Here is a 575,404-nt window from a genome sequence, read left to right as displayed (position 1 = left end):
TTGAGGAATTAGCCTAAATTCACATAGCTACTAAGGGACAGAGCTGAGATTTGAAACTCATATAGGTGCCCAATAGCCCATGTTACTATTATTATTATTTTTGCCTGCACAGTTTGCTCACCCACCTGCTGTCACTTCCCAGACCGGTATTTGAACCTGGGCCACATCAGTGAAGGCTCAGAATCCTAACCACTAGGCCACCAGGGAACTCCCAGTCCATGTTAAGACTGCCACCAAACTGAATAGTGTTTCTCTTGTACTTGACCCTTTAAAACAATTGCTCATCAAAAGCATAGGGCTTGAGAAGTTCCTAAATGTCTGTAGAGTAAAGTCAAATGTAAGATGTGTCTTTTGGGACTTGTACAGTTGTCTTCCCCTTGGGCCAGTTCTGGGATTGCAAGATTGGATTATGACTATAAATAAACTCATGGAAAGTGTTGGCATTCGTACAGTGCCAGGAAGCATTGAAACAGTAATAATCTAGTGAGGAGGTTGTAGAGTTCAGTGACAGACAGAGCTTGATTTAAGTCCTGCCTGGGTACATAATAGCTGTTTAAGAATCCACTTCAGCTAGCTCTTCAGTTCTTTAGCTATGTGGACCTTTGAGAAACTGTAAGATGGCACAAAATCAACTGAGGGTAAAACTGCTGGTGCCTCCCTGATCCAGGGAGTGTCACCAAGCCTATGCTGGTTGTCCTTGTATTCTTCACCGGCATCATGCATTTACAGTAAAATAAAGTGCCAGTATCATTTAAGAATGTCCTTGATGAACTAGTAATATTAATTAACAGTAACTCTTAACCATTGAGTAGATACATTTTTTGAACAGCCCCTGTGATGAAATAGGAAGTATGCATAAAGCACATCTGCTGCATGTCAAAGAAAAATGGTTTTCTCAAAAGAAGATTACTTTTGCAGTTTTGTATCTCCATCTGAAATAGCCTCTTTTTTTTTCTTTTTAATGGAATGCTATTTTTACTTGAGAGAATGAATGACAAATTATGAGTATTTGGCAACTATTTTGCAAAAGTGAATGAAGTGAGCCAGTCACTTTAAGAGGAACAATTGATAGTATTTGTTGCTGATGCCAGAATTTGAGTTTTCTAGAAAATAATTGGAATTTTAGAAAATTTGAATTCACCACCATGAAGCTCCTAGCTTCTGATACCTAAAAGACTTTTATGATGAGATGAGTGATAATATTAACAAGTATTTTTTTTAATGATTATAAGGAAATACTATTTTTCATTTTCCAAATAACCAGAGTGTATTACTCACTCAAAATGTTAGACCAGCCTATCTAACACAGTTTGAGAAGAGACCAGTTGTCCAGTTTTGATTTATAAGAAAAATATGCACCATTATCTCTAAAGGTTATTAAAATTCTTCTCCCTTTTGTAACACATACCTGTATGAAGCTGGATTTCCTTTGTATACTTTAAACAGCATATCCCAACAGATTGGCTGTTCAGTTCAGTTCAGTTGCTCAGTCGTGTCTGACTCTTTGCAACCCCATGAACTGCAGCACACCAGGCCTCCTTGTCCATCACCAACTGCTGGAGTTTACTCAAACTCATGTCCATTGAGTTGGTGATGCCATCCAACCATCTCATCCTCTGTCGTCCCCTTCTCCTCCCGCCTTCAGTTTTTCCCAGCATCAGGGTCTTTTCAAATGAGTCAGTTCTTCGCATCAGGTAGCCAAAGTATTGGAATTTCAGCTTCAGCATCAGTCCTTCCAGTGAATATTCAGAACTGAATATTCAGATTGGCTGTAGAGGCAGGCTATGAGAACCCAAGCTGTGGTCTTTTTTTGCCAGGCATTAAAGAGATTTGCAAAAATGTAAAACAGTGCCATTCTTTTCATAAATTTGTTTTGTTTTGCTTTGGAAAACAGTTTATTTTTCATTAAAAATTTGTGTATGTTACTACTTAGTGAGTTATTGATTTTTTTTTTTAATTTAATTTTCTTATTTTGGGGTATTGTTGATTTACAGTGTTATGTTAGTTTCAGATGTACAGCGAATTGATTCAGTTATACATATACATATATGCATTCTTTTTCCATATAGGTTATTACAGAATATTGAGTAGCGTTCTCTGTGCTATACAGTAGGTCCTCACTGTTTATTTTATTTAAAGTAGTATGTATATGTTAATCCAAAACTCCTAATTCATCCCTCCCTGATTTTTAAAATGAATTTCAGTTCAGTTCAGTTCAGTCTCTCAGTCGTGTCTGACTCTTTGTGACCCCATGAACCACAGCACACCAGGCCTCCCTGTCCATCACCAACTCCCGGAGTTCACTCAGACCCATGTCCATTGAGTCAGTGATGCCATCCAACCATCTCATCCTCTGTCATCCCCTTCTCCTCCCGCCTTCAATCTTTCCCAGCATCAGGGTCTTTTCAAATGAGTCAGCTCTTTGCATCAGATGGCCAAAGTATTGGAGTTTCAGCTTCAGCATCAGTCCTTCCAATGAACACTCAGGACTGATCTCTTTTAGGATGGACTGCTTGGATCTCCTTGCAGTCCAAAGGACTCTCAGAAGTCTTCTCCAACACCACAATTCAAACACATCAATTCTTTGGTGCTCAGCTTTCTTTATAGTCCACCTCTCATATCCATACATGACTACTGGAAAAACCATAGCTTTTGACTAGATGGACCTTTGTTGGCAATGTAATGTCTCTGCTTTTCAATATGCTGTCTAGGTTGGTCATAACTTTTCTTCCGAGGAGTAAGCGTCTTTTAATTTCATGGCTGCAGTCACCATCTGCAGTGATTTTGGAGCCCCCAAAAATAAAGTCTCTCACTGTTTCCACTGTTTCCCCATCTATTTGCCATGAAGTGATGGGACCGGATGTTATGATTTTAGTTTTCTGAATGTTGAGTTTTAAGCCAACTTTTTCACTCTCCTCTTTCACTTGCATCAAAAGGCTCTTTAGTTCTTCGCTTTCTGCCATAAGGGTGGTGTCATCTGCGTATCTGAGGTTTAAACATTAACAAATGATCACTTTAAAATTCTAATATGGTTAATACTGATTCATATAGTGTAAAAACAAAAGCCTTTGAGGACCTGTAATTTTTAAGACTATGCTTGGGTCCTGAAACCAAAAAAATTAAAAACTACTGAGTTGACCAACTATTTCCTTGCCTCTAATAATGGGGTAAAATCCACATCTCAGGATTCGTTTTGTTTTAAAATAAGAACACTTACAGAGTGTGTGTGATATGAAAAACATACACTAGATGGTAGAAATTATTTGTGAAATAATGAGATGTGCTCCCAGTAATGTATGACAGTTATTTGTCTCCATATGTTTTTAGTAACTCTTTATTATATATATATTTTTAATTTTTTTTATTGAAGGATAATTGGTTTACAGAATTTTGTTGTTTTCTGTCAAACCTCAACCTGATTCAGCCATAGGTATACATATATCCTGTCCCTTTTGAACTCCCCCCCCATCTCCCTCCCCATCCCACCGCTCTAGGTTGATACAGAGCCCTTGTTAGAGTTTCTTAGCCATACAGCAAATTCCCATGGGTATCTATTTTACATAGGGTACTGTAAGTTTCCACGTTACTCTCTCCATCCATCTCCCCCTTGCCTCCCTCCCCTCGCCCCCCCCCACCTCCTCTCCTCCCCTCGCCCCCCCTCTCTTCCCCTCGCCTGCCTCCCCTTGCTGCCTCCCCTCGGCCCCCCTCTCCTCCCCTCGCCCTCCCTTCCTCCCCTTGCCCCCCTCTCCTCCCCTCGCCCCACCCATCCCCCACTTACTCCCCCTCTCACCCCCCTCACCTCCCTCCCCTTGCTCCCTCGCCTCCACTCAACCCCCCTCCTCCCCTCGCCCCCCTATCCTCCCCTTGCCCCCCCTCGCCTCCCCTCACCCCCCCTCTCCCCAAGTCCACAGGTCTGTTCTCTAGGTCTGTTCCTCCACTGCTGCCCTGTTTAAATTCTTCAGTACCAGTTTTCTAGATTCCATATATATGCATTAGAATACAATATTTATATTTCTTTCTGACTCACTGTAGTAACTCTTTATTATATTAAAGAATTTTGGAAAACACTTTAAGTGTGGAGTAGGAACTATGGGTCCCTGAAGCAGAATTTTTGGTCATCCATTAAATATATATAAATTAAATGGAAACTTACAAAGCTTTTGTTCAAGAACATGTTGCTGCAGACATCCAGAGTAACAACGTCTGAGGACACTCACTCTTCTACAATACTTTTAAAGATGCAGCTATTGGTGTGGAGAAAAGGGAACCCTCTTACACTGTTGGTGGGAATGTAAACTAGTACAGCCACTATGGAGAACAGTGTGGCGATTCCTTAAAAAACTGGAAATAGAACTGCCATATGACCTAGCAATCCCACTGCTGGGCATACACACCGAGGAAACCAGAATGGAAAGAGACACGTGTACCCCAATGTTCATCGCAGCACTGTTTATAATAGCCGGGACATGGAAGCAACCTAGATGTCCATCAGCAGACGAATGAATAAGAGAGCTATGGTACATATACACAATGGAGTATTACTCAGCCATTAAAAAGAATACATTTGAATCAGTTCTGATGAGGTGGATGAAACTGGAGTCTATTATACAGAGTGAAGTAAGCCAGAAAGAAAAACACCAATACAGTATACTAACACATATATATGGAATTTAGAAAGATGGTAACGATAACCCTGTATGCGAGACAGCAAAAGAGACACAGATGTATAAAACAGTCTTTTGGACTCTGTGGGAGAGGGCGAGGGTGGGATGATTCGGGAGAATGGCATTGAAACATGTATAATATCATATGTAAAATGAATCACCAGTCCAGGTTCGATGCAGGATACAGGATGCCCGGGGCTGGTGCACTGGGATGACCCAGAGGGATGGTATGGGGAGGGAGGTAGGAGGGGGGTTCAGGATGGGGAACACGTGTATACCCGTGGTGGATTCATGTTGATGTATGGCAAAACCAATACAATACGGTAAAGTAATTAGCCTCCAATTAAAATAAATAAATTTATATTGAATAAAAAAAAGCAGCTATTTCATAAAACTTTTAAATGTTTCCTTTCAGACTTGTGTGTACATACTCAATATTTTACAGAGTAAAATTGTATAGTTATAGGTGTAATTTTGTGTTCTGTTGCACTTTGCTACATAGTTTCCATTATAATCATTATGACTGTGTGAGGTCTGGGTCTTACTAATATTCCTCTATGTTGGTCATGAAGGTTGTTTCTTCTCTTATTAGAAATGGTGCTATGATGCATTTTCTTTATGTTACACGCCTTTTTTTTTTTTTTCCCTTTGAGGATATAGTCACAAAAGTGGAATTACTAGGCCAAAGTAAGACACACACACACACGTGTGTGTGTGTGTATTACATATATACATATATACACTAAGTGTGTGTATAAATATATATACTTATGTTTTACTGCTTATATTGTGTGTGATTGTTTATGCATATGTGATATACACATGTATACATATATATGAGGTGGGAAGTGAGAAATAATATTACTACGTAAATTTTACTTTCAAATGTAAACAGTAGATGTGAAGGAAATTATTAATAGTAGTTGGTATAGTCAATACCTTTAATCCAAAGTTCTTTTTCAGAAAAACTGTGATGTTTTCTTTAGAAAATAAGATTAGGATAATCTAGTTGACTGAAGTTATCAAGCACACATTTTTGTCAGTTAAATTTTCAGGCAAATAGAGTATGATGAAATATACTTTTTTTTTTTTTTTAAATATACTGATTATTGAGAAGACTCTCCACAGCTGTAGAGCGTAAGGGTACACATCTCTGAAAGCAGAGTATAAGAAGGTAGGTTGATCTGCTCTGTAGGACACGATGAAGTGTCATGTAAACTCATTCTTTGAAAGAAATTCTTATGCACTTGTTTCCTTAACGTTTGTCTCTTTAAAATAGATGCAGAATGTGGGATAAGATCATTGGGTTAGCTTCTCGACAGTTAGGTAACTGATACATGATTTCAAATTCTCTAGTGGTAGACGGGGAGATGCATGAAAGAAATTGGAGGGGTTTGCCATGACACTGATGAGCTAGGAATGACTTGAGTGATAACCGAGAGCTTCATTTTTTTTAAGGCTCGGAAGCTGTGTGCTTGGTAGTTTAGTTTGCACTTTCTTTCTTTTTATGAATGTACATATTTGAAGTCTTAATTCACCGCTTCTTTACACAGTTTGGCCTCAGTTTCATATTTTACTCCTTCACAGGAATTTGTAATCAGCATATATTGCCTTTCTTTTATAGTTTTATGACCTTTGTGAACTGTTCAGAACTGGAGGTCAGGTTCCTGACACAAACTACATATTTATGGTATGTAAACACCAGTGATAACAACTACTTATTTTATTTTACATTTTTTCACCTACTTATTTTAAATGGAGATCTGTCTTACTACATGTAGATTATATAATACTTTCATTGCCATGTGACAGTCACTATTTAAATATGTGAAAAAGTGATTCAATACTTCGCTACATTTTGCTGTGTCCTTTAGTTGAGAATAATAATTTTTGTAAACTGCTGTGCAGTTAGGACTGGATTGTAGCCTTCAGTAGTGGTTAGGCAAAAACAAAAAAAAAATAGCTTGGAACCTCAGGTTTAAAGCATGAATTTTCAATTTACTGTTATTTTGTCATTTTTTTGAGTATTCATTTTCATCTGTTATTAATCTGGATTGAAGAATATACATATTTACTATTAATGTAGATACTTGCTTTCTTTTCGGAATAAAATGTTACTGTTTAATTTTTTTTTGAGTCCTGTTAATTTCCTTCCTTCTGAAAATTTCTGGGTTACTTTCTTATTCTTTTAGCTGTTTCCTATGGTCTAATATTGGCCCAAGTAAACATAAATGGGAAGTGTAGATAGTATGTCATTATATGCAGTTGTTAAATACAAAGCTGAGTGTAGAACACTGTTAGGATATTTGCTCTAAAAAAAAAAAGAACTATTTTCAAATTGACAGCTCTTTTGATACAGTTAAAAAGATTTTTGAAATTTATTTAAAGTTTTTTGATTCACACTTTTCTTTTTTTTTACAAATGTTTATTAATGTAGGTAGTAGAGAATTGAAAAAATGGTGGTTTTATAGGGACAGTCCTTGAGAGAACTGCACAACAGGTTGCTGTAAGCCTCCGGTAGCATAAAACTAGCACAAACATTTAGTAGGAATAGCTTATGTACTTCCATTTCAATTTTTTGTCAAAACCCAGTTTCCAGATAATTCAGTGTGTGACTCTTCATTTTTGCTATTTTGTACTGTCTCTGAGTTTGTGCACTTTGGTATAATTTTTAAAAAATGTTGTTGCTATTATATTGTTTGTAACTGTAAATTTTTACTTTACAGGGTGATTTTGTAGACCGAGGTTACTATAGTTTGGAGACCTTCACTTACCTTCTTGCACTAAAGGCTAAATGGCCTGATCGTATTACACTTTTGCGAGGAAATCATGAGAGTAGACAGATAACACAGGTGTATGGATTTTATGGTAAGATTTTCTGTTCTCTGACTGAATATTGTCTTACCTTCCTCTTTGGGGAAAAAAGGCCACATATGTCATGCATGTGCTTTTAATAGTAAAATTAGAAAATACAGATAATCTTTTTCCACTCTCATTTTTAACTCCATTTTTTCCCTCAATCAGTTGAAAATCTGACTATGTAGAGAGAACCATTCTATTTTTTCCTTTTTTTACTAAAGTATGTAGTTGATTTACAATATTAGTTTCAACTGTGCAACACAGTGATTCAATATTTTTCTAGATTATACTCCTTTTAAAGTTATTATAAAATACTAGCTATATTGCCTGTGTTGTCCAGTGTATCCTTGTAGCTTACTATTTTATACCTAGCAGTCTGAGAGAACCCTTTTTAACTTTTTGGTGTATGTCTTTCTAGATCAGTACCTCAGAATGCAGTCTTCAGTTTACCTCGCTGGGATTATCGGGGCGCTTGTTAAAACTGCAGACTGCTGGGTGCTGCTGTAGGTCGTTTGGGGCGGGGCCTTGGAATCTGCTGAAAAGGAATGTTTTGCACACTCAGTATAAGAGCCTATTCTGTGTACAGTGTGTGTTTGTATACATATCTGTGTATGTGTACATCACATCAAGCTAAAATGTGATCATACTTGGTTTTTTAATATTGTGGCCAGCTTTTTCACTTCATTAATGTTGTTTTCTTAGCTGCACTGTAATACACCATATGGATGCACTGTAAATCTGTGTACTTCCTCCAGAGAATACTGGAATTCAAGTCATTAAAAGCCAAATAGTTACTTCTATACAATTGTGTATGATTGAAAGCTTTTAAAAATGAGATTTGGAGCTCTTTGAAGGAGGTAGATAGAACTGTTGAGATATTAATATGAATTTCTTTGAGCACAATTAAGGCAAATATTGAGAGATTTAAAAATATTAATCTCATAACCATTTAGTTTTAGACTATATTTTGAATTATCTTCTGTCATTGTAAAGATAAATTGAACTCTCTTACTGCTCATTTTGTCAGCCATTGTCAGTTATTAAACTGAGAAATTTTGACAATTTATTGTTATTTATTTATTTATGGTCACCCTTTGTTTCTTGGGGGACCTTAGTTCTCCAATCAGGGATTGAATCAAGGCCAGGCAGGGAAAGCCTGGAATCCTAACTACTAGGCCACCAAGGAACTCTCTGAGAATTTGTTACTTATATAACTTTCTTAATAGAAATTGAAAAGTTAGATGGCTAATATTTATCTCCTTTCTACAAGTTACTTTTTATTTACATTCTCAAAATGCCAAATACCGTTTGGAATAAAACTGATTGATGCTTTTACAAAGTAATCACTATTTTGGATAACATATAATATGATGTTAGCTCAGTGAAAGCAGCTGACTGCAGCTGTCCAAGATTACTATTATGCATATACTTACACCCCAGAAATTGACCAGCATTATCACTGTAGGGCAAAAGGAGTTAACAGGGGGAGAGGAAGGAGGACATTTTAATCACGATGCCTTGACTGCAGAAAATGACAGCAGCACAGCATCTAGTACTGGCTGTTTTTGATCCAGGCTGTGCTCTAGTGCTCGTAGATGGTTTTGTTTAGTAAGAGGAAGCCCATCTGCTCCTCAGGAGGAAGATAGATTTAGTCATCATGGAACTTAATACTGATTTTAAAGTAAAAATGTCCACATATAGCTATTATCTTGGACCTTCAGTTCATCCTGATAAACATGGTTGTAGTTAGCAGTTATTATGAACCAAGTGCTTTGCTTATGTGTCAGGGTGAAAAATTGACAAGTCGATTCCTACTGGTAAACTGTGCTCAGTGTTAAAGATGTCTCCTGAGACGTTACATAAGGATCCTGCCCCACGTAAAAGTACAGTTTAGAAAATTATGAGGGTTGACAGTACCCCACAGTATCACTTTCAAGTGTACTTAGGACAGTAGTGATATTTTTTTTTTCCCCAAAATTAAGGAAGAAACCAAAGAGCATAGCTTCCTTGGTATTAACTGAGAGAAGAGATTAATAAACTCTATTAACTGTTGTAGATAGCAGAGAGAATGTTCAGCTGAAAATATATAAGACCTAGTGATAACTACCAGGGTACTTACTAGCACTCAAGTGTGTAGTTGCACAATCTGCAGAAAAGCTCAAGAGGCAACGTAGGCCTGAGAAATGTTGAAAAGGGGATTACCCATGTTCTTATGATTAAGGGTCCTCTAATGTGTTTGGTTATCCTGCTAGCATAAAGTAGTCACATTAAATATGTCACTGTGTTTGATGGAATTGCCCAGAATTTTTTAAAAGTTTATTTATTTGACCACACCATGTGGCCTGTAGGACCCAGTTCTCTGACCAGAGATCAAAACTGCATCCTTAGCAGTGAAAACAAGCAGTCCTGACCACCAGGGAACTACTCCCAGTATTAATGATAAGACAAAAACATTTGCTCTGGGTTATATGAAATTAATATTTAGCTCTTCTTGATTATAGCATTTGACCAATAATTTCAGCTGCTCCTTAGGGCCACTTTTGGAATGAAAAGTAGGACCACTTTCCTAGACCAGTTAGCTACTAGTCTCCTGACTCGATGGAGGATCTACCAGGGCTAAATATGTGTCATAACTTGCCATCCTAGTTGAAGCACAAGTTCTGTTGTCCTAGTGTTAGATATGTCCTTTATTTATTTTATTTCATTTATTTACTTTTTGGCCGCGCCTCACATCTTGCAGGATCCCCAACCAGGGATTGAACCCAGGCCACAGCAGTGAAAACACTGAGTCCTAAACACTGGATCTCCAGGGAACTCCCTTGTATTCTTTATTTTTATCAGCGTATTCAGAACTTCATTAATGAGAACTCTGTTTCTCTCATAGATGAGTGCCAAACCAAATACGGAAATGCTAATGCCTGGAGATACTGTACCAAAGTTTTTGACATGCTCACAGTAGCAGCTGTAAGTTTATGTAAATCTTTTAAAAAGCTTAAGTATTTTTCTGCCAGTAACACTTTGCATATGTTTATCTAATTGCCATCTCAATTATATTGATATCATTAGCACTCATTGATGAATTTAGGTATGACTGAGTTTATTGTTATATATTCAACTCTTTGTTATCTTTTTTGCTAGTTAATAGATGAGCAGATTTTGTGTGTTCATGGTGGTTTATCTCCTGATATCAAAACACTGGATCAAATTCGAACCATTGAACGGAATCAGGAAATTCCCCATAAAGGAGCATTTTGTGATCTGGTTTGGTCAGATCCTGAAGATGTGGATACTTGGGCAATCAGTCCCCGAGGAGCAGGTTGGCTTTTTGGCGCAAAGGTCACAAATGAGGTAAAGCCAACATTTTTGTAAAAGTGGTTTGTTGGTTGCTAATGGCATATGTAAAGAACTATGGTTGATACAGATACCAAACTTCTAGTCTAGTTTACTGAAACTGTGGTGCCTGTGGTTGTCTGGTTTATCATATGTCTTTCCTTAAGGTTAAATGAGATCATGTAATAAAAGCACCTCCTTTAGCATCCACTGGTACTATGTGTAAAATAAATTTTCCTTTTCTTTCAAACAGTGCAAGCAATGAGATAACAAGGGCAAGATAGGCAACTTTTTAATATGTATTTCTAGGTATATATATATATTTTTAATTGAGATATAATTGACATATAACATTGTATTGGTTATGTATACAAAATAATGATTTGATATGTGTGTTTATTGTGAATAGGCAGATTGTTTGAGGTTCAACTATTTTTATTTAAAAATACACACACATACACAGGGTGAACTAATCCAGCATAGTGGATGGAGTCAGAGAGCTAGATTTATCCTGTCTGAGCCTCTGTTTCTTTCATTTGCAAGAGAAGGATAATAAATCTCTTTCCAAATTTTTTAAGAGCCATACTGAAGCCTCAGTAAATGATTGATATTGATAGTAATATGTGTGTGTGCTCAGTCATGTCCTACCCTTTGCAACCCCATGGACTATAGCTTGTCAGGCTCCTCTGTCCATGGGATTTCCTAGACAAGAATACTGGAGTGGGTTGCCATTTTCCTCCTCCAGGGCATCTTCCTGATCCCATGTCTCTTGTGTCTCCTGCATTGGCAGGCAGATTCTTTGCCACTAGCGCCACCTGGGATGCAGCCTGATAGTAATATATTTATTATTAAACCATAAAAAACTTTGCTTCATATCTGATTGTACTTACAGAATGCTTTTCTTTCAGAAATTTGTGTCTAATTATGTGATTATTTCTATAACTCAGGCCAAAGTGGCTAACTTATGGAAGTTAGTGGGGAATAACAGTAAAATGGGTTCTATAATCATGAGAGCTTTAGTAGATACAGGATTTATACTTTATTTAAATGCTTATTTTCTTATATATGTAGGTTGATTTATTTAAAAATGTGCTGGCTACTTAACAGAACCTTTCTAAATTGCAGTTTGTTCATATCAACAACCTAAAACTCATCTGCAGAGCACATCAATTAGTGCATGAAGGCTATAAATTTATGTTTGATGAGAAGCTGGTAACAGTATGGTCTGCTCCTAATTACTGCTATCGTTGTGGAAATATTGCTTCAATCATGGTCTTCAAAGATGTAAATACAAGAGAACCAAAGTTATTCCGGGCAGTTCCAGATTCAGAACGTGTTATTCCTCCCAGAACGACGACGCCGTATTTCCTTTGAGGCCTTCGCCCCATCCTGCTGACCCATTTTTCTGTCCTCTTCTTACCCCAACTTTTGTGTATTACCCTCTACAATATACTTTTTATTGAGCACTTTGCTGCTGAAATGCTGCCTCTTGCCTTTTTTTTTTTTAATTTTAAATTATCTAAATTTATTGTTTGTTATGGTGTCTATAGCAATGTTTTTCTATCAGTTTTCTCCCCCATCCCATCCCCACCTTGGACTCATTTGAGAAGACTTGAGAAATGTCTTAATACTCACACTGCTGCATGTAGCTCTTGCTTATTTACCGGTCTGAGGGAAACAGAATGTGTTTCCTTTTTTAAAAAGCCAATTGACAGAACAGACTACTCTGAAATACTCTTCCTTTTGTATTATTCAGTCTTTTGTTTTAGTTTGGTAAGTTTTAAGAAATTTCAGCAGCAAAGTTGTTATCCAGTGGGCACGATGGACTGCAAATGACTCGAGTTATGTATACCGTCCCAGCTGTAAACTTCATTGTCCTTTGTTGGATGATATTTTAAATGGATATAAAATAAATTGGTCTAAAGGGCTGCCCTTTGTTGTGTTTTTAAATTTTAGTTTTAAAACTGCTATAGCTTATGACTTTGTACATTAAGATAATTGTATTGATCTTTTTCCAGATTCCTTGTATTTTTTAATAAAGTAATCCTAAATAAAACTCAGATAGGTTAAAGTGTTAGAAATTTTAAACAGCATACGTTGTTAGCTTAAAGTTATTCTTTCTTTTTTCCTAATCAGAGTTCTTGACCCTTTGGCTATTAAGTTTAAAACTTCAACTGAAATTCAGTACTATTTATTTTTAAAAAATCACTAAACTGTGCCTAAATAAATAACTGCCATATTAATGTTTTGGTTTATATCCTCTCTAGTAATAGAAAAACATTTAATACTTGTAATGCTGATATGTTCATTTGATACCAGTTGAGTAGAATGTGATCAATCCAGTTTACAGTCTACCATGAGTATCATTAAGTAAAATATATGTATTTTTCAATGGGAATCATTCTTTTCTTGCTGTAACACTTGACCTTAACTTTTAGAAAGTGTTCATTTTTTAACTGCAACTGGAAAGGTTGAAAAGTCAGGACTCTTGTATTTGTGGACTGTAATCTGAAGCAGATTTTTTAAAGTGTAGAAAAAAAACCCAAATTGTCCTTTTTGTAAAGGTCTGTGATACCATGTTTTGGCTTTGTGCGAGTAATTTGAATATCCAAAGGGTTGTGATGATCAGTTCTTGATATGCAACTGTCCGCCTAATAAGGACAAGTGTTCCAGTGTCTCTTATGACTTTGGTCATAAATGATGCTAGAATTAACCATTTTGTGAAATAGTTGGTATCCATTTACTACTATAATTAATTTTTTGTCATTCCAGGAAATCTTTGTGAAGCCAGCCAATTAATAAAGCACTTTAGCATCTGTTCAGGTAGTTTTGAAAACCAACTTTTTCCCATTCAGGATAAGAACTTCCAGGTTACCTAAAAATGCAATAAAAATCTTTATAGTCTAAGCTTCTTGGCACATAATTTTTCATCAGGGCTTTTCCTTTATTAAATGAGCACAATACTGTTTTAATTTTGACCCCCTTAACCACACAGCTCCTTGTATAGTTTTTAACTGTACAGCTGCAAGAAAGAAGTGACTAACACATTTGCTGCAAACACTTGAACTGTTGGGTCAGTAGCTTTGTGTTACTGCCCTGACCCCAGTGTAATTCAGGGGGAAAGGTATTTTTTATCTTACAGGGATATGTAGCTATGTATTTTACTAATTGTGAAACACTGGAAATTAATGATGCAGACAACTTGGTGTGGTCTTGGAATAGCTCTCTGCAGTATTTTTTTTTTTTTTCTGTTACCATAAATTGTATTTAAGTGCTTGCTCTCATCTGCTTTTAAGTTGTACCAATAAAATCAGTAGCCCTCAGCCCTTCACATTTGACACTGCTTAGCTTAGATTGATGTAGTTGTTTTAGTTATCCGTGTAATGTGACTTTTATTTTTAAGTCATGGTGTACTGCATTTGTTTGTCACTAGTTGGGCATGTGCCAATATTTCTGTCCATTCCTTAACTGCCATCTCTGTTTTGCCTGATTTTTTTCTCTTCAACTGAATAATGGCTTTTTGCATGAAAAAAAGTTTTTAATATTAGACATGTAAAGGGAAGAGAGAGTGAATGTATTGGACTTTGTAAGCCTAAAAGGAATATTTGGATCCCTCTAATAAAAAGGGCTATGTACTATTTAGAGTAATCATGTGGTGGAAAATACTTGCAAGTCACAGATTTGTAGGCAGGAGGCTCTGTTACTCCCTGTGTCTAGGCTGAATGTAAAATCCCTTATGTTGTATTAATGGGGGTAATTACTATTTTTATTTGCCGATGATATACTTGGTTTCTAATAAAATGTCCTAGGCTCTAGTGAGAACTGTCTACTTTTAATTGCCAATTACTCCCCTTTCCTCATTTTTCTGATATGCTCTTGGCTAGCTTTTTCTCGGTTAATGCTTTTTCCTGAAAAATCTCACCATTTTAAATGTGTTTATTCGAGTGTGATCTAAAAAGCCTGGATCAAGAGCACATCTCTAATATGCAGCCTGCATCAGCTCCTACTCCATCTGGATGTCTAAAACTGTTGGACGATTTTGATGTCTTAAACCCTGGGTTTTGCTTTTGAAATAAGGTTTGAAATACTGTTCTTCGCATTAAGATTTGTGTGTTTTTGCTTTGTAAGCCCAGCATCAGGTTTTGGAAAATGCCTGTACTGTGAAAGCAAATCCGAACTCTCTCTGAGCCTCTTTTATTGTCACAAATAGAATTGCTTTCCATCAGCCTCCAAATAACTGTATATCTGGAGTGGAAGAGATTTAACAGCAAAAATCCAGATTTTTAAATGTACTTGTTTTCTAAATGCCAATGTTTGTAAAGCACCTTCAGTTCTTTGGATGAAAGGTGCTATATTCTCTCAGTGTAAATTAATAAAAAGATTATAGGAAGTTTGTCAAAAAATTTTATCTAATGCAGTCTGTAGTATGTCCCAACAAGAAGTTAGCATTTTATATAACACAGTTTTAAAAAATGCTTATTCCTTTACTTGGTTGCTTGACTAGTAAACAGAAGTGAAACTTTTCTTGTTCTGCATTTGACTCCAAGTGTCCCAGTTCTTTAAAAGCAACATTCATTGTTCTGTCCTGGATCCACTGCCCAGAACCCTGCTTCATGAGATCGTCACAACTCTTTCACTTGCGTAGTTAAACCGTGTGAAGTCATGCTGATGAAATATACAGTAGTGAAACACCCAACAGGAGCATTTGGAAAGTCCCCTAGCATGAAACCAAACACAGTGGATGCTTGGGGAAGGAACCTGTTCCCCTCTTACTAGTTTTCCTGTTAATCACTTAGTCAATATGTGCCTTTTTCACCCTTGTGATAGTAAGTTTATGCTGGTTTGGATCATTCAGATGTTTTCTTAATTCAAAAGTGCATGAAGTTTATGAATTTTTTTTTGCATGTGTGTCAACAGAAATACTACGTAAGTGTATTCCACTCAGTCCTTGGGGAGCCACTGTTCTCGGCACTTTGCTCTTTTTTATATAAATGGAAATGCGTTATCAAAGACTGAATGCAGGCATTATGGAATAGTGGAAAGAATACAGGTTTTGAGATCAGTCTAGGTTAAGAACCCCAGGTCTGCCAGGCAGTAAGAATAGCTAACCTGTATTGAGCACACTTAACTGAATACTGTACATGCCCTATTTTGTGTCATCCTTAAAATGGCTCGATGACTATATTACCTCTTTGTTCATTTTTTCTTCAGATGCGGAAACGGATCATAGGTAACCTGCCCAAGTTTGCGCAGGAGAGCTGGAACTTGAACCCCTTTAGGGCATCCTAGAGTAGTACATCTTACACAATGTTAGTTATTGTAGCTGTGTGACCCTCTGGCAAGTTGGATTTCTAATCTTAAAAATTCTGTGTCTAAGAATATCGTACAGTGTTGGTCTCAGGATTAAAAACAGCACTCAAAATACCCAGTCCCTGACCCAAAGTTGCAGTTTATTGAGAGCACACTTAATGCCATTTGCCCAAATTCATTGTAGTTAGGAAGTAAGAGTAATCCAAGGTAATATATAATTGCTGACATAGTGTAGTTTATATAAGTACAATAAATTTGGAGAAGGAAATGTGTGATTAGGATGGAGTAGTTGGGGAAGGCTTAAAAGAGGAAGTGTGAATTAAAAGAGGAACGTGTACCAGAATGATGGGCCATGCATTTCATATAGTAGAAGCACAGAAACAGGGATTACTAGAACTTGGACACGATTTAAGAGATAGAATTGAGGGTACGTACTTCTTGGGAAAGCTTAAGAAATGAATAGCTGCAGCTCTGTTGACAATACTGTGTGTTACAGAAGCATTGGCTAATTGTGAAAAACCTTGAAAACCAGGCAGGATAGTTTTAATTCATGTTTTGAGAAACAGTGAATGACATTCAGAATTAGTCTTCCTAGTAAGTTGATCCTACCAGGACTCCTACCCCATCTTCCCCAGTCTTTGACAAATTATTCTGGGGTTCTTTCCTTTTTCTGGCTTGGTAATAGGGTGGATACTACTGGTTGGGAATTAGGTGACTATGGTTCTGTAATTTGAGGATCATGTAAAATACTAATTTGGGAAGCCAACATGTCAATTTTTCCTTGACAATGCCATTTTAAAGATTCCATTACAATTTGCCATTATTTCACTGAAGGAAGTATGTAAAAAGAGCTGTCTCAGAATAAAGGACAGTCCTTTACACCAAATAAATTTGACTTTATGAAAAATTAGTATTCTTATTTTTGCCATTTGTGGAGATAAGAGATTTGTCCCAAGCCTTTTGGGACAAAAGGCTTAAGCTGTTATATTATTGATGCACAAAAGCATGTTCCACTAAAACAGAAGTAGCTTAAGAGTTTTATACCTCCTCTCAGCTCCAAATAGATTCTGAGGATCTACCAAACAAAAATTACAGAGGAATGCAGCAAGGGGAAGGGGATTCCACCAAAAAGGAAGAATTTTGTTAATATGTTAATGAGTTAGGTCTTATTTTGAAGGATGGTCTTGTTAAAGCAGAAAAGATGTGCTGGTAGTCTTGCATGCTTAGGTCTAGCAACAACACTAAAAATACAAAGAAATTTATTTTTAAATCGATTACCTGGAGCAGAGGTCACAATTACCTTCAGTATCACAAGATGGTTAGCAACACATTCAGGGGTCAGTTCTGTATAGGCATTTGAAAACGGAGCCCATTGCTTTTTATTATGGCATCAATTCTGTTTGCAGGGTTGATTTTCCTTTCTTGGTAATTTACTTTATAAACCTCTTGCTTTCTTGGAAGCCTGCACCCAAGCCTGTGATCTTTTCTGCAGAGTACTGAGCACATAAACCACGCTTTATTTTGATAAGATTCTTACAGTTTTCTTGCTGGATTCTCTGAAGCGCCTCTGAGTTCTGACCATTACAGCATGATGTAGTCAGGGACCGGATATGAGGTGGTTCAAAATGAAGCTCAGTTTGGAGACTTCGCTCACTGTCGCACCTGCCAGAGGAGTTTGGGAAACTGCAGCGCTTGGCTGTTGGGTCTGGCGTAGCGAGCGCAGTGTCGGGGGGGGGGCGCCAGCAGGTGTGTGGGATGCAGAAACCTGAGCCAAAAGAACCTGCCCGCAGGTGTCTGGCGCCGGAGACGCAGTTTCTACTTTCGACCGCACGGTGGCGCTTAGATATCCCCGGCCTTGCTAGCAGTCTCTAAGGCACCTCCGCCGCCACCTGCAGTCTCAACCAAACTCTAGGTGGCGGGATGTGACGGCCCGAGAGCCCAATCGACCGCCAGGTTTTCGGCTACACTACAACTCTAGCCAATGGGAGCCGAGGAGAGGCGCGGAGGAGGTGGGTCTCGCGGCAAGCCTGGCAGAGGCGCGAGGCCCTCCGCCCGCCTCTCCGCCTACTCCAAGCCTCCGCCGCCTCAGCTTCCCGAGCGAGCCCTGCGGCCGCCGGAGCAGCTCCCGCGGCGGAGCAGGAGCCGGATGGTCAGAGGAGCCCGGCAGCCCCAGCAGCCGCGGAGTCGCCTGGCCCCCAGGTGGGGCGGGGGCTGGATGGAGGTCGGGCTTGGGGATGGGGCGGGGGCGCGGGAGCGGGCCCAGGGCAGCAGCTTGGGGCCGTGAGGGATTCGGGGGCGCCGAGACTGGTGGGGAGGGGGGTTCAGGTTCGGGGAACTCGGGGGTCGCCTAGGGGGCGGCGGAGCGGGCTGGCCGGCGGTCGCACCCTCCCGGCCGGATGAGAGGGGTGTGTGAGGGAAGGGGCGCCGATGGGTGAGACTCGGTGCGCTGGGCCGGGAGGGGCAGGAACGCGCGCGCCGGGTGGAGGGGGCCGTGGAATGCGGGGGGCGCCGGGCCTGGAGGGGCGGGGCTCGGAGGGCACTGCACGGGCGGGAGGGGGTGGGCACGGGGAAGGGGAAGCGGAGGGGTTTGCGGGGTTGATGAGGCAGACAATGAGTAGGAGGTGGTGGGTGGTTTTGGGGAGATGGGCTGTGACGAATAAGGATGAGGATGAGTGAGAGACCAGGAGACAGAGCAAGGTTTGGGCAAAGCAGATATTAGGGGAACGGTGAGTCCCGGGGTCGCTGGGTTTCGGGTTAATAGGGAAACACAGCATAAGGCATTTTGTAAGGTCAGGTATGGGCTTAGCGAGTCTAGGGTTCTCGAGGGCGGTCCGTTGAGTTGTTGACTGGCATAGTATGGCCCGCAGATGTGTTCTGGTATGTTACTTTTAGTTACCATCTTATCTGTTTGGTCTGTAGACTGACTGGCACAGTGGAGAAACCACCCCGAAAACGGAAAAGCAGGTAAGGCAAAATGCCTTCCTAATTTTTCTTCGTATTTTTCCATTTGCTTGGCTGCACCTGTGCTATACTGCATAATTATACACTGTCAGATGAAGTTTTTTATTTAGCTCCTTTCTTAATGAATGTAGCTGTCTGCAGGATCTCTCTTCTGAGGACCTCAAAGTATTACCTGTACAAAGTATTACCTGTACCTTTTTTTTGTATCTAAGATTATATGGCAAACAGATGTGGATAATTGAGAAGTCCTAGTTTTTTTTTTTTACATTAGCCGTAATTTCAACTTCTTCACCAGCTCTGTTTAAAAGCTAAGGTTTATTGAACACCTACTATGTGCCAGGTACGATGTGCAGGTGATTATTTGTATTATCTTCTGTAATCCTTGAAGCTCCCCAAGGAAGTGTGTACACTGTTTTACACAGGAGAGAACTGAGACACAAGAGAAACTGGGCATTTCCCCAAGATCATACATCTAATCAATGATAGAACCAGGATTTGAATCCTCTTAGTCTGACTCCAGAGCTGAAGCTTTTAACATTATAATGCCTCTAATAAATAAATAATTGAAAATAGGTAACTTTTAAAAAACTCATTGTACATAGAGTGTAATAAACAGCTGAACCACAGGAAAATAGATACAAAATAGTCCGCAGCAAGTGCATTATTCCGTGCGGGCGTCGGTTCCATCTTCTGAGCACATTCCACGTGTCAGGTACTTGATAGCAATTCTGTGTAGTCTTTGAAGATTCCTTTTTCACAGTTGTTGGCACTGGCCTAGAGAAAGAAAGCTACAGTAGTGAGGATGTGACCAGTAGGACCGCTGTAATAGTACTTGCTAAGTTATCCATGTTAATACCTGGAAAACCTTAACAGTAAGTAGATATGAAATGCTGATGGTGGAAGGCGTCAGTAGCCAAAGTTCCCTTGTCACTCTTTAGGCCTGTACTGGGCAATATGGTAGCCATGTGTGGCGCTGAACACTCAAAATGTGGCTCGCATGACTGAGAACCTGAATTTTTAATATTATTAGTTGTAATTAATTTAAATTTAAAAATGGATACTTAATTATTGGAAAATGTTTATATCTGGAACAACTTGGATATGTGAATCTGCTTTTTCATCTGTAAATTATGAAATCTAAATACAGATCAAATTTATCCAATGAAAAACTTAATGTCCAAGGTGAGGCATATATTTTAAGTATTAAAAAACACCAAATTTCAGATTAGTACAAAAAGAGCATGGCAAATTTCTCATTAGTAATTTTTGTGTTGATTACTTCATGAAATAATATTTTAGATATATTGGATTAAATAAACTATTACTCAAATTAATTTCAGTTTTTTCTTTTTACTTTTTCTAGCATTACTGGGAATTTAAAGATCACAAATATGGCTTACATTTACTTTCTTTTCAGTAACCCTTGTTTAACTCTTATTACCCCATTGCCAGACTCTTAGAGTAGCCTCCTGACTGGGTTCCTTACCTTGAATCTGTAATTGATTCACATACTGTGCAAGTTGATCTTGTAATTCTCAAGCTTAAGGTCCTTATGTGGTTCCCCTTGTTTACTGAACATAATTCAGACTTTTTAGTATCATCATGAAAAGAGACTGCCCTGTATTATGATAAACCATAAAGGAAAAGAATATTTAAAAAATGAGTGTGTGTATGTACATATGTGTGTGTATATATATAATTTTAACTAAATCACTTTGCTATACAGCAGAAATTAACACAGCATTGTAAATCAACTATACTTCAGTTAAAAAAAAAAGAGAAGAGACTGCCTTTATTTCACTCCTCCCTATCTTCCCAGCCACAGTTGAGTTTTGTGGCCTTGGAAATTCTCCGTAATGGAACTACTATACGTCTCGTATTAAATAACTTTCTGGTGAACCCTTCACAATGAATTAATTGCTGAATATAACTCTGTGTTCTGTTCGCCATTCCCAGAACTTAGGTTTAGGTTTTTGCACGATTCCTCTTTCTCTCTGGAATACTTTCTGTTTGCTCCTTGGCAAGCTCCCCCCTTTTAAGACTTCCCTCAAACATCGCGTCTTCCACGCAGACTTTCTACCCTGTCCTTCACTTTCTTCTCTGCTTAGTTCATTCCTATGATAGCCTGTAGATACACCCATGTATAATGGTTTGGGCTGAATTTGAATCCTAGCTCTATCAAATACAAGTTTTGAGATGATATACAAGTTAATAAGCCTCTCTGAACCCCAGCTTCTTCATTTGTATAATGGAAATAATAACAGTTCAACCCTGATACGGAGAAGGCAATGGCAGCCCACTCCGGTACTCTTGCCTGGAAAATCCCATGGACGGAGGAGCCTAGTAGGCTGCAGTCCATGGGGTCGCTAAGAGTCAGGCATGACTAAGCGACTTCACTTTCACTTTTTACTTTCATGCATTGGAGAAGGAAATGGCAACCCACTCCGGTATTCTTGCCTGGAGAATCCCAGGGACAGAGGAGCCTAGTGGGCTGCCGTCTATGGGGTTGCACAGAGTCAGACACGACTGAAGCGACTTAGCAGCAGTAGCAGCAGCAGCAACCCTAATAGGGTCATTAAGTGTTCAATATAGTGCCTGGCACATAGAAAGTATCCAATAAATTTTAGGTTAAAAAGCACATTAAATGCCTTTCATTTCCCACCTCTTTTCTAAACATATATAGTAAAAGGATTGAAAATAAAGATATTAAGGCAAAGAAGACACGAGAGAAGAATAATAAAATTAAATCAGTGGTGAAGTTAGTATATAGACTAGAAAGTATTTCACAGTTCCCAAAGGTTGGTTCCGTATTTAGCTCTCAGTTTCCTAGAACAAAGCTAAGAAGAAAATAAGGCTCAACTTCCAGATTCATGCAATCTGTAAAATCAAAAACATGTTCAAGGGAGGCACACTTTTTTTGACTCTTAGAGAAAAATTTCTCTCATTGATTTTTATAATGGGGACACTGGTTTTGTGGGGGAAAACCCCCAGTGATAAATATACTAGAGAGTTTTTTTTAAAGATTGCTTCTTATAACGCTGCTCAGTCCAGGTTTAGATGATACCAGTGAACATTCTCGGAGAAGGCAATGGCACTCCACTCCAGTACTCTTGCCTGGAAAATCCCTTGGGCGGAGGAGCCTGGAAGGCTGCAGTCCATGGAGTCGGTGAGGGTCAGGCACGACTGAGTGACTTCACTTTTACTCTTCACTTTCCTGCATTGGAGAAGGAAATGGCAGCCTACTCCAGTGTTCTTGCCTGGAATCCCAGGGACAGGGGAGCCTGGTGGGCTGCCGTCTATGGGGTCGCACAGAGTCGGACACGACTGAAGCGACGCAGCAGCAGCAGCAGCAGCAGTGAACATCCTGCAGAGAGCCAAAGCCCCTGGGTTTAGTGTACTGCCTGCTGATGGTGTGGCTTGGTTCAGAGACAAGGAGGGATGCGTGAACTACCAGGACTCTGCTTCTCCTCAGCACCCAGAGTGGTTCCTGGCACCTAGACAATGTTTGATTGAATTATGGAATGAATGAATCTGTAAATAATTGGTTTCATGACTATTCTTTCTTGTAACCAGGTTTTGGTAAGCATCAGGCAGCACAGAGTTTTAAATTCTTATTCTCAGTCAGGAATCCTGAGGGTGCACATTCTGCATATCTAAGGTCAGATCCTGATCGAGTCAGCATTTTGACCTGAATAGACTGCCAGTATATATCTCTAAAGACATCCTGTGGGCAGGACCAAGATTTTTCTCAGAAAACAATTATGGGATTGCTCTAAAGGTAGAAAAAATAATGGCCAGACAAGCTCTAAAGATAGATTATAGAGAGAGGATATAATGGTTGTAGCCAGAAATTATTTATAGCTGTTTTTATGAGTTGTATACTGTGGCCATAAAATCCTCAATATCAAATGATGGAACTTCCTGGTGAACATTTCATTATGAGTTAATTGCTGAATGTAGCTGTAAGTATTCCTTTGAGTTGGCCTGCTGTGTTGAGTTGTGGACTATTACACTGTATATCCTATCCCATTTTAGGAAACAGTTGCCAAGTGTGATTTTTATTTTAGGATAGTTGCTGTGAAGTCATTCTTTTTGATAGACATTAGTTAGTGGCTGAGTTATCTTTTGAGAACATTCCTAGTAGACTAAACTATAAGACAGTTGGAGAAAAACTTCAGATGACTTGAGATAAGCACCTCATAACCCACTGTTGCCATTTCTTTGTTCATTCTGCCTGCCCACCACCCCCAACTAAAACTCTTGTTTCCTTGTTTTAGTTCATCTTTGTACCCCTAGTACTGAGGGGTGCTCAATAAAAACTTAGGGAAGTAACAGATGAGTCGGTGGTAAGAGGGAGTTAGTGCAGGATGGGGCTTTGGTGGTCAAAAAAATGTGATACTGTTTAATGCCCCTGAAAAACTGTACTAGGCTGAAAGGAGTTTTAAGATTAGGAAACTTAATCTCTATCTGGTTTTGAAAAGTTCCAAAGGCTTCAGTATATCTGTTAATAAGTTTTGGATTATGAATTAGAGAATCCTTTCAGATCCTATTAGGAACAGGACCCATTTGTTTGGATAAGATTCATGTTGATTTAAGCTTTATTGTGTGATTCGGATTTTGTGTGTGTGATGTATTTAAAGCAAAAGGATCCATACATTTTGGAGGTGTATGTAATTTGTTTAAATTACATTTGAATTAAAAAACACAAGAAAACAAAACCTTTAAATGCTTTCTAGTTCTGGGTACTAGGGATATAGACATGAATCTGGCCCCTGCTGAGGAAAAGCTCATATCTTAGTGGGGGAGACAGATGCACAAAAATGAGATGATGTAATTGACTTTGTATATATCCAAAGAGTTTATAGTAATTTTTCGTATTGGTAATGAGGGCAGTTTCTACAGACATTTCATCTAAGCTGTGAAGGTTTAGAGGATAAATTTTGGCAGTAGTGTGACTGTTGAAAATGACAAGCTAGAGCTAGGATGTAGGCTGAGTATAACGCAGTCTTCAGTGTTGTTTAGACACTCAGTCATGTGACCCCACAGATCACAGCCCGCCAGGCTCCTCGGTCCATGGGATTTCCCAGGCAAGAATACTGGAGTGGGTTGCCATTGTCTTCTCCAGGGGGTCTTCCCTGACCCAAGGATTGAACCTGCATCTCCTGCCAGTGCAGGAGATACAGGCAGATTCTTTACCACTGATCACCTGGGAAGCCCTAGTGATGAAGTCTTAAGAGAGATGAATTCAGAACAAGTGTCAGGTGTGGGAAAAAAGAAGTTTTTAAATGCTTGGACTGTGATGTCAATTTAGAAATTATGCAGTAGTTCTCCTTGAGGGGTGATTTTCTCTCCGAGGGACCTTTGGCAATGCACGACAGAGGATGAGGTAGGGATGGCATCACTGGCTCAATGGACATGACTTTGAGCAAGCTCTGGGAGTTGGTGATGGACAGGGAAGTCTGGTGTGCTGCAGTCCATGGGGTCACAAAGAATCAGACATGACTGAGCAACTGAACTGAACTGAGAGACATTTTTAGTTGTATAAATCAGGGCATTTAGTGTTGAAGAACACTGCTAAATACACCAGCATAAAGGATAGCTTCCCAACCAAGGAATTGTCCTGCTCACATTGGCTGATGCTGAGAAATCCTGAATTAGAGTTTGAATCCTGGCTCTTCCTAATACTAGCTTTGGGCTCTTGGATAAAGTATTGAACCTCTGAACCTGTTTACTGTTTTGCCCAATCCAGGTAATGATAGTACCCACTTTGTGGAGTTATTACCCTCCTCTAATAACATATAAACTTGTCTGTTTTCCTTACTATTCTGTTCCCAGCACTTAGAACAGTGCCTCATGTGTAATAGATACTCAGTCGCTCTTTGTTGGATAATTCAGTGAATGACTTATTGAGGGGATTCATTGAAGTAAGGAGTGTAAAATACGTGATACCATTCCTGACATCCATTAAGAAATCAGTATGATTGCTGTGTCTATCCTTAGCTTAAGTATCTTTATTTTGCCTTCACTTCCAGTGTTTTTAAAAATCAGCTTTATTGAGGTATTATTTACATATGATAAAATACACCAATTTTAAGTATACAGTTTGAGGAGTTTTGACAAATGTATGCAGTTGCATAACCACCCATTGCAATTATGATACAGAACATTGGTATCCTGTGCTTCTTGTACGACTCACATTTGTTCATGTTTCCTTGCAGTCATGGTTCTGGCAACCACTGGTCTTTTTTTCCCTGTCCCTGTAGTTTTGTCTTTTCTAGAATTTTATGTAAGTGAATCATTCTGTATACGGTCTTCTGTGTCTAGCTTCTTCCACTTTGTATAATGCTTTTGAGATTCATCCGTGTTACTGTTTGTAATTGTAGTCAATTTCTTCTTATTGCTGAGGAGCATTTCATTGATTTTACTACACTTACTATTCACCAGTTGATGGACATTTGGCTTCGTTTCTAGTTGGCTAGTATGAATACAACTGTTATGAACATTTGAGTTAAAGTCTTTGTGCACACATATGTTTTCACTTCTCTTGAGTAAATGCTTAGGAGTGGACTTGCTGGGTCTCATGGTAAGTGTAGTTTAACTTTTTAAGAAATTTCCAAAGTGGCTGTACTATTTTTCATTCCCACTAACAGAATGTATGGGATTTTATTTGCTCCACATCCTTGTCAGGACTTAGGTATTCTTTTTCTAGTTATATTGAGGTATGTAATTGGCATACAGTAAGCTGCATATACGGAGAAGGCAATGGCACCCCACTCCAGTGCTTTTGCCTGGAAAATCCCATGGACGGAGTTGCCTGGTAGGCTGCAGTCCATGGGGTCTCGAGAGTCGGACACAACTGAGCGACTTCACTCTCACTTTTCACTTTCATGCATTGGAGAAGGAAATGGCAACCCACTCCAGTGTTCTTGCCTGGAGAATCCCAGGGATGAGGGAGCCTGGTGGATTGCCGTCTGTGGGGTCACACAGAGTCGGACACAACTGAAGCGACTTAGCAGCAGCAGCAGCAGCAAGCTGCATATAAGGCTTCCCAGGTGGCTCAGATGGTAAAGCATCTGTCTGCAGTGCGGAGACCTGGGTTCGATCCCTGGGTCGGGAAGATGCCCTGGAGAAGGAAATGGCAACCCACTCCAGTCCTCTTGCCTGGAAAATCCCACGGATGGAGAAGCCTGGTAGGCTACAGTCCATGGGGTTGCAAAGAATTGGACTCAACTGAGCGACTTCTCTTTCTTTCTTTAAGCTGTGTGCATTTAAAGGTGTACAGTGATAAATTTTGGCATTTATGTGTCCCCTTTGCCATTCTGGGGATGTGTAGTGACATCATTATGTTTTTGTTTGGCATTTTCCTTTAAGTCCTTTTGTAATTTTCCTGTTCAGATCTTTTGCCCATTTTTTTGGTCAGTTATTTGTCTTCTTATATAGTTATAGGAGTTCTTTATATTGTACTGAAAATTCTTCATCAGGTATATGTTCTGCAGATTTTTTCCCCCAGTCTGTGGCTTGCCATTTCCTTTTCTTCACTGTATCTTGAGGAGCTTTTAGCTTGAATAGTAGGTTGGATGGGAACACATTTAATTGAGACAGCAGATGCAGGATTACATTCGGGTAAGAGCATGAGTTTATCCTGGCTACGTGGAGCATTAAGTGCTGCAGTGTGCCATCTTTAACAGGCTAATGAAAACAGGGGTCTGGAGCTGAGAGGAGAGATTAGGGCTTGAGATGCGGATTCAGAAGTCAGCAGCAGATATTTAGTGATCCGAGTCATGGGAAGGAATGAGATAACCCAGAGAGACCGTGTGGAACGGGGCGTGCAGATGGCAGTAGACAGTTGCAGTGAGTGCACGGTGAGGAAACAGACCGGACGGCTTTGTCTCTTAGATGTTGTCTCTCTGCCGTATTATCTGTCCACTGCAGTCTTCTGTAGGTGGTCATCAAACGAGGAGTGTCTATTTTTGGGAGACAGATCTCTGTACAAAGGGTACACTCTTTGGTGAGAAACACATTCTGGAGGTAGTTATGTGGAAAACTGGGGGGATGTCTTCCAATCTACATTGAAATGCAGGAATATTAGGGAGTTTCTTTGTGCTGATGTTGGCCTAGGCAGTATCCCCAGGAAAGGCAGTGGCCGTGGTAAGGCTGTTTCTTGTGGGCAAGTGTCTGTGAGAACCTAAGGTGAAGTGCCAGAATTAAATTCTGTGAAAGCACACTCGGGGTCGGGGGGTGCCTAAGAGTGGATGGTCAAAGTAGTCAGTATTTCCATGGTAATATTTATTCAAGAATTATACCTAGACTAGCTTAAGCAGTGGTTTTCAAGGGTTTTTGTAAAGAGCCCAGAGGTTCCTTGGCGGTGATTCAAGGGCTCCTGGGGGTAAGAGTGCCAGGAGGAGGCAGAAGAAGATTAAGCAGGCCAGCTTGCCTATAAGACTCTACATCTACTTTTCTGTATGTTATGTGTATATATTTTTAAAATTTTTATGTGTTTATTTATTTGGCTGTGCTGTATCTTTACTGCTTCACCCAGGCTTTTTCTAGTTGTGGCAGGCGGGGCTACTGTCTCGTTGCATCGTGCGGGCTTCTCATTGCGGCGGCTCCTCTTGTTGCAGAGCACGGGCTCTTGAGCACAGGGGTTTCAGTAGTCATGGTGCATGGCCTTAGTTGCCCCGTGGCATGTGGAATCTTCCTGGTCCAGGGACTTAACCTGTGTCCCTCATGTTGGAAGGCAGTTTCGTAACCACTGAACCACCAGGGAAGTCCTCTTATATATTTTTAATATGGAAAATTTCAAATAACAATAGATAATCTTTAGAATAATAATCTTAGAATACTACAGTGAACCTGAATTGTTCGTCACCCAGCTTGAACAAGTATCAGCTCAATCCTATTTCATGTGTATACTTAACTATTCCACCTGAAGCGTTTTCTATACATATTCATCTGTAAATGATTTAGTATGTATTGTTGAAAGATAAAGACTCTTCAAGCACATAACTGCAATTCTATTAACAATAACTTAAAAGTTAGCAGTATTTCCTTAGTATCATTAAATATCTCATCAGTGTTCAGATATCCATGGTTGACATCATTTTTAAAAAATCTATTCAAATCAAGATCTAAATAAATCAGGACTTGCAATTTGTTGATTAGATCTTAAGGTTTTTTTTTTTTTTTAATCTATAGTTTGGCCACTCCATCTCTTTTCTCCTGTGCTATTTATTTGTTAAAGAAAACATGCTTGTTATTAAGAGTTTACCACAATCAGAATTTTCAATTTTCTAAAAGGTTGGGGTATGATTTATAATGATGAAACTCACCTATTTTAGTGTTCAGCTTTGTAAATTTTGACAAATGCACACACTTGTGTAACCACCACTACAGTCATTATATAGAACATTTTCATCACTCCCCCAAATTCCTTTCTGTCCCCATTGACCAATTGGCAACCACCAACCAGTTTTTTCACAGTCTGAAGTTTTGCTGATTTGGTCCCCGTGGTATCGTTTAGCATGTTTCTCTGTTCCCTGTGTGTCTTATAAATTGGTGGTTGGAACTAGTTCTAGAGACTTGATGATATAGATTCAGGTTTTGCTGGTTCTTTTTTTTTTTTTTAAAGAATGCTTAATAGGGGTGGTATGTAGTTCTTTCAGGGCCTCTTTTTTTTTTTTGCTGTTAGGAACTCATAGTAATCAGTGTCTGTAATTTCATTTGAGGTTACAGATGGTGACATTCTAAATCTTTCATTCCTTCTTCATTGCTAGCTGGAATGCTTTTATAAAAAGAAGTTCTCTTAAATTTTTTTTTTTAATTTTATTTTTGAAATTAACATACAGTCAAATGAAAAGTTCTATGACATTTTAACACATGTACAGAGTCCTGTAACCACTGCAAGAAGAGTATGAAACATTCCCATTACCCGCAGAACTTGCTTCTGCTGTATTATCGGAGCCACGTCCTCCTTGCACCCCCAGCTCCCTGGCAGCTGATCCGTTCTTCATTGACTGTTTAATTTTCCTTAGGTACATTTTGTAAAAGGAAAAGCAGAATAAAGGCTTGTCCCCTTACCCCTTCCTTTTTATAATTTACACCAGATTTCAATATGAATTGCTTTCCTGGCATGCTTCACAGGTGACTGACTTTCTTCTTATCAACTCATGGATTTAGACATTTCAGTGAATTTCAACCCATTGTGCTTATTTTTCTTGATGATCATATTGACCAGTGGAAGCCTCTTCTAAATTGGCTCTTGGGTTCTTTTGAGAAGAATCCAGTAGACTTTGGTAGCTTCCTTCCAGACCCATCGTATGTTTTCTGCTCAGGCCTATAATCAACCATTCCACAGAGAGGCCTATTTTTTCTAGCATCTCTCAACTTCTGACTCCTTGTTTTATATCCTCAGAGTCTATCTGAAAGAAAGGATTGTAGAAACTACAAGTAGTTTTGAAAACAGCAAATCCAAAAGAATGGATTATATACTATATTCTTTCATAATCTACCAGAAATGTATTTTTTCGTTTAGATTTTTTTGATAAAAGTTGACTAGCACACAATTGGGACATATTTTAGGTTAAGATCCTGAAATATAGGTAATCTTCAATGCTGTTTATGGTTGGATCTGTTGAGAGATTAAGTAAATGACTTGTGAATCATGCAGTAGACTTGATTTTTCTTTACTGTGGAAATTGTGGGTCCCTAATCTAAATGGGTGGCTTTCCCACAAGACCAGGATTTTTGTAGGGAGGATAATGAATTCAGGCAGATATACATGGTTATGTAACTAATTGCTTAATATTCTATACATTAGGAGAGTGTAACCTGGAAAATTTTGGGAGTAATGTATTGGTGATAGAAAAATCTTAGTATTTTGATGGAGCAACTTGTCTGGAGTTTTTCTGAAACCACCAAGATTAGTGAATTGTAAAAGATATCTATAAGGTAGTAAATTAATTGACCATATAGTCAGGAGAAGGCAATGGCAAGCCACTCCAGTACTCTTGCCTAGAAAATCCCATGGACGGAGGAGCCTGGTAGGCTGCAGTCCATGGGGTTGCGAAGAGTCAGACACGACTGAGCGACTTCACTTTCGCGCATTGGAGAAGGAAATGGCAACCCACTCCAGTGTTCTTGCCTGGAGAATCCCAGGGACGGGGGAGCCTGGTGGGCTGCCGTCTATGGGGTCACACAAAGTCGGACACGACTGAAACGACTGAGCAGCAGCAGCATAGTCAGTATGAATCTTATCTCACAAAATCAGGTAACCATGAATCGTTATTGTATATATATTATTTATTTTTGACTGTGCTGGGTCTTCGTTGCTTTGCATGGGCTTTCTCTAGTTGCAGCAAGCAGGGGCCACTCTTTGTTGTGATGCTCAGGCTTCTCGTTGCGGTGGCTTCTGTTGTGGAGCTCAGTCTGTAGGTGAGTGGGCCTCAGTGGTTATGGCACATAGGCTCAAGAGTTGTGGCTAGCAGGCTTAATTGCTCCATGGCATGTGAAATCTTCCTGGACCAGGGATCAAACCTGTGTTCCCTGCATTGGCAGGTGGATTCTTATCCACTGCACCACCAGGAAAGTTCTGTATTATTTATTTTAAATGAAATTAAATCCAACCTTGAGACATCCCCTCTGCCCCAACTCTCAAACTCATGAGAAATTCAGTCTCAGGGATTAAGAATGGCATCCAGCCCTCCTCAGGGCTGTACAGCATCTGAGAAGCTTGGGAGGAACCAGGAGAAGAGCGGAAGGTTAGTTTTCAGTCCACTGTGGCTGTGAGTGGTGGTCATCTAGGTGGGTGTGGGTCCTTCAAGTTTGGTGGCTCTAATGGTTATGACTGACTTGAAGAATCTTTGCTGGGTATGGGGGATCTGGTGTAAAGGCTTCAGCTTTCCCAGGTACAGTGCACACCCGATTCCCTGTAAAGACTTGTCAACTCCTAGAACATTGCTAGGAAGTGGAGTTGCAAGTCTCTTTTTGTGAGTCCCAAAGCTCTTCCCCTTCCCAATTAAATTACCCTCTTTTTTTCTTCTTATTTCTACCTTTGTGCCCTCAAAGGCACTTTCTTTCTTTCCACCCTTCCCTCAGTGTAATCTCCTCAAGGAGTTCACATTTTCAGAAAACAAACACAAACCTCCCTTGAGGCAGGGACTGTTTCTTAGGGATTGAGGAATACAGTGAGAGTAAAACATCCATTGGTGTCTTAATAACTTATCCAGCTACTTAATTTCTTTCTTTTTTCCTCTCAATAATTCTTTTACTCCCTGTGGTGGTTTTAAAGAACTGTATATAAATTCTTTAATTCTCCTTTCTTTAAAAGATGGAGCTTGGAAACTTCCCTGGTGGTCCAGTGGTCAAGACTCCACACTCCCAATACAGGGGCTGTGGGTTCAGTCCCTAGTCATTGAACTAAGATCCTGCATGCCACACGGCATGGCCAAGAAAGAAAAAAAGATGGAGCTTAATTCTCCCCTGGAGTGTGGGGTGAACTTGGTGACTCACTTCTAGGGAATAGAATACAGAAATGATGAGGTGTCCTTTCCCAGATCAGGTTATAAGGAGTCTTTATCTTCATTCTTGGGTGTTCTCTCCTTTTTCCTTCCTTCCTTCCTCCTCCTCTTGCTCTTGGCTCACTCCCTCTGGTGGACGCTGGCTGCCATATTGAGAGGGAGCTACTTGCCATGTTGTGGAGACACTCGGGCAGCCTATGGGGAAGGCCACATGTTAAGGAAGCAAGGCCTGCCAGCAACCACATGAGTGAGCTTGGAAGGGGATCCTATATTAGTTGAGCCTTGAGATGACTACAGCCCTCGCCAACAGCTTGACTTATTATCCTGGTGTCACAAGGGCTGAATTACATGAGTCCATGATTTTTTTTTTTTTTTAAAGAGTCTCTTCCAGCACTGGCTCTATCGTACCCCAAAGGGCCTTAGTCTCTCTCTCAAGCTTTTTCTTCTTCTGGATAGGTCTCTGATGTGGAGTGGGGTGGGGCATGTGTGTGTTTTGGAAGCAGCTGTCTTTTGATTAAAGGCATTGAAGGATAGTTTACTTTCAGGCAGTCCAGCCAATTGTGCATTGTCGTCTTCAGAGCCTTTGCTCTCTCCCTGAACTTTGGTCCCACAGATTGAGAGGTAGTCCCCTGCTCACATTCACTGTTATTAAGGGAAGAGCAAAAGGTAGTTGTCCAGTGAAAGTGTATGTGTTAGTCACTCAGTCGTGTCTGACTCCTTGCGACCTCATGGGCTGCAGCCTGCCAAGCTCCTCTGTCCATGGAATTCTCCAGGCAAGAATGCTGGAGTGGGTTGCCATTTCCTTCTCCAAGTTGCCCAGTGAAGGGGTCAGTTTTCCTCTGCCTGGTACCTGTCACTGGATTTTGAACTCTATTTCAGCTCTTTCTTAGTTGTCTGGGAAGAGCAGGCAAATCAATGTCAAGTAAGCTGTGATGGTGGCTGATTTTATGTGTCAACTTGACTTGCCTACAGGGTGCCCAGATAGTTGGTCAAGCATTATTCCTAGAGTGTTGGGTTGTCTTTGGGTGAGATTAACTTTTGAACCATAGTCTTAAGTGGTACAGACTGCCCTCCTCAGTATGGGTGGGGCCTTATCCAGTCGACTGAAGACCTGAAACCAAAAGGCTGAGTAAGAAGGAACTCCTGTCTGACTGCTTGAGTTGGGCCCTCAATCTTTTCCTGCCTTTGGATGCGAGCTGGAACCTTGCTCTTCTTGGATCTCGAGCCCGCTGGCTCCCAGACTGGAATTTAAACCATCAGCCCTCCCGTTTCTCAGGCCTTCAGAGTGGAATCATGCCATCAGCTTTCCCAGATCTCCAGCTTATTGACTGAGGATCTTGGAACTTAGTCTCCCTAATTGTGTGAGCCAATTCCTTATTATCTGCACACACTCACACCCCTTCTTGTTTCTCTTTCTCAGGAGAACCCGGGCTAATACACAAACCTAGTCTTTTTTATGTCCTTCTTACCCGGTTTTCCGTAATGCGCCTTAAGCTGTCATAGCTTCTGCGTTACTAGCTGTAGCTGTGGGTTCTCTTCATGGATGCAGTCTGCCATGAAATGGTCATCTTCACCACGACTATGCTTGTGTTTTCATGAACATGGCTGCTGCTTTGGAAGCATTTCACTCTCAGGCTAGGCACCATTCTTTATATTCTCGTTTTACAGTTGGGTTTCTTTCGGTCAAGTTCCCTCCATGTATTCCATGGGCCTTGAAAGCATATGTGCCTGTTGGCAGTATCCTGAGAGTTCTTCCTGGATGGGTGGCCCATGTTGAAAGTGCTCACACATGGTTTCCCAAAAGCTTGCAAAGTGGCTGTCAGAACTCTTAAACTATTGTGATCATTTCCAAACTGTAGAGTTATTACATATAGATTTTTAGAGAACAGCTGTCAAAACTAAAGATTTTAGATTTAGCATTGTTGCCATTAGCCTGTCTTGTTAATTGATATCAAGCCATTTACCTATTAGAGTAACTTCTGGCTGGTGATAATAAAAGTGTCATCCACAAGTAAGAGGATTCTTGCTTTTTTGTAAAATAGGAACATGCATCTGTATTGTCCTAAGCCAGTTTTGTTTTTAGTTTTTTTTTTGCCTGCGCTGGGTCTTCATTGTGGCTCGTGGGGGCTTCTTTCGCTGTGCTGCTGGCTTAGTTGCCCTGCTGCATGTGGGATCTGCATGTTCCCAGCCACAGATAAAACCCACTTCCCCTGCATTGGAAGGCGGATGCCTAACCACTGGGCTACAAAGGAAGTCCTTCCCAAACCACTTTTAAATCTTCAAGATATAAGTTAAAAAGAAGGGAAATGCTTTTAATAATTTATAAAAGAATCCTAGAATTTGTATTGTAAGAGATTAGTTATTGAGTCCAACCATAAGCACAGCAGGAGAAATCCTACCATAACATACCTGAAAAGAAAGTCCTGAAAAATGCCTCAGTCTCTTCAAATATGGTTTACTTGGTGTTTACCGACACCGGACATGTATTCAGTGTTTTCTGAGATTTTCACCCGAATCACCTGAATGTCTCATGTACGTGGTCTTGCATATTCATGCCCTTGTAACAAGACCAGTTCCGTTCAGTAGCGGTGTTAGTGAACTCGTGGTACTTCTGCCATTATTGATTTTTCTCAATAACCAGATAAAAAAATCACAACCATTTTCATATGGATGGCCACAGAAGCTTTACTTTTAAAAAAGAGTTCTTACACTTGAAAATGTTCGAAACCACTGAATTAAGTATCTCTGGAGCTATTTCTAGCTCTAGTTTGTGGAGAAAGGACTGTGGTTCTGGGATGGAGTCTTTGTATAAATGTGTTCAAAGAGTATATACTGTAGCATTCTGGTGAAATCCCCAGATCTTTGCCTGGTTTCTACCCACCCCTTTTCATTTTTTTTTCCTTGCCTACCTCAGGGATTTATCTCCTCCCCACCCCACCCCCAACTATTATGTAATGCATTGTTTTCTCTGCCCACAAACCCTCCTTGAAACAGGATGCAGGTACCTCAGCTTTTCCCTTACCCTGTTACTCGGAATGTATCTGATGCATTTTCATTTTTACAGATGTTTTACTCTCAGTGACAGTAGGGAGTGAATTGAATGCACAAAAACTTATGAATTTTTGAATTAGAGTTTTACTAAAATGACGAGATTCCCCTAATCTTCACTGTAAGGTACATGAGAAAAGCTCAGTTTTCTGGTAATTGCTAGAATTAAAGCAGTGGACTAAGTGATGTCAAAGTGTGTTCCAACTCATGTATGTTTAACTTTCAATTGCTCAGTTTCCTTATTTTATCTTTTTTTTTTTTTTTTTAATTCTTAGAAGTAGCTACGCATCTTTTCTTCTCTTTTTCTATATCATTTGGCCCTGAAGATAGTCACTCGCAGGCCACTGAATTCATTTCATCACAGAGGAGAAGCTCAAGGTTATTTTCAATTTCTTAGCCATTGCTTTTTGCAGGAAAAGTCTACTTAATAAAAACCAATAACCACCAACAAAAAGTCCAGTTGAGTATATTCTGAACATAACCATTCCGTTGGCGTGGTAGACAGTGTTTCCCAAAGATGTCTGCAGGCACGTCCTTCATCCCACATGCTCTTACGATGTGACCTTGACCTGCCTCCCACCCAGTGATGAGGTCCATGTCCCCGTCTCCTAACCAGCACAGGCCTTTGCAACTGTCTCCACCAACAGAGCGTGGCTCCAGCAACACTATGTGATTTCCGGAGCAAGGTTATAGAAATGCCATGTACCTCCACCTTCCTCTCTCGGGATAGGGGCTTAGAACCTGGCTTCCAGCCCCAGTGAGTGGCTGAAGCTCCTGGCCCTCAGCCCCAGCTGAGCTCCCAGCTGCCATCAGCATCGGTCCTAAAAGCGGGTTGTAATCCTCCAGATCCCCATCCCAGTGCCCCAGTGAGCGCCCACAGAGAGCAGAGAAGAGCTGTCTCTGCCAAGCCCGACCCAAGTTGCCAACTCACAACCACAATGAAGGATTGTTTTAAGGCACTAGATTGTATAACAGAAGATAACTGGCATTCTGTTTTGCCAGAGGTTGGAGTAGAGACCATACTATATATTAATATATATTATTAATTTATATATATTATAATTTATATATAAACATGTATTATATAGTATATATATTATTAATTTATATATATTTTATATAACTTTATATAAATTGTATATATTTTAAGAGTAAGAGTAATTTTAAGAGTAAGATACATTTCTACCTTCAGGAGCACTGTCAGTATCAGAAGAAAAACAGATTCTTTATCTTCTTTCTTTATAGACTTTTATCTCATTGACTTTCATTTTATATGTTTATTGTATTTTGGTTTTTAAAAAATTAGTAAGTAGTACAAAACAGCAAAACTGAATAATCTCCCTGCCCAGATAATTCCATTCTCGTGTCCTTGTAGTTCAGAAGGTTATGGCATGTTAATAATGTACAGTGACTTTGAAATGACTCTGGTCAGATGTGTTACCTTGGAAAGCAACATCCTCTTTGTGAGTCAGTTTCTTTATCTATAAAATGGTTTCTACTTCATAGGGTTGTCGAGAGACTTCAGTGATTTATACACATGCAGTGAGAGTGCCTGTCATAGAATACTGGCTGTTCATTACTATGCCCATCACTACTGCTGTTATTGGCCTTACTATTTTTAGACTAGGGAGGGGAAGGATAACCAGCAGAAAGATTTCAGTCTGAAATGATGAAGTGAATACTCCAGAGAAGTTAGGGACAGAGGGATGTTGGGAAGCCTGAAGGGACTTGGGAATTATTTAAAATGTTTTAGATTTTTCAAGGCTTAAAGGTTTACCTGAAAGGTGAAGAGCAGAATGACTTTTGGGAAAATTGATGAGAGACAGTGGTAGAGAAATTTCAAAAATGGTGAGGGACTGATGCTGGTTTTTGGGCTTCTTGATAATGACTGGCATTTAGTGATTAGGCAGTGATGTCTCAAATATATTACCTGTAGTCATTAGTTTATTTTTTATCAAGCCCTTTCAGTTCATTGATGGATACTTTGCATGCAATAAAATGTATAGATGGAAAGTGTTCAGTTCACTATGTGTTTTTATCAATTCTTAATTGTTTAGTGTTTCGGTTGATTACAGAGTAGAGTAAATGAACTAAATGGAGGAAGGAGACCTAGGGAGGATAGCTTAATCCCTAGGGTTCCGGTGCTTATTAGCAGATCAAGTTTATATTTTTTCTTCATTAGAAGACAGATGTTATCATTCCCATTTATAAATAGAGAAATTGAGGCTCATGAAAATAAAGTGATTTACCCAAAGTATCATAGCTAGAAAGTGGCACAGTTAAGGGAGAATAGTTTTTATCTGACTCTATAAATCTTTTTTGCTATTACAGACTGAAACAGTGACATTGGAATTTGTTTTTTTAAAACTTTGCTGGAGGTAATTTCCTATGAGGGTTTATTAAAGTCCCATAAGAAAGTGAAAACAGTTCTTGATGTGGATGTCTTTTGGATTCAGATGTTTCAGACTTCCTTAAAGCTTCTAAAACTGCTATTTTCTATTTTGCCAATTTTTATAATTGATATAGTGTAGTTTTAGCAAGTGTTCCTCTCCAGTGGTTCAGGTAATTAGATTAAAGTCGTTGTGGGCAACTTAGTGCATTTTTACTTTCAAGTATCAGAGAAAGTACAGACCATTAAGAACTAAAAGAATTCTGTTCCTGGACAGTTCATGCTATTGCAGGACTTGTAGATACAAGATTTAAAAGCAGAGGTTTTTAAGTGATGTTCATTCTACTGGATAACAGCCAAAAGCCTCATGCTTGAGACTGGATGATGGACAAGTAATTTGCCATGTTACCGGGTGAGGAACATCTTTAGGTACAAAAGTGTAGTCTCTTAAGTCAGTCAGCCTAAAGTTCCTGAATGGCCCAGCTTTTTCTTTCTTCCCTCATATTTTATTTAGATCTCTTTATTCTTTGTAGCATGTTCAGTTTTTTTGTTGTTCTATTTGAAATTGACATCAGATAAAGAAATATATACAGTACGTGAAAGAGTAAATGAGAATTCAGCCATTTTCTTAAAAACTTTGCTTCTTTATTTTATGAAAAATGCTAGCACAGAATATGAGACAGTTAAGACAGATTTCATGTGCAGAAAATCATTTGTTGAATAGATACTCTCAAAGTATTTAGATATGTCAGGCTTTTTTTCTTATTTTTTTTTTACATCTGAGAACTTTTAATGGGTAACTAACTTACTTGACATTCTCAAGAATCCTGAAAATGGAGAATGGTTTTAATATATCGTCGATGGTTTCATCTCTTAGTTTCTTACAAACTGGTGCAAATCTAAGAGTTTTTATTTGTGATAAAAATTTTAAACATCTGTGAGATAATAATAGAAAATATCTATTGGTCTCTGCCCTCAGTTCCTGACATGGAACCCCTGAAACCTTCATAATTTCCTGAATGATGAGTGTCTTTGTTCTGATGAAGTGACTGGTTGGGCTCCTGGATGAGGGCTGGTGACCAGAAAGAACAGGCCATGATTAGAAGCTTGGTGTTTTCAGCCCTGCCTCCCATTCCTTTGAGAGGGGAGTAGGGCTGAAAATGGAGTTAATGATCAGTCATGCCTGCATGATGAAGCCGTCATGAAATCCCGAGTATGGGGTTCAGAGAGTTTCTAGGCTGGTGAGCACAGGGAAGTGCAGGAGAGTGGCGTGGAAGCCACTGGACAGGGCCTGGAGCTCCATACCCCTTTCCATACCTGTGCATCTCTTGCATCTGGCCTGAGTTGTATCTTTTTACAGTAAACTTGATCCAGTAAGTAAAATGTTTCTCTGAGTCCTATGAGCCACGCTTAACAAATAAATCAAACCCAAGGAGAGGGGTCATTGGAACCCCTAGTCTGTAGCTGGTTGGTCAGAAGCATGGGGGGTGACTTGTGCAGTCTCTTGGGATTGAGCCCTTCACCTCTGCAATCTGATCCTTGCTCCAGGTAGACAGTGTCAGAATTGAGTGGAATTCCTGCAGGTGACAGGGAATTGCTTGGTGGTGTGGGGGCAAACTTCCACACAATTGGTGACCAGAAATGAAGTTTTTGTGTGAACAGTAAAGGGGATTCATAGGAAAGAAATAGTAGGGAAGAACTGGATTTTTCCCTACATAGAAAGGAAGAAGCTATTTTTTTTTCTTTTTAACATCCCAGGTGAAATCCAGTGAGTATTTCCTACTACCATTTACTCTTTCTATGTTCTTACAATTTAAAAAAGTGTGTACGTGTTGGCAGGGGATACACATTCATTCATTCCGCATTTTATGTTCTCTCTTCCTCCTTGGCTATCATATAATAGAATATTAGCTCTGTGAGGGCAAGAATAAAATAAAGAGCACTCAAAATATCCAGAACATAGTAGGTGTTCAAGAAATATTTTGTTTACTAAATAATGTTTAAGTATTTTAAAATGAAATCTAATATGCATACAAAAAGCATATATGACATATGTGTACTTTAAAAAAGAATAATAAATTAAAAACCTTTGTTTCCACTGACTGACTTTAAAAATAGTTCATTGTCAATATTCTTGAAAGTTCCTCCTATGCCTCTCTTTTGTGGCATTCACTTGCTTCCTTTCCCAATCACAGCTTTAAAATGGTTTTTATTCTCTTGAATTTTCTTCATGGTTTTACATATATGGATGTAAACTTGCCAACAAAGGTCCATATAGTCAAAGCTATGGTTTTTGCATTAGTCATGTATGGTTGTGAGAGTTGGGCCATAAAGAAGGCTGAGCACTGAAGAATTGATGCTTTCAAATTGTAGTGCTGGAGAATCCCTCTTGAGAATCCCTTGGACTGCACAGAGATCAAACCAGTCAATCCTAAAGGAAATCAACCCGGAATATTCATTGGAAGGACTGTTGCCAGAGCTCCAATACTTTGGCCACCTGATGCAAAGAGCTCACTCATTCCTGATCCTTGGAAAGATTGAAGGCAAAAGAAGTGGGCAGCAGAGGATGAGATGGTTAGATAGCATCACCGACTCAATGCACATGAATTTGAGTAAATTCTGGGAAATAGTGGAAGACGGGAGCCTGACATGCTGCAGTCCATGGGGTCACAAAAAGTTGGATACAACTTAACAGTGAACAGCAACAATGTACTTGTAAATATTCTGCTAAGTTTTAGATTTGTTAAACTTTATATATATATATATATATATATATATATATATATATGATGATAGTGTTCAGTCGCTCAGTTGTGTCCGACTCTTTGCCACCTCTATATATGTATACATATATACATATATACATGTATACATATATATATGTATATATGAATATATGAAATCATACTGCTTGTTTTTTTGTCAGTTTGCTTCATTCATTCAGAATTAGGAGCTTGAGATTCTTTCATATTGACACACATAGATGGATAACCTTATGTAGAGCTCAACTACATGTCTGTGCCACAATTATCCATTCTCTGATCTACGAGTAACTGAACTGCTTCTAAGTTAATGAACTTAGATGTACATATGAAAGCAATTCTTTAGGGTAAATATCTAAAGACTTCCTGAGTCACTGGGTTTTGTCAACTCAGCATTGACGTCGTTTTCCTGAGTGGTTATACCAGTTTATACTTCTGTGAGAGTTCCAGTTTCTCTACTTTGTTGCCAGCACTTGGTGTTTTAAAATTTTAACTGTTGTGGTAGGTGTATAATAATATTCCTCTGTGTGTGTGTGTTTTAAGAAAACATTTGTTGTTTCATTCTTAACCACAATTACTTCTTGGGCATCTCACTGCTTCTCCAACCTTGGGGTCATACTGGACACCATCACTTCATTTCCTCTACCACATGATTTTCATGTGGTATTTATTTTTTTGTAACAAGCAACCTCTGAAAAAACCAGCTTCAGCAACCTAGATGTCCATTGGCAGACAAATGGATAAGAAAGCTGTGGTACATATACACAATAGAATATTACTCAGTTATTAAAAAGAATGCATTTGAATCAGTTCTAATGAGGTGGATGAAACTGGAGCCTATTATGCAGAGTGAAGTAAGTCAGAAAGAAGAACACCAATACAATATATTAATGCATATATATGAAATTTAGAAAGATGGTAACGATGATCCTATATATGAGATAGCAAAAGAGACACAGATGTAAAGAACAGATTCTTGGACTCTGTGGGAGAAGGCGAGGGTGGGATGATTTAAGAGACTAGCATTGAAACATGTATACTATCATGTGAAACAAATAGCCAGTCCAGGTTTGATGCATGAGACAGGGTGCTCAGGGCTGGTGCACTGGGACGACCCTGAGGGATGGAATGGGGAGGGAGGTAGGAAGTGGGGGTTCAGGATGGGAGACACATGTACACCCATGGCTGATTCATGTCAATGTATGGCAGAAACCACTACAGTATTGTAATTAGCCTCCAATTAAATAAATTAATTTTTAAAAAACAAAACAGCTTCATAAAGAAAGGGCATTATGGAAAGGAACCTAAAGCGATACAGTGTTAACACTGAGTTGCTGAACCCTGAGCTTGTAGTTTGTGGAGTATCCGACAGATGTCACTGTGTTTCCCTTGAAAGTTTAAAATAGCCCATGGCATCCTTGTGTGTTTTCTGTGGTGCCCTGAGGTGTGTGAGTGCACAGTTTGAGAACCATGGCCTTGGAATATTAATCATGGTTATCTTTAGGGAGTAGGAGTTTTGCTTACTTTTTTTACTTTCTGGGTTTTCTGTACCTCTTTTATAATGAGCACATAACACTTAAGAGACATCAGGAAAGACATTATATGTGCACTGTTTGTAAAATAAATTATTAACCAAAGTCTATACTTTTTTTTCCTCTTAGTTTTTACCTAATGCCCTTTTTCTGTTCCACATAGGATACCACATTAGTCACCATGTTTCCTCAGGCATCTTGACAGGGACAGTTTTCAGGTCATTCCTATTTTTGATGACCTTGACAGTTTTGAAGCATATCAGTCAAGTACTTTTTTCAGCTGTCTTTCAATTGGGGAAAACCACAGGGGTAAAATGCCATTCTTATCATATCATATTGAGGGTTCATGCTATCCATGGTCCCGGCTATCCACATAACATCACTGTTAATGGTAATTTTGACATCTGGCTGAGAATCAGAGTTCTCCATTGTAAAATTATTCCTTTATTCCCCCCTTTAATACTGTATTCTCTGGTAGGAAGTCACTACCTGCAGTCCACACTCAAAGAATGGGTGTCATGCCTCACTTCCTTGAAGGCAAAGTACATAAATTATGTTAAATTCTTCTTTGTGGGAGATTTGTCTGTTCTCCCAGTTATCTATTTATTACTTATCTGTTTATGTATTCAACTATTTATATAATTGAACTCATGAATTTTTTTTTTTATACTTCGGGTTATAATCCATTACTGTTTTATTTTGTTGTTGTTGCTGAATAGTTCCAGCTTGGCAATTGAGAGCTCTTCAGTTGGCTGCTGTATCCTTTTGACATACTCTTGCCATTGTGGGTTTATTAATAAAATGAAATAAAATTTTTTAGATCACTTTCTTACTGTCTAGCAGTACAAGATGCTCCAGGCTCATCCTGTGTATTTCTTGGCTCAGTTGTAGAATCAGACATTTCTCCAAGGAGCCTTGTTTCCTTTTATTAGAAGATGGTATTTGCTACTGGGGTACATATAGTATTAATTAATTTGCATTCCTCTTATGATTGATGAGGTCAAGTACCTTTATATATGTTTATTGGTTGTTTGTGTATCCTATTTGTTATGTAACAAGCCTGTTCAAGACTTTTGTCCAACTGCAGAGTTGAGTTGTTGTAGCAGAGTGTATGACTCACATACCTAAAATATTTACTATCAAGCCCTTTATAGGACAAATTGCATACCTTTAGAGTTATGAAAACTATTTTGCTGTCAGTTCTGGGTTGGTTTTGATTGGTTGATTTTTCTCATCAGTGATGGTCGTATTTTCCTGCATCTTTGGGAATGCCTGATAATCTTTGACTGGTGCCATACATTGTGGAGGGTTTGAAATTCTGTTCTGTTGCTTTTTTCTTTTTTTCCTTAAAAATTTCTGAAGATTTTTCCCAGAGATGCAGTTAAATTATTTGGAATTATCTTGACCCATTTGGGTCTTGGTTTTAGGCTTTGTTGAGTGGGACCAAGACAGCATTTAGGGCTATTGTCACTATGGCTTATCATTCTCTACTTCTGTGGCAAGACCCTTATGAATACTCCACCTGGGAATTAGAAGGTTTTCCAAGTCTTGCTGGTGGGAACAGACGCCATTGTTGGCCCTGTGTAAGCTCCAGGCATTGTTTCTTCTAATGCTCTCTGATGATTCTTTCCTCTCTCTTTGGTGGTTTTCTTCCATTCTTGGGCTGATGTGTGTTCAGTGGAATACTGGAGAGGAACTCCCGGAAGATCTCCAGCACTTTCTCCCCTGTGTGATATGCTGCCCTGTAAACTCTAGCTCCTTTGGTCTCCCTGGACTCTCAGGTCTGTCTTTTCCCCTGATGTTATCCCTTGGGCTCTGCCTGGGTTCCCCTTCCCTGCACCACACCCTGGAAATGCTCTCAAGGCAGTGATTTGGGGGCAAGTATAGGACTCACTTTTTTTGTCCTCAGAAGTCACTGGTTTTTTTTTTTGTTATTGTTGTTGCTTAATGCACAGTGTCTTGAAAAACCGTTATTTATCTATTTTGTCTGCTTTCTTTTGACTGTTTAATGTAGGAGGGTAAATCTGGTCCCTGTTACTACATCTTGGCCAGTATTTGAAATCTTTTTTTAAATCCTCAGTGGGTGTTTAATTTTGTCAAATTCTTTTTCTGTGTCTGATTTTTTTCTCTCTTTTTTTCCCCTGTTAATGTGTGTTGAATTACATTGATTTTTTCCCCCCAATGTTAAATCAACTTCACATTTCTGGAATAAACTCCTCTTCCTCATGATATGTAATCCTTTTTAATATATTTCTGTGTTCAATTTACCAATATATTTTTAGGACTTCTGCATCTGTGTCTATGTTCATATACTACCCTTCCTTAAACATCAGGGCTATCCTGGTTTATGAAATGGGTAGGGAAACATTCCTTCTTTTTCTGTAGAAAACTTTGCTTACTATTGGTGCTTTTTCTTCCATATATGGTTAGACAAATTCTCTGGTGAAACAATGTGGTGATTTTATTTGGGAAACTGTTTAATTACAAATCTGTGTTTTTAATAGATATAGGACTGTTGAGATTTTATATCTTTTTAATTGAGATTTAAAATTTTTATTTCAGTTTTGGTCAGCTGTTTTTCTAGGAGAACAAATGAGCCTTTCAAGGTCATACATCTAAAAATGAATAAACCTTGCAATCATGTGCTTTTTCAAACTATGTCATATCATCTTAATATATACTTGTAAATTTGGATACTTTTTTTTATCCTCTCCAGTAGATAGTAAACTAGCAAGCTGATTCTATCTCTGGTAAAACTCAGTGTCATCTGAAGCTTTGGACCAAATAAATATTTGAATTAAATTAAAGTGTGTGTGTGTGTGTGTGTGTGTGTGTGCACTAAGTCTCTTTAGTCATGTCTGACTCTTTGAGATCCTATGGACTGTAGCCCTCCAGGCTCCTCTGTCCGTGGGACTCTCCAGGAAATAATACTGGAGTGGGTTGCCATGCCCTTTTTCAGGGGATCTTCCTGACCCAAGGACCAAATCCATGTCTCTTACATCTCCTGCCTTGGCAGGCAGGTTATTGCTAACGCCACCTGGGAAGCCCAAGTTAAAGCATACTTGGGGTTATTGGATTTTAAATGGAGAGAACTTTATTTAAGTGGTTGTTTCAGTACTTCATTTGTGCTCTGTCAGTCTGTGAAATACACATTTTACCTCTTTTTCTGTGGGTAATGTTGTTTATAGAGTATATATTGAATAAAAAGATAGGTATAATGAATTGAAAGTATAGTTTTTAAATTTTGGAAGTACTGTTTATATTATTTTAGTTATTTAACTCTAGTTCAGAATATGATTTACCAGAACCATTTTTTATTTCTGTTCAAGAGAGATTGTAACTTGAATTCTATTATCAGGAAGATTTAGTGACTATCTGACATTTCAATACCTTAAAATGTGTCCATCTTTTTATAGTACATCTAGTTTAAGATTCACCTGTTAGGGAAGAATATGAGTTTGAAGTGGAGAGGGTTCAGTTGAAGGTCTGTTTCTATGAAGAATGTAGTCTGTTGCCAAAAGAAATATTACCTAACAACAGTTTACGTGCGCCAAGAGAGGCCAGAAGAGTATTGTAGTAGAAATTGTGCAGGAGAGCTGTCAGACTAGATCCCTGAGGATGTCAGGCTGGAAATAAAGCTTATCATGCTAAAAAAGATTTCACTGGATGGCTAGGCCATTGGAAATGAATCTTCCAATTCTTGTATTTTTCGTTGTCTTCTACGTTGAATAGACAACCAGATTTACTTACACTTAAGTAATTTAAACTGTTTAAAAATTTTAAATCAAGGTTTTCTAAGATCATATTGAATAAATATTATCTTATTTATATCTTTTTCCAATGAGTTATTTAATTTTTGGAGATTAAGATTTGGAAATGCATTAAGAGAGGGGTTTTAAGTTCCTGGGGATAAAATAGAGTAAGTAGTTGAAGCAGCTTTCTTTTCTGTGCCAAAAATGGAAATACGGAAAACATAAATAGGCACTTATACCAAAGTATTTATCTGTGGTTCGACTTCTAAAATACAACATTTCCTATTTCCACTGTACACATTCAGATATACTACTATACAGAATGATTGAGCCTAAAAGACTTTGAAGGAACATCTGTTGGGATTGCTTTATTTTGTGGGAGGAGAAACAAGGCAGGTCTGTTGAGATCCACGTAGTTCACCCAGTGTCATGAAGGGAACAGAGCAGTTTTAGCACTTGGGGAAATAGAACTTTTCCTTAATTACTGATGTGTTAGTGAGTTATTTGAAATTTTATATGTGAGGTGATGGCTTGGTTTTCTCACCACCAGATGGCTTCTCAAAGTTGGTATGTTGCTTTTAGTCACTGCCAGCAAAAGTAAAACTGTCAAGCCACTTTGAAGGTCGTTATCATTTAGGAAATAGCAACAGTGTGGATACTTTAAATAAGAGTAGTTTTAAGTTCTTAGAATTGAGAGTAAGTTATTATGAAATTATTTAAGCTTTCTAGGCTGCTTCTCCCCCAGTGACACACTCTTCTCTCTTAAATTATGTGTGCGCCTTGAGGTTCACAGATAGATTTTAGCCTCAGGTTATATATGTATATACTAAAAGGAATATAGATGGTCCTGTAACTTCAGTTATATGCAGTCTTTGTGACTATTGTATGTTGAAATCTTCCTTACGGCAAGACTTAAAATCAGTCTGGTTCACTTCTGGGTCATAGAACATTGATATTAATAATTTAAGAAATATATTCAACTCATAACATCATTAAAGAAAATTTTGGAGAGACCCCCAAAAAAGTGTCACTTAATTTGAGAAAATTTTCTTTTTATAAAAAAGTTTTGTTTTAAACTCAGGTGGCAGGTGTATTATAGCCTGTACAGCAGAGCAGCTAGGATTCTAGTGATTGCATGAAATCAAATGGAAAAGAAGTAAAGTCCTATATATGAAACTGAGTATGCTGAACACATACCTCTGAAAATGTGTTATGTAAGTAGCTGAACATGCTGATTTCTTTTGAAATTTGCTGAGAGTAAGTTTGAAATCAGAAAAAAAGAAGTCTTCCTGTAATTGGAGTTTCTGCATACTCTTCATGTATTCCTTAAAAACCTAAGTGTTCAAAACTTACTACAAAGCTACAGTAATCAAAGCAGTGTGGTCCTGGCATAAAGATAGGCATATAAATCAATGGAATAGAATTGAAAGCCCAGAAATGAAACCTGTACATCTCTGATTTCAGTAGGAGTGTGAGGAGAAATTGGAGTTGAAATGGTGTTATATCTATCAAGAAGACGTAGAAGTAAATCTTTGTGACTTTGGATTAGGCGGTGGTTTCTTAGATCTAACACCAGAAGTGCAAATGGCAAAAGAAAAATAGATAAATTAGTACTGTGTGAAAATTAAAAAAAATTTTTTTTGCTTCAAAGACACCTTCAAGAAACTGAGAAGACAACTCACAGAATGGGGGAATTATTTTGCAAAGCATACATCTGATAAGGAACATATCCAGAATATTAAAAAATTCTTACAACTAAGCAATAAAAAGACAAATAATCCAATTCACAAATGAACAAAGGATTTGAGTCATTTCTCCAAAGAAGACACGTATATGGCCAACAAGCACATGCAAAGATATTCAGCATCATTAATCGCTAGGAAAATTTGAATCAGAATGGTGAGATACCACTTCATACTACTACGATGGCTATAATAAAAAAGAAAGACAATTACAAGGGTTGGTGAAGATAGGAAGAAACTGTACCCACACTACAGGCCTGGTGGGATTGTAAAGGGATGTAGGTGCTTTGGCACAATTTGGCAGTTCCTCAAAAAGTTAAGAACATAGAGTTATCATGTGACCCAGCAACTCCACTTCTAGGTAAATACTCAAGAAAAATGAAAACTTATGTTCACACAAAGACTTTTACACAGATTTTCAAAGCAGCATGTTCATAGTAGTCAAAAAGTGGAAACAACTCGAGTGTTCATCAACAGATGAATAGTGAAATAAGATATGGTATTTCTATACAACGGAATATTACCCAGTCATAGAAAAGATGAAGTATTGACACATACTACAGTATTGATGAATCTTCAGAACATTATGTTAAAGAAGCCAGTCATTAAAGTCTACATTGGTGATTCCATTTATATAAAATGCCCTGTAGAGGCACATCATTAGAGAAAAAGTAAATTATGGTTGCCAGGGTTAGGAGTAAGGGAGAGTGAAGAGTGATGAGTAACAGGTGTGAGATTTCTTTAGGAGGTGTTGAAAATATTCTGGAATTAAGTAGTGATGGCTGATGTAGAATTTTTGTGAAAATTAAAAACCAATGAGTTGGGTAGTTTAAAGAGTTACGCTATATGGCATAGTGGATTATATCTCATGTAAGCTGTTATTAAAAATACCCTGAGTGTTATAAATAGCTTACTGTAATTACTAATCAGAGATTGCTCATGATAGAATGTGAATTGGAATCATAAAGCTGTTAACCACTTACCACTTCCAGATCAGGTGATGACTGAGAAGCAGCTGAGAAAAAAATTGCATGAGCCTCCAGCAGACCCCAAATAAAACTTGGCATTATAGAGTAGCTGCTTTCTGGAAAAACATAAGGTAGCATTTTTGTTGTTTAGTTTAGACTTTTGAGGGATAGGCAATTTTTATCTAAATTGAAGACAGTTCGGAGTTTGAAATACATATTTTGTGCTTGTAAGAGGTTTTTGGGTGGGTTAAAACAATGATGCCAGTGTTTTATGCGACAAGTTGAAACCTTGTATTTTTAATTCTTTTTGTTGTCAAATCATTCACTAAAACAAATGAGAGAAAGAACTGTTTTGGTCACAAATGTCCTACCTCATTAATGCATAGGTAGAAATAGATCCTGTCTTCTGGGAAGCAACTTGAATTATTTTCAAAAAGATATCTGGTGATTTGCCTGATTGGATCAGGCCGCTATTTTTATCTTTGACATTTGCTATTTCTGATGAGTATTTGTTTTAAAATATGGTTGAGCAGTGACCTGAGTTTTTGGAATTATACCAACTCTGCTATTGTAATTTTATACAGACATTTCTTGAGCTTTATCAACTTTCATTTATTGCTAGTCTGTACTAGATTTTAATGATAGTGAAATTCAAAATTTATACTCTTGTGATTATCCACTTTGTTTCCTTTAATCATTAAAAAAAATGAACTTAGTTTTACAGTATGATTTGACCCATGGGGTTATGATATTTGAAGTAATGCCAAAACTCTCCTAACTTTGTGAAGATGCATGTCCAAATGGTTAATTTGGGAAAGTATTTGACTTCAGGGCCAATTAAACTTTTGTGTTGGCTCTAGTCAGTATCTTTGAGATAATTATCCTAAAGTGACTTTAACTTTCTTCTGTAATATGCAGAATTAGGAAATCTTTGGGGGGAATTATGAAATGTTTGGATCCTCAAGCCTGGAGCCTCAAGATGTGTTGGCAAGGGTAAAACTGGAAGCCTTAAAAAGTTACTCAGTTAAGGTGCATTCATGACTGTGCTTCATTAAGATTTGGACTTAACTGTAATTAGTTACAGTCAGGTAATGGGTATACTGCCTGCTGGAAACTCCTTTGTCATTTTTCTTGTTACTCTGCCAGACGGGTTTTAACATAATAGGAAGACTATGATGTCAGTTCTTTTGTACTTTGGACTAGAATGATTTTGGTCCCTTGTCAACTTGACATCTAGCCGAAGCCCTTTTTAGTGACTGGCCTTAGTTTTTGATTGTAGATTTTTGTGTGCCTTTCTACTTGTTCTAATATCCTGTTAGGATGCATATTGCCAATTGTATGTGAAGGTGTAGCTATATGGAGCATAAAATTAGATCCACTTCCTTCCTTTGGCTCACAACCTAAATTTGGTAGGCGAGAATCTCCTTTCCTAGATGTCATTAAAAATAGAAGATACCCATCTGTCTGGAATGGTCTAGATACAGTTCTGCCTACAGGCTTGGGGATGAACTATATAACGCAGACTTTCTTTCAGCCCTAGGATTCTTAGAAAAATAGTTATTTTCTTTGATCCAGAGGTCCAGGTGTATACAGTTTCCAGCGCTGATTTTAAATTATCCTGTAAGTTTGTAAAAATCAAGAGGAGCTAAGAGAATTGAATTTTGAGGAGAGATTTAAAAGATAATATGAAACAATATACTTGATTTAAAAAAACTGGCTTTGAAGTAAAATCTAGTTCCCATGCTATACTTAAATTTTACTAGCTATGTGAGAAAGTTACTTCTTTGAGATCGTAACCTCATTTATAATGTTGGAATAGTAAGCCGACTTCATAGGATTGTAGAGGAGTAAATTAAATGAGTTAATAGTATTTATAAAGCACTTTCTTCAGTGCCTGTGTGTAGAAGTCATTTCTTGGTGGCAGTAACTGTTTATGGTAATAACTACTTTTTGTTCCTTTTATTCAAAATTATAATTTTGAATATATAGCAGCCACCTTGCCATTAAAAAATCTTAGTTTAGAGCTCAGGATTTAATGTGGGCTCAGAGATGAACAGGGAATTCCTAGGGGTATTTGGAGTCATGGATATCATTTAGAAGAGTAGTAATGAAAACCATCCCCATAGGTACCTGTCTTTAGGGATGCAGAAGAAACAGAGAAAGCCGTCACTAAGGGGAAAGAGAGCCAGGAGAATAACATCGTGGTGAAATTGCTCCCCAGGTCAAAGATTTTCTCCAGAAGTTCATTCAAAAATATTTTAAACACCCTGTGATGTGAGTTAAGGGAAGGTGGAATCTTTGAGAAAATAGAAAAACAGCTGTAGACCCAGATTTTCTTGGGTAGAGAAGTAAACGTATAAAAGTAGTGGAAGTGGAGCCCATGAGTACAAGAGGGATCCTACGAAAATTTGGTTGCATAGAGGAGGGAGACAACTTGAGGGGGAGGAGAAAGGATTTGGGTTTGTTTCTTTTGTTTAGGAAAGATAAAAGTGAGCATGTTTGGAGTCTGAGGGAGAAATTAAACATACCGTCCAGAGGATACATGTGGGCAGGTGGTGGTGTGAGGCAGGTAGGAATGGAATCCAGTACACGGGTGGAGACTGAGAGGAACAGCTGTCCTTTGGCAGAAGAGGAAGACGGGACACGGGGAGGTGTGAGGCGGGAGGCAAAGAGGACATTCCTGTCTGATGACCTCTGTTTAAATGGGGAAACAGACGGTAAATTCACTGACATTATAACAGACCAGTGGCCCTCAACCCAGGATGGTTTTACATTTGGCCATGTCTGGGGGCATTTTTTAGTTTTGGTTGCACCAGGTCTTAATCGCTGTGCATGGTCTTTCTCTAGTTGTGGTGAGCGGGGGCTACTCTCTAGTTGCAGCGCGCGGGCTTCTCATTGCAGTGGCTTCTCTCGTTGCAGAGCATGGGCTTGAGGGTGCGTGGGCTTCCGTAGTTGTGGCCCACAGGCTTAGTTGCCCTGAGGCATGTGGAATCTCCCTGGACCAGGGATCTAACCTACATGTCCTACACTGGCAGGCGGATTCCTATCCACTGCACCACCAGGGAGGTCCAGGAGACGTTGCTGATCATCCTAAGGTGGGGATGTGCCCCTGGCATCTAGTGTGTGGAGGAGAGGGATGCAGCTGGCCTGCTGCAATGTCCAGGACAGCCTCCCCCATCAGAGTGCTTAGAGTGCTGCCATTGGAAACCTTGCCCTACGTCAGAACGTTTCTGCAGCATGATCTTCAACAAAAGGCAAAACACTTGAACATCAGCTCAATGTATCCCCTCTTAGAAAGTCACAGGATGTATTAAAGTCGGAAAAATCCTCAGGAGACAATCTAAACTGACCACCTTGACTCCCCCAAACCTCTAGTACAATGACTGTTAACCTTCTGAGACATTTAGGAAAAGATTGTACTTTAATTCTTGTCTGGCTAGTACTGTGTGTTCATCCTTATACTTAGAGCTCTTAGCTCACAATCTATCAGCAGGTGATAGCTGCTATTATTACTGTTTTCTCCCACCTTTCAAATGTGAAATCCTGGGCCACTTCTGACAAGTGTTACAAGTTGAAATTTTGAGGTAAATATAGGCAATGTGAGCAATCAACACAAAAAATAAGAGCTGCTTCTCATATGTCTGTAGAATACACTAATAATTGTGCTTTAAAATCTTACATTGTGTGGTGGTTCCCCAAAGATTTAGACATAGAATTACTACGTGATATAATAATTCCATTTCTGTGTATATAATAATTCCACTACGTGATATAATAATTCCACTTTCATCAAAGGATGAAGGCAGGGCCTTATAGACCCCAGTGTTCATAGCCACATTATTCACAATAGTCAAAAGGCAGTAACCACCCAAATGTCCATGTACGAGTGAATGGATAAACGGAATGTGTTGTACACATGTAGTGGAGTGTTATTCAGTGTCATAGGGGTTGAATTCTGATACATGCTACAACATAAATGAACCTTGAAGACATCATGCTAAGTGAAATAAACCAGACACAAAAGGATAAATACTGTATGACTCCACTGATAGGAGGTACTTAGATTAGTCAAATACATAGAGACAGAAAGTAGAATGGTGGTTGCCAGAGGCTGGGGAAGGAGAAATAGAAAGTTGCTCAGTGGGTACAGAGTTTTGGTTCCGAAAGTGGAGAAGTTTAGGACATGAATGGTGGTGGTGGTTTCACAACAGTGTGAATGACCTTCATGCCACGCCACTGGACCGTATAACTGAGGAATGGTTAAAATAGTTAAGTTTTATGTTCTGTATAGCCACAGTGAAACAAAAACAAAAAAAAAAACCCTCACATTAGAATATTTAACAGTTACCACAAAGCAGTCAAGGGCTTTACTGATGGTTTTATGCTGTGCTTAGTCACTCAGTCGTGTATGACTCTTTGTGACCCCATTAACCGTAGCCCACCAGTCTCCTCTCTCCATGGGAATTCTCCAGGCAAGAATACTGGAGTGGGTTGCCATGCTCTCCTCGAGGAGATCTTCCCAACCCAGGGATTGAACCCAGGTCTCCTGCATTGCAGTTGGATTCTTTACCATCTGAGCCACTAGGGAAGCCCGATGGTTTTTATAGAGCTTCACAAAGGTCATTAGAGACTGGTTTTAAACTACAGATACTGTTCCAATCAGACAGTTGCTCATAAACAAAAAATAATTGATTTTTTACCAGTGATTAATATAAATTTAACACCCCTTACTAACATGCATGTAATCTTCCCATGTTCATTTGCTCGATCTGCTTTTTAAAAATTGTCTAAAAATGTTTACATCAAAAGTAATATTGAATATTTATCCAGGGTAATGGTTTTTCTTAATCTGTGATTTTTCCAATAGAGAAGAAATGGGAAAAAGTAGTGAGAATTTTGACATCGTAAATGTGTTTACTGATTAAGGGCTAAGAGCACAAGTACACAAACCCAGGAATTATCTTACTTCAGCTAAAACAACAACAACAAAACCCTCAGAGCTCCAGTTCTAGCCTCTGTAATTGCTTTTGGCATAATAGCTATTACCTCAGATAGACTGAAAGTTTAATAACTAGATTGGAGGTTTCCTTTGCAGTAACAAATAGGAAAAACACCACCAAAAAAGTTCTCTCCCACATCTGACCTCCATTTCTTTCTTTTTTTTAAAATTTATTGAAGTATAGTTCATTGACAATGTTGTGTTAATTTCTCGTGTACCACAAAGTGATTCGGATACATACACACACACACACATATATATATACATGTGTGTGTGTGTGTGTATAATAGCTTGCATCTGCTAATCCCAAACTCCCAGTGTATCCCTCCCCCATCCTCTATTTCTTAATTTACCAGCATCTCACCACCATGCCTCTCTTTCAGTTATAGCATTTTGGGTTATTGGCCCACCAAATTTTTTTGGTTATAACATTGAACAGTGCCAAATGATTTTAAAACAATCTTGTCATTGAAAGAGTTTATCTTTGAAGGCTTATGTTTGATTTTGTGCACTAGTATAATTATTTCATAGTAAATAAATGTTACAGTGCTTTAGTAAGTCTCTTTTAATCCAGATTTAACATCCAATAAGAGATCATTTTTATTGTTATATTTTCAGTTATGTTCTAAATATGTTTATATGCGTAAATGTTGAAATTTCTATTGCTCGTTGACTGTTATTTAATACTTAAAGGCTTATGAAGCATCTGTAATCTCTTCTTCTTTGAAATGTAGGTATATTTTAAGCAACATATCCTTCTGAAATATCCAGCATATTTTTTGCCAATAAGAAAAGACTATTCCTTGGGGGACCAAACTTCAAATAGGAGTTAGAGTAGACTAACAATACACATACAATTCACACAATTCTTTCTCTTCTTCCTGCCTCCTTAAGTCACAAGACTCAAAGGAATAACATCCTGATTTTTAATATGAATTATATATATATATGGAGAAGGAAATGGCAACCCACTCCAGTATTCTTGCCTGGAGAATCCCAGGGACGAGGGAGCCTGGTGGGCTGCCATCTATGGGGTTGCACAGAGTTGCACATGACTGAAGCGACTTAGCAGCAGCAGCAGCATATATATATCTAGGTATATTAAATATTCATGTATTAAATGTAGAATAAAGAAAATAAAATTTACCTATTTTTAGCAAATTTTGCATTGCTTCTTTTTTCACTGTTCCTAAAAGTTAGCAGTTTTTCTTCTTATTGAGGAGCAGAATTACAGAGATAAACCAAAGAATTCTCCCCACTCCTTTACAAATTCCTTCTTTACTTCTATCCCCCCCAAATATTTTTTTTTTTTGGATACTGATTTATACTTTATAGGCAACCCATGCATCTTTAAAAATTTTGAAGTATATATAAATTTTACTGTCATGGAATATGATCCATGAAATATTTTAAATGAAAAAGGCAAGGTGAATAGTTTGTACCATATAATTACATTTTCATTTAAGAGAATCACCATATATTTGATCATGCAAAGAAGAAGATTTGAAATGGTGTACAGTTGTCATCCTAGAGAATTGAGATGGTACTCATTGATAATATTCAATGACTACTGCCTCAGATAGGATTCCCCAGAAGCAGAACTTTGGATGAGGTTTCATGGGACAGTGACTTCCCTAGAAATAGTTTCTGGGAAACCTGGTAGAGAGTGAGGAAAAGGAAGCTGAGGCTACTAAGCAAATGTAAAGCAAAGCCCCAAGGAGGACAACTTTGGCTTAGTCTTTCCGGGGAGTTCTGGAGCTTATACCTAAGTGCTGCCACTATCGGGGACAAAGAAAGAAAGCAGAGACTTTATACTTCTGTTCCTGTCCGTCATTGCTGAAGGACCCCTCCTGATGGGGAGAGGGGGATAAACGTGCTGGCAGCCTGAGAGTAGCCCTCCTACAAGACCTGCAGGTGCTGGCTGTTGGAAATGAGAGCACCGGGTTAGGGGGAGATGTAAATAGAGGAGTGAAAGCAGTTGAGCTGTCACCCAAGTTATAGAAGTTTAAACAAGCTAGAGAGTTCTTTCGGATATAATAATCCAGTTTAAACAGTCCAGGGCTAGTGTGGTGGCTCCACAGGGTTCCAGGCTCCTTTTGCTTTGTTGCTCTAGCATCACTGGGTTATTGCCTGCATCTGCACGGTCCAAGATGCTGAATATTTTGTCCATATTCCTGTTCACAAAAAGCAGAAAGATCAGATGTAGAGGGCACTTTACTTCTTCTAAGGACAAGTTCTGGAAGTTATACACATCACTTCAGCTCAAATCAGATTGGCCATAACTTGATTACTTGGCTACAACTGGATACCCAGAATAGTAGTTTTTACAGTTGACCTTATGCTCTGTTGAAAATAGAGCAGTCTGTTATTATGCAGCCTTTTCTGTAGGAGAGAATGCATATTATAGGCCTATTACAAGGATGTTCATTTTTACTTCATAGGGATGTGGTTTTTTGACTTTATTTTTTTTAGTTTCAGCAGCAAGCATCTGTTTTTTCTTTTAACTGTCACAGGTTGGGGTCTTCTGGAAGCAGAATTTGAGACAGAATATAATCTATGGGATGTTAAGGAGTGTCCAGATGTTTAGCACCTGTGGAAGAAATAGGAAAGAGTTAGGATTTGGCAAGTAGAGAAGTTGAACTGTGATGTAGTCGTAAACCACATCTTGACTGACTCCCCAGAGAGCTCTGGTGCTAAAGTGGCCTTTTGGAATTGTTCTGCATTGGCTGTCTCTTTGGTTGACTTATTTCACTTAGCATAATGCTTTCGATGTCCATTCATGTTGTCACCAATGGCAAAATTCTTTCTTTTTTTTGCAGTTGAATAGTGATCAGTTGTGTATATATACACACCACAGTTTCTTTATCCATCCATCCATTGATCGATGCTTAGGTTGCTTTCATATCTAGACTATTGTAAATAATGCTGCAGTGAACACAGGGGTGCATATATCTTTTTGAGTTGGTATTTTTATTTCTTTTGGATGAATACTCAGATATGGAATTGGTAGATAATATGGTAGTTCTATTTTTTAATTTTTTGGAACATCTGTACTGTTTTTTATAGTAGCTGCACCTATTTACATTCCCACAAACAGTACACAGGGGTCCTCATTTCTCCATATCTTCAGCAGTACTTGTTATTTCTTGTCTTTTTGATAGTCATTCTAACAGATGATAAGTGGTATCTCGTTGTGGTTTTGATTTGTATTTCCCTGATAAGGGCTGCTACTGCTGTTGCCAAGTCGCTTCAGTTGTGTCTGACTCTGTGCGACCCCACAGACGGCAGCCCACCAGGCTCCGCCATCCCTGGGATTCTCCAGGCAAGAATACTGGAGTGGATTGCCATTTCCTTCTCCCCCTGATGAGGACATCTTTTCATATTCTTATTAGCCATGGTCTTCCTTGGAAAAAAGTCTGTTCAGATTTTCTGCCCATTTTATAATCAACATTTTTTTTTTTTTTTTTTTTTGCTATTGAGTTGTATGAGTTCTCTCTATATTTTGGATATTAGCCCCTTAGCAGATACATGGTTTGCAAATATTTTCTCCCATTTGCCTTTTCATTTTAATGGTTTCCTTTGCCATGCAGAAGCTTTTCGGTTTGATATAGTCCCACTTGTTTAATTTTGTTTTGTTGCTTTTGTTTTTCATGTCAGATTCAAATAATCACCACCAAGACCTATGTCAAGGAGTTACCGCCTATGTTATCTTCTAGGAATTTTATGGTTTCAGGTCTTATGTTCAAGTCTAATCCATTTTGAGTTGATTTTTGTGTATGGTGTAAGGTGGTGGCCAAGGTTCATTCTTTTGCATATGGCTGTTCAATGTTCTCAACACCATATGTTAAAGAGACTGTTCTTTTCCCATTGTTCACTCTTGGCTGCTTTGTCATAAGGAGTGTGTGTGTGTGTGTGTGTGCGCGCGCGTGCCATATGTGTGTGGGTTTATTTCTGGGCTCTCTGTTCTTTTGACATATGTGTTTGTTTTTATGCCAAATTCCATACTGTTTTAATTACTATAGATTTTTAACATAGTTTGAAACTAGAAGTGCATGATGCTCCAAATTTGTTCTTCTCTCTTTAGATTGCTTTGGCTGAGAATTTTTAAGTTGGGAGATAATGATAACAGTTTTGCAGTATAGAAGAGATGATTGGTGATGCTGCAGAAAGAGAACAGTTGCTGGGCTGATGTCCTTAAATAATAATAGGGATGTGAGAGCTAACACATAAATAGAGATGAGTGCAGTTCAGTCAAGGTAATAGAAGACCGAGAAGTGTGTATGGTTACAGGTGCAGGTAGGTTGGTGCAGATGTGGTTGAAAGTCTGTGGAACCATACTTTCCTGATTGCCTCTTTTTTCAGTGAAATACAGAACAGCTGCCATCAGCTGCAAAGTGAGGATGGGGATGTGCTATTGGATGTTGAGGAGCAAGGAGGAGGTGTGGCATAATGCTGTAGAGAGATAAATGGTGAATGGACTCGGGAAATCTAGTGGAGTGCCTGGTTTGAGGTCATAAATTGAAAATGAGACCAGTCAGCTTGATTGTCTGTTTCTTCAGCCATAGTTAGCTGACCAGATGCAAGCTCAGAGGAGATGTTTAATCAAGAAATAAAATGGGAATTGTTCATTTTGAAAGCTGTTTTCAGGAGATTAGTGACCTGCATGGTATTTAGAATGTCAGCTTTTTAATTATACCCATTTTTGGAAGGCTAAACTTAGTGACAGGTCATTTTATAAAGGAAAAAGGCACGGCATTGTTCCAAAAAGTTTTCTTGGTTGAGAATTACAGGTTCTGATTCCAGCCAGCTTATGCAAAAAGATTGGCTTTTTGGACATATTGGAAGATTGTCAAGTACTTCATAGCACTTGATGAAAAGACTGGAGGATCTGGTTCAGAAAACAGGCAGGAACAAGAGACTTTGTCAAAAGGCCTGGAATTACTGCCAAAGTCATACCACCTGAAGAGAGCTGTATGCTTAGTGATACTGTAACAATCTGAGTGTGTTCCCCTAAAATACACGCATTCAAATCCTACCCCCCAGAGGTGGTATGAGTAGGTGGCACCTTTGGGAGGTGCCTCTGTCATGAGAGTGGAACCCCATGGGTTAGTGCCTTGTAAAAGGGGAAGGAGAGAGATCCCTTAGTGCCTTTCCATGTTTGAGGATACCACAAGAAGTGTGCACCCAGGAGAGTCCTCAACCAGCCGTGCTGGCACCCTTGTCTCAGACTTCCAGCCTCCAGCCCTGTGAGAAATAAATGTCTGCTGTTTATAAGCCATCCAGTCTGATATTTTGTTATAGGAGTCCAAATGGACTAAGACAGATGCTGCTGCCACCTTTCTGAACTCTGCCTGTGCATCTGTTGCAGGAATGACTTCTGAACTTAGTGATTTCTGGGTCTGGCTCTATCTCAAGGAACTTTAAAAAGATTACTCTGGCTCTTTGATCAAGAAGGCAGTAAGGAGTTCAGTAGTAGAAGTGGGGAGAACCAGTTGTGAGACTGCAGTATAAATGATATTGATTTAGATTAGGATAGTGACAACAGAGAGAAAAAGAAATGGACAGATTCATGAAGTAGCCCACTCGGCTGCTATTGAAATTCTTTTTTGGGGAAAAATTCTTCCTTTTTGTCCCTTTTCCTCCCTTTTTCTCCACCTCTTTTCCTACTTCTCTTCCTTCTTTTTCTTTTAAATTCCAGGCCTTTCTAGAGGCTTTGATGCAGTCTTATCTTGCACAGAGTAGTGTAACAAATCTAGTAGGTATTTCATAAAATCCTTAATTCATTAAGAAAAATTGTCTAAGCTCCACTACGCACACTGAGTTGCTAAAGGAGGTTGCTAGCTCTAGTCATTCTAGAAGTGAGTTCACGTCTGGACACTCAAGAAATGATTCCTTTCTTCCAGGCCACTACACAATTGCTGAAGAGCTCACCAACCTTTTTTCTAGGTGTGGTGAATTGACATCACTTAATCTCACTTTCGGAGAAGGCAATGGCAACCCACTCCAGTACTCTTGCCTGGAAAATCCCGTGGATGGAGGGGCCTGGTGGGCTGCAGTCCATGGGGTCACTAGGAGTCGGACATGACTGAGCGACTTCACTTTCACTTTTCACTTTCACGCATTGGAGAAGGAAATGGCAACCCACTCCAGTGTTCTTGCCTGGAGAATCCCAGGGACGGGGGACCCTGGTGGGCTGCCGTCTATGGGGTCGCACAGAGTCGGACACAACTGAAGCGACTTAGCAGCAGCAGCAGCAGAATCTCACTTTCATCTAAACTTTTTTCCCCAGGACTCATTAGTCCCTTTCTTTGTTCTTTTATTATCTAGCGGTTATTGAAATAGGCCAAATGCATACCCATTATTTAAAAATGTAATGAGAAAGAAAATGGTATCTTTTTTTAAAAAAAGCTCCTAAGACAGTGATTTTTAAATGGAACTAATCATCAGAAATGGCTCAAACAAAAAAAAAAAAAGAAAATCCCAGCTGTCTTTAATCATGATATCTGGAAGTAGGTCCCAGAAATCTTTATCTTTTAAAAAATAAATATTCCAGGATAATCAGCCAGGTTTAGGAACTATATAGCTTTATGTTATTCAGATGAGCTTTACTCTTTTCAAGGACAAAGTTCTTCTTTCTTAATGTAAGATTTCCATTATAGATTACTATTTGGATTTCTCAGCTTGATTTTAAAATAAGGCTTTGAGATTAGTTTCATGAGATTAGGCTTCCCAGGTGGCTCAGTATAAAGAATCCAGATAGGTTTTTTTTGAGGGGAGTGATGGAGGTGGATTCCATTCGTTTTTCTTTTACCCTGTGTTGCTGTTGTTCAGTTGCTAAGTTATATCCGACCCCATGGACTGCAGCCCACCAGGCTCTTCTCTCTTCCACTGTCTCCCAGAATTTGCTCAGATTCATGCCCATTGAGTCAGTGATGTTACCTAACCATCTCATTCTCTGATGCCCCCTTCTGCTTTTGCCTTATGCTGAAGCTCCAACACTTTGACCTCCTAATAGGAAGAACCAACTCATTGGAAAAGACCCTGCTGCTGGGAAGGATTTACCCTGTGACTGTTGTGTAATTATACAGTTCTTCTTTCATCTCCCTAAGTGTAGGAAACTTGTTCTCTGTATTATAAGAATATAGCCTTCTAAGCTTCAGCTTTGAGAAAGTTGGTATAAAGCTAGATCACTGCTTCTCAGACTTAATGTGGGTATACATCACTTGGGGAGCTTTTTAAAATGCAGATTCTGATTTAGTAGGTCTGAGAGGCAGCCTGGGATTCTACATTTCTGACGAGCTGTGCTGTGATGCTGATGTTTCTGGTCTGCAGATCTTATTTGAGTAGTAAGAAGCGAGATGATAGTTGTATTATTCTTTAAGCTTTCATCTTTGTGTGAGTTACTCTCCTTTGGGGCATGTTTGGGGACTGTTTAGTTTGACCAAAGGTTGGGAAGTCAATTTTAAGAAGATTGGATTATGTAACCTTTTAATGCTTTTCCCCCCCATATTCTTGAAGGTTTTAGTACTATATATAGCCTGAGGCTTTTAGTTTCAGGCTTTGGAGCTAAATAAAAGAAGTGTCAAAAGTAGTATAATGTTTACTGAATCACTAAATGTGCAGCAGCAAAACTGGTTTATCGACTTGAAGTAGTCTGAACTACAAGTAGAGTATTTAGAGTAAGAGAGCAAGTGATACAGTGTTGAAAATTATTTTTAGATATGCAGGCTATATCTAAGGATTGGGAAATTTGTGTTTTACAGAATCGAGAATGCTTCGGCTGTTATATGGTATGTTAGAGCAATGGTTCTTAAGGGTGGTTTTACCTTCCAGAGCACATTTGGTAATGCCCACAGGTGTTTGCAGCTCAGATGGTAAAGCGTCTGTCTACAATGCGGGAGACCTGGGTTCGATCCCTGGGTCGGGAAGATTCCCTGGAGAAGGAAATAGCAACCCACTCCAGTAGTCTTGCCTAGAAAATCCCGTGGATGGAGGAGCCTGGTGCCGTCCATGGGGTCGCAAAGAGTTGGACACGACTCAGCGACTTCACATCACTTCACTTCGCAGGTGTTTGCAGTTGTCACGACAGGAAGAGTGGTAGTGGTGCTACTGTGTCTGGCAGGTGCAGGCCAGGAACGCAGCTAAAACTCTAGAGTGCACAAGAAAGCCGCCTGCAACCAGGAATTATTTGGCCCCAGTTGTTAGTGCCAAGGTTGAGAAACCTACGTTAGAGAATCTTCACAAGTACTTGATTAATGTTTACATTAAAAATAATATAGAAAATACAAATAGAATATAATGATCCATACACCAAATTTAACCAGTGTTAACATATTTGTTGTCATATTGGACTTTAGGCTTTCAATTTAAGCACTATCACTCCATTATTTGGGGGCAGTTCAGTTCAGTTCAGTTGCTCAGTCGTGTCTGACTCTTCGCGACCCCATGAATCGCAGCACGCCAGGCCTCCCTGTCCATCACCAGCTCCCGGAGTTCACTCAGACTCACGTCCATCGAGTCAGTGATGCCATCCAGCCATCTCATCCTCTGTCGTCCCCTTCTCCTCCTGCCCCCAATCCCTCCCAGCATCAGAGTCTTTTCCAATGAGTCAACTCTTCGCATGAGGTAGCCAAAGTACTGGAGTTTCAGCTTCAGCATCATTCCCTCCAAAGAAATCCCAGGGCTGATCTTCTTCAGAATGGACTGGTTGGATGTCCTTGCAGTCCAAGGGACTCTCAGGAGTCTTCTGCAACACCACAGTTCAAAAGCATCAATTCTTCGGCACTCAGCCTTCTTCACAGTCCAACTCTCACATCCATACATGACCACAGGAAATACCATAGCCTTGACTAGACGGACCTTTGTTGGCAAAGTAATGTCTCTGCTTTTCAATATACTATCTAGGTTGGACGTAACTTTCCTTCCAAGGAGTAAGCGTCTTTTAATTTCATGGCTGCAGTCACCACCTGCAGTGATTTTGGAGCCCAAAAAAGTAAAGTCTGACACTGTTTCCACTGTTTCCCCATCTATTTCCCATGAAGTGATGGGACTAGATGCCATGATCTTCGTTTTCTGAATGTTGAGCTTTAAGCCAACTTTTTCACTCTCCACTTTCACTTTCATCAAGAGGGTTTTGAGTTCCTCTTCACTTTCTGCCATAAGGGTGGTGTCATCTGCATATCTGAGGTTATTGATATTTCTCCCGGCAATCTTGATTCCCGCTTGTGTTTCTTCCAGTCCAGCATTTCTCATGATGTACTCTGCATATAAGTTAAACAAGCAGGGTGATAATATACAGTCTTGACGTACTCCTTTTCCTATTTGGAACCAGTCTGTTGTTCCATGTCCAGTTCTAACTGTTGCTTCCTGACCTGCATACAAATTTCTCAAGAGGCAGATCAGGTGGTCTAGTATTCCCATCTCTTTCAGAATTGTCCACAGTTTCTTGTGATCCACACAGTCAAAGGCTTTGGCATAGTCAATAAAGCAGAAATAGATGTTTTTCTGGAACTCTCTTGCTTTTTCCATGACCCAGCGGATGTTGTCAATTTGATCTCTGGTTCCTCTGCCTTTTCTAAAACCAGCTTGAACATCAGAAGTTCAGGGTTCACATATTGCTGAAGCCTGGCTTGGAGAATTTTGAGCATTACTTTACTAGCGTGTGAGATGAGTGCAATTGTGTGGTAGTTTGAGCATTCTTTGGCATTGCCTTTCTTTGGGATTGGAATGAAAACTGCCCTTTTCCAGTCCTGTGGCCGCTGCTGAGTTTTCCAAATTTGCTGGCATATTGAGTGCAGCACTTTCACAGCATCATCTTTCAGGATTTGAAAGAGCTCAACTGGAATTCCATCACCTCCACTAGCTTTGTTCGTAGTGATGCTTTCTAAGGCCCACTTGACTTCACATTCCAGGATCTCTGGCTCTAGGTGAGTGATCATATCATCGTGATTATCTGGGTCGTGAAGATCTTTTTTGTACAGTTCTGTGTATTCTTGCCACCTCTTCTTAATGTCTTCTGCTTCTGTTAGGTCCATACCATTTCTGTCCTTTATCGAGCCCATCTTTGCATGAAATGTTCCCTTGGTATCTCTAATTTTCTTGAAGAGATCTCTAGTCTTTCCCATTCTGTTGTTTTCCTCTATTTCTTTGCACTGATCACTGAGGAAGGCTTTCTTATCTCTTCTCTTGCTATTCTTTGGAACTCTGCATTCAGATGCTTATATCTTTCCTTTTCTCCTTTGCTTTTCACTTTTCTTCTTTTCACAGCTATTTGTAAGGCCTCCCCAGACAGCCATTTTGCTTTTTTGTATTTCTTTTCCATGGGGATGGTCTTGATCCCTGTCTCCTGTACAATGTCACGAACCTCCGTCCATAGTTCATCAGGCACTCTATCTATCAGATCTAGACCCTTAAATCTATTTCTCACTTCCACTGTATAATCATAAGGGATTTGATTTAGGTCATACCTGAATGGTCTCATGGTTTTCCCTACTTTCTTCAATTTAAGTCTGAATTTGGTAATAAGGAGTTCATGATCTGAGCCACAGTCAGCTCCTGGTCTTGTTTTTGTTGACTTTATAGAGCTTCTCCATCTTTGGCTGCAAAGAATATAATCAATCTGATTTCGGTGTTGACCATCTGGTGATGTCCATGTGTAGAGTCTTCTCTTGTGTTATTGTAAGAGGGTGTTTGCTATGACCAGTGCATTTTCTTGGCAAAACTCTATTAGTCTTTGCCCTGCTTCATTCCGTACTCCAAGGCCAAATTTGCCTGTTACTCCAGGTGTTTCTTGACTTCCTACTTTTGCCTTCCAGTCCCCTATAATGAAAAGGACATCTTTTTTGGGTGTTAGTTCTAAAAGGTCTTGTAGGTCTTCATAGAACCGTTCAACTTCAGCTTCTTCAGCGTTACTGGTTGGGGCATAGACTTGGATTACTGTGATATTGAATGGTTTGCCTTGGAAACGAACAGAGATCATTCTGTCGTTTTTGAGATTACATCCAAGTACTGCATTTCGGACTCTTTTGTTGACCATGATGGCTACTCCATTTCTTCTGAGGGATTCCTGCCTGCAGTAATAGATATAATGGTCATCTGAGTTAAATTCACCCATTCCAGTCCATTTTAGTTCTCTGATTCCTAGAATGTCGACATTCACTCTTACCATCTCCTGTTTGACCACTTCCAATTTGCCTTGATTCATGGACCTGACATTCCAGGTTCCTATGCAATATTGCACTTGAAAGCATCAGACCTTGCTTCTATCACCAGTCACATCCACAGCTGGGTATTGCTTTTGCTTTGGCTCCATCCCTTCATTCTTTCTGGAGTTATTTCTCCACTGATCTCCAGTAGCATGTTGGGCCCCTATTGACCTGGGGAGTTCTTCTTTCAGTATCCTATCATTTTGCCTTTTCATACTGTTCATGGGGTTCTCAAGGCAAGAATACTGAAGTGGTTTGCCATTCCCTTCTCCAGTGGACCACATTCTGTCAGATCTCTCCACCATGACCCGCCCGTCTTGGGTTGCCCCACGGCCATGGATTAGTTTCATTGAGTTAAGACGAGGCTGTGGTCCTAGTGTGATTAGATTGACTAGTTTTCTGTGAGTATAGTTTCAGTGTGTCTGCCTTCTGATGCCCTCTTGCAACACCTACCATCTTACTTGGGTTTCTCTTACCTTGGGCGTGGGGTATCTCTTCACGGCTGCTCCAGCAAAGCGCAGCCGCTGGTGCTTACCTTGGACAAGGGGTATCTCCTCACCACCGCCCTTCCTGACCTTCAACGTGGGATAGCTCCTCTAGGCCCTCCTGCGCCCGCAGAGCCACTGCTCTTGAGGCGTGGGGTTGGTCCTCCAGGCCGCTTGCCCCTGGCCTCCAGCATAGGGTAGCTCCTCCCGGCCGGCCGCCGCCCCTGACCTCGTTCACGGGGTATCTCCTCTCGGCCGCCACCCCTGACCTCGGACGTGGGGTAGCCTCTCTCGGCCACAGTCCCTGACCCCGGACTTGGGTAGCTCCTCTCGGCCATTCCTGCGCCGTCACAGCCTGACACTCTCGGCCGCTGCCCCTGACCTCAGACGTGGGGTAACTCTTCCTGGCCACTGCCCTTTGGGCATGGGGTCCTCCCGGCTTCTGCCCCTGACCTTGGACGTGGGGTAGCTCCTCTCGGCCGCTCTTAGCACGCCGGTCAGTTACCTATGAAATTTGGGGGGAAGTAATCCAGAATTCGGAGAAGGCAATGGCACTCTACTCCAGTACTCTTGTCTGGAAAATCCCATGGATGGAGGAGCCTGGAAGGCTCCAGTCCATGGGGTCGCTGAGGGTCAGACACGACTGAGCGACTTCACTTTCACTTTTCACTTTCATGCATTGGAGAAGGAAAGGCACCCCACTCCAGTGTTCTTGCCTGGAGAATCCCAGGGACGGGGGAGCCTGGTGGGCTGCCGTCTATGGGGTCGCACAGAGTCGGACGCGACTGAAGCGACTTAGCAGCAGTAGCAGCAATGCATAATTACTACTTTGAGTTCAAACAATGTAGAAAATTCAAGGTTGAAAGTGTTGACACCTCATTGACACGAGGTGAACATTAGCCCAGATAGCTTTCCTTGCATATATACAGAAGAGACATGCTTTTATAAAATTAAGGCCATACTGTGTATGAACTAAATGTTTTTTCTTTTGAAAAATTTTAAATCTAGAGAAAATTAAATGGAATAGAAAATTAACTCCAGTATACTTATCACTTAGCTTCAATAATGATGAATTCATAGCCAATCTTACTTCATCTATATCCACATCCACTCCCCTGACCCTGCATATTTTGAAGCACATCCCAGACAGCACATCATTTCATCTGTAAATGTTTCAATACCTGTCTCTAAAACATGAGAACTCTTTTTTTTTTTTTGAGACATTAAACATCAGATAGTTAATTTCCCTGATTTATTTTCTCTCCTCCTCCTTTCTCTCTCTTGAATTATGTTTTCTTCCAAATTGGGTTTTTTTGTTTCTAATGAGATCACATGTAATGGAAGAGCAGTAATTGTGCAAAGAAAGAAGTGGGTGCTGCGTAGGCCAAAACATAAGCTATCTGCCACAAACAGGTTTTTGTGGGTTTTGTTTTTTCTTTGAAGAATGTCTTAAACTATTTGGCAATGCCATGTAAAATAATGAAATACTTTATTTCTCTTTTCTGCTGTGTTTCTTTTTCAAGTCGTCTTTTCATCTTTTTCAGTATTTCTCTGAGATTGCTTCCCGCCTTGATGTGTTTGCTATAGCGGTGGCCTCTGGGGACGAGTGGAGGAAGCTACCTGCAGGGATCATTTAACTGGTGGTTAGCTTCTTGAGGGCTAGGAGCAAGTCTTACCTTACAGCTTACCTAACCTAACAAGCAAGGTAACCTTTCTGCTTGTTGCCATTATCATGTCCTTGGTATTTGTTGGATGCTTGTTATTCATCTTGAGGGGTTGTGTCGATATTGGTATATTACCATTGAAACCATTTACAATGAAAAACTAAGTATGCTCATTTAGCTTCAACATATGTGCATGTTGACTATCAGTGACTCTAATTCAGTTGTTAACTTTTGGTATCTGCATCTGTGGCCGGCTTCCATGCAAAGAGGTGAAGCAGGGAGGTAGCTCAGTAGTAAAGAATCACCTGCCAATGCAGGAAATGCAGGTTTGATCCCTGAGTGGGAAGATCCCCAGGAGAAGGAAGTGGCAACCCACTCCAGTGTTCTTGCCTGGGACACCCCTTGGACAGAAGAGTCCAGGAGGTCTACAGCCAATGGGGTCACAAAAGAGTTGGACATGACTTAGCAGCTAAACAATAATGTGCATGTTGAGTGTAGGTAACTCTAATCCAGGTATCTTTGATATCTGCGTCTGTGGGCGACCTCCATGTAAAGAGGCGAAGCAAGGAGCTCTGCTTCCTCCAGCCACAGTCTCTGGTTTCTTTTAACACTTAACTCATGGCATGACCATATGTCCCAGTTCGCCTGATGCAGTCTAAGTTATTGCACAGTCTTGATGTCATCCCTTTTCATTCACCAGATTGTCCCAGTTTAGATGGTAAGTTAAATGGTCATCCTACGATAAAGGCATTTAATGTGTGCCTGGCTCTCTTTGGAACACTTTATTTACATGCATTCTCATTTAATCTTCATGAAATCCTGAAGAGGCGGATCCTTTTTCATCCACATTATACATATGGAGAAGTTGGGGCACAAAGAGGTTGAGTAACTCAGCTAGTGTCCTGAAGCTCTATTTACTTAGTGACAGAGCCAGGACTGGAGCACAGGCAGTTCAGCACCAATGTCCTTAACCGCTCCACTATGTCACCTCTGTGCTGGACCCAGATATATCTTTGTAGAACACATGCTGATGTATCAGAAGTTCATCTGCGTATCTTTAGATCAGAAGTCTGCTGAAGCATCAGGGAATTGGAGGGATCTCCTTGTCTTCACAATATACTTGTACCACTACCCCAATCTGATTATAAACTTTTTCTCAGAAGAGTGAACATTTACCTTCATTCTCTGGGTGCCAACTGTTTGGCATTCCTAGATGCTCACGTGATGAACAACTCCAGCTCTTGCAGATTCTTAAGTCTCTGCAACAGTCATCTTTTTCTTTCTTCTGGTCATCTTGGGTATCTTAAATTTACACACACACACACACACACACTACCGCCAGCACCCAGAACAGGGCCTGACATATGGCATACACCTACCTTTGATCAGTTCATTTTCTGGAGTTGGGTGGGAACAATATTCAAAGCCGTTGCACAAGGTGCTTTGAGGAAAGAGATTTCAGACAGCGACTGCTTTCAAGTCCCTTACAATTTAGTAAGTGTAGATGAATAACTGGTATATGGCAGCTGAGCTATAATATGAGAGTAATTTAGAGTTCAAAGAAAAAAATTTTCTGACAGTGTTGATCAGGAACATTTTGAGAAGATGGAGACACATAAGTCAGTCTAATGACTTCTAAATTGGCTAAAAAAAAAAAAAAAAAAATTGCTGCATCCAGACCTGAAATTTGGCAAGAGTAGAGGGCTGTAGAAGAATAAGATTTGATCAGCCCAAATGAGAGGACTCGGATCAGTTTGACACTTGATCCTCTCATGGAAACCCTCAGTCAGCAGTGTTGCCCTGTTTTTATGACATCACTATCATCATGGCACATGGACCCTCTAGGTGGGTTGGAAGCAGTGAGAACAGATGGAGCACCTCAGCAGCAAAGAATTTGATTTTTTTTAAAATATGGAAGCCTGGTGTTATTTGATTTTTTTAAAAAAACCTTTAGAGTTTACTGTCTATTGATATATACAAGATTTTTTTTTCTTTAATAAAACCAGTGTCTGTTTTTATTTTAATATAATTGTATTTGCTTTTTTTTTTTACTTGATGTCTTAATAAGAAAAAGTATTTCCATTTGAATAGAATTTCTCACAGTGGTGAGATAGGGCAATATTTGTTATCCTTACCTTACAAGTGAGTAATCTGAAGTTAGGTTAAACTGTCAGCTGAATGACTTGGGGAAAATGGCACAATTGAGACTTGGGTCTTCAGAGTCCAGATCCAGTATATATCACCCAGCCTCATTTTAACTTACTAGATTAAAATTTTTATCAAAATGAAGAAGAACAACAAAAGTTGCGATTATCTCACATTATAACTCTTTGTTAATAAATGTCATTATAGAATCTAGTTCAACATAATTAGTCTATTTCCGTTTTTCAGTTGACAGGCTTATTAACACCACTTTGATGATTGTAGATCCAATAAACTGTTCTGAAATGAAAGTCCTATAGGAGGAGCTTCAAGGGGCTTCCTTGGAACCTACGTGCAATTAGAAAAAGGCAGTCTTGGGAATCGCCTGGTCGTCCAGTGGTTAGGACTTGGGAGCTTTCACTGCTGGGGCCCAGGTTTGATGCCTGGTCAGGAAACTAAGATGCCACAAGCCATGTGGCATGGCCAAAAAGAAAGAAAAAACCCGTCTCTCTTTAATATGCTGTCTCGGTTTGTCATTAGTCTGGAAGAAGGGCCTGAGAAATTTGGTACCTGGGCATTTCCTTCTTTTTTTTTTTTAATTTTTTTTTTGGGGGCATTTCTCTTACAGTTGTCTTTCTGGGTAGATGGTCAATCAGAAAAATGCATGCCGCGCCTGCAGTTCAGTGCCCACCAGATCCTGGCCTTGGGAATTGAGTATCTGGATTTCAGTCTCTGCTCTGGTGCTTCTATGTAGTGCTTGAAAAGCAGCAGCCATGAATCCTATTTACATTTATTTATGAGGAGCTGGGGTTTCCCTGGTGGCTCAGATGGTAAAGAACCTGCCTGCAATGCAGGGGACCTGCGTTCAGTTCCTGGGTTGGGAAGATCCCCTGGTGGAGGGCGTGGCAAACCACTCCAGTATCTTTGCTTGGGGAATCCCATGGACACAAGAGCCTGGCGGGCTACAGTCCATGGGATTGCAAAGAGGCAGACACAACTGAGCAACTAACACAGACAAAGTGATTTGGTATGTGTGTGTGGGGTGTGTGTTGTGCTTACAGACAGGCCCTTTTGCTCTTCCTGTGTGTGTGTTGGGGGTGTTGCTGTGGAGGTGTGTGTGTGTGTGTGTGGTGCTTATACACAGGCTCTCTGGCTGTTCCTGAGTGTGTGTGTGTGTGTGTGTGGTGCTTATACACAGGCCCTCTGGCTGTTCCTGAGTGTGTGTGTGTGTGTTTGTGTGTGTGTGGGGGGGGTGTGTGTGTGTGTGTGGTGCTTATACACAGGCCCTCTGGCTGTTCCTGAGTCTACCAAGTACATTCCTGCCTCAGCACCTTGTGCTGCTCCGTCTCCCAGGACCCTGAACCTCCCTGATCCTCACTTGGTACATGGTGTCACTTTATCCGGGTCTCCCTTCCAGTGTTACCTTCTCAGAGGTCATCTCACTTACTCCAACTAAAATATTACCCCCCCATCACACTCTCCATTGTGTTTTCTTCATAGTTCTTCTTAGCCACTTGTTGCTAGTTGTTCTTTCTAGATGGCTGCCTGAGTGACTTCTATCAGTGATGTCTCCGCTTTTAATACACTGTCTAAGCTTGTCGTAGCTTTCCTTCCAAGGAGCTAGTGTCTTTTAATATCACGGCTGCAGTCACTGTCGACAGTGATTTTGGAGCCCAAGAAAATAAAATGTCACTGCTTCTACTTTTTCCCTTTTCAAAAGTCTAGGAATTACACTCATTCTTTGATGTGATGATCAGATAACTAAAGTCATAACTCAGTAAAGTCGTAACATATTTATTATACATATATCTCCAGTTATTGCTGAAAGAAACAATAACTTCCTCTTTTGTTGAAAAGTTTATTATTTTCTTTCTTCTGCTTCTAGCTTATTGCGGGTAAAAAATGCAATTTAGGAAAGCAAAGTTGTTACAGTATAAATCACCAGTATCTTTTGATGTTTTTAAAAAATTCTTCATGTTACAATACAGATCAGGTAGACATCACTAACGTTTGCTTGTCTTACAGACTTCTCTCAGAATATACTGATATGTTGGGTTTTGGGTAGCCTCAAATGATCTCCACAGTACCCATTTTCAGCTTCCTACCTCCATGACCTTTGACTCCTGCCAGCTTTGTGATTAAGAAGGAAAAGTCTGTGTGGCCTGCACTTCTTTACCTATTGAACAAGAGTAGTGCCCTGGTTAGGAGTAGTACATTGGTCAGTGATTGGGACTCTTGCCTGAACGTCTTGCTCCCTCTTGAGTTTTTGTGTTGTGGTTAAATGACCCTTTACATCAAGCTACGTTGTATCTGACTGCTGCCTCTTTCGGTTTTCCACCCAAGACAGTGTTTATGATTTATTAGCCTCAGGCTGCTTCACGTTGTGTTTCCTCACATCATTCTCCAGAGTATAAATATTTGTTTCTTTCATTTTGTATAGTTTTGTGTTTCTTGCCCCATTAGCTTCACAAATAATTTTTTGCATGTATCTTTTTGATCGTTGTTCTTTTTAGATGGCCTCCTGAGCTACTGACTTCCTTTCCTTTTTGTTAGGCTGTGTGCTGTGTCCCAATTAAACAAGTACTGGAATTTTCGTATGGGTACGTATTAGGTAAACACTTCTGTTTCTCTTCATTTGGTAGGCAAAATGATACCTTTGTAGCCTCCTGGACAATATCTTACAAATGGCCTCCTGGTTTTGTGTAAGTATATCACCACTGTTCCATGCCCGCACTCCTTTGGCTTTTTTTCTTAACCTCTCTTTGCCCTCAGTTCATCCAATTTCTATCTGTACTGAACCATGAGAAGCTTGGTACCTGGGCATTTCTCTTAAAGTTGTTATTATAGCTTAGAACATAACTGCTATCACATGTTGGAATAAGTCAGAAAAAATAGTTCTCAGAAAGTAATCTGTATATAATTTAGGATATTTTTCTGCTCTCTTTGATAGATGAAAGTGCTTTGCACCCTGGTTCCTATTATATAGAGAGATGCCGTCTGCACCAAGCTTCTTGTTCCTTTTTCATTGAATATTTCAAAACCATCATCATTGCCCCCACATAAACACATTCAACATTTATTTGTACTTGGTATTTTTCAATTTATACTCTGTTTTGAGTGCATTTGTAACAATTTTACAGTACATTATAATTCACAGGGCAATCTTATATCCATTAGTTCATTTTATTGTCCAACAGCTTTATGAGGAAGCATTATTAATATTCCATTTTTATAGCCGAGAAAACGTACGTGTGTTTGTTTTCTCAGACATCAGAAAAATACTGATGCTTAATTATATAGCCATTTCCTCTCTTTTACCTTCTTAAAAAATCTGAATGCATAAGAAAATGATCGCTTTCCTACCATGCGATTTCTATAAGTATCTTCTCTACTTTGTCAGAATGAATCTTTTCATTATATTTTGGTTTCACTTCCTGTATACTTCCATTCTCCTCTGGGCCTATGTCCCTTTTAAGTCTAATCACAAGGTCATTTCGTATCTTTTTGAAACATCACTAAGCTGCAGAATAATAATGATGGTGATGTTATACATTATATAGTGTTTTCAGACTTCTTTCACACCCGTCTTTCACAACAGCTATCTGAGGTAGGCAGAACAAATGTAAATTGCTTCTTTTTGTGGATTAAAAACCTGCAACTCTAAGTGTTAGCTAAAGTTACTTGTGTGTTTACAATCACAAAACTGGGAAGTGTTTGGAACAGGAATGCCTCTTTTGTCTGAGCCTGGGGCCCTTCCACTGCTGTTGCTTCCTGCCATTTTCTCTCCGCGTTTCCTTCATGCTTTTGTACTGCCTACCGTTTACTTAGAGTGAAATCCAGAGTAGCAGTTTCTCTTGTAGCTTTGTCAAGACTTCCTATAAAAAGAAATTTTAAACAAAGCAGGTCCATAATTTGCCAGATGCTCTGTGCTTAGGTCTTTGAGCACCTGGTGCTGTTTTGCTCCTGCGCCATGATGTCATATGTTAGGACTGTGCTGTGTAGGGATTGGTGTCCCAGGGCTGCTGTAACCAACCACCTCCAAACCTCGTGGCTTGAAGCAGGAGGCACTTGTGCTCTCACACGGCAGGAGGCCAGCAGTCCAAGATCAGGGTATTGGCAAAACAGGTCCCTTTGTAGAAGCTCAGAGGGAGAATCTGTACCATGCCTCCTGCCTCACTTCTGGTGAATCCTTGGCTTGTATTCAGTCAGTTCAGTCACTCAGTTGTGTCCAACTCTTTGCGACCCCACGGACTGCAGCATGCCAGGCTTCCCTGTCCATCACCAACTCACGGAACCTGCTCAAACTTAAGTACATTGAATTGGTGATGCCATCCAACCGTCTCATCCTCTGTCGTCCCCTTCTTCTCCCGCCTTCAGTCTTTCCCAGCATCAGGGTCTTTTCAGATCTTTTCAGTTCTTCGCATTAGGTGGCCAAAGTATTGGAGCTTCAGGTTCAGCATCAGTCCTTCCAATGAATATTCAGGACTAAGTTCTTTTAGAATGGACTGGTTGGATCTCCTTGCAGTCCAAGGGACTCTGAAGAGTCTTCTCCAACACCACAGTTCAAAAGCGTCAGTTCTTCAGCTTGTATTAACAGCTGTGTAATTCCAGTCTCTGTCTCTTTCATCATTTGGCTCTCTTCCCTCTGTCTGTGACTCTGCATGGCATTCTCCTCTCTGTGAGTGTCTGTCTCTGCATCTCTTTTCCTCAGCTTATAAAAACACCAGCCATATTGGATGAAGGGCTCGCTCTGTTCCAATAGGACCTCATGTTAACTTACATCTTAATTGTATCTCCAAACACACTGTTTTCAAATAAGTTCACATTGACAGGTACAAGGGGTAAAGACTTCAGCATATCTTTGGTGGCACAATTCAGCCCATAACAAAATATGTCCTTTTCTTGTCTCTGCTTTTATTGTTACCTATGTATGTTTATACATATGCTTCCATAAACATTTATAGAACTAGCCTTATTTACAGATTACCATGTGGATTTTCCCTCCCATAATTGATATAGATATGTATATATTTCATTCATAAGTCTGAATTTGCCGTCTACTTTGTAGTAAACCAGTGAAATTGTGTTCAGTACTTTATATTAAAATTTCAATTATCCATGGTCTATTAATATCACAAACATTGGAGACAATGACAACTGGTTATATCATATGGACTTTGTCTTATAATTTTGCTCTTTTGTATTGCTCTTCTGTAAACGCTTGGTGTCAAGATTGTGTTAGCTTTCTTAAAATGAATGCTGGAAGGGAAGTATATTCAGTGTTACATTTTTTAAGCATTTGCTAAAACTTACTTTTGAAACCAGTGGGCTTCCCTGGTGGCTCAGAGGGTAAAGCGTCTGCCTGCAATGCAGGAGACCTGGGTTCGATCCCTGGGTCAGGAAGATCCCCTGGAGAAGGAAATGGCACCCCACTCCAGTACTCTTGCCTGGAAAATCCCATGGACAGAGAAGCCTGGTAGGCTATAGTCCATGGGATCGCAAAGAGTCGGACACGACTGGGTGACTTCACTTTCGCTTTTGAAACCACCTGAGTCAGGTGTTTCTGCTCCTTCTTCCTTTTCTTGTGCATAATAAATGTATGGCTCAGTGAATTTTCACAGTGTTAACTCCAGGTCAAGAAATAAAATACCTTTAGCATCCCTCTTATTTCCTCCCTTCTTGCTAAAAGTAACTCTCTTGATCAGCGTGTCAGTACCTTAATTCTAGTTTTATCTGTTTTGTGCCTTGCGTATTGGAGTCATATGATAGGTGTTCTTTTGGGTCTGCTTCTTTTCACGCAGCATTATGCTGGATCCATCTATATTATTGCAGGTGGTTGTAGTGTGTTCATTTTCATTATTCTCTAATCTGTCTGTACAGCCAGTCTGTCGTGTATTAGAAGGGCCTTCCTCTCTCTCTGAAAGCACGCAAACCACACACAGGATGTGATTAAGCAAAGACCAGAGATCTGTCTCTCCTTTTAAAAATCCATTAGTTCACCCGTACCTCCAGCTTCAACCCCCAGTTTATTGTAACCTTTTCCCTTTCCATGTTTGTGTTTCCTTTGTCTTACAGAGAGAACTCTGGGTCCCCTTTTCCCTGATAGATTTCTTTTTTCTCTGTAAATTTTATTTATTTGGCTGTGTCGGATCTCAGTGGCAGCACGAGGGACCTTTGCTGCATCACGTGCGGTCTTTTGTTCCGGCCTCCCCGGGTTCTCTGGTTGCAGCACGCGGGCTTAGTTACTTCACAGCCTGTGGGACCTTAGTTCTCTCGTCAAGGATTGAACCATTGTCCTCTGCATTGCAAGGCAGATACTTAACCTCTGGACCACCAGGGAAGTCCCTAGATTTTCTTATTTGATGAATCCCCTGTGTACGACATATCTCTTTCCACCTTTGAACTCTTCCATGTGGAGATGCCCTCCTCACCCTGCTCAGGCTCTCATTCCTCCGGCCAGTCCCCCCTCGCGGTATCGCTCCTCGGTGCTCCCAGTCTCCACCATCCCATGCAGGCCGGCCCTTAGGATGGATGTGGATAGTCTCACAGTCTGTGCTCTGATACCCAGCAGGCCACCCTCTGTGTGGTCATCTGCTGTCCTCTGCCCTACCTCGGGCTGTAGGACTGGACCATCTGGGAATGGGTGAGGGCCTCTCTAGATTCTTAAGTTTCACTTTAATGTTTCTGGCTGTGGGGTTTTTTCTTTCTTTCTTTCTTTTTTCCTTTAACATTCTTCACATCCTTTTAGTTTGAGGTCTTATATTTTCTCTAATTCTGGAAAGTTTATAGAAGTTTATCTCTGCAAGTATTTCATCACCTTCATATACTTTTTTCTCTTCTATATATTCTGTGATATGGATGTTGATTCCTTCATTTCTCTATTCCTTATCTCTTCAATTTTCTTTTGTGTATGTTATCTCTTTCTGATGTCTTCTAGCAGAGTAGAAGACATGGTGGTATCTTAGCTTATTAATTTAAATGTTTTATTTTAGCTTATTAATTTGTTCAGCTGTATCCTTGCTGCTCTTCAATCTATTAAGTGCATTTCCTTGGTTATATTTTTCATACACAGTATTTTTATTTGCTTAATTGTGATATTTTCTTCTTGCTTTGTATCTAATATCCTTTCATATTGAATTTATTTTGAAGTTTTACTTTCTGATTTTCTCTTGTGAACTCCTGTGTCCTGGGGATATAGACACCTTAGCTCATGAACTCTGTGAGGAGGGGTGGAGAAAGTCTAATTTGCGCCTCATTTGTGCATCATTTTCTGGGTTTAAAGAGTGAAGCCAGGGTCGAGGAGTCGCTTGGGGGAGATGACTTACCAAGGGTCACTATAGTGTGGAATCCCTTCCCAGACTCTGCACTCTTCCGGGTCTATTTCCCTTTGTTAAGACCACCTAGGGCACGGAGTGTAGAAAGAGGTGGTGGGAAGAGGAAACTTGTGACCATGTAGGGACCACCCAGTGAGGTCCACAAGGTTCTAAAGTACTTTTCCACCAGCTGACTCCACAGCCACCCACATGTTACCCTGCAGCCCCTCGGCAGATCTAGGCTTGCTGACGGTTTTCCTGCCTTGCAGCCACAGTTGTCTGAGCCTGTTGGAGGGAAAAATATTTGCCAAAATAACTGTACCACACCCTAACTCCCATCTCTGGTGTTGGGTCCTTGTCTTCCCTGCCTATTTTTTCAGTCTGTACTGGGACCAAATTTCCCTTTGTTGTCCCAGGGATTTCTGTGTGTGAACACAAATGATTTTTTTTTTTTTTCCTTTAAAATAGGTTCATGCAATATATATGATCTAGCAACTTGCTGTTTTTAAAATGGCTTACATGATTGATTACACAGGAAAATAGCTTGGATTCAAGGGTAAATAGCTTTAAAATATATGTATGTATAAGTGTATGAGTATGTGTGTGTGTCTGGTTTTATATCCCTTTTATAATGAACTATATATAAATTATTGCCTTATCATCTTAAGTATAATTGTAAGTTAGTGATAGGGTATAGAGTGTAGTCATTCATGTTCTGTGACGCACTTAGCCATTTCCCTCTTTTTTTTTTTTTAAGTTTCTTAATAGCTTTTAAATATTATGATACTGAGATAAACCCATTATAGACAAAGGGTTTTCCATTTGTATTAATAGGATTTTTTTCCAGGATGGATTACAGAATGGATCAAATAGATAAATAGGTTAAAGGATTTTTTTATTCTTAACCATGTAGAGGAGTGCCTGAAACATGTTAGGCATTCAAATAATGTTTATTGGATGGAACAATATTATAAAAACTGCTTTTTAATATGGATGTACCAATTTTGATCCCCATACATAAGATGACATTTTCTGTTCTGCACCATCCTATAATTTTTGGATGATTTGATTGTAATCAGAAGATGTCTCTATCTTTTAAAAAAACTGCTATCAGATAATGTATGTAAGGTCTGTTTCTTTTTTATTTTTGCCTGCTCAATAAATGGACACATGTTTTCTTGCAGAACTGAATTTGCTCTTAAAGAAATCATGTCCTCTGGAGGTGCTGAAGATGACATCCCACAGGGAGAGAGGAAAACAGTGACAGATTTTTGTTACCTTCTGGATAAATCTAAGCAACTGTTCAATGGGTTAAGGTCAGTGGACTCTTGATGCCTTAAAACTTTTATCTAGTTCTGTATCTTTTTTTCCCCATGGCTGATGTGTGGTAAGTTTCTGAAAATTATGGATAAAATGTTATATAAATATCTGTTCTAGAAATGATGATGTTTTTGGTGGTGGTTGTTTCTCAAATGAAAAAACAATAGGAGAAGAGTATATCTTATATTGTTTTACTCAAATTGAGTGAGCTGTTTTTTAAGATGGTTTTGTGTGCATTACTCCACATCATACCTGTTTTACATCTGATTTTACACTTTGTGATATCTAAGGAGCCTGGGATGCATGTACAAGTGAACCTGGGGCCTCTCTTTTGTTACCTCTTTTTTGTGTACTTGGTTATTTGCTTACTTGTTTTATCCTTTCTTTTTCTTAGGATAAAGTATCTAAAGTAATGATGACTAAAGTAATGATGGAGTTTTTCAAGACAGTGTCTTTCTTTAGTTGTGCATACCCTGACTAGTAGCAGAAGCTATATGCATTTTTGTCAAAATGCGACTTTAATTGTGTATTCTTGAGGGTGGCAGGTAAATAATTTTGTACCATTTTGTATTATTTAAATTGTTTAGCCATATTTTCAGTTCATGAGATTCTTAAGATACTGATTTACTTCAGACTTAAAGCTTCATTCTATAGGTAAAATACTAAGGATAAATAGTTGTGGGGTTTTTTGGGAAACTTTATATGGGAGTGAATAATTTTAAAGATAGTGAGTTATTTTTAATTATTTTTTGTTGAAGTATAGTTGATTTACAGTGTTGTATTTAGTGAGGTATTTTTAATTTGCAGTTTATTTCTGAATAAAATTGCAGTCTTTTCACATAGTTTATCATTGTTTTCTGCTATTTGGAATTGTACTGGAGGAGTTTATTTTAAAGAATTTATCTTTAAAAAACATTTATGGTCAAAAAGATAATACAGGGTCATCTAATCAGTCCTCCATGACCACTCTGTCTAAAGCTCTGCTTTCAACTGCCCTCTCATCTCTGTATTCATTTAATCTTCTACATAAAAGTCACCACTACCTCAAGTTATCTTATTTATTGCTTATGAGTTTTTTTTACGCTAAAATGAAATGTCCCTAGGACACTGTGTGTCACTGTTCTCTACTACCTAAGCCAGGGTTTTGCCCATTACAGGTGTTTCACAAATATTTGTTAAATGAAGGATTCCAAAGACAGTGTTCTTAACTCCTACACTCTGCTGCTTCCTTTTTGTGCTGCAGAAGAGGTCCTTGGGATCAGCTTTTTCTTTTGCTTTATAGATTAATTATATCTTTTTAAATAATTATTTTCTTTCACTACTATAATTCAAAAAACAACCCCTGTAGGCCCAGGTTTTAAGTCTTTTTTTTTTCTTAGAATGTTGTAGAACTTTAAATTGCATAAAGTTTTTTTTCTTTGTTCCACTTCATTATCCAGGTATATCTTGTTTTTCCAACATTTACGTAGCCTCCAGTATGTACCATATTCTATATTAGGTATAGATAATTTGAAAATAAAACTGACAGTCCCTGCCCTCAAATAATCTGTGAGGAAATTATAAAAATACAAAATAGAAAAAAAAAACAAAAAACAACCAACCCTTCAAGCCCATGGCCACATTCTACTCAATGCTAGCCTCAGATTTAACCTATCTGTTAAGCAAATTTCCTGCATATCTCCATGTTCTTGTTTCTTAAGGCAGTAAGAAAACTTAAAGCATTGGTAGCTTTAAGGAATAAGAAAGCATTTAAAAATTTGCATGAAAATCCCTACCGTAACTTCTGACATGTGCCTCTCAAACTCCTTATTCTCAACTCTTAAAACATTATCATTTTTACAATAACTGTGACACCTTCGTTTATGTAGTAACATGTACCAGTACTGTGTTCCTTTTATTAGACATTAATATACCCTTGTACAGATTTGTTTATCCAGTCATGAGTTGTTGAACATTTATTTTGTACTTTGTGTCTGTTATGAGTAATACCACATGAACATTTGAGTACAAGGTTTTGTGTGGACATGTGTTTTCAGTTCTCTTGAATACATATACCTCAGAGTGAAAATGCTGGCTCATATGGTACACTAACCTTTAGAGAAACTTGTAGACTGTTTTTCAAGGAGGCTGTACCACCAGCAATGTATGGGGTTCCAATTTCTCCACATCCTCCAACACTTGTTTTTGTCTGTCTTTATGATGATAGCCATCCTAGTGTGTATGAAGTGGTATCTCCTTATGGGTTTGTTTTGCATGCTAAGGACTAACGATATGAGCATCTTGTCATGTGCTTATTAGGCATTTTTATGTCTTCTTTGGAGAAAATGTTTAGTCTAATCCTATGATCATTTTTCAAATAGATTTATCTTTTTATTTTTAAATTGTAGTCATTTTCTATATATTGTGCATACAGCTCCCTTGTGATGTGTAATGATTTGCAGATATATGTTTTCCCATTCTGTGGTTATCTCATCAATTTCTTAATGGTATCCTTTGAAGCCCAAATGCTTTCATTTTAATAAAGTCCAACTTGTCATTCTCTTTCATCACTTGTACTTTTGGTGTCACAGCTAAGAAATCATTGCCTAACCTGAGGTCACTGAAATGTTTTATTCTAATAGTTTTGTGGTTTTAGCTCTTACACTTTGATATGTGAACCATTCTGTGTTAGCTTTTGTATATGATATGAGATCGTAGGCATTTCTTTGTGAGAAAACATATTTTTATGGTTGATTGTATTTCTTTCATTTTTTTTTCTTTGTTCCTTGTTTCTCATTACCTGTTCATACTTGTAATGCTTAGATTGAATTTCCAATTTAAATCCTCTAGAACCTCTACCCTCTTTTGATTTTCATCTCTATTTGTTTTCTCAGCATTTTTAGAAAATGTCTTCAATTTTCCCGTAATACGCCCAGCACATTCAACTTGTCATTTCGTATCAGTGGTTTTTGTTAGACTGCTTTTAAAAAAACCAGATATTGTGTATTTGATCCAAAGTTTACTAACTTTTCTACCTATATATGCAAATAAGACAGACACTAAAAATTTTGATGTGTTTGTGAACGGAAATTGTTTTTTTAGTATATCTGAGAAGCATATTAAATTTAGCAGTGGCATTTCTCTTCTTAGAATTATTTTCCTAATCTGATTCTGAATCATAAATGAATCATAAAGTTCAAGTGTCTCCTGCTGGAGACTCTGCTGCACTCAGTCACCCTGTGGCTGCCGAAATAGTAATGACAGAACACATATCCATACAGCACTCTACAGTTTATAAATCTCTTTCAGCTGCATCTTTGTCCTTTGGCCACATACCAAAAATATGTTGCCTAGAAATGAATTGTTTTATTTCACCTTCTTTTTCAATGTTTTGCTTATGTAAATATATTTTACCAGCTCAAATCTGTTACCATTTTTATTTTTTGTTTGTTTGTTTGTTTTGACTGCACCTTACAGCTTTTAGGACCTTAGTTCCCTAGTCACGGCTTGAACCCCAGCCTGTGGCATTGATAGCACTGAGTCTTAACCCCTAGACTGTCAGGGAGTTCCCTCATTTTGATTTTTTTAAAGTGCCGTTTTAACTATAACACGGGTTTTATTTATTTTTAAACTAACTGCAGAGTGAACTTGTATCTGTGGAAATAGGAGGAAACCTTAATACATGGAAAAATTGTGTGAGATCTAATCTTTAGGGCTGTTTATTCACTGTCAGAGAAATTTATTATAATGCTTAGGATACCTTTTTCAATTTAGTTCTTGTGTTAGGGGGAGAACACACTGAAACTGCCCACCCTGGCTAGGCACCATAGTAACCATTTACATGAGTTACTTAATGACAGGAGGTCCCAGTAAGGAACATGATCTAATAACCCACCACCAACTGGAAGAGTTCAGGAAAGGTCAAAAGGGGGACACCACATGTCCTACCACCTCCCAGAATCCTTCTTGCTGACATCCATCTTGGCTGAGCAATCCAGGAGGGACTCTGAGTCAGAATGATTGGTCAAAGACAACCCAGAAATTAATCCTGTCACCATAAAACTGGAGACTGCAAGCCACGTGGCAGAGCAGTGCAGTCCTCCTGGGTTCCCTTACCCAATAAGAGTCTCTTGCTTTCTCAACACGTGTGTCTCCTCAGACAATTCATTTCCAGTGTTAGACAAGAGCCCCCTTTTGGGCCCTGGAAGGGGTCCCCCTTCCTGCAACACCTGAGCACTTAAAACAATATTGAATTCAGGGATTTATCTTTTCATACAACTCAATATCAAAAAAACCAACAATCCGATTAGAAAATGATCAGAGGATCTGACTTGTTCTTTTTCCAAAAAAACACATACAGATGGCCAACAGATACATGAAAAGGCTCTGAACATTGTTAATCATCAGGAAGATGCAAATCAAAACCACATGGGATACCACCTCACACCTGTAAGAATGGCTTACAAAAAGACAAAAAATAACACGTTAGTGAGAATGTGGAGAAAGGGAGCCCTTGTACACTGTTGCTGGGAGTATAAATTGATGCAGTCACCATAGAAAACAGTGTAGAGGTTCCTTGAAAAGTAAAACTACCACAGCATCCAACAATTCTCCTTCTAGACATTTATGCAAAGAGAATGAAAACACTAACTTGAAAAATTATATACACCCGCATGTTCATTCAAACATTATTTATAATAGCCAAGTTATGGAAATAATGTATCCATTAACAGATGAATGGGTAAATAAATTGTAGAATATATATGTGTGTGTGAATATTCTTCAAGCATTAAAAATTAAGGAAACATTGGAATTTATGATAACCTGGATAGACCTTGAGGGCATTATGCTTAAGTGAAGTAAGTCACACAAAGAAAGACAAATACCATACGATCTCACTTTAGAATCTAAAAACAACAACAGCAAAAACCAGGACAAAAAGCCAAAGAAACAACTGAGCTCATGGGTAGGAGGACAGACGGTGATTGCCAGAGACAGGAGATGGGGGCATGCATACAGTGGGGAAAGGAGGTCGAAAAGTACAAACTTTCAGCTATATTTATACATAAATATGTCATAGGGATGTAATGTACAGCATGGAGACTATAGTTAATGGTTTTGTTGTTTAGTTGCTAAGCTTTCTGACTCTTTGCAACCCCGTGGACTGTAGCACACCAGGCTTCCCTGCCCTTCACTATCTCCAGGAGTTTGCTCAAACTCGTGTCCATTAAGTCGGTGATGCTAGCCAAATACCTCCTCCTCTGTTTGCCCGCTTCTCCTCTTGCCCTCCAGTCTTTCCTAGCATCAAGGTCATTTCCAATGAGTTGGCTCTTAGTTGGTGATACTGTGTTGAATATTTGAAGGTTGTTAAAATGGTCGATCTTAAAGCTTCTCATCACAAGGAAAACAATTTTGTAGCTGTTAAGGTAATGGATGTTATTATTGTGACTTACTGTGATCATTTCATGGTATCATTTTGACTGAGAAAAGTGGGTAAGCAAATTCACCAGGGATTTATTTGCAGTGTTTTGTGTGAAGGGTTCCCTCCATTTTAAACAAGCCTTAATTATTTCTACAAAAACTATATCTTGGATGAGTAACATAGATATATTCTCTTTGTGCTCCTGGGGTTCTGTTGAGAGGGATGTGGCTAGTGGCAGTGCAGGCCTGCAGTTTACTGGAAGATTAATATTCTTTTCAATTTGAAAGAACTTTCATTTCACACACACAGAATAATATAGAACTATTTTTAATTTATTTTTTAATTTATTTGCTGCACATAGGATCCTTAGTTGCATTTGGGATCTAGTTCCCTGACCAGAGATCGAAGCTGGGCCCCCCTACATTGAGACTGTGGCATCTTAGCCACTGGACCACCAGGGAATTCCCTAGAACTATTAAAAAGATGTTGGTGGAGATAAAAAGGAAAAGTTGACCACACTATATGGTTAAATTTAAAAAAGCAAATTGTGAAAATAGTATGTTTTACATACTATCTTGTTTTATCAGAAATTCTCTGTCAATATTACATTCTGTAAGTCATACTAACTCTTAGTGGGGACTCTCTGCTCTCAGCTTTTGGTCTCTTTTCTAGGGTACTGATTTTCTCACGGTGTCTGGTGCGTGTGAGTGTGTGTGTTTCCTGTGCTTGCTTGTGTAAATGCAAGTGTTCTGTTTGGTGTTCGGCTTCAGTTGAAGCGACTGGGAGGTCTCTCCTGATCAGCTCTGTAGGTCTGTGCTGGCTGCCCGTGGTGGTGGCGTGGAGGACTGTGTGGCGTTCTTCCCCACACTAGTCTCCAGAGAAGCTCTTTGATTTATGGAAATTAAATGTTTCTGCTTTCAAGTGTTGATGTAGTTTTTGTGCATTTCTTTTGAAATAGAAGAGATTCTTTGGGAATAATTAAAAGAAAGTTTCTTTTTTTGCCCCTGCCCCCCATATTTGTGTTGGTCTGAATAGAAAACAGGATCACAGTGCTTACAGACAACAAGAAATGTATTGGTAGTGGTTCTGTACCAGCTTTGGAACTTGGGAAAAAGCAGTGAGGTGGAGGCTAGTCGAAATAGCATCAGCTTTACCATGGCACCTGTGATCGCCCCCCCACCCCATCACTGTTAGTGCCTGTCTTTTGGTTAACTTTCCTTTGTGTGTTTTCTTTTCTTTCTTGAGTTTGTTTATTGAAGTGTAATACACTTGCAGAAAAGTACATGTATTATAAGTATAATTTTTGCAAACTGAACATTTTCATGGGGCTTGTACTTGCATGATAGAACATATAGCACAGCAGCAACCCCTTTATATTCCTTCCTTTGGGCTTTTTAACTGTATATGAGCAGAGTGAAAAAGTGAATTTTAGTGCATGAAAGGCTAGAGTTTCTATATATTGTCTTATTGGGATACAATAAACTTTCTCTTTACTCTTGAAGGTGTATCTTTCTGCCATGTACATATTAAGCTATTCATCCAAGTTGTCAGAGCCTTTTCATTTTCCCAGCCATGAATATCTTAATGGAGTATTTTTCCTGACTGAAAGTACCTTCTTGTAATATGTACATAGTAAATAATCTCTTCTATCCACTCACTGTGTAAGAAAACACAGTCCAGAGAGTGAGAAATGGATAAAATGAATGGTGTTTTGCTTATAATAGCTTTTGCATGTAGTTACAGTAGTAATGAAGTGAGAATGATGTTAGAAATAGCTTTGAAGACTGTCAGAAAATGATCAAAAGCCTAAGCGCTTGCAGGGTTCTAGTTACCATGGTGACTAAGACTGTCGAAGCAGGATGGAATACTTGGTGGGATTATATAAGGCAGCGTCTTGAGACATGTATTTCAGATATGCAGCTGTGTCTACCAGTAGTGTCCTTGACTTTTGAAACAGCACAGGCCCGCAGTCACTAAGTATTTGTCCCCAGGAGAGCAAATGCCCAAAGCCAAAATAAATGTTGGAAGCTATAAACAAACAAACATACATGCATATGCAAAGAAGTGCACCAAAGTGAAGTGTATTGGTCTTAAATAAAAATTATGGCAGAAATTTGTATTAAACATGCTCCTTAATATTTCCGAATAAAGAAGAAATCATCACCAGTGCTTTCTTCAACAGCCTATTTTTAGGATGCCTTGGTTGCCGTGTAGGTAGGAAAGGATAAGTTCGTGCCCTTTCTCCCCTCTCATGCTCTTTCCTCTCTCTTCCCTCTCTTTTTCTTCCTCTTTCTCCTCCTTCTTCACAATATTAATGCTTTCCTAGAGGCAAATTTCCACGGACAGGCAATAGTAAAGTGCATGTTATTTCAGAAGTAATACCCTAAACTATCTGTACAAGCTTGTGATACCTGCTTTTATTTGGTATGGTTTGCTACCTGGGAACAGTTGCACTTGCAGTTGAGGTAGACGGCCACCAGGGTGCAGTAGATGTTGTCATCCTGTGATCTAGAAGACCATTGACTGACAAAAATTTAATGAGCCACAGATGTGGTTAAAAGTTTTTCTAGTAGCCAGATTTTAAAAATGTAAAACAAAGAAAAAAGCTCAAATTAATTTTAACAGTATATTTTATTTTATTCAGTATATCCAAAATATTTTCTTTCAACATGTAATCGATATAGAAAAAGTATTGAGATCTTTTACATACTCTTTTTTTTATACAGAGTTTTTGAAGTACACTGAATAGTTTATACTTTCACACATTTCAGTTCAAATTAGACATATTTCAAGTACTCAGTAGCCACACGTGGCTATTGGCCCAGGCAAAATTCCTCCCCCTTTTAGCTTCTGTCCTCAGAATGGTCCACTGTGCTTTCTGGTGAATACATGCTGGCTGTTTTGGGGATTTTCTTCTTCACGGTCCATCCTCTGTCCCCATGGTTTCTGGTCTGTCTTCCTGCACAGATGCTGATAGCCTTCAGGTCTTTTGGCTATTGGCAATTTGTTCCCACCCACTCGTATTTTGGGATTTGAAGGCTTCCTTATCACTTATTATATTAGTTTGCTAGGGCTATCATAACAAAATGCCACATACTAGGTAGCTTAAACAACGGAAATTTATTCTCTGACAGCTCTAGAGGCTGGAAATCCAAGATCAACATGTTGGTAGAGTTGGTTCATTCTGAGGCCTCTTCTCCTTGGTTTGCAAATGGCCATTTTCTTGCTCTGGCCTCAAGTGCATCCCGGGTGACTCTCTGTGAGCCCTAATCTCCTGCTTATTAGGACACAACTTGTTGTCAAAACAAGTCAAAATGTTGCTGTCAATGGCATCCCAAGAGTGAGCTCCCAGAGAAGGACTTCACTAATGTAGAATCAAAATCTGGGTTGTTTTTCTCTATGGCAGAAAGGAGAGAGTATTAGATTACAGACTCAAAGGGGTTATGAATTTCAGTCATAGCTCAACAGTTAACTGGCCATGAGTTCCTGGGCAACCCATTTAAGCTCTCTGCTTCTCATTGTAGTATGTATGTGTATTTACATATATTTGCACATATCTGCCTGCAGTGCAGGAGATGGCAGGGACGGGGGAGCCTGGTGGGCTGCCGTCTGTGGGGTCGCACAGAGTCTGACTCGACCGAAGTGACTTAGCAGCAGCAGCAGCAGCCCAGGTTCTGTCCCTGGGTTGGAAAGATCCCCTAGAAAAGGAGATGGCAACCCACTCCAGTACTCTTGCCTGGAGAATTCCATGGACAGAACAGCTTGGAGGGCTACAGTCCATGGGGTCACAAAGAATTGAACATGACTGAAGCGACTAACATTTTGCTGAAGAAGCCATGCATTTTAGGACCAGACTAAAGAAAGAGGAGCTAATGAAAGAGACCGTTAGAACAGAAAGAAGAAAGAATTACAAGATGCTGAAGAAGTGGTGAGCCAATAGGGAACCTCTAGGAAGGTGACCCTCTAAGGAGGACTGATCTGAGGACTAGAAAGTGGCTGTTGGATTAGGTGTCAGTAGGCATCATTGTGGATGAATTCCATGGACAGAGGAGTCTAGTGGGCTACAGTTCATGGGGTTGCGAAGAGTCGGACGTAACTGAAGTGACTTAGCACGCACACATGCTACAGGTATCAGTGATCCTAGCAAATTCACTTTAGTAAAGATGGTTGATTTGTAGAAACTTGTAAGAAAGTTCCTATGATTTGACATCTCAACTTTACATTTGAATCATCTCTCAGAAGTAGGTTTAATCATCCCCACTACATTTCTTCTCATGTTCTCCCAACTTTTTGTTGATAGAATTGAGGATTTTAAAAGAGAGTGAGATTAGTGTCATACTTTCAGTTTCCTCTCAAGACTTGTGAAAAGAATATGACCAGCCAATTTATAACATAGGTGCTTTTGCAAAATGTGAAATATAAGGTCATTTAGCTTATGGGCTAATTCACACAGCCCCATTTAATTTAATTCCATGGACCATTAATTTCCCATCTCTACTGACAGTAATAATGACCAAATGATATATTCAGAGTTTAAAACTAGAATCAAGCTCTGAATAGTAGAGGAATTTATCTAAAACTCTTTATAAGGTATATTAGTTAATTTTGTTTAGACTCATCGTATGAGAGTTGTTTGAATATTAGCTTCTATGGTATGTTTCACTAGAAAAAGGGTGACCATAGGACTTGTCCTTTAGGAGGTTTTTTTAAAAAACTTAAACCATATTTTGAAAAAGAAATTGCTGTCTTTATAGCTGATACTTCATATTGGAGTGGTAGATGCTGTAAATTCTTTCAATGAAAATAGTATAGAATCTAGTAAACATTGTTCACAGCTATAAATCAGAAAATACTTGTACATTACAACTTATGTTTGGAACCTTGTTCTAATCTTTTAGACCACTTTTTTGTGCTTTTAGCCTTCATGGAGAAGTCCCTTCCCCTAAAACCATTTCCACTAAACACCTGAAATTATGTAGTCGTGAAATAAAATACTGAGCTCTAATTCTGTTTTCTCCCTTAATATGATGTATTACTTAGGTTTATTAAATCTGTCAGTTTTGAAAATGCAAAAGAACTTGTAGGCAAATGCCTAGTTGAAAGTTTGCCTGGAGACTTTACATGGTATCTCACAAACACTCAAGGGTTGTCAGTTTCCCTGAAGTTAATGTTGTCTAAAGCTTTTATATAAAATACAGTCTTCCTAGCAGTAACTACTTGATAAGAGTCTTAAAGATTCTAGCAGCAATTTCAATTTAAAAATAACTTATTAGCTCTTCCTAATGCAACGTCTCACTAGAGATCCATGGAGATGTAAAAAAGATAAAAACTTGGGATGAATTTAGAAATTATCAGTAGTATCTATAGTTAACCTGTTCTGTAATCTGAAATGAGTTTCTCCTTATCCTAATAGGGTAATGGGAATAAATTTAAAACTGAAGTTACTAGCTCACTCTTGTAGTATCTGAAAAGTTTGGGTAGAAAAACCTTTTGCTTTTTTCCTCATTGTCTTAACATCTGGTGTGTATGTATGTATGTATGTGAAGTCACTCAGTCGTGTCCGACTCTTTGCGATCCCATGGACTGTAGCCTACAACGCTCCTCTGTCCATGGGATTTTCCAGGCAAGAGTACTGGAGTGGGTTGCCATATGCTTCTCCAGGGGATCTTCCCGACCCAGGGATTGAACCCGGGTCTCCCGCATTGTAGGCAGATGTTTTACCATCTGAGCCACCAGGGAACATCTGGTACAGAAATGCAAATCTTCTTTTACTCATTCCACTTACAGAAATTTGCCTATTATTCATATCATATAACTCTTCAAGTTTATTAGTAGGATAATGTTTATTGCAGCATTTTTATGACAGGGAAAAGCTGGAAGCAGTGTAAATGTCCATCAGGAAGAGATTGGTTGAGTAAATTGATTCATTATATACTATATTATACACAGTAAATATTGATATAACTCTATCTGCATTAAAGAAACATGTGATATATTAAATTAAAAAGGCATGTTACAGAATATTATATTTAGTGTGATCCCACTTATGTAAAACAATAGAAAGACTGACATATTTAAATGTATATAGAAAATGCATTTTTAATTGTGGTTATTTCTGGGGACTAGAAGGAAAAAGCAATAAGCTTATTTTTTTATTTCTTGTTTTATACACTGTATAGTATTTTTGTTTTCTAAGAGACTTATTTTCAAAATTGAAATAAAAGAAAAAGATAAAGTCTCTCACAGATTGTTTATAAAAGTCATTCCCTTCCCCTTGTCTATGCCCATGAGTTATCTCCGTCTCACACTGACACTGGGCTGGGCCATGAATTTGCTTTGGCTGATGGGACAGTACAAATATGATGCAGAGACTTGAAAAGAAAATTGCACAACAGAGCCACCCTCTGTTTTGCTACTCTTGGGATCCTTGCAACCACCCTCGTGTAAACAGAGGTAGCCTGTTTTATGATGAGAAACACGTGGCCCGGCACCCTAGCCACCAGCCAGGCTGGACATTCAAGGGAGACCATCCACTACTGGCTGTCCACAGTTGCATGAGTGAGATAAGTGTACCATGCTCTAATCAGTGAGTGATTATTATTCCTTTTTGACATGAAATGCTCTCAAGATTTCGTTGGCTCTATCTGTTTGGTTTAGGTTAGCCTCCATATACCAATAGCTAAACCTACAATATTTTGAGACACTTCCCTCTTTCTCTTGTAGACTCTGTTACAAATACCTTGAGTTTATCAGGCTTCTACAAGACAGCCAAATCCTTTGATTCTTTCTCCACATCTATTTTGTCCCTTTGAAAGAATGTACTTGGGGCCACTTTCATAAATGTTTTCACAAGCTTTCATGAAGAGGTTTTCCCCTAGGGATGAGACTGTCTTAGGTGGCATTTATAGCTATCATTTCTCAGTTGGGTCTTTTACATCTAACACATTAAAAATTGTGCTTTTCAGTATTGAAAGTTCTGGAGTTTGTGGATTTCCTCTTTTCCTTTTCAGCCCTACTTGCAGCTAGTTCTTTAGTGAGTTTATCTTTCTGGTATTTTGTGAAGTGTGTCTAATAGCATACTGTTCCCTGGTGTATTTGTATAAATCCACAAGTTCATTAGTCACGTTATCTACTTTCCAAGTTATTGCAGGCAAATGCATTTTGCCTCTGTGTTATATGTTAGCCTTCAGTAACAGTTTCAATCCCAGTGCCGGTGTCCCATACTATTTCTTAGGGCAATAACTCAGTCCTGGTTCTGGTTTCTTTTTTAGCAGCTTTTCCTAAAGAAGGCTGCTGTAATAACTCCAAAATTTTAGTACCTTACTAGGGATTTCTTTCTGACTCTCATGTTAAGCTACAAGTTGTCTGCAGTTCTGAGGCCCCATTAAATGTGTTTAACTCTGTGTTCCAGGCTGAAGAACAGCCTTATCTTGGTCTTAGTTCAGAGAGAAAAGTAAAAATGCTGAATCATGTAATACTTCTTATATCTTCTTCTCAGACATGTTGTAGATAACATTTCATTGGCCACAGCAAGTTATATAACCAAGCCCAAGGACAAGGATATATAGTTTCACGTTTGGGAGGGGCGGGAGCAGTTGAGAACACCACCACCACCTGCATATCCACTTCTAGATTTCCTCCCTAACGCAGTGTTTTTCCAAGTGCTAAGTTCTTAGCTGAAGACAGACGTGGAAGTTAACAGTATATAAGATCACCCAAGGTCAGGGGAGAGGATCTACAGAGGAGATGAAGAATGAACTGTTAGAGGCAGGAAAGAGAAACAAGAAAGAACGTGTCCTAGACCCCCACAATACAACTGTTTTTGCTCTAAAAATTGTAACTTTTAAAAATAAATAAGCCTGAATTGAAAATGCTTTAAATCGGGCCAGTTTGTATCATCACAAGACTTAATTTCCAAGGAGTATCCGAGTTTTAAAATTAATAGATGTTTACTTGTCATTACAGAGATTTGCCACAATATGGACAGAAGCAGTGGCAGTCCTATTTTGGAAGAACTTTTGATGTTTACACCAAACTCTGGAAATTCCAGCAGCAGCATCGGTAAAGAATTTTTAAAGTTTTTTTTGTTAGTCACAGTTTTGACTGTTACTACCTCAGTGCTTTTTATCTCTTCGTGTATCTCATTTCATCTTTGTTACCAAAAGAAAATAAATTGATTTTTTCCCCCTATTTATTTAAGTTTTTCAAGTGTAATAGTATCTGACTTTTAAAGACAATATCATATTTGAAATGATTCAGATTAAGTAGGTAGGCAGATTCATGATTTCATCCTGAAATAGGTATTGTTTATTGGCCAAAGCTATTGGGGGAGGGGGTTGCTTCTAATTTCCATGAACGTAGCTCAGAGAAGTTTATTTTTGTATTTCAGTATACTCTAAATAGACACTTTATAAATGGTTTTTGAATTTGAGTGCTTATGTTAAAATCTCATGAAAAATTCATGAATTTCAGTTTATGTACTCAAAATTTCATGGTGAATTGCGTGATACTCTATCCTGTGAAATTAACACATTTGGTTATTTTTGAAATTTATAGTCTCTCATTTCTATTTTCTTATCTCCTGTGTAAAACAGACAAGTCTTGGATAATCGGTACGGCTTGAAGCGGTGGCAAATAGGGGAAATTGCTTCTAAGATCGGGCAGCTCTACTACCATTATTAGTAAGTGAGCTGCGAGTGGGGAGATAAAGCGCGCTCCGGATTCAAACACAGCATGCAGGAGTATGCATCAGTGCATATCCAGCAGGAGGGAACGCGGACGAGTTACACTTGAAATTCTAATAGTTCAGATCATCTTGATTAAGACAGCATTTTAAAGTGACCTTCCATAATCAAAGTGACATTATTTGCTTCAAAGGCTCACCTTCCAAACAGTTCATTCGGTCAGATTCATTTGTAAACTTAAAGGAGTATGACCCTTGGTTTTAGATAAGAAAAATACTAAATGAATTTATGGTTCTTAATGGCTTCACTTGAATCTTGATCCTTTCCGGAGACATAACATAACTGGTATGTTTGTTTGAATGAGTGGTTTTCAGGAGGATACTTTAAAACCAATCCTTGTATGCTATGTCTGAAAGGTACATGAAGTCAATAAAGATATTTTGACTACATCTGTATAGTCCCACCCCTGTGTCAATGAAAGAAGAGAGCTCCATTTAGGATCCAGACATCGCGTTATCATTAAGTTGTATCAGGCATTTCATAAAAGGCTTGGACCATTTGTAGTTTAGTTGGCCAGAGAATTCCTTCCTCTTCCTGTCTTTTGGCATGCCACTCAGATTCCCACCATTAAAATCACTTTTCCTGGTAGGATATTTTCTTAAGAAATCCCTTGTAAAACTAGCGATGTTATTGTGTGTAACTATGTGCTGTGCTTAGTCTCTCAGTCATGTCCAACTCTTTGCACCCCCGTGGACTATATAGCCTGCCAGGCTCCTCTGTCCATGGTGATTCTCCAGGCAAGACTACTGGAGTGGGTTGCCATGCCCTCCTCTAGGGAATCTCCCAAACCCAGGGATTGAACCCAGGTCTTCCACATTTCAGGTAGATTCTTTACCGTCTGAGCCACCAGGGAGTCCCAAGAATACAGGATTGGGTAGCCTAATGCCTTCTCCAGCAGATCTTCCCAACCCAGGAACTGAACCGGGGTCTTCTGCATTGAAGGTGGATTCTTTACCAGCTGAGCTACCAACTATACTTCAATTAAAAAACAAACAAACTAGAAATGTTGAATAAAAAATCAAACTTATCAGCATCCTATGAAGATTAACACAGATCAGGGTCCATTTGTCAGTCCACTGGTCCCAGGCCTTTAATCCCAGGAAAGATTTAAGTGAGTAGAATGCTGTTTGGAGAAGCCCTTTGAAGAATGAGAATAATGTGTACTTTGGGTTGCTATCAAAAAAGGCTTGGGAGCAGAGGGGAGGTATTTTTTTTTTTTATTATAATTATTATTCTTTTCATACATCTTATGGGTAATACGATTATTGCTTTGGTGATTCAAATCTAGTGTAGTCGTTCCCATCCCTTCCAGTAGAGGAAGAGAGGAGTAACAAAACAAGTATTTATCATGGTGAAGAGTCTGAGACACTGTCATACTTAAGTTTTTCTTTCTCTCTCATAGCCTACGCACATCTGAGACCAGCTATCTGAATGAGGCTTTCTCCTTCTATTCTGCAATCAGACAGAGATCTTACTATTCTCAAGTCAATAAAGAGGACAGGTATGCACCTTCTGTTTTAGAAAGAGGAAGATAAAGCACTGAAACTTTTTAGTGTGTGGAAATTAGGCAGAAAAGCATGCATTTGTTTATAACTTTTATTCATTTAATGGGCTTTATTGAATGCCTGCTATATATGAGGCCTTCTTAAGCATATGGAAGTGTGTTACCTAAAAGCAGTAAATATCATGGATGTTGTGAGAGATGTCACAATACCAGGCTAGGGTCAGAGCCCAAAGAAGGGTGGGTTATTTCTTTATCAGAGATTGGGGTCACATGAAGTTTCATAGAAAAGAAACAGCTCCAAAATGAGGCTTAGCGGATACCTTTGTTCTGTAGCCTATATCATCTTAGTCTGTATACGTTCAAAACCTATTGGAAACTGTCACATAGGGACTAAAGAAAAATGTATAATGGTGTTTGATTTTTCTTTTATAAATCCAATACCATTTTACAGTCATGTAGCTTCACTGTTATGGAAAAAAAGTCATGTTAAAGTTATTCATCCCCACTTATTATGTGTCCGGCTTGGGTAGGAGAAGAAAATGAAAAGAAGCTGTACAATCATCTTTTTTAGATGATTACCTTTTCATGGGAGTCTCAGACACATTTGGGGTACAGGTAGATTCAGATGAGGATAGAGTTGTTGAAATCAGGAATCTGCTGGAGAATCTTTGTTGCTAGGATTCAAGAATTGTTGAAAGATCTGAATATTCTCCCTACTCCCAGTAACAGAACTCACAGTCATTATCTAAGTGAAAAGATTATATTCTGTTAGAAAAAGAATAAAATGTAGTTTTGACATTTTTCTAGAGAATACTTTGTGGTTGGCTGTCATAAGCTTTCCAGCTAAATAGCAACATTTTGGGGAAAGCCCCACTCTGGTAAATCCCCTTCATTCCCTTGCAAATCTTGTTCAGACTTGTCTGGAGAAATTTGCTTGAAACAAGGTATGTAGACGCTGAATTCTACATTTTCCCCCCAGGTCTTTTTGGCTTTGCCTTACTTCATGAAGTTGCATCAGTTACTTTTCTTTCAGAATTTCTTATGGCTTGCTTCACATATTTTCACTACAGATACATTTCTTCCAAGTCCCCCCCCCCTTTTTTTTTTTTGCATTCATGTTGTATAATTTCTCTGAATTCTTGATGAGATAAATTATCTCTCAAAAATACAGAAGGGGTATGTAACACTTTATTGAGTGAAAAATACATATAAGCAAAGACCTATTTTAAGCAATAGTAAAATACCTTGCATAATTCACTTTTATGCATTTTCTAATTTGACACAAGGGAAATTGGTCTTAGGTCCCTTGGCTTAAAACCCAATAGTTTGACTTAATAAAATCACTTACTGTCCTAAGAGCAAACCAGCTCATATGACTTGTTTCTCTGTGCTGCCTCCTAGAGCTGGGCAGATGAACTGAGCTAGAATTGTTTGGAACCAGGACAATGAAATCTCTTAGGCTCAGAATCAAACTAACTTAGAGTCAAAGGACACTTCAGTATATAAAATCTTGATTTTGTTCCCTATACTTTAGGAAGGAGTTTGTTCAGTTGGTAAAATTGGTTGTTTCTTAGTTCACACAGGGCTGGGGGCCATCAAGGTAGCAGTTGGTGACAGCTGCTAAAACCAACAGCTGGTAGATTAAAACTAAGTAAGAAAGTATTCCACAATTTCACAGTTGCTTTAAGAGGCATCTCTCCTCCAGAGGTCAAGTTCTCCCTGCATCGTCTCAGTACCGAAGGAATATGTCAAAGCCAGGAGGAGTGGTACGTTCCACCGATCACCACGGTGACTGCCTGTCACCAAATGCAGACAGCTCTCAGAATGTCTCTGTTCCACGGCCTGTCCTGTTGAGTGTAGGAGACGTTTGCACATAATCACTTGTCCGAGCTGTAAGCCCCAATGGTTATGAAGGACGAAGGCTGAACCTGGTTAGAGTTAAGACATGGAGAAGGTGAAGTTTCTGAGTGTACAGAGGCTGGAGGGAGACGTTGCAGTCTTGAAAAACAGTTTCTCAGGCAGATGTGTCAAGAGTCAGCATCTTACAATTAGTGGTCCTAGCAGGTTGGACAAGGCTGCAATTCTGGCATGCCAGAAGGACTTTGTCAGAGAGAGTCTTGATGGCCCCTCTGGCAGTGACAGTACTGGAGTTTTGTTTGATAGTGGAAAATGTGGATCTGAACTTGAAAACTTGGCCGCATCCCAGTCTTGATGCTTATGAGGAGGACTTGATGTGGACCCTTCCCAGTGAGATTCACATGAGGACTTCTTCTGCAGCAGGCAGGGCTGGGGGCCGTCATTCAAGTTTTCAGGCTTGATAGGATTGCCTCTCAAGTGTATTGAGTGGATGACCTCGTATTTTCCTGCCTACTGTCTTCTTGTCTTCCTATTTATTGTCTTAATATAAACATTACTCTCTCTGGGAAGCCTTCTCTCACCAAGATCCAGTTCTGTGGGCTCAAATAGCATGTTTTGTTTCTCCTATTGATGCTGCCAAAATCTTGACTTTCTCTGCCCTCTGAAGCCGAATTAAAAAAATATGGAGACAGAGTTTGGAGGAAATAGAAAGGTGGCTTAAAATCCTCAGCCAGCCTAGGGGAGAACACAGTAGGCTTCTGCCTCCAGAACTGTGTTATTCCCCCACCCCGTGAAGAATCTGGGGCAGAAAAGCAAATTTAGTTACAGGCTGCAGATTAGGAATGGTTAAAATAAAAACTAGATGTGACCAGGCCTGCCCCCTCTTCTCTTTCTTCATTCTCAGGAAAGAAAAGAAAAACGCATTCCTCTTCTTTTCCTTTTCACTGCAGCGCTATCATTGTAATATTTATTCCACTGTTTTAAGTATTTATCTGTCTCCTCTATATTTTACATACGTTTCTGTCTATAAGATCTGTGAGGAAGGGACTATGATATCGTTTCTTTTTTTAATAATTTTAATCTACTATTTAACATGGTACCTGGTGCATCTAAGTTTCAGTAGATAGTTGTTGAATAAATTAATGTATGAATGAACAATGTAATGAATCATTGGTAAAAAATGTATTTAAAAACTATAGATTATATGAAACTGTTTATAACTGTGCAAAACAGGATCAAAAGAGTTTAAAAACTATCAGAAAGTTAGAAAAATCAAGTCACATAATTTTGTTTTTAATGTAATGAATAATTTTCCTTTAATCTACCACAGACCTGAGTTGGTAGTTAAGAAGCTACGATACTATGCAAGATTTATAGTAGTTTGTCTTCTTCTCAACAAAATGGATGTTGTGAAGGATCTGGTAAAGGTAAATGTATTTTAATTAAAATCCTGTTTTCTAATTATTTTTTGGTAATTTTGTTTTTTAAAATAGATACGGTTAAAATAATTTTGATAATCTAAATCATTACAACTTTCAGAGCATGGTAACTTCTGACAAGGGTAATGACAAAAAATTTTTGCAACTCTCTTCATGTTTCAAACACACTTACCAGAGATAATTGTATTAATTTCTTGCTTTTGTCCCCTCAGCTCATTTTACATTTCATCATTCATTAATGAATGGTTGGCAAATGCAAACAAAAGTTAAAATATTTAGTTTAAGATAAAATAATTGAAAAGTTAGGTTAAGAACAAGTACAGAATGTTTTATAAAGGTGTTGTATGAATGAGTTTTGGTTATTCCTTCTTTTAGTATGTGTTCTTCATTCTGTCCTTCAGTAATTCAGGTAATCAGAGTTAACTGCATTCTACATTCACTTAATCTCTGTAATTATTCCTTGCTACGTTCTGGTTACACTCTGTATTCAGTTAGTGATTTCAGTGGTATATGTCTTGATTTTTTTGGTGCTTAAGTATAACATGCTAATTTTTTTTAATTGAAGTGCAGTTGATTTACAGTATTGTCTTATTTTCAGGTATAAAGCAGAGGGATTCAGTATAACATACTAATGTTTTGGTTTTTTTTTTTAATGAAGTATAGTTAATTTACTGTACTGTGTTAGTTTCAGGTATCTAGCAAAGTGATTCAGTATAACGTGCTAGTTTTGACACACTTTCTTCCTGTATCGCCAGTTACTCATAGGACTGTTTCCAAAAGAAACAGTATGATGTGAATCCAAAGAATTTGTGTTCATTTTTTTAATGTTAAAAATTGGGGGGTTTACCTTTAAGAGTTTCTTTTTAATAAAGTCATTGCTGATTAGCACTGAGTAGTGTGTGTCACTAGGTGTCTATGAAGATCTTATTGATGTGTATCATTTTGGAATTTTTGATTTTGAAGCAAGTTCATGTGATTTTCACTCTTTGTTTTGGTTGTAATTGGTACTGTATATTGATAATAATCAAACTTCTTAACTATAACAGTTTCCATCAGGATTATAGTACAGTATAGCTATCTTTTGTGTTTTTTTCCTGTAACCATTTTTCCTTTGTGATACTGGGAAATCAGGAACTGTCAGATGAAATTGAAGATTATACTCACCGCTTTAATACTGAAGATCAAGTGGAATGGAACCTGGTACTTCAAGAAGTAGCAGCTTTCATTGAGGTCAGTTCTTGGCAAGAAAGGTTGTCAGAATTATTTAAGTAAATGTATATGTGGTGTACATATTTATTTGTATATGTAAAAAAGAAGGAATAATTTCTTACATTGATGTTTTGTCTTGGCTATAAACCACTTACAGTATTGCTTGTTCTCCAGGCGGACCCTGTAATGGTATTAAATGATGATAATACCATTGTTATCACATCTAATCGCCTTGCTGAAACAGGAGCCCCATTGCTGGAACAAGGCATGATTGTGGGACAGTTGTCTCTGGCTGATGCACTCATTATTGGTAATTGTAATAACCAGGTAAAGAATTGTGAAGGAATTATGCTTAAAATTCACCTTAAAAATAGCACTTTTGATTGTTACAGAATTATGATTTCCTTGTAAATATCCTAACATCTGTTCAGTCCCTGGTTGGAGAACTTAATCCCATAAGACTGCCCAAACCCCCCCAAAATTAAAACCTTGCCTACATAAAGTTCTGTAGAAGTATTATTTAATATGAAAAAGGATATTTGTTTTTTTGCCATGCCATGTGGCTTGTGAGTATCTTAGTTCTCCAACTAGTGATTGAAATCAGGGCCTCAGCTATGAGAGCTCTGAGTCCTAAACACTGGACTGCCAGGGTATTCCCAGGATACAGACTTAAACATTATGTGGTGCCAAAATGTAATACAGTGATTTTAAAATGGGCCATGGTCGTACTTCAGCCTCATTGTTTTGCCAACAGCCAGCATGTTTTATGGGATATAATATAGGTCTCTGTGTTTACATGACTGTTTTTTAAAAGAAAAAGAAAAAAATCTGCCTGTGGGGGGACTTCCCTGGTGGTCCAAGTGGTTAAGATCTGCACTTCCACTTCAATACCTGATTGGGAAAGATCCCTCATGCAGTGTGGTGTGCCAGAAAAAAAAAAAAAAAAAAACTGGAAATTGATGGATTAATAGATAGGGCAAGATGTTAAAAAGCAAATATAAAGAAATGCTAACGTTATAGAATCTGGCTATTGAGCATTTGGGTGTCACTGTATAATTTTTTTCAACTTTCTATCTTTTAAATTTTTTCATAATAAAATGCTGGAGAATAAACTATCCAGTGTCATCAGGTACATATGAAAGTCAAAAGTAACAATGTGATTGAACACTTTAAGGTCTGTGTACTACATTAACGGTCAGACTTGTTTTCCTTGCAGGTTAAGTTCAGTGAACTAACTGTTGACATGTTCCGGATGTTACAAGCCCTGGAAAGGGAGCCAATGAATTTAGCTTCCCAGATGAATAAACCAGGAATGCAGGTGATTTTTCTCCCTACATTTGCAGTTTGCTGCTTCTGCTCCTCATAAGTTCAGTTCAGATCAGTCGCTCAGTCATGTCCAACTCTTTGTGATGCCATGAATCGCAGCACGCCAGGCCTCCCTGTCCATCACCAACCCCCGGAGTTCACTCAGACTCAACGTCCATCGAGTCAGTGATGCCATCCAGCCATCTCATCCTCTGTCGTCCCTTCTCCTCCTGCCCCCAATCCCTCCCAGCATCAGAGTCTTTTCCAATGAGTCAATTCTTCACCTGAGGTGGCCAAAGTACTGGAGTTTCAGCTTTAGCATCATTCCTTCCAAAGAAATCCCAGGGCTGATCTCCTTCAGAATGGACTGGTTGGATCTCCTTGCAGTCCATGGAATGCTATTATTCAGCAAATGCCACGAGTGTGAATAAAGAACTCTGATGAGACACAGGAGAGAAAGATCAGCATAATGATAGTTTTAAAAAAAGATATTTGATAAAGAGGAGGGTAAAAGTAGACATTGATAATCCACACGTCAGGTGTGTTTTGTATAGTCATTCCTCTGTATCCACGAGGCACTGGTTCTAGGAACCTTCTGGATACCAAAACTTTCAGATGTTCAAGTCCCTCATATAAAGTTTTTGCATAATGTTTACATATAACCTATACACATCCTCCCATATACATTGAATCATCTCTAGATTACTTATAACATCTAACAGAATGTAAATTATATGTAAATAGCTGTAAATACAATGTAAATGTTATGTATATAGTTGCTGGTGCACAGCAAATTCAAGTTTTGATTTTTGGAACTTCCTGGAAAATATTTTTCGAATATTTTTTATCTGTGGTGGGGTGAATCCATGGATGCGGAACCTACAGATGCAGAAGACCAACTGTGTTTGCATTGTTTTCTGTGTGTAAATATAGGAATCAGCTGACAAGCCTACCAGGCGAGAAAACCCCCACAAGTATCTGCTCTACAAGCCAACCTTCAGCCAACTATACACTTTCTTAGCAGCATCTTTTAAGGTATATATCATCCAGTACTTCCTACTATGTAAGGGAAAAATATGGCTTAAATGGAACCTGAGAGTCACTCGTCTCTCGAATATTTGAGTCAAGAATTTAGGAGAAATATGAAAATGAAAACTGCCTTTAGAGTATCCTAATCATAGCTATTTTTGGAGTAGAAATTGCGTATGACATTAGGAATGATCCCTACCATTAATTAATGAGAATATTGATTAATTATCATTCTACTTCATCTGGATTTTTCTTACTCAGCTGCTTAGGCCTAACAGTCAGTGCAGAACTGAAAAGCAGGAGCAGATTGTGTAAGTGTGTTCCAAATTCAGGCTACTCTGGGAAACATTTTGGTCATCTGAAAGAACCACGGAGTAGGGGATTCCGCTCAGTTTGTATAGAGAAAGGCACAGACGGAAGCTTGTCTTTTAGACCTGTAGTCGGGATCTTTATGTCTCTGATTTAAGTTTTCAGAGAACATTCTTTAAATGATGTTTTTGAAGCAGAAAATATCTTCAAAAGTTTGGGCTGTAGTTACAGATTAATGAATCTCTGCTGTGTAGACAATTGCAAGTTGGAAGTAACAAGAATGATTTTTCTCTTGAAGAAGACCATAATATGTTAAATTAGGTCCTCGTTTCCCCCACAACTTGCTCGTGTATTTATTTTCGGCTGTGCTGTGTCTTTGTCGTCACACGGACTTTTCTCTACTTGCAGTGAGCAGGGCTACTGTCTAGTTGGGGTGCTCGGGCTTCTCATTGCAGTGACCTTTCTTCTTGGGGAGCACAGGCTCTAGAGGGCACGGGCCCAGTAGTTGTGGTTAGAGGGACAAGTGACGTTCAGCCACCCAAGATTGAGCAATACCAGGTCTGTGACGCCCTTAGACGTCCGGGGCTGCACGCGCACTACACTGACTGGCTCAGCGTGTGCCTACCCTATGCTGGCAGGCGTGGGTAACCCGTTGAACCCCGTTAGTGATGGGATCAGGGATTGCAGTTATTCCCCATGAATGATGAATTCCCAGTAAGTGCGGGTCATAAGCTTGCATTGATTAAGTCCCTGCCCTTTGTACACACCGCCCGTCACTACTGCCGATTGGATGGTTTAATAAGTCCCCGGGCTTAGTTGCGCGTGGAATCTTCCCAAACCAGGGATCGAACCTGTGTCTGTTGCATTGACAGGTGGATTCTTTACCTGTGAGCCTCCAGGGAAGCCCTCCTCACAACTTTAAAATGTCACGAACTTTCAATGAAACTGTTGTTTTCTGTTTGTCGTTTTGTATGTGTGATTTTCTTTCATTTCAGGAGCTGCCTGCCAATAGCGTGCTTCTGATTTACCTGTCAGCCACTGGCGTTTTCCCCACAGGTCGTTCTGATAGTGAAGGTACAATAAAGGAATGCTCCCTGTTGTGAGCAGGGCTTGAATTCTCTTTATTTTCTACAAGGCGATGGCCCGTAGCCCACGAACCGTCTCACGCTTTCTAGAGAGGCTCCTGAATTTGAAACTTGGTCTATTTGCTGAATTGGCAGTCTTGTAGATACCTATTTTATTTGCTGAAGTCTTATACATGAAGTTAAAAAAATCATCAGTAAATTCACATGTTGCATACATACGTCGCTAATAAATTTGCTAAAAGCAAACATATATATATATATTATACAGGGACTAACCAATTACTGCTTCACATCATTGAATTTTTCTGAGCCTTTTGTGCGTTAGAGAATCTGGTCAGAGGCTTCACTGTGGCTGACAGTCTTGTAGAAATCAGTGCACTTTTGTACCTGTGAAAGTTCAAGTCCTTGACATGATTTTGTTTTGTGTCCTTTCTTTGGTCTTACCAATTTAATCTGTAGAATATTGGGATGCTATTTCAGAATAAAACCGTGAAATGGTCCAGAACATATGAGTTTAGAATATATGAAATTGGTCGAAATTGATGAGTAACTTGGAAGTAAACAAGGCAGTTAAATCTTTATCTGGACAGAAATTTTTTTCTTAACATCCTTAGCATTTTCCTCCTCATTTGTTTGTTGAAATTTGCATTCCTTTATACAATGCATGTCCCTGCCATCTTCCTTGCATGACCTACAGATCCTCTTAAAGTGTTAAAATGAAAACAAAACAAAATAAATCTCAGTATTTTCACTGCAGTAGTTTTTTAAGGGGTAAAGCATAACATTAATATTAAAAGTGTTGCAAAATCATGAACTAGTTTTTTGGTAATGAAGTTAATGATTTTATTTGTAAATATTTCCATGTCTTATAACATGGCATTAAATCAAATATTCTGCACCCCCACCTATCATGTTGATATCTCTTGTTTTGCTTTTTTCAAAGTACAGTAGGTACTAACTGAATGGGCCTTTGAGAGAGATTTTTTCTCACATCTCATACTTGCTGTTCCATTTACACAAGAGTTTAACTAACTGATAGCACCAGTGGGAAAAGGCTATTTCCTGAACTGGAATTACAGTGGTTGATAAAATAGTAATGATAATGAATTTTCCCCCTACACTGATATTTGACAGTTCTTTTTTTACATGAAGTTTTTGTCAATGAGAATTTTCAAGTCGTACTCAAAGATTCCCCTACATTTTACAATTAGTGACTCACTTAAAATTAAATTTAAGAAATCATTGAACCTTGGTCTCCCACATTGCAAGCAGTCTTTACTGTCTGAGCCACCAAGGAAGCCCTAAAATTATATTTTAAAAAATCATTAGGACTTCATTCTGCAACTCTTTTATCTAAGTAATTTTATTTGTTGAACTTGAGATTTTAATTTTGCTTGTAATGAAAAGATCATTTTGAACATCCCAGTTCTCCATCGCTTTTTTTTTTTTTTAACCCAGAATAACCCTGCTCTCAGTGTCTATGCTGAGAGCTTTGTACTTTCCTTCTCTCTAATAAATCCTATTCCTTGCTAAAAAAAAAAAAAAAAAAACCCAGAATAATGGGATACAGTAGATTTTTGTTTTGTTTCTCATTATTATCTGAAGAACTAATGACAATGATCTTTTAAAATGCTGAAACAGGCAACATGCTGAAATATTTAAATTCTGTGTTAAATTGAAGTGTTAAATTTTAAATTAATAAAAAATTTTAAAATTATCTTCCACTTGTATCAGTGAGAGATTCACCCGGTACCTTTGTATTTGAACATCATATTAGTGTTACTTTCCAACTGAAGTCTAGGATTCTTCCCTTCTGTTTTTATAGGTCCTTATGATTTTGGAGGGGTACTTACTAATAGTAACCGAGATATTATAAATGGAGATGCCATCCACAAACGAAATCAGTCCCACAAGGAAATGCATTGGTATGTATTCAGGTGTCTTTCCCTATTATAAAAATTAAAATTCTATCTTAAGTGAAGTGGGGACTGTTTTCTAGTACTAGAAATGTCCCCTCAGACAACTGTTCATAACACTTATCTGGATTCCAGCAATATTTCAGGCTCTGACTATCTTAGGCATTTAGAATTGTTGGCTTATATTTAAAAAATTTTTATTGCCTATTTGTTATATGTCAGGCATCATTAAGTCACTGGATATCTATTCATTCAAGTTGGAAGAGGAATAAATATGTACATAAATAATAATTCAGGACATGATCCATGTTAATATCAACATAAACATTTTAACATAAGATTCTGTTATAAACCTTATAAGGTTCTGGTATAATACAGCAAAACTGAAGTTAGCTGTATGATTTCAGGTAAATTTCATCCATGAATGTTTGCTCAACACATTCACTGCTTGGGCTGTTTTTGGCTCTAGGATTTCTCTAGCTGAGAGATAGCAATTTTATTACAGAGGAAACTGGACTTGCTTGAAACTGTGTTTCTAATAACACTTTACATAAAAACATAGCTCTTCAAATTAAAGGCAAAGGAAGGGCAGAGAGGGAAATGTTTCAATTATTATACATGTAATAGTGAAAGATTCCCCAAGCCATGTGTTGGTGCTATAGTTGACCTTACTTGTAAGTGATTTATATTAGAAAAACCTGTATTTGAGATATATTGGGGTTTGATGATACTGCTCATTGACACATGATTTTGTATATTTACATTTACATTAATATTTATACACATACATGCATTGTCCGCTAACCGGGGAAGGAGCATGCACACCGATATTGTGATCTAAAGAAGTGACCCTCAAATGCATGTTACTGGACTTTGGGTCCAGTAGTTCTTCCGTGGATCAGTGAATCCGTATCTATAACAAGCACCCCAGCTGATTCCAACGCAAATGTTCAGGGAAAATGTAGGCAATAGTAAGGGGGGAGCCGTCACTTACTGTCTGCAAAATTGAGATATAGCTTAAAATAGCGGTCCCAAACCTTTTCAGCACTAGGGACAGGTTTTGTGGAAGACAGTTTTTCCATGGCACAGGATGGAGGAGATGGATTTTGGATGATTCAAGCGTATTACATGCATTGTGCACTTTATTTTTATTATTATTATAATATCAGCTCTAACTCAGATCATTAGGCATTAGATCCCAGAGTTTGGGGACCCGTGGCTTAAAAATATTAAATTGGATATGGATTTTGAAAGACTCATTGAAATAGAAATCAGGTTGTGTTAAATGGCAACCCACTCCAGTCCTCTTGCCTAGAAATTCCATGGACTGAGGAGCCTGATAGGCTACAGTCCATAGGGTCGCAAAGAGTAGGACACAACTGAGCCACTTCACTTTCACTTTCACCTGTTCTTAGGAGGAACTTTTAAAAATATTAGATAAGTCCCTAAATGCTGACTTCTGAGATTTTCATGTGTGTTTAATCCATCTTTTAATGTATAGACTTCTCTTTAGCTTGAATATTCTCTTCTAAAAATACTTATTTATTATTCATCTGGCTGTGTCAGGTCTTCTTGCAGCAAGCAGAAGCATTCCTTGTGAGACGTAGGCGTCTCTCTGGTTGTGGCTCATGAGCTCTAGCAGGCAGGCTCAGCGGTTTAGCACAAGGACTTAGTTGACCTGTGGCATGTGGGATCTTAGTTCTTTGACCAGGGGTCAGAGCCACGTCCTCTGCATTGGAAGGCGGGTTCTTAACCACTGGACCACCAGGGAAGTCCCTAGCTTGAATATTCTTGAATAATTATTATGTCTTTTTTTTTTTTTCTTTTTCCCCCAAATAAAACTGCTCACTTGTCTACCCCAATAGATACAGACTTTTTTGGTCTTCTGCTTAATTAACCTTTGTTTTTCTCTCAGTGCTGTGATGAAAAAGAGATGTGAGTAGACCAAACTGAAGAATAAGATTTCTGAGGCTCGGCCGATAGAGTTGTACAGTCATTCACTGTTCCCGTCGTTGTTGTTTCCCCAGCCTCCATCCTGGAGACCTCTACCCCTTCACAAGGAAGCCGCTGTTCATCATTGTCGATTCATCCAACAGTGTTGCTTACAAGGTAAGTTCCGTGCACTCCATCGCACGTTAGACACTACGGCACCACCCCGAGGTAACCAGCCTGAACATGTGCCTTTTTATTTTGCTTTATTTTATTTAATTTTACACAATTTGTATTTAGTCTTTCTTTTCTTTTGAGGTTGTGCATGCTAGTCAGGATCTGGTGCTATGACTAGAAACAAGAAGAAAACGCATGAATGGACACTCAGTGGAAACTAATAAATCCTCCTGCAGGAAAAAAATATGCAAGATTTCCAAGATCTCTGGTGGGAGGTTTATTTTTGTTATATAATGCAGAATAATTTTCTTTTTTAGAGGTGGAAGTATATGGGCAAATTTTCTTTTCCAGTTTTCATACTTTTTCCCCTCTACACACTGAGCTACTATAGTTTAAGTGAAATTTCTATCCCATGTTATGTAGTTAGAGTCACTGAATATCTACACAGATTGTTTTAGATGCACTTAATTTATTTATTTATTTTTTAATTTGTGACAGTAAGTGAACAATGATGACCCTGGATGCTGAAATAAGTAGCAGGGACCGAATGTGAAAATTCCTTGTTTTGTATTTTGCTGTTGAAACAGGTTTTCAGTGGTTGTGTAAAGAATGGCAGCAGCAAGACCCTTTAAAGTTGGATGTTATAATTCAAACTATATATTTTACAGGAAAATGAAAACAAGAGCTTTTGGAGTCCTTTGTATGTAGTTAGAATATTTCATTAGTGGTCAGTATGCTCAGAAATACGCTAGAAACACTGATATGCCAATTAAAGTTATTTCTTTTGTGGGTATTCATATAAATAAATGGAGAAGCAAACATTAATAGGTTTATATCATAGGAGCAGTAGAAATGTCTGCTAGCCAAGAAAGCCGACCCGATGCTTATGTTTTCCATCGAATTTTCATGCTTAGTTTCACTTTTTAAAGTCTGAATTCCAGGAGCATCCAATCCTCCCTAAATTGTTCAGTATGTTTCCTGCTACCCATTCCATCCAGTTTAACATTACAGCTTTTGATTTTTAGGAAAATTAGCTATGTACTTTCTGAAATCCTGTGTGTGCTGTTGTCATTTTTTATCTTTTTGAGAGAGTGGTAAGTTGCTGAAGGAAAAGGTTTATTCACTACCCCAATTAAACATACAAGCCAGAGGAGTCCAAGCATTTTGTGTCTTCAAAATGTGTTCAAAAAAGTGTTCTGTCTCTTTGACAATGAAACGGAGTCATTTGCTTCAGTTTAATAATGTAACAGAGTATGTTGATGCACCAGATCAAGTGAATTGCTTACTATGATCTAATGTGCATTTAAAGTATTTTAGCAGTCTGTTAATTTCTACTTAATTTAATTGGACATTATTTGATACCATCTTTTATAATATCAAGAATATCATTCATGTTATGTACCTGTTCTTTCCAGTGTCGTTTGGATGTAGAATGAGTATTGGATGTGGATTGTTAAAAAAACACCACTGTGCATAATTGGAATTATATATCATGATTTGATTCTAGATTTCTATATCCTTAGCCCCAGGATAACAGTGGAATAATGGAAAGATTTTTGTGTTTGTTTGGTGTTGATGGCACATGCACTATTACTTCTCTAAAAAATTAAATTATCGAGAACAAACTGATCATTAGAAATGAAATGGGGAGCCCATATACAGTGGGCAAATCAGAGTCTTAACCAATGGACTGCCAGGAAAGTCCTGTACAATGGTTTTAACAGCTAAGCCACACAGTAAAGTTTTTCTTTCCTGTGCAACTTTCTACTTTGCCTGGAGCAAATAATATTATCTTTGCTCCTTATTGGTTTTTTTTCCCCTGAACTTATCACAGATTCAACCCCAAGCTCCTCACCAGTCGTCTTATCTTTCCAGCTGTTCAGATGCATCATTTTATCTCTGGAACAAATTATCTCCCAGAGCCTCTGGACCGGTACCCTCTACACATACTACATAGCTCTCATCCCAGAATCTCTTTTTATTATTATTCTGGGAATTCTTTCTCTCTCTTTTATATTGGATCCCCTGTTTCCTGAATCCCCTATCTTCCTCTTGGACACTCTATTACTGTCTCATTTGGTTTGTTTTTTCATTTTGGTGCAGCATCTCTAGCAAAATCGAGCCTTCTGAGAAAGGATGAATATGAGATAAAACAATCAAAGTCTCACACTTCTGCAAATGTCTTTGATTTACCCTCACACCTGAACGATGGTTTTGGTGTCAGAAGTTATTTCCCTTCAGAATTTGGGAAGCATTGTTGCATTGCTTTCTATCTTCAATATTTCTAGTATTTCTCTCTCTCTCTTTTTTTTTTCCCTAGTATTTCTTAAGAAGTACAAAGCATTCTAATTCTGGATCTTTCATCTAACCTTTGTTCAGTCCCTGGAAACATATAGGCTCTTCTCTTTGTCACTAGGGTTTTCAACTTAACAGAGTGCCCTGGTCTGGCTTTACTTTTAACTATGGTACTTGGCATGTACTTCGTGAGTCCTTTCAGTCTGGAAATTCTGCTCATTTTCTTGAGTTTTTTCAGTGATTTCCTCCCCTCTGTTTTCTTCTTTTGAGAATTTCTGTCATTCAAGTATTGGACCTTTGGTCTAGTCCTCAGATTTTTTTTGCCTTTTATTTTCCAACTTCCAGTCTTTTGCTCTTTAGGAAATTCCTTCGCCTTTATCTTCTAAACCTTTTATTGAGCTTTTCATTTGTTTTCTGGATGTTTCTTTCATGAAGACATGGACGGGTGTGTGTAAAACATATATACGTGCACATATATAATTGGTTTTTATCCTGATTGAAATACGCTGTCTTTCCTTTGAGAATGTCAAGGATCATTTTTAAAGTTCTCTCTGCATGGTATCTCTCTCCTCCATTATGATTTGCTTCTAGTGCTTTTCCTTCATATTTCATTTTAGAGACTCATAATTTTTGCTTTTCCAATCAGATTTAAGAATGGAAGCTAGCAAAATGGTTGGAATCTCTGAGGTTGTAAGGCAGGGTCGTCACAGTGAGCTGCTCAGTGTGACAATCTAGCTCAGGAGCCATGGACCAGTACCTCCTGTCAGATCATCAGCAGCATTAAAATTAGAAATAAATTTCACAATAAATGTAATGCTCTTGAATTATCCCAAAAGTATCTCTGCACCCCTGGTCTTCCACGAAATCAGTCCCTGGTGCCAAAAAGGTTGGAGACCACTGGTCTAGCTGGGCCTTTTCATTGAATCATTTCGGGTGTCAGTATCTTGAGGTCTTTCTTCCTGGTCTGGTCATACTCACTGGAGCAGACTCAACTGTTCTGCCCAGAATGTAAAGATCTATTAGCATTATGCTCTGTTCTCCTTGAATTCTATGTGAGTTTATATTAATATCTGCTTATATATGTATCTCAGAGAAGGCAATGGCACCCCACTCCAGTACTCTTGCCTGGAAAATCCCATGGACCGAGGAGCCTGGTTGGCTGCAGTCCATGGGGTCGCTAAGAGTCAGACACAACTGAGCAACTTCACTTTCACTTTTCACTTTCATGCATTGGAGAAGGAAATGGCAACCCACTTCAGTGTTCTTGCCTGGAGAATCCCAGGGACGAGGGAGCCTGGTGGGCTGCCGTCTATGGGGTTGCACAGAGTCAGACATGACTGAAGCGACTTAGCAGCAGCAGCAGCAGCATACATGTATCTTTATATACCCAGTGCCTCATACTTTAAAAATTCTTAATAAATGTATGTTGAATGATAATTTGAAGATAGGCACCATTATCCTTATTTTATAGTTGAGGAAACTGCCCATGGAGCTTAAATATCTCGCCTGATTGATTCCAGCAGTCTTTCTCATTTCAGTGCTCAGGCTGTTTCTACATTTGGAAAGAGAGGTGCTTTTCATGCTAGTCTGAGTCTCGTTTCAGAGGAGATGGATTGAAATGCTAAGATCTCTTAACAGAACAAGTGTGTCCCACATGTTGACTCTCAAATTTCCATCAGGGTCTAGGCCTCATCTATAGTGATGTAGTACTAGTGGGGTTAAAAAAAACAACTATCATTTTGTCCAACATTTCTTTCAGTTCTGCTTTTTTTTTCCTCCCCTTGGAAGAAGAAAATCCTTTGAGTATTTAATTATTTATGACAGAGCTGGATGCCTGCCAGTGAACATGACTTATACATTTGTCAAAACAGTCATATTTATCTCAGCAGTTTTTGTCCTAAAGTGTTTGGCTGATGGCTGTACGTTGCTGTGGTCTATGAAGGCGTACACACAAAATTACGTAAGGGTTCTTCTGACAGTCAGCCTCACTCACTCCATTTCCTCCTTGCTACTTTGAAAGACCATCTCCTCATTTGTGTTGTGTGGTTACCTGGGTTTTGTTTCTTTTATATTTAACCTATTTGGAGTTGCTGGACTTCTTAAATTTGTAGGTTAGAGTTTTTCATTACTGCTGGAAAATTCTTAGCCATTATCTCTTCAGACCTTGGCCATACTCTGGCTTCTCTCTCATCTCTTTCTGGACCTCTGATTTTACATACATCATTCTCACTGTGTCATCCACGTCTCTTGACCTCTCTTCTATATTTTCCATCTTTTCATTTCTCTGGCTGAAACTTGGATGATTTCTTTCAATTTAGCTTTCAGTTCACAAATTCCTTTTTTTTCAGCTGTGACTAACTTGGATATTAAACTCATTTATTGAGTTCTTTGTTAGTTGTGGTATTTTTCATTTCAGAAAGTTTTGTTTGGTTCTTTTTTCAAGTGATTTATTGCCCTTTTTATAGTTCCCTATTTTCTGTTTTCAAGTCTTCTTTATTTCTTTAAACTTAATAGGCCTATTTATCATATTATTTATTATCCATCTGGTAATTCTTACACCTGAAATGTGCTTTTGCTGCCCAAAGATGCCCGTTGCTGTTTCTGTATCCCGGTATGCTTGATTATCTTTGATTCGATTATAGTTGTATCCTTAAAATTCTCTGCGATAAATTCACTGAACCCTAGAATGATGATATTTTCATCTAGAGAGGATCTGCATGTGCTTCTGCTACAGAGGCACAGCTTGGGGACCATGTGTTTGGGATTACCTAGGTGGTATAAATTTGGGCTGCAAACATGCAAGAGGGCTGGCTTATAGTTTAAAACCCTTAGGGCTGTTTGATTCCTTTGCTGGCTCTTTCTCTATTCTGCTCAGCACCAGGAAAATTTTCTTTGTGATCTGTTGAGGCTTGGTCATGGCGGGTAGGGAAAGTGTGAAATTTGGTTTTTGTTCACCCTAACAGTGAATTCCATGGACTGTATAGTCCATGGGGTCAAAAAGAGTCAGGCACGACTGAGCGACTTTCACATACATACCTACAGTAAAAGTATAGCCCTTTGGGATTCCGGTTTAGCAGGGCTGGTTTTCTATTAGACTCTCATTTTAGACAGACCTTGAGCTCTGACTTCTGTCCCCTTCTCTGTAAGGCCTTTAAAGTCTAAATTCAAGTGGCTCAATTGCCTCAGGGCAGGGGAGGCCTTGTTGTTCTTTAGTTGCTAAGTTGTGTCTGACTCTCTGCGACCCTATGGACTGCAGCGCACCAGGCGTCCCTGTTGTTCACCGTCTCCTGGAATTTGCTCAAACTCATGTCCATTGAGTCAGTGATGTTACCTAACCATTTCATCCTCTGCTGTCCCCATCTCTTGCCTTCAGTCTTTCCCAGCATCAGGAACTTTCCCAAAGAGTTGGCTGTTCGCATCAGGTGGCCCAAGCATTGGAGCTTCAGTTTCAGCATCAATCCTAAAGGCCTGGTGTCAAGCTTATTTTCTTAGTCTCCTCTACTGGTTTTTCCTCATCTCCCTGACCTATCACTGGAGTATTCCTGGGCTCCATCCTTGTTCTTCTTCTTTTCTAGCTACAGCTGACTCCCTAGATGCCCTTAATAGTTTCATGACTTTAATTACTATCTCTGTGCTGACAATTTCCACATTTATATCACCAGCCCAAATCTTTCTCAGTTAACCCCAGACTTGAATATAATCTACGTACTCCACATCTCTCATTGGTGACTCTAATAGAGATTGCAAAGCTAACATGCCCAGGACAGTTTCTAGACCTCTTCTGTGTCCAACTTCCCCTTATCAGTTAATGACTATTGTCCTTTTATAGTTGCCCTAGCTCAAATCTTTAGTTTCATTATGAACTTTTCCTTCCCTCACACCTACATCCATTTCAGAATATTTTCTTGGTTATAACTAATATGCCCAGAATCTTACTACCTTCACTGCCACCATCGTCTCTCCCCTGAATTAATGCAGTAGCCTCATAACTAGGCTTCCTCCTCCTGCCCTTGCTCCCCTACAGGGTGTGCCTGTAAATCAGATTATGTCACTTATCTGCTCTGAAGGCTCCTCATCTCACTAAGGGTATAGGCTTCATGTTTTCTGCTCTCATGCTTCTCCCCCACCCCCCAAATGCATCTCTGTCTTCTCTTGTGGTTTCCTTATCACAGTTCTCTTTAGCCACACAGACCTTGCTCTTCCTCAGACATACCTGGCAATCTTCTGCTTAGAATCTTTGTGTTCTGTTCCTTCAACCGTGAATCCTCTTCCAAAGAACACTTTTTGTTTTCCAGGTGTTTAATCAACTGAAGCCTCTTAATAGAGCTTTCTGTAATTTTGTTGTTGTTCAGTTGCTCAGTTGTGTCCAGCTCTTTGTAACCCCATGAACTACAGCACGCCAGGCTTCCCTGTCCTTCACCATCTTCTGGAGTTGCTCAAACTGATGTCCATTGAGTCAATGATGCCATCCAACCATTTCGTCCTTTCTTGTCCCCTTCTCCTCCTGCCTTCAATTTTTCCCAGCATCAGGGTCTTTTCTAATGAGTCAGTTCTTTGCATCAGGTGGCCAAAGTATCGAGCTTCAGCTTCAGCATCAGTCCTTCCAGTGAATATTCAGGGTTGATTTCCTTTAGGATTGACTGATTTGATCTCCTTGCAGTCCAAGGGACACTCAAGAGTCTTCTCCAACACCACAGTTCGAAAGCATTAATTCTTTGGTGCTCATCCTTCTATATGGTCCAACTCTCACATCTGTACATGACTACTGGAAAAACCATAGTTTTGACTATATAGACCTTTGTCAGCAAAATGATGTCTCTGCTTTTTAATACATTGTCTAGTTCGTCATAGCTTTTCTTCCAAGGAGCAAGGGTCTTTTAATTTCATGGCTGCAGTCACCATCTGCAGTGAATTTGGAGCCCAAGAAAATAAAGTCTGCCACTGTTTCCCCATCTATTTGCCATGAAGTGATGGGACCGGATGCCATGATCTTTGTTTTTTGAAGGTTGATTTTTAAACCAGCCTTTTCACTCTTCTCTTTCACCTTCATCAAGAGACTCTTTAGTTCCCTCTTTGCTTTCTGCTATTAGGGTGGTGTTATCTGCATATCTGAGGTTATTGATATTTCTCCTAGCAATCTTGATTCCAGCTTGAGCTTCACCCAGCCTGGCATTTCGCATGATGTACTCTGCATGTAAGTTAAATAAGCAGGATGACAATATACAGCCTTGATGTACTCCTTTCGCAATTTTGAACGAGTCAGTTGTTCCATGTGCAGTTTTAACTTTTGCTTCTCAGGAGATAAATAAGGTGATCTTGTATTCCTGTCTCTTTAGAGTTTTCACCAGTTTGTCAACACAGTTAAAGGCTTTAGCGTAGTCAATGAAACAGAAGTATATGTTTTTCTGGAATTCCCTTGCTTTTTCTGTCATCCAGTGGATGTTGGCAATTTGATTTCTGGCTCCTCTGCCTTTTCTAAATCTGAAAGTTCTTGGTTCATGAACTGTTGACGTCTCACTTGGAGAAATTTGAGCATGACCTTGCTAGCCTGTGAAGTGAATCTATTGTGTGGTAGTGTGAACATTCTTTGGCATGGCCCTTCTTTGGGATTGGAATGAAAACTGACCTTTTTCAGTCTTGTGGCCACTACTAAGTTTTCCATACTTGCTGGCATATTGAGTGCAACACTTTAACAACGTCATCTTTTAGTATTTGAAATAGTTCAGTGGGAATTCTGTCATCTCCACTAGCTTTGTTCATAATGATGCTTACTAAGGCCCACTTGACTTCACAATAAGGAATTAATGATATGAGCTACAGTCAGCTCCCAGTCTTGTTTTTGCTGACTGTATAGAGCCTCTCAATGTTTGGCTGCAAAGAATATAATCAATCTGACTTCAGTGTTGACTATCTGGTGATGTCCATGTGTAGAGTTGTCTCTTGTGTTGTTGGAAGAGGATGTTTGTTATGACCAGTGCGTTCTCTTGGCAAAACTGTTAGCCTTTGCCTTGCTTCATTTTGTATTCCAAGGCCAAGCTTGCCTGTTACTCCAGGTATCTCTTGACTTCCTACTTTTGGCATTCCAGTCCCCTATGATGAAAAGGACATCGAATACATTTAATCCTTGCAACCCAATGTGTTATTTCTGTTAACCCTGTTTTACAGATAAAACCAAGGCACAAGATGGCTGATTTGGAATTGAAATGCAGTCTGATTATGAATCTTTGCTTTACTGCCAGCTGTACTCTGCTGTCTTTGCATATGTAGCACTTGTCAACCTCTGTAATATTATATAACTTTATTTTGTTCATTGCAGGTTGCTACCTGCCACCTCCACCCCCATCTAAATGTCAGCTCCAGAAAGACGGGATTTTTTTTTTAAATCTGTTTTTTTGTTTGTTTTGGTTTGTTTTTTCTTACTGCAGTACCCCTAGCACCTACAACAGTATCTAGTTTGTAGGTTCAATGAGTATCTTTTGAAGAAAAGAGATCTTTGAAAAGGTACTATGTAGTATTTTAAAGTTGTAAAGTTGAGTTCACCAATAAGCTCTTTTAAACTTTTATAATCTATACAATTCTAGAGCAGTGTAAAATGTCAGAAATACCCAATTCATTCTATAACAGGCCAGAAGACATTTATATGACCTTGAGCAACTGAACAGCAGCAAATACACCTACTAATAGAATAATCTGCCAGAAGAGTTTATCTGAAAAATGCAAGGAGATTGCATATATGAAAATCAGTCAGTACTGTATTCCCTGTTACCTTTTACCCATTTTTCTATTGAAACAGTGGTCTTTTTCTTATGGATTTGGAAAAGCTCTTTCTATATTAAGGAGATTAATCCTTTGTAAAGTGAGTTGCATATGTTTTCCCCAGTTCAGCTTCTTGCTTTTGCTTTACTTTATGCTGTATTTTACAATTCACAAGCCTTTGGTTTTTGTAATGGGTTTGTCAATCTTAATTACAACCGTCAGGAAGATCTTCTACATTAGAGAAGTTACCCTTATTTTCTTATATTTTCTTTCAGCACTGTTGCTATTTAATTTTTTACATTTAAATTGATTATATTAGAAATTCATCCTAGATTTTGGTATGAAGTATGGAGTTTTCTAGATAGATGTCAGTTTTTCCTGCCAGTCCCAACCATCATCCATATCATATATCTTTAAGCCTCATCTATTTCGGGGTCTAATTCTGAACTCTTCATTTTCTTCCATTGGTTTTTCTGCCTCCTTTTATGCCAAGGCACATATTTTCAATTACTGAGGCTTTAAAGTATGTTTTAATAACTGATAAGTCTAGTTTCCCCTCTTTACTCTATTTAGCTTTATTTTTATTTATTTTTTGACCACACCACATTGCATGTGGGATCTTAGTTCCTCAGCCAGGGATTGATCTTGTGTCTCTAGCAATGGAAGCACATTATTCAGGAATTCTTAACCACTGGACCGGAAAGCAAGTCCCCCTGCTCTTCTTTTTCAGAATTTTCCTGGCTAATGTGTCTTATCCAAATGCACTTTATAATTTCTTGGAATTGCAGGGGGAAAAACAATCTGTAGCCATTTTTGTTAAGGTTGATTTAAATTTTAATAAATTAGTATAATGACATCTTTAGAATGGGTTTCCCTCTAAGAACATAGTATGTCTTTCTGTTTGTTCAAGTCTTCATGTTTATCATTCAAAAGTATTTTTTAGTTGTTTTGGTGTTTTTTCACTTAAGTTTACTCCGAGGAGTTTTCTCTCTCTTGTTGTTTTACCATACAGTTTATGATTCTACTTCTCATGTAGCTCTGCCGTTATGGAAAGGACAGTATTAATCATGCAGCAGTAGTGAGTGTCAGTTTAATTCTCACCGTAAATTAACACATTGACCTTCTGGTTTTATGCATCATTCTGTACAATCTATTATCATGATTCACAGCAAGAGATGAATCCAGCCTTCACATACCTGTAAGTCAGGTTTTATAGCCTGTGAGGCTGGGAGCCAGATCCTAGATCTTGGCAAATCTACCCTTGTAAATCCTAGGTGTGCTGCTCAATGGAGTGGCCTGTTAAACAGCCAGGTGACCTCTCCCTGTAACACTGCAACCATGTGTGTGCCTTTACTTTAAAAATCAATAGTTCATTTAGTAAATGTCACCATTTTAAGAAAGCCTATTACGCATGTTAATTATACTTGAACGACAGCCTCTTCAGCCGTTACTGATGTTTCTGCATCTACTTAAGAGTAAAAGAACCTGATCTATACACTAGTGATATGCTTTGGAAAATTACTGAGTAACTGTCATTGGTCAAATCTTTAATGAAAGTTTTAAACTCTTGTATATTACAGAATTTCACAAACTTATTTGGACAGCCACTAGTCTGCTTGCTTTCTCCTACAGCCTACCCAAAAGCTTTACAAGGTATGTTCTTTCATTCCCTGTTATATCCATAGGTCGCAAATCAACTTATGTCTTCATCTTGAATAATGCTGATCTGATCTTCGTCTCCCCCATCTATAGTGGTCAGTTGTAGGTTTATAGTGTTGAATGTGGCAAGTATCAGTCTGAAATAAACCCAGAAGTCTTGCCAACAATCAGACTTCCTGAATGGGCTACAGTTAGGCCTTGAGATAGGTCTAAAAGAAATGATAAAACATCCCTGAGAAGAGAGTGGTTTTGGTTCCCTTGCTATTGGAGAACTTCATGTTGATATATGGCAAAACCAATATAATATTGTAAAGTTAAAAAATTAAATTAAATTAAAAAAAAAAGATATTGTTAATTAAAGCCAGAAAAAAAAATTTTTTTTTGAGGGTGTGCTTGTCTTCATCCACATAGTACGATTTCTTCTATGTCTGGCTGTATATTTTAAGTATCTTTTAAGACCATGAGAAATCTGGTATAGGACACTTCTTAATCCATGCCCAAGGATTAGGATAACCTAGCTGGCACAACTTAAAGGGTTTCTTTTATTCACATTTTTACATCACTGTATTTTTAACATTAAAAAAACCTCTTCTCAATGTGCCAGAGAGACAGGTCAGTGTTTTGCCGTTTCTCAAGTGGCTGAGAAATGAAAATTTTTTTGTCTTAAATAATTTGTCCTCAGTAAGCAACACATAAAATCTGATTCTAACGCCTAGTCACTAAGCTAGGTAAAATACTAAACAAACCTTACTCCTGTTTTAGCAGTACTTGTCACTGTTTCACTATCTTCCTAACCGTGAACAGTGCTGGTGTCTCTCTGTGGGGGATGGCATTTTACTGCTACTTCCCAGCCAGAAGTCCTGTCTGCTGATATAGTTTGACACAGGAGGTGATGGTCAGCATTTGAATGCCCGAGAGAAGCTGGAGACTTTTCACCGTTGTTTTAAGGTAAGTTCTGCTATTTAACAGGGAAAAACATGTAGACATACTAAGTTCATGTATCTAGAAGACAAATCACTAAGGGATAGAACTTACCTTCAAACAACGGTAAAACTCTCCCGCTTTGAGGACTTGGTTAACCTGTTTCTTACCATTTCTGAAGAAATGTAACCCCTTCCAATGGCGAGTACTTTTTGCTATCACTTTTTTCCTATCATGAAACAGCTTTATTTTAAATTGCATGAACAAATGGGTTAATACCGATTATTTAATCAGAAAGGTTTTATTGTGAAGAGGGTAAAAACACAGACTCTAAAGGCAAATTGATCATATTTGAATCCCAACTCTGCCCCCTACGAGCTGTGTGACCTTGGGAAGTTCCTCAGGCATTCTGTGCCTCAGTTTCTTTGCTAATAAATGGAGATAATAATAGTACCTACCTCCTTAAAGAATTCTGAGTACACAGTAAGTATTCAATATGTGTTAACTAGTGTCATTATTGTAATATGCTTAATTTAAATATATGTCCTTAACGTGTCTTAGTCTAGAATCCTATCTGTTGTGCTATGAAAGTAGATAAAATGATGTCCCAAGTGAAGTTGAAGGATGCGTAAAATTAGACAGGTAGATAGGAGTGAAATATGGTTGAATAAGAGTGTTTTAGCAAAGAAATCGGAGAAGGCAATGGCACCCCACTCCAGTACTCTTGCTGGAAAATCCCATGGACGGAGGAGCCTGGTAGGCTGCAGTCCATGGGGTCTCTAAGAGTCAGACATGACTGAGCAACTTCACTTTCACTTTTCACTCTCATGCATTGGAGAAGGAAATGGCAACCCACTCCAGTGTTCTTGCCTGGAGAATCCCTGGGACAGTGGAGCCTGGTGGGCTACTGTCTATGGGGTCTCACAGAGTCGGACACGACTGAAGTGACTTAGCAGCAGCAGCAGGAGCAAGTGACCAAAAGGCGGCCTTCAAGGCTTATTAGCTGGCTTCAATGGCTTGTTAGCTGGCTTCAGAAGATAATCGTTCCAGAGAACCAAGAGGACTTGGTGATAGACAGGATGACGGAATCAAGGAGAGGAGGGAAACATGGACTTCCAGGTTTCTGGCTTAGGTGCTGGTAGCAATGATAATCCTGGATAAGATTTATAAGAGAACAAATAGGGGGAAAGAATCTGCTTCTGAGTGTCAAGTTTAATGTGTTGAGTTTGAGGTTACCTTTGAGAGTTAGTTTAAATGTCATAGTCGGGAGCTACTGTGTCCAGTAGAAATATAGGAATCACATGTATGATTTTAAGTTTTCTAGTAGCTACTAGAAATACCTTTTTTTAAAGTCTTTAGAGACAAACAGGTGAAATTAAGGTTAGTGATACATCTTTTTGTACTGAGGCTTTGAAATCCCATGTATATTTTACACTTCACAGTGAGTGTCAGCTTGGACACTCTTTGAAGTGCCTGGTGGCTGCTGTGGAATAGTGCCATTCTGGACCTAAGGAGCTCAGTTAGGCTGCAGCTAGAGAACTCTGAATTAGTAGGCACATAAGTGATAACCAAAATCATGTGCATAGGGGACATCAGCAACGTGTAGAGAGAAAATACTGATGTTTATGGGATAGGTAAAGAAAGAGCAGCTAACAAAGGAGAATGAAGGTGACTGGCAGCTCTAGTGCTCCTCAGGAGGTTCCATCAGGAACTGCCCATGATCCAGCACTTGCCATATTTGCATGGAAGTTGTTAGCTGGAGGGGAAAAAGCAAAGGAATATGTTTGTTTTCTATTTCTCTTTTAAGTTGATGAGGTTCTATCTTAAATTTGTTTAGCAGAAAGCAACATACTTGGGCTTTGCTTTTGTAGTTCTAAGCCAAATCTACCTGGCTGAATTATAATTTAATGATATACATATATATATTATGAATGTTATATATAACATTATAATGTTAACATTATTATAATTAACATTAATTTTATACATATATATTAAAATGTTCCTCAAATGCCTCTCTTTTGTGAAACTGTTTTCTATATATTTAACATGTTTGTTATTACAGATCAATCTCAACGAGGTAGCCTGTTCACTCTGTTTTTGAACAATCCTCTAATGGCCTTCCTATTTGTCTCTGGACTGTCAAGCATGCGTAGAGGCCTATGGGAAAAGTGTCAAGAATATCTTCGAAAAATCAACCGTGACATTGCCCAGCTACTGACCCATTCACGTTCAATAGGTACCCTACTACTATAACTGCACACTTAACAAAATGTACTATCCTGGTTTAAAATTGTTTAAATTGTTTGATGTAATGGTATTTGTTGAAGGTAGGAAAGTTGAGAAGGTTTTCCTGAACATTTCTTCCCTTTTGAAGTGTATTTTCCACTTAAGTATCCTTTTACTATCACTTTTCTCCTTTTTGCAGATCAGGCATTTCTCCAGTTTTTTGGAGATGAATTTCTTCGCTTGCTTCTCACGAGATTTATCTTTTGTTCAGCCACCATGAGGATGCACAAGATTTTTCGGGTAGGCAAACAATATCATTAAAGATCAATCTTGCCATTTTAGGTATTTAAGAATCATGTTTTACCTGTATTAAGTAAACTTTGAATAGATCCAAAATAATATTCATACATTAATATGTAAGGTATGAAGATGAACAGTATCAGGCACATCTGAGTATCTACCATTCAGTTTAAGAAGCGGGAAGTTTTCATTACTTTTGAGGCCCATCAAGGGGCCTTCCTGATCTTATCTCCCTCTCAAATGAAGCTAAAACCCTGAATTTTGTAATTGTCATTATAGTTTTGTCACATGTCACTCATTATCTTCTGATAATGGCCCTTTGGGTTGTGTCTGGTTTGCTATTGTTAAAAATGACACCACTGTGAAATCTTCCGTCAGTTACCTGGCACACATACAGATTTTCTCTGGGGAACGTACCTAGTAGTGGATTACAGGGTCAGACACTGCAGGTGTATTCAGCCTTACTAGTTAAAGGCCTGGCTGCACCAGTCCGCGGTTGCACTAGCCATGTGTAAGAGTTGCTGTTTCCAGTAGTCATGTATGGATGTGAGAGTTGAGCCATACAGAAGGCTGAACACTGAAGAATCAATGCTTTCCAACTGTGGTGCTGGAGAAGACTTTGAGAGTCCCTTGAACTGCAGGGAGATCCTACCAGTGAATCCTAAAGGAAATCAACCCTGAATATTCATTCAAAAGACTAATGCTGAAGCTTAAGCTCCAAATCTGGCCACCTGATACAAAGAGCCAACTCATTGGAAAAGACCTTGATGCTGGGAAAGATTGAAGGCAAAAGGAGAAGGGGATGACAGAGGAAGAGATGGTTAAATGGCATCACCAACTCAATGGACATGAGTTTGAGCAAGCTCCAGGAGATGGTGAAGGACAGGGAAGCCTGGTATTCTGCAGTCCATGGGGTTGCAAAGAATCAGACACGACTGAGCGACTAGATAACAATCCTTGCCAACACCTGTTGCTGTTATTCCTTATGTTTCATGTGAATCTGGTGGCTGTTAAGTAGTAGGTCCTTGTGGTTCCAGGTGTCATTTCTGGGATGACTGTTGAAGTCGAACAACTTTTCATATGTGTTCTTTATGAAGAGTGTGTTGAAGATTTTGGTCTGTTTTGCTCTAAGTAGTTTGGTTTCTGTGTAGTCATGTAACTATTAACTTGTAACATTTATCAATCTCTTTTTTCAGTCATCAGTTCATCTCAGTTTTTGATGCATTTTGAAGTAAACTGTGGACTTTACCCCTCAACACTTCATCATGCAAATAAATAACTGGATTTTATAGTTATGTATTTATTTTTTTACTTCTTTTTTTAATGTAAACTTTACATATAATGAAATACACAGAACTAATGTGTACCATTAGGTGAGTTTTAACAAATATATATATCTTGGGACTTCAATAAAAATAAATAAATTTTTTAAATACATACACCTTTGTAACTCAAACTTCGGTCAAGTTTTACGACAGCATCATTCCAGAAAACTTTCTCCATATCCCTTTCTAGTTAGCCTGCTACCCGTTATCCCAGAGGCAGTGCTGTTTTTATTATTTTCATTTCAGATTAGTGTCAGCTATTTACACAATGTACTTGAATTAAACTGTGTAAACCTTCTTTGATGAAGTGTATTCTTAAGATTTATCTGTGTTGTTTCATGCAGAAGTAACTCATTCTTTTGAGTAGTTCCGTTTTCTGAATGTGTCACAGTTTATTTAAGCCTTCTCTTTTTGATGAATACTTGGGCAGATTTAAACTTTTGACTTTTATAGATAAAGTGGCCATGAAGGTTCCCATAGAAATCTTTTTTCCAAAGACTTCTGTTTTGAATTTTCTTGGCCGTAGGATATGTATGTCTTTAGTTTTATAAGAAACTGCCAGATCTTTTCCTCAAACTAGCTGTACCGTTTTCTTTTCCCAGCAACTGCATATAAAAGTTGCTTTGCACCCTTGCCAACACATGATGTTGTCAGTCTTAAATTTTTTTTTTTAGTCTTAAATTTTTAAAAAATTTATTTATTTTTAACTGAAGGATAATTGCTCTACAGTATTGTGTTGGTTTTTACCAAATATCAACATGAATCAGCAATAGGTTTACTCATGTCCCCTCCCACTTGAACATCCCTCCCAATCCCACTCCTCTAGGTTGTTACCCAGCCGGGTTTGAGAACCCTGAGTCATACAGCAAATTCCCATTGACTATCTATTTTACATATGGTAATGTATGTTTCCGTGTTACTCTCTATACATCCCCACCCTCTCCTTCCTGCCCCACCCAGAATTGTCCATAAATCTGTTCTCTATGTCTGTGTCTCCTTTCAGTTCAGTTCAGTCGCTCAGTTGTGTCCAACTCTTTGCGACCCCATGAACCGCAGCATGCCAGGCCTCCCTGTCTATCACCAATTCCTGGAGTCCACCCAAACTCATGTCCATTGAGTCGGTGATGCCATACAACCATCTCATCCTCTGTCATCCCCTTCTCCTCCTGCCCTCAATCTTTCCCAGCATCAGGGTGTTTTCAAATGAGTCGGCTCTTCGCATCAGGTGGCCAAAGTATTGGAGTTTCAGCTTCAACATCAGCCCTTCCAATGAATATCCAGGACTGATCTCCTTTAGGATGGACTGGTTGGATCTCCTTGCAGTCCAAGGGACTCTCAAGAGTCTTCTCCAACACCACAGTTCAAATGCATCAATTCTTCAGCACTCAGCTTTCTTTCTAGTCCAATTCTCACATCCATACATGACCACTGGAAAAACCATAGCCTTAACTAGACAGACCTTTGTTGATAAAGTAATGTCTCTGCTTTTGAATATGCTGTCTAGGTTGGTCATAACTTTCCTTCCAAGGAGTAAGCGTCTTTTAATTTCATGGCTGCAATCACCATCGGCAGTGATTTTGGAGCCCAAAAAAATAAAGTCTGACACTGTTTCCACTGTTTCCCGATCTATCTGCCATGAAGTGATGGGACCAGATGCTATGATCTTAGTTTTCTGAATGTTGAGCTTTAAGCCGACTTTTTCACTCTCCTCTTTCACTTTCATCAAGAGGCTCTTTATTTTTTTTTTAACCATTTATCATTTATTTATTATTATTATTATTACTTTACAATATTGTATTGGTTTTGCCATACATCAACATGAATCCGCCACGGGTGTACATGTGCTCCCCATCCTGAAACCCCCTCCCACCTTCCTCCCCATACCATCCCTGTGGGTCATCCCAGTGCACCAGCCCCAAGCATCCTGCATCCTGCATCAAACCTGGACTGGCGATTCGTTTCTTATATGATATTATACATGTTTCAATGCCATTCTCCCAAATCATCCCACCCTCACCCTCTCACACAGAGTCCAAAAGACTGTTCTATGCATCTGTGTCTCTTTTGCTGTCTCGCATACAGGGTTATCATTACCATCTTTCTAAATTCCATATATATGCGTTAGTATATGATATTGGTGTTTTTTTTTTCTGGCTTACTTCACTCTGTATGATAGGCTCCAGTTTCATCCACCTCATTAGAACTGATTCAAATGTATTCTTTTTAATGACTGAGTAATATTCCATTGTGTATATGTACCATAGCTCTCTTATTCATTCGTCTGCTGATGGACATCTAGGTTGCTTCCATGTCCTGGCTATTATAAACAGTGCTGCGATGAACATTGGGGTACAGGTGTCTCTTTTAATTCTGGTTTCCTCGGTGTGTATGCCCAGCAGTGGGATTGCTGGGTCATAAGGCAGTTCTATTTCCAGTTTTTTAAGTAATCTCCACACTGTTCTCCATAGTGGCTGTACTAGTTTGCATTCCCACCAACAGTGTAAGAGGGTTCCCTTTTCTCCACACCCTCTCCAGCATTTATTGCTTATAGACTTTTGGATTGCAGCCATTCTGACTGGCGTGAAATGGTACCTCATTGTGGTTTTGATTTGCATTTCTCTGATAATGAGTGATGTTGAGCATCTTTTCATGTGTTTGTTAGCCATCTGTATGTCTTCTTTGGAGAAATGTCTATTTAGTTCTTTGGCCCATTTTTTGATTGGGTCGTTTATTTTTCTGGAATTGAGCTGCAGGAGTTGCTTGTATATTTTTGAGATTAGTTGTTTGTCAGTTGCTTCATTTGCTATTATTTTCTCCCATTCTGAAGGCTGTCTTTTCACCTTGCTTATAGTTTCCTTGTTGTGCAGAAACTTTTAAATTTAATTCGGTCCCATTTGTTTATTTTTGCTTTTATTTCCAGTATTCTGGGAGGTGGGTCATAGAGGATCCTGCTGTGATGTATGTCAGAGAGGGTTTTTGCCTATGTTCTCCTCTAAGAGTTTTACAGTTCCTGGTCTTATGTTTAGATCTTTAATCCATTTTGAGTTTATTTTTGTGTATGGTGTTAGAAAGTGTTCTAGTTTCATTCTTTTACAAGTGGTTGACCAGTTTCCCCAGCACCACTTGTAAAAGAGATTGTCTTTTCTCCATTGTATATTCTTGCCTCCTTTGTCAAAGATAAGGTGTCCATAGGTGTGTGGATTTATCTCTGGGCTTTCTATTTTCTTCCATTGATCTATATTTCTGTTTTTGTGCCAGTACCATACTGTCTTGATGACTGTGGCTTTGTAGTAGAGCCTGAAGTTAGGCAGGTTGATTCCTCCAGTTCCACTCTTCTTTCTCAAGATTGCTTTGGCTATTCGAGGTTTTTTGTATTTCCATACAAATTGTGAAATTATTTGTTCTAGCTCCGTGAAAAATACCGTTGGTAGCTTGATAGGGATTGCATTGAATCTATAGATTGCTTTGGGTAGTATACTCATTTTCACTATATTGATTCTTCCGACCCGTGAACATGGTATATTTCTCCATCTATTAGTGTCCTCTTTGATTTCTTTCACCAGTGTTTTATAGTTTTCTATATATAGGTCTTAGTTTCTTTAGGTAGATATATTCCTAAGTATTTTATTCTTTTCGTTGTCAAGAGGCTCTTTAGTTCTTTTTCACTTTCTGCCATAAGGGTGGTGTCATCTGCATATCTGAGGTTATTGATATTTCTCCCAGCAATCTTGATTCCAGCTTGTGCTTCCTCTAGCTCAGTGTTTCTCATGATGTACTCTGCATATAAGTTAAATAAGCAGGGTGTCTCCTTTGCTCTGCAAATAGGTTCATTGGTACCATCTTTCTAGATTCCATATATATGTATTAGTATATGATATTGGTTTTTCTCTTTCTGGTCAGTCTTAAATTTTAACCAGTTTGGTGGATTTATAGTGGTATCTCAGTGTAGTTTAAACTTGCGTTTCACTGATGAATGAAGCTATTAGACATCTTTTCAGGTGCTTATTAGTTATATTTTATCCTATTCTGTGGTATGCCTTTTTGTGTTCTTAACAGTGGCTTTTGAAGATCAAACTTTTAAAATTCTGATGAAATTTGAACTGATCTTTTTTTTGCCTTTTGTGGTGTGTTTTATCTGAGAAATCTCTGCTTAGCTCCAAGTCACAAAGATTTTTCTCCTATGTTTTCTAGGAGTTTTATAGTCTTAGCTTTTATATTTAGTTCTGAGTTAACTTTTGTTTACAATGTGAAGTAAGGGTTAAATTTTTTTTTTCAGTATGTATGTGGAGTTTTTCTAGTGTCCCTTGTTGAAAAGCTTATCCATTTTTCATTGAGATAATTTTGTTTTTTGAAAATCATTCAGCCATGTATGTATAGCATTATTTCTAGATTCTAAATTCTGTTCCATTGACCACTAGCATTTTTTTCTCCAGTATACTACTTCCTTGATAATTGCAGCTTTACAGTAAGTGCTGAAATCCTTATAATCTAAGTCCCTGCTACCACCAAAACGCCTTAAGTGTTTTAATAGTTCTAGATCTTTTGCATATCTATGTGAATTTTAGCATTAGGTTTACATTTTGATTGAGATTGCATTTATTCTATGTAATCAATCTGTGGAGAGTTGTATTTTAATAATATTAAGTCTTCCAGTTAATTAATATGTTATATCTCCCTATTTATTTAGGTCTTCTTTAGTTTCTCAGCAATATTTTGTGGGTCTTATCATATAGGTCTTATATGTGTTTCATTAAATTTATTCTGAAGTATTTTAAGTTTTGGGATGATTTGTAAGTAGAATTATATATTTCATTTCACTTTCCAATTTTTGTTGCTAAGAAATAGACATACTGATGTCTTGTAAATTACCCTTGTATCCTGCATCTTGCTGCTGCTGCTGCTAAGTCCCTTCAGTCGTGTCCGACTTTGTGCAACCCCATAGACGGCAGCCCACCAGGCTCCTCTGTCCATGGGATTCTCCAGGCAAGAACACTGGAATGGGTTGCCATTTCCTCCTCCAATGCATGAAAGTGAAAAGTCAAAGTGAAGTTGCTCAGTTGTGTCCGCCTTCTAGCGACCCCATGGACTGCAGCCCACCAGGGCTCCTCCGTCCATGGCATTTTCCAGGCAAGATTACTGGAGTGGGGTGCCATTGCCTTCTCCAGCGTCTTGCTAAATTGAAGTATTAATGTATTCCTTAAGATTTTTCTATGTACATGATTATGTCATCTTCAGACAAAAGCAGTTTTACTTCCTCCTTTCCAATCTGTGTTTTATTTTATGTATACATGTGCTTTATTTATTTCAGTGTTACAGCAAAATGGTTAATAGAAGTAATGAGAATGATTAGCTTTGCATTGTTCATGATTTTAAGGGAAGATTAATCATTTACCATAAATAATAATGTTAATTGTTAGTTTTTCGTAGATATCCTTTTTCAGACTGACTGTTGTTGTTTAGTCGCTAAGTCATGTCTGACTCTTTGCAACCCCATGGACTGCCGCACGCCAGGCTTCCCTCTTCTACACTGTCTGCCAGAGTTTGCTCAAACTCATGTCCATTGAGTCGGTGATGCCATCCAACCATCTCATCCTCTGTTGTCCCCTTCTCCTCCCACCTTCAGTCTTTCCCAGCATCAGGGTCTTTTCCAGTGAGTCAGCTCTTTGGATCAAGTAGCCAAAGTATTGGACCTTCAGCTTCAGGATCAGTCCTCCTAATGAATATTCAGGGTTGATTTCCTGTAGTATCGACGGGTTTAATCTCTTTGCTGTCCAAGGGACTCTCAAGAGTCTTCTCCAGCACAATTGAAAAACGTTTCTTCGACGCTCAGCCTTCTTTATGGTTCAACTCTCACATCCATACACGACTACTGGAAAAACCATACTTTTGACCATATGGACCTTTGTTTGCAAAGTGATGTCTCTGCTTTTTAATATACTGTCTAGGTTTGTCATAGCTTTTCTTAAAAGAACAAGTGTCTTCGTTTCATGGCTGCAGTCACCATCTGCAGTGATTTTGGAGCCTGAGAAAATCTGTCACTCTTTCTACTTCTATTCCTATTGCTGAGAGTTTTTTTGTTTTTTTTTTTTACCAGGAATGGGTATGAAAGGTTGTCAGATACTTTTTTCTGCATTACTCTGATATGTATTAATTCTGTTAACATAGTGAATAACATTGATTGATTTTCTAACAGTAATCAACATTGTATATCTGAGCTAAACATATTTTATGGTCATGTATTATCCTTTTGCATTGCTGGATTCAATTCGGTAATACTTCATTGTTGATTTTTGTGTATGTTTTTATGAATAATTATGGTATTTAGTTTTCTTTTCCTGTGATGTCTTAATGTGATTTTGTTATCAAGGTAGTGCTCATTCATAAATTAGGTTGGGATGTGTTTGATTCTCTTGTCTTTCTTAAAGGGTTTGTGACTGAAATTATTTCTTCCTTGAACAATTGATAGAATTCATCAGTAAAACCATCTGGATCTGGAGTTTTCTTTTGGGGAATGTTTTAAATTATGAATTCAATTTCAAAGACTATTCATGTTTTCTCTTTTCTTCATAGTCAATTTTAATCTCTTACGTCTTACAAGTCATTTGTCTAGTTTATTGCTAAAAAGTTTTTGGTAATATTTCATTATCCTTTTAGTTTCTGTAGAATCCCTAGTGATCTTTCATGCCTTGTATTGGTAATGTTTCTTAAGTTTCTTTTTTCTTTTTCAGTCTAGCTAAAGGATTTTTTATTTTAATGATCTTTGCAAATAAAAAGCTTTTGCTTTCATTGATTCTTTTTTACTACTATTTGTCTCTTTTCTATTTAATTTATTTCTATTAATACTTTATAAGTTTTCTTTTTGATTACTTTGATTTTAATTTGCTCTTTTAATTTCTGTGATCTAAAACCTTTTTTATCTTCTAATGCAAGCACCTACTCTTTTTTTTGTGGCGGGGGGGAGGCGCTGCACGGCATGTGCAATCTGAGTTCCCTGACCAGGTATGAAACCCATGGCCCCTGCATTGGAAGCAGAATCTTAACCAATGGACTGCCAGTAAAGTCCCCAGTCACCTCCCTAGGGACAGTTGAAATGAATGTATATGCTGCTACTGTTATATGAGGAGTTCTATAAATATCTATTAGATCACATTGGTTTATGTTATTTGAGCTATTTATATCCTTACTGATTTTATGAATAATTGTTCTATTATTGCAACATATAATGTGTATCTTCCTCTGGCTATTTTTAAGGTTTTATATTAGTCTCCTACAGTTTGATTATGATGTACTACCTGAATATGCATTTCTTTGTTGTTTTCTTCCTGCTCAGGGTTTGTTTAACATCTTGAAGCTGTCTAAATATCAACCTATTCAAGATATTTGGAATATTTTCAGCCATAATTTATTCAAACGTTTTTTCTTCACTCCTCTCTTTCCTTCTGGGACATCAATTACATACATGTCAAATGACCTAATAGTCCTTCAGTTTCTGATTTTCACTTCAGTTTTTCTTTTTTAAAGTGAAAGCAGGTCTATTTAGATGCTTTTCACTTTTTAAAAAATGTCTATTTTCTGTCTAAGTTTCTGCTGCTGTCTTCAACTTTACTGATGTTTTCTTCTGCAGTAACTGATATTCTTTTAATCCTCTAACCTTTGAGTTTTTCATTTCAGGGATTATATTTTTCTCATCTGTAGTTCTTTGTGGTTCTTACAATATTTTCCATTTTTCTCCTCCTCATATTTATCTTTTCTTTTGTTCTCTAAATGAATAGGAATAGCTAAAGTTTTTACCTTCTAATACTATATTCTCTATCATTTATAGGTTTGTTTTTATTGTTTTTTTAACTAGTCAGGAGTCTCATATTTATAATTCTTTGTATGTTTAGTAATTTTTGTTAGACTGTGAGCACTGTAAATTTTCTAATGTTGAATTCTGGATTTTGTTGTTTTTCTTTGGAGTGTTGGGCTTTGGTTCTGGCAGGAGTTAAATTACTTGAACATTTCTTTGATATTTCCATGGCTTGTTTTTAAGCTTTTTAAGGGGAACTTTAATAAAGTGATGTTTAGCATACAGGTGCAGGCTTATTTCAGCCTATTATTTCTCTGCGTTCTCTTTCATATATCCATGTTTCAATACATATTCCCCGCTCTAGAGGTGTGTGGTCAGAATTTAGATGTGTCTGAGCCTTGTGCAAGCTGGGAGAATTGTTGAGAGTACAGTAACCCCCTACCAGTTCCTGGTTTTATTGTTTTTTGTTTTTTTTTTTTAGGAATTTTGAACTTTTCATTATTGTTACTCCTTATAGTATTTAGTGTGGTAAAATGAAAATTTGGTCTCTGTAATATGTAATTACTGATGCCTACTGATAGAAATTTAAATGACGTTAGACTATATGGACTGTCAGATGTATCGAAAAGTAGTTATTCAGTTTTTCAGTAAATTTTAAATGTTTGACAAAATTGTAGTCTATCAGATCAGTCGCTCAGTCGTGTCCGACTCTTTGCGACCCCATGAATCGCAGCACGCCAGGCCTCCCTGTCCGTCATCAACTCCTGGAGTTCACTGAGACTCACGTCCATCGAGTCAATGATGCCATCCAGCCATCTCATCCTCTGTCGTCCCCTTCTCCTCTTGCCCCCAGTCCCTCCCAGCATCAGAGTCTTTTCCAATGAGTCAACACTTAGCATGAGGTGGCCAAAGTACTCGAGTTTCAGCTTTAGCATCATTCCTTCCAAAGAAATCCCAGGGCTGATCTCCTTCAGAATGGACTGGTTGGATCTCCTTGCAGTCCAAGGGACTCTCAAGAGTCTTCTCCAACACCACAGTTCAAAAGCATCAATTCTTCGGCACTCAGCCTTCTTCACAGTCCAACTCTCACATCCATACATGACCACAGGAAAAACCATAGCCTTGACTAGACGAACCTTTGTTGGCAAAGTAATGTCTCTGCTTTTGAATATGCTATCTAGGTTGGTCATAACTTTCCTTCCAAGGAGTAAGCGTCTTTTAATTTCATGGCTGCACTCACCATCTGTAGTGATTTTGGAGCCCAGAAAAATAAAGTCTGACACTGTTTCCACTGTTTCCCCATCTATTTCCCATGAAGTGGTGGGACCGGATGCCATGATCTTCGTTTTCTGAATGTTGAGCTTCAAGCCAACTTTTTCACTCTCCACTTTCACTTTCATCAAGAGGGTTTTGAGTTCCTCTTCACTTTCTGCCATAAGGGTGGTGTCATCTGCATATCTGAGGCAATCTTGATTCCAGTTTGTGTTTCTTCCAGTCCAGCGTTTCTCATGATGTACTCTGCATATAAGTTAAATAAACAGGGTGACAATATACAGCCTTGACAGACTCCTTTTCCTATTTGGAACCAGTCTGTTGTTCCATGTCTAGTTCTAACTGTTGCTTCCTGACCTGCATACAGATTTCTCAAGAGGCAGATCAGGTGGTCTGGTATTTCCATCTCTTTCAGAATTTTCCACAGTTTCTTGTGATCCACACAGTCAAAGGCTTTGGCATAGTCAATAAAGCAGAAATAGATGTTTTTCTGGAACTCTCTTGCTTTTTCCATGATCCAGTGGATGTTGTCAATTTGATCTCTGGTTCCTCTGCCTTTTCTAAAACCAGCTTGAACATCAGGAAGTTCACAGTTCACATATTGCTGAAGCCTGGCTTGGAGAATTTTGAGCATTACTTTACTAGCGCGTGAGATGAGTGCAATTGTGTGGTAGTTTGAGCATTCTTTGGCATTGCCTTTCTTTGGGATTGAAATGAAAACTGCCCTTTTCCAGTCCTGTGGCCACTGCTGAGTTTTCCAAATTTGCTGGCATATTGAGTGCAGCACTTTCACAGCATCATCTTTCAGGATTTGGAATAGCTCAGCTGGAATTCCATCACCTCCACTAGCTTTGTTCGTAGTGATGCTTTCTAAGGCCCACTTGACTTCACATTCCAGGATGTCTGGCTTTAGGTCAGTGATCACACCATCGTGATTATCTGGGTTGTAAAGATCTTTTTTGTACAGTTCTTCTGTGTATTCTTGCCATCTCTTCTTAATATCTTCTGCTTCTGTTAGGTCCATACCATTTCTGTCCTTTATCGAGCCCATCTTTGCATGAAATGTTCCTTTGGTATCTCTGATTTTCTTGAAGAGATCCCTAGTCTTTCCCATTCTGTTGTTTTCCTCTATTTCTTTGCATTGATCGCTGAAGAAGGCTTTCTTATCTCTTCTTGCTATTCTTTGGAACTCTGCATTCAGATGTTTCTTTCTTTCCTTTTCTCCTTTGCTTTTCGCTTCTCTTCTTTTCACAGCTATTTGTAAGGCCTCCCCAGACAGCCATTTTGCTTTTTTGCATTTCTTTTCTATGGGAATGGTCTTGATCCCTGTCTCCTGTACAATACAAAGTACCAAATCAAGATGAATTTCCAAGTGAGAATCACTTGATTCTTGAAATTATTTCCTTTTGCTTCCATTTAATTACAAAAACTACGTTGGTCCCTTTCTGTCCTTTTTTTTTTCCCCATGATCTTTCATCTCTCTTTCCAGGGACTCTTTTTTTTTTTTCCACTCTCTTTGCTAATATGCTCAGAAATCCCAGCCATTTTCATAGCTTTAATATTTATCTTTATACAGATTATATCAGTGTATTTATTATGTGTGCATATAGTATATGAATACATATATGTGCATATGGAATAATATATATGCATATAGAATAGTATATCAAAATAGTATGACAGACTGCTCAAACCTGTCTTCTGAGATACAGCCCTGAATTTTCAAATTCTGGTTGATGGGCAGTTCTCTTTGTATAGCCCATTATCTTAAATAAAATATACCTAAAACCTGAAAGTTATGTACTATCCCCAAAGTATCTCCTCCTTTACATCTCTTTTTCTCTGAGTAGATCTCAACTCTTGAGTCATCCTTTCCTGAAATCTTAGTCATTTTTGACTCCTCCTTCTCCTATAATTAAAATGCAGAGGTCCATTAATTTGACCTTTTCAAGCTTTCTCATGTCTTTTCTCTCATTCAGATTTCCACTATAACATTCAGTTATTTATTCATTAAATAAATATTTGTTCAAATTCTATATATGCTAGCATTTCTGCCCCCCAGCAAGTAGGAATTATGTGGTTTCCATAATTTAACATAGAAATGATAGGTCCCATTAAATACTTGTGAAATAACTCGCTAAATGAAAATATTGGGTTGAACCATAAGAAATTATTGTTTTTCTAGGGTCAAAATGGTCAAATGTCAGCAATTTTGTATACTCAACAAAAATATTTCTGATATGAAGGAGAAAAATACATATCAAGTTACTCTTAAATAGTAACTTAATGACAAGTTCAAGTATATTAACAGTAATATTAACATGTACAGTAATATTAATGTGTATAATTAATGTTAACAGTAATATTAACATGTAAAATTTTCTTTCTTCAAACTGTGTAACTTGACTTTTCTCTTATTTGTTTACCAGGAAACACGGAATTATCCAGAATCATATCCACAGCTGCCAAGGGATGAAACAGTGGAGAACCCTCATCTCCAGAAGCACATTTTGGAATTAGCATCCATTCTGGATGTGCGAAACGTGTTCCTTGAGAATACCATAGACGACTATTAAAGCAAAAATCCTCTTGTTGAAACACGTTTTCATTTGCCACAGATTTTAAATGGTGCAGTTTTCTAATGTGATGACAGATACATAGTGGTGTTATTTAGTTTTTATTTTTCAATTTAGGACCACCATTTTAAAAACAAACTGAAAAAATCGTTCAAACTTTTAGGGTAACTTTTAAAATACAATCTTTCAGGTGTTTTATTAAAACCTCGATTAATCTTGGAATTTTTATTTTTTGGTTTTGAGGTATGGGTACTTACCTCTAACATCTAATCCTGCACTCAAATAGTTACTGTTCTCACCCTGAGAAGAGTAAATCATTTATTTTTGTATAATGAGGAAAATCCAACTCTTATACTTGGACCTTATATGTGTGGATTTGGAAAATACATAATTGTTCACAGAAGTGAAACTAGCCAGCATGGACTACTCAAAATCAAGATCATAGCCCTTCCATAATATTTCTTTTCATTCCAAGTTAATATCAATAGATAGAAAAATGTGTGATTCTTTGAAGCATAATCAAGTTATAGTTCTTGAAAGTATTTAATTCGTTTAAATGCTGTCAAAATTTCAGAAACTGTAAAGCATTGATTTGTGTCTGAAAAGCTAAATCTTTAATTGGGGTCTTTAGATGATAAATATCATTTGGAATGTGTGAGTCCTGTGCTATCATGATATATATTTGCATATTTTGTTTTCTTTGTAGTTTTTGAATGCTGGAAGTGAAAAGGAAGGGAAAAAGAGCAGCTTTTAAATCTTTCCGTCAAAAAAATCAGATTGTTGGTTTCATGATCCAGTGTTTCCATAGGAATTCCATTTAAACTCTTATTAATGAGATCAAGTTTGAAGGCTATATAGATTGAAGTTTGTGGCATACACTGCAGAGTTGGTCATCTTTCTGCCTGGTTCAGATTGATGAAACTTCAAAGTAAGTCAGAGATGTTATTAATATTAGTTGAGGGTAACTGAATTTATTATTTAACCTAAAATGGAAGTTGCTTTTGCATTGACAATTTGGAAGTGAAGTTTTTAGAAACTCCATATATTCACTATTTTCTACTTCATGCACAAGTTTTTTTTTATTATTTTATATAGGACTCGGTGTATAATATTTATAAAGATTTTTTAGTTGTTTTCTTCCTTTTTATCCCCTTCATCAAATTCACAGGCACTAGCTATGATTTCTTACCCCTCTTCTGACTCCACAGCTTTCAGATTGAGAAATCTATGAATCAGAAGCCCTTCTGCCTAATTTTCCACAGGCTCACAGTCTACTTCTGGCAGTCCCAGGGGAAGTGAGGTGTGTGCTGTTGGTGCCTCTTTACTATGTTCCTAGGGAAATTTTACTGTAATATTTTAAACTTGATTTTTATTTCTGACATAGAGAATTATTTGGATCTAAGTTATGCATATACCTGTTCCACTTTGTTGATTTTTCATCTGAAGTCTTAAAGCTATTGTTCCTGGGTTGGGGGACTTTGTGGGTTTTTTAATTAACTTTTTAAAAGTCAATTTTGTTTGTTATTTTAAACGTTATTTCAGAAGTCTTTGGAAAAGCCCCAAAGAGAGATTTTCTTTGCAAGTGGGTTTTCATTGTCAGATAAGGACTACTTTCCTGTTTTTTCCCCCAGTACCTTACTAAACTTCATCATTTTCTTTTCATAACTGTTCACCTGGACTACAGCAATAGATTATCCTTAGTTATCTGACCTCTTGTTTCAATTCCCCTGAAGTTCTGTGCCAGTAATGTTCCTAACAACACATATTGTCCTGTTCTCTGATGCTTAAAATAATATTATCACCCTGAGCTTTATCCTCACCTGATTAACGTAAAGAACAGTGGTTTGAGAACTGGGAGATCTGAGTTCTAATCCTGGCTTTCCTGCTAACTAGCTGCTTGTCCTTTGACAAATGTCTTCATGTCTGCTTTTTAGCACTCTGGCCTGTTAAATGAAGGCCTTGGCCCAAGATTCAATCCAGTTCTCTGGTTCTGTAATTTGAATTCTTGGTTCTGAAAGACTGATTTTGCCACCCCTGCCGCTTGGAAAATTGGTTTCCCTTATTATGATGTACACAGTATTTCCTTTCCTAGATCATTTTTACCTAGTTTTTGTTCAAGAAAATATTTGAGTCCCACTTATTGGTTGTAGAAAGTAGTTCAGAGACTTTCCGGAAAGAAATTAGAGGTTATGTTAGTAGAAACACGTTTGTCTAAGAACAAGGGATCTTAGAAATCACAGCCAGTGTTTAGATGATGACATTCCTCCTTAAGCTAATAGTAGTGTAATTCCTTACCAGTGGTGAAAAATTTTAAGTGAACTGATCTTGAGAGGAAAGCTATACAAGAAAATTCTAAACTATTGTTTCATTCACGTATATTGAGCAACAGCTGTTCTCCAGATTTGGTCCTAGGCATTAGTCAAACAGACAAAGTCGACTTAACCATCCTCGTCTTCATGGAGCTTATATTCTAGTAGAAGAAATCAGGCAATAAATATAATACATAATTTATGTTAGAAAGTTTTAAACAGTATGAAGAAAATTTAAGAGTGTGCTAAGGAAAATGTTTCCTTTGTTTTTAGAGAGAGAATAAAATTTCAAAGACCGATCAAGGTAGGCCTTCTTGGAAAGGTTACATTTGTGCAAACATGTCATATTCCTTTGTCTTTTCTTTCTTTCTTTTTTTTTTTTTTTACTTTTTATCTTTAAAATTTGAAACATGCACAGTGTTTAATGAGTGCTCTTGGACCCATTACCCAGCCTCTACATTTTTTTTTTTTTAAATATATATTTATTTATTTGGTTGCACTGAGTCTTAGTTGAGGCATGTGGGATCTAGTTCCCTGACCAGGGATCGAACCTGGGCCCCCTGCATTGGGAGCCCAGAGTTTTAGCTACTGGACTACCAGGGAAGTCCCCCAGCCTCTACATTTTAAGGCCTTACTTTAATAAAGGAAGAGGAAATGAAAAAGGACAATCACTTAATGGTAAGGTCAAGATGGCAGTGGCAGAGAAGAATCTCATTTTTTTCAATGTCCTGCCCCCCCTTTATGAATATTAAAATGGCAAATCCTTTATTTATTTTTAGAATTCATAGAAATTTAAATTTTGGAATGAAAAACAAAGCAAAGCAATGGGAAAGAACACTTTTTTTGCTTTCAAATCATACAAACTCCCCTCCTGGAGATTCTGATACAGACTCTCACCTCACTTAAGAATCACTATAAACAAAATAGTGTAAAAGTGCAAGAAGTAAGTTATGTACAAATAAAGTGAAAATTAAATACAAAACAAAATTAAGCACAATGAAATTGTTTTCTTTATCTATATGTTTCTGAAGTTGGTAAAGCAACTGTCTTCTTTGTTTTACAGAAGAGAAAACTCAGACCCTCAAAAGCTGTCAGTTTTTTCCATAAAGATGGAGCCAGAACTAAAACTCAGATCTCCTATTCTCAGCCCAGTCTTTCCCGGTAGCTCAGGTTACTTTCTATGACAAACAAGAAAGAAATAATTAGAGATTTAGATTTTGGCACAAAAGTTATGGTATTTGTTTAATATATCAAATATTGAAACCAGTAAATCAGTCCAGCCCTAGCAAAATTTTATTTATTAATTATTTTTTAAAAATCCACAAGTCAGACATTTTATCTTTGATTTTAGCCAGGATATATTCGTTGTGTATGTATATATGTGTGTTTTCTTCCTAGGAAGTGGTGCTCTCAAAAACCTCTCAAAGCACATAGAATTTATTGTTCTCTTTATATTTTTACCAAGTTGAAATGTTTTGAGATTATAAAAGGAAAGTGCAATCTAGTCATGACTGAAATTTTCCTAGTAAAGGATCTGAGTTTTATTTTTTTCCTCACTGTGGCTACTATGCTTTGTTTTCTTCTTGCAGTAGAATTCCCTGTAAGACATTAGGTGGTTATTGAACTGAATTTCTTTGAGGTAAAGGGAAAAGCAACAAATCTGATTTATATATCAATTAGGGGAGCTTTTGTTGGTATTCTTTTCCCAGTTTAATCTCTGACCTGTGTGAGTTAGTAACTTTCTGTGTCTTAGAAGGGTTTTGGATTCAGTTGAAAAATCTTGTACTTAGTTATCCACAGAGACTTGTCATCAGTCTGATAGAGAACATTGTAGACAGGAAATATAGTAAGGTACCAAGGTCCGCAAACTTGGCTACTGCCTGTGATTCAGAACCACCTCCCCACCCTAAGTGAGTAAACAGATTTGATATGAATATGAATGTTATGAATCTCCTGGTGATATTTTGGGTGTTTATGTTCCTGTATGTGTGTTTGGAGAGTATTAAGGATATTTACATTGAGGGCTCTTTTGTTGTCCTTATTTATTTTAAATTCTTATTTTATTTGCAATGGCATGTATATATTTTGGTGATGCTGAATGCAATCTCTGTGTATACTTTTTGTATATATGTACATAGCTGTAAATATATGGTATGCAATGATACAGTATGTGTATATTATATACCCATACCCATTGTGGGCTGAATTTATTTAAGTTCTGTGAGGACATCATAGTGGCATTGTTCATGCTGCTGTATTAGGTTGTGGCTGTATCTCAATCATGAGCCTCTATTTTGAGGGGCTTGTGTTTGGGTAAAATGGGCTATTTTGGAGTTGAAATTAGGATATGAAGATCTTAACAGAAAGCTGGATATTCTTAGCTTTAAAAATCATCTGCCAGTTTTCATTTAAACTGATGATAAATTGTGATATAAACCTGAAAAACCTAAGTATGTGAAACTGAGACACCAGCAGGTTCTTAAGCTATATTAGTCCTTTATTTTCTTGACTGTAGTTGGGTATTATTACTTAGTAACACATGTATTTATATTGAGAATCAAGGGGCAATGGAAAATACTACTTTGATCACATTTCAAAATAGATAGGAAATAGGGAAATGTTCCTAATTGCCATTTTAATACCTGCTACCACAGTTTAATTTTGGAAGAATTTTTTTTTTCACTAGTGTGTCTCATTTTATATGTCTCTATGAGGCAAAAAAGGGGGCATTAGGTAGAAGGCTTTACTTAGGTGGGGTCGAATTTAATGAGGAACAGGAGGTTGATAAACCTGTATATTTGCAGCAGCTGTGATTAAGTTCTGTCTTGGCATTTCTAGCTATAGATTTTTCTTAATTGGAATTGCATATCAAAGATGAGTCCACTCATCTGCGAAAATGCTTCCAGTGAATAAAATGCCTCCAGATGTATTTCTTTGTCTCTGTGAGACCACTGTGTTCTGCAAATTGATATATTCACGCATGAAGCAGGATTCTTAACAGTAGGTATGTGGCGTGCTATATATAAAAGCAGGGCCTTCAAACCTCTCCCAAGAATGACAGGTACGGGAGGATAAGAGGGTAGTTTGTATGTGCAGTGCCAATATGTGAACCTATGGAAAATCACGGAGATCGGTGCTCGGCTCCTCCTGTCTTCACTGGGCATGTTCATTTGCATGGAAGAGTGTAGGAGATGTTTTAATATACACTTGAATATATTCACCACAAAAATTAAGTGGGTTTTTTTTTTGCATGATAAAGTATAACTGCAAAAAACTGTTTACCCTATTGTTCTTCAGAAGATTAAATCCATCTGATCCAACTTGAAATTATCTTAAAAAGTCAGAAATCAATTCTGCCATCCCCCAATATGTTATGTTTGCCTCTTCACTGTAGTTTTAATATAACAGCCAAGTAGTCATAACACTTCTCAATTAAAATATTACATTTCAAATAGTTATAATAACTTTTTTCTTAAGCACATAAAATTTGGCAGTGTACTATTTCTGAGAAAATCAGTGAAAACATTCATAGTGTCTGATGTTTTAGTAACCAAGTTATTTATTGCAACTGGAGAGTAGCAGAGCAGATGTTATGCTATTTAAAATTCATGGAACTGACTCACGTTTAACGTGGACATTGATTTGAGAAGAGCAGCAGCAACAGAAAGTGTAGTAGATGAGGTTGACATTATGACTGTGACCTCTGGCTCTCTAACAGTTGTCAAGCCAGTTACTTTGCAGTTAAATAAAAAATTGCTTAGAAAACCACGCCCTCTCCCCCTGTTCTCCTGCTGTCTTAGACATCGATACTTCATACCTGTTCATGCTGTACCTCCAATCTGTCACTGGATACCGTGACCACTTTACCTTAAAAAAAGTTTTTTTTTTTTTTAAGGCAATTCATCTTACTCAAACTAGAATTTCAAAACATAGTATTATACTGTGTTCCAGCTTCACTGAATTTTTGAATACAGAGATTTCTTAAACATGCCTTGTGTTTAAGGAAGAATAACTGGTATGTGAATGGAAACAATCACCTTTTGAAGGGAAGGATGTCAGAATGATGCTGGAGGGACATGCCCTTAAATGAGTATAAAGACAAATGTAATAAGTGGAACTAGTTTGTTGATGCCATAGAAATATTTCCTTTGGAATTCTGTAGATATGAATTGTTTTCTTAAGCTAAAATTGATATTTTTCCCTTTATTGGTTTGGTGTACTATTGACTTTTGAGAAAAATTCCATTTAGTATAACATTGTTCCTTAATAACTGAAGCACCATTTCTTAATTTAAAAATATTTTTGTTAATTTGTTTTTTAAAGTTATTTTTTAAATTAATTATCAAACTATTCTAAGCAGTATGATTTTTTAAAAAAACATATTTGAACAAGACTTCAGAGATTTTTAGTACTTTGAGATATAGTAATTCTGCACTCCAGATTCACTTAATCATCTAGCTGGAATTTGGTCATAGAACAGACTATAAATTGGGAATATTTTCCTATTTTGGTGGTTAATTCCTGTCTATATCGTAAGACAATCATCTTTTTAGATGTAGTATTGTTTATTGAGATGTTGGTAATTTCAGGGTTCAGATTTTATTTTACTTTTCTGATAGGCTTATGAAATAAAAGTTAATAGCCTGAGGGTTTATGTCACTTTTCAGAATGAGATGGTAAATTATAGCTAGCCTTCCTTTAGGCGTGCAGTAAACATTTGAAATTTTGTGTTATATCACTAATATTCTTTTCTCTTTTGAAACTGTTGTGAATGTCCACTTATCCATGATTGAAAATTAACATTTGTAAACATTACGATTTGACCCCTAAGTCTTCTGAAACATCAAATCAGTGAGATCAACCATTGTAAAATACAAACTGGTCATATATGTTAACCCAAAGTAATCATTTCCAAACGATATCAAAATAAACTCTAAATACAAAAACCTTATTCCTACCCTTCTTTGCATGTTACTTTTTTCTAGATTATGTGTTGTGATGTATTAAAAATCTGCAGGAAAAATTGCTTAAAATATTTTAGGGCAATAATTTTTATTCCTATTTCTTGCAGAATGAGTTTTTTTTAAAAAAAGAAAAAACTCTTGTTTACCTTTTATTAAAAGGAACTCAATGGTTCAGTAAAATATCTTAGGATTTTGTGTTTGTGGCTTTTTATAGTTATGTGGTTACATGCCTTTTGTCCCATAGATCATATGGCTAGTTCTCCAGCTGTTTTTTATTTATTGTTTTTTAATAAACCTTGCCACTCAACAATCAGATATATTTTGGAGGCTTCTTCCTGTCAAAGTAGAAAGGTTTTAGGTAATAGGAAAGGCAGATGCAATGTCCTACATTTTCATAGTAGAGCTTACAAGTGAAAGAATTTATTCAAATAGGTTATCTTCACTGTGTAGCACCAGTAAAAGTAGTGGTTTCATTCATCATTGAATGTGATAAAGCAGTTTTAAGTCATTTCCTACTTAGCACTAAAGAATTTTGTCATTTCAGGCCACATTATTATTTTCTCTGAGTAGTTTTCCATTGTAAGGTTGAATATCTTTTTATTTATATCATCACTAAGGGTTAAGATAATCAAATAGGAATTAAAATGTTATACTTGATCTTTTTTCCCTGAAAATAATGGTGAACCTATTGTCTATATTATGGATATTAGGCAGAAATGCACTTGTTTCGATCATAGAAGAAATTACATTTGGAAAATATAATTATTTGATTTTCTAGTGGTGTGAAATACTTTTTAAAAATTGTGCTTGTCTGTAACTGAAATGTTATAGAATTGTACACTATAAGGATTCTAGAGTTATATTTATTAGCTCTCTTTGAGAGATTGAAGCACAATAATTTTCACATAACCGTACTTACCAAGTGCTGCTAATCTGTTGTGCAAATGATGAAACTATTTGGTTGCCTATCTAGCTATTCACAAATCACTGTAATCCTTGAAATGTAGTCTTGTTGCTCATCTGTATTAAATTTTGGGTATTGTGGGTTAATACTTTAGAACAAAATCCATCAGCTCAGCTCGGTGAGCGCAACAAACCGTTTGGATTCACTAGTTTTATATGTGTTCTCAATAGAATTACATTTGAAGGGGCTATTTACTACCAGTGACTAAGGGGGAAAATTACATTGTCAATATCATTTGACTTGAACAATTGTGGCATTGTAAAAGTCTTACCTGTTGTGTTTCTAAATTGCTTAAGCCATACATACTCTTAAGGATTTTTTTATTGTGTTCCTTCTCAGCAGCATTTTTCTGCTATGTCTGTTATGGTTAATATGTCATAGATTTTAGAAATTAAGAAGTTACCAAAACATTTTATTTTCCTGATCATCACTTTTGACTCTTGTGTGATATGTGATTTGTCATAAAGGATAGCAAGCCTTCTACTACTTCACTAAATGAATTTCAGAGTAAACACTGTGATTCTGCAGAGGATTCAGTAGGCCCTTGTTTTTCCAATGTTTTCTTCTGTTACATGGTGCCTACCACCTTGAGGGGCACTTAAATACTAGAGGATGAAGAGTTAAACATTGTTTTGATGTTTATTGAATAAGATTACAGAAGATTTGATTTTTGTCATCAGTGTATTGAAGACATTTTTGCATTGATAAATGTTCTCTCTAGGAATGTGATTACATTCATCAGATGTGAACTCTTGTAAATGAATTTTGTATCTTGAATTCACATATATATTAAGTGTATCATCAATATAAAAATAAACATTAAAATTATTTGCTTAAAGTTTTTGTTACTTCTTCAGAATTGCTAACAACATAAGCGCTAAACTGGACAGGGTTTGCTTCTTTTCAGATAATTCTTCAGACAGTTGAAACCATTTGAGGTTTAGGATTCCTTGGTGTTGTTGCAGTAAATTTCTTCTGAGTCCTAGTCTTGGTTTTTTCCCTGCCCTGCTCCTCGTGGTCAGAACTGGGACATGCTGAGGGCAGGATTGTTTCAGGGAATTGAGATAAAGCTGCTGGCGCTCCGGCTGGTGTTGGGTTTGGGCAGAAACACATAGAGCTTCAGTGTGGAACGTCTGCCTCAGCTGGCGTTGAGTCCGGAGACCCGATGTAGTTTACCAATTTGTACTGTACCTTTGTACAAGGCAGTTTTACCTGTCTGGACTTCCTTCATCTGTCAAAAGTTGGAGGCCCATTCGTGACTAGTGAAATGAACGTAGTGTGCTGACACTAGCGTGGTTTTTCTAATGATTCAGAGTGCACTATATGAGATCACATCAATTGCTCAGTTGTGTCTGACTCTTTGCGACCCCATGAATCGCAACACGCCAGGCCTCCCTGTCCATCACCAGCTCCCGGAGTTCACTCAGACTCACGTCCATCGAGTCAGTGATGCCATCCAGCCATCTCATCCTCTGTCGTCCCCTTCTCCTCTTGCCCCCAATCCCTCCCAGCATCAGAGTCTTTTCCAATGAGTCAACTCTTCACATGAAGTGGCCAAAGTACTGGAGTTTCAGCTTCAGCATCATTCCTTCCAAAGAAATCCCAGGGCTGATCTCCTTCAGAATGGACTGGTTGGATCTCCTTGCAGTCCAAGGGACTCTCAAGAGTCTTCTCCAACACCACAGTTCAAAAGCATCAATTCTTCGGCGCTCAATCTTCTTCACAGTCCAACTCTCACATCCATACATGACCACAGGAAAAACCATAACCTTGACGAGACGAACCTTTGTTGGCAAAGTAATGTCTCTGCTTTTGAATATGCTATCTAGGTTGGTCATAACTTTCCTTCCAAGGAGTAAGCGTCTTTTAATTTCATGGCTGCAGTCACCATCTGCAGTGATTTTGGAGCCCAGAAAAATAAACAGTTTCCACTGTTTCCCCTTCTATTTCCCATGAAGTGATGGGACCGATTGCCATGATCTTCGTTTTCTGAATGTTGAGCTTTAAGCCAACTTTTTCGCTCTCCACTTTCACTTTCATCAAGAGGGTTTTGAGTTCCTCTTCACTTTCTGCCATAAGGGTGGTGTCATCTGCATATCTGAGGTTATTGATATTTCTCCCGGCAATCTTGATTCCAGCTAGTGTTTCTTCCAGCCCAGCGTTTTTCATGATGTACTCTGCATATAAGTTAAACAAACAGGGTGACAGTATACAGCCTTGACGAACTCCTTTTCCTATTTGGAACCAGTCTGTTCCATGTCCAGTTCTAACTGTTGCTTCCTGACCTGCATACAGATTTCTCAAGAGGCAGATCAGGTGATCTGGTATTTCCATCTCTTTCAGAATTTTCCACAGTTTATTATGATCCACACAGTCAAAGGCTTTGGCATAGTCAATAAAGCAGAAATATGTTTTTCTGGAACTCTCTTGCTTTTTCCATGATCCAGCGGATGTTGTTAATTTGATCTCTGGTTCCTCTGCCTTTTCTAAAACCAGCTTGAACATCAGGAAGTTCACGGTTCACATATTGCTGAAGCCTGGCTTGGAGAATTTTGGGCATTACTTTACTAGTGTGTGAGATGAGTGCAATTGTGCGGTAGTTTGAGCATTCTTTGGCATTGCCTTTCTTTGGGATTGGAAGGAAAACTGCCCTTTTCCAGTCCTGTGGCCACTGCTGAGTTTTCCAAATTTGCTGGCATATTGAGTGCAGCACTTTCACAACATCATCTTTCAGGATTTGGAATAGCTCAGCTGGAATTCCATCACCTCCACTAGCTTTGTTCGTAGTGATGCTTTCTAAGGCCCACTTGACTTCACATTCCAGGATGTCTGGCTCTAGGTCAGTGATCACACCATCGTGATTATCTGGGTCGTAAAGATCTTTTTTGTACAGTTCTTCTGTGTATTCTTGCCACCTCTTCTTAATATCTTCTTCTTCTGTTAGGTCCACACCATTTCTGTCCTTTATCGAGCCCATCTTTGCATGAAATGTTACTTTGGAATCTCTGATTTTCTTGAAGAGATCTCTAGTCTTTCCCATTCTGTTGTTTTCCTCTATTTCTTTGCATTGATCGCTGAAGAAGGCTTTCTTATCTCTTCCTGCTATTCTTTGGAACTCTGCATTCAGATGTTTCTTTCTTTCCTTTTCTCCTTTGCTTTTCGCTTCGCTTCTTTTCACAGCTATTTGTAAGGCCTCCCCAGACAGCCATTTTGCTTTTTTGCATTTCTTTTCCACGGGGATGGTCTTGATCCCTGTCTCCTGTACAATGTCACAAACCTCATTCCATAGTTCATCAGGCACTCTATCTATCAGATCTAGGCCCTTAAATCTATTTCTCACTTCCACTGTATAATCATCAGGGATTTGATTTAGGTCATACCTGAATGGTCTAGTGGTTTTCCCTACTTTCTTCGAGTCTGAATTTGGCAATAAGGAGTTCATGGTCTGAGCCACAGTCATCTCCTGGTCTTGTTTTTGCTGACTGTATAGAGCTTCTCCATCTTTGGCTGCAAAGAATATAATCAATCTGATTTCGGTGTTGACCATCTGGTGATGTCCATGTATAGAGTCTTCTCTTGTGTTGTTGGAAGAGGGTGTTTGTTATATGGTAAAAGAGCCCCTTGATGAAAGTGAAACAAGAGAGTGAAAAACTTGGCTTAAAGCTCAACATTCAGAAAACTAAGATCATGGCATCTGGCCCCATCACTTCATGACAAATAGATGGGGAAGCAGTGGCTGACTTTATTTTTCAGGGCTCCCAAATCACTGCAGATGGTGATTGCGGCCATGAAATTAAAAGACGCTTGCTCCTTGGAAGGAAACTTATGACCAACCTAGACAGCATATTAAAAAGGAGAGACGTTACTTTGCCAACAAAGGTCTGTCTAGTCAAGGCTATGGTTTTTCCAATAGTCATGTATGGATGTGAGAATTGGACTATAAAGCAAGCTGAGCGCCGAAGAATTGATGCTTTTGAACTGTGGTGTTGGAGAAGACTCTTGAGAGTCCCTTGGACTGCAAGATGATCAAACCAGTCCATCCTAAAGGAGATCAGTCCTGGGTGTTCATTGAAGGGATGATGTTGAAGCTGAAACTCCAATACTCTGGCCACCTGATGCGAAGAGCTGACTCATTTGAAAAGACCCTGATGCTGGGAAAGATTGAGGGCAGGAGGAGAAGGGGACAACAGAGGATGAGACGGTTGGATGGCATCACCGACTCAATGGACATGGGTTTGGGTGGACTCTGGGAGTTGGTGATGGACAGGGAGGCCTGGCCTGCTGCGGTTCATGAGGTCGCAAAGAGTCGACACGACTGAGCGACTGAACTGACTTTAGATTCTTAAAACTTTTCTTTCAGTGACCTGGATTGCAATATAAAACGTGTAGCCTACAGTAGATCACAGGCACAAAACACAAGTGACAAAACGCGAGTTCCCAACACTGACTGATGTATGGAGCCACAGGCTCCCGCGTGAGGAAGGTGACAGGGACATGCAGGGTGCAGACTGGGATGCAGAAAGGGAAATGAAACTCTGGGTCGGCCCAACGCAGCCACGACCTGAGGTTTCTATGAGACAAGCTGGCACCACCGCAGCCATCGGTTCTTTCCCTTTTGCCACCAGGCTCCTACCACTCCCCCGCTCCGCACCGTCCCCTATTTTGGAAAAAAAAAAAAAGGAAAAGAAAGGCTTCTGCTACCCAGTCTTCCTACGCAGGTCTGGCCGCTTGCTGACGTGGCGGGCCGGCCTCAGCGAGCGGCCAGCCCCGCGCCTTTGCCCGCGCCCTCCAGCGGTTCCGGTCCAACCGCCATCCCGAAGCTCGCGGAGGCCGCGCTCAGGCGCATGCGCGCGGTGGGCCAGCCCCGCGCGCAGCCACTTCCGGCGCTCTGGTGGAAGTGCGGTTCCGGGTCGCTGCTCTGCTCGCCGGCCGGCCGTGGGGGCTGGTGACGCGGGCCGGCGCTCACGAGAGGCCCCGGAGGCGGGGCTCTGCCGGCTGCCCAGAGAGCGGCAGGTGGGCGGGCGGGGGCCGGAGACGGGAGCAGGCCTCTATTTCCCTCGGTGGCCTCGGTGTGCCCCCAAAGCGGCGCCGACTGGGTTGCCCAGGACCCAAGCCGGGGGGGCAGTGCCAGGGTGCCGGACAGGGCGAGGGTGGGGGCAGAGGCGGGCTCTTCGGCCTGGGAATCTGGAACCTGGGGTCCCGGAACTCCCCCCCTCCACCGCTCACCTGCGCGACCTTAGACAAGTCACTCCTCATTTCTGGGTCTCAGTTCCCCTGCTGTCAAGTGGGAGAGACATTGGGTCCCTCCTGGCTTTGACAGTCCACGTACGGGCGGGTCTGGGAGGAGCCTGAGTGAGTGGGATCGAAACTGCCGTGGCAGGTGGCTGGCCCCCCGAGCATTTGGCAGTCGTCTTCCAACTTTGCCGTCCTTTTTCTCAGCGATTTTCTGAATGTGAATCAAGGCTCTGGGGTTCTGGCCAGGTAAATAGTGTGTGACTGTCAGAATCAACTGAAATAAATACTGGCCCTGGGAAGACCTTAATCTCATTGAAGTTGTCGTGCTCAGGGCTCCCAAGGCGAAATGAGTTTACCCACTTACTACAATGAGAGATTCTGTTCTTTGTGCCTTTAAGTGAAACTCTCAGGCAAATCACAAATGCAAAGACCAGGGTGAGGGAGGGTAGACCACTGAGGATTATGGTAATGACAGGTTTTCTCTCCCCCCACCCCCCACCTTGATCCTTCCTGCCTCCTCTTCCACTCTGCCCGTCCCCCCAACATTTTGACCTTACACTTGAGAGGAAATATCCAATGCATTTTATCTTTGTCTTCATGCAGGACAGAAAGCTTTGACCTCCAAGCTGTTTTAAATCTAATAGATAAGCCAGGTGAGTAGGTGGTTTACAGACACTGAAGGCAAACTTTTGAAGAATTGCACAGACTTAAATGGATGCTCAGAAGTGGTAAGCAGTCATTTGTAGATCTTAGAGCTTCCTCATTAGAGGTCTTAGAGCAGAGCTTAGATATCCGCCAGAAAACATCAGAAGTTAAGATTGGAACCAGAATGTTAATGTTTCATGCATGATGGGAGGAAGAGATGTTTGAATCTGGTGTGTAGTATCATGGAACACATTGTACAAAAAAAGAAACTAACGAGGTAATTTTAATCACTCTTTAAGAAAACCACACAGCATTTCCAGGAAACATTTAAGGATGTTTCCTGATACAGTGCAGTTGGCTGGCTTTCCTGTTTTTTTTAGAAAAAAGTTGTCAACATTTTCTAGTGAACAGCTGATTCCACACCATCTTGGAACATCAGAACATTACATCTTTTCCCTGTATTGAGTTACATGTTTTTGTCTAAACTGTAGTCATACTTAATATTATTAGGGGAAGAATTCAAAAACATTATGTTAATGTTTCCCCTGGGAAATTTTGCTTAATGTGTTGTATGCCACAGCCAATGTGATGTAATTTAAAAAAAGAGTAAAGACTTGTGGGTTCCTGGGTTCCAAAGCACTGCACTTTAGCCACACAATCTTTGGCATATTACTTCACCTCCCTAAAACTGGATTTTCTTATCTGTATATGCATCTGTCACACCTGAGTGCTTTGTAAATGTTTAGTAATTGTGTCCTAGTAAGTGTGCATGTAAAATTATGAAACTTAATTTTGAAACCTAAAGCTTAACAAAGCAACCCAGATAGGAAATTTCTCTGATGTTTAATTTAGAGCTCTCTTTCATCTGATTTATAGATACTCCTGTGCCACAGACCTTTGGCCTTCATTTCAGTGGGAATGCAGCTAGTTTGGATAACTGGGCCTTTTTAGGCACCTGTCTCGGAATTCCTGGTTGCTGGCCTAACAATTGTTGTAGCGGTCAAGCACTGGTCATCAGTGTAGGAGAGCCACACAGCAAAATGTTTGCAAAACTGAAGAAGAAAATTGCAGAAGAGACTGCTGTCGCTCAGAGGCCAGGAGGTGCTACTAGGATCCCACGATCAGTGAGCAAAGAGTCCGTTGCCTCCATGGGAGCTGACTCAGGAGATGACTTTGTAAGTACCTTCTGTAGTTCTTAATATTTGGTACAGCCTCATTATATTTAAAAAATAGTATTTCACAGAATCATTCCGGTAAGTATTTTCTTTTAAAATTGCAAAGATGATTTGTAGTTTATATCTGATTCTTCTTATTCTGAGGTGCTTTTCTTTTTTTTTTCGCGGGTCTCTTTCCATATTCTCTACTTTCTCCTCTTGTACTCTTTTTTCCATCTATATAAAACCTTGTGCATCATCTTCTGTATTCTGTTTCTCAGAGTACTTTGGCCTGTTGTCTCTGCACGTATATATACTTTACGTCATTGTTACTTAGTGAAGTCTGTGCATTTGGCATGGAATTAGCCAGGGAATTACCACTGTTTTTATGGGAAAATTGATGAAAAGATGGCACTGATGGCTGCACTTTGTCCCTTATTTGTAAAGTATCTTTGTAGTTGGAAAGATTTGAGAATGCTACTGTGTTAAGTAAGTATCATGCCTTGGGATTAAAATTGTGTCTGTGGCATATGACAGGATCTTCTTAAAGTCAGATAAGTTAAAAGAAGTTATTTATAAAGCTTGATATATGTAAAAGAATGTATATAATGTAAATATATTGTATAGGGCATAAAAATAAAATGAATGCTTTTTAAGTCTGTCACTTAGGCAGAGAGCTAGATTTTTGTCAATACTGTGTGTTCCTTCCTGGTTCCCTTCCCTTTCCTCCCCTTCAGATAACCCATCCTACAGTTTGTGTATATTGTTCCTTTGCTTTTTAAAATATCCTGCCAGATACATATATATTCATAAACAACCTGTTGCTTATTTTCAGACTTTGTAAGAACAATGCACTGCGCGTGGCTCATTTATTTTTACTGCTGTGTAACACCCTGGCATTTGAAAAAGGCCACAGTGGGTCTCTGTCTTTTACTGGTGATAGATACTTGAGTTGTTTCCATGGTCAGATGAGTCGACCTCCTCTCTTATACTACCTGTTCAGGTCAGATTACATGGCAGAAGCTATTAGGTTATTGGGGTGGAATAATAGATTACCAGATCTAAATTACTGGCTCCTGTATTGAAGAGGAAATATAAATGCACATTTGAGCACCAGGCTGAAGGATGTAGTTTTAATGCTGAGTTCTCTGGCAGAGGTACTTGCCTTGGCATCATGCTGACTCGCTAAGTGAAGTCTCTCATCTCAAATGCATTCCAGATATAGAAATTGGCTTGAATCCAGGAAATACTTTGCTGTGTGACTTCTGAAGTTATCTGTTTGAATTTATTCAAATTCTGATTCTGATCCTCACTCCCTGTCTCCAGACTCTAGATTTTCATTACATATCTCTCTCCAACCAGGCACCTTTCCTCTGGTATTTCAAGTCCTGAATGTATTAACTCTATTTCCACCTTTGCACCTTTGTCCCCCAGGTCACCAGCAAGAAAGCTTGGCAACATTTTAGACTCTTCTTCACTTCTTGGTGTCTAGTCTGTCAGCAAGTATTTTGGTTTCCATCTCCTGTCTCAGACTTACCCTTTGTACTCCACTTACTAGTAGTCCATTTATTGTTGTTTAATTGCTAAGCCGTGTCTGACTCTTTGCAGTCCCATGGACTGTCGCCCACCAGGCTCCTCTGTCTGTGGGATTTCCCAGTCAAGAATACTGGAGTGGGTTGCCTCTATTAACTCCCCAAAACAGATCTGTTCATGTCTCTCCAATGCTTCAAACTTCTCTGTGGCTTCCCATCATCTTCAGGATGAAGTGCAAAGTCATTGTTATGTATAATGGTTAACCCCTGTGGTCGTGACACAGCTTACCCATCCACCTTATCTCACTCTACATTCCTACACCCTGTGCTCCCTCCATACTGAACTTACTGTACTTTATGGAACAGACAACTTTGCATCATGCCTACAAGTGTTCACATATGCTATCTCCTCTCTGGAACTTCTCCTGTTCCCCTCCTCTCACTTCTGCATTTTTCTGGCAGATTTTGTTCATCCTGCAAGACTTGGCTCACATGTTGCTTCCAGGAAGCCCTTTTGACCTGACCTGCCCCCTCACCCTCTCTAACCTTCATCCCTCCTGGCTGTATCTGTCTCTTGACCCTCTCATCCTCTGTAATAGCACCTATTACACTGCATTGTTCCTGATGATTTGCTTCTTTGTCTCTTCCACTAAACTGGGAGCTGCTTGAGAGGCAATAGAGTAGTGGTTGGGAGCCCAGGTCAGGTTAGGGAGGCAGACCTGGGTTTGATGGCTCTTCCGTTATTGTGTAACCTTGGGCGAGTCTTTTTCACTTTCCTGTGCCTTAGTTTCCTCATCTATAAAATAAGAACAATACCCATCTTTATTAAAGTCTGTGTGTTGCAGAGTCGTGGGGGGAGGGTTCTCCCCTAAGTTCAGTTATTCATTAGAAGAGTTCACAGGACTCAGCATATAGTTTTATTCACTGCTATCATTTATCACAGGGAAAACATTTATTACGAAGCATAATTAGCAAAGGGGGAATGTGCATGGGCAGAATCTGGAGGGAAGCAGGCACAGGCTTCCAGGAGTCCTTTCCAGGGGAGCTGCCTGGCGCACACTTGTTTCCCTCAGCAAGGAACTGTGACAGCACAGGAGAAGATGTTGTCTATCAGGGAAGCTCAGTAGAGACTCAGCGCTCAGGAATTTTACTGGAGGCTAGTCTTACAGGCACCTTCTGCCTAGCATTTACCACAATTCCAGACTTCTAGAAGGAAGACACGTGAAAGGGTTAATAGCCTCAGTAGGGAGGCCAGAGGTCCCCAAGTGGCAGGAGGAAATAAACTACAAGTGGTAAACATTTTTTTTTTTCCTTTTTCTTTTCTCTTCTAATCCTGTGTCATCATGGCGACAGCTGGTTCTGCCTGAACTTAACTTTATCTCAAACCTTGAGCTAACCAATGCTTTTTTTCTCATGGAAATGTCTTTCTTAAGCCATGTTAATGAATTTTGTATTTGCTTGGAAATCTGCCTGTCTTCAAGATTCATATCCATTGTTTTATTGTGGGTGGGGGGGTGACTCACCTGTGCCAGTGCTATCTCAAAATGCATGTTGGAGTGAGGGGGTGAGGGGCCTGGTGCAACTCTGCAGCTTGCTAGCAGGTATATAACTTCATGCTGAAAACTAACAAGGGGGCACTCTTTCTGTTCCCTTCTGATGTCTATGTCAGAAGCTTTCTCTGTCTCTTTTTATACTTTAATAAAACTTTGCTGCACAAAAGCTCTGAGTGATCAAGCTTCGTCTTTGGTCCCAGATCAAATTCATCTCCTCTGGAGGCCATGAATCCCAGCGTCATTCACAGCTCGTAGCAGCAACCTTTCACGTGTTAGGCATAAATCACATTTTTTGTACAATTGGTTTAGGTACCATGAGCCATTCTTACCAGGAATGGTGAGAACCCTTGTAAAATCTAAGTTCCTGTGGGCTAGCCAGGGGGTCACCTTACAAGCCGGCTTTGCCAAGGACAGCAGTCTCAGGCCTACGACATGAGCTCTTTTCTGCACAGTGTGTGAAACACTTAGTAGTGCCTGGCTCTTAAGCACTTAGTAATTGGTAGTTGCTGCAGCTGCTGCTGCTTAGACAGGGACTCCTTTTCATCACTGTTCGCAGTGCGGACAACAATACTAAGAATAGGTGTCTCAGTGCCGATAATAATCATAGTTTCTACTGCTGTGTATTAAAGCTAATTATGTGCCAGGCTCTGTTTTAGACCTGACAAGTTTTGATTTGTTTACCTCCTCGTCACAGCTCTGTGATGCTGATTATGTCTGTTAACCACATTTTACATGTGAGGAAGCCAGTGCACAGAGAAGTTGACCAACTGGTCCAAGTTCTTATAGATTATAAGTGATGATGATGTAACTTTAGCCTGGGCCTGCCACCTCCTGAAACCCCCTTTAACCATTCCTGTGACTGGGTCTCCATAAATGTTGGATGAGTAAATGGGTAGATGGATAAATAAATATTTAAAATGAATTTTTGAACCACTCATTATTTTGCCAATAAATGGGGAAGACTGAGGACTGGATATTAGATACTATTATTTTTAATTTTGTTAGGTGTAATAATGGTATTGTGGCTATAAAGGAAAATGTTTTTATGTTTTATAAGTGTTTGTCAAAAGTGATTTATAGTACTATAATAAAATTTGATAAAACAAATGTGAAAAATCAGCAGTTGTTAAAGTAAACCACTCTCCCTACTCTTCTGTATTTTTAAAATTTTATAATCAAATGTAGGAAGATAAAGTGATTTATTTATTAGCAGTAGTAAACATTGCCCAAAGTAATAATAGTGCCCATATGTTTTAATAATCTAGATTATTGGGAAAATTTGATGTCTCATTAATATAATAATTAACTGAATATATATTTTCTGCTAAAGGTTTTGACGCATTTTAGAACCATAGATTGATATCCCTTTGTTTTATAGATGAAGATACTGAAACTTTATCAATGTCAGTGATAGATTCTTTTTTAAAATATTTGTTCATTTATGGCTGCATTGGTTCTCAGTTGTGTCATGCAAGGTCTTCGTTGTGGTGTTTGGGATCCTTCACTGTGGCACACAGGCGTAGTTGCCCTGGGGCATGTGGAATCTTAGTTCCTGGACCAGGGATCAAACCCACAGCCTCTGCATTGGAAGGCAGATTCTCAACCACTGGACCACCAGTAAAGTCCCAGTGACAGACCACCCAGCCTTCAATCCCTTGCTAAAGAACCTTCCTCCCTTTACCCCAGGATTTTACCTTTGGGAAAATAAAGTGATTTACTTTTTCATCTGAAAATATATTTTTTGTGTTATGTACTTGGTACAGTATGATCATTGGTAGCTCAGCTGGTAAAGAATCTGCCCACAGTTCAGAAGACCCCAGTTCGATTCCTGGGTCGGGAAGATAATGGATTTGTTTCCCACCAGGTATTCCAATACCATGTGCACACACACACACACACACACACAATTTATCTATTTTGCATCTTATATCTCCTCACTTTATAGATGGAGAGACTGTTGCTTCTTCTTTATAGGTAGAGAAGCTTTTTAGTGATCACTTAACGGGTAACCAAACCTGAAATAAGAGTTGTCGATTTCTGGTTATGTGGTCTCACGCTGCTAAAAATCCATGTATGAATACAGCGTCTCTGTCTCAACAGGCTTCTGATGGAAGCAGCTCCAGAGAAGATCTTTCATCCCAGCTTTTGAGAAGGAATGAACAGATACGGAAATTAGAGGCCAGACTTTCTGGTATGTCCAGGAACTCATAAGAAGCAACCAAGGGAAAATTGCCTTGCACCTGACCCTCTCTCCCTATTAAAAAGCCACATAGCATAACCTTACAGCTATTCTAACATATTTTGATCTTCTTAGTCAAAAAGGAGCAACTTGTACCCCCTTTGTTTCCTTCTTTTGTTAGTGTATTGAATAGTGTAAATCCAAAACTGAAGTTTTAAAGTTAAAAAAAAAAACAACTTATGTTTTTCTGCTCCTGAGATTTCTAGCTGTGGATATAAATGTATTAAAAATTATATGTAGATTTAGCCATCTTTCTCCCATTGGCCGAGCTTGCTTCAGGTGGAAAGGGCTAGGGATAGCGTTTTCATGGTTTGGGCTATAAATACTGGATTCTTCAGCACCAGACACGGTTTGGTGCTCCATTGCCACTTGCTCAGATACATATCACCTGTGTAATATCATTCTGGGTCTTTGGGCTGCTCTTTAGTGGTATTTCAGACTTCAGTGCCTGTATAGAAGCTGTAACTCTCATTATGTCTTTTGTGTGCAGTTTACAATGTACACAAGTCCCATTATAGTCTTTGCCTGAGCAGGGCATGTCTGTGATAGAGTTGTGAGTTCTTACTTTGGTTTCTGCCAGTGGATACATTCTGAAAGCTTCAGCCTGTGAAGTGGTCAGTGGTTTCTGTGTTTGTTTTTGTCCCTTGGCCTTAGGCCCATTTGACTGGAATGAAAGCACCAGACTACAGAATTCACCAAGGTGTGTGAGATATTTGTGTGTGTCTAGTTATCAAGGCCCGTAGCGTAACTCACAGCTACTAGACAGCCCATTATCTCATTTTGTTCTCACTCTTGCCTAACAAGACTTAGTGAGATTAAGGTCACACAGGTAGTAGGTGGTAAAGCTGGAATCCAAACCCAGATTTGCCTGATGCTAGAGTCCCTGCTTTTCACTACAGTCTGCTTGAAACTCAAGTGTCATTATCCTGTGACCTCTGCCTGTAAGCAGTATCAGTAACAGAGGTGAAATAACTTTACACTTGTTCAGTGTTGGGGAGAAAGCTGTAAGGTAATATGCATCTTCCCTAAATTGTTTGGGCTTGACTGATGTTAGAGAAGGGACAGGCAAGAAGACTGACAGTAATTAAGTGCATTTATGTTCTAGGCTCAGTATGAATAAGAAGAACAACCACAATAGCAGCTACCCTTTATTGAGCATTGTATCCCACTTGCCTAAAGCACTTAGTTTATTATCTAATTAAGGCAATAGAACATTTCATTTATTATCTAATACATCCTTTGTGGTAAATACAGTTAATACCATAATTTCATAAATGAAGAAACTAATACTTAGGATCAGTAATTTGCTTAAGGTCTCTCAGCTCAGGACTGACTCAGTTGGGATTTGAACTAGAGCCTGTCTACTTTTCCACTATGCCATACTATCTTCTTTGGCTACCCAGGTAATTAATTCTGACTTTCACCTTCAGTATGGCATAGGCCACTCAGTTCTGTGGCTGACTTGATTCTAGGGAGTTCAGTGCTTTGATTGCACAGGCACTGCTGTGGTGGGGGTTTTGCTGTTGTCCTGACCACTGTCACTCAGTCGTGTGGACTGTAAGTGAGCTGTTCATTGAATTCCTTTGTCTGTCCTACTGCCAAGAATGGGAAGGACAGTGCAAACTGAGATTTGGATTTCAGTAATGAGAGAATAGTGGTTTTTGTGGCAGGGCATTTGTGATGGCCAGACCAGGCCCAATTCTTGTTTTTTCTCCAGGCTAAACAAACCTGCCTGTCTGTAGTCAACATTTACACTGTGGGTAGTTTGTACTATACTTGTTTACCTGTGTTGTTCATTGTTAATGGGAGGCTGTCTACCCAGCGCTCCTTAACAGGAATGGTTTTCAGGTTGAGAAAATCATCATCATTTTCATTCATTTTTTTTGTTGTTGTTTGTTTTGTTTAATTAACTTCCTTTCCTGATGTTTGTCCATGCCTGGTATGTGCGTCACACTCCTCACCAAGACTATGCTGAACAGGTCCGCACCTTGCAGAAGATAAAAGAGAAGCTTGAAATTGCCTTAGAAAAACACCAGGATTGTACGTATTTTTTTTCCTGCTTTTTTCAATTTTTCCAGGGTTTAGTTTTTTGAAACAAAGCAGTAGTGTGTGGTTAACTTTGCCTTTCATCATAGCTCAAGTCTTTATTATATGAGTAGCATACTTCTTAATTGAGTTGATATAACATTTATTTGATAGTTATAAGCATATAATTCATACTTATGTTGTCTTATGGGCATGTTTCTTAGGAGAAGGATGTTATGTGTATCATCCAGTTAACTGGTTTATGGGCTGCCCTTAGATTTTAGGAAAATCTAGTGCCTGTCCATGGGCCTAGATTAAGAAACTTTGGTTCTAGCCATAGCTTCGTAGCTGCTATGTTCAATAACTGGGGGAAATCTCTGTCATCACTCCTCCAACAATGGACATACATTTTGTTTAGTTTATCCTAAGTTATATGTTTTCCTTTGGGTTCAATCCAAGAAAGATGCTAGTAGAAGTAGAAAGTTATTTTTTATGGGTATAATATATGCTAAAAAAATATTTTTTTAAGGAAAATAAAGTGAAAGAAAGGTTTGTTTTGCTTTGTTTTGACTTTTGTTTTAATTCTGTTGAATAGTAGTAGCCATCACTTAGCAGTAGCACTGGTGTTTTCTGGCAGGCTGCCTGACTCAGTGTTCTATCCCTGTATCATTTTAAAAGTACCCTTTGACATCTTCCTACATGTGTGTACTTGACTATAACAACAGCAACAACAGCGACCAACAGGAAATAAGCTAAAACAGACCTGAGGTTTATTACTAAGGCCAAAAGCTTCTGGGAAAGTCAAGATGGGTCAGGTTTTTCCCAGTCTCATAATCCACTTTTGTGACCGTGGCCTTTTTGTTAGGTGACAGTTATAACTATAACCACATGGGCTATTTGTCATGCTGTTTCTGAAATATCTCCATATCTCAAATAGAGCCTCTTTATTAACAGCTTCCATGAGGAAATTCCAAGAGCAGAATGAGACGTTCCAGGCCAACAGAGCCAGGATGGCAGAAGGACTGGCTTTGGCGTTGGCCAGAAAGGACCAGGTATTTTACGCGCGGCACTGCCTGGAACTGGTGGGAAGTCTCACGTGGTGACGTGCTTTCAAAACTCATGCCATAAACTTGGTAGCAAATATTTACAATCTAGGAGAAAAGGGTTGTGCTATGTAAGTTCTTTGAGAGTTCGTTTGGCTGTAGGGTGGGAAATTATCCAGAAGCTTTATAGTTGTGATCGTGAAATGTGTCCATATGTGAGAGTATCCTTTTCCAACTGTGTAGCTGTGTAAAATAGACAAGGAAAGGAAGTAGTGTGTCCATAATCTGGTGGTGAGCCCCAAGATAAGGGGAAAAAAGTCTCTGCCCTCCAAAAACCTGTCTGAAAGCCTAGTCCCAAGCACTTACCTTGATATAGTGGAGAAGGTGCTGTTAAGCTAGCGGTCATCCATAATGTACATAGTTCTTACAACCTCTGTCCCAAGGTTCTTCATCCCCAACCAGCTAGACTGAGAGGAACTTCTGTAACCTCAATAGAACCATCCATTGAAAGATGCTGAATAAATGACAGTAGAAAAGGAAAATAATACTACTACTGGTTATTAATTATAAAGTTTATTTTGTTCAGTGGCATTTTAAATTTAAGATAAACATCAAATATTGTAATGATTGTGGAGAAGGAAATGGCAACCCACTCCTGTATTCTTGCCTGGAGAATCCCAGGGACAGGGAAGCCTGGTGGGCTGCCGTCTATGGGGTTGCACAGAGTCGGACACGACTGAAGCGACTTAGCATTCATGCATGCATTGGAAAAGGAAATAGCAACCCACTCCAGTATTCTTGCCTGGAGAATCCCAGGGACAGAGGAGCCTGGTGGGCTGCCGTCTATGGGATTGCACAGAGTCGGACACCACTGAAGGGACTTAGCATGCTTGCATTATAATGATAATTTTGATTTATTAAGACGGGGTCAATGTATTATATTACATTGCATTGAAGAAAACACATAATTTATTTCATCTTCAGTAAGTGGGGTGGTTGGTTGGCTTGTTTTACAGTGTGTAGTAGTCATCTCAGACATTAACCAGCTAGGAGAAAACATCATTCAGCAATACTTAGTGAATAACTGTGGTGTGAATGTAAATGAAGAAATAATCTAGCATTGGTGGACTTGATTGTAGGCAGTTAGGATACAGCCTTTTGTCCCAGTGGTTATTTTTTCCCCTCTTCTGTGATTGGTGAATAAGAGGCATAATCCTTTCTTCTTTAACTTTTACCAGATGGCAAGAAGGATATTGGTAAAAATTAAAATGAGAAGGAAAATAATGATCAGGGACTCCTGAAGACCACACTGTTCACCTCTTTTTCAGTAAATTAATTTTTAAGTATCAACTGCAGAGTTACCAACTCAGCTGCTCCCTGCTACCAACTCCTAAGAAATAATAATAGTACTCAGAGACAGAGACTCAGAAAGAAGCTGAAAGCTGCATCAGAAGAGCTATATAGCTTTATGTGCTCTTGGTAGAAGTTTTCTGGCTTATATTTGTGCTCTAGAATTTTATATAAAATTCATTTTCTTCTCCTTTTAGGACTCTTGGCTTTCTTACTGTTAAGCCAACATCGTGGTTTTTTTAATGTGCTGTTTTGTTTGATTGATATGTTGCTTTGGGTGGGGTGGGAGGGTTATTTTGTTTTCTGAAAATCTTGATTTTATTGATACTCTTGCCTGGAAACTGTACTTCTTTATTGTTTTGTTTTAGGAATGGTCAGAAAAAGTGGATCAGCTTGAAAAGGTTAGTTCATCTTATTTTTGTCTCCTTGTGAATATTGGCCTCTTCTCTGGGGCTTGGAAAATGCTTTCTCCAGTACCTAGTACACTGGTACCACTTCTTGGCAGCAGGGTGCCAGGTGATTAGACACTGACTTGGAAAGCTCTTGTCTTCGTTTTTCTTGGTGGGTGTGCTGGATGTCTGTTGTTTGCCCCTTTTGGTGTACTCTCTACCCATCCCCTGCCTTTCTCTGTGTGTCTGAAGGCCCATAGGGACTGCATCAGCAGGGCTCCATTGCCCTCTGGCTTGTAATTGAGGGCGCCAGTGGGGAACACCAAAAGAACTGGGTGGAAGAGTATGATCAGAAGTTTATTCCTCCAGCCATCTCCACGTGAGGTCCCTTCTATTTGATTGCATCCCATGGCCAAAGGTCACAGCTTCAGTTTTACCTTTGGTTCACCCCCAGCTATGGTTTCTCTTTCTGTGTTTCTTGTCTATGCCTTTGCCCCCTTTATGCCCAATGCTTCTAGCACATTATCTCTTGTGGACTTTCTTACCCCACCCACAGCTTTGAAAAGTCTCTGTGAGACTCTTCAAAATCCCTAACTTGAGTCTGTTTCCTGCTAGAGCCCTGATCGACAGTGTTAACACTGGGAATACTTTTTGAGGATGCATTGGGGAAGGAGGGCATTTCTGAAGGCTTAATGCTGAGCAGATAATAGAACTTCTTAGCTAGACATAGATGAGAAGAATTGATTATTCCAGCACCATGACACTGTGTAGGTGCCTTATGTAATGTGTTCCTGGCTCTGAGACATGAACAGGAAAATGAAATTTCACACCTACAATTAGAAACACATTTTAATTTAAAATAATCAATTGTCAGTTTGCTCAACCCAAATTATATGCTGCTTCCTAATTCATTCCGTCTTTTCATTGAGTACTAACTTACTCTTTATGATAGAAAATGATTTCTCAGATTGATATATTCAACTATAAAATATATTTACTGTTAATTGTATTAAAAGAATGAGTTTTATTATTGCACCATTCTTGGGATAAAACGCCAATTAAACCAGAAGTTTTCTTTGTGTGTTCTAAAGAAATCTGATTATACAAGCTATCAGAATGCCTTAACATATTTATGTAAGGGAAGAATTACAGAAAAGTCAAGCTATCTCCCAAAGAAACTTGTGCTTAAAAGAAATATGTATATATACACATACATACATATGTATAAACGTGGTGTTAATGATGGTCTTCTTAAATATAAAGGTATGGGTTAGGTTAAAGTTTTCTTGTTTTAAAAGAAGCTCTTAAGGTTGTAGCAGTTAAATTCTCATTAAACTATTTTTTCATCTTTTAAAATTATGGTAAAGGGGGATGCATATAGGACTGAAGTAAATAAAATCTACTTCGATTTCCTGAGAGCTTTTTTCTCCCCACTCCCCCACTGCCACAGGAGATTTTAGACCAGGAAAGATCTTAGACCAGGAAAGAGTAATGAGACATCTATGTAGGTCTTTTAAGCCATAGTGATTTTTGGAAAAGTTATTTTTAGAGTGTTTTAATGTCTTTTCAATCAAGAATTGGAAACTGCAATAGCCAGAGTTTGTCCTGAAGAGAATTCATCTTAGGAAGCTATTCTTCAGTAAATTGTAACTTTCCAACACCAGTCATGTCTCGTTTTTGTTGACTTGCTATCTGAATGTACTAACTGAAACCAGTTCTACGTAAATGCATCTAATGTTTTAAGAGAATCAGTCTTATTCCAGTTATGCATGTTATTTACCCAGTTCAGTGTGTCACTGAGATTGACTTGTCAAATGGATATCTGGAATTGCTAACCAAATGGAAGCACTTTTCAAATGTTAAGCTTTTGTAGCTCTTCTTCCTCTTTCCACGGCTATCATTTTTTAAAAAATCTATTTCTACCTTAAAAAATTTGTAGATAATTTTGTAAATAATTACCGTAAAGCTTCCCATTATCCATGTATTATTGCTACTGACAAGAAATTGCCTTAAGGTTTTCCATTGTTACGAATTCTGATTATATAATACAGATTTCTCATGTCCTGGTTGCCTGAGCTGATGTCTTCTTCTTCTGCATAGGATAAAAGGTTTCTGACAGCTCAGTTACAGGAAATGAAGAACCAGAGTTTGAATCTTTTCCAAAGAAGAGATGAAATGGATGAATTAGAGGGATTCCAGCAACAGGAACTGAGTAAAGTAAAGCACATGGTGCGCATTTTTGTCTTAGAAGCTACATCCTCAGATGATTAGTTACTCTGACTTTGCTAGTCATGACTCTAACTGCTGATAAATGTACCTTAGTTGTCTTTGATATTTATCATATTTGTATGTCTTTCAATTTATTAAAATGGAGAAGTTCTGTTTGATATGTCTTTCCTTTTTCTTTTTAAACTACTGGGCCTATAAGATCCCTTCTAAGCTCACAAAAATGTTATAAAAACTTGCCTTACTGGTCCAGATTTTTTTTAATTTCAATTTTTATTTATTTATTTGGCCACGCTGGGTCTTAGCTGTGGCTTGTGAACTCTTAGTTGCTTCATGTGGGATCTAATTCCCTGACCAAGGATCGAACCTGGATGCCCTGTGTAGGAAGCGCAGTCTTAGCCTCTGGACCACCAGGGAAGTCCGTGGTCCAGATTTTTTTTGCAAGGGTATTTCTTAGTAGTAGCCCAGTGAAACTTTGTGTCTTTGTATCAGCTTTTAAAAAAAGAAGAAAGCTTGGGGAAAATGGAGCAAGAATTGGAGGCACGAACCAGAGAACTTAGTCGCACCCAGGAGGAATTGGTGACTTCCAGTCAGATTTCGTTAGACTTAAGCCAGAAGCTGGAAGAACTGCAGAGACACTACTCAGCGCTGGAAGAGCAGAGGTTCTTGCTTGGTCTGTGGGGCCCATGGGAAGCGGTGTTAGTGTAGCTCTGGCTTGAGCCTACCTGTCTTTCCCCATTGCTCACTGTGGCACTTTCTGATCTTAGTTCCTACAAAGTCTTCTGGATTTGTCCGTTCCCAAACCCTCACTCCTCTAACCTGTCGAGCTCAGAACACCTCCAACCCTGCCAAGCAATTTAGATTGTTTTAGTTGCTAAACTGTTGAGTAGCTAAAGGCAGATCAGGATTTCTTGTTCAAACCTGGGTGGAATTTTTCTCTTGGGACTTCTGCTTCAGAGAGAGTCAGGGAGTCTTATCCATGGATAATCTTCACATGGCTAATGTTTGCAGCCCTGACATGTAAAGAACCATGTGTATTTTTCCTGTGGAAGAATGTGTCTTAGATGGGGTATTCAAATTTGTTCATTATCTGCTTTCTTTCAATGAAGAGATCATGTGACAGCTTCGAAAACAGGTGCAGAAAATAAGATCACAGTCCTGGAGCAAAAGGAACAGGAGCTCCAAGCATTCATTCAGCAACTTTCCATTGATTTGCAAAAGGTAAGAAGAGTACTAGGAATGGACCCAAGTTCCTAGGATTCATGAATGGGGTAAAAACTAAACCTGAAAAAATTTCTGTATCAGAGTGTCTGGTGAAACTTCTGTTTCTCGTGCAGCCCACAATGCCCTAGTTCCTGGTGTAACAAGTCTGCCTCCACATGGGCTTAGTTGCCTCACAACAAGGAGCACCCGATAAATAGGTCTTATGTAAATGAATGACTGTGATACAAGTTTCATCTCCACATCAAACAAAAATCTAGATACCTATAGTGTTTTGTCTCAGAAGCTTACTGTTTCCTTATAGAACTCAAAACTTTCTGTTTGACAAGAAAAAAATTCACATCTCAAGAAGTCCCAAATAAGTGAATTAGATTTTTCAAATGCAGGATGTGTGCCATAGGGAGAGTGCATTTCCAGTGCAGTAATCAAGGAATTTTTCCTGGAGTAATTGGAATTTCAAGGATGGGTAGGACAGCCCGAAAGCAAAAAAGACAGAAGGGTACAGAATACATTTGGGACTTTGAGGGTGGAGAGGATAACAGACATAAAGCTTTGGGGTTTGTGGGACTGTTTGATATCAATTAGAACCATCCACTCATTTCATAATTGGAAAAACTAACTTTCCAGACTCTGGTCCCACTAAGTTACCTCATTCATTCTAAAACTATAATTTGAGCTTTATTATGTGTCAAGCACTGTGCTCTGTGCTGAGCAAAACAGATATCAATCACCCTTGCCCTTGCGGAACTTAGTCTAGAGGAGCAGTGAGACATTAATCAATAATCACATAGATAATTGCAAACTATGATGCATGCTCTGACGGAAAACTGCAGGATGCTGTGAGATCTTTTAAGAGGGCATCAAATCAAGTCTAGTGTTGAAGTCACAGAACACTTCCTTTGAGGAAGTAATGCTTGAACTGAGATGAACTGCTGAAGCAGGTAGGCGGAGTGGTGGGGGGTGGTGATGGCAGAGAATTTTAAATAGAGAATAGCACAAACCATAAACCCAGACATCTGGAGGCAGCAAAATGAGTGACACCTTCAAGGAAGTGGAAGAAGGCTGGAAAGGGCACACAGTAAGGGACAGAGTTGCATGGCTGTTAGAGGAAACACTGAAAGGGTTTCCAGCTGGAAGCTCTTGCATTGTCCAGGCATAACATGGTGGCTTTGACAAGAGTCGGGGGTGGAAATAATGGGAGAGAAGACAAATATAAGAAATAGTGAAGAGACGGACCTACTTGGTATGTGGTAAATACAGGAGAAGAGCGAGAGTAAAGGAGGTGTTAGGGGTGATTATTGGGTTTCTAGCCTAATCAGCTCGGAGAAGGCAATGGCACCCACTCCAGTACTCCTGCCTGGAAAATCCCATGGACGGAGGAGCCTGGTAGGCTGCAGTCCATGGGGTTGCTAAGAGTCGGGCACGACTGAGCGACTTCACTTTCGCTTTTCACTTTCATGCATTGGAGAAGGAAATGGCAACCCACTCCAGTGTTCTTGCCTGGAGAATCCCAGGGACGGCGGAGCCTGGTGGGCTGCTGTCTGTGGGGTCACACAGAGTCGGACACGACTGAAGTGACAGCAGCAGCAGCCTAATGAGCTAAGTGGCCAATGTTGTCAGTCATCAGGCTAAGAGAGCACTAGAGGAAGGGCAGTTTTCTCATGAAAATGAGTTTAGAGTCAGCTTCTGCGTTGTCCTTGTTAACACTGAGTAGGTATGAAATAGTATTTATGACATGTAAGTAAGATCAAAAGCGTAACAAGCTAATGAACCCCCACACAGCTACTATTCCCGCCTGCCATGTTAAGAAAAGGAATGTTTACCTTTGAGATGCTCAGTGTGCCCTTTCTATTCTATCCCATTTCTTTCTTAAGTCAGAAATTACATTGCTTTATAATTTTATCCCTAAACATCATCTTCTTTCCTGTATCATGCTTGTTGTTCAGTCACCAAGTCATGTCCAACTCTTTGCAACCCCATGGACTGCAGCTCACCAGGCTTAAATGAAATGCTGTAGGTATTTTTCTAAAACTAGCTTTCTGTGCTCAAGATTATATTTCTGAGACACATTCATATGGACACACGCCGCTATAATTTAATCTTCTCTCAACTGTATAGTATGAAATTACTAGAGTTTATTTATCCGTTCTATTGACAGTGAACATTTTTTCTGCTTCTTTACTTTTGCAAACAAGGCTGTTGTGAACTTTTGTCTGCCTCTGAAAGAGTTAACTCTGGGGCCTTCCCTAGTAGTCCAGTGGCTAAGACTCCACGCTCCCAATGCTGGGGGCCCAGGTTTAATCCCTGGTCAGGAAACTGGATCCCACATGCCACAACTAAGACCTGACACAGCCAAATAAATTAAAAAAATGTTTTTAAGAGTTAACTCTGGGGTCTATTTGAGATGTGAAAAGTTTGGGTCAAAAGATTTGTGCTTTTCCACTCTATTAGATAATGCCCAGTTTTTTCCATAGTAGTGGTAGTTATTTACAAACTTGTACCAATGGAGTATGAAAATTTGGGTTGCTCTGCTTCCTTGACAAGGTGGGATATGGTCAGTCTTTTAATTTTTGCCAGTCTGGTGAACATGAAATGCATCTTCAGATTTTCTTACCATGATTTTTTTTTTGGCCGCACTGTACGTCTTATAGGATCTTAGCTCAGGATTGAACCCAGGCCCTCAGCAGTGAAAGCAAGGAGTCCTCACCACTGGACTGCCAGAGAATTCCCTCTCACCATGATTTTAATTTGCTTTTCTCAGATTATTAATAAAGTTGAGCATATTTTTATGTGTTTATCTCTCGTTTAACTGTCTATCTAGGTGCTGGTTCAAATCTTTTGCCCATTTTCTATTGCATTTATGTTTTTCTCTCATTAATTGTTGGAATTCTTTATATATATACTGGCTACCATGCTCCTTTGTTAGTTGTACGGGTTGCAAATACCTTCTTCCAGTTTGGAGCTTGTCATCATACTCTACAGCTTCTTCTGTTGAATATAAGCTTTTCATTTTACTATAGTTGAATTTATTGTTTACCTTTAAGTTTATACTTTTGTCTTTTTAAAAAAATCTAAAAAAAAGAATCTTTCCTCACTCAAAATCATAACATTATTCTCCTGTATTATTTTCTGAAAGTTTTATAGTTTTGACTATGTTTCTAGGTCTTTAACATGCCTGAAATTTGGTTTTCTGTGAGAAAGGGAGCCGTGTCATTTTTTTTTTTAATTGTTTCAGTACCATTTATTGAAAAATCTGTTTTCTCACTGATCTGAAATGCCAGCTTTATCACAATTCAGTTTTGCATTTGTATAAAGAAAGCTGAGTGCCGAAGAATTGATGCTTTTGAACTGTGGTGTTGGAGAAGACTCTTGAGAGTCCCTTGGACTGCAAGGAGATCCCACCAGTCCATCCTAAAGGAAATCAGTCCTGAATATTCACTGGAATGACTGATGCTGAAGCTGAAACTCTAGTACTTTAGCCACCTGATGCAAGAACTGACTCATTGGAAAAGATTCTGATGCTGGGAGAAATTGAAGGCGGGAGGAGAAGGAGACGACAAGAGGATGAGATGGTTGGATTGCATCACCAACTCAATGGACATGAGTTTGAGCAAGTTCCGGGAGCTGGTGATGGACAGGGAAGCCTGGCATGCTGCAGTCCATGGCATCACAAACAGTCAGACATGACTGAGCAATTGAACTGAACTAACTGAACCATGTATCCTGCCATCTTGATATACTCACTTTTAAGTTCCAGGGTTTTTGTTGTTGATTCATGTGGATTTCCTACACAGATGATCATATCATCTGCAGACAAAAGCAGCTTTATGTTTTCCTTCCTTATCTCCGTTCCTTTTATTTCTTTTTCTTGCCTCATTGCATTAGCAAAGACTTCCAGATGATGTTAAAAAGAAGTGGGAAGAGGGGACATCCTATCTTTGTATCTGATCTTAGTGGGAAACCTTTGAGTTTCTCACCATTAAGTGCGGTGTTAGCTGTAGCACGTTAAGTGCTGAGGGCTTGAAGTAGCACATCCAGAGGTGGGGAATCATTCCATGTGGGATATAGTGCACAAGAAAACTAACTGGAAATTGGCAACTGATTCTTTCTTCTGTCCCTGACTCTGCCCTACACAGTGACTTATATGAGACTTATTTGGTCTTTTGGTTTTTACTAGAAAGGGTCAGCTATATCTCTCAAGTTCATATTGATGTGTAGTGGACGTAGTACAGGCTTTGGATTAGGAAGGCTTGGGTTTTGAATCCTTGTTCTGTCAGCACAGTGTGTGCTATTGGGCTAGTTCCTAAACTTCAGTTTCCCTGTAAATGGTCAAGTAAAGGGTGATTGTAAGGACTAGAGGAGTGGAAAGTGCTTGCACATGCTCTGCAAACTGTAGTTGCTCCTGCACCATACTGTTTCTTATTCCTGTTGTCAACATTAGAAGGAAGAGACCCATTAAAGATAGGTCAGCCTGACCAAAACTGCATTTCTTCCTATCAAACTCCCTCTTACCTGTGTTTTCTCTGCCTTGCATAATATTACCATTCAACCAGGCATCTGAGCCACAGACTTGGGAGTTGTCTTCGCTTCTTTCTTCCTCTCCACCCAGCCTCCTGGTCATGTTGAACTTGTCTCTTTACTCCTTTACACATACTGCCTTTTACACAGAAAGCTTGTTCCTCTTCCCCACCTTCCACCTGGACTTGCCTGCTTAGGAGGCCTGATCAGATTGCTGGGTTAATCCCTTCTGCCTCTGATGTCTCATGGCACCTTATATGTCCCTCTGTTGCAGCATGATTGTATTGTTTTATAATTAATTACGTGTATATCTCTGCCACCAGCCTCCATGCTTCTTTGGGTCAGTAGCTGTAGCTGATTATATCCCTGGGAGACAGCACAAAGAGTATAGGCTTGATCAAAGTTTATTGAATTATGCAGTCTTGAAACCGTTCTTCAAACTTCTGCTCTACTATATATGTTGTCGCCCCTGTGAGAAATCAGAATGGCAGAAGCTTCTTTCTAAAACCTTGTACCCAAGTAGCTGCATCTTATTCTGAGGAGAGAATTGGCTGAGTTGCAGTCTAAAGTTTGTGGCTTGAGTTGGAGCAGCAGAGCATAAAGTGAGGGAATTTGAGGAAGTGAATTATATATGAGGAGGATCTAGTCTTCACAATGAAATGTTGATGCTGTACGACCTTATTTTGGAGTGAAGAATGGGCATCTTCAGTGAACGTAAGGACCAGTGAGGAGCTAAGAAATGATACAGTGAAAGCTTCCTGGATCCTCAGTTTTGATGTTGCGCAGCATCGAAGATGGGCAGTAGTGAAGGGACAAAGTTAGTCCCAGCCAGCACCGCCATCACTGCCATCATTGCTGAAGAGGTAGACTGCAATAAATACGTGGGCAGCTGTGTACCTGGGCCATGGTGTAAGATGCTGCTGTGTGTGGTTCACCTGTGATTCCTGTGTTGTGAGCCAGGGTGAATACCACCAGTTGTTTCAATTCTCTCTTCAACCTGAAGGCAGCTACATTGTCATTATAAGGCTTCATCTAGCCCCCTGTTTCCAAGCATATTCTTCTGTAGGTCATTATAGGATTGGCTGGGAGCTTGAGTGGAATTACCTCCGCTGGTTCTTGGCATCTGGTATAAAGTTGTAGGTCCTGTTGGACTGTAGATTAGTAGAGTTAAATCTATGCTTGATGGGAGTGGGAGGAGCATTCCTTTAGCTGGTAGATCATGACAATACAAAGGTTATCTTAGAGAGGAGGAACATCTTTGCAGCGTCCTGGCTAGATTCCACAGAGGCAATAGCATCCTTCCTTCCCAGTCGTCAGTTGCTTAAATTGGGAGCATTTGCTGCTTACTGCACTAGGCCTGAAACAGATACCCAAGTGGTGTTGGGTTCTGATCTTGTATCTTTTCTGTTCCATTTTCAGGGAAGATTTCTTGGCTGTATGTTCTCCTAGAATGCAGTTGGAAACAGAATTTCAGAGAAACATGATGATTCTAGAGGAGGTGGTTAGGGAGGGAGAGTGAGTGTAACATAATCTCTGCTTTCACCTGCAGGTCACTGCTGAAACTCAAGAGAAAGAAAAACTCATCACACATTTGCAGGAGAAGGTCGCATCCCTGGAGAAGAGACTAGAGCAGAATCTCTCAGGAGAAGAACATGTGCAGGAACTTCTGAAAGAGGTAACTAGTCTGGAGTAAACCTCAAACTTAAATCCCCCACCCCAACCCAGATAAGTCAAATGCCACTGTCTGAATGACTCCACCCTGAAAAATACTGCCTACAGAATTAAGTTCAAGCTTCCTTCTATAACATAAAAGGCTTTTCTCATGATCTGGCCCTTTGCTTAACTTTCCAGTCTTGTTTCATGACCTGAACCCGTCATCACTGTGACTTTCAAGAAGCTGTAGTTCCCCAGATGTCTCCTGCTGTTTCACACCTCTAGTGTCTTCCCTAGAGCCAGACATCCTGGCTGGTTCACCTAGAGCCAGACTCACCTAGAGCCAGACATCCTGCAGTCCGAAGTCAACTGGGCCTTAGGAAGCATCACTATGAACAAAGCTAGTGGAGGTGATGGAATTCCAGCTGAGCTGTTTCAAGTCCTAAAAGATTATGCTGTGAAAGTGCTGCACTCAGTTCAGTTCAGTTTAGTCGCTCAGTCGTGTCCGACTCTTTGTGACCCCATGGACTGCAGCATGCCAGGCTTCCCTGTCCATCACCAACTCCTGGGGCTTGCCCAAATTCATATCCAAGTCGGTGATGCCATCCAACCATTTCATCCTCTTCGTCGTCCCCTTCTCCTGCCTTCAGTCATTCCCAGCATCAGGGTCTTTTCCAGTGAGTCAGTTCTTCACATCAGGTGGCCAAAATACTGGAGTTTCGGCTTCAGCATCAGTCCTTCCAATGAATATTCAGGACTGATTTCCTTTAGGATTGACTGGTTTCATCCCCTTGCAGTCCAAGGGACTCTGAAGAGTCTTCCAACACCACAGTTCAAAAACATTAATTCTTCGGTGCTCAGCTTACTTTATAGTCCAGCTCTCAACATTCATACATGACCATTGGAAAAACCATAGCTTTATTGGCAAAGTAATTTCTCTGCTTTTCAATATGCTGTCTAGGTTGGTCAAAGCTTTTCTTCCAAAAGGCAAGCATCTTTTAATTTCTTGGCTGCAGTCACCATCTGCAGTGATTTTGGGGTGCAAGAAAATAAAGTCTGTCACTGTTACCATTGTTTCCCCATCTATTTGCCATCAAGTAATGGGACCAGATGCCATGATCTTAGTTTTCTGAATGTTAAGTTTTAAGCCTACTTTTTCACTGTCCTCTTTCACTTTCATCAGGAGGCTCTTTAGTTCTCCTTCACTTTCTGCCATAAGGGTGGTGTCATCTGCATATCTGAGGTTATTGATAATTCTTCAGGCAATCTTGATTCCAGCTTGTGGTTCATCCATCCCAGCATTTCGCATGATGTACTCTGCATATAAGTTAAATAAGCAGGGTGATAGTATGCAGCCCTGATGTACTCCTTTCCCAATTTGGAACCAGTCTGTTGTTCCATGTCCAGTTCTAACTAGTGCTTCTTGACCTGCAAACAGATTTCTCAGGAGGCAGGTAAGGTGGTCTGGTATTTCCATATCTTGAAGAACTTTGCACGGTTTGTTATGATCCACAGAGTCAAAGGCTTTGGCATAGTCAATAAAGCAGAAGTAGATGTTTTTCTGGAATTCTCTTGCTTTTTCGATGATCCAGTGGATGTTGGCAATTTGATCTCTGGTTCCTCTGCCTTTTCTAAAACCAGCTTGAACATCTGGAAGTTCACGGTTCATGTACTGTGGAAGTGTGGCTTGGAGAATTTTGAGCATTACTTTGCTAGCGTGTGAGATGAGTGCAATTGTGCAGTAGTTTGAGCATTCTTTGGCATTGCCTTTCTCTGGGATTGGAGTGAAAACTGATCTTTTCCAGTCCTGTGGCCACTGCTGAGTTTTCCAAATTTGCTGGCATATTGAGTGCAGCACTTTCACAGCATCATCTTTCAGGATTTGAAATAGCTCAACTGGAATTCCATCACCTCCACTAGCTTTGTTCATAGTGATGCCTCCTAAGGCCCACTTGACTTCGCATTCCAGGATGTCTGGCCCTAGGTGAGTGATCACACCATCGTGGTTTTCTGGGTCATGAACATCTTCTTTGTATGGTTCTTCTGTGTATTCTTGCCCCCTCTTCTTAATACCTTCTGCTTCTGTTAGGTCCATACCATTTCTGTCCTTTATTAAGCCCATCTTTGCATGAACTGTTCCCTTGGTATTTCTAATTTTCTTGAAGCGATCTCGAGTTTTTCCCATTCTGTTATTTTCCTCTATTTCTTTGCATTGATCACTGAGGAAGGATTTCTTATCTCTCCTTGCTATTCTTTGGAACAGGCTTGTCTAACTCAATGAAACTATGAGCCATGCCGTGTAGGGCCACCCAAGTTGGACGGGTCATGGTGGAGAGTTCTGACAAAACATGGTCCACTGGAGAAGGGAATGGCAAACCACTTCCATATTCTTGCCTTGAGAACCCATGAACAGTATAAAAAGGCAAAAAGATATGACACTGAAAGATGAACTCCCTAGGTTGGTAGGTGTCCAATATTCTACTGGAGAAGAGTGGAGAAATAACTCCAGAAAGATTGAAGAGATGGAGCCAAAGCAAAAACGCCCATTTGTGGATGTGACTGGTGATGGAAGTAAAATCCAATGTTGCACTCAATATGCCAGCAAATTTGGAAAACTCAGCAATGGCCACAGGACTGGAAAAGGTCAGTTTTCATTCCAGTCCCAAAGAAAGGTAATGCCAAAGAATGTTCAAACTGCTGCACAATTGCACTCATCTCACACGCTAGCAAAGTAATGCTCAAAATTGTCCAAGCAAGGCTTCAATAGTACGTGAACCATGAACTTCAAGATGTTCAAGCCAGAACTAGAAAAGGCAGAAGAACCAGAGATCAAATTGCCAACATCTGCTGAATCATTGAATAAGCATGAGAGTTCCAGACAAACATCTACATCTGCTTTATTGATTACATCACAGCCTTTGACTGTGTGGATCACAACAAACTGGAAAATTCTTCAAGAGATGGGAATACCAGACCACCTTACCTGCCTCCTGAGAAATCAGTTTGCAGGTCAAGAAGCAACAGACCTGGAACAACAGACTGGTTCCAACTTGGAAAAGGAGTACATCAAGGCTGTACATTGTCACCCTGCTTATTTAACTTACATGCAGAATATATCATGTGAAATGCCAGGCTGGATGAACCTGAAGCTGAAATCAAGATTGCCTGAAGAAATATCAATAACTTCAGATATGCAGATGAGACCACCCTTATGGCAGAAAGTGAAGAGGAACTGAGGAGCCTCTTGATGAAAGTGAAAGGTGAGGAAAAAGCTGGCTTAAAACTCAATATTCAGGAAACCAAGATCATTGCATTCGGTCACATCACTTTATTGCAAATAGATGTGGAAACAGTGACAGACTTTATTTTCTTGTGCTCCAAAATCACTGCAGATGGTGACTGCATCCATGAAATTAAAAGACAAGCATCTTGGAAGAAAAGCTATGACCAACCTAAACAGCATATTAAAAAGCAGAGACATTACTTTGCCAACAAAGATCCATCTGGTCAATGCTATGGTTTTTCCATTAATCAAGTATCAATGTGAGATTTGGACTATAAAGAAAGCTGAGCACTGAAGAATTGATACTTTTGAACTGTGGTGTTGGAGAAGACTCTTGAGAGTCCCTTGGACTGCAAAGAGATCAAACCAGTCAATCCTAAAGGAAATCCGTCCTGAATATTCATTGGAAGGACTGATGCTGAAGCTGAAACTCCAGTACTTTGGCCAGCTGATACAAAGAACTAACTACTTAAAAAGGCCTTGAAGCTGGGAAAGATTGAAGGCAGGAGGTGAAGGGGACAACAGAGGATGAGATGGTTAGGTTGTATGGCATTACCAACTCGATGGAAATGAGTTTGAGCAAGCTCCAGGTGTTGGTAATGGACAGGGAAGCCTGGCATGCTGCAGTCCGTGGGATCGCAAAGAGTCATACGCTATGGAACTGAACTGAACTGAACTGCATGTCCTCCCTCTGCCCAGGTGCTCTGGTTTGGCCCTGGCCAGCTATGAAGAGTAAAGCCTCTTCCTTTCCTGAGGCAGTGAGCATCCCCTGCTCTCTGCTGCCGCTTTGTGAGCACTGTTACACTCTGTTATATACTCTCTTGGGTTAGTCTTTGCCGCAGCCTCAGTCAAAAACCTGTGAAATTCATCTTTGTATACTTTACAATATGTGAATTTTCTCTCTACTGTTTTGGAGTTTTTTGTGCATATTCATGTCCTTCGTGCCTCGCACAAATCATAATGTGTTGTAGATATCAGTAAATGTATATGCAATGGAGAAATGACTGTTTCCTTTTTCTCTTCTTTCAACTTACAGAAAACACTTGCTGAGCAGAATTTGGAGGATACCAGACAGCAGCTCTTGGCAGCCAGAAGCAGCCAGGCCAAGGCCATCAACAACCTGGAGACTCGGGTACTAACCTCAGTCCTGTGTCTGGGTGGTGCCCTGGTGCCCTTAGATGACATGGCTGTGGCTGAGACTTCCCTTGGGTCAGAGATTTTCTTCCAAAGGGTTTCTCTTTTGGGTTTTACTTGTAGAGAACTGAGGTAGTCATATTCTCCATTCTTGCCACATTAGCATCATTCTTCCACAGAAGATTGTTTTCTTCTCTGTTTCTTCCCTTTTATCTTCTTTCCCCATCCTCCCATAGGAAACCATTCTAATGTGGTAAATAGAGATCCTTTTATTGCTGGATAATCTTAAAACAGCTAACATTGTTTTATGTGTATGTTAATTTATTTAAATGATACAGCTGTACATGAATTTTCCTTCTTACTTTCCACTGCTCCATCGTCTGTATCCACTTCATTGTTCTTACCGCCTCTACTTCATAGTTATCTACTGGATGCTAGATATCCCGATTGCCACCTTCTTTCTGTCACTGCAGATTACCCTCATTTCTGTTGCCTTAAGAAGGATAGTGAGTGTGTATGACTTTACGTGACTCGGTAGGATAGGAACGCTCCCAGAGGGCTGCCCAGGATGCGAGAGAGTTCCTATCGATGCATCTCTGTCTTTTCTAGCACTGGCATTTCTCAGCCTTTTCGTTTTCTTGCCAGTTTCATGAGTGTGAAGTGGTAGAAGTGGCAGGGGATCTCTGTGAGGCCTCGTATAAGAACACTAATCGTATTCATGAGGGCTCCACTCTCATGGCCTAAGTACCTCCCGGTCACCTCACATCCTAACACCATCACATCAAACGTTAGGATTTCAACATAGGAATTTGGGGGGCACAAACATTCAGACCATAGCAAATGCTTAACTCATTTTTAAAGTCTTTCTTGTTTCTTGGTCAGTATTAATATATGTAAAGCTATATTTTTTCCTAACTACAGCTTTGTCAGCTTTATTGTAATTCAGTTCTATTTCTCAATTATCTTTTTTATTGTGGTAAAATACACATAAATGTAAAATTTACCATTTCTAGGTGTACAGTGGCATTAAGTACATTTATTTTTTGCACAACCATCACCACCATCCATTCGTAGAACTTTTTCATCTTCTCAAACTACGACTCTGTGCCAATTAAAACAATAACTCCCCATTCTCTCCTCTGTCCAGCTCCTGGCACCCACCATTCTAACTTCTGTTTTTATGAATTTGATGACTCTAGGTACCTCAAAAACTGGAATCATACAGTTTTTGTCTTTTTGTGTCTGGCTTACTTCACTTAGCGTAATGTCTTCAAAATTCATTCATGTTATAGCATATGTCAGAATTTCATTACTTTTTAAGACTGAACAAGCCTTGTTTAAGACCTTGATTCCATTCTAGATACAGCACCTTATTTATCCATTCATTTGCCCATAGGTACTTCGGTTGTTTCCTCCCTGTGGCTATTGTGAATACTGTTGCAGTGAATGTTAGTGTATGAACAAGGTTCTGTGTGGGCTTTTACTTTCATTTCTCTTGGGTATATTCCTAGGAGTAGAGTTGCTGGGTCATATGATAACTCCATGCGTAGCTTTTTGAGGATCTGAATCGTTCTTGAGTTCTGCCTGCAAATTGGAACTTTCATAGATATTTGCTAAATCCAGGAGTTTAAAAAGGCAAGTTTCAGTCCTGGCTCTGCACTGATAAAATTTGTGATCATGAGCAAATAACATAACTATTTTCTTCTGTGGAAGTGCTCACACTGTTCTTGCTGGGTTGTTTCCATGAAAACTTACCTCTGAACATATATGAGGAACCGTGAGGCCTAAAAACCTTCTTTTCTCATTTGGCTCCTCCCTCTCCTTGACAAAGCTGCAGCCTTCTATGTGCTTGTATTTTAATAATAAAGATACCCCAAGGAAGACTTTACTCAGCAAAAACTTTGTAAGAGAAATTGGCAAAGTTCGCTGGAGTCAGATGAAAAGATCATGTTGGAGGCCGAGTCTCGCTCAGTACTGGACGCTGTGTCATCCTGTCCACCCTGCGGGCCTCGTGTCCTAGGGCAGTGCCAGAGACACAGTCAGACTCGGTCAGTATGTGTGGAACGAGGGAAACCTAAGTTTGTCTCATGGGCAGTAATCCCACTTCTGGAAATGTATCCTAAGCAAGTGATTCAAACCAGGTCAACAATATTTACATGAAGATGTCAACTGCTGCCTCATTTTATCTGCAAAATGGAAAACAGCTGAGTTACCTGGACAGTAGGCAGCAGTTCAGGAAATTATACAACATCCTTTGAGGAAATAATCTAAGGTCTGAAGGCTACATGGAAACATAGACGGAAATTTGAGCACGGACGAAAAATACACAGTTTTACTAGAATTGTATACAAAGTTGTAAAAAAAAAAAGTCAAAAAATGAAACTGTGTTAGAATGATAGTGTTTTATAATGATTGACTTATGAGCATCTTTTCTAATTAAAATTTTTTCTTTACCTGCTTTATGATTTAAATAAATTTGACTTTAAAAGCCGTTTGTTACTGCTCAGCTTCTTTTGAACAAAAGGATTCTTCTCTTTGCCTCTTAGGTGAAAGAACTAGAGCAGAGCCTGCAGGCCTCTGAGGAGGAGCTGAAGCGGAGCGGTGACGTGGTGGCAGCTCGGGAAGCTCAAATTCGAGAGCTCGTAAGTGGCGATCATGCCTGCTGTGTTCTAGGCCCCTGACTCTTCCTTTCCTTTGTGCCCTTGAAGTCCCCGGACTCACTCCCAGCTCCTGGAATGGCATCTGGACCTTAGATACAGTTGTGGGCAGACAGGCAGTTGCAGAGAGAGGGAGTCAGGACCTGCTGGAGGGTCTGAGTTACCAGGAGAAGTGGTGACTGGCTAGTTCCCACCTAACAGCTGGCTGCAGGGCTCTGCCTAATTCTGGAACTGTTAAGTGTTGTGTGACCACTGGCTGTCAAACCTCATCTTGCAGCTGGGGGCTGTGGAGAACAGCTCCAGGCCCTGGGGAGAAGACAGCAAGGGCTCAGCCCGTAGTCACAGCCCCAGGTCGGGTGTGGAGCTAGAAACTAGAGAAGTGAAAACATTTGTTGCCTCTTTCCCACATGTGTTTTCATTTAGTCCTGGCAGCAGACCTCAGAGCCATGCACTGCTGTTCTCATTCACTAGAGGAAGCAGGCTGAGAAAGATGACCAGGACACTAGCCCAGGGTCTCCCACCTGGTAAATGGCCAAACCTGCACCCTCCGGAGGTCACAGCCCCTGCTCTTCATCCCTGTGTCGTGTGCCTCCCTAGGGAAGCCTCAGCCATAGAGGGCAGCACTGAGTAGAGTGAAGGAGGGCTGTGTCTTAGGACTGGTGCCCAGAGCTGTCCCCTAGCCCTGCACCAAGACCAGTCCCAGAGTCCAGCTCCTGAGCAGGCCAGGGGACCTCAGCAGCACCCAGGCTGGAGAAGGTCAGGAAGGAGAGCTGTTTCTACGGGACACTCTTCTTTGGAGGACAGGGTAGGGCCTGTGTCACCGGGAATAGCTGTCCTCTGCTGCCCCCTCAGGCCGCCGCGAACACGGAGAGCAGCCGTGCCCAGCAGCAGGCCCTCGCTCTGGAGCAGCAGCAGGCGGAGCGGATCCACGCGCTGGAGACCCAGCTGGCGGGCCTGGGGAGAGCGCGGGTGGCCGACCTGACAGCCACAGAGCAGGAGCTGGTGAGTGAGGGAAGGACCGGGGATGGGAGCACCCTGCTCACGCGCAGCCAGGCTGCCAGGCCATTTGACAGGAGGAAGACCAGCCTGCCTCTGAACTCGGGCACCACTTTTAGCGGAGTTTTTCTCTTTTAACAGCACACCTGCTCATGAGACTGGTTGTAAAAAGACTGCTTTTTACAAAAACCCCAAGCAGATGGTTTTTCCTTTTCCTTGAGCTGCACGTGGACTTCCTGGCACTTCCTGACCGGTCCCATCAGCTGCTTTCCTGTCTTCCTAAAATGTGTACTGCTCACCCCTAATGGCTTGCGCCTTTCCCTGGTCTCCATCCTTGTTCCGTAGGCTTCAGAATCAAGTGCCTCAGTTCTTCTTGTGAGGAGAGTGTCAGGTGACTCTCCCTTTCTGACCCCAAACCCTATCCTCCTGTCCCACCCCTGCAGTGGCAACAAAAGGGAAGGGGGCAGTTTTAAAGGTTACATGTCAAAGAGATAGGCCTACACCCAGGGGAAATGGCGTAAAGACCTTTTATTTTATGTATACTTTCCTCAATTTGCAGAGAAAGCTGGAGCAAGAAAATGCAGCCCTTAAAGAAAGTAAGAATGAATGTGAATGTTCTTTACAGCATCACCAGCTTGAACTAAAGAAGCTGAAGGTATTTATCTAATAGCGTCAGTTTCACAAAGTCATGTCTTTTTAAAACATTTTTATTTTTGGCCGTGCTGGCCTCTGTTGCTGCATGTGGGCCTTCTCTGGTTTCAGTGAGTGATGGCTGCTTGTCATTGCGGTGCAAGGGTCTCTCATTGCAGTGACCTCTCCTGCTGCAGAGCACAACTTCTAGGTGTGCGGGCCCAGCAGTTGCAGCGCATGGGTTCAGCCACCTTGCTGCATGTGGAGTCTTCCAGACCAGGGATCAAAGCTGCATCCCTGCATTAGCAGGCAGATTCTTAACCACTGGACCATGAGGGAAGCCCAGGTGTCATGTCTCTATGTGTGCATTTGCAGTGTCCGAGGGAGAGTTCTATACTGTGAGTAGAGAAGGAGCGGAACTGGCATTTGTGGATGGTTAGGGGGTTGTCGAGGAGGCAGCTGGAAGTTTTAAGCAGAGGGATGATGTGAGAAGTTTTGTTTTAAGAGGATTACTCTGGCTCTGTGTGAAGAATGCTCTGTAAAGGAGGCAAGTACAGAAGCAGGAAGACCTTTGAGGAGGTTTGTATATCACTGTGCTTGCTCTGTTTAAGAATATAAAAGGCAAAAGTGAACATTTTAGCAGGGATTCAGAAATTGTAATAAAAGTAGTTTTGAAAAGGAATTAAATAAGAGTTTCAAAACTGAAAAGTGCAGTAGCTGAAAGTAAAAATGCAGTAGATTTCCAAAGGACCTGAGGAAACTTTCTGGAGGAATAGATATTTTCACTGTTTTTTTTGAATTATGGTTTCATCATAATTCATCAGTTGTACACTTTAATTATGTGCAGTTTATTATTGTCAATTATACTTAAGTAAAGCTCCTAAAAAACAATGAGCTTAACAGCAGATTAGAACTCAAGAGATAAGTAATGGAAGAAAGGGCAGAATGAAATGCAGGGAAAAAATGATAAAAGACAGGATACTGTGAGATGCTTTATCGTGTGTCAGTGGAAACTCAGAGGCAATGAAAAAAACTGAGAAGCATTCAAGAGATGATGGGTGAGAATTTTTCAAACTGATGAAAGCTGTCGAGTCACAGGGACAGGTATAAGAGTTCTTCCAGATCCAAACAGGACAAATTTTAAAATCCATACCCAGACACCGTATTGTAGTAGCGCTAAAAGAAAAGCAACAAAACACCAAGAATTAGTTGATAACAGACGTGCACTAAGGAAGTACTGGAAGGAACATTCTAGATGTACAGAAGACGTAAAGAGAGAGGAACGAATGGATAGCAGTGCTTATTGCAAGTATGTGCCCAGGACGAAAATCTGACGCACAGCACACTGTTCACGGCCCAGCTGGGAGAGAAGAACCACCCCAGTTATTTGAGTGAGAATTTATGTTCTAAGGTAAAGTTTCTTCTCCAGCACTGAAACAGTTAAAAGATATCACAAAGGTAGCAAGTGTAGGACTCAGCTTTCCAACTGTAGGACTAAGAGAAGAAAGTGAAGAAGTTGGAATTAACTAAATTCCAACTTAGTATTCCAGCAATTAACTTAAGTCCTCTTCTTAGGAATTAAGAAGAGGAGCTCCACAGATTTGCCAGTCAGACCTCTTATGAGGGGGCTCTGTACTACAGTTGGTGCTGGTGTGTGTGCTGGGCGATAGGGCCATGAGTGAATTCAGCTGCAGGTGTCAGAAGACTGCAGAGTGGATGCAGCTGCTGCTTCAGGAAGAACTTGCTGCTGCCAGGGCCAAGCTGCATTGCTGGCAGAAACTGCAATCTGACCAAAAGGAGGAGTCTTTTCCTCCCTCCTCCTGCATTCCAGTCTCCCTGGAGCTCCCCCTGCTGGCAGAATTGAGTATGGATCAATATCTAAGTATGGAGCCGGCTGGACCCGGAGGGAGAAACATGGTTTGCAGAATCCCAGGTTCAACATCTAAGAGCAGAATATGAAACATTGGGTGTGGGCTGAGGCAGTAACTGAAAAACAGCACACACAGGCTTTTTCGGAGCGTGGTTAATTTTCAAACGTTTGGGTGAATTTTCTCAGTGTCTTGGATTTCTGGTTTAATATCATTATGGTCAGATAATATTCTGAATGATTTCAGTGCTTCATATTTATTTAGACTTATTTTATGACCCAACCTATCTTGGTAAGTAACTGAATGCACTTGAAGAAATATGTATAGTCTGCTCTTAGGGAGAGCGTTCTGCAAATGCTAAAGAGGTCAGATTGGTTAACAGTATCGTCCACATCTTCTGTAGGTCTTCTGATTTTGTCTGTTTGTTTTGGTCAGTGTGCCTCATCACTTGCTGAGAGGGGTGCTAAATCTTCAACTATGATCCTGGATTTGTCTCTTTCTCCCTCTGTCAATCTGTGCTTCAAGTATTTTGAAACATTATTTTAGGTGCACACTTTTTTTTTTGTATTGTTCGGATCCATATTTTTCAGAACAGTCCTCTGGGAAAATCATTTCCAGGTGCAGAGAACTGTGCATGTGGGTGGTGGCCTGCTGACTTGCTCAGTGACCCTGAGCTCAGCCTCAGATCCTGGGTCGTGTGTGTTTCTGTGGCACTAGCACAGACTTTAGAACCACACAGATTCAGTTCTGGGTGCCACCCTGGCCCCTCACGAGCTGCTCCTTGAAGGAATCTAGTTTTCTTTTTTCAAACTGAAGGTGATGACCCTTGACCTCAAGAGGATGATACCGTGAGGATAAAGCATGACCATGGATGAAAAGTGCCAAGTGCAGTTCCTGGCATGGAGGTGCTTTGAGCCTCTGCTTCCTGCCCTGACACGCTTTCCTGTTTTCTTGCTCGCAGCCTGCCTCCTGTCCCCTTAAGACAGCGTCAGTTGTAGTGTCTGTCCTGAACTTCCCCAGAAAAGGCTCCTGTAGGCATATGACGCTCTTGTCCCCCTTCCCAGCACCTGGGCCTGCAGGGCCAGGATCTCATAGCTCGGCTCAGCCTGAAACCCCTTGTTCCTTCTCCTGTATCAGCAGAGCTTCTCCTATGCGGGGGATTGTCTGGGGTAGTTCAGGGTCCCACTGTCAGCCTCTTAAGTTCCAGCACCAGTTTTCCTTCTCTACTAGAGGTGGACTCATGGAAAGCCAATTCTGACAGCTCCCCGGTAGACGTCAGAAGGGACAGGCCGTGAGGTTGGCATCTCCCTCCGTTCACCCCCCGGCTTGTGTAAGTGGAAAAGGAGATTTCACAGGTGAAGCTGAGCAGTTCACAGAACCAGAAAGGCTTGTCTGACTAGAATGTGGGCCTCTGGTCTCCTAGCTTGCCTCACCTGACTTACCCTGTGTCACCCAGCTTGTCCTTGCATTCCTCCATGATGGATGATAGGACATCACTTCAGCAACTCCACACTGATAACATTCCAGCTTAGCAACCCCAGGGGAACGAAGACATGTCCCACTCACCGTTACCATACTAAAAAGGGATTTTGATATAAAAAAGGATTTGATTGGTTCATCTTGGATGACAGAGCCACCCTTGGACAGATTGATTTGGCCATGGGTATGAGGTACTATGATTGACCAGGCCTGATGAACATGCTTATTCCTATAGCCACAAAACAGGGGCATCATTATTGGCAGCCCTACCAGAACCATGTGGAATTGCAGGGCGGCAGTGGGGAATAGCAGTGATGAGACTTTTACGCCCAAAAGGGGTGATTGTGGGTAGATAGAAACACCAGACATTCCTGACCAGTGTGCAGGCACCTGAGAAGCCATATTATTATTCATCTGGGGGTTGATGAGTGAGCACAGCATCATGTCAGGGAAGAGGACTGATGCGTTTGTCAGGAAAGAGGCGCCGTGATCTGGGAAGGGCCAGTGGGGCAGCCCTGCTTGAGGTAGAAAGGCCTGGGTGGTAGAGTGTAGCAGCCAGAGCCTTGGCTCTGAGCTCAGGCACTGGCTTAAAACCTGGCCCTGCCACTTACTCGCTCTCAGACCTCATGCAAATTACATGACCTCTCAGAGCTTCAGTTTTCTGTCCTGTACTATGGATGATTTTGATGAATCTGACATTTGCTCTATTAAAATTTAGTAGTTGCTTGTTATCATTTCTGTAACCAAATTGTTCCAATCAGCTGCTCCGTTCACATGGGCCTGAGTCGTGTGGTTCTGTGTTGATTTCATTAGAGCAGCTCTTCAAGTCTGGGTCCTCTAGCCTTTGGCCTGAGTACTGACTGGCATGCTCATGGGATGACCAACCCTCAGCGGTATGCCTGTCCCTAGAGGGGTTAGTGGGCTGTGCACTGGGACAATTCTCACAGAGGAACGGAAGGCCGTGCAGCCAGAAGGTAGCCTGGGAACCTCGGGGAGCAGGAGACGCACTCGTCTGTTCCTGTGGGCTTCACCTGGTGTGTGCAGTGAAGAAAGTGGGAACTGGGTTTTGGGACTCAAATCTCCTACCCATTTTCTGGATTGTAGGAAGAATGGAGCCAAAGAGAAATCGTGAGTGTGGCAATGGCTCAAGCCCTGGAGGAGGTGCGGAAGCAGAGGGAAGAGTTGCAGCAGCAGGTAGGGCCCGTGGGATGCGGCCCCCAGCAGTCCCAGCCAGGACTGATCTACCTCCCATCTCTTCAGAGCAGGGGGTGGACACAGGTCTAGGAATGCTGCCAGCTGCTTGGTTTCCCTGATGTCTCTAGGAAGGCAGGAGAAAACGTTAGAAACCCTCCAGACTTCCCTGGTGGTCCAGTGGTTAAGACTGTGCTTCCAATGCAGGGGGTGTGGGTTTGATCGCAGGTCAGGGAACTAGATCCCACATGCTCGAGAGTGTGGCCAAAAAAAAAGACAAAAGGAAAGAAACTCTCACCCCATGGGATAACCTTTTAAAATTTTGATAGTTGGTTACTGTTACAAATGTTACCTGGAGGCAAGTCCACACCCAGGTTCTGATTCTGGGAGGTGGGCCCCACTGGCTGCAGGCCCCAGAGACCACAGTTGAGCTTTCAGCCAGAAGGGTGGGAGAAGCTGCCATCTTCTGAGGACAGGCTCAGGCTCAGGCCCCAGGTCTGGGTAACTGGCTCTGAGGCTCTGGTAGGTTCTTAACAGGTCTGTTGGAGTTGCCTCTGAAAAGACCCTGTGATAATCACACCTTCATGAATACCACAACAGTGAAGTCGTGTGCATCCAGTGCTGGGCATGCCACAGGCACGCAGGACATGAAGTTACAGTCATGACAGCCTGTGGGAAGGCTGGGCTAATGGCCATGTCTGTGGTGGGCCCACTGCAGGCAGGGGGCCGTGGGGGCAGGGGCCCCTGTGCCTGCCGAAGAGAACTGACTTGCGCGTGTTTCTGTTAATAGGTGCAGAGGTTAGCTTGGGAAATGTTCTAGGCTGTGGCCTTCAGGGAGGGATTCATGGAGGACCCTGGGTAACGGAAAAGTGGAGACTCCTTTAAGGAAGATGTGATTGCTACTCCTAGCCTTCTCTCATATTGGGTTTTCTCTCCAAGGCCGCTGACCTGACAGCCATGATGGGCGAGAAGGAGCAGAGTCTGCAGGAGAAAATGGAAGTGATTCTCCAGAAAGAGCAGGAGATTCTCCAGCTGAAGAAAGGTGAGGGCCCCTGCCCCCGGCTGAGCCTTCTCGCCTGTTCTTGCTGGGGACCCCAGCATGGAGGGGCCCAGTCAGTGTGCTCACTGCTTCTGTGCCTGGCCTAGGTCACGACTCTGCGCTGCTGCAGACACGCCAGCTGCAGAGCGAGCTGGAGGCCCTGCAGGGCCTGAGGGCCGAGGAGGCCACGGCCACGCGGGAGGACCTGCTGAGGCTGACGGGCCAGGAGCGGCCCCTGGTGCTGTCAGCCAGCAAGCCCCATGTGAGTCCTGCCTGAGCTGCTCAGGGTGTGGGGGCAGTGGGGGGGCAGCATGTCACCAATGGGCGGAGGCAGTGGGCAGGCCTGGGGGGCGCTGGGCAGCTTCAGCTTCCTCTTCAACGGGAGGGCACCTCCCTGATGAGGGATTTGTGAGCATTGAGGAGCCCATCTGATGCGACAACACCTGTCCGCGTTCAAGTGCTGAAGCCCTCCTTCCCAGCCGGCTCCTTATATGGGAGGTTAATTGTCCCCCCCGGAGGGCCCTGAGGGGATCTCCATAGTCTGGTTCCTGCTGGTGCCTGGCGGACACATCAGTCATCCCCTTTGCAGTGAGTCAGGCCCCGCCCCAGGAGGTCGGTGGCGTAGCTTGACCGTTACCTGTGCTGCCACCACCCTGTAGGTGACCTCGAGGGCCAGGCAAGACCCCGAGTACCAGCTTCCAGCTGTGGAGGGAATACCAAACGGAGAGATGGGGGCAGCCACGGATCTGGGGCAGCTACAGAAGGAAAAACAGGACTTGGAGCAGCAACTTCTAGAGAAAAATAAGGTGAGGATGCTTCACCTCAGCTGTTTATGTCTCCTTTCCCATCTTTGTGCCTAAAACCCTCCAGCCCCTTCTCCAGGCTTTGTGCTGATGCCCCTGGGCCGCGCTTGGGGGCGGTCTTACCTCCCATTAGAAGGCCTTCCTTCTGGCTCTTCTCTGCTTGCTTGCCTCGTGCATGGCCCTCTGCTTTCTCACTCCACAAGTCGTCTCCAGCCCTGACCTGAGGTGGCGTCCGGAGTGTCAGGGCTGGGGCAGTAGCAGGCCTCGGTGTCCCCGCCCCCTCTGCCCTCGCCAGCCGGTCTTAGCCAGTCCCCTGGCCTCTGCACCTTCTTCTCCAGCTGTGAAATGAGAGCGCTGATGCTTGCCTTGAAGCGGTTTGGGGGTTTTAGGGGGCGGGTATTGGGTGATGAATTGAAACTGTTAATTTCCTGTAAGTTTTCTGGTATTTGATAGAGGCTTAATAAATGTCATGATTCCACCCATCCTGCCTGGCCTCTGCACCTGTAAATGCAGGGGCTCATTTGAGCCTGGGTTTACTGTGTCCTGTGAAGTTAATGTACGGCCTGGTTAGTGCTCTGGCCTGAAATTCTGCCTGCAGATCGTGTGGTTGCTGTTTAACACGGGAAAAGGGGTTCCTTCTTTCTCTTCCCCGCCCCCACCTCCCTCCCTCCCTCGCTCCCTCCCTGTCTCCCCCTTCCCCTCCCCACACCCACTGATCTCTTCTGGGCAATACAGACACGCACACACTGTGTGTCCCCGGGCCCTGCCCTCACTCAGCTTCTCCAGGTCACACTCGCATCCGTGGTGATCTCACCCGTCCTGTGTGCTGCTGGCACCTTACCACGCTTCCAGTCCAGACAGCGCCCGTGAACTCAAGACTTCTGTATCTACCGTATCTCTCTGTGTCAGTGTCTGAAAGGCAGCTGAAATCGGAAACATTCAGAGCCAGACTTCAGACTGACCACACTTTCTAGCATCCGCTGCCATCTTTTCTATCTCAGGAAGTGGCCAGAACCTTGCAGCCATCCCTGACCCCCTGTTTCTCTCACAGCCAATGTCCAGATCATTAGGAAATCCCTCGTGCTCTCCCTTCAAACTATACGCGGAAGGAGCTGCTTCTCCTCCCGCCCCTGCTGCCACCTGCTACCTGGTGACCACCCTGTCTTCCCTGGAGGACAGGGATGGGCTTCTAACTGGTTCCCCTGTGCTTGTTTTTTCCAGCGCTCTGATGACTCACTGTTCCCATAAAAGCCCAAGTCCTTACGGTGGCTGCAAAGCCTGAGTGGTCTGGCTCCTTACTGCCCTTCACCCCGCACCCTCTGAGTGGTCTGGCTCCTTGCTGCCCTTCACCCCGCACCCTCCGCTTCCCCTGCATTTCCTCACGTGCAGCAGCCTCGCCTTTCTGTGAATCCCAAGCGCCCTCCCGCCTGGGCCCTTGCACTTGCTGAGCCTTCTGTCTGGAAGATCCTCCCCCAGTCCCCTGGCCTCCTCCGTGGTGTCATTTTCTCAGTGAGGCCTCCCCTGCTGCTCTGCCGACCCTCCCCACCAGAACTCCTGTCCCCCCACCTTCCTCTTTTTCTCCAGGCCTCTTATACCTTGTGATACACTGTAGATTTGCTGGTTAACTTTTTCCCTCCAGAGGGCAGACATTTTTTCTTTCCTTTTTCTTCCCCCTTTTTTTTTTTTCGCTGTTTCCTCAGTCTCTAGACCAGTGTAGAGACTCAGTATTTGTTGAGCAAATTAATGAATGAGTCAAAAACCTAGAAAATCAAGTAACATAAAATAGCAAGTGTACTTTTGGGGGAATGCCCAGCCCCGTGGTCAACCAGAGAATACACAATGAAACAGAATCTCACCATTCTGTCAGTGAGGTGTTGGAGGCAGTGTGACGTGCTTCACAGGAGCTGGAGACGCTTACACAGTCCCCAGCCCAACCATCTTGTTCTCTAGAGGACTGTGGACATACCACTCTTGAGAAAATGAAGCTTATTACAGCTTTGTTTAAACATGGAAACTCAGGGAATTCCCTGGCAGTCCGGTGGTTAGGACTTGGCGCTTTCACTGCCATGCCAGTGGTTTCAGTCCCTGGTCAGGGAACTAAGGTTCCACAGACCAGGCAGTGTGGTAAAAAAAAAAAAAAAAGGAAATTTGGCTATATAAGAAGACATGGGGCATCCCCTAGAGTTACTGTCACATTAAAAGTTATTATTAGGAAAACTAAAGCTGTGGAAACTCTGATAAATGCAAAATACTATTCAGAGTTCTAGCTATTCAGTGCAAGAATGGTGACATGGGCTAGAAGTTCATAGGAAAAACTCTTTTTGATATGTTAGAGTTGTGAGGTTTTGGAGAAATTTTTATTTAAAATTCTTCCCTGTATTGTTTACACAGTAAATGTTTTCATTGGAAAACAAAGTTCAGCCTTTCTGGTTATTAATGGAATGTGTAATAAATTATATTTAAGGCCTGTAATACTAATAATTAAACTCACCAAAAATAGGAAAATAAATGAAAGCTATAAAACCCAGCGTTGTTGGGTTATGCCAAAAAGCTGTGATCTCTTACACTGTTCCAGATCAGCACTGAGAATTCTTACAGTATTCTAGGAGATCAGTGGTGGTGGTGAGAACTGTTCAGTTTTGGCCCAGGTATCCTCTTTTGGGGTGATAGCACGTAAATATAATTCTGAAGGACAGAATGTACTATGCAGAGGCATTTTGAGCTCTGCCACCTACAGGGGCAAGTGCCTGAAGCAGTCCTGAGGACCCAGGCCATAGTGGGGGCAGCACTGGGCCGTGGCCCGGCAGGGCCCAGAGAGCAAGTGCGTGCAGAGCAGCAGCATGTGAGGGGAGAGGCCACGGCGGCGGGTGTGTCATAAGCACGAGCCTCTCAGGAGACGAGGCAGGGGCATCTGACAGGTGTATGCGGACCCAAGGGGTTTTCTGTCTGTGCTGTGGTCCTTGGCACCTTAGAGATGGTGAAACGTGCATTTAATGGATGGCTTTTTGTGGGGGTGGGACTTTGATCACAGACCATAAAGCAGATGCAGCAAAGAATGCTGGAGCTCAAGAAGACTCTGCAAAAGGAACTGGTGAGTGACCCTTCTCCCTGCCGCCCGAGCCCTGCTGGCTGCGTGGTCCTCCTCAGGGCCCTCACTGCCTGATGGTGCTCCCTTCCTCCCCTGGGACCGCAGATCTCTGGGAAGTCAGATGTTGGCTGGTGGGGCGTGGCCCTGCCACCTTGAACGTGCTCCTGGAAAGTGGCTCTGTGACCCCTGGCACAAGCCCTCTTTCTGTGAGCCAGTGTGTTTTCTGAGAGGTCAGTGAGGTGATGTGTGTAGCACGCATGCATGCAGAAGGCCAGGTCGGGTGCTCACTGCCCCAGGAGACTAGTCCTGACCTGGATAAAGGAAATGGCTGAACTTCCTCATGTCCCTCTATCCCTCCTCCCAGCCAGCACCCTACCTTCTTAGGTGCTGGCGCTTCCTTCCCAGCTGAGCCCCTGTCACCCTGCTGTGTTCCGTGTGTGGCAAAGAGCTTCAGGTGATCACAGCCTAGGCCAGGTGACTTTCCCGTGTCATTTTCAGATCTGTCTTGAAGGGCTCAATGTAGCATCTTTGGTTTTTTTCAGAAAATTAGACCTGATAATGAGCTTTTTGAAGTCCGAGAGAAGCCTGGGCCTGAGATGTCAAACTTGGCACCTTCGGTCACAAATAATGCTGACCTGACTGACGCTCGTGAGATCAACTTCGAGTACCTCAAACACGTGGTTTTAAAATTCATGTCCTGTCGCGAATCTGAGGTAAAGGGCTTTTGAATTGCCCTTTGGGTACTGAGTTCCACCTGGTTCATTTGTCTGGGCCTCACCTGGCTTCCCACCAGTTCCATTTCTTTCTTCCTTTCCCCCAGTCCACTTTGACCACAAGTGTGGACACTTAGTCATGTCTCCAGCTGGCATTGACCTGCTGGTTGAGCAGCCCGCAGGGGACTCCTAGTAGGGAACTGGCTCCTGGGAGATGGGGGTTGGATGCCGAGGCCAGGGTCCAGGGAGCTGCATCTGTCCAGCGGTCCTGCCTCCTGCTGAAGAGCAGGGAGCTGCCATGGCCGTCCTGGTGATCTTGCCAGTCCCCAAGTAAGAGGTAGGGGAGAAGAGCCAGCAGCCCTCAGAATGCCCACCTCCACCCTCTATGTGGTCCTTGCCGACCAAGCCGGGAGTGCACCAGAGGAGCAGGACCGGGAGATGGCTACCAGTTAGCTGCTGACCGCCTGCTAACTCCCATCGAGGCCCATGGCAGCAAAACTTACTTTGTTTCAGGCTTTTCATCTTATAAAAGCTGTGTCAGTGTTGCTGAACTTTTCACAAGAGGAGGAGAACATGCTCAAAGAAACCCTGGAGTATAAGGTAGGGTTTCCTGGTCTGCTGTCTGCCTTCCAAAAACTAGTCAGTCGTCCCAGCCCTGGCAGATGAGAGCAGTGCACGGCTGCATCATTAGCTTGGAAGGTGCCTCTGGATGATGAACTTGATGGGGCAGTGCTGACTGAGGACACGCTCTGTGCCCACAGGTCTCTGCTGTACTTGACTAACAGGCCTGTGACAGCACTCCCATTGGTATCACTTCATCAACAGCTCAGGTCTGGCTAGCACCCAGACTTTTTAAAAAAGTGAAAAATACCCATAAAGTACCTGCATAAAAGCTGTAGTAGAAAACACTGAGCTGCTCCCACCAGAGTCAGGATCGTGGAGGGGAGGAAGGGCCAGGAGGGCAGGATGGGAGGGGAATCTTTCAGCTCCTTCTGCACCCAGTCCTGGCTCCTCATCTCTGGAGCCTTTTTTGTTTCAAACACAGATGTCGTGGTTTGGGTCCAAGCCAGCTCCCAAGGGCAGCATCCGGCCGTCTATCTCCAACCCTCGGACACCGTGGTCCTAGGTGGCACTACCCAGGGATGGGGGCTCCAAGGGCTGACACTTTTTCTGTGAAAAGAACACTGACACACCACAGTCCTGGTGGGTTTTTAATCACTGTAACTGCAGTATTTTGTACAAGCGTCTGAACATTGTTTACAAGACTTAAGGCCCACTCCTGCAGACTGATACGAATCTCAGGAGGTCGCTGATCCTGACATCCTGGTTTCCGGAGAGCCCTGGCACAACCCACATTGCCACAGTGCTGCTAAAATCCCAGCTCTGGCCAGCACCCACCTGCACCTGAATCTTCTTTCAGTTAGCACTTAAAGCTGAAGCCCTCAGCCTGTGTCAAGAGGGGAGGCAGCCAATCCATCATGTGGTGATGATGCTGGACAGACAGGCCTTCAAAACGGTGCCCAGGAGGGCAGACCCACCTGCTTCTGCCGTGAAGAGCCAACTCAGTGAGGCTGGCTTTTTTCAGCTCCCTTTCCCTGTTTGTAAGTTTGGGTTCAGGTGAGTTAGAAGAGGCTTTTGAGCGCTTCCGCCCAAGGAAACATTATTTCACCTTGCTACTCAGACATCCTAGAACTTCAGATGTGTCCATCTCTAAGGTACTCTGGGGCCAGTGTGGATTAATGAATATATGCACCTTTCTGACAGTATCTCATTTTACTGAAGAAAACTAGCAAATGTGTAAAAAGATTCTTAGTACCAAATACACTCAATTGCCTTTTTAATGAATGTACTTGTGGTGGATAGGTTGCTGGTAAACCATTTTAAACTATTTTTTATAGCTAAAGTTCCTCGCTATTATAAACATGTCTTCTGTATTATAAAATCCATTTAACTGGTGTTCTTAAGGGAAAATCAGAGCATCAAGAGGAAATTATTTCTAAGATTGGGATCCTTGTCCCAATCTGCCTCCCTCTGAAGCAGTGGTGGTATTTCACTTGCTTAGATCTTAATTCTGTTGTTATAACACTGAGCAAATGCTAATCAATGTTTTCTACTGCTGAGGACAGTCTGCTGTATTCAAAGGAAGCCGCAGCTGCTCCTCTCCTCCCCCCAGCCTTGACCAAAACGTTGGAGGTGGACTGCCCTTTAAGTGGAGCCACCATCTCCCCATCGCCGCACCCACCCCCGGATATTTAAGATGACACTACATTCACGTGTGGCGTCCAGGCGGCCCCTGCCTGGCTGCAGTGCTCGACAACACGCAGATGGCTCTGGGAGTGACTGATGAAATCTCGTATTCATCATCATTAAAGAAAGGGAAACACTTGCCCTGGATAAGCCACACTTTCAGATCTAAAGGGAAACTGTATAGTTTGATGAAAGTTTTATTGGTTAAATAAAAAACTGAGTTACTAACTGGAGCTCCTAGATTTATCATCAGTTACCCAATGATGTTAGGTTTCTCAATTGTTTAGGGCTAATATATATATAAAATATATCTCACAGGAAAGCAAGGATATGCAGTTAACGTAAGACAGTCCCATGGCCCTCGAAGTACCAAGCAAGGGCAGCATTACCCACATCCAGCTCGGGCTCTGCTGCCCAGTGACGCTTGTTACCCACCTCCTCCTGCGGCTCCCCCGGCAGATGCGACCCGCGTCTAGGAGCCCGTTTCCCATTATCTGGTGGGGACACAAACCAGGACTCCCTTCTGTTCCATCATTTTGACAAGTAGGAAGTAGCTCTTCCAGCTGTTCCAGGAAAGAGTTCCTTAAATTGGGTAGTTAGGGCGATCCCAGCACAGCTGTGGGAGGCCCCGCCGACTCCCGTGGCCTCTCCAGCCCTTGAGCTGGTCTCGACGCCCCAACACCCGCCGGCAGTTTTAGACACAGTTGTGGGGCCCCGTTAGGTCTGTTCTTGCACAGGGAGGATTCGTTCTGATTAGGCTTTCCTCCTGCATGTTGAATTTCCTTCAGCTTTAAGAGGAAGAGTGGAGTAAATACTCTTAAGTGATTTAATGCACTTTTACTTGTATAGAACGTTCTGTGCTAGACAGTACATAGAGCCCTTTATATGAGCGTCGGATCTTGATCTCACCCTCCATGTTGTAAATAGGGACTGTATTATCTAAAACTGCTGTAGAAAATACATTTGTGGTGCAATACACTTTTGATTAAAGCCCTTCAATCCAGATGCAGTGCATTTTACTTATCGGTTGGTGTCAGCATCTCCTCTGTGACTTGTTAAATTTAGTACCTTGTGTCTCACTTGAAAACTTCAAGGCTAGCTTCAAGGGCCTTAGAGCATTTGTCTTGCAGAAAGAACCTTCCCAGGTTAGGTTTGGGTGAGTAAATATTATATTTGTAGTTTAATGAAGCCAGCAGCCTAGTCCTACCTCCCAGGAAGGGTGGGGGTTCTGCAGAGGAGCTGGGAGGATTGTCACTTTGGTCAACATCCATCTCCAAGGCCCGCATGACTGGGGAGAGCTTCAGGAATACGAATGGGGTCCTTACCATAACAGAATGCAGACTACAGTTCCATGTGCTAAAAAGGAAAGACAAGCATCTGCTCTTCAGACAGGCCTACCGTCAGCGGTTACAGGGAACAAAATGTGCCTTGTCTGTGTACAGGCTTGTTCCTACCTGTTTGTCTCTTCCTCCTGTAAAGAAAACCCCTCAGCATCACAGTGTTCCTGGCAAACCGCCAAGCCCAGCGTCAGGAGCGGGTGATGGGTGCACCTGAGTGCACTCCCAGGACTCCAAGTGCAGTCACACAAACTGAGGATTGTTAAGTAAGCGCCGAAACTAGGTCCAAATCAGAGGAGTAAAAACAACAGTTATTCAGCAAAACATGTCTGTGTAGCAGCCAGCAGCACTGTGGCCCAGGCTGAGGGACTGCTGCACCCAGACTGTGAGGAAGCCACGCTCGCTCCCGGGCAGCTCTGCAGGGACTTTTGTCTGTCTACCCCTCCACGTCCAGTTTCCAGAACAGGCCACCTCTCATTCATGACCATCCCATTTATTTCCCGTTCCTTTTATACACGTGAAACACACGGCAGAGTATATACTAATAAGCCAAGAGCTTTATTGATGCAGCAGGCACTTTACAATGAACCCAAGAGAGCCCGCCTTCTCTGGGAGGTCGGGGTGTCTGTACAAACCCTCGGGGGTTTCCGCTTCAAAAAAAAAACCAAGCTCTCCCTTTTACGGCAGCCCTTGGATCTGCACCAGCCCAAATCACCCCTCCCTCCTTTTAAACAGGCAGTGCACACAGGTACCCCGGACCAAGGCGGGCCAGCCACTCTGGTAGACGGTCACAATGTCAGTTCTGCGTTACTCGTGAACAAAGGCATAGACTATCAGATCCTGCAAAGGATTTATGAAAACAGTTAAGACGATCTCTCCCTCCACCTTGAAAATAAAACACACTTCAGTGGATGCAGGTCCTGAAATAGTTGACTTGGGAGTTCCGAGGCAGGCGGCCCATTGTCAATCCCTTCTTCGATAGCCTGTGCATCCAAAATTCTCGAGGTAACATGAGTCTCTCTTTTTTTTAAACAGTCTTTCTTGCTGTAAGAACTCTTATAATGGAGCCTAGTCCTCCTACTGCTAATGCCTGTAGGGGCAGCAAAAGAAAAGGTGTCAATTGAGATCTGGTTGGCCAAGGGGCTCCTCGCTTCTTGCCAGGGGAGACGGGACTACACTCCTGACCATGTCACAGATCTTCTGAAAAAGCATTCCTGCAAGAGCACATAAGAGGTGCCAATAGGGCCCGCATTCGAGGGATCAAGCCCTTTCCTGGAACAAAGGGTCCCCAAAAGCCGTTGGCTCTTTAAGGCAGGAGAACTGGGCTTGCAACACTGTCACCAAGCTCACACCAAGCCCCCCAGCTTCCCTTTGACAAGCTCACTGTACCCAGGCACAGCCCTAGGCCCTAAAACAGACACTAGCCCACTGCAGTGGAAATGTCCACAGGCTCATGCATCCGGCTGCCATGAAGGGACCAGACAGCGTGGCCCCCCAGACCACTCCGAGGTCTTTGCTCAGCTCCCAAGCACCATGGTCACCTCCGTGACGAAGCCCAGGAGCTCACCTTCTGGCAGAGCAGGCAGAACACCCACCAGCGGGACCAAAGGCCACAACCCAGCCCAGGCCTGAGGCCGGCCACGTGACTGACCCCTCAGTTAAGGGCCGCTCCCTTAGTACTCGGCAGAGCCTTTCATGAGGGACACTGGCTTGACAAGAGGTGCCCCCCCCAACACCTTGTACTAAAACAAGCAAAGGACAGGCCCAGCTTTTCCAGCTTTAGGAGGATGAAGGCCCTATTAAAAGACTGCCAAGGTATCTACCACTTTCTGTGTGGCCTGGTGAGGTGAGGCGAGGCTGGAGCAGGAAGCCCTCAGAGCTAACCAGAGGGCTCAGCCTGCATCTAAGGCCCAGGACCACCACCTCCGCCAGCCCGAAGAAAGTAATCAAAGCCCTGCCACCAGCAAGCCTGCCTGAACCTCCCCAGCCAAGTTACAGGCCCCGAGGCCTGCCCAGCAAAACTCGCAGCTAAAGCAACGGCAGTGACCAGAGATGGTGGACCCCTACCAGTGCTTCCTTGGGAGAGGTAAGTGCTCAGATGTCCCAGGTTGCTTGAGGCGTGGCCCTCATTCTCACAGGCAGCCCATCCTGTCTGTGTGTGGGACTGCCTGGCCTGTTGATCTGAACCCTGGGCTGGGGGTGAGCCAGTGGGCAATATGTTCACGTACCTTTTCATGCCACTGGAGTAACACTGCACTGCTATTCTCTGTGGGCTTCTCAAACCCTTTATAAATGTACTTCATTAGCAAGTCAATGCCATTTCTGTCCAGCGACTGCACAGCCTGCTCGATTTCGCTGCTCTTAAAGTTTGTAAGCACTTTCAGCACCACGCCCTGGGCCCGCTCCTACAGGGGAAAGAGAAAGGGAATGGGGTCTAGAGCCATGGCCCAGGCATACCCACATCCTGCACTGCAGGCTCTGAAACACCAAAGCAAGTAGTCAGAACTCATTAGGAACACTGCCCAATTTCTAATTCATTTGCAATGCTTAAAAAAAAAAAAATATATATATATATATAGTGAAATTTTGTTTATTAAGTCTCAAAGTATCCCAAAGTATTCAAAGCCAATGATTTATTCCACTTATCTGAGGGGAAATAAGCAGTTTACTGGGGAGAAGAATCACTACTTCTGATGACACCAGCAAGGCCTTAAACTCCCATATTTAAAAAACAAACAACAAACCCCCCACATAGCAAAAGGTGAGTTTCCTTGGCCGTATCTTCTGTGCTCACTCCCAGTGGAACAAAGGGGCCATTCCCCTCCACGTTTGAGAGGTGCAGCCATTGATTAAATCAAGATATCATCACAACATAGGAAAAAACCCAGCTCTAAAGAGACCCCTTTCCCTGGACCAAATTTTAGATAGCCTCACTGATGAGATTTTAGGCAGCCTAACCGATGCGGTCTGCCCAAGTGTCTCATCTCACCTGTTTTTAAGAGGCAGAAATCATAAAACACTGAAAATCCTTATGCAAATAAAGCCTATTCGATAGCTTATAAAAGCATAACCACTAAGTCCCATGTGGCAAGCTAATTTATAACTTTGTTCATCAGGAAGGGCTGGGCTGACTTCTCACCCCATGAGGCTTTGGGGAGGAATGAACGTTTCTTTGGGGAGTGTTTACTACAAACACTGACAGCTTTGGTGTCAGGGGCGCCAGGCAGCTTCTGTGGAAACACTGCCCGCTGCCAGCTCACTTCCCTGGTAGAGATTCACTGATGCAGAGTGAGACACATGCTGTCCAGAGCCCCAGGGAGCTCACGCCCTGGTCCCAACACCGCCCAGCAGCGCCGCGGCTCGACCCCCTTTACCTTCACGGCTTGGTTCTTGGTGTTGACAGGAGAGTTCCGCAAGGCTGCGTGAAATGCCCGGAGCATGTCCCCTGTGCACCAGCAGCGGTTAAGGACAGCTCGCCTCAGCACGTCCGCGCTTTTCTTAACAAACTCATTTCAGAAGGAGCTCAAGGGGGCAGAGACAAATGCCATCTTATTCACATCTAACCCCCACCCACTGTGGCTTCTGGGTGGGCACAACCTGTTAATAGAGGGCAGTCTATAGCTCTGCTGAGCCACGCAGAGGGCAGAAGGGGCACCTCTGCCATACCTCTCCTTCTGCGGCCCCTAAACCTTCCCCTTCAAAGCAAGTTTGGACATGGACTCGCTCCCTCCCGGGAGGAGGAATAAAGTTGCTGCCCCAGCAGGGTGACTTGCAGCACTATCTGACAAAGCTGGTTGACATCTGCTTAGCACCGGGCCCCGTATCTGCCCTGCTAGACCCTCATGACCACTGTGTGAGGTTATCATTTTCATCTTCGCATTCTCCAAAGGGAAGAACGAAGGCACAGATGGAGGTCCCTAATTCTTAATCCAGTGTGTTAAACCATTAAAGAAATTAAGATGTGCTAAAACTTTTATCTTCCAAAACCTACCCAAGTCAGGTCCCAACGGAGGGAAACTTAACAATCTCAAAGAACCTTCTGCCAAGAAAACGAACCAACCCTCCCCTTCTTGTTCCCCAAACCTTAGCAGGAGTCCTGACACATTCTTTGCTGAGCTCTGAATATCCAGCACGCAAAAGAAAATTACAATCTGGGTTAGGTCCCTAAAGGTGACACCTATTTTAAACTGAATTACATCAGCTGACTTTCATTTCCTCATCCGAAACATCAGCTTCAGCCAAAAAGCTTCAAAAATAGAACAAGAGGTGGCTTCTGCCCAATCGGGTCTCTACTCCTGTTCATGCAGCCATACCCACGTGTGAACAGCCAGAGCCTCCCGAGCACAGCCGAGTCCCCCGTCTGCCCCCCTGTGGCCTCCATCTTGAGTGAGTTGGGCCCACACACCCAGGGTGGAGCCCCCTAGCACCCTGCGGGGCTGTGGTCCACCTTGCAATGTGAGAGGCAGCCCACTCACACCCTGTACCTGTCAGCTTTGGAATTCCTTTCTCCCAGCCAGGCACGGGCCAGTCTGATATCAGTCACTGATAAAACTTCTACCTCAGAACTCTTTGTGAATTTGGCATCCCAGAGAAATAAGCAGAGTCCCAGTAAGCTTAAGAGGAACCGTACAACTGGCACTCCACTAACCAAGCATGGTTGGGAAACAGTACTTCAGAAGATGAACAGGTAAGGGTCTTCACTGTAGTGTTGAAAGGGCCTTCAGCAGCTGAGGCAACTAGGGAGCAGGGAGGAGCATACCATCTATCAAGCTGGCCTCTGTCTAGGATAGTTTTAGGCCCTTCCAGAAAACCGGCTGTGGAAGCTGGGGAACGGTGCCCAGCTCCTAGTCTCCTCTAGATCAGGGTTTCTCAACCACAGCACTAATGACATTTTAGAGCAGATGACTGATGTGGGGTCTATCCTGTGCATCTGACAATACTGAGCAGCACCTCTGGCCTCCACGCACTAGTTTCCAGTGGCACACCCCACCACATACCAAACTGACAATCAGAGTATCTCCAAACATGGACAAATTTCCTCAGGGGCAGCAGACACTGCAAAATCACTCAAAACTCTGCTCTGGACAGATCCTCGCTCCAGAGGATCAGAAGGTGCCTAAGCAGGAAGAAAAAGAACCAAGTCTCAGATATGTGCCCAGGTGTTTTCACGTGTCATCTCATTACTGCTAACAGTTCTTTGTGACAAGAATCATTATTCTGATTTTAAAGGCAATGAATCTGAGTCTCAGAGAAGGAAATTGACGGGCTCAAAGTCACAAAGCTAAGCTGTCCAGCTGGCCTTCAAACCCAAGCATGCCTGACTCCAAAGTCAAGCTCTTTCTACAACCCTCTGCAGCCACTCCCCTGCAGACCCAAGTGGCATGCCCAGGATACTTGCTGTGGGTCCAGTACTGTTCTGAAGCCTTCTGGGATGCGATGCAGTAATGCTCCCATGGAACCTGTAAGCCCAGCTTGGTTCTCCTTTTAACAAAGGAGGCTACCAAGGTTCAGAGAGGGTAACTGACCTACTCAAAGTCACACAGCTATAACGTGACTGAATTGGGTCTGTGTGGGTACACAGCCCATGCTCTATTTCATCCATGACTTGCTTCCCTGTAACAGAACTAGGATGGGCCTACTCCCTACATTCTCCCACTCCAATCAACCAACCCCTATCCCTACTCCCCCCACCTCTGTTCTAAGACTCCTAGAAGCCTGCTCCACAGTTCAATAATCTAATCTAAATCCAATACCTGGCACATGGTAGGGACTGAGCAAATATTAGCTCCTTCCACCTCCCTTCCTGGGCCCTGCTCAGTTCTCATTTGCTAACCTCTCCTTCCCCAATCCCAAGAGGTACACTCTCCATGGTAACAAGGTTTCTGACACTGCCATTAGTGGAGAAACTACCATCCCCTGATGTGCTAAGCCTAGGCTTCCAAGCAGCCTCAAGGAACCTATCATGTCAGGAGTGTACCAAGAGGTGACCTTCAACAAGTCCCTGCAGCATGGGACCAAGACAGCAGATAACCAGACCTTGCGCTCCCCTTCTGTGGATGATCTGGGCCACAGGTCTGATGCTGGAGTCCTTTTGCCAATACCTGCCCATGAGCCGGGTTCTGCACCACAGTGCAGAATCAACCTTCCCTCATGGGGGCCATTCTCATGACCCCACTTCACCAACGGGGAAAGCATGGTGATCCTGACGGGGCAGGAAATAACAAGCTTGAATCCCCACCTTTGAAAATACATTTCTGTTCAAACAAAGAAAGGCTGAAGGTATTTGTTTCCAAGGCACATTGGAGGAACACTGCAGGACTCCTCCCAAAGGCAGTGAATGGGTTCAACTTCCCAAGCTGAGTCAACTGATAAAACACCCAGAACCTGATTTATATACAGTACAGCCTGAGCCTCCAACCCTGTCCTGGCCAGTAAGGGGGAGGTGGAGGCACTTCCTGTAACACCATTTGAATAAAGAAAAATCCTTCCTGTGAGAATAAGTCAGTTTCCTGTGCTCAAAGTGCTAAAGGACCAAGCAGGCTGTGACAACCACCTCTATTTTTAATCTTGTTTTCTAAATGCTTGTTTTCTGTGACCACAAACAGTCATTTCCAGTCGCGGGGCTCTACTTTTACATCTCACTTTATGCTGCTTGGTTTTTCTTAGCTCTAAACAACTCGTTTTTTTCCACTGCTTCCTGCACAAGAAGGCCATGGGGGGAGGGAGCCAAAACTCACTTGTTGAACGTGGCTGAGACCACTGAGGTCCAAAACCCAATGGTCACAGGAAACTAAGAGTAGGTGAGGAAGAGTGGCACTAAGCTGAAGGGTCAGAACGATTCTGAGGTGCGAGGTGAAATCTCAGACCTCAGGGCTGGACTAAGGCTGCAGCCTTCGCTCCCCCTTGGGTCCTTTCTTCCCAAAGACTGCCATCTACCACCTATTTTCAAGTGGTGCTGCGATCCAGCCCGAAAGGACTGTGCCTGGGAGCCGCCCTGGCCTCTCAATTACTCAGCGGTGGCTCACCTTGGCCCCTCCCGCCGATCAAGCCCGAGTAAGGCCCGGTTTCCTGCATGAGAGAGATGGAGTGATCGGGAGCCCAGGCAAGGGCCAACCTGAGGGGACGGAGGGAGGAAAGAGGAGAGGCCTCCCGGGGCAATGAAGGGCCTGCGGGGCTGGAGGTCCGTCCGGCATGCTCTTGGGGCCGCCGAGCCAGCCAGCCCACCAGGATCCAGGAGCCGCGTGGGGCCGCACTGCTGAGGGAGGGTCCAGGGGCCCGGGACCAGGACAAGGGGGCCCGAGACCAGGACAAGGGGAGTGGGGAGGCCAGATGAAAGGGAACTGAGGATGCCTGCCCGAGGAGAGCCAGATCGGGAGTTGGGAGACTGACCTGGGGGGTCCTGGGGTGAGAGGAGCGGAGAGGCCGGCCTGAGGGGCCAGAGCCAGGGATGAGGAAAGTAGGAAGGCCGGGCCACAGGGGAGCCCGGGCCGCCGCGCGGGGGAAGGATATTGCCGCAGGAGCCCGTCCACCTCGCTAGGGTCCGGGCCTGGCTCGCCCGCCGCCGCCGCCGCCTCCTCCTGCTCGTCCACGAATTTGTTCTCATCAAATTCATCGATGTCCACCCGACGGAAGCGCGAGGACAGCGTGTTCCGGGCCATGGCGGGGACTCAGCGCCCGCTGAACCGGCTATGCTCCGGAGCAGACCTCCACTCTACTCCGCTCAAAACCGGCTCCGGCTCGGGGGCGGGAAGCGGCCGCCCGGCACCTCCTCCACCTCCTCCGCGCGCAGCCGCTGCCGCCCGCCCACTTCCGGTTCTCGCCGGAACCGGAAGTTCTGGTGGGAGGGAGGGGCGGGGTGCGTCGCTTTGGGAAGCGCTGAGAGACCGACCTGGCAGTCTAACCTGTGGACCACTGCGGGGCTAGTAATCTTCATGGAATCTCAGTTTACCCTTCTGAGAAGCGGGCGGCCAATCCTCCGCAGGCCCAGCACATAGATGCCACAGCTGCACTCTTCGGCTTCCCTCCTGCACCCGAGGAACCCCTGGCCAGGGCGGGCATAGTCGCGGATTCCGGGTGTCATCTCTGCCCAGACTGAGGGGGCACGGGGCCTCCAGAAGAAGGAGCCCTGCTCTGCCTGTCGAGTGCTGGCAGGCTTCTGGGAGAAGACAGCTTCGAGCTGAGGCCTGAGGGATGAGTAGTAGTTCTTATGCCCCGAGAGTGATTGAATGGGAGAGCCTAAGTCTCGAATTTGAAGACCTTAGGACGCCACCACACGGAGCTCAGAGGAGGTTGCATCTGACCTTATTGTTGTAGTGACCCTATTGTTAATGGCCTGGGAGACTTTCAAGACGTTTAAAATGTATCGAGGGTGCTGACAAGACAGTGAAGACATTTGGATTTGAGTGCGGCGTCCCGCGTGTGTAGCAGTCTCCTAGACCCGCAGTGTAGGGGGCGGGGATAGGGGGATGACCCTGTGACCACCATCCTGGCAGGAAGGGCGAGGTCCTGGGGACTGAGAAATCTTGACTGGCTGGAAAGGCATATCCTGGAAGAAAAGGAATCTGCAGAATCTGAAGTGGGGGAAATGGGGGTGGGGAGAAATAGGGCAGAGTCAAGGACAACTTTGTGGTGTCAAGATTAGGTGCCTGGGCTGCTGCTTGAGGGGCTCTTGCTCTCGTTTTCGACTCTTTGCGACCCCCTGGACTATACTGTCTATGGAATTCTCCAGGCCAGAAGGGATAGGCTCCCACCCACCATCCCAGGGTAGCCTTTCCCTTCTCCAGGGGATCTTCCCAACCCAAGGCTCGAACCCAGGTTCCCCACATTGCCTGGGCCCGGGGTGGCGGGGGCGGTGATTCTTTACCAGCTGAGCCACAAAGTGAAAGTGAAAGTCGCTCAGTTGTGTGGACTCTTTGCGACCCCATGGACTATACAGTCCACGGAATTCTCCAGGCCAGAATACTGGAGTGGGTAGCCTATCCCTTCTCGAGGAGATGTTCCTAACCCAGGGATCGAACCAGGGGTCTCCTGCATTACAGGCGGATTCTTTACCAACTGAACTATGAGGGAAGCCACAGTGAGCCTTAGCCTGAGACTACATTGGGTCTTTGTTTCTATATAATGGTATTCCTTTTCATAAAGACCAGTAGTTAATGAAATGTGCGTGGGTTTTCATTTTTTCAAACATTTCTCATTGAACTCTCTACAGATCAAAAAATATTGCCCAGCTAAGGTGCTACCTAATATTGGGTGCTAAAGATAGACTCCTACAGTGAAACAGGTGCTGAATAAAAGTCTCAAGGGTCTTGGGAGACCTGCCTATCAGTTCCATACCTGGGAAGAAATCTGTGACCGAGGCAGGCAACAAGCTAACAGAAATTCATATCCCCAGAACATTCTGATCAGAAGGAATTTCAAACCAGAAATGCTCATTTTAAAAGTAAGGAAATAGCTCCCAAGTAAACTAGTAAATGAAATAATATCACTGTTTATGATCATGGATCTGCCTTCCAGTCAGTGAGGCAGAAATTTAAAAATCCACACTATGTCAGGGATGACTGCATTTTGAGGAGGGGGAAAAAAAAAACATGCAGTTTCTGAGAGCACCTTGGATAAAGTGATTAAGAGAAATGTCCCTGAGGAGGTGATGCTGAAGTGGATCTGAAGGATGGAGCCAAGCAAAGGCTCAAACACAGGGCAAGCTTGGTGTGTTCCAGAAAAAGCAAGGCCATACTGGAGCAGAAGAGTAAGAAGAAACAAGATGGGGCTTCCCTTGTGGCTCAGCTGGTAAAGAATCTGCCCGAAAAACCTGGGTTCAATCCCTGGGTTGGGAAGATCCCCTGGAGAAGGGAAAGGCTACCCACTCTAGTATTCTGGCTTGGAGAATTCCATGGACTGTATAGTCCATGAGATTGCAAAGAGTCAGACAGGACTGAGCGACTTTCACTTTCTGAAATGCAAAGAAATCTTAACCTACGAGAAGAAACGACGACGTGGAAGAGGGAAGGGGGAGTGGCGGGTGCTGTAGGACTTTGAAGGTGAGAAAAGGATGTGGTCTTAACTCAGGACAGCCCTGGAAGTTCTGGGCAGAGAAGAGACATGATCTAACTTCAGTTTGAAAAGGGTCCCTTTGGCAGCTCTACTGAGAACGGGAACCAGAGCAAACGGAGGTGATTTATGAGGTGACAACAATGGTCCAGGAGACAGGCAACGGTGGCTCAATGTCCAGCAGTTGCCAATAACAGTGGTGGGAAGAGGCTGGGTATTTTGAAGATGTGCTGTGCTTAGTTGCTTAGTCGTGTCCGACTCTTTGTGACCCCATGGACTGTAGCCTGCCAGGCTCCTCTGTCCATAGGGATTCTCCAGGCAAGAATACTGGAGTGGGTTGCCATGCCTCCTCCAGGGGATCTTCCCAACTCAGGAATCGAACCAAGGTCTCCCGCATTGCAAGCAGATTCTTTACTGTCTGAGCCACTGACAGAAGCTATAGAATTTGGGGGTGGGTTGAATGTGGCATGTAAGAGAAACAGGGTAGTCATAGAAGGGGCGAAAGAGGATGAGATGGTTGGATGGTATCACTGACTCAGTGAACATGAGTCTGAGCAAACTGGGAGATAGTGAAGGACAGACACAGTCCATGGAGTCAAAAAGAATTGGACACAACTGAGCGATTGAACAACAACAATAGATAAAGTTCAGAAAAGCTGTACACAATTATTAACTTTAATAGAACTATAAGCATTTGGAAAATATGATAGCCACGTTCCTGTGCCCCATTCAACCTCCATTTATGACTAATCCATGCCAAGAATGCCCTCTGCTTCCTCTTACACCCTTCCCTCCATTTCCTAGAAGCCTGCCTCACTGTGATCTGAGACAAAGCTCAATTCAGTTCATCCAACAAGTATCCATGTGCTGGGTCTGGAGGTGAGAGAAACCAAACCAGTTGTCAGCTATGGTTCTGCTCCTTGGGGAACTTCCAGGTTGAATGTGGGGGCAGACATATAAATTTCATTCTAATTCAATATATTTGGGGTTAGAGAGGTTTGATTGCACAGAGATCAACAAGGGGAGGTTTTGTCCCAATTTACTCCAAGGCTAAAGATTCATTAACAGAAACCCATAAGAGGGTGGGAGAAGGCTTCCTGGAGGTGACATCTGACAGCAACAAGGGGGCAACCTGCCTTTAAATAGAGCTCTAAGACGTGGGTGTGCCTTTGTTAATGGTAGTGGAGTGACACTAGGGCATGGATTCATGCTTGCTGCTGGGGACAAAATGCAACTGTTCAATCAGAAAGCCTGAGCACTTTGCCTTGTGAAGTCCCCCCTTTAACTTTCAGGGCCACTTTATGTGTTCATTTCAACTGGGAACATTAATATCAATGATACTGAGCAGTTGTTATGCATCAGGTCTTGTGCAAAGAGTTTTACATGTTATCTTCCTGATCTTCCTAAACACTACATTTCACAGGTGAGAAAACTGAGATTCAGGGGAAGGGATCTGCTGAGAGTCAGCTGGCACTAAGCAACAGAGTAAGAATTTGAAACCCGGTCAGGTTCACTAACAAAAGGCCATGAATGCCTTTTCCCCTAAATAACACATGCTGTCATTATAGCTGTCTACCCCACCCCTCCCCACCCACCATAGACTTTAAATTCCTCCAAAGCAGAGGCCATGTTAATTCATCTTCTAAAACCCTCAACCTTCATCCCCTGGACCCACCCAGAACACTGGCACCCAGCTCGGAGTAGCCCAGACTGGGCAGCCTGCAAAAGCGTACCGAATGAATGAATGAACAAATGAATGAATGAAGAACAAATAAATGAGTAGATGAATTCCAGTCTTACTAGTCAAACAGGTTGCCTCTCACCCCAGGGTGAAATTTCCCCACTGCCCTGTAGGAAACAGACCAAATCTAAGTAATTTTCCAGGAGAAACATCAACAACCTCAGATATGAAGATGATACCACTCTAATGGCAGAAAGTTAAGAAGAGCTAAAGAGCCTTTATGATGGCAGTGAAAGAGTGAAGTGGAAGCAGTGACAGATTTTATTTTCTTGGGCTCCAAAATCACTGTGGATGGTGACTGCAGTTATGAAATTAAAAGATGCTTGCTCCTTGAAAGGAAAGCCAAGACAAACCTAGACAGCGTATTAAAAAGCAGAGCACTCACTTTGCGACAAAGGTCCATATAGTCAAAGCTGTGGTTTTTCCAGTAGTCATGTATGGATGTGAGAGTTGGACCATAAAGACGGCTGAACACCAAAGAATTGATGCTTTTGAATTGTTGTGCTAGAGAAGAGTCTTGAGAGTCCCTTGGACAGCAAGATCAAACCAGTCAATCCTAAAGGAAATCAACACTGAATATTCATTGGAAGGACTGATGCTGAAGCTGAAGCTACAATATTTGGCCACCTGATGCGAAGAGCCGACTCACTGGAAAAGGCCCTGATGCTGGGAAAGGTTGAGGGTAGGAGGAAAAGGGGATGTCAGAGGATGAGATGGTTGGATAGCATCACCGATTCAGTGAACATGAGTGAGCAAACTCGGGGAGATAGTGAAGGACAGGGAAGAGTGCCGTAACTGCACTTCATGGGGTCGCAAAGAGTCGGATAGGACTTTGTGACTGAACTACAACAAAGTAATTTTCAGCGCGCAAGAGAGAGACAGGCTCATTGCAGGGCGGGACTCCGGCTCCTCGGGGCGGGGACTCGGTTCCTCAGGGCGGGCGGGGGCTGAGTGGGCGGTACCAAAGCGCTCCTCGAGGCGTCGGGTGGGGAGGCTGGGCCCGCGCGGGATGGTAGGGGCGGAGCCAGGGCTCCCCCGCCGCCGCTCTATTGACCACGCCCGCCGCCACCCGGCAGTAGTTGTGAAGGTCAGCCCCGCCTCTTCCTCTTTCCCTCCGAGAAGGCAGCGGAGGCAGACTATACAGTCATGGTGAGTGTGGGGAATCGGCCGCCATCCGCGTACTGTGGGGCTTAGGGGCCGGGATGGAGAGCGTGTAGCGAGAGCTGAGAACCCATCTGCCAGCCTGACCTGTGGGACGCGTTGCGAAGTGGCCTAGCGCCACCTCAGTCTTCCCCCCACCTCAGGCCTGGGCCCTGAGAGGTACGCGCGCCCTCCCGGGGCCTCCGTCTGTCCGTCTGCGGAATGGGAGTAGGGGACCAACCTCGCAGCAGGACTGGGCGAGGGCGCGTCTCCTGGGGTCTGGGTTGCCCTGCCCGAGGCGGGTAGTGCTGGGTCTCCAGAGCGCTCTTGGCCCAGGGCAAGGCGCTCGGCCTCGAGGGGCGGGCTGCGACGCAGGTGGAGGGGAGGTGTTTGACCCAGACCTTCCCTGTCGGGCAGGCCAAGATTAAGGCTCGAGACCTTCGCGGCAAGAAGAAGGAGGAGCTGCTGAAACAGCTGGAGGACCTGAAGGTGGAGCTGTCCCAGCTGCGCGTGGCTAAAGTGACAGGCGGCGCGGCTTCCAAACTCTCCAAGATGTAAGTGAACTGGCGGCCAGAGTACGGGGACACACGTAGGGGACTTTCGAAGTGGGCTTAAGGAGTTGGCCGTTTAACTGCCCTTTCCATGGCTCCGTGGGTCAGAACGTGGCGCCGTTTCTATTCAGCCTCTTTAGGTGCCTCTTTCTCACGCCGAGGCGTGTGGTGACCCGTTGCTTTTGACCTGTGGTCCTTTTTCCTGATGTAACGGCTTGACTGTCTAGAGGAAGAATTAAGTGCCCCCGACGTCCCGTTTTAATGCCTCCTTTGAGTGACTAATTGACCCCATTCCTCTGTCTCCCACCAGCACTTGATGTTTTTCCTCAGCCTCTTTCACTTGGTTGAGGCATCCCTTGCACCCCTTATTTTAGTTGTAGTGTAACTTACTGGTGTATGGGGGGCAAGAATCAAAACTTGAGAAAGGAACATAAGTTCGGAGTTAGTCAGCTGGGGCATAAATTCCACTTCTGCCACACTGTACCTGATGTGCAGGTTGGCACACCACCCATGTTTTTCCCCTTTCCTATAAAATGGGCCCCCAGTAATTTTCTTATGGTGGTGCATGCTGAATCAAAATGATGTTTACAGCCATTTACTGATCAGCCCTCATTCAGCATGAGGACGTGTTTCACTTATCCCCAGCTTTTTCTTGTTTTCAGCCTTGTCCCCTCCCAGTGGCCCAGCTTGAGGAATAAGGTCCTCCAGTGAGCTTATTCAGATCCACATTGCTTAGGTCTTTTTTGTAGCCCTTAGGATATATGGCCAGGGATGAAAGGTCTTTCCTGGCTGACCTTCACTTCCCCTCATTAAGCCTCACTGAACACTTCACAGCTCTTCAAAAACACTGTTTGTGCCAGCTGCTTCATGTCCCCTTTCCTAGGATGCTCATGTATTGTTTCTCTTGCCTCCAGAACACCCTCCTGGGCTGGGTTAGGCACCTCCTGGGTCAATGTGGGTGAGCTGATGGGCAGTGCCCCTGCCCTGTGACATCTTGGTCAGGCCCTGAAATAGATACCTTGGGGAGTGCTGTGTGTCTTACACATCTTCATTGATTGTCTCTTGTTTTGTAGCCGAGTGGTTCGTAAATCCATCGCCCGTGTACTGACCGTCATTAACCAGACTCAAAAAGAGAACCTCAGGAAATTCTATAAGGTTAGTGGAGAAGGGATAACGGTGCTGGGCTACAGGGAGCAAAATTCCAGCTCTCCCTAGGCCCAAAGGGTGGTATGGTGAGCTCCCACTGGGGTGCTTGGGACTGGGCTTTCTAGAGCCTTCTAGCATATGACATGCAGACAGCATGTGGCTGCAGTTGTCAAGGAATCAAAGGTGTGGGAGTCTGGATAGAGTTGGATTTTGAATAAAACCTCACCAGCTGGGTGAGTTTGGGGAGTCTATGAGGATTGACTGTTGAAATGTTTTACTTGTCTTGGTGTGTCAGTCACCACCAAGTATCTGGCATTCTCATTTTTCAAATGAGGACCTCAAGACTTGGGTTAAGTTGCCTGGCATCACTGACATGCAGTAAATGGAGTGATTGGGCTTAGATTCTAACCCATAGGGTGGGGGTGGATTGAGTGCTTCCAGGAGATTGCCACAGGTGCCTGTCCCTCACAGCCTAGAGTTTTTAACAACTGTTTTCTGGGGCTTGTGCCTAAAACTAGTATTAAACTATGAAGCTGAACCAGTGAGAGATTTTATAGAATGCGTCCGCACACATGGCTTCCCTGATAGCTCAGTAAAGAATCTGCCTGCAATGCAGGAGACCCTGGTTCAATTCCTGGGTCCAGAAGATCACTAGAGAAGGGACAGGCTACCCACTCCAGCATTCTGACCTGGAGAATTACATGAACTGTATAGTCCATGGGGTCGCAAAGAGTCGACACAACTGAGCAACTTTCACTTTCATTTCATGCACACATTTGGTTTACTACAAGGAAATGACTTGTTTGTTTGTGGAGGAGGTGCCCTCTGTCTCAAAGAGAGGATCCTGAGCAAGCAGAGCTCAAGATTTGGTTGAAGCTGCTGCCCTCAGGTGGGATTTCTTGGAGAAAGCCACATCCCTGCCTTTAAGGCCTTTCGGCTGATTAAAGCAGGCCCACCCAGATTACTCTATAATCTCTTAAAGATTACTGATTAGGGGGCTTTGACTGCAAAATGGCTTCACATCAACACCCAATTAGTGTTTGAATGACTGGAGGGTTTGACATGTCAAAGTTGCCACTGTGTGCTGCGCTTGTTGCCATCCCTGGACATATGTACTTTTGTGTCGCTGGGGGGGGGGGGGGGCGGGGGGGCGTCTGTGAATTGGGTCTGGAACGTTTATCAGGCTCTGAGGGAACCGTGTAGAGGTATGGCCTGGAAGAACTGCCTCCATGACCATCCAGTGAGTACACTCCATCATACAAGCCAGGCAGGGCTCCAGGAGGTAGAGATGAGGTCTCTGTATCAGCACTTTTTGATAAATTAACCTCTGGTCCCCTGTGCCTGTTACATGGTTATAAGCACTTACATGGTTATAGGGACTGGAAATTGTAAACAGCGTGTGTGGCTATGGCTACTTTCTTGGACAAGGAGAGCTCTAGGTGCTTAGCAGATTGAAAGCAGGAAGCCCTGACCTGTATCAGCGGTATGAGGGGTGTGGATGGGCAGACTTTCAGGTTTCCCCCAGAGCTTGCCCTCATCTCCTGTGTAGCTTTTTCCCTGCAGTTTTCTGCCCCAAGGCTGTTCATGTCCTGAACCCCACACCCACCTGCCCTGTGCCTACCCCTCCAGGCTGTTGGCAGTTCCCGACCTGAGCTGTCACTGTGCAGGGCTTTCATGCCCACTCTGGTTTCTCGCTTTTGAGGCTGTTGTCAGTTGTGAGGTGAAGCCTTCCTCAGTCTCTTTCCTCCTCCACACCAGCGCACCACTTGTTTTCTGGTGGGCTGGGACCTCCTTGAGCAGGGAGCAGGTCTCATTTGTGGCTAAGCCAGCACACAGGACAGCGCTTCAAATGAAAGAGGCCCCAAGGGGCCTTGGCAGAACAAAGGGGGACCATCAGAGCTGGCTTCACCTAAACTGACAGGGGAGGAAGTGGAGTGAGAGCAGAGATGGAGAGATGATCCATCTCCTGTTAAAGGCCCGAGAACAGGAGCCGAGGTAGGAACTTTGCCCCTCATAGCAGGATGGCCTTGGCCATGCCAGATCTTCTCCTTAGATGCATGTGTTCAGTGTTACTGTCACCACAGGCACCTGGCAGACATCTCCCCGACACACACTTCCCTCAAGTCACTTCCTGGCACCTCATTTCCAACCTCCGGGGTGCCTTAGGTATTGCAGTGCTCCCAAACCCTAGTCCTCAGGTTCCCCTTGCTTCCCCTCACCCAGGGCAAGAAGTACAAGCCCCTGGATCTGCGGCCCAAGAAAACACGTGCCATGCGCCGCCGACTCAACAAGCATGAAGAGAACCTGAAGACCAAGAAGCAGCAGCGGAAGGAGCGGCTGTACCCCCTCCGGAAGTACGCAGTCAAGGCTTGAGCATCCAGCTGTCAATAAAACAGACAGACCACTGGCTGGCATTGCTTTGTGTTTATAGGGGCTTCAGTTGTTGGGGAAGTGGCTATGGTTACCAGGTGCCCGATGGATTCCAGCAGGCTTGCTGCCCTGGCCATAGAGATCTGTTGGGTGCTCTATTATGGTTACTTTGGGCCTGTGCCCCCTGGGCATGGAGAGGCAGGGGTGGAAGGTGTGAGAGCTGTAGATGGTGATGTTCGGTTTGAGCAAGTCAAGGTGATCTGTGGTGGACTTGACATTTTGTCTAATCAACAGCTCCAGACACTAAGAGTTTCCCGTCTGGCATAAAGGCACAGGCATGGGCCACGTTCAGAACCCCCTGCCAAAAGCATAATATTGGGCTTTGGGGGTGCAGGCCTCCCCAGCAGACCTTCCACTGCACCCTTGTTTGCTTCGGCCACGGACCTTACCTTCAGAGTCTCGGTGCACTTTCCTGTATTGCAGTCCCAGACTTTGACCTGGAAATAAAAAGGTGACGGGTAGGGAAGTCTTACAGGCTGGTGTCTTTGACAAAATTTTGTTGTCTGTGAGGTGTGTTTAACAAGGGCTGCATAATAACAGACATTTGGTGCAGTATATTCTTTGCCCTGAAATTGAGTCAGAAATGTCAGCAGCGCTGATATTTGGGCCAGTGCAGACATGAGTGCCAGGCATTAGGTACAGAAGTGGTTGGTATCTGGGTTCTACCCCTGGTAGCTTACTGAGGGCAGATAGGGAACTGGGCATTTCTGGACCTGCTGAGGGCTCTGGGAGGGAAGGTGTGAGGTGGGAGTTGGCAGGAAGGAAGGCCTGGAGGGGTTACCATGTGGGAGTAGCCAGCACTGGCCAACTGCTGCCCATCGGGGGAGAAAGCAATGCTCTTCACCCAGGTGATGTGGCCCTTGAGCTGGATGAGCAGGCTTCGGGTTGAGGGCTTCCAGATGTGAATGGTCTTGTCCCAGGAGCCAGATGCCTGGACAGCAGACAGCTCTAAGCATATAGGTTTGGGGACTGCATCCTCTGCCCACCAAGTGGCCCATGACCCTCAGAATTGCAGTTGGCAGCCACCCCAGAACTCAGGCAGCCTAGCTCACCAGTAGGCCAGATGGTGAGTAGCACAGGCAGCTGATGTTCCCTCTGTGACCCTCCAGCTCCTGGTGGAAGATCCCAGGGGTCCCTGCCCGGAGGTCCCACATGCGGATGGTAGAATCCCAGGAGCCAGTGGCCTGCAGACAGCTGCCCTGAGTGTGGAGCCTGCTTCCTCAGCTGGCCACGCCCACAGGAAGCAGGCACCATTGCACCTGCAAAATCCCCATTTTATAGAGGGGACAGACTCAGAAGAGCTAAGTCAAGGTGTGGGATTTTAACCACTCTGGCCCAAGTGGGGAAATGGAAATGGGGGTGGGCTCCCAGTTGCCTCATCTTGTTGGGGTCGGGGCAGAGATGGCTCACCAGGCAGTCTGAGCTGGGTGCGAAGTCACTGCTCTGGACAGAATCTCGGTGTCCCACAAAGTGACGCAGCACCTGGCCTGACTGGAGGAGAGAACCCTAAGCTTTGGAGAGCTCCACCTCGGATGGGTCAGACCCCGGGCCCTCTGTGTGAGCCTGCCTGGGTAGTGTCATGCTGCGTAGGGGTTGGAGGGGCTTCCAAGGCCTTGACAGAAGAGGGAGCACTTCATGGCAGAGGAGTTGGGGTACAAGGGTGGGTGGGAGGGGACCTGGGGAGGTGGCTGCAGCTAGATGCAAGGAAGTGGAACACCAGGTGTGCGCACGGGCAGTGGCGGAGATGGAACAACCTTTCCCGGTTGGGAGAGGGTGACCGTGTGGAGGGCCTCTCGGGATCCCAGGCCTCTGGCTGCCCCTCCACATACCTGCACCTCCCAAAGCATCACCCTCTTGTCCCAGCCACCCGAGGCCAGCTGCTTGGAGTCATGGCTGAAGCTGACGGTCTCCACACTCCGCTGGTGACCTGTAGACACCCGCCAAGTGTCGAGGAGAGGCGAGGTGGCACAGGACACGGCAAGGTCTGAACAGGAACCCAGGCCTGGCTGCTTGGCTCCCACTCTTCCCCCCCAGCCCACTTACCCTTCAGGACCTGCAGACACTTGGCATCTGTGGCATCCCACAGGCGGATGGTGCGGTCACAGGAGGTGCTGGCAAAGAGGCGGCCATCAGGGGAGAAGCGGCAGAACCTCACGGGGCCTGGGGCGGGTGGCCATGGTCAAGCAATGGGGAGCTACCCTCCACCTCCAGCCCTTGCAGTCTAAACCCCTGCTGATTTCTTCAGTTGCATTGCCTGTCTCCCTTCTCACTCCCTTCTAACCCTTATCCTCCAACCAGCTGGAAAATTCCTGGGCTTCCATGCCTTTGGTCTGAAATGGCAAACTTGGTTTGCCCATCTGGAAGATGAATAAATCAAATAAAACACCTCCTTTCAGCCCAGCCTAGGTTCTACATTATCCTCTTTGACTCCCCAGCCCCTGGACTTTGCCTAGTATAACATGAACCAATTTGCCCTATAATTATCAGATTTCCCTTGTCTTTTTAATTATAATTTACTGAGTTCTTACTGGGAGCCAGGCGCTTTGCTTGCATTAATGTCATTCTATAGGATAGCAACTATTATCCCCATTCTAAAGAAATGAGGCACAGAGAAAGTGACAAGACTTGATTTCAATCACAGTCAAAAAAGTGGGTAAAGAGATGAATATAAAGGACGTTGTGCCAAGTGAAGTCAGTCAGCAAAAGAAATATTGAAAGATTCCACTTACACCAGGTATTTAGTTAAACTGGAGACAGAAGGCAGAACAGGGGTTGCCAGGGGCTGAGGAAGGGAGATATGAGTTCAAGGGGTACAGAGTTGCAGTTCTGCAAAATGAGAGTTCTGGAGACCAGCTGCACAACAAAGTAAACAACGCCATTGAACTGTACATTTAAAAATGACTGAAACTGGCTGACTTTATTTTTGGGGCTCCAAAATCACTGCAGATGGTGACTGCAGCCATGAAATTAAAAGATGCTTACTCCTTGGAAGGAAAGTTATGACCAACCTAGACAGCATATTAAAAAGCAGAGACATTACTTTGCCAAGTCAAGGCTATGGTTTTTCCAGTGGTCATGTGTGGATGTGAGAGTTGGACTGTGAAGAAAGCTGAGCGCAGAAGAATTGATGCTTTTGAACTGTGGTGTTGGAGAAGACTCTTGAGAGTCCCTTGGACTGCAAGGAGATCGAACCAGTCCATCCTAAAGGAGATCAGTCCTGGGTATTCATTGTATGGACTGATGTTGAAGCTGAAACTCCAATACTTTGGCCACCTGATGCGAAGAGCCGACTCACTGGAAAAGACCCTGATGCTGGGAAAGATTGAGGGCAGGAGCAGAAGGGGACGACAGAGGATGAGATGGTTGGATGGCATCACCGACTCAATGGACATGGGTTTGGGTGGACTCCGAGAGTTAGTGATGGACAGGGAGGCCTGGCATGCTGCGATTCATGGGGTCACAAAGAGTCGGACACGACTGAGCAACTGAACTGAATGTGGTATTACCGAGTTTTAAGTGGTAGGATTTGAGTCCAGGTCTGTCAAGAGTCAGGCTCAGGACCCAAGGGACCAGGTCCCATCTCCTTGCCCTCTTACCCCAGCCCTACCGGTGCTATCTTGCTGGAATGCCCAGCTCAAATGCTGGTAGACTCTGTGGAATGCAGAACAGGTCAATGGGCCTCAGTCTCCCCATCTGGGCTGAAGAGCCTCACCTTTGTGGCCACGCAGTCTCCACAGTAGCCTCCCGCTCTGGGTCTCCCAGCCATATACACAGCCGTCCTCAGAGGCCGTGAGCAGCCTCTGGCCATCGGGAGAGAAGGCTGAAGAGTTGACCTGGAAAAAAAGTAAAAAAGGCCTATCCTGGGGCAAGAAATACTTTTTGCTCATGCCTAACTCCAGACTCCCAAGCCAGCCCTAAACACTGTCCCAAGAGCCTGGGGTTAGAGCTTGGACTTAAGGCCTCTCAACAACCAGAACCCAGGAACCACTCTGCAGTAGAGTCAAGAGCTTGGAGCCTTCTCTGCTGTCTTGTAAAACCAGAGCCTGAGGCTCAGAGCTAGCCTTCTTTAGAAGCCAAGATCCCGTTTTAGAACTGCAGTCCAGAACTAGCTTAAAATCTGCTCTATGCCCTGAGTTCCCTCTTTTTTTTTTTTTTTTTTCTTTTACCCTCCTCCCTCCTCCCTCCCCTACCCTCCCTCTGGGTCGTCCCCTCTTAAGCCAGAGTCCAGAGAACACTGGAATCAGCCAGGAGTTTGAACCCTCTCTGGAACCACAGTTTAGAATTCTAGACCCCATTCTGCACCTGGAGCTCAGGGACTACTCGAGCTCCCGAACCACGCAGAACCAGAAACTACTCGAAAGTCAAGAAGCCCAAAGTCTGTCTGGGGAAAGGTCGACAGAACCTCACCTCCCCGCGGTGCCGGCCGAAGAATTTCACTCTCCCCACGGCCAGCTTCCCTCGGGGCCTGCTGTTCATGGGCCTGCGGCCGCCCGCCCTGGCGGGCTCCCTCCTAGGCGGGCGCTGGGTCCGGCTTGCGGACCTGACTTAGGACAAGGTGGAGGGGAAGGGGGAAACTGTGTACAAGCGGTCTCCATGGCAATCGGGGAGGGGCGCGCAGCCGCTTTGGGGTCTCTGGGAAGCCATGAGAAGGGAGTCTGGGAGACTGTTCTCAGCCCGGGGGGAAGTGGGACAGCAGCAGGCTGGACCGCGGATGGCTCCAAGAAGGAACTTCCCTGCCCTAACCGCTGGCAGTCGGACCTTGGGCAGCTCTGGCCGCGGAGGGGGATGGCGCGTGGCGGCCGCTAGAGGGCACGCCAGCACCACATCCCGCGTCAGCCTCTGCGGCTGCACCGAACCCAGGCACAGTGCTAAGGGCACATAAGCCTCTTGGAGAGGATCCTGTTTCCCCATCTGCCTAATGGGGAGTCCCATCCCTGCCCCTCAGGGATCCAGCATGACACAAGATAGGTGCCCATGAGGGCCCACCCTGGACCAAAGACCCTTTTCCTCCAGGAGTGGCCAGTACCGGGGCTGACTGAAATGCCCCCATGGAACCTCTGGAAACGATATGATATGATATTTAGATCTTCATCTCGGCCCTCCGGGATCTCTGGCTCTCCACGAGCCAGAGGCAGTATGCAAAGCACAGGACATTAAAAAGTGAAGTCTCTGATAACATTCCCAGCAGCACGAAGTGTTCCATCTGAGGACGTGGAGGGAGGCCCCAGGAGTTGTCAAGATCCTTGTTGGATAGCTCAGCTGAAACCAGAAAGAACAGGACTTGGTTTCAATGTGCATTTTTCAGATGAGGAAACTGAGGCTCCAGGAGGTGGGGGGACTTGCTCAAGGTCACTCAGCCAATAGGAAAGGAATTGGGACCTCATCCATGTCTCTCTGACCCTGAGGCCTATATTAGGACCACCTGCCATGAACTCCAGGGGCCTCACAGCAGATGAAGCATCTGACTCCTGGTACATCTGGGAAACTGGCCCTGGGGGGACAAACTTGGTCCAGTCATCCAGCATTTCCATGGCAGAGCTGGGGGCAGAACCCAGCCCTCTCCCCACGGTTGGACAGGGGAGGGACTAAGATACCCCACTCTCCCACTTTCCAATGTATTCCAGGCTCCCTGAGGGTGAGGCTGGGGCAGCTGGGCTTTGAGAGTTTCAAACTCAAGTGAAGTGTTCCCAGTGGTGATTCACACCCCTCCCCCCAGACCTCTTTGCCAGAAATTCTTCTCACGGAGATCTGCTGTTCTCCTGCTCTATTTTAGGTCCTAGACAGTCAGGCGGACAAGGGGGCAACAATGGTGGCTTTGAGGCTACCCCACCCCCACTCTAACTCCCAAAGGACCCAGGTCAGTGAATTGGCTCCCCAGGGATCCATCTGGGCCCATAGGGCCACCTCTGCCCCAGCCCCGCCCCAGCTCCAGACTTGGGTCCTGAACACGGCTCCCCCATCACTGACTCCCCGGACCCTCTCCTCCCTGTCTCTGCTTAGGCACCCTGCAGCCCATGCTGCAGCCACCTAGTTGCTCCTGCTTTACCTGAAGTGCCCAGAGCCACAAGTTCCTGAGCTCAGCCCGTCACTCCCAGAGCTCTCTGGATAGACCTTGTCCACCAGGCCCCACAACCATTCAGCCTGTAGCAGTGTGGCTGGGGTTAAAACATTTCTGCTTAACCCAGGAGTCTGTGGTTGGAATCACCCACAGTGAATTCCAGGGCCCTTGGACCAAGCATCGTGTTCACCTCTCCTGCTTCATTCTGCCCTGTTCCCCGGCCCCCTGCCACATCTAACTCCCTGAACTTATCCACAAGGGGCCCTTCTCCTTCTCTGCATCCCACCCTAGGCCTGTGCACACGGGGTTTCCCACCCTCTTGGCCTGATGCTTACCTTGGGATCATTGCTTCCCCTGGATGGACATCCTTTGCCCAGCTCCCAGATTAAGTCAGAGCTCCTGCCCCAAAGATGGGGCACTAAAGCCATGATTCTGGGTTAAATCCAGGTTCTGCCAGCTACTAGCTCTGCAACCTTGAGTAAGCTAACTGGTCACTTGGTGCCTTGGTTTCCTCATCTGTAAAATGGGAGTGCTGACAGTGGTTGCCTTGTCGGGAGTTGGTGACACGGTACCTGTTAAGGGTGCCTGATGTGCAGAAAGTGCTCAGAGAAGGGGAGGGGATCTTGATATCCATCTTTGTCACTTTAGCTTCAGATGCTTTAGGCTAAAGCTCCAAATGCCCTTTGTCAGGCTCCCAATGCCTTCGGTCATCACCTGAAGGGCCCACAGCCCAGGTACACCTCATGATGTAGGGGAGACCTTGTAATCAGGAGCTGTCTGGCTTCATGTGCAGCAGGGTCTGAAGGTATGGCAAACCCTGGGTTTGGGCAGGGGCTGAACCTACAGATGTGGTCTGCAGCATGGGAAAGGAGCAGGCATGAGTGGGTCACAGTTATGGTAGCAGCAGAAGTATTTCACTGGCTCAGTGGCATTGAGTCACTCAGAATCTAGCCTCTCCAGGAGAGTCTTCGGGGACATTTTCCACCCCTTGACTGTCTCTTTCTTCTCCTAGAGCCTGCCATGTTCTCTCCTCCCTCAGCCCCAACTGCCTGGGGAGGGGGCTCTGTGCTGAGCTTCCCCACTTTCATTCCATCTCCTAAAAATAACCCACGGTTCTGGGACCAGATTTACTTCTCTTCATTTCCTCCAAGTACCTGCCTTCCCAGGCTCCTTAGTTCCTTCTGAAACTGCTGTAGATACCCAGTCATTTAAAGAGAAAACTGGAGATTCCGGAAGGAAAATGACTTGCTCAAGATCACACAGCTGGAGAGTAGTAGAGCTGAGATTCAAACCCATGTCCAATAGCCCCTAAGCCCCTAGCTCATTTCTGGCACCAGACACTCTTTCAATAAAATTTGGGGAGCTGAGGGTATGAGCCTCTGCCCCAACACCCAGCCCTCACCCCCTGCAAATGAGATCTCACTATCCTGCAGGACAGCCTCTCCCATCATGCTGTCAGAAAGTCCTCAGTGAGTCAGAATCTGCCTTGCACCGTCTAACGGAGTGGAAGATAGGCCCCGGCTGCGCCTCTGCATTTCTCCTCCCGGGGACGCATCCAGTACTGCTGGTGTTGTAGTTCTGGAAGGCTGAAAACGACCTGAAGAGCCATCTGACAAAACACTCAGCAAAAAATCAACATGGCAGAAGGCACCACAAGGAGGACCCCCTCATGTAAAAATCAACACACCAGAGGCTGCCTTCCGTTTCTCAGGCACACATCCATGTGCACTGAAACTACAAAGAAAAGCGGAGTAGGGAACTCCTAGCCCTCCAGAGGGGCTGACTGGAGAGAAGAAGGGAGGGACTCAGCTGCCCTGGACAGCACTTGCTCCTGTAATATCTGGGACTGAAGCCGGGCAGTGGGCACCCAGGTGTCGTTTGGATTATTCTTTAATAACTGGCTCTGCCTATTTGACCCTGCCCACCTTTCCTGGCTTCCCTGGTGGCTCAGTGGTGAGGAATCTGTCTGCCAACATCAGAGACGTTGGGGTTTTGATCCCTGGGTCAGGAAAATCCCATGGGGAAGGAAATAGCAACCCACTTCAGTATTCTTGCCTGGGAAATCCCATAGACAGAGGAGCATGGTGGGCTGTAGTCCATGGGGTCGCAGAGTCAGACACAACTTAGAGACTGAACAACAACCACCACCTCTCCTGGCTTCTCCTGGCTTCCTCACCTTCTCCCTCACTTCTTGTCCCCATCACCCCCAGTCCTGAGCAGTTTGGTGGATTACGTGGTGTCAGGGCTACTGTGAACTTTCAGAAAGTGCCCCAGCAAGCAGAGAAAACTTTTGTAGCAGAAGAGCAGGCAGGAGAGAGAGGTGGAGAGTCAGATGCCCTGCTTCCTGCCAGCTTTCCAGCTCCTAGCTCCAGTCTCGAGGCTGCCTTGTCCTAAAATACACAGGTTTCCTTAAAATACGTTCCTTTTTTTTTTTTTTGCTGAGTGAGCTCCAGTGTGGTTTAGGTTATTTGCCACCTGAAGGGCTTTGATTAAAATATCTCTGGAATTTTCACAGCTGGTCCCCCATGTTATGCCTTTGGGACCTCCTTTCTGGGACTCCCTTGCACACGGGGATCACCTAGGGGTGATCAACACCTCCAGTCTCAGTCCTTTCCCCACAACCTGGACCACCCTTGCTGGAATGCACCATACTCGTCATTGTCCCTCCTAAAGTGTGAAGGCCAGAACAGGAAACATGCTCTTTGGAGGGACTGACAAGCGCCAAGTTGAAATATACTGTCATCTCCAGTTTTCTCAAACCCTCATGACGCAGCCTGCCTTACTAGAATCACTTGTTTTTAACAGCTGCACGAATCTGGTGACTCACAGTGTTTGCAGGGGGAGCTTTTTCCCATGAACTACTCTCCAGTCAACTCTCCCTGATCTGCTACTTACACAATGGATTCTTCGGAAACACGAAAGACCTTACGTTATGCTGGTTAAATGTCATCTTTCTGGATCTCATCCAGCAGTCTGGTCTTGAAAGCATTGTAAGTCTGGCTGCCACTGCACAAAGCATTAATTCTGCCACTGTGGCAGCTGCGAGCTTTATGAGTAGGCCTTCTGTGTTCTGAGTCCAAACTGTGAACATGATGGTCAGCGAGATAAGGATAAGGACAGAGCCCCGTGGTCTACCACTGGATTCTCACTTTTCTGGCACCCATCTGGCACCCGCTTTCCTTAGAGGGAGATTTGAGTGGAGAGGGGAGCTATGTGATCCTGCCTCTACCAAAGGTCTCTGGTTGTAAATAACAAGAACCATCGACTACCAAAAGGGACCAGAGGAGAAGGGGATGAATGGCAAGGTTGGGGGGAGTGGTAAATCAGAGGGAAAGGATAGGAACCAGGGCCAAGAATTCAGGGTGAAGCCTGGATGCTTCCAGGTCTTTGGAGAGAGTGACTGACCCAGCGGGCATCATGTGCCCACTCCTCAGCCAGTGCGGGACATCTTGATCGTCAATCCCCACGAGATCTGGACTTCCATCCCCACCTCCACCCTTGTCTGTTAAACAGTAGGGGGGTCTCCAGGTTGGTTTAAAACCAGCTATGCACCTATAGGCTCAGGGGTCAGACAGCTGCTTTCAAATCTGACTTCACGACCTACCTGCTGTGACCTCAGGCAAGTTACCTAACGGCTCAGTGTTTCCTTTTCCCCATATTTACAAGGAGGATAGCTAATACTGCTCTTGTAGGTTTGCTTTGAGGCACACCCTCTGCATGTATTGCGTGTGTTTGCGTTAATACACGCAAAGTGCTCGGGATAGCTTCTTGTGTATAGTAAGTGCTCTGAGCTGGTCAGCTGTGTTGCTAAAGCAGTACTGCATCACAAGTCCACATTTTCCCGCTGTAGTCCCAAAGGCATGTGATGAGCTGTCAGGCCTTACAGAAACCCAGGTGTATCTGGATTGGGTTATTAAAGCATCCTGTTGTTAAAGCAGAGAGGCAAGAGCAATTTGATTGAATTCCCGGTGACCCTTGCTGGCATTTCTGGTCACACTTCCTTTTCTGAGCCCCCTCAAAGCACTACCAAATGATCTGTCCAGAAGTTCTTGGCAATTAATGACGGGCTAACTGGCCTGTGATTGGGGACTCACCCTTCCTAGAAAAGTGAGATGATGGTGCTTTCTTTTTCCTGACTTCTGGCCTCTATAGAGTCAGTCACACCTTCCACTGGGGCTCTCTTGGGGTAGTTTGCTAGACCTAGAGACTTGGTCTTATTTATTTACTTTGTAATATTTTTAGTGTGGTTTTTCTAAGACTTTTTCCATTTGGGTAGCAACGTGACCCAGGCGCCAAAAGGAACCCGAGAATCTCAGGGGGCCTGACCACCACCCACTGGCCCCAGTGTGGGCTGTGACCTCATGCCTGCGTTCCAAGCTCTCAGGTTCAAGGACGCTTACCCACAGGCCCTGTGGGCCTCTCCGTCATTCCAGTGACTCTCACAGAGAGGGAGAAACCTCTGGGGCCCTGGGACGAGCCCCAGGGAGGTCTCGAACTCACCAGCCTGCTGATGCCAGACCCAGAAGGACGGACTGTAGCCGGCAGGGCCTCTGTGACAAGCCCTTCTGGCTTGTGGAGTCTGGGCCATAGCCCAGCCAAAGAACAGTTTTATGGCATTTCATTTTTTTAATTTCTTTTTCTTTTCTCTTTTAATTCTTAAAACATCCTGAACACAACAGTGTTAAAAGGACTTGCCTGAGGACAGGACGGCCACTCGTTGTCCCGAGCCCCCAGTGTCGCGGCCGCGGTTCCTCCTCGGCTGAGGCCTGTGCTTGCACTTATGCCGGTTTGGGGTGGCACGTGGTCCCACCACGACTCCAGGGTTGTTGCTGAGGTGGAGGGACAGGCTCAGGTCATGAGGCAGGCACAGGACACTGAAGCTGGGTCTGACTTCTCTGCGTCTTTGCTGGCCTTGTTACATCTCTAATTAGCTCTATTCCTAACACATGAACCAATGTTTTTAATTTTTAAAAATGCTTTAAAATACATGCTGACTGCAAAATTGGGTATGTATATATGTATATGTATAAGACATAAGCGTCTGCTTACTACCCACTGCCCCCAGCCTCACTCCTTACAGGGACTGGTTGTGAACAGTTTAGGGGTGGGTGTCCTTCTAGTGACTTCTCCTCTGAACCCTATTTTCCCTTTGTAAAGTGTAAACAGTGATGCTTGGTCCAAGGGGCTCTGTGAAGGGAGGTGTTGCTCAGTCCAAAGAGGCAAAGTAAACAGAGTGCCTGGCCTGGATCTCAAATATAATAGGTGTGCAGGAAATGGCTGCTTATTTTTCAGCAGTTACCAATAACTCCTTGTGTGATTGTGCCCCTTCAAGCCTCAGTCACCCACCTCGGTCTCCCCAGCTTGCAGCCCAGGGTCAAACCCCATTTACTGCCCTCTCACTGGATCCAGAAGAAATTAGTTCTGGCCCAAAAAATCAGGGGAGATGTAGAGGAAGGGATGAAACTCCCAGAACTTAATGGCCTCCATGGGGTGACTGATCTCACTCTGTCTTCAGCATGGGGTACAATCCCATTTTTTGCAGGCAAGGAGACCAGGGTTGGAGTGTGGAAGTGACTTAGTCAAGACCACCTGACTAGTGGGCACAAGAGCCAGAATGGATACCAAGCAGGTAGGTCCCTTCTGCCAAGCCACTCTGATGGCAAGTCAGTAATTCAGTATCCTAAATCCCTGTATTAGGATAGGCCCAGTGGAAATCTTGAAAATGTTTTTTGAATGAAAGAATAGGTGAATGAATGAATCAACGGCTACTTGATCAATAATCAATGAATATCATATATAGTTACCATTTGTACAGCTTTGGTTTTCTTTTCACATCCCTCATTTCACGTGATTTTTTAACAGTAATACTACCTGCTAGGAAGCTTCATCTCTGTTTCACATATGGGGAAATAGGTTTGTTTTTTCTTTTTGGCCCCAGGCCTTAGCATGAGAAGGAGACAGAACTGGAACTCAAGCCCAAGTTGGCTGAAGTCAGAGGCCACGTGAGCCGTTTCCACTGGCCCCGCTGCCCTCTCCACAGTGCCGGGGCCAGCCCTGGGAGCTCCTGAAAATGGCGTGCTACTGCTGTTGCTAAGTCGCTTCAGTCGTGTCCGACTCTGTGCGACCCCAGAGATGACAGCCCACCAGGCTCCCCCGTCCCTGGGATTCTCCAGGCGAGAACACTGGAGTGGGCTGCCGTTTCCTTCTCCAGAAAATGGCATAGGTCAGGACTAAACTAAGTGCTCATAGATGCTGAAACACTAGGCGCTTGCACTGATGCCTGGGGAAGGGATACGGGGCCTGTCTGCTCAGGACCGTGTGAATGATGGGCTTTGGGATACTTGCCCAAATTCTCCTGGATGCCCATCCTATCCCAGCTGGGTTTGGTCTCCCTGGAGCCCTGCATAGGAAGGCTCCAAAAGAAATGGACGCCCAGCTCTGGTCTCTCTGTGTCCTTCCTGGCTCTGAGGGAGAAGGGTTGGAGGAAAGGGTGGGGCTTGCTCAGGTCCTGAGGCATCTGTGAAAGCAGTTGACCAAGATTGGCATCTAGTGGACGAATTCCCACCTCCTGAGGTTTTGGGGGGACATGACCCTGCCCTGCTCAGGAAGTCAAAACTGGGGGTCCTAGAATCCTCTTCCCCACCTGCGCTGGGAGCCATGGGCTTGGCCTCAGGTAGGGGCCAGCCTCCGCCTGCTCACCCTCTCCCCTTTCCTTCCTTCTTTGTTTCTGCCCTCCACCCCCACTGCCTTCCTCTCACCTTCATCCCTCCCTCTGGCTCTGGCTGAATCCTGCCCCTCCACCCGCTGAGCCTGCTACCTGGCTCTGCCGGGTCTGAGAGCTCCGGGAGGAGGGCCTGGCCCCCTCGGGCCATCAGGGATGTCTTCTAGGCAGGCTTCAAGGCCTCTGGAGTTAAGGAGGTATCTGCCAAATGCAAATCAGGGAGAGGATCTGGGAGGGGGAATGGGGTGTCGGGGGCCCTGGACCACCCGGGGGGCATCCACAGGAAACAGAAATGAGAGCTGAGAAGAGGTGAGGAAATGCGCCTTAAATGCCAGGCTAAGGGGCTTCACATGCCCAGACCAGTGGTTCTCCAAGTAGATGTCATGGAACCCAGAGGGTACAAGAAGGAGCCTCAGAACTCCTTGGAGGGGTGAAAGGTCAGGAGGAGGAGACCCAGGGGTGGAATTCTGGGCCCCTGGCCCCACTCCAGCCAGAATGACTCTAATTTCACAATATTTACAGACTATGCTTGGGAAGCAGTGAAAGGCATTCAGCGGGATGAGGGCGTGAGACCCACCTGGGCTTTAGGAAGCGAGTGCTGGCTGCCAGAGAGGAAGAACTGGGCTCATACAGGCCTCCTGACCTTTTCTCCTCACGTCACCAGGAGGTAATAATAATAATAGCAACCCGATCATCCCAGTGCCAGCACACTGCGTTACCTCATCAGGCGGAGTGGGTACCTGTGCCGGTGGGGAGCTTGAGGGCTCGGGAGAGGAAGAGACTCCAAACCAGGGTCACCACCCAGCATCAGGGGCAGAGTCAGGATGCAGACCCGGGGTCTGGTGTACCCCGGAGTGCCTGACCCCCAGGCAGCCCAGAGCAGCTGTGGAGCAGCTGCCATGGGATCCTATCTCGGCTAGAGCCCCCTCTGCCCACCTGCCCTCCCAACTGTCTCAGCCACACCTGGCACGCATACACCCTGTGGAACTCTGACCAGCCTTGTGCTGCCCTCCAAGGAGACAGCTGGAAGGTGGGGGTTGGGAGACAGGAGTAGGGTGGGGGCCAGAAAGCAGAAGCAGCTCTGGCAGGGCAGGGAGAGACTAGCCGCCTCTACTTGCTGTGTGACCTTGCGCTCCTTGTCAGGCCTCTCTGGGCTAGGGCTGCTCTGAGCCACCTGGAGCTGGGGCTTCAGGGTGAGCTACATGGAACTGGTGGCTTCCTGGGTTCATCTGTTCATGCCTGAAACAGCACACTGGGCCCCACGGGGTGCCACCACATCCTTCACCCCAGGGCCAGAGTGCTGGGAGCTGACCGCCCGCCGGTGACATCCCAGGCCTGTGTCTCAGCTTCCTCATCAGTGCATTGAGAGGGCTGGTGGCTGGGATGCCTTGCAGGTAGCCGCTGCCTCCTCCACTTGGGGGCTGTTCACAGCAGCTGCCCACACCCCCAGCCCGCTCCCCCGGGCCCCAACCTTCCTCAATGGCCATTTTGTGTCCTTGCCAGAGGACTGCTGTTTGCTCAGCTGCCCCACCCCTGAGACCTCATGATAATGGACTCCTGTCTGCCCCCGGAGGCCCCTGTGTCTGAGGGCTGCGGGGTGAGAAGCCCTCTCCTTCTGTCTGTCTGGGACATTGTCCTTCCCTTCCTGTCTGGGTCAGGATGGGAGGCATTTGTGGTCATTTCCTCTCAGACTTGTTTCCCTTTCTAGAAGCTGAGGCCTGAATCCCAGCGTCCTGCCATCCCTAGCCGTGCATTCCCATGCAAGTCCCAGTGGCCCTCAGCCTCAGTTTCCCACTCTGTAACACCCACCTAGGCATGCTTGCTCAGTCAAGTCCAACTCTTGTGACCCCATGGACTGTAGCCCACCAGGCTCCTCTGTCCATGGAATTTTCCAGGCAAGAGTTCTGGAGTGGGTTGCCATTTCCTACTCCAGGGGATCTTCTGGAACCAGGGATCAAATCCTCATCTCTTACGTCTCCTGCATTGGCAGGCAGATTCTTTACTACTGTACCGCCTGGGTGCAAATCCCCAGTTCAGATCCTGTCACTTATTGGCTTTATGCCATAAGCCTCAGTTTCCATCTGAAAAACAGGAGTGTTTCCGACCAGCCTCATAGGTATACAATCATGGGAACTGACAGCCGTGGGCTGCTTTTTAGCTGAGTGACTGGGTGAGTCACTTGACCCCTCCAAGCCTCAGCTTTGTCCTCTCCGGAGTGAGGACCTGCTGTGGATGTTCCAGGTGAGAAATCAGGAGAGAGCACACAGACCTGGCACACAGTAGGTGCTCAGTAAGGGCTGGCTTTGAAAAGCCACTTAGGAGCAATGAGGCGAGATGGCCACACATCCCACAAACAAAACAGATGAGGTTCCTAGGCAGCTCCCCCTCCCCAGACTCCAAGTGGATCTCTCTACCTTTACCTGATTTTGCATTTTTCCTTGTGATTTCGTGTTTGAAATCTGTTTCTTAATTTCCAAATGTGTGGGGATTTTCTAGTTATCTTTTTTGTAATTGATTTCTAGATTGAATGCATGCTCAGAATGATTTCAGCCCCTCACTTATGTGGCCCAGTATGTGGTCATTTTTTTGGCAAATATTGCATTGTCCTGGCAAAGGCAGTGTCTTCTGTAAGTGTGGCTGCAGGGTTCCAAATGGGTCAATTAGATCAGGTTTCTAAATCTTGTCTAGTCTTCTAGATTCTCACTCCCTCCCCTCCCCCCCACTTTTTCTATTAATTACTAAAGAAAATATGTTAAAATCTCTAGTTATGGTTCTGAAGTTTATCGACCCTCCTTCTATTGCTTCTATTAATACTGTTTGTGTTATGTATTTTGAAGTTTAGGTGTATATAGTTTTAAATTGCTAATTTTATGGACAGATGAAACCTGTCCTGTTATTATAAAATGGCTTTATTACTAGTAATGATTTTGGCCTTAATGTCTGTTTTGTCTTCTATTGATATAGCTATGGCAGTTTTCTTGGGGTTGTTATTTGCAGGTGTATCTTTATTTTCAACCTTCCTATATCCTTTGGTTTTATTTATTTATTAAAAAACCTTAGTTCTGACCACACTGGGTCTTGGTTGCTTTGCGCGGGCCTTCTCTAGTTTGTGGTGGCTTCTCTTGTGGAGCACAGGCTGTGTGCTGCAGACTTCAGCAGCTGCGGCACATTGGCTGAGTAGTTGCAGCATTGGGGCTCCAGGGTGCTTGGTCTTCCGTAGCTGCAGCTCAAAGACTCAGGAACTGGGCTCACGGGCTCCAAGCCGGAGGTCAGTAGTTGTGGTTCTTGGGCTTGGTTGCTCCTTGGCGTGTGGAATCTTCCCGGACCAGGGATTCATGAGCCACCAGGGATGTCCTGTCCTTAGGTTTGGAGGTGTCTCTTTCAGTTGGGTCGTCTAGTCCATGCACACTGAAGTACCGAGTTGCTCGGGGATTTGCATCAACTTCCTTTTGTGCCTTCTGTTTGTCTTTTTTGTTACACATTCCTTTTCTCTCCTTTCTTATCTTACGCTGATCATCTGTTTTTCTTTCTAGTCATTTGGAAATTTGGCACTTTTAGTGGTTGCCCTAAAAATCACAACCGGTGCTCTTACTTTTTGAATTCTGAAGTCTTCCCCCATATATCCATCACCTAGGATAGTAATGACTATGTGACCCACTTATATCAACACTGACTCTCCTGTCTGGTTATTTGGAAATCCCCCTTCCAACCAACCACTTATTTTGAACAATAAGGCTCATGGAAAATGTCCAGGTATAATACAGTGAACATTTATCTCCCACCTAGACTCACCAACAGCTAAGCTCTGCTCACATTAGTTTGATCTATCTGTGCTTTTTTCTTAGCCTTTGGACAATCAATTGTAGACTTGTAACTATTTTTTAATAACTTCTTTATAGCCTTAGAAAGTCTCACTTTTTTCAAAGTGAAAATTAATTTTTTCATGATTATATGCATGTACAATTAAAAAATACTCAACAGTAAGAAAGCTATAAAGAAAAAAGTAAAAATCACCTGAAATCCTACTCCCTAGAGATGTTAACATAGACATATTATATATGTGGACAAGGATCCTATTTCCCACTTTCCCAGTTGTATATATGGGAGCCGGGTTGCTTGTTCACCTCTCTGAGCCCTGGCTATGAATTGGGGATGTGATGGTCAATCTTATGTGTCAAGTTGGCTAGGCTGTAGGACTGTGTAATGTAACCAAACTCTAATCTAGGTATGGCTGTGAAGGTGTGTTGTAGATGTGGTCAACATCAACTTCTACAATTAGTTGACTCTAAGTAAAGGTTACCCTCAATGATGTGGGTGCTCCTCATCCAATCCGTTGAAAGTTTTAAGAGCAAAATAGGTTTCCAGAGAAGAAATTCTGCCTCAAAACTGCAACATCAAATTCTACTTGAGTCACCACCAGTCTGGCAGCCTGCACTCTGAATTTCTATTGCTTGAACCAATTCACATATAGGTTTCCCAGATGGCGCTAGTGGTAAAGAACCCACCTGCCAATGCAGTAAGACATAAGAGATGCAGATTTGATCCCTGGGTCAGGAAGATCCCCTGGAGGAGGGCATGGCAACCCACCCCAGTATTCTTGCCTGGAGAATCCCATGGTTAGAGGAGCCTGGCAGGCTAGAGTCCATAGGGTCACAAAGAGTCAGACATGACCGAAGTGACTTAGCATGCATGCATTTATCTATCTATCTATATATATATATCCTAGATATATATTACCCTAGATATATATTATCCTATTGGTCCTGTTTCTCTGAAGAACCATGACTGTGATGGAGGTAATATTTGTTATTCATCTCTGTTGTTGGAGAGTTGTCCAAGGTCACCCATGGGAGGCAGAGCTCAGGCCTATAGACACCTAAACCTTTCCAGAGTCAAAGACAGTGTGGTTCCTGAGTAAGGAGTAACTGATGTTAGTCTGTCCTGGTTGAACCCTCCACTGTGTGATGCTGGGTGAGATCTGGGATGTCTCTGAGCCAAGGAACAGGATCATGGAGCCCACCTCACAACATGGTCATTGTTCATTTTCTATGCAAGTGAGAGCTTAGTTCAGCCCCTGACACATAGAAAGTGCAAAACTATTATTGTTATTAATAAAAGTCTCCAGAATGAATCCCTGCAGAGGACAAAGTTTGACTGTGTGCCAGGTCCCAATAGGGCTCCTGTGACTGGCGGTCATGGTCTCAGAGCTGGGAGGGGAGTGAGGCTGCTGGTAGAACTCCTAGCACAGTGAGACCTGCAGCCTGGGCCCTGGGGAGGAATGTGCAATGATCTTGGTACCAGCTAGGGGGTGGGAGGAGCTTGGTGAGCCTCAGGACATAGTTTGCATGGCATGGGGAGTTGCTGTACAGAAGGCACTTAGAGGACAGCCTCACACACAGGGCCCCTTTCCAGTGCCTACTGGCATCAGGACCAGGCCCACCCCTAAGCTGGAAAGTCTGCTTCCTCATTTAGGACTCAAAGGAAACCACCCAGGTCTCATTAGTCTGCTAAGGGAGCGGAGGAGGGAAACCCAAGATGCTGTGACGCCAGGCTCAGGGGTCCTGCACCCTCTGCCACCTGTCTGTGGGCAACATCAGGTGGGTCGGTCACTAGCTTCTCCCCTACACCTGAGCAGGCTTCCAGATTGTGTTAACAGCCCTGCAACTGAGCCCCTACATGTGCCTGCGATGGAGCACACACGTGTGCTTTGAGTCATTGAATGCATCACTGGGCCCCACTTAACAGATGAGGAAAGTACAGCTCGGAGGGGCAGGGACATGCCTGAGCTTGCGGTCAGATTGGAACCATGCCCCGCTCCCACCCACAGGCTCAGATTCCAGGCTGCCACACCCGGCCCCACCCTTGGCCTTGGCAGTCTGCTCCCCTAGTCCCGTCCTTCAGGCCCACAACTGACATCCTCCCCGCCCATCCTACTCCCAGAATTCCCTGCTGCCAGCTGCCAGCCCCAGCTTCCAAGCAAGATGCTTTCCATCCTCTCCATGGTTCCCTGCCCATCCTGCACCACTTACCAAAGCATTTACTGTGCCCCAGGGCTGCTGGCCACCCTTGCTCTAGAAATTGTTAAATGGCATGGCTTCATCTCTCTTCTCACTACTTTAATCCTTAAACCTTCTCAGGCAACTTTTCCAGAGTGTGAGCCTCCCAGTAGGGCTTTGAGATAATAAATATAATTCCAAACAATTTGTTGAATATTCACTAGCTGCCAGGTACTGTGCCAAGTGTTTTCCTTGTATTATCTCATCTAATTTGCTCATCAGTGCTCTGAGGTAGGGTCCAGCATTATTCCCATTTTACAGATGAGGAAGCTGAGGCTCAGGGAGGTGAAAGGGCACTGCTCAAAGACACAATAATAGTAATATCCTGCATTTCCTGGGCACTTAGTCTGTGTCAGACATTGTTCCAAGGGCTTTATACATACTGGGTCATTTAATGCTCTCCACAATCCTGTAAGGTCAGTACCATTCTAAACTTCATGAGAGAGGTAAGGAAATTAAAGTATGCAGGGCAATGAGCTGCCCACAGCTATGTGGCTGGGACATGGTCGAGACTGGGTTCTAACCTAGGGTCTGACTCCACAGCCCACACTCAAGTCCTGTGGACTTCTGGGAGATAGAGGTGGGATTTGAACCCAGGACCTACTGCCTTCAGGACCCAGTGCTCCCTTAGCCTCCCTTGGGAGGCAAGAAGTAAAACAAAGCCAGACCTCAGACCGTGGGATGGCTCCCAGCACATCAAGGCAGAAACCGCAGCTCGGAAGCAGGCCAGCTTCCAGGCGGGCTCCGAGCTCAGCTGAGTCCGAGGAAGTGGCTTTGGATGGAGCCCCTGAGCGGGTGGAGGACTCCCCAGGGGCCTGGCTGGGGCAGGGCCTGGACTCCCCAGATGGCCCAGGAGTTGGCGGGCATTTGTGTCGACCGAGTGTTTTGCAGTAATTACTGTTTCCTGCCTCCAAGGGCTTCCAAGTTCTTACATTTAATTTTTTTAAACAGCTGGGCCTTGCAACCTCCTTAAAATATTCTTAAACATAAAATTCATAAACACATATTCAGAGATGACATCTCTTTTTGTAATATCCATACTCTCTGGACATTATTATCAAAGTCTGATGTTGATTGCCCAAGCCCCTCTGAAAGAAAACTTGAAATATGCCGTCAGAACCGTTAAGGGCATGGGCTCCTGTCCGTGAGGCAGGCCTGTCTCTCCAGCTGCATGTCTCCAGACAAATCACGTCACCTCTCTGAGCCTGGGTAGTGGGCGTTCTTATCACCAGGAGTGAAAGAGATGCCCAGTATCCCAGTACACCCAAGTAAACTACATCTTGGGCTCGGCCCTCTGTAAGGTGATGAGCTGGCTCCTGGTGACCAGACTGTTTTCCTGGAAGGATGGGTGCCCTTGGCCCTGTCTCTGTGCCTTGGCCTTTGCTGGCCCTCCCATCCTTCTGCTTCCTCACACTGTGCAATGCCTCATCCATGCTCTTCACCCCACCCAGGCTGCACAGGGGCTGGGTGTGACAGTGTCTGTCCCACGGCATAGAGATGGCAAGCCTGAAGCACTGGTGGAGCCATAGCAGGCCTGGGGCCAGGGTTCCCAGAGCCCAAGAGGCAGGAGATGGGACAGGGTGGACACTGGCTCGTGGCCCACTTCTCCTCCTCCCCCACACCTGCCCCATTTCAGTGATGATAGCTCTTTCCATCTCTTGGGTCAGCCAGAGTCCAGGGGTTGTCCTGTCTGTCCCTTAGCTCCCATTTCCAGGCAATCTCCAGGTCTCTCCACTCTGTGGCTGGATGCTGACAACTATTTGCTCAGGCAGCCATGACAGCTCGACAACTCAGGCTAGGGAATGTGAACAACAGAAATTTGTTTTCACACAGTCTGGAGGCTGGGAGTCTGAGATCAAGGTGTCACAGGGTTGATTCCTTCTGAGGCTTCTCTCCTTAGCTCGTAGGTAGCTGCCTTCTCCCTCTGTCTTTGCATGGTCCTCCCTGTGTTCTTGTCTTGTCCTGTGGGGACACCCTTCCTATGGGGACACCAGTGGATATTGGATTAGGACCCATTTTAATGACCTCATTCTACCTAATGACCTTTAAAAACCCTTTCCACCAACACTGTTACCTTCTGAGCCACTGGGAATTAAGACGTCAGTATCTGAATTTTGAGAGGACACAATTCATCCCCAACAGACAGTCTTAAATCCTCCACCTTCCCTGTGTTCATAGCTCTTGCCAGGCCTGGCCTCACCACTGTGCTCTGACCACAGTGTTAACTCTCTCTACTCACACTCCAGCCCACCTCTCCCCTGCAGGCACCCTGGTCTGATCGTGTCATTCTCCTGGTGAACTCACCTTGGCTCCCACCAGATTCCCCAGTCTCAGTTCAGTCTCACCGCCCCCAATGCCCAATACCAAAACTAGGAGCTAGCAATTTACCAAAGGCTACCCTGCATAGGGGCTGGTCTAAGCTCTTTAAGTAGCTTATCTGAGTTTATCCTCATCAACCCTATGGGGGTAGGTGCTATTAAAACTGTTAAGTGTTGTTTTGGGGTCTCTGAAGAACTCCAATCCTTTATGTCTCAGTGGCAGAAAGAATTCACTGAGAGGCAAAGTGATAGATAAGAAGTGATTTATTAGAATAGGAAACCTTGTGAGGTTTACAAGAGGTTGGTTGAGAGGATGCTGTGCCCTGAGAACTTATTGGGATACAGTGTTATAATCAAAGGAAAAGTGGGGAGGGGGAGAAGACTTTCTTTGTCTTTCTTGAATAGGCATCATTCTTCTACCATTAGGTCTTCCTCCAGGTTAAGCAGGAGAGTTTTCTTTTCTTTTTTTGGAAAAAAAGACATAATATTTTTATTAACTAACTGCACAACAAACTTCTATTACTTTTTTCCCTGTATTTTTTGACCGTATATTCTTTGATCACCTCTTTATATTACAATGATTTTTAAAATTTTATTTCTTATTTTTTCCTTTTAATTAATTTTTTAATCTCAATTGGAGGCTTGTTACTTTACAATATTGTGGTGGTTTTTGCCATACATTGACATGAATCAGCCATGGGTGTACACGTGTCCCCCATCCTGAACCCCCCCACCTCCTTCCCTATCCCGTCCCTCAGGGTTGTCCCAGTGCATTGGCTTTGAGTGCTCTGTTTCATGCATTGAACTTGGGCTGGTGATCTGTTTCACATATGGTAATAGACATGTTTCAGTGCTATTCTCTCAAATCATCCCACCCTCGCCTTCTCCCACAGAATCCAAAAGCCTGTTTTTATATCTGTGTCTCTTTTGCTGTCTCACATATAGGGTCATCGTTACCATCTTTCTAAATTCCATCTATATGAGTTAATATACTGTACTGGTGTTTTTCTTTCTGACTTCCTTCACTCTGTATAATAGGCTCCAGTTTCATCCACATCATTAGAACTGATTCAAATGCGATCTTTTTAATAGCTGAGTAATATTTCATTGTGTATATGTACCACAGCTTTCTTATCCATTCATTTGCCAATGGACATCTAGGTTGCTTCTATGTCCTAGCTATTGTAAACAGTGCTGCTATGAACATTGGGGTACACATGTCTCTTTCAGTTCTGGTTTCCTCAGTGTGTATGCCCAGCAGTGGGATTGCTGGGTTGTATGGCAGTTCTATTTCCAGTTTTCTAAGGAATCTCCACACTTTTATCCATAGTGGCTGTTGCATTCCCACCAACAGTGTAAGAGGGTTCCCTTTTCTCTACACCCTCTCCAGCATTTATTGTTTGTAGACTTTTTGATAGCAGCCATTCTGACTGGCGTGAGATGGTAGCTCAACGTGGTTTTGATTTGCATTTCTTTGATAGTGAGTGATGTTGAACATCTTTTCATGTGTTTGTTAGCCATCTATATGTCTTCTTTGGAGAAATGTCTGTTTAGTTCTTTGGTCCATTTTTTGATTGGGTCATCTATTTTTCTGGTATTGAGTTGCATGAGCTGCTTGTATATTTTTGAGATTAATTCTTTGTCAGTTGATTTTTTTCCCATTCTGAAGGCTATCTTTTCACCTTGCTTATAGATTCCTTCATTGTGCAAAAGTTTTTAAGTTTAATTAGTCCCATTTGTTTATTTTTGCTTTTATTTCCATTACTCTGGGAGGTGGGTCATAGAAGATACTGCTGTGATTTATGTCAGAGAGTGTTTTGCCTATGTTTTCCTCTAGGATTTTTATAGTTTCTGGTCTTACATTTAGATCTTTAATCCATTTTAAGTTTATTTTTTGTGTGTGGTGTTAGAAAGTGTTCTAGTTTCAGTCTTTTACAGGTGGTTGAGCAGTTTTCCCAGCACTGCTTGTTAAAGAGATTGTCTTTTCTCCATTGTATATTCTTGCCTCCTTTGTCAAAGATGGAGAAGGCAATGGCACCCAATTCCAGTACTCTTGCCTGGAGAGTCCCATGGACAAAGGAGCCTGGTGGGCTGCAGTCCATGGGGTCGCTAAGAGTCAGACACGACTGAGCAACTTCACTTTCACTTTTCACTTTCATGCATTGGAGAAGGAAATGGCAACCCACTCCAGTATTCTTGCCTGGAGAATCCCAGGGACGGGGGAGCCTGGTGGGCTGCCGTCTATGGGGTTGCACAGAGTTGGACACGACTGAAGTGACTTAGCAGCAGCAGGTGTGTGGATTTATCTCTGGGTTTTCTATTTTGTTCCATTGATCTATATTTCTGTCTTTGTGCCAGTACCATACTGTCTTGATGACTATAGCTTTGTAGTATAGTCTGAAGTCAGGCAGGTTGATTCCTCCAGTTCCATTCTTCTTTCTCAAGATTGCTTTGGCTATTCACGGTTTTTTTGTATTTCCATACAAATTGTGAAATTATTTGTTCTAGTTCTGTGAAAAATACCGTTGGTAGCTTGATAGGGATTGTATTGAATCTATAGATTGCTTTGGGTAGTATACTCATTTTCATTATATTGATTCTTCTGATCCACGAACATGGTATATTTCTCCATCTATTAGTGTCATCTTTGATTTCTTTCATCAGTGTTTTATAGTTTTCTATATATAGGTCTTGAACAGTATGTGAACCATGAACTTCCAGATGTTCAAACTGGATTTAGAAAAGACAGAGGAATCAGAGATCAAATTGCCAACATCTGCTGGATCATCAAAAAAGCAAGAGAGTTCCAGAAAAACATTTACTTCTGCTTTATTGACTATGCTAAAGCCTTTGACTGTATGGATAACAACAAACTGGAAAATTCTTCAAGAGATGGGAACACCAGATCACCTGACCTGCCTCCTGAGAAATCTGTATGCAGGTCAAGAAACAACAGTTAGAACTGGACATGGAACAATAGACTGGTTCCAAATCGGGAAAGGAGTACATCAAGGCTGTATGTTGTCACCCTGCTTATTTAACTTATATGCAAAGAATATCAAGTGAAATACTGGACTGGATGAAGCACAAGCTGGAAATATCAGTAACCTCAGATATGCAGATGACACCACCCTTATGACAGAAAGTGAAGAAGATCTAAAGAGCCTCTTGATGAAAGTAAAAGAAGAGAGTCAAAATTGGCTTAAAACTCAACATTCAGAAAACTAAGATCATGGCATCTGGTCCCATCACTTCATGGCAAATAGATGGGGAAACAGTGGAAACAGTGACAGATTTTATTTTGGGGGGCTCCAAAATCACTGCAGATGGTGATTGCAGCCATTAAATAAAAAGATGCTTGCTTCTTGGACGAAAAGTTGCAACCAACCTAGACAGCATACTAAAAAGCAGCGACATTACTTTGTCAACAACGGTTCATCTAGTCAAAGCTATGGTTTTTCCAGTAGTCATGTATGGATGTGAGAGTTGGACTATAAAGAAAGCTGAGTGCCAAAGAATTGATGCTTTTGAACTGTGGTATTGGAGAAGACTCTTGAGAGTCCCTTGGACTGCAAGGAGATCCCACCAGTCCATCCTAAAGGAAATCAGTCCTGAATATTCATTGGAAGGACTGATGCTGAAGCTGAAACTCCAATACTTTGGCCACCTGATGCAAAGAACTGATTCATTTGAAAAGACCCTGATGCTGGGAAAGATTGAAGGCGGGAAGAGATGGGGACGACAGAGGATGAGATGGTTGGATGACATCCCTGACTCAATGGACATGAGTTTGAGTAAACTCCAGGAGTTGGTTATGTATAGGGATGCCTGACGTGCTGTAGTCCATCGGGTTGCAAAGACTTGGACACAACTGAGTGACTGAACTGAACTGATATATAGGTCTTTTGTTTCTTTAGGTAGATTTATTCTTAAGTATTTTATTCTTTTCATTACAATGGTGAATGGAATTGTTTCCTTAGTTTCTCTCTGTATTCTCATTGTTAGCGGACAGGAATGCAAGGGATTTCTGTGTGTTGACTTTATATCCTGCAACTTTACTATATTAATTGATTAGCTCTAGTAATTTTCTGGTGGTATCTTTAGGGTTTTCTATATAGAGGATCATGTCATTTGCAAACAGTGAGTTTTACTTCTTCTTTTCCAATCTGGATTCCTTTTATTTCTTTTTCTGCTCTGATTGCTGTTGTTAAAACTTCTAAAACTATGCTGAATAGTAGTGGTAAGAGTGGACACCCTTGTCTTTTTCCTGTCTTTAGTGGAAACGCTTTCAACTTTACACCATTGAGGATAATGTTTGCTGTGGGTTTATCATATATGTCTTTTATTATGTTGAGGTATTTTCCTTCTATGCCTGCTTTCTGAAGGGTTTTTATCATAAATGGATGTTGAATATTGTCAAAGGCTTTCTCTACATCTATTGAGATAATCATATATTTTTTATCTTTCAATTTATTAATGTGGTATATCACACTGATTGATTTGTGAATATTGAAGAATCCTTGCATCCCTGGGATAAAGCCCAATTGGTCATGATGTATGATCTTTTTAATATGTTGTTGGATTCTGTTTGCTAGAACTTGTTGAGGATTTTTACATCTATGTTCATCAGTGATATTGGCCTATGGTTTTCTTTTTTTGTGGCATCTTTGTCTGGTTTTGGTATTAGGGTGATGGTGGCCTCATAGAATGAGTTTGGCAGTTTACCTTCCTCTGCAATTTTCTGGAAGAGTTTAAGTAGGATAGGTGTTAGCTCTTCTCTAAATTTTTGGCAGAATTCACTCGTGAAGCCATCTGGGCTTTTGTTTGTTGGAAGATTTTTTATTACAGTTTTGATTTCCGTGCTTGTAATGGGTCTGTTAAGATTTTCTATTTCTTCCTGGTTCAGTTTTGGAAGGTTATACTTTTCTAAGAATTCATCCATTTCTTCCAAGTTGTCCATTTTACTGTCCATAGTTGCTGATAGTAGTCTCTTATGATCCTTTGTATTTCTGTGTTGTCTGTTGTGATTTCTCCATATTCATTTCTAATTCTGTTGATTTGATTCCTCTCCCTTTTTTTCTTGATGAGTCTGGCTAATGGTTTGTCTATTTTATTTGTCTATTTTATTATTCTTCTCAAAGAACCAGCTTCTAGTTTTGTTGATTTTTGCTATAGTCTCCTTTGTTTCTTTTTTATTAATTTCTGCCCTAATTTTTATTATTTCTTTCCTTCTACTAACCCTGGGGTTCTTCATTTCTTTTTTTTCTAGTTGCTTTAGGTGTAAAGTTAGGTTATTTATTTGATTTTTCTTTTGTTTCTTGAGGTAAGCTTGTATTTCTGTGAACCTTCCCCTTAGCACTGCTTTTACTGAATCCCGTAGGTTTTGGGTTGTTGTGTTTTCATTTTCATTCACTTCTATGCATATTTTGATTTCTTTTTTGATTTCTTCTGTGATTTGTTGGTTATTCAGAAGCATGTTGTTTAGCCTCCATATATTTGTATTTTTAATAGTTTATTTCCTTCCTGTAGTTGACATCTAATTTTACTGCATTGTGATCAGAAAAGATAAGCAGGGGAGTTTTCTTGTCTCTACGTGGTCAAGGTAGGCCCCAAAATTATTGTGTTTTGTGAATACAGAGAGCATGTCCTAACTTACTGAGCTCACTGGGCAGGATGTGGGGCTCATGCCACCATTGTTTTATTGTTTGGGCACATGTCCCATTCTTCTGTGGCATGGTTTGTTGCTAAGCAAGCCTGTTTGGTTTTGTGGTAAAGCAAACTTGCTTTCTTGAGTGATCATTAACTTTTAGGGGTCTCCCAGACTTTTTCTACTTACAGCCTCCTAGTGGGATTAGCTGCTTAATCACCTACTTTGTCCCCTTTACCCTGTCTCTATCATTTTCATTATCTCTATTTAATAGATGAAGAAACTGAGGCATAGAAAGAGTAAAAAGCTTGCTCAAGATAGCCAAAAAATGGGTAAGGCAGGACTCAAATGCAGGCAGTCCGGCTACACATCCTTGCTCTTGCCCATTGCATTCAATGTACTAAGCTGTCCCAGCTGCTGTGCTTTTGCTCAGCTGTTCCTTCTCTCTGGGATACCTTTTCACTCCTCTACCTCACAAGCTTCTATGTGATCTTGAAAACATCTCAAATGCCCCTTCCCTTGGATGGTAGTCTTTGTATGACACTGTGCCTACCCACCATAGAATGCCATAGCTGCAGTGAGAGTGGTGAATGTGTCTTCTGTCTCCCTGGGGACAGGCACCAAATCTGATCCATCTCTATATTCCCCACTCTCAGAATGGGCCAAGAGCAGAGGAAGGTACCAGTGAACAGATGAATGGGTGAACAAATGAATGAATGAATGCTTCATCACATACAAATAATTAACCTGGGTGTTTATGAGAAAAGATTCTACTTTCTTACTAAAAGAGCCAGATGTCTTGAATCTCCCAAATTCCTGCTTTTGGAGAAAAAGATAAGTAAAACACAAATGCCTGCATAATTTTTAAATGGAAATTTACCTTTTTGCCTCACTTTTATTCCTAGACCCAGCACAGCCTTTGGGCCTTTGTAACAAACTCATGCCTATCCCTGGAGGATAGGAAAGTGAAAGTCGCTCAGTCATGTCCTATTCCTTGTGACCCTATGGACTACAGAGTCCATGGAATTCTCCAGGCCACAATACTAGAGTGGGTAGCCATTCTCTTCTCCAGGGGATCTTCCCAACCCAGGGATCAAAATCCAGATCTCCCACACTGCGGGCAGATTCTTTACCATTTGAGCCACCAGGGAAGCCCAGAGATTAGGAAGAGGTTGCCAAAGAGGGTGCCCCAGGGAAAGGAGGGTGGGAAAACAAAATAAGGGAAGGAGAAGCTCTTAGCACCCTCATGGGTTCCTTCCACATCCAAATAGTTGAAAATGATATTTTCAGGTTTTTTTTTTTTTAATAAAGGCTTTGTTTTTGTAAAAATGACTCAGCCCCTTGTATGACTGAAAAAGATTTAAATGACCCAGAAAAGGACAGAGAGGAAAATAAAATCACTCCGTATCACACCTCCCACCTACTTGCGTGCCTACGTGTCAAGTTGCTTCCACCGTGTCCGACTCTTTGCGACCCTATGGACTGTAGCCCAAGGCTCCTCTGTCCATGGGATTCTCCAGCCATGAATACTGGAGTGAGTTGCCATTTCCTCCTCCAGGGAATCTTCCCGATCCAGGGATCAAACCCATGTCTTTTATGTCTCCTGCACTGGCAGGCAGATTCTTTACCACTCGTGCCACCTGGGAGACCCCCACCTACTTATGTTAGTGTATTCATTTGTACAGTCATCAAGGTATGTCTAATATGTGAGCACTCTGTTTTGGGTTACTCAGAAAGCCCTTGATATCATCTTCCAGACCTCACATTTGCTTCTTGTAGCATACTGATACACATGTCGAGCCAGTAAGCTGCTTGAGCACCTACTCTGTGCCAGGCTTTGACTGTGTCCTGTTTGACTGTGTGGATCACAATAAACTGTGGAAAATTCTGAAAGAGATGGGAATACCAGACCACCTGACCTGCCTCTTGAGAAATCTGTATGCAGGTCAGGAAGCAACAGTTAGAACTGGACATGGAACAACAGACTGGTTCCAAATAGGAAAAGGAGTACGTCAAGGCTGTATATTGTCACCCTGCTTATTTAACTTCTATGCAGAGTACATCATGAGAAACGATGGGCTGGAGGAAGCACAAGCTGGAATCAAGATTGCCGGGAGAAATATCAATCACCTCAGATATGCAGATGACACCACCCTTATGGCAAAAAGTGAAGAACTAAAGGGCCTCTTGATGAAAGTGAAAGAGGAGAGTGAAAAAGTTGGTTTAAAGCTCAACATTCAGAAAACTAAGATCACAGCATCTGGTCCCATCACTTCATGGCAAATAGATGGGGAAACAGTGGAAACAGTTGCTAACTTTATTTTTCTGGGCTCCAAAATCATGGCTGCAGATGGTGACTGCAGCCATGAAATTAAAAGATGCTTACTCCTTGGAAGGAAAGTTATGAACAACCTAGATAGCATATTAAAAAGCAGAGACATTACTTTGTCCACAAAGGTCCATCTAGTCAAGGCTATGGTTTTTCCAGTGGTCATGTATGGATGTGAGAGTTGGACTGTGAAGAAAGCTGAGCACTGAAGAATTGATGCTTGTGAACTGTGGTGTTGGAGAAAACTCTTGAGAGTCCCTTGGACTGCAAGGAGATCCAACCAGTCCATCCTAAAGGAAATCAGTCCTGGGTGTTCATTGGAAGGACTGATGTTGAAGCTGAAACTCCAATATTTTGGCCATCTGATGCAAAGAACTGACTCATTTTAAAAGACCCTGATGCTGGGAAGGATTGAAGGCGGGAGGAAAAGGGGACAACAGAGGATGAGATGGTTAGATGGCATCACCGACTCAATGGACATGAGTTTGGGTAAACTCCGGGAGTCGGTGATGGGAGTCGGACACGACTGAGTGACTGAACTGAACTGAACTATGGGTAAAGAGTGTGGAGCTGCCTCTGTGGGACAGACTATATCTGTTCAAATAATGACATGTGAAATTGTTTAGTTGCAGTCATGGCCAGAGCTACAACAAGGTGCTGGTTCTTTGACCTAGGCAATGAGGACAAGGAGGGCTTTCTGGAGAAGGTGCCCCTGTTGGTGTGGAGGAGGGGGGGGGGCCTTCTCTGGTGGTCCAGTGGCTAGGACTCCATGCTCCCAGTGCAGGGGGCCCAGGTTCGATAAGGATTGAACAGGGAATTAGATCCCACAGGCTGCAATGAAGACCAGTGCAGCCAAAAAAATAAATAAATATTTTTTTAAAAAGGAAGAGAAAGCGTAAACTTGGAGAGATTGACAAAGGCATGCCAGGCAGAGGGCAAGGCCTGTGGGGAAGGAATGCCCACCATGGCTGACTGCCAGTTCCCCCTCCTCCAATGCTGCAGAGATCAGATTTTGTTCTGGTGTCTGCCCCTCTGGTCACTAAGTTGCTTTTCTACTCAGGTAAATCCTGATGAGTCTAAGCTAATCATGGTGGTCCTCAGCCCCTTGCCAGGAGTTGGGTAGGGCCAGGGCACATGGTCCAGTCCTGACTATGAGAAGGAAGGAGCCTCCTTCTGAGGAGGATCAAATCAACCCCTTTCTGCCTCTGGACACTGATGCTGCAGGTGGGATCCAGAATTGCAGCAGCCGTCTTGCACCCTTGAGGATGAGACAACATGAGAGGCCATCTGAGCAAAAAGAGCAAGAAGCCAGGTCCTTAATGATGTCCCCGAGCCACTGAATGAATAACCCTGCCAGGACTTCCTGTTGTGCAGGGAAACAAGCCCCCATGTTGTTGCAGTGATTTTGAGCTGGGCTTTGGGGAGTGTCGGTCTAGTAGGAAGTAAAGGGTGAAGGGTTTGTTCTGCAGTGATTGTGTAACAAGCTGAGCTCACTATTTTTACCTGGACCCTGGGCTTCCTAGGGTGGAAGTGGGAGCTGGTGGAGTTGATGACAGGGGGCTAGAGCTTTATCCTTTGACTCCACTGAAGTCTATTAAAGGGACTAATCTAGACTCTCAAGAGATTATTGGAGCTTGAACTCAAGAGTAATGGAGAGAGAGGCGAGAGAAGCAGGCACACATCTGTGTATGCAGAAGCCATGTGTCAGCCCTGGCTGCCCCAAGTTGTCAAGATGCCCTTCAACGTTCAACTGACTTCAGCTCCTCCTTCCACGAACTGGGGAAATGCCCCCTACCACAGTCCTCTGGATTCCTGGGGGGATAGATTCTCCATGGTGTCACTGGCTTCCCAATCATTGCTTTGGATTTGTCTATTTCTCCCTGAAGTTCTGTCAAAATTTGTTTTACCAAAGCATTATTCACATGCTATAAAATTCATCCTTTTAAAGTGTACAATTCAGCAGTTTTTAGTATATTCACAAGATTGTGTAACCATCATCAGTTCAGTTCAGTTCAGTCACTCAGTCATGTCCAACTCTTTGCGACCCCATGGACTGCAGCACGCCAGGCCTCCCTGTCCATCACCAACTCACGCAGCTTGTCAAAACTCATGTCCATTGAGTTAGTGATGCCATCTAACCATCTCATCCTCTGTCTTCCCCTTCTCCTCCTGCCTTCAATCTTTCCCAGCATCAGGGTCTTTTCAAATGAATCAGTTCTTCGCATCAGGTGGCCAAAGTCTTGGAGTTTCAGCTTCAACATCAGTCCTTCCAACATCATCATCACTATCTTATTCCAGAACATTTTTGTCAGCCCATAAAGAAATCCCATACCCATTAGCAGTCACTCCCCCGTCCCCCTCCCCTTAGTGCTGGCAAACACTGTTCTTTCTGTCTCTATGGATTTGCCTATTCGGACATTTCATATAAATGGAATCCTACAATATGTGGCCTTTTGTGACTCGCCTTCCTCTCACGCCAAGCATCCCATCAGATAATATTCCAAACGAGTGCAAGAGCTGCTGTAATCACCTCTTGTTAAAAATGGTACTTCCCTCCCTTGCTATATATACAGAAAACTTTATAGAAGTAAAACCATATTATACATGTAGGTTTTACATTTTTAAAATTCAATCCAGTATCAAGAACATCTTTCTGTGTCAGTACAGATCTGTATAACTCTTTTTAGTGTCTGCAGAAAAAATCACATGGTTAAAAAATTTATTTCTGGCTCAAGCTTAGTGCCCACATGCTCAGGCCAAGAGGAAGGTTGGTTAGTCCCCTCCAGACGGGTCTTTACTCCACTTCAAGCTTTTCGTGACTGTAAAGAATGAGATTAACAGCCTCATGTGTACATTTCTTTAAAGTCCTAGACTTGGGACTGTGGGCTAAATGGTATGCATATTTACTTTTTTTTTTAATATTCTGCCGAACTGCTTTCTGGAAAGGTCAGATCAGATGGGCTGGCCAGTACAATGAAGCTCTGTGGCCTTTGGACTCCTACTGCTTGGCTTTTAGTCCCTTCTCTCCTGCTTGTTGGCAGTAGGACTTTAACATATCTGTGCCTCAGTATCCTTGTCTATAGATGGGGTATGAAAATGCCAATCTCATCAGATTGTTGTGATAATGAAAGTAGTGTAATATTTGTAAGCAGTGGTTCTTGGCTGGGGTGAATTTGTGCGTCCTCCAAAGGGGATTTTTTGGTAATGTCTGGAGAGATCTTTAGTTGTCACGATGGGAGGGGTGCTACTAACATCGGGTGGGTAGAGGCCAGGGATGCTGCTGACTGCCCTACAATGCACAGAACAATGCTCCCCACCCAAGCAAAGGGTGGTCCAGTCCCTACAGTCCACAGTGCTGAGGGTGAAGAATCCCAGGGTAAAGGGGCTGGCTCAGAGTAAGAGCTCATTAATGTTGGCTGTCATCATACTTCCAACACCTGGGCCTGAGAATGTTCATTTTCCCATACTTTGACTTTTGACAGGGAGGACATAATATGATGGTAGATTTCTAAGCCATCAAAGGAGAATGTCCTTATACCTTTATGGACCCGACTTCCTGAGACTCATCTTTATTCAGTCTGGGAAGTGGCTGGCAGCTGGCTGTAGCTAAGGAATCTTTGACCTTGTAAGCAAGAGCTTCAGAGTTCCTTGAATTAGCTGACTGAGTATGTGTTTGTCTTTGGAAATGCAAAGCCTGGGACATATTGTGGATAAAGTGTAGATTTTGAAGTCAGGTCTGGATTCAGGTCCCAACTCACTGCTTACTAGTTATGAGAACAAATGACTCTCTAAAACCCAAGTTTCCCCATCTGTAAAATGGGATTCTTGGAAGGATTAAATAAGATAATGGAGCACCATGCCAGGTTCTTAGTGCTCAGTAGCAGGTGCAATTTAATCAGTGATTACCTCATCCATGCCCTTTGCTAAAACTTTTCATAATTATTCAACTTAATGGTAACTACTGTGATAATCATAGTTATAATCATCATAAGGTCAAGACCCTGGGTCTATCTATCCAGGTACAAGGGGAAGTCACTTGTTAGGCCTCCAGCCAACATTCCACACATGTCTGCTGAGCATTCTTATGCTCCAGACCAGGTGCTGGGTTCTAGCAGATATGAGGAGGGGCTCCTAACTCTCTCCCATCCGTATCAAAGAAATAACAAAAAATGTCAGGGAAAAGACCGGATAAATTAGCTTTCACTACTGTAAAAAGCTTAATTTCCTTTATTAAAACAAAAACAATAAGACAAGCTGAAAAAAAAGTGGAGAAAAGAAAATTTAGTTATGCTACTCATAAGAGAACTGAAACAAGCCATAGAGAGAAAAAATCTCAAGTGAAATATGTCTGTATTTATAATTTATTGAATTATGTTTCAAATGAAGAACAAACCACACTGAGGTGGAAAAGGACTAATTCAATTGGCATTTTTTTGGTCATCCTTATGCGGGAGACATGCTAATCTCCATATCGTTCTAATTTTAGTATCTGTGCTGCTGAAGCAAGCACCCCAAGTAACTTTTGAACACACGACTTTGATATATACTCTCAGCTTAAACATGAAAAGAACTGCAAACAAATACTGAACTTTACCTAATGGTCTTCTTTTTCACAGTGACTAATTCTGAAACTAGTCTCTGTGTACTGGCAGACTGAGTAAAAGGTGAAATGTATTAAGCATGTTGAGAGCCAGGTTTCTCACTGTTGTGGAAGAGACGTACATTCAGGAAATGATTGGAACTGAGGCATCGGTCTGAACTCTTGGATTTATATTTATATACGTATGCGTTTCCTAGTTCTATCCACTGAGAAGACCGAGAAGCAGTGATACCCTGGGAACAGTGAGCCCAGCTGTGCCCAGCTCCTACCTTCTAAGTACCGTAATATCAGCCTCCACAGGGGAACCAGAGCTCCTAGAAGAAATGGCTGGTTCCTACATGAGACCAGAGAAAATATAGGATGAGTCTATTTCCCTCTTGTGTCAGAAAATCGGGAATTGCTCAGTGAATATGAGAGACACATCCAAATGACACAGCACCACCTTGGATGAGTTCTCACTGGCCGCATCTGCAACAATTTGATTAGCAAGTAAATCATAATAATGATTAATTATAACCCACTGAATAAGATAAGAATTTATGTGCTCATCATCCCCTGTATGTTTCTATAACTGTAGATTCTTCTCCACAGTAGAATGCTGAGTCATAACAATAGAAATTGTCACAATTTTGCAATCATCTGAGAAATTAATATAGATAAAAATAAAGATGCTAAGAGGGTGAAAGTTTGATGAGAAATAAAATATTTATATAGTCTCAAAGTACTCCCCCACAAATTACTTATTAACTGTAAAGAGAAAATCATAATTGTGCAGTAGGTAAATTTGGTAGACACCACCTTAATCAAGTGATTAAGGTAACCATCACCAGTAATAGGGCAAATGGACATGAAGTGCTTCTTAATATGGGGCCTCTAGGTGGCTTCCAAGGTGGCAAGAATCCACTTGCCAATACAGCAGATGAAGCAGATGTGGGTTTGAACCCTGGGTGGGGAAGGGCCCATAGAGGAGGGCATGACACCCACTCCAGTATTCTTCCCTGCAGAATCTCATGGACAGAGGAGCCTGGCTGACTACAGTCCACAGGGTTGCCAAGTGACTGAGTACACATGCTTCTCAGTACGACGTCCTGAGAAGGATATAGTATCAGTTCTGTGGCATCTCTGCCCCAAATGCATAGCCTGAAACTAATCATGAGGAAGTATTTGACAAAGTCCAGGAATATTTTACAAAATAAATGACCTGTACTCTTCAAAAATAGTAATGTCATGGAAAACAAAAAAGGCTGGAGATCCATTCCAGAATTAAGGGAGATTTATTTACATGCGACGTGTTATTCTGAATTGGATCTTGATCTGGAGAAAATTGTCCTAAGCTTCACCAAATTTGTATAAGACCTGTAGATTAGGTCGGAGAAGGCACTGGCACCCCACTTCAGTACTCTTGCCTGGAAAATCCCATGGATGGAGGAGCCTGGTAGACTGCTGTCCATGAGTTCGCTAAGAGTTGGACACAACTGAGCGACTTCACTTTCACTTGTCACTTTCATGCATTGGAGAAGGAAATGGCAACCCACTCCAGTGTTCTTGCCTGGAGAATTCTAGGGATGGGGGAGCGTGGTGGAGTCCATGGGGTCGCTCAGAGTCGGACACGACTGAAGTGTAGATTAGGTATGAAAAAGTGAAAGAAAAATGAAAGTGAAGTCGCTCAGTCATGTCCAACTCTTTGCGACCCCATGGACTGTAGCCTACCAGGGTCCCATCCTCCGTCCATGGGATTTTCCAGGCAAGAGTACTGGAGTGGGTTGCCATTTCCTTCTCCAGGGGATCGTCCTGACCCAGGGATTGAACCGGGGCCTCCCGTGATGTAGGCAGACGTTTTACTGTCTGAGCCACCAAGAAAGTTCTAGATTAGGTATAATATTGTATAATGCTTAAATTCCTGATTTTTCTAATTGTGCTGTGGTTATGTGAATGTTCATATTTAGGGGGAAAGGGGCATCATATCTCACTCTCAAATGTCCAAAAAAAAGCTCTCTATAGAGAGAATGAGAAAGCAAATGTCACAAAATATGAATAAATGGTGAATCCAGGGGAAAAGTATTTAGGAGTTATTTGTGCTGTTCTTGCCTGGAAAATCCCATGGACAGAGGAGCCTGGTGGGCTGCAGTCCATGGGGTCACTAAGAGTTGGACACGACTGAATGACTTCACTTTGACTTTTCACTTTCATGCATTGGAGGAGGAAATGGCAACCCACTCTAGTGTTCTTGCCTGGAGAATCCCAGGGACGGGGGAGCCTGGTGGGCTGCCGTCTATGGGATTGCACAGAGTCGGACACGACTGAAGCGACTTAGCAGCAGCAGTGCTATTCTTGTAGTTTTTCCATAACTTTGTTATTATTTCAAAGTTAAAAAGTTGAAGACAAAAAAGAAAAAACAAACCTGTTTGGATTCTTTTCTTTAAAGAAGCTATTTTCCCTCAAGGAACTCATTCATATACTTGCCTGTTGAGCAAGTCTAGACTCTTCCCTAGTATTTCAGTGAACATCCCAATCTTCTAGAAACAAATGGAGATTTGCTTTTGAGTTCCTCATTCCTCAGCCATGTGGTGTGGGTTATGCTTCCTGACCATCAACCCTTCCTGTCCAGCTCATTGACAATGTCCATTGAATACTTTCATGTTGCACCATCGCTGAATCACCAAGGCTCATCTCTGCACCTGACCAGAGCAGGAGTGTAGGGTGGGATCTTGTGAAACTGAAAGATTGAAATATCTGATTGCCTTCAGGGGAATAGCAAGGACTGAGAAGGAATGAGGAGGAACCTCAATGGCCTCCTGTGGGATAAGGGTCCTCATACATGCCTGGATCCTGGACTAGAAATCTCTGGATACAGCAGTGGCTGGAAGCCTCCACCCTGTGTCTGGCTGCCAAGATTTGTCTTGGAATGGGCGATCAGGAAAAGAGAGCCGGGTAAATTCCCCTCTGCAGGAGTGACGCAGAACTAATCCCATCAGTGTGGTTAGGGGTGAGCAGGTGACCGCTTTGCTAAACTGCACTTCAGGGTTCATTGGAAGTTTACCAGCTCCCTCCGGTTCGTTAAACTCACTGTTGGCAAATGCAGTGAAATCTCTGGCTGTCCCTGATCTCAACCTGATCTTGTGAGTCTGGGCACAGGGTTTGGGGTTTGACTTTCCAAGCTGCCTTAGATCCTCACATCTCGGTTCTTGAAGGCCTGCAGGTCGATGGGGCTTCCGGTTGGGATATTTGGAAATGAATGGCTGTGGGTGGGGCTGGGAACATGAATGGAGGCCTTGAAAGCCACCCCTGGGATCCTCAGAGCAATGGGAGGAGCCGTGGGACAGTGACAGGTAATAGGGTGAAATGGTCAGCTTTTCATTTTAGAAAATTCACTCTAGCAACTGAAGTTGAAGATCAGAGGGTGGGAAGGGACAACAAGCAGAAAGATCAATGTAGGAGCTGTTACACAAATCCAGGCCAAAATAGTGAGGAGTTCTATTTAGACCTTGTTCCATAACAGAGACAGCAAACACAGCATATATCTCACCAGCCAGACTTCTTATTCTCATGGCAAACCTTGCTAACCCTTCACTGTCCTCCCTTGCCCTGGGCCAGGTGGGCAGCTCCCATAGACGACTACTGCCAGTCAATCCAAGTGGGCTCACTGGATGAAAGAAATGTGCCCTCCCCACTCTTCTGTTAGAGAAGGCAAGGAAGACAATCAGTTTTGAGGATATGCTGGCACTTGTTGACAACTCACGTGATCAGACCCAGAGTGGCGCCCAAGTCAGTCTTCGAGGTCCTTCATGGTGCTCCGTGCCTCGCCCTGCCGTGCACCCTCTGTGTTCCCACTTAGTGCTTTTGCTGTCCATTAGCTCATTTCAACCTCGCAACATTCCTGGTTGTGAAGATCGAGGTTGTCATTCCCATTTTAAAGATGAGGAAATTGAGAACAGAGATTTCAGGTAGAGTGCCCATGTTCTGCAGGTGGTAGGTGGTAGGTGGCAAACTGAGATTCAAATCAAGGGCTGTCTGGCCCCCACAGCCTCGGGTCCTTCCGCTAGAAGCTTGTTGCAGCTGCAGCAGCTGTTCAAGTCCATCAAGGCCTCGTGCAAAAGAGCCAGGCCAGGTTGGGATGGGACATTTTGGTAACAATGACTTTCCCTGTCAATAAAATCCCTGGCTTAAAAAGACCTGGGAAACTTTTCTTTGGAATCACCCTATCTAATCTGCTCTGTGTTGAGCCATGGAGAAGGGGGGCCCTGGCCCCTGGGTGGGGGTGTGGGGATCGCTGAGGGGGTGCTGCACAGATGGTGAGGGGAGGAGGCCTCTTGCCATGGGAGAGAATAAAGTTTCTGTCCTTGCACAGTTGGAATGAGGGCCCCGGAGCCAAGCAGCCAGGGCCAGGGCAGGGCAGCCAACCTCTGGCACGTGAAATGGCACCCTGAGCTCATGGCAGATAATTCTCGGTAATAATTCATACCCCCTGGCAGGCAGGCATCCTGAAAGCCCTGTCTGTTCTGCCTCACAGAGTCCCTGTTGGAATGTAGGGGCTTGAGGGACTGGCCCCAGATGTGGGCAGAGTTCAGACTGGACCCGGTGGGTAGGGTAGCATCTGGGCACTGCCTGGGGGCAGAGGGTGTCTTTGTGCTCTGTGCCCCAGGAACCCCACCCCCACTCATAGTCGCCCTGTTGGGGAGAAATGGCCCACACGCCAGGCTAAGGCCTGCTCCCTCTGCTGTTCTTCTGGGGCAGCCGGAGGAGGGTGCTTTCATAGGTGCAGCCTGGCAACTGACAGATCCACCCCATCACTCTTGGGGTGCCCCTTCTGAGCAATGGGAGAGTGAAGGACAAGGGGGCCCCCAACACCCATGGCACAATCTTCTGGGAAGGTCTCAGTCCTCGCCCCCAGGGACCATGGTCTGGGGTAGCACCCGGGCACCAGCAGTGATTCTGATGGGAACTGGATTTTTTTCTCAAAGCTTTTTATGTATGTATATATTTATATTTATTTGGCTGTGCCAGCTCTTATTTGGGTCACGCAAGATCTTTGATGTTTGTTGTGGCATGTGAGATCTTTTAGTTGTGGCATGTAGAACCTAATTCCCTGGCCAGGGATTGAACCCAGGCCCCCTGCATTGGTAGCACAGAGTCTTAGCCACTGGACCACCAGAGAAGTCCTGGGAGCTGGGTGTGAGAACCACCAGTGTGGTGTTTTGAGGGGGTGGTGCTGCAGCTTGGTCCTCATGGCTGTGTGACCTTGAACAATTTACACAGCAGTCGGTGCCCCAGTCTCCCCATTTGTGAAGCGTGGACAGCAAAAGTACCTATTCTGTGGGGTCACGGGGAGGATTCAATGAGATGATGCTGTAGACTCGGCAACTGAGCCTGGCACGGAGCACACACCCGGCCGGTGTAGTTCCTATAGACGGTTATTGTTATTTCTTCCTTCTCCACTCGGTGAAGGGGAAATTCTAGGGCTTGAAGTCCTAGTGAAAAAATCTAGAGGGCAGGAGAAGGTCATCCCCTTTCAGGAGAGCATCAAAAAGGGACCAGAGGAGGCTCTTCACTCTCTGACTGGGAGGTAGGTTGGGAGGTGTTGGCACCTCCATGGCTCCAGGAGCAGGCCCCACTCCTTGGCAAGGCACAGGGAGCCCCTAAAGACTCTTGGTTCTCAAAGCACCAAGTACACCACGTGATGCGTCTACGAAAAGCTTCCATACCTCCCAGCAGGTTCCCAAGGGGAGGAGTGAGACTTGCTCAGCTTGGTGCCCCCAAGGCTGGCACACAGACATCAATCACATTGGATGCCCCACAGCTCTCTGCTGGAAGAGCTGGCAGATCCTCTGAGCAGGGAATTAACTGGTCACAATGCTAACAGGAGTTACTGCCTCCTGAATGCCCACAGTGTATGGGGCATCACGTTCAGGGTTTATAAAACTGCACAAGACTTGTCAGGCAAGCTGGTAAGGGTCAGAGATAAGTCAGTCTGGCCCCCAAGCCCACTGAGCTCTACAGTCTCTTGCTTCTGTGGGCCACTGAGCTGCCCTGAACACTAAACTGGGGTTCAGAGCTGCGTGTCTGGCATGTGAGAGTGTTATTGCCACAGACGACAGAAACACCACAGCTTTCTTTGCTGGCCAAGTGTCTGGCTGCAGACCAGGGTGGAGTGTTTAGGCAGGTATTTTCCCCTGAAGATGGGTTTTCTCATTTTCATAGAACTTCAGGATGGAGAGAATTACTGGAAATATCCCATCTGCTCTCCAACCTTAATGATCTGAGATTACACTCTAGAGATTCCTGCCTGGAACCTGACTCTAGGTTCTGAGATGGATCACTCAGTTATTTGCAGACATTTGTTGGGGTCTCCTGGGTGCTGATCAACAAGAAGAGAGCAAGTTCTGCTTTCATAGAACTCAGACTCCAGGGACAGGAGATAGGCCTGAAGAAGGAACACTAATAAATACCTGCCAGTGAAGATACAAGGAAGTTTGTGATGGGAACAACTTTAAACTCAGCATTGAGGGACGGTTTCCCTGGGGAAGCTGAGACTTGAATGACCAGAGGGAGGCGGCCATGTGCAGGTGCAGGGACCACCGTCCTGGGGAGAGTAACGCAAAGCTGATGCAAAGTTGGGGGAGGATGGGGCGGAGAACAGATGGGACTGGTGCTGGTGAGGAGCCAGAGTGGGAGGTCATGGTCCAGATTACCTAAAACCCAGCCATGTTTGGCTTGCTTGGGACTAGGCTCGGGCCCAGTGGGGTCTGAGTGGTGACAGGGACGTGTCCCCGTCAGCCTCTGCCATGGCTGAGGCACTGTGCTTCTGACTTGTCTGTCCTGTGGGGACCGGGCTGAACAAGTGCGTGTATGTGTGTGTTTGGGAAGCCAGTCTAAATCCAAATCACCCATCGGTGGTTTGATTGCTCCTTGGAGGTACCTAAGCCACCATGTGAAGGCCATTAAGTCATATGGGAGAAGCTATTCTCTTTCAATCTCATCCCTCTGATTACATCAAGGACATGTCCCCATTCTGCTCGTTTGCCCTTTACATCTCCTGAACATTTGCTAATCTTACTTTTTACACAAAGACCTTGGGCCTGCTTCACAGGCACGGTGTCTGGCGAGACTGCGTGTTCTCAGCATCACATTCTGATCCTTGTGTTTGTGGTCACTGGCTATCTTTTACTATTGTAAGAAAGTTCATCCCTAAAAAGATTTTTTTAAGATTTTTTTGTTTTCATTTTCGCTAACAGCTTATAAAGCTTCCCTTTGAAATAAAATTAGTAAAAAGAATGAAATGATCGAAAAAAGAAATAATAAAGCATACTGAAGATGGTAAAGGGAAATGTGACACAAGTCACGTGGATGACTGAAGTTTGAGAAACATCAGTCAGTGATGCTCAAGGGTCCCCTCCCTGATTCCACAATACTGCCTTTTTCCCAGGAAAACATTTCTTTTTGTTCTTCCCTTCCCTTCAGCCCCATGTCCCCTAATCTGGGATTCTCTCTCTCTGCAGCTAAAGGTGGGGGCTGCAGGTGATGTCTGTACCTTTGGGAATGGCTTGCTTCTCCTCTCCCCTGGGAAGGGCCTGGTTTTCAGCCTGACTTGGGTTCTTCTGCCCTAGTTCATTTTCCAGATCAGTTTCCAGTAACAAGGCCAATTCTCATAGCAATCTAAAGTATTGTTTTAAAGTTATTAAATGTCTGTGTTACAGTAAGGATGCAGATCATAACATTTAATCAAGACTTATAAATCAAACTTTTGATCATGTATTTATTTCGGTACAGTCCACCTTGGTGCAAAAAAAGATACTGTGGCAATTTACAAAAATAGATAAAATACAATATAATAAAGAGATCGGGGTAAAGGCAAAAGCAGAAAGCTAGAATGAAGCCAGAGTCCAGTAGGAGACTCAATACAGCGACTGTTAAAAATAATCTCAAGTTCGACTTTAAGCTTCCCAGTAGCCAAAGCAAAGAAGAAAACGGACTGGTTACAAAATTCTTAACAACAGTTAGTTTTGAGCTTTGGTGTAAAAACAGAACTGGTTCAACTCTTGACTATACTTCTTGTTAGATTCGTGACCCTGAGCAGGTTGCTTAACCTTTTTGAACTTGAGGTTCATCCCCTGTAATGGGGGAAAGTAATGCCATCCATGGGGTTCCTGGGTGCATTAGTGGTATTGTAGGTAAAGGCGCCTTCTAGCTCTCGGAGGGCACTGCTTGGGCCCCCAGCTGCCCTGTGTCCTCACTAAACTGCAAGTCTTCAGCCATAAAAAGGAGTTGATATCTGTCCCCTCTGACAGTCCCTACCCTGCCCGAATGTGAAGCCTGTGAGAAGCACAGCTGGATTCGAACCTAGGACTTCCCAACCCTTCCTTACCCAGGGCTCCCTGACAACCATCCTGGGCCGGGTCCTCCTGTCACCAGAGTGGTTTCCAATGTCGTCAAGGAGGAAAAGATGTTTTAGAACAAACCGGCTTTCAGAAGCCCTCAAGTCATTCCCAGGAAACCCCATCCCACCCCCTGAGCCTTACCTTTAGGGCTGCCTCCCAAGGCAGAGGCCTCCTTCTTTTCTCCCCAGACAGAGCAAATTAAGTATTAAGGCCTAGAACTCTCTCATGAGGAATCAAAGGTAGCAGTCAAAGCCCCTTCCTGTGTCATGTTGTTCAGAAACACCAGAGACGGCTTCCTTTGCCTTCACAGCGAGGTCGGCAGGAAAAGCTGGCTCTCTCCTTTAAGTACCTGCCGTCAAACATAGTAAATCCCACCAAAAAAGTTCTTCCCTGCCTCCCGTCACTGATAAGACAAAATCCAATTGTCTTAGAATTTCCTTTCCTTTCCTTTATACTCGACTTCATTCCAAACATGATTGGAGGGAGTCGCTCTTTGGTTTGGCATTCAAGGCTCTTTATGAGCGGACCCCAACCTCCTTCTTGGGTCTCCTATGCAGATGCAATTCATGGCTTGGCTACACTGGTTTAAAAGAAACAAGCACTAATTCTGGAGCTGCTGCGAGAGAGATACACAATTGACAAAAAACACGTACTAACCAGCCGTGAAAACCTGACTCTGCTACAGAGTAAACTGCTTGCTTTGGTAAGTCCCTTCACCTCAGTTTTCGCATCTGTAAAATGGGCACACACAGAGTATATACCTTCCACTGTTGTGAAGATAAACATATGACTTTCTTAGCCCACTGTTGATGTTCACGGCATATTACCTGATTTGGAAACCTGGCTTTCCACTTAACTGCCTCCACTTAACTTCTCTGGGCGCCAGTCTGACTACCTGTAAAATGAGGAAAATAATTGTACCTACAACGTAACCCACATACAAGGACCTGAAAGCAGAAGGGGATCAGTGAAAGTTTAGAGGCTGCAACCAGCATCCTGTCCCCGAGAAAGCCATTTTGCTTGTCCTTTTTCAAAATCGGTCCATTTTAACTTGCCCTTTTCTAAGACTAATGGGAAGAGAGGAGCCTGAACACTTCTCACATGGTTGGGCTGTGATATCACAAAGCACTGAGTCTTCTAAGACCCACACCCAGGGCCAAGGGAAGTGCTGGGACTTGCAGCCCCCAAAGAGTCTGTATGCTCAGCCCTTGGAGTTTCGCTGGGTGGGGGCGCCTGGATGAGTCTGCTACTATGAGTCAGGCCTGGCTCGGCTGGGCGTCATCATTCCCCTTTATTTCGGGGGTGAGTTACAGCTTAAACAAAATAACGTCACCTGACAATGTCTGAAAGAAGTGTATTCTGCACAAAATGCATTTCCTTACACTCCAGGGTATGCAGCTGAATTTCCCAACATGGCATATACACAGACACCTGGGAGCTGGCATGGGGACTGAATGAAAGCAGCAGGGTCTGGGGTTGTGTCGAGATCAGCTGTAAATACCCTTCAAACGTGTTGGGATGGCTTGGGTGCTGGGTGGTCTACGGCCTAGTGCCTCCAAGCCTGGAGAATAAAGGATTTGGACAAAGCCCTTCTGGAGGGAGGTCGGCTGTGTCCCGTTCCCCGAGTGGCCCTGAGCCCTTTCTCCTTTGTTGATGCAAGGAGTCAGGCTGGAGAACTTCTTCCAGCTCTAAAAATGTTGTTCAAAGCATATAGGGACAGACCTGAAGGTCTGATCCTCTGGGTTGCCCAGGACTGAGGCTCAGGGGAGCCCACCTGTGCATTTTCAGCCCCAAGTTGGACTCCGGGCACCCTGGCCTCAATATCTCTGAAGCCAGGAAAAGCCTGACCCACAGACCCCTTTCTCCTTCCCTCCCAGCTTCCACTCCCTGGCTCTTCCCTGCCACCAGAAGGTCCAAAACCTCCTCTGTGCTGGCTGTCCAGCTCTCAGCCTCCCCACCGTCTCCCAGGCCAGCTCACCTAAAGACCAGGTTAGGACTGCCAAGAACGAGGAAACCTGTTTCAGCCTGGTACTGCCCAGCCTCAGGCTTAGGGTCTTGCTCACGGCAGACCTGGAGTATCCCTGAGTACACATAGGTTGTGGGTTCAAAAGCCCAAAGAGAAAGGACAAGGTGGACCCCGGCCCAAAGGCTCTGGGAGGTAGTGGGGAGAGGTCCCACAGCCTGGGTATGTGGCTGGAGTCAGCACTTCTGGGTGGAGAGGGAGCCCCAGGGCCTGGCCCAGTTCCCCACTCTGGTAGAGTCGCGCTGGCAGGCAGCTGCCTGCAGCCTTCTCAGCTGCTGCCTCAGAAACAAATGACGGCGCTGATGAAGAATAAGAGAAAATAAAAATGAGTACAGAGGGAGGGGGTCTTGGAAGGGGGGCTGGTATTTTTTTCTTGGGGTGTGGTTTCTGTTCAGTGGCTGGGTGACTGTGGAGGTTTGGAATGCGGTCAGACAGCGGGTGGGGATGGGGGGCTGGCCAAAGGCAAGGAGCAAGGACATTAGCCAAAGGGTCCAAAGCCCCAGGGCCACCAGCAGCTCAGTCAGAACAGGGGCCTGGAATGGCATGCAGAGCCGGCCTCCACCCAACACTAGTGTGTTGGTCCCAAAGGTTTCACGTAGCCCCTGGGAAGGGAGACAGACGTGAGAGGACAAGAAAAACCAGGGGAGAGGGGAGAGGGTTGGAGGTAGGGGAGAGCATGGTCAGGTCTCATTTGTAAAGTGGGCTAGCCTGATCCAGACTGAGGCCTCAGTCTCCTCATCTGTTAAATGGGCTTAACTGCCTCTACCTCCAAGGGTGTCAAGATTAAGCGGGTTAGTGCACGTGAAGCTCTTGACAGTATTCTGCAGGTGGAAGCGATTATTACTCCACTGGGTGCTAAGGAAGGTTGATCCTTGCTAAGCCCCCTGCCTAGCACCTATCCCTGGGCCTGGCCCCCAGTAAATATTTGCTGAGGGAGTCCCTTGCAGGAGTCGCTGTGGAGAGCCCCCATGCCCATGGCCACTCCTCTCCTGTGACCCCAGGTTCCCATTCAGACCACGAAATGGAGGGTGTAGGTGAGCTGGTGGCCGTTGTCCCAGGCGTAGAGCACCCGCTCCTTGGGGTTGTAGTCGATCTGGGTGGTGTAGGCGTGCTCATTGAGAAAGGGCAGCTGCAGGCGGGCATCGGTGCCCGTGTGCGTATCGAAGGCGTAGGCCACATGGCCCTCCCGCTGGTTGTACGTGTCCACGGCGTACAGGATGCCGCACACCAGGAAGCAGTTCCCGTAGGAGTTCCGCCGCAGCCGCGTCTTCCACGTGGTCTCGCGTTGCACTGACAGGTCGCCGGGGTCCAGGCGGCTCAGCACGATCACCTCGGACTGCGCCTCGTCGCGGTCATCCACGGCGGGGTAGATGACCCACAGGCCACTCTCGTCCACGGCGAAGTCGATGTCCGAGTGGCCGCGCCACTTCCAGGGCGTGGTGTCCTCGTACACCACGTCCGGCAGCAGCGCCCAGGAGGCCACGAAGCGCTGCCGCAGGTCATACTTGATGATGTTCTTGGTGAAGGCGCGGTTGTAGTAGAAGGCGCCCTGGTACACCACGTGGCCTGTGCCGATCCAGTTGTAGGGCAGCTTGTACATGTTACTCCAACGGCCTGCGTGCAGGGGGCGGATGGTTACACCAGAGCCTCTGGGAAAAAGCCTCAACTGATCCCAGGGACCAGCAAGCAATGGAAACGGAGTGAGCTGTGGGCCTGGGGCTGGGCCAGTTATCTCGCCCCTTCAAGACATTGTCCCATTTGCCATGGAGCAAATGGGGGCTCAGAGGGTTCAAGGTTACCAGTTGTGGACCAGCATAGGCCAGGATGATACCAGGGCATTTGCCCATGCCCTTCTTGCTGCCTAGACTGCCATTTCCCATCCTGTCTGCCTGGGGAATGCCTCAGCATCACATCCTCTGGGAAGTCTTCCCTGGTCTCCAGGCTGGGCTCCCACAGCCCCAAGGCCTCCCTCGAGCACCATATCCAAGTTGTTTCTTAAAGCTTTTGCCACACACATCAGATTGTGCATTTCTGGAGGGCAGGTCATGTCTAACTGACCCTTTCTCCCCATCATGTTCCAGATGTGATAACAAAATTTCTGCCCTTCCCTGTCCAGACCTGAAGCTCCAGTAAGGCCTGGGGTTCTGCTAACCTGTAAGACAGGGTGATAACCCCCCACCTCGTGGAGTTATGGAGATACCATGAGTTGATACACACAGGTGATTAGCACATAATAAGCACTCAGCAAGTGCTGCAAACAAGATGGACGTGGTCTTGCCCTCGCGAGTGTCATTTACTGTCAAGGGTAACAGTACTCAGAGTTTCCACTTAGGGGGTGCCCCTAGACTCCCCTTCATGGGGTGGCTGACCAGTCAGGGCTAGGCCAGGCTGGGGAAGCCTGGACCACAGGATACCACAAGGCAAACAAGGGCCATGTCTCCAGGGGAACCCTCTCTAGGCTCCCCAGACCTGCCCCCCCTTCCCGTCTCAGGGGTCCCCCACCTTGCTTGAAGTTTTCCAGGTTGCGGAATTCCACCAGGCTGTTTCCATAGTAGTAGTTGGTGACATAGATCCTGTCATCCCTGGCAGCGGGGTCCTTCATCCAGGCTCCCTCATGGCGCCCATAGCTGTGGTGTCTCACAGGGGGGTCCACGGCCCGGAGGGTGCCCTCACAGCTCGCCTGTCTGCCTGTGGGGAGCGAGGGGCGCAGCATTTGATACACACACCCACAGGCCCTGAGCCAAAGCAACAGTCCTGGGAATGTTATCTGAATCTTTCTTAAATCCCCTCTGAGATTTTGTTTGTAGCATTATTATTATTTTTTCTTTCTTCATAATCAAAGCAATGTCCCCTCATTGTAGAAAACAGAATATTCAGAAAAGGAAAAGGCAGAAAATAAAAATCATTCAAAATTCTGTTATTCAAAGAAAAGTTTAAACATGTTGTATTTCCTTCCTTTTCTTATTTTCTCTGCATGTACAGTCATGCAGAAATACTTAAAAAGCACCATCATTCTTCTGAATATACAGTTTTATGTATCCTGTTTTTTCCCTCCACTGAGCAATCTCTCACATCATTAAATGGCCTTTTAATGATGTGATTTCAAGGTTCCACCAGACCGCCAGACAGCTGTGCCACTGAATTAATTTAACCAATCCCCTCAGTTAGACTTTGAGATTATTTTCAGTTTTCCGACATTAGAAATAGACCACAAGGAAACCAGTTAAGCTGTAGCTGCTGTCCACATATCTGATGAATCCTTTAGGAAAAGATTCCTAGAAGTGGGATGCACATGGACCAAAGTAGGGGATGGTTTTAAGGCTTGTTATCACAGGCAGCCAAGATGCCCTCCAGAAGGATGGGCTCAATGACTTAATTAGGAAGATTTCTACCTAAGATATGAGCTGAAACTACAAACATGAACATAAAAAACAGGGCCAGAGACTGGACAGAAGAAATTGGGAAGTAAAAATAGTTGCTGGATTTGATGATGGGATTCTAGGTGATGTTTTAAGAAGAATTTGCTGAGAACACTATCTGTTTCCCTGTAAATGTAGTCAGGCTTTTCCTACAAAGATCAGATAGCCAACATTTTAGACTTTCCAGACCACATATTTCTGTTTCATTTTCTTTTTTTTTAAACAACCCTTAAAATATGTAAAAATTATTCTTAGCTCAAGGGCTGTACAAAAGCAGGCTGCAGGTTGTATTTGGCCTACGGGCAGTAGTTGCTGACCCGTGAGGCTTACTCACCTTGACTGGGGACTTCCGGGCGTGGGGGTGGCTCGGTGGGCAGGGGACTGGTGGTGGGGGTGGGGGTGGGGGTGGGATCCGAGGCAGGGGTGCCAGGGGCCAAATCTGCTCCCTCAGGGGCCTGGGGCGCAGCCTCCTCATGCTCTGCCGAGTTGGGCTCTGGTGGCCGGCCCTCCACCCTGGGTGGCAGCTGCTCCAGCCAGGAAGTGCCCTTGAGGGCGTTGTCTGTGGAGAGAAGACCCCGTGTTCACATCCGAGCAGCACCCACCACTGCCCGGGATCCTCCCCAGGCCCACCGGGCTGCCAGCACTGGGGCCATGGGGGAGAGGAGGGGCTGGCCCCTGAAGAGTGAAAAGCCTTGCAAAGTAGGAAGTGGAGAGGGCTTCCTGGTCGGCAGACTGGCTGTAAGCCCCTCAGGCGAGTGGCCTCGGTCAAGTCCCCTGCCTCAGTGGGCCTCAGCTTCCCCTTCTGTGAAATGAGAGTCGTGAGGTCTACCACGTCAAGCTGTTGTATGGATTAGAGAAAAATGTATAGGAGACATTTGCACAGATCCTGGCAAATGTGAGGCGCCGGACCTGAGACCCCTTTCCCTCCTAAAGAAACACTTTGTACCAGTGTTTTCATTTCCTGGATCCAATCTCCGGAGGCAGAAAGCCCTGCTCCCATGTTACAGACGTTGTCTTTGTCTGGACCCACCCTCTAGTCTCTCTCATCCGGGATTTGACACCGCAGGTAGGGCAGGCCAGGTGTGGCCAGCTTCCCATCCCCTCTGGACCCCAGGTCTCTGTCCCCTTGTTCATCTCCTAACTCCCATCTCTCAGCTTGCTTGCCCTCCCTTCTTCTTCCACCCCTGCTGGCATGGGCTGTACTGACCGGAACTTCTTCAGCTCCATAGCACTGGTTGGGGCCCTCTCCGGTCATCCCTGACCTGCGCTCCCCTGGGTTGGAATGGCTGGGGTCAGGGAAATAGTTGGAATGGGTAGGGAAAGCAGTAAGACTCCGTGGCACAGAGCAGGGAACGAAAATCCTTCAGCTTCTGGGCTCTAGTCCCATTAACTCGCTGCAAAAGCTGGAGGTGGTCACTTCACCTCTCCGAACTTGTTTCCTCTCCTGGATCAACTGCGACAGCATGTGTGCAAGGATTCAAAGCTGTGATACCAGAGACAGAGGAATCGTGCTGTCGTTACTGTAGTGGCAGGGCTCCCAGAGATGTCCTGAGGCTCATGTGACTTCTACCTTGTCTCTTCCTGCTGGGCTTCCCCTTTGCTCAGGGTGTAGCCAGGCCCCACTGGGGAGCAGCCCCTGGTCTCTAGGGAATGAAGGCACACCCTCTGGCCAGCAGGCCTCAGCCGGGCCCAACCTTGGCACCCAGCCAGGGCAGGGCTTGTTCCCACAGGCCTCACTGGAAGAGTCAGATGCCTGCAGCTGTTCATGGGCAGGGCCCTGGCCAGGGGTCAGCGGCTTTACACGGTGGCCAGGCTGAACTGGCAGGACTCAGAGCTGACAGCTGGCACCAGGAGCTGGGAGAAGAGGCCCCTGAGATCTGAGAGACCAAGAACTGAGGGGCTCTTGGGAGACTGGTCCCTCACAGTTCCACTCCTGGCCCCCTTGGGCATGGGCTAGGCAGAAAGCCTCAGTGGAGGAGGTGATCAGCAGGACCCAGGAAGGGGAAGCAGGCTGGGGACACCTCTCAGGGACATCAGAGGAGAGCAGGCATCTGGGGAGGAGCTCAGAGGGAGAATCAGGACCACACCAGTGGGGATGGCCCAGAAATCTGGGAACTCTTGGAACTTTCGTCTCTTGTTTTTCGATTAATTATTTCGTTGCGCTTCACCGTGATCTGGTAGGGAGCTTTAAGAAAGAGACCAGAGTCTGTGGGCTCTTCTTTGGGGGGAACAGAGTGGGATGTGCTGGAGAGGCCATTCACTCCAATGCCAATCTGGGCATGGGAGGTGCCGCAGAGGCCCCGGGGCACTTCCCAGAACCCTGGCCCGGCCCCTGCGTTCTCCCCCCTACCAGAGGCAGCTGCTTAGTTATGCGTGTGCTTTTCCCCACTAGACTATGAGCTTCATGTAAGGCAGAATGTCTGGAAGATACAGCACACACATAGTGAACTTTCAGCAAATCTTTCAAGGAAGGAGGAAAAGTCCAGTGAGAGTGGAGACAGCTAGAAATACTGCAGGGGTGCTTCACGTTGATTTTATCATTTCATCCCCACCCAACAACCCCAGGAGGGGGATTATCCCATTGTGTGGATGAGCAAAGGGCACCAACAGGTAAACCACGGAGTTGAGGTCTGGGGCAGTTTACACAAGAGATCCTGGGTCCCTGTAGGACTCCTACTCCCCAAGGTTCCCGTCTTCCTCCAACTCACCAGCCATGGGCTCGGTCGTGTCTTTCCTGCCTGCCTTGTAGTAGGTGATGCCTCGGATCACGGCCTGCTGCTGGGCCAGGGCCCGGGGCTTGGCTGTGGGCTGGGGGAATCTGCCTTTGCCCTCCTTCTTCAGCCTCTCCACCTTCAGCAGCTTCTCCTTAGGAGGTTTCGAGAGGCCCTTGTCGACAAAGCTCTTCTGCACGCTGCCGTATTTGTTGTTTTCTTTGCCTTTCCCTCCAGCTGTGTCCTGGGGGAGAAGGGGAGTCTCAGACTTGGAGGGTGGTAGAAGGGATGTTTCAGGGGGTCAGGGAGGCTCAGCATTTGGGGGCTGGTAGCAGTCAGGTGGCTCCAGGCCCTGTGTCCCAGGAGCTCCTGAATTCACATCTCTCCTCCCATCGTGGTGATATCCATGACCAGGGTGTGCCTTGGTTTCCCTACTTAGCTCTCTAGCTCCCCGGTAGGCTTGAAGCCCAGTCTAATAGGTTAGATCCTGTTCCACTTACCAATTCCTGTTCACTCTGCCTGGGGGGTAGACTGCAATGGTCAGCTCCCCGGGGAGGTCAGCTTCCCATCCATCTCTCTCACTCACTGGTCTTTGTGTGTGAGCCGGGAGAGGTTCTCAGGCCCTCCTGACCAATTCATCTCAGTGTGCCTGGAATTTTCCCAGTTAGCACTGAAAGTCCCGTATCCTGGGAAACCCTTCAGTCCTGGGCAGACTGGGATGGTTGGTCACCAGGGCATTGACCTTAGGGCATGCTGTTTCTAATATTTTAAGAATTCTGTTATTTTGGCTTCCTTTTAAACGCCTCTGATGCTGGCTTGGCACGCGAACACTGGGCCTGTGACATTACCCATTGTTAGGCAGGATCTCCAGGAGATACAGCAAGGACGGTATCTAGACTTTCTGTGCCACTGCCCCAACAGGACTCATTCCAGCTCTGGAACTGGCACGGAATGAGCAGGAAGCCAGCTCTGGGCCAAGGCACCGGGCTTCCTCCCTGCTTTATCAGCATCTATGTGGTCCTTGCTGTAGACACAGATGGTCCCATCATCAAAATGTCAGCACGGGAGGCTGAGGGGTGGAGGGGAAGAGAGTGGGCTTGGCCCTCACGCAGGCCTGGCTTCCATCAAGGCCACCTTCTCCCAGTGACCCTGCTCCATGTTTCCTCATCTGCCAAACCGGCAATGAGCATCCGCCCTTGCAGGTTGTTGTGGGCTTCGCTGAGACAATGTCTGTGAAGAAGTCAGCTGCCTTCTAACCCCACTCACTAGAAAACGAGGCTGCTGTGGGAGCGGTGCGGGCTGTGTCCTGCACGTGGTGACTGGTCAAAGGAGCGAATGGAAGTAAAGTCTAGTCTGTGCTCCATCTGCCAAGGCACACATCCTGGTGTGTGTTGGTCATAGGAAGGAGCCTTCAGATAATTTATCCACCCAAAGAGGCCCCCCCCCCCGCTTTTTTTTTTTTTTAACTTGTTTTGGTTGCCCTGGGTCTTCACTGCTGTGCAAGGACTTAGCAGTTGCTGTCCTTGAGCTTAGTTGCAGTATATGGGATCTTAGTTTCCCAGCCAGGGATGGAACCCGAGCCCACTACATTGGGAGCTGAGTTTTATCCACTGGACCAGCAGCAAGGTCCCTCCCCCTTCTAATTTATCTGACCAGTGGTGAGAGTCTTTTCTGCAATCTGTCTGGCTAGAGGAGGGCGTTTTTCAAATTTGCCCAAAGGTGTGTTATATGTCATGGATGGCTCTGCCTGCTGACAAAAGCAGTGCCTTTGCTCACTTTGGGAGCTGAGTTTGAAGATGGAAGGCTGGGTGTTTGCTGCAGGAGGTCTCCACCCCACGATCAATTGGTTGCATGAAGAAGTGGTATTAGTTGGCTCGGGTCCCGGAGGCATTGCCCACATACACCCCCTGCCCCCACCCCCTACCAGAACTGATGCAGCCAGGGGCCCAGCCACAGCAGATGAAGTTTCAAGTGGTTGTGCTGCAGGTGACCTGGTTCCCCTGGGACTAGGCAGGGAGGGTCATCTCTGCAACCTTGTCCCTGCTAGTTTGGAACCAGGAATGAGAATACCGCCAAACGCCTGGCTCAGGAGCCCCATGTCTGCTCCCAGCTCACCTGTGTTGACTGCTTACTGCGCAGCAGGCACCCCCTTGCCCCCACCCTGCCAGGGACTCTCCCACTGGGCCAGCCCTCAGCCCCAGCCTATGACCCCAACCCATGACCCAGCTGGCCCTCAGGGCCGAGGTCCCGGCACGCTATGCTCCCAGCCCACCCACCTCTGGTCCCGTCACCAGAGCCTGGTCTCACCTGAGCCTTGCTGCCGGCGGGGGCTGGGGCGGCGGCGGGTGCGGTGGCCGCGTCCTTCTGCAGCAGCTGGAGGCCCAGGCTGGAGAGCTCCTTCTTGATGCTCATCATGATGGCTGAGTGGTTCTCGTAGTGCCTCAGCTGCTCGCTGAAGTGGCGCATGCTCTCCCTCACCACCTCGTTCTCCCGGCTCAGGTTGGCCTTGATGCTCTGTAGGGGCGGGACTTGAGGTCTTTCCAGTCCCTGGGCTGTCTCCCACCCTGGGGCACACCCCGGCTTCTGCCATCAGGCTTTGCCAACCCAGTCTCCCAACCCAGGGCCCAGAGGAATGGGTGGGGCGGCACCCAAGAGCAGCAGTGAAATAAAGCATGCTGCTCGAGACCCTGTGGTTATTAACTTTAATTTAAAAACTGCATGAATGAACAAACAGAAAACATGTTCATAGTACTAAATTAAAGGATATAAATGGATAGAAAATCTATGTCTCCCATCCACCTGTTTCTGGGTTAATTGTGATGGCCTTCTTTTTTCTTTTGTTTTTCTTGGCCATGCTGCATGGCTTGCAGGATCTTACTTCAGATACTGAACCCCCACCAGACACTGAACCCTGGCGGGGATGGAAGCCTTGGCAGTGAAAGCTCAGGGTCCTAACCACCAGACTGTGAGGGAATTCCTCTTCTTCCTCCCTCCCTCCTTTCCTCCCTTGCTTCCTTCGTTTCCACTTTGCTTTCTCCCTTGAGTCTGTTTGGGGAATTCTTGCACGTCTCTGTATATAGTGCTTCTTACACCTTCTATGGACCACATGGCCGGCCACTGTCTGGATGGACCAAAATGTATTTAGCTAGTCCCTTATGGATCCATCTTTTAAGGTGCTACCCATCTTTTGCTACTTTAAAAATACCTTTTAAATTCACAAGTAATACATAAATATTCCCTTTTCATAAAATAAACATAAACTCATTGGGGTTTTGCTATGGCCTCTGATCCCTTCCTAGTCTCCAAGTCTCCAACTTTTCTCCTGGGTCTTGTTGGCTCCACCCGCAGCACCAAGCCCCATCTTTACCCCTACTCTGCTTCTCCTGCCCTGCCTCGTTGTCTCCCGCCTGCTGCGGACATTGCCTGGCTTTAGCAGCCCCTAGCCCCACAGGCTTCCTTGGTTTTTCAGATGGTAAAAAATCTGCCTGCAATGCAGGAGACCCAGGTTTCATCCCTAGCTTGGGAAGATCCCCTGGAGAAGGGAATGGCAAACCACTCCAGTATTCTTGCCTTGAGAATTCCATGGACAGAGGAGCCTGGTGGGCTACAGTCCATGGGGTCACAAAGAGTCAGACAGGACTGAGCGACTAACATACACACACACAGCCCCACTCCCACCTGGATCACAGAGAAGACGGAGGCAAACCATGTAAGGCAGCTTTTTCAACCTCAGCACTATTGACATTTGTGTGTTGTGGGACTGTCCTGCATTGTGGGATGTTTAGCAGCATCCCAACCACTGCCCCACTAGAACCAACAGCATCCGCCACCCACTTCCCCCAAATTGTGACAACCAGAAATGGTTCCAGATACACCAGCTGTCCCCTGGGGAGCAAAATCACATAGGGCTGAGAACCACTGGTATAAGGGAAGAAAGCAGAGGGAAGCTGGGACTCCAAAGTGCTGCCTGACATCACAGGAGGTCAGTCCCTCCTGTGATGTTTTTCCCTTAGGCAGAGGAAGCCAGCTCCTCCTGAGGCTGTTCTTTCTGTCTCCTCCCAGTGTTAGCAAAAAACTTCTTTTGTTTTCCACAGCTATCACTTAGTGAACAGAAGTAAAGCAAAGATAATGCAAAACAGAAGATAATTTAAAAATCATTTCTTCGTGGCTGCGGAAATCATTGTCTGGCTCCTCCAGATTGCCTGGCTCACAGTTATGTGAAGTGAGTTAACATTTCCTAAGATTACAAGAGGAAAGAAAGGTCAAAGCAGAACTGTAGAACCAACAACAGGAGGGCCTGGCACGCACTATGCACAGGAAATCCTGGGCACAGGAGAAATTCAACAACTGTTATTATCTTTCTCCCGTGCTGGCACAAAAGAGATACTCACCAAATAATCTTCGAATAGTTAAGTGACCCTGGACTTTGGGGTTCGTAGGGGTTAATAGGGGCTTTCCAGGTGGTGCTAGTGGTAAAGAACCTGCATGCAATGCGGGAGACCCGGGTTCATCCCTGGGTGGGGAAGATCCCCTGGAGAAGGAAATGGCAACCCACTCCAGTATTCTTGCCTGGAGAATCCCATGGACAGATGAGCCTGGCAGGCTATGGTCCATAGGGTTGCAAACCTTTGGACATGACTGAAATGACTTAGCACGCATGCACACAAGAGGTTAATCTCCCCTTGTGGGGCACAGGATGCCCAGGTGCCCCCTCCCGCTGGAAAGGAAGCCGGGAAAGGAAGCCCCTCACACCCCTGCTGGCAGCTGCATATCCCCGTGCTCTCAGCAGCCCAGCACAGACCGGATGCAGGAAAAGGCGGAGGCCAGGCTGTGCCAGCAGAGATGCAGACCTCAGGCCTGAACCTCCACGCCCGCTCAGCTCTGTCTCTGTCTCAGGGGGCGGTGTCAACCACCCACCAGCCCTCCGGCACATTTGCCCTGAGCAGGAGAAGACACTTAGCACCTCGGTCTCCAGGTAGGTGGGTCCTTGAACAGCCATGCTGCCTTGGGCCTGGCCCCAGGAGGCTTGGCCAGTCCTTCACAACACTCGTGTTTCATATGAATGGCCGCCCCAGACTTGTGCCCTGGTCTTGGTGAACTGAGGGTGGCTACAGGTTCCAGCCCCCTCCACACCCCTTTCACACAACTAGTAGGCGCCTCAGTTTCTCCACCCAGGCCTCCAGCTTCCTGTGGGCCCTCGAGGCCCAGTCGGATCTCCTGCTCAAAGGCGGAACCCTGTGGCCTGCATCTCCTTGTCCAGCTCCCTCCTGGAATCCAGCTTCCTATAGCCACCAGCGTCCAGACAGAACTGCCCAGGCAGCAGCCTGGCCACTGGCTTGAGCTCTGCCCTTACCTCTTCTAATGTGTTCATCTGGGAAGCCACCTTGTGGACGTAGGCGTGCACTTTCATGAGGTCCATGCTGTACAAGGTGCCCTCCAGGAGATCCACCATGGACTGCAGCTGCCGGGGAAGGGTGAGAGTTAGGGAAAAGGCAGAGCACGCGGCAGGACAAGAAGTGCAGTTAGAACTGGACATGGGACAATGAGCTGGTTCAAAATTGGGAAAACAGTACGTCAAGGTTGTATATTGTCACCCTGCTTATTTAACTTGTATGCAGAGTACATCATGTGAAATGCTGGCATGAATGAAGCACAAGCTGAAATCAAGATTGCAGGGAGAAATATCAATAACCTCAGATACGTAGCTGATGACAGAAAGCAAAGAGGAACTAAAGAGCCTCTTGATGAAGGTGAAAGAGGAGAGTGAAAAAACTGGCTTAAAACTTAACATTCAAAAAACTAAGATCATGGCAGCTGGTCCCATCTGCTGCTGCTGCTGCTGCTGCTGCTGCTAAGTCACATCAGTCGTGTCTGACTCTGTGCGACCCCATAGATGGAAGCCCACCAGGCTCCTCTGTCCCTGGGATTCTCCAGGCAAGAACACTGGAGTGGGTCGCCATTTCCTTCTCCAATGCATGAAAGTGAAGTCGCTCAGTCGTGTCCAACTCTCAGTGACCCCATGGACTGTAGCCTACCAGGCTCCTCTGTCCGTGGGATTTCCCAGGCAAGAGTACTGGAGTGGGGTGCCATTGCCTTCTCCGCTGGTCCCATCACGTCATGGCAAATAGATGGGGAAAAAATGGAAACAGTGAGAGACTTTATTTTCTTGGGTTCCAAAATCACTGTGGATGGTGACTGCAGCCATAAAATTAAAAGATGCTTGTTCCTTGAAAGAAAAGCTATGACCAACCTAGACAACATATTAAAAAGCAGAGATATCACTTTGCCACAAAGGTCCGTATAGTCAAAGCTATGGTTTTTCCAGTAGTCATGTATGGATGTGAGAGATGGACCATAAAGAAGGCTGAGTGCTGAAGAATTGATGCTTTTGAATTGTGGTGCTGGAGAAGACTCTTGAGAATCCCTTGGACTGCAAGGAGATCAAACCAGTCCATCCTAAAGGAAATCAACCCTGAATATTCATTGGAAGGACTGATGCTGAGGCTGAAGCTCCAGTACTTTGGTGACCTGATGCGAATAGCCGACTCATGGAAAAGACCCTGATGCTGGGAAAGATTGAAGGCAGGAGGAGAAGGGAATGACAGAGGATTAGATGGTTGGATGACATCACCGACTCAATGGACATGAGTTTGAGCAAGTTCCAGGAGATAGTGAAGGACAGGGAAGCCTGGCGTGCTGCAGTTGATGGGGTCACAAAGAGTCGGACACGACTAAGCATATTTCACATATGGCAGGCGCTGTGCCGGGGCCTGAATGAACCACTTCACTTAATCCATAACAACCCCGAGGACAGTGGAGCAGTGGACACCGAAGGAGCTCTATCCACACCCCCTGGATCCCTGCTTCTGTTTCTCGTGCCCAACCCTGGCTTCCACATGCCTACCTTTTAACAGCCTGTATCTGTGACTCTCTTCAAAGAGCCACTTTGCCCCTCAAAGTGTTTGGGAGTGTGTGTCCTCCTGGGGCAGTCTGCAGGCAAGGGCTGACTGGTGTGGACATCTAGAAGTCAGAATCCTAGCCACGCAGGACAAGTGAGCTGCCACTCATACTCCAGCGTCCCCTGCAGCTGGGGCTGGCACTTGGCCTGAAACCATGCCCCTACTGGGCTCCTTCCCTTCCCCCTCCCTCCCCAGTCCTCCTGCTGCTTCATCTGCTTCAGTATCAGTTCCTCCTGGGAGCCCTTTCATAATAAGTCATCTGCACAAGAGTCTGCTTCTGGGCACCTGACCTGTGATAAGGTTTGGAGGTCTTTTATCTCGGTCGTGCAGATCGGGAAGCTGCTGCTTAGAGAGGTGAAGCCAAGGCCCCCGGCTGTTAAATGGTGGAGCCAGAAGCAGAGCCCAGATTGGTATAAACCAAAACCTCTTTCCCATCATGCTTTACTGTGCCTGTCTGGGTTCAGATGGGGAAACTGAGGCCAAGAGATAGGGAGGGGCTTGCACAACCAGTCAGTAGCAGATGCCACGTCTCCCTCACCCAGTTCGCGGCTCTCCCTTCAGCTGCCCAACTCCATCCCCTCTCCGTCACACCTCATCAGGACATGACCCTTCCCTCCAGATGGCCAGGATGCCAGTGAGACTGTCAGGGAAACCTTGGCACAAAGGGCCAGTTGGGAAATCAGCTTTCCCTTGCCTCTAGTGGGCAGTTCCTCCAGTCCACCCCCTGTATGCATTCTCAGGGCCTGAGCAGGCCGGCGCTCCTGTTTGGCCTTGGCCAGCTATTTCCAACAGTTTTACTCCCACTCTCCCAGGGGTGTTCAAGCTGTTTTAAGCCAGGCAGTTCTTCTCCGAGTAGACTCTGATCTCGAAAACAGAAAAAGGGGGACTCTGGTGGAAGCAGGAAAAGGGCCCTGAGCCTCCTCTGCTTCCCCACAACCTTGTTCAGCCTTGGAAGGGTTGCGTGGTACCCCCAGGGCTCTGTGGAGTTCAGTTTCAGAACTGTGCAGTTTCAGAACTAGACGCTCCTGGGTCTCAGCTTCTCTCTGGGAGGCGGGCAGCAGAGGTATGGTGCACAGCAGCACAGTCTGGACAGGGCTCAGCTCAGAGTGGGTGCATAGCAAGGGCTTCATGAATATCAGTGATGAGTACCATTCCAGGAGGCTAAAAGGGACCTCCGAGCTTCATTTCTGTTGCCTTCAAGGCCACCAAAACTGGCTTCCTGAAGCACAACTTTGACCATGGGTCACTCCCCTGCCAGATGGCTCGCTGTGGCTCCCCACTGCCCAGGTGGGGCTTCTAATCTGCTAAGCCTGGCACTCAAGGTCTCTTCGATCTGCCCCTGCCATCTTCTTTGGCCTCAGCAAATGTTCACTGTGGCCCAGGCATTAAGGACAGTGATGACAATACAGACACGAGCTTCCGTGATCCTTCTTAGGCTGTCAAGGAGTGCAGAGTGACACAGAGGTGTCCGGATCAGGAAACACAGACGGAAACACACACAGGTGCCCAGGTCACTGACGGCGGGGCACTGACTTGTCTGGGAGTGGGTGTGGGTTGGTAAAGTCTGTCAGGAGGAAGTCTGAACTGAACTCTGAAGGACAAGCACAAATTGAGCAACGATGGCCGGAGACAGACATTGCAGGCCAAGGGAACAGCTCGTGCAAAGAGCTGAAGGTGTGAAGACACATGGCGTGTTTGAGCTGAGCTACTCAAAGTGTGGTCTGCAGACCAGCACCATTCCCAGTCCAAGCTGCTCATTACCAGTCTGTGATTAAGTAATTACACAAAGCAAGAGGAGACTTTCATAAAATTTCAGAGTCGTTCGACAGAGAAATTTTGTATCTGTGGACCCTACTAATCCAACACTGGACTTGTATTTAGTGTTTTTGTTTATATTCCATTTCATTTGTCTAACAACTAATTTTATAGTATTTTACAAAATATTGACTCTTGACAGATTTTTAAAAAACTGGTCTTTCACCACATACAGTTTGAGAAGCACAATATGGAACTGACCGGTGGCTAGTAAGGCTGGGACAGACAAAGGCGAGGAGGCACCCTGGGTCATACCCACTCTACTTACTCTCACCTAGCCTGTCTTTATTGCTGCTCTGCCTGAGGGACTCCTACACATCCCTCAATGCCCAGTTCTAATGTTACCTCCTCCTCAGGACTACCACAGTCCCTGGGATGTTGCTTGGTCTAGCACTGACTACCTAGCCATTATTGGGATCAGGAGCTGTGTCCCCAAAGGACTGGGATTTCTCAAGGGCGGGGCCACATCTAGTTCATGTCCAGAAGGAAAGGGAGTGAAGAGGTGAGAAACACTGCTCCTCCCTGCAGCCAACCTTCCCAAGAAAGGGGATCTAGAATCCTATTCTTCTTCCTCGGAGCCATGCAACTAAGGTCAAGTAACAGCTGCAGTTCTTAGCTTGAGGGGAAGGGTTGAGGTAGAGACAAGGGGCAGGTATAGGTGGGTATGCTCTGTTGTCCTCCACAGTGGCTTCTCCTAACCTCTTCTCCTGGGATGGTGGGGGAAACCCACGGAGGAAGGCGGAGCCACACCAAATAGGAGAGGCCTCAGCCCTGTCTTGTACTGCTTCTGCCATGGCTTCTCTTGGGGCTCTCTGGGTACCTCTCAGGCCCTCACTTTTGCTCCTAAGGTGTCGAGGAGGCAGAGTATCTTCTCTGGGCTCTTCCTGCAATCCCACCTGTTGGGTTAATCCCACCACTGCCCCACTCTAGTCCTCTAAGGCTGAATAAAAAATCCCATGGCTGCTGTGCACTGAAAGGCCTATGGGATAGCTCCGGGCTAAGAGAACTGCCCAGTGACCTCTCCACTGGGCAAGGGGACACAGCAGAGAATTCTTGGGTTCAAATCTTAGTGCTGCCAATTTCTTGCTCTGATCTTAGGCAAGTCACAGTTCCCCTCTGGGACTCAGATTCCTCCCCCAAGTAAAGCTGGGAACATAAGTTCCCTCTCCAAAGGGTTGTAGCAAGGATTAAACCAGCTAGCCTTTAGAAAAAGGTTTTGTCTATCCTCGTGTCCAGTATGCTTACAATCGGGTTACTGGGAAGTGGATATAAGCAAAAGTTGGATTTGTCCCTGTGACTGAAGACTGGCCTCTGGCTTCTGTCCCTGGAGTCTGCAGGGTGCTAGTGGATTTGGGGGACACTGTGGTCCAGGAACTGCCAAGTTGTCAAGAAGTCACTTGGGGACTTCCCTGATGGTACATTGCATAAGAATTGCTTGTCAATGCAGGGGACACTGGTTCAATCCCTGGTCCAGGAAGATTCCACATGCCGCAGAGCAACTAAGTCCATGTGCCGCAACTACTGAGCCTGTACTCTCTAGCCTGCAAGTTGCAACTGCTGAAGCCTGAGCACCTAGAACCTGTGCTCTGCAGCAAGAGAAACCACCACAATGAGAAGCCCATGCACTGCAACAAAGAGTAGCCCCCCGGTCCCCACAACTAGAGAAAAGCCCCCTCAGCAACAAAGACTCATCTCAGCCAAAAATAAAATAAAGAAAGCATTTCGTTCCTTTAAAAAAAAATAAGCCACTTGGCCTAAAATTCACCCCACCCCCCTGCCCCCTGCAACTTTGAGAGTTTTGGTATCCATCCAGTTGTTACAAAAATAAAACTAAAGTTAAATTTAAAGAAAATATTTTGAGCCAAATGTTGGAGATGATTCTTCCCGGGGCCTCTTGCTTTTCTGTGTGTCTTGCCTGCAGACACGCTGACTGTTCTTGTTCCAGGCCACCTTGTTGTAGAGTGAACAGACTCGGAGCAGCCAGAGAATGTTTCCCTCCAGAGCAGGGAAGGTGGGTTTGATGTTCCTCATAAGAGATTTGGATTCTCTACGTAGGAGCTCTTCTCTTGGAAGACATCCCACTGAATGTGCACGTGCTATCCAGCCCCCACTGCATCACCCCATGGGAAGTGAGTGGGAGAACCAGTGCAAGAAAGTGGAGGCACTCTGGTGACCATGAGTAATAAAGCCCTTTGTCTCTGGCTCACATCTTCTGCCAGTGTCCATGAAACTGGCAGGCTAACTTGTTAGCTTACACGTAGGGCAACATCTCAGCGAACGTGACAGTTCTTGACACGAAAAGGGCAAAATAGACGCGTTTGGAAGAAATTATAAAAGAAATAGATCCTCTCAAAAGCCACCAAATTCTCTGTGATGACCTACAGGGGTGATGGGAGGGAGGCTCCTGAGGGAGGGGATACATGCATACTTAGAGCTAATTCACGCTGTTGTACAGCAGAAACTAACACAACATCGTAAGGCATTGTCCTCCAGTTTGAGAAAAAGCCATCAAATTATCTGGGCTATTACAAAAAGGAAGATAGGAGAGCAGGGTGATTTAGAACACATGCTTTGGACATGGATCTGAGTTCAAATCTGAGCCCCACTAGGCCCTCCAAGGACGGACTTCTGCATGGTGTGAATGGTACGTGGGTGCCTGGCTGGCTGGGTAGCTGTGATCTCCTTGTCCACGTCTATCCAAGCTATGGGTCCTGGTGGTGGGCCTGGCACAGGGCTGGGTCACCCAGAGGTGGCGCCTCTTTCTAATCTTCCCGTGGTGGGTGTGTAGTTATAACATTCACATAAAAACAGGGTGTAGACTTAAGGCTGCATGTCATATGAGCACTCGGGCCAGTTACCTAACTTGTCCAAGCCTCAGTTTTCTCACCTATAAAATGACGGCAAAGATCCCACATTTCACCGAATGGATTAAGAATTTAGAGAAATAATGTAGAGGAGAAAAAGAGCTTAGCACAACATCTGGCACGAAGGTGGTACATGAATACGGGAAAAGTTATGACATGAAACAATCAGGTGCCACAAAATTTCAAATGCTATGTGGAGGTGACGATGGATGACCTGGTTTGGGGAAAACCAGGACACTCGGCTGGATGGTAATGAGACAGTAAAGGGCTGTCTCCAGGTAAACTCGCCAGAGCAGGCTGCCTCCATCGCTGACTGGCCCAGTGGCCTTAGGCAAGATGTGGTTGCCTCCCAGGGAGCCTCTGTTTCCTCACCTGTGAAATGGGGCGAGGACAACCCCTCTCCTAACATGTGCGGCCCTCTCACTGGAGGGCCGGCCCGCCAGCCCAGGCTAGGTGTTGGTGTAGGAGGGGCCCCATCGCGCCTCTCCTCCAGAAGGTCTACCTTGAGGAGCTCGGGTGCCTGTTTCTTGAGTTTCTCCATCTTCCACTCGTTCTCGCAGGGGTTGAGTGAGGAGGGCGGCGCCGTGCAGGAGCAGCGGCAGTCGGTGCCGGAGCTCACCGTCTCCACCGTGTAGAAGTCCTCCACGCGCGCCCGCCCGCTGCGCACCCGGCTGCACGCGTCCTTGCTCAGCGGCCGCATGATGCACTTGCAGCGGCAGTCGGAGCCCTCCGAGGTCATGCGCACCTGGTCCACGTCGCCGAACACCTGCAGAGAGGCCGTGGTGAGCTGAAGGCCAGGGCTGGGGCGAGGGGAGTGTTCCCCTTCCCTCCGTCCTTTTCCTTCAAGCCCACCCTGAGAGGCCACACACCCGATGTCTTAAGTGTGGTCACTGGGGGCAGCAGAACTTTCAGCCTGCAGGAGTCAGGTGGGTGAGATCAGTGGCAGGCACCAGGCTCCAGCCTGCTTTGCCCTCACACACCAGTAGGGCCCTGGGAGTCCCAGCCAGAACTCCCCTAGCTGGCTCAGCCCGCCCATCCTGGGCTCCAGGCTCTCAGGGCACAGCTATTTATGACTCAGTCAACAAACCCACACCTTTGAGCTCTCACTGAAGCCACCAGGACCCAGGCAAATTCAAGGCCCCCTTGGGCTTTCTGCCAAGCCCACCCCCATGAGCATCCCAGCGTCCTCTGGGAAGGGCAGTAGGCACTCCATTTCTGCTCTGAGCCCTCAGACACCTGTTTGAAGCCCTGGCCTCTGCCAGACTCTGGGTAGGAGCTGGAGGTGCAGAAGAAGTAGACAGAGGGGCATCCTTGACCTTCTCAGCCATGGGAGAAGTTGATGCAGTGAGCCCTGAGATCCAGAGAAAGACACCCATGAAGACTGCTCGGAGGAGGGCACCCCGGGGGACATTTCTAAGCATGAGTAGAACAGTCCAGGGAGAGCAAGTCAGATGTGCAAAGACAAGCAAGGACTGGGCACCTTGGGAGCCTGGAGGAGGTTCATTCTGGCTCGTGCCTACAGAGAGCCTGGTGGTAGGAGGTAAGGCTGAGGGAGGCAGAGCCTGACCCATGGAGGGCCCTTAAAACTGGCTGAGGATCTGGTCTTCTTCCTGAAAACACTGGGAAGTCATGGAAGGGTTATCAGCAGGAGAGAGCCAGGGCCAGGTCTGCAGGGCACTCAGTCAGCCTGCTTTGTGGACAGACGGTGGATGGAGGAGGCAAGCCTGGGATGCGGAGCCCAGGGAGGAGACATTTATTGAGAACTCACTGAGCACTGGGGAGGCGTGGGGCGGTGGTGAGGAACACAGCCATGGGCCACCTACAGCTGTGTGCACTCGGGCAGATTACTTAACCTCTCCGTGCCTCAGTTTCTTCACCTGTAAAAGGAGGGTACTGCTAGTGAGTATATCGAACAAAAGACTGTGAGGACTGAGAGACAGAATACCGGGAATATGTTGTAGTTGTTATTATTAGCACCAATAATCCTGACAGGGGCTTGTTTATCCCTCTATATTTCTCCATGTGGGTACATTGGTAGGTATTCTTTTTATTTATTTGTTTGGCTGTGCCAGGTCTTAATTGCAGCACCTGGGATCTTTGATCTTTGTCGCGGCAAGTGAACCCTTAGTAACGGCGTGTGGGATCTAGTTCCCTGACCAGAGATTGAATCCTGGCCCCCTGCATTGGGAGCATGGAATCTCAGCCACTGGACCACCAAGGAACTTCCTAGACATTCTTAGCAGCGTTCTCCAGATGCGATAATAGCCCTGGAGCCAGCAAATAACTTGTTCAAGGGGATGAGAGCCCAACACGGGTACACTTGCTGTCCCGAGGGGGATGAGGAGGGTGGGGAAGGGGGCGCTGTGGTGGAAGTTTTGTCCGGGGTCCTCTGTGGGGCAAGTGTGCCCTGGGCCCAGCTGGGCAATTCTCTGCGCCCATGAGCACTGACAGCCAGGCTGAGATGATGTACATTCTTTAGATCGCCGCTAATGCGGTAAGCCTGCCTTTGCTTTGAGACTTCTGGGCCCCCTTCCCAGCTCTGCTGGAACCCCTAGTCACCCCCACCCACTCCCACAGGTGGGGCAAAGAGCCCAGCAAGTGGATGTGGGTGTGTTCTGTGTGGCCCAGGCCAAAGAGGCCTCTTCCTGGGGACTCACCCATAATCCAACACCCATCCCCACCAGCAGCGGCCTCCACATGACTGCAACATTCCTTCCCTCCTCAGATGAGGTGCTACGTCCTGATGGGGGCGGCCAAGGCCCTGACACAGGCCAGGAGGCAGGAGTCAGAAGAGGACCTCCACTCCAGCCCCAGCTGCCAGGAGCCTGGGGCAAGGGCCCCACCTCCTGTGGTCACAGTGTCCTGTGGTGCTTGACTGGAAGCAGCAGAGCCTCATGGAAAGAAGCCAGGCCTGGGCTCACATCCCAGCTCCCACATGTCCTCCTCGCATGGCCCTGACCCCTCTGAGTCTCAGCCTCCTCCTCTGTAAAATGGGGAGGATAACAGTCCTTTCCCCATAAGCTTGTCCTGAGGCTGAAATGAGTCAATGCATGTGGAGCACCTAGCATAGCACAGCTGCTCTCTACTTGCTACTGAAGTTGCTGCCAATAACCCTTTTGCACGTTTGTACGTAGTTTTCTACCTCTGTGCTCTCACCACAACCACACATCTTGGAGAGGAGAAATCTGAGTCTCAGAGAAGGTGAGGGATTTGCCCAGGGTCGCACAGCACAGCCTGACTCCAAAATGTAGTTCCCATGCAAGTCACCAGGCAAGGGCTTCTCCACAGCAACTGAGCTGGGAGAGAGATGGTGGCCCTGGAAGGATCAGGCCTCGGTCGGGCAGGGGAAATGGATCTGATCCATTTTGCCCTCAGTCTGCAGGCTGGGGTTACTGCCAAGCAGGAAAGTCCCTGCCTGAGCCCCCATCTTTCCCTGCAGCCTCACTCAGCACACACTGCTGCTAAAGCCCCCAGGAGTGTGGGTGGCTTGTGCTTAAAAAGATCCCCAGCTATTTGCAAGGAAATCCCACAGTAAGAGGCCAAGAAGGCATGTTTGATATTTCTGAAGAGAGATGGATAAATCTGGCCAGAATGGGGAAGTGGGGTTTCAACCTAGAAAATGTTCTAGGAACAGAACAGATTGTGTCACCTGGAGGTTGAAGCTTCCCTCTTTTCTCATGGCCAGCCCAGATTCACCAAGTGGCAGTTTCCACATGTCCTTCTGCAGGCAAAGATCTCCCCTAGAGCCCATGGTCTTCTGGACACCGCCTCCAGATGCACCCCACGGGCACCCCAACTTAATCCATTCAAAACTGGGCCCACCATCTTCTCCCAAACCCACGTCTATCTACCCTCCTGCACAACTCAGATCTTTGAGCCTCCTCTTTGCTCTCACCACTCTCACCAGAACAAACCCACCAGTCATATTCTTCTGATGTGTGTGCATAAGTGCTCAGTTGCGAAGTCATGTCCAACTCTTTGCAACCCCATGGACTGTAGCCCATCAGGCTCCCCTGTCTGTGGGATTTCCCAGGTAAGAATACTGGAATAGGTTGCCGTTTCCTCTCCAGGGGATCTTCCAGACCCAGGAATTGAACCTGTGTCTCCTGCATTGGCAGGCAGATTGTTTACCACTGTGCCACATAAGAAGCCTGTTCTTCCAATGCTTCATCCTAAATATCTTCTATCTCAATGGTCTCCACTCCCTGGCCACAGCCTAAGCTCAGGCTGCATTAACTGCTTAGTTAATGCAACTGCTACCTAGAGAATACATGGGGCTTCCCTGGTGGCTCAGTGGTAAAGAACATGCCTGCCAATGCAAGAGACATGAGAGTTGCGGATTTGATCCCTGAGTGGGGAAGATTCCCTGGAAAAGGAAATGGCAACCCACTCCAGTATTCTTGCCTGGGAAATCTCATGGACAGAGGAGCCTCACAGGCTACAGTCTATGGAATTGAAAGGAGTCAGACATGACTTAGCGACTAAAGTAAGTATGGTTAATAGACCTATTTAGCAACTAAACAACAGACAATATAGGGAGCCGCCTCTCTGCTCGATTAATCTTCCAAAGCTCCTCTTTGATGATCTGTTATTCTCTTGCTCCACAAACCTCCATGAGTTCTCAGCTGGGAGATGTGCCTCAGAATTACCTGGGATGGGATAACTTGGAAAATGCAGATGCCCTGTCCTTATTCCACCTTGACTCAGACTCTCCCAGGCTTCTCAGGTATTTGGGTGCCCACTAAAGGCTGAGAATCCTGGAGCCCCAGGAATCTCCAAATTCCCCAGGTTCCCTGTCTTGGATTTTTGAGCAGTCCCTACCTGACTCTCTTGAGTCTCATTGTTCAAGTCTGTCAAATGGGGAAATCCTGAATGTTGTGTAAGATCTTGAATGTAAACCCTAGGCAGAGGGCTTGGCACCCAGGATGTTCTTCACGTGCCCCAGCCAGAGGGAGAGATGGGGCAAGACTTTTCCTGCAGAGAGACCCGAGGGGCCTGGCTTGGCCCCACGCTCTGTTTCGTGCAGAAGGACTCCATCACTGTGCAGCCCTGGCCGGCTATGGAGCCTGTTTCCAATTACACCCACAGGCGGCAACTCCCTGAGTGGAGGAGCAGCAACACCTAAGCCTCTGAGTACGGCCTGGACTGGAACATCTGATCCAGCCTGGGATACCACCGGCTGCTTGTGCCAGCCCCTCCTGCTCCCCTGGCCCAGCTCCCACAGGCCTTGGTACCTCCTCCCTGTCCTCAGGCCTCTGATCAGCAGCAGGGCTGCCCAAAGATCCCCTTCCCACTCCTGAATGCATGGAGGAAATGAGGTGTCAGCAGCTCTTTCACAGATGGGGAGACTGAGGAAGAGATGTGGAATTCTCAGCCACATTCCAAGGACCTACAGCAAAAAAGCAGGTTCCTGGAGGCCTCTGGTACTGTGCCTGGGTGTCACGTGGTCACCTGTCTATCCAGCCTAACCTCCTCACTGGGCAGCCCCTCAGAAATGCCAGGAAGCTGTGAACGCCTCTCACTGGACAAAACTCTTCCTTAGATGGAAACCCCAAGTCCTGTTTAGGAGAGACCTGGTTATAAACACAAAATTAAAACATGCCAAGCGAGGAGCTGGCCACAGGCATTCTGGGGTTACGTTGCCCCTGCACCCCTGAAAGTCCTGGGCAGAAGGGGAAGCCAGACCTCCCAAGAGCAGGAAGTCTGAAGCAGGGCCAACTTAACCCTTTAGGGCCCTAGACAGACTTCACTTCCCAGATTGGCCCTCCAAAGAGCTCGCCCCTCACCCTCAGAAAATAGGATGGGCTTGGAGGAAGGAGGATTGTTGGGGGAGGGAGGGTAATAATGAAAACAGCTCTCTCTCAGAGCCAGCAGGAGTCTGGCTGTGCTGAGGAATGCAGAGTAAATTCACCCATCACTTGATTTTTATTTTTCCCAGCTGGGTGAGTGCTGTGGGTGGGAGGTGTCTGGGGGAGGGCTGTGCTGAGTCCCCCAGCTGCCTCATCCTCCACACTCTGGGATGTGCCTCCCCGCCCCACCAGCCCCAGCTTGCCCTGGGACAGCACACACACACACACACACACACACACACGCACACACGCACACACACCCACCCTAGCAAGTGTTTGGCTGACTCACTACATAAACAGGGTGTTGGGTTTTCTTTGTCTTTGCTTTGAATGCAAGCCCTCCCCCACAGGCTCTATAGTCCTCGGCATGGCTCAGAGGATGCCCAAGACCAAATATCCCTCCCAGCTAGAGAAATGAGAAATGGCAAAGTGCTGATCAGGTTATCTGGGGTTTTTTGCTCACTTGTTCCTGGACCTGACCCAGGTCAGGGAATCCTAGAAGGCGCTATATGGAAAGAAAGTTGGGAAGATGTTTTTCCAATGGGGGATCTGAGGTCCAGAAATAGGCAGTGACTTGCCCAAAGTCACACAGTCTAAGAACAACAAAGGGCCAAAGAAACCTAGGTTTTTTGATTCACAAACCAGCTTTCTACACACCCTAATTTCCCATCTGTAAAATGGGAATGCTACTCATTCCCTCCTTATCTTTGGAGTACATGCTCAAGACTGCAGCTCACTTGTCTATATACCCTGAGCTGAATCTTCAGGCTGAGGGTCTGCCAGTGCCTACTGCTCATATACTTACCATGTGGCTAGTGGCCTCTGCCCTTTACCTGCCTGTGGACAGGGCAGCCTCACCTCCTACCCAGGAAAGGGGCTGAAGGGACATCAAGAGAAGTCACTCTTATTCTCATGCTCTGCAAGAATAAGGGCTCTACCTCCCTCCTACCTCTCACTTTTCCCTAGCCCTGACTCAGTCCTCACCCGGTCGTTTCTAAAACATCCTCAAGGGGTCCCTGCTCTGACTGACTCAAAGTGCTTCTGTCTACATTCTGGATCTCACCCTCTTTTGGGGTCTCTGTGGTGAGATTTCAAAATCACAGTAGCATTTACTGGGCACATACTAGCTGCCAAAGTGGTGTTAAGCATTATCCAGGCTTGATCTCTCTCATGTAGAGATCATCGACTGCAGGAAGTGAGAACTATGTTGTTATTCCCATATTTACAGGTCAGGAAATTGGAGGCTCAGAGAGGTAAAGGCTCAAGGTCACTTGGATGAGAGGTGAAGGTGGGATTTGAACCCAGATCTGCTTGACATCAGAGCAGAACCTTTTAGCCACAACTGAGAACATCTTGATCACTTCTGCAGACATGGTGTCCTCTAGAGCAGGGATCCCTAACCTCCAGGATCTACTCCCTGATGATATGAAGTGAAGCTATTATAATTAATAATAATAGAAATAAAGTGCACAATTAATGTAATGTGAAAAACTATCTTCCACGAAATCCATCCCTGGTGCCAAAAAGGTTGGGACTGCCACTCTACAGGGTACGTCAGATTTCTGGCAGGAACACCAGAAGGCAGGAAGGACCAGTCCAGCTGGATTCACTGGGGAGGGACTCTGGGTCCTCAGTATGGGCTGAAAGCCTTGGCCCAGGGCCTGCTACAAACCTTGGAGTCGCTAGGTAGCAGTTACCAGGGCTCTGTCCCACGTGCGTTAGCCTCCCACGGAAACTTTGAGCCAGATCTCTAGGCTGCCCCTGCCCAGCGCTCTTGGGAATCACCTCCCTAGGCTGGAGACTCCATCGCCTTCTGCACCCCCTTCAAGCTCCCAGCGCCCCTTCTCCCTAGCTCAGGATTTCAGTACTGAACTTCTGCCCTCACTGGACTGTGTCCAGCGCCCCTTCCTGATGCTCCGGGTCCCAAACACCCCTACCATCTCCAGTGCTTCTTCCCCATGCGCTCCTGTCCTGGTGTCCCGGTCCCTGCAGCCTCCCTATTAAGCTCGAGGTCGGGTCTCGCCTGTCCTGGTCCTCGGTTCCCGGCCTCACACAGTGCCTGGTCTGCAGCCCCAGCCACAGCGCCCCCTCGCGCTCGGCTCTACCGACCTGCGCCCGGATCGGAGGGCAGCGCTTACCTTACTGTCGGCGCGCACCGGGCCCACGCGCAGCAGCAGCAGCAGCAGCAGAGGCAGCAGAAGCAGAGGCAGCGGCCGGGGCCCAGGCCGGGACCTGGGCCTGGTGGGGAGGGCGGCTGCGGCCATACGGAGACGGGTACGGACGGCGGGCGCCGACAGCACGCGCGGACGCCGGGAAGCGCGGGCCGCACTGCGAGCTGGGCGCCGCGGTCAGCTCTACCCGCGCGGCGTGCCCCCAGTCCGCCCGCGGCTCCCCGCCCCGCGACCCCTCCCGCGCCGCTGGGGGCGGAGCTGGGATGGAGGGGGGCACCCCACCCCTCTGGCCCGCTCCCAGCCGGGCCTCTTTGCCATTGGGCGGCTCTCCAAAGGGCATCCCTGCAAGGACACTAAAAAAGGGTCTGGTTCGGAACCCGCAGTAGCAGCTGGGGCAGTGAAGGAGCGCAGGCTCTCCACACCGAGTGAGGTCCTGTTCTTTGAGATGTAGGATCTTGGGAGTGTCTCTTCGGCTCTCTGACCTTCAATTTCCCGTCTGTTAAATGGGAAAAATAGTGCTTCCCTTTTGGAGTTGGTTGTAAAGTTCAGAGGAGGGATGTTTCCAGGGCACGCGAGTCTTGTAGATCTCCAAACACCCCGACCGTGCCAGCTCCACCCTTCTCCTGGCTCAGACTTCTCTCTCTTGCAAGGTCCAGTTCTTCCCCTCTGCGAGATCCCTCCCGTCAACCCCCAACTAAACTCCTGTAGCTCCAATCATTTAAACACCCTCCTAAGGCAATGGCACCCCACTGCAGTACTCTTGCCTGGGAAATCCCATGGACGGAGGAGCCTGGTAGGCTGCAGTCCATGGGGTCGCTAAGAGTCGGACACGACTGAGCAACTTCACTTTCGCTTTTCACTTTCATGCATTGGAGAAGGAAATGGCAACCCACTCCAGTGTTCTTGCCTGGAGAATCTCAGGGACAGAGGAGTCTGGTGGGCTTCCGTCTATGGGGTCGCACACAGTCGGACACGACTGACGCGACTTAGCAGGAGCAGCAGCATCCGCCTGAGGAAGCGCCTGGATTCTCCGCTTCCTAGGCAACAAAACTTCCCGAGCAGCAGTTTGTGTTCGCCACTCCTCAAATTCCCTGGCCATCCCCTCGCTCCAGGGGTCTTCGGTCTCACTACGGAAATACCTTGTTAGGATCTCTGTAACCGAAACCAAGGCGGCACCTCTCTACCTCCTCAGAGACCACATCTCTCGATCGCGCCCCCTTCTCCAAGTCTCCTGTCTCGGATTTTCCCCCTCGCATCTCATTCCGAATTCCACAGTCACTTTTGCAGGTCCTTCTGGCACTGTGGACGCTGTGGCGGGGGTGGAGACCCCTTTCTGGTCTCTGCATACTGTCTCTTGTAGGTTTCCCCTCCCCTGAGCCCAGGACTCCTCTTGTGTTTGCCTGGCTTTGTAAACATCAACTGCTCAAAAAGGGCCACTTACTTGTGCCCTCAAATGTTGCTACCCCAACCCTACTCTCCAGCACTTCCCCTTCCTGCACTCCCCTACCCTCTTCATTTTCCTTGTAGAACTGATCACTTTATGAACTATATTGTTGGGATGTGTTTGTTCATGCTTTCCCTTTTGAGAGAGGAGTAAGGCTCCCCACACCATGTGCTTTGTCCACAGAGCAGCTAGCTCAGAGGTCTCAAAGTGTGGTCCCTGGTCCCCAGACCAGCGGCCTCACCATCTGGAAACCTGTTGGAAATGCAAACATCAGGTCTCAACCCAGACCTAAGGAAGCAGAAACTCTTAGAGGTGGGGCCCAGCAATCTGTGTTCCTTAATCAACCCTCCACGGGGATTTAAAATCTGAGAACCACTGCCTCAGTACAAGGTCTGGTGCTCCTTAACTTTCAGTTGAATGATAGAATCATGTGCAGTAGGCATTCAGTACAAATTGGCTTCTTTCATAACTAGAGATTCCCTAGGGAGGGCTAGATTAGCTTAAAAAATAAATACGGTGTGTGTTTTTAGGTGCATAGAAAATCTGGGAATGGACACAATTAATGGATAAGGAGAGGAGCCAGCCTTTAGGAATGCAGTAAGGAGAAAGGATTTTCATTGAATAATTTTTTGCAACCTGGGAGTTTTGCAATGTGTGTCCTAGCTATTCAAAAAATAGACAAAATGTACTGAAAACAAACAGAACCTGGTGGGGGTTTCCCTCACCCAGCCCTTTCTCCCCATGCAGCCTGGATGGGACTCTGGCTAGGTCCCGGACAAGGCTGCTGTCATCGAGAGAACTCTGCTCCCCCTGCTGGCAGGCTCCTACCTGAGCCCATGATTTCCTCCTTTTCACCCTTGTCTCCTGCCCTCTCTCCCCTGGGTGGGTGGGCCAGTTACAGTGAATTTTCTGTTTCAACAGGGCCTTGGGACCTTTGCACAGGCTGTTCCTTCCCCCTGAAACACTCTCTCTTCACCCAGTGTGACTCACTCCCACTCATCCTTTCATCTTCAAGGTTCATGATCCCTCCATCACCACCCCTGACCAAAATAAACCCTGTCACACACACTCCCACAGCACCAGGAGCTTCTAAGTGTATTCTGTCATAACTGTGGGTATGTGATTATTTTGATAAGTGTCTGTCTCTACCACATAGGACAAGTCCCTAATGATGGAGCCTACACCTGCCTTGCTCTTAGTGATAGCTCTGACTGGTTTTCTACCTCTGGCCTCAGCACTCCCCCCACAGATCCTTCTCCTTAGTTAATTTTATTCCTCTCTTTTGTCATTTGTCCGGCTGGTGTGTATATGTGCGTGGGGGGGAGTCTTTTCATCTTTCTGAGCCTGTTTCCTCATTTTTAATTTGTGGAGAAAAGTGTTGGCCTCTTGGGATTGTTGGGGGGGGGGCAATGTAGGTGAAAGGACATAACTCACAGGACCCTATCTGCTTAGAACAATGGCTGGGGTCTCAGTACACAGTCATTTCCCTCACCCTTCTCAGTTTTGTGTTAGTTGACTCTTCCCAAGAAGCATTTTCAGAAGAGAAGTAACTGAGAATTAGGACCACTTTTTAAATAACATTAGTAACAAGTCCTATTCCTTAAGCCACTTTGTTAATTGCTTAGCATGCATCATCTTATTTGATTCTCATAACAACCCGTGAGGTAGTAACTATTTATCCTCCCCCTTTCCCGCCCTGTAAAAAAAAAAAAAATTATGTTTGGCTGTGCTGGGTCTTCATTGCTGCGAGGGCTTTTCTTCAGTCGTGATGTGGCGGTGGGGGTTACTCTTCTTTGCCATGCACAGGGTTCTCACTGTGGTGTCTTCTCGTTACACAGCACAAGCTCGAGGTGTACGGGCTTCAGTCGTTGCAGCACATGGGCTCAGTAGTTTCGGCTCCCAGGCTCCAGAGCACAGGCTCAATAATTGTGGCACACCAGCTTAGTTACTCTGAGGCATGTGGAATTTTCCCAGATCAGGGATCAAGCCCATGTTTCCTGCATTCACAGATGGATTCTTTACCACTGAGCCACAAGAGAAGCCTGAAACCAGGACTTTGAGGTTTGGAGGTAACCAAGGTCACAGTTATTAAGTAAAAAGATTAGATATGTTTTATTTGTTCTTTCACCCCCTCAGCGATTATTGCCCTCAGCAGTTGGGGTTATAATGATGAGAGTGAGAACACAGGGATTTGACCAGTCAAGATCTAGAAAGGTTTTTGTGTGGCAGTTGACAACGGAGCTGGACTCTGAAGGAAGAGGAGGAGCTGCTTCCAAGGGCTGAGAGTTTGACTGAACTTTTCTGTCCATCTTTGACAGTCAACTTAGAAAACCCCTTCCAGAGGCCTTCCAGAGGTTTCTGCAGTGCCACTTAGCTCCTGATTGGATATCCAGGGAAGGGGAAGTTACTACCTCCAGAAGTCTGTGACAAAGGGAAGTTTTGGCTCTAGGAAGGCCATCTGATCCTAACTCATCTTAGAACCTAGAGCTGAAGGAATGGCCCAGAAGACCCACCTCCTCTGTCTCCTTCCCCGGCTCAACACCCCCACCTCCCGCCCCTACTCTAAGGACTCCCCTTCCCCTCTGGAGCTGGGGAATAGTAGTGAGGTGGCAATCACACAGAGATCATTTGTCACAGTCCACAGAGAACTCAACAGCAGTAAGAGGACAAACTGGGGATCTAGGTGTACCCTGGTGGGAGATATGAATATCCAACAGAGGATATTTGAACAGGATCTTGAAAGATGAATAAGAGTTTGGGAGTGGACTGGGTGAAGCCAACAGTGTGAAGGAGCCAAGCATTCAAGTTCTGGTGTTTGACCGATTGGGTTTGGAATGCCCATCACCGACGGATGATTTCGTCAGTATATGATAGGGGCAATATTGGAGCTAAAGCTCCTCATAAAGCAGATGTGAGGTTTAGAGAACACGGAGTTAATGTCAAACTCTCAGAACAGTAGCTGCTGCTGCTGCTGCTAAGTCACTTCAGTCGTGTCCGACTCTGTGAGACCCGACGGACTGCAGCCTACCAGGCTCCTCCGTCCCTGGGATTCTCCAGGCAAGAATACTGGAGTGGGTTGCCATTTCCTTCTCCAATGCATAAGAGTGAAAAGTGAAAGTGAAGTCGCTCAGTCATGTCCGACTCTTAGCGACCCCATGGACCGCAGCCCACCAGGCTCCTCCATCCACGTAAGTTTCCAGGCAAGAGTACTGGAGTGGGGTGCCATTGCCTTCTCCGCAGAACAGTAGCAGTTACAGATTAAGGATGCAGTACAGGTTAACCAGTGCTGGTAAGGTACAGCCACTCAACCCGTAAATACAGGGACGGATCACACAACATCCTGCCAAGCAGGTGAGGGAAGGAGTGTGATGAGAAATGTGGAAGGGGTCACATCAGGCAGGAGTGCGAATGCCAGTATAAGGACTTAAAAATTAATAAGCAAGCAATGACGTAGACAAGCCGACGGATTGGTAAGGCGGGGTGGGAGTCCGGGTGGGAGACAAGCTGGGGAGTGGGCAGCCAGTGAAGAAGCTGCGGCATAACCCGGGAGACTAGAGGCGGGCAAGGAATCAGTGTTCTTGTTCTTTGTCTTGGAACAGACCAGGTAGAGCCTGGTTAGACCTTGGGAGGCAGCCACGATGAGCCCTTTACAGAGACGGTCGCTGAAGGCAGACTCCCGGGGCAAGCCCAGACGCTGATGGCCGCGCGCCACCTGGTGGCAGTAGTAGGTGGGCTCTGCAGCGGAAACTGCAAAATCCGGATTGTGCTCTGGGAAACTGAGGCAAGGAGCACGGGTGGGGGAGGTTGGGATCTTCCAATTTGACCCCGTCTCTAGTCTAACCCCGTTTTATTGATAGGAAAACTGAGGAGCAAGGAAGGCGACCAAGACCGAGGAAGGACGCTCTCAAACGAAGGGCTTCAAGAACCCAGGAGTAAAGAGCCTGAGTTTCTTTAATAGCACGAATGGCTTGAAGCTTAGTTTGCCATTCTGTTCCGTTCCTTGGGCAGGGGGAAAATGAAAGAGGAGGAAGAGAAACTTCAGTCTTTCCCGCCCACCCGGAGGTAAAAAGGCTTTAAAGAGTACCCCGGAAAGCAGAGTTTTATAGATTCCATTTGCATACGAACGCGGTCACCTCGAGTTAAACTCCGGTCCTTTAATCTCGGGTCCAATTTGTCCCGAAGCCGCGGAGGAAGGCCCTCGTGAATACCTACAAACACCGCCCCCTCTGAGACCCGCCTACGGGGCTGGGCCTCTTTGCACGTGCTCACCCGGCTCCTCGGCGATCCGCCTCCTAGGAAAGACTCATTCTCGGAGTGGGGGGATCCGAGGCGTCATAGGGAAGGTTGAATACACGGACAAGTCATAATAAAGAGAAGGTCCTGAAGTAACCTTTATTCAACTTGCACCGGAAGTCTTCATCAGGGTTCGTGGTATTAACAGGCCTTGGCCTCCCCTTCTCAAGGTCGCTTTTCCCTCCTCCCACCCCTTCAGTTGGTGGGGTCCAGCGTGGCCGGCCTCCTCCGGCGGACTCCAATTCCCAGCGTGCCCCGCAGGGCAGAGCGTGGCAGCGGCGCGTGACGTCGGGGGTGGGAGCTGGCCAGTGCTGAGGGGGCGCGGCGCGGAGGGGCGCGGAGCCCGGCGGCTCGGGGCCCAGAGAGCGCCGCGGCCGGGAGCCCGCTGGCCCCTGACAGCCCCCTCCCCCTGGCGGACGACGACGGCGACGAGGGCGCCGGTCATGGCGGAGCAGCGAACAGAGCGCGGGCCCTGAGCTCCACCGCATGGAGCGGGACGAACGGCCGCCTAGCGGAGGGGGAGGCAGCGGGGGCTCGGCGGGGTTCCTGGAGCCGCCCGCCGCGCTCCCTCCGCCGCCGCGCAACGGTGGGTGAGGGGCGTGCAAAGTCTCGGCCCGGCTAGAACCGGGCCTCTGTCCCCTTACCCCGGGGAGTCCCCTCCTCTCAGCTGACTCTTTCTCTCTCTCTCTCTCTGGGAAGCCGCGGCGGCCCCGGGTTCCCTCAGCGCGGACCTTCACCCCGGTCCCCCTTCAGCGCCGATCCTCCTTCGCCTCCCCACCCCCCCACCACCCCCCCGCCGCCGCCGCCGCCGCCCGCGGACTCCCCTCCGCGCGGATCCTCCTCCTGCCTGGCTCCCTCCACCCCGATCTCCGTTTCCCCCTCTCCTCTGTCCCCTCACCACAGGCCTCCCCTCCCCCCGGCCCCGTCCCTCAGCGCGAATCCTACCCCCCCTCTCAGATCCCCTCCGCACCGGCCCCTCTCCACCGGCCCCCCTCACCTCCAGTCCCGTCAGTGGGGGCGTCCCCTGCCCCTCGGGTCCCCTCTTTCCCACCATCCCCTTCCCGGTCTCCGGGGGACCCCCGTGCGAGGATCTCTTCCTCCATAGGGTCCTTTCAGCGCCGAGTTCTTTTCCTCCGCCGACCTCCTCAGCGCTCCTCCTCACGGGTCCCTCCTCCCTCCGCGGACGCTCCCTCGGCGCCCTGCCGCCGCCACACCCTCGTCCCCTGGGTTCTCTCTGCCCCTCACCTTTTGGGAGCCTCTTTCTCTCCCCTCCGTTCTGCCGCGCTTCCCGGGCTGCCCACCCGCCTCCCTCTCGGCGCCCACCCCCCAGTCCCAGAGCTCCTGGCTCAGCGGTTCCTTTTCGGACCCCGCTTCTCCGCGCTCCTGCCCCGCGCTCTCCTGCCTGCCCTGCTCAGCCCGGTCTCCCGATGCCTCGGCGCTCCTGCCCGACCGGGGGCCCGGGACACCTGCCTCTTTCCTCTTTCCGCCCGCCGGTCCTGGCCCGCGCCCGCCCAGCCTTACTTCTCCTCTTCCCTTTGGCGCTCCCGGAGCCCGGGCGACTCTCACCTGGCCCGGCCCTTCCCTCCGCGCGCCGCTTTGCCCCCATGTCCGGGCCAAGTCCTCAGGTTCCTCGGGGCTGCGGCTGGGCCCGGCGGCCCCCACCGCTCTCCGCCCCCCCCCCCCACCCCGCCGCCCCCGCCGGCGCTCTGCCCCCGCGGGGTGTTTTATTTGTATCTGTTTGATATTTCCCCCCATAGTGTTTGCCGCGGAATGTTTTTATTGGTAACGTGTAAGGAGCTTTTGTGAGGTCGTAAAAGGTGAACTTTTGAACTTGGAAAGCGCCCTGGAGCAATTAGCGCAGGCGATAGCCCCGGGAGGCCTGCATTACAAAGGGTGCTCGTACCGGCCGGCAAACGCTTCGGCGGCAAACCCGATTTATTTATTTATTTGCCCTGCCTTCCACCTTTCACATCTCCTCATTTCCGAATAAAGGGCAGGCTCTCGGAGATCCGCGCCTCCCCTCTCTGCGCCATAAACGCGCAATTCTCTGAAAGATCTAGGACCGAACAGTGTCTAACAAGTAACAGATTTCAAATTGAATGCAAACACCCGGGACAGTTAGTAGGCACTAAAAATTAATTGCTTCAGCAAGAAGTTTCTCAATCAGGACAGTGGCCTGGCAGGTGTGAGGAAAGTAACCTGAAAATAGGTCACTTAGGCGCTCAGTTGCTGAACGAATGGGGAGCAATTTTGGGATGTATCTCCGCCTTCATAAATTTATGAACTCGTCAGACATTTATTGCCAGTTGAGTAGATCTGGCATTTTTACCAGTTAAGGAAAAAGTCGGTTTCGAAGAGAGCCTGGTTAGCTTCATTTACTGTTGCTGACCAAATAGTGATATGTTTTCAAAGCTCTTGTCTTTTTTTGAGATGTCTGTGATGTGTAGTATCTAGGTGGCTTGCAGTCCCTTGGGTTGTCTTTGGAGACTAATTTCTGAATGTGAACATGTTTGAGATCAATAAAATCCTGTGTCACAAAGGAAGGGGCAGGAATCCAGTTAGGGTAGAAGGAGATAGTATCATAGGAACAAAGGATTTCTTTAGTGCTTTTGACTTTTAAGCTTTTTAAGAGGTGATTTGGTTTGGTGTTAATGTGTTAAAGTTGTAAATTTTGATCTAAATTTTACCATGCTGATTTTTTTAAGCCAGATCTATAGAAGCCCAGATCTATATTATGGCCCATATTAGTGTGTGTAATTTTGTAATGTTTATCTATGTGTGTATGCTTCCTGTACCCACCTGTGCGACTCATAGCTGATGGATTTTTACTACAGTCAATACTTTAAGTTCTACTTGAGAATATTGTTGTAAGGGAAGCCTAGGAACTGCATTTGCTATTAATTATTCATTAGTACATTTTAAAGAACTCAGCGGTAATTTTAACTCTTAATCAAATTTCCCTTTCACAGTCTCATTTCCTCAATCGGTCAGGACCATTTAAAAGAATGTTATCAAGCAATCCATTTAGGCTAAGGTGGCTTTAGTATTTTACATCAGCCCAATTTAGTGCTACAAATATTTCCTTTTTGTTGAAAACAGAATGGGACTTTTGGCAGTTTGATGGGCTCTAAGGAAAATACATGAAACATTAGACTGTTGTGGAAAGTTTTATTTCCCAGTGTAAAAATGAGTATTGTGTACTGTTTAACAGTGTATGTTCATTATCTCTTACAACTTAACATACTCACAGAAGAATTACCAAAAAAGAAAAAAAGTTTATCTTTGGAATGGTGTTTTTTTTTTTCCCCGTTATATACTTCCTAATTCATGTTTTTCTCCAAAAGTAAATGAAACTGCTTAGAGTCAAAGCAGAGAAAATGAATTCTCCTGGCTTTTTATCCTGGTGGCTGATTTCTATTTTATACGAATTATTTGCAGTAGGTAGTCATCTAGATAGCAGATCTTTTGGTTTGTGTCATGAATAAATAAACTGAAAGTGAAATTTTAGAAATGTTTTCCTGCTGGAAACGCCATTGATGATGAATTTACAGTCCTTTAAATGGTTTTTATTATTCTATCCAAACAGAATTGCTAGTCTTTTGATGCACCATTACCCTTCCAAGAATTTCCTGTGCTCACTGCACTAAATATTTCAGTTGTTGCTTTTAGGTTTTGATGACAAACATGAACTCGATCAGAATTTCAAAGGAAGATGAATGATTTGAAGAAGTATATGTCAATACTGCACTTGATCATTTTATTTTGAGAGAATAATGGAGTTCTAAATGTTTCAAGCAAAGGAAGTTTATAAACCATTATAAGTAATTAAAAGCATGTTTTATATAATTACATGTTAGAGGAATTGGAGAGAAGTTCACTAGATAAACCTGATGCCCTTTTTCTGTTAAGACTGTGCCATCTGAATGTTTATCCCTGAAAATACTTTAGCAGATATTTTCAATGACGGTGTAACTTTTCAGTTCTGTGACTTTAAAAATCAAGTTAGTTCTGAGTCAGTCCAGAATTTTCTACCTCCATTAAACAAACAAGCAAAAAAGTAACTTTTCAGTTCTGTGACTTTAAAAATCAAGTTAGTTCTGAGTCAGTCCAGAATTTTCTACCTCCATTAAACAAACAAGCAAAAAAGCATACTATAGTACTGTTGTTCTTTAGTCCAAACAGCAAACAGGTGTTTTTTAGTGGGTTCTGTGACCTCCAAAGAACATTGAAAGGCAACAATGAACAGATTCATCGGTGAGCTGAGGTGTGAGATGACCACATTTCCAATCTCAGATTTACCATGTACCATATTCTTTCATGTAATCTAAGTATGAACATGTTCCAAACCCATAAATCATTGTGAATTCTGTAGCAAAAAGGTGTGTGTGTGTGTGTGTGTGTGTAAGCATGAATTAGTGTGAAGAGGAGTTAGATGGGGAGGAGGGAGATGAGCTAGTGAATAAAACTGCTGGTGAATTTCCTAAACTATGCTTAAATCCTGTATTTCATATTTTATTAATAATTTCTTGGTTTTTTTTTTTTTTTTTTTCATTTTTTCCCTTTTCCTGGGATTGTGGAGCAAAGGTTAGAAAATAGTTTTAGGTTTAAATATCTAGATTTAGTTTAGTGGAGAATGGAGGATAGAAATGCCAACTGCAAATGTGGTGAAATTTCTCAGAACTAGTGCCTGTTGTGCAAGCTGGCTTTAAATTGCTAATGATGCCTGCATGTTCTGGGGCCTGGGGCTGTATTTGGAGTTTCATCCTGTATTAAGACATCATCATTTTGTTTTTATAACTAAGTATTTATTGGTTTGTATTGAATAAATTGTCCATTAATGAATTGTGTTCACATGGTAACTTCTGGCTTTGGGATAGCCTTAGCTGGGATAGTCTCCAAAATTAAGAGACTTCATTTTCAGCAAGCTCATTTAGATCTTTGGGGCCTTTTCATAAGTTTTGGTTATTATTTAATTTTGTGTTGTAGTCAAGTTAAATTACATTCTCCATTTAAGTATTTTTTGCAGTATTTTATATAATTAGATTGAAAGTTAAATTTGGTAAGATGCCATTTATGAGTAAATTTTAATGTTGGTCAAATCTATTCTATTAAAGTAGGACAAGAAAAATGCCTCATTTTATGTGTACCAGTTGTCTTATATGTGAAAAAGGTTCACAATCAGGAAAATAGAAAGTTCTGAATCAACAGATAAATTTTGCTTTTCAGCAAAGAATAAAAGTGTCCTTGAAACAATTTTAAATAAAAAGTAGCTATTGAATATGTCCACACAGGTGATGATCTAATATACCCAACTTTGTAATACTTTAAAAGTATTTCTGAGACCAACAAGTTGTGAAGGAAAATGTTTTCTGTCAAACTTTTACATTCTTAAGGTCAACTTTTTCCTGATTCAGGTAATTTCTTAAGGGTTTATGGGTGCCTTTGTTAATGACTAGGGTTCAGAAATACCAGAATTATTAAAGTCAGCAAGAAGTGCTAAGCAGCTAATTCTTTTTTGGGTGTTGAGTCCCTCTCAGAGCCGAAGTTTCAGATTTGTCTGAGCTTAATCTATGTTAAAAAACAAACAGAAAAACCAACTCTGGATTAACTTTGATATATATATTATTTCTAGAATCAGGCCCAGGCTTCTGTTTATTGCTTCTTTTCCGACGTGGGTTGTCTTTATGAGAAAGATAAGGCTGTTATTTTAGATATCGGAAAATTAGAAGAAAACCATTGTGAGATGTCTAACCTGCTTTTTCAGTGTGGTTTAGAAATAGCTATAAACAGAAAACTTTATGTGAAAGATTAAAACATTTCCTACTTTATTTCATTCTTCCCTTACTACCTGCTGTTAAATAGTAGCCTGGGGAGAACAGCTTCTCAAGAAAAGAGATTTTTTTGCTGTTTACGATTATTTAAATAAGACTTTACTATGTAACCCGGTAATTCTAATTAACAGTGATTTAGTTGGGGAGCGAACCAGGATTTCCTCAGCTGGCTGCTGGGGACCTGAATTGCTTTTTTCCCCACCCCCAGCTACACCAAATCTTTTGATCCCTAAGCTACAGTGGTTGTCATTTGAGAAAGCAAACTGAGAGAAAATAAGTTGAAAATAGTCTACTTTCAGCCTCATTTGCATCTTGGATGTTTTGTTCTTAAAAAAAAATTATAGGGATAATTGAGTCTTTAAAATTTATTTTGAAGGGTGCAAACTCTTATGTCTGAATAGAAAATTCCTGGATTTCTTTAAAAATACTTTTTTTTTTTGCTTTAAAAATTTGGGGGATGTTGTAGTATTGATAGTCATTATTTCAAAAGAGAAATTATTCTCATTTTAAGTTCACAGAGGCATTCAAGTGTTTTGAGTTTCTTTAGGAGTGTGTGTTTGGGGAAAACAAAAGTTAGCCTTTATGCAATGGAAAAATTTTCAATCAAAGTAGTTGTGGTTTCTCCATCAGCATTATATTCATAAGTTCGAATAAGGAATCACAAGTTCTTAATGTCATACACTTAATAAACTCTATAATTTGTTACATTCAGAGTTTAAAAAGTATCTTCAAATGATGAAATCTTTGGAACCTAATTGCTAACTGTACATACCTTTCAATTTGTTTATACAGGAGAAGCTATTCAACCATAAACCACAGATGGCAGTAGCAGCATATTTTTCTGTTTTCTAGAGGGACTCTGGCCTTTAAGTTGGTGTCAATTCTACTGGCACTGTTGATAGGTCAGCTGCCAAGTGTAATGTTTCCAAAACCAATTCCCTAGGCAGCAACATGTAATGTATTCTGGAAACAAATCCGGGCATTTGATTTGAAGATATACTCTGTGGGTGGTTTGAACCAGAGTGGTGATTTTGCTCCCATTGTTAAGAGTGAGAAATCATAAAGAGAAGCTGGTAATAACGATAGAGGGAGTTATTTGAGTGATAAGTTATATCACATTGGAATTGCACTGTGTATTAGTAGAGGATATATCAAACAGATATTTGCTTTAACAAGTTTGCATTGGAAACAATTTGTAATTATTTAGAAAATAAACTTGAGAATTGTAATTTTGAGAGTGAAATGCACAACTAAATTCCTCATGTAGCAGAAGTAGATAACTTTCTCAGTTTTTTATTTCCAGCTCTTCCTTATATTTCAGTGAATTTTGTATCTTTTTATAAAAGCAGTTCAGAGATCTATGAGTGCCTGCTCTTCCAACCCATCATTGTAGTGTTAAATTCTCTGTTTTTAATTCTCCCTCTGAATACATTGATTGAAAAAGGACATAATTAAACAGATTTTTAAATTTCCTGTTATACTTCGGGTCCAGAGGTATAATTTCATGGTTTAAGATTTAGGAAACATTTCAGTAACAAATCTGTGCCAAAATGATGGATGTACTGGTTCTGTGAAAGGATGGGGAGTTGGGGGGACTACCTTAACCTGTGTTAGTTTTCATTTAAAAAATTAATTCTTGCATTCATTTCAGTCTTGAAGCCATACTGTCTTGGAAGGATTTTAAAAAGTCTTGATTTTTTTGTTGTTGTTAATTTCTTGTGTTCTACTGGTGGCTCAGCTGGTGAAGAATCCACCTGCAATGTGGGAGACCTGGGTTTGATCCCTGAGTTGGGAAGATCCCCTGGAGAAGGGAACAGCTACCCACTCCAGTATTCTGGCCTGGAGAGTTCCATGAACTGTATAGTCCATGGGGTCGCAAAGAGTTGGTTGTGACTGAGTGAGTCTCACACACACACTGCATCAGATACAGTGCAGAGTTCTTTTTACCACAGTTAACTCCAGTTTGTATAATTTAGTTTTTCTCTCACAAGAAAGAAGAGGACACTTGAAGTCTTACACACTTTTTATCTTGTTTCCTCATATCTTGCCTTTAAAAATTCATAAATGAGTAATGAAATAATAAACAGTTGGATTGTATTTTTGTCAGTGGTTTCTTGATCATTTGTTACTAGATTGTTTGTTTCAGATTTAATCTCTCCCTATTGATTGAGTACTTAAATTTGTTATTAATAATTTACTGTATGGTGTAAACCAGTACAAAGTGTCATCCATGAACCACAGAAGAGTGGGCCCTGAAACCTTTTCAGGAGGTTCTTGAGGTCAGAGCTATTTTTATAATAATGCTGACGTTATTTGCCTTTTTTGCGATGTTGACATTTGGGCTCATGTTGAGAAACGGTGGTAGGTAAATTATTGGCACCTTAGCAGAGATCAAAGCATCAAACTGTACTAGTAGTCATTATATTCTTCAATTCTAGTCACTTGTATTTTTTTTTAAGCTATTTTCACTTAAGAATGTCCTGGATGAAGTAGTAAAAATGATTAATTTTATTAAATCTCTACCCTTGAGTACAGATGTTTTTGATATTCTGTGTGAGGAAATGGCAGATGCACAAAGCATTTCTTCTGCTTACCAAAATAGAATAATTGTTTTTAAGAAAAGTGCTTCTGCAATTATGTTGTGAGCGAAACTAGCTGCTTTTTTTTAATGAAACACAAGTTTTACTTGAAAGAACAATTGACAGACCATATTCAGATTGGGTGTTTGGCAGACCATGTTTTGGAAAACAAACAGGGAGCCTGTTAGGCCAGGGAAAACTGACAATGCTTCTTGATGGTGAATAAAATTTGAACTTTCAAGTGACAATTAGAATTTTGGAAAACTTGTACTTGCCACTTTGAGCTTGACAACTTCCCAATACTTAAAGCCTTTTCTGATGAGCCCTAATGTTGATGTTACTGATAAATCTGATTTTTTTTAAAAATATTATATAATGAAATGTGTTAACATTTTGAAGATCACATTTTGGTGAAGGAGCAGTTTCCAAATTATCCAATGTATGATGTTAAAAAATTCTGAATGGAGAAAAGATGGGTTCGAAGTGCTAGATAGACCAATGGGTTTTAATGTAACAGAGTACACAAAGTTCATTGATATGGTTTTAGATTTCCCTTTGAACTGACCTTTAAGAAACCACTACTTACTGAATTTTGGTATATTATCAAAGGAAAATACCTACAATTATTTTCATTAAGAAATAGTTCTTCCATTTCCAATTACAAATCTGTGTGAGACCAGATTTTCTGTGTATACTTCAACCAAAACAGTATAGCACAGCATACTGAATGCAGAAGCATGCAGGAGAATCTTAACTGCCAGAATTAAACCAGATATTAAAGATTAGTAAAAATATAAAACAGTGCTACTCTTCTCATCAATTTTGTTGTTTTGTTGGAAATTATGTTACTTTTCATAAAATAGGTTATATTAACATATAACAGGTTTCTTGTTACTTTTGGATGAATTAATAGATATTTTAAAAGATTTCACACTGTGGTAAATATCACTAGATATAACCTGTGTAAATGTTAGCTCTTTGGGTCCTCCGTAATTTTTAGTTGTGTAAAAGGGGTCCTGCGACCACGCAGACCACAGTAATGAGAGAACTTCTTTTCTAAACAGACTGACTTAATGTGTAAGAAAATGGTGACTTTGCCAAGTATTATTGTTAGCACTTAGTTACTTTGGGTTTTTCATTCCTTCTCTTTCTCTTAGAAAAAAAAAAAAACAAAACTCTGTAAAGAGGCTATAGAGGAAAAAAAAATGAAAATGAGTTCATTTTAAGTTTTCTTTGCTTGAGACTAAATGAAGTATGTCATAGTTCACCTCACTGAGTTCTCTGATAAGGCTTTTGTTACTTGCCATGTGAAACCTGTTGCTTAACTGTTAATTATTTGTATTAGAAAATTTCCAGTAGAACCTGCTTCCTCCCCAAGGGTGGATTTATAATTGTGGAAATAAATCTGACTATACAAAAAATACTTTATTACTTGATAAAGAGTCATTGCTATAAAAAATTAAATATTTATGAGATAAAACCCTCTATCTTTTCAAAATTTCCTTCAAGAATAGTTTGCTTCCTGTGATAAACTATAATGGAAAAGAATATTAAAGAAAGAATGTATATATATTGAATTACTTAGCTGTGCAGCAGAAATTAACACAACATTTTAAATCAACTATACTTCAATTAAAAAAAATAAAAGGACACAAAGTTACAAACATAAAAGAATACTTTGCTTGTTTGCTTTCAGTAGGTGTGTTTGGCTTTCACTGAGCCTTCTAAAGCTGTGATTTTGGCAGTGTCAGTTTGTAGATTGGTTTTCCTTTAACCTAGTTTTGACTGAGGGAGGTTGTAATAAAGTCTGTATAGGAGAAGTATCTCCTCTGCTGATGTAAGAATACCTTTTCCTAGTGTGAGTAACATTTTAGTGTAAGTCAATTAGTGTGTTGTTAAAGAGTTAGGGATTTACTCCTTAGGGTAGTTGCTAGGTAGAACTCATTCTGAAGTGAGTTTGCTGGCAAAAGAAATGTCACAGAACAATGTGAATAACAATAAGGAGTTTCTGGATCAGAATTTAAAGTGAAAACCCTGGTGGGTGATGAAAGATCAGTGGGATATCTGGGCTACCTTCCTGAGAGCTCTGTAGTCATCTTGATGTTCTTGGAGTTTCGTGTAATGTACCTTTCTAAGCGTTTTTGTGTTCTGTAGGGGTTGCAGCTTAGTAATGAGAAAATAAAAGCTTTTCCTTTTTCATTTTAATGCTTGGATATTATTTCAAGTTTCAGAGGAGCTAAATGATGTTAATTACTAAGCTTAATAACTGAGGCAGATTTGTGTGTTTTTTTCCCTTCCATATTTTTGCTGTACTTTGAAATCTAACCTGTTTGGAAGCTTCTCTTTAGCCTTACAATCCTTCCTCCAAAATGCCTTTTTGGCAGGATAATAAACCACCTGGGGGAAACCCCCCACTGATATCTGTTTAGAGGGCTTTGTTTTTTTGGAAGTGGCAGTAGTTTCAGTAAGGGAGGAAGGATTTTGGTTAGATAATGTGAGAGGGAAAGAGCAGGGACTCTGGAGTGTGGCAGTACAAAGATCACAGCTGTGTGACTTTGTCACTTGACTTCTCTGAACTTTAGTGTTCTCATTGAACAATAATAGCAGCTAACATTTATATAGTTGCTATTATATAATTTTTAAGCACCTTACATATGTTAACTCACTCTATTTTCATAACTCTGTGAGGTTGGTGTTCGACTGTCTCCTGCATTTTGCAGATGTGGAAACTGAAGCCCACAGAGATTAAACCCTAGTTTTTATATTTTTACAGTTAGTAACACCATTAATCATTTGTTTCCTAGGTTTAATCTCTCCTTCCACTCCCCTTCTCCCCATGTACTATAATGTTTCTGAAATTAAGGGTAGTGTTATTAGGACTCATGATAAAGCCTGTAGAGTGCCAAGCATAGTGTTTGCCTCAAAGCAGATACTTGAGAATCCAGGCGATTTATAATTGTTGAGGATTATACACAACTCAACTTCCTATAGAATAGAGTCACAGAGATCCACCGTTAGAGTTGCAAGTGATTTATTTCTCTTTCATGTTGGCTCTAATAAGCCAACCAGAAAACAGTTTTGATATAATCAGAGACTATCTTTGAGTGGTAAGGAAAGAGGGGATTTTGCGCTATTTAGGGCAGTGATACCATATCTTGAATCTGTAGCCTAAAAGAGAAAAAAACACTGAATCTCGAGTTTACATTACAAATTATCATCTGTAGCACTAAAAACACAAGTAATTGGTGTTTCATGAATGAATGGATAAATGAAAGAATAATCAGGTCAGGAATTTTGAGTCTTTTCCTATGTCAGAGTCCTTTGAGTCTGAGTTCTTTGCAGGTAGTCAGAGAAAGTCTACAAAACACAAGGGAAGAGAATATGCTTTTCAGTCACTTGAGAGAATTGGGGCAGTATGTAAGTCAAGCTGAGTGTTGAAGCTAAATCCAAGGTTTGAAAAGCCCTCCTGGAACCAGAATATAGTACATTTCTGTTTGGAAATACAGCACTCCTTATAACTAAAATGACCAGATACACCAGATTAAGATGAGATGGTCAGTAGATCCCTGGTTGTTGGCTTGAGTACTTTGGGGAATGCCATTTAGGAAAAGGTAGCTTTTGTCCCCTGTACATTTTAAAAAAAATTCTGCCACACAAAAGCCGACTATATGGAAAAGAGGACCAATCCAAGATTGATGTGACCCTTTGAAAGTGGAAATAGAAGAACTGGTTGTCCAAAGCTTGTAAAATACAGAAAGTGGTTTTCTAGCAAGGAGATAGAACGGTGTGACAGTGGGGGTTAATAGATATGGTAGTAATGTAGTGTTGAGCAGGGAAGGACTTGAGAGAGGAGAGCAGCCACATTATTTGAGGAGGTATGAGGCTCAGGAAATAGTTGGTGGGCCTAGGTTTTTCCCGGATTCTGATTTTAGCTCTCTTATAAAAGCATGTTTCTATGGGTCTACCTATAAAATGAAGGCGCTAAATTAGGTAATCACTGAAGGAATTTCCCAGCTTTATGATGAAATGAGTTGGATAAAACAGGAAGTTGGAATTTAGGAAAGCAAATAACTGTGGTACTCACAGCACGGATTCATTGGGATGATTTTGACTTTAGATACTGTTCAGTCATCCCTCAAGGCATATTTACATTTCTTAATGCTTACCATACTTTGTCTCCTTATTAGAACACCTGGCTGCTTTAAATTAAGGTCTGTGGAATCACATAATTTACATGTAAATTCAGTTCTCTGGGTCTGTCTTATAGAAATGTATGCAGATAAAGTTATGATGTTATGATAATTTGTAATGTAAACTCGAGATTCAGTGTTTTTTTCTTTTTTAGCATGATCACTATTCTTATACCTCCTCCCCCACAACCATGCCACACTTTTCTTTTGTAAGGACAATTTCATTCTTGAGTCAAACCCATAGTTAATTTCAGAGTTTTCCCTTATTCTTTGTAAAGGAATTTTTACCTGCAATATTCCTTCAGCACTGAGAAGAGTCCTGTCCTCTTAAGACTTAAATGCCCTGAGTTTGAGAACTTGGATTCATTAAGGAAAATTGCAAACCCTCCTTAAATGCTGTTGGTCAGTAAAAAGGGAACCCAGCAGGAAAGGGGCGGCAATGCATGGGGGAGGGGTGGAGGGGGGTTAGCAAGGGAGCTGCAGTTGAAATATTCATCAATCATTTTACTGGCACCAGGAAACCAATCAGCCTTTTAGAGGAGAGAACTTAATCAATCACCTAAAATCGGAAATTACAATTGCTTTCCTGCAAAAAAATATTCTCTTACTTGCTGACAGTTTAAATCTGAAAGATAGTTGGGCTGACTGGAATTCAGAGCTAACTGCTGGTGAGCAGCTCAGTTACTGAAAGTACTACTGTGATGAAAAAATGTATTTAACATTTGAAGATAAAATGTGCTATCTGCCATGAGCCTTTTAAAATATTTCAAGTACTTTTCATGTAGTATGTCCATTAATATTAACAATTGCTGAGCATTTATGGGTAATATGAAGTGTGTGAAGTACTGTAAATTTATTTTCCAAACCTAGTTTTCAGAGCATAGATGGGCTCTTGGCTGAAGAATACCTAGTGTTTCCAATGCCTTGTTTGGAAAGCAAGTTTAGAGTGTTGTCTTAGGGACACTTCCTGGGGAACTCAGTTGGAAGTGCTTGCATATCAATAAAAGCAGGAGGGATTTAGCTGTATCTTGTATTTAGATTTAAATGGTGTGATCTCTGAATTCTGGACTTGAATTGCCTGTGGCCCTTAGGTTCCTTAGGTTTGAGCTACTTAGGAATCTAATGATTTTAAAATTAGGAATGTGTCATCACTGTAGAAAATATGGAAACTGAAGGGAAAATTACCTATAATTTTCCTTCCAGGTGACTGTTATTAGCATTTTCTTATGTTTTCTTCTAGTCTTTCTTCAAATCCTAGTTTTTTGCTTATTGTTGTGGTCTTACAGTATATACCATTGTTTTATGCTTTTTGTTTGATTTTACTTTTTTTCCTCATGTTTTAAGCTTTACTGATTCAACAGTAACTCATTTGAAACTTTTAACAGCCATGTGATATCTCATTGTTTTTCATTGTTGAACATTAAGACAGTTTATAGTTTCTCATTGTTTTAACGGTACTCCCTAGACTATCTTGTGCTTTCTTTTGGCTTATCTTGTGGGGGCCCAGATTTTTAGAAGTATGTGTCTATCTCAATGTACCATCACCAACAACCAGTTTAATTTACACTAATACATCTTGTATATTAACATCTAGGGCTTATTACTATTTTTAAATAAATGCCTGATGCTTGAGATAGAATTGAGACACAGGTAGGCTGTTTCCTCTAGTCTCATGTTATAGAGGGGTATGTGGAATCATTCCCAATGCCTTTTGTTTTCTGAATCTTGTAGATTTCTGGCATTAGTACACCGCCCCCCCCCCGCCCCCCGCCTCCACCCCCCGGAAGCATGCACATTGCCTTCTGCTGCCTACCCCGATATCTCCAGCCTAGTCAGAGCAGTGCTTATGGACCCGTCTGAGACTGCCTTCTTTCTCTTATAGATTATGGGTGAGTGGGTCACAAAGACACTCTGGAGCCGCCTTTGGTTGCCTCTCAAAATCTTAGGAGGATGGATTAGTGTGTGTGTGTGTGTGTGTGTGTGTGTGTGTGTGTCTGTATGTCTCTTTTCAAATACAACTGTATCAGTTGCCTCAAAGTCTTGAATATGTCCTGAAACTTACAACTGAATTTGATTGGAAATTAAGTACATGGAGAGAGAAGTTAAATTTACATTCCTTTAGATATCTGCATACTTTGCATGGTTTCCTTCCTCAGTGACTGAAAAACTGATCCTGCACAGGGTTTGATAGTGAAAACCTAAATAAATTTTATGCTAATTTGAAGGACATTCATAATTTTTAGCAGAGCTGGTTTCAGAATGGAAATAGAAATATTTTTGGAGTCTGGCTATCTACAAGTTTTGAATTAAATTATAAATCATATGAAATGAAGACCTCAGAGTCTTCTGGTAATTTAAAAAATTTGTTGATTGAGAGTAAACACAAATGTTTGAAGATTATTTGCTCTGCTTCTTTATGTTCACCACTGGTGGTAAGAGAATTTGCTATTTGCCAAGACAGTTTTTATAAGGCTCTTTAATAAGAAAGTGAATAAGCCAGCTGCTCTTTCCTTCGACTACACCAATTGCAGAGCTCCTCAAATCCTGGTTCGTAATTAAAAGCCTTGAGATGACCTTGAATCTAACTGAACTACAAAAGCTGTCTTGAGTTAAATTTATAGTCTTTGTTGATTTCAAAAGAGGTTAGAAAGAATCATATTCTGTTTGCTGAAACATTAAGGATAGCCTTGGGTGTACGTTGAAGATCAGAAATAATTAATGAGAGGCACTTTTAAGTACAGAAGAGAAACCTGGAATGGACAAAAAAATTAGATTTGTCATTTCTTCATTGAGCATTCAAAATATGTATTTGAGGAGGTTTAAAGTAGGGTGACATTTTTCAAAGTGTCAGTTTGCAGTATTCAGATTTGCTGTAAAGATCTCTTTTCCCCATTTTAACACAGAGATTTTTGAACCCAGCTGGGAAATCAGAATAAACGTTTAATGCTGTTTAAAAGTAACAGCTTATTAATTCATGCTTAAAATATTTTACAGTAGTGGTAGCTTTGTTAATGAAAGTTCCTATTTATCCTCAGACAAAACTTCCCTGGTGGCTCAGATGGTTAAGTGTCTGTCTACAATGCGGGAGACCTGGGTTCGATCCCTGGGTTGGGAAGATCCCCTGGAGAAGGAAATGGCAATCCACTCCAGTACTATTGCCTGGAAAATCCCATGGACAGAGGAGCCTGGTAGGCTACAGTCCATGGGATCACAAAGAGTCGGACATAACTGAGCGACTTCACGTCACGTCAGAAGTGCTTTATATTTGGGCTATGTCATAAGATCTATGAGTAGAGAATTTGTCTGCTTACCAAAAAGGGCAGAATATATTTTCAGTTGTTTAGAGAGCCTTGAGTTACTATCTTATTAATAGAAGGAAAGTTAAAAATGTAAGAAAAGTCAGATTTTATGCATCAATAGGTGAGATAGGACATTCTCCTAGCATCATAAATGTGATAAATCCCTGAAGAGCCCAGCAGTAAGACAAATAGTTTGAGCAAGCACTGATGTCTTATATAGATCATGTAGGCTCTAGGATTATTTTAGTTTTTACATTTATTTAATAAGATTAGCTTACACTTTGATCGAAATAATTGATCATAAAATTATATACCTCTGTGTGTGTGTCACACACATCAGGGATTGTCAGTGTGGGATCATTAAAGATGGTAGTGGGGGTTCTCAGGAAGTTCTAGTTGTGCAAAATTTGATCTGAAATCATGATTGTCCAGCCTAAATGAAGTAATAATGTCTCTAAAATCTTGACTTTTGCCTTGAAAGTGTTCCAATTTAGTCTGGCAGCTGTGCCACTCGACCTCTGAATAGCAGGTACAAATTTTTTCAGGAGGGTAGAATAAATAGTCGTTGTAGTATGGTAGACAAACTGCATTTGTGTGAGTGGCAATTTAAGATTATTTCAGCAAACTGTTACTATGATATAGTGATTAACTACGTGTGTTAGCTTTAGTTGGACCTGGGTTTAAAACCTCTCTCTCCTGGAGAGTAGTGGTGCTGAAAGGATGTAGAATCACCACACAGAATTTCTTACTGAAGAATGAATTAATGCAGTGTGTGAAGAACCTGGAGTGTAGCTGCGTTACTGTAGAAAGATTATTTAACATTTCTCAATTTCCTTTTCTGTAAGTAAGGGCTTCTCTGGTGACTCAGCAAAAACAAATCTGCCTGTCAGTGCAGGAGACGCGGGTTTGATCCTTGGGTTGGTAAGATCCCCTGGAGAAGGAAATGGCAACCCACTCCAGTGTTCTTGCCTAGGAAATCCTATGGACAGAGGAGCTTGGCAGGCCACAGCCCATGGAGTTGCAAGGAGTCGGAAATGACTTAGCAACTAAAGTAAGTAAAGTTAATAGACCTACTTCATAGATAAGCAAGCCAGTTCACCAAAATGCAGCTCATTGAAACTAGTTTGTAAATATCCAATTTACCTAATGTTCAGTTCAACAGAAGTCAATTTGCTGAATCTAATTTGTAGAATTCGTTGTCAGTTTCCTTCTAAATTGCTACCTTATCATTTTTTACTCTTTTATTCTCTCTCTCTTCCTGTACCTTATCTCTTCCCCCATTACCTGCAGACGAAACCAGACCGTATCTTTTCACCAGCAGAGGTCCCCTCTCTGCCCTAACTTTTTGCAGCTGCAACAGCAGCAGAGACAAATTGAACATTTTGGCGGATTCATGTTGATGTATGGCAAAATCAGTACAATATTGTAAAGTAATTAACCTCCAATTAAATAAATTTATATTAAAAAAAAAGAAAATGCTGCTATCCTGTCTGTCTTAATTTGGCAGAAATCTTTAAAAGCTAATTAAACTCTCCCATCAGTATGTGTTTTTATAAATTGTCTTCATAGTTAAAATAAATTTTTAGTAAATTTAGAGAATTGACTATTTGGAGTTTTGCCTATTTGGTGAATAGACTTGAAACTACCTCGCTCAGGTATGTTTGGAGAAATTAGGCAATATCATGTAAAGTGCTTATTACCAGACAGTTGTTGGATTAAAGTCAGTATTCAGGTGTTCTTTTTCTTGAAGTACTCTTACTCAGGAAACTGGGAACAGTCTCCCTGTACTCTCACTCAAGGATTTTCTCACCTGGGCTATCTAGTTGCACAGTATCTGATGCTGAAGTATCAAGGCTGGTTTATAGACCACCCTGTGACTTCCCCCTCATTATAGTATTGTTAAAAGTGCCCAAATGAAGTACCTTTTTTTTTTTTTTTTTTTTAATCTTGGATAACTGTTACAAAATGGCCCTGCCTTCCCTGGTACCCTTTGGGGTTAGACTTCTCAGTGAATTTAGATATGTACTGCTTTTCTGAAGCATTTACTTCCAGACACTTGTAACTAGAATTATGAGCTTTAGGAGAGTAAACTGCAGCTTTATCAGGGTAAGAAGCAAGGCCAAGTCCCTGGAGGTTCTTGGTGGGAAGTATCACAACCAGAGCAAATGCTCCTGTCTCTAATACACAGGAAACCTGGCTGCACCACCCCCTCACCCAAAGCCTTCTGAAGGTCTCTTAAAAGGGCTTTCTGGTAAAATCTTTAAAAAGAGGTTGTTGAATGTTCAGTGTGTGCCAGGTTCTTGCTAAACTATCCAAAATAATCCTTTCCACAACTTTTCTTTTGATAGGTGGTGATGTTCCCATATTACATATGAGTTAACTGAAGCTTGAAGTTGAAAATAACTTACCATGGCTTATGCCACTATTCCACTAAATCAGTATTTCCAAACTTTTGTTTTTTCTGTATCACTATCATGATTTTTGTCATTTCCTAATATTTATGTATTTAATATATTAAATATTGAATTGTTAAAACTTTGCAACCCAAAATTTATTTTAAAAGGATATTTTGTTATTATCCTATATGTAAAATTATATGCTGTAGAGAAGGTAACAATAAAAATAAATTTAATGAAAAAATACTGCGTTAAATTCTAGTTAAGATGTTGCCTGCTCAAGTCTGTATGACCAGGCCTTCTAGTTACAAAGGGAGATTAGCAAGCATTAGAGGGGTAATAGAGAAACTAGTATCAAACTGAGATTTTTCTTCTGATGTAATTAGAAGGGTTGAAAGAGAAGTGAAAAGGTAACAGCTTTGAAATGTTTTAAAGTGCTTTCTCTTGGTTCACTTCAAATCTTCCAGTAGTCTCCTCACTTGGGGAAACACGGATAGAGCCGAAGGTGTTCTCATTTTCTGGATGAATAAACTGAGAGGAGAAAGTCTGTTCAATGTAGTGCCACTGGTTCCACAGACCTTACTGTCCAAGCCACCCTGCTACTCCTGGGTTTTCCTCCTGTCACCTCCCTTCTCACCCTTCATCTTGCCTCCTCCTCTCCATGCTTTTCTTTCTTTTTTCTTTTTTTTAATTTTATTTTATTTTTAAACTTTACAATATTGTATTGGTTTTGCCATATATCGAAATGAATCCACCACAGGTATACATGTGTTCCCCATCCTGAACCCTCCTCCCTCCTCCCTCCTCCCTCCCCATACCATCCCTCTGGGTCGTTGCATTGTACCAGCCCCAAGCATCCAGTATCGTGCATCGAACCTGGACTGGCGACTCATTTCATACATGATATTATACATGTTTCAATGCCATTCTCCCAAATCTTCCCACCCTCTCCCTCTCCCACAGAGTCCATAAGACTGTTCTATACATCAGTGTCTCTTTTGCTGTCTCGTATACAGGGTTATTGTTACCATCATGCTTTTCTTTTCTTCCCCATCCTCTAGGAGAATTCAGCTGACTCCAAGGTAGTTTGAGAAGGAGATTCTTTGATGCATATTTCTGATGTCTTTTCATTTGTTTAACAATTGTTGAGATAGGATTTCCTCTTAAGAAACTCAAGTCTTTCTACAAACATTGCATTTCTTGGTTCTTACTGTAATTCCAGAAGGCGTAAAATATTCAGTTATTTTGTAGGTATTTGTACTCCTACATAAAGTATTTATGAAATAACTATATAACTAAATAGCTATAATGACACCACAGACCTTCCTTTGATTCCTAATTATGTTAGGAATTAGGAGTTAGGAATATTGGAAAAGTAAGTTTGAAAAAAAAAAACTGCCAGCAGTTTTTGATGTCATCTCAAGTACAATAAAATGTATTTTCTTTGATTTTGTAGTAGTCTTTCGTAGTTTTGTAATTTACATTTACAACAATTTACATTTAATTAACATTTTATTGCATCCTGTTCCAGTGGAGACAGTGTGTGCGAGCTCAGTTTCTCAGTCGTGTCCAACTCTTTGTGACCCTGTGGACGATAGCCTGCCATTGAGGACATGGCCTTGCAAACAGGGAGGCAATGCTGGCCCTGAGCATGATCTACCGAAGTAGATCTCTGTGGGGAACGGGAGGAAATTTTAATACTTAATGCCTTTTAGGAAATAAAGCAAAATGGCATTAGGGTAATTAATACCATGTGGAGCAGGATTAAAAGTTGAATAATGTAAACTGGAAACAGGAAGACTGTGACATGGTAGTGGCTGTAACTATGTCAGCACAGCTTCAGTTTCCAGGCCAGCTTGCATTTCAGTCTGCCTCAACCTTACGAGTACACTCCTCGTCTTGACATCGCTAGTTAATATTCTAAAAACTAGTTATAATATTCTAAAAACTATGGCCATTTCAGCTTATTCAGGGCTTCCCTGGTGGCTCAGCTGGTAAAGAATCCACCTGCAGTGTGGAAGACCTGGGTTCAATCCCTAGGTTGGGAAGATCCCCTGGGGAAGGGAATGGCTACCCACTCCAGTATTCTGGCCTGGAGAATTCTATGGACCATATAGTCCATGGGGTCTCAAAGAGTCAGACATGATTGAGAGACTTTCACTTTTGACTTACTCAGGAATGTGAAGCATATCCAGAAACAGGATTGCTAAAGTCAAGTCACATAAGTGTTGTACGTCAGTCTCCTACATATGAACCTTCAAGTTGTGAACTTTCAAAGATTGGAACGTGTTTCTACCCAGACATCACTGCATCTTTTCTCAAGAGAGTAGATAGAATTGAATCCAGCAAGGAACCCAAACCTGTGCCATCAGCGTCAGGCGTGGGTGCAATGGCAGCTTGCCCTCCATCTCCTACTGCTGACGATCCTTCCACTCTACCATCTCCCACCTCCTCTCCCTGCTCCAGTCAGTAGTAACTCTTGCCTGTTCACTTGATGCCAGCCCCTGTATGCCAACTGTTCTACTGTACCCTGTACTTTCCAAGGTACTGTACTGTTAGATTTAAAGTGTTTTTTCAGTTTTTGTGTTTGTTTTTAATGTAGTGTGGGAAAAGTATTACAAACCTATTACAGTACTATACAGATGATGCTGCTGTTAGTTGGGTACCTAGGCTAACTTTGTTGGACTTCTGAACAAATTGTACTTATGAATGTGCTCTCAGAATGGAGCTCATTCTGTAGGTGTAGGTGCTTATTGTATACCAAGTAATGGTTTCCCACTCTGGAAGCCTGACATTTTTTGTATTTCACTGAGTTTTGGGATACGTATTGGGAAGTAAGAATGCTGCATTGTGTTTCTGCTAGTGCTAATGCCTACTAATGCTGGAAGGGGAACTTTAAGCTGACAGACCTTAAAACAGGTATCAAAAATTAAAAGGAAGCATGTCTTATACAAGTAGAGTATGATTTTAGTGGGGCAGGGTAGACTAGTATCTGTGACTCTTAAACATGCCTCAATCATTTATTTCATTGGTCTGTTGATTCGAGATCTCAAGATCTGAATGGTTGACCCAGAGGTCAATGCTGTAGCTTCATCAAGAAGCCAACATCTTAATAATAGCACTGAGTGATGACTTAATAAAAGATCCTATTCTCTGTGTGTGCACAGAGTGCAGCAACAAACCTAGAGTTTCTGAAAAGTGGTTTTTATTTTTTAAATAAGTCTGTTTCACACGTATACTTAAACTCGTGGCTTGGAGGATGAAAATAAGAATAACTTTACTACCTATGATGAAAGTGAAAGTGTTAGTTGCTCACTCATGTCTGACTCTTTGCAACCACATGGTCTGTAGCCTACCAGGCATCTCTGTCCATGGAATTCTCCAGGCAAAAATACTGGAGTGGGTAGCCATTCCCTTCCCAGGGGATCTTCCTGACCCAGGGATCGAACAATGCAATCTGCATTGCAGGCAGATTCTTTATTATCTGAACTGCTAGGGGAGCCTCAAATGATATGATTATTAATGATGTTAATAATGGCTAAACCTGTTTTCTCATCTTAGAAGACGGCAGGTGAAAAAGCCCAGAAGCCAGATACTAAGGAGAAAAAGCCCAGAAGCCAAGCAGTTTGATGCTGGTGGCAGAGTTAAAAAGGTTAAAAAGGTGAACCCCACTGCAGCTGAAATACTATCGTGGTCAGAGGAATTGGCAGATATTCCTAATCAGCTATGTAGTCCAGAAAGGCCTTTCATAAGATGAAGTATTCAACAGCTAAATGCAAGGTTGAAAAGGAAAAGAAGGTGATGGTTCTTGCTACTGTCACAAAATCAGGTGGTGGTGACAAGAATGGTGGGTGGTACTTGAGTGGTTAAATTTCCCAAAATGCCTAGGTATTATCCTACTGAAGGTGTGCCTGGAAAGCTGTTATGTCATGGCAAAAAAAAAAAAAAAAAAACCCTTCTAAGTTTTTTCTCACATGTGAGAAAACCGCATGTGCACTAACATTGCTTCTGGGATGATTCTGATCTTCCTCACTGGGCACCACAGAGGCAGGAGGGTCATTTTCCTGAAGCTTGCTACTTGTGGCTGAGCTCTGTCCCTCACACCAGAAATTTGTCATTGTCATCTCCACCGAAATTGAATGGTGTGAAAAATCCCAGAACATCTCACTGATGTTTACTTCAAGAAGACGAAGCTATGTAAGCTCAGGTATCAGGAAGGCAAGCCCTTCAAAGGGACACAGAGAAATATGAAATTACAGAGCAGCAGCCGTGCAAGGTTGATCAGAAAGCTGTGGACTCATAAATTCTGGAAGAATCATAGCTTTTCCTCAGTTCCAGGGCTGTCTCCACTCTGTGTATGCTATTACAGTTGGAATTTATCCTCACAGAATATTGTTCTAAACTTTTTAAGAAGAACCTAATTAAAATAATCCATTAAAAAAATTGGAATTTTTCACCCTTAATCCTGTTTATGGAGTGTCTTTTACATTTATGTGGTGAAATAAACATATGTTGTTTGTTGTTCTTGTATCTTGACTCCAGTTTGAATAATTAAAAAAATTTCTTTTGGGGTTATTTTGTAGATATGACTAACCAGCTACTAGCTTTGCTTCGGATTTGAAAGATTCTGGGGTGAAAGGTTAAAGATGTTGTATCTCTTTGTTGCCACACAATGGATTTCTGAAACAGACATAAGAGATGGTACTGAGCTTTAGCATTAATGATTAACTAGTATGACAGAAAGATTTGTGCCCAGAATTATGTTTCTAATAAGAAGTAATTTAAAAGTCATTTAGAGAATGTCTGGGAGATTTTTTTTCCCTTCAGTTGAACTGGTCAATTTTAGAGAGCTAATAACACAAATCATTTTGTTCTTAGGATTTTTTTTTTTTTTTGAAGTATAGTTATAAAGTTGTGTTAATTACTGTTGTACAGCAGAGTTATTCAGTTATATGTATATATACATTCTTCTTCTAAAAAATATTTTCCATTGTTCTTAGGATTTTTTAAATGTGCAAGTTTCCATTTGTAAAAGCAATATATTTTCAATCAAAAAAGTAGGAGGAGGAAAAATATCACCCTCAGGAGATGGTTCTGAAATGACCTTGGAAACTCTGTGTCTGTGGTCAAACAAACTCTTTGGTGTGTGAGACTCTTCTTCAGTTAGTCTTTGAAATGACAATGAACAAAAAAAAATCTTCAGTCTCCCTACTCCTGCTGGCAATAACATATATTTTTTTCAAAAGATGCTAGTTCTTGTCTAATGATTTAATTCATTCATTCATGTAAGGTTTTATACTTTGCTTTGTTGGTCTGGTTAGTGAAGTTACTGTAGCTGCTTCTGACGTGGACATCTTGGATTATTCAAGGAGGTTTATAAATGGACTCATCTACTTTTTTCTTGGACTCTGAGGCCCCGCTTTTGTGGGAATGTCAGGGTTTGTTTTTTGAAATAACGTCAAGTTTCCATCTGGCTGTTGCAGAGCATATATACCTTGCAAAGGTGGTGTTTTATTAGCCAAATTGCTCTGAATAGAAGTTCTCTTGTTTTGACTTTTGTGGCTCTTTCCATGTAACAAATTACAGTTATTTCTTTAAACTTACAAGATGGAGGTAATAGGAACTCCTTTCAGGTAGAATTCATGTGAAGAATCAAGCCAGTACCAGGCATATAGTAAAGATTCAATAAAATGACAGCTGACAGATTATTTTCTACATTTCATGGCATGTGTGCCTTTTGAAATTTATTTAACCTCCGAGCTGAATGAAGAATTATCAACAATCTCTTTTGCTACTCCAGACATCCAGAAATTGTAAATGAAGAATGTTAGAGGCTCACAGTACATGCAGTTTTCTGAGAAATGCCTGTACTATATTTCCATAGAAACACTAATGACCTCTGACTCATCAAACCAAATTGCCTTCCTAAACTGTTTTCACCTTCTGATTCTCTCTTACCGCAGCCTTGAAGCTCTGTACTGCTTTTAAAAAAAAATGTTAAAATTGAAATGTCATAATCTTAGGCTGGCTTTTCTGCCTTCAGTTTGGTTTCAAGGCTGCAGTTACAAAGCTAGAAGCCTGAAAAACTGTATAAAAGGTGACGTAGGTTGATCAGATGGAATTTATTGTTTCCATAGAAATGTAGACACTTCTTGTAAGCAGCATTTAAGCTGAGCAAATACATGGGCACAATAGATTATATAACTGAGAATCCTTGGCTTCTCCCCCTACTCTTTTTTCTCTACCCCTAAGATTTCATGTTAAGAAAATGACATTAGGGAGAAGGCTTTGTTTTTTGTTGCAGTTTTTAAAATGTGACCTTGACATTTGTAGGTGGAAAAGGGAAGTACAGCTTGAAGCTCTGCCAGCCGGATTTTGCTGTGCAGACTTGTGGTGTTATGTCTTTGTATTCAAAAGCATTTTCTTTTATTCCTGAAGTATAGTTTATCAGGTTGCCTGTGAGAAACAAAAGCTAATGGTCCAAGTGGCATCCCACTCACTGGATAGAAAGGAAAGAGGCAGATGTGAATTTAATACTCAACCAATCCAAAGAAAAGTGTTCCTGTATTTGCTTGGGTTTGGTGCTGAATTGCAGGCTGCAAGGCTGTAAGGTGGGCCATCGTCTGGCTGGCTAATGTTTGTTACCAAAAAAACAGCTACATTTATTCCTTTTCAGCCTCTATCCAAGCCACCTTTTGTACCAAAAGGAGCTGAGGAGATGGAGTTGGGAGGGGCTCTGAAAAATGGGAAGAGTTGCTAGAATTTCAGGAGCTGTGGATGGTTTGCCATGTGTATCTTGACTACCCCCTCAGAGTGCTTCCCTCTCCTCCTTTTAAGCCTTAACACTTTTTAATTACTTGGTTAAAATATTAGAACCACTATTTTGAAGTTAGTGAGAGTTCTGCTGGTATTGGGGCTTCCCTTGTGGCTCAGCTGGTAAAGAATCCGCCTGCAGTGCGAGAGACCTGGGATTGATCCTCGGGATGGGAAGATCCCCTAGAGAAGGGAAAGGCTATTCTGGCCTGGAGAATTCCATGGACTGTATAGTCCATGGGGTCACAAAGAGCGGGACACGATTGAGAGACTTTAACTTTTACTTTCTGCTGGTGTTGACAAACTTCATAGGTATATCCATGTATTTCCTTTCCTTAGTGACTTTATTCGGAGAAGGCAATGGCACCCCACTCCAGTACTCTTGCCTGGAAAATCCCATGGATGGAGGAGCCTGGTAGGCTGCAGTCCATGGGGTCTCTAAGAGTCAGAAATGACTGAGTGACTTCACTTTCACTCTTCACTTTGATGCATTGGAGAAGGAAATGGCAGCCCACTCCAGTGTTCTTGCCTGGAGAATCCCAGGGACAGGGGAGCCTGGTGGGCTGCCGTCTGTGGGGTCACACAGAGTCGGACATGACTGAAGTGACTTAGGAGTAGCAGCAGTGACTCTACTACCTATAGAATAAAAGCCTAAAACTCCCCATGTGTGGCAGTAAAGTTCTTTATGATATGGCCCTGGCTGGGGCTCCAGTAAAATCACATTATCAGGTAACATTATTCCCTTTCTGTTCATGCCTCGTACATGTGGCTTCCTCTGCATACGTTTCTCAAATAGCCCTGTTTATCTGGTGAATGCTTATCTCTTCCACATGCCCCTGGCCCCATGGTTGCTGCTCTGTTCTCACTAATATTGATTACAACTACTAAGCACTTTCCACTGACCTAAGTGTATCATTTCATTGAACCTCACAATAGCCTACAGATGAGGAAATTGGTTTAGAGAGGTGAAGTCACTTCCTCAGTTAACAGTAGTAAGTGATGGTGCCAGGACTCATACCTATTCTTATGTCAAAATATATGCTCTTACCACTGCTTCTGTTTCATCAGGTCCATCTGTCCCAATCTGCCTGTCCATTGTTCTCTCCTACCATCAATTTTTTAAAATATTATTTACTTCACTATCTTTTATTTTTGGCTGCACCACACAGCATGTGAGATCTTAGTTCCCCAATGAAGGATCGAATGCATATCCCCTGCAGTGGAAGCACAGAGTCTTAACCACTGGACCACCAGATAGGGAAGTTCCTGTCTTTCATTTGGCTTTAATTTTTTCTTGTTGTAGTTAAATATATATAACAGAATTTACCATTTAAATCATTTTAAGTATACACTTCAGTGGCACTGAGTATATTCACATTGTTGTGCTCTATAATTTTTATTCTGTACCCCTTTAGACTGTTCTCTGACAGTAGGCTCAGTCTTGGGCTTCCCTGGTGGCTCAGACAGTAAAGAATCCTGCAGTGTGGGAGACCTGGGTTTGATCCTTGGGAAGATTCCTTGGAGAAGGGAATGACTGCCCACTCCAGTATTCTTGCCTGGAGAATTCCATGGACAGAGGAGCCTGGTGGACTGTAGTCCATGGGCTCACAGAGTCAGACACAACTGAGCGACTTTCACTCACTCACTCAGGCTCAGTTGTACTGATACCTGTATCTTCCAGGCCTAGGACCTGCTACAGTGTGGGCAGGTACTTAATAACATTTGAAGGAATAAGTGACTATATTTGCTAGGCTAATGGAATTACTTTCTGATAACAATGGATGAACTTATGAATTGGTTAGTAAATAACACTTTTGTAAGTGTTTCCTTATTTCATTTAATTTAAAGCTGCTACAGAATCTAAAAGGTGTCATGATAAATATAGAAGAAGGAAGGACTTCTCTGGTGGTGCAGTGAATAAAAATCCACTTGCCAAGACGGGGGACATAGGTTTGCTCCCTGGTCCAGAGAGATTCCACATGCCTAGGAGCAACTAAGCCCCGTTCAGACAACTACAGAGCCCACATACCTAGAGCTGGCGCTCTGTAACAAGCGCCAGCTTGTTTGAAGACACTGCAGTGAGAAGCCCCTGCACCACAACAAAGAGTAGCTCCCGCTTGCATCTGAAAAGCAACTAAATGAAGACGCAGCACAACCAAAAAAAAAAAATTTAGAAGAGGGGAGATTTTTTTTTAATCTTATGTTTTTCCATTATAATAGCCATTGACCTTATGTGACTAATTAAAATTAAGTTGAAATTCAGTTGCTCAGTCACACTAGTCACATTCCAGGTGCTTAATAGCCACACATGGCTAGTGGCTATCATTTTGTGCAATGAAGATAGACAACATTTTTCATCACTGTAGCTATTTGAATTCAACACTGTTGCTTTAGACTTTAAAGGCAGAGAATAGTAAAACTTATTTTCTCTTAGAACTTGATATTTTGGCAAGAATTGCATTGTAGTGGCATGTGATTTAATACCATTGCTTTCTGGAGAAAGAAGTAGTTACTCAGCATTTACTAAGCTACCTTTCCTGGGATCCTGGGATATACCTTAGCCTTTGGCTTGGGATATTTAGGGGTGAGACCAGATTTGACTGAGAGAAGGACACAGTTTCATTGGGAACCTAATCATGATGGGGGGTGGGGTGGGTGGGGCACAAAACAGATGGGAAACTGATATAAATGACTAAATGTTGGTCCGGAAAGGAGCAAAATGGCTCTTGTGTATCAGTACAAATCCAGGGTAGAGATTTTTAGCTTTTTTCATGGGGAGAATGGAAAACAAAATTTTCTAAAACCTGAATTCGTGGTCAGTAGCCATGACCATAATTTGGTGTGAAAATCAGAGAACTGAGATCATAGGGTAGGGAACCTAATTAAGCAGAGGAGTTTAAAAATCCTTTTAGATCCTTGATTTCTGGAAGCTCTGCTTCACTTCATATCTCACATTTTAAGGTATATGAAACTTGGAATTGCAGTTGACTAGGAGAAATAATGTTATATTTCATATTTAATTAAAACATTTAATCTGATATTAGTATGTGGTTTCTGTTCTGGGGAAAGGTGAGATGTTGGATTAGAATTACAGAATTTTGCATTTTTAAGGGCCTTACCTTAATTTTTGCCTGTGGACTTCAAAATAGACTGGCAGAATCCTCACCAACATTCAAGTCTCTGTTGCACCATGCTGCTTTCCTCTAGTCAAATTGAAACATTCTTAGAGTAATATTTAACTTGCTTTTGTAAAAGACACAGTAGATTATAGTTAGCTGATGTTTGGGCTTGAATTTATTAACTGGCATTACCCACAAGCTTTTGTTTGTTCACATTTGGAAAAAAAAAGAATACTCAGAGTTTATTTAAGATCCTTTTGTGGTAAATGTGTAACTTTATAGCCAAAAATATAAATTAAAAAAATCAATATTTAAAAAATTTGTTAACAGTAGCCAATCATAGATTGAGGAGTCACTTCTTTTTGCCAAATTCTCTCCTATTGGAGAAAAGCTTGTGAACTGGATCTTCCTTTGTTTCAAAGAAAATTCCTAGACTTGGAGCTAGAGATTGTATTAAAGAATTGTATTCTTCCTTTGTATTAAAGAAAATTCCTAAACTTGGAGCTCTTGCCATAAAGTAGTTTATTTATTTATATATACTTACCAAATTTTGTTGACTGGCAGGATCCTGACCAAGATCCAAGCCTCTGTTGCACCATGAGACTCACAACAATTGAACAATATGGTTATTTTTATCCCCATTTCAGGAATTAGCTCTTGGGTAGTTAATTAAACAAAAACAGTGGCAAATCTGGGATTTGACTCCAACTCAGACCCATGCCCTTTTTCTCTATGCTTCTAAGCTGAACTGCGGTAGCTGAATATATGGGCTTCACTGGTGGCTCAGAGGTAAAGCATCTGCCTGCCAGTTCGAGAGACACAGGTTCGTTCGATCCCTGGGTCAGGAAGATCCCCTGCAGAAGGAAATGGCAATCCACTCCAGTATTCTTGCCTGGAAAATCTTACAGACAGAAGAGTCTGGTGGGCTACAGTCCATGGGGTCACAAAGAGTCGAGCGTGACATCAACTAAACAACAAAAACAACAACTGAAAACATACAAACCTTGCTCTAAATTTCAGATTGCTTATGAACATGCTGACTGAGTGGTATATCTGTCATTTTAGGAGCCAGTCTGTTTCTTTTTTATTTTTGGCTGGGTCTTTGTTGCTGTATGCACGCATGCTTTCTCTTTGCAGCAGGTGGGGGCTTCTCTTTGTTGCAGTGCGCAGGCTTCTTACCGTGGTGGCTTCTCTTGTTGCAGAGCACAAGGCTCTAGGCATGAAGGCTTTAGTAGTTGCAGCATGCAGACCCGGTTGTTTCTGCTTTCTGGCTCTAGAATGCCAACTCAGTAATTGGGGTGCATGGGCTTAGTTGCCTCTCAGCATGTGGGATTGTCCAAGACCGGGGATCGAACTGGTGTCTCTTGTGTTGCAAGGCAGATTCTTAACCGCTGGACTACCAGGGAAGCCCCCAATCTGTGTTTCTTGACTCTCCCTTTTTAAAGCAATTTAAGCCACCAGCCAAAGGCTCTAGATTTCTCAGAATATTTCCCTAATCTGTTTAATGTGTTATATTCTGTGAGGCAGGAGGTTTGGGGGTTATTTTTGTGTTTTTAGGTGGCTTAGGAGTCTGCTTTTTACTGAACAATTCTGATATCCTTTCTTTGCCTTTGTGTTGAATTGAATTCAACACATAGAGGGGTTACTTCTAGCAGTGGTTTGGGTTCTTGTAGCTAGAAACTCTTTTGCTAGCCAGATCCGGTTTCTGAGAATCTGGGTAAGACTGTTTGAGAATGGTAGCCAGATATAGCCATTCCATTGACTTGTTGTCAGGAGGTAGGATTAACATTGTTCTCTGTATCTCCTCAGACCTCCTCTGTTAGTAATGATCTGTAAAGCCAGAGACAACATTATTAGCCAGTGGTCTCTGGGCTGGATAGAGGGAATATATAGACATGGTTACTGAATTTCATAATCAGGGATCTTTTGTGACCACTGGAGGAATTTGTTTTAAGGCAAATATAAAGAGTTCTTCTTTTCCTCAGGAGTAACATACTACCTCTGGAATTATTGTATCAAGCAGTTTATAGGCACAAAATATAAAAAAAGGTTCAAGAATCACAGCAAGTAACTAAACTATGTTAGTAAGGTTAGGGGATTCCATTCCAGGTCTTTGAGGATGATGTCATGAGTGAATTAATAGTTAACTCTCCTATAATCTGCTCTTTGGTGTCATAGATACAGCCTTGTCTTGGACCCTTGGGGTTAGTTAGTAGCAACTCACATATATTGAGCTTTGACTTTGTCAAGTACTGTGTAAAGTCTTTACATGCACTGTCTCATTTAATCCTTTTAACAGACCTATCAGGTAAATGCTGTTAATCTCAGTTTATAGCAGGGCTAGGGTCCATCCTACTTGGGTCGTATCAGCTGAAAGTGTAAAAGGGCTAAGTCTCTAAAGGAAAATCAGAATGCCATTAACAGAAGGGGGAGTGATTGCTAGGCAGGTAAAAGCAATAGATGCCCACTTTAACTGTTTTTCTTAGTACTGCCTTTGTTTTTTTAGTCACTCCCTCTTTATTTGTGTTTGATCTAGTTATTTTGAGTTCCAAATGTTGTTTTCAGAAAATGTTGTTAGACTTTGTCTTTCTTGAAACCCAGTATAGTTCTTTCACTTAATGTCCAGAATCTGAGGTCCAGAATATAAGCAGTTACTTGCCTACATCATATGACTAAACCAAAAGTGGCTTTTGAACTATAACTTTCCCATTATACTATTCTACCTTCCCATGTTTTTGTCCTATTTTTGAGTCAGTTTATGTTAAGTGTATGCTTATTCTCAGTTTCATTTCTGGCAGAATGTTCAATATTGGACCCATGTGTAATGATGAGTGATTTCCTTATTGCCTGGCATCTCTCTACAGCTTTTCTGATCCCCAGGCGTTTATATAGAGAAGATTTAAAGTCGCTCTAAGGTGATCCTTTTTAGGCATATCAGTCACTTTAGCACCTTCCAAACTCTGGTTTTCCAGATCAGATTTCCTCACTTAGACATTCCACACACTTTTCAGGCCAGACTTAGATTTTCTGATCCTGTGACTTTCTTCCCTTGATCTAGAGACAGGGTAGTGTTTTCTGTTTTGTTCATCCTACATTTGAACACCTTACATTTTGTATCAGTGGCAACTGTTGTGGGCATAGAAACAGTTCTGTGGATGGATGAGGCACTGTCACTACGCTTGAAGAATTCACTATCTTGTGAAGGAGGCAGTTATTTAAGTTGTGAGCACGGGAGAAGCATCTCCTGTTTTCCACGTTTCATTGAAGGATGATGAGTAGTTCTTTACCAAGTGAAGGAGGAGGAAGCGCAGAAAGACAAGGAATGTGGTTTGTTTGGTGAGTGTTTAGGATTGCAAGGACTTTGAAAGTGGTGTTTAAACAGTCTGCTATTTGAATCCTTCTCCACATGACTCCCAGTTGCTCTTTTGGCTTCTGGTTGCCTGACTCTGATGACACAAAATACTCTTGTAACCATCTAGTCCTAGTTTTGCACCATTATTTTTGAGTTTACCATTGAGATACTACAGTTGATATTTATTGAACAGCTGCTTTGTACTAGGCTTGTGAGAGATAATGGGGATACAGCTGTGAACGAGACAGGCCAGGTTCCTTCCCCTAGGATGGTGGAACATTATTAGTGGAACAGCCTCATAGTGGCATCAGACATTGAACAAGTAATTCTTTGTTGATGAGTGTACAAAGCATTGTAGATAGTTATTATAGGGAGCTTTGACCTTTTGTATGAGGTGAGGGTAAAGGAGGCAAGAAAAAGCTTTTCTGAGGAAATATTTAAACTGAGGATGGGTCAAAAGCAAACTGGAGAGAGTAAGCAGTCATTCCAGGAAAACAGAACTTTGGTCAACTGTGTATTGAACCCCTATTGTCTATTTGGCACTCACTGTGCTTGATTTTTCTCTTCAGTGTGATAGTTGTACACCAATCGGAAAGATGTAGCTTAGAGTTTTGGGGCCTGAAATGTGCTTTGAGGGCTGTTTATTCCAACCTGAATAGCATACATTAATGGAAGAATTGCTTCTATTTGTGTGTATAGGTAAAATTCTTTGGCAGTTATGAAAATTTTAAGTAAAATTACCCTGTTTGATGTTTTATAAGTTCATTTTTTTTGTTTTTATAAGTTCATATATTTTGCTTTCTTTTGGAAAATAATTGATAGTATAAGTAGAACATGACAAATATTAAATGCATTGTAAATTTACTACGAAATATGATAGCTGGTAAAGAATCCACCTGCAATGCAGGAGACCCCAGTTCAATTCCTGGGTCAGAAAGTTCTCCTGGAGAAGCAATAGACTACCTACTCCAGTATTCTTGGGCTTCCCTGGTGGCTCAGTTGGTAAAGAATCTGTCTGTAGTGCGGGAGACCTGGGTTCGATCCCTGGGTTGGGAAGATCCCCTGGAGAAGAGAGAGGCTACCCACAGTATTCTGGCTTGGAGAATTCCATGGACTGTGTAGTCCATGGGATTGCAAAGAGTTGGACATGACAGAGCAACTTTCAACATGTGTATTACATATGTATGCATATTGCACATGTTTTATTGTAACTAACTTTGGCATGCTTATTCATAGTTACTTATACTGTTGTTTATTGAGCTCCTCTGTGCCAGAGACTGTGCTAACTAATAAGCATTTTATGTCATTATCTCACTTAATCCTCATTACTGCTCCATGAGAAGTGCTGTACCATCTCCATTTTTTAATATAAAAATGATGAAATGGAGGCTCAAAGAAGGATCTACAGTAGCTAAATGTTATAGAGCCAGGATTCAAATCCAAATTTGACTTATGAGTCTGGATGTTTTTTTTCACTGTATGATACTTTTCATATTTGGAGGCACCTTGGAGTAATTCATGAATTATAATCTTTTTTTCCTGTTTTTTTCTCTTCAGGCTTTTGTCAGGATGAATTGGCAGAGCTCGACTCAAGCACTAGTAAGTTCTAAATGTTCCCCAGTGTTAATGGATAAGAAAAGTATGTGTGTGTGTACTTTTAAATGTATAACTTAAGGTGTCATTTATAGGCCTATTCACAGATTTTATTTCACTTTATGATTATGGGGAAGACATTCTCTTTTCTACTTATATTTTATTTTTCTTCTCCTAATACTTTTTGGTGGTCGGACTCTAGCCATTTAATAGAAAATTTTTTGCTGAAAATTTCTGTTTAATGCTAGTCTTGTTTTTCATCATCCCATGAAGGTACCACTGACAAAAATTGTGCTTTCATTTGTGTACACATACAAGCATGTGTATGTACCACAGCCACGTTTTAAAAGTATTGACTAATTTTGACATTTCTTTCAAAGAAGGATTAGGTACAGGTTTAGATATTTATAGATGATAACCTTCATACCACAGTTTAATTTCTAAGCATCTTCATCTACATTCTTAAGTTTAAGGTACGAGAATGACCATTTCAAAGTCTTAATTAAATGATGCTTTTCATCTGTGTTTATAGTGCTCTCATAATGTCACAGACACCATTCTGGGTTATGGACATGGGAATATTCAGTGTATACACATATTATTTTGCCATAATACTAAAAGGTCAAATGGTACTTTAGATTGAGACTCTAGGAAATGATCTAGAGTTATTTTTTCTAGTTCTTGTATTTTTTAGGGTTATGGGGCTGGTTATTTGTTACCATTCTGTTGCTGAGTTAAGCGATAAAGTTCACCTTCTCACCATCCTGACTAACATCTGTGGACCTTCTCATATTTTCCTCACACACCTTAATAGTATAAAATTCATGTTTGTTCAACTAATAGTTACTAATAGCAAAACAAAAGTAAGTCTCATAATGATTATCAAACATTAAGGAAATAGGTTTTTCTTTCTAGAAGTTATAAAGTTCTGAATCAGCTTTGTAGGTAATACCAGATATTACCTACAAAGTTGGATATCCAACTTTGGATTATAGGTTTGGTTTACCCCACCTTCCTACCTCACATCCCAGTACCTATGAGGGAACACACTATTTTCACTTTGTCTTTCTTTTATGAATAGCTGTCATTTAGGAGGAGGAAAAGGTAAATTCTTGAGTCATGGGCCTTTCTTAGAAGCACTTCTTAGAATTTGTCATTTTTGGCTGCTCTGGGTCTTCCTCGGGGTGCATGGGCTTTCTCTAGTTGTGGCAAACGGGCTACTCTCTAGTTGGAATAAATGGGCTTCTCATTGCAGTGGCTTCTTTTGTTGCAGAGCATAGGCTCTAGGTATGCAGGCTTCAGTAGTTGTAACCCTCAGGCTCAGCAGTTGTGGCACTGGGCCTAGTTGCTCTGTGGCACATGGGATCTTCCTGACCAGGGAGTGAACTTGTGTCCTCTGCATTGGCAGGCAGACTCCCAGCCTCTGGACCACCAGTGGGAAGCCCCACTTAGAAGAATTTTTTAACACTAGGAAAGATACTGACATGCCTTGTGATCTTTCAGATAGAACTACACATAAAACAAGCCAGATAGTTGAGAACTCAATTTAATATTGAATGTTTTCTGCTCAGGCCTAGTTCTAGGCTCCAGGGATACAAAAATAAATCTAAGTCCCATTCTCATTTGTTAACAGTCTATCAGAAAACCTTTCCTAGTCTGAAATTATTTAAAAAGACTCTTTTTTAAGCATATGGGAGCCAAATTTATTCTTCATTTAGTAGCAATTAGAAATATTCATGCCCATCTTCTAGGAAAGGTACTTGATATTCTTAGGAAGATTATTTTTGGATTTTTCTTCCTGCTGGCCCAAGTAATTCTAACTCATTTAACATTTCTGCATAGAATCCCTGTCTAGATTTGTGCTTTATAGATCTCTCCATTCCATGAGAATGAACAGATACTGAATCATAATTTTATTAATATATGTCAGTATGGAATGAGAGTTACCTTAAAAAATCATTTTTCTTTTAAAAATTGTACTTAGCTTATGTGGCCAATATTTTCAGTAGTCCCCATGTTATTTTTGTGAAGTTACTAGTGTTTTTGGTCTGTCTGTTTGAAATACGTAAAGATCTGACATAATAATGAGTAGGCAGAAATAGAAGTTTATCATCCTGTTTGAATCAGTCTTGGGGTTCAAATGAGCATGCTCAGTCTTATCGAATAATAGGAAACCTCGACTGAAATGGGCTATGCTTCAGTCGTGTCCGACTCTGTGCGACCCCGTAGACAGCAGCCCACCAGGCTCCCCCATCCCTGGGATTCTCCAGGCAAGAATACTGGAGTGGGTTGCCATTTCCTCCTCCAGTGCATGAAAGTGGAAAGTGAAAGTGTTGGTTATGGCTGTTGATATTACAAATTCTATGGCTTCTGATTGGGAAGGAGTAAAGTCTCCTATGTTAATACCTCATGACTTTTGCGCATTAGATGGAGGACAGTAGGGTTTTCTTTGTGATGAATCTTTGGAATTTAGAGGCTCCAGTTTCTCCCTTACTCCTCAAATTCCTGATAGGGAAGGCCTGCTCATTCTTGCTTATTTTGAACCAAGAAATACCATTGTTGCTGATTTCCCATTTTGCTTGTCAGTGGTTGTAGACAGCAAGTTTGGGACATGTGGTATGTACTGGAACTGGATGAGGAAAACCAATTTTGTCCAATTCATATGGCCTCCGCCTCCCTTTTCAGTGGTAGAGCAGATGGGTAGCCATGCTTAGAATATGGGCAGCTGTTCACACTCTGGCCGCCTTCCTATGATTCCTGGGCTTCCTGGAGTCCAATGTTATGGCACAGGTTCAGGCTAAGTTCATTTCTACAAGAAGCATCTCTGTACCCTGCCTATTAGCATAAGCTAGGGACAAGGGCAGTCAAAGGTCAAGAGAAGTTCAAAACAGCATAACCTTTCTCTGCTTCTGTTTCCAAATAACCCCAGTCTGCCCTGCTCCCCAAGTTTTTTTTCTCAGCCATCATGTTTACTGTGTAGTTGTAAAACTCAAGAGAACAACGACTGACTTGATACAAGGGAAGTTAGAGAATAGAAGTCATTGTTGCTTAAAACAGGAGAAATAATTGATTTATGTTTGGGGGCCAATTAGGCTATAAAACAGGAACAGTAAAGGGACCTATGACTTCAGGACAGCTACTTGCTCTGATTTCTGTCCCACAGACAAGGGGCTCCCCAATAAAGGCTGTCAGCTTTCTAGGCTAAATTATTAATTCCTTTCATGCCTCTCAGGGATTGTAAACAGCACATAATACAGGAAAACAATTGATACTCTTCAGTTATTGGCCAGATAGAGGGTCAAAGGGTAAATAGTTGGATTAGCAACAGCTGTTCTTCTTCCCTAGTCAGACTTTGTCCCTTATTACATTTTAGCAAATCCATTCCTGGATTTTTGGCCTCTGAATAGTTAAATCCATTCCTCTTCTTATAAAAATAATCCTATAAATAATTGGAGAATGGATATTGACCAAAATTGAAAATACTGATATTTTAGTTCAGTTTCTGTAGTTGAAGGTGAGCATTCTTTTTGGTATGTGCTAACTGTGGTTGTTTGGTATTCAAAGGGTGTTTCCCAAGGAAAGTAACAACTTGAAGTTTAGACAGATTAGTAGCTTTTTAGCTGTTTATACCATCTGCTTGAGGATTTTCCTGTAGCTTGATTAAAAGACAGAAATTGCCTTTATTTAAACTGTTGGTAGGATAATGCATGTTCATTGTGGAAAACACTAAAAGAAAAATACAAGCCCCTAATTCCATCACCTGGAAATAACCATTGCTTCTTATTTGAGAATATGTCCTTCCAGTTTGTGTCTGAACTTTTTATATGGTTAGAAATCATATATACAATTTTGTTTACTATTTATTGCTCCCCCACTCAGCATTACATTGGGAACATTGTTCTAAGTCATGAAAAATTTTTCATAAATCTTTTTAATGACAAGATAATATTTCTTTGTAAGTGAATAACTTTACTGTGGTTTATTTAACCATTTTCCTACTGTTGGACATTTCGGTTGTTTCCAGTTTTTTTTTCATTATAAGTAATGCCACAATGAACATAATTTTATATAAATTTTTTGTCTGCATTTTAAGTGAGCCCTTTAGCTTTTTATTTAATATAAGCCAGAACTCTTCCGAATTAAGAGCATGGACTCCAGCTCAAGATTGCTTGAATTCTGTAATCTTGGCTTAGTTATTTAACCTCTCTGTGCCTCAGTACTCTCTTCTATTGTATGGGGACAATGAAAAAGTATTTCTACTTGACAAGGCTGTTGTGAAGATTAAATGAAGTAATAACATGCATTTGGAACAACACTTGGTAAATGATAAACACTATTGTTTTTGTTGTTCAGTTACTAAGTCGTGTCCGATTCTCTGTGACCCTATGGACTGTAGCATACCAGACTCCCCTGTTCTTGACTATCTCTTGGAGTTTGCTTAAATTCATGTTCATGAGTCAGTGATGCTATCTGACCATCTCCTCCTTTGTCACCCTCTTCTCCTTTTGTCTTCAGTCTTTCCCAGCATCAGGATCTTTTCCAGTGAATTCACTCTTTGCATCAGGTGGCCACAGTATTGGAGCTTCAGCTTCAGATATGAATATTCAGGGTTGATTTCCTTTAGGATTGACTGCTTTGATCTCCTTGCAGCTCAAGGGACTCTTAAGAGTCTTCTCCAGAATTACAGTTCAAAAGCATTGGTTCTTCAGTGCTCAGTCTTTATGGTCCAACTCTCACATGTATACATGACTGCTGGGAAAACCATAGCTTTGGCTATATGGACCTTTGTCAGCAAAGTGTTGTCTCTGCTTTTTAATATGCTGTCTAGGTTTGTCATAGCTTTCCTTCCAAGGAGAACGTGTCTTTCAGTTTCATGGCTGCAGTCACCATTGGCAGTGTTTTTGGAGCCCAAGAAAATAAAATCTTCCGCTTCTGTTTTTCCCCTTCTATTTTGCTATGCAGTGATGGGATCAGGTGCCATGATCTCAGTTTTTTGAGTGTTGAGTTTCAAGCCAGCTTTTCACTCTCCTCTTTCAGCCTCATCAAAGGCTCTTTAGTTCCTCTTCATTTTCTGCCATTAGAGTGGTATCATCTGCATATCTGAGGTTGTTGATATTTCTCTCTGTAGTTTTGATTTCAGCCTGTGATTTCATCCAGCCCAGCATTTCGCATGGTGTCCTCTGCATAGAAGTTAAATGAACAGAGTGACAATGTATAACCTTGTCTTACTCTTTTCCCAATTTTGAACCAGTCCGTTGTTCCATGTCGGGTTCTAACTGTTGCTTCTTGACCGACATAGAGATTTCTCAGGAGACAGGTACGGTGGTCTGGTATTCCCATCTCTTTAAGTGTTTCTACAGTTCGTTGTGATCCACACAGTCAAAGGCTTTCGAGTAGATGTTTTTCTGTGTAGCATAATGTTGAAAGTCTCAGTCTCTTTGTACTTATGGCTGTTCTAACCACTTTATTCAATTAAAGTAGCCTGTGTTTCTTAATGACACAAAGATAAATCATTCCAGATGTTAGCAGGTGTAAGTTACTGCTTCAAGTAAGTAGTTTCCTCCAAGGAGCAGAGCTTATGTATTGCTGGCCAAGGCTATTCTTTACCATCTGGTTGACTATTTGGGTCTTTGGACCCCTTCCTCCAACAGCAGCAGGTAACCCAAATGACCCATCTGCCAGCCCATTTATTTAACCTCTTAGGAAAGAAACTAAAGAAGTTAACCCTCTGTTTATTCAAAATAAATACTCAGATTGTGCACTTGCTTTTTGGTCAGTAGCAAGGTCTTATAGAGAGCATGCTGAGGAAGAAATTTGTATCATTAAAGATCTACCATTACCATTTTAAAAGGACTGCATAGTTCGGATTCTTCCTGACACAAACTTTAACACACACACACACACACACACACACATATATCCCCCCATTACTGATTAAACACCTGGATAAATGAGCATTTTAGAAGAGAGTTGAGAGTTAAATTAATGTTTGCACTCTCTTACCATACTGATAGATTCCCACCAGGCAGAGATTCATGAGTGATGTGGGAGGAACAGGCAATTTAAAGCACAGCTTCAGAGTGAGACAACTTAATAATACTAGTTTGCTCTGGCTTCATGTTCATCTGTCAAGTGTTTTGGGGTCCCAAGGAGACTTTTTGTGGATTCTTCAGGCTATAAGAGAGAAATGTACATCTCAGCTAGAATACCCAATTTTGGAATAGGTTCATTCCAAAATTACAACATTCTGTGTTGTGTCCTATCGGTCTATTCCTAGTTGTCAAACTGTATGTTACAATTTTTGATCTCAGAAAACAATTCATATAAGCCCAAGTGTGGTCTGCAGATAATGAACTTAAGGCTGGGTGTTAGAGAGCAAAGAAAATGAACATTTACTGGGTGTTCCTTATGTACCAGGTACTCTGAACATGTTCAGTGGGAGTGAGGAGGGTTGGTTATAGCATTTAAAATTACCTACATTTAAGTTTGAGTTTGTGATACTTACCCCATTGTTTCTTTCCCTTCCCACTTGTCTTTTTCCCTCTGATGTGTGTGCCAAGCTAAGACTCAGTTCCTGCCCTCAAGGGACTCTGATTTGATCAGGAATGGCGAACACAAAACATGATCTGTGGCTTTTACTCCATAATAATAAAAATAATGATAATGATAGTAATAATGGCTAATATTTGTTACACACTCAATGCTTCATGTGCATTTTTCATTAAGCACTCATGAAACCTATTGAAAAGATACTATTCCTGTCTTACAGACCAGAGTGCTGAGGCCTGGAGAGGTTAAATGACTCACCCCAAAGTACACAGTGGAGAAATATCTGGGACTTCAGAGCTGCTGTTTTAATGAATCTTCTATCCTGTTTCTGGCTCTCTTGACTGTGACAAGTCTCAGATGCTAATGGAAGAGTTTAAGGCAGTATAATGATTTATAACATACAATGGGGCCTTTTGTGTCCAGAATAAAGACTATTTTCTAAGTGTCATTTGGGCTGTTTTGCATATATTAGAATTATTTTGGATGTAAAGTAATTTTCTATGAAATAGGTTCCCAAAGAGATTTCTTCTGTAGTTCAGGATTATTTGCATTGTTTATTATCAAATGGGTTCTTTCCTGAAACAAATGAAGATAAGTTCACAAATCTCCCTTGGTTTCCCTCTTTGTGTCACCTTTCCTTCAGAACATTCTGGTTGTGATATTGGTATTTCACATTCATAACAGTTCCAAGAGCCTTGCTTCTAAAGCTTCAGCAGAATCTGCTAGGTCACTGCAAGATCACGTCTCCTGAATGTGGCCTTTTGCTGGGGAGTTCCTTTCTGATAAGGATTCTTTTGAATAGGATGGGGGTGGGATGAGATCCAGAGTTTAGGCTGAGCTCTCATCCCCTTGACCTCTGCCCCTTTTTCAGAGTTTATACTGACTTGGTAGGGACTCCCTATGGAGCCAACAGTTTAGGACTTGTTTACAGTTGATGAAAAGATAGTTGCATTCAAAGGCTGTTTTTGGGTCCTTGGAGAGTCATGGATCTCTGCTATTATCTTTGGTGGGTTCAGGGAATGCTTGAACATCTGGGTCTGGAGATTTGTAATAGATGACTAAGAAGGAATGAGAAGAAACTCTGAAATTAGATAGGTTGCTGAAATTATTTCTGTGGGAGCAGTGTTGCAGTAATATTTTGAGAGCAGAGAAAGATTTCTATAAACCTGTTGTTGTTTTAACCAAAAAAAAAAAAAAAAAAAGTGGAAGATGACTGTTTAAATTCAGTATATGATAACAAAGAGAATGTGTGGGAATTCTTTGTTTTTTGATGTCGCACCGAAGAGAAAATTTTTTGTGTTAGGCAAATGTGTTAGGTAGTGGAGGCAAACCTTGGATTATTAAATCCTCCTTTTTCAGAGTTATACATACAGAGGTTTACAAATTGGTGTTTTCTCTAAAAATCTTGTGGTTCTCTATGTTGAGGAGAGTATAGCAATTGAATCCCAAATTAGTCCTTATAAGTCTTTTCTGGGCAGAGAATAGTTAAGATGACTCTTAGCTTCCATACCTGAAGTTATATTTCTTTGTTTTTTTTGGTCCAGTATTTGTTGGAGATGTGAATCTGGAAGAAGAAAAGAAGCATCTTTCTTTAAAAGGTGCTGACAATATGAGCCAAAATTAAGTTTTAATAGGTATACCCTCTGTTGGTAAACATAGGGAAGGATAAACTGCATGAATAATAAGATTCAAAGTGAAAATGTTATATCGTTTTCACCTTAGCATGAAATTCCATGAGCTAAATGTAATCTGGCCTAAAGATCTATTTTGTTTGACTAATTGGATGTTTAAATAAAAACATATTAGTTGTCAACATTTAAAACCTGCAAGAATTTTGTGAAAATTTGGATTTCTGGCCTTCTTGATAAATTGGATGGTTCAACTGTAGGCCTAGATTTCTACATGTGATCTATTGGCTTGAATAGAGTAGTGGCTGCCTCTTTAAATGAGCATGTGCTCAGGTTTGTCACAAATCTGCATGACCTCTTTGATACACTTACGTTTCCTTCTAGTCTTCTGTAAGCATTTGAGTTTGCAATTCCTACGTTAAAAAATAATTGTCAGTGCAGATGAAGATGTGGGAAAATAAGAAGTTTATGAGTATAATCTAATATTATCTGTCAACACTAAAAATGTTTGGGTTTATTCTCGCAGATTTAGCAGTTTAAAATTTAAACTTTTTAAATTCAAATTTGCAGATTTAGCAGTTAACACATCTGGGTATTTATCCTATAAGAAATGACAGGTGTACAAAATGTATATTCACAGATATTCTTTTCAGCATTTATAATAGCAAAAAAAAAAAAAAAAAGAATAGCTCAGAAATTTAATAGGGGACTTGTTACATGGATTATAGTTATCCATGTAGTGAAATACTGTAGAATTGTTAGGGAGAAGGTAAATTTTAGTGTAGAAGAAGATACACTGAACTGTTAACAGTGATGTCTTTGGGCAAATGGTATCACAGAGTAATATTCACTATTACTGTGTTTTAATTTTTTTTTTAATTTATTTATTGGCTCCACCGTATTTTACAGGATCTTAGTTCCCAGTCCAAGAACCAAACCCTGGCCCTCGGTAGTGAAAGTGTGGAGTCCTAAGCATTGGATCACCAGGGAATTGACCTTAATTTTTTAATTTTTTAAAAATGAGGTTCTTATGTTAAGAAATGAGGTACAGATTTTTAAAAAATCTACTGGCTCTCATTTCAGCTGCCAAGTTTCTAAGGCTATTCTGCCAAATTGAGCCACCCAGGCTACAGTTTCGCATTTAGATCACAGATTTTACATTCAGAATTCTCTTATCTTGAAATTGCTCTAAGGAATGAGGATCAGTATCCTCAAGTATCAGGAACTGTCTTGAAACTCAGCAACAGGGTAAAAGCTTAGAGCAGCATTTTCAGGCTTCTGCTTTCAGCCTTGCCTTCATTCACTAATCATGGCATCAGAATTGGCCTACTTTTTATCCTGCTGTCAAAAATGTAGGGAGCCTTAAGTAAGCTTCTCATATGAGTTGTGTTGCCCTGGCGGTTGCAGGGTTATGTTGCTAAAAGTGACCCTAATGGACATGGTGTAGTGGAAAAAATACGAGAGTTTGTATCTTGGCTTTTGCCAGTCCTTGCTAGGTGATCATGGGCAACCTCTGAAGATCAGTTTCTTCATCCATAAAACAGTAATAATCCCTGTTAGGGGTTGTTTTTTTTTTTTAAATAAGTCAGATAATACACGTGAATTGCCCAGCATTTAGCTGCTCCAGCTGTTCTTGAATGTTTCTTCACTGCTGAAATATATGAAGAATTTCTAACTTTTTAGGCTAATATTTAGTGAGCATTTACTATATGCTTATGGTTTTAAAACTTTGTCTCCTTTTTCTTTCAACTTTGTGAAGTTGTTTTCAACTTTTGTTCTCCCCATTTTATAGATAAGGAAACTGACAGTTTAACACTTTGCCAAGATCACACAGCAGTTAAGTGGCAAAACTGAAGCCAATGTGATTCCAAAGCCAATGTACTTTTTATCATTTTAAAATAGTGGTATGATTTACTTACAGTGAAATATTAAGTGCAAGATTCAAGCAGTTTTCACAAATGTATGTACCCTTGAAATTCATGTTTCATCTGGATGTAGAACACTGCCATCCCTTCAGAAAATTCCTTTAGGCTTTTTTCAGTTGATCATACTCTTTTGCCCCTAAGAAGCAGTAACTTCTGACTTCTGTCATGATAGATGAGTTTGTCTATTCTAACATGTCTTATACATGGAATCATACAACATGTGCTTTTTTGTGTCTAGTGTTTTTCAGCATAATGTTTTAGACTCATCCATATTGTTGCAGGTGTTACTAATTCTTTTTATTGCTGAGTAGTATTCAATTGTCTATATCATAGTCGATCTGTTCATCTGTTGATACCTAGTCTCTTTCTGGGTCTGGGCTACTAGGAATAAAGCAGCTATGAATATTCTTGTACATGGTTTTTGTGGATATATTTTTATTTCTCTTAAACATACCTAGGAATTGTTGGGTCTGATGGTAGCTTTATGTTAAACTTTTTATGAACTTGTCAGTTTTCCAAATTGTGTATGCATTTTGCAATTCCATTAGTATGAGTTCTGATGGTTCCACATCCTTGCATGTGTTTGGTGTTGTAAACTTTTAAATTTTAATTATTCTAGTGAGCAAAAATGATGTGTTTTTAATTTGCATTTCCCTCATGACTATGTTGGTCACTTTTTCACACCCTTATTGGCCATTCGTGTTTCCTTTTTAGAAATGTCTATTCAAAATCTTTTGATAATGTAAGAAATCATGTTCTTTGTCCTGTTATTGAGTTGTGGATATTTTTTATTATGATACAAGTCTTTCATCAAGTATATATGTTGTGAATTTTTCTCCCAATCTGTGGCTTTCTCTTTTACTTTATTAAACATGATTTTTGATTAGTAAAAGTTTTACATTTTTATGAAGTTCTGTTTATTAATTTTTTTCTTTTATAATTAATGCCTTCTGTATCCTCCCTAAGAAATCTTGGCCTAACCTCAGGTTTCTAAGGTATTATTCTGCTTTCTACTAGAAACTTTATGGTTTTAGCTTTATTCAAGTTAGTTTTTTTTTTTTTTGTATGGTATAAGATAGGAATTAGAGTCTTTTTATATGAATATTTATGTTACAGCACTTTTTGTTGACAAGACTTTCCCATTGAGTTTTTGATATGCTTGCTGAAAAATAATTTGATCTTCTTATGTATGATCTACTTGTAGACTCTTATTTTCTTCAATAATCTATTTATAATACCACAATATTTTGAATACTATAGTTGTATAGTAAATCTTAAAATTCTCCAACTCCATTCTTCCTTTTCAGAGTTATTTTAGCTGTTTTAGCTATTCTAGGGTTTTGTTTTAATTTCCTTATACATTTTAGAATCAGTTCATCAAAAAAAAATTTTTTTAAACAAAGCCTGCTGAGATTTTCGGAGAAGGCAATGGCACCCCACTCCAGTACTCTTGCCTGGAAAATCCCATGGACGGAGGAGCCTGGTGGGCTGCAGTCCATGGGGTCGCTGAGGGTTGGACACGACTGAGCGACTTCACTTTGACTTTTCACTTTCATGCATTGGAGAAGGAAATGACAACCCACTCCAGTGTTCTTGCCTGGAGAATCCCAGGGACAGGGGAGCCTGGTAGGCTGCTGTCTCTGGGGTCACACAGAGTTGGACACGACTGAAGTGACTTAGCAGCAGCAGCAGCTGAGATTTTGGATTTCATTGATCGTATCAATTTGGAGAGACTTGTCATTTTAGAATTGAATCTTCTAGTCTGTTAATTCAGTATATTTTCCCACTTACTCAGAACTTTATTTTTTCTCAGTGATGTTTTAAAAGATTAGCGTTGAGATCTTGTACCTCTTTCTTTAAACTTACCCTTGAGTATTATTTTTTTTAATGCTGTAGTAAATATTATTTTAAAGTTTTATTTTCCATTTGTGTTGCTAGTGTATAGAAGTGCATTGATTTTTGTATATTGAGATTGTTATCATACAACATTGTTAAATTTGTTTACTACTTCTAATAACTTTAAAAATAAATTCTTTGAGACTTTTTATGTGTGTGACTATGAATAAAGACAGTTTTACTTCTTTTTTGATGTTTATGACTTTTATTTTTCTTATAGCATTGGCTAAGATTTGCAGTCCAATAGTAGATAAAAATGTTGAGAATGACCTTCTTGTCTTGTTTTTGATCTTTGGGGAAAAGAGTTCAGTGTTTCACCATCACGTATGATGTTAGCTATAGTGTTTTGTTTCTTTTTAATTGTGGTGAAACATACAGACAAAATATTTATTATCTTAACATTTTTTTTCTTTTTTATTGAAGGAATATTGCTTTACAGAATTTTGTTGTTTTCTGTCAACCGTTTTTTAAATGTACAGTTTAGCGTCATTTCTGCACTCATGATGGTTAATGTTATGCAACCGTCATCACCACCACCCATACACAGGTCTCTTTTTATCTTGCAAAAATGAACCTGTAACTGTTAACAGTATTTCCCCATTCTCCAGACCCTGGCATCCACTGTTCTACTTTCTGTCTCTGTGAATTGGGCTAATCTAGGTATCTCATAGGAGGAGGCAGTGGCAACCCACTCCAGTACTCTTGCCTGGAAAATCCCATGGGTGGACGAGCCTGGTAGGCTGCAGTCCATGGGGTCGCTAAGAGTCGGACATGACTGAGCGACTTCACTTTCACTTTTTCACTTTCATGCATTGGAGAAGGAAATGGCAACCCACTCCAGTGTTCTTGCCTGGAGAATCCCAGGGATGGCAGAGCCTAGTGGGCTGCCGTCTATGGGGTCGCACAGAGTCGGACACCACTGAAGCGACTTAGCAGCAGCAGGTATCTCATATAAGTGGAGTCATATTGTATTTGTCCTTTTGTGCCTGAGTTCTTTACTTAGCATACTGTTTTTATGGTTGATCCATGTTCTAGCATGTCAAAATTTCCTTCCTTTTTAAGACTGACTGATCTCCATTGTTCGTTATATACCACATTTGTCTATCCATACATCTATTGATGGATCCTTGGGTTACTTGTACCTCCTAGCTATTGTGAATATTATGAATAATGCTTCTATGAATATTGAGTGTACAAGTAGCTCTTCAAGTCTGTATTTTCAGTTCTTTTAGGTATATAGCCTAAAAGATCGTATTATAATTCTATTTTTACTTTTTTGAGGAAGCACCGTATTGGCTTTTTTCCACAGTGGCTCTACCATGTAAAGTGCCACGGGTTCTAATTTTTCTGCATCCTCCTATTTTCTGTGTTTTTTTAATAGTATCACAGATACGTTATGGGTGTGAGTATCTCATTGTGGTTTTGATTTGCATTTGTTGTTTTGTTTTACTAGTTCCACAAGTTCTTTAAATATTGTAGATTATCCCTTATCAAGTATATTATTTGCAGATGTTTTTCTTCCAATTTATGGATTGACTTTTCACTGTTGATTGTGTTCTTTCATATACAGAAGATTTTAAATTTTGATGTACAGTTTACTTATTTTTTCTTTTGTTGTCTGTGTCATAGCCAAGAAATCATTGCCCAGTCCAATGCCAGGAATCTTTGCCCTTTGTTTTCCTCTAAAAGTTTTATACATTTTGGTCTTTGATCTGTTTTGAGTTAGTTTTTGTATAATATGGTAATGTTCATAGTAATTCTTTTGCATGTAAATACTCAATTTTTCCATCACTGCTGAAAAGTTTGTCCTTTCCTCATTGAATGGTCTTGGCAACCTTGTTGAAAGTCATTGAACATATATGCGAGAGCTTATTTCAGGGCTTTCTATTCTGTTTCTTTTGTCTATGTGTCTGTCTTTATTCCACATTGTTTTGAGTACAGTAGCTTTATAGTACGTTTTGAAATCTGGAAATTACACATTTTTTGAGATGCCCTTTATAAGCTTGAGGAAATTCCTTTGTATTCCTAGTTCTCAAAAGGTTTTTAGCACAAATGCTGTCAAATTTTTCAAATACTGCTTCTGCATCTGTTTAGATACTTAGTCTGTTCATATGGTGAATTATACTGATTGATTTTTGAAAATGGAGCCAGCCTTGCAGTACTGGGATAAACCTCTTATGGTCATGATGTATTCTCATTTTTTTATCTTTATTTAACTCATTGTTTTGAACACGGTCGCTTTTATTTGTGTGAATTTATACTAGTTTTTTGTGTAAGCTTAAACCAACTGGTTTTGGTGTAGGCACTCTTCTTCAGATTTGAAGTCTCCACCTAGTGGTCCCTTCTGCAAGCCCAGTGGTGAGAACCTGGCATAATACATTGGCATTTATTCCCACTTTGTCCGCTAGGTGGCAACAGGTCCTAACTGAAGAGCCAAGAGCAAGGAACGAGACTGAAAAATGGAAAACAATGCTTGTAGAACTCGTAGTTAAATGGAACAGAAAACCAAGATTTTCTTTAAAGTAATACTACTAGTCCTCAAGATCTGAGAGAAGGAATGAACCTTTAGCTCATTCCAAGAAACTACTTGGAGTGGAAACTCTTTAATTAGTATCATGGGAATCCATTTTGCTGCCTGACTTCCATTGCTTCTAAAACTTCAAAATCTTAGCTTATTCAATAACTATACAGTTGCTTTTTTTTTTTTTTTGTAATATTGGGAGACGAAGAGGAATGTGATAGAGCTGACTATTAATGCAAAGGGATCTGAGTTTGGGGAGTCAGAGTAAGAAGGATGTGCTCCTATATGCAAGAGCTGACAATCTACTTCCATGGAGGCTGCAAGAAGAGGTGTTATTAGCTCCCTGCCATCCCTTGGGTCTAAGACGTCTTTCCTAGGGTATGAAAAGACTTTTTTTTGAATGTTACAGTTGAAGGTGTGGGTTTTCCTTATAAAAATGGAACTTGGGAGAACAGAAATTTTCCTGGACAAGGATTTGTTTAAGGTAGTAGTGAAAGAACAAGGTCACTTAAAGGGATTTAAGATTCTAAGAAGCTCATAGGTAGAATTATCAGGCTGTGAAAATTAAAAGGTAATACGTGGAGTGAGTTTCTAATGCTCCCTGAAGTAGTTAAGAAGAGAAGAGATTTGAGACGACAACTAGGCTGAAAGCAATCTGACCTATTGTAGCGTGCTTGATAATGGCCATGATGCCAGCTTTTTTGACCTCAGTGACTTAGTTAGCTTATGAACACAGTTGACTTAGGCATGACCCCATTATCTACCTAACCTTTCTATTCCTGCTTTCCAGTTGAAAATAATTCGTTGACCATGAACTATTACATACAAATAAATTTGGAGGGAAGATGATAAGTGTGCATTAGCGGTTGAGGTATGGTTCACATTTGAAATGGCCTATACATGTCAAAGTCTAGTTATAGTACTAGAAAATTTTAGAGTAAGGATACAGTTGATGTACTACCTAGCATACACAACATGTGTCAAACTAACTTGAAAATGAGGATGCTCAATGAACTGTAATGAAGATTGAAAAGTTAGAATAACAGTAATTGGAAACTACCACATTCCCTTAACAGTGATAATGGGGTTCAGAGAACTGCAAGATTTCCAAGTGATTTTATGTTTGTGTTTGCAGTAGGACCTTTGAAACATTGTCACCCATTTTGTGGCATCCAGGCTTATTCAGTTCAGTTCAGTTCAGTTGCTCAGTTGTGTCTTACTCTTTGCGAACCCATGAATTGCAGCACACCAGGCCTCCTTGTCCATCATCAATTCCCGGAGTTCACTCAAACTCACGTCCATTGAGTCGGTGATGCCATCCAGCCATCTCATCCTCTGTCGTCCCCTTCTCCTGCCCGCAATCCCTCCCAGTATCAGAGTCTTTTCCAATGAATCAGTTCATCACATGAGATGGCCAAAGTACTGGAGTTTCAGCTTTAGCATCATTCCTTCCAAAGAACACCCAGGACTGATCTCCTTTAAAATGGACTGGTTGGATCTCCTTGCAGTCCAAGGGACTCTCAAGAGTCTTCTCCAACACCACAGTTCAAAAGCATCAATTCTTCAGTGCTCAGCTTTCTTCACAATCCAACTCTCACATCCATACATGACTACTGGTGTTGACTAGACGGACCTTTGTTAGCAAAGTAATGTCTCTGCTTTTGAATATGCTATCTAGGTTGGTCATAACTTTCCTTCCAAGGAGTAAGCGTCTTTTAATTTCATGGCTGCAGTCACCATCTGCAGTGATTTTGCAGCCCCCCAAAATAGTCTGACACTGTTTCCACTGTTTCCCTATCTATTTGCCATGAAGTGATGGGACCAGATGCCATGATCTTCGTTTTCTGAATGTTGAGCTTGAAACCAACTTTTTCACTCTCCTCTTTCACTTTTATCAAGAGGCTTTTTAGTTCCTCTTCACTTTCTGTCATAAGGGTGGTGTCATCTGCATATATGAGGTTATTGATATTTCTCTGGGCAATCTTGATTCCAGCTTGTGCTTCTTCCAGCCCAGTGTTTCTCATGATGTATTCTGCATAGCAGTTAAATAAGCAGAGTGACAATATACAGCCTTGATGTACTCCTTTTCCTATTTGGAACCAGTCTGTTGTTCCATGTCCAGTTCTAACTGTTGCTTCTTGACCTGCATACAGATTTCTCAAGAGGCAGGTCAGGTGGTCTGGTATTCCCATCTCTTTCAGAATTTTCCATAGTTGATTGTGATCCACACAGTCAAAGGCTTTGGCATAGTCAATAAAGCAGAAATAGATGTTTTTCTGTAACTCTCTTGCTTTTTCGGTGATCCAGCGAATGTTGGCAATTTGATCTCTGGTTCGTCTGCCTTTTCTAAAACCAGCTTGAACATCTGGAAGTTCACGGTTCACGTATTACTGAAGCCTGGCTTGGAGAATTTTGAGCGTTACTTTACTAGCATGTGAGATGAGTGTAATTGTGTGGTAGTTTGAGCATTCTTTGGCATTGCCTTTCTTTGGGATTGGAATGAAAACTGACCTTTTCCAGTCCTGTGGCCATTGCTGAGTTTTCCGAATTTGCTGGCATATTGAGTCCAGCATTTTCACAGCATCATCTTTCAGGATTTGAAGTAGCTCAACTGGAATTCCATCATCTCCACTAGCTTTGTTCGTAGTGATGCTTTCTAAGGCCCACTAGACTTCACATTCCAGGATGTCTGGCTCTAGATGAGTGATCACATCATCGTGATTATCTTGGTTGTGAAGCTCTTTTTTGTACAGTTCTTCTGTGTATTCTTGCCATCTCTTCTTAATATCTTCTGCTTCTGTTAGGTCCATACCATTTCTGTCCTTTATCGAGCCCATCTTTGCATGAAATGTTCCTGTGGTATCTCTCATTTTCTTGAAGAGATCTCTAAATTAGTCTTTCCCATTCTGTTGTTTTCCTCTATTTCTTTGCATTGCTCGCTGAAGAAGGCTTTCTTATCTCTTCTTGCTATTCTTTGGAACTCTGCATTCAGCTGCTTATATCTTTCCTTTTTGCTTCTCTTCTTTTCACAGCTATTTGTAAGACCTCCCTAGACAGCCATTTCGCTTTTTTGCATTTCTTTTCCATGGGGATGGTCATGATCCCTGTCTCCTGTACAGTGTCACGAACGTCCGTCCATAGTTCATCAGGCACTTTATCAGATCTAGCCCCTTAAATCTATTTCTCACTTCCACTGTATAATCATAAGGGATTTAATTTAGGTCATACCTGAATGGTCTAGTGGTTTTCCCTACCTTCTTCAGTGTAAGTCTGAATTGGGCAGTAAGGAGTTCATGATCTGAGCCACAGTCAGCTCCTGGTCTTGTTTTTGCTGACTGTATAGAGCTTCTCCATCTCTGGCTGCAAAGAATATAATCACTCTGATTTCGGTGTTGACCATCTGGTGATGTCCATGTGTAGAGTCTTCTCTTGTGTTGTTGGAAGAGGGTGTTTGCTATGACCAGTGCATTTTCTTGGCAAAACTCTATTAGTCTTTGCCCTGCTTCATTCTGTATTCCAAGGCCAATTTGCCTGTTACTCCAGGTGTTTCTTGACTTCCTACTTTTGCCTTCCAGTCCCCTATAATGAAAAGGACATCTTTTTTTGGGTGTTAGTTCTAAAAGGTCTTGTAGATCTTCATAGAACCGTTCAACTTCAGCTTCTTCAGCGTTACTGGTTGGGGCATAGACTTGGATTACTGTGATATTGAATGGTTTGCCTTGGAAACAAACAGAGATGATTCTGTTGTTTTTGAGATTGCATCCAAGTACTGCATTTTGGACTCTCTTGTTGACGATGATGGCTACTCCATTTCTTCTAAGGGATTCCTGCCTGCAGTAGTAGATACAATGGTCATCTGAGTTAAATTCACCCATTCCAGTCCATTTTAGTTCTCTTATTCCTAGAATGTGGACATTCCCTCTTGCCATCTCCTATTTGACTACTTCCAATTTGCCTTGAATGATGAACCTAACATTCCAGGTTCCTATGCAGTATTGCTCTCTACAGCATCGGACCTTGCTTCTATCACCAGTCACATCCACAACTGGGTATTGTTTTTGCTTTGGCGCCATCCCTTCATTCTTTCTGGAGTTATTTCTCCACTGATCTCCAGTAGCATATTGGGCACCTACTGACCTGGGGAGTTCCTCTTCCAGTATCCTATCATTTTGCCTTTTCATACTGTTCATGGGGTTCTCAAGGCAAGAATACTGAAGTGGTTTGCCATTCCCTTCTCCAGTGGACCACATTCTGTCAGACCTCTCCACCATGACCCGCCCGTCTTGGGTGGCCCCACAGTGCATGGCTTAGTTTCACTGAGTTAGACCAGGCTGTGGTCCATGTGATTAGATTGACTAGTTTTCTGTGAGTATGGTTTCAGTGTGTCTGCCCTCTGATGCCCTCTCGCAACACTTACCGTCTTGCTTGGGTTTCTCTTACTTATTAGCAGAGAGGATTATCTGCCAGGCTTATTAGCAGAATGTTAAAGAATCTCTTGTTACGTTTAGTTTGTAAACACCAAATTTTGTTGACAGTCCATTAACAAGTTACTAATAGCCTTTCTTCATAAGTAGAAATAAATGGGATGTCAGTCACTCATAAGATGGATGAAAGTTGTATTAATATACCAAGAGGATTCTTTAAATTCATACCTTGAGAATCGTGGGCCTACAAGATTGAGAAGGAAGAGGAGAAGGTAGAAAACAGCCACAGGCTAGCAAGAAGAGGCCTCAGTGCTATGGCCTTTGGAGCTAGGTGTGAAATATTAAAAAATGTATGTCTTCTATGACTTGAAGCAAAATCTGTGTTTTCACTATGTGTATGCAGATGTTTATAATAGTGACTCTAATACTGTGGATAGAATTACTACTCGTGATCAGTCCTATTGACAGAATTATTTGCTACATGAGTAACAACAACTGATTTTTCTAGGAATTGTTTTTTGTATGTTGGATGGAGTAGACCTTTGTAATTGAGAAGGAAGTTAAATCCTTTATGAAATTATTTTGTGCTGAGATTTTTGTTGATTTTTTTGGTGTCTGCATTATTTAGCATCTCTGTTGTTCAGGAATGTTTCAACATAACTAAGATGCAGTAAAAGCTAAGCTCTAAATATCATTTTCATCAAAATAATCTTAATTGTGAAATTTAGTCTCTGTCTCTATCCCTTTGTTTCTCTGTCTTTTTCTCTGTGTGAGAGGTTTTATTACACAAAAACTTAAAATTAAAATGCTTTAATCCCTGTTTCCTAATAGTCATGATAATTTTGACTCTTAATCTTTCACCAAAAATATGTCACATTCTCTTAAGCTTTATTAGTTAAGTCTGCCCAGTTAGTTTCAACTTCTGACCTTTGTTTTCTCTTTTGAAATACCTTGGGTAAAAAATATCACTGAAAAAACAAGCCTCATAAGCACCATTTGTAAATTAGTGGAAATGATCCTACAAATGCAGGTGAAAGATAGCAGGGTAATTTGAAAAGCTTCAAAAATACAGTGGGACTGGAAGAAAGTTTGGAAGAAGTAGATGTTGATTGGGAGTTGATATGGCTGCTCACACGTTAGTGATGTAGTGCTGTCATGTGAAAAGAATGCTGCCCAGCAGGAATTACTCTCCATTAGTTTTCTTGACATACTTGGTGCCATTTAGATCCTAATTATTAGTGATGTGATTTTTACCTATTGTTCAGTATGCACAAGTTCAATCAAGGTATTGCAGAAAAGAGCTCCTTTAGTGGGGCTTGCTGTATGTCAGATTCTGTACTAAGCACTTTATTCTCACCTTATATAATTTCCATCACAACCTTATGTAGTAGATGGTAGTTCCCAGATGAGAAGCTAAGACTAAAAGGTTAGGACCACACTGCCTTTCATTGCCCTTTTCATCATAAGCAGAGAAAACTTTAGAGCTTAGAGAATATGATCTCATCTTAGGGGGTTGTAAAGAAACTTGGTAGAGTCAGAAAAATAAGAGTTGAACACAAAGAGCTGTATTATGGCGAAGTAACTCACTAACGTGTAAACAATTGTTGGTGTCTGGGAAATATAGACTGGTAACAAGGGAGGATAACTAGGGGTGTTGACTGGAGTAGTTAAATTGCAAGAAAGACACTTTTCTTAAGCTAGTTTAAAATGAGGATATTGGTGGAAAATACAGGGTTTCTCTTGGAGACAAAGGAGGGAGCATTCAATTGGATTTCATGAAGGAGCAAGACCAGGATTCTTTTCAAATGTCTCTGTGGAGGCTTATTTCTGTTTCTCTGGTACTTCTGTTTCACATTTCTCTTCTCCTTCAGACTGCTAACTCTTTGCTTCTGTGTCCATGATGAAAAATGGCTGCCCCTTTTCTGCCCTGACTTGACTTGTCTTTCTAGCACCCGTGCTCAACACAGGCTGACATTTGTGTTCATATCTTAAATACTCAGGAAAGAGGTTAAACCCAACTTTGAGTCCGGGTATCCGTTTACGTGGGACTATGGCCACTGACTATTCAGCAGAAATAGCAGAAATTGTAAGGAAAATATTAATAGAGCAGATGAAGTTTCTGATATGATAGCTTCAGTCAGGAAACAGGTAGCATGGAGATTGTAGAAACTTCCCATTAAGTCTGGTATTAATATTTGAGGGACAGTGCAAAGAGAGGGCAAATGCAGGGGCATAGTTTATTAGGAATTTGGTAGCCCTGGGGTGAGAGAGGATGGGGATCTGGGAACTACAGTGAAAACCCAGGCATTAGGTGGTGCTTGAAGTTTGGCAAGTAGAAAAGATACTTTGAAACCACCTTGTTATTGGCTGGGTGTGTAAATATGATGGACTTAATTGCAGTGGACAGGGCTGGTTGTAGCCCTCAGTGTAACTCATTGCATACCACCTGTTTGGTACCTACCTGCTGATAAGATCTGAGGCTGTCCAGGCTCTCTTGCCTTAGCCATGATTGGCTCTGGGGCTGGTTCAGATTGTATATACACATAGATGGTACTAGTGGCTCCCACAGATACAGCTTTTATACAGAGTGAAGTGAGCCAGAAAGAAAAACACCAATACAGTATACTAACGCATATATATGGAATTTAGAAAGATGGTAATGATAACCCTGTATAGGAGACAGCAAAAGAGACACAGATGTATAGAACAGTCTTTTGGACTCTGTGGGAGAGGGAGAGGGTGGGATGATTTGGGAGAATGGCATTGAAACATGTATAATATCATATAAGAAATGAATCGCCAGTCCAGGTTTAATGCAGGATACAGGATGCTTGGGGCTGGTGCACTGGGATGACCCAGAGTGATGGTACGGGGAGGGAGGTGGGAGGGGGTTTCAGGATGGGGAGCACATGTACACCCGTGGCGGATTCATGTTGATGTATTGCAAAACCAATACAATATTGTAAAGTAATTAGCCTCCAATTAAAGTAAATTTAAATTAAAAAGAAAAAGAAAGTGGGAACTGAAGATAAGTCTTTGGTATTCAAGTTTCTGTATTGTTGCCTTTGGAATTTGAAAACCGTTCCAGTAGTCCAGAGTGACTTTCCTCCTCTGTCTTCCTCAGGAAGTTTTTCCTCCCAAGTGTATTTTGGGATTGAGTTATATTTGACCAGTTTGTTATGGCAGTTGGGTCTAATTCCAGGAAAATAGACTTGATTTCAAGCTAACTGTTTGGCTTCATCAAGATTAGGATTTTATCACTTGTGAGATTTGTGAAAACATAGGAAGAGATTCATTTCTGGCATAAGTGAGTAAAAAGGTGAACGAAACTTGTCCCCAGAAAAGCAACTATAAACCTGAATAAAACTATCAACAACAACCACCACCATAGGCTTATAACCAATTGAGAAGTAATCAGCCAACTTACCATAGGTCATGTTTATTGAATATACCTTGCAGAATATACATTGTTTTCAAGTATACATGGAGCTGTTTCTAAGAGTATCCTGGGCCTTAAAATAATTCGGATAAAGTGAAGGTTAAAAAGCCCTACCTGATCATCTGAGTAGACACAGGAAAAACATTTGGCAAAATTCAATACTCAATCATGATAAAATCTCCCAACAAACTGGGAGTAGAAGGCAGCTTCCACAGCTTCAGTAGGGGCGTCTATGAAGAGCCTAAAGCTAATAATACTTAATTGGTGAAATACAAACGTCTTTCCCCTAAGACTGGGAATAAGGTAGGTAACAATGTGCTCTTACTACTTCTTTTCATCATTCGCTGGAGGTTCTAGCTAGTGCAGTAAGGTGAGGGTTAAGGAGGAATGCATCTAAATTGGAAAGGATTAAAATTGTTTTTATTCATAGATGACATAATCCTATGTTTAATCCTAAACAATTCACAAAAAAGCCCCAAAACAGAGTTAATTTAGTTTAGCAAGGTTACAGGATACCAGATCAATATACCAAAATCTGTTGTATTTTCATAACTGTCAACAATCTAAAAAATGAAAGTGAGAAAATCATTCCATTCATGATTACATCAAAAGAATAAAATACTTAAGAATAAATTTAACAAAATAAGTATAAAATATGTACACTAAAAACTAAAATATTTCTGTGGGAAGTTTAAAAGATCTAAATAAATAAGAGAGGCTTCCCGGGTGGCACAGTGGTAAATCCGCTTGCCAATGCAGAAGTTGCAATTTGATCTCTAGGTAAGGAAGATCCCCTGGAGAAGGGAATGGCAACCTTCTCCAGTATTCTTGCCTGGAAAATCCCATGGACAAAGGAGCCAGGCAGGCTACAGTCTATGGGATCGCAAGGAATTGGACATGACTGAGCATGCAAACATAGAGTGTGGCTCTGATGGACTGTCTAGGCTGGTGACACTTAATACACAGAAAAATACCTGCATTCAGACCCAGGTTACTGGTTAATAGCCTCAGGTAGACAACTTGCAAATATGTGCTTCTGATTAACAAGTACATGAGAGTTTGGGGAATGAGGGAATCTTATCTGCTGAAAGTAGGGATAACCCATGGAGTAGTGCCATCAAAGACCAGGATGCATTGGGCGGTACTGCTGTGTGCTGTTTGCAGCACATTTTCCACTGTGTTCTCTCGGAGGCCTCACAGCAGTCCTGTGAAGGTAGGAGAGGTATATTTAGTCTCTGTAGGTACAAGTCTTAAGTATGGCTTAAGATGTGATTCACTTGTCCAAGAACACGTAACCATGGAAGAGTTGGAATTAAAATCAGATTTTCTAACTCCACACTATCCCAAACCATCTATTTCTTTTTTAACTGTACTGTTTGCCTCAACTCTTTAATGTCATCCCTCAGTATCCACAGGGAGTTGATTCCAGGACCCTCCTTGAACACTAGAATCTGAGGATGCTCAAATCCCTTCTAGAAAATGGTGTAGTATGGTTGGTCTTCCATATCTTAGATATGGAGGACCCACTGTACTGGAAAGAGAAGAAAAAGGGGTGTGTGATTTTGACTGCATGTACTTTTCAGTAGATTTAGTTAGTCTGAAGAGTAAGAGGGAAGTTGGGCTATTGTGTAAATTCAGAGGTTCTATACTAAGTGTAATCTTGCTGATATCTGGTGGATACTAAAATTATACCTGTGTTGAAACTCTAGTTTGTGGCACAGATGTCTTGAAGGTACCCTGTGCTTACTTCAGGGAGCTTCCTAAGTTATAAATGTTAATTGTCAAAAGGGAACTCATTTGGCATCCATTTATTGAGTGTTTATTCCATGACAGGCCCCTTTCAAGATTTGAGATCACAAGGTCCAGTTAGATCCTATTGAGATACAGCCTCAGTAGGAGAGGAATACAGAAGCAGGCTGGAATGTGCTTTGTCATTTTCATTCTCTGAAGCTGATGTGTCTGCCCTCCCAGGTGACCACTTAAGCTGTGGACCTGGCGCCCTTTTCTACTAACCCTGCAGCTGTGCTTTCTGCAGGTACTCTTTCTTAGTAAAAATAGTCCGTCTTTTCTTCCTTTCCCACTGTGGATTCTTCCATATGCTTTTCAGCCAAACGTAGGTAGATCTTGCATCTAAAAGAAATCTGTGCTTTTTTAAAAAAAGACATTCAAGTAAATTTTATTAATTATTGAAATATTGCATATTTATTGTTAAACACTTCGAAGACATAGGTGAGTTATAAATAATAAACATAAAAATCACCTTTATTCCACAGCTTAAGAGATTTCAACTGTTAACCCTTTTCCTTCTAGCTTTTTACTTCCTATCAACCAGTGCACACTTGCACATATACACACAAGTACGAACACACACACACACATACATACACAAGATGTTAGCATTTTGTTGTGGTAGGCTCTGTGTGAAGTGTTTTATATGTATTCTTATTCCTCAAGTAGCCCTTTGAAGTAAATACTATTACCATATCTCATGTTTACATGCACGTGTGCTAAGTCGCTTCAGTCATGTCTGACGGCTCCTCAGTCCATGGGATTCTCCAGGCAAGAATACTGGAGTGGATTGCCATACCCTCCTCCAGGGGATTGTCCCAACCCAGGGATCGAACCCATGTCTCTTACATCTCCTGTATTGGCAGGCAGGTTCTTTACCACTAGTGACATCTGGGAATCTTGACCCCTGTTTACAGACGACATATATTTAAAGAGGATAAGTGACTTGTTCAGGTTCACATAGTTGATAAGTAATGGAGCTGAAGTTTTCCCTCTCATTTATCCTAAGGACTTTACCACTCCTTTCCAGAAATCTATTTTCATCCGTGACTGTCACTCTAAAATTCTACTCTCCAAGAATGTTGGTAATTTTTCAAAGTTCCTGCCTTCTTCTCCAACCTTGTCTCATGACCTCTTTTGTGTGCATCAGCCACACTTTCTGTTTCTTGAAAGCACTATGCTCCTGAACATATGCCACCTGTTCCCTCTACTCGGAATGGTCACCGTACCCAGGTAATTATATTTATCCTTCAAGTCTTAACTTACACATCATTTCCTTGAGGTCACTTTCTGGACCTTTCTAACCCCTAAGGCTGACTTGGTCTCTTATTTGCTCCCGTAGTACTTTGTTTTTATCGCTTGCAGAACTTTTCACCATTAGAATAATTTGTTCATTAGAACTTGGTTTGCCACTTTCACTCTGCACTTTTGTTCCCTTTGTGTCTCCAGGCTTCTCTTGCAGTCCAGGTACATGGTAGATGTCCAATAAAAATTTGTTACCTATGTTTTTCTTTCTGTGCTTGGCTCATTTACTCTCAACTCCATGCTTGTAAATCACAAATTTGAATCCTCTGTTCCAAAAATGAACTCCTCTTCCTTCTAGTCTGAAATTGCTCATTTCTTAGTGTACTCCGGGCTCCTATTATAGTCAGGAAAGTTTGGCACCATTCTTGGCTCCTCACAGTTTTTTCTGTATGAGCCAGTTCCTTGGAAGGTGGCTCATGTCCTTTGAACTGGAAAGATAGCCATATCATTTTAAGTGAAAGAAGGTTACAGAGAATTATATATAACTTGTGATATTTTCTCTAAACAGAACTACATATATTTTAAATCTCTCTGAGACGTCTGGAAAGATAATACACTGAGTAGAATGATTGAAGGGGCCAACCCGTGGACCTTAGTTTTCTCTCTTTTGTAGAATTTTCAGTGACTCTGTAGGACCCAAAAAAAAAAAAAATTCCTATTTGAAAAACAAAAAGCAACCTAAACCAACAGCTTAAATGCCTTTTTGAGATATCCTTTTCATTCTGTCTATTTCTGCTGCTTCACTTTCAGCTTAGTTCTTTTGTGCAAAAGATTCTATTTCTTTTTGTCTCTTTCAGAGTCTTTTCCGTTTCTCCTACCTCATCTGCTTAGTGAATCTTCCGAAAGTCATGCTTTCATTATTGCCTTTCAGAGCTCAACACTTAAAGTGGCTCCCTATAGCACCAGTTTTAAACTTTTCTGCCTGGCTCACAAGGCTGGCTGTAATTTATCCTTTTATTTTTTCAGTGCTGCTCTTCATGACACATTAACATAGTCTCTGAACTATTCTCCTCTTGTCCCCTACAGATGCTGCGTTTTCTCTGTTGCAGATATTTACTTACAAGTCTCATCTGCAGGAAGCACCCTCAGACTCACATAATTGTCTTTCTTCCTGTGTGGGGGTGTGCTCAGTTGTGTCCAGCTCTTTGTGTTGCTATTTTGGTGCTGTTGCAGGAGGAGACAAGCGCATGTCCTTCTGCTCCGCCATCTTGAACCGGAAGATACTTGTCCTTATTACATGTAGTCATCTAATTTTTTTTTTTAACTTAAAAATGTTATTTATAAGCCATTAAATTGACTTCAAAACCCACTGAAGGGGCATCCTGAACTTTGAAAGATACATAGGGGAGAAATCTGAGGCTCAAAGAGGTTATGATTTGTCCAGTGTCACATAGCAAGGAAGTATCAGAGCTGGTAGTTAAGCTGTTGTTTCTAAAGCCCTTACTTGTTACATTGTATAGCTTTTCTAGTGATGATAAAGTTCAGTGAATCTGAACAAAAATAAAACACCTTGCTGCTACTGCTGCTAAGTCGCTTCAGTCGTGTCCCACACCGTGCGACCCCATAGACAGCAGCCCACCAGGCTCCCCCGTCCTTGGGATTCTCCAGGCAAGAACACTGGAGTGAGTTGCCATTTCCTTCTCCAATGCATGAAAGTGAAAAGTGAAAGCGAAGTTGCTGAGTCTTGTCCGGCTCCTAGCGACCCCATGGACTGTGGCCCACCAGGCTCCTCCATCCATGGGACCCTCCAGGCAAGAGTACTGGAGTGGGGTGCCATTGCCTTCTCCGAAAACACCTTAAATAACCTTTAATAATGATTATGTGTGTGTGTGCTCAGTCTCTTCATGATCCTGTGGACTGTAGCCCGCCAGGCTCCTCTTTCCATGGGATTCTCTAGGCAAGAATACTGGAGTGGGTTGCCATGCCCTTCTCTAGGGGATCTTCCTGGCCCAGGGATTGAACCCATGTCTCCTGCATTGGCAGATGGGTTCTTTACTTCTAGCACCACCTGGGAAGCCCCTCCCTTCCTGAAGCACTTGGTTTTATCCAATAGAAACTAATAGGGAATTTTGGTGACTAAAATACGCAATTTTTTCATTGGCATATGTAAAGACAATTGATTCTCTGGGTAAATAAATAGCATGCTTGTTTAGTTGTACATTTTTCAAAGAACACGTCAGACCTTCTTTTCTAACATTTTCAGAAACTTTGGAAATAATTGATGGTTGAAAGTAAATGCCTATAAAATGCATGGCATCCTGAAAAGCAGCAGGATGTGAATTACCTCTTATGTGACCACCAGTATGAAAGAAAGAAAACTTTGACTTCTATGAAGGCTTCCTGGGAGGGACAGTTAAATCTGAATTTAACTTTGTTCATTCATTTGGTTTTTCACTTAGGTTTTAGTTTTTGAGAGCTTGTAAATGTATCTGTTTGTATAAAATATCAGACACAATTTGATGTGTTTGGCTGCCACGACATGGTACAAAGTTGTATTTACTCTGAAAAGAGATACTCAATAGCAACATAAGTATACCTTTTCTGTACTCAGAAGACCAGTGGCAGTATCAAATGGCAGCAGAGAAGTTTGGGCAGTAGTTGAAAAGTGGGTGACATGAAGTGTGGTGGTTGGAAGCCGATGTTAAGTTGGTGGGCTTGGCTTTTTGCTTCACACCAGCTTTCCATGGGGCAAAATACCTGGTGAATGTGTTATAATAAAATACAGATTATAGGACCCTACTTCTGATCTGGAGTAGAACTTAGGGATTTGCATTTTTAAAAGAAACTATAGATGATTCTGATATACAGCCAGTTTTAGGAAACATTGGCCTGAACCTCATATTTTTCCTGAATTTTTTCCAGTTTTCTTTTGGCTTTGATTTTTCTTTTTAGTTCTTATCTCAATACATCTGCATTTCTCCTTCCTTCCTACCCATGGCAGGGAAAATTTCAGAAGGCTGAGTTGACAAGCCTCTTCTCCTACTGCCTTATTTTATTTGACCACCACCACTACCATGAGATTCTATCTTGGACTTAAGTGTATGATAAACTATTCATGATCAAAGTGCTTGTTTTCCTGTCATTATCATGAAAGATTTAGTGGCTCATCTCATCTCATTTTAAAGGATTCAGAGTTATAGTACATTTCAATTTTTGTTAAGAGAAATGTGAATCTCCCATCTCACTTGTTTTTTTCTCTTAACTTGAGGAATGTGGCTTGCAAAATTCAGAATGAATGGACCTTATAGTTTTGGTCAAAAGAAAATATTTAAATATATTTGTGGCTTCCCTGGTAGCTCAGTGGTAGAGAATCTGCCTGCCAGTGCAGGAGACTCAGGTTTGATCCCTGATCCGAGAAGATCCCACATGCTATGGGGCAGCTAAGCAGCGTGCCACAGCTACTGAGCCTGTGCTCCGCAACAAGAGAAGCCACAGCAATGAGAAACTCAAGTACTGTGACAGAGAGTAGTCCCCACTTGCCACAGCTAGAGAAGAACCCTTGCACAAAGATCCAGCAACAAAGACTCAGCACAACCAAAAATAATAAATTAATAGAGAATATATATTTGAACAATAATAACCAAGGTGTTCATACTAAGGCATACTACATAATCATTTAAAAGAATGAGTGCAGTATAAGATTGTTTTGGAAGGCTGCCTATATTGTATAGCTAGTGAATAAAGCAGATTCTGTGGGAGTAAGTTATGAACAATCCTAGTGGAGGTGATGGGATTGTAGCTGAGCTATTTCAGATCTTAAAAGAGGGTGCTTTAAAGTGCTGTACTCAGTATGTCAGCAAATTTGGAAAATTTATCAGTGGCCACAGGTCTGGAAAAGATCAGTTTTCATTACAGTCTCAAAGAAGGGCAATGCCAAAGGATGTTTAAACTACTGTACAGTTGCCCTCATTTCACATGCTAGCAAGGTTATACTCAGAATCCTACAAGCTCGGCTTCAGCAGTATGTGAACTGAGAAATTCCAGATTGGCAAGCTGGATTTAGAAAATGTAGAGGAATTAGAGATCAAATTGCCAACATTCTTTGGATCATGGGGAAAGCAAGGAAATTATGGAAAAACGTCTGCTTTATTGACTATGCTAAAGTCTTTGACTGTGTGGACCACAACAAACTGTGGAAAATTCTTAAAGAGATGGCAGTACCGGACCACTTTACCTGTTGGCAAGAAGCAACAGAAGCAGACATAGAACAACTGACTGGTTCAAAATTGGGAAAGGAGTACGACAAGGCTATATATTGTTACCCTGCTTATTTAATTTCTGTGAAAAGTACATCATGGAGAATGCCGTGCTGGATGAATCCCTAGTTGGAATCAAGATTGCTGGGAGAAATTTCAGCAACCTCAGACTTGCAGATGATACTGCTCTAGTGGCAGAAAGTGAAGAGAAATGAAAGAGCCTCTTGATGAATTTGCAAGAAGAGAATGAAAAAGCTGACTTGAAACTCAACATTCAAAAAACTAAGATCATGGCATCCAGTCCCATTGCTTCATGGCAAGTAGAAGGAAAAAGTGGAAGCAATGACAGGTTTTATTTTCTTGGGCTCCAGAATCACTGAGGATAGTGACTGCAGCCATGAAATTAAAAGACGCTTGCTCCTTGGAAGGAAAGCTATGACAAACCTAGTCATAGTGTGTTAAAAAGGAGAGACATCACTTTGTCAACAAAGGTCTGTATAGTCAAAGCTATAGTTTCTCCAGTAGTCATATACAGATGTGAGAGTTGGACCATAAAAAAGGCTGAGCCCTAAAGTATTGATGCCTTTGAACTCTGGTGCTGGAGAAGACTCCTAAAAGTTCCTTGGACTGCAAGGAGATCAAACCAGTGAATCTTAAAGGAAATCAACCCTGAATATTCACTGGAAGGACTAATGCTTAAACTGCAATTGTTTGGCCACCTGATGCAAAGAGCCAACTCATTGGAAAAGACCCTGATGCTGGGAAAGATGGAAAGCAAAAGGAGAAGCGGGCAGCAGAGGATGAGATGTTTAGATGTTTAGTGAGATGTTTAGATGTTTGACTCAGTGGACATGAATTTGAGCAAACTCTGGGAGATAGTGGAGGACAGAGGAGCCTGGTGTGCTGCAGTCAGTCGGAGTCACAAAGAGTCTGACACAACTTAGCGACTGAACAACAACATGGGAGTAAAATGAAGTCGTTTTGAGGAGCTCCTGGGTTGCCTAGACATTAAGATTCTAGGGTTTCACTTCCTTTCAATCCCTCTCAGTCAGGGGACTGAGATCCTGTAAGGCATGCAGCGTGGCCAAAAATAAAATAAAATGAGGTTGTTTCTATTACAAGCCACCCTCCAAGAAACCACAGAGTTGTGCTGTTTGTATGTTCATGGGTAAAGGTCTTCAAGGAAATTAAATAGTTTGCTCATGATATTTATTTATTATTTTAGTAATAGATAATACAACAAGTAAATACTGTTTATTATATTACATTTATTATTCAAAATAAATTATTAAACTGATTTATTATATTTATAGTGATTTCCATTAAGGAAAGAGATTGCAGATGATGAGAAAATGAATTTTCAGTTTTTATTTAATGTTTCCATATTTGAATTTTAAATAATGAGCATAGATTCTTTTTAATTTAAAAATTATGAAAGCATCGTTTTTAAATTATGGTGTAATGTTCATTCTTTCTATAAAATATTTCCTTAACTCAGAACATCTTTAAAGAAAAAAAGATATAAGAAAAGTATTAGGAATTTAGATGGTTTATTTCATATTAGAATCAAAGAGAGCCTTTAGACAGTGTATTGGAAATAGCAGCACCTCCCACCCAGCATAGTAGCAGATACCCTTGGGTGATTCTCTGCACATCGTTTTTGCTTCCCTTGGGTTGTTTGGTCCGCAGTTTACATTCATTGATCAGTGAGTTGATTCAAAGTCAAACCCACCGACAGCAATGAATGTTGAGTGCAGCCATCAGTGTTTTCAGTTGGTGGGGTTACCTTGGCCCATCCCAACTCCTGACTCTTCTTTTCTGCTCTAGGTTTTTGAGGTGTGTGTCTGATATCTCTCTTAGTAACCAACCATTGAGAATCCACATAATTATAGATGATACTGATGGTAGGGCTGTGAGAAACTATGGTTCAGGGAATGGAAGGAGCTCCTGGAAAAGCTCATGGGTACCTCTGTGACCACACAGGCAGTGCTTACATACTGGTAGGTGTAACAAGAGTTGAGAACCTGGTTCTTCCTCTGTGTTTTGAACTGAGAAATACTAGTGCCATTCAAGGTAAATTAGCACAGATTATGCTTTAGGTTAAGTAATAATAATAGCTTACATATACCGAGCATTTGTTGTTTGCTAGGAATGGTACAAAGCACTGTATATATTATTGTATCTCAAACTCTAATAAGGTAGGTGTACTTACTATCTCCCATGAGCCTGAGGAAATCGAGACTCAGATACTCACCAGGGTCACACAGCTAGGGAGTTGAAGCAAGATTCATCCCAGGTCCTTCTGACTCCTGACCTTACTTTTTACTTGACTTTAATGAACATTTAAATAAGCTCATGTGGATGGAAATGGTGAGGCAGTTACTGCTTTCAAACAGCTCGTATTCTAATGGGACTGTCAAAACTTAACCACATTAACTATAATTGAGGTGGAATGTGTTAAGAGCTGTGCAGACATTGGATAGTTTTGTGCTATTTTTGCTTATTAAATCCTCCTCTTGTTCCTAATTAAAAGTTTTGAGAGAACATGGGAGAAATGGCTGTAAAGTACTTAATTGGATTTCACTTCAAAATGAAATACATGTTTTTAATAAATCTCTTCTTGCTATTTCTCATCAGAATGGCCTATTTTTAGGAGACATTTAAAAACAGCATTACGGAGCTTTTCTTATCTTGTTGAAATGAAATACCACAACAAAAAGCAAGGAACAATGAGCAAGAGAAAGGAGAGCTTTTAAAAAATTAACTGGACCACTTTTGGGGGTTGGGGAGCAGAACTGCTTTTGGTGATCTCACGTGACGTGTGAAGGTACACTGTGCTTCTTTGCTTCAGGAAATATAGTGTTGTCTGTAAGGAACCCAAGGTACAGTCAACGGTCGGTGGTTTTTTCAAATCCCAAACTCACCGACAGCGTTGAATGTTCCTTGGAGTCCTCTGAAGACTGGGTCCTGGCCCTGGCAGCCCTTCTTCAGCCTGCACCCATGTTCCAAGAGCCAGTGAGCCGAGAGACCACTGGTGATGGAGCTTCTCACATTCCAAGGTGATAGTATTTAAGAAATCTTTGTGTGTAGCCCAGAGCTAATGAACTTCAGGATTGTGAGGCTGCAGTTATTTACTTATAAGCAGACTAAATGGACATCTGAGAAAAAACTTTGAATAGTATTATTTTGTAATTCTGAAAATATCAAGTATCCCATTTTATAGCAGTACTTTAATTATTGAAGGGCACGGATAGTAAAGAAATTAACATACATATTGAGGATTTAATGTATACTGGGATTTATATATTTTTAACCTCCGTAAATTATCAACCCAATTTGATCTTGTGAAAAAGCTGAGTCTTAGAGAAATCAAGCAATTTGTCCAAAGTTACATAGCAAGGAGTCAACGTTACAAGCTGGAACTTGAATACTGGACTTTATGATAGTGAAAACTATCATGATGCTCACTCCATTGACCACCTCAAAACTTAGCTGTTGTATATCTGGGGTCAGTACTTTCAGTGAGATCTAAGTTAAACAAGTAAACATCCTCTTCTTTTATTGTTCAGTAGCTAACTCATGTCTGACTCATTGCGATCCCATGGACTGCAGCACGCCAGGCTTCCCTGTCCTTCACGATCTCCTGGAATTTGCTCAGACTCATATGCATTGAGTGCGTGATGCCATCCAACCATCTCATCCTCCGTTGCCCCCTTTTCTTCCTGCCCTCAAATCTTTCCCAGCATCAGGGTCTTTTCCCGTCAGTCGCTCTTTGCATCAGATGGGCAAAGTATTAGAACTTCAGCATCAGTCCTTCCAATGAATATTCAGAGTTGATCTCCTTTAGGATTGAGTGGTTTGATCTCCTTGCAGTCCAGGGAACTTTCAGGAGTCTTCTCCAGCACCACAGTTCAAAGGCATCAATTCTTTGGGCTCAGCATTCCTTATGGTCCAACTCTCATATCCGTACATGACAACTGGAAAAACCATAGCTTTGACTAGACGGACCTCTGTCGGCAAAGTTATGTCTTCGCTGTCCAGGTTTGTCATAGCTTTTCTTCCAAGGAACAAGCATCTTTTAACTTCATGGCTGCAGTGACTGTCCACATGGGTTTTGGAGCCTAAAAAAATAAAATCTGTCACTATTTCCACTTTTTTTCCATCTATTCACCATGAAGTGATGGGACTGGATGCCATAATCTTAGTTTTTTGAATGTTGAGTTTTAAGCCAGCATTTTTCACTCTCCTCTTTTACCTTCATCAAGAAGCTCTTTAGTTCTCTTCACATTCTGCCAGTAGAGTGGTGGTATCTGCATTTCTGAGATTATTGATATTGTTCCCAGCAATCTTGATTTCACCTTGAGCCCAACATTTCTCATGATATATTCTGCATGTAAGTTAAATAAGCAGGGTGACAGTAGACAGCTTTGATGTACTCCTTTCTCAATTTTCCCAACACTTCCCTGGTGGCTCAGACAGTAAAGAATCTGCCTGCAGGAGACCTGTATTGGATCTCTGGGTTGAGATCTTGGAGAAGGGAATCCTCTTCTTGTTTGCTTGTAGTAATAGCAGGTGAATGTTTCATAGAAGAAGATGAAAAAAAAAAAATTGACCTTTATAATTGATGATCTCTAGCTGATCCTAAATCACCAAGTTATCACAGAGGTTCAGGGGTAGTCTTCAAGTTATTTTCAATAATGAAAAAACAAAGAAAATAAACACTGCTACCTAGTAGAAAGCCTGAATTTCTCCTTAGTAAGGTCATAGAGAGTAACTAAAATGTCAGGTGTCTTAGCTTTGGGCAGAAATGCTGTCAGTGCATTGTAGACATATTGGTTATTTTTTATTACCTGTTGAATATCCTTGATGAAAAACTTGGAAAATGAATTAATTACATAGACTTTTTCAGAGTATAGGATTTATAACAGGAAGGATCCAGACATGCCCTGTAGAAAAGAGGGCTTACAGAACTGCCGACTGAATTGAGGTTAATCTTTAATCAGGAATAATTATTATCACTTGCTTTAAGTTTAAATATTAAAGGTTGACTGTTCTCAAATTCATTTTTAAATAGCCAAATGGTAGACATTAAAAAATGTCAACCACTGAGAATTTGGTTTGAATATAAGCTATTTACATTCTGCTGCTGCTGCTACTGCTAAGTCGCTTCAGTCGTGTCCGACTCTGTGCGACCCCATAGACGGCAGCCCACCAGGCTCCCCCGTCCCTGGGATTCTCCAGGCAAGAACACTGGAGTGGGGTGCCATTTCCTTCTCCACTGCATGAAAGTGAAAAGTGAAAGTGAAGTCGCTCAGTCGTGTCCGACTCCTAGCGACCCCATGGACTGCAGCCTACTAGGCCCCTCTGTCCATGGGATTCTCCAGGCAAGAGTACTGGAGTGGGACATTGCCTTATCCATTTACATTCTACATCAGTTTAATTATTTCACCCTCTGTCAAAATACTTCAGTTAGCCAGCTTTATTGAGTCCTCAGTGGTATGACAGTAAGTTGTGGTATACCTGTGGTGGATTCATTTCGATATTTGGCAAAACTAATACAGTATTGTAAAGTTTAAAAATAAAATAAAATTTAAAAAATAATAATAAAAAAAATAAATTTACATTAAAAAAAAAGAGACAAAAAAATCAAGCAACTGTTACTGTGTAGTATTTTAAAAACTCTTTAATGGGTTTATTTTGAATGGTCTTCCCATTGGGCTGATAATATGAAGTCAGTGCCTTATTTCATTTTGATAAATAATCAGGCTTTATTTTAAAAAATACCTCTGCTACCCCAAACTATTAGACATGTACAAAATACCATTTCTTAAATTCATGACATTCTAAGAGGAATTCTTTTCATAGACTTGAAAAACTAGAGAAGAGTAAAAGGTAAGTTTCTAAAGTGACATAGGGGTGTTTTCCATTGAGATAATTAATTTTCAGGGCAGTAAAGGCCTTCATTATCTTCATTCCTTCAATTTACTTTAAATCCTTATGTTTAGTTTTTATCATCAAGCAAGTCTAAGGCACAGATTGGATCTTTTCAGTGTGTTTGGCTAAGAGATGTGTGTACTCAGTGTGAGGATAAAGTCTAGGGGTTAAAAGCAGATAAGGGTTAAATTAGCCAGGTTATAGAAGCTATACTTTTTACAGTTTACTTTTATAGTACACATTTGATAGTTTAGTCCAAATTAATAAATTGATTTAGACTGGTTTTGAGTAGTTTGTCAAAACTCACTATGCCTTCCTTTAGTGTTTCACTTACCTCCTTTCATTCCTTTTCCAGAGATACTATGAAATATTGTAAAACCCACATGCTTTGGCTTGGAGATGTAAATGTTTTCATAGTCCTCTTGAGGCCTCTTGATATACTTGAAAGAAACAAGAAGCATAAACTTGTTAGAACAATATGTATTTGAGAGATTTGTAGCATAGAAGAGGAGTCGCTGTCTTAGGTGGCTTTCTGCCCATACACTTCCCAAGCACTATTCAGGGAATATGTCTTAGAAATGTCGAGTGTTGCTGTTCTTGAGGACAAGGTCTTAAGTTATAAAGATGACAACAAAATGTCAGCATGAATCTATGTTCCTCTTAGCCAAGGTGCCAGTGTTCTGTTTCATTCGTTTGCTAACTCAACAGCAGAATCTTTTCTAGGAATTCCTTCTCTACATATAGCCCTTGCCATCATGGAGCCCAGTGTCTACCCAGAGAACTAGACATAGACACAGCTGATGACAGGATATGTTGCCGAAATGGTATGAATATGTTAAGGGAAAATAGAGAAAAGAACGGTTAATTCTGCCTAGGAGTGCCAGGAAAGCTATAACTAAATGGTCATGTCTCATCTGGGCCATGAAAGTTTAGTAGAACTTTTACTAGACAGAGAAGTACGGATAGTCGAATAGAGAGAAAACTGCACAGGAAATCCTAGAGGCAGGAAAGTTCAGATAATGCAGAATAGTATTGAAAGTAACCCCTCAGAGCATCAGTTAGCTCATCTTTAAGATGCAGGACAAATAGTACTGGCTCTTGCTGTGCACACAGCTGTGAAAATCACAGGAGGTTATGTATCTGAAAGTAGCATGCAAATGAAATTGCTTGGTCTGTCTTCTCATTGCTCTTGGCTCATATGTGCTAAAATAGAATAAATGAAGTACCTTATCATGATAGACTTTTCCAACTGGATTTATATTTGGCTTTCTTTTTTTTCACCTTTAAAATGACCATGTTGTTTGTTCAGTGGTGTCCTGACTCTTTGTGACCCCATGAACTGCAGCACTCCAGGCTTCCCTGTCCTTTACTGTCTCCTGGAGTTTGTGCAGACTCATGGCCATTGAGTTGATGATGCCGTCTAACCATCTCATCCTCTGTTGCTCCCTTCCCCTGCCCTCAGTCTTTCCCAACATCAGGGTCTTTTCCAATGAGTCAGCTCTTCAGATTACGTGGCCAAAGTATTGGAGCTTCAGCTTCAGCATCAGTCCTTCCAATGAATATTCAGGACTGATTTCCTTTAGGATGGACTGGTTTGATCTCCTTACAATCCAAGGAACTTTTAGGAATCTTCTTTAGCACCACAGTTCAAGAGCATCCATTCTTTGACTCTCAGCCTTCTTTATGGTCCAATTCTCACATCCGTACATGACTACTGGAAAAACCATAGCTTTGACTATATGGACGTTTGTCAGCAAAGTGATGTCTCTGCCTTTTAATATGTTCTCTAGCTTTGTCATGGCTTTCCTTCCAGGAGCAGGTGTCTTTTAATTTTATGACTGCAGTCACCCTTCACAGTGACTTTGGAGCCCAAGAAAATAAAGTCTGTCACCATTGCCATTGTTTCCCCTTCTGTTTGCCATAAAGTGATGGGACTGGATGCCATGATCTTCATTTTTTGAATGTTGAATTTTAAGCCAGCTTTTTCACTCTCCTCTTTCACTTTCATCAAGAGGCTCTTTAGTTCCTCTTCACTTTCTGCCATTAGGTTGGTGTCATCTGCATATCTGAAATTGATATTTCTCCCAGCAGTCTTGATTACAGCTTCAGCTTCACCCAGTCTGGCGTTTCACGTGAAGTACTCTGTATATAAGTTAAATAAGCAGAGTGGCAGTATACAGCCTTGACATACTCCTTTCCCAGTTTTGAACCAGTTCATTGTTCCATCTTCATTTCTAACTGTTGCTTCTTGACCTTCATACAGGTTTCTCAGAAGGCCGGTAAGGTGGTCTGGTATTCCCATCTCTTGAAGACTTGTCCACAGTTTGTTGTGATCCACACAGTCAAAGGCTTTAGCATAGTCAATGAAACTGAAGTAGATGTTTTTCTGGAATTCCCTTGCTTTTTTCATGATCCAACGGAGGTTGACAGTTTGAGCTCTCTGGTTCCTCTGCCTTTTCTAAATCCAGCTTGTACATCTGGAAATTCTCAGTTCAAGTACTGGTGAAGCCTTACTTGAAGGATTTTGAGCATGACCTTACTAGCATGTGAAATGAGTACAATTGTGCAGTAGTTTGAACATTCTTTGGCATTGCCCTTCTTTGGGATTGAAATGAAAATTGACCTTTGCCAGTCCTGTGACCACTGCTGAGTTTTCCAAATTTGCTGCCGTATTGAGTGCAGCACTTTAATAGCACTCTCTTTCAGGATTTGAAATAGCTCAGCTGAATTGCATCACCTCCACTAGCTTTGTTCACAGTGATGCTCCAGGATGTCTGGCTCTAGGTCAGTGATCACACCATTGTGATTATCCAGATCATTAACACCTTTTTTGTACAGTTCTCTGTATATTCTTGCCACCCCTTCTTAATATCTTCTGCTTCTGTTAGGTCCAAACCATTTCTGTCCTTTATTGTGCCCATCTTTGCATAAAGTGCCCATAGTTTACATTTTTTATATATTAATTGTTTGGGGAAGCAGTATTAAAAGAGCACAAACTTTGGGGCCAGAATCTTGACTTTGCAACTTACTAGCTATGTGACCATACTTAACCACTTTGTTTCTCTTTCCTTATCTATAAAATGGAGATCATGATAGTATCTATGTCATAGGACTGTTCTGAGGACTAAATGAGATGATGTATGTCAGATCTGTGAAAGCACGCGGTACATATTAAAAACTATATGTATTTTTTATGTTACTGCAAAATGATTTAAATTGTTAAAAATCATTTTCAAGTGTTATTTACATGTTACTAAATAAAATTACATTTTTTGCTCAGAATTTGGTTTCCGTGCATATATACTAATGTAAAAACCTTCTTTTATAAGTAATATAATGTCTGACTAGCTAATGCGTTAGTATACATATGTGTATGTGTGTTTTAAAGACATTTTTTAAAACAGTGCTGTACCACTTTCATTTTGACCTTATGTAAAGTTTTTAATCTGTAAACTTCAATTTCCTTAATCTGTAAAAATGAGAATGTTAGTACCTGTCTCATGTTGATTGTGAGGATTAAGTTAGATATATTAATATAGTTTAAACCTCTCTGGAGAGCTATGGATTCTCTACCTAAATACATGCATATAAACACAAAAATTAAAAGGAGTTTCAGTTATGGAATCTAAGAACACATCCATAGACTCACTATGAACTTCAGGTTGAGAAATTCTGACCGGAGTTTTTAGACCAAGGTTTTGCAGTCTAGTCTTGTCTTTGCTATAATATCTCTAGTTTCGGAAGTCTCCGCCTTCATCTCATTAGGATGGCTACATGCCAGCAGTAGTGTAGATTCACCATCATCTAGTCACACCTTTCCCTGTGGTGTAACCTGTGCAGTGTAACCTGAGACAGTGGTAACTGTAAAGATGTAACGTGATGATGGTTTTCTGGGAAAGTGGATATTTTGACTTCATTGTTTTGTGCTAATTTCAGGTACAAATCACTAACTAGTAATTCTGTGCTTATAAAATTAGCAAGAAGTTGCTGGGTGAGAAGTTAACACAAATATTTGAATGAATTTATCTTGCAACGGTTCCCCATCTTTCCCCTCCCCTTACTTCCCCAGCAACCATTTGGTTTGGATCTGATTCCAGCAGTATGACTACTAATTCCGACTCGAAATTAGGCTGAAAAATTGTGTTGTTTCAAGGCAAAGCTTATAAAGGAGCCTGCTGAATTCAGAGTGTTTACTTCAATGTCAGGGAATGGGGGAAAGAATGTGCCAGGGATTGCGGATGGATGTATATGTAATTATTGCTCTTTATTGTATTTGCCCTCCTTGAATTTTTTACCAGGGAGTTGAGATGTAGGAACAGGTTTTTTCAGCTATTTTAGATGAGTCTAGAAAATAAGGAGGTAAGAGACCAACTCAGTGAGATAGCAAATTGGCCAAGTGCCAGAGGCATTATGGGATGCATACTTCAAAGCCTATCAAAATATTATAAGGACCACCTGAATTCTCCATCACCTCATTGCAGTGATTTCATGTGTTTTGAGGTATTACTATTTTATATTATTTTGAAAACCCACTGGAAACAAGACTTTGTTTTTCCATGGTAAATTAATTCACAGGCTATCTGTAATCAGTCTAATTCTGTACCAAGGTTTGTTGTCAAGCTGAGCTAAATAATGGAGTACATAAATGAGTTAGGCTTATAAAGTTGTAAAAGAAGTAGAAACCCAAATCATGTAGTAGCTAATATTCATGGGAATTAAGGAATTAGTTGGAGAGATAATGGATTTTATTTCAGTGTGTGAAAAGTGTTGGCAGAGATTTTTAAAAGTCATATAGAGTAACAAGCATGTGTTTTGCAACAACCAGTTAGTGAAATAAATAAGAACAGTGAACAGAAGACTCAAAATCCTTTTTTATAATGAAATCCTGTTGATACATCAGTAATATAAGACTTTGATTTCTCCTCTAGCCTATTTTAGTTTATTGAGTTAAAAATTTATTCATATGGTACTTTATGCTTTAAAAACTTGACATCTATTTTTATAACCTTTATATTGAGACATCATAAGTTATTAATATAAATACTAATTAAGTATATTCATTCCATAGCTTTTAAGTTATTCATAACAGTTAGGGAAAATGCTTTTTAAATGTTGCTTTTCTTGACTATTTCCAGCAAATAGTTGAGTCTTTTTTAAAATATGGTGTCTTAAAAGTTTTACTTTTGAGTGTATTTTGTCTAGAAAAGCTATGCTTATTAATTAGATCTACTTTCATAAACGAAATAGTAGTGTACTATGTTTGGTAAGCTATTAATATATTAATACTTGACAAATGGCTTTTACACTTTACGTCTCGTTGTTAACCTGAAATTAGATAATCCTGATATTTGAATGGGAATGCTAATAGTGAATAGGGGAAAAAATTCTGTGATGAAAGAATAGAAAATACGTTCCCGTCCATAGTTTTATAACTTTCAAAGCTATCGGGAGTCTTAGAGGTCATTTAGTTGAATGATTTTCAAACCTGACCTTACATCAGAATTTAAAGTGGTATTGGTAGGGAATATAGATTGCTAAAAATGCAGACTCCTACGTATCACCCTGGACGTAGTAAATCAGATCCTTAGGGATGGGTTCTGTAGTTTTATCAGGTCGCCAGAGCAGTCTGATGTAACCATTTCATAGACATTTGGTAGTCTCTGATTTAGGCCACAATGTGTCTTTAACAAATAAGGAAACAGATGTAGAAGGGAAACAACCCCAAGTCACACAGCAGATCAAAATTGAAATCCTTGACTCTGTCTGTGTGCTTGCACGTGTGTGTTCGCTTATTTATTTCACACAACTTCTCCACCGTGAAAAAGCCAGCTTTTTGCAGACGTTTCCTAATGTCCTCTTGGGCATCTGCAGGGCACTTCAGGTCATTTGCCTGACAGGTCAAACGTCTTAGCCTTAGGGATGAACCCAGAACTAGTGCAAACAGGACCATTGACTTGAGTTTGGTATGCTGACTTGCCCCATTTGACTAAGTAAGCAATGCTGAGTGGTGTTGGCTTAAAACCGTCCATGGTATGAAATGAGAAATAGCTGTAAGTTATCAAAACTCTGTGAAGGCCCTCCAGGCTCTGACATTTATCAGTTGCTGCTATACTTGAACACTTTTCTCTAATCAGAGGTGACTTATTTTATGGATGGAAGAGGCTTGCCCGACCTTTGGCTGTTCTCTGGGGAGGATTTTATTTTAATTGCCAGTGGGATGTTAGGAATTATTTCTAAAAAGATCAAGAACCTCCAAATCGACTTCAGCTTGGGCTCCTGGCCAAGTGTCCATCCTCAGGAGGGAGTTGGTGTCAGCTGCTGCCATGTGACTTTAGTATTTCAAAAAACCCAAAGCCATTACAGAAGTCTTTCCTGAGTTGGCAGGCAGAAGTAGCATCAGGAGTCAAGGTCTGACACATGTCATCAGCCTGGAAAAAGTGGAGCTTGGACACTAATGATGGTTCTTGTCAAGGCTCAGTGTGATAAAGCCAGGAGGGCTCAGCTTAGGGGTTAGTTTGCATAAGAGAAGAGTTATAGCTTAGAGAACACCTGCCAAGAGATTTCAATGCCTCAGTTGTGTGTCAGTAACAAATCCTTCACCCTTGACTCCTGTCACTTCTTTTTAATGGGTGATGGTAAAGTTGCTGGGTGGCTAAAGAAGAGAGGCACTTGGTTATGTATCTGGCACATTTCCCAATTTGCTTGTTTTCTTGCCACTTAGTGTAGGACTAAATTTGTGTGTCCATATGCCAGTCTGGTGTATTGGTCTGTCTACATCTGAAGGTGTATTGGGCCAGAGTCACAGGTCCTCTTTTTCCATAAATGCCACTACCAATGACCACACAAATGTTTTGATTGACAGTTATGAGAAATCTTTTTTTGCTGGTATATCTCTCTGTTAGAAATGTTAATTTCACATCCCATCTCTGCCATTTAGTAGCTCTGTGACTTCTGGTTTAACTTCTGCCTCTCATCTAGAGGTTAGTAATTAATTATACTTACATCATAGGGTTGTGAGAATTAAATGAAAGCAGCAATATACAATACCTAAGACATAACATACCCACTCCAGTGTTCTTGGCTGGAGAATTCCAGGGACAGAGGAGCCTAGTGGGCTTGTCTATGGGGTCGCACAGAGTCGGACACGACTGACGCGACTTAGCAGCAGCAGGACATAACATTCGAATTTCAGTTTCTGTTATTATTGTAATGATTTTCTGCTTACTGAGAAAAATAGAATGAGGGGTTTCTAAATTATTGTCTTAGTGAATACATGAATTGTGGTCTAGAATGAATGTGAAATTGAAGTCTGGAGACCCAGTCTTGACTGTGCTGTATTTTACTTCAGTTTTCGTACTTTTCCATTAAGAAAAATTATACCAACCAAACACAAGGTCAGATCTCTTGCCATACAAAAAATCTTTGCATTTGTAAAAATTATAAAAATTACTGAAGTTTCCAGGAACTTTTATTTGGGTTATAGCCGTCATTTTTTACTATATTAGAAATTAAAACTGAGAAATTGGTATTTATTAATTTGAAATAAAAGAATAAACCCATTACTTATCAACATAAATAACAGTTTAAAATAAGAAAAGTATTAAAAGCAGTTATATTTTACCCAGAAAGCTTAGTGAGAACTGTGGGATTATTTTATATTTTTGTAGCTCTCTTTAATGTCTGGCTTTATGTAAGTTAACTGATTTCTCATATCTGCATGTTTCTGCATCTGCCTTCTATCTGTTCAATATGTTATTTTGGCTGAGGTATATGAAGAAAATCTGGCATCTGTCCATACATATTGGAGAAGGAGATGGCAACCCACTCCAGTATTCTTGCCTGGAGAATCCCATGGACAAAGGAGCCTGGTGGGCTAGAGTCCACAGGGTCGCAACGAAGTCAGATAGGACTTAGTGACTAAACAACAACAACAAAAATCCCTACATATATAGAAAAGGAGGGGAATTTTTGTAGTTTCTTCAGATAATTATACTTAACTATTCTTTGATACTATATCTAATAGTTGGTAGTTTCTTAAAAGTTAAAAGTTGGTAGTTCTTAAAAGTATCTAATAATAATATATCTAGTAGTTGGTAGTTTCTTAAAAGTTAGTTCCAATTTGGCATCTGAAACTATACATGAACTTCTTATACTCTATTCTGTTCAAATCTGCTGGTCCATCTTATACTTTGCATGGATCTTTGAATACCCATAAATGATTTTGTGACATCATGCATTGGCCATTTGGAAAATATTAATTCACTGAGCTATGCAGATTTTCTGAACGTTGACACATTTCATTATATAAATCAAATGAATTTCATTAGTATCACCACTAATGTTATTGAAAGTGAAAGTCACTCAGTCATGTCCGACTCCTTGCAACCCCATGGACTGTAGAGTCCATGGAATTCTCCAGGCCAGAATACTGGAGTGGGTAGCCTTTCCCTTCTCCGGGGGATCTTCCCAACCCAGGGATTGAACCCAAGTCTCCTGCATTGGAGGCGGATTCTTTACCAGCTGAGCCACAAGGGAAGAAGCCCAATCTCATTGAAAAAACTTTTAAATATTGGGAAGCCATGTGAAGCACACAGTGGCAGATATAAATTAGCCACAATTCTAATTTTTGTTTAAAGGCTTGAATTGTTTCATTGGCAACAAGGATTTATTAAGTTATTCTCCTTGAAATGACATGCTCATTTTGTTAATTTTCAAGAAAATATCTGTCAAACATCCACATCTGAATTACCATAATATTCTGTTAGTTGTTCCTTCAGGTAAATTGGTGATGCATGAAAAAATTGACTAGTTCAGTATACAGTTCAAACAATAGCTCAAAGTGCGTTTCCTTGGGGACAACCAGTGTGCAGTAGAATTGCTTTATGTGTACTTTCCATTTTGTACACAAGATACAAAAAAGTTGTGTACTCATGCATCAAGATTTAATAACCAATAAATCTTACTGCTTCATCAAGGACATTCAGTTAAAGTGGCTAGATGAGGTCCTCTCCTCCCTCCCAACCCCCGTGTGTGGCAATGATGAATGTAGTGACTGTCAGTGTATTTTGATGCCACTGGTTTGATGAGTGTTACAATTAAGCAATTAAACTTAACATTGGCTTCATCCCATTAATGCAAATGTCAAGCGAAAAAGGCAAATTAGTACAGAAATAGTTTTGATCTTCCAGACTCTGTGAACAGGTCTTGGGGACGTCTGTGAACCGCACTTTGAGAACCACTACTGTGGAGTTTCAAATGTTAGGAAACTGTAGGCAAATGTTGGAAACCTCCTTAATCCGTTCAGAATCAGGGGGCTGCTATAGAGAAGACAACCCCTGGCATACTGTTTTGGTATCCCCAGAGGGCTTAGTTTATACATGTGGATCTCAGTAAAGGTTGATCTATCAGTATAGATTGCCTAAATAATATTTCTAGAAATTTCTTTTTTCTGCTATACTTAAAATGTCAGTTTTTAAATGTTCTTGTGGTAAACAGCATGCATTTTCTAAGTATTGCTGAGTCTTCGGTTTGTTCAAAGTTATCTTTTTATAACGAAGTTAAATTTATTTACCAGATTATCAGATGGACATGTGTCCTATATGTGTTTTTTTTTCTGTTTTTGGGTGGATAAAAAGTAAACCCCATGGGATTTACTCTTTTGTGATCTTGGGGAAAATAAGCAGTTAAACAACATACCAAGCGCTGTTCAGATGAAGAGGTTAATAGTACCTGGCATAGAATTCAGTGTTTAGAAGGTATTTGTAATAAATATCTCCTTTTCTTGAGCCTTCTTTCAGTGTCAGGCATTGTTATTTTTTCCCCACTAGCATTACTGAGAAATAATTGACATACATCACTGTATTAGTTTAAGGTGTACAGCATAATGGTGTGACTTACATGTATTGTGAAATGATTACCACAATAGGTTTAATTAACATTCACCATCCGTTGTGACTTTGTATATATATATATATTCAATATAACACATATATGTAAGTATATATTTACAGTAAAGTTTGTATAGACACAATATATAAATATGTATTATATATGTACATATCGGAGAAGGCAATGGCACCCCACTCCAGTATTCTTGCCTGGAAAATCCCATGGATGGAGGAGCCTGGTAGGCTGCAGTCCATGGGGTTGCTAAGAGTCGGACACGACTGAGCGACTTCACTTTCACTTTTCACTTTCATGCATTGGAGAAGAAAATGGCAACCTGCTCCAGTGTTCTTGTCTGGAGAATCCCAGGGACGGGGGAGCCTGGTGGGCTGCCGTCTATGGGGTCGCACAGAGTCAGACACGACTGAAGTGACTTAGCATAGCATGTACATATAGTTATAAATTTATATAAATATGTAAATCATTCACATTTAATCTTCATGACAGTTCCACCAGGTATTTGGTATTAACCCTTTATACATGAGACTCTAATAGGGGGTGTAATTTTCTCAAAATCATAGAATCTTGGTCTGTCTGGTGTAAACTTTTAGTAAATTCATACCTGCTTAAGAGTGATGAAAGGAGTACAGGCTGGACTGGGTAGAACTAATTATTTTCCCACTGCCAGATTCTTACTTAATCTTTCCCAGACTTCTCCCCAGCGTCTCTTCTTTCCTCTTTGGTTCTATAACATTTCTCATGGTGTGCCTTCTACTGGAGTTGTTTGCAAGGCTTATCTTTTCTACTATAATGTACCTCAGTGAAAAACATTTTGTTCAGATATATGTCAGGCACTTGATAAATGTTTATAAACATTAACAGTGAATTAAACTTAATTCATTGTTTATTTAAACACTATATAAATGAAATAATTTAAATATAAATTGGCTTCCCTAATAGCTCAGTTGATAAAGAATCCACCTGCAATGCAGGAGACCCTGGTGTGACTCTTGGGTTGGGATGATCCCCTGGAGAAAGGGATACGCTACCCACTCCAGGATTCTTGGGCTTCCCTTGTGGTTCAGCTGGTTAAGAATCCACCTGGAATGCAGGAGAACTGGGTTTGATCCCTGGGTCAGGAAGATCCCCTGGAGAAGAGAAAGGCTACCCACTCCAGTAATCTGGCCTGGAGAATTCCATGGACTGTACAGTCCATGGGGTCGCAAAGAGTTGGACATGACTGACATTCACAAATATATATTAAGTCAATTTAAAAAACATACTCAGTATTTCCTTCTGAGATGTGATTAATAACCCTGTAATCTGTCTATTCTAAAAGTTGAAGTATGCATCTATTTTGATGGGAGGAGGTGTGTTCAAATGTTTTATTTTTAATTCCTGGGTTTGAAGAACAATGAAAAATATGAACATTTTTGTTCATATTGCTACCTTTGATTAAGCAGTATACTTTTTGGCTCTTGAGAGATGGTTCTATGATAATTGGAGAGAGGTTGCTGACTTGAGTTGATAAGATACTATATTTACTTTTCAGATGAAGGCAGATGGAAGAAAGTTATAAAAGTCCAGCTTGCTAATCTTTTTAATATAAGAAATAGTTTGCAGCTTCATAAATCAACTTGGAGATCAAAGCACCCTCCATAAGATGTCAGTCACGATAAGACCAGTAGCTGGCAGGGGTTATTTATGTCTTCAAAATTAATAGTGATCAGAAGCAGCCAGTATGATAATTGTTCTATTTTTGTACACTCTATAAAAAGATTATTTAAATAGTAACATCTGTGTACAGGACTAACCATAAATGCTTAGCTAGCTTTGTGAGTGGAAACTTGAGGTATGGATAAAGGAGGGAGATGAGTTGTCAGTTCTTTGTAAACCACGTGCAGTTGGGTCTTTGCTTTCTAATAAACCCTCATCTTCTTTTTGTTTCTCGGAAGTACTTAGGGCTTTATTTCTTCGCTCTAGGGCTTTCTTAATACCTTCTCAAGTTTTTATTTCCACAGTGGAGTCTTAACTAAGATATATGAAAGCAAACTGTTTAAAGGATTTTATCACAAAGTTCCATTCTTAAGTCTTCCAGAGATACTTGGTTACACAAAATGAATTCTTGAAAATTATGGCTATTTGAAGTAGAATATTTGTGCTGCTGTAGGACTTTGAGCTGAGGAGAGGGCGTTTGTTAGATCACAGCTTAGTCAGTGTAAATCTAAGGAGGTGAGGAGTGCTGAGGAGGTGAGAGAAGTAACACCCTTTCTTTGTGTTGTCTTAGTTAATGCGTCCAGCGACACTTGTGATAATTCCCTGTACTGAGATATCTGGCCTACTCCACTGTTTTCCAGTTGACCCTAGAATTGCTTGGTTTGCATGTACCAAAGTAATTTAATATACATGTTCTCCAATCACATGACTGTTAATTTAACAGTGATGATTATTGGTAAAAATAGATCGGATCAACTCAGTTGTGTCATTTGATTGAAATACTAAATTCTACAGTAACCGAGGGGTGGTGATATGTACTTACCAAATACAAGACTTTACTCAATGAATAATCTTGTTTATTAGGGCACTCTAAATTTGTGTGTGTATTAGGTATAATATTATATAGGGATCTGGCCCATTTAGGAAGAATGTCAGCTTCTAGGCATGAGAGCATGACCTTAAAATGGTTGTGAACTTTAAAGGATATATAATTGTAATTGGAGTGGGATTTATTCAGACACTGACAGGCAATAAAAATCAACATATGAAAGGTTTAAAATTTCAGTTGAATATTCTATTTAGAAATGTACAAACTTTCTTATTTAGAAAACTGTCTAGTGTGTTTTCTTTAGGATTTATTTAAATCAAAATGAATTCCACTTTTCGTTTTGGTCACTTTTATGCTAACATTCTCAGTCTTCTGACCCCTTTAAAATGCTGAGGGTCTTATGGGTGTTCTAAATATGTAGACTTTTTTTCCCACTATACTTTTTAGGTCTTTTGCCTGTTTCTACTATTACTACTTTGAGTCTTGCATAAATTTCTTATGTTTAATGTAGCCAAAATATGTTTGATTGAGGTAAACTTTGGTGAACTATTTAAGAAAACAGAAAAGTAAAGCCTAGATCAGATTAGTAGTGGTGAAAGGAAAACCTAACAAGTTAAGAATAATACTAACTGAATTCAGAATAATAGATACATCAAGAGGAAAAGTCACAAGAGAATTTGTGATCTGCTATAAATATTCCATAATTTTGTTCTGGGTGGTGATTACATGTATGTATACATATGTAAGAATCAGACTTATTTAACTTAAGGTTTGTTCACCTTACTGTATGTAACCTAAATAGTAATCTTTTCTGAAGGAAATGTGGCAAAATCTTGAACATAATGAAATAAAAAAATCCTATCACTAAACAAATAAAATTGTATCTACTTTAAGAAAGGTACAGGTGGTTTTTTATTCTCTCTTCTTTAACCTGTCATCATTTTTCATATTTGGAATTTTGTGTTTTATTGAGTGTTATTGGAGAGGAGAATGAAGTCTTATTTTTGTGCTGTCACTTGTTAAAAGATGACAAACCCAGTCTTGATCTTAAAACCAGATTATATGTAAATTCTTTTTATTCTTGAATCTGAGTAGAGAAAAGCCAAGACCACTTAGCTCTATTAAATTGTAATTAAACATCACTTATAAAGCCTCTATCTTTCATAAGTCTATCTAATACTTACTGAGGACTTGCCATGTACTTGATATTGTGAGGACTGTCTTGGGGTAATGTTACTATTTCACTTAGCATTTGAAGCTCTGAGGTCAAGTAACTTTTCCAAGTTCTCATGACTGAAATAGAGGGGGCTTCCTGTTCTTGGCCTCCAAAGGATACCTAAGTTGCCGATGTCAGAGTATAAATATGAAGATAATTAGCATCCTTTGTAACTGACTCTGTTGCCACAAAGGATAATCACTGGTTTAGGAGACATCCATGTACTGTTTGAGATGTCCTTTTAGAGCTTGTATTGAGTGGCCTTTAACGTCTCAGAATCATTTCTAACACTTTTTAATATCTTGGCAATATGGCTTTGTCCTTTAAAACAAAATCTGGGGTAAAGGGAAGTGTTTATTACCCTGTTGTATGAAAAAGGCTATTTGTAGGTCATTTTTTTTTTTTTAAAGGCCAGAAATTCTCTCTCTAAACCACATTAGAACCCATGCCAACTTGGTACAGGGCCCTTACCAGAGTAATGATGTAAGAACTTGAAAAGAGTACACAGTGCAGCTGCCAAAGCTCACACTGTTTAATTTCAACACCGTCTGTCTGCCAACGTCCACAGCTTGATATTTTTTTTCTGTACATACCAATTTATAATCACATATATTTATCTCATTGAGGGAGGAAAAATAATTACTGTTTGACAAACTTACTGCTTTCTGAGGTAATGGTGCTGTTTTGCCTCTCACATACTTCTGAGCATTCCCTCCCACCTAAACTACCCCCTTCCCAAGTATTTATTCTCCTGGGTGAATTTTTCCAAAATGTGACAGAGAAGAGCAGTTCACACCTTGCCTAATTTATGTTTTGCAAGGAAACCCGTCCCTTTGCATGGTTCATGTGCTACATTCCATCCATTTGCCAAGTCTTGGACTCTTGTCCAAAGTACAGTATTTGAGTATGCAATTACACATACTGGCAACAGCATACTTTTTCCTGGCCTCTCTTAGAGAAAGCTCAAAGCCAGAGGAGCAAATCCAGATGTTCTTGAATCTGGCATCCTTAATTCAGAATTCTAGATGGCAAGACTTTACTTGGAAGTGTACCAGACTTACTCAGCATCTGTTCTTGCTAACATCACATTTTTATGACCAGAGATTCTGGAGTTTGCCTCCTTTGCTGAGCAGAAAGAACAGCACATTTGAGCTGTATGGGAAGAGGCTCTCCATCATTTGAGAGAAATACTTGATTTGCTTCAGCAGGCATGCAGAGGAGGGTAGCCTTGCTTTTGGGGTTAGGTCTGGGATGACAGCAGGTGCAACTGCAGCTGACACTCCTTAATCAAATCTGCTGCTGCTGCTAAGTCGCTTCAGTCGTGTCCAACTCTGTGCGACCCCATAGACGGCAGCCCACCAGGCTCTGCCGTCCCTGGGATTCTCCAGGCAAGAACACTGGAGTGGGTTGCCATTTCCTTCTCCAATGCATGAAAGTGAAAAGTGAAAGGGAAGTCGCTCAGTTGTGGACTCTTCGCGACTCCATGGACTGCAGCCCACCAGGCTCCTCCATCCATGGGATTTTCCAGGCAAGAGTACTGGAGTGGGTTGCCATCGCCTTCTCCGTAATCAAATCTGGCCTTGTTTAATTTTTAAGTAGTCTAAAATGTTTTGACATAAACATAAGTGAACTGTTTTGGGCTGTCTGGCATCTACCATAGTACCTTTTACAAGGGGGAGGTGCTCAGTGACTAAAATCAGTCACCATTTATCGAACACCTTCTGTATGTACCGAATGCTGATGTTGAATAAGATCTTTTTTCAAAGATCTGTCTGGTAGGAGGCACAAACTTAAACAGATAAATTGCAAATCACTAATTTTATTTGTTGATGCAGTTCAGTATTTTGTTCATTTTGTGAGTCAGCTGCAAAAACCAGAACACAGGATTGACCTCATAACCTAAGAACAAGCATGGGATTTCTTTTTAATTCTGAAGTGTGCTACTTGTTGGCATTTTTGCCTCTTTAGATACCTCTTCTGCCTTGCCCAGGAATGAAGATTTGTGGAGTGTGGAAAGAAAATATTAGTATAATGCAGAAAGACATTTCTGAGATGGCTTCTAGGATTGATTATTCTGTTCTAAGCAATCTTCCCTTATCTAAAAAGATGTGAAGATGCACCAGTCTCTCTAGCTCACTGGGTAGGTTATCAGGCTGTTGTAAGGTGAAAGTAGGAAAAGTAATTTCCTTCTCTCTGTGGAATGTAGGCTTCCTTCATCTGAATTGTTGCACAGTGAGGGCGGAGCCAGAAAGCACATTTACCCCCTAACTATTTCTGGACAGATGAGGTCATATTTCCTTAGTAGTGATACAGTTCTTGTGTTTAACTTTTTATTCTTTCAGCCTTCCTCCCGATTTTTAAGGCTGAGTAGATGAGTGTTTTCATTGGGCTTCTCTTATCTCTAAGAAGAACATTAAATTGCCTATGTCCAAACTTATTACCTGCCCCCCTTTTCTTGTGGCTGTGTTGCATAGCTTATGGGATCCTAGCTCCCCAACCAGGGACAGATCCAGGCCCTCAGCAGTGAAAGCAGAGTTCTAACCATTGGACTGCCAGGGAATTCCCTGAAAGTAAAAGTCACTCAGTCGTGTCCAACTCTTTGCAACCCCCATGGACTATACAGTCTGTGGAATTCTTCAGGCCAGAATACTGGAGTGGGTAGCCTATTCCTTCTCCAGCAGATCTTCCCAACCCAGGAATTGAACTCGAGTCTCCTGCATTGCAGGTGGATTCTTTACCAACTGAGCTAATTTCCTCCCATTTCTTTCAGACAAAACATATATACCGCTGCTATTAAAATAATAACAGTTTATACTTATACGCTATTTATGTTCCAGGTTTTGTCTTTAGAGCTTTATAAATAAAGCACTTAAAAAGAGTTATCTAATCCTCACAACAGTCCAGTGAGATAGATACTTATGATTTCAATTTTACAGGTAAAAACTGAAAGGCACAGTAAGGTAAGTAACTTGCCCAAGATCACATAACTAATGAGTGGCAAAGCCAGGCTTTGAACTCAGGAGTTTCAAACCCATCGTGTTCTTAACCAGTGCATTATACCATTTCATATGCAGTTTGATGTTGAATGACACAGTTTCCTAAAAGTAGGAGGTAATAATAATATCTACCATTTGAGTGCCTCCTGTACAGGCATTATACATGTCATTTTACTTCTTTTCAGTCTTAATGCAAGTGTGAATTGGCCCCATTTTGCAGATGATAATATCAAATTTTATGGAGCACTTAATATGGGTCAGGCATTGTACTTAATTGCTTTACTTTGTATTATCTCATTTAATGTTCATAGTAGTGCTGTGGATAATTACTGTTCTCATTCTGGATACGAGAAAACTGAAGCTGGAGATGTGCACTTGCCTAGAGTCAAATAGCTAAGGAGGTCTCCTGCTCATTTTTGCTGTATACTAGAAACTAGCACAGCATTGTTAATTATATTCCAATATTAAAAAAATTTAAGATATATGTATGCACACATATGTATGTACATATATGTGTACAAATATGTACAGATAGCTACTGAGAGATAGAGTTATGATTTAAATACAGGGTCTGTATCCAGACCCCAAGCTCTTGATACCACATAATAATGTGAAGCAATAATTAGCTATAGATGTTCTGGTGATGAGAAGAATCTCAGAAGACAGAGCCTAGCTCCAAATCTGTTTCTCATCTATAATCCTCACATAGTTTGTTGATTAATTGTAAGCCTTGCTTTTCGTCTTCTTCTTGTTCTCATAACAGAGAAACTTGAAGTGTCAGAGATGGCCTTCTTGTAAGAACACAGGAGGTCCTTGTCTAACTGATTTAGTGAATTTGTCTTTTATTAACGCTTTGAATTTTTCTTTAATTCCATTTACTGGGCTCATCTCTCTGTAGATTTCTTTCCATTATCTTCACAGGAATTCCTAGAAGTTATAGTGGGAGGAATCTTAAGCATGTATAAGGCTCTGTTTTTAAATACAGCACTTTAGTCTATCTTTATTTTGCTTCCTTTGGATTGTAAATTTATTTTCTTTACAACCTAACATGTGGTGTTGAAGATTTTTGTTTTAAATTACTTTTTAACATGAGAACCTTTATATGGTCATTGAATCTTAGCTGCATTCAAGTCTTGAATCTCAAAATTCACATATTCCCATTGGCAAACTCAGAACTAATAATTTCAGAAAGGGAGTGTGTTTTCTGCCCCTTTTTCCTTTGCTAAATAGCTTTCGTCTTTCTTGTCATTCTAGATTTTCTCTTCTTTATCTTCAGTCAGTTGTTCACTGTGATTTATTAAATCTACCTCCGAGATACCCATCAAACTCTGGTTCAAGGTACTCAACACCACTAGAAATCAGAAAAATGAAAAAAATTTAAAAATGATATGCTACTACATGGCCACCAGAATAGCTAAAATTAAAATAACAAAAAAAACCCTGACTATGTAAAGTGTTGGAGAGAACAGCTGTAACACCCTTTACCAACAGAAGTAGAGCGTAAACTGGTACAAACATTTGAAACTCTTCAGTAATAACATCTTTGGAAGCTGAACATAAGCAGTTCCATTTCTAGACATATACCCAACAAATAGTGGATAAAGTATATGCTGAATGAACACTTACGAGAATGTTCATAATAACATTATTTGTAGTAGTCCCAAACTGGCAACAACTAAACTGGAGACTGTTGAATATCTATCAGCAGTAGAATGGGGGCTTCCCTGGTAGTTCAGTGGTAAATAATTTGCCTGCCAATGCAGGAGACCAGGGGTTTGATCCTTGGTCCGGGAAGATCTCACATGCTGTGGAGCAACTAAGCCTGTGTGCCACAACTACTGAGCCTGTGTGCTCTAGGGCCCGGGAGCTGCAACTGGTGAAGCTTTAGAGCCTGTGCTCCACAATAAAAGAAGCCACCACCACAAGAAACCTGTGCATCGCAGCTAGAGAAGAGCCCCCTCTCACTGCAACTCGAGAAAGCTCACACACAGCAATGAAGACCCAGGGCAGCAAAAAATAAATTTAAAAAATTATATTAAAAAACAACCCAGTAAAATGGGTAAATGAATTATATAATTTACAAAGTAGAATACTGTATGGCAGTGATATGGACAGACCGACAGTATGCAGCAGCATGGATGAATCTCCTATACAAAATGTTGAACAAAAGAAGCCAGACATAAAAGATTATATAATATGTGATTACTCTTGGACTGCAAGGAGATCAAATTAGTCAATCCTAAAGGAAATCAATCCTGAATATTCATTAGAAGGGCTGACGCTGAAGCTCTAGTACTTTGGCCACTGACGCAAAGAGCCAGCTCATTAGAAAAGACTCTGATGCTGGGGAAGATTGAAGGCAGGAGGAGAAGGGGATGACAGAGGATGAGATGGTTGGATGGCATCAATGACTCAATGGACATGAGTTTGAGCAAGCTCTGGGAGTTGGCGAGGGACAGGGAAACCTGCTGTGCTACAGTCCATGGGGTCACAACAAATCAGACATGACTGAGCGATTGAACAACGGTACCTTTGTGTAAAGTTCAAAAATAGGCTAAACTAATCTGTGGTGATAGAAGTCATAATAGTACCTTTACTGAGAGGATATAATTACTGTGAGGGGGAGCAGAAGAGTTTTCTGAGGTTAGTAATATCCTATATCCTGATTTGAGTGTCGGTTTCACAAGTGTGTTCAGTTCAGTTCAGCCTCTGAGTCGTGTCCGACTCTTTGCGATCCCATGGACTGCAGAACACCAGGCTTCCCTGTCCATCACCAACTCCTGGAGCTTACTCAAACTCGTGTCCATTGTGTCGGTGATGCCATCCAACCATCTCATCTCCTGTCACCCCCTTCTCCTCTTGAACAAACAAAATTTTAAAAAAACAGGCAGAAGCTTGGTTTAAAAGTTTGAGGAGAAGCATAAGGCTCAAGGACTTATGTGTTAGATCATTTCTAGTTAATGACTTGGGGTTAGTCACTTAAAAGTGGCTTTAAATAATGACTTTTTAAAATTTACAGTAGAAAGCTGGAAGGAATCATACCAAACCAATAATACTTGGATCAGGGTAGGGTTTTGAGAGAATTGGTGGGGTTTTGCTTTTTATTCAGTTAGCGTTTCTCACATTTTGAGTTATTTTTCAATAATATTTTAAACATGCTTTAAACAATAATATTTTAAAAAGCAACTTTAATGAAGGAAATGTTAAGTAAGTAGCATGACAGGTAAAGTATTTTAGATACTTGAGATCATGTGGAACTTCTGATGCCCTGCAAATCAGATCTCATTTAGCCATGTTTATTTTATAATTCAGTAAAACAGCAAGGGAATTGTTCAGAGGTTGAACAGAGCAAAATGTCAAAGTAAAACAAGCCCTGGTCTCTTGTTTACATCTTTAAAAAGAAAAATTGTGGCAAACCCCACATAATGTAAAATTTGTCTCTTAACCTTTTAAAAATATACAGTTCAGTAATGTTAAGTAATTTCACATTGTTGATCAGCAGATCTCCAGAACTTTTTCTTTTTGGAGACCAGAAACTCTGTATTTGTTAAACAGCTTCTCGTTTTCCCTTCCAACCCCATCCATGGTAACCACCATTCTGCTTTCTGTTTCTATAACTTTGACTGCTTTAGATAGACCATATTATTGGAAGCATACAGTATTTGTCTTTGTCTGGCTTCTTATTTCATAATGCCCTTACGGTTCATCCGTGTTATAGCATGTGACAGCCTTTGCATCTTTTCTGCCACCATTGTAGTCAAAGCCATCATCTATTCATCTGAATTACTGCAATAGCCCAAGTATTTTCCTTGCCTCCAGTCATGTGCTTTGTTGCTCAGTTGAGCTTGACTCTTTGCGACCCCATGGACTATAGCCTGCTAGGCTCCTCTGCCCATGGGGATTCTCCAGGCAAGAATACTGGAGTGAGGTGCCATGCTCTCCTCCAGGGGATCTTCCCAACCCAGGGATTGAACCGAGGTCTCCCGCATCGCAGGCAGATTCTTCACTGTCTGAGGCACCAGGGAAACCCAGTCTTGCCTACCTCTAATTCATCTTTAACCCAGTGGCTAAATGCAAATTTGACTTTACTTAAAATCTTGATGCCCCAACTTAGATAAAGTCTAAATACTTTAACCTGACAAAAGCTTTCACTATGGGGCCCTAATACAGTGATTCTTAAGTCACATCTGTTTCCTCATTGCTCCTAAACTTGGTACACCCTTGGCTCCCAAACTAAATATACATCTTAATTTTTTTCTCAATCATATTATTTCCTGTTCCCAGTCTGTATTTATTGACAGTGAATCTTGAATGAATCGTGGGGTTTAGTGAGGATGTTTGTCAGATGCTTTTGCATGGAGCTAGTCTAGTGTGTTAATGTCAGTATGTAATTTAGTAATAAAATAATACTTCTCATTTCCTAGGTATTTAGACTTTTAGACAACTAAAAATAGTCTGATCTAAAACAAACAAGCAAAAATCTTAAGAAACATATTAACCAAATTCCTGTGAGGGGAAGGCTAGAGGGGGCGGAAAAGATGGGGAAATTATTATAAAGTCTTTGTTCCACTTGGCTTTTTAAAACAGGAAATCTGAAAGGTTTCTCTCTCACTCACTGGAATTTAATCCATTTAGTGTGTATTGAGGGTCTGTTGTATATTCAGTTGTGTGAGTCAACAAAAGTCCAGAGAAGTCTGTATATCTTGAATGACTATACATATTTCAGTAATTACCCAATTCAGATAACTTATTTGGTTTCTCAAGCAGGGTCTTCTGATCTAGATGGAAAATGACAAGTGTGTGGAGTGCATGTACCCACCACAAAACCAAGTGTGTGTGTATTGTATGTGTGTGTATATTTTAAAGCTATCAGATTGAGTGACAGTTAACATATTAAGCTGTAAAATTGAACTAAAGTCACCCTTTTTATACAAGTTTAGTGAATTACTACATAGGGTTGGAATGAATTTCACTATTTGAACCTGACAGAGGAAGCCTCTGCCTACCCTATCAATTGTCTCTATTCCTCTTGAGCTCCACCAACATTGTACATGTGGTTTCTTGAATACACAGGTTGGTCTCTCATGTTAGTGCTTTTTGCTCACACTATTTCCTGTGCCTGAAAAGCACCTTTTCTTTTTCTCTATTTTTCTACAAATTACATTTATCTTTCAGTACGCATCTCAGATGTTCCTCCTAGTTGTCTTTCCCTTACCAGGTTACGTGCTTTTAATTTGGGCTCCCATAATCCTGAACTTCTCTTTAATATAGCACTTAGAACACCATGTTATCTGTTTAAGGTTTGTCTCTACTACTAGATTGTGAGCTCCTTTTGCACAAGATGAAGGAGTTTTTGTGCTTAACATGCTATAGGGTAAGTTTTCAGTGACTCTTTGGATGAATAAATTGAACTGTTATTGAATGTTTGATAAGAATATTTGAATGAATAAGAAAAGACCAACTTTAAACTTACTTTAAATTTGTGATTTCCAGCCACAAATTTTGAGCGGTGCAATTCTATTTTTGTTTAGATCATATCCACCAGCAAACTTGGAACAACTCTGTCTGGCTCTTTCAAAGAAAAAAACTTCCTAAAGGAAGAGAACTATTAATAATTGAACACTACTCTGATGGGCACTGGGTACTTTGTCATTTAAGGCAGCTGTATGAAGAACTTTAGTATTTTCCCCTGTTACAGCTGAGGCAACTGAGGCTCAGAGAATGTTAGTCAGAAATTTAGTAGTAAAGCTTTAATTAAACCCATGTTGTTATCAGTTCAGTTCAGTCGCTTGGTCATGTCCAACTCTTTGCAACCCCATGAACTGCAGCACACCAGGCTCCCCTGCTATCACCGACTCCTGGAGCTTGCTCAAACTTATGTCCATTGAGTTGGTGATGCCAATCAATCATCTCATCCTCTGTTGTCCCCTTCTCCTCCCACCTTCAGTCTTTCCCAGCATCAGGGTCTTTTACAGTGAGTCAGTTCTTTGCATCAGGTGGCCAAAGTATTGGAGCTTAAGCTTCAGCATTAGTCCTTGCAATGAATATTCAGGACTGATTTCCTTTAGGATTGACTGGTTTGATGTCCTTGCAGTCTAAGGGATTTTCAAGAGTCTTCTCCAGCACTACAGTTCAAAGCATTAGTTCTTTGGTGCTAAGCTTTCTTTATGGTTCAGCTCTTACATCCATACATGACTACTGGAAAAACCATAGTTTTGACTATATGGACCTTTGTCAGCAAAGTATGTCTCTGGTTTTTAATATGCTGTCTAGGTTTGTCATAGCTTTTCTTCTAAGGAGCAAATGTCTTTTCATGGCTGCAGTCACCTTTGGCAGTGATCTTGGAGCCCAGGAAAATAAAGTCTGTCACTATTTCCATTGCTTCCCCACCTGCTTGTCATGACATGATGGGATCAGATGCCATGATCTTCATTTTTTGAATATTGAGTTGTAAGCTGACTTTTTCACTCTCCTCTTACACTTTCATCAAGAGGCTCTTTAGTTCCTCTTTGCTTTCTGCTCTAAGAGTGGTGTCATCTGCATATCTGAGTTAATTGATATTTGTCCCAGCAGTCTTGAGTCCAGCTTGTGCTTCATCCAGCCTGGCATTTCTCATGATGTACTCTGCATATAAGTTAAATAAGCAGGGTGACAATATATAGCCTTGACGTACTCCTTTCCCGATTTGGAACCAGTCTGTTGTTCCATGTCCAGTTCTAACTGTTGCTTCTTGACCTGCTTACAGATTTCTCAGGAGGCAGGTAAGGTGATCTAGTATTCTCACCCCATTTAAGAATTTCCCATAGTTTGTTGTGATCCACACAGTCAAAGGCTTTAGTGTAGTCAATGAAGCAGAAATAGATGTTCTTCTGGAATTCTCTTGCTTTTTCGATGATCCAGCAGATGTTGGCAATTTGTTCTGGTTCCTCTGCCTTTCCTAAATCCAGCTTGAACATCTGGAAGTTCTTGGTTCACACACTGTTGAATCCTAGCTTGGAGAATTTTGAGCATTACTTTGCTTGAGTCTGAGATGAGTGCAATTGTGCAGTAGTTTGAACATTCTTTGGCATTGCCTTTCTTTGGGATTGGAATGAAAACTGACCTTTTCCAGTCCTGTGGCCACTGATGAATTTTCCAAATTTGCTGCTGTATTGAGTGCAGCATTTTAACAGCATCCTCTTTTAAAATTTGAAGTAGCTCAGCTGGAATTCTGTCATGTCCTCTAGCCTTGTTCGTAGTGATGTTCCCCAAGGCCCACTTGACTTCACACTCCAGGATGTGTCTGGCTCTAGGTGAGTGATCTAATCATTGTGGTTATCTGGGTCATTGAGATCTTTTTTGTATAGTTCCTTTGTATTCTTGCCACCTCTTAATACCTTCTTGCTTCTGTTAGGTTCATACCATTTCTGTCCTTTATTGTGCCCTTCATTGCATGAAATGTTTTCTTGATAACTCTAATCTTCTTGAAGAGATTCCTAGTCTTTCCCAGTGTGTTGTTTTCCTCTATTTGTTTGCATGGATCACTTAGGAAGGCTTTCTTATCTCTCCTTGCTATTCTTTGGAACTCTGCATTCAGCTGGATATATCGTTCCTTTTCTCCTTTGCTTTTTGCTTGTCTTTTCAGCTATTTGTAAGGCCCTCTCAGACAACCATTTTGCTTTTTTGCATTTCTTTTTCTTGGGGATGGTTTGGCATTTTGTCACACTGTCTGTGGTTTTTTCTCTATATTTTGCTACCTGCCCAAAATTAAGAATTCTAGTTATCTGTTATCAAAAAGTAAATGAGAATTTCTAGGAACTATTAAAGCTGAAGTACCTCAAAATAATGTTAATGATAATTTTGCTTTACTGTTAACAACAGGCTTTCACGTTCACATGTAATCCAGAAATGCCGTTCTTTCAAGATATTATATATCCATTTCAACAACATTAAAGTATAATCATAGAGCATTGGTACAGTGGACACTAATCTATTTTTGAAAACACTGGATTTCCCCGAATTAGACTATATTGTTTATACTTAAGTAAGTTTTTGAGAAATCATATAGTTCTTTCTACTTTTTCTTGAGACTTGAAACCTTATAAATAAATGATATCTAGCTATTTTAAAAGTTCCATGCATAATTTAGACTATATACTTGCTGACATTCAGGAATTTATTTTCATCATATGTAAAATTGCAATGTACTGTCCCATATTCTCGTGATCCTGGAAGCTAGTTCTTTCAAAGTTAGAAGCAGAAAAAAATTTACCCAGTTTTTGACAGGAAAAATTTTAAAGGGAGGTAAATGTGCCAGCAAACCATAGAAAATCAAACTGCTGAAGGGAACTGAGCAATTTCCCAAGAACCACTCATCTGGACTCTGCTTCTTCCTAGCACTTTTGACAATGGACAAGCTTTCCAAGCTGCAGTAGCCTCGTCAATAAAATAGGTGCTAATAACAGTACTGGATTCTTGAGGTGGTTTGCTTATTAAATGGCATGTGTAGAAAAACACTACACAGGTTCTGATATGTTCGATTCAGTTCAGTCGCTCAGTTGTGTCCCACTCTTTGCGACCCCATGAGCTGCAGCACTCCAGGCCTCTCTGTCCATCACCAACTCCTGGAGTTTACTCAAACTCATGTCCATTGAGTCGGTGATGCCATCTAACCATCTCATCCTCTGTCGTCCCTTCTCCTCCTGCCTTCAATCTTTCCCAGCATCAGGGTCTTTTCAAATGATACGTAGTAGACCTTTAATAATTATTTGTTATTATTTAGGAAGTGTGTGTTTTTGAAACATGTTAGTTATGTATAGATAACAGAGTCCTAACAGATGCAAAACTTTACCAGAAATCTGTCCTTTCACATGAGCTGATCAGCTTTCATTTTTGGAGCAGGCAGTTACTGTGACAACTTCTCTTCTATTACATACACATACTCTAAAATATCTACAGGAAACCTGGATCATCATTTTCTCCTAAGGAGAAATCCCTCTTTTCAGATTGAAAATAAGCATTTACAGGGAAAATTATGAAGAAATGAAAAATGGTAGTAATTTTATTAGTCCATGGGAAGTGATAGTTTTTTTTTTCTTCCTGTCATTATTTGAATTCCTCTTGACTCGAGGTACTTGGATAAAGATTATTTTGTGCCGATAAGTGGTCATGCAAGTGGAATCTATTCAGTTAGATTGTATTGGGTTTGGGCTTTTTTTTTTTTTTTTTTAAAGAAATTTTGATTTTTAAGTTGATCATTCAGTACATTGTGTGTCCTGAAAGGTTTTCCTTTTTTTTAGCCATGGTATGAAGTATTTAGTGTTGCAACAATTAGGCAGGGCATATGTTTCATAATGTAAGAGGGCCAGACTGGTAAGCATACTAAAGGCTTGTGTTTCCAGGAAAGAACTTAAGGACTTCAGATGTCTTCTTGTACATATACCTGAAACAAAGGTGTCATTCAATAAAGCTTTGTTGAATAAGTGATATTCTTGGTTATTTTCTTGCTTTGCTAAGAATTTATAGTATTTTATTGCATTTGGGAAACCAAAAATTTATCTCCATGTTTAATACTCTTTGCTGCTTCCTAAAATATGAAACTAATTCAGATGTGAAAATACCGATTTTGTGCATCCTAAATTATCATTACAATTTTCCATGTCATTTTATAAGTTATTTTATAAAGTATATCACTATAGTTGACCAGGAATTTTCTTTCAGAGACATTCCTTTCTCAATGAGGCTTATCTATAATGATCTTTAAAGGAAAAGATATACTTTCTTTGCCCTGCCTTATGTCTGTGGTAGACTTGAGAATCCAGATCTTTTAGTTATGTTTCATCTGTACAATTTCTGACTAAGTTGACTGAAATAGTGTGCTACTAGAAATAAAATGTCCTACCCTTTAAAATCTGTGTGAGTGCAAGGATCCATTTCACCATTAAAATCCTAACTTCAAAGTATTTTTTTTCTCATATATTCTTGCTGTCTTGTGTTTAGCATATGCAACCAGAAACTATTTAATAACCAGAAATAGTAGTTCATCCATTAATGACTCTTATTCTGCTTATCTCTTAACACCTGAAATATGTATTTTAGGTACATATATGCCATTGAAACCTTTTGTTATTAAAAAAAAACTAGAGTAATTCTCAGATGCATGGATGTGAAAGCAGGATGGATAATAGTAATATCTTCTATTTGTAAAACTTGAGCTATGTTTGTCAAGCATCTGTGGTATTCTAGGCACTATGCTAGGCACTGCTTTTCACAGCAGTTCTTTGAAGTAGTAGTATTCCCTCCGCATTCCCCACCCCCAACCCCCCCGCCCTGCACCTGCCTGCCCCAGAGAAGCAGATTTGTCTAGGGTCATGCAGTTGGTGAGTGCTTAAGCTGAGACTGGGTTCAAGTCTTTGTGACTATGATGCTGAAGGATAGGATCTTTGTTTTGTTTGCTATTGTATGTATATTCAGAGCCTAGAATGAGGCTTAGCATGTACTAAGCATTCAACAGATAGCCTTTGAAAGAATGAATTGTATACCTAGAAGCTTTTAAGTGGCCAAGCAGAAGTAGAGACTGTCTGTTCCAGTAATACAGGATTATATAGAGAAGTGAGCCTGACAAAATGTAATGCTATTAGAAAGCCAAATGGAGGTACTTCTAACAAAATCTAGATCACAGTAACATATGACAGATTGGGAACCTATTTTTTTATTTAACTGTCAAATTTGTTCTACGTACATTTGCCAGATCTCTTTTCCACTTGACTTTGATATTCAGTGAACAAAGAAAAGGCAAAAGACCACCTGATATTGGGTCCTTGCTGGTGGGGAAAAAAAATCTGTTTGGAAATCCAAGTTCTGTAAATATTGAGAAACTAGAATGGTATTTCTTGATTGGGATTTGGATAGCAGGAGCCTCAGATTCTGTGGAAATAACACTGTGCTGTTGTGGTATATGGATATACTTTATCTATTGTTAACAGTAACTCTTGATATAGTCCTATGACAACAAAGACTAAATTCCAGTTGGAAAAGAGTTAATCCAGTTAATATTTAGTTACCTCATAGACATGGTTCTAGTTTGTACAGAAGCCCACTTGTGACTAGCCCTAGCCATGCCTTCTCTTTATATTTATCATCCATGTCTCAGATATTTTTGGTTGCTAACAGCTAGCTGTGTAATCATGATGGTCGTAGTATGCACCATTGAAGTGGTAAGTTCTAAGAGCATAGTCTTAGGAGAGGGAGTGAAGGAAATATGTATCACATTTAATGCTCCAGTGTATCATGGTCTTTTCCCAAATTAGACAGTCCTAACTCAGACCACCTTTACGCTGTCCCCTGCAGAAATTATCTTGTTCTTCATCATCATCTATCAAAAGGAGCTGAGCTTTTGTATGAGATAGTGGTTTGCCACAGATCTGAGTAGTGATCACTGTGAAACCACTCTGTGTATTTGAAGGTGTTTCCTTAATTGCTTGAAATCCATTAAGATCTTATAGTTTAGCATCTCTTTTTCCTTGAATCAAATGGAGCTAAGGGTGTACCCTCTTTCATATTCTTATGAACTTCAGCTTCAAAGGATGGCAGGGCAGATTCCCCAAATTATTGGATCCATTCTCAAAGTTTCTAAACTCACATGCCTACTATTTTTTAAATGAGGTAACTCCTAGCAATTGTTATCTCAGTTAATAACTTAGCAGCTCCATGAGGGCAACTTCTATATCTGTTTTGTTCATCATTCAGCCTGGGTCTAGCACTGTGCATGATACATGTTTGAATAGTCTCTGGCAGATCAAAATTTTTCACCTCCCAAGTGCTCTGTCATTTAGCCTCCAGTATTAGATGTATTTTTTGAACCACCACTGGTAACAAAGATTTATAAGTGACTTGTTAAAAGTCACCTAGCTAAATAGTGGCAGAGCTAAAATTTCATGCTGTATCTAATCCAGCCAGTTTCTTGGATGTGAACCTAGGTTTTTAGATTTTACAGTATAGCACATTATCTCCCCTAAACGTAGTTCTGCTATTTGCTTTTGAAAATCTCTTGCTTTTCATGCTCTGAAAAGATTTTGTGACATGTTCAACATTCTTCAGTTATTTGGCATCATCATTAAGAAACACCTACTATTTCTAGTTTCTGCTAGATTATTTTCAACATTAAAATGATTGTACAGATATAGTACAGCTCTTGCCCAGGAATTCCTTCTATGACTGGTTTTATTTTCTTTTTTAAAGTTTTTATTGAAGTATAGTTGGTTTACATTGTTGTGTTAGTTTTAGATGTATGGCTTTGATTTTTAAAAGACATGAATTTTCTTTCTCATACCTGCAGGAAGCTATTTTAATTTCTTAGTCATGGGCAATATTAGAATTTTCATGTTTTTGTTTTAATCACCAAGAATTAGTAGAAATGTTATTCAAAAAATATCTCCAGGAAATATTATTTCTTAATTTAAGAAATGATTCTTATATACTAAATAGCATTAAATTAGTATTAGTATTAAAAACACCTCATGATATTAAAATTTGTTGTTCCACCTACCTTTTCAAATGATAATTTTCTTATATTCATTCAATCCATTTAATATTTCTAAGACTTTGTGAAATTCTTTGTGCAGTGTTGACAGCTTTCATCTTCATATGTTTGTTTTAATTAAAATTTAAACAGAGAATTGTCTGTGCTGTATATCAGCCTTGACCCTTCTATTTCCATTCTCTGTGTTTGGGAAGAGTCTCAGACAGTGAATTGAACCTTAAGCCCTTACTGTATTTTCACAGAATTGACATTTCCAGAGTATTTTCTAATGTGCCGGGAGTTCAAGATCTTTTATATATATGATCCTTGAACCTTAAAATGACTGTCAGGAAGGCATTAATATTTGCGTTTTATGTATGAGGAATCTGAGACAAAGAGAGGAAGTGACTTATTGAAGATCACATAGTAAATAAGTGGCAGAGCCAAGAATCCAACCAATGTCCACCTGACCTTAAAAACCAGTTTCTTGCACCAAGCAGGAATAGAATGGGTTGAGAATGCATCCAAATTGAAGAACCTCGTATTCATGTTTATCATGTCTGTTTTATTTGATGGTAAATTTGATGGTTAAGACATGTAGTCATGACACTAAATGCCATTCTGGAACATTCTACTGTGGCCACTGCTGCATGTCTGTCATTACTGTCTTAATATTCTTTATAACCTTCATTATAGACCAAGGGAAAAAATGAAATCTTTGGTTTCAAAATGTCTGTTTTAGACATCTCTGAAGTATCATGGTACTCACTACCTTGTCACTGTGGCTTTTGCTTAGAGATCAATTTCTTTCATGTCGAGCTGGATGTGCAGTTAAAAACGTGTTCTGGATATAAGCATGGTCTAGTTGGGCTTCCCAGGTGGTGTTAGTGCTAAAGAACATGCCTGACAATGCAGGAGACATAAGAGATGTGGGTTCCATTCCTGTATCGGGAAGATCTCCTGGAGGAGGGCATCCAACCCACACCAGTATTCTTGCCTGGAGAATCCCATGGACATAGGAGCCTGGTGGGCTACAGTTCATAGGGTCGCAGAGTCAGACATGACTGTAGTGACTTAGCAAGCATACGCTCTAGATCAGTACTGTCCAACAGAACTTTCTGCGGTTCGAAATACAATTTTTTGCTTTGTCCAGTATAATAGTCACTAGTTACATACATGGGGCTATTGAGTGCTAGAAATGCATGCAGCTAGTGTGATTGAGCAACTGAAATTTTAAATTTTATTTACTTTTTATTTAAATTCAAATAAAAATAGCCACATGTAATTATAGCATAGTTTGAGGTTGTAATTGATCCTTGTGTTTGGTGAGTAATGATAGAATTTGAAGAAATCCAACAATTAGTAGTAGTTTAAAAGTTGCATATTGGTTTTCCAACAACATAAAATTTGGTATGTGTTTATCCTAAAGCCATAGAACCAAATAGAGTACAACAGTTCATATTTCCAAAGCACTTTTTGATCATTCACAATCTCATCTGATGAGTATTTCAGGTATGCTATCATTTGGAACTTGTGTTTGCTAATGGATCACAGAAGAAAGAAGAACAAAACCATTTACAACTTTGTTGTGCCGTGTCCCCTCATTTTGAAATGGACATCATTCTGGCCCCTTGGTGCTCAGGTTGCAGCATGAGAGCTTGCAGAGAAACCCATGTACTGTTCTCTTCTGCTCATTGAGATGGAAGAATATCCCTCTCCCCTCACCTAGAATTACCAGTAATGTCATTTCTTATATCTAAAGAGAAAGTGGAGACGGTTTCTTTATTTAGCCAGCAAGCTATAATAGTTTGATATCCAACAAAAGAAAATGTAGTTTTCCTTTCTACAATTTCAAAGTAAATCCTCAGGGCTTCAATTTTAGTTGTTTTGGAAAATACGACCCAGAACTCAGAAATGTTCTACCTAAGATTAGTTTCTAAATTGATGTTTTCCAAAGAAACTTTGGATGGAATTAAATAATAGATTTTATATGATAAGTTGAAAATGAATTTGTTTCCCTGAAGTTTTGATAGATCCAGCTTCATTTTGCTTGCTTGGTCTTATGAAATAATTTGTAGACCCTATTAATTTTGTTATGTGTCACTTGTGTTACTTAGTGTATATTTTTTTGCTGTCATTTTATTTGTAAAATACCCTTCTCCTTTCTATCAGAGTTCACAACTAATCAACTCTGGGTGCTTTTGATTTTTCTGACTATGCCAGGGCATTGAATGAAGTTCCCTGTAGTGAGAAAAGAGAGCACATGGGACTCGTGACTTTATGTACTCCAACAATAGAGCTTTGATGACATTGGAGGTGGTTAAAAAAGCTAGAAGTAGCTCTTAAACATGGCATTGCCGTGTTGCCCTTTTTTTTTTTTTTTGTATTCTTAGAGCTGCCAGGAGTGCATCGGGCCTGTAATTTCCTGTTCTCTGAATCCCCCATCTTTCTCCAGCTCCAAGCTTTGTGTCCCACAGCCTGTGACTCTGTGCTAACAAATCGCTATTGTCCAGTGGGGCGAATGGTGGCTGGAACTAAAGAATTGCTGTCTGGTTTCTATTCAAATCCAGGTAGTGAGATATATGAATGGACTTTTCGAATCGTCATGTGAATAACGTCTGCTCGGCATGAAGGCTCAGAGCCATACTAGGAAAGATTAACTCCTAGGCTGACCACTAACATTTTTTGTGATAGGAGGTAGAAACATTCCCAAGTATCATTTTATTCATACTTAATTTTCCATTTCATCTTCCAGAAGTAGAGTTAGCCATTCAACTATTTGGGCACTTTTCTCTCAAGTGGTAGTGTTTCTATTGGTAATATGGAAGTTTGGGAAAATGCTAAGTTGTTTTTAACGTCGAGTACTGTTGTTTTCTGTGAAAAGTTTTCTACTTTACATCTAACTGACATAAAGTTATCTTTGTAGCATATTTGCAAAAATGAGAGAGAGAGAGAGAGAGAGTGGCTTTCTCTGAGAAATCAAGCAAAAGTGCTTTCTAACCATTGAAGGGAAAATCTCCTTTTTTCCAGTGCATTCTGAATACTTTGCTTTTTTTTCCTCCCAAAGCACAGATTTATACAAAGAAAATAGAAACAACTTCAAATGCAATGTATTAACCAAACAAGCAAACCTCCTTCAAATTAGGAACCATCGTAAACATTTGTAAGTATAGCAGAATCGGGATTTTTTAAAATTAGGTTGGAAGCTTGACTATAATTCATAATTCTCATTACCCTTGGAAAATTGTTATGTTATCTTTCTCCTGTATACCTGAAAAAATGTCCACAGGCTTAAAGGGCCATGCTTTTTACATTCCTTCCATATTGTAGGTACTATGAAACGAGAGAGCCTTTTATGTTTCTTTTTGTCTTAAACTCAGACAGCTTTGTAAGCAGTAGTGTGTAGATTACAAGAGTTAGACAAAAGCAGGCGCGACTGAGAAGAGTTGAAGGGGGGAGAGCTTGGGGCACTTCCTGTCACTCAACACATTCCAGATCACTAAAAAATTTCCACACCCTCTGCGTTTCCCTCTTGCCCACCCCAGATCCCAGTATTTTCTGATTCCATATGTTGTGGTATTCATCACACTCCTTTGCTATCACTGGGCCCTGGCAAGACTGCTTCAGAGAAGATGCATTCCTTTAGATTGCACAAAGCATAGCTGGGAAAATGGCTGGCAGTTTCAGAATCTAGTCACGATCGCACGCATGAGCACCTCACACATCCATGCCCCTTTCCCCCCCTCTCCCGCCCCTGCAGCTGGCTGACCTGTCTCACCCACTGCTGGCCTATCGAACGGCCAGGACTGTCTGGTTTTGGCTCATGCCTTTGTCCATGTCTGGCTTAGTTCCTCTCTGTCTACGCTTGCCTCTACCCCCACCGCCCCAGGCGGCACAAGTGTTTGGCCACACAAAACTACAGATAGAAAAGGTGGTAAAAACTACAAACTTTGCTAGATTTTCCAACAGTTTATTCTTTCGTTTATTCAATTTCTCCCTTCTTTAATACTTCATTTTAAGAAAACACATACGAAATTAATTATCTAAAGGCAAAGAATGCAAAGCAACCTTTGTGTTCCTTATAATAACTGACTTCATAACTCTCTCCAGCTGCGTTATGGGGTGTGTATAAAAAGCTTCTGTTCTGAGAACAAAGGAGCACGTGCAGAAATGAGACTAAAAAATCCACTGACAGTATTTCACCACACAAATTCCTTAAAAGATTTTAGTCAAGACTCTCAACAGATTCAATGTTAAAATGGTTTTTAGTTTAAAAAAAAAAAAATTGAAAGTGCTTACCCAGTAAAAGAACCGAAGTAGTCCTGAACTGTTACGTAAGACTTTTTACAGTTGGATCTTTGTCAAAAGGGGTGGGGGTGATGGGAGAAAGCAGCAACAACAATCAAAAAAGTTCGAGCTGCTGTGGCTTAGAGGACAACTTCTGTGTTTCCAGATAGGATTCTTGCTGCAGAAATGGAACTCCCAGCCAGCACAGCATCCTGTCCCGGTAGAGAAATGAGTTTGTCAGTTTGAAAAAAAAAAAAAGGTACTGGAACCCAGACTAGACGAGGTATTGAACCGCGCCAGATTTCCTTGCAGCCCTGTCTGCTCAGCTCGCATTGAACTATATATGACCCAGATGATGGACAGAAGCACATTCAGTCATGTGCACACTGGAAGAAAGCGGATTTGCTGGTCCCTGGCAGTGTTGGGGTTTGTCTTCTGATTGGGCTGTGCCCTGATCAGTGAAATGTGAAGCCCTCACCATTCAGAGGCCGTAATTCAGGACTGGCAGTTTGAGTGTCTGGCTGCCTCCAGTCACTGAGAGAGACTTTGAAGGTGTTGCTTTTGTTTGGTGACATTACCCACTCAGAGGCTACTTACACCTATGTACTAGTATTTGGAGCAATGCTAGTCTTTCTGAAATGCCAGAAGGAAGCCAACTTGGCTTGAATTCTGTATTATCTTCTTGTTGATGAACTTTGTTCTAACTTAGCCCAATTATTTGATTTGAGAATTTTTGTGATCTTAACCAAGGCTTATGTCTAGACCACACCCCAGCTGTGATTTTATGGGTTTGATAAGGTAAAAATAAAGGTAGCATTTGACTTTGAAGCTTCCTAGATGATATAAATTGTTCTTAATGAAAATTGGATGGAAGGACAGCAGAGAAGTTTGGGATTCTGGAGTCTTTGAATGTGCTAGGAAGACGCTTTATCTCTTACTATTGCCTTTGTGAAGCTGTCACTCTTATCCTAGTCCTTAATCACATAGGCAGCTGCTGGGGGGAAGCTACTGAAGTGTTTACCCCATTGAACTGTGACATAGTCGTTAATTATGCAAGAACCACAGTCTACTCTCTCTAGTCTATCTGAACTAGGGTCCTTGGGATTTATTTTCTGTCTTTCTGGGCCACTAGGAAATAAGACCATTATTTGGACTGTTGGTTGTGACATTTTTGTTTAGTGTATGAAAGTTGCTTTGTTTAATGTAAATTGACATTAAAAAAATTGAATAAAGTTGTTTTATGGGAGCTTAGCACTGATAATAGGAAATCTACCCTACATGGACCAATTGATCTCCCCCTCCGCCCCCCCAACCCCGGAGACTTTCTTGTCTCTTTAGGAATTAACTTATATATAATCCTAAACTGGTATTTAGACATAAAAATACTTTGGTTTATTTTCTGCGCTTTTTAGACTTTTAGAAATAAATCCACGGGCAGTGTGTAACATCTGTCAATTTTGCTGTAAATTCTAGGTTTGGGTGTTTAAGGACTTGTTATTTCTTAGATGTCATGTAGTATCTTATATATGGTGACTGCCTAGGAATTCTCTTGTCTTAACCTGGAGAAGCTGAGTTGATACACTGTGGGATATAACAGTGATCAAAGTCAAAGAAAAGGGATGTTCACTCTCTGTAAACTACAGAGCAGTCATTCCTTTTTTTTCCTTTAAATTGTGGTAAAATACACATAACGTAATATTTATTATTTTAACCGTTTTTAAGTCTATAGTTTTGTAGCATTAGGTACATTCACATTGTTGTGCAATCATCCCTGCCATTTTCTCCAGAGCATTTTCATCATTGCCCCAAACTGAAACTTTGTACCTAACATAACATTAACTTCTTAGTCCTTCCTCCCCCAGCCTCTGGCAACCACTATTGTTTCTGTCTCTATGAATTTGACTACTCAAGATACCTCATAAAAGTAGAATCATACAGTGTTTATCTTTTTGTGACTGGTTTACTTCACTTAGCTTAGTGTCCTCTAGGGTCATTTATGTTGTAGCATGTGTCAGAACTTCCTTCCTTTTTAAGGTTGAATGATATTCAGTTGTATGTGTAGACCACATTTTGTTTATCCTTTCATCTGTTGATGAACACTTAGTTGCTTCCACCTTTTGGCTATTAAAACAGTCATTCTCGCAGATTTCCCTGGTGGTCCAATGATTTAAGAATCTGCAGCTTTACAGTGCAGGGAATTCAAGTTCAGTCCCTGGTTGGAGAACTAGGATCCCATATGCCCTTTTGAGCCCTCGCCACAGCTAGAAAATCCGTGTTCTGCAACTAAAGATCCAGTTGATACAATGAAGATCCCACATGCCCCAGCTAAGATCCAACAAAGCCAAATAAATACAACAAATTTTTTAAAATACGTTTTAAAAAAGACAATCATTCTTGACCATTCTTCTTGTTATCTTAAGAGGGCTTCTTTACAGAGCTGTTCTGACCATCTTAAAAGCTATTCCTTTTTATAAGTTGGAAGCGTTTTGGTGTGCCTTTTAACTCTAGACTGACTGCTGCTGCTGCTGCTGCTAAGTCGCTTCAGTCGTGTCAGACTCTGTGCGACCCCATAGACAGCAGCCCACCAGGCTCCCCTGTCCCTGGGATTCTCCAGGCAAGAACACTGGAGTGGGTTGCCATTTCCTTCAATGCATGAAAGTGAAAAGTGAAAGTGAAGTCGCTCAGTTGTGTCCAACTCTTAAGGACTGCAGCACACCAGGCTCCTCCGTCCATGGGATTTTCCAGGCAAGAGTACTGGAGTGGGGTGCCATTGCCTTCTCCGACTGACTAGATCCTAGTATCAAATTTACTAGAACAGGGCAGATTCTTTTCAGGCTTCTTGGATGAGAGTTAATATATAATTCTTCTATGCTTATTTTTTATGGGGTTATCTTTTCCTTTTTTTGAGTTTCCCTAGTGGCTCAGAGGGTAAAGTGTCTGCCTGCAATGCAGAAGACCTGGGTTTGATCCCTGGGTCGGGAAGATCCTCTGGAGAAGGAGATGGCAACCCACTCCAGTACCCTTGCCCGGAAAATCCCATGGACAGAGGAGCCCGGTAGGCTACAGTCCCTGGAGTTGCAAAGAGTCGAACACAACTGAACAACTTCACTTTTCACTCTCTTTTCCTTTTACACTGTGAGCTCTTCCTGGGCAGGGACTATGGTCAATTTTTTTTGAATTGTGCCTTTTATATCAATAAAAATTAGTTGGAAGAGTGTGAATTAATAATAGAATAATTTATTGGTTTTTTATTATGTGCAAGACTCTAACAGATGTTTATTATATGCATTATTTAACTTTCAAAACAACTCTGAGATAAGTACTGTTATCTTTGTTTAATATTAATAAGTAAGATAACTTGTTCAAGGCTTCACAGCATTTAAAAGATAAAAATGGGATATGAACCTTGTCTCTTTTGGCTCCTGAGCTGTAATGGAAACTTAATAGTGAGACGATGATCAGTGTGTTTAAATGCAGATTAAGCCTATGCATTGATTCGAAATCAGTTATTCTTTCATTAGGCATCAGGAGCTATGGCCCTGTGATAGATATGATTCCTGAGTGGATACTTGGAGGAAAGCTTGCCAGTTAATTACTTGAACCTTCAATAGGGCTGAACAATCCCTTGTTGAACTCAGTTTGCAGATATTCCTGTGTATGTAAATTCTCTTTCTTACATTATTTTCAAATTGCAGTTAAATGAATGCACTAAAACAAATGTGTCGATGTTCTTCATATATATACATATATATATTTATATTGTACTGTTCTAGGTTCTAAGAAGAGTCAGGAATAAAAAAGAATGCTTCTCTGAGGAAGTGAATATACAAGCTGAAAGACAAATGATGACGAGAAGAATCCTTGAGTGTAAAGATTCTGAAGAAGTGTGATCTGGGCAATGAGAATGAGATATAAGAGCTCTAAGATACTAATAGGATTGAGTGTGGTGTGTTTGAGGAGCAGAAAGAGTAGAATAGCTGGAGTGGAGTGAATGCAGGGAGGAGGTCATGTTGAAAAGGTGGGATGGGACCCTATCATGTAGGGTCTTGAGAGCTGTGATAAGTACTTGGATTTTTTCCCAAATTTGATTTTTTTTCCCCCAAATGGTGGGAAATTGGAAGGTTTTAAGCAGAAGAGTCCTCCTGCCACTACTGCAAAGCACATGGAATCTTAATTCCCATACCCTCTGCAGTGGAAATGCAGAGTTATAACTACTGGAACACCAGTGAATTCTGCTGACAATACCTTTAACTGGAGTCCTTCCCAGGCTGGAGACTTTGCCAAGGCTTTTGTATGTTAGTGGCCAGCTCTAGTTGTCCTAGCAGAATGATACCTCTTTAGAAGAGTGCTAGAGCTACCATTGGTTGCATTGCTCTTTCCACATCAACAAGAGTCTCTTGTTTTCACAACATTGCTGTTTGGATAGGGTTTTGTATGCTTGTTTTTTTGTGTTAATTTAGGCTAAAATTCAATTTTAATTACACTTGATCTTTCAGTGTCAGTAATTTAAAAAAGCATTTCCTTCACACATGTTGATGACTCATTGTTTAATTTATGTAATATACTTAAAGTCATACTGATAGGAATCTGAAATTGATAAATAAACAGGAACTTTCCCAGTATTCTTAAATAAAGTTGTAATTAGATATTCTGACTCTAGTAGAATTAATTGCTAACATTTCTCCCATATTACTTGATTTTTTTCAAATATTCTGAAAAATATTGAACATCACATACCTGATAGTCTCATAGGTCAGTTCAATTCAGTTGCTCAGTCATGTCTGACTCTTTGTGACCCCATGGACTATAGCATGCTAGGCTTCCCTGTCCATCACTGACTCCTGGAGCTTGCTCAAACTCATGTCCATCGAGTCGGTAATGCCATCCAACCATCTCATCCTCTGTCGTCTCCTTGTCCTCTCACCTTCAATCTTTCACAGCATCAGGGTCTTTTCAAATAAGTCAGTTCTTTGCATCAGGTGGCCAAAGTATTGGAGTTTCAGATTCAGCATCAGTCCTTCCAATGAATATTCAGGACTGATTTCCTTTAGGGTGGACTGGTTGGATCTCCTTGCAGTCCAAGGGACTCTCAAGAGTCTTCTCCAACACCACAGTTCAAAAGCATCAGTTCTTCGACACTCAGCTTTCTTCACAGTCCAACTCTCACATCCATACATGACCACTGGAAAAACCGTAGCTTTAACTAGACGGACCTTTGTTGGCAAAGTGATGTTTCTGCTTTTGAATATGCTATCTAGGTTGGTCATAACTTTTCTTCCAAGGAGTAAGTGTCTTTTAATTTCATGGCTTCAGTCACCATCTGCAGTGATTTTGGAGACCCCCAAAATAAAGTCTGTTACTTTTTCAACTGTTTGCCCATCTATTTGCCATGAAGTGATGGGACCAGATGCCATGATCTTAGTTTTCTGAATGTTGAGCTTTAAGACAACTTTTTTGCTATCCTCTTTCACTTTCATCAAGAGGCTCTTTAGTTTGGGCCTTGCTCAGTAATACTTTTTTTTTTTTTCCTGACTGTATAGAGCTTCTCCATCTTTGGCTGCAAAGAATATAATCAATCTGATTTCGGTGTTAACCATCTGGTTATGTCCATGTGTAGAGTCTTCTCTTGCGTTGTTGGAAGAGGGTGTTTGCTATGACCAGCACATTCTCTTGGCAAAACTCTTTGCCCTGCTTCATTCCGTACCCCAAGGCCAAATTTGCCTGTTACTCCAGGTGTTTCTTGACTTCCTACTTTTGCATTCCAGTCCCCTATAATGAAAAGGACATCTTTTTTTGGTGTTAGTTCTAAAAGGTCTTGTAGGTCTTCATAGAACCATTCAACTTCAGCTTCTTCAGCGTTACTGGTTGGGGCATAGGCTTGGATTACCCTGATATTGAATGGTTTGCCTTGGAAACGAACAGAGATCATTCTGTCGTTATGAACTCCTTATTGCCAAATTCAGACTTAAATTGAAGAAAGTGGGGAAAACCACTAGACCATTCAGGTATGACCTAAATCAAATCCCTTATGATTATACAGTGGAAATGAGAAATAGATTTAAGGGACTAGATCTGATAGACAGAGTACCTGATAAACTATGAATGGAGGTTCGTGACATTGTACAGGAGACAGGGATCAAGGCCATCCCCATGGAAAAGAAATGCAAAAAAGCGAAATGGCTGTCTAGGGAGGCCTTACAAACAGCTGTGAAAAGAGAAGCGAAAAGCAAAGGAGAAAAGGAAAGATATAAGCATCTGAATGCAGAGTTCCAAAGAATAGCAAGGAGAGATAAGAAAGCCTTCCTCAGCGATCAGTGCAAAGAAATAGAGGAAAACAACAGAATGGGAAAGACTAGAGATGTCTTCAAGAAAATTAGAGATACCAAGGGAACATTTCATGCAAAGATGGGCTTGATAAAGGACAGAAATGGTATGGACCTAACAGAAGCAGAAGATAATAAGAAGAGGTGGCAAGAATACACAGAAGAACTGTACAAAAAAGATCTTCACAACCCAGATAATCATGATGGTGTGATCACTCACCTAGAGCCAGGCATCCTGGAATGCGAAGTCAAGTGGGCCTTAGGAATCATCACTATGAACAAAGCTAGTGGAGGTGATGGAATTCCAATTAAGCTATTTCAAATCCTGGAAGATGATGCTGTTAATATGCTAGCAAATTTGAAATTTTGACGCCAGCAAATTTGGAAGACTCATCAGTGGCCATAGGACTGGAAGAGGTCAGTTTTCATTCCAATCCCAAAGAAAGGCAATGCCAAAAAATGTTCAAACTACAGCACAATTGCATTCGTCTCACACACTAGGAAAATAATGCTCAAAATTCTCCAAGCCAGGTTTCAACAGTATGCAAACCATGAACTTCCGGATGTTCAAACTGGATTTAGAAAAGGCAGAGGAACCAGAAATCAAATTGCCAGCATCCACTGGATCATCGAAAAAGCAGGAGAATTCCAGAAAAACTTTGACTTTCTTTGACTATGTGGATCACAACAAACTGTGGAACATCCTTAAAGAGATGGGAATACCAGACCACCTGACCTGCCTCCTGAGAAATCTGTATGCAGCTCAAGAAGCAACAGTTAGAACTGGACATGGACAACAACAGACTGGTTCCAAATAGGAAAAGGAGTACGTAAAGGCTGTATATTGTCACCCTGCTTATTTAATTCATATGCAGAGTACATCATGTGAAATGCCGGGCTTGATGAATCACAAGCTGGAATCAAGACTGCCAGAAGAAATATCAGTAACCTCAGATATGCAGATGCTAGCACTCTTATGGCAGAAAGTGAAGAAGAACTAAAGAGCCTCTTGATGAAAGTGAAAAAGGAGAGTGAAAAAGTTGGCTTAAAACTCAGCATTCAGAAAACTAAGATCATGGCATCTGGTCCCATCACTTCATGATAAATAGATGGGGAAACAGTGGGAACAGTGAGAGACATTATTTTCTTGGTCTTCAGAATCACTGCAGATGGTGACTGCAGCTATGAAATTAAGACTCTTGCACCTTAGAAGAAAACTTATAACTAACCTAGACAGCATATTAAAAAGCAGAGACTGTACTTTGCTGACAAAGGTCCATCTCGTCAAAGATATGGTTTTTCCAGTAGTCATGTATGGATATAAGAGTTGGACTGTAAAGTGAGGTGAGTGCCAAAAAATTGATACTTTTGAACTGTGGTGTTGGAGAAGACTCTTGAGAGTCCCTTGAACTGCAAGAAGATCCAAGCGGTCCATCCGTAAAGGAAATCAGTCCTGAATATTCATTGCCAGGACTGATGCTGAAGTGAAACTCCAGTACTTTGGCCACCTGATGCAAAGAACTGACTCACTGGAAAAGACCCTGATGCTGTGAAAGATTGAAGGCTGGAAGAGAATGGGACAACAGAGGATGGGATGGTTGGATGGCATCACTGACTCGATGGACATGAATTTGAGCAAGCTCCAGGAGTTGGTGATGAACAGTGAAGGCTGGTGTGCTGCAGTCCATGGAGTCGCAAAGAGTTGGACTGAGCGACTGAACTGAACTGAACCTTCAAGGTCAGATTCCCTGGAGATTCCCAGTCTCTTTGTCCGATCCCAGGGCTGGGAAGCCTGACATGGTGCTCAGAACCTTCACTAACAATGGGAGAACTTCTTTGGTATTATTGTTCTCCAGTTTGTGTGTCACCCACGGGTATGGGATTTGGTTTAATCGTGATTGCGCCCCTCCTGCCATCTTGCTGAAACTTCTTCTTTGTCTTTGGATGTGGCTTATCTTTTATTGGTTGTTTCCAGCATCCTTCTGTTGATGGTTAACAGCTATTTGCATTTTGGTGCTCTTGCAAGAGGCAATGAGTGCATTTCCTTCTACTTCGCCATCTTGAACCAGAATATACTTATCCTTATTACTTATAGTCATTTGATTTTCTTTTTACTTAAAAATGTTATTTATAAACCACTAAATTGATTTTAAAACCCACTTAAGGGGCATCCTGAACTTTGAAAATATTATAGAGGAGAAATCTGAGGCTCAGAGAGGTTATAATTTGTCCAGTGTCACATAGCAAGGAAATATCAGAGCTGGTACTTAAACCATAGCTTGATTCTAAAGCCCTTACTTGGTACATTGTATAACTTTTCTAGTGGTGATAACCTTCAGTCGATCTGAACAAAACTAAAACACCATAAATGACCTTTGATAATGATCTTTGATAATAATATGCATGCCTGTGCTCAGTCACTTCAATCATGTCTGACTCTTTGCAACCCTGTGCACTCCAGCCCACCAGGCTCTTCTGCCCATGGGATTCTCCAGGCAAGAATACTGGAGTAGGTTGTCATGCCCTCCTCCAGGGGATCTTCCTGACCCAGGGATTGAACCTGCATCTCTTCTGTCTCCTGCATTGGCAGGGAGTTCTTTACCAGGAGAAGCCCAATAATGATTATATAAAATGTAAATTTTCTAAAACAGAGGCTGCAGGGTGGGACAGAAATATTCTTTTTCTGATCATGTCCTCTGCCTTTTTCAAAGAGCTGTTGGCCACTTAGAGTTGTCTTCTGTATCTTGGACAGAATGCAGTTGATATTACTCATTAGTTGTACTGGGAACCAGCAGATTCCCAAAGCACTTGTATCTCATTACTCAGCCTAGCCCTGAGCTAATCTTGGCTTCTTAAAATAATAGCTGTGTGAGACCTAGCTTCTGAGAGTGAGAACATGGCCTCTCAAAAGTGAGCTGTTGAAACGTAACTTGTAGTCAGTGCTCAGCTACAAGACAGGATATATCCAGTGTCTGAGTCCAGCCCTTCTGTTTTCTGACCTGGTTATGGTAGTACTGGTTGAATTAATCTTAAAGAAAGGAGAAATCATGTCCTCCTTTCCCCTGGAGGATAAGGGAAGGGAAGGGAATTAATATTTGTTGTTTACTGTGAGTCACGTGGTTTACTCTAGGCCCTTTTGACAGAGGTTTTAATTTAATTCTCTTGACAATTCCATGAGAGAAAAGTTATTATCCCTACTTTTTTCATTTGTTTTATTTCTCAAGTTAGCATAAAGGAAAACTGATTGTTGGTTATATCTTTTTTTGAATTTCAACACATGTGTGATTTATGTAACCACTTCTACCATCAGGACACAGAACAGTTACAGTGCCCCTGCCCCAAAACTATTTTGCATATTACCCTTATTTTACAGAGAAGAAACATTGAGACTCAGAGAGAGGAAATGATTCTTAAACAGTCAGAAAGTCAGGTAGTGACTGAGGTTGGGACGGAAACTAAACTGTACCTAACTTTGCAAATCATACCTTCACATCAGAGCTGAATTGTAACTCTGAATTGATGAGACTTTGTAGAAGTGGACATTTCTAGGCTTAAAGAATAAAGGGTTATGTCATAAGATGGAAGCCTTTGAAAACCCAACACTGTGGAAATAGAGCTCCTTTCTTATTCCTGTGTAGTGTGGGATTTGCCTTGTATACCTCCAACACTTAATCAGTACAGATTCATGTTTTTGTCTTCATGGAGTAGCTTTTCAATGAAAAATAGAAGTTTAATCTTCCACTTATGTCCTTTAGTAACCAGCTGGGTCTTGTTTTTGTTTTTGCTTTCTTCTGCCATGACTTGGGCATAGGTGTTTTTCTTTGCCGGGCTTAAATGGAGTTGACTCTCCAAAGCTTCTGAAGCAGTTTCTTGCTTGAATAGACAAAAATAGTCAGGTACCTCAATGTCTGCTAGGGAGTAGAGTAAAATCACATGGGTAGGATTGGGTTGAAGGCATGAGCCATAAAACATTACTTTTATGGCTGCCAAGAAAGTTCATTTTTTTTAAGAGGCTGGTCCAATGTTAGTGATTGATTATATAATTAAAGTAGGAATTTTGGATAATTTCTTCAGTATATGATAAAATTACTTTTCCTCCCCCATTTTGTCTTCCCGTGGATCACACCAAGGGTAAAGATGGGAAAGTAGAGTGGGAAAAAAAACAAAAAAGATTTGAGAACCACAGTGGGCCAAGCCGGATGGTAGGTGCTTTGCAAAACTGTTATTTTGAATTCTTACAATGTTTATTGAATTGGCATGGTCATTTCCTCCTTACACAAATGAAGAAACCTGAGATACAGAGAGGTTAAGTCTCTTCTTCATCATTCCTGAGACAGAGCCAGTAACCTAACTCAGGTGTTTTTTATGGGTTTTGGTTTTTGGTCTTTATGGATTTTGATTTGTTTTGGTGTGGCTCCAGTGCTGTCTCTTTGTATTATCTTATTTGCTGTATTCACTAAAGCACTTCCAGTGCCTCTTAAGGGCATTGCCAGGGTTCAGAGAATGGTGGTGGTGATTGTACCCTTTAGGACAGACTTTTTTCCTCTTAAGTATCAAAATCATTCTTGAGCGTGTTAAATTTAAAAACAGATTCAATTTAGAGTTGTGTTATGGTGCTGTCAGCATCATTTACAAATTCAGGCTGTCAAAATCTTCAGGAGCTGATTGCAACATGGAGGGACCTAGGGCTGTTGATATTTGGAATATCTGCTGATCCAGAGCCTCATGGTTACTAGGCAGAAGGTGATAGAGCAAAAGGTACTTGGCTTTGGACCCCATGTGGGGTCAAATTATATTACAGGAAGAAGCCAGAGCTAAATTTCAGGTCACAGAGAGCTGAACCTAGGCTGGTACCAGAACTCCCAAAGGATATTTCTGAGGCAGGCCATTGGTGGCCAGTGCTTTGGCCTTACTAACTAGGTCTCTCCAAGCAGGGCTATTAGCCTGATGCATAGAGAGGTCATGTTCAGGAGATAACTGCCACTGAAGTTATATGCTTTCTAGAAGTTTACACGTTTACCATTCTGAACAGAGTCCTAAGTGCCCACTGACAAAATATAACATGGCAAGTAGTAATTTCCTTAAGCAGTTTTAAGGGAGCTTGGTGTTCTCTGAACTTCTGTGAATCTGTGGTTTGGTGAGTGAATGGGTATGGAGTCTCTCAGTCATGTCGAACTCTTTGCAGCCCCATGGACTATAGCCCACCAAGCTCCTCTGTCCATGTAATTTTCTGGGCAAGAATACTCGACTGGTTATCACTTTCTACTCCAAGGGCTCTTTCCGACCCAGAGATAGAACCCTTATCTCTTACGCCTCCTGGATTCTCAGGGAAATTCTTCACCACTAGTGCCATCTGGGAAGCCCTGTGGTTTGGTATCTGACATTAATTTGGGGGGAATTCTCAGCCATTATTACCACAAATATTTCTTTTGTTTCTTTGTTTCTTCTTCTAATATTCCCATTTACACACATGTAACACCTTTTGTTGTCCCACAGTCCTTGGATAGTCTGTTCTTTTGTTGTAATCTTTTTTTCTCTTTGCTTTTCAGTTTGGGGAGTTTCAGTTGTCTTATCTCTGTGCTCAGGGATCTTTCTTTAGCCATGCCCAGTCTAATGAACCTATCAAAGCCTTCTTCATTTCTATTACAGTATTTTTTATTTTTAGCATCTCATTTTAATTTTTTTAGAATTTCTCTCTACTTAAATTATCCATCTGTCTTTCATGTTGTCTGTTTCCCATTAAAGCCCTTAGCATATTAATCATAGTTCTTTGAAGTCCTGGTCTAATAATTCCAACATTTCTCTGATATCTGATGCTTGTTTTGCTGTTTAATATGCCTTGTGGGTTTTGTTGTTGTTGTTGTTAAAAATTAAATGCAGTATACTAGGTAAAAACTGCTATAAACAGGCCTTGAGTAATGTAGTGGTAAGATGTGGGCAAGGGGAAGCATTCTGTAGTCCTTTGATGAGGTCTCAGTCCTCTGGTGAGCCTGGGCCCCAGAACAGTGAATTTTACTAGTGCTTCTCATTTTTTTCCCCTCTTGGGGGAACAGGATGGCTGGGTGGTCTGAAAGTGGGTATTCTTCCTTCATATGGGAAGCAAGATGAGGCTAGAGTTGGGTATTTACCTTCTTCTGAATTGGTTAGTCTCTGATAAAACTCTAGCAAGTTAGGCTCTGACTGCAAGGAGATCCAACCAGTGCATTCTGAAGGAGATCAGCCCTGGGTGTTCTTTGGAAGGAATGATGCTAAAGCTGAAACTCCAGTACTTTGGCCACCTGATGTGAAGAGTTGACTCATTGGAAAAGACTCTGATGCTGGGAGGGATTGGGGGCAGGAGGAGAAGGGGACGACAGAGGATGAGATGGCTGGATGGCATCACTGATTCGATGGACGTGAGTCTGAGTGAACTCCGGGAGTTGGTGATGGACAGGGAGGCCTGGCGTGCTGCGATTCATGGGGTCGCAAAGAGTCGGACACGACTGAGCGACTGGTCTGATCTGATCTGATCTGAAAATAATTTTTCCCAGATGTGGGCCATGTTAAGAACAAAATGCTCTGGTATATTTCAGGGGTCGTTTTCCCCTCTCTATTCCAGAAGCAAGAAGGAATTTTTCTGTGACACTCACTGTGAGGTCCTGGTAGAGGTCTTGGAGGTAAAACTCAGAAAAGCGTGGAGCCATCCTGTGACTGGGTCTCTCTGAAGTTTAACTCTCAGAGTTATCCACACTTCTCCAACAATTCATCAACTACAGCTTATGTGTTCTTAATCCTGGCACAGGTTGCTATGAAACTTTCTGCTCCTGAGTTTCAGCTTTGGTGATAGTGAAAGTTGCTCAGTTGTGTCCAACTCTTTGCAAGCCCACGGACTGTATAGTCCATGGAATTCTCCAGCCCAGAATACTGAAGTGGGTAGCCTTTCCCTTCTCCAAGGGATCTTCCTGACCCAGGAATCGAACTGGGGTCTCCTCCATTGCAGGTGGATTCTTTCCCGGCTGAGTTACCAGGGAAGCCCCTCTGTTGTCTGTATCTGTCTCCATTTTGGGGACAGTGGTTTGCCATGTGATCTCATTTCTCTGCTGTGTCTAAGAAGAATTGTTGATTTTACATTTTGTTCAGTTTTTTCCTATTGGGACAGAGTGGCAACTTCTAGGCTCCTGACATGGCCAACTGGAAACTGAAAGTGGTATTGCTTTTTAAAAAACTTGAGATATGGCTATCATTTCTTCCTACTTTTAACCTTTCCTTGTGACTGTTCCAAGAGTTCAGTTCAGTTGCTCAGTCGTGTCCGACTCTTTGTGACCCCATGAATCGCAGCACGCCAGGCCTCCCTGTCCATCACCAACTCCCGGAGTTCACTCAGACTCACGTCCATCGAGTCAGTGATGCCATCCAGCCATCTCATCCTCTGTCGTCCCCTTCTCCTCCTGCCCCTAACGCCTCCCAGCATCAGAGTCTTTTCCAGTGAGTCAACTCTTCTCATGAGGTGGCCAAAGTACTGGAGTTTCAGCTTTAGCATCATTCCTTCCAAAGAACACCCAGGACTGATCTCCTTTAAAATGGACTGGTTGGATCTCCTTGCAGTCCAAGGGACTCTCAAGAGTCTTCTCCAGCACCACAGTTCAAAAGCATCAATTCTTCGGCACTCAGCTTTCTTCACAGTCCAACTCTCACATCCATACATGACCACAGGAAAACCATAGCCTTGACTAAGACGGACCTTTGTTGGCAAAGTAATGTCTCTGCTTTTGAATATGCTATCTAGGTTGGTCATAACTTTCCTTCCAAGGAGTAAGCGTCTTTTAATTTCATGGCTGCAGTCACCATCTGCAGTGATTTTGGAGCCCAAAAAAATAAAGTCTGACACTGTTTCCACTGTTTCCCCATCTATTTCCCATGAAGTGATGGGACCAGATGCCATGATCTTCGTTTTCTGAATGTTGAGCTTGAAACCAACTTTATCACTCTCCTCTTTCACTTTTATCAAGAGGCTTTTTAGTTCCTCTTCACTGTCTGCCATAAGGGTGGTACCATCTGCATATCTGAGGTTATTGATATTTCTCTGGGCAATCTTGATTCCAGCTTGTGCTTCTTCCAGCCCAGTGTTTCTCATGTTGTTCTCTGCATAGAAGTTAAATAAGCAGGGTGACAATATACAGCCTTGATGTACTCCTTTTCCTATTTGGAACCAGTCTGTTGTTCCATGTCCAGTTCTAACTGTTGCTTCCTGACCTGCATATAGGTTTCTCAAGAGGCAGGTCAGGTGGTCTGGTATTCCCATCTCTTGAAGAATTTTCCACAATTTATTGTGATCCACACAGTCAAAAGCTTTGGCATAGTCAATAAAGCAGAAATAGATGTTTTTCTGGACCTCTCTTGCTTTTTCCATGATCCAGCGGATGTTGACAATTTGATCTCTGGTTCCTCTGCCTTTTCTAAAACTAGCTTGAACATCTGAAGTTCATGGTTCACATTTTGCTGAAGCCTGGCTTGGAGAATTTTGAGCATTACTTTATTAGCGTGTGAGATGAGTGCAATTGTGCAGTAGTTTGAGCGTTCTTTGGCATTGCCTTTCTTTGGGATTGGAACGAAAACTGACCTTTTCCAGTCCTGTGGCCATTGCTGAGTTTTCCAAATTTGCTGGCATATTGAGTGCAGCACTTTCACAGCATCATCTTTCAGGATTTGGAATAGCTCAACTGGAATTCCATCACCTCCACTAGCTTTGTTTGTAGTGATGCTTTCTAAGGCCCACTTGACTTCACGTTCCTGGATGTCTGGCTCTAGGTGAGTGATCATACCATCGTGATTATCTTGGTCATGAAGATCAGAGCTTGCTTTCTCAGACCTTGTCTCTGGCCCTTAGAATAAGTCCTCTCTCTGCACATTGATAAGGATCACATTTTCTGAATTCAAAATCAGGACAACATATGTCATATGAGATTCCCCCCAAGTTTTAAATAGACTATTTTTAAGAACTATTTTAGGTTCACAACAATATTGAGCAGAAAGTTCAGAGAGTTTCCATATTCTACCTTCCACATATATTGTACAACTTCCTCCCATCAACATCCCATACCAGAAGGGTACATTTATTATAATCAGTGAACCTACGTTGATACAGTATTATCACCCAAAATTCATAATTTACCTGAGGGTTCACTCTTCATATTTTATATACTGCAGATTTTGGCAAATGTGTCATGGGCTTTCTGTATGGAGATTTAGTTTAAATTCCTGAATATTGAAATTTATAAGACATTGGTTCACAGAGACTGCAGAATATTGTTATCTTGGAAAATTCAAGTACAAGCACTGTATGTAGATGAATCAGATCTGTTTCAGTGCTTTTCTGCTTTGACCTAGTGCTTGAAAGGGCCTTGGAATAGACTACCTAGCAGATAAGCAAAGATGCAGTCTTTGTTTGCTTCAGGTGGCTTGGCAGAGATTGCAAGAGTTCCCATGGTGGGCTGTTGGGGACCTGGAGGCTGTAGAGTCAGATAGATCTGACTTTCCCTAAAGGTATCAAACAACTGGAATTTGAACATGCATTGGTTTAGAGTCACCATTTTTTTCACCAATGTTTCTAAAATATATGGCACATGTTGAAAGCTCTGAAATTGCTTTAATATTCAGAAGGATCAGTAAAGACCAGTTTTTCAGTTTTCCTGTGAAAGGATGGAAAACTAAAGAAGCCTGTCACTATGTTGTAGTGGTTTTTGAAGCAGACAATTTTAAGAAGAGGTGGCAAGAATATACAGAAGAACTCTACAAAAAAGATCTTAATGACCTGGATAACCACGATGCTGTGATCACTCACCTAGAGCCAGACAGACATCCTGGAGTGCAAAGTGGGCTTTAGGAAGCATCACTATGAACAAAGCGAAAAACATCTTAATGACCCAGATAACCACTATGGTGTGATCACTCACCTAGAGCCAGATATCTTGGAATAGGAAGTCAAGGGGGCTTTAGGAAGCATCACTACAAACAAAGCTAATGGAGGTGATGGAATTCAAGCTGAGTTATTTCAAATCCTAAAAGATGATGCTGTTAAAGTGCTACACTCAATATGAAAGGAAATTTGGAAAACTCAGCAGTGGTCGGTCACAGGAGTGGAAAAGGTCAGTTTTCGTTTCAGTCCCAAAGGACAATGTCAAAGAATGTTCAGACTACTGCACAGTTGCCCTCATTTCACATGCTAGCAAGGTAATACTCAAAATCCTTCAAGCTATGCTTCAACAGTACATAAACTGAGAACTGCTAGATGTACAAGCTAGATTAAGAAAAGGCAGAGGCACCAGAGGTCAATTTGCTAACATCTGTTGGATCATAGAAAAAACAAGAGAGTTCTAGAAAAACATCTACTTCTGCTTCATTGACTATGCCAAAGCCTTTGTGTGAATCACAACAAACTGTGGGAAATTCTTAAAAGAGATGGGAATACCAGATCACCTTTCCTGCCTTCTGAGAAATCTGTATGCAGGTCAAGAAGCAACAGTTGGAACCATACATGGAACAATGGAGTGGTTCAAAATTGGGAAAGGAGTATGTCAAGGCTGTATGTTGTAACCCTGCTTATTTAATTTCTGTGCAGAGTACGTCATGTGAAATGTCAGGCTGGATGAATCACATGCCGGAATCAAGATTGCCAGGAGAAATATCAATAACCTTAGATATACAGATGACACCACCCTAGATGGCAGAAAGCAAAGAGGAACTAAAGAGCTTCTTGATGAAAGTGAAAGAGGAGAGTGAAAAAGCTGGCTTAAAAGTCATTAAAAGTCAACATTCAAAAAACTGAGATCATAGCATCTGGTCTCATCACTTCATGGCAAATAAATGCAGAAAAAGTGGTAACAGTGACATTGGTCTTCAAAATCACTGCAGATGGTGATTACAGCCATGAAATTAAAAGACCCTTGTTCCTTAGAAGAAAAGCTATGACAAAGCTAGACAGTATATTTAAAAAGCAGAGACATTACTTTGCCGACGAAGGTCCGTATAGTCAAAGCTGTGGTTTTTCCATTAGTCATGTATGGATGTGAGAGTTGGACCCTAAAGAAGGCCGAGCACTGAAGAATCTATGCTTTCAAACTATGGTGTTGGAGAAGACTCTTGAGAGTCCCTTAGACAGCAAGGAGAGCAAAGCAGTCAATCCTAAAGGAAATCAGTCCTGAATATTCATTGGAAGGACTGATGCTGAAGCTGTAGCTCCAATACTTTGGCCACCCTACGCAAAGAGCCGACTCATGTAAAAGACCCTGGTGGTGGAAAAGATTGAAGGCAGGAGGAGAAGGGGATGGCAGAGGATGAGATGGTTGGATGATATCACTGACTCAATCGACATGAGTTTGAGCACCTTCGGGAGATGGTGAAGGACAGGGAAGCCTGGTGTGCTGCAATCCATGGGGTCGCCAAGAGTCAGACATGACTGAGCGACTGAACAACAGTTTGCTTTACATTTTTTCTGATTATGTTTCCTTTTGAAATTAGAATACATTTTTTTTCTTAATGGCTATTCATGCTGCTGCTACTGCTAAGTCACTTCAGTCGTGTCCGACTCTGTGTGACCCCAGAGACGGCAGCCCACCAGGCTCCCCTGTCCCTGGGATTCTCAAGGCAAGAACACTGGAGTGGGTTGCCATTTTCTTCTCCAGTGGCTATTCATATTCATTGTCAAACATGTCTTTTAAGTTTATTTTTCTTGAGAGCTCTGTAGTTAAGGCATATGACTAGTATTCATTTTGGAACTATTAGATATAACTGAAACCATTAAAAACCCAAGAGACATAAACAGTGATTTTAATATTTTGATTCGTAGACCTACAGTGACCCTTCTACCTACAGTGATCCTTCTCCTTAGCTACAGACCCAAAATTCTTAATTCTTTCAAATATCTTTATTTGCATGTCCCTTGATCCCTCATGCCTGCACACTCTCCTTTCTACCTTATTTTGTTTGGTGGGATGAATCACACAGAATTAAAATTGTGGTCACCTCTGCTACCTTCTTTTTTCATGGCCTCCATATCCTGTCAGCCAGACAATTCATTTCTGTCTTAACTTTGACATTTCTGCTTTCATGACTGAGTAACCACCTTTTCCATTTGTTCCCTGCAATCATTTTTAAAAGCTTGTATGTATTGATACTTTATATACCAGAAACTGTGCCAGGTATGTATCAATTGGAGTTTAGTTGGCAATGTTGAGCAGTTTGGTTGTCTCAACCTGGGGTCAGTGGTCGGGGATGGGTAAGTAGGGACCAAGGATCCTCCTAAATATTCTTAAAGCACAGGACAGGTCCTCCATAAAAAAGAATTATTAGGCCCAAAATGTCAATAGTGTAGAAATGGAGAAACCTGAATCACATCATTTCATAGCTTATTTAATCCTCACAACTCTTTACATGGGTTTTATTATTCCTACTTTATAGATGATTAAACTGAGGCTCACGAGATTTAAGTTAATCAGAGTCACACAGCTAGTAAGTAATGGAGCCAAGTTCAAACTTTGTCTGACTCAGTCTGAGCTTAAATTGGTCATGGTACCTAGCCTGCTCTTAACTCAGACCTTTAACTTCTACCTGGTCTACTATAATGGGTTCCTCCCTGATCCTCTTGCCTCTTGTCTCTCCATTTAAGTCTGTCTTAAGCATGGCATAAGGCTCTAATTATACTGCCTCTCTGCTTCTAATGCATTTGGAATGTAGTTTTGGTTCCCTAGCCTGGGTGTTAAGGCCAGAGCTACTGCAGTCAGTCCCTGAATGACCTTTCCAACTAATTTTTCACAGCTCTCTTCTTTTCAAAGATGTGTTTTCTTTCTTATTTTTGCTTCTTTAGTATTTTCCAGTATTCCATAACATATATACTGCTGTTGTAATTTAAAATGTTTTAATGGCAGAAAAAATCCAGCCTATCTGATGATTTAGGAATTAGAAAATAAAGTGATTGTATTTTTATTTTAAAGCCCCCAGACTTCCTCTGTGTAATCCTTCGTTCATGCTGTGTCCTTTGTTTGGAATCCCACACAATTCATTATCAGCGATTCAAATTCTTTTTGGCCACCAGGGCCCAGCCTGAACACTACTGCCTGCCACTGATCTGGAGAGCGGAGAGGTTAAGAGCATGTGCTTTTACACACTGATAGGGTCAAGTTTGAGATCTGTTTTTTCTGATAAGTACAGCTGTGAGACCTTGAGCAAGTAACCCAACCTCATTAAGTCTATTGCTTATCTGTAAAATTGAGGTGGTTTTGAGCTCACAGAGGGTTTTCGAAATTCAGTGAGAGCTCACATTTGAAGTGCCTGGCACAATGTGAGTGTTAAAGGAGTCCATTAATAGAATTTCTTTACTGCATTAATTTTCCACTTCTTTAATTCACACCTCTGCATCTCTAATAGTGTAAGCTGTAGGGTCAGAATTCATGCATTTAAATCCTGGTATCATCACTTACTAGTTATGTAAACTTAATCAAATTACCTAGCTATCATGTGCTTCAGTTTCCACATCTATGCACATAATAGTATGTGCTCCATTAGGGCTTATTTCAGGATTAAACGAGACAATGTAGGTAAAGCACCTAGACTAGGTCTGGCCCATAAGTGCTCAATTATGTTAGCTATTATTACCGCTCTTACTACTTAACTCATTATTAGCGCTTACTACTTCTTAACCTCTATTCAACTCATTTGTATACGTGTAACTCCTTATCTGAGGATTAACCCTTTGAAGCCCTGAGCACTGTTTTGAACTTAGTTATAATGATGTAGTTATATTTTACTTGCTTAAGGACTTTCACTGACATCACCCTATTTGAGCCTCACAAAAATCATATGAGGTAGGCAGACAAAATGCTAGCTAAATATAAGTTTGTGTAGGAAAGGTTTGGGTGTCTGCCATGCTTTAGGTTTTAAGTCCTTTCTTCTTCACCATATTTATCTTATTTGGCTTTCATAGTTATCCTGAAAGGTAGTATTTATTACTACATTTTAAATATAAGGGACCTGAGGCTCAGAAAGTTTAAGTACCATGATCAAATCAATCAGCTGATGAGCTTCAGAGCCTCGACATGTTTCCACAGAGTTGTGTCGAGTTTTCGTGGCCAGGTGTCAGATTTGGTGGTATCTAAGCCATAGTCTCATTATGTTCCTGTTTCTGCTTTGGGGAATCTGGTCACCTTGTCTCCTGAAATAGCTGTTGATGTAAAATACTGCAGTAATGTCAAGAGAGGAAACCTTCAGACAAGGACCATTGGAAAAATTGATCTTAGATTTCTTAGTATTCCTGTGTTTTAGAGACTGCTAAGAATGAGTAGATGAACCTCCCTTGGTCTAATGCCAGTGATTTCAAGGGTCTTTGAACATTTTTATACCAATCCAGTTCGCTATACATCCAAGTGAGGTCATTCTGAGACTTAACATTATAACCAATAGTATGTTGGAAGGAGCCCTAGATTGTTTGGAATCAGAAGTCTAGGAGTTCTTATACCAAGAATCCTTTTCGGGGAGATTTTGTGTAGTCTTTAAAGTCAAACAGACCTGATTGGAGTTACCTGACCTCTCTTTAGTCTCTTGTGTGTACAGTGAGGAGAAAAATAACCCATATACCAGAGTTTTTAACATTAAATACAGTAAAGTATATAAGCCATTTTGCCTCATTCATAGCAGGTATTTAGTAAAAATAAACTGTAATAATATGTTTTTAAAATATTTATTTGGCTGTGCTGGGTTTTGGTTGCAGCATGTAGGATCTTTAGCTGTGGCATGTGGGAGCTAGTTCCCTGACCAGGGATCGACCCTAGGCCCCCTGCATTGGGAGCGTGGAGGCTTAGCCACTGGACCACCAGGGAAATCCCAAAACTGTATTAATATTTAATGTATGTTGTTCCCACCTACAGAAAAAAGTCCATATTTAGCCTGGTATGTAAGATCTTTCTAAATCTGGCTTTCCTCTCAACATCCCTTAGTCTTTTCCTGCCACTCACTGTCATGTTCCTTAAATCCAAGCTCCACGAAAGTATTCTTACTTTCAAAACAACCTCTGCTTTTATGTTGCCATGTCTTTGTACATGCTATTTGCTTCCCCCTTGTCTGCCCATTGAGAGCATACGCCTTCAAAACTGAGCTCTAACGCTACTTCTGATTGTCAAGTTTCCATCAGATCTACTCTTACTCCACAGATTTATCACTCCTGCCTGTGAGTTCCCATTTAGCACCTTGTTTGTAATTTTCTTGGGCACCGTAGATAATTTCCTGGTCTGTCTCCCCAACACTTTCTAGAGGGCAGTGACCCTGTCTTAGTGTTTCTGTGGAATTCTGGGGCGGCAGAGTGCATTTGCTCTATCTCACTTGGGACTTCCCTTTCGGTTTGAATTCTGAATGTGAAAAACGTGATGACAGATCTCTTTGTTTTAAACCTCTGTGAGATGCAGGCAGTCCACGTGGAGGTTAATCTCATTGCTCAGATTTGGACATCACCATGTGTGCAGTTTCTTTAATCCTCCTCTAGCTATCAAAATGGATTTAGCAGTTGACATCCTCTCTTTTCTGTCTGGGGCAAATGGAGCTTTGTAGAATTTAGCCTGGAGGAGCAATGACCTTGCCTCCCCAGTTTAGAATGATCCCGGGACATAAAACTAGATGTCCCTGAGGACCTAGCATGGCCACAGTGTCGCCAGTGACAGGAGTACTGTGGCCTTACTTATGTTTATTCAGGAGACTGGGAAAAACATTCAGCCTCTGATTTAATTTTCTGTGACACATTGAGTCTGTGTTTTAGCCTGCAGAACACTACAGCTGTGTCCTACTTCTTTTCACCCTATCCCGTTCCTACCTTGTGATTTTCATATCACTACCTTTTAAGGCATTTCTATCCTTGGCTGATAGATAGTCTTGCATTGGAAGTCATTGCAGAAGAGTGGAGAAGATACCTCTGAATCATCGATGGAAACAAGCAAAAATCACCACTACAAAGGAGCTGAGAGCAATGGCATGTGTTGGGATCAGTAGTAGGTGATCTATTCCTGGGACTGAGTTGTTGACGTTTCTCTGCCAAGGGGGAAGCGATCTCAATTAATAAAACAAAGCTGTATAATTTGTGTAATGACCAGTATGAAGGGCAGTAATCACAACAATAACAATTACCATTTTCTGAGGGCTTACTGAGTATCTAGCCCAATGCTAGGTATTTGAGATGCAGAAGTAGGTTGGATGAGATCCCTATGCTGGAGTAGTTTGCAGTCTAGTAAGGGAGATAGGGAGAGATTGAAGGCAAAGGAAAAGGGGGTGGCAGAGGATGAGATAGTCAGATAGCATCACTGACTCAATGGACATGAATTTGATCAAACTCTGAGAGATGGTAAAGGACAGGGAAGTCTGGCGTGCTGCAGCCCATGGGGTTGCCAAGAGTCGGACATGACATAGTGACTGAACAAAAATATAGTGAGATAGAATCATAAAACTGGTTGTCACACTGGAGTAAAATTAGCTCATTAGTGCCGAGGAGTACAGGATGCTAAGAGCACTGAGGAGAGACATATGTGTGAGACTTTGGGAGCAGAAAGGCTAGACCATTTTTTAGAAAGAAATCATGAGTTTGATTCTTTTCTGGTGTATACTTTGGCTTCTGCCTACTCTTCTCTTATTCCACCACTTAAATGTTTTCCTACTTCTCCAAGGCCAAGTTTGGTCCTGTCATTGTTACTCATACCTTGTGTACTTATGACACTTATCACAGCTATAATTAAATATTTCTTTATATAATTGTTTAATGCTTGTCCTTTCTACTAGTCTGTAAGGGCAGTGACCATGCCGGTCTTGTTTGCACTGATACCTATCAGTATCAATCCTGTGCCAGGATTGTAGGCACACAATAAACATTTGTTGAATGAATGAATGAATCCTTATGAACTCCTCAAGTCCTTAGATTGTCTCCCCAACATATAGTGTGTGTGAGGTTTAGGAAAAATTAAGCCTATAATCTGGTGGGAGAAACATCTTCCATCAGATTTATTGTCCTTGTGGTGACATAGGTGGCCAAACCTGTGTCCTTTACAGACAAATCCCTTGGGTTCTGAGCTCTACAGTGCACAGTAGACAACTTTGACATTAGTCCTCCTTTCTCTTGCATTTTCTGCTGTTGGTGTTTGAATAATGGTACGACTGTTCCCTGAAAAGCACAAAAAAATAAGAAATGAATGCTCAAAATGGCTGACACAGTATTTTGATCCTCGATGTCTCACCTAAAAACTCCTCTCTCAAACTGAACATGCAAATATTTTTCTTGGAAATGCCCATCTTTCACAGGCATTGGAGTAAGCTCCAGGTATAGCCAGCATGTATTGAGTGTGCCAGATGTGAGGCTGTACCTTTTTGTAGTCTTTCTGTTTGGCTGTTAAGGGTTGGGGTTTGAAATCGACCTGGGCAGGATCTGTGCCTGCCTTGAGCAGATGTTAAAAGTGAGACTCTTAAATGTCTGTCTATCTCACAATCTATCCCTGGCAAATAGAAAACTTTCGGTTGTATAATAGAATGAATGTATGTGTGGCCTGCATAGCACACACGCTTGTATGTATTTCCTTGATGTGTGTCCACTTTTTTCAGATGGCACTTTCCTTTCTTCTCACCAGGACACTTCCTACCCTTTCCCATAATAATTTGTTCAATGCTTCTTTAACAGTCAGTAGAAAAGATTCTGAAACAGAAGATTCTTCTGTTCACCTTTTTAGGGTTGCTGAATTCTTGGTTTGCTTATGGAATTGGGACTGAAGCAGCTTAAAACACAGGTTAGCTGCAAAAGGGTATTTGTTTTCTGTTCATCCTATCTGGAAATTTTGAGACTCAGAAAATCCCTAGAACATCATAGCTGAAAGATAGACTTACACACACATCTCCCACAACTTTGTCATTAAGCAGATGACAAAGCTGAGGCCCACAAAGGGCTTACTGTGCCTCAGGCTATCCAGTGAGGTAATGGCAGAGTCTTGAACCCAACCCAGTCATTGCATCTTTTTATTTTATTTTATTGATTTTTTTAGGTTAAATAACTGTGACAGGAAGAGTTCATAAAAAAGCAAAAGTTTTTTTGAAAAATGAGCTTGTGTTAAAGCTGTAATTCCAGATCACACATGAGACTTCTGTTATAAGCCTGTTATGAGCAGCATTTTGCAGATTTGGAGAGATTTTGAAAGAGGTCCCATAAATCTTCAGAATTCCAAACTTTTGTCCTAGTCCACAAGGAAAGTAGCAGTTGCTAGAGTTGAATAGATTTCAATTTTTATGGGAGCAAGTGCAAAAAGAGTTGCAGTGATTTTAGGGGAGAGATTCTTGGCCCCATTTTGCCTACAACGTATGCATCTGACAGCTGGCCTGTCATTCTATTTTTAGACATAATCTATGGGATTACAGAGTGGTTTCATTTCTTTCAAAGCTATGCTGCAGAAATGCAAGCTGTGTAGAAAATGGATTTGCTTTGTAGCAATTTGGAGACTATTTAGTACACTGTCTTTAAATTTTTAAATTTAATCAACTAATGTAGATCCCTTTGTCCAAATATTTCATCTTAATGTCCACTTACAGTTACAACAGTATTCTAACTTAATTTGGGAAAAATAAATGCTAGAAATACTAGAAGTGGAAATAAGTTTTTTACTTTATGTCATATCACTGATCTTCATTTCCCCTTTCTAGGTCATAGAAGGAACAATAGACATACCTCTTATGGGGTTTAAAAATAATTTATAGCTGCATTCATTAAGCACCTGTTAGCATTTATTGAATGCCATCTGTATCCCAGGAACTGAGCTTGCCTAATATAGTGGTTCATTTATTTTTTATGTTACAATAACCATTAAAGGTAAGGGATGATATCCCTGTTTTGTACGAGAAAGCTGTGAGACTCCAAGCAATTGAGTAACTTGCCAAAAGTATAGAAATAGTAGAGCAAGAATTGGAACCCAGATCTGTCTGATGTCAGAATCCTGCTTTCCCTTTCAGCAGGTAGCCTCTACTAGTTTTAAGAAGAAGCTGATTGGTAAAACTAGAAGGGCTAAGTACAGAAAGGTATAATAATTCAAAATATGATTGGAGGGGGTTATGTAGGTATTGTACCATAAAATAGAATTTACATATACCTTGCTGCTAAATCACTTCAGTTGTGTCCGACTCTGTGAGACCCCATAGACGGCAGCCCACCAGGCTCCCCCATCCCTGGGATTTCTCCAGGCAAGAACACTGGAGTGGGTTGCCATTTCCTTCTCCAGTGCGTGAAAGTGAAAAGTGAAAGTGAAGTTGGTCAGTCGTGTCAGATCCTTAGCAACCCCATGGACTGCAGCCTATCAGGCTCCTCCATCCATGGGATTTTCCAGGCAAGAGTACTGGAGTGGGTTGCTATTGCCTTCTCCACATATACCTTATGTGTTCATAAATACTCATTTTGATTTAGAACTGTCATTTCACAGGTTCTGTTACTTTTTCTTTTGATTACACAAATGAAAAAATTTAGAAAATGTAGGTTATTACTTTAGCATCTCAAATGTTCATCAGGAAAAGGCTCTTGCTTTTAGTACACAAAAGATTTACAAAGTAACAAATGATTAATGAGATAAAATTGCCCTAACTTTTGGAGGAAAAAATCAGTATCTTTGAAGGTAAATCTTAACTTTTCCAATGACTACATTATCTAGGAAAATCATTCTAAATGATTTAGAACTTGGTCGGGATGACTTTGCTGTTCTTTAGATTGGAATGTCTAAGATGCTACAACTAGTGGTGATCTGACATTGTCCTTAGAAGCAGGATACCTCAGGAAAGTGATAGGCCTAACAGACTGGACCTTAATAACTTCGGGCAATTGCCTTGAGAAAGGAAAAAACACTCAGAACTTAGAGTCAGATCCTAGTTCTGCCCATTTAAGAGCTGGCCTACCACTCTGAGCCTCAGTTTCTTCACTGATCAAGTGGGGTAATGATACCGTATTACAGAGTTATTCTGAAGTCATTTTTAATAGTCACGGTGAAAGAATATGTTTTGAAATGACTAGAGTTGCAGCATTTTATCAGTGATGTAATTCCAACAGTAGCTACATTTAAATAACCTGCTGTCACACTTTGTTATAAGAAAATACCTTTTCATGCAGCTGGTCTACTTGGCCTGTGTTAATGTTGTTGAAATTAAATTTATTTGGCTTAATAGCAAGCAATTCTTGTTCCATTACTTACCATTCTGCCAGTTCCTGTCCTTGGTTGGCAGGCTCTGTACAACAATACAAAATGCAAAATTAGTTTTCCCTGTTAAGTGTATGCATTTATGGTAGGAAGAATGTGAATTAAGGCTGGATCCTGAAAGGCCATTTGAGATGGGAAAAGGGAAGCACTGCAGGAGACGAGACTTCTTTGGCTTGGCTTTGGCTTGACTTATCACTTGATCATGAGGCGGTCAACACAGAGAGGCTATGTTGGCTTGTTAAGGTTAATAACAAAGACCAAACAGCTTCTCCCCACCTCACAAACCGTCTTTCTCCCATCTACATTTAGTTGACTGGGACCATTGCACTTTCTGTTTCTTTCTTTAAAAAACAAAACAAAAACAAAACCTTCTCTCTGCCAAGACGTTGCTCTTTATATCCAATCTTTTGCTATAATGAAAGTGCTTGGTTTGACATACTGCTGAAAATCCCTCAGCCTGTAGATTGCCAAAGCCTGCTTTAGCCCAGTGCTTCTTGTTTTCTACCTTTTGAGCTTTTTGTCACCCCACATCTAAGAATGAGTGGAGAAAAGGAAACAAGTCTATCAAAGTTCATCATCCCCTACTTTTCTTTTTTTTTTTTTTTTACCGTATTAGGATAGAGACTATTCAGTATGTCTGTCCTGTAGTCTGAAATGGGTGGATGGGGAGTTGGTCTGATTCCAGGTCTACCACATTATAGTTGTGTTTAACCTATGTCCAAACTCTTCTCTCAGAGCTCAATTTTTTTTCATTTGTAGAAATGGGAAATGTCTTTGTATTACAGGTATTAAGGTTGAATATAACATTATATGTGAAACACCCAGTGTAGTGCTTATTTAATACATGAGAAGTGTTTAATAAATGTTGTATTCTTTTCTTCCAAAAGTATTTTCTAGATAGAACAACACTGAATCTTGTACTAACCCAACAAGCGTATTAATCCCTGTGTTAATCTCTCCTATAAGGATAGCATGTCAATCCTTTGTCTTTAAACTCCATTTTATTATTGAGGAAAGCCTTTTAAGTTGGCTTAAAAGTGACTTTGAGAGCACATGAATTTATAGAAAAGTATCTGTCATCCTGAAGCAAAAAGAGCTCTGGAGATAAACCTTTGGATTTAATGTATCCAGGTTCGTATGAATCCTAAACAAAACTAGGTCCTAGGTGTGTATTCCTGGAGTAGAAAATGGCAACCCACTCTAGTATGCTTGCCTGGAAGATTCCATGGATAGAGGAGCCTGGCAAGCTATAGTCCCTGGGGTTATACAGAGTCAGACATGACCGAGCGTACACACATGCTCAGGTTAGTCAATATGAGTCAGGATTCGCCAGAGCAACCGAAGCAATATGGGCTGTGTATGTTTGTGTATATGTGCATGTAGATAACTAAAGATGTATTATAAGGATTTGGCTCTCATAATTATGGAAGCTTACAAGTGCAGAATCTGCAGAGTGGGCCAGCAGGTTGGAGACCCAGGAAAGTCAATGGTGCAATTCCAGTCCAAAGGCTGGCAGGCTAGAGACCCAGTAGAGCCAATGTACCAGTCAAGTCCAAAGAGTCTCTCCTGGAGATTTCTGTTTTGCTCAGTGGAGGCTGGTCTTTATGTTCTCTTCAGGCCTTCAGCTCATTCAATGAGGCCCAACCACATTATTAAGGGCAATCTACTATACTCAAAGTCAAAATTAAATTTGTTAAACTTAACAAATTTAAATGCTAATTTTATTCAAAAAATTTCATTCCATCCATCATGGAAATACACAGAGTAATATTTGATCAAATGTTTGATCTGATGGCCCAGCCAAGCTGACGTATAAAATTAACCATCACGCTAAGTTTAATGAAAAACACAAGACTCAGAGATTGCTATCAACATTGATCATTATTTTCGTGTCTCTTAATATTAACACAACTGTAGTTCTTTCTATAGTACTTTCACATACCTATCTCAGTTGATCTCCATAGAAGCTCTTATTAGGTTATCAGATACAACCCAACTTGTCTGAATGGAGTTCTGAGACTGAGACAGATTAGGGGACCTGCCCACGGTGTCACATAGAGTGGCAGAGCTACAGTTTGTCCACATCCTTTAACTTCAAATCTGAACATTTTCCTCTTGGCCATTCTCTCTGTTTCAGCTGGAAAATTCTGGAAATGGTTTTGAGAGCCTGGTGGCTTTTCTTCTTGGAACTGTTGTACTCCTCCTTGGAACCGTTTTGTGATAAAAAGTTAACAAAATATATATTGGTGGAACCTAAAGATCTTCCTTTCAGATGATTCTGATGATGCCCTCAGGCAGAAAAGAAGAAAGAGAGGAAGGAACAACTTTAACAGCAAAAAGAGTAATGTCAAAAAGTAATTAGAGCAGGACAAATGGATTGTGCTGCCATGTTCAAGATTGTTATTTCTGTAAGCAGTGAGGAGGAAGGGCACTAATGCAATGTGACGGATCTGGAGCAAAACCCAGGGCATTGCGCAAACTGCAGAGACACAGCCAGTAGCAAAGCTCAAATCTCAAGGTTTGACTGAACAGTATTTGATATCTCAAAGAGTTGTTTCATGTTGTTTGGAGAAACTACTGTGTCATGGGACCTACTTTCTTGATTTTGGCTTTTGGGAAGTGGCCTCATGGTCTTAGGTAGGTAGTCGGTGTCCCAGGATAACTCCCATCCCAGCATTTTGTCCCTGCACATGTCTAGTCTAGGCAGGGACATGATGTCAACAGGGATTTGGAAGAGAAGATACCAGATATGAAGTGTATTACCTATTCAGAGAGAAAATGAAATAGAAAAGGAGTCTTAATCAAAATGCAGCTTAGTATTAAAAGCCACCCTGGAGAGAGGCAGATGGTAATGTTCTCATCTGTTGACGACAGATTTACTAGCCTAGATTACCTGTGTCCATGATCCCACTGCTGCCACCACGTATGAGGAAACTGCCACGATCCTCAAGAAACAGAATTTCCATATTTGCCTGCAAGGACATCTTCACAAGTAGATCAACTTTTTCCCCAGTGAGTCACCATACCTTTGAAATCTGTTGCTAGTTGCTACCACTACTATGTTAGTGTCATTAAGAGCTTGTGTTTTTAGTACTCAGACATTCCTGGGTTTGTTTTCTAGCTCTGTTCTTTATGAGCTGTTTGACCTTGGGCAATTTACCTAACCTCTCTGAGACTCAGTGTTTTTATTTCTAAAATAAGGATAATAAGTATACTTCCAGACTTCTTTTGAGATTTTGGTAAGGTGATACACTTAAAACAGTTAGTACTGTGCCAGATGCCAGGCATAAAGTCATGACCAGTAAGGGTAGAAGTAAAAGTATGGAGTGGGAGGGTGTGTAGGAGGGTGGGGCTGGTCTGAAGTTGTCTACCCAGCAGGCCTCAGTGGGGAGCTAGACATCTGTTCTTCAGATTTCTGGTTTGAGCAGAGATAAATGGTTATGCCTCAAGATCCCATAGTATAGCTGAGGTAAGACTAAAAAAATTAAATTGGGATTTCTTTAGTTACTACTCAGTGGGAAGGGGAAATTAAGACAGTGTTATGATTCTAAGTATTCAGACTCACGGTATAGATTATTGCTTTTGGCCATGTGAAGGGATTCACCTTTCATTCCTGACTCTTGACTTGCCATCTCCCACCCCCATCCCTGTTCCCATTCCCACTCTGAAATCTTCTGACAACTCAGAACCGACCAAAAATCAAGTCTTAATATTCTGCCATCATATATTTAACTGTCTTCAAGTCACGTCACTCTGATAATTTTTTTTTCTTACCATGCTGTTACCAACCAGGGTTCTTGACCATCCCCAACCAATAGAAATTGACTAGAGGCCAGATTAGAAATTTAGGCAAGGCTTAATTGGGGGTCTCTGCTGTAGCAGGGGGCAGCAAGAAAAGCAACAGGTTCCCTTGCTCCACTTCCTGAGGAGAGGGGCAAGCTTGTTCCTTTTATGGAGTGAAGGTAGGGCAGTGTCCAGGGCTCAGGCCTGAGGGGTTGCTTGGGTATTTTGCCCACCCCTTTGGTGGTGGTGTGCACAAGGGGACATGCTCAGTATCCTCCTTTTGCTCCTCACACCCTGTTTTTGCTCCAGGCTCTCTGTATCATTTGGGTCCAGAATTTGCCCCAACTGTGTAGGCATGCAGTTAGTTTTAGTGCCATACAGTTTATTTTTATTCTGTTGCTTGAGGAGAGGTGGGTCTGGCTGTAAGCATTGTAGCACTGCAGCAAAGGGCCTCATGTCCCAGCCTGACAGTCTGAAGAGGGCTGGTTACTAACAGGGGCAAAGAGAATCCTATCATAGCCTGTAGAGACAGACCTCTTACTTGGCACGTTGCAAAGGAATTCTATTTCTGGACCTTTAGAAGTATGCTGTCTGGTGTTGGGCTCATAGCCCCCTTGTTAAGATTCTGTGGTTATATTACAGTGTGAGTCTTCTGAGGCATCCCACCAACCATGGATTTATGAACTATTTTCCAAGGTCTGTTTCTCTGTGCGTAATAAAATCATGTAAAAATTGAGCCCATTTTTACATTGTCTTGCTTGTTCCAAACCTATGTCTCCATGAGAAAAACTCAGGAGCCAGAGTTGAGCTGAGTTTTTTTTTCCCTTGTCAAGTTTTATAGTGCTTTCTGTGGTTTGCCCATAATTCAAACACCCTGTTTGTGGCTTTTTCTCTGATAGGCTTTACCTTCTTTTAGGTTCCCAAGTCCTAAAGAATATAATGTCAGGTGTAAAGACAAAAATAAATCCCAAATATATTAAATGGTCCAGGATTTATAATTTGCTGATATTATATTGTCTCTAGTTTACCAGTTACCTCTGGGTATTTCTTTTCGGAGACTGATTAGGTAAAATTATCACAGTTGTCAAGGCTAAGTGCAAGGTGTTTTAATTAATGGTTCAAGGAGTCTTGTTCTTTTTAGTTGTGATCAACAGAAAATGCTGAAGAAACTTTGGCATTTTGCCTGCCCAAGGTTACTTTTCTATCTTTAAAATGGGAGTGAGCAAAATCAATCACATTATCAACCCTGTTTAATGTACAGACACAGGATTTTTTTACATGGAACCAATTATTTCCTACTGTTAGGTCAGTTTATTTCTCTCCCTTGGTTCTTGTTGCATCATAACAAAGATTTGGAACAGTGGACTGATTACAGCTCTAGCCGACAGGGTTTCTTGGCTCCTATCTTATTGTAGCAAGGATTTGAAACAGCAGACTGCTTACAGCTTAGTTACAGCTCAAGCAAAACAGGTCTTTTGTTAAACAGAGGATAGTACACTCCCAAAATGTGGGAGTGGGCTGACCCTGAAGGAGTGGCAATGATCCCTCCTGGCTTCCCTTTTTATACTCCCTGTCACCTCCTTTTGGTTCTGCCCTGTGCAAAATTCGGCTTGTACCTGCCACCATTATGCAAAATGCCAAGCTGGATAAATCACAAGCTGGAACCAAGATAACTGGGAGAAATAGCAATAACCTCAGATAAGCAGATGACACCACCCTTATGACAGAAAGCAAAGAGGAACTAAAAAGAGCCTCTTGATGAAGGTGAAAGAGGAGAGTGAAAAAGCTGGCTTAAAACACAACATTCAAAAAGCTAAGATCATGGCATCCAGTCCTGTCACTTCATGGTGAGTGAAAGTGAAAGTCACTCAGTCGTGTCTGACTCTGCACCCCATGGCCTATATGGTTCATGGAATTCTCCAGGCCAGAATACTGAAGTGGGTAGCCTTTCCCTTCTCCAGGGGATCTTCCCAGCCCAGGGATTGAACCCAGGTCTCCCACATTGCAGGTAGATTCTTTACCAGCTGAGTCATAAGAGAAGCCCAAGAATACTGGAATGGGTAGCCTATCCCTTCTCCAGGGGATCTTCCTGACCCAGGAATCAAACCGGCATCTCCTGCATTCCAGGTGGATTCTTTACCAAATAGATGGGGAAAAAGTGGAAAGTGACTCTTTGTTTTCTTGGGCTCCACAATTGCTGTGGACGATGACTGCAGCCATGAAATTAAAAGACGCTTGCTCCTTGGAAGAAAAGCTATAACAAACCTACATGGTGTATTAAAAAGCAAAAACATCACTTTGCCAACAAAGGTTTGTATAGTCAGAGCTATGGTTTTTCCAGTAGCTCTATATGAACGTGAGAGGTGGACCATAAAGAAGGCTGAGCACCAGGGAACTGATGCTTTTAATTGTGGTGCTGGAGAAGACTCTTCAGAATCCCTTGGACAGGAAGGAGATCAAACCAGTCAATCCTAAAGGAAATCCATCCTATTCATTGGAAGGACTGATGCTGAAGCTCCAGTACTTTGGCCACCTGAAGCAAAGAGCTGACTCACTGTAAAAGACCCTGATGCTGGGAAAGATTGAAGACAGGAGGAGAAGGGGGCAACAGAGGATGAGACGGTTGGATGGCATCATTGACTCAATGGACATGTTCAGTTCAGTTGCTCAGTCATGTCCGACTTTTTACGACCCCATGAACTGCAGCATACCAGGCCTGTCTGTCCATCACCAACTCCTGGAGTTTACCCAGACTCATGTCCGCTGAGTCGCTGATGCCATCTAACCAATTCATCCTCTGTCGTCCCCTTCTCCTCCTGCGTTCAATCTTTCCCAACATCAGGCTCTTTTCAAATGAGTCAGCTCTTCACATCAGGTGGCCAGAATATTGGAGTTTCAGCTTCAACATCAGTCCTTCCAATGAACACCCAGGACTGATCTCCTTTAGGATGGACTGCTTGGATCTCCTTGCAGTCCAAGGGACTCTCAGGAGTCTTCTCCAACACCACAGTTCAAAAGCATCAATTCTTCGGCACTCAGCTTTCTATATAGTCCAATTTTCACATCCATACATGACTATTAGAAAAACCATAGCCTTGACTAGACAGACCTTTGTTGACAAAGTAATGTCTCTGCTTTTTAATATGCTGTCTAGGTTGGTCATAACTTTCTTTCCAGGGAGTAAGCATCTTTGCATTTCATGGCTGCAATCACCATCTGCAGTGATTTTGGAGCCCAGAAAAATAAAGTCAGCCACTGTTTCCACTGTTTCTCCATCTATTTGCCATGAAGTGATGGGACCGGATGCCTTGATCTTAGTTTTCTGAATGTTGAGCTTTAAGCCAACTTTTTCACTCTCCTCTTTCACTTTTACCAAGAGGCTCTTTAGTTCTTCTTCACTTTCTGCCATAAGGGTGGTGTCATATGCATATCTGAGCTTATTGATATTTCTCCCAGCAATCTTTTTTTCTTTTAAATATATTTTATTTTTTAATATAAATTTATTTATTTTAATTGGAGGTTAATTACTTTCTCCCAGGAATCTTGATGCCAGCTTGTGCTTCATCCAGCAAAGCGTTTCTCAGGATGTACTCTACATATAAGTTAAATAAGCAGGGTGACAATATCCAGCCTTGATGTACTCCTTTTCCTATTTGGAACCAGTCTGTTGTTCCATGTCCAGTTCTAACTGTTACCTCCTGACCTGCATACAGGTTTCTCAAGAGGCAGGTCAGGTGGTCTGGTATTCCCATCTCTTTCAGAATTTTCCACAGTTTATTGTGATCCACACAGTCAAAGGCTTTGGCATAGTCAATAAAGCAGAAATAGATGTTTTTCTGGAATTCTCTTGCCTTTTCGATGATCCTCCGCACGCTGGCAATTTGATCTCTGGTTCCTCTGCCTTTTCTAAAACCATCTTTGAGCATATGGAAGTTCACGGTTCACATATTGCTGAAGCCTGGCTTGGAGAATTTTTGAGCATTACTTTACTAGTGTGTGAGATGAGTGCAATTGTGCAGTAGTTTGAGCATTCTTTGGCATTGCCTTTAAGCTTGAATAAAATCCAGGAGATAGTGAAGGACAGGAAAGCCCGGTGTGCTGTAGCCCATGGGGTTGCAAAGAGTTGGACAGGACTGAGAGTGAGCAATAATCTCAGTGTGAAAAGGGAATGCAAATAGGTGAATGCTTAAGGCCGATTGACGATTGCAAGTTACGTAACAGCAGGTTCTATTGTGCATGTCTTTCCCATAATTAATCTGTTATAATCAGTGTATATGTGTATAGAGTATTCACAAACCCTTAATTGGCTCCTAACTGCCTAAGGTTATTTGAAGATATGTGAAGGAGTTGGAGAAGCTCCTGTGGTTAGTTTGAATCCACTCTGTGCCTAGGGCACATGTGCAGGAGTTGGAAAAGTTTCTGTGGCTATTTTTGTAGCATATCTGTGAGCTCTCTGGGGCGTTTCTGGTATGGGGTTTAGAGATGAGCCTGCATCCTTTTCGGCTCTGCCATGCCTGTTGCTCATGCCTAACTTCCTACCTTAGACTACTGCAGTTCTCTGGACCTAGTCAGTAAAAAAAAACCATAGGGAGATTGTTGGTTGGTTGTACTAGGCCTTCATTGTTTTCTTAGTTGTTTGCCTGATGCTAGAAAGACCTATGGAGACTGCAGATGCAGGTGGCCTTTTGCACTTTTAAGCAAAATGCTGAAAAGTAACCATCTGTCCAAAAAAAGTGAGGGGGGGGAGAGGAGAAAGAATCTTCCATGTAGTTTATGGTTTGAATTTTGTCTCTTGTCATTTGCCTCCGGTTTTTCTGTACAAAATAAAGTGCAGGATGCATTTATTAATAGAATAATGTTCAATTCAAGCCTTTTAAAACTTATAATTTTTCATCATTGTTAAAATCATATGTTGAACCAATTGTGTGCCGAGCATTTTATGAGCTAAAGAAAAGGATATATCTTGTTGCTTCTGGGAATTAGTCTGTTATGATCTCAGTTTTAGTGGAGTGTATAAGGGAGGAAAAGCACATTTTATATAAAATTTTGTAAATATACACTTACTCAAAAAGTTAAAAAAAAAAAAAATTAAAAACCCCTGTCCTTCAATATTCAGCTAAGGTGTGATCACTGTTTGGTGCTGATACCTGGACCTTGCAGTCTGACACATTGCTACCACCGTGTTTATTGATTTAGTTACGTTCAGTAGCTGGGCTCCAGTAGCTTTACTTGCTAACAGTGGCTGTAGGCTAGTTATGTTACTTTTGTGAGCGTTATTTTCCTTTTCTCTTCAAAGGGCATGATCCTTACTCTTGCTTATGAGGGTCAAATAGAATAATGCATATGAAAATCTTTTTCCAAGGGGCAAAGCTTTGTATGAGCATAGACTAATGCATGGTTTATAAGAATACCTTTTTCCAACTTTAAAAAAAACAAACAAACTACATTTAGGCACATTTTACTGTGTAAAATAGTGATATTTAGTAAATTTACCATTCTTGTCGTGTCGTTGTGTTAGTTACTCAGTTGTGTCTGACTCTTTGTGACTTCATGGGTTGTAGCCCACCAGGCCCCTCTGTCCATGGAATTCTTCAGGCAAGAATACTGGAGTGGGTTGCCATTCCCTTCTCCAGGGAAATTTACCATTACCTTAAGTCATTTTTAGAATATTTTCATCATCATCCCAATAAAGTCTCTTGTGTCCCTTCACTGTTAATACTATTCCCAACTCCTGATCCAGGCTGTCCCTGTAATCTTTCTCTCGAGGTTTTGCCCTTTTGGACATTTCATCTGGATGGAGGCATACACTGTGTGTTCTCCATGTCTTGCTTCTTTCACTTAGCATGATGGTTTGGAAGTTTGTTCATGTCATAGTATAGTTCTGTTTCTGAATAACACTCCATGAGGCAGATATACTGTACATACATTTTGTTTATCCATTTAGTAGTTGATGGACATTTGGATTATTTCCAGTTTTTTATTATGATTAATGCTGCTCCAAACCTTCACATACAAGTCTTTTTATGGACATGTGTTTTCTTTTCTCTTGAGTATAAAGATGTATATTTTAATTATAAAAGTAATGCATGCTTGTTCTGAAAAACAAGCATGTATATATGCTTTTTTATATAGGAAAGTATGAAACTTGGTGAGTGAGTCATCTCCATAATTACACTTTCCAGGGGGTGGTGATGGTAGTAATAATAATTGTTAGCATCTGACTGTTTTGAGCATTTACTGTATGCCAGGCATTGTGCTGCCCTATATATTCAATTCAATTCAGTTATGTCATATAGCATATATATGAAATAACCCATTGAAGTTGATACTATTTTTCTTTATTTTATGAAGGAGGAGGCTGAAGTTGAAGGACTAAATGTTAAGTCACTCTTCTAATAAGTGGCAGAGCCAGAATTTGAGCTTGGGCATTCTGGTGTATGTTCTTTGAGACTTTCCAGAACATGCAGTTTTTTAAAAACAAAAATTATCTTATTCTGTAGTTTGTTTTATTTCACTTAATTTGTCTTACAGATTATTCCATGGTAGGATTTATGGATCTATCATTATTTTTACAGATTGTATGAATAGCTATGCCAGGATTTGTTTAATTCATCTCTTATTAGTAGACATTTGGTTGCTTTTTTCCCCCTCTATTATGAATTGTTGCTGCTTATTTGCTCAGTCGTGTCCAACTTCTTGTGACCCCATGGACTGTAGCCCACCAGGTTCCTCTGTCCATGAGATTTCCCAGGTAAGAATACTGGAGTAGGTTGCCATTTTCTTCTCCAGGGGATCTTCCCGACCCAGGGATCGAACCCACGTCTCCTGCATTGTCAGGCAGATTCTTTACTGCTAAGCCACCAAGGAAGCCCTCTACTATGAATAGGGCTATAGCAAATATCCTTGCTTTCTGATGGTATTACTTTTGTGGCCTTAGGTCCTGAAAGTGAAATTTCCAAATGACAGGCTTTGTACATTTCAGTTTTGGTGTGGTTAAATATCTCTCCACTGAAGATGGTAAATAACCCCCTCCGACCTCTTCACCGTTTAAATAAGCATATAAGAGAGCCTATTTTCCCTAACCATTTCAATGGTGCATTATTTTCTTTGTAATGTGGTTATACGTTATCAATCATGTATGTGTTCTAGAGAGAAGTTAACGTATCAGGGAAGGGCATTGTTGAATAGCTGCTAAATTTAAGTAGTTTCTAGCCTTTTGATAGGTCAGGATTTGGCATTTATCTGGGCTCTCAAGAGGTACAATATTGGAGTAACCCAAACTGTAATTCAGGTTAACTTAGGTTGGCTTACCTGTTTGATGTTTTAAAATGAACACTTAAGACATTTCAGCCATAGCTATTTCCATTTTCTTAGGCCTATTCGCTAACTGCTCTGGCCTGCTGGTGACCTTTCACCTCACTGCTGCCTACACTATCCTTGCCTTGCTCCTAACTCACTTTAAACTCACTTTAAAGTGAAGCCAAGAAAAGGAGGTGAGAACCTGGACAGCTGGGATAGATACTTGTGCTTCCATTCTTTCCTTCAATGAAAACCACCAGAGTGAGACCAACAGCCTAATACTATCGTTTTTTAGTCTCTCCAAAGATAAGGCTCTTGTCATCTCTGTTACTGGCAGGATCCAAGTTGCCATGGTCTCTGTGGCCAGTATAGAGCTATATACCCCTGTTTAAGGGGAGGTAAGTTTTCCATCCTGGTGCCAATAAAGGAATCAAGGACACAGAGTTTTGGATAGTTCTTTTGCAGGAGCCAGGGCCTACCACATCTTACATCTTTCAGACATTGGGAACCATGAATAGCATTTTCTTGTAGATTTTGCCTTTGTCTTCTGACTATCCTTTTCCTCTCCACTCTCCATGATGGGTGTCTTCATCTCTTGGCCCTGTTATTCTGGGAGATGCTGCCCTCTGCTGGTGGACTGTAGGCTACCCAGAGCAGTTTAGATAGGTCTGACCACTAGAGGAACTGACAAGGCTATACAGAGCCAGAGTCATCAAGCTCTCTAGTCTCCAGTTTCATGAACTAATCCTAAGACTTTCCTCGATGAAAATAATTCATCAATCACTGGAAAATATACAAGTACAGAGACATTCATTGTAACATTTATAGTTGAGTGTAAGTCACTCAGTCAATGTCTGACTCTTTGTGACCCTATGTACTATATAGTCCACCAAGTTCCTCTGTCCCTGGAATTCTTCAGGCAAGAATACTGGAGTGGGTTGCCATACTTTCTCCAGGGGATCTTCCCAAACCAGGGATCAAACCAGGTCTCCTGCATTGTAGGCCAGTTCTTGACTGTCTGAGGTACCAGGAAAGCCCAAACATCTGTAGTAGCAAAAGAATAAAACCTAGATGTCCAACACTTGGGATTGTAATTATAGCTGCTAAAATTGGCTGTGTAAAAAACAACATAAAAGAATGAAAATATGTATCACAAACACACACCAAGCAGAATGTACCAGTTGCAGCCATGGTACATACCTCTTAAGTAATATAATGGCTAATCGGAAGTCCTCAAGACTAGTTGTCAAAGCTAGGATAATTTCTCTTGATATTTCATTAATACAGTTAGTAAAACAGTGTGCCTAATATTTCTTTAGTATTGTTGTATATCTGTATTTTCTCCTGAAACAAATACTTGACATTTGAGTAGCCTGCTGAAAAACATTTCTGTGATGTGTGGTCCGCCTGCAGACCTGATTTCCTAGGACAATAAGGGTGGTGCCGTATGTAGCAACTGTCTAAAACAGGCACCCCAACTGTGATGGGAAGTTCCTAGGCAGCCTTTTCACCTATGGTGTCTTTATAATAGAGGAGGTCAGATAGAGTATAGATATTACTTTGTATGATTTGATGAGAGACTGACTTGCCTCCTTGGTATAGGTCTCTACCTCAAATGATGCCCACCCCCCACCCAGTAGGATGGTGACAACTACAGGTTATGATATTTCTGAGAATTTTCTTTTTAAAGAACCGTAAGGAGGGAAGGGAGCCTTTTGAGAAACCCACTTATGTTTTTTAAAACTAAGCACCTCATTTCACAACATTTGGATGAGAATAAAAAGTATTGGCTTATATATCTTGATCCTTGTTATTTAACAAGTAAATTGCTATTTTCAATAGCAGGACTAGAGTGAAGCAAATGAGATACCTATAATACAAAATTTAAGACAGCAGTCACTCTCAGGGTCATGCAAGTTCAGGATCAGCCCTATTTCTCAAATAATCGCTGTCAGACCCTGCTCAGCTCTTGGGAAGACATCATTCCTGATGTGATGTGATGGATTGTTTATTATCCTTTCTTAGTCTGAGCCTTGACCTAGAGCCTAGGGCCCCTGCACTCTGGAAGCAGCTGTCTGGTTGAGCAGATTTTGATCAACCACTTGACTTTTAGCTGTTGGTTTAGCCCAGAAGGGGTAGCCCACTAATGACAGCCTGTCTAAAATCCAGAATGAATCTTGCAAAATGACCAAGTAAGGCCTAAAATAGTCAGGTTTCTTATCTCCTTAATCATTTCCCTGTTTCTTGGCTTTTTTTATATTGAAAAATATTTGAGTTTCTTCCAGGTTTTAAAAATTGTAACTTTCCAAAAAAAAAAAAAAATTATAACTTTCCATTGATCATCCATATATATACATCTTTGTGAACATAAGTATTTCTGTAAGATAGAGTAGTAAGGGTCTTTGGATCAAAGAGTGTGCAAAGTTTAAATGTTAATAGATACTGTAAGCTATATTCAGTCTGTGTATCAACTATCAACATGTATAAGCATACTCATTTTCTCAAGCCTTTTCGAGTGAAGTATTCTCAGCATTTTAAATTTTTTTGCCAATTTGATGGATAAGAAGTAGTATATAATAGTTGTTTTAACTTGAGTTATTATTAGTGACCTTTCAGTATTTATTGACACTGAAGTCATTTTAGGACATCTTTGTTTCATCATATTAGTTCCCCATTGGAAGGTTTGCTTACCTTTTTCTTAATCCTTATTTGTAGGATTTCTTCATATTTGTAAATGTGTGTGTGTGTGTGTTTGGGTGGCTTTGCCTTTCAGAACTTATTATATAAATGTAAATACAATCATCTTTTCCTTAATGATGTCTGGGTTTCATGTTATGCTTAGACTTTCCCTCCCCTCAATAGTAAAAAAATATATATATATATTCTCACTTTTTATTTTAATAATATTCTAGTTTACTTTATATATGTGATTAGTTTTTATATATCTCATGAAATTCTTATTTCATGAGCTGTCAACCCATTTTACTGCCAAAGGAAAAATAATGAAGTTTTAATTCAGAAAGATCATAAAAACAAAAACACTATGTATGCCCTTTTGGTAATGATTACTTTGGGATTATAGACTTGGGACCAGGCTGCCCTTCCTTCTCCTCTCTGCTCTGCTCCAATTGTGTTTGTCCTTTCTTAACTATCTTTTTTTAAAGTATATGTTATTTTTACTAAAAATAATAACTGTTTGACACTTCTGTTTATAAAATGTTTCCACACACATTCTGGTTGGTTCTTCAGAACACTTTTGATCTAGAACAGTAGATATAATTATCCCCATTTTATGGGTGAAGAAACTGAGATTATATAAGCAACAAGTTGCAGAGAATTTTCTGGCTCCAGTTATTCTTGCTACGGTTCTTTTTAGTTACCCAAATTCTAAGAACATCTGACTCTTAACCTGTATCGCTTGTCTGTTGTTTATCTCCTTAAAAAAGATTTATGGCTCAGTATCTGTGTGGAAATTTTTGCATCCTCCTGAAATAAACAAAAAGAGAAGAAACTCAGTATGCCTCACAAATGTTTCTTAGGTGTTTTCTGAGAGGACAGAGAGGGTTGGAAGATGGTTGGGATAACTAGAATTTAATGAAATACAGCTTTGCTGAAGCTGGAATAAACGCTCTGTTGCTGCTGGCCTTTCACAGTTTCCAGTGCCTTGCCTTTGTAGAATTCTCCATATACTCTAAACTCTAAAACATTCAGAGTTTTAAGGGAGCTGAGTGAGCCTTTCATAGACCAGGCTTTCATCTCTGATTCTGTCCGTGGCTCTCATTCCAGAACCCCAGCTACATGCCTGCCACCAGCAGCTTCTGTGGGGCCTATCCTGCTGGGTGTTGACTTTTAGATTACTGGGACTCTTATAATGAATCCTTTACTGTAAAAAGTACGCATTTTCTTTTTAACTTCTCTTTTTAGCCATTAAAATAATGGCATTGCAGTGTCTTAGCCTAGAAGTTCAGAAGATTCTTTTTATGCTGCATTTATCTTGAGAGTTCTCAGTGTTACATGATAAAGCATCTAAGTTTCCCAGTTTTGAGTTAACTTGACCAAAAGAGAGATGTTCAATGGAATTCAAGTATATTATTTTTATGCAAAATAAACTTCACCAAGACTGAGAAAACACCATTAAAAGGGCAATATCACATTTCAAATTCATAATTATATCATTAATACCAAAAGGACAAGTATTATTGTACAGAGTTGTTTTCCAGGAATATGCTCAAAAGGATTGTGTTAATGCATTTGGGTGTCTCTTGCAAAGAAGACATGGTGAATGGGCAGGCAAGCTTTGGGCAGAGTTGTAGAGGCTTGAAAAACATCCAAGAAAAAAGGGAGAATTTCAATATGAAATTTAAGTTCATTTAAGAGGGGTTATGATATTGTTACCTTTACAGTCATTTTTGTACTAAACCAAATTTACAGAGGGGACTTCTGCTTGTATTCGTGAATTTTGTCAAAGTCAGGGTTTTGAGGCAAAATTTATTTTTAGGATCTGCTCTCTCCAGTTATTGGACTTACCACTTTGGCTCCTCTTAACTTTATAATTCGGAGAAGGCAATGGCAACCCACTCCAGTATTCTTGCCTGGAAAATCCCATGGACGGAGGGGCCTGGTGGGCTGCAGTCAATGGGGTCGCTAGGAGTCCGACACGACTGAGCGACTTCACTTTCACTTTTCACTTTCATACATTGGAGAAGGAAATGGCAACCCACTCCAGTGTTCTTGCCTGGAGAATCCCAGGGACAGGGGCGCCTGGTGGGCTGCCGTCTCTGGGGATGCACAGAGTCGGACACGACTGAAGCAACTTAGCAGCAGCAGCAGCAGCAACTTTGTAATTGGTTTCTCATTCCCCAAAGCAATGGTCACAACCTCTCTTAGATTCTATCCTGTATGAATTCAATACAGCAGCAGCTAACCTGAGAAGACAGTCAGTGCTTTTAGGGGGATACTTGAAGGCCAGTTGTCGATGATATATATAAATACTAATCAGGAACTTCAGGAAATAAATTCAGTAATTTTGAGCATTTTCTGCTCTGGCTGGTGAAAACAATAACTATTCCTGGCTTTTTGTGAGCCCTGAAAATAATTTTCCCTGCGCCTTTTGGGTGGCTCTTTCCCTAGCTTTGGGTAGTTCCCTCACACATGTGCAATCATCTTTCCTCGGCTGAAGACTCAGGAGAACTCTCTGCAGATCTCAGTCATGCTCTCTCCATGTAGTGCTCTCTCTTCCAGCCCTCTGCCCTGGTGATTCCAGCCACCTCGCCTGGACTCCCAGCCGCAGATTGTTGGACTCCATGTGAGCTCTCAAGATGCTCACTCTAGAACCCCATCAGGCAGTTATGTGGGATGTTCACAGGTGTTTCCTTGTTTCCCCTTAGGAATCACTGTTCTTTGTTATCTCAAATCAATAGAGGAAAACCATTATTTTATATACTTTGTCCAGTTCCGTCTTCTCTAGTCAGGAAGCCAAACTAGTTCCCATCATTCCATCTTGGCCAGAGGCAGAAGTCCATTTGTAACTTTTATGTATTTTTAAATATATTTAAGTTTTCATAAAAGAGATCAAACTGATCTCTCTGCATTAACAGTAAGTTGCAAACTTTTTTACATGCCAATACTGTGAAGACTTACCTCATTTTTGGTAATAGCTACATATATCTAATGGGTTTATTAGATTATAAAATTTCTTTTCTTATTTATTTATTATGTACAGTACTACAGTGAATGTTTTCTCATCCCTGAGCAAGTATATCTGTAGGATACTTTTCTAGAATTGAAATTGCTATTAAAAAAAAGAAATAAGGCTTCCCAGGTGGTGCAGCGATAGAGTCTGCCGGCCAGTTCAGGAGACACAAGAGATGCAGATTCGATCCCTGAGTCAGCAGGATCCCCTGGAGTAGGAAATGGCAACCCACTCCAGTGTTCTTGCCTGGAAAATTCCATGGTCAGAGGAGCTTGGCGGGCAGCAAGTCCATGGGGTCACAAAGAGATTAAAAAATGATATGTGCCTTTTAAAGAATAGACTTAGTTTTGATAAATAATGCCAAAAGTGTTTTGGCAAAATGTACAAATTTATGAGTGTATGATGGAAGATGTGAAAAAAAAAAATCACCTAAACTACTTTGCATTAACACTGATAGGATACATGGAGAAACTTGCTTTCTTTATAGGATAAAGAAATTGGAATTGGGTAATTTCTAAGGATATTTCTTGGCAGGCAGATTCTTACATTGATGTGATTTGAAACAGATCTGTCTGCTAACCCAGTTAAATAACTCAGAAGAGTTTACTAATGCAAGTGTTCAGATATGACTCCTACTACCTATAGCCCTGATACTGTTCTTTTTGGCTAGAGTGCCACTTGAGTCCTGCAGAGATGCTAGTGTTTGGTCCAAGCACCAAGAGAAGATGCTTGGCAAATCCCAGGAAAGCATTTCCGGAAGTCTCTGGTCTCTGTGGGCCTGGGGGGTGGTCCGTTCTCAGCTTTCTGTACTGGTTTGTCCTCATACAGCTGCTTCCACGTTGAAGTCAGTGAAGGCTCTGCATAATTCACTACTTTCTCTCCAAATTAAGGTCCACTCCCTGGAATCGGGATGGACTCTTGAGAGTTAGGGACAGAAGAGAGGAGTGATCCAGTTCACCAAATGGAAGTTCTTTCTCTTTACCTGACATCTGGTTTTAATCCCTTCTTTAGATTTATTTGAAAATCTCTGAAAAAGCAAGTCTCTGTGATACTATTAGCTGAACAATACAGCTACACAACTCAGTTATTACTCTCTTCAGGAAGCCCTTCCAACTTTCTGTTTAGTTCATCAAATAATCAAATATATACTGGGCACTAAGAACTAAGTACATCTTGTTTTAAGATGTACTTAAAAACAAGTACATCTCTTCTGAGCACACCTTATATTTTGCCCCTCTTTTAAGACCTATGTATTTTCTTCTCCCACTGGCTTGAGCTCCTCAAGGACAGAACTTTGACTCATTTGTTTTGACTCACTCTCATCTAGCTTGGCAGAGAACAGAAATTGCTCATTGTTGACCTGCTCAGAATGCTTAATTCTCTGTCTCTACTTCTGGACAAAAGAAGGGAGAATGATCTTTTTAAAAAAATCACTTTATTGAGGTATGATTGATGTATGAAAAAATGTGTATAACTTGATGAGTTTAGAGACAAATATATACTTAGAAGGGCTTCCCAGGTGGCCCAGTGGAGAAGAGCTTACCTGCCAGTGCGGGAGACAAAGGAGATGTGAATTTGATTCCTGGATTGGGAAGATCTCCTGGAGAAGGATATGGCAACCCACTCCAGTATTCTTGCCTGGAAAATTTCATGGACAGAGGAGCCTGGAAGGCTACAGTCTATGGGATTGCAAAGAACTGGACACAACTAAACAACCAATACTTTCACACACATATACCTGTAAAACAATCCAGTTTCAGGCTGCCTTTTATTGTAATTATCTGTTTCTGTAGAGTTATGGATTCCTCGGAAGTCTAGGCCTTTTAACTTTATTTTTGATTCATCAAATACGAATCAAGTACAGTTGGCCCTGCAGATTCCACATCCATGGATTCATCCAATCATGGATTAAAAATATCAAAATTTTTTTAAATTCCAGAAAGTTCCAAAAAGCAAAACTTGAATTTGCTGCATACCAGCACCTATTTACATAGCATTTGCATTGTGTCCATATTTGGTATTGTAAGTCTCACACCCTAGTTAAGTAGTGCTCAAAATTCTCCAAGCCAGGCTTCAGCAGTACGTGAACCGTGAACTTCCAGATGTTCAAGCTGGTTTTAGAAAAGGTAGAGGAACCAGAGATCAAATTGCCAACATCCTCTAGATCATCGAAAAAGCAAGAGAGTTCCAGAAAAACATCCATTCTTTATTGACTATGCCAAAGGCTTTGACTGTGTGGATCACAATAAACTGTGGAAAATTCTGAAAGAGATGGGAATACCAGACCACCTGACCTGCCTCTTGAGAAACCTGTATGCAGGTCAGGAAGCAACAGTTAGAACTGGACATGGAACAACAGACTGGTTCCATATAGGAAAAGGAGTACGTCAAGGCTGTATATTGTCACTCTTGCTTCTTTAACTCCTATGCAGAGTACATCATGAGAAATGCTGGGCTGGAAGAAGTACAAGCTGGAATCAAGATTGCTGGGAGAAATATCAATAAGCTCAGATAAGCAGATGACACCACCCTTATGGCAGAAAGTGAAGAGGAACTAAAAAGCCTCTTGATGAAAGTGAAAGAGGAGAGTGAAAAAGTTGGCTTAAAGCTCAACATTCAGAAAACTAAGATCATGGCATCTGGTCCCATCACTTCATAGGAAATAGATGGGGAAATAGTGTTAGACTTTATTTTGGGGGGCTGCAAAATCACTGCAGATGGTGATTACAGCTATGAAATTAAGACATTTACTCCTTGGAAGGAAAGTTATGACCAACCTAGATAGCATATTGAAAAGCAGAGACATTACTTTACCAACAAAGGTCCGTCTAGTCAAGGCTATGGTTTTTCCAGTGGTCATGTATGGATGTGAGAGTTGGACTGTGAAGAAAGCTGAGCGCTGAAGAATTGATGCTTTTGAACCGTGGTGTTGGAGAAGACTCTTGAGAGTCCCTTGGACTGCAAGGAAATCCAAGCAGTCCATCCTAAAGGAGATCAGTCCTGGGTGTTCATTGGAAGGACTTATGCTAAAGCTGAAACTCCAGTACTTTGGCCACCTCATGCTAAGAGTTGACTCATTAGAAAAGATTCTGATGCTGGGAGGGATTGGGGGCAGGAGGAGAAGGGGACGACAGAGGATGAGATGGCTGGATGGCATCACCGACTCAATGGACATGAGTTTGAGTAAACTCTGGGAGTTGGTGATGGACAAGGAGGCCTGGCGTGCTGTGATTCATGGGGTCGCAAAGAGTCGCACATGACTGAGTGACTGAACTGAACTGAAGTAAACTAGAGATGATTTCAAGTATTAAGGATGTACATAGGTTATGTGTAAACACTATGCCATTTTATATGAGGGCCTTGAGCATCTATGGATTTTGGTGTCTATGAAGGTCCTAGAACCAATCCCCTGTGGATACTTAGGGATGGATGACTGTACTCATTTTGTGCTAGATTCTGTAGTAGGTACCAGGAATGTAGAGATGAATCAAATTATGTCTCTGTTCTTAGAATGGTTACAGATCCATGGCAGGCAGGCATCCAACGTGATGAAACTACAGAAATTCATAGGATTAGAACCTTTAGAGCAGGTAAGAATTGGAGATTTCTTGGAAGATATATCTGAATTAGCTGAGAATTAAATAGTTCATGGAAACTAGCCAGGTAGAAGGAAAACAGTGCATGCAGAGGCACATTTGGGAAATTGCAAATAGCACTTCGTTGAGAGCATTGGGAATATGAGAAGGGAAAATGGAGAAGTTGACAAGAGGTTTGATCAGGAAGGCTCTCTTAACTTTGGGAAGGTGATTTATTCTGAAAGAAATTACAGATTTATAGATTTTAAATGGGAGTGTATGGTTTGATTTGAGTTTTAGAAAGCAGCCAGAGTAGAGAATGAATTTGGGAGGGGAGAGGTGGAAAGGACCTTCTGAAATGGCACTAGTGGTAAAGAACCTGCCTGCCCGTTCAGGAGACTTAAGAGATGAGGATTCAATCCCTAGGCCTGGAAGATCCCCTGGAGGAGAGCGCGCAGGAGGGCAGTGGAATACCCGCTCCAGTACTCTGCCTGGGAATCCCCTCTGACAGAGGAGCCTGGGGAGCTACAGTCCACATGGTTGCAAAGAGTTGGACAGGACTGAAGTGACAACACACACACACCCGCTGGAAAGAGGGCTTCCCGGGTGGCACTAGTGGTAAAAGAACCCACCTACCAGTGCAGGAGACAGACGTGGGTTCAAGCCCTGGGTTGGGAAGATCCACTGGAGGAGGGCATGGCAACCCACTCCAGTATTTTTGCCTGGAGAATCCCTTGGATAGAGGAGTCTGGCGGGCTACAGTCCATAGGGTCTCAAAGAGTTGGACACGACTGAAACAACTTTGCCTGCATGCACACGAAGTGGAAAGGTAGAAAAAAATAGCCAACAAGACAGACCTATAAGGAGGCTCTCAAAATAAGCCAGATGAGAAATAGTGATGGCCAAGAATAGGATGGTAGAGATGAAAATAAATGTATGAGTTGGGGAGGAGAAGGAGACAGCAGAGGATAAGATGGTTGACGGCATCACTGACTCAGTGGACGTGAGTTTGAGCAAACTCCCGAAGATGGTGAAGGACAGGGAAGCCTGGCGTGCTGTGGTTCATGGGATCACTAAGAGTTGGACATGACTTAGTGACTGAACAACAGCAACTTTATATTGTTATGCATACACAGAAAATACGTAAAGTAGTATGATGAATCCATGTACCCAGCCTCAACAATAATCATCCAGTGACTAATCTTATCCCATCCATGTCTTTACCTCCCTCACCTCGCCATGTTACTTTGTTTTTGTTTTTTTTTTCTTTTTTTTTTTTTTTTTAGTATGGCTAAAACACAATTAGAAAAGGGGAAATAACAGACAAAACTGGATATAAGCACAGGCTAGACTATAAAACGCGTTGGATGATTCCAGTCATTATCCTAAGGGCAATTAGAACTTATTAGAAATTTTAAGAAGATAAGTGAGGTGATCAGATTTGTACTTGGGTAAAATCACTCTGACAACAATATGAAAAATGAAAAAAAAAAAAAAAACAATATGAAAAATGAGCCTGAGGAGAGCAAGTGGAAATACAGGAACACAGGTTAGGATACCTAGGTTCAGGAAGAAAACCATGGAAACTTGGCTTAGGGCACAGAAAGCAGACAGATTTAGGAGACATTTAGAATGTAGCAAAGTGCAGGCTAGGAAAAGAAGGACTCAAAGTGACTCCTATGCTTCTGCCTTGGCAAATCTGCTGAGACAGGGCACAGAGAAGTTGCTGAGTAGTAAGTTCTACCTTGAGTTACTTGCACTGTTAGTCAATACCCCAAACAACAAATAAGGATAGGAATGTTGCTAAGAGCTACCGGGGATTGTATTTCCCTGTTCAAAGCCAACCGCGGTTCACAATAAAACACAGTAACGGGTTCTAGAGGAGCACTCACACGTTAGCGTCGGAGACTGCTCTTCCTAAACGCATTTATTTGGAGCAAGTCTCTTGTCTGACTCTCATCGCTCCGCTCAAAGATCGAGGTTACTCTAAGGATAAGAACAAACCTATTCCTCCTTCAACACTCAGTTCAGCATCACCTCTGCTACGAAATCTTGCCAGTCTCAGGTAGACTGGGGTGTTCCTTCTGCGACTTCATCGCTCGAGCGACAAACTCTAACATAAAAGCTTTCTTTTCATGTATCTGTATCCCCCGGAATGTGAACTCCTCAGGGCAGAGGCTCTTTAACCATGGTTTCCCCAAGAGCTAGTGCGGTGGCTGGCACACAGCACATACACTTCAGTAAAAAGACTTGAGTTAATGAATCGATGAACAAATGCTTCCTGGGTGCTCCCTTCCTGAGGAAAATTCCACCCCCTGGCCTCAGAGTTCTCATCCCTTCACACACACCAGACTCGCCCTAGCCCACCTGGGTCACGAACTCTGCGTTGATCTGGGACACCGTAGGGGCCACGATTTTCTTGGGCTGAGCAGGGGCCGTCATGGCAGCACTCTCTCCGCTCCAATGGAAAAGAAAGGACCGCTCCGAGCAGCGGTGAATCTGATGAACTTCCCCTAAGAGGCGATTGCGGCTGCTTGATTCTGAGATGCAAAAATTCGGCGGGGCAGAATATCCTCAAGGTTTACAGTCTCACTAGGAAGGCATACCGCCTCGCCATGTTACTTTGAAGCATTCCAAAGTATCATCTCATCCATAAGCATTCCAGTTATGTATCTCTAGAAGATTTCTTTTTTTAATCTATAGATTTCTCCTCAATCTCTCTTTCCCTTCTCTAAAGTTTACAAGGTTGGGTGATTTGTCTTGTTGAATTTACCACAACCCAGATTTTGCTGATTGGCATCCTTCTGATGTAGATGAGTGTGTTTCTCTGAAATCTATAGTACTTTTATTTTTGTAGTTGGATATAGAGGCTTGATCATCTTCAGATTCTGCTTTCCGGGCAAGATACTGAGTTCTTCAATCAGAAGATATGTATCTCTTGTTTTCTCTTTTTGTTATGTTAGTAGCTGTTGATGATCAGTATCTAGGACCCATTATTTCATAGTAGCATTCTAATTCCAGTATTTCTTGTTCACTTATTAGCTGGAATGTTTCTACAAAGAGAAATTTTTCCATTGCTGTTGATTACCCTATGCTGTATCTCATTTAGGAAAAGCAGGGTAAATACTTGATTCTTTACCTTTTTAGTATTTAATAATTTTCAAAAGGTTGTGTTAGTTCCCTGGCATCCTTCAATGGTGACAGTGTTCAGTTAATTTTAGTTATTCTTTTTAAACGATATTCAGATTGTTTCATGTTTGGTTAGAGTGGCTGATTTAGTAGCTTTTGAGGAGACAGGAATGATAGGTTTTGAATGTAAGTGGGGTAAAAGGGAGAAAGGAGTCAGAGTTCCAGGTTTTGGCTTGGGTTGTTGAGGCTGTACACACTGAAACTGAGAAAGAGGAGCAGGTTTCAAAGGGCAGACATATTTGGACATGTCTGAGGTGCATATGATCGATGCATCTTGGAGATGCCCAGAAGGCAGTTGGATAATAAGATGTGAGGCTCAGAGGAGCAGTCCATGAGTCCAGGACCCAGGATAGAGCTCAATTGCTATGTGGAATTGACTCATTTGATTATGTGTGTTATATCTTATTTGATAGAAATCAGTCCCTCTGCCAGCTGAAACGACACTGTACCCCAAAGTAAGATTATTAAGCCCTGTTGCCTTCTCTTTTCTGTGTGCTTATCTTTAGAGAGTCAGGTTCAATCTCTAGTAGAGCAGAAAGGACAGAACTGGTTGTAGGGAGGATTGCCACTTGTCCGGTTTATAACCGGTCCTTTTGGTTTTCAGATTTATTACAACCAGTCCCTCAATTAGAGGAGAGCTCTGTGTATGGGTAGAATTTACTGGAGTTGGAATTGAGGCTGGGTGAACTGGTTTTGGCTTTGCAGGAATAGCCTAGGGCAATCTATTGTGAATATTTGTATTCCTGAAGGATTTTATTTCCCTCTCCCATGTTCCTGCTTTCTGAAGCGACTCCTTTCCTTCCTTTCTCTAATCAACAAAATATTCATTGAGCACCTGCTTTGTGTCACGCACTGGGTATACAATGGTGAACAAGAATAAGGGGCACAGTCCCTGCCTTTATATAGCTTGGAATCTAGGAGATACATATATATATTACATATGTTAATCAGAAGATCATTAGCAACATATCCTTCCATACTAATACAGGAACTCAGTAAATAGGACATATTGGCCAGAAATCTTTTCTTACCAGTGCTGGATCTTCTTTATTGGAAGATAAGGTGTCAAGTTTACAAATGAGAAAACATATTTAAAACAAAAGGCCTGACACATAAGGACTTTGAAATGGAGTTTTAGGGGGGGAAAAAAAAAGCTCCTTTGAAGAAAGATGGAAGAGGTAGAAAATGTGAAAATGAAAGTAGACTGTGAATGCACTCTTAAGTTTCATTAAAAACAAAAAAGCTGCACGCCACCTGCTCACCTACACAATATACATACCAAAAGCCTTCTAATTGCCTGCTATGTGATACATGCTAAATGCAAGACTGTGCTCTGAAATTACCAAAGCTTTACTCTTTGGGGTTATATTCAGACTAATAATGAAGATACTGAGTTGGCCAAGAAGTTCGTGTTTTTCTGAAATATCTTACAGAAAAATCTGAACAAACTTCTTGGCCAACTCCATAGAACTGTGAAGTAAAAACAGTAGGTAGTTTGTATTATCATGATATATTTTAGGGATCCAGTCATGTGCGACTCTTTGCAATCCCATGGACTGTAGCCTACCAGGCTCCTCCATCCATGGAATTTTCCAGGCAAGAGTACTGGAGTGGGTTGCCATTTCCTTCTCCAGGGGATCTTCCTGACCCGGGGATCGAACCCAGGTCTCTGGCATTGCAGGCAGAAATGCTTTATCCTGTGAGCCACCAGGGAAGCCCCAGGGATCCAGGCAGCATGGCAACAGAGTGTGGTTTGACTCTGTCTGATTTGAGGGCTAGGAGGATGGAGTGTTAGAATACCTCACAGTGGCGCTGATATTTAAATTGAGTCCAGAAAGATGAGTTATTGCTAGTGGAAGCTATAAGAAAGTAGCAAGGGGAGTTATTCCAGGCAAATGTTATAGCTTAGCATATTTGCACTACAAGTGGCTTAGTATGGCAGGAGTGATGGGTATTTGTAGGAAGTAGTGGTAAATGAAGCTGGAGAGATCAGCAGGGGCTAGATGGTAAAGGGCATTGGGATTGTGGATTTTTATGTTACAGGGAGCCTGGGAGCCGTTGACTAGTCACAGCTCATGCTACAGTTTTTATCTTGCATACCTTTGTCCACAGTCCTCACTTACACAGAAGTGAGTTACTCGTAGGCAGAAAACTCTTCCTGTGTCATCTGACCATTTTTTTCATCCAGTCAGACAAATACATGGATAGACAAATGAAACAACAACTTGAAGTCAGGGCCTAGGCCAGAGTCTATCCAGAAACTACTGGGTTTCAAGTGGTCTTCCTTTTTAGGGGTACCAAAGAAGAAAGGCTGTCTGGCCATTTGCCCAGCCCCTAAGTCTTGCTTTTTACCTCTGTGATCTTTTTTACTTCATTTGTACATGTTGCTTAACAGCAGTTTGAGTTGTTGCTATATTCAGAGCTGCAGTATTTTATTTGCATTAAACTCTAGGCTTAATTATGAAGAAGGTAGGCAGAGGTTCCATATGGGTTGAATAAGTCGCAACTAGTTTAGGCTTCTCAAGAGACAGAATAGTTGGCTGTGTTTATGCTTATATGTTGTATATCTGTTTCTTTTCTTTTTTTTTTTCAAAGGGACTGATTTAGTCATACTATGATCTATGATACTTTAAAAATTTATGTACAAGATCCTGACTGGAGAATTACGGAGATTTTTTAAAGGAGGGCTCACTCTTTCCCGGTCTTCAGTTTGTGGGTGGAAAACTGATCTAATTAAAAACTCGACTCATATTTAAATTTACTTGATTGTTTCAAAAATGTCTTTTTACAATCGATTTGTTCAAATCACAAAGTACTTACGAGGTGCATACATTGCATTTGCTTATACTTATAAGGCTGTTTTTTTTTTAAAATTGCCCTTGATTTTTTAAAAAATATTACCAGGGCTTCTTTGCTTCTTGTAGACTTTCTCTAGTGGCAGCGAGGGAGGGCTCCTCTCTAGGTGCAGTGCGTGGGCTTCTCACTGTGGTGGCTTCTCGTGTTGTGGAGCACAGGCTCTAGGCACTCAGGCTCAGTAGTTGTGGCCACATGGGTTTAGTTGTCCCGAGGCATGTGGAATCTTTCTGGACCAGGGATCAAACCCATGTCCTCTGCATTGACAGGCAGATTATTAACCACTGGACCACCTGGGAAGTCCAAGATTATTCTTACACCCTGCAGTCTTTTTTTCTAGCCATTCATGTTACTCTTCTTCATATAGGTTTAGTTCCTGATTTTGTATCATAAGCATTAAAAAGTCTTTTGTGATTCTTTTTCCTTCAAGTCCTGAAATACCTTTCCTGCCTGTCTACATGTTGAACACCAAGGTTCAGCTCCCTCTCTGTGGCATACCACTCCAATCTAATCAATTTTCCTTCATCCATTTCCCTGATACATAGATCTAAGGTAAGAATCTCATAACATTCATTTCTGTCAGTTCAGTCAGCATAGTGCCTAGTTCATAGGAGACACTCAATGAATGTTTGTAGGATTGGATGAAAACCCTTAGTCCTTAGTTTCTAAAATATTTTTAGTTTGTGGCTCTGGATTATTTTTTGTTTTTTTTTCCCCTGAACTATGGACTCCTCTTTCCAACTCCAGGAATAGATGGCAAAAGTAGAAATCATATTTAAGTATGTTCTTGGTTACTCCTGTTGTTTTCCTGAACTTGAGAGCTTTGCTTGTTAGTCTCAGTTAGTATGGTCTTCATTTGGCTGTGTTTCATTATTCATGTTTAGTTGAATTAAACTCCTGTCCTTGCCATAAGAAATGTCTGCAATCAAGCATCTGACAGATGAAAACTAGAGACCTTGGGCTTTTGTTTTTTTGTGTGGTTTTTCAAGTTTAAAAAGAAATTAATATATTTTCTGCGTAATTCTGTTTTTCTGAAATGGATAGAGATATTCTAACTAGTCCCTCTCTATCAGTACTTACATGGCTTTCACTTTGCATCAGACTATCATTGAAACTTCTTGAAGGCAAATAAGGCTGAGATGATTCCAGTGGTTGTGTAGTCACTAGAATTGCTATCTTTTGTTTTACTTTGAAGGACTGAACATAATACATCTTGATTACCCCCTTTAGCTTAGAAATCTGCCATCTTCTTTGAAAGTTGCCATTTGAATAAACAAACATGAAAATAATGTTGAATAGTGGCATCTAAAAAGAGGCTTTGTTGTTTTCTTTCCAAGATACGTGGCATTATGGAGGAAATGAGGGACCTAGGATATTTGGATTTCTTCTCAAGTGGTCTGATGACTTGCTTTTTTCCTTTTCCCGGGCCTCAGTTTCCCCATCTTTAAAATGAAATTGAACCAGTTTCTTGCAAGGTTAACTGAGGTTCTGCTGTTCATAATTTGAACTCAGCTTTTGAATTCTGTTAGATATGCAGAATGCAAATATTGCAGGTGTTGGTTGGATGTAGAATTTTTTTCTACATTACAAAGCTAGTATTAGCAAGTAGAAAATGTTGCTGATTTCTTACTCTTTTCTCTCCTTCCCACTGATAAATTCCATGAATCCTTTTAATCTATTTAAATGATTTTTCTTGACTATAGTTGTTTTAACAATCTTGGGAGCTCGAGTTTAGATTTAAGGTTTGTCTTTTGCATTTGCATGGTGACTAAGGTGCATGTTCATATTCTCTGCCTTTTCCTCCCAGTAGAACTTAAAAAGGGCTCTCAAAAAACTTGTGGGACTGAAGATATTGAAGAAATATGACTCTGTATCTAAAGATAAAACTTACCTGCCTTAAACTATGTTAAAGATTTGTTCATCAAGGATTAGTACTGAGACCCACTACCGCGTTCAGTCCCTGGGTCAGGAAGATCCCCTGGAGAAGGAAATGGCAACCCATTCCAGTGTTCTTGCCTGGAGCATTTCATGGACAGAGGAACCTGGTGGGCTACAATCCATGGGGTGGCTAAGATTCAGACGTGACTGAGTGACTAACTTTCACACCCTTTAAAATCAAGAATGCTGCTTCAGTCCTGATATTAGTAGGTTAACCAATAGCTCCCCATTTTATATTTTCCTCCAAAGGTTGTTGCAGTAAAGCAGAGGTTCACTACACTTAATCTCTTGTTTGAGTGAGAATAGGAATGGGAAAGCTGGTTGATGTGTTTTTGTTGGAGTGAGGTGCATGATGGCAGTGGCAGAAAATTTATTTTTAGGCAGACAAATTATAACGTTTTCTCCTCTAAATCATTGGTCACTTTCCCTTTAGGCCCTACACTGTAGGGTGACTTAGTGTTCTCTCTCTTGGTTGGGAAATCCCTCTAGTGATAGTGGTAGCAATATTTGCCAGTGACATATTCCACTCCCACCCCCAAAAAAGTCTCCTTTTTTATGGAATACTGCTATAAACTGTGCCTAGCCTTTAAGTTATTTCCAAGGCTGGGAGATTATAGGATGAAACACTGCAAAGTTAAAAAGCATTTGAGGGTGGGGAGATTTGGGAGAATAGCATTGAAACATGTATAATATCATGTATGAAACGAGTCGCCAGTCCAGGTTCGATGCATGGTACTGGATGCTTGGGGTTGGTGCACTGGGACGACCCAGAGGGAGGGGAGGGGAGGGAGGAGGGAGGAGGGTTCAGGATGGGGAACGCGGGTATACCTCTGGTGGATTCATTTCGATATTTGGCAAAACTAATACAATATTGTAAGTTTAAAAATAAAATAAAATTAAAAAAAAAAAAAGCATTTATCCCTGGCAACTGGTCTCTCTTTGATCATCCCACCTTCTCAGTGGAACTTGCCCTGATGTTGTGTTCTGATATCTGAATGGATAGCTGAATGTTTGACATCATGTGTCATTAGCATATGGCTCTGATTTGCCAGCCTCTGCAGATCTGTGGCAGTGTTTGAGCAAGTATCCACACACCTGGTATGATGTGCTCTGCCATGTGTTACTGGTATGGTTCACAAATCAAGGAGGCATAGCATAATGATTGCTTAATGTCTTAGGAGTTTTACAGGAATGAAGCAAGAAGCTTACTTTCAAGATTTACACTCTTGACTAGGAATGGGGGATGAAATTTCTAACCTTTACTTTCCAAAAGGATTTTGCAGACCTAGTTCCCTCTCTCCACATTATTTCAAACTAGTGTGTATAGCCACAGCATGAAAGTTAAGGGCCGGAGTTAAAGTGAACCCTGCAAATAACTCAGAGCTTCACATTTTAATTTTCTCAGAAGAATTTGCCATGTCATTGTTTATTATAATGACAAAAAGCAGGGGATGCCACTCCTACCCCTCCCAACACATGCGTAACACGGAGTCTTTGTTTTTCTTTTTCTTCTCCCAAAGGTTCTAACTCTAAACTTTTAATTCAAATTACAAAAGAATATAACATAAAATAGCTCTTAAAAGAAAGGATTAAAAAACCCCTATGTGGCGGATTCATTTTGATATTTGGCAAAACTAATACAATTATGTAAAGTTTAAAAATAAAATAAAATTTAAAAAAAACAAAAAAACCCTACATACTGGAACTCTCTTAAATGAAAACAAAGTCCTTCTAGAGTACTGCCTTTTAAGTTAAGAATCTCAGCTTTAAAAAAGACGGGAGGAGTATTTCCTACTAAATGTTTCCATAATAGTTTTCAGAGACATGGTAGGCAGTATTGTTAACTAAAGAAAATAAGTCTATCAGTTCCACTTAGATAACCTTTGGTAATAAACGAACTCCGTACACGTTGTGACCTTAGCGCCTGAACTTTCTAATCACATGACTGGCTTGTAAACTGACCTGTGAGGATGACTGTTGTAGTTCGGGCTAAGAGAGAGAAATTGCCCAAGTGTCGGAAGAGTGGTCATCAGGCTGGACTTGTCTTGTAATCTCCTTTTCTTCATGGCTGCAATAGAACTTCCCAACAGACTCCGAGAAGCATGAAATGGAGACATGGGAAGGTAAGGGAGCGGACTGTTTCCGTCTGAGCTCAAATCTAAGGTTTAGAAATTTTCTTTGAAGGTTTAGAGCAGATAGTAGCCTTGAGGGAACAGAGAGGCAGTCCAGTTCTTTTTTGTGTGTGTCTTGGCAGAATTCAGCCAACAAGTTTTATGTAAATAGCAACTGACTGTAAATGTTTTGAAATAAGAGAAAAACAAGAGAGAACTGTACTAAATTGGTTATTGTGATTGATGTTTTTTTTTTTTTTAATGAGCAGAAGAAAGGAAAGAAAAAATGGATTGAAATTAAGTAACTTGAAAAAAATCTTAACTTCATTTTACATCACAGTTCTTAGGTAAAGTTTACATTTAAAAAAATTGTTCTGTTTACTTCTTGACAGACTTTGTTTATATTTTAAATTCCCTAATCCAGTTCACCATCTGCCAAAGCCTTATTTAGTACTGTTAATTATAGATAGTATTGGGGTCTTGAGGCCTTGATAAGGCAACCTCATTTCCTTTGGGGGAACTTAGATACTTTACGGTATAAGACTAAGCCATTGCTAATTTCTTTTTAAGTGGACTGATTTTAAAATGGATATATTCTCGCTCTCTGTCTCTCAATCCCTCTTGCTGTCTCTCATTAATAGCAAGTAGTGTTGAATTTGTATGTTTGGAATAGGCTCTTGTGTGAGAAACCCCAGTGTGCCAAAACTTTATTATTTGAGCCAGAAAAGACATAGACAGCTAAAGAAACAGCTAGAAAATGAATCTTAGTATTAAAGATTTGCTGTATTTGTTCGCTGTGTTTATACAGAGCCTAAGACTTTACCAAAAGTTTGGTTTCTCATATGCATTACTGAGTTATAGCCAAAAGAGTTTCAGATTCTTTGAGGCACTGGTATATTTCTAGGAATGACATTCATCTATGAAATGCTTTCTTAGCAAAGCTTCCCACCCCCTTGCAGCATGCCTAACATCTGCCATAGGCAGCTTTGCAGTTTAATTCTTACTCTGAGGATGCCCACTCTGGAGAAATGGGAACTTATCTCACAGCAAAATTCTTCTTTATAGTAATACTTTATTGTAATGCTCCCTTATAAATTCTCCCCCAACACTTTACCAGCATTGCTTCATTGGTTTTTATTATAAGTTGGAGGAAACAATAAAGTTTACAGAAATTATCAATTACATGCATGATCTGATATTTTTTATCTTGAACAACTTCCTCTCTTTCCCCCAGTAGGCACAGAAATTCTTTGTTAAACTAATCTGGATATACTAGCTTTTCCAGAAGGGAGTAGTTTACGAAGATTTGCTTTCAATCCTTGGAGTAGCTTAGGGGTAAGTAGAGATACCAGAGCAATAGTTATATGAGTTTGGAGGGAATAGGTCTGAAGGATTTGGATATTTTTCTACCAGTTTGAATCTGTTAGCAGTATGTAGTCCACCCATTCTGAAAGAGAAAAAATGTTTGAACAGAAAGTTCTCCCTCAGTTCTTAATTAAATATTGAAACTTCAATTTTTCTTAGCTGTTCATTGGCAGAAAATAACTATGGTACTAAAACAAGAACTTTTATAAAACAAGTGAATTTTTAAAATGTCACCTGAATCATCCATACAAAATTCTAATAAGGTATAATGAATTAACCCTACTGAAGGAGGTCTTTGAAAGCTTAAAAAGCAAAAAGAAATCAGTGAAAATGCTACTGTAAAAAAAGCATTGCCTGGTTTTAGATATTGGGCCCTTGTCCATTTAAATTAACCTTTGTCACAGCTGGGCATACAAATGTTTTGTTTTAGTTCACAGAGGGTTAACTCTATTCAAGCTTTCACTGTGGCAGGCCTGATCTGTGGAGTCATACAATCTGGTCTTTCAGCCCTGCCAGTCGCTAGGCAGGAAGTCTTATTTCTTAAGCTATCTTTCAGAATGGGGGGTTGGGATTTGGAGAAAGGTGGGTGGGGGAAGGGCCTTGGAGCATCTGTAAGGATCAATAACAGAGAGCAAGCCGCAGAGAGGCCATTGTGCACACTTCAAGATAGATGTAGCCCTTTTGCACGGCCCCTGCCTGGCAAGACAGACACCTAAAACCAAAACAATGCCACTGAATGAATTCCCTGTGAAAATAAGATTGCTGTTTAAAAGAGGAAAAGTACTTGAGTGCCCTTTTAATGTTGGGAATATTCTCATTCCTCAACTTGCTGGGATCAGGCAACCCCCACTAGAAATAACTCCAAATTGATTTTTAAATGCCTTTTGTCCGTATGCTAATACTGTATTGAATTGGAGAGGGTGATCATTTTGGTCTTAGTCACGTGCATCAAAGCTTTGAGTAAGTAGTCTTTTTTTCTCTCTCTTTTTTTCTTTTTTATTCTAACGTTTGTTTTACCTTCTTGATATTGGAGACATCATTAAAAGAATTTAAAAAAAAATTTGGCTAGGATTTGAATAACACATGTGTGGAATCCTGCTCCCCTCCCCAACAGCTGGTATTGGCTCTTGAAACTTCAACTGAGCTAAACAGATGCTCTTAAGTGTTATTTTGAGATCATTTAAACCAGATTTGTAGGCACGAAATCTACTAAAATCATAGGTCTTATTTTAAAATACACTGAAGTTGTGATATGCTACATCCTAATGCACATTATATGGATGTTAAACAGAAATACCTGAAATACTTGGGAAAGTGAGCAAATTCTGCCAATGAAGTTATGATTTTAAAAGCACTACCAAGTTTGTTCTTTTACTTCAGCCCACATTTTCATTTTTCGAATTCCCATTTTTCAGGCCCAACTGTAACATTCCTGTTTTACTGTATCCTTTTTCAGAGGACCAAGACAGTAATTCAGTAGGTATTTTTATGATGCAAATTCTTTATGGCAGTTGGAAAGGGTAATGGAGTCTTTGCTGCTTCTCTTCTGCTAAACTCCCAAATTATTGTTGACAACTGATGGTAACGACTGTGGAAAATGGAATCATAAAGAACTTCTAATGTCCTTCTTCCAGTTAAAAATCTCCCAGGAATAAATACATAAGCTAACTGGGGGTCCATAATGTGACTTGCAGATACACAAATGCAGTAAGGGGAGAGAGAAGACCTGTATTGAAAAGAGCCCCAAGTTTAATTTATTTTATGCTTCTTTAATTGAGACCTGACATATTCTCCTGGACAGTTTTGAGGCTTGAGAGAATATATCAACACTTCAAAAGATCATTCGGGTGTTTTTAACACATCTCTAACCTGTACACCTTTTCTGGGGGAAATGATATATGAAAAGAAAATTTTAATCATCACAAAAACATTGTTTTTGCCTTTCTGATGCATTGTAATTCTGAATCGCAGAAGGGATCAATTCTTTTAATGGGTATTTTACAGAGAAATACAAATATTACTAACAAAATCTGGAAGTTCAGTTACATTTACTTTGTATTAAAATGGGGTATGAAACCTACCATGACCCTTTGAACAATGTGGTCTTTAATGTGCTTTAGGGGGAGGGCCTAGTGAAGGAAAAGCCATAAAAGTCTTCAGGGTTCAAGATGAGGTTGGGATTTTAGGCCATCGCTTTTGTCATTTTCACACACAAACATCACTGCAATCATGTTTGATTTAGCATCCTTAATACAATGAGGTGGGAGAACAAAAGGATATCTTGAGGCACAAGTATGAAAGCCAAACATTCTCCCTTCCCCCCAAATTTTTTCAGATCATTCTTTTTGTGTCCTCTGCTACTGAGTCTCTCTAAGCCAAGAAAATTAGTCCATTTATAAGAATCTTCTTTTTGCATGCCTCAGTGGTTTGCTTAGGCATTTGAAAAACAAGCTGTTTCTCAGATATTTTTTAGTTACATTAAAAGTCATGTCTCAAAGACTTGGTTAAAAACACCATAATTAGGAAAAATGCATCTACTCATATTTCAAGGTTGAGGGTTTGGGGGGGGCGTTCTCAATGCACAGCTGTTTTACATATTTTGAAAAGCCTGATAGATGTAAAGGTCATTGCTAACTCTAACAGGGTCTTGATGCTCACACTGTGATCCAAGGACCTTGCATTAATTAGGATGAGAAGCATGGAAGGTCAGGAGTCAACTGACTGGTGGGCCTTGGTGAATTGTCGTTGGGGCCAATCAGAATTCGTATAAGATTTTTAGCCGTTGAAACCAAACCAAAACAAAAACAAAAAACTAAAGAACAAAAAACCTGCTGTTGCTTCCATGGCCTCTGAGCAGATCCCTTGGCCTGAATGGTAAGGGCTTGTCCTGTGCTGCCCAGATGGCTCATAAAAACTTGACTGCGTCCATTGGTTTGCTACAGACTTCCCAGTGTTGGGTTAAGAACCTCAGCAGCCTGCTCTGTCACTTGGCCAAGTCACTTGACCTCTGTGAGCCTCCATTTCCTCATATGTACAACAGTGGATGGTAATACCAATCTCCACAGGGTTGTTACAGGAATTGAATAAGAGAACCTCTGTCACAGTGCCCAACACATGCTTAACATGCCTTGACATTGAAATGAGTTTTAAATAGTAGTGAATTTAGGGAGATTAGAAAGGAGAGGATTCTTGGGTGAGGCTATGGCTGGTGCTGTTTATATTCTAGTCAGAAAAGTCCTTAGGGAGTGCCTCCATTCAGTAGGGAGCAATCAGGGGAGGAACCTTTGGAAATTGGAAAATTCTGTACAACCAGTGAGACAAGCTACTGAGTTTTCTCCTGCATCCAGCTGCTGTGCTCATATCCAATTACTGAGCTAATAAAAATGATTAGTAAGGGCCCCCCTGCAGAATTTGAAGCTTTTTCCCCTAAGAGAGGTGTTTTTTTTTTTAAACAGTTGTTTTGTTGGGAAGAAGGGATGGCTTCTGAGTGAGCAAACAGATTAAGTCATTATTAGGAAAGGAAGGATAATCATGTTAGTCTTATTTTCTTTCATGTATTTTAGGAGATAAATAGTTGCCAAGATGATTGCCATGGCCATACTTGGTGAGGTAATACCGTTGGGAATATTATTAACATGCATATCATTGTCCTGTTTAACTTTGGAGTCTTCAGTCTCTCTGCCTTGTACTTGAGAGGATGTAACAGTGATTCATTTTCTTATCTCTGTATTTAAAATTATAATTTATGTAGCCAACATTCATTGAGCCCTGGGAACACAGGTGAATCAGACATAATTCCTTACCTGAATTGCAGCTCCCCCTTTTCAGCTACAAAGAGGGAGAAATAATTTTAATGTTATTTAACAGATATTAACATTATCAGAGTTTTAATTTTTATTTATTTATATATTTTTTGGCCACACAGCATGTGGGATCTTAGTTCTTTGACCAGGAATTGAGCGCTTGCCCCCTGCAGTGGAAGTGTAGACTCTTAACCACTGGACTACCAGGAAAATTCCTCACTTAGAGTTTTTGATAAACACAATGGAATACTACTCAGCCATAAAAGGGAACGAAATTTTGCCATTTGCAGCAACATGATTGGACTTGAGGGCATTATGCTAAGTGAGATAAGTCAGACTAAGAAATACTATATGATATCACTTATCTAAAAAATACAAGAAGAAGCAGACTCACAGTTACGGATAACAAATTAGTGGTTACCAGTGTGTTCAGTTCAGTTCAGTCACTCAGTCATGTCCGACTCTTTGCAACCCCATGAATCACAGCACGCCAGGCCTCCCTGTCTATCACCAACTCCCGGAGTCCACCAAAACCCATGTCCATTGAGTTGGTGATGCCATCCAACCATCTCATCCTCTGTTGCCCCCTTCTCCTCCTGGCCCCAATCTTTCCCAGCATCAGGGTCTTTCAAATGAGTCAGTTCTTCACATCAGGTGGCCAAAGTATTGGAGTTTCAGTTTCAACATCAGTCCTTCCAATGAACACCCAGGACTGATCTCCTTTAGAATGGACTCGTTGGATCTCCTTGCAATCCAAGGGACTCTCAAGAGTCTTCTCCAACACCACAGTTCAAAAGCATCAATTCTTCGGCACTCAGCTTTCTTTATAGTCTAACTCTCACATCTGTACATGACTACTGGAAAAACCATAGCCTTGACTAGATGGACCTTTGTTGATAAAGTAATGTCTCTGCTTTTTAATATGCTGTCTAGGTTGGTTGTAACTTTCCTTCCAAGGAGTAAGCATCTTTTAATTTCATGGCTGCAGTCACCATCTGCAGTGATTTTGGAGCCCAGAAAAATAAAGTCAGCCACTGTTTCCACTGTTTCCCCGTCTATTTGCCATGAAGTGATGGGACCGGCTGCCATGATCTTCGTTTTCTGAATGTTGAGCTTTAAGCCAACTTTTTCACTCTCCTCTTTCACTTTCATCAAGAGGCTCTTTAGTTCTTCTTCACTTTCTGCCATAAGGGTGGTGTCATCTGCATATCTGAGGTTATTGATATTTCTCCTGACAATTTTGATTCCAGCTTGTGCTTCCTCCAGCCCAGCGTTTCTCATGATGTACTCTGCATAGAAGTTAAATAAGCATGGTGACAATATACAGCCTTGACGTACTCCTTTTCCTATTTGGAACCAGTCTGTTTTTCCATGTCCAGTTCTAACTGTTGCTTCCTGACCTGCATACAGGTTTCTCAAGAGGCAGGTCAGGTGGTCTGGTATTCCCATCTCCAGTGTGTGTGGGGGTACAAACTTTTGGGTATAAGGTAGGCTCAGGATGTATTAATACAGAGCAGTGGGAATACAACCTATATTTTGTAATAGGGCTTCCCAGGGGGTGTTAGTGGTAAAGAACCTGCCTGCCAACGCAGGAGACATAAAAGACACAGGTTCGGTCCCTGGGATGGGAAGAGCCCTTGGAGGCGGGCATGGCAACCCACTCTAATACTCTTGCCTGGAGAGTCCCATGAACGGAGGAGCCTTGCAGGCTATAGTCCATAGGGTCTCAAAGAGTTTGACACAACTGAAGTGAGTTGGCACACATATACGCACATAAATGGAAAGCAACCTTTAAGCTTGTATAAAATATTTAACATTTAAGGGAAAAAACAGGTTTTGAGGGCAGTTGCTGGGAGAGGAAGAACATTTGGCTGCCAAAATATTATTCAAAACTGGCAGTAAGTTTTGTTTGCACTTTGGGGCCTTATATTCTTTAGTTTTTTGACTAGTTAAGACATTTCTCGAAGCATTTTTGCTGTTACACATGTGAAAAGTAGAATATTGAAATACTTTTCTATTTTTTAAATAAAACTTGAGTCCTGGAATGCAGTTGGTAAAAATGTGGAGAGAGACTGAATCTTTTTTCTCTGTTTCTCTGTTAGCATTCTGTTCATTGAGCAAAACTTTTTACTTCCATGAAATTTCAGCAAGTGGATGTGATGACTGTAGCAACCTAGCTTTGCTTTTCAAAGGAGCTGATAAGTTATGGATAACTTATTAAATGTCAGATATATTTAATTAAGGATTTCCCTGGTGGCTCAGACGGTAAAAAATAAGTTTATTAACTAACTGCTCTACAGCAAATGCATGTTTTAGACCTTTAAAAATAAAGAAAGAAATACCATCCCAGTGGCTGTTTAATCCCTAAATACATATACTTGAGTCTGTGCAAATGAGAAATGTGTAAATGAAAGTCTTGGCACCCCGTAGCTGCTGGTCATGAAGTCTTGGCTGTTGTTACTATTATAAGAATATGTATACATGCACACACTCACGAGTGTGTGAAAAACTCGTTCATGGTTTTCAAGTGTGCCACGAGATAGTTGTTGATTGCCGACAACAAGAAAATCTACCACCCTCATATCTTGTATTGATGGGGCAGGAGAAGGGTTTGGTGATGGTGTGCTACAGTTAATTTCTTTCCTTGTCTTTAGGTATAGTCCATGCAATTGTTTTAACCATATCACATATTTAAATGGTACTTTAAGAAACTGACCATCACACTGTTCCATTAGGATTCTAGGTTGCTTTTGAATGTGTGGAAATTAATTCTCCCTCAGCACCTCTGCTCTTGTCCTCACACACCTTTGAGTCATATACACTAAAACACTTGCCATAAGGGTTACAAATCTGATACCAAAGAAAAACTACCAATCATAGAATATGTTTTAGTAGGGAAAGATCATCATATGTCATATGCTGAAAAATATTTGAACTTAGTTTCTTAATTCTTTTTTTCCACCAACCAGTAGTCTTACCAAAGAAAGAGAATGATGAATGTCTAGGGAGTCTTGGGGAGTGGTGGAGAAGGAGTGTTAGTTTTATGAAAGTACTGATCCAGGGCCTTAGGGAAGCAGAACCCTGTGGTTCTGATGGCTACATTAGTAAAATCATGTGAGTGTAATTGTGAAAGAATGCTTATGTACATTATTTAAGTTTCATAATTTATGGTCTTAATAATGAGTACAGAGAGACTCTAGCACTTTTTTTGAACAGTGTTTTGAAAGTAGTTACAAAAGACTTTTTGGCAGTTAGAGTGTGAATCTCATAATGCAACATGTCTGTGTTCTGGCCCTGCATGGTAAATCTGGTCAGAATTCTGGTGAAAGTAGCCTTTTGGTAAGGCAGTGTGGCACATGTGGTTTTACTTAAAGCATGCTCATTTGTCTCTCTTTCACCAGGACCTTAGAACTGGGCAGCAACCTTGGTAGCTAAGTACTGAGCTTTGAGCATTGGCATAAGGTTTTTGGGATGGCTCACCAGTTATTCAACTAGAGTTCTTACAAACTGTGCACTTGAATTTGCAAGTAGAGAAACTGTGGCATTCATTCAGCTGACATTCACTAGTGGTTTCCTTATGTTTAGTTATTGAGCTATGTATATAAGGATACAGAAAAATGAAGATTCTCTTCCTGCTCCGTAGAGCTTACAGTCTAGCAGAGCGAGATAGGTAAATGCAAAAAAAGTGGAAGTGAAAGTCGCTCAGTCATGTCCTACTCTTTGTGACCCCACGGACCATACAGTGCATGGAATTCTCCAGGCCAGAATACTGGAGTGGGTAGCCATTCCCTTCACCAAGGGATCTTCCCAACCCAGGTATTGAACCCAGGTCTCCCACATTGTAGGCGGATTCTTTACCAGCTGAGCCACAAGGGAAGCCCAAGGATACTGGAGTGGGTAGCCTATCCCTTCTCCACCGGGTCTTTCTGACCCAGGAATAACTGGAGTCTCCTGCATTGCAGGCCGCTTCTTTACCAGATGAGCTACCAGGGAGTCCCAAGTGCAACAAAGTGAGGCACGATAATAGCAATCCTGGAAGGTACAGAGGAAAGAGTGCTCTTTTTTTTCCCCCTCCTTTTTGGCCACACCGTGCAGCACACAGAACTTTGCCCACCAGGGACAGAACCCATGGTCCTTGCAGTGCAAGTGCTGAGTCTTAATGACTGAACCATCAGGGAAGTCCAAGAGTGCTCATTTCTATTTGGACTACCAGGTTAGGCTTCAACCAGAAAGGCATTATGACAGCTTGGTCAGCGTTTGTCAGGCTGGTGAACTGGGAAAGGGGACTCCCAGGCAGAAGGAGCAGTGTAAGCAAACGCACGAGAGTACAAAACAACCAAACAGGGTGCCGGGTGATACCAGGTCCACATATACAGAAGCACTGCTTGATTTGAGATGCCAGAGAAACCCTAGAGAGAGCCTTGGTCTGTGACTGGATATCCCTGCACTTGATGTGCAGAAGAGAACCCTCTTCACATTCCCTTCAGTGTTCCTCTTGCAAATATGTTGAAGAGATTAATGTACTTTGCTAGAAAAGGGCACGGGTCCACCCCAGAACTGGAGGCCTGGACATGACTGCTTCTGAAATTTAGGGAGAGTGTGCTATAACCATACTTAACTTTGTTACAACTTGGCAGATACTACAGAGGGAGAAGCCTTGGTTAAGGCCCCTTGTGTTTTGTACTCATCAAGCCACACTAGGTTGTTGTGAGCATCATATTTTCCTGTGACCCTGACAGGCAGGAACATGTCCAAAGGAGAAGGCAGATGAGCAGTGTGGTAAGGGCAGTAGAAATCATGTACTGTGTAAGTCAGTTTTGCAAACTAGGAATATTAAACTCTGAAGGCTCAAAACTCTTCGTAGAAATAGGGAGGGAGCAGCCTGGTGGGCTGCCATCTATGGGGTCGCACAGAGTCGGACACAACTGAAGCGACTTAGCAGCTGCAGCAGCAGGCTGGTTCAGATCGGGCAGTGTCCACAGCTTGATTAAGATGAGAATGGTGTTTTTTGTTTGCTTGTCTGTTTTTGGTTTGGGGGGTGGTTGTGTTTACTTTGTTGTTGTTTTTTTTTTTTTTTTTGGCTGTACCACATAGCTGGTAGGATCTTCGTTTCCCAACCAGGAATTGAACCTGGGCCCCTTCAGTGAAAGTGCCCAAGATCAATATATTTTATTACAGGGAGCCATATTTAAGCATCAGGAGCCGTAGTAACTACTCTCAACCCTTATGAATCCATGTGGTATAACACCTCTGCTTCACTTCATATCCAGCCCTCATCACCACCACTATCACACAGATGAGCAGTAGCAGCTTCTGCTTTTCTAAAACAAGGCCATCTTTTTGGAATTCACAGTTCCAGAGGCACAGAGTTCTCAAATATTTATTTAGTGAATAAATATCAAGAGATTATTTGAAGCAAGAAGAAATGATTATTGAATAGTGAATCAGTGTCTACTTTATACTTCCAATTTTAAAATTACTTATTTGTTTAGAGTATAATGTGTGGATCAGAGTTATCTATTAATGAAATATCTATCTATATATGTTTTCCCCCCCTCAGAGAAGACGCCTCAGACTCAGTCTCTTTTTTCCTAAATAAACAAGGAATCCTTAAAAACGAAGAGTCCCGTTAACAATCCAAATAGGACAAACCTAGCTCTTCTAGGCTTTTTTCCTCCAAATGGAAAACCTAAATTTGCATGAACATGAAAACTGTTTTCATTGCAAATGGAAACTTGATTCCTAGCTCAAAAATTGCTACATATAAGACACAGGTTGGAAATAGGGACTTTGGTCTAAAATGTTATGTTCTTACCCCTACCTGTTGAGTGATGGGGTAATATTTTCCCTAAATTATTTTCTGTGGCATTCAGTTAATTGTAATTTGTGAACCATTTCGTTTCCAGGCCTCTTCCCATCTTTTGTTCAGTGACCTAGAAGGATAATTCCCAAACATTCAGTTAATACCAATCTTGTAAATTGCTCACTTGTTTTCATTCAACTGATGTCATTTTTTAGAAATGTCCTTTGTGAAACTACATCTGTGGCCTCAGATGGATTTTTATAGTGGTATGTGTAGAGGAGGTAGAGTATATTAGTAGAGGAGAAATCCTATGATTTTTACTTATTTCTGTTTAAATTGTATATTCACAAATTAAATTTTGAGGGTCAGATCAGATCAGTCGCTCAGTCGTGTCCGACTCTTTGCGACCCCATGAATTGCAGCACGCCAGGCCTCCCTGTCCATCACCAACTCTCGGAGTTCACTGAGACTCACGTCCATCGAGTCAGTGATGCCATCCAGCCATCTCATCCTCTTTCGTCCCCTTCTTCTCCTGCCCCCAACCCCTCCCAACATCAGAGTCTTTTCCAAAGTACTGGAGTTTGAGCTTTAGCATCATTCGTTCCAAAGAAATCCCAGGGCTGATCTCCTTCAGAATGGACTGGTTGGATCTCCTTGCAGTCCAAGGGACTCTCAAGAGTCTTCTCCAACACCACAGTTCAAAAGCATCAATTCTTCAGTGCTCAGCCTTCTTCACAGTCCAACTCTCACATCCATACATGACCACAGGAAAAACCATAGCCTTGACTAGATGAACCTTTGTTGGCAAAGTAATATCTCTGCTTTTGAATATGCTTTCTAGGTTGGTCATAACTTTCCTTCCAAGAATTAAGCATCTTTTAATTTCATGGCTGCAGTCACCATCTGTAGTGATTTTGAAGCCCAGAAAAATAGAGTCTGATACTGTTTCCACTGTTTCCCCATCTATTTCCCATGAAGTGGTGGGACCGGATGCCATGATCTTCGTTTTCTGAATGTTGAGCTTTAAGCCAACTTTTTCACTCCCCACTTTCACTTTCATCAAGAGACTTTTTAGTTCCTCTTCACTTTCTGCCATAAGGGTGGTGTCATTTGCATATCTGAGGTTATTCCCAATTTCATTTTTGTCACACCACCTGAAGCCTGCATTTCAGATAGTGGTAACCTATAAAACTGAGTGCAGTCAGTACTTAGTCTATGCAGCTGATCACAGTCTAGTGAGCACCTGTACTCTCCATTTCCTAAATCTGGCCTTCATCACAGTCTGAAAAGCAGGTTTTGATAAAAATCAGTTTCCAAATGTAATTTACGTAACCTGAGCCACGGGAATGGGTAAAATGCTCTTCGTGAGGTTGGGGCGGTATTTGTGTAGCAGCAGGGCTGAGTGGACTCATGAGAGTAAGAGGCATTTTGATAACAGTATTTGGTCTGCGTTTAAGTTAAGGTAGACCCTGTTGCTAATATGAAGGTACTCAGTGCTCACTCACAGCATGGTAAGTATACATCTAGTTGCACAGATTTTGTTGTGACTCTTGTTGCTTCTTTGGTGGTGTTTTTTCTTTTTTAAAGGCAGTGGCAGCACTGAGGCTGTCTTTATATGTGCCATGCTTCTCTTTCTGTACCCCACCCCAGCAGGAGATAGTTAGCTGTAATGGGAAGTCTGTCTTTGGCAAATTAGTAAGGTTGAGATTCAGATCCATCACTGACTGGATATGTGACCTTGAGTAAGTCACTTTTCTTTTCTGACCCAAAACATGTACGTTTATCTTTTTCTTAATAAAAATTAAAAAATTTTTTTACATTTTATTTCATTTTTTTTATTTTGAAAATATGTCTGACATACAGTCTCCTTTTTTAAAGGCTTTGTTCTTACGTTTATCTTCTTTAAATGCATATAGATTTCTCCTAGTTAAAAAAATATGTTGATGTATGGCAGAAACCAGCACAACATTGTAAAGCAGTTAGTGAAGTCGCTCAGTTGTATCTGACTCTTTGCGACCCCGTGGACTGTAGCCCACCAGGCTCCTCTGTCCATGGGATTCTCCAGGCAAGAATACTGGAGTGGGTTGCCATTTCCTTCTCCAGGGGATCTTCCTGACCCAGGGATCAAACCCAGGCCTCCCGCATTGCAGGCAGATGCTTTAACCTCTGAGCCACCAAGGAAGCCTGTAAAGCAGTTAACCTCCAATTAAATAAATTTAAAAAAGGAAAAATAAACATCTGCTTAAAGCTATTGCTTCTTCCTGCAAAAGTTTTTTCTATCATTCTTGTGCGTAGTCTCTCAGTCGTGTCTGAGTCTTTGCAACCCCATGGATTGTAGCCTGCCAGGCTCGTCTGTCCAGGGGGATTTTCCAGGCAAGAATACTGGAGTGGGTTGCATGCCCTCCTCCAGGGGATCTTCCCAACCCAGGGATAGAAGCCGGGTCTCTAGCATTGCAGGCAAACTTTTTACCATCTGACCCATCATTCTTGAATGAGTAATACTACTTATTTTATTTCTTTACCACTCACATGTTTTTAACTGAATCTGATTTTTGTTCTAACCAGTTACTGAAACTTCTCACCAATGACCTTTGAGCCTTTTCTCCTCACACTTTTTGACCTGCATTGTGTTTGATAGTGTTCTCTTCTTTGTGAGACCTTTTTTGTCCCTTATATTTCTCATAATCATGGATTTATATTCTACCCTTTTCTTCTTTGATCATGTCGTCTCACTTTCTTTCCCTAACTTACCTTCCCCTCTCTGTGTCTTCATTTGATCCTCCTGCTGCTTCTCTGGCTTGCCAGGTGGTGCTGGTGGTAGAGAACCCGCCTGCCAGTACAGTAGACATAAGAGATGCAGGTTCGATTCCTGGGTCAGGAAGATCCCTGGAGAAGGAAATGGCAACCCACTCCAGTATTCTTGCCTGGAGAATTCCATGGACAGGAGCCTGGTGGGTTATAGTCCATGGGGTTGCAAAGAGTTGGACACGACTGAAGTGACGTAGCACACAGCACAGCTGCTTCTCCACACATGCCTTTCCTCCTTAAATTTCTAGTCTGCTGCCGCAGCGTCAACTCTCCCATGTGTTGATGACTCCCACATCCTTCATTCTTACCTTAACTGTTTGTCCTGTAAATAATTCCCTTTAGAAAACTTCTGCTTGAGTCTCCCCCAGCATCTTCTCTTAAACTAAAGCCATTGATTTTTGTCCCTCACTCAGCTTTTGCTTTACTCTATTAGTGATATCACATTTCTCACAATCACCTTCGTTTAACACCTTGAGTTCATTTTGTAATCACTTTGCTATCTCATCCTGTCCTTATCCCAACTCTGGAATCTAGTCAGTCAACAAGCCATCTCTAGGGCCCCTACACTTTCTTTTCACTTTAGTCTGGCCATTTGATTGTTACCATATTCCTGTTACCTAGATGCTCATGCCGTCCATCTTGTGGCAATCTGCACATCATTGTGAAATTAACATTTCTAAAATACTGCTTTGATCCAGCCATAGCTTTATTTAAAAATCTCAGTAGCCTTTTATCAGTAGGATAAAATCTTTGGCCTCCTTTGTGAAAATGTCTGGTCACGTCTTTTGTCGAGCTTTCTCCTGCATTGCTTCTTTCTTATTGATGTATAGAAGTTTTATATATTTTGGATATAAGCTCTCTGTAGGTTGTATGTACTACGTATGTCTATTTTCATACCGTGACTTGCCTAATCACTCTCTTGAAGTTCTTAATTTTACTGTAGTCTAATGTTACCAATGTTTTGCTTTATATTAGTGCTTTATCTTTTGAGTGGTGTATTATTTTGCTTTTGATATTTGGGTTTGCTTTCTCCTTGGAATTCAGTATTTTACATGGTGTGAGGTAGGATCATGTCTCATTTTTTCCCCCACATAGACATTTAATTGTTCCAACATTGTTCATTGAAAACTGTTACTTTCCTCACTGCTCTGCAGTGCCACTAATAGGTTAAATATCACATGTTTATGATTATATTGTAGGATTCTTCATTCAGTTCTTTTGGTCTGTTTGTCTACTTGTAGGCCAGTAAAACATATCTTAATTACTACAGCTTTAAAATGAATATGGTAGGTCAAGTCATCTTATTTTTCTTAAATATTTGCTCTGTTTTGTTCGTTTACATTTCCATGCACATTTTAGAATTTGCTTGTCAGGTTATACACACACAGACACACACACACAGTTGGGATGTTGTTGTTGTTCAGTCACTCAGTCGTGTCTGACTCTTTGCGACCCCATGGACTGCAGCACACCAGGCTTCCCTGTCCTTCCCCGTCTCCTGGAGCTTGCTCAAACTCCTGTCCATTGAGTCGGTGATACCACCCAACCATCTCGTCCTCTGTCATCCCCTTCTCCTCCAGCCTTCAATCTTTCCCAGCATCAGGGTCTTTTCTGATGAGTCTGTTCTTTAGCCAAAGTATTGGAGCTTCAGCTTGGGATGTTGAATGGAATTTTACTAAATCTGTGGATCTTAATAATAACTCTTCCAATCTACTAGCATAGTATACCTCTCCATTTACTGGAATCTTTTTCAATTTAGTGATAAACTTCAATAGACTTCAATTTAGTAATAAACTTAGAAATAGTTTATTAAATAAGTACATTAAAATTTTCCTGTAGAGATGTCTTTATTAGATTTACATCCTAGGTATTTTATATTTTTTGATGCTATTATAAATGGTATCTTTTGAAATTTCATTTCTGTTTGTGACTAGGATAGAAATATAGTTAGTTTTTGTGTATTTCTTATTTTACTGTGCTGATTAGAGCCTCCAGTACAGTGTTGAATATAAGTATTGATAGTGTACCATCCTTGTCTTAAAATCTCAAAAAAAAGGTTTGTTGTTTTTTTTTAAAGCTTTTCACCATTAAGTATGATATTTGGTATAGATTTCTTTAGATAGGGGCTTCCCAGGTGGACCAGAGGTAAAGAACCTGGTTGCCAATACAGGAGACACAAAACGCAGGTTCTATCCCTGACCCAGGAAGATCCCCTGGAGGAGGAAATGGCAACCTACTCCAGTGTTCTTGCCTGAAAAATTCCAGTGACAAAGGAGCCTATCTGGCTGTAGTCCTTGGGGTCACAAAAGAGGCAGACGTGACTTAGCAACTAAACAACAACAACAAAGATGGCTTTATTTTGTAGATCTCTCTATGGATCTGGAACTTGACATTTCTACTTCTAAAGATTAATCAGTGTCCATATAGACCCTCACTGAACTCTCCATCAGCCCTTCTCTCTCTACGCCAGAGTGTTATTTAACATGTGAAGAAATGAGACTTAATATGATAGTTCCTATTTCCTGCTCTAGAATAATTTCTGATTAAAAATAAATTCTTAAGATTATTTCTAAATTTTGGAAGACTATAGCAAAGAAAAGCATGTTACCTTTCTTGGTAATAATGCCCATGTGTGGTTACATTTCCCCTTCATGAATCTTAGAGCCTTGTCATGGCAAAGGGTCTTGCATAACTCAGTGAAGCTACAAGCCATGCAGTGCAGGGCCACCCAAGATGGATGGGTCGTAGTGAAGAGTTCTGACAAGTCATGCTCCACTGGAAGAGGAAATGGCAACCAACTCCAGTATTCTTGTATCAGGAACCCCATAAGCAGTATGAAAAGGCAAAAAGATATGACTACTGGAAGATGAGCCCTCCCAGGTTGGAAGTTGTCCAGTATGCTACTGGGAAAGAGTGGAGGACAATTGCTAATAGGTCCAAAAAGAGTGAAGTAGCTGGGCCAAAGCAGAAATGATGCTCAGTTGTGAATGTGTCTGGTGGTGAAAGTAAACTCTGATGCTATAAAGAACAATACTGCATAGGAACTGGGAATATTAGACCCATGAATCAAGGTAAATTGCATGTGGTCAAGCAGGAGATGGCAAGATTGGACATCGACGTCTTGGGAATTAGTGAACTAAAATGGACAAATGGACAAATATAACAGAGATGACCATTATATCTGCTACTCTGGGCAAGAATCCCCAGAAGAAATGAAGTAGCCCCCATAGTCAACCAAAGAGTCCAAAATGCAGTATTTAGGTGCAGCCAAAGAACTTCCCTGGTAGCTTAGATGGTAAAAGCATCTGCTTGCAATTTGGGAGATCTGGGTTTGATCCCTGGGTGAGGAGGATCCTTTGGAGAAGGAAATGGCAACCTACTCCAGTACCCTCGCCTGGAAAATTCCATGGATGGAGGAACCTCGTAGGCTACAGTCCATGGGGTCGCAAAGAGTCAGACAAAACTGAGCGACTTCACTTTCACTTTTCAAAGCCAGAAAAACATCAACTCTGCTTCATTGAGCGCTAAAGCCTTTGACTGTGGATCACAACAAACTGTGGACAATTCTTAAAGAGACTGGAATACCAGACCACCTTAGCTGCCTCCTGAGAAACCTGTATGCAGGTCAATAAATAACAGTTAGAATTGGACATGAAACAACAAACTGGTTCCAAACTGGGAAAGGAGTTTGACAAGGCGGGTATTGTCACTGCTTGTTTAAACTTATAGGCAAAGTACATCATGAGAAATGCCAGGCTGGATGAATCACAAGCTGGAGTCAAGATTGCCAGGAGAAATATCAGCAGCCTCATATATGCAGATGATACCAGTCTAATGGCAGAAAGTGAAGAGGAACTAAAGAACCTCTTGATGAGGGTGAAAGGAGAGTGAAAAAACTGGCTTGAAACTCAGCATTAAAAAAATTAAGATCGTGGCATCCGTCCTTTCACTTCATGGCAAATGGAAGGGAAAAAAATGTAAGCAATGACATATTTTATTTTCTTGGGCTCTAAAATCACTGCAGATGCTGACTTCAGCCATGACAGTAAAAGACACATGCTCCTTGGAAGGAAAGCTGTGACAAACCTAGACAGCTTATTAAAAAGCAGAGATGGCACTTTGCCAACAAAATTCCCTACAGTCAACTAGTGGTAAAGAATACACACACACACACGGTTTTTCCAGTAGTCACATATGAATGTGAGAGTTGGATCATAAAGAAGGCTGAGCACGGAAGAATTGATGCTTTCTAATTGTGGTGCTGTAGAAGACTCTTTGAGAGTACCTTGGACAGCAAGGAGGTCAAACCAGTCAATTCTAAAGGAAATCAACCCTGAATGTTCATTGGAAGGATTGTTTCTGAAACTCCAATACTTTGGTAACCTGATAACAGCCAACTCACTGGAAAAGGCTCTGATGCTGGGAGAGATTGAAGGCAAAAGAAGGGGGCAGCAGAGCATGAGATGGTTAGATAGCATCACTGACTCAGTGGACATGAATTTAAGTGAATTCTGGGAGATAGTAGAGTATAGAAGAGCCTGGTTTGCTGTAGTCAATGGGGTCATAAAGAGTTAGGCACAACTTAGTGACTGAAAGAGTGGTTGCATTCATTTCTCATGAGTAACCAGCAAGCCTCCTTGAGAACATTTTGCAGGAAAAAATTTGTGGGCAGATCGTCACTGTTTTACATATAGAAGGGTAGGACATAAATTGATTTATCTGCAGATATTTGTGGGTAACTCGATAGTCTCGCTGAAGCTTAGTGGACTATACTGGCTATTTTAAAAGCGAATGAGATTGTTTTGAGGCAAACCCAAGTTAGAGGTGTCTAGCACCAAAGTTAAGACATGATATACCAATTGTTTCTTCTGTTTATGCCCTCCTCTGCTTTCACTTGTCTAACTGATAGTCATACATTGGAACTTGCCTCCTCTATGAAATCTGTTCTGATCTTACTCTGCCACCAGACTAACTGAATACGCCTCCTTTGTGCTAGTGGAATTTCTTAAGTTAAAAAAAGAAAAAGACAGTCAACAATATTGTTGGTTTGTAAAGCTGTTTCATTCTAATATAGACCACGAGGAAGCTAGAGCTCCATGTTATTTATAGGTAATCTGTTAATTCATTGATTCTCACAACAATTCCTTGAAGAAGGGAATCTGATCCACATTTTATAGAAAAGAAACTGAGGCACCTCTGGCGAGGTTTAAGAAGCTTTCCAAAGTCACACAGCTAGCAAGTCACAGACCCTAGATTATTCAAGCCCAAGGATTCTGACTCTACAGACCAAGTTCTTAATCTCTATGTTCTACTGCCTCTGCTTAGAAGATTTTGTAGAGCTGACAGTTGTATCTTTCCTTTCCATCTTTGAGTTGAGACTTACCTTGCCATGGGCCTTGAGCTCAACTCTATACCTCCCCCCCCCAAAGCTTGATCCCTTGACACCAGACAAATCTGTTTATCTAATTCCAGTCTTCTCAATTAAAGCTTAAAAGTTTCTAAAAACTCTTAGTTTCCACCCTCCTCTCTTACTCTTGGCAAAAGGAGCAAGAGAGGACGATTCCAACGGTTTTTACTTCACTGTTTGATTTTTTCCCCTTATTTATCAATTTTCAGAATAATGAGTTGGCGTCATAGCATCTTCCAGTGGTAACTAATGAGGTTTTCTGTTTTAATATTATAAATGAATTGATTTTAATATTTGAAGTGTTTTAATCCATTGCCATCGTCATTATTTTTGATGATAGTCTTCCTTTTAGGCCAGTGGGAGGCTTTTATATTGCTCCCTGTATCCTTTTGACATGACCCTATTGTTAGTCTAGGGTAGTACAAGACTCATCTTTTGTATTGTTGTTGTTCAGTTGCTAAGTCATGTCTGACTCTTTGCAACCCCATGGACTGCACCATGTCAGACTTCCCTGTCCTTCACTATCTCCCAGAATTTCCTCAAACTTATATCCATTGAATCAGTGATGCCATCCAACCATCTCATCTTCTGTCGCCCGATTCTCCACCTGCCTTCAAGCTTTCCCAGCATCAGGGTCTTTTCCAGTGAGTAGACCCTTGGTATCAGGTGGCCAGAGTATTGGAGTGTCAGCTTCAGCATCAGTCTTTGCAGTGAATATTCAGAGTTGATTTCCTTTAGGTTTGATTTTTTTGCTGTCCAAGGGACTCTTGAGAGTCTAATCCATCACCATAATTCAAAAGCATCAGTTCTTTGGCACTTAGCCTTCCTTATGGTCCAGCTCTCACATCTGTACCTGACTACTGGTAAAACCATAGCTTTGACTATACAGACCTTTGTTGGCAAAGTAATGTCTCTACTTTTGAATATGCTGTCTAGGTTGGTCATAGCTTTTCTTCCAAGGAGCAAGTGTCTTTTAAATTCATGGCCACAGTCACTGTCTGTAGTTATTTTGGAGCCCAAGAAAATGAATTCTGTCACTGTTTCCACATTTTCCCCATCTGTTTGCCATGAATGATGGGACTGGATACCATGATCTTAGTTTTTTCTTTTTTTTTGTTTTGTTTCACTGTGGTTTTATTTTTTTGTTGTTTTTCAGTTGCCTGATCTTAGTTTTTTCACTCTCCTCTTTTACCTTCATCAAGAGGCTCTTTAGTTCCTCTTTACTTTCTGCCATAAGGGTGGTGTCATCTGCATATCTGAGGTTATTGATATTTCTCACTGCAATCTTGATTCCAGTTTGTGCTTCATCCAGCCTGGCATTTCTCATGACATACTCTGCATTTAAATTAAATAAGCAAGGTGACAATATACAGCCTTGATGTACTCCTTTCCCAATTTTGAACCAGTCCATTGCTCCATGTCTGATTCTGTTGCTTCTTGACCTGCATACAGGTTTCTCAGAAGACAGGTAAGGTGGTCTGGTACTGCCATCTCTTTAGGAATTTTCCACCATTTGTTGTGATCCACAGTCAAAGGCTTTAGCATAGTCATTGAAGCAGAAGTAGATGTTTATCTGGAATTCCCTTGCCAGCGGATGTTGGCAATTTTGATCTTTGGTTCCTCTGCCTTTTCTAAATCCAGCTTGAACATCTGGAAGTTCTCAATTCATGTACTGCTGAAGCCTAGCTTGAAGAATTCTGGGCATTACCAGGCTAGCATGTGAAATGAGCTTAATTGTGTGGTAGTTTGAACATTCTTTGGCATTGCCCTTCTTTAGGATTGGAATAAGAACTGACTTTTTCCAGTCCTGTGGCCACTGCTGAGTGTTCCAAATTTGTTGGCATATTGAGTGCAGCACTTTAACAGCATCCTTTTAGGATTTGAAGTAACTCAGCTGAAATTCCATCACCTTCACTAACTTTGTGTAGTAGTGCTTCCTAAGGCCCACTTGACTTCACATTCCAAGATGTCTGGCTTTAGGTGAGTGACCTCACCATTGTGGTTATCTGGGTCATGAGGATCTTTTTTGTATAGTTTTTCTATGTATTCTTGCCACCTCTTCTTTTTCTTCTTTCCTTTTTTCTTTTTATTTTGCCACCTTTTTTAAGTCTCTTCTGCTTCTGTTAGGTCCTTGCCATTTCTGTCCTTTATTGTGCCCATCTTTGCATGAAATGTTTCCTTGGTATCTCTTAATTTTCTTGAGATATCTAGTCTTTCCCATTCTATTGTTTTCCTCTATTTCTTTGCATTGTTCACTTAAGGCTTTCTTATCTCTCCTTGCTCTTGTCTGGAACCCTAAATTCAATTGGGTGTATCTTTCCCTTTCTCCTTTTCCTTTCACTTCTCTTCTTTTGTCAGCTAATTGTAAGGTCTGCTCACACCACTCCAGTATTTTTGCCTTGAGAATCCCATGAACAGTATGAAAGGCATCTTTTATATATTCTCCCTCAAACCTGAAATCACATGTTTTTCTTAGGAGTCCTGGCTCCTGTTCACATGAAGTGGTATTTTTAGAGTACACAGTCTGAGCCCTTCAACCTTCTAGTATTCCTGATCAAGGCAAACATTCTGTTTCCCTGTAAGTTAATAATAAGAGTCTTCTCTTTCCTACACTATTATTTAACCCATTGCTATTTGTGTAGATAGCAAACTCCCTTGTCAGAGTTTCGAATACCTATCATATTTTAAACCCTCAGATTTTCATCAATAACTCTGTCTCTTATCTTACTGAGCACTATAGTTACCAAGCACCATACTCTCTTCTTTGGTGCTCTTGTTTTTGTTGCTTTTATTTATTTATGTATGTATTAATTGAAGTATAGTTGATTTCCAGTATTAGTTTTACATATACAACATAGTGAGTGATTCAATATTTTTGTAGATTATACTCCATTTAAAATTACTGTAAAATACTGGTTATGTTCCCATAGTCTCCATTTTGAAGTGCTTATTTGGCTGATTTTCTTCCCATTGTATTTTCAGGTAGACTAACACAGGTTAAGAACATTGAATTAATAGGTTAAGAGTGCTAAATGTTTGTGAACCATCTGCTTTATGGTAGCTCACTAGTGAACGAATACTGTAGATGTAATGAATCTGAAATTTCAGTGAGGCATCTAACAGTCATTCATGGTATCATTATGTATAAGATAGAGAAATGCAGGCCAGACTAGAGTGTCTGGCTAATTAACAGACAAAACTAGTTGAACAGCTGTTTCCAGTTGGTTAATTTGCTTAAGTCACGTTGAGAAGAGGCTCCAACAACTTGCCTGAGGCCACTTTCTGTTGAATATTGTTTTAAAGTTAGGAATGAATATTATCTAGTATTAACCATACAAGGTAAAAAGGAGGAGGGTAAAATAACTAATATACCGGGTGGCCAGATCCCCAGAGTTCCACAGACCAGAATGATATATGGAATTTCTTATATAAAGATAAAATTGATCAAAGACAAATGTAAAGTCCAACTCTAGAGTTCAAGAAATCCTACTTTTCTCAGGAAAGGACTATGAAAGACATATATTAATGGTATACTTGATAAATACTTAAGGATTTAGATGTCTGTAAACCAGATGTGAATTAAGTATAGGGGGATTGGAAATACAGCAGTCTCAGAAGTTTTTGAATTCTTTTTTTTAAATTTGATTTTATTTTTAAACTTTACAATATTGTATTAGTTTTGCCAAATATCGAAATGAATCCGCCACAGGTATACCCGTGTTCCCCATCCTGAACCTTCCTCCCCCCTCCCTCCCCCACCCTCCCTCTGGGTCGTCCCAGTGCACCAGCCCCAAGCATCCAGTACCGTGCATCGAACCTGGACTGGCAACTCGTTTCATACATGATATTATACATGTTTCAATGCTATTCTCCCAAATCTCCCCACCCTCTCCCTCTCCCACAGAGTCCATAAGACTGATCTATACATCAGTGTCTCTTTTGCTGTCTTGTACACAGGGTTATTGTTACCATCTTTCTAAATTCCATATATATGCATTAGTATACTGTATTGGTGTTTTTCTTTCTGGCTTACTTCACTCTGTATAATAGGTTCCAGTTTCATCCATCTCATTAGAACTGATTCAAATGTATTCTTTTTAATGGCTGAGTAATACTCCATTGTGTATATGTACCACTGCTTTCTTATCCATTCATCTGCTGATGGGCATCTAGGTTGCTTCCATGTCCTGGCTATTATAAACAGTGCTGCAATGAATATTGGGGTACACGTGTCTCTTTCCCTTCTGGTTTCCTCAGTGTGTATGCCCAGCAGTGGGATTGCTGGATCATAAGGCAGTTCTATTTCCAGTTTTTTAAGGAATCTCCACACTGTTCTCCATAGTGGCTGTACTAGTTTGCATTCCCACCAACAGTGTGAGAGAGTTCCCTTTTCTCCATACCCTCTCCAGCATTTATTGCTTGTAGACTTATGGATTGCAGCCATTCTGACTGGCGTGAAATGGTACCTCATAGTGGTTTTGATTTGCATTTCTCTGATAATGAGTGATGTTGAGCATCTTTTCATGTGTTTGTTAGCCATCTGTATGTCTTCTTTGGAGAAATGTCTATTTAGCTCTTTGGCCCATTTTTTGATTGGGTCATTTATTTTTCTGGAGTTGAGCTGCAGGAGTTGCTTGTATATTTTTGAGATTAGTTGTTTGTCCGTTGCTTCATTTGCTATTATTTTCTCCCATTCTGAAGGCTGCCTTTTCACCTTGCTAATAGTTTCCTTTGTTGTGCAGAAGATTTTAAGTTTAATTAGGTCCCATTTGTTTATTTTTGCTTTTATTTCCAATATTCTGGGAGGTGGATCATAGAGGATCCTGCTGTGATGTATGTCGGAGACTGTTTTGCCTATGTTCTCCTCTAGGAGTTTTATAGTTTCTGGTCTTACGTTGAGATCTTTAACCCATTTTGAGTTTATTTTTGTGTATGGTGTTAGAAAGTTTTTGAATTCTGATTTCAGTTTCACTCCTGGCTATATAACCAATTAAATTTCCTTACGTCTTTAAGCTGGGCTGCCCTTGTGGCTTAGCTGGTAAAGAATCCACCTGCAATGCGGGAGACCTGTGTTCGGCCCTGGGTTGGGAACATCCCCTGGAGAAGAAAAAGGCTACCCACTCCAGTATTCTGGCCTGGAGAATGCCATGGACTGTATAGTCCATGGGGTCGCAAAGAGCTGGTCATGACTGAATGACTTTCATTCACTCACTCACCTCTTTAAGCTTCATTTTTCCCATTATAAAATGTATATCATTTTTATAGCATTATATCGTCAATAATTATAAAATACTATGTGTTTACTGGTGTTTGCTGATAGTTGCAAATATATAAGACTAATTGAGCCTTAAATTAAGGAGAACAAACCATTCAGTTCTGGTTACTTGGTTTTATGAGAAATTTTGATACTGTATGATTAAGACTAAGAAATAGAAGAATTCACAGTTAGGAACTCCATTTATCTTTAAGTGAATGATTGGTTTATGAATTAGGCTAGGTTATACATATATTTTTTGCCCGCAAGCACATGACTCAAGGCAATGAGGAAGGCTTCAGGTTAACAGACTTTGGCTCAGTGTAAAGTAAAACTTTTGAACCATTAAAACCATCTAAAATGGAATGAATGGAATGAAGTACCTTATTGAGCCACTGGAGATGTGCAAGTAGAGTATGGGGTAACTAACCCCTTGTCTAGGAATATCATAGAGGGAATGCATGCCTCAGGTCAACTTGTTCAAGACAACTTTAAAGGCCCCTTCTAACTCCAAGATTCCTGGTTATATGAGGATAATGATACCTCTCACAGTCATTGTGATGAATAAATAGTACATGTAAAAACTTGAACATTGCATGGTACACGACCGAATTTTTTTTTTCCATATCTACAAGATAAAAATAATCCTTGCCTGGGTCTTGGTACAGGTGAGATAAGGAATGTAAACATGCTTTAAATACCCTTCAAGTCCTTTATAAGAATAGGAGTTGCAAAAACCTATCCGACATCTGGCCAAGAACCATTTAGGGACATTTTGCTTATGTTTGTTCATTTACAAAGTAAAACATTGGATTTTTAGCTTTTGTATGTTTGTTTTTCAAGAGGAGAAAGGCCTGACTTACTTGCATAGACTGAATAAATCTGACTTGCTTTGGCCACAGAGTATGTTAGTTAGGTGCATAGACTTTGGGGGTCCCAGCCCTAGCTCCCTTTCTTACTGGCTGGGTGACTGTTGAAAAGTGATATCACCTCATGAGCTTCATGAGTTTCTTCACCTATAAAGTAGGGTACCTCATTTAGGTTTGTGGTGGTGATTCAGCACAATAACATGTGTTACGTGCTTGGCTGAGAGCTTACACCCAGGTGCTCAGTTAACAATAGCTTCTTCTGTTATTTCCCGCTTCCCTGGTGGCTTAAACCATAAAGAATCTGCCCGCAATGCTGGAGACCCAGGTTCAGACCCTTTGTTGGGAAGATCCCCTGGAGAAGGAAATGGCTATCCACTCCAGTATTCTTGCCTGGAGAATTCTATGGACAGAGGGGCCTGGTGAGCTATAGTCTGTGGGCTCAGACAGGACTGAGGGAGTAACATTCACTCTTCTGTTATGATCTTTCCCTACATGCTATAAGAGAAATTTGCCAAATGCTTCTTTGAAGGGCTACAAGTTTGATTGGAAGAGGGCCTTTCTCATTTATGTTTGAGAAGCTTCCGTCTGAGTTGGTTTCCTAGTCTGTGGCATAGACAAGGGTTTATAGAAGCAAAACATGGCAATAAGAATAGCTATGGCCAAAGAAAGCAGTCAGAGGACCCCAAGAGAATCTAGTCTCTGCACCCATCAGTGGAGAAGTATCTCCCTTTAGTCTTTGATGTCAGTGTGGCCTCTTTAATGCTTATGAAAAGAGCAAGCATGTTACAAGACATGAGCAGATTCTTAAAAGGTCTGTATTTGATTGTTCTGGGGGGGCCTTTGCTCCTTGATCCATCGAGATGCTGCACAGAATGCCTACAAGTGCTGTATGAAGACGTTATTGATCACCAGTCCTGAGACTGGCAGATTAAGCTCAGCCACTTCCTAAATGGACTAGTTACTTAACTTTTTTTGAGATCTCTAAATGTATTCATTTACAAAATAGTGATAACAATTGTACTCATCTATGGGATTATGAGAATTACATGACACAACACAAAGAAAGCACACTGCCTAGTTGTAGGTGTTCAGTGAAATCATATCCATGAGGTGTAGTTCTTGTAGATATTGATTAATTATAACCATTTTAAAGTCTATTCTCGCAGAGTTCTTGTATATATTTTAATGTATGCATATAATAGAATATTGACAACTTTAAAATTAGAAAATTTAGATTCTCCGTAGCCAATCACGATTTCCTGACAGTATTCCATGTCCTATTTCTAAGCCCCTTCAGCAGCTCAAGCCCAGCACTTTAAGAGGTTTCATCTCACACATAGTGCTGTTGTCACGCCATTCATTGGCCTATTTGGCCTTGCCTGGTTTAGTTTTTTAATTTGCTATTGTAACTTTGCGCTAATGTTTTCCTTGAGCTTCCTTTGAATTTTTTAAAGGAAAAGAAAAGGAATGCTTATTATACCAGTGCCACTTTATAGGAAATCTTGGCCAAGTTTCTTTTAGCTGCAAATAACATAAACATATTTAAGTTAGCTTAAGGAAGGATTGTGTTATAGAAACTGATATTCCCATGTTTATCAATTTGACCAAAGTTAGGAAGTGAATACAGATCTCAGAAAGACTTAGAAAGGTCTATAACTAGGAACTGTTCAAAAAACCTAGGCAATTCCCCTTTTTGTATGTCTTTCCCTATTTCCTTAGCTGTGTGGTCTCATATGTCTGCGTTTCTCTGCATACCTGCTATTTGCTGTGTGACTCTGAGCAAGACTCTTAATAGGTCTGTGTCCTTGTATGAAAAAAAAATGCATTAGTTTCCTATGTTGCTGTTAAAAACTACCAGAAACTGGGTGGCTTAAAATGACAAAAATTTGTTCTTTCACAATTCTAGAAGCCAGAAATCCGGAGTCAATAAGCTGAAATGAAGGTGTGGACAGAGCCACACTTTCTTTAGAGGTTCTGAGGGAAAATCCATTATTTGCCTCTTTGAGCTTGTAGTGGCTGCTGGTTAGTCCTTGGCTTGTGGCCAGTGTTTCCCTCTGTCTTCACATCACCTTCCCCTGAACACGTGTGTGTGCTCCTGCATGTGCACGTCCTCTGCTATCTATATCAAGTCTCCCTCTAGTCTCTCTTATAAAAACGTATGTGATTAGGCATAGAGAACAGACATGTGGTTGGGGAGGGTAGGGGAAGAATGGATTGGTTATTTGAGATTAGCAGATGCAAACTACTACATAGAGAATGGGTAAACAAGGTCCTGCTGTACAACACAAGGAACTATGTTCAATGTCCTGTGGCAAATCACAATAGAAAAGAATGTGAAAAAGAGTGTACATCTGTATAACGAATCACTTTGCTGTAATTGACACAAAATTGATCAACTATACTTCAATAAAATAAATTTTAAAAAACCATGTGAGGACTTCCCAGTGATGCAGTGGTTAAGACTCTGTCTGCACTTTCAGTGCAAGGGATGAGGGTTTGATCCCTGATTGGGGAATGAAGATTCCACATGCCATGTTGTGCAGGAAAAAAACAAAAAAAGTAATTGCAAGTAGGCCCACTTTTATAATCTGCCCTTAATGTGATTATATCTACAAAGACTTTTTTTTCTTATAACATTTACAGGTTCTAGGTATTAGGACCTGATATCTTTGAATGGCCTTTATCTAGCCTACTACAAATGGGGATCATAAAGACATATCTCAAATTTGGCAAATAATAAAGGCTGTATAAATGCTAGCCTCGTTCCTTCTCTATATCCTTTCTGTATATACCATTATGCCCTTCTTTAACATTGCTTTCACATACTTTTCTGGAATGTTACTATCACTTTAAGAGTGAACCTATTTGGATGATAATGAAAATAATAGCTATCATTTATTAACTGTCTATGGTAGCCCAGGCACTATATACTGTGCTTGAGTATTTTATACAATATAAACTCAATATATATAAATATATGCTTGAGTATTTTATAAAAACGCACAGTGTTTTATAAAATAACTGTGCTTGAGTATTTTATCCATGTTATATAGATGACAGTAAAATCCCCATTTTACAGATGAGAGAAACTCAGCTCAGAGAGGTGACGTAACTTAATTTGCCCAAGTTCACCCACCTGCTAAGTGCTGGAACTAGGGTACAACTAAGAACCTTTAATTTTGAGGGCTGTGTCCTTATACCTTGCTTGTGACTGAGTGCGGTTCATATCTCTGGTCTTCTGCCTTGTCCTCTGATCAGCATCTTTCCAGGAGGTTTCTTTTTTTCTGTTTTTTGTTTTAATTGATGTATAGTTGAGCATGGAAGCTTCTCCACTGGTTAATAATTTTAACTATCATTTATTGGGTGTATACCATATGCTAGACACTTACATACATGATAAGTAATCCTTATCACCTTCCTACAGGGTAGGTGGTAGGCTACCGCTAAAGAAAGTAAGGGAGAGGGAAAAGCCTTCCACATTTCTGATTTGGATACTCTAAGTGATGATGAAACTCAGAGAACATGAGGTCTTTTTTAGTTAGGCTTTGTTTGTGGAATCTACAGGTAGATGAAGGAGTTTGTTCCTACAGCAAGATGCCACTTCTGCCAGTTAGTCTGGAGGTTATGTTCAGGATCTACCCAGGGTTGCTTCTTTTAGAACTGCAGGCTTAAAGCCATCATTCCCACTATGTTCTAACTTTCATGTGTTCAGTTTCTGTTCCAGATGATCGCGCTGAACAACGAACCTGTCTCATTTGTGGGGACCGTGCCACAGGCTTACACTATGGAATCATCTCCTGTGAGGGCTGCAAAGGGTTTTTCAAGCGGAGCATTTGCAACAAGCGGGTATACCGGTGCAGTCGTGACAAGAACTGTGTCATGTCTCGGAAGCAGAGGAACAGGTGCCAGTACTGCCGCCTGCTCAAATGCCTCCAGATGGGGATGAACCGGAAAGGTGAGTGGTGCTTGCAGCTCTACTGCCCACCCTTCACCCATCACTTTATCTTCAGTGTCAGCTAGTAAGCCTTGGAGTTAGACATTTCCTACGCCTACAGTCTATACCAGGCCTTGTACTGTGTATGTACTCATAATCCAAAAATGAATCTGCCTACAAGGATCTCCCAGATTAGGTGGGTAAAAGACAGATGAGGCATTAAGGATCCTGTGAAAAGGAGTGCACAGGCTCCATGTGGCAAGACCCCAATCAACAATCAGGTGATAATAACTAGGATTAATATACTCCACTAGTTTTTTCAGGGCATAATGAAAAGAAGTAGGAATTTTATATGAAAAGACAAGAAAGCTGTAGGTCCCCTGAATGTGTTGTCATTCTGTTTGGTAGAATCATGGCATACTCAGGTTAGACATGCCCAGAAATCTGCATCCAAGTTGGTGAAGAATTGGGGATTTATTGCCAAGTTTTCCAAGAGCCATTAGCTTAAAATGACACAAATAAACCAATATTCTAAGGGAGTTGGCCTGGAGGGCAGCTTTGAAGAATGAATTGGGCTGATGGAAGCAGAAAAACCCCTAGAGAGTTTTTAGAAGGGTCCAGAAGAAGCAGAAGGGGAAAGTAATGGCATGGATGGTGACATACTGAGTATTTGGCCTTACCAGAAATTGAAACTGAAGACTCAAATTAATAGTAAATTAATTAATAAAGAGTGGGGCAAAATGTTGACCTTTGTAGGTGCTAAATTTGAAGTACCTGAGAAGGACACCCATAGACATCCACTAAGGAAGTTGGATCTATAAATTGGATTGGAACTGAGGTGACAAGCCCTGCCTACAAGTAGAAGTTTGTGGAGCTGTTGGCATAGAGTAGTAAAGTTTTGTTAGTGGGTAGAAATCACCCACAGAGAAAACTTGGATATAAAAGAGAGAGCCAGTGTCAGAACTGTAGGAATATTCTCATGGAGGGTGGAGAGTGGTGCAATGTAGTTCAGTAAAAGAGCCCAGACTCAGGAGGCAGAGGTTGATGACAGACTAGATCTGTGACCTTGGACAGTTTGTTTTATGTCTCTAATGCTCAATAATCTTTACCTTTATAGTGATATAATACTTTCAGAGCTCTCTAGAAGGTTAAATATGACAGTGTATATAAAATACTCAGCAAGTTATTAGGAGCTCATAGTAGTAGTATGGGGTGGGGATTAGTCAGATTTAATGAATTGTTCAACTTTTGGTTTTGTAGATACACTCAGATATCCTTCAGACTGATTTTTTAAATTGTATATGTTTTTAAAATTGTAAACTTGCCTATTACAAAGAAAGGTGAGAGAGAACGGGCTTCCCAGGTGGCTGAGTGGTGAAGAATTCACTGGCTGATGCAGGAAACGCTGGTCCATGGGGTCCTTCCTCTCCCTGAAAATCCTCTCCCTTCCCCACTGTCAGTTTATCCTACAGAAATCCCCCAGTACCAAACAAGTAATGTCTTGAAGAGAGAGTCTGGTCATTCATCTGTCTCATATTTATCTAATTTGGTTTTGGTCTCCAGTTTTCTCCGTTTCCTTTGTTGCCCTCATTGAGAGAGTGGGACTGTTAGTCACTCAGTCATGTCCGACTCTTTGCAACCCCATGGACTGTAGCCCGCCAGGCTCCTCTGTAGGATTTCCCAGGCAAGAAAACTGGAGTGGGTTGCCATACTCTTCTCCAGGGGATCTTCCTCACCTAGGGATTGAACCTGAGTCTCCTGCATTGCAGGCAGATTCTTTATCTGAGCCACCAGGGCCTTCATTGAGTTTTATCAAAGCATGTTTATGGGTTGCCTTCTTGACTGTTCTCTGATGAACCATCCTGTTTATTCAGCGTGTTAAGATTCTGAGGCTTCCAGCCAAATTTGCCTGTTTCAGAGAAGAAGAAGCTTATCCACAGAAACCGTCTAACCATATCTCGGAGAAAATGACACAGGAGGTGTGAGGGATGTAAAGCTGCCTTTATTTGCATGCCAAGCAGGCAGGCTCAGTTGCACAGTGAAGGCTTTGTCTCAGAGAGAAACCCTGCCACCTACTGGTTGGTGCTGAGAAAGCAGAATTAAAATCGCAGTTGCCACTGGAGTATTTCGGGGGCAATAGAACTATGGTGTTTGACACATAATTTTATGTATCTTGTCAAAACCTATAGAACTGAACACCACAAAAGAAGTGAATTTTACTGTATATAATTTTTTTGAGCAACCATTATTGAAAGGGGAGGAGATAAACTGTAGCCTATGGCAAATGAATCTAATAATAAAACTAAATCACAAAGACTCATTGAAGAGAATGAAGAAGAAAAGAGCTAGCCTTGGAAAATAGCATTTTGATTGTATACTATTAAAACTAAAGACAAAAAGAACTGTATATAAACAAAGCACTCTGATTTATAAATTTGATTCTCTCAAGGTTATGGTTTAGGAATTCTTTCACTACTTTGTATACTGGGATTGAACACATAAGTAAATATATTGTTGATAATGAGAGTTGAGTTTCTCAAAACGGAAAGAAGTTATAAATCAGGAAAGAGGAAGGCTAGAATGAAACCTCAGATGCTAGATTAGACTCAGAGGTTGTTGTAACATGGATTCATGTTTAGATAGATTAAAAAAAAATAGTTGTGTATGTAGATACATGGATTTGGTATATATACATGTATTGCCCGACTCTAGGCATTGTGAGGAGCTAGAAGCAGTTACAACCCCAAGAGTAATGAGCACACCTAGTATCCATGCCTTGGTTTCTTACTATCAGTAAAAGGAATCAAGACTCCCTGGAGAACTGGTTGACTTTAGGACTGAGGCAGGGAATATATAAGATGAGTCTGGAGCATCTTGTGGTGCCAAAAAGAATGTGCTATAGATATAGATATATGTTAGTTTATATTAGTTCATAACCCAAAGAATAAAATATCCATGAGTTCATACTGATAAAACGAATTGAATAAATAGAGGAATGATGGTTCTTTCTTACTGAAGAATTCTAATTAGTAAGTGTAGAGAAAATAAGAGAAATGGAAAGTCACCATTAGAGCACCATAGTAGTTGCTATAGGCAAGATCTACTGATGGATGCTAAAATAAAAGGCCATAGATTTAAACAGAATTAGAATATTTTAAAGTCTCAGAATATTTAGTAATTACAAAAAGAAAAATAGTACTTTTCAGTATTCTGACAGATATTCTTTAGCCAAGAGATCAAGAGTAACATGAGTGTGTTTACATGGACATGATGGATCCCCAGTATGATCACTAAGAAGGGCACACATGCACATGTACACACACAGGGATGGAGAGAGTCATTCCCCAATCAAATCACGAGAAAACATACAAGCCCAAATCGAGCAATATTCTTCAGAATAACTGGCATTCTACAAAAGTCTCCAAAAGTGTCAAGGTCATAAAAGATAAAGACTAAGAAGCTGTCACAGACTGGAGGAGACTATGGAAACATGACAACTACATGCATTGTGAGATCCTGGGTTGGATTCTGAAACAGGAAAAGGATATTAGTAGAACTAGGAAAATCTGAATAAAGTCTTTGGTGAATAGTGTTGTGCAAAGTTAATTTTCTAGTTCTGATGAATGGTCTGTGGCTATGTAAGCTTAGTTTACAGAAGGGAAAGCTGGGTGAGGGTATATGGAAATTCTCTGTATTATTTTACCAGTGTTCTATAAATCTAAACTTGGCCTCAAATTTTAAAGATTAACTATTTAAAAATACAGCTGCCATGTGTACCTTCAGGCTATGTCCCCCATCTTTGACACAGATATCTTTTCAGAACTCAGAATTGGCTGGTCAGGAAATTAGTTAACAAATCAATGAGGGAGATTTAAATAATGGTGGAAAGTAGAGGCTGGACCCTTTCTTTTCATCCCCACTACTACCTGAGTGCCCCCAATACACGTTCTTCTCACACATCTTGCAGTCTTTAGGTAAAGTCAGGAGTCCTCAGAATAATTTTTAAGACTACTCTGGCATCCCTTTCCTCCCCTCCATATAGGGGGAAGAATTATGTGCTCTTCCCACATAAAGCAGTTCTCTTAAGAACTCAAGGATGTTTCATGTTTTGGCAGCTTTGCACATTTGGTTTTATCTTCCTGGAATATTCTACCCCCTTTTTCTTCACCTGACTTATTCACTCAGTTTTTATTTGTAATATCTTCTAAGAAGCCTTCTCTGACACCACCCCGCGCTCACCCGATGACCTTCTTGTACTTCCGTAACCCATTTTTGCCCTCTGCACAGTACTGATCACCTTGTGCTCTTTGTCTGTTCCCCCCATTATTGAGTGATCCTTTCAAGGGCTGTGACCAAGTCTTACTTTTCTCTTATATCCCTTTTGGTGTAGGATGCTTCCTGGTTTGATGAATTGACTGTGGTTGGTCAGGGATAGGGGAGACTGGATAGGAAGTTGGGTGAGGGGAATATTGTTAAAATCATTAGGGGCAAGAGGAAACTACACTGATCCACATGGGAAATTCATATCAATTAAGTAGTTTTGTGGAAATATAAAATTCCCCTAACTTTGTTGTCTCATAACTTGCTAGATAACTAGTTCAAAAGTCCTCCAAGTCAACCTTCTTGGAGGAGGTTGGTGTTTGTAAAAGACATTGTGAGATAGTGATGCTGTGGCATTGCCATGTCACTTGACCAGGATAAACACAGAGTACCGTGAAGGAGAGAAAAGATTTGAGCAGAAATCTTAAAGGAAAAGAAGCTCAAACTCCTTAGAAACTTAAAGAGCTTTGTAAAAATGATTCCCGCTTCAGTCACTCTTCCTTAATGTGTATTATTAACTATTTGAGAGTAAGTTGAAGATTGATTCCCCTTTGCTTCTCACATAATTACAGCACTGTTATCAAAATCAGGAAATTTAACATGACATAATACTATTAATATGAAATTAAAAGATGTATGCTTCTTGGAAGAAAAGCTATGACAAATCTTCACAGTGTGTTAAAAAGCAGAGATATCACTTGCTGACAAGTCATCCATATAGTCAAAGCTATGGTTTTTCTAGTAGTCATGTATGGATATGCGAGTTGGACCATAAAGAAGGCTGAGCGCTGAAGAATTGATGCCTTGGAACTGTGGTGCTGGAGAAGACTCTTGAGAGTCTCTTGGACTGCAAGGAGATCAATCCAGTCAATCCTAAAGGAAATCAACCCTAAATTTTCATTGAAAAAACTGGTGGTAAAACCAAAGCTGCAATACTTTGGGCACCTGCTGTGAAGAGCCAACTCATTGGAAAAGACCCCGATACTGGAAAAGATAAAGAGCAAGAGGAGAAGGGGGTGACAGATAGTTGGATGGTATCACTAACTCAATGGATATAAGTTTGAGCAAACTCAGGGAGATAGTGAAGGACAGGGAAGCCTGGCATGCTGCAGTTCATGGGGTTGCAGAGAGTCGGGCATGACTTAGCAACTGAACTGCAACAATACTATTAATTAATTGCCCATCATATTTAAGTTTCACTTGTTATCCCAATGTCCCTTGTAGCAATTTCTATTTTCTAATCCAGGAGCCAGTCCAAAATCACACATTGTATTTAGTTCTTAGGTCTCTTTCAGTTCAGTTCAGTTCAGTTGCTCAGTTGTGTCCGACTCTTTGCGACCCCATGAATCGCAGCACACCAGGCCTCCCTGTCCATTACCAACTCCCGGAGTTCACCCAGACTCACGTCCATCGAGTCAGTGATGCCATCCAGCCATCTCATCCTCTGTCGTCCCCTTCTCCTCCTGCCCCCAAGCCCTCCCAACATCAGAGTCTTTTCCAATGAGTCAACTCTTCGCATGAGGTGGCCAAAGTACTGGAGTTTGAGCTTTAGCATCATTCGTTCCAAAGAAATCCCAGGGCTGATCTCCTTCAGAATGGACTGGTTGGATCTCCTTGCAGTCCAAGGGACTCTCAAGAGTCTTCTCCAACACCACACTTCAAAAGCATCAATTCTTCAGTGCTCAGCTTTCTTCACAGTCCCAACTCTCACACCCATACATGACCACTGGAAAAACCATAGCTTTGACTAGACAGACCTTTGTTGGCAAAGTAATGTCTCTGCTTTTGAATATGCTATCTAGATTGGTCATAACTTTCCTTCCAAGGAGTAAGCGTCTTTTAATTTCATGGCTGCAGTCACCATCTGCAGTGATTTTGGAGCCCCAAAAAATAAAGTCTGACACTGTTTCCACTGTTTCCCCATCTATTTCCCATGAAGTGATGGGACCAGATGCCATGATCTTCGTTTTCTGAATATTGAGTTTTAAGCCAACTTTTTCACTCTCCTCTTTCACCTTCATCAAGAGGCTTTTTAGTTTCTCTTCACTTTCTGCCAAACTGTGTTGTAAAACAGCATGGCGTATTCAGGAACTAACAGTTCTCTATAGGTACAATGTAACATTTGTGGCATAAGATGAGAATGGAGAGTCTCATAAGAACCAGATCCCAGAGAATCTTGAATGCCAAGCATGGGAACTTGAATTTAATTAACCCATAGACCACAATGAACCCAGGGGATTTTGAGCAGGGGTTTGATGTAGTTAGCTTTGTGTCCATCTTTCTGGTTTCGTTGGTTTCGTTGGCTGCCCACCCCTAAGCAGGTGAGGAATGCGTTCTAGAGCAGGAAAAATATTTGTGCTTCTTCTAAGCAGATAGGAGAACCGTAGCTGATGCCATTTTTTTAGGTTTAGATGAGAAGTGCAGCATAACTCTTTCTGTGATCCTACCCAAATGCCCTTTGTTTTGTTAAGTTCACTACCAGAAAGACTCAGCCCTGCTGAAAAACTTGCTCTTAACTCAGTGTAGCATCAAGGAACAAGTACAGCTTTAGAATAAGAAGACCTAAATTGAAATCCCTGTTCTATCAATTCTTAACTGAGTAACCTTGAACAAGTCCCTTTTTGTTTAAACTGCATAGGATATTAACGTATACTTTGTGTGTGTGTGTGCACGCGCTGCTGTTTTATTTTTTAATTATTTTAATTGGAGGATAATTTCTTTACAATATTGAGATGGTTTTTGCCATATAGCAACATGAATCGGCCACGGGTATACGTGTGTCCCTCCCATCCTGAGCCATGCTCCTCCCACCCTCCCTCCCCACCCCTCTGGGTTGTCACCGAGCACTAGCTTTGGGTGCCCTGCTTCATGCATTGAGCTTGCACTGTCCATCTGTTTTATATTATATACGGTATTGTACATGTTTCAGTGCTGTTCTCTTAAATCATCCCACCCTCGCCTTCTCCCACTGAGTCCAATAGTCTGTTCTTTACATCTGTAGCAAAGGAGGTACAGATGTAAAGAACAGACTTTTAATATATACTTTTTAAGGTTGTTGTGAGGATCAGTATATCTGAGTATGATATAAGTTTTAAAGTATGAGCCAAATTTTTGTTTTAACAGAGGCACTATGACATAATGTTGTTGCCCACACTTCAGGCAGTTTCATACCATTTTAACAAATGTTACCATCTCTGATTAAACCAGTACTATTGTTTATTTTATGTTCTTCTTTAAATTATCTTTTTGAAAATATCAAAGTGAATTTTCAAACAGTTTTTAGCACTTCAGTGAATGGAAAATCAGTATTTTTTTAATGCACATTAGAATAAATGTATAATTAAGAGATTATCTATGCACAACCTAAAATTATATTTCTCCAGTGGGGTGCACACACATTTTGGGAAATTATAGTGGTGGAAAGAAAGTTGGTCTTAATCTGATAGCCTGGGCTCCAAATCTTGATTCTAATGTTTAGTTTCTATCACCCAAAGGAAAATATTTTTCTGAGCATTAGAGTTATTTGTTCAGTGGGAGTGATAATACTAATAATACTTCACTCGTGGGTTAACTTTACGCATGACAATACCTAACATGTATATGCATTTCTTACTCCAGGTGGGGTTGAGGGACAACACAAGTTTTTAAATAACAGAACAAGAAATTGGTAAGATGTAAATCTTTAAAATTTATGGCACTTTAAACAAGAAGGAAAGCATGTTGAATTCCTTCTTCACCTCCAAGACATTGAGAGTGAAATATCAAGTGAGAAATATTCAGTGTTATACCTGCCAATGATAGATTTTTGTTCTGTACCTGTGAGCTGAAGCAAAGGTATATGTGAGATATCAGTATTGGAAATAGAAGTGTCTAAAGACTGTCACTGGCCCTGAAACAGCAGCAAGTAATTTTAAGATGTTTAGAACTTGAAATTAGGTTAAAAGAGAACAACCATTATGTCTCTAGGTAATATATATCTAGCTGTATATGTTTCTTGCCCCCAATTCACAGTAGCCTTTTAAAGTAGACTGTTACCTCCTACTTCGTAAGTGGAAAGTAGTCACTCAATCGTATTTAACTCTTTGCAACCCCATGAACTGCAGCCCACCAAGCTCCTCTGTCCATGGGATTTCCCAGGCAAGAATACTGGAGTGGGGTTGCCATTTCCTTCTCCAGGGAACTTCCCAACCCAGGGATCAAACCCAGGTCTCCTGCATTGCAGGCAGATTCTTTGACTTCTGAGCCACCAGGAAATGCCAAGCCCTATTCTTAGAGCTTTAGCTAAATTATATATAACCCTCACAATTCCCCATAAGACATGTTCCAATATTCCTCTGTTTTTCTGTAAAACTGAAATTCAGAGAGATGAAGAAACTTGTTTGTAATTACTCAGACCTAGCAAAAACAGGATTTAGATGCAAGCTTGTCTAAGTTGGAATGTGTATTCTTCTAAGACCAAGAATGATTTCTACTTTAAGGAAAATGAACTTCCTGTCAGCCTTTCAATTATCCCAGGTAACTGTTAGGCTTGGAGCCTTTACCTTTACAGGCAACCAACCATGCCCTAAGGACTTTATAGATTGGATAACTTAGCCTAGAAGTAAAAATACTGTATTTAAAAGTGGAAATATTCTTTTTGTCTCCAGAAATAGATGGGGAAACAGTGGAAACAGTGTCAGACTTTATTTTTTGGGCTCCAAAATCACTGCAGATGTGATTGCAGCCATGAAATTAAAAGAGGCTTACTCCTTGGAAGGAAAGTTATGACCAGCCTAGATAGCATATTGAAAAGCTGAGACATTACTTTGCCAACAAAGGTCCATCTGGTCAAGGCTATGGTTTTTCCAGTGGTCATGTATAGATGTGAGAGTTGGACTGTGAAGAAAGCTGAGCTCTGAAGAATTGATGCTTTTGAACTGTGGTGTTGGAGAAGATTCTTGAGAGTCCCTTGGATTGGAAGGAGATCCAACCAGTCCATCCTAAAGGAGATCAGTCCTGGGTGTTCATTGGAAGGACTGATGCTGAAGCTGAAACTCCAGTACTTTGGCCAGCTCATGCGAAGAGTTGACTCATTGGAAAAAACTCTGATGCTGGGAGGGATTGGAGGCAGGAGGAGAAGGGGACGACAGAGGATGAGATGGCTGGATGGCATCACCGACTCGATGGACATGAGTTTGGGTAAACTGTAGGAGTTGGTGATGGACAGGGAGGCCTGGCGTGCTGTGATTCATGAGGTCACAAAGAGTCGGACACGACTGAGTGACTGAACTGAACTGAACCTTCTTGAATTTATCAAGGCTTTCAAATTCATCATCCTGGTGGGATATTTGTAGCTGTAGGACTACTAATAATGCCATCATGTTTTTTGAGCATATTGAATGTATACAGTGTGTGTATCCAGTGCCTTGGGAGTCCAAAAGTATCTGCTTCCTATGATGGAAAGAATATGTGCTTCGGGTCCAGAAAGACCTGTGTTTTAATCTTAGCTTCACCAATTACTACTTTGTGCTCTTGGCCAAATAAGTTTTCTCTTTGTGCCTAGTCTCTTGTGGGCGTGCTTCTTACTATTTTATATTTACTTCCAGCAATCAGAGAAGATGGCATGCCCGGAGGCCGGAATAAGAGCATTGGGCCAGTCCAGGTGAGTTCTGGGTCTTACTCTGTGTGGTGCACCCTGGAAGCTGAAGCCTCTAGACGCTCCTGAAGCTGCTCACCTTGATCCTTTTATCTGCTTCTGGTGGGGAGCCAGCTTTACTTTCATTCCTGTTAAACTGCTTTTACAACCTGGGTATGAATGTGTTTTGAAAATCTTAAATATATAAAGATAATAATTAAAGTTCTTGTGATCCCTCAACTTGCTTAAAGGATTTTTACAGAAGGTAAACCCAATTCTGGTTCTAAAGCATCCGGAGGATAATTTATTTGTTAACTTTTTGGCCACATGGCTTATGGGATCTTACTTCCCTGACCAGGGATTGAACCCAGGCCCTCAGCAGTGACAGCATGGAGTTCTAACCACTGGACTTCCAGGGAATTTGCCAGAGGATTTTTATATCAGTCACTTAAGGTTGTAGGTTGTAGTTAGTCTGGCAGAAATCAGCAAGACTACTTAGCTATTCAATGTTGTTAAAGGTATTTCCACCTAAAGTTCATTGCCTTATTTGTAAAGTGAGGAAGGTAATACATTCAGTCCCACAAACATTTACTCGATTAATACTTAACTGTTTACCAGACCCCCTGTACTGTAAACTCAGTCTAGTGGGAAAGACATGTTTTTGAAAAGCTGGGTTAAAGGTAGGTGAAACTGGTGGCAAAGAAAAAGCAGTTAAAAGGATTTTATAGGATTTCCCTGGTGATCCAGTGGTTAAGGCTCCATGCTTCCATTGCGGGGGATGTGGGTTCTATCCCTAGTTGGGGAGATAAGATCCCACATACCATGTGAGCCGCCCCCACCCCCCCCCCGCCCCGGCAAGAAAAAAGCGGGAGGCGGGGGGAGAATGTTACAGAAGTCCAGGCAAGAGATATAGACTGGTTTCCAGTAGGGCAGTAATAGTGCAGATTGAGGAAAGGGAATAGATTCAAGAAATATTTAATAGGTAAAATTGATAGCAGTTATCCAGTTGAATGTGAGGGAATGAGAGAAAGACAGGAATTCAGAGTTGTCTTAAGACATACACTGATGATGTATGGGAGGGTTTTCTGTCCTGTGAGCCTGGTATACATATGCAATCAGTTGGATTCTCTTTTTAATCAAACATTTTTATTCATTTATTCAAATCATGTATATGTCTTGCAAATTAATATATTTCACTCTCCATTCATATCTGCTCTATTTTCTGTGATAAAAACATATAACATGAAATATACCTCCCTAACAAATTAAGTGTACAATACAGTGGTGTCAACTATATGCACATTTTGTATAGCAAATCTCTAGAACTTTTTTTTTAAGCTTGTGACTGAAACTTCAATAGTAATTCCGTATTTCTCCCTCCCCCCAGTCCCTGACAACCATCATTCTACTTTCCCCTTCTAAGAGTTTGACAACTTTTGATACATTATATAAGTGGAATCATGCAGTACTTGTCCTTTTGTGATTGCCTTATTTCACTTAGCATAATGTCCTTAAGATTCATCCATGTTGTAGCACATGATAGGATTCCTTCCTTTTTAAAGCTGAGTAATACTCCATTTTTGTATATAGCACATTTTGGGTTTTTTGTTTTTGCTCTATGGTTTTGTTCTATGGTTTTTGCTTTTAATTTTTATTGAAGTATAGTTGATTTACAGTGTTGTGTTTCTGTTGTACAACAAAGTGAATTAGTTACACATATATCCACTCTTGTTTTAGATTCTGTTCCCATTATAGGCCATTACTGAGTGCTGAGTAGAGTTCCCTGTACTGTAGAATAGGTCCCTTTTAGTTACCTATTTTATAGATAGTAGTAGTATAGGAGATTCTCAATCCCAATCTCCCAATTTTTCCCCCACCCATTACCCCTCTGGTAACCATAAGTTTGTTTTCTACGTAAATTCATTTGTACTATTTTTTTTAGATTCCACATAAAAGCTATATCATATGATATTTGTCTTTCTTTAGCTTACTTTCACTTGGTATGACAATCTCTGGGTCCCATCCATGTTGCTGCAGATGGCATTATTTCTTCTTTTATTTCATTCTTTTTTTATGGCTAAATAATATTCCACCATATATATGTACCACACCTTTATCCATTCCTCTGTTGATGGACATTTAGGTTGCTTCCATGGCCTGGTTATTGTAAGTAATATGTAGCACATTTTGTTTATTCATCCATTGATGGACAGTTAGATTGTTTCTACCTCTTGGCTTGTAGTGACAGTGGCCTTGGCTACAATGAACATGGGAGTGCAAATATCACTTCAAGATCCTAATTTCAACTCTTTTGGATAAATACCCTGAGTGGGATTACTGTGTCATATGGTAATTTTCTTTTTAAGTTTTTGAGAAACCTCCATACTATTTTTATGTAGTTACACACCATTTTATGTTCCCACCCAAGTGCACAGGGTTCTAATTTTCCCCATCCTCTCCAGCACTTCTTGTTTTCTTGGGGGTTTTTGTTTGTCTGTATAGTTGTTTGTTTGATTCTGGCCATCCAAATAAGTATGAGGTGATCTCTCATTATGGCTTTGATTTGCATTTCCCTGGTGATTGGTGACATTGAGCATCTTTTCTTATGCCTTTTGGGTATTCATGTGTTTTCTTTGGAGAAATACCTATTAAGTATTTTGCTATTTTTTAATCAGGCTGATTAGTTTAGTTGACTATTGGGTTGTAGGAATTCCCTATATATTTTGAATATTAACCTTTATCAGATACGTGGTTTGTAAAAATTTTCTGGATGGTGCCTATTCACTTTGTTGACTTTGTTTTGCAGAAATCTTTAGTTTAATGTAATTCCATTTGTCTGTTTTTGCTTTGGTGTCATAGTCACAAATTCATTGATAAATTAGGCTTATTGGATTAACACATATGAGCTACTATATATAAAATAGATAAGCAACAGGATAATACTTTATAGCACAGGGAATTACACACATTATCTTATACCTATAATGGAATAGACTCTGCAAAAATACTGAATCATTGTGCTATAAACCTGAAACTAACACAATGTTGTAAATCATCTACTTCAATGTAAAAAAAAAATTAGTGTCAAGAAACTTTTTCTCTATGTTTGCTTTTAGGAGCTTTTTTAATTTTATGTTTGTCTTTAATCCATTGAGTTGCATATAGTGTGGGTAAAACTCTAATTCCATTCTTTTGCATATGGATAGCTGGTTTTCCCAGAGGCTCTCCTTTTCCCATTGTGTAGTCTTGGCAGCTTTGTCAAAGATATTTTGACTGTATGTCTGGGCTTATTTGGGGGATCTGTATATCTGTCCTTGTGCCAGCACTTTACTGTTTTGATTACTTTAGCTTTGTAATATGTTTTGAAATCAGAAAATGCAAGGCCTCTAGCTTTGTTGTTCTTTCTCAGGATTGTTTTGGCTGTTTGGGGTTCTTTGTGATTTCATATGAATTTTAGGATTTTTTTTTTTCTGCAGAAAAAAATGCCATTGGAATTTTGATAGGGATTGCATTGAATCTATAGGACACTTCAGAGAGTATGGAGTTTTTAACAATGTTAAGTCTGTAAACACAGGATGTTTTTCCATTTATTTGTGTCTTTAATTTCTTTCACCTCCTTAGTTAAGTTTATTCCTAAGTATTTTATTCTTTTTTAATGCTATTGTAAATGAGATTGCTTTCTTAATTTTCTCTTCAGGTAATTCATTGTTAGTATATAAAAATGCAACTAATTTTCCGTGTTGGCTTTGTATCCTACAGCCTTGCTGAATTCTTTGATTAGTTCTAATAGCTTTTTGGTGACATCTTTAAGACATAGAAAGACTGTATGTCTTGTGTGAACAGAAATAGTTTTACTTCTTCCTTTCTAACTTGAATGGCTTTTCTTTCTTTCTTTTTTTTTAAATTTGCCTAGTGCTCTGCGAGGACTTCCATTAATATCTAGAATAAATGTGGTAAGAGTGGGCATCCTTGCCTTGATCCTAATCTTAGAGGAAAAACTTTCCATTTTTTATCATTGGGTATGATATTAGCTATGGGCTTTTCACATATAGTCTTTATTTGTATTTGTTCATTTTATATTTAGATACAATAGAAAGTTTATCCATTGGGAAGAATTCTTAAGCATTTCCTCAATGAAAACCTTCCTCAGTATTACCTAATGTTCCTTTGTACCTTCTGTGGCTCTCTCACCATGCCAAGGGATCTTCAGTCATTTACATCTACAGACTCTCTCCCCAGAATTGAGGAAGCTGATGCTCAGAAAAATCTGTTTCATCTGTCATTGCATTTGTGGTTTTGATACTGGACATATAATTTTCCTTTTAGTCTTTTTCTGTTTCTAGGTGGTATGTTAGGAAGAGAGAGCTGTTATCTCCAAGTCCTTAATTGTACTTAAAAAGGAATAGAATTTCCACTTATTGAGCACCTGTTGTGTTCATGCACTTAATAATTTTATCTTAGATTAACCTTCCAAGTCTATCTGACTTAAACCTGTAAGATAGTGAGGTTTGCTCCAGCATCTAGTGAGGGAACCAGGAGCTAAGAGGGAGTGTTATTATCTCTGTTTTACTGATGAGGGAGTTAAGGTTCAGAGAACTTGAGTGATTTGCTCAACAGTAAGTACCCAGACAGGAAATGTGGATGAGATTTAAACCCAGATTCAGGCACTCCCACTCGCCCCATCTCCTGTTCAAGGCATTAGTATTGTTCAGTGTCCCAGGGGACCCGCAGGGAGGGACTCTATAGTCCAACTTTGACTCCAGCCAGAATCAGCAGGATTTCGCCATAACTGGCCCTTCTCACCAAACTCAAGTACTTTCATGCCCTCCATGCTCTGGTCTTGCTCTCACCACCATCACTGAGGCTACACATTCAGAGCCTCAGTAGATATTTTGTAGTTTGATGGCACCATTTGTCTTCGCATGTCTCATAAAATGTAAACAATGTTCTGTGTTCTACGGACTTCTAAGAAAAAAGATTTGGGTTGGTTTGGTTTTGGGGGGTTTTTTTCCTGCCTACGTGTGACTGAATAAAAAAAGACAAGCCCTCTAATTCAATATGCAGTCCAAGCTACTTAAAACCAATCACTCAGCTTGAGCACCAGGTAAACATTTCTTGTTTTCCCTCCAAGTCCTCTGTGTTGGCTGGCTTCCAGTTCTAAATGTCTCCTGTGTTTATGACTGGAGCAGCTCTAGGTTCCCTCATAGGCTGCTGCAACAAAGAAGTATGCAATTTCGAGTCAGATAGACTTGGGAGAAAATGTCCTCTCAGGCTTTTCTTAGGAACAAAAAGCAAAAATTCATCTGATTTTTCCTACTGAACACTCACTCTCATTCTGTGTGCTGACTTTAGCCACCTTGGCCTCAACCCTGGGTTAAACACTTCATGGAAGAAGTGTTTGTCCACTCTCTGTATGGCATTGTCGTTAGAGCACTGGACTGCATACATGGCTGCTCCGGCCTCTTCCTCAAACTCCTGCTCAGACATGGGCAGGTCAGTTTGCTTGTTGGAGCTGTAATTTCTTTTATTCAATAGGCTTAGAAATGTCTTTCTTACTAAGAAAACTTGTGTAAAGGTGGTATAGTCAGTACTTAATAAGTGGACATTTATTCATTTATCCATCGTGCATTTATTTGAGTACTGCTTTCTTCTAGATCCTGTCATAGCCTGAGGTTTTATTGGGGATATTTTTGTGATACATTATCCAGTGGTAATGAAGATGTTATTGTCAACCTTCTATAATAGTTACTATCTGCTAGGCTCTTTTCTAAACATGTATTAATATATTAACTAATTTAATCCTCACAACAATCCTATACGATACTTACTATTATTCTCTCCACTATACAGATGAAGGAACTTAGGTTTACATAATTATATGACTTGCTCTAAGATGGTACAACTAGAAAGTGGCAGAACCTGGATTAGAACAAAGGTGATTTGACTGTAAAATTCAAACTCTCTAACTGTTATGCTATTCTGTCTCAGAATACATGGAATTATATGAGTGGATAGAAGAAAGACCTAAAATTCTATCTGTAGTTAGTAATAGAAGGATTCAAAATGAAGGTGACATTTGAATTGGATCTTAAAGGGCAAGTAGGAGTTTGTTATTGAAGAGTGGTGTTTCAGCAGTAGGAAAGACTAGATGAAGGACAAAGAGGAATGATGAGGAACCTAGAGGCTTTGTGTCTTGAGAGGAGGGGAAATGGGCAAAAGGAAGGCTGTGGTGAGCCATAGTGCTGGTAGGCAAGCAACCAAGCTGTCCTAAGATTATGAGAGAAAGACCTGAAGTATGGGAGTGGAGGGGAGGAAATTTGGTTTTCTCTCTAGAGAGTTCTAGGAATCCCCATGAAGTTTAAATAAGTTCTCAGTCCTAAAAAAGGAACAGAGAGTATCCTGAGCACTCAGTCTAACATATATCAATACCTTATCAAAGATATCAGAGGAAGAGATCGAAAGGATTATGTCTGGGCAAGAATTTGAGGAAGAGGCCAATCATTGGAGCAACCATGGTGACAGCGACCACAGTTCCCCTGGGAACAGGGCTTCAGAGAGCAACCAGCCCTCACCCGGCTCTACACTCTCCTCCAGGTGAGCTTCAAGGCAAACCCAGCATCATCTGGGGATCACTCAGAGTGGACTCGTAAGCAAGCAGCCTCTGGGCTGGGCTGATATTCCTGCCCATCTGTCTCAGCCACTGTACTCTTGCTTCCTCAGGCTTTTGGGGTAGGAGTCAGGATAATGCAAAGCAGCATTTTGCAGCCATATTTTAGCTAAAGACCTGAAAAATGTTGACATTCTCTTGCAGACTGCTAAAGTGCTGTAGCCACTATTTGTGTCCATACTTTCTTCACCTAACAGAAAGACATTTTAATTGTAGCTCTTTTCTCTTGGCTATTTTTTCACTTGGTGGGGGGTGGGGGGCGGGAATTGACAATTTTGGACTAAGCTATCATTTCTCTGCCTCAGCAAGAATGAAGATTTTCACATTACAAATTTTAAGAAACAGTGAAAACTTTTCAAGTTAGTCAGATTTGCTGGTATCATGAAATAACAGTTTTTGAAGACTCTTGGTTCTAGAATGGTATCTCAAGTTAGCTGTTAGGTGTGAAATATAACCATCACCAAGGAAGATTCTTTTCTCCAGAAATCTCTACAATAGGACATTTTTTATAAAGGCCAAATAGTAAATATTTTAGGCTTTGCTGGCCATACAGTCTAGGTCTTACAGACCTGCTTCTCTGTTGTTACATTGTAGTGCAAAAGCAGCCAGAGACAATAGGTAAATGAATGAGCATGGCTGTGTTCTAATAAAGCTTCATTTACCAAAACAGGCCATGGGCCATAGTTTGCCAGCCCTGTTACAGGAGATTCATCTAGGTAATATTAGTTGACTGAATGGTTAGATTTCTCCAAAAAGGGGGGAAGATAAGAATGTGCCTTTTTCTTGATATTTCATTATCGTTTTTATTCATTCATTTGTTCCCTAGTTTGTTCCTTCCTTTGAATGTCCAGGGAGTTGTTGCCACATGCCAAGTTCTTTGCTTGGTGCTGATTTGTTTTGTGGTCTGGCAAGACATTTAGCCTGTCTCTGACTTAGTTGTCCTAGCAGTATAAAATTATAAACACCTTGTCATCACAGTCTATGAATATTCTGTGAAACTCCCCAAATGTGGCAAAGAGATCATGTAATCAATATTTATTCAGTACAACTCTGCCAGGTCCTGAGTGTCCAAAGGTGAGCCACGCCTATACACACTTGCACAGAGTCCCCATTGAGTAGGGGAGACATACATGTTACCATTGACTATGGTCCTGGCTTACTGAAGACAGAGAGCATAGCCAAAGAACACCTGAGCCACCTCCTGGCTCACTTCCTCTGAGGAGGCAGTGGACCTGTGATGGTTCTGCTTGACATGAGACTTTTCTCTCCAGCAGGTCTGTGGAACTAAATGGATTCGTGGCATTCAGGGATCAGTACATGGGGATGTCTGTGCCTCCACACTATCAATATATACCGCACCTTTTTACCTATTCTGCCCACTCGCCACTTCTGCCCCCACAAGCTCGAAGCCTGGATCCCCAGTCATACAGTCTGATTCATCAGCTGGTGTCAGCCGAGGACCTGGAGCCATTGGGCACACCCATGTTGATTGAAGATGGGTGAGTGAGCCTTGCTGTATTTAGCCCTGCAGCTTCAATGTGGTCCCTTCCCCACCCCCACCTTCATCCCAGGCTTCTCTACCCCAGGCTTTGAAATGAGTCAGGGTATAATAAGTGATGACTCAGGCATCAGAGGACAAATTTGTGCTTATCATTGAAGTCAGTGGTCTCTTCATTTTTCTCTTGAACATCTTTTCTCATAGTACTGGAGCTATTTATCTTTTCCTACGGAACTGGGATTAAAGGGCTTTTGTTTCTGATTGGATTTAGGTAAGCCAGACCTTGGAATGGGTTTGACCACTTCTGTGCCAGAGATGAGCTGTAATTCTGGATATAATCATACTTTAAGTTTAGGCTTCTTAACATAGTACTGGTTGTGGCCCGTCTGTATCCCTAGTCAACATACTCAGGGGTAGCCTAGTGCCATGTGCTCTGTGTGCAGGCCTGGGTACGTGGAAGAAATACTCTCAATCCTGTCAGCTCTGCTTGAGTAGATAATAGTTCAGCCATTTAGGCCTACCCATTGCTGTACTCAGTAGTCATTTGACCTGGACCATAGGCTCTTTCAGTGTTATTAAGCTTAGATCTCCTCCTTTGCCCCGCCCGCCCAAGATACCCTGAGATTTCTTAAGCTAGTCTCCAGTTTCAGAAGAGGAAATTCAATTATCTTCCTATAGGGAAGACATCAGTTGAGTTCAGTTCAGTCACTCAGTTGTGTCTGACTCTTTGCGACCCCATGAAGCCATCATCAAACCTTTACATATCGGGTGTTGGGGTGTGGAGAAGAGTCACACCACAGGGCTTTGAGAAAAAGATAACTGGGACCCAATTTTAACCTCCAGCCGAGAGATGAGGAAGGCCCTGTTCCTTCCGTGGCACAGTAGCTTAGAAGGGCCGAGCAACTCTAGTTTCCTGAACTCTCACCACCAGGGGGTGCAGTGAGAGCAAGAAAAGCTTCTGAATGTGTTGTATTCTCTTTCAGCTATCTTGCCCCGAGGCTCAGTTTTACGTCAACCCGTGTATTGAGTGGGCACCAGAGGTACCCTAATGGAGCTTTCATTGCCAAAACTGGTGCACGAATGACTGGGAATTTTTTTGTAACACGTGAAGCATTAGTGGACACTGACATAAAAAGTCATACTCCTGACAACTGCCCAAATGTCTAAGCCTCCTTTCCCCTTTGTAACCTTTTCTTACCAAACCTACCCCTCCAGCCCTGAGCTTGCTGCGGGCCCCAGTCCTATCCTTTTATCATTAGACTGAATTGAATGGAGCTGGAGATCCATGGTCAAGGGCAAAGAGCCCACTGCCAGAGACCCTTTGTGCCCTTAGGAGTATCCTCCTCCTCGGCCCCCATCCTCACTGCTTTGGCCACTTGAAGTAACTTTCCCCTCTCCATACCCCCTCCAGATATGCTGTGACTCAAGCAGAGCTATTTGCCCTGCTTTGCCGCCTGGCTGACGAGCTGCTTTTTAGGCAGATTGCCTGGATCAAGAAACTGCCTTTCTTCTGCGAGCTCTCAATCAAGGATTACACGTGCCTCCTGAGCTCTACTTGGCAGGAATTAATCCTGCTCTCCTCCCTCACTGTTTACAGCAAGCAGATCTTCGGGGAGCTGGCTGATGTCACTGCTAAGTACTCACCCTCAGATGAAGAACTACACAGGTGAGAGCTCCTTGCTGGGGAGGGACTCTCAGGCAACCAGACCATTGTCATCTCTGCAAGGCAGGGTGCCTGGCACTCCACAGGATGAGCATTAAAGCCACCCGGGGGTGGGCACGAATCTTCACTCAGATGCTGACTGACTTGTAACTTTGGTCAGATCTCTCATCCTCAGGTTCTGAATTTATAAAGTAGGGTAGTGACAATAACCGCCCCAACAGAGTAGTTGCAAGGAAAAAATGATAATGTGCAGCAAAACTTAGCAAGTGCTAAGCTGTTACTTTGATCACATCTGGATTACTGAGTTAATGTATCTGGAAAAAACAGAAATCTGAGATTTTCCTGTAAGGTGAGGGGCTGTGAACTATCATTTACAATCCAAGAACAGGACCCTGGAGTTATTGTAATACCTACTGTGTGCCAAGCACTGGGCTTGGTATTTGACATTATTGTCTGTCTTTCTCACAGCCGCTAGCATTATAGGTGTTGTTATGCCCATTTTATAGATGAGAAAACTGAAGTTTGGAGGGACTTGCCCTTGAGGGTTTTAGATTTGAACCCAGTGTCTATATTTGAATCTGTGCCTGCCCAACTGAAATCTTAGGCTCTTTCACTGTATCTCAGATGCAGTAAGATAAGATCATGGGACTGAAATACTGAACTCTCCTTTCTTGATGTTTTCCACTGACTAGGATCCTTCTAAACCCCTTGCCTAGAGCAGGTGACACCCCAAAATCAGGAAAAAAATGATTCATTGATACATTTCTGACTTGCTGACTTATTTATGTGAAAAACAAAGTTTAAATCCTATTTTAATATTTCACCTTTACTAGACAATTTAAAATAATGGAAGTCATGACATTGTAGAACACCAAGAAAGAAAAGAAAAGGTACCTCCGTGGAAGGAAGCTGGAGAAGGTGGAATACCAGCCCCCAAACTTCTCTGCACGTCTCCCTCTGCCACTTCATCATAATAAGCTGAGACTTGGGCTGGGAACAAAGCTCCAACACCTTCAAGGGCCCTTTGCATAGCTGAGGGATAGAAGAGTCTGGGTACTTTCTCCACCAGTTTTCTAATATTTCCTTACTAATGATGCTTACTGTCTTGATGGTAATCTGTAAATGACAGGAGTTTTAACCCAGCTGACATTTTGTCCTCAAACAGAGCTATCTGATTTTGCAGATAACCTAACCCCTTGTCTTGAGCCTCTAATTCACTCGTTTCCATCAATCTCCTGTCTCCTGCTCTGGGCCAGCTGAGTGTTTGGATAGCCTAAGCCAGCTCTAATATTGTCAGAGTTTGCAGAGCTGGCCCAGTGAGCTTGGCCTCCCTGTTTGCCTGGAATCCACCAGTGCAGCCTGAGGCTGTCTAAAAAGTGTTTTCTGCCCTCTGTGGGATGATGATTTTTCTCAAACCCTCTTCAGGTAGGCAGGGATCACTGACCCTGAACTGACTGTGCGGGGTTCCCTGGCTTTATGCTTCATAAAAAACACCCTGTCCCACTCTTTCCAATCCCTTGAGCTGAAAGAACAAGGCAGGGACCAGTAACAGCTGAAATAGTGAGGGAAGTTTTACTTTCTACAAAGGGCCTTTAGCAGAGAGAATCTAGAGCTCCACTATCCAGCATAATAGCTGCTAGCCTCAAGTGCCTGTTTACATTACTTAAAATTAAAAATTTAGTTCTACACTAGCCACATTTCAAGAGCTCTGGAGCCACATGTGGCTAGTGGCTGCTGTATCGGACAGTTGCAGATACACAATAGAACATTTCCATCATCATAGAAAGTTCTGTTGAACAGTGCTAACTCTGAAACATGAGTTGCAGCTGAGCTCTCAAGTGAGTTCTGAGGATAGGAAATAGATTCGTTGTTAGTACTCCCACTCCACTATGGAATTCTTCAGTGGAAAAATACAAGTTAAACGTCAGCATGTCATTTCTGATGTGACGCTGATTTATTGAGCACCTTTTGTGTGTGCTGGGAGGAGAGGTGTTGAGATAACATATGGTGCAGACATGCTTTCTGACTCTGAGATGAAAGCTCATATTCTTGATTTAGGGGGTTGTGGGACAAATAGAAGCAGATAGAATCTACAGTTCAGGGTGATACTAGTGGAGATTGAGGAGGGCGTATGCTGCTGCTGCTAAGTCGCTTCAGTCGTGTCCGATTCTGTGCGACCCCATAGATGGCAGCCCACCAGGCTCCCCCGTCCCTGGGATTCTCCAGGCAAGAACACTGGGGTGGGTTGCCATTTCCTTCTCCAATGCATGAAAGTGAAAAGTGAAAGTGAAGTCGCTCAGTCGTGCCCGACTCTTAGCAACCCCATGGACTGGAGCCCACCAGGCTCCTCCGTCCATGGGATTTTCCAGGCAAGAGTACTGGAGTGGGGTGCCATTGCCTTCTCCGAGGAGGGCGTATGAGGGACTGTGAAAGCATAGACTAGGGAATAAGTACCTCTACTTGCATGATCAGGGAATGCTTGCCAAAGAGGAGAAGACTTTTGAGCTGCATCTTGTAGAGGAATTTTTGTAAGCAGATTATAGAGAATAGGAGGCAGGCAGGAGAATAACACAGAGTCCTAAAAATTAGAGAGATTCTGAGTGAGTGGTTTGAACATGTAACCAAAATGCAATCCTGTGGATTAGAGTATAGGGAGAATACATCTGAGAGTGAGAGAAATGAGGGGAGGAATGACAGGAGAGAAAGATACAGGAAAGACAAGTCATCGTGGTACTCAAATGCTAATCTAAAAAAAATTGGATTTTATTGTGTCAGTGGTATTAAGTCATAGGACATTTTAAAGTGAAGCAATTGCGTGTCAGGTTGCATTTTACAAAGATTGCTGTGGCTATAGAGTTCAGGATGGGTTGCATGGATAAGGCTAGAATACAGTGTAAGAAGCTGGTCCATAGCCCAGGAAAAGTCAACAAGTCCTGGACAAGGCAACAGTGACAATGGGATTAGAGAGGGCAGCACAGAGTTAAGAGATGCCAGGGAGGTAAAGTCAGTGGGAGGTAAACCTCAGTGAGTGAAGAAGTTGGGATACTGCCAGGCAAGTGGGCACCAGTTCTCTTAACCAAGATAATGGAGCCTGGGAAGAGAGATACGCCTGTCTGAGATTGACTCAGAGTCTGAGATGCATGTGGAACTGCCCAGGAGGCCAGAGGAAATAGAAGGACAAGAACCTTTGGAATCGGGCTCATCACTGTAAGGCAGTCCCCACTCTGCTGGAAACCCAGACTGTGGAGTCTGTAATTGGCCATAGCTCTTTCCTACCTTGCCTGCTCCAGCATTACTCCCACTCCCCCAAAATGCCTTTAGTTTTTCACAACTGCTGAATGCACGTGAGTTCCTGCTGTCATGAAAAGACTTTTCTCAGATGATACATGACCACCTCCTTTTCTTTTCTCAAATATTGAATCAAATTTATGGTGCCCATTTTCCTTAATCAGGCTGTTATCAGACAGTGAGCTGGGTGAATTTGATTTAAAGCAGATTGTAGCACCAGCCAGTGACTGCTCCTGGCCCTAATCAAGACTCCTTCACTCTTAGGAGAAGATGCCTTGCACTAGATGGACTTTAATGGGCATGTCTATCTTGTGAGCACTAGCTCCGTTTCTGCTAGATCTCTGGAAAGTTGCCTGCTAGCTTCCTTGCTAAGGCCCTAGCTGTAGGTTCAAGGAAACTCAGTCTTGTCTTTTGGTTGTGATAACAGAAGTGATGCTACTGCTGCTGCTGTTAATAATGATAATAGCTAACGATTAGAGACTGTTTATTGTGCCAAAATCCACCTTAAGTGCTCTACAAACATTATTTATTTAGTCCTCACCACTTCCGTAAGGGACCATACTGATATTATCTCTGTTCCACACATGAGGAGCAAAAGTTCAAAGAGTGAAAACTCAAGGCTGCAAAGCTAAAAGAGATGGAGTTGAGATTATCACCTTGATCTGTTGTGCTCCAAAGCCCAGACTCTACCATTGCTACATTTTTTAGCCTTCTCAAAAGTTTGACTTTCTGTCCTGCAGCCACAGTCTGTCTTCTCATCTTGGAGTCTGTATGAGTGCTGAGATGGCAGTTCCTCTAAGGCTGTGGCCGATGACTGCCTCTGGGAGTAGGTGCATTTAGATGAATGAAAGAGAGACAACTGGGCCTTTCAGCTCCCTTAATGGGACATAACTTACACAGTGTCAGCTTCAATTGCTGACTGAATGGTCCAGTGGTTTGGGGGATCCTTGCAGGCGTGTTTTCCTTGTCCCAGCATGCTTGTGTAATGGTAACCTAGAAGAAGAATGGGTGTGTTTGTCCTGCTTTCTGCCTTTGAGTGCTGATAATTTGTAGACAGGGAATACAGGGGCGTTAGAACTGTGGAGTGGGCAGATGTGGAGGAGGCACGGCTGCAGGAGAAAGCAGGCCCATGGAACAGAGAACAATTTGTTTATCAGGGGGTGGGATGCGGGGTGTGGAGGAAAGCTTCGCAGTCAGGCTGTGGAGACTGAGTGGGGGCTGCCGGGCTGGCTGCCAGCCCCCCACCATGACTGCCAGGGGTCCATGATGGTTGCCTGTCCTAGAAAACTTGGGAAAACGGGTATGTGCTCTCCCCAAGCGAGAGGGCAGAGCTGGGTCATATACCCAAGCCAGGCATGTGGGAGTTCTTTTGTGTCCCTCAGGTCAAGACTCAACTAGGAATAGGTTTGGCATTGCTGTCTGGGGGACTGGCTGCCAGCCACACACCTGCAGGGTCTGCAGAGCCAGAGTGAGCACTTGGGGCAAGAGGTTACTGATGAGGGGAGAGCACGTTATCTTTGCTTGCTACACTGCTTGGCCACCAGACAGATGCTGACACTGCTGCTTTACTTGCATCCTCCTCTTTCATGCCCTACCCCATCCCATCTCCTCCCTACCCCTCCACACAGATACTAGTGGGCATTTTCAGTAAAGACCTTTTACGTCTCAAGAATAGAAGTAGCTGGCAAAGTACTGTGATGAGGAGTGATCTTCACCCCCCGGGCACACTGCCTGCTGCAGGTCTCAGCATCTTGGAGGCAGTGGAGGGGCTGTTCTGTGCACTGCAGCAAGTGCAGCACCCACTCTGGGTTGGGCGCTGAACTGAGTTGCTCTGGGAACACAGACCTCCTGCAGTGGCCTTTCCCAGTTGCCAGTTAAGAACAAGACGGTCAGGAGATGGACAACATAATGCTGAGAAAGCAACAGGCTTGGGATGAGAAAACGTTCAGCCTTGGCCCCACCACCACTTACTTATGTTATTCACTTGCAACGTTGGGGAAGACAGCTCTTCTGCATCCTCATCCCTAACATGAAGGTGGTATTACTTATCTCACAGATTATCAGATTTTCAAGAAGGTAAAATATAAGACCACAATAAAGGTATGGTAAACAATCTGTCTGAGCCATTGTTTCCACGTGTGAACAAAGAGGATTATAATATCCATTTTGTGAATTTATTGGGAATATCCAGTGAAATAATGTATGTAAAATACTTAACTAAGTATCTGGCAAGTAGCAAACACTCAACAAATGGTAGAAGAGTAGATATGGTTATTATAGTGGTTATTAAGTATAAATCTATCAACCAATCTGGGAAAGTATTAGTAAAGTTGTAAAAGCCATTGGGCCAAGAGCCAGAGAGAAACAGAGTCAGCCATGCTGGTTCAAATCAGTGAACTGACTGGGAGCCAAGCCTTGAGGCAGAGGGGCGGGGCTCTGGATTGCGAGTCGCTGCTGCTGCAGCTCCCCCTGCTGCTTGAGAAGTGCAGGTGCCTCTGGCCCCAACTAGAGCCAGACTTTCCCCAGGGAAGAGAAAATGTCCTGCTTGCCCAGGAAGCCAAGCCCTTGCAAAGCCTTCAGAGTCAGCACAGAAAGCAATAGGACCCAGACAGCAGTAGAATATCCCCAGGAGTTCTGGACCCTACCCAGACACGGCCTTCTTGCCTGGCAAGGGGCTACAGTACCCAGATCTGAACATGTCGCCAGGAAGCAGCTCTGCAGCTAAGCACCTTCTCTGTGACTCAGCTGTCTGGAACAAGAAGACTAGACACTGGGCCTGAACCCAGCTTTTATAGACTCCTATTTCCCCACTAAGTCTTTGCCTTCTTGGTTTGGGAGTATCTCCATTTTTGGTATAAGATATTCCTCACTATGACCTGGAATATTAGTCCCCCAGCCCAGGGCTCCTTTGCCTAAAACTTGGTCTTTGCCTCAAGGAACTAACTTCTCATCCAAAGAAAGCAGCATGGTCAGCATTGAGTCTTCTCTGCTAATGGAGGGCACTTCGGATTTTGAGAAAAACAAGATCTTAGGGAGTTGGCCCAGATTCAGGGTTCTCAGTCTGTTTCAAGCTAGCCATGTGCTTATGGACCAGTCTCCTCTGTTCCTTGAAACTTCAGTGTCTCATCTGTACAGTGGTAATTGTAATCTCACTTAGCCCATAGGACTGAGAACATTAAATTAAATGAGATCATACATATAAAGTACCCAGCACAGAGACTGGCATGACATGGAGGCTCAATTTATGTTTCCCTCCCTCCCTAGCTGAAGTCAGGCCTGCCAGTAGCCCTGCTGGAAACAGTGAACTTAGATACAGTCAGCAGCTTTTTTCTTCATTGTGGCAGTTGCACACATAGAGTCACAACTCATGGTAGCTGCCATTGTTACTGAAGGCTGCATCACAGCAGCAGTATCTTAATGATGTATTTCTCTACATTTACATTGAGCCTTGCACCCCAGGCAGGCAAGCGTTATTTACAGAAGAGATCCTCAAAACTTAGAGGGGTCCAAGGACTTTCCCAAAGTCTTAGAGCTTGTATGTGATGGAGGAGGATTTGAACTTGAATTTGACTGACCCTAATTGACCTTGAGAACAGCAGCTTGTATGAGCTGCCTTGGCCTCTAGAGAAACCATGAATTCACCTGTCCTTCACAAGTGCTTCTGGATTCCCATTTCCCCCAAGCTCAACCTCTTTCCTGTCTTATCTGCCTTAAGGAGCTGTAGGAGACTTCTGTCTCCCTTCCATTACCTCCACTGGTAGTCAGAGCCCACTATTAACACCTGTGTCTATTTTCCAGATTTAGTGATGAAGGGATGGAGGTGATTGAGCGGCTCATCTACCTGTATCACAAGTTCCATCAGCTAAAAGTGAGCAATGAGGAGTATGCTTGCATGAAAGCAATTAACTTCCTAAATCAAGGTGAGTAACTGAGGATAGGAAGAAAGGACTTAGTTTTCTTTGGCCAGCAGATATTTGCCCTCATGATTCCCCCCTACCCCCTTTACCCTCAGGCCTGTGGCATCATACAGGTACTGATCTTGGAAGTCCTACGCTGCCCTCCTCATCACCCTGCCCCACTGTAGTGCAGGGCATGGTTTGGATTTTTTTCTTCAAACCTAAATGCCACAGCCTCTATAACTCATAGAGGAAGGAAGAGGATTTGCTTTGTTTAGTCAGTTTTAGTGCATTTAAACACAGACACCAAGGACAGTACATGCGTCATTTAAAATATGCACAAGTTTACCAGTGACTGAAGAAGAGCAGAGTGACTGATGAAACTATGGGAGGAGATAAGGAATCTGTGACAAGCTAGCAGTGGTTCTGACGGGCCCCTTCAGGGCAGAGTGGAGGTGCTCAAAAACTCACGCCCATATCAAGCATGGCTTTAGTTAGAAGAGTGGTGATTGTGATTTACATAGAGTATTACCTGCGAAGTGGCGTCGTGTAGCTGCTGGTAACCAGAATATGCAAGAGAATTTGTGTTCCCTTTTTTCCAGAATAGCATGTGAGTAAGCTGCTCAGAGTGGAACTGGGCTATTTTGCTGCCTGTGACATTGAAAGTGGTCTATTCCTGTATTCAGTTTCCTAGTCCAGAGACTCTTGATCCCCTCCTCTTTGCCAACTCCTCCCTTGGTACTAACTGAACCTCCTCCTCTTGCTTCCGCACCTTTTATGCATTTGTCTGGTGTTCTGTGTGCCTCCCTTAGGCCAGGCCCTGTGTCAAGCATTAAAGACATTGCAATAAATTAGATCCCAGGCTCCTGGCCTCAAGAAGTACACATTCTGATGGCACTTGATACATTGCTTGAGCCTCAGATGAGGGGAGAGGGCCTTCCCTGGTGGTCCAGTGGTTAAGACTTCACCTTCCAATGCAGGGGGTGCAGGTTCGATCCCTGGTGAGGAAACTAAGATCCCGTGTGCCTTCTGGCCAAAAAATCAAAACGTGAAACAGAAGCAGTATTGTAACAAATTCAATAACGACTTTAAAAATGGTCCACATTTTAAAAAAATCTTACCAAAAAACACCCTCTACTGCTTAAATGGGAAGAGATCAGTAACAACTACTTGGAGAAAGAGAAATCTGATAGTAGGGCCTCAAAGGCAGGGTAAGATTTATATAGAGAATATTTATTAATATATTCTGTGTATGAAGAAAGGGGATTGTGTGTGTTTATATGTATATGAACGCTATAATATATACACATACATGAGAAAGACATCTACAGGCACGCCTTGGAGGTATTGCATGTTTGGTTCCACACGACCACAGTGAAGTGAGTGTTGCAATAGAGTGAGTCACATGTATTTCTTGACTCCAGTGCCTATAAAATTTATATTTATACTATGCTGTGGTCTATTAAGTGTGCAGTAGCATTTTGTCTTAAAAAACAGAGTATATACCTCAAAAAAAAAATTGCTTTATTGCTGAAAAATGCTAGCCACCATCTGAGCCTTCAGTGAGTCATAATCTTTTTGCTGGTGGATGGTCTTGCCTCAGTGTTGATGGCTTCTGATTGATCAGGGTGGTGGTTATTGAAGATTGGGGTAGCTGTGGTGATTTCTTAAAATAAGATAGCACTGAAGTTTTCCACATGAATTCTCTTTTTCTTTCATCAGTGTATTCTGTATAGCATGCAATGCTGTTTGAACATTTTACCCCCAGTAGAACCTCTTCCAAAATTGGAGTCAGTACTCTCAAACCCTGCTGCTGCTTTATCAACTAAGTTTATGTAATATTCTAAATAAATCCTTTGTTACTGTTTCAACGGTCTTTACAGCTTCTTCACCAGGAGTAGATTCCATCTCAAGGAACCAGTTTCTTCATTCATCCATAAGAAGCAACTCATCTGTTAAAATTTTTTTCATGAGATTGCATCAGTTCAGTCCCATTTTCAGGCTTCACTTCTCATTCTAGTTCTCTTGCTATGTCTACCACATCTGCAGTTACTTTCTCCACTGAAGTTTTGAGCTCCTCAAAGTTATCCATGAAGGTTGGAATCAACTTGTTTCAAAATCCTGTTAATGTTGATATGTTGACCTCTTTCAGTGACTCAGGAATGGCCTCTGAAATGGTGAATCCTTTCCAGAAGGTTTTTGATTTATTTTGTCCATATCCGTCAGAGGAATCACTATCTGTGGGCAGCTATAGCCTTAGGAAATGTATTTCTTAAATAGTAAGACGTGAATGTTGAAAAGACTCCTTGATCCATGGGCTGAAGAATGGATGTGTTACAGGCGTGAAAACAACATTAATCTCACTGCACATCTCCATCAGAGCTCTTGGGTGACCAGGTGCTTTGTCAGTGAGCAGTAATATTTTGAAAGGAATCTTTTTTTCTGAGGAGTAGTTCTCCACAGTGGACTTGAAGTATTCAGTAAACCAGTAAATCAGTAAATCAGATATCCTGTCATCCAGGCTTTGATGTTCCATTTATGGAACACAAGCAGAGTAGATTTAGTGTAATTCTTAAGGGCATTAGAGTTTTTGAAATGGTAAATGAGCATTGTCCTCAACTTAAAGTCATCAGCTGCATTAGCCCCTAACAAGATAGTCAGCTTGTCCTTTGAAGCCAGTCATTGACTTCTACTCTCTAGCTATGAAAAGTCCTAGATAGCATCTTCTTCCAACATAAGGCTGTTTTGTCTGTATTGAAAATCTTTGTTTAGTGTAGCCATCTTCTTTAATTATCTTATTAGCTAGATCATCTGAATAACATGCTGCAGCTTCTATGTCAGCACTTGCTTCTTTACCTCACCCTTTTATGAAGACCACGTCTTTCCTTAAATCTCATGAACCAACCTCTACTACCTTCAAACTTTTCTTCTGCAGCTTCCTCACCTCTCTTAGGCTTTATAGGATTGAAAGGAGTTGTCCTTTCTCTGGACGAGGCTTAGGCCTAAGTATATTGTGGATGGTTTGATCTTCTATCCAGACCACTCAAACTTTCTCCTTATCAGCAATAAGGCTGTCTTACTTTCGGTTACTTTTGTGTTCACTGGAGTAGTGCTTTTTAATTTCCTTCAAGAAATTTTCCTTTGCATTTACAATTGCTAACTCACAAGAGGCCTAGCTTTCAGCCTGTCTTGACTGTTGACATGCCTTCTTAAACTGAGCTTAATCATTTCTAGCTTATGATTTAAAGTGAGAGATATGTGAGTTTTCCTTTCACTTGAACACTTATAGGCAATTGTACAGTTATTAATTGGCCTAATTGCACTATTGTTGTTTCTCAGGGAATTGGGAGGACCAAGGAGAGGGAGAGACACAGGGAAACAGCCAAAGGAACAGTCAGAACACACAGCATTTACTGATTAGGTTCACCATCTTGTATGAGCATAGTTTCTGGCACCCCAAAACAATTACAGTGGAATGGCACCCCACTCCAGCACTCTTGCCTGGAAAATCCCATGGACCGAGGAGCCTGGTGGGCCGCAGTCCATGGGGTCGCTAAGAGTCGGACACAACTGAGAGACTTGACTTTCACTTTTCACTTTCATGCATTGGAGAAGGAAATGGCAACCCACTCCAGTGTTCTTGCCTGGAGAATCCCAGGGACGGGGGAGCCTGGTGGGCTGCCGTCTGTGGGGTTGCACAGAGTCGGACACGACTGAAGCGACTTAGTAACATCAGAAATCACTGACCATAGATTCACATAACAAATCTTATAATAATGAAAATGTTTGAAGTATTGCGAGATACCTAATGTGACAAAGAAACATGAAATGAGCAAATGCTGTTGGGAAAAATGGCACCAATAGACTTGCTTGGTACGGAGTTGCCACAAACCTTCAATTTGTCAAAAATGCAGTATCTGTGAAGTGCAGTAAAGCAAAGCACAATAAGACAAGATATGCTTATATGAAGAAAAAAAACAAAAACTGGAGGGACCCAAGAATGCCAGTGGCAACTAGAATAGAATAGTCTGAGTAGAAGCACACAGGAGACCATGTGTGAGTGTGTGTACAAGCATGAGAGTATAGGTGTCAGCATGATTTCTGAATGGGTCCAGCAAAGAGCAAATTTAAAGCTATTGTGAAGGATAAATTGGGAAATTATTCAGTCTCTTGTTCAGCATCCACTAGTTTTGTGCCAAACCCTGTGCTGGGAGCTGAGTATGAAGTTGAGAAAGATGACAGCCTAGCCCTCAAGGAGCTCAGTCTAGTGATAGTCCTTGACAATTTTTTCGTTTATCTAATTTCTCTTCTCTTACCCAGAGCTTTTATTCCTCCATGTCAGAAAAAAAAAAAAAATCCCCTGTTGAGACAGTGTTTAATAACTTTTCAGTGAAAGATACACATATTCAAGGAGCTGGCGGAAGTCCCTCCCATTTCCTGTGGTCTTTTTTCACAGATATCAGGGGTCTGACCAGTGCCTCTCAGCTGGAACAGTTGAACAAACGATATTGGTACATTTGCCAGGATTTCACTGAATATAAATATACACATCAGCCGAACCGTTTTCCTGACCTCATGATGTGCTTACCTGAGATTCGCTATATTGCAGGTAACGGGTCCTGGGCTTCCAGTCCTTCCTTGGTTTTCTTAACTTGTGAAGGGAATGAGGAAAGTGTTTTCAGGGATGCTGATGCCAGGCCCATCACCAGCTGAATAAAAGAAGTACTAGCCCTGCCCTCAGAAAAATTTACATTATAATGAGAAGTTTATTTTTTCTTTGTAGGGAAGAGAATCTAACATTTCCTAGGCTCCTGTAAAGTGCAGGGTACTTGGTGGCCTGTTACTCAACTTCAGAACAATTTCTGCAAGACTTGTGGTTGACCACTCTATGGATGGGGAAACAGGCTCAAAGTTTTTCATATTAACTTCATTTCCTGAATTATATACCTTAAAAGGGTGGGTTTTACAGCATGTGAACTAACTATATCTCAATTTTTAAAATTAATTTTATTGAGTAGAATTGCCTATAGGTTTTTGAGGATCTTTCACTTAAAGTGGTGTCTTTAAAATAATTGTCAAAGATCCTGTGTTCACAAAGCAACTTCTGTTGTCGTTGTTTTGTGATCTTGACCCCCTTCTGAGCTTCTTAACATTTAAATAAGTCCATTTCAACATAAAATCCTGGCTTTTACTGTTGTTGTTTTACTTCGTTTGGTAAAGAATCTTGTTTACTGTTATCTTGCACATACTGAGGGGCAACTCAGAATTGTGATGTCTGGGCTAAGATTGTTTCTGTAAAATTAAGGAATGTATTTTTGAAGGGAAAAAATGTTCAATCTATTAAAATCAATTTTTAACTTTTGGGCCACGGAATAGTCTAGGAGATATGACCTGGACCTAAATAAACTGGTAGAATTTTAGGAGTGTTTTGGTAGTTTATGTCTCAGCATTTTCAAAACTATGTTCTTCCAAACAAGATATGAATCAGGTGCTTTATGAAATAGAGAGAAGTTAGTAATTATACCCCACTCTCCCCCACAGAACTGACAGAGTTGTCAACCCTTTGACTTACATGGGAAGCTTTTAATAAATACCCATGCTTGGGTTGCACCTCTAGAGATTCTGACTTAATTGATAATGGAGTGGAGCCTGGTCATCAGTATTTAAAAAAAAAAAAAACTCCCCGGTAACTCTAGTGCTGTGTCAGGGAGAACTGTAGCCTCAGATATTTACAAAGTATATTAGCACACTGCATGCTCTTAGAAGTCCTCCAGCTTAAAACAAGCAAACCTATTTTAACCCTGAATTTCTCAATTTATCTTCCCCTGTAAACTCCACCTCTTTCCTCAGTACATTTTATTCCCATTATACCATTCTGAAGAGCAGTGTTTCATAGAATGCTAGTTAAAGATTCTGCTAGGAAATAAAACAGGATATAAGTTTCTCTAAGAGGACATCTAAGAATACTTCTCAGTTTCAGAATCCTCATTTGTAAAATGGGTATAAAAAGTTATAATATCTATCATACAGAAATATTGTGAGAATTAAATGAGATAATGTATTTAAACACTTACCACAGAGTTCAGTATTCTTTGGATAGTAGCCAGAATTATAGCTTGCACCATTACTAGACTCCCTAGGGCACCGAAATGGGGCTGCATATTAGAATGTTAGCCCAGTCTGTTTTACCTTTGTAATAGTCCTGGCACTTTCCACACCCCAGTCACTCAAAAAGGCAGTGTTCTTCTTTCCCCAGCCCAAGAGGAGGCAAACACACCATTTCACTGGCTGCCAAAGCTGACTCTTCTTTTTCCACCTTTCCCAGGAAAGATGGTGAATGTTCCCCTGGAGCAGCTGCCCCTCCTCTTTAAGGTGGTGCTGCATTCCTGCAAGACAAGTGTGGGCAAGGAGTGACCTGTCCTCAGCACCCCTCCTCAGGCTAACCCTAACGCCTGGGGTGGGCAGGACAGGCTCCGGAAGAAAGAGCCAGAGAGACCAAGATGGAGGCTGTGGAGCAGCGTTGCCAGTTGCCTCCACAGCAAGAAGAGTTTTTGTTTGTTTGTCTTGTTTTTTAACCTCATTTTTCTATATATTTATTTCACGACAGAGTTGAATGTATGGCCTTCAACATGATGCACATGCTTTTGTGTGAATGCAGCCAATGCATTTCCTTGCAGTTTACAGAATGTGAAGATGTTTAATGTTACAGTGTTGTCATTGTTTAGAGATAGTTCTTTTGTATTTTGAGGGAGAGGGTGGGATGGGGCTGAGATGACTATTTCCATAATGTTGACAAAGATGACTACCTCAGTGGAAAGGGAAGGGTGTCAACAACCCTACTTTTTCCACACGTTCTCAGCAGACTCATATATTTGTCTGTCAGAGAGCAAATTGCCTTTTTCTAGCTACAGAATTACCAGGTAAAAGAGCACACCATAAAAGGGGAAGTGGTGTTAGGAGGTTTACTAAGCAGAGTGAGTGAGACATTGGGAACAGATCACGAGATGAGGAGTTAACCATCTCTTTTCTTTGGAAAGCATGGAAGTTGAGAGTTGGGCACAGTGACCAAATCTAAGTTAGGTGTCCACCCTCCAAGCAAGTCCTCAGGGAGAAGGGTTTCTATGCTCACATCACACTCTGGGGCCTCCGCTCCCCTCCATCCATACCACCAGTACTAATTTCTGCCGCTGTCACCTTTTCACCAAGGCAAAGCCCTGGTGATAAGCGATCCTTGGGACTAGCCTACAAGCTATCTTGGGACTCACAGCTACCTAGTTTGCTTACTCTCCTCACACTCATCGCCTCTCCCTTATAAACGTGACTTCCTATTGACCCTTTGAAAAAACAGCTGAACAAAATGTCATTCTAAATCCTGATGCCCACTACTGATTTATTCTGTTTTCACCTTCAGAGGTTAGTGGGACAAAAGCCAGACTGCTAACAGAATGAACACTCTTCCTTTGGAGGTCCCGTTTATCTCCCCACCCCGTCCCATCCCACCTCCAGATCTGAATCAGAAACTGCAATCTCTTTCTCAAACAGCTGGAAGGACCATTCACCCATCTCCTGACCAGAATTTTTACCCCTACATTCTACTCCAGGCTCTCCTAATGTCTCCCAAAATAAGATAAGGTTTCCTCAGAATAATAAGCCCAAGATCCAGCGTGGCTCAGCTGCCCCTTAGAGTATCCGTGGCCTGGCTGACCAAGGTCTGGAGGCCTAGAGTCCAAAGCTCCTGGAAGGGAAGGGGGGGCTTTAAACTACCTCATGTTCCTAAAGGCCTGGCTGCCCCCTCTGCAGGTGTGGCCTTGACCCCTTATTCTTTCACTACCTGCCCCACCTAGTCCCGGGAAACGTCCCTCACCCTCTTGGCTTTGGCCAGCAGCCGCACCAGGTCTGTCGTGGAATTCTTTCAGGCGCTTTTTCCTTCTCTGCCTTACTGCAGCAGTTGTCCCTGCCTAAACCCAGGTCCCTCCCACAGCCAGTGCAGCAGACAGGCCATTTAGCTGGTTACATCCCTGGGTAGGCTGAGGGGCCTACAGGACCTCTTTTTTTTGCCTGTTTAGTCAAAGGCCGTTTGCTCTCTTCCCAGCCCAACCTAGTACACTTACTCAGAGGGCCACCACACTGTGTGCATATCAGGTAGTCTGTGTCAGATTGTAATTTTTTCTTTCTGGTGAATTGTTACGGGTACAGAAAGTGAAGACTTTGTCCTTTGATGGATCTAAAACTCAGAGCATTTCTTCTGAATGTTGTTTCTCCAGTTGCTCTGAGAAAAGGAAAAAAAAAAAAGGAAAGGAGAGACATGTTCCTCAGGAAAAGCTCCAACCAGAATGTTTTTCACAAGTCAATGGGAAGATTTGTATGTATCTGTTTATTTCACAGTATTTTTGTTTCTCTGATCTTTTATTTAACCAAACTAGATCACAGTCTTTGGCTACACGTCAGACTCCGAGGCACTTTCCTCAAAGTAGGGGAGGATACACATGTCAGAGACCCCTTCTCCAAGACAGCTCCTGTGTGCTTATCTTTCTTTGCTAGACCTCCATTGGTCAAATCATCATTATTTTTTTCAAATTGTTTTTCTCTTAAGTGTTTTACTGGTTGGGTCGGGTACTGAAAGGAATTGCTCTCTGATGAGGCAGGAACATGTCTCTTTAATACTGCAGCATTAAACAGAGCAAGTTGTTAATTTGTGGAGTGGGGAAAGGTTCTGCAAGTTGCCATTGTACAAATCCATTTTTACAAATGTTTGCAGCAGATTCCACAGAACAAAGAGCCCATTCATTGCCGAGAGCCCTGCAGAATCTCTGAGCCAAGTGGCCATGTGTTCCGAGCCGGAGCCTGACCTGTGGACCGCCTTTAATGTCTTCTGCACCCAGTCCTTTTATGACGTGGGCTTTTTTTAAACAGGGTAAAGTGACTGTGTTGCGTCGCAAACTCAGGTATTATGAGAGGAAGGTAGGAGTGTAGCTAGCAGTGTGGAGACATTAGGTCAGCCACTAGATGTATTTGTGAATTCAGTTTGAAGGACACAGAGAAAGGTTGGAGGGGGAGGTTTGATGTGTTGTTTTTTGCCTTTCTTTCCATGATGTTTGGTTAACAGGTAGCCTTTTTGCTAGTGGAAAAGAAAAAAGTTGTGCATCTTGTCTGTAATTCCCCTCTCTTCTGTCCTCTCTCTGATCCCCTGCCACCAACAGCACTCACTTGGAGTGAGAACCTTTCCACCATAAAAATATGACCCTGAAAGCTGTGTGTTAAAGGAGAATCCCAATCATTGCACTGCATTGAAACATACAAGCTTTTCTCTTCCTTTCCCTTTGCATGTTTTCTTGACCCAAGACAAAACTATGGAATCTTGGAACTTCACCCACAACTCACGCTCTCTGGCTCCTTTGTTGGCTTTTGGAGTCTTTCACAGGCTTGGTGGTTTTACCCTCAGTCTGGAGAGACTCCCCAGAACCTGTCTCAAAGCACTCCACCTGTCTCAGAGGATACCCAATCCCCCAGGCCTGTTGCATAGTGAGGTGGGCAAACCTCCAGGGATGGAAAGCAGATCCAGAGGAGGAGGGGTAGAGGCACCTGAGGGGTCTCCATGGCATCATGACAGCCACCCACTTCACAGCACCCTGCCTCACACCTGCCACCTGTTGTCAGGGCACGGAGTCTTGCCATGGCCAGTATGTCACCAAGTCCTTAAAACCCTGGGCTTTCTGAGCTAGCTGCCTTGCTCTGCTGCCCATTTCTTACCTTAGTTTGTTTGTTCTCAGTTTACTGGGGAATGGGACAGATAGAGACAGACAAACCCAGTATTGGCAACATCTAGGCCATGTCCAAGGTTGGACAAAGTAAAAAGACTGGCCTCCCAGCAGGGCAGGAAGTTGAGCAGTGGTTCCAAGTCTTTAGCTCTGGGCCCCTGGTCTGTGTCTTCTTTTCTTGTTGCTTTTTAAAATTCTGCAATTGTTTTGAGAAATCCAATTTTTTAGACCAACCCTTTTATTAAACTTTAAATTTTTCTTTATTGATTTTTTAAAGTTAAAAAAAAATTTTTTAAAGGCAAAAAAAAACCCCCACTAAAACCCACCACTCTTACTTTCCCAACTTGATCCATGAGAGTCCCCCTGCACTCCCCTCTGCTTTTGCATCTGATCATTCCTCCCTTTTCCCTCAGCTTGATGCATCTATGTCCAGTGTCTGTGAAATGATGTTTTATCTGTGTCTCAGGATAAGAAACGGCAATCATTCCACCAGGTGCTGGAAAGTGGTTAGCCTTGAGGCAAGGGTTTCTAGGGCCACAGCTCAGGGATGTGTATTTAATTACAGGGTCCCCAGAAACCCATCTCCTGGCTACCACAAGCAACAGCTTCTTTTCTGGGCTTAGGAGCCAGACCTGGACTGTTTCCTCAGAGGCAGGGGCCCCACAGACCACGGTGGGGCTTCCTCTTTGACCAGAGCTGGGCTCCCTTGAGACTTGGGAAGACTTCAGTCTGTCCTGTAAGATGAACCACAGTGACCCTGCCTCTACTGGCTCACATGATGCCAGGTTCCTCTGCCTAATGCAGTACCCATCTGGCCTCCCTTCTCGGCCTGCAGCCCTCAATGGGCTACAGCCTGCTCAGGAATCAGTTGCAGGCTCAAAGGGAAGCCATGAATCAGGCAAGAGCTTGCTTTAAGCCCAAGAAAAAATTTGTCTTAACTGGTGGAGGCTAGTCTTCCAAGTCCTGGAGCCAGCCCTGCCAGCCAAAGGATCATTTTTGCCCTTTGGTGACCATTGTTTTCTTTCTCTGAAATGTCTTAGATGATAATGTTGTTGACTCAAATTTCCATGAAAAAAAAAAAAAAAAAACTACCTCTTGAGTGACATCCTGGTGTATTCCTCTCTGAGGAATCTTGTGGGAAAAGAATACTGTAGCTCCTGCTCTGTTTACATGTTTCTGTGGAGAAAGAAACCCTGCCTAGCCTGGAGTGTTGGGTGTTTTTGTCTGTGTTGCCATCCCAGGCCTGCGATAGGGGCTTGTGGCTACATTGTAATGTCTGGGCCATGTCTGGGGAGTCCTTCCCACCTGCCCAGCCAGGGACTAGCCATCCCCTTGAAGAGGCCTCCTTTTCCTCCCTATGATGCAAGGCACAGGGAGCACCACCTCCCATGACACCACCTTCAGGAGTTCCAATGGCACGTGCATCCATGAGCCTCCCCCTGGGCTACCTGCCCGAGGCCCACCTCTACCCACAGTCCTGTACAGGAGTCGAGTAAACAGGATGTCTCTGAGCCCTTGTCCCCAAAGGGCCGGCCAAGGGCTGCCCGCCAACCTGGCTCCATCAGTCCTGCATGATCAAGTGATAGTTGGCGGGCTCTGCTACCCAGGCCCTCTGCTACCTCCCACCCTGCCATCTGGCAAGGAATGGGCCCTTTTCTGTGAATTGACTACCTGTGGAAATGTGACCAATTAGTGTGAAATGCATGTTTAGCAAATGTTAGGTACTGTATTTGAACCAATAAATGTGAATCCTTCTGCACACGGCATCTTGTCTGTGAAGCATGTCTGGGATTCTGAGGCGGGACGATGGGTTGTTCTAAGGAGTGGGCTCTGCCTTCAGACCTGTGCTCAGCAATGTGTTGGGACTTTTCACAAACCTGAACCTCCTTGAACTTCAAGAATTACTACCTTTACTTTGTAAATGAAGAAATGAAAGTTAAATACTGATGAAGGGACACTAACCTGCCAGAAAGTGGCACAACTAGAGGAACTGAGTCTAATGGGAGGGGCAAACACACACACAGTGGGATCACGATTGAAACTCAGGATGTATTGATACATGCCGATGTGTATGGGCCGGTATGTCACTGTGGTCTAACCAGTTAATCCCTGTCTTTCCAGAAAATAGATGAAGTTTTCTAGAGTTGAGATGTATGGGCCGGTATGTCACTGTGGTCTAACCAGTTAATCCCTGTCTTTCCAGAAAATAGATGAAGTTTTCTAGAGTTGAGAAAATAGAGGCTCTGAAAAGTCTCTGGACTTAGGATGAGCTTCACAGATGAGTATTAAAGGCAGGCCTTGAAGAAAGTCACCAGACAGGAAGAGGGGGACAGACCAGGTAGAGTGGTCAACAACATGTTTGAAGGTCCAGCTGTGAGTCAGAAGCGTAAAAATACCCAGACATAACAACGGGCTGCCATGGCAGGAATGGGGGCAGGTGGGAGTTTTAGTGAGAGTTGAAGCTGGAGAAGCCCTTGGGAACCTTGAATGCCACATTGAAGAGTTAGAGGAAGGAAAGCCACCTGCTGCATCTCAGGAAAGAATTAAACCTCAGTGACCACATGTGCTGTTGAGTGACCTGCCTGTCTGTCACTCTAGTCCAACCATTTCATACTTGTTTTTCCAGAAAATAAATTTCCTAGAGCTGAGAAAACAGAAGCTCTGAGAGGTCAAGGTATGTGCCCAAAGTCACACACTAAATGTCAGGGTCCTGACTTGAACCTAAGATCTGCCCAACTGTCCTGTAATCCTGCAGTCCATACAGTCAGAGGAGTGGCAGTGTTTGGTTTGAGGGTTTTATGAAGACAGATGGGAGAGATGAAAGGTCTTCAGTTTGGAAAGATGAAGGCTAAGGAGTCTGGGCTTGGCCTGGTGCCTCAGTTGATAAAAGAATCCGCTTGCCAACACAAGAGACACAAATTTGACCCAGGATTTGCGAAGATCCTGCATGCCACAGAGCAACTAAGCCTGTGCACCACGACTGCTGCAACCTGAGCACCCTAGAGTCCATGCTCCTCAACAAGAGAAACCACGCGCCACAAATGTAGAGTGGCAAACCCTGCTTGCCACAACTGGAGAGAGACTGCGCAGCAACAAAGATCCAGCACAGCCAAAAACACATACAGAAATAAAAGTAAAAGGCTGAGGAGTCTGGTCAAAGTCTACTAAATCCCATGTGTGAAATGAGGGGAAGTCCAGCTGCCTTCCCACACCTCAGCCTCCTCTAGCACAAGCAACCAGAGAGCTCTTGAGGTTTGAAAGAGATGGTTTTAGAATAAAGGAAGCAGCAGAACTAATTAGTAGATTCTTCCTTGCCCCACAGGAGGGAACAGATAATTCAGAGGTGCAAGAAAGAGAACGTATTTGCTGAAAGCCTAGTGAGTGCCAGGCACTAGGGTTGGTGTTTTACATACACTGTCTCCTGTAATCTTCAAGAATTTTGCAAGGTTTAGATCTCAACCCCATTTCACTCATAAGCAAATTGAGGCTTGAGGAAGTTCAGCCATTTACACCAAATGACACGTGAATAAGTGACAAAATTGGCTTTTGAATCCAGGTCTATCTGATACCAAAGTTACAACAAGCTTCCTCCCTGCTCGGCCGTAGCAGCTCAAATACTGCTGAATGTGAATGTCTGGAGTTTGTAACAAAGCTCAGGAATGGCCTTTGGTTGAACTTTTTGCTCTTAACAAAACTATTAAATTCATAAAGGATTAATTTCTATAAGAGATGAATGAACAGACCCAAATTGATCTGAAAAGCATTGTTGTCCCAAATATATGTTGTGGTTTCTCAGAACATGGATAACCCATATATGGCTCCATGGAGGGGCCAAAAAAAAAAAATAGGAGTTCTGCCAAAAGTCCGGGAAATACTGCACTTTTTCTACCTTCCTCTTATTGGTTCCCAACCTTTGATGGCTTATTAAAGGCCCTGAGAAGTCCTACCTGAAGAAAGCTTTAATTTTGTTTCCCAGGGTCTACCAAAAGTATTCGACCATGGAGCATTCTTTGCTCCTGGTAAAATTCTGTTGGGACAGTGTTCCATGGAATAAATTGAGGACACTGCTCTAAATTTATAAATTGCTACTTAACTAATGCTGAACTGTTTTTTGGTTTTTTTTTGTTTTTTTTTTGAGTGCCAAGCAATAACCTGGAAGTAAAGAATAATAAAGTAACATATATAGAGCAAAGCTAAGTGCTGTACAGAGAAGTATTTTATGTGCATTTGATTACTGATTCCTCAGGGCCGTCTTATGGAGTTGATGATCCCATTTTACAGATAAGAAAACCAAGACCCAAAAAGGTAAGTAGTTTGCTTAAGGTTATACAACTTGTAGGTAACCTCAGGAATGAATAAAAACCAGCACTGATTGAATGCCCACTATTAGGATCTGCAGAAATCCTTCCTTATTCATTTTTATGCAAATCCTCTGAGGTAACATCATCTCTGTTTAACTGAGGAGGAAACGGTATGCTGGCAGCTCTGGGTTTTCAGAGTCTGGAGCCAGAAACCCCCAGAAATGGTGAACAGGGGAGGGTGTTAGGATGAAGTCGAAAGTGACTCCATGGAGCCCTGCCCAGGGGTCATTTCCTCAGGCAGTTTGTGTGACAATATACACATCAACAAGGGGTCTCACCACCTGAGTCCTAATTTCACTCCTTCCTTTACCTTGTGTGGCCTTGGCCCAGATAGATACCCCTCTGGTCCTCACTGCCCCTGGGAGATAAATGGAGATGACCGTGTCTGTGTCTTGGGGGTTTAAGGAGGATTCACTGTAGCTGGTTCCAAGGAGAGGCTCTGTGAAGTCAATCCCTAAAAGGAAGGGGAGGGAGCTGCAGCCCCTCATACTCCCAATAGCAGAAACCCAGGAAATCTAGAAGCTGCTTCCTCTCACTTGGCCTGGCTGCCCACCAGGTTTTTAGGCCCATAGTGGTAATCAGCTTCTCTGAGATCCTATGGCAAAAGTGCCCAACTGTCAGACCCAGGGCTCTTGGAGTCTTGTTCCCTTGGCAACAAGTCTCACCATGGAGACCACAGCCCCATCCTTGCCCTCCCTGCAAACTCCCTTTCCACAGACCTTCCCTGTTCAACACCTAGTCCTGGGAGCAGTGTAGGTACCAAGGAAAGCTTCAAGGAGGCCCTTCCTCAGGCTGAGGAGTTTGAGGCACAGCCAGCAAGAAAGGCAAAAGGAACTCCCGTTTTTTGTGTCTACTGTTTGACTGGCAAGGTTCTGAGGAGCTTACCTATGTGGTTTCATTAGGTTAAAAGCCAGGCACTCACCCTATTTTACATCAGTGGAACCTGAGGCTCAAAGAGACAAGACAGACCAAAGTCTTACAGCTGATGGTCAGTCTTGGAGCAGGACTTGAATACAGGGTTTTGACCCAGGAACGCCTCCTTTTTCTGAATCCCTCCACCCCACCACACACACACACGTTGTCAAGACACAGCCACCGGCTTCAGTCTGGGGAGGGTTAGAAAGTTGGGTGAATCCCTTCAGCTCTAGGCCTCTGCTGGTAGCATGAGCAGCAACTAGCAGCCCTTCTTGAGTTCTGGGCTGGGCGTCAGTGGCAGCAGCAGTGGAGGAACTGCACTATTTTAAGCCAGGGCCAGTAGGCCCCATGTGGGCACAGGGAGGGTGGCCTCAGGCCCTTGGCCAGCTTCCCGGAAGTCGCCATGGCCTCCCTCCCCTCCCCTGAGCAGCTTTCTGAGGCAGTCACTTCCCTACAAACAGGAAGGAGGCTCTCAGGCCGAGAGACCTCCAGCCCCAGCTTCCTCCTCCTGCCCCTCACCCCCCAGTCTTCACTAATACATGGGGAAGCCCACCAGTTCCAGGCCCTGACCAGTGTCCATCATCTGGGCTGTCTCCTGGAAGGTGGGTGGGAGGGGGTCTGGATTTCTGCTGCTCAGGCCACCCCAGTTCACCCATTGCAAGTCTAGGCCTCCACTTGCCCAAGATCTTCGTCCCCTCGCCCGCAGCCTGATTTCTCCTACACATTCCTATAGAGGCTGGCCACTGTGAGCCAGAAGAGCAGAGTATCTCCAGATTTGGTCCCACTCAAGGATCTTAGAAGCTGGGACATTCCCAGAGAAAGATGGAGGCAAACACAGATAGACTGTGACAGAGGCAAAAGCAGAGAGAAATAAAGACACAGCTGCACAGGGCTGGGGCCAAGAGGGCAGTGGGGTGTCTCTGAGTGGTTGCTCCTGACCACCCCCAAGTACAGGCCCTGTCTCAGGGCTGTGTGGGGCCCACTGGCTGCATGGCTAAAGAGGAATGTGGGGAGCAAGGCTGGGTCACCCCTTGAGGGCCAAGCGTGTGCAGTGTGAGATAAACTACCCCAGGAAGGGGGCCCCAGCTGCGGCTGCACGCTCCAGGAGCATGGCGGAGAGGCCCGGGCCCAAGGTTGGAGCCCCAGCACTGCCCAGACGCCCAGTTCCTGCATCTCCTCCTGGGAGTTTCCACCAGGCCTCACAGTCTAGAAGGTCTCAGGACCCACAGCCCAGTCCTGAGGGCATGCAGATTCTCATTCATAGACCAAGGTGGGCCCTGGCAACCCTGCCAGCCACAGAGTCACTTCTCCAGCTCTGGCTGTAGTCCTGGCTCAGGTGAGGGGGTTGGGGGGTGGGGGACCGGGTCGGGGTGGGTGGGTGGTCTCTAAGCTCTCCATGCAGAGCAGGGCTCCAGCAGAGGGGTGCTGTGGTGGAACAGCGATGAGCAGGACTGTGACTTGTCCCCCGTGTGGCTTTGCACACTCACGTGCACGTGTGTGAGTCTGTGTCCATGTGCTTCCTTGCTTATGGGGGTGTGCGAGGATGTACATTTCCACGTGTTGCCAGGAGCCCCACTCTGCCTCCACAAGTCCTTGCTCTCAGAGTAGAGAAGTAGCCCCCAGAAACACCTGGTCTCTCCCACCCTGACCAGGTGGTCCAGCCCCAAGAGCCATGAGGCAGAGGGGGAAGAGCAAGCAGGTCTACTGCCGTCCCCCCAGTCCTCCTCCCCACACTGCAGCTGAGGCTCCCGCTGGCCACGGCCTTGACCCCGCACTATGGACTGCTCTGACATTGGCATCGGATCTGAACATCTGGCAGCAGGCTGATAAGGGGTGCAGCGGAAACAGCCTCTGCTGCTGCCAGCAGCCCCACCCCCTCCACTGCCCTGCGAGGGGTCTTCACATCCACAGTTTCTCCTTCCAGCTCAGGGCCCCTGCTCCTCTCTCTTTTCTCACTCTCTGCTTCAGCCAGTCTCTCTCTCCCTTCTCTTTCTCTTTCCCTCTCCCTCTCCCATTTCTGCACTCATTCCTTCTCAACACCCCCCACCCCACTTTCCCCTCTTCTCTCTGTCTCTGTCTGTCTCTCCCTCCCTCTGTCTGGCCATCTCTGTGTCTGTTACACTGTCAGGAGGTCTCCCTTTTCTCTCCTCTCATTTTCTGTCTCTCTGTGGTTTCTGTCTTTCTACACTGTACCCCAAACCCAGCCTGATGATTCTTTCTCTTTTCCATTTCAGTTTCTGGGTCTCTAGTTTGTTTGTTCCTTGTCCACCTCCAGGAAATACGCCTGGCACTTTGGGAAAGTCCCCACTTAGAAGAGAGACCCTGGGCTTTGTTTACTTGGGGACGGAGGGAGGGAGCCTGGTTCAGGACTACACTCCTCCTTCCCTTCTGGGTGGGTCTCATGGCCTGAGACCACTAGGCAGGAACTGGAAGGAAAGGACAAATAGGCCACCCAGGGGCTCCCACGGAGTGAAGAGGACTCTGCCTGCAAGCCCAGGTTCCCAGCTCCTCCTGCCTAGATTTGAATCCTAATTCCATCACATCCTGTTCTGTGACTTTGGGAAGACACCTCATCTCTCTGAGCCTGAGTTTCCTTATCTCTCAAGTGTTACTCATGGGAGGTGAAGGGGAAAATATAACACTAACTACCTCCAGGATGGTAGAGAGGGTCTGAGACTGACCACAGGTGTGGAATGGTTAGTAGGGAACCAAGGAGGCCCTTTTGTGTTAGGGCCTTGCCACTGCCAGCAAGCCCTCATCCAGTAAGGCTGAGGGCAGAGGGGGTGGCATAGAGGAAAAGGATGTCTAAATATCCAGCATGCCTGGGGTGAGGAACGCCCAGCCCGAGTGGTGGAAAGTGACAGCTGACTGCATACAGAGAAGGAGGGCAGGTAGGGAAACAGGCAGCAGGACTGTACACTCACAGCCAGCCTGCGGGTATAGCGGCAAGCAGTCATTCAACAAACACTGCTGCTGGCTCTGTGCTGGCTGCTGTGGACTCAGAAATAAATCAGCCCTGAGCCTTTCCTTGAGGGTTCCCCAAGTGGGGGTGAATCATTCTATCACAGAAGGGCAAACAGTGTTCAGGATGATGTTGCAATCTCAACGCAGAAAGGGCCCCTGAGGACAGACCTGCCAGTCCTTCGGTCCGTTTGGTTGCGTTTTGCTAATATTTACTGAGCATATATGACATATCAGGCAGCCGCTGAGTATGTTATGTGTGTTGTTTCATGTTGTCCTCATTTTATGGGAGAGGATATGAGACCCAGAGAGAGGTCCCAGCTGTGAGAGGTCCCAGGTCACACAGCAAGAACACAGAAGAGTTGGGATTTAATTGAGTCTCTGCCACTAGCGCCTTGGCAGTTCTTCTCTAGACTCAAGGCCTTGTGAGGAGACTGGCAAAGCCAGGCTGGTTCTTTCCATGGTGCTGTGATGTTGAAAGACACTTTGTCCTATTTAAGAAGGTGGAGAAAGCATATTTGCCCCTCTTTTCATACTTTGTCAAGTAGTAGATACTTTGTCAAGTAGTTTTAGAATGACTCCATGATTTGTAAAAACTAAAAAATATTTTAACTTCATCCCCAAATCTTCACAAAGTATCCCATCAAAAGAAGCGCAAAAGACTTTGCACTTGTTTTTTCATTGTTGTCACATGTAAGCAATATGTTGGTGATAATAGGATATTTGCTGGAATATTTATTTTTTAAATTCAGAGGATGAGTGGTATCAATCTAGAAACAAAATCATATTAAAATGGAGATACTAGTTGAATTCAGTCATATACAAGAGAAGTGTATCCTGTAAGAACTTCTGTGGGTAAAAAAAGACATAATTATGAGGTCATGCACATTGGGGAATAAGTTGCAAATTATATCACAGTACAATTAGAGTATATTGGATCAACAGAATCAGTTATGATTGTCGGTAAACGTTTTGTCCTGTGTATATTTTCACAATAAAATGTCTTATTGCATTAATCATTTCATAATATGATTAATGCAATATGTAAATCAGATCATCGTGCTGTATGCCTTAAACTTATACAATGGTGTGTGTTAATTATTTCTCAATAAAACTGGGGGACAATGTTTTACATGGCATATTGAGGAAGACATACTAGGTTTTAAATATAGTTGGCTTTAAGGACTTCCCTTGTAGCTCAGTTGGTAAAGAATCTGTCTGCAGTGCAGGAGACCTGGGTTCAATTCCTGGGTCGGGAAGATCCCCTGGAGAAAGAAATGGCAACCCACTCCAGTATTCTTGCCTGGAGAATCCCATGGACAGAGGAGTCTGGCAGACTACAGTCCACGGGGTCACAAGAGTTGGACACAACTTAGCGACTAAACCATCACCGGTGGTCCAGTGGTTAAGACACGGTATTTCTCCTGCAGGTGGCGGTGGTTCAATCCCTGGTCAGTGAACTAAGATACCATGTGACTTGGGGTGTGTCAAAAAAAAAACCCAGAAAAAAATTGCTTACAAAAAAAAAAATATATATATATATATATATATATAGTTGGCTTTAGTCATACAGAAAAACCCTTATCATTTCCAAGCCAGATGAGTGAAGTGTTCTACGTGATTTGTCTGTTTCCGCAAATGAAAAGGGTTGTGTGTGGATTCCCCAGTTATTGCTCCATGGTCCCCTGTGCCCCCTCCCCACCCCCTAAGACAAAAGGCTGGGAGGTAAATTCTCTGAGGACAGAGACTTCTTTCTTTCCCTTTCCTCCAGTGCCTAGACCAGTGCTTGGCATGTCGTGTGCCCTCAGTGAATGTGAGACAAATGAAGGAATACACAAAAGAGTGAGGCATGCATGGGAGGGGCACAGAGCAGACCAACTGGGACCTCTGGGACCTGTCTGGGTCTGGAGATTGGACGACACCCTCAGCTGCATGGGGAGGCCTGACCTTCTTAAAAAAAATCCCTTCCCTCTGCTCTGCCCTATTTATCCTGGTCTAGTTACCCGCTTGTCCTATCCCTGGAGCCACTGTAACCAACCACCTGGCCCTACAGGCAGTCTCAGCCCAACCTCAACTTCCCCAGCTGTTGACCGGGACTATCAGCAGCCCTCTGTGGATGGTGACATCCAGAGAAGCCAACGTTGACTAAATTGTACACACGAGAGGTGTTCAGTCAGCTCACCTGCTTGCCTTTCATCCCCTCTTTCTTCATCTTCTGAAAGAGTAAAAAGACCAGGCCAAAGCAGCAGGGCCACCTGGTCGAGTCATCCGTGATCCTGCCTCCACGCCAGCCCAACCTGACTCCCCTCACATGTCTGGGCCAGGCCGGACCCCGCTGGGCCAGGCCCCAGGGAGGTAGCCATTCAAGGGGAGAGAGGCCGGGCTGCAGGCTGGGTGGGGGAGCTGCCCATAAATCAGGCCCCACTCCCACCCAGTCGCTAACAAGCGGGGCTGCCTACCCGCCTACGTGGGGTCCCTGCCTCTGCACTGCCACAGCGGCCTGGAACAGCCAGCTGGCCAAGGCCTCCAGAGTGCCTTGGCCTCCGCCCCCATCCGCGGCCCCGAGATAGATAGGAGTATTTTTTTTTTCTTTTAGGAGAAGAAAAAAAAAAAAAAAAATAGACCTAAATGAAGAGAAACACCAACAAAGAAGGAGAGAGGCCTGCAGAGTCACGTGGGGGCAGAGACCAATTGGGCCTCCGGTGGCCCCCCCACCCAGGGCGGGGAGGAGGAGGAGGACGGACGGACAGGGCCAGCCTACTGTCCGCCCGCCGCCCGCCGTGGCGTAAAGAAGTTTCCGTGTGCCCACGGTCACCACCGCCCCACCTGGGCCACTGGAGCTTCCCCTCGGACCCCCGGTGCCCACTGGCCACCCTCATCCAGCGTGTGAGCTCGCCTTCTGCTCCGTAAGTGAGGGCCTGGGCCCAGGCCTCTAATGGCCAGCCTCCCTCCTCAGTGCCTCCCTGCGGCCTGGGCCGGCCACTGCCTGCTCTGCTGAGTGACTGGTGCCCGCTCCTCTGGGCAGGAAAGGGGCCGGGGATCTCCCCAGACCTGCCCTCCTACCACACTACCCCTTCTTTTCCCTGGCTGGCTGTTGGGAGGAGCTGGGCCTACGGGGATCTGTGGGGTGTCCTGCTGTCCCCGGGTGGCCGGGTGTCCCCAGGACTGCGTTGGCCCAAGCCTCATAGCCTGGATGTACGTCCATGGTCCCTGGGTCTGTCTTTGGTCTCTCTGCGTCTCCCTGCCTGTGACTCTGTGCTGTCTCTGCGGATGTCTCTGAGTCTCTGTGTGGATTCAGTCGTCTGTCTCTAGTATCCATCTGTCAGTCCCAGTTCTGGGTTCTGTGGCTGGGCCAGGTCTGAATTTGCTTCCCTGGGTAGGTGGGTGAGGGGCTGTGATTCCCCAGCTAGAACCTGGGGCTGTGAGGAGTGGGTGCAATGAAGCCTGGAGGGTCAACACAAGGGCTCCCAGCCAGTGACCGTGGAACCTCTGGGAGAGGGGATCTAAGGGGAAGGGGAAGGAGAGAACTGGCTCAGAGCCCAGGCCCCACCCCACCTGGGTCCCCAGCTCAGGCCTGTGCTTACACTGCCTGAGTCCTGCTCAACAAGGTCTAGGAGACCCCCGTGGGCTCCATCCCAGAGGAGCTGACGGGATTCCCCAGCCCAGCCCTCCCCCTCAACCCCCTTCCCTCTCTGCTGCTCCTGGTTGCCACTTTCTGAGGGCCCCTCCCTGACCGTTGAGTGGCAGCGGCCCCCACGCCCCAGCTCCTGCAGACACTCTGGTTTCTCAGGGGTTTAGGGTAGCGGGTGGAGAGGTCTGCAATAACGCTCTTTCCTCCCTCCTCACCAAGACCGGTCCATGGACTCCCACGGAAACCACAGACTCTCTTCTGTAGGGCCTACCTTTTCCATTTTATATATGGAGAAATTGAGGCTCAGAGAAGCCAAGTGACCTGTCCGAGCTTGCCTCACAAGTCGGCCGCAGCATCTGTCCTTCATCAGCTGGGTGAGCGAGAAGGGAGGTGGTCTGCGTGGTGTCTTGAGGCCTTGGCTCGCAGGACCAAGGCGCCAGCTCCAGCTAAAGCCAGAGGCCTCGGGGCACAGGCCCAGACGAAGCTGACCGCAGCCAAGGGTCTGAGCCTTCACATTTGAGCCTTTTGGGCGGCTGCGAAGCTGCAAATGCCTAATTGTGGTATTTGCCCGCTTGAAGATCATGCCTTTTTGGCTTCGTTGTTTGCAACACTTTCTTGGACCCTAGGTGCCCCGAGGGGGCAGGGGCAGGATGCAAGCGGGCACCTTCCTCTTTCAGGTCTCAATTTTTTACATTTGAAAAATGAGAGTGACTGAATAGATTCCCCCCACCCCCACCCCCTCCAGCTCAGAGCAATGGCTCAGCCCTTCGGCTCGAGGTCCCTAGGACACTTTTGTTCCTAGGGCTGCCGGGCACTCTCTTGCCCTGCTCCCAGCCCAAGTAAGAGCGCAGAACTGGACTGGAGAGAGATTTCTCCTGCCCCTGGGTTCTATTCTCCCAGCTCCCACGCCCTCGGTGGTTTTGAGTCCTCACCAGACCTCGGAAAACTCTCAGGGTGAAATTACTACGACTCCCATTTCCAGCCAAGCAAACCGAAGCTCAAGGAGAAGAATTTGACCCAGATCTCCCATCTGGATGCTTTCAGCGATTCCGCAGTGCCAGGCGTGTGTTTTGCCAACACTGCTTCCGTTCATCCGCACGGCCACCCTTAAAGTCCAGGCATCACTCCCACTTTACGGATGAGGAAACTAGGGCTGGGAGATTTGCTTAAATCTCCATTGAGAAAACGTGCCTGGGTGGGGGTGGGGTGGGGACTCAGTTTCTAGCCTTGAGCCGGTATCTTGGCCATGGTCCCCTACGTTTGCCCTACCTGTTTCCATGCTGCAAAACGGCCAGCGCCCCCAGCGTGGCCCTCACCAAGACTAAGCAGGATTTGCAAACAGGGACTCGCCTCCTTTCACCACAGGAGGGTGGCCCAAGGCTCCCAGGCGCCCAGCACCTGCTCAGATTCCCGGGCGCCCGGGCTCCGGGGGCCGGGATGGGGATGGGAGTCCGAGACGGTGAGAGGAAAGACACGAACCCGTCTCGGTGGCGTTGGAGGGCGCGGGCCGGGCCTCCGCCCCCGAATACCGCAAGAGCCCATATAGAGGGGCCGGCCCTTGGTCTCGGCGCGGCGGGTTCGCGCAGCGCGCACTGGCAGTGGAGGGGCCCGGGTCCCAGGTGCGCCTCGGAGCGGCCCTGGAGGCGGCGGGGGCGGGGAGGCGGGGTGGGGAAGCGCCGAGGCCCCGCGCCGCCAGCCCCGAGCCCCCGCCTCCCCGCCCCCGGCCCGAGCGGCCGTCATCGCGGGCGGGCGGCGCTGCGCCCGGGTGCGGCTCATCGCCGGCGGCGGCGGCGCGGCCAGGAGGTGCGGGGCTCGCGGTGGCCGGACGCGGGGCGCTGCTGCTCCCAGGAGCCGCCAGGTGGGCGCCGGGCGGGCTGTAGCCGCCGTCGCGCCCCTTTGCGCTGGCCGGATCCATCGAGGCTCCGCGCGCTTCCCTCCTGGGGACTTCGACTCTCCGCCCGAGGTCGCTCCCCCGCCTCGGGCTCGGCCTCCTTCTCGGGGCCCGCGGGGTCTCCGTCCGAGGTCTCTGCGCCTCGCGCCCGGCTTGCAGCTCCACGCCCGGCGCCCGCTGTCCCCGCTGCGCCCACCTCTCCGGTCTCCGCCCGACGTCCCCGTCTCGGTGGCACGGCCTCGGTCTCGGTGTCGGTGGCTGCCGCCCACGGGCTTTGTCTCTCCTGGCCTGGGGGCCTGGCAGCTCCGCGATTTCGGGCTCTCTTCCCGGGTGCCGTCGTTGTCCGCCTCTCAGCTCGAGCGCCTGTCCGGGTCCGACTCTGCCGGGCCGCGCCTCTGAGCTCCGGGCCGGGGTCCGACCGCTAACCCCGTCCCCGAACCCCTGGCCGGGCTCCTCCGTCTCTCCAGGTTTTCTCTCAGTGTCTCTGTCTCTCTGCCTGGGTATCTCCCAGGTTTCTCTTGTCTCTCCGGTGTCTTGGTCTATCTTTCATCTACAACTGTGTCTCTGGCTTTGCAGCTGTCTCTCCGAGGTTTTCTCTCCGGGCCTCTGTTCCCCAGTGTCTCCGATCTCTCTTTTTCTGCCCTCTGTGTGTGTCTCTTTCGTTCTCTCATCTCTCTATCTCCACTGCTCTCTGTCTCTACCTCTGTCTCGCTGTCTCTTCACCTTTCTTGTCTCCCTCAGGTTTTCTGACTCTGCATCAATGCCTCTCTGTCACTCTCGGATTTTCGTTGTCTCCGTCGTCCCGGGGGTACTCTCTCAGTTAAGTAGCCACGGTCGGTGTCTCTCGCTCTCTTTTTTGCCCATCTCTGGGTCTCCCAGACTCTGCCTCTGTCTCCCTCGTCCCCATCCGATCCCCAGAACGCTTGGGCCCCATTCCACCCGGGGTTCAATGGCATCTCCCCGGCTGGCGAGCTCATCGCGTTTTCTCAGAATCGGGGTTTTGTTCTTAAATGAACGAATCCGGATCAAAGCGCATTTAATCTGACAGTCCCAGATCGGCGGCGGTGGGGGGCCACTCAGGAGGAGCCCCTGGGAGGGTGGGGAGAGGGCGCGGCAGGAGCGCGGACACAGGGCCAGCAAGGGCCCCGCACGCACGGGAGCTGCTCCGGACACATGTGCTGCTGTCGGCTGCTCAGGGCGCTCTCATTGGGGGCCTGCAAAAGGCGTCCTTGACCACCGGCGCTGCAGTGGGGCCCAGGGGCCGGCCCGTAAGCAGGGCGCCGAGGGGCGCGCGGCCGCGGGGACGCAGGACCCACCCCGCCCAGGTCCCCCCGCACCACCAGCGGCCGTCCAGCCCTGCCATGAACCTCTCCTCCTTCCACAGGCGGACGCCGTGGGCATGGACTATTCGTACGACGAGGACCTGGACGAGCTGTGCCCCGTGTGTGGGGACAAGGTGTCCGGCTACCACTACGGGCTGCTCACATGCGAGAGCTGCAAGGTGAGCGGGCAGCTGGTCGGCAGGGGACAGGCGCGAACGGCGGCGGCGGGTGAGCCACGAGCGGGGACGCGGCGGAAGGCCCGGCTGGGAGGTGCAGGGAAGGGGAGACAGAGCCTGTCCCCCTCTTGCGCTGACTCCCCTCTCTCCCAGGGCTTCTTCAAGCGCACGGTGCAGAACAACAAGCACTACACGTGCACCGAGAGCCAGAGCTGCAAGATCGACAAGACTCAGCGCAAGCGCTGTCCCTTCTGCCGCTTCCAGAAGTGCCTGACGGTGGGGATGCGCCTGGAAGGTGCGAGTGCCGTGCCTCCTACCCCTGACCTCTGACGGCGAGAGGGCAGGGGGTGGAGATGGGAGAAGGGGTGAGGGGAGGGTACCATAGGTCTTCTTGATGTTTCTGAGGCCAGGCAGTTAGTCCTTCACGTGAAATCAGGGCCGATCCTCCCTATGGGGGAGGGGTGAGAACCGATGCCGGTTTGGCTGAAGGGATGCGCATAGGACCAGCCTGGGGTGGGGTTGGGAAGTATCCAAAAGTGAACCCCAGAAAGAGGACCCTCTCCCCAGCCCTTGGGAGCAGAGCCCCACAGAGCTCCTCCCTCTGTGAGTTCTGTAACACCCCCACTGACATCCAACACCAAGCCAGAGTCAAGGTTTTCAGTACCTTTACTGGAGTTTAAGTCCCAGTGCCATCACTTACAGGCTGGGTGACATTGGGCAAGTCCCTTAACCTCTGAGCTGCAGACACCCCATGTGAAGTGAAAGTGAAGGTTGCTCAGTCCTGTCCAACTCTTTGTGACCCCATGGACTATATAGTTCATGGAATTCTCCAGGCCAGTATACTGGAGAAAGGAAAGTAGCCTTTCCCTTCTCCAGGGGATCTTCCCAACCCAGGGATCAAACCCAGGTCTCCCGCATTGCAGGGGGATTCTTTACCACAAGGGAAGGGGCTTTTCAGTAGTACCTTCCTCCTTGAGCTAGTGAGAGAATTGTATGAAAAGCTCCTAGCATGGTACCTGAAATGTAGAAAATGCTCAACAGGTTAGCTGTTATTGTTATCCTTACTGATGTTATTATCCATCCAGCATCACTGTGCAGCCCTCACTCACCCAGACCACTCATCTCTTCGTCCGTTCATCCAGCCAGAAGGTTCACTCAGTTCATTCACTCAGCAGGTCCCTAGCCAGGCCCTAGAGAGCTGGGCAGTGGGGACCAAGTGCTCCTAGAGAACCCAGGCCCATCCTTGTCTCCCCACCCCCACCCCTAACTGTCTGTCCAGAGGGGAGGAAAAACGCTTCAGCAGGAAAGACTCACGTTCTTTGAGGGTGGACAGTCATAGGCTTCTACCCTGCTGGCCCCAGCCGGGCTGTGCGCCGAGCAGGCAGCTGTTGGTTAAAGTTTTTAAACGATGTAGAAGGCCCCTGGTGGCTCTGAAAGCTGCCGGGGCCAAAAGTCCTGCCACCTAGAGGAAGGACTCCCGATGGAAGGGGGATATCCTGTCCTGCCCCCAGAGCCCAGGTCCCCAGCTCCTGGGCCAGAGGGAGTGGAGCAGGGCTGCCCATTCCCAAGGCAGGAAGATTGGCCGGGTGGGCCCCAGGACACCCTCCTTGCTGAGCACTGGCCTCTCTCTCCTGTCCTCTCCCTTCTCTGGGAGCTCAGGGTGGGGTCCTGTCTGAGCAGGGGCAGGGGCCACACTTCGGCTGCAGAAATACACCTGTTGGGTCCAGCTGGTGACACATTCTTGGCCAGGCGGAGGGACATCTGGTCAGCAAGGGAGGTCCCTTCCCCCAGCCCAGAGCCCCAGCCAGCCCTTAACTCAGCTTCAAATTTGAAGGCAGCAGAGGAAGCCTGAGTCATTTTGCAACAGGGGTTCAACAGAGGTAGGCAGACAGTCAAGAAGCAGCTGGACCCTGGGAACCCACCTGGGAATGAGGCTGACCAGAGCCCACTTCCCGTCTCCACCTCCCTGCCAGGCCCTGTGCTGGGCACTTGAGCCCATTGCTGGGCCCCTGGAAGTTCTCAGCCTGTGTATGATAGCACTCAGTGGGATGAGAGGCCAGACATCTGGGTAAGAAGAGGATGCTGCCTGTGAACCCAGAACACTTTGGGTGTTTAGTAAAGCACCAGAGATGGAAAGGCTTTGAGACAGAAGGAATATCACAGGCAGGGTTGGGGACACGCCAAGCAGAGATGCAGAGAGATAGTAAGGTGGAAAGGAAAGGAGACTGGGGCTCGTGAGGGGTAGACAACGTGGCAAGGGCACCAGGGCCTTGAATGCCAGGTTAGGGGATTGACTCTTGTGAATGGCAGGTTAAGGGCACCGGAGGAGCCATGAGAGGTGCGGAGCTGGGGAGAGGCCCAATCAGATCCGTTTGGGAAAGAGTTGTGAGTGGAGTGGTAGGGAGGGTGGCCTGGAGGGGATGAGCCTGCCCCCCTCTGCCTCTGCCCACAGCTGTGCGCGCTGACCGCATGCGAGGCGGCCGGAACAAGTTTGGGCCCATGTACAAGCGGGACCGGGCCCTGAAGCAGCAGAAGAAGGCACAGATTCGAGCCAATGGCTTCAAGCTGGAGACAGGCCCCCCAGTGGGGGTGCCCCCGCCGCCCCCTCCCCCACCGGACTACATGCTGCCCCATGGCCTGCATGCATCTGAGCCCAAGGGCCTGGCCTCAGGTCCACCAGCTGGGCCACTGGGCGACTTTGGGGCCCCAGCGTTGCCTATGGCTGTGCCCAGCGCCCACGGGCCACTGGCTGGCTACCTCTACCCTGCCTTCCCTGGCCGCGCCATCAAGTCTGAGTACCCAGAGCCCTATGCCAGCCCCCCACAGCCCGGGCCACCCTACGGCTACCCAGAGCCCTTCTCGGGGGGGCCTGGTGTGCCCGAGCTTATCCTCCAGCTGCTGCAGCTGGAGCCAGATGAGGACCAAGTGCGGGCACGCATCGTGGGCTGCCTGCAGGAACCGGCCAAAGGCCGCCCCGACCAGCCTGCGCCCTTCAGCCTCCTGTGCAGGATGGCCGACCAGACCTTCATCTCCATCGTGGACTGGGCACGCAGGTGCATGGTCTTCAAGGAGCTGGAGGTGAGTCCCTCCTCCCACCTGGCTGGCCGCTGGATCTGGGGTGTCTTCTCAGCTAAGTCTCAGTCTTGGACACCCCTTGGGTGGGACTAGCCTACCCACTGGCTTCAGGTGTGTCAGGGGACAGGGAGGCCACCCTGGGGAAGCGAGGAGTATTCCTGCCCCTCTCCCTCCTCCCCACTCACCCCTCCCTCTTTCCCCTTCTCTGTTTCCTGGGTATCTATCTCCCACGGCCTCTGCTTCTTTCATCTCTGCCTCTTTCTGTTGTCTCTCTCCCTGGTGTGCTATTTGTCTGTTTCCCTGTCTCTCTCTAGTCCCTTCAGTCTCTCTCTCTCTCAGTCTGCGACTCTCTGGACACTTCTCTTTCTCTAGATTCTCCCAAAGGACTAGCTGAGTCCCGGGGAAGCTGTCTCTGGCTGTCCCAGCCCAGCATCAGGAAGAGAGTCCAGGCCCTCCTGTCCGCTCATTTGGAGAGGCCACCACTCCCCACGAACCTCAGATATCATAGAAGGGGTGTTAGTATCTCAGTTTGGGGTGCTTCTCCTTCCTACCTAAGGTGAAACATCTTACTATCCCACATTTCTCATGCATGGTGGTTGGTGTGCTTATGCTGAGTCACTCAGTCGTGTCCGACTCTTGTGACCCTTAGACTATAGCCTTGCCAGACTCCTCTGTCCATGGGATTCTCCAGGCAAGAATACTGGAGTGGGTTGCCATTTCCTTCTCCAGGGGATCTTCCCCACCCAGAGGTTGAACCCAGGTCTCCTGCATTGCAGTCAGACTCTTTACCGACTAAGCTACAAGGGAAGCCCTATGGTGGTTGGTCCTAGGTGTAAATGTGTGTGTGTGCGTGTACAGGGAGAGCTAGGTGCCAGGATAAGTAGGGGATGGCAGGGCCCACCTCTCATCTTCCAGATACTTTGGCTGCAAGGTCTTCCATTCCCCTGGATTGGGATACCTGTGGCTAAAATAAGCAGAAAAGCAGCAGGAGAAACTAAGGCCAGACATGGAAGAACATCCCACTCATCCCGCCCAGTGGTTTGAAGCGCTCAAAGGCTGAGAGCTGCCCCTTTAGTGCCCTGGCTCCCTCTGACCAGGGTGTCCTGCCAACCTCAGAGGCCCCCAAGCCTGGCCAAAGCCCATCCTCCCAGGCTTAGACCAAGACACGATGGGCCTTTACTCCAGGCCTGTTGCTGTCTGCAGCTCTCGGGTCTGCCTGCCTGGCTGTAAACAGCAGGGCCTGTTGCCCTCCCTGCGGAGCCACTGCAGCCTTGAGCAGCATTGTCAGTGCTGACGCCACGCAGGCCTGGGCTTCCTCCAGGGGCATGTGGCCGGATGGGCCGGGGGCACTGCCTGCCGGGGCTGGGCTGGACGTGAGGTGGGGGAGGGGTGAGATGAAGGCTGGGCACTGTGCACCCATGAGGCACTGTGGGGCCGGGGGCCTGGGTTGCTCTGGGAGTCAAGAGTTGGCAGCGATGGCTTCTGCTTCTACTATGGAGGGCCTCTGTCGTGTCTGAGGTCTGGGGATGTGCCGCGTGTCTGCTGTGGGGTGGGACTTCTCACCCATGCCCCCTCTCTAGGCCGACCTCATGGACAGAACAAGAGGCAGGGCCTCAAACAGTCCCATCTGCCTTCTACTCATGCCTGGAGGCCCTGAGTGGGGGATGAGGGTCCCAAGACCCTTGGATTGGTTGCCAGCTTTCCCTCCAAGCCTCCCATGAGCCCCCAGTGCAGAGGGGAGGAGGAACGGAGCCTTCCTGGCCCTCCAGAACCCTGGATCCAGGGGCAGGGCACTTCCTCTGGCCGCCATCCTGGTCTCTCAGGGGTTTTTCACGCAGGATGGGAAGGGCTTTTGTCCCAGCTTTGCTGAGTGTTTTTTCCTGCTTCTGGCTTCTCTGTGGTCCAAACCTTCCTGCTTCCCCTTCCCAGAGTCTCTGAATCAAGCCCAGGTTACCAACCTCTGTAAAGGAGACTTGCAGATAAGTACTAGCCCAGCCCTTAGAGGGCCTCTTATCAGCCATATGGAACTTCTTTTCCACTGGTCCAATAAGTCCTGGGCTGATGTGTTTGCAGAGCCAAAGCTAGGGAAGTTGAAAAGTGGGAGGGGAGCCGAGTGACTCTGTTCTCCCCTTTGACCCTTCATTTCTCACCTCTGGGCAGGACGCATCATAGCAGCCAGCAGAGAGGGTGCTCTGAGAGTGGGGCCACCCGTGGCCTGTGCATGGGGACAGTGAAATGGATGGGACCCAGGGGGCTGCAGGCCAGAGGAGGAGACAGACATGCACATAGATAACGCCAACACAGGGCACGGGGTGCCCAGGTCTCTGAGAGCCAAAGAAAGGGGCCAAGGGAGCCCAGTAGGAGAGCAAATGGTTCTGTCTTAGAAAGTTAGGAGAGGTTTCTTTGATCTGCCCCTCTCCAGAAAGCAGTCTGAAAAGGTTAAGGGTGTTCCAGGAAATGGGAACAACATCAGGTGCAGAAATGCAGAAAGGCATCACGCATCAGGGAACCCCAGGCAGTACTTGAGGCAGGGCTGGAGAGGCAGGGAGGGCGGGAAGCAGAGCCTGAACCAGGAGTAGGTCCTTCAGTGGTGGGTGATGGACAGCCAGCCAGGGAAGGCCGGCTCCCACCACAGAGCCGGAGCTCTCCCTAGAAAGACCCACTCAGTCCCCTGTGATGCTGATGACATCTCGCTGCCCAGGGCAAGGCATGAGGTCATTGCTGAGCTGATACTGGGGGCTTCGGATGCCCTCTTGGGCTTCCCCTCCTCCATCCTCTTTCCCAGCTTTGATGTCCCTCTGTCTCTGCATGATGCTCCATCTCATGCAATTGCGTTGTGCTAAATATGATGTGGCACAGAGATTAGAAACACAGACTGGAAGCAAGGAGGCCTGTGTGTAGCCTCCAGATTGCCACTCATCTGCTGTGTGCCTTTGGTGACTTTATCCTCTGGGCCTCAGTTTTCCATGTCTGTGAAAAGGGGGCAGTGGACATAATGGCCACCTCATAGGGCTGTTGGAAGGGCTTGGTGAGCAGGGGCAGGTTAAAGAATTTAGCACAGGGTGCAGTGCACAGGAAGTGTTCAGTGAGTCGGGGCTCAGCTCTCTCCCTCACCCCCTGCTGCTGTCCCACTGAATCTAACCTTGCAGGTGGCGGACAGGCCAGGACAGGAAGAAGGAGAAAAGATATATTGTGTCCATGCTCCTCTGAGCATGCTAGGGCTCTAAGAGAAGACAGGGCCCACCTTGCCCTGTGCTTCCAAAGCAGCTTTGTACCTGCAAGGTAGCAGAAACTCACCTGTGCGCACTGCTCAGTGGGGGCAGGGCCCAGGCAGGCAGCCTCTCTGGACAGTCCCCCTGAGGGACAGCTGGGAGGACGCGAGATAGCAATCAGGGAGGTGGAGACGAGGGCCAAGAACGCCTAATGACCCATCTTGACATCAGTGCACCCTTGACGCCCTACTCCGAGGCCCTCAATCGGCAACACATTTAACTGCTTAGATATATAGTTTCATTTAAGTGACAGTAACTCTGTCAGTCCTGGGCTGACAAATGACAGCCCGCCAACCACTCAGCCGGGACAGCGCCACGGCCAGCCCATGGCTTGTCAGCCACTGGAGAATTACAGAGCCCGCTGGCCTTCGACCGCCAGACCGATCAGACCCCAGGGGACTCCAGAGGGGGGCCTGCTGGGAGGGAGGTCATCTCAGCACCCATAAATACCCAGTCTCTGAGGCAGGCTGCAAAGTGTCAAGGCTCCAGGAAGATTTGTGGCGGACTGGCAGAAGGGGTGGGCGGCTGGTGGGCCCAGCAGACAGGCCCGGCTGATGAGGGACCCCAGGGCTGAGACTACGAATGTCCTGATTGCCAGGGCGAAGGTAGAGGAAGAACCTTTTGCTTAGGGAGAAGCCCATGGAAGGTGAAGACCAGCCCTCTTTACTTAAATGAGCCTCTTCGCCACCTGCTTTCCTGTGGAGAGGAACTGGCCCTGTGGTTTTCCTTTTAATGAAAGGGGGAGTGTGTGTGCGCGCGCTTGTGTGTGTGTGTGTGTGCGCTTTCCTCTGTGTGAGGAATGTTTGGTGTTTGGTATCTTTGTGTGTCCATTTAGGCAAAGTGAGAGTGAAGTGTCTGGAAGGCGCAACTGCTTAGCTGATGGGTAGGGGAACCCAGGCGAGGTGGGCAGTGTCTCTGGAATAACTCACCTGGGAACCCTCACGACTGACACCGCTGTTTTCTGTAACCAAAAGAGGGAGGATTTATTTTTCCCATCTCTCAGAATAGGAAATCAGGGCCGAGTGTGTGGCTAAGCGGGAACCAGAAGGCACAGGGCGCCGACGCCCAGCCTCCAAAGTGCATCTCTCTGCCTGCGCCCCTTCCACCCCCGTGGCAGGGCTGCCCCCACTCCCGGGGTCCGAGGTCTGGGTACAGAGTCTGCTCCCGGGGCTTGGCCAGCCAGGTCACTGTGACCCCTTCTGCTTTCTGCCCAAAGCTCACACAGCTTATCTCCTAATTCTCCCCCTTATCTCATGTGCTTCCATCTCCCCACCCTCTGTTCCCTTAATTCAGCCACAAGGGTGTCTGCTCTCGAGGGCCCCAGTGGGTGGGGAGGTGGGGCGGGCAGAGCCCATCCCTGCACACCCTCTGTCTCCATCTGGGTTGGCCAAAACGGCCAGTGTGACTCCCTGAGCAGGAGGTGATGGGGAACGGGGCCTGGTTGAGGTGCTTGCTGAGCCTCGCCTCCCTCCTTGGAAGGGGTGGGCAGGCGCTCCAGGGGCTGGCCACTTCCTGAGGTGAGATAAGGCCAGGTGCCCCCCGCCTGCTGTCTCTCCTGGCCTCTCCCATTCAGAGATACTTCTGCCTGAGCCTGGGGTTCCCCCGGCCCGGGTGTTTTTTTTTTTGTTCAGACAGTTATGAGGCTCTAGGACGGACGTTCTGCTGGGAGAGGAGGGGGAGTGGTAGGTTCTTGACATGGAGGTGAGGGGAGGCAGGAGGATGGGAAGGCAGAGCAGGGTAGCGACAGACCCTTCCTCTTATTCTCAGCTGTGCGGGCTGGGAAGGGCTGGGCAGGCGAGTCCGGGAGGAACCTGTCTGTGTGTCCGGCAGCTTGCTTTGTTCTTTGTCCACTTTTCTCTCCTCCTGTCTGTCTGAGGACTGGCTCCAGGGCCACCCCCAGGAGAAGAGCAGAGCAGAGGGGAAGAGGGGCTTCTACGCCCCGCCCCCCGCTGGGCAGTTGGTCAGGTCTGGGCCAGTTCCCCACAGGCCGGGGGCTGCCTGGACGCCTCTGGCCTCCAGGTTGAGGGTGGTTCCTCTGGGCTGTCTGTGTATGTCTTGAGGAACACATATTTGTTCATCAAGCAAAACTGACACCCCTCTTCTGGGGGCCCAGAGATGAGCTGGATACCAATCCTGCTGGCAGATCCCACAGGTTACCAGGGAAGATATGAAGAAGAGCCATGAATAGCACCATGAGATGTTGTAGTTGCCAAGTTGGGAGGAGGGGGAGGCTTTCTGGGGGCAGTAGTGAACATGCCCTGAACTCAAGGGTGGCAAGGGTGGGGCTTCCTCCATACCTAGTGGTTAAAAGCACAAGTGAACCAGAAGGAGCTGTGTGACCTTGGGTAAGTTAGTTGATCTCTCTGAGCTCAATGTCCTTTCTCCTTGTTGTCCAATTCTTTGTGACCCCATGGACTGTAGCCCTCCAGGCTTCTCTATACATGAAATTCTCCAGTCAAGAATACTGGAGTGGGTAGCCATTCCCTTCTCCCAGGGGATCTTCCCGACCCAGGTGTTAAACCCAGGTCTCCCGTATTGCAGGCAGATTCTTTACCATCTGAGCCACCAGCGAACCCCCCTTTTTTCCGTAGATCGGGGATAACAGCAGTACTTACCACAAACACTTGTGGAGCTGTAACAACGCGACTCGATGTTGTAGTCTGCACTCACTGCAGGGCATGGCCCCGGAAGGTGCCCAGGGAGTACCCGCTGTGTAGACGGTGGCTGGTCCATGAGCCACAGATGCTGAGAAGGACTGGAGTCTGCACTGTGTGGCCCCAGGAGGACACACTGCACCCAGCACCGTTCTGAACACCCAGAAGGGTTCAATGTCATCCCTGCTGTGAGCTGAGGACCAAGACTGCTGGCCGTGGCCCTGGCCTGGCTCTGTTTCTCTCTGATTCCTGGAGAGTCCCTTGCCCTCTCTGAGTGGCAGATTCTTCATCTGGAAATAGTTTAGGCTGGGGTTCCTCGAGGGTCCTTCTGGTTCTGGCATCCCATGGTCCTGAGTCCCACTTGTCACTGTCAGGCTAGAGTGTGGCGATCGCCATGCTGGAAGACTGTCCCTGCCCTCACACTGAGTGCCCCCGAGTACAGCCTAGGGACTCAGAATCGGCCCTGTGTACCCTTCTGTTCCTCCTTCCGATGTAGACCATTGCCAGCCACCTGCTCATTCCCTGGGCTGGGCTGCAGGCTTGAGCTTGAAGGTTCTGCACAACACCCAGGGGAAGCCCTCTGACATGGCTTCTTTTGGAGTGGTTGAGGCTGCTAGACATGTGACCACAGGCCAAATGGGCAGAAAGAAAAATTAACACTAATTTTCCCTTGCATTTGAAGGAATCCTTCACAAAGCGTTTCGGTGACATTATGCGCTAACATTTACTGAGGGCTTAATATGTGCCGGACCACCTTCTAATACTTTGCCTACTTTCCAGATGAGAAAACTGAGGCCCACAAAGGTGACAGAATTTGCTTAAGATCATACAGCTTGTAAGAGGCAAAGCCATGGCCTGCAGCCAGGCCCAGCCAAGTCCAGCGTGCCTCCACTGGACCCTCTTATTATTTTGCCAGACCTGTACCTTACTTTGATGAGGAAGACAGATGGGCAGACTGGACACAGAGGCTGGGCAACTTGCCCGGGTCACGTGCACCGTTGAGCGTCTGAACTCAGAGCTGGCGGGAGAGGGGCGAGGGGAAGGTCCCCAGCAGGACTGGACCCTGGACCCCGGTGTGCCTCTTCCTTGCAGGTGGCCGACCAGATGACACTGCTGCAGAACTGCTGGAGCGAGCTGCTGGTTTTTGACCACATCTACCGTCAGATTCAGCATGGCAAGGAGGGCAGCATCCTGCTGGTCACAGGGCAGGAGGTGACCAGACCCTACTGTGCCCCCCGCCCACCCCCCCACCAACCATGCCCTTCCAGAATTCTGGGCCCAGAAGAGATCCTAGGCCTCTCCAGGGCTGGCCCTAGACACCGCTGAATATCAGCCCTTTCCCCAGCTTCACGGGATGCCCACCAGCCTGACCTCCCTCTGACCAGCCCTAGCTTTGACCTGGAGAGGAGCCAGCCTCTGGGAGCCCTGTTCTGGGGGAGCAGCTCAGAGCTCTGGAAGGCTCTGGGAGAAGGTGGCGGTGGCACTGAGTAGTGAAAGAGTGAATAAGGGTTGGTCGGGCAGCAACAGGGGTGGCGGGACAGTCCCCACCTCCACACATGCAGAGGAGACGGCTGCATGAGCCAAGCTCAGAGAGGCAGGTTAGGGCTGCAGAGCTGCCGGGGGCCACTAGGAGGAGGGTCTGGAGGGGAGGCGCCCTGTGGGGCTGAGATGAGGTACGAGATAAAGCTGGAGGGCTCGCTAGGGGCCTGCAGGTTCTAAATCCTGAATGGATGGATAGATGGATGGATGGGCAAAGGGGTCTGGGCCCCAAAGAGCTCAGAGTCAGAATTTGGGCACCCCAGGATGGGAGACATGGTGGGGTTGGGTTCGCTCCTGAAATCAAACAGGGGGCATCAGAAGAGTTTTAAGTGGGGAAGTTCACAGCCAGGTTGTATTTGAGGAAATGGCAGGATGGGTGGTGAAGAGGAAACGAAGGTAGCCACCCCCTGCTCAGAACACTTGGGACCTGGGAGGGCATGATTCAAAGAGGGGCTGAGACAGGGTGGAGGGAAAATGGAGGGAAGGGGAAAGAAGGAAAGGGAGGCTGATGCCCAGGGTCTAACCTAAGGAGGGAGCATCACTCCTGGTGTGTGTGTGGGGCGGGGGGAGGCGTGGATACAAGAGGGGAAGTGGGTTTCACAGGTGCTTGGAGTGGGGGTGGGGTGGAGATCGGAGACTACGGCCCTGCTCCCCACCCCCTACCTCCACCCCAAGCCCTTTGTCTTCATCCCCTGTCCTCACCTGGGTGTCTCAGGCCATCCACGGCTAGCAGAAAGCTAGCCACCTGTGAGTGCACGTGAAGTGAGTGAGAGGCAGGAGTGCTGGCCCCTGCCAACAGGTGGGTGGATGTCTCTGAGGCCATGGACTGTGTGTGTGCACCCTGCGGCTGTATTTTATTGTGCAGATATCTCCACACACATAAGTGGGTGGATGTTGAGATCTGCCCCTCACCATGTCAGTGAGAACATATACATGGGCGCGTGGATGTATGTGTGTTACCCTGTGATGCGACCATAGGAGAGAGTGTGTGTGTGTGTGTGTGTGTGTGTGTTCACGCCCTGTGAGTGTGTCCCTGCATGTGTGTGAACGTGAGCTGAGGTGTGGCCACATCCAGGTGTCCATATGCGGCCCCCCGGGGCAGTCATGGGGCCGCATCCACGTGTTTGCGGGCACAGCCACCCTGCCCCCGCCCCCACACCCAGCACAAGCTGGCACTCACTGCAGATGCCACCTCACAGCACACAAGCTGCTGCACCACGGGATCTGATCTGGCGGCCGCTCTTCGTGCATGAAGGACCCTTCAGCGCTCCCTCCGCACCCACCTGCCTGATGTCAGCTCTGCTGCGTGGGGGTCTTAGCTCCATGCAGGGAGCAGAGCTACGAGCCTGGGAGGGGTCGGGGGAGCAGGGACTTGAAGAGAGGCCTTCCCACCTGGCCCCGCCCCTAGGCGGGGCACCCCTGACCCCCAGGCTCCGACCAGTGCCTGCCCTGCACGCCCTCCCCTTGCGGCGCTGACCCTGCCCTGTGCCCGCCCAGGTGGAGCTGACCACGGTGGCCGCCCAGGCGGGCTCGCTGCTGCACAGCCTGGTGCTTCGGGCGCAGGAGTTGGTGCTGCAGCTGCACGCGCTGCAGCTGGATCGCCAGGAGTTCGTCTGCCTCAAGTTCCTCATTCTCTTCAGCCTCGGTGAGTGGGCTGAGCAAGGCCTGGCCTGGGGGTCAGGTGGATAACAGGTGGTGGGGTGGAGGTGGGGCTGGCGAAGAGACCCCAAGGTGGAGCGGTTCTCTGATGGGCGTCCTCGAAGAAGCCAGGCCCCCTCCCTTCGTGAATAAAGCTGTGAGGGGACCTGGTCCAGGGCCTGCTTTGTCTCTGGGCCTGAGTTTCTCTGTGTGGGAGGACAGAGGGCCAGGATAGGTCTAAGACTTGCCGTTTATGGGATAAGGACTTCTCCTGAGAATTTGGTAAATTCTTGGCTGAAAGCCTTAGGGAAGTGCCCAGGCCACCCCCAGAAAATGCCCATGTGATTTCAGGAGCTTCTGACCCCTGGTTCCCGTCCTGAGGTTCCCTGCTTTTCCTAATTCCCTGCTCCAGGGGTGTCTTTGAGGCCCAGACCCCTTTGCCCATTCATTCATTTTTTCATTCACTCACTCAAAAAAACAAAGAAACAAACCCAAATCCTTGTCTTCAAGGGAAGATGAGACAATAAGCATAATATGATTAGTAAACTATACAAATTAGTGAAATGACTAGTAAAATGTGTCACCTGGAAGACTGTGGTAAGTGCCAAGGAGGAAAAAAAAGCCGGGCAGGGGCAGAAGGCAGCCCAGGCCACCAGTTCTCCCAGCTCCACAAGTGTCTGGTGTCTGCCTCCTGTGCCCTCCTGATCTTGGCCCAACCTGTGCCACTCACGTCTCCACCCTCCTTCTGGGTTCTCATCAGGTCAGCCTCCCTCTGTCCTCCTTCACCCAGCAAGCTATGTCCAGTGCCCTCCTTGTGCCCAGTGATGCTGTGCCCCCGCTCTCAGGCAGCTCCCAGTCTGGGAGACACCTTTGCCCAGCACCATCAGGGCTGAGACAAAGAGATGGGGAATCCGGGATGGGGAGCAAGGGATCTGCCTGGAAGGCTTCCTGGAAGGGGGACATCTGAGCAGGGTCTTGGAGGATGAGTAGGAGTTTGCTAGGGGGAATACATCTTTTAGCAGAGGTATAGATGGGATGGAAGGTTGGAACAGAGGGAAGTGAATGCCTTGTCACCTGGAGAGAGGGCAGGACAGAGACGTTGTCTTTGTGGGAAATGACATCATAGTCACAGTCTGGCAAGTGTGTGCCTGCCCGAGAGTTGGGGCAGCTGGGGAAGCAGAGGGTAAGATAAAGGCTGGGAGTGGGGTGATTAGTGGAGTATTGACTGGGGGAAGCCCTGTGCTTAGGCTGTGATCAGGGGCCTGGGTGCCTAGGCTGGATTTCCTGACTCTGGCACAACAGGTTGGTAGCTGGAGGGGGCTTGTCTGCAAGGCTGCAGGGCTTGGTAGGAGCAACCATGGTGGAGGGTGGGGGCAGGATCTTGCCTCTAACAATGCAAGCTAGGGAAGGAAGTGAATGCATGCATGAATAAGTCTCTCTCCATCTTTATCTCACTCTTTATCTCACTCTTTGTGGGGAGTGACCTGGGTCATGATAATGACCCTGCGGGTGGGGGCCAGAATGTTGGGGCTTTGAGGGGAGAAGACCTATGACCCAGGCTTTTCTGAGCTCCTGGGTGCACAGTGAGAGGAAGCCAGGGAGCCACAGAGGCTGCTGGCTGACAGGTTCTAGGTTAGGGGAGGAGTCTGAGCAGTCCAGCGTGAGCAGGGCTAGGCCCAAGAGGAGAAACCAACGATAGCTTGGCTATTGGGGAAATCTGCCTGGAGGAGGGCCCTCTGCACTGGGCCTTGCTGTACGAGCAGGAGTATTCTGGGAGAAACAAAGCAAGCCGCAGCAAAGGCATTCCAGACAGAAGGAATAGCTGGTGCAGAGGGATGGGGAGAATCCTGACAGCTCAGGTGTAGCTGTGGGGCAGGGAGAGGGTGAAGAGGAGCCTGGAGAGGCAGGCAGGGGCCGAGCTGTGCAAGGCCTTGAAGGCCAGGCCAGTACCTTGAAGCTTCCCTGGGAAGAATCTGCAGCAGGAGAATCATGATCTAGTTTGCGTTTTGGAAAGGTCCTTCTGACTGCAGCATGGGAAAAGGATGCCTACGGCAGCCCAGAACCCTGCCAGAGGTTGGATGTGGGGCTGGGAGAAGCGGATACATCTGGGCAAGATGAGGGGCAAGATTTGCCCTGAGTCTGGAAGGTGGGAGGGGGCTACTCCCAGGATCCCACCCAGACAGCCAGACCGGGGTCCCCAAGGGAACTGGGAACCAAGAGAGGGGTGGCCACTTGCCCATCGCCCTTCAGCTGGCATGCTGAGCATCACCCCGGGGCAGCGCCTCCCTGGGCTGCTCAGCTTGAACCCTTGCGATGACTGTCCCCCCATTCCAACCGCCCCGCCCTCCCACCCTGCCCCTCCGCCCAGCGGCCCCTTCTCGCCTGCCTCCACAGAAGGGTGCCATTTGGTGTCTAAATAGCCGGCTCAGGCAGGCGCGAAGGCAGGTAAGGAGGTTTAATTAAAATTAGTGCCTCTCTCCTGGCAATCACGGTGTTTATGAAGATGGGCCCGGCTGGCATTGTTCTGCAGAGGACTTAATCGAAGCTTAATGGATTGACCTAACATTCGATTTCCTGACTTGCATTGAGGCGGCGGCAGCAGCATTCCCTTAAGCGTTTGCAATTTACCCACTGCTCGCGCCAACAAAAGGCGGCCTGAATAGCAGCCCCACTCGAGGGGCCATTGTGCGCGGGGGCGCCTGCCTGAGTCACTGCTATTGGGACAACATTCTTTATGCCTCGCTGGAATGAAAGGATTATTCAAATATTCAATTAAACCGTGAAAAGGGGGCTTTTCTGAGAACCTGGGGGCCCCCGGCTCCGCGGAGCTAGCGGGCTGCTCTCAGAGGTGGGGGTGCTATCTCCCAGCTCCCCCCCCCCCAACCCACCCACCCCTGGGACTGCTGAGCAGGCCCATCTCCAACCTTCGGCGGCTCAGGGCTCATAGCGGGGCAGCAGATGAGGTCCAGCTCTTGGCTGCCCTGAGATGCAGAGCTGAATTTGCCCCCATTGTGCGGATGATGGGAAACTGAGGCTCAGACTGGGGAAGAGACTTGCCCCCGGTCACCCAGCTGGTGAGCTGGGATTTGAGCCCCCAACACAGGAGGGGACATCTTCAGGTTTTTGTGACTAAGGGAGGAAGGGTGTGTTGTCCAAAGGGATGTAGGCTCTGTCACATGGTCATCCCAGAGAATCTTCAGAGCAGTCCCTTTAGAGGGGGGCTAGGAGAAGAGGCATAGCTTGATCATGCTCCCCTCCAAGGGGGAGTCCAGAAGTCTCCCTGGGGAAACCAAGGGCCCCAGGCTGGGTGGTCCTTGGACTGGACTCCTGGGTTGGATGGAACATGAGGTCATCATGTCATCTAATCCCCCAGGAACCCATGTCGAGGCCCGACCCCGCCCCTGCTTACCCATAGTGCTTGGGAGCCAGAGAGATCTGGGTTCGAGTCCCAGCTCTGGTATCCACTGCGCGCTCCAGGCACACTCCACTGTCCTTAACACCTGCGTGAAGGACACCCTTTCCTGCCTGCCTTCCTGTCTGTAGGGATTAACTGATGGAGGTGGGCAGGGAAGGTGCGGTGGGTGCTGGGAAAACGACTTTCCTGTCTTGCACTGTGGTGGCTGGGGCTCAATTAGTGACGGTGCATCCCTCCCCGAGCCCTGCAGTCCACCTCGGGGGGCAGTGGGGTCTCCAGCCCGCTGAGAGCTGCCAGGAGGGGTGTGTCCCTGAAAGCTGTTCTTGCCTGCACCTCCCCACCCAGTGCTCCGCCCTGCTGTCCCTGTCACACCGCTGCTGGGAACAGTAAATCCTGGTAAAGCCGAGGCTCCGGTCCTCCCCAGCCCCCTCCCACTCCTGCCTCTACTGCAGCATCTTGGCCAGTCCTTCCCACACCCTCCTGTTTCCTCTGGGCCCCTTGCCTTCTGTGTGGCCTTGAGCTGGTCCCTACCCTTCTCTGGACCCCCAGCTTCCTATTGTAAATTGTCAGAAGACTAACTGGAGAATTGCCCAGCCCAGGGGATGGTAGGGATTGAAGGTAGATGGGGTTGAAAAGAGATTGGGAAATGGATGGGACTGGTAGGCACCTCTTGCCCCCAGGGAGGCTAGTTAGGTGGGGAGACTTCCCATGACCTTTGAGTGAGTCTGGAGAGGACCAGGCTAGGGAACAGTCATGTACAGTTGGACAGGTTGTTTAACTGAACAAGGGCGCCTAGACAGGGGAAGGTAGAGCCTGAAACCCAGCCTGCATGCCCCTCACCTTCTTTCTGTGAGGTACGGGGGACCTTCTGTATAACTGGCACAAAGGTGCCTTATGGGCTAATGGTAATTCTGGGGAGGCCAGGAAGAACATGACCCTGGTTCACTTAGTATATGAGGGGAGGGGAATATCATGGGGGAAAGATTGGAGCGGGGGAGTGCCCAGATCCTGCCATACGCCCGAGGTCCAGCTCGGATTTCCCTAAATCCGACTTTGGACAACACAGGCCTCGACGGGCACGCTGGGGGCGGCTGGGGATCAGGGTTGCCAGGAGCATCCAGCCCTCCTGGCGCAGCGGGTGTTAAGAGGGATTAGAAGGGCCAAGGGCTGCGCATGCTGGGCTCCAGACTCCCCCGCAGCGGCTGGGCTGCGAGCAGTGGGAGCCGAGGGGAAGTGGATGGACGACTGTTTTCTGAACCACAGGCTGCCACATCCCAGGCCACACGGGGCTAGGAGTCAGGGATGCGGACAGGATCTGTGGGTTCCTGCTGATCGGTAGCCCCTAGCCAGGGCACCAGCTGAAGATGCTGCCCAGGAGCTGAGGAGGGCTCCTGTGACAGGAAACTGGCCCTCTATGGGCACCCTGGGGGCCAGGCGCCTGTGCAGCTTCCCCTGCCTCAAGGTGGGCATGGCCCCTTTCATAGAGGACGAAGGCCTTCAGGTCAGGAGAGGATAGGGCGCGGGCCACCAATTCTAAGCAGTGGGGCTGGGATTTCAACCACCATCCATTTCACACTGGAGACACTTGATTTTTGTCTCCTCACTGGGCCTCTGGGCAGGACCACACTCCTTTGTCCCTGGTCCACACAGAGCTACCCAGCCACCCACCTGTCCCTCCCATCGGCAATTGTCTCTTTATGTTTTGTCCCTGTTCTTACACAATGTCTGTGTTTTCTGTGCGAGCATTTTTTATTGTTTTGGTTTTTGTTGTTTTTGGCTGCACTGGGCGGCATGTGGGCTCTTAGTTCCCCAACCAGGGATCGAACTCATGCCTCTAAGTTGGTAGCTCCGAGTCTTAACCACTGGGCCACCAGGGAAGTCCTTTGCAAGCATTTTTAAGTTATGTAGATGGCTTTTGGGCTTCCCCAGTGGCTCAGCAGTAAAGAATCCACCTGCCAATGCAGGAGACAGGGGTTTGACTCCTGGGTCAGGAAGATCCCTTGAAAAGGAAATGGAAACCCACTCCAGTATTCTTGACTGGAAAATCCCTCGGACAGAGGAGCCTGGCGGAATATAGTCCATGGGGCCACAAAAGAATCAGACAGGACTTAGCAACTAAGCAACAGCAGCAAAGATGGTGTTCCCTTATAGATCTCATTCTGAATCTCCCTTTTTTGTTTTTATTCTGTTTTCTCCCCGCACTCAGCCCCAGGCTTTTAAGGGTTTGTCCATTTGCTCAGTGCTGTGTCTGCTCCATTACTTCTGCCTACTGCACAGGACTCCTGGGGGTGTAGCCCCCGCCCGGCCATCCGGGCCACCTCCCCATCACTGTAAATACTGTTGCAGTGAGCATCCAAGGCCCCCTCCCCATGGCCCCGTGAGAGAATTTCCTTGGGGTGCTGGAGCCTCTTGATGGGTCAGAAGGTGGATCAACAGCGTGCCTGCCACTCTCTCCACTCACAGTTCGCCTCTTGGGATGGTGCTGATGGGTGATGATGGTGGTGGGGTGCTGATGCGGATGGTCACTCCCTGGAGACGATGGCGACAGGATGGTTTTGACCGTGGGGGATGGTGTTGGCCACGGACGTGGGGAGAGGAGGAGTGACAGTGACAGTAACCCAGGGAGCCTTGGGAAAGCACCAGACGCTTGTTCCTCTGAGCACTTTCTGGATACAGGCTCCCTGAACTCTCACAGCCGTCTGGTGAAGTAGATGCTACTGGTGCTCTTTTTGCCAGTGAAGAAATCGAGAGGTTCAAAGACAGATCCGAGGAGGGACCGGGGGAGGTTGGCGATGGTCTCAGTGATGGTGGCGGTGGGCGCGAGGACAGTGGCGGCGGTGGGCGTGATGACAGTGGCGGCAGCGGCAGTGACAGGTGCTTGTGGCTGGGTGACCAGCGGTGGCCGAGTATGTGACAACCACAGGGGTGTCAGCAGTGGTGACTGCTGCTGGTGGTGGCGTTCAACCAAGGTGTCGCTGGTGATGGCGACCCTGGTGGTGGCAGGAACGACTGAGGTTTGGTAGTTGACGGCGGCAGGGACCATGTGGGTGAAAACCAGGGATGCTGGTGCCGGTGTCTGCCAACCGCGGGCATGGCACCGTGGCGGTGATGGGGAGACTGTGGTGGCAGTGCCCACGTCTCTGGTGATCGCAGGGACGCTGGTGTGGGTGAAGCCAGCGACAGCGTCGGTGATGTGACGGGACTGGTGATCGGCTCCTCCCTCTGCAGATGTGAAGTTCCTGAACAACCACAGCCTGGTGAAGGAGGCTCAGGAGAAGGCCAACGCCGCCCTGCTTGACTACACCCTGTGCCACTACCCGCACTGTGGGGACAAGTTCCAGCAGCTGCTGCTGTGCCTGGTGGAGGTGCGGGCGCTGAGCATGCAGGCCAAGGAGTACCTGTACCACAAGCACCTGGGCAACGAGATGCCCCGAAACAACCTGCTCATCGAGATGCTGCAGGCCAAGCAGACTTGAACTCGGGCCAGTGCGGGGGAGGGGGACCGGGCCGGGGCCAGGGGGCAGGTCACAGCACCCTCGCGGCCTCCAGGTGGTTTATTTTTATTACGCTGACCCAGGACCCCACCACGTAGGCCGCTGCCCCTCAGCTCTGGGAAGCCCCATGTTTGGGAAGGTGGGCGAGGGTGAGCAGGGCCTGGCTGAGGGCAGGTGGTCCCCACTCACTGCTGGCACTTGCCTGCTACTCAGAGTGCCCCAAGGAGGTGGCTGCTAGCCACTCCTTCCCTCCCCCTGCTCCCAGCTGTCTGTCCTGGAGTCTGGATCCCAGGCCCAGGGAGGAGGTTCGGATTCCCTGGTGGGCCTCAACGTCCCTTGAGTCAGAGGTCATCCCTTCGTCCTCTCCTGGGAGCAGAGGCAGAGAGAGGTCAAGTGGACATCAGCGGGCGGGAGAGGAGAGGGTCTCCAGACCCTCCTGGAGACCAGGAGGGAAGCCCTCTGTTTTGTAAACTAAGGATAACAGAGTTTGCAAACTTAGGCAAGGGGACTGTTGGGCCCTGGAGGACACTGGGAGACTGGTTAGGACAAAAAGACCTCCTCCCTAAACCCTCTGCCCCATCTGACGTCTGCAGGGGAGAACTTTGACAGTTGTTATCTGAAAAGTATTTTGCTACAATCATCTTTCTAACCCTCTCCCGCCAGAGGAGAAGTTTGGTTTGGCACAATCGGCATTCTAGCCCTGTTCACAGTTGGCCCTCCTGGCTGATATTTATCTGCAAGGCTGTAGTCAAGAAGTTTGTTTTGTTTTGTTATTTGATTTTAATTTAGGTGCTCCTTGAAAGGTATGTATGTGGAGGGGCAGGGGACAGATCTGAGGTCTGAGACTGGGGGTACTAGGACCAAGGACAGCCCGTGGTTTCTCTCCAGACACCCTCATACCGAGTACCCAGGGGTGGTGCTGGGTCATTATTCCTGAGCCCCACTCCAATCCAGAGAAGAGCCTGTCCCTCTACCCCACTAGGTGGACAGCAACATGGCCTGTGGGGAGCTCAGAGTCTCTGTGAGTGGGAATCGGGGTGATCTTGGGGGGAGAGTGTACGGGGCTTCAGGTCAGGGACATTGCTGATGAACCGTCTTTCACTGGCCCCATCCCATTGGGTTCCTTGCTGCACACCTTTGAAGCTGGACCTCAACTCCTCTCCTACATCCCGAAAGACCCTCTGCAGGGCCAGGCACCAGGGAGCGGCCTTGGTGTCCTCCGTCTCCAGGCCGGGCGTCCACGGTCTGTCCCGCTTTCACGATGCTGTCGCGGCTTGTGCTCAGCTTGCCCAGTTGCAGATCGCTGGGCATCCCTGCCCCCGCCTTCCAGCACCCTGTCTCAGTCGCCGCCCCTGTCTTCTGAAACACGTGCCCCTGGCCAGGCTGGCGATCCCCCAGCCCCCAAATGAGAAGTGCCCTTAAGAACCCCCCAACCCTCGCAGCCCTGGAATAAATTTTGCAATTAGTTTCCAGCTACTTTTGCCTATTTACATTCTGGGGCCAAAGCAGAGCCTCCCAAATAGGCTTGGGTTATCTAGGGCAGGGCCATGCTCCAAATGGGATGAAGGCGATACCCAGGTAACCTTTGGTTCAAAACCTGGGGGAGGCAAGATGGGGTTTGGGGGCTGGGGAGGGGGATACCAGGCACTACTGGGGCCCCACCTCATCCCTGGGTCCCTGCTAACCCTGGGAGGCCTGGAAGAGGCTTGGGCTTCCCAGAGCCTCAGCCTCAGTTGCACCCTGGTTGCATCTCAGCTGCCACCCTGGGCAGGAGGGAACAGTCATTGAGTGAGCATCTGCTGTGTGCCACCCATCATTTCACTGTTCCTCCAGGAGCCCCGTGAGGCAGGGGTTATAATCCAGAAGAGGGCAAGGGACTTTAGGCGGCCACCTGCTGGGGCCCACCTGCCTTCAGGGCGCTGGCCGTTTCTTCTCTGTCTGCCATCAGAGGCCCACAGGCCCTGGGCCTGGCCCCTCTCACTGATTCCCCGACTCCCCCCAACCCAAGCCACCTAGTGGCAGCAGTGAGCAAGGCCCCCTCTGAGGACTGCTTCCTCCGGTCTGCTCCAAGTGCCCTTCCAGGACTTCACCTGCCTTGTCCATTGGTCCGGCCCATCTGCTCTTCGCAGTCACTTTGGTAGGTGGCAGCCCCAGATTACAGACGAGGAAACTAAGATGAGTTGTCCTCTCCAGGGTCACACACTGAGAAAGCCAACCACAGATGCAAGCTTCCATCCTTGACCCACTTGACCAACCTAATTTACTCCCAGAGTCACTCCTGCTCCACCCGTGCCTCTGGGCAGATTAGGAGCAAGCACTTCTTTTAGGGCGAGGCAGCCTGAGGCAGACACCTTGGCAGTAGCACCTTCAGATACCCTGGTTCCTGCCCCTGGGGAATGTTTAGTCTTGTAGGGGAGAGTGTCTTAATCAGATCATAACCTGATGTGATACATCGTGTAACTGCACAAGATAACAAAATGGTTGATTCTGCTCCTGGGGGGACAGGAAGTCTTCACAGGAGAGGTGTCCTCCAAACTGAGTTTTGAAGGATGTCCAGGGGTTTGCCAGCTCGACAGGAGTTGGGGGCAGTCCAGGCAGAGGGAACAGTGTGAGCATAAGGCTGGAGGGGCGTCAACCAGCGGTGTGTGGGGACCTAAGTGCAGTGGGTAGCCTTTCTCTCCTCCAGGGGATCTTCCCAACCCAGGGATCGAACCCAGGTCTCCCGCACTGCAGGCAGATTCTTAAACAGCTGACCCATAAGAGAAGCCCAAGAATACTGGGGTGGGTAGCCTATCCCTTCTCCAGTAGATCTTCCCAACCCAGGAATCAAACCGGGGTCTCCTGCATTGCAGGCGGATTCCTTACCAACTGATCTATGAGGGAAGCCCTTGGAGACCTAAGAGGTTATTTTGGCTAAAGAGCAAAGACAATGTGTTGGGGGGAGGAAGTGGAGCAGGGGGTGCGGAGACTGGAAAGGACGCCTTGGTTCCCAGCCCTGACCGCCCCCACCCTCCCACCCCCACCCATATGATTAGTGTGTGGGGAGGCAGAGGCACTCCGGAGGGGAGTGAAGAGTCAGGATATTGCAAATACGGCAGTGGGGGCTACCAGGTGCCCCGTCCAGTTCAGCGCCACCCTCTTGCTGCCTCTCCAGGGTCTGGCCCCTTCAGTCCTTTCTCACATTAGTGGGCAGCAGGCTCTGCCTAACAGGCCAGGCTGAGTGCCCTGGTGGTGAACCTCAGCAGTGATGCCCGGCCCGCCACTCCTCCTGGGGTCCTGCTGGATCCTCCCTGGGCAGGCAGGAACTATACTCCTCCCCACCGAGGCTGCTGTCTTCTCTCTCTGCCTGGGACCTTCGGAACCTTAGACATCGCTGCCCCTGGGCTGCAGGGTCTGTGTGTCCATGCTCTCTGTCACATCCTTCTTTGGCAATGGCCAACTTTTCCTGAGTGCCTTGCATGCTGGGCACTGGGACTAACACACAGGATGGCTCCATGTCCCTGCGGAGTGGGTCTGATGTCCCCCATTCTGCAGATGATGGACTAGGCTTCCAGGAATTCAAACCCCAGCCCCAGAATGAAATACCCAGACCCCTGTGTTGTGCGGTGGGTTAACTATACCCTGAATAGATTTTTATCTCAGACTCAATGCAGGCAGGGCCCAGGATGAAAGTGACCCTGAGGTCACAGAGGGAACCGGGAGCAGCTTGTACCTTGTTGGGTCTCGGGCTTCTTCTCATGCAGCCCCACCCCACCTCCACTCACCTGCATGGGGAATGGCTGCCTCCCCGCTTCCACCCAGCGGATGCTCTGATGCCCCTCAGCTGCGCCATGGCCTCTGGCCCAAGAAGTGCTGGAGTCAAGCTGAGGTCAGCAGGATGCTGTTAACAGCCTTGCACCCCAAGACCAGACCCTGGGCCTCTCCTTCACCTAGCCCCTACCTTGGGGCCCACGCAGGTGCCAAGCCCTCACCATTCCTGCTCACCTTCGCTCTGAAACTGGCTCCGCCCACGAGGAGACCAGGTCTCAAAGAAGAATCTTGCCCGAGGCCACAGAATCAGTGATGCCAAGACCTAGACCCATAGCCAGATTCCGAGTTGGAAGTCCTCTCGCAGCCCTGACACATCTGACCTGAAGCCACCCCACCTGCCGTGGTGTCTCCTCTGAGCAGGCTGCCTGGATGGCTCCTACTCACAACGACTGCCACCCCTCACCTCTATGTCACCCAGCCTAGGAGACCCAGGTATGAGTCATGGAGATCTTCCCCTAGCGTCAGAGTTCTTCTCTGTACAATAGCAGTGATGGTGGTCTCAGGGCTGAGGTAACTCTGAGGTGGTTTGAGGTTCAGCACCAGCCAGGTACACAGGTAGGTGCTAATTAGTGTTGGCCACACCTACCCTGATGGTGAAATGGGGTCCATCTTGAGTCGAAAAGTCAAAGAGTAGCTTGTTCCTCCCTCCTCCCAGGGAGCCTGGCGTCTCATCTGCCTCCCCAGGCCAGGGTGACCCCAAAGAAGGAAAGGTCACTACAGTACCGTTTATTACCAGAGACACCAGGGGGCTGTCAGAACTTCGCAGCAGGAGGGGCGGGGTAGAGGGGAGGGGCGGTCACGGACAGAAAGCTGGGGACAGAGCCGTGGGACCTGGCGGGGTACACGGGAGCTCTGGGGCCAAGTTTCCCCTGGCAGGAGGGAGAGGCTGAGGCCCTGGGAGAGGGTGGTGGTCCACACGCAGGTCGGCAGGGGCCCCCAGTGGGCTTTCAGAGGTCCCCAAGAGGAGCTTGCAGGAAAATCCCCATGCACTGTCTCTAGAAACCTGGGAGGCAAGTGTACCCTGTGGGTTGGGCTGGCAGAGAAGCAAGATGGGGCCCCACCCTTCCAAGATGGGGAGAGGGCTGGAAACTGAGGCTGGGGGAGACTTTGGGTGAGATTCTGGCCTGGGTGACCCTGGCAGTCTCCCTCAGCCTCTCTCCGAGCCTCAGTTTCTCCCTCCGGAGAACACCTGCAATGCCGGGGTGCGGGGTGTGTGTGTGGCGGGGGGCAGCAGGCGCTTTCGGGAGGGGCGGGAGCAGGCCTGGGAGGGATACCCAGCAGGCAGCCTTCACTTCCCTGCACTTCTTGCTCGGGCCACCTGAGTGGGTCGCGTGGTGGGGTGGGGGGCCCTAGGGCATCTGGAGGGCGGAGCGGGATGGGGGTCCCTCCGAGGCCGAGGTGGAAGCGGCTCTGTTGCTACGAGGGGCCTTAGCAACGCACCCATTCAGCGGAGACAAAGGCGCTGTCACTTGAGCGCAGAGGCGCCTCTGCCGCTCTCTTGTTCCCACAGACGCTGCGCCTGCGGGAGCGGGTGCTGGGGGGCTGGGAGCCGAGGTGTGTAGCGGGGTGATGGGTGGGGAGGCTGGGGTGGGGGGTGCCTTTCTGCCTGCTCAGCACGCCCCCCATCTGCAGGACGCCTGCGCCCTCCCGGCAGGCCTGCAGGGGGCGCCTCCAGCCCATTTTGCAGAAGGGGAAGCTGAGACACGGAAGGACTGGGACATCCGCCTGGACGCAGGTCGGCTGGGAGTTTGGGGTCATACAGACCCAGGCTCAGATGTGCCTAGGCTTACCCCCACGTGACTCCTGCTGCCTCAGTGTCCTCATCTGTGGGGGTGGGGGCCCGACCCCTGGCTCGTCAAGGGCTCCTCTCTGTGCCTCAGCGTTCTGAGCCGCACAATGGGAGGGTGACCACACCCCTGTTTTCCCCAGTCACCTCATGAAAGGAGCCACCAGATGCCCAGGTTTAGCACAGAACTCAGCCCCACTGAGAGCTCCATAGACCTGCCTCTGGACCTGGCTGGAAAGAACCCCGAGCTTTCGGAGGCGGGGCAGTGCTGAGTCGGCCCCTCAGAGGCTTGTCTCTGGTTCAAGACTGTGGGAGGCCAGGGACCACGGTCCCCAGGGGCTTCCCTCGGGCCAGGATAAGTGCTCCTTGAGCAGGTGGCCCCGGCCCTGCCCTGCTACCCACAGGCCCCCACCCCCGACTCCATCACGTCCCCATCAGCTGTCCAATGGGGAAACTGAGGCCTTGGGGAAAGTACTTGCTCCTCGTTGGGCTTGGAAGAACTCTCAGACCATCAGGCATCTGGCCAGAGCGCTAAGAGTGGGTGAAGTGGGGCGGCGGGCGTGGGGCGCACAGAGGAAGGCAGGCCAATGGTTCCCTGCCGTCCCAGCAGCACTGGCCAGGGAAGGGGTCCCAAACTTACTCCCTAAGAAAGCCTTTCCCCAGAGCACTGACCGAGCCCACCGGGCGCTAGTGGGGGAATTTTAGGCACCAACAAGGAGCAGAATGAGACAGGAAGAGCCTCTCAAACTGTGGGAGGCCGGGTGGGGTTGCTTCTCAAATCACTTCCATTTCCACACAGTGGGGCTGAGGGACTGTCCGGGCACCAAGGGAAAAAGGGGGACACCCCACCTGGGGTGTGGGAGCCGTACCTGAAGCCTTGAATGCTGTCAGCTCCACGGCCTGAGGACAGAGGAGGCCCATCAGGGGCTGGTCCCCCTCTCCTTCTGCTCCTCTGGCTCTGGGGGCCCTTGGCTACCTTGGAGATGACTGCTCCACCCCCAGGGGCCTTGGCATTCAGGTTCTGCCAACTGCTCCCAGCACCCATCAGTCTAGGAGTTGACGGAGGAGGCCCCCTGGGTCCCCAGGAGAAGCCCCCACCCCAGCCCCATGCTGATCCCTGTGGTTTCCCTAACCCTTCTGGTCACAACTGCCAGCCCCTTGGTTGAGCCCTGCCACCCCTGACCCAGCCTCACCGGTCTCTCGGGTTCTGCAATGGAGGAGAAGGTTGTGGGGATCCTGGGGCCATGGGTTCCTAGAAGGGGGAAGACAATTGAGCAGGTGAACCTGTAGGAGACCAAGGCAGGAGGCTGTCTCTCTCTGCTCCCCTACCCTGAACAGGGACCTCATTATTAAAAAAAACTCTTTAAGAATCCACTCAAAAATTCACCTTGTAAATTAGCGCTGAAGAAACCAGGACCCAGAGAGGGAAAGTAACTCACCCAAAGGCGCAAAGCAGGGGAAGTAGGAGCTGGGATACCAATTCCTGGCCTGACCCTGAAGTCATTCAACCCATGCCCTGTCTCAGGGCGCCGAACCCTATCCATCTACCTGCCTTCAGGAACCCCCCACACCTCTGCTGCATGACCCAGGGAGGGCAACTCTGGCAAGCTCTGCCTCTGGGCTGGGCCCCAGGGACCCCTGCTGCCTGGTGGTGGAGTGGTAGGAGGTAAGGAGCCTTTTATAAGCCACCCCCAGGCCCTGCAGCCACAGGACTTCCTGGGCCTGTCTCCTTGTCTTTCAGATGCTTGGGCTGAGCACTGGGGAGGCTGGGGCACCGGGTAGCACTTGGACTGGAGGGTGGTTGTGGTCTTACCTCTAAGAGCCAGGTGTCTCTGGGGTGGAGCCAAGACTCTGGGGTCATCCCTGGCCACCTCCCAGGGACACGAGGGTCTAGAGTGGAACCCCGGGCCCGTGGGACTGGAGCGAGCCTGAAAGGAAGGGGCATCACCGCTGGGATCCCTGCCAGAGGTAGGACCTCCCGCCCCTTGGCCCCCAGGCCTGCCCACCGTGAATGCCTCTGCTGCCTTCTTCTCAGTCATCCTCCGCAGGGCGCTCCGGACCTGGAGGATGGGGCAGGGGCAGGGCTGGGACCCTTCCCCGACCCCCACGGGCTGGGTGCAGAGCCCCCGACAAGTAAGCCCTACCCACCCCCATCCACATCCCACCCCAGCAGCAGCCTGGGTCCCCGGACTCACCTCTCCGTTGTAGGCGGCATAGACCAGGAAGATGTACGGCCCCTGGGGACAGACCCAGGGTGAGGGTGGGTGACCGCCTGGGAGGCCCCCATCTCCCACTGCCTGGCCTGGCACCACAGCACAGGCAGCCCCAGAGACATTTAGAGACACTGGCCAGTGAACACAAGTCCTGCCCTGTCCGCCAACCCGTGATGGGGAGTGGGCAGTTGTGGCATTCCATGGTAAAAAGAACCAGGAGGGCCTGGCCCTGCCGGATCCCATGCCTTCAGTCTTGGGTCAGCAGGCAGCCTCTCTGCCCTCTATCCCTCCACGCCCCACCCCCTGACCTGCCCTGTCCTCACGGCCTCACCACCTCCTGAAGCTCCAAGGCTAAGTGAGGTCCAGCAACAGCAGACCTGGCAGGGACCTCACTACATCCTGACTGTTCAGTTCAGTTCAGTCGTGTCCGACTCTTTGGGACCCTGTGGACTGCAGCACGCCAGGCCTCCCTGTCCCAACTCTCAGAGTGTACTCAAACTCATGTCCATCGAGTTGGTGATGCCATCCAACCATCTCATCCTCTGTCATCCCCTTCTCCTCCTGCCCTCAGTCTTTCCCAGCATCAGGGTCTTTTCCAATGAGTCAGCTCTTCGCATCAGGTGGCCAAAGTATTGGAGTTTCCGCTTCAACATCAGTCCTTCCAATGAACACCCAGGGCTGATCTCCTCTAGGATGGACTGGTTGGATCTCCTTGCAGTCCAAGGGATTCTCAGGAGTCTTCTCCAACACCACAGTTCAAAAGCATCAATTCTTTGGCACTCAGCTTTCCTCTAGCTGAATGCCTCTCTGAGTCTCTGTTTCTTCATCTGGGAAGTCAGGATGCAGCCAGGACTTGCCTCCTGCTGTGTGTGAAGGCGGAGTCACAGCGGCTCCTCCCCACACATTCTAGGACTACAAAGCCCTGGCCCCTCACCAAGCACCAGCATGCTTGACCCTCACAGCAGCTCCATGGCAGGGGGTGGAGGGAGGTTCATTCTCCCCATTTGATGGAGAGGGTCCTGGGGCCGGGGGTGGGGACAGAGCAATGTGTCCCAGGCCTAAGTGTGGGCCTCCACCCACAGGTGGCTGGTGGAGCTTAGGACTCCCTCACCCTCCACTTGGACGATGCAAAAGGCAACAGTTTCTCCCCTGAGGCTCAGACAAGGGAACACAGGTGAGGAAATGTGGGGTTCCTTGAGGCCCTCTAGCTTCCCAGGGCTGAGAACTGGAGCCCCAGAGCCCTACTACTCTCCCCAGCTCCCAGGCACCAACTGGGTCGCTACCAGCCCCAACGCTGCCCCTAAGCCAGACCCTGGGGGCTCCCAGCCCAACACACCCGGCCGGTACTCTCCCTGCAGCTCTCCGCACGGTGTCCCCCATCTCATCTCCTTTGACTCAGTCCTTGTGCTAAGTCGCTTTGTGAGCCCATGGACTGTAGCCCATCAGGCTCCTCTGTCCACGGGATTCTCCAGGCAAGAATACTAGAGTGGGTTGCCATGCTCTCCTCTAGGGAATCTTCCCAACCCAGGGGTCAACCCCATGTCTCCTGCATTGGCAGGCAGGTTCTTTACCACTAGCGCCACTCCTCACACCCAAACATTCACTCCAATCCAACCACACCAGCAACCTGTCTAACATCCTCCCAGGCCTGGGTGGAAGTCTGAGCTCCTCACACCAGCTCTGGGGACCCTGCATGGTCTGGCCCCCATGTTCCCTCCTGCGCCATTTCTCACCAGCTCCCCCGACCCCATGTCTCCCTCCATCTGATTCCACTGTGCTCCCCTAACTTAAAACTTTATTCCCCTCTCTCCATGCAGCATTCAGGCATTCGCTGAGCACCACTGCCTCCAGGGAATGCCCACCCTGCCTCCCCACACGACCCTGACTGCCGCTTGTGCCTCTCAGTCTCAATCGCACCGTACTGCAGTTGTGTGGCTCTGGTGTCTGTCTGCGCCCCCAGGCTGAGACCTCCAAGGGTGGTTTCTTTGATCCTGTGCCCCACCACGGTCTCAGCATGCAGCCCAGCTCGGGCACAGGGGAGGCACAGGGGAAGAACATGCTGAATGGCTGAATGAAACCATCTTGCAGCAGGTTATGCTTTGGTCTTTGCAAATATCATCTCAATGGAACCCAACAGTGATCTCATGAGGTGGAGATTATGATTCCCTTTATACAGATGTAGAAACTGAGGCCCGTCTCCATTTGTCTAGGCCTTCCAACAAGACCCTCAGGCACGGAAGGTGTGAGCCCCAACCTGTCACAAGACTGAGGCTCTGCTCTTCCAGCACAAAACCTGGCAGAGAGGCCAGACGGAAACAAATCACCCCCAAAAGCAAATAAATGAGTCCAGGCAGATTTCAATCCCTCCAGCCCCATCCCTGCTCCCTGGTCACCTGGGGCAGGTCCTGCCCAGTTTATGCCCCAAGACAGTGAGAAAGCGATGAGGCTGGAGGTTGAGCGGGGAGAGTACGACACGGAGAAACAGCAGGTATGACGGAAGAGAGAGGAGAGGGAAAGGCCAGGCCTGGAGAGGGAAGCATCCAGGAAGGACTCAGAGAACGTGGCTCTGAGCTGACTTGGGAGCTGCCCTGAGACAGTCACGGGAACATCAGAGCGGGCTCAGGTCGCATGCCTTATGACCCATCACAAGACAGCCTTTCACCAGACCTGAAGGTCTGAGGCTGGCTGGGGGTGGGGGGCCAGAGGGGTGACCCTCAGAGAGAGGGAGAGACAGGGGAAGGGACCAAGAGACAGGGTCAGAGCCCAACAGAAGGGGAGATGTAGAGAGAGGCCCAGAGGAGCCAGGTAAGACCCACGCCAGAGGAAAAGGGGACAGGGAGAGGAGACTGTGGCAGAGACAGAGCCCGAGAGACAGAGAAGGAATCTCAGGGAAAACTCAGAGACAAGTAACGAGACACCGAGAGAGGAAGGGACCTGCCCTGAGAGGGAGGCGGCGAGGGCTGTGAGGGCGGCTCTGGCCCCGTGGCTGCAGGGCCACGGGCAGGGATGGAGCTGGAGCAGTTGCCATAGCAACAGGAAGCTGCTGCCCTCCCCACTCTGAGGCAGGGTGGAGAGACCTGGGCAGGGTCTCTCTGTTAAGTGGGCCGACCGTAAGGGCTTCTCCGTGTCCGTCTGTGTCCCCAGCTGCTCAGCCCTGCCACGTCTGCGGGAGCCGTGCTTCTTTGCGAAGAGTGTGGGAACCCCAGGTTTTCTTCACTCTCCTGGCCCCACTCCGGGCGCGACCCCCATCCTTCCCGAGCTGTCTGCTGCTTCCCCCACCACCTGTTTTTCCTTTCTCCAGTCCCACGCCTGTCGGCAGAGGGCGGCGAGTCCCCAAGGCCCAGGGGGAGACGATAGCATGGACCAGGACCCTGGAGCACTAGGCGCAGACCACAGGAAGAGGTGCTAGAGGCAGCAGGGAGGCCGAGGGGCAGGGTGGGCTCTCCTTGGACTGTCCTCCCTCCCAGCGCTTACTCAGTCCCCTGGTGGTGGCTGTTTGTGTCCATGCCCGAGTCCCCATAGATCTGCAGACTCCTGAGGACGGGTGCCTGGTCTGACCCACTTCTGTGGCCCCAGGACACGCGACCGGAAAGGCGCACAGTGGGGTTTCCGCAGTCCCATGGCACTTTTCCGTGGGTCATGTCCTTCCAAGCAGCACCTTTTCTAAACTGCTGTTTTCACTGGTGGAGTAGCTCGTGCTGCCCCACATAGGCCACCCGCAGATGCCAAGGGGAGAGGCCCCCCCGCCCCGCTCAGCTTCCTGCCGAGGCCTGAAGTGGCTGGAGCACAGCCTGGAGGCTGGGACTTCTGCTGCGCCCTTGAGCGTCAGGATGCCAGGCATCTTAGCCACCCCCTCCTGGGCCTCAGCTTCCTCAGCTGTCTAACGGGCCACAAAATCCTCCCTGAGGTTCTGCTGTTTGATTGGAGGTTTGACCCAGTCCCCTCTTGTCCGTCCTCCCCCCAGCAATGTCCCCAATGCCTTGGTGACAACCATGAGAGAGAGGACACTCCCTCCCCAGCCCCCTGGCCAGCCAGCCACGCCCGCGGAGCTCATGTGTGGCCCAGGGCCCGGAGGTACCTGCAGGGAATTGAGGCCCACGGCGGCGTAGGCCCAGGCCGGGCTGAGGTGCACCAGCACGCCCACCAGCCAGGTCAGGCCCAGGACAGGCAGCAGGACCAACACCGGCTTCACTGTGGCCCTGCAGGACAGAGGCTGGGCTGGGGAGGCTAGGGGCCCCGGGGGGGTCCCCACAGGGTTCTGGGGAGGGCAGTCCCTGCCATGCATCTGGAAAGGGGCCAGAGCTGCAGACCAGGGACCGCGGCTCAGGACTTGGGTGTAGCTGGAAAGCTCAGACACCCAGAGTGGTAGGGAGTAGGGGTGGTGGAACTAGGAAGGTGGGATCCCAGTTCCAAGCCTGGCTCATCCCAAGCCTGGCTCAAGGGAAGGGAGTGGCAGCTGTCCAGGGGGAGGGCTGAGGCCTGGACAGTGGGTCCAAGGGACATGGATCTGAAAGGGCTTCCTCTTCGCCCTCCTCAAGGCCCCCGGGGGGTGACCGTGCTTCTTAAGGCCCCACTGGCTTGGGTTGCCCTTCCCTTGGCAGAGGATAGAGTGGCAAAGAGGAAGGCCTGGGGTGTTGGGGGGTGGGCCCTCCAGCAAGATATGGTCCCATAGAGTGATGGGGTTCCAGCGGGGGTAGAGACCTAGACTCTTACTCTGAACCTGAACTTCTAGAGCCTGCCTCATTTAGGGGTCGCCTCCACCTGTCTCCACCAGAGACAGTACCTTCTGTGGATGGTGAGTCCCCAGGACAGTGGCTGGCGTCTACACTGCCCCTCATATACACACAGGCTCCATTACCATCCACACGCATGAGCACGTGTGCACACACAGCACGGACACATTGCACACACACACCCCCATCTATAGCCTTGCACTCATGAGCGCACATGGCCACACACACGCCCACCCTGGACTCACACGTGCTCACACCTGGCTCCCCCGCCTCTTTCTGACTCCCCCAGCTGGGGTCTCACCACATCTGGATCCTGAGCTGCTGCTGCATGCAGGGCTGTGGGCTCAGCATGCGGGCGCGGCGGCGGGCACTGGACACGGTGACAATCACCACCCGGACCAGGATGCAGGTGTTGGCCTGGAGATCTGGTGTCAGAGCACAAAAGGGGCTCCCCCTCCCACGACCTGTCCCACCCCGGCAGGACCCCTGGGCCTCTCCGCTCACGGTCAGCACGAAGAGCACGGGCCCCACAAAGGCCCAGATGGCGTCTGTGTGCACATTGAGCCAGCAGTGCCCAGTGGCCACGTAGTCACGCGGGGACATGGCCAGGGAGATGGCCACGATGGCCACAGGCACACCTAAGGGAATAAGAAGTGACCTCAGGACCACGCCACCCATTTGGTCCTCCCTGGGAGCCAGCCCCCATCCCGAGCGGCAGCCCCCAGCCGTCCCACAGTAGCGGGTGCGCTGGCAGCACTGGGCGATCCAGGAGTGGGGTTGGGTGGGCTTGATACTTGTGGGTGTCACCGGAGCCCTGAGCGGTTGGGAAGTGGAAGAGCTGAGACAGAGTTGAGGCCTTAGGGCTGAGAATCAGCAGAGTTGGAGGCTGGTGACTGGCATGGGCTTAGCTGGTCCCAGATTAGGGAGGCAGTGCTGGAGGCCAGGAGCGGAGGTGGTTGAAGTGGAGGAGGATTAAGAACTGGAGTTGGGTAGAGCTGGAGGTTGATGGAGCTGAGTTTATGTCAAGACATGGGTGCTGGGCGCCGCGTAGTGCTGGGTGATGGTGAAGAGGGTGAGTGTGGGACGGTGGTGGGCATGGGGCGGTGGGTGTTGGACATAACGGAGGCCATGCAAGGCAGGGTTGAGGGGAACAGAACAAGAGTGAGGGGCAGGGGGACCTCACCCCAGCCCGTGGCATAGTAGAGAGGCATCCGAGGGCCAGGGCGCATGCTGACGGCCACCACCTTGCTCCACAGCAGCAGCCCCTCCACCAACATCCAGAAGAAGGCGACCAGAAAGAGAAGGTGCATTACAGCTGTGACGGCCAGGCAGGCCACCTGGACGGGAGGGTGGGCAATCCCCACTGAGGCCAGTTATGGGTGCGGCCCGCCCTGGGTCCCCTGTCCATGCCGGGCATTGCCAACCCAAAGCAGTTTGCGTGGGTGAGGTCCCCGGGTAGTGCCCCGGGCCCAGCTCCAACACTCAGTTTTTCCTCTCTAGCCCTTACTCCTCCCTGGAAAGGGAGCCGGGTGCAGACATGGGGCGGGGGCGGGGGTGGGCAACCCAGAAAAGGCTGAAGGTGTTTTCCCAGCCATCCCTGAGCTCACAAGCCCCCCCTTGCTGGTTGCCCACCTTGTTGGCCTTTGCCCACTCGCTGGCCATGAGGAAGCCCTCGGCAGAGGCCAGGGAGAAGGTGAGGTTCTTGTGGACCGTGGCCCGCTCTGACCTGGGGACCCTGAACAGACAGGGGAGGTAGTAACGGGGACACCACCACCAACCTCCACCCCCCTCAGCCCCAGCCCCACCCACGTCCAGGTGAGCTGGCTGATGAAGGCAGAGAGGGCGGCTCTACAGGGGCCCAAGCCCCAGGGGGGGCCCTGGAGCGGGGTCTACCTGGACCAAGGGTGGATGCCCTTCCAAGGAGGGATGTGGAGGTTGGCTGGCAAGGGGTGGGGTGGGCCCAGGGTGCCACAGCAGGTGGTGAGCTCGCCTTACCCAGCCGCCAGGAAGAGCAGGAAGGTGGTGGAGAGGGCGCAGAAGGACACGCCACAGCCCACAAATGAGAGCGTCCTCAGCAGCGACTCCTCCTCAGGGCCTCTCTGGGGAGGGACAGAGACCTCGGAGGCAGGAGCCCACCACCACCCTGCGCTGATGGGACCAGGCCTCACCCGGCTCGCCGGCCACTTCCAGAACAACACCCACTGCCCCATACCCACCCCCAACGCACAGGCCTGCACACAGCAGGCACTTAATAATGAGCGTTTGCCTGTCCTCCTCTGCTGGCTCTCCCTAAACGGGGCGGGGGGCTGGCTTGCACCGACTTCTCAGCACTGGACAGGAAGTGGCCGACACACCCGTGGGGAGGAGACAGCATGTGACGACCACCTGCTGAGGGGAGTACGGAGCTGGCACAAATTACTTACAATGTGTCAAAGGTCCATGCTCTGTTTTCACAGGAAAACTGCATCAGATGGCATGTTTTCCTAGTGTGCTCCCCAACATGCCAAGTGACCCCAGCATTCCTGGGCTCGCGCCCACCTCACTCAACCTCTTGGTGAGCGACCACTGAGTCCCTTTCTGGCTCCAGCCAGCCCGCCTTGCTTGGCCTCCTGGAATTTGGCTTCCCCCACACCCAGTCTGTAAATGCCGGTACCTATCAGAGGGCTGCTGTGGTCGAAGCTCCTTTCACTTCCAACTGCATCTCAGCCACGGCTTTACCTACCAGCTCTTGTTTCCAGCTGAGACCCTCCTGCCCTGAGCACGAGGCCACAGGCCCCACGGACCCCAGACCTGTGGTCCCCCAAATCTATTGCCCACCTGAGCCTCCTCAGAAATGAGTCTCTCATCTTCTAGTGGCCCTGGACCCCCTCTCCCTCAGCCCAGTCTCCCGGTCTCCCCACTGGTCCCTGGTCCAGGGTCCCTCCCTTCTCCTAGGCCCCTCGCTGCTTTCCCCTCTGTCACCACCCCAGCCTCACTCCTGGCACTGCAGGCTCCCTCGTGCAAACATGCTTCACCCGCTTCCACACATCCTCTCCAACAGGACCACCATCCAAGCATGTGAGCCTGGCATTCCAGGTCTGTGTGATCTGACCCAGGCCCACCTTGCCTACCACCACCCCCCACCACAGACATTGCACTGAAAGCTCCAGACTCATCGAAGTTCTAGAACATAACTGGTCTGCCATTTCTAGCCTCTGTGCGCTTCCCTGGTAGCTCAGCTAGTAAAGAATCCACCTGCAACGCGGGAGACCTGGGTTCAATCCCTGGGTTGAGAAGATCCCCTGGAGAAGGGAAAGGCTACCCACTCCAGTATTCTGGCCTGGAGAATTCCATGGACTGCATAAATCCAGGGGTCACAAAGAGTTGGACACGACTGAATGACTTTGACTCTGCCTTTGTTCAGGTGGCCCTCTGTTTGGCATGCCCTTCAACTATTGTTCATCCTTTAAAACTCGGTCCTGACATCACCTTCCCCTGCCCCCCTCCCCAGCACTCACCTGGACGTCATACACCTGCAACAGGACAGCAAAGTTGGTGCTGTGGTTGCAGAAGCAGGCGGTCGAGCCCTGGTACATGGCAGTCACGGAGCAGCCAGTGGTGGCCCAGGAGCCCCCTGAGTCTGGGCTTGGGGTGAGTAGGGGACAGAGGGCTCTTGAGATGGGCTGCACATGGGGGTGGGGGCAGGGGGAAGCCTTTCCAGAAACCCTGGGCTCTCTCAGTGCCCTGCCTCTATCCAGTTATATGACCTTGGGCAAGTCACTGCTCCTCCCTGGGTCTCTGTTTCCCATCTGTGAAATGGGAGGATGGGGCTGAAACCAGTGATCAGTATTAACTGCATTAATTACTAAGCAACTGATCTTCATTCCCTGGTTTTGGATATATCATCAACTCTAACACCCATTCCACAGATGAGTCTCTCCCTACTCTAAGCCCATAGAGTAGGCTTACATAGCTCCTATGACAGGGAGCTCACTACCTCCTGAGTAACAGTTTCTCCTGCCCCAGTTTATCCCCAGCTGAGTGGGGCCTGGAACCACCCCCACAAAGAAGTTGATGAATGGAGGCTAAAAACCCGCTTGAGTCCTGCCTCATCCTCAAGTGGGAGGGATGTCTTTTTTATTTTTTAATGCCTTATTTAAAGAACTTGGAAACTCACCTGATACTGAAGTTCCAGAAAGCACAGACAGGCTCCACCAGCTTCGGAGGGAAGGCCTAAGGGCAGCCAACAAGAACAGGGCAGGTATGTGAGCGCACGTGGGCAAGGAGAGAGATCAGTGGATGCAGGGAGACGTGACCTCCTGTGTTTGAGGGGCTGGGGGTTGCCCAGCATAAATCACGGGTGCAGGGGTTGGAGAAAAATGCCAGTGCGAAGGCACAAAGAAGGTGAAATGAGGAGAGTTGCAGGCTGGCATTATGGTTAATATCAAAATCCTAGGCATGAACTAAATGTCCATCCTTTGGGGATTCTGTAAGAGAGCCTCCGGAAGTATTGTGAATTTAGCAAAGCTGCAGGATACAGTATCATTATATAGAAATCAATTGCCTTACTATAAACTTAAAATGAACAATTTAAAGTAGAATTAAGAAAACAATACCATTTACAAAACCATCAGAAATTCTCCACTACTTAGCGGTGCATGCATGCTCAGTGTTTAAGTCATGTCCTGCTCTTTGCGACCCCATGGACTGTAGGCTGCCAGGCTTCTCTGTCCATGGGATTCTCCAGGTAAGAATACTAGAGTGGGTTGCCATTTCCTTCTCCAGGGGATATTCCTGACCCAGGCATGGAACCTACATCGCCTGCATTTGCATGCGGATACTTTACCGCTGAGTCACCTGGGAAGCCCGTACAAACTAGAAGTACGTCTAAGTATATCCAACAAAAAACCCTCAAGATCTGTACACTGACAACCAGATATCACTGCTGAGAAAAATGCGAGAAAATCTAAATAAGCTCAGCGACATACCTTGATCAAGGACTGAAAGACTCATTGCTAAGATGCTCTTCCATCATCTTATTTCAATTTGGGAGATACAGTGCAGTTCCAATCAAAATCCCAGCAGGTTTTTCCACAGACATTTACAAGCTGATTCTAAAAAAAGTTTTTTTGGCTGTGCCACATGGCATGCAGGACCTTACTTCCCTGACCAGAGATCACCTCTGCCCTCTGCAGTGGAAGTGCGGATTCTTAACCATTGCCTGAGTCTCAAAGGTATACAGCAATGTGAAGACCCTAGGCCAGCCAAAGCAGTTTTGAAAAGGAAGTACAAAGTTGGAGGACTTACATGAACTGATTTCAAGGCTTACCATACAGATACATTAATCAGGACATATAGGATTAGTGTATAGATCTAGGGAATAGAATAGAGAGCCCAGAAATGGACTTACACATATTTGAACAATTGATTTTCCAAAAGGTGACAGGATAATTCAAGGGAGAAAGAATAATCTTTTCAACAAATGGTGTTGGAATGGGATATAGCAAAATATGAAGTTCAACCCCTACCCAACACAATATCCATAAATGAGTTGAAATGAAGCTATAAATGTAAAGGCTAAAGTGTAAACTCCTTTGAGAATATCTTTGTGACCTTGGGATAGGCAAGTTTTCCTAGACGTGATGCAAAAAGCATAAGCCATGCAAGAGAAAAACTGATAAACTGGACTTCATCATATTTAAAACTTATCTTTCAAAAACACTGTTAAGAAAAGCAATCCACAGACTAGGAGATATTATGTACAAACATGTAGCTCAAAAAATGCTTATATCCAAAATACATAAAGAATTCTTACAATTCAATAGTAATACAAATAATTTTAAAATTGAGGAAGAACAAAGCTTGAGGCATCACGCTCACTGATTTCAAACAATATTACAAAGATATAGAAATTATGAGATTGGCATAAAAACAGACACGTAGATCAATGGAACAGAAGAGAGAGCTCAGAACTAAACCTCTGTGTCAATTAGTTTATGACAAAAGAGGCATGGATATATAATGGGGAAACAACAGTCTCTTCAATAAAAGATGTTGGGAAAATTGGACAGCCATAGGCAAAAGAATACTACCCATTTCAGTATTTTTGGGCTTCCCCTGTGGCTCAGTTGGTAAAGAATCTGCCTGCAATGTGGGAGACCTGGGTTCCATCCCTGGATTGGGAAGATCCCCTGGAGAAGGGAAAGGCTACCCACTCCAGTATTCTGCCCTTGAGAATTTCATGGACTGTATAGTCCACGGGGTTGCAAAGAGTCGGACACGACTGAGCGACTTTCACTTCACTCCAGGCAAAAGAATAAAACTTGACTATTGCCTTATACCAGTAGTATAAGGCTACTTGAGGCTTCCCTGGTAGCTCAGAGGTTAAAGCGTCTGCCTGCAATGCGGGAGACCAGGGTTTGATTCCTGAGTTGGGAAGATCCCCTGGAGAAGGAAATGGCAACCCACTCCAGTACTCTTGCCTAGAACATCCCGTGGATGGAGGAGCCTAGTAGGCTACAGTCCATGGGGTCACAAAGAGTCGGACACGACTGAGTGACTTCACTTCACTGTCTTATACCATACACAAAAATTAACTCAACACAGAACCAGACATGAATTTAAGACACGAAACTGTAAAACTGCTAGGAAAAAACATAGGTGGTAAGTTCCTTGTCATAGCAAAAATATTTAAAAGCCTGAAATATCCAGTTAAACACAGGCAGAAGATATACAGACTGACAATGAGTACATGAAAAGACGCTCAACATCATTAATCATAAGGAAAATGCAAAACCACAATGAGATATTTCCTCACACCTGTTAAGATGGCTGTTACCAAAAACACAAGAAAGAACATGTGTTGGCGAGGAAATGGAGAAAAGGGAACCCTCGTACACTGTTGGTGAGAATGTGAGTTGGTGCAGCCACTATGGAAACAATATAGTGGTTCCTCTAAAAATTAAAAATAAAACTGCCTTCAGTTCAGTTCAGTCGCTCAGTCGTGTCTGACTCTTTGCGACCCCATGAATCGCAGCACGCCAGGCCTCCCTGTCCATCACCAACTCCTGGAGTTCACCCAGACTCACGTCCATTGAGTCAGTGATGCCATCCAGCCATCTCATCCTCTGTCGTCCCCTTCACCTCCTGCCCCCAAGCCCTCCCAGCATCAGAGTGTTTTCCAATGAGTCAACTCTTTGCATGAGGTGGCCAAAGTACTGGAGTTTGAGCTTTAGCATCATTCCTTCCAAAGAAATCCCAGGGCTGATCTCCTTCAGAATGGACTGGTTGGATCTCCTTGCAGTCCAAGGGACTCTCAAGAGTCTTCTCCAATACCACAGTTCAAAAGCATCAATTCTTTGGCGCTCAGCCTTCTTCACAGTCCAACTCTCACATCCATACATGACCACAGGAGAAACCATAGCCTTGACTAGACGAACCTTTGTTGGCAAAGTAATGTCTCTGCTTTTGAATATGCTATCTAGGTTGGTCATAACTTTCCTTCCAAGGAGTAAGCGTCTTTTAATTTCATGGCTGCAGTCACCATCTACAGTGATTTTGGAGCCCCCCAAAATAAAGTCTGACACTGTTTCCACTATTTCCCCATCTATTTCCCATGCAGTGATGGGACCAGATGCCATGATCTTCGTTTTCTGAATGTTGAGCTTTAAGCCAACTTTTTCACTCTCCACTTTCACTTTCATCAAGAGGCTTTTTAGTTCCTCTTCACTTTCTGCCATAAGGATGGTGTCATCTGCATATCTGAGGTTATTGATATTTCTCCCAGCAATCTTGATTCCAGCTTGTGTTTCTTCCAGTCCAGCATTTCTCATGATGTACTCTGAATATAAGTTAAATAAGCAGGGTGACAATATACAGCCTTGACGTACTCCTTTTCCTACTTGGAACCAATCTGTTGTTCCATGTCCAGTTCTAACTGTTGCTTCCTGACCTGCATACAAATTTCTCAAGAGGCAGATCAGGTGGTCTGGTATTCCCATCTCTTTCAGAATTTTCCACAGTTTATTGTGCTCCACACAGTCAAAGGCTTTGGCATAGTCAATAAAGCAGAAATAGATGTTTTTCTGGAACTCTCTTGCTTTTTCCATGATCCAGCGGATGTTGGCAATTTGATCTCTGGTTCCTCTGCCTTTTCTAAAACCAGCTTGAACATCTGGAAGTTCATGGTTCACATATTGCTGAAGCCTGGCTTGGAGAATTTTGAGCATTACTTTACTAGCGTGTGAGAGAGTACAATTGTGCGGTAGTTTGAGCATTCTTTGGCATTATGACCCAGCAATTCCACTTCTGTATATATCCAAAGAAAATGAAAATATTAACTCAGAAATGATATATGACTATACTATATTTAGGATGGGTAAGCAACAGGGACCTGCTGAATAGCACATGAAACTCTGCTCAATGTCATGTGGCAGACTGGACGGGAGGGGGCCTTGGGGGAGAGCGGATACATGTATATGTATGGCTGAGCCCCTTCGCTGTTCTCCTGAGACTATCACAACATTGTTAATCAACTACAGCTCAACACAAAATAAAAAGTTTTTTCAAAAGAAAATATATTAACATATGCATCTCCATGTTCACTGCAGCATTATTTTCTAGAGCAAAGATATGGAAACAACCTGTGTCCATTGATGAATGAACGAATAAAGAAACTGTGGTGTGTGTGTGTATATATATATAGAGAGAGAGATAGATATAGGCTTCCCTGAAAGCAGCTGATAAAGAATTTGCCTGCAATGCGGGAGGTCTGGGTTTGATCCCTGGATTGGGAAGATCCCCTGGAGGAGGGCATGGCAACCCACTCCAGTATTCTTGCCGAAGAGAAGAGCCTGGCCTGCTGCATTCTACAGGGTCACACAGAGTTGGAAACGGCTAAAGCAACTTAGCATGCACGCAGGCATATATATATATGTATATATATATAAAACAGAATATTCAGTTCAGTTCAGCCACTTAGTTGTGTCCAACTCTTTGCAACCCCATGGAGTGCCTTACGCCAGGCTTCCCTGTCCATCACCAACTCCCAGAGCTGACTCAAACTCATGTCTACCAAGTTGGTGATGCCATTCAACCATCTCATCCTCTGTCATCCCCTTCTTCTCCCACCTTCAATCTTTCCCAGCATCAGGGTCTTTTCATATGAGTCAGGTCTTCGCATCAGGTGGCCAAAGTATTGGAGTTTCAGCTTCAGCATCAGTCCTTCCAATGAATATTCAGGACTGATTTCCTTTAGGATGGACTGGGTTGATCTCCTTGCAGTCCAAGGGACTCTCAAGAGTCTTCTCCAACACCAGAGTTCAAAAGCATCAATTCTTCAGCGCTCAGGTTTCTTTATAGTCCAAATCTCACATCCTTACATGACGACCGGAAAAACCAAAGCTTTGACTAGATGGACCTTTGTTGGCAAAATAATGTCTCTGCTTTTTAATATGCTGTTTAGATTGGTTATAACTTTTCTTCCAAGGAGCAAGCGTCTTTTATTTCATGGCTGCAATCACCATCTGCAGTGATTTTGGAGCCCAGAAAAATAGTCTCTCACTGTTTCCATTGTTTCCCTATCTATTTGCCATGAAGTCATGGGACCAAATGCCATGATCTTAGTTTTCTGAATGTTGAGTTTTAAGCCAACTTTTTCACTCTCCTCTTTCACTTTCATCAAGACGCTCTTTAGTTCTTCTTTGCTTTCTGCCATAAGGGTGGTGTTATCTGCATATCTGAGGTTATTCATATTTCTCCCAGCAATCTTGATTCCAGCTTGTGCTTCCTCCAGCCCAGCGTTTCTCATGATGTACTCTGCATATAAGTTAAATAAGCAGAGTGACAATATATAGCCTTGATGTATTCCTTTCCTGATTTGGAACCAGTCTGTTGTTCCATGTCCAGTTCTAACTGTTGCTTCTTGACCTGCATACAGATTTCTCAGGAGGCAGGTAAGGTGGTCTGGTATTCCCATCTCCTTCAGAATTTTCCACAGTTTGTTGTGATCCACACAGTCAAAGGCTTTGGTGTAGTCAATTAAGCAGAAGTAGATGTTTTTCTGGGATTCTCTTGCTTCTTCTTTGCCTTTTTTGCATTTCTTTTTCTTGGGAATGGTCTTGATCACTGCCTCCTGTACAATGTCACAAACCTCTGTCCATAATTCTTCAGGCACTCTGTCTATCAGATCTAATCCCTTAAATCTATTTGTCACCGCCACTGTATAACCGTAAAGGATCTGATTTAGGTCATACCTGCATGCACACATATATAAAACAGAATATTATTCAGCCATAAAAAGAATGAAATCTTGCCATTTGCAACAATATGATGGACCTTGAGGCTACATTAAGTGAAATAAGTCAGACAGAGAAAGACAAATACCTTATGATCTCACTTATATGGGACTCTATAAAAAAATAGTCAGGATCATAAAATACAGAGAACAGATTGGTTGCCAGTGCCCGTGGGGCAGGGGTAGGGAGAAAAGGGTGAAGGGAGTACAAAAATAAAATTAAAAGAGAGAGGATCTATATGGTTTGCATGGAGAAATGTCAGTAATCAGAAAAGCAAATAGCAGACTAATGTAAACATTTTTGGGAAAAAAAATAAAGAATATTTCCTATTTTTTAAAAAGCCCAATGACATCTCAAAAAAATTTTAATTAAAAAAATGAATGAAAACTGGGGAAAAGATTTGAACTTATATTTAACGGAGGAAGATATATGAATGCCTGATAAGTGTATAAAATGACGCTCAAAATCATTGATCTTCAAGGAACTGCAACTTAGAACCACAATGAGATGTCAATACAAAACCATTATAATGAACATCGGGCAACAACATAGATGATACTCAAAACCAACATTTGAGCAAAAGAAGCCAGACTACAGTACACATTATTTGGTTCCTTTTATATGACACTAGGAAAGACAGACAGACACTTTAGGAAAGTCAGAGTGGGGAAGGCTGATGGGGAAGGAGCTTGAAGAAGCCTTTGGGAAAGGTGGACAAGTTGTGTATCTTGACTGGGGGCAGTAGTACATGAGTATATACACTGGTCAAAACTGATCACATTGTACACTTAAAATGGATGGTTTAGTGTATGTAGATTTATGTACTTTAATCAGATTGATTTTTTAAGAAGTCTTGAGATGATATACAAAAGACATAAGCTGTGGTGTATGAGTGCATTTGTGTGTGTGTGTGTGTGTGTGTGTGTGTACATGTGTCCAGGATTGGTGGTTTTGGGGAAAGCAGACTCTAACTTTCCCTGAAATGCTCTAAAGTTTCAAAAGCAAGAAGGAATGTGTTTTACATGTAAAGAATTAAATGACATATCCTGCTGATATTTCCATGTCAGTTTATAGCAAAATACCCCATTCCTTACATAACCTCAGCTGATATTCTATTTGTAGCTCTACAAGGCTCTTTTGTTGGGGAAGGGGGTGCACTGTGTGGCATGCAGGGTCTTAGCTCCCCAACCCGGGATGCAACCTGTGCCCCCTGAAGTGGAAGTTCTGAGTCTCAGCCGCTGGACATCTGGGAAAGTCCCTACAAGGCTTTTAAAGTAGTCCCCTGCTGATGGACATTCAGGCTACTTTCATGCTTACAAAGCACACTGCACGGTGGGCTCTCACATCGCCTTGTGTGATCTGATAAGAACCACCAGTTTTTTGAGCCATGAAGAACTATAACAAAATCCCAGCTCTGCCACTTAAACAAACACTATAACAAAATCCCAGCTCAGCACCAGGCACACCAGCTTCCCTAAGCTCCTGTTTGTGGAATGGGCAGTTGGAAGATTAAATGAATGCTACTTATTTAAGGCATCTGCCATAAAGTAAGCATGCAATGCATTACTTCCCTTCTGCCCCTCTCAAAGACAATGGCATGGCTTGTGGATGTGTATTCTTCTTGAACAGTTTTAGACTTTGGTTCTCCAGTGAACAAATATTGGGATGTGTGTGTGTGTGTGTGTGTGTGTGTGTGTGTGTGTGTGTGTGGAGGGCACAAAACCAGGAAAACTGTCCCAGGTGGCTGTTTCCCAGAAGCACCACACAGTACCTGGGCCTGGTGTTGCAGGTGAAAGGTCACAGCTGTGTTGGCCTCCCCAGTTTCATCCCACACTTCAGAGGAGATGATGGCTGACCCCACCTGGGTGCTTAGGAATCTGTGGGGAGAAAGGGAGCTTTTAAGGGCACCAGGTGTCTGTGGGGGAGAGGTCACACGTGGCTGAGGTCATCAAAGATGATACCCCTAAGTCCAAAGAAACATTAGCAAGAGCCCTGTGCGGGGAATTAGGGCACCTGGGCTCCTTTCTTGCTGGCAATTTGGCTACCCTGGTGGCTCAGATGGTAAAGAATCTGCCCGTGATGCAGGAGACCGGCCCGGGTTTGAACCTTGGGTCAGGAAGATCCCCTGGAGGAGGAAATGGCAACCCACTCCAATATTCTTGCCTGGAAAATTCCATGGACAGAGGAGCCTGATGGGCTACAGTCCACAGGGTCGCAAAGACTGAGTGACTAACATTTTAATTTTCTATTCCCTCCCTGAGACTCAACACTGGAGCCAGGACCCCAGGCAGGAGTCGAGCCATGTTCCCACCAGCACATCTTTGCCAGGCCTAGAAATCTGTGTGTGTCAGGGGTGAGCAGGTTTGGCCCTGGGCTGCCAAGGGCAGATTTGCCCACCAGAATGGGGGTGGGTTCTGGGAGGGGACAGAGGCCTGGCCTTCCCTGGGGAGGACATCCAGGCCCTCAGCAGCCTACTGGGTGGCACCCACCTCTGCATTCTGCTTGTTTCTTCAGAACTGTCAGGGGCCCGTGGCTCCTGGTCAGGGGCCCCCAGGGTGTGCTGGAAGACACTCGAGCTGAACCAGCTGTGGATCACGGTGACTCCAGAGAGGCCTGGATGAACAGGAGGAAGCCTGAGACCCACCCACTGACTGAGCAGGCACCACAGATTGGTCCTGAGGGAAAAGCTCTGCCTACTTTACAAACAGAGAAATCGAGGCTCATAGAGGTTAAATGACCTCCTAGAGATCACACAGTTAAGAAGCGGGCAGAGCCAGAATTTCACCAGCTATAGTTGACGTGCTTAAACTGGCAGCTCCACAGCCCTTTGGCCCTTATCTTAATCCTCCACCCCAGGTGGCATCCAGAGAAACTGCTTGCGGTTTGAGGGGAGGAGACTAAGTGAACATCTACTATGGGGTAGGTGTTTAAGCTCCTAACAACCCAGTGAGGTGAGTACTAATCTTACAGATGAGGAGACAGCTCTGAAAGTTGCGGTGACTTATTCAGAAGAGCAGAGCTAGGAACTCTGAGGGCTGAGGTTTGACCCAGACCCCAGAGGGTCCCACCACCTGTCCGCCTTGCCCACCTTTCCCAAGGAGCCGCCTCACTTCAGCAGCAGGGATGAGGATGTGGCCGGGCCCCTCTGGATGCCCTCCGGGCACCGTGAACACGTAGCCCTCCGTACTGGCCTCCCTCAGGTGTAGGCGCCGCACCTCCAGGCCTGGGGTCAAACAGGGCTGAGTGGCTGCACCTCAGGAGGCAGGTCTTCATGCTGGGCTGGCCCAGCTGGCAGGGTCTGGTTCTTCTCTCCCTGCCACACACCCAGGAGGCCACCATTCCTGGATGGTGGCTCAGCAACTTGCCCGAGGTAAATCTGACATTTCCAAGTCCAGGGGGACAGGGTGGCTGAGAAGGGGGAGTCGCTGGGGGGCAAACCCTGAATATCAGTGAGCCGCCAGAAACCACTGGGCCCCTGAGAGACCCAAGTTTTGCCTGACGTTCGACTGTCAGTGCCTGCCCACTCAATCTGTTATACAAACATTCACGGAGTCTGGTCCTGAGATGCAGAAATGATTCAGAAACAGCCCTGGCACTCAGGGAGCTTCAGGCTGAATCATATTAATTGCCACAAAAGCAACAAAAGATATGTTCAAAACACCAGGGTAACAGAGAGAGGAACTGACTGTTGGGAGAGAGCTAAAACTGGGGAAGGCTTCCTAGCAGAGCTGATGCTCAAGCAGGGTTCTGAAGGATGTACAGGAGTTTGCTAGGAGATCGAGAGAGTATTCTGGATGGAGGGCACAGCATGGGCCAGGGCAGGAACAGAAAGGAGTATCTGTGGGAGTCAGAGAGCTCCCAGTTACCAGGGCTGAGGAGGATGTCTGAACCCAGGTCCCACCCGCAGCCCATCTGTGTGGGACAGATTGGGGCAGGCTCACCAGCATGGCGGTGCTGGAGGTGCATTCGAGGCCGCTCGGAGGTCAGCACGGAGTTCAGCAGGGGTGCCAGGCGCTGCACACTTGCCACCAAGGCCATGGGTCCGCCAGCCACCTGGGAGGAGGCCGCAGCTCAGCCCCTCTCACTCTCCCCACCCCACTGCCACCTGCCCTGACCGCTGGGGTTAACACGTTCTCACGGATCTGGGAGGTGGCCTGCCTGCTGTGGACTCTCAGAGGCTCTGCCTGAGGGCATCAGGATCAAGTCCTGGATCCTCAGCCTGACATTTGAGGCCCTGCCTGATGAACCTTCTCCGGCTTCTCCAACCCAGTCCTAAGCCACACTGTCCTCGACTCAAGCTGAAGGCCCCACAGTGCTCTCTGCCTGCTGGTAGGTTGCTTGCCAATGGGGCACACTCAGAAGGCAGAGCCATGCCTTTTGCTTCTTTGGTCTGACTCGGTGTTAGATCTATAACAGGTGCTCAAGTTTTAGCTTCCTAAAGAAAGCCATGGGCCGGGGTGTTGCTGGATGGTGCTGGTGAGGACAGAGCGGGGATGGTGATCGTGCATGGCTGGGACCCCTCCTCTGTGCTGGCCAGGTCACCTAATTTACACCTACTCCTCTCTATTGCCTAAGCAAGGCAGGTATGACCATCCCCATTTTCCAGGGAAGAAACCTGAGGTTCAGAGTCCAGTTTGCCCCAGTCTGCCATAGTGTCTCAGATCCCCAGTAAAATGTGGGGTTACACCCTCCCCAGGATGGGGAGCACCACCTGGAGAGGTGAACATCCCACAGAATCAGCCTCCTGGGTTGTGCCATCCACACCCCACCCTCAAACCCAGGTTTCAGTTCTGTTCTGAGGTCACAGGGGACCATGCCTGCTTCTGAAGCCCCAGAACTCTCAAGGCGATGTTCACAACCCCATGTTTTCTCCCTTCTCTGAGCTGATGATTCCCAGGTCTACAGCCACTTCTGTCATGACGAGATTTCCAACACCCTCATTATCTGTCTCTTCTATTCTCCATGGCTGAACACTTAGTATAGAGGACCTCCCACTTAAGGTGGTCAGTGATTGTTGGATATGGGAGGCCCTTGTTGACTAGTGGCTCTTAATTTTTAATTTCAGAAGCTGTTGTTCAAGAGCAGTTGTTTGTGGAAGTTCAATTTATAAAACAGGAAAACGAGGAGCTTCTCCAGATGGATGGCAAAATGGAGCTCAGAGATGGGTGCTGACTTGCCCACGGCTACACAAACGGGTGACAAGGTAGGAACCAGAGCCCAGGCCCCTGTGGCACCCAGCCCTGCCAGCCTCACCTCACTGACTGACAGCCACACACCAGCCAGCGGCTCCTCCAGGACCAGGCTGGCCACAGACATGACGGCCTGGCCCAGCTGCTCCCAGGGCCCTGTCGTGGGCTCTGGCTCCCACGTCCCAAGGGCGGCCACTCTTTTCAGAAAGTGCAGGACAGCCAGCAGTGCTGCTGGCCCCAGTGGAGCTGCCTCCTTTGCCAGGACTCCCTCCAGGATTCTCAGGAAGTTGGCGGCCTCCGTCAGGGACAGGTCTCCGTGGGCTTCAGAGAGAGGGTCAGGAAGGAGCTGTGGGGCAGAGGAGCCACTGATGGTGGGTCTGGCTGTCATAAGGGGATGCCTCCAGCCCCCCACCCCAGCACCAGGGCCCATGCTTGGCCTCTGCCTGTCTTCTTGGTGGGTACAGATCTAACTACTCATGAGCCCGCAGCTCTCAGAATGCATGGGTACATGAACAACCTTAATTCCTGCACACACATTAGGAGGGTGTCCCCTTTCTAGATGAGGACACTGAGGTTCACAGAGGCCACCCAAAGTGCCCCTGGGAGGGGGCTCACCACAATGGCGTTGGCCAAGGCATTGACTCGGCTGATAACATCCTGGCCAGGCCACGACTGGGCGTCCTGCAGCCGCCGGTACTTCTCTGCAAAGCAGTGGATGCCAGGCTAAGCCCTGGGCAACCTCCTCCCCAGAGGTGCCCCATCCACCCTGTGCCGCCTGCAGAAGATGGGGACACTGATGGCGGTGTGTCTGGAGACTTAAGTGTCCTGGATGGGGAAACTGAGGCACAGAATGGCAAAACCACCTTCTTGAGGTGAATCCCACAATCTGGGATTCACCCCCAGGTCAGAATGGCCCCATTTATCTGTGGTCTAGACTTCACCGAGGCCCCAGGATGCTGAGAAGATTCCCAATTCCCAGGCTGTGCCAACTGCTCCCCTCTCAGCCTACACTGATCCATACCCAGCGTCCCCTTCAACAGAGGCGGACGGCGCACCTGTCCGGTAGCAGCAGAGGAAGGGCAGCGGCTGCAGGCAGAGCAAAGAGCCCTCGGTGTGGGGTGCTGGGTCCCACGAAGGGCACTCCTCTGAGGGCACTGGCCAGGGTGGGAGAGGTGTCAGAGCCGCCTCCTGGCTCCCCACCGACTCCATGACCCACAGCCCATTCGGGCCTTGAAGGCACTTGCACGCCTGAGGGGGCACCAGGACGCGCGATCCTGGAGTTAGGAGGCGACGTGGGAACCGGAGGAGCGCCGCAACCAGCACTGGGTGGAGCAAGGCGGCCGCGGGGTTGGGGGCGGGGGTGCGGGGCGAGTCCCTCCAGGCTGCTGTGACTAGGTACCAGGTAGGTACTGGCAGCCTGGAGAAGGCGTGGCCAGACTTGGGTGTGGCCCGGTTGGCAGAGGTGGGTAGGGAAGCCAGGAGGTGGTGGGTGGAGCCAAAGGTGGGCGGGGCCTGGCAGCAGGAGGCGGGGCAGGCCGTACCTGGACAGAGAAGCCGCACCCACACCGGCGGCAGCAGCGAGGGTGTGACGTCCAGGGCGCCCAGATCCCAGCGGAAAAGCAGGCCGCCGGGAGGCGGCGCGCAGGCCCGTGCCCGGTGCATTTGCCCAGGGCTCAGCGCGCGGGCCCACAGGTGGAAGTCGGTGAGGTTGCCGCTGAAGGCGTCGCGCGCTGAGAAGCCACCGCCCAGAGAGTCCTGGTCCTGGCCCAGCACGAGGATGCCGTCAGGTGGCAGCGGGTGGCCGGCGCCCAGGCCCCGCGCCCCAGAGCGTCGCCGCCCGTCGGCGAACAGCGACCAGCGCCCGCCTAGCTGCTCCCACGTGACGCACACGTGATGCCAGCGGCCATCCGCTCGGAAGGCAGCGCGAAAGGGCGCGTGATGCCCGCGCACCACGAGCGCCGCGTGCACGGCTCCGCCCGGCTCGGCGAAGGCTCGAAGCTGCAGCGCGTTGGCCAGCGTGGGCACAGCCAGAGAGAAGAGTGCTGCCGGGTCGGACGAGGTGGCGTCCCACTGCACGTGCGCGCATGCTGTCAGCGCCCCCAGCGCTGGCAGAGGCGTCCGAAGTCGAGCCGCCCGGTCCGCGGATCTCTCGCTGAACATCAGTGTGGCCGTGGAGCGCGCGCCTGCGGGGATGCACAGGGGTCCGCCTCAGCTTTCCCACCTGCACACATCGTCCCGCCTCTGACAGCCCATTGTCACATCTGCAAAGCCCGCCCCCTTACGCTTCGGGTGACTCCCTCCTCGGGAAGGAAGAAATGGGGGCTCCAGTGCCCCTAACCCACGGCTAAACCCTCTACTCTCAGTCCAGGACAAGGGAATCTGAGATTGCGACTCGACCTCCTCTGGGCTCAAACCACAAACCTGTCACAGTGGGCTGCTATCTCGAGGTCACCAAAGCTCTCTTCCCCCCAGCCCCTACTTTCCAGGCCCCGGCCCAAACTCACGCCTCTGCGGGGGTCTTTGCAGAGGGGCTTCTCTTTGGCCCACCCAGATGGGGTCAGGCAGCTGCGCAGCAAGGAGCTCATCTGGGGGTGGCAGTACCAGGTGGCCCAACTGCTGCTCACAGGACTCTTGGGCCTGCCACCAACTCAGCCGCTGCCCTGGGAACTTGCACACCTCATCTGCAGTCTCCACTACCTCTCCAGGGGCCACTGGACCTGCAGGGTGGGAGAAGGGTCTATGGGGGAGAAGTGTGTGGGCATCTGACCCTTGCCGGGTGAGTGGGGTGACAGGGCCAAGGACATTGGGCTTGGAGACATTCGGGGCTGGATGGGGCTGAACCCTGGCTATGCTAGCAAGTGTTGTCCCCTTGCTGGGTCTGTCGTGTCATCTGTGTAGTGGTAGGAATGAGACGGACATGAGTGATGCTTTCAGCCCAGGGCTTGGTATAGTGGGGCTGAACTAAACTGCACATCCTCCTTCCTTTGCATTCCAGGCCACTGTGGCACATGGACCAGGGGCTGGCTGAGCTGGGGGAGGGGAGAGCCTCTCTGGGGCATCCCTCATACCAACCTGTGACCCAAGGGTTCCTTAATTCACCTGGAGAGTTGGAAGGGGTCCCAGAGAGACTCCTTATCTGAGAGAGAAGACAGGTGGGGTCTGAGTTAGATCCCCACACCCATATGTGCTGTTATTGAATGCCTACTGTGTGCTCCAGCAGGGTACATTGGAGGTTGCAGGCCCTGCAGTCAGACCTGGATTCATCCAGAGTGTGATCTTAGGCAGGTCGCTTCATTGCCCTGAGCCTGTTCCTAGCATCTGAAGTGAAAGTGAAAGTGTTAGTCGCTTAGTTGTGTCCAGCTCTTTGTAATGCTATGGACCATAGCCTGCCAGGCTCCTCTGTCCATGGAATTCTCCAGGCAAGAATACTGGGGTGGGTTGCCATTCCCTTCTCTGGGGGATCTTTCCAACCCAGGGATCGAATCTGAGTCTCCTGCATTGCATGTGGATTCTGAACCACCAGGGAAGCCCTAGCATCTATTGGATGCTTTATTCTAGTTCTGTGCCAGAGGCTTAGCTTGTTTAACCTTTGCAGTTACCTCATGATGTGAGGTGGCCACTTGGAACCCTAGCAGCTTTGAATCCCCTTGGCCTCCTCCCCTCCACCCCCTGCCTCCCGGAAGTTCAGGTACCAGGAAGGCTAGGAGGCAGTAGCACCAGGGGGCCATTCTGGATCCAGCAGGAGAAGCAGGTGAGGAACAGCAGAGATCACGGGCGTGGCTGGTGTAGACTGAGGAAGGAAAAAAGCACAGGAAGGCAGCTCAGTGTCCCGCCTTGCTGTGCTACCCGCTCTGTCATCTTGGCCCTTGTTTGGCTCCCAGACCCCACTGGGCTGGAAGCCCAGGATGGGATGGCCCCCAGGAGGGGTGACATTCACTTGCACAAAAGGGATGGTCTCCAGGAGCCTCTTCCAGGACTGCAGCTGGGAAACACTGTATCCCTGGTGAGCTGGTGGGGAGGAGGGTGGGGACAGCAACAGCCCCCTGGCTGGAGAGGGATGGAAACCAAGTGCGGGGTCTCCTGAGGTGGGAGGGGAGGGAGGGAGAGTGAGCTCCCGACCCTGTAGGTTTCCTTGTGTTCTTTGTGCTTCTCAGCCTGGCATTCAAGGCTCTGTGCAATCAGGCTTCTGCTGAGCTCTCTGGCTCTCATCATTTCCCCACACTGCCACCTTTCCCTTGCTCCCCACACTGCTCCCATTTCCCCAATCCGCATCCCTTCTCCAGACCTTTGGCCACGCTGTCCCTCCTTCCCAGACTGACCTCCCACTCCCTCGGAGACACCATCTACAAATCAGCTCGCTGTCACTCCATCCACCCAGCACCTGCGGCAGACCTGCCACTGCCAGGTGCTGTAGTTAGCTGAGGAGACCCTAATCACAGGTGATTTGGGGTTGCTCTTGGCAGCCTAGTGGGGGTGGGGGCGGGGTTCAGGTCTGAAAGAGCCCTGGTCAGGCACAAATGGTCTCAGAAAACACTGGAAGTGAAGTCATGCCCCACTGGGTCCCACCATTTGGCCTCAGGTCACCTGGAAGTCTAGAGCCATCACCAATGATAATTTGTTCCCTTTCTCCTTTCCCAGATAAATTTTGTAAGCATGAAAATCAAACCCCAGCCCGGGAGGACACGGAGAGTCACACTTTTGGGACTCTGAAAAGCACCAAACTTATTGTCACTTTCCTCCCCTCTTTTAAACAGCACTTGTGTCCCTCAGGGTCCCACTCCCAACCCCAAGTCGCTGGGGAATTTTAAGAGTCTGGTCCGGGCACACAGTGTGACTCAATAACTGCTGACTGCCCGCCCCTCTGTTCACATTTGTCCGTGTTTGTCCCCACAAACTCCCTGGCACCCCCCTTCCTTGCTCACCGAACACTCGTTGGCATTCAAAAGAGAGGCGAAGTTTGGTCGCCCCACTGCACGTCCCTTCTTCACAAGAGGCCAGTGGGGAGTCCCTCGTAAGCTGATGGGCCCCGGCGGGGGGCGGAGGGGGGGCGCAAAGGGCTCCCCTTCACCTGTGCTGATCCCGCCCCTGTTCACAGCCCGGGTCTTCACCGGCTTCGCCTGGTGCCTGGGATCTGCTCAATCTCTGCGAGGTCTCAGGGACCAGAGGTTGGCGTCAGCGATCTCTCCTCCTGGAGCTCCCGCAGGACCAACGGGTGCGGGGCGGCGCTAGGAGACCCCGCCCCTTGGCCCTAGCCCTCCATTGCGGCGATTCCCCTGCCTGTGCGCTCCGGACTGGGCAGGCGCGGGCCGGCAGGAGGTGTTTGAGTCATGGAGGAGGAGGGGATCAGTCTCTGGACGGGACCCGTGTCACAACTCCCCACAACACACAGGTAAAGTCACTCTTATTAGAAAGGGCACCTGGTGAGTCTCGGATAAGTTTGTGGAAACCCGAGGCATCTTGGACTCCCCACTTGCATCTCAGGCAGGATGAGGAGGGAGCATCCAGCACCTCACCTCCTGCGTGTCCTGAACTGGTCCCCTACAGACCTCATCCCCTTTACCTTCAACCCCATGTGAGGAGGGGCCGTCATGCTCATTTTCCAGATGAGGACTCAGAGCTCTCATCCCAGGTTAGACAGCTGGCCAGTGGGAGAAGCTGGCCTGGAACCCTTCATCCAGGTCATGCAACGGGTAACACAGGCAGAATTCCCTGGTGATCTAGTGGTTAGGACTCAGTGGCTT

The 575,404-nt window shown here is 43.4% G+C and overlaps 10 protein-coding genes, 3 long non-coding RNA genes, 4 other non-coding genes and 1 pseudogene across 44 annotated transcripts in view; 9 read left to right on the top strand and 9 right to left on the bottom strand.

The window, feature by feature from the left end:
• The window catches only part of PPP6C (protein phosphatase 6 catalytic subunit), a 41,048-nt gene extending 28,267 nt beyond the window's left edge, over window positions 1-12,781 (top strand). Inside the window, 5 exon segments of the mRNA NM_001130750.1 lie at window positions 6,289-6,354; window positions 7,391-7,532; window positions 10,408-10,487; window positions 10,662-10,871; window positions 11,979-12,781. Coding sequence (NP_001124222.1) covers window positions 6,289-6,354; window positions 7,391-7,532; window positions 10,408-10,487; window positions 10,662-10,871; window positions 11,979-12,227 — 747 coding nt within the window. The 3' untranslated portion in view covers window positions 12,228-12,781.
• Window positions 12,782-16,091: 3,310 nt separating this feature from the next.
• Window positions 16,092-141,060, top strand: SCAI (suppressor of cancer cell invasion). 4 transcript variants are annotated; one of them, XR_009496286.1, is made up of 19 exons: window positions 16,092-18,362; window positions 19,083-19,127; window positions 76,824-76,955; window positions 90,326-90,421; window positions 90,955-91,041; window positions 92,507-92,605; window positions 95,796-95,892; window positions 97,036-97,134; window positions 97,288-97,440; window positions 98,330-98,431; window positions 99,352-99,453; window positions 100,752-100,830; window positions 102,667-102,766; window positions 104,785-104,866; window positions 115,495-115,567; window positions 118,560-118,733; window positions 118,923-119,023; window positions 131,839-132,037; window positions 132,692-141,060. XR_009496286.1 is itself a non-coding variant. In NM_001192538.1 (18 exons), exons 1-18 carry the CDS (start codon window positions 18,310-18,312, stop codon window positions 131,983-131,985), a joined length of 1,821 nt encoding a protein of 606 aa, NP_001179467.1. In that variant the 5' UTR covers window positions 18,234-18,309; the 3' UTR covers window positions 131,986-132,002. The 4 variants fall into 4 exon arrangements, 2 of the variants coding, with proteins under 2 accessions (NP_001179467.1, XP_015329070.1); NM_001192538.1 differs by lacking the exon at window positions 132,692-141,060 and having other exon boundaries at window positions 18,234-18,362; window positions 131,839-132,002; XM_015473584.3 differs by lacking the exon at window positions 16,092-18,362 and adding an exon at window positions 76,108-76,195 and having other exon boundaries at window positions 19,098-19,127; window positions 131,839-141,060.
• A 4,069-nt stretch (window positions 141,061-145,129) lies between these two features.
• On the top strand, window positions 145,130-189,138 carry GOLGA1 (golgin A1). 5 transcript variants are annotated; one of them, XM_005213125.5, is made up of 24 exons: window positions 145,130-145,235; window positions 145,603-145,703; window positions 146,061-146,110; window positions 146,979-147,277; window positions 152,442-152,532; window positions 154,546-154,620; window positions 155,560-155,657; window positions 157,367-157,399; window positions 159,488-159,616; window positions 160,106-160,275; window positions 160,723-160,834; window positions 166,902-167,027; window positions 171,325-171,420; window positions 173,969-174,064; window positions 174,932-175,081; window positions 175,635-175,730; window positions 180,157-180,246; window positions 181,183-181,285; window positions 181,390-181,544; window positions 181,942-182,088; window positions 185,117-185,176; window positions 185,716-185,886; window positions 186,400-186,486; window positions 186,932-189,138. In XM_005213125.5, the coding sequence occupies exons 4-24, from the start codon at window positions 147,143-147,145 to the stop codon at window positions 187,010-187,012; spliced, it is 2,301 nt and encodes a 766-aa protein (XP_005213182.1). In that variant the 5' UTR covers window positions 145,130-145,235; window positions 145,603-145,703; window positions 146,061-146,110; window positions 146,979-147,142; the 3' UTR covers window positions 187,013-189,138. The 5 variants fall into 5 exon arrangements, with proteins under 5 accessions (XP_005213182.1, XP_010808634.1, XP_059747149.1 ...); XM_010810332.4 differs by lacking the exon at window positions 145,603-145,703 and having other exon boundaries at window positions 146,061-146,185; XM_059891166.1 differs by lacking the exon at window positions 175,635-175,730.
• An 872-nt stretch (window positions 189,139-190,010) lies between these two features.
• Window positions 190,011-197,206, bottom strand: ARPC5L (actin related protein 2/3 complex subunit 5 like). The gene is made up of 4 exons (NM_001034737.1): window positions 196,980-197,206; window positions 192,845-192,917; window positions 191,699-191,875; window positions 190,011-190,560 (listed from the first exon to the last, which is right to left on the bottom strand). Exons 1-4 carry the CDS (start codon window positions 197,126-197,128, stop codon window positions 190,498-190,500), a joined length of 462 nt encoding a protein of 153 aa, NP_001029909.1. The 5' UTR covers window positions 197,129-197,206; the 3' UTR covers window positions 190,011-190,497.
• A 5,159-nt stretch (window positions 197,207-202,365) lies between these two features.
• Window positions 202,366-206,986, top strand: RPL35 (ribosomal protein L35). The gene is given in 4 exon segments (NM_001034495.1): window positions 202,366-202,407; window positions 202,816-202,952; window positions 204,023-204,104; window positions 206,319-206,986. Coding segments are annotated over 4 exon segments (372 nt in total). The 5' UTR covers window positions 202,366-202,404; the 3' UTR covers window positions 206,469-206,986.
• WDR38 (WD repeat domain 38) lies at window positions 206,505-211,458 on the bottom strand. 2 transcript variants are annotated; one of them, NM_001163946.2, is made up of 9 exons: window positions 210,933-211,071; window positions 210,238-210,358; window positions 208,569-208,685; window positions 208,355-208,452; window positions 207,936-208,016; window positions 207,578-207,709; window positions 207,307-207,456; window positions 206,915-206,962; window positions 206,505-206,823 (listed from the first exon to the last, which is right to left on the bottom strand). In NM_001163946.2, exons 1-9 carry the CDS (start codon window positions 210,999-211,001, stop codon window positions 206,749-206,751), a joined length of 891 nt encoding a protein of 296 aa, NP_001157418.1. In that variant the 5' UTR covers window positions 211,002-211,071; the 3' UTR covers window positions 206,505-206,748. The 2 variants fall into 2 exon arrangements, with proteins under 2 accessions (NP_001157418.1, XP_010808660.2); XM_010810358.4 differs by having other exon boundaries at window positions 206,505-206,962; window positions 210,933-211,458.
• Window positions 211,459-240,059: 28,601 nt separating this feature from the next.
• LOC112448901 (U6 spliceosomal RNA) lies at window positions 240,060-240,164 on the bottom strand. The gene has a single exon (XR_003037363.1). It is a non-coding gene; the product is annotated as a U6 spliceosomal RNA (small nuclear RNA).
• A 5,172-nt stretch (window positions 240,165-245,336) lies between these two features.
• On the bottom strand, window positions 245,337-245,409 carry TRNAG-ACC (transfer RNA glycine (anticodon ACC)). Its single transcript has one exon. It is a non-coding gene; the product is annotated as a tRNA-Gly (tRNA).
• Window positions 245,410-247,987: 2,578 nt separating this feature from the next.
• Window positions 247,988-276,644, bottom strand: OLFML2A (olfactomedin like 2A). Its single transcript, XM_002691603.6, has 8 exons — window positions 276,408-276,644; window positions 268,923-269,186; window positions 262,136-262,243; window positions 259,090-259,296; window positions 256,780-257,026; window positions 254,406-254,630; window positions 253,155-253,340; window positions 247,988-252,266 (listed from the first exon to the last, which is right to left on the bottom strand). The coding sequence occupies exons 1-8, from the start codon at window positions 276,531-276,533 to the stop codon at window positions 251,662-251,664; spliced, it is 1,968 nt and encodes a 655-aa protein (XP_002691649.2). The 5' UTR covers window positions 276,534-276,644; the 3' UTR covers window positions 247,988-251,661.
• Window positions 269,115-275,760, top strand: LOC132346502 (uncharacterized). The gene is made up of 2 exons (XR_009496326.1): window positions 269,115-269,202; window positions 271,146-275,760. It is a non-coding gene; the product is annotated as an uncharacterized lncRNA (long non-coding RNA).
• Window positions 276,645-280,972: 4,328 nt separating the features above from the next.
• On the top strand, window positions 280,973-509,078 carry NR6A1 (nuclear receptor subfamily 6 group A member 1). 6 transcript variants are annotated; one of them, XM_024999571.2, is made up of 10 exons: window positions 280,973-282,763; window positions 315,314-315,355; window positions 470,401-470,631; window positions 480,516-480,571; window positions 486,984-487,138; window positions 488,483-488,710; window positions 490,121-490,375; window positions 497,459-497,580; window positions 502,013-502,165; window positions 503,882-509,078. In XM_024999571.2, exons 1-10 carry the CDS (start codon window positions 282,664-282,666, stop codon window positions 503,968-503,970), a joined length of 1,431 nt encoding a protein of 476 aa, XP_024855339.1. In that variant the 5' UTR covers window positions 280,973-282,663; the 3' UTR covers window positions 503,971-509,078. The 6 variants fall into 6 exon arrangements, with proteins under 6 accessions (XP_024855339.1, XP_024855337.1, XP_024855340.1 ...); XM_024999569.2 differs by having other exon boundaries at window positions 280,977-282,763; window positions 470,389-470,631; XM_024999572.2 differs by having other exon boundaries at window positions 280,978-282,763; window positions 488,486-488,710.
• LOC132346501 (large ribosomal subunit protein eL6-like) lies at window positions 300,006-314,402 on the top strand (annotated as a pseudogene).
• LOC100848407 (uncharacterized) lies at window positions 337,716-384,721 on the bottom strand. Of its 4 annotated transcripts, none has more exons than XR_139424.6 (4): window positions 384,395-384,721; window positions 351,289-351,394; window positions 339,745-339,877; window positions 337,716-338,936 (listed from the first exon to the last, which is right to left on the bottom strand). It is a non-coding gene; the product is annotated as an uncharacterized lncRNA (long non-coding RNA). The 4 variants fall into 4 exon arrangements; XR_003037277.2 differs by having other exon boundaries at window positions 339,745-339,872; XR_236509.5 differs by lacking the exon at window positions 339,745-339,877.
• Window positions 346,696-346,784, bottom strand: MIR181B-2 (microRNA mir-181b-2). Its single transcript, NR_031367.1, has one exon. It is a non-coding gene; the product is annotated as a microRNA mir-181b-2 (primary transcript).
• Window positions 347,890-347,999, bottom strand: MIR181A-2 (microRNA mir-181a-2). The gene has a single exon (NR_030907.1). It is a non-coding gene; the product is annotated as a microRNA mir-181a-2 (primary transcript).
• A 9,277-nt stretch (window positions 509,079-518,355) lies between the features above and the next one.
• NR5A1 (nuclear receptor subfamily 5 group A member 1) lies at window positions 518,356-543,134 on the top strand. Of its 3 annotated transcripts, none has more exon segments than NM_174403.2 (7): window positions 518,356-518,457; window positions 522,458-522,574; window positions 522,725-522,866; window positions 525,024-525,649; window positions 532,665-532,784; window positions 534,609-534,756; window positions 541,393-542,102. In NM_174403.2, coding segments are annotated over 6 exon segments (1,386 nt in total). In that variant the 5' UTR covers window positions 518,356-518,457; window positions 522,458-522,472; the 3' UTR covers window positions 541,641-542,102.
• Window positions 543,135-544,725: 1,591 nt separating this feature from the next.
• Window positions 544,726-551,828, top strand: LOC112448837 (uncharacterized). Of its 5 annotated transcripts, XR_009496323.1 has the most exons (6): window positions 546,465-547,022; window positions 547,101-547,203; window positions 548,780-548,920; window positions 550,550-550,641; window positions 551,285-551,558; window positions 551,678-551,828. It is a non-coding gene; the product is annotated as an uncharacterized lncRNA (long non-coding RNA). The 5 variants fall into 5 exon arrangements; XR_009496324.1 differs by lacking the exon at window positions 546,465-547,022 and adding an exon at window positions 544,726-545,900 and having other exon boundaries at window positions 551,285-551,828; XR_009496325.1 differs by having other exon boundaries at window positions 548,813-548,920; window positions 551,285-551,828.
• Window positions 546,175-575,189, bottom strand: ADGRD2 (adhesion G protein-coupled receptor D2). 6 transcript variants are annotated; one of them, XM_059891580.1, is made up of 24 exons: window positions 574,586-575,188; window positions 573,356-573,453; window positions 572,736-572,799; window positions 572,168-572,380; window positions 571,205-571,846; window positions 570,719-570,817; window positions 570,279-570,364; window positions 569,728-570,009; window positions 568,416-568,527; window positions 567,563-567,697; window positions 566,964-567,087; window positions 566,246-566,351; window positions 558,357-558,412; window positions 557,698-557,824; window positions 556,196-556,299; window positions 555,833-555,935; window positions 555,384-555,537; window positions 554,705-554,838; window positions 554,502-554,617; window positions 553,546-553,666; window positions 549,068-549,491; window positions 548,448-548,506; window positions 548,124-548,154; window positions 546,175-546,471 (listed from the first exon to the last, which is right to left on the bottom strand). In XM_059891580.1, exons 2-24 carry the CDS (start codon window positions 573,389-573,391, stop codon window positions 546,464-546,466), a joined length of 3,336 nt encoding a protein of 1,111 aa, XP_059747563.1. In that variant the 5' UTR covers window positions 573,392-573,453; window positions 574,586-575,188; the 3' UTR covers window positions 546,175-546,463. The 6 variants fall into 6 exon arrangements, with proteins under 6 accessions (XP_059747563.1, XP_059747561.1, XP_059747565.1 ...); XM_059891582.1 differs by lacking the exon at window positions 546,175-546,471 and having other exon boundaries at window positions 548,064-548,506; window positions 549,068-549,182; window positions 549,261-549,314; window positions 549,450-549,491; window positions 574,586-575,187; XM_059891578.1 differs by lacking the exon at window positions 546,175-546,471 and having other exon boundaries at window positions 547,784-548,154.
• Window positions 575,190-575,404: the final 215 nt, after the last annotated feature.

The sequence above is a fragment of the Bos taurus genome, chromosome 11 (genome assembly GCF_002263795.3).
Source record: "Bos taurus isolate L1 Dominette 01449 registration number 42190680 breed Hereford chromosome 11, ARS-UCD2.0, whole genome shotgun sequence".
NCBI classification, from domain to species: Eukaryota; Metazoa; Chordata; class Mammalia; order Artiodactyla; family Bovidae; genus Bos; species Bos taurus.
The sequence above is the reverse complement of the archived record's forward strand: the minus strand, read 5'-3'. Positions and strand labels throughout refer to the sequence as shown.

What these genes read in the sequence shown, in the direction of transcription:
- SCAI (NM_001192538.1), top strand. Translation starts at nt 18,310, where the DNA reads ATGGTCAGAGGAGCCCGGCAGCCCCAGCAGCCGCGGAGTCGCCTGGCC. An exon ending in AGGTCGTTCTGATAGTGAAG is followed by an intron (nt 100,831 to 102,666) that starts GTACAATAAAGG and finishes CTGTTTTTATAG; the next exon opens with GTCCTTATGATTTTGGAGGG. An exon ending in CCAACAGTGTTGCTTACAAG is followed by an intron (nt 104,867 to 115,494) that starts GTAAGTTCCGTG and finishes TGTATATTACAG; the next exon opens with AATTTCACAAACTTATTTGG.
- GOLGA1 (XM_010810332.4), top strand. An exon ending in CTGACTCAGGAGATGACTTT is followed by an intron (nt 147,278 to 152,441) that starts GTAAGTACCTTC and finishes CTGTCTCAACAG; the next exon opens with GCTTCTGATGGAAGCAGCTC. An exon ending in GGGAAGAGTTGCAGCAGCAG is followed by an intron (nt 180,247 to 181,182) that starts GTAGGGCCCGTG and finishes TTTCTCTCCAAG; the next exon opens with GCCGCTGACCTGACAGCCAT.
- ARPC5L (NM_001034737.1), bottom strand. Translation starts at nt 197,128, where the DNA reads ATGGCCCGGAACACGCTGTCCTCGCGCTTCCGTCGGGTGGACATCGAT. An exon ending in CCAAGAACCAAGCCGTGAAG is followed by an intron (nt 191,876 to 192,844) that starts GTAAAGGGGGTC and finishes TTTCCCCTGTAG; the next exon opens with GAGCGGGCCCAGGGCGTGGT. An exon ending in TACTCCAGTGGCATGAAAAG is followed by an intron (nt 190,561 to 191,698) that starts GTACGTGAACAT and finishes CTGCCCCTACAG; the next exon opens with GCATTAGCAGTAGGAGGACT.
- WDR38 (XM_010810358.4), bottom strand. Translation starts at nt 211,001, where the DNA reads ATGAACAGCAGGCCCCGAGGGAAGCTGGCCGTGGGGAGAGTGAAATTC. An exon ending in ACTCACCATCTGGCCTACTG is followed by an intron (nt 207,457 to 207,577) that starts GTGAGCTAGGCT and finishes TCTGCTGTCCAG; the next exon opens with GCATCTGGCTCCTGGGACAA. An exon ending in GTGCTGGCTACTCCCACATG is followed by an intron (nt 206,963 to 207,306) that starts GTAACCCCTCCA and finishes TTTTATTTCCAG; the next exon opens with GTCAAAGTCTGGGACTGCAA.
- OLFML2A (XM_002691603.6), bottom strand. Translation starts at nt 276,533, where the DNA reads ATGGCCGCAGCCGCCCTCCCCACCAGGCCCAGGTCCCGGCCTGGGCCC. An exon ending in AGATGAACACATTAGAAGAG is followed by an intron (nt 259,297 to 262,135) that starts GTAAGGGCAGAG and finishes CCGCCCCTACAG; the next exon opens with AGCATCAAGGCCAACCTGAG. An exon ending in CCCGGAAGTCCCCAGTCAAG is followed by an intron (nt 253,341 to 254,405) that starts GTGAGTAAGCCT and finishes CGCTCCCCACAG; the next exon opens with GCAGACAGGCGAGCTGTGAG.
- NR6A1 (XM_024999569.2), top strand. Translation starts at nt 282,664, where the DNA reads ATGGAGCGGGACGAACGGCCGCCTAGCGGAGGGGGAGGCAGCGGGGGC. An exon ending in CCCATGTTGATTGAAGATGG is followed by an intron (nt 488,711 to 490,120) that starts GTGAGTGAGCCT and finishes TACCCCCTCCAG; the next exon opens with ATATGCTGTGACTCAAGCAG. An exon ending in TCAGATGAAGAACTACACAG is followed by an intron (nt 490,376 to 497,458) that starts GTGAGAGCTCCT and finishes TCTATTTTCCAG; the next exon opens with ATTTAGTGATGAAGGGATGG.
- NR5A1 (XM_024998291.2), top strand. Translation starts at nt 522,473, where the DNA reads ATGGACTATTCGTACGACGAGGACCTGGACGAGCTGTGCCCCGTGTGT. An exon ending in TCACATGCGAGAGCTGCAAG is followed by an intron (nt 522,575 to 522,724) that starts GTGAGCGGGCAG and finishes CCTCTCTCCCAG; the next exon opens with GGCTTCTTCAAGCGCACGGT. An exon ending in CCTCATTCTCTTCAGCCTCG is followed by an intron (nt 534,757 to 541,392) that starts GTGAGTGGGCTG and finishes CTCCCTCTGCAG; the next exon opens with ATGTGAAGTTCCTGAACAAC.
- ADGRD2 (XM_059891577.1), bottom strand. Translation starts at nt 573,391, where the DNA reads ATGGCCCCCTGGTGCTACTGCCTCCTAGCCTTCCTG. An exon ending in TGCAGGTGTATGACGTCCAG is followed by an intron (nt 556,300 to 557,697) that starts GTGAGTGCTGGG and finishes GTCCCTCCCCAG; the next exon opens with AGAGGCCCTGAGGAGGAGTC. An exon ending in CTACTATGCCACGGGCTGGG is followed by an intron (nt 554,839 to 555,383) that starts GTGAGGTCCCCC and finishes TTATTCCCTTAG; the next exon opens with GTGTGCCTGTGGCCATCGTG.